The 433355-nt window shown below is 37.6% G+C and overlaps 14 protein-coding genes and 5 long non-coding RNA genes across 25 annotated transcripts; 12 read left to right on the top strand and 7 right to left on the bottom strand.

The window, feature by feature from the left end:
* The first annotated feature begins 4188 nt into the window (after positions 1–4188).
* asdurf (ASNSD1 upstream open reading frame) lies at positions 4189–5697 on the top strand. Its single transcript, XM_082175754.1, has 4 exons — positions 4189–4579; positions 4720–4773; positions 5401–5476; positions 5559–5697. Exons 1-4 carry the CDS (start codon positions 4499–4501, stop codon positions 5597–5599), a joined length of 252 nt encoding a protein of 83 aa, XP_082031880.1. The 5' UTR covers positions 4189–4498; the 3' UTR covers positions 5600–5697.
* On the top strand, positions 5612–7802 carry asnsd1 (asparagine synthetase domain containing 1; the record flags this gene model as incomplete). The annotated part of the gene is made up of 3 exons (XM_082175745.1): positions 5612–7015; positions 7124–7305; positions 7401–7802. The coding sequence occupies 3 exons, from the start codon at positions 5612–5614 to the stop codon at positions 7645–7647; spliced, it is 1833 nt and encodes a 610-aa protein (XP_082031871.1). The 3' UTR covers positions 7648–7802.
* Positions 7711–9655, bottom strand: LOC309503050 (uncharacterized protein). Its single transcript, XM_082175750.1, has 8 exons — positions 9286–9655; positions 9081–9170; positions 8922–9001; positions 8712–8827; positions 8280–8377; positions 8119–8187; positions 7981–8039; positions 7711–7894 (listed from the first exon to the last, which is right to left on the bottom strand). The coding sequence occupies exons 1-8, from the start codon at positions 9475–9477 to the stop codon at positions 7774–7776; spliced, it is 825 nt and encodes a 274-aa protein (XP_082031876.1). The 5' UTR covers positions 9478–9655; the 3' UTR covers positions 7711–7773.
* Positions 9656–10483: 828 nt separating this feature from the next.
* On the top strand, positions 10484–27307 carry ankar (ankyrin and armadillo repeat containing). The gene is made up of 23 exons (XM_082175118.1): positions 10484–11260; positions 12828–13265; positions 13353–13516; positions 13970–14082; positions 15931–16111; positions 16198–16420; positions 16524–16562; positions 17569–17770; positions 18409–18617; positions 18827–18931; positions 20013–20260; positions 21378–21546; positions 21733–21974; positions 23333–23486; positions 24134–24295; positions 24368–24474; positions 24559–24681; positions 24793–24951; positions 25223–25340; positions 26191–26300; positions 26431–26627; positions 26719–26765; positions 26872–27307. The coding sequence occupies exons 1-23, from the start codon at positions 10696–10698 to the stop codon at positions 26877–26879; spliced, it is 4083 nt and encodes a 1360-aa protein (XP_082031244.1). The 5' UTR covers positions 10484–10695; the 3' UTR covers positions 26880–27307.
* osgepl1 (O-sialoglycoprotein endopeptidase-like 1) lies at positions 27136–33057 on the bottom strand. Its single transcript, XM_082175119.1, has 7 exons — positions 32699–33057; positions 29897–30284; positions 29606–29810; positions 28996–29144; positions 28093–28223; positions 27932–28003; positions 27136–27274 (listed from the first exon to the last, which is right to left on the bottom strand). Exons 1-7 carry the CDS (start codon positions 32893–32895, stop codon positions 27190–27192), a joined length of 1227 nt encoding a protein of 408 aa, XP_082031245.1. The 5' UTR covers positions 32896–33057; the 3' UTR covers positions 27136–27189.
* Positions 33058–33271: 214 nt separating this feature from the next.
* On the top strand, positions 33272–34828 carry adat3 (adenosine deaminase tRNA specific 3). The gene is made up of 2 exons (XM_082175749.1): positions 33272–33423; positions 33675–34828. Exon 2 carries the CDS (start codon positions 33704–33706, stop codon positions 34706–34708), a length of 1005 nt encoding a protein of 334 aa, XP_082031875.1. The 5' UTR covers positions 33272–33423; positions 33675–33703; the 3' UTR covers positions 34709–34828.
* Positions 34829–35339: 511 nt separating this feature from the next.
* ormdl1 (ORMDL sphingolipid biosynthesis regulator 1) lies at positions 35340–42528 on the bottom strand. Of its 3 annotated transcripts, none has more exons than XM_082175752.1 (4): positions 42394–42528; positions 40476–40658; positions 37511–37662; positions 35340–36643 (listed from the first exon to the last, which is right to left on the bottom strand). In XM_082175752.1, exons 2-4 carry the CDS (start codon positions 40647–40649, stop codon positions 36508–36510), a joined length of 462 nt encoding a protein of 153 aa, XP_082031878.1. In that variant the 5' UTR covers positions 40650–40658; positions 42394–42528; the 3' UTR covers positions 35340–36507. The 3 variants fall into 3 exon arrangements, with proteins under 3 accessions (XP_082031878.1, XP_082031879.1, XP_082031877.1); XM_082175753.1 differs by having other exon boundaries at positions 42399–42491; XM_082175751.1 differs by lacking the exon at positions 42394–42528 and adding an exon at positions 41355–42364.
* A 669-nt stretch (positions 42529–43197) lies between these two features.
* pms1 (PMS1 homolog 1, mismatch repair system component) lies at positions 43198–74130 on the top strand. 2 transcript variants are annotated; one of them, XM_082174555.1, is made up of 13 exons: positions 43198–43317; positions 43481–43622; positions 44164–44346; positions 44734–44836; positions 44915–45078; positions 48077–48193; positions 55974–56096; positions 56851–57000; positions 57080–57849; positions 66510–66989; positions 67208–67338; positions 73405–73565; positions 73823–74130. In XM_082174555.1, exons 2-13 carry the CDS (start codon positions 43491–43493, stop codon positions 74018–74020), a joined length of 2712 nt encoding a protein of 903 aa, XP_082030681.1. In that variant the 5' UTR covers positions 43198–43317; positions 43481–43490; the 3' UTR covers positions 74021–74130. The 2 variants fall into 2 exon arrangements, 1 of the variants encoding a protein (XP_082030681.1); XR_014207212.1 differs by lacking the exons at positions 73405–73565; positions 73823–74130 and having other exon boundaries at positions 66510–67052; positions 67208–67334.
* On the top strand, positions 60086–63768 carry LOC309502271. The gene is made up of 2 exons (XR_014207219.1): positions 60086–60204; positions 60862–63768. It is a non-coding gene; the product is annotated as an uncharacterized lncRNA (long non-coding RNA).
* Positions 67345–73395, top strand: LOC309502266. Its single transcript, XR_014207215.1, has 3 exons — positions 67345–70373; positions 71846–72188; positions 72237–73395. It is a non-coding gene; the product is annotated as an uncharacterized lncRNA (long non-coding RNA).
* A 21079-nt stretch (positions 74131–95209) lies between the features above and the next one.
* Positions 95210–100451, bottom strand: mstnb (myostatin b). The gene is made up of 3 exons (XM_082174573.1): positions 98667–100451; positions 97561–97931; positions 95210–96538 (listed from the first exon to the last, which is right to left on the bottom strand). Exons 1-3 carry the CDS (start codon positions 99040–99042, stop codon positions 96158–96160), a joined length of 1128 nt encoding a protein of 375 aa, XP_082030699.1. The 5' UTR covers positions 99043–100451; the 3' UTR covers positions 95210–96157.
* A 5862-nt stretch (positions 100452–106313) lies between these two features.
* Positions 106314–135149, bottom strand: hibch (3-hydroxyisobutyryl-CoA hydrolase). Its single transcript, XM_082174572.1, has 14 exons — positions 134992–135149; positions 134583–134625; positions 134116–134247; positions 133880–133964; positions 133686–133766; positions 133555–133607; positions 125292–125370; positions 117445–117590; positions 115118–115204; positions 111646–111704; positions 110241–110322; positions 108011–108130; positions 107816–107849; positions 106314–107148 (listed from the first exon to the last, which is right to left on the bottom strand). The coding sequence occupies exons 1-14, from the start codon at positions 135021–135023 to the stop codon at positions 107033–107035; spliced, it is 1149 nt and encodes a 382-aa protein (XP_082030698.1). The 5' UTR covers positions 135024–135149; the 3' UTR covers positions 106314–107032.
* Positions 135150–135902: 753 nt separating this feature from the next.
* Positions 135903–147329, top strand: pofut2 (protein O-fucosyltransferase 2). Its single transcript, XM_082174569.1, has 9 exons — positions 135903–136098; positions 137117–137367; positions 138766–138910; positions 141469–141579; positions 141666–141732; positions 141867–141992; positions 142243–142423; positions 145171–145294; positions 145984–147329. Exons 1-9 carry the CDS (start codon positions 135923–135925, stop codon positions 146135–146137), a joined length of 1335 nt encoding a protein of 444 aa, XP_082030695.1. The 5' UTR covers positions 135903–135922; the 3' UTR covers positions 146138–147329.
* Positions 138256–141439, bottom strand: LOC309502265. The gene is made up of 2 exons (XR_014207214.1): positions 140801–141439; positions 138256–138477 (listed from the first exon to the last, which is right to left on the bottom strand). It is a non-coding gene; the product is annotated as an uncharacterized lncRNA (long non-coding RNA).
* A 6482-nt stretch (positions 147330–153811) lies between the features above and the next one.
* On the top strand, positions 153812–228750 carry abca12 (ATP-binding cassette, sub-family A (ABC1), member 12). Its single transcript, XM_082174525.1, has 76 exons — positions 153812–154039; positions 154889–154970; positions 155635–155728; positions 163709–163877; positions 166446–166573; positions 166688–166752; positions 167295–167468; positions 167606–167799; positions 168536–168654; positions 170076–170179; positions 171276–171407; positions 172028–172197; positions 172845–172975; positions 173074–173204; positions 173291–173455; positions 173554–173762; positions 173919–174049; positions 174611–174719; positions 174900–177095; positions 177251–177925; positions 178056–178730; positions 178879–179553; positions 179689–180363; positions 180835–181509; positions 182020–182132; positions 182264–182331; positions 182509–182630; positions 184065–184195; positions 184313–184455; positions 185859–186035; positions 186193–186413; positions 187370–189802; positions 190117–190220; positions 191500–191606; positions 191870–192078; positions 192529–192605; positions 192753–192883; positions 193907–194074; positions 194472–194636; positions 194751–194946; positions 195099–195238; positions 195876–195995; positions 196084–196174; positions 197331–197510; positions 197852–198140; positions 199352–199466; positions 199549–199878; positions 200935–201004; positions 201095–201229; positions 201364–201519; positions 202422–202605; positions 202760–202978; positions 203994–204190; positions 204619–204776; positions 205519–205755; positions 206976–207123; positions 207297–207543; positions 208239–208328; positions 209072–209171; positions 210087–210214; positions 211109–211196; positions 211938–212043; positions 213006–213060; positions 216300–216477; positions 216723–216838; positions 217720–217879; positions 218734–218987; positions 219092–219296; positions 219862–219971; positions 220108–220258; positions 224400–224534; positions 224887–224990; positions 225864–225956; positions 226117–226222; positions 227142–227279; positions 227870–228750. Exons 2-76 carry the CDS (start codon positions 154902–154904, stop codon positions 227969–227971), a joined length of 17865 nt encoding a protein of 5954 aa, XP_082030651.1. The 5' UTR covers positions 153812–154039; positions 154889–154901; the 3' UTR covers positions 227972–228750.
* A 1685-nt stretch (positions 228751–230435) lies between these two features.
* bard1 (BRCA1 associated RING domain 1) lies at positions 230436–264323 on the top strand (the record flags this gene model as incomplete). Its single annotated transcript, XM_082175781.1, has 9 exons — positions 230436–230448; positions 235875–236866; positions 237995–238075; positions 240287–240459; positions 250751–250868; positions 251038–251173; positions 253874–253969; positions 259700–259797; positions 261781–264323. 9 exons carry the CDS (start codon positions 230436–230438, stop codon positions 262120–262122), a joined length of 2049 nt encoding a protein of 682 aa, XP_082031907.1. The 3' UTR covers positions 262123–264323.
* Positions 264324–270935: 6612 nt separating this feature from the next.
* On the bottom strand, positions 270936–301275 carry vwc2l (von Willebrand factor C domain containing 2 like). Of its 4 annotated transcripts, none has more exons than XM_082174574.1 (5): positions 300652–301275; positions 298646–299118; positions 293974–294075; positions 286517–286646; positions 270936–271549 (listed from the first exon to the last, which is right to left on the bottom strand). In XM_082174574.1, exons 2-5 carry the CDS (start codon positions 299033–299035, stop codon positions 271398–271400), a joined length of 774 nt encoding a protein of 257 aa, XP_082030700.1. In that variant the 5' UTR covers positions 299036–299118; positions 300652–301275; the 3' UTR covers positions 270936–271397. The 4 variants fall into 4 exon arrangements, with proteins under 4 accessions (XP_082030700.1, XP_082030701.1, XP_082030702.1 ...); XM_082174575.1 differs by lacking the exon at positions 300652–301275 and adding an exon at positions 299955–300164; XM_082174576.1 differs by lacking the exon at positions 293974–294075.
* Positions 301276–327079: 25804 nt separating this feature from the next.
* Positions 327080–327408, top strand: LOC309503803. The gene is made up of 2 exons (XR_014207871.1): positions 327080–327242; positions 327325–327408. It is a non-coding gene; the product is annotated as an uncharacterized lncRNA (long non-coding RNA).
* Positions 327409–328800: 1392 nt separating this feature from the next.
* Positions 328801–331726, top strand: LOC309502655. The gene is made up of 4 exons (XR_014207356.1): positions 328801–329195; positions 329288–329386; positions 329606–329729; positions 331336–331726. It is a non-coding gene; the product is annotated as an uncharacterized lncRNA (long non-coding RNA).
* The last annotated feature ends 101629 nt before the right edge of the window (positions 331727–433355 follow it).

Below are 433355 nucleotides of genomic sequence, written 5' to 3'. Positions count from 1 at the left end.
AGTGAATTTTCATTTTTGGGTGAACCATTAAAGTCTAAACTTTTTTTTACACAGCATCTTACTACCAAACATCAGTAAAGCACTTACCACAGCAAGGTTTCTGAGATGCACCAATGTCCATTAAATTGGTATTGGCCATTAAAAAACCCATATCAGTATCAACAATCTCTTTAGGCTATGTCATCATGACAGTTTGATGGATGACCTGTTTAATTTGAGGACTTAAAGGGTGCATGGTACTGTAACACTGTCAAATGGGTAATTCTACAACACAAGCCTTGATGAACATTACTGATATATGGAAATCCAGAAACTATTTTCTGGATTTATAGGGTTTCCATACAATCAGTGTCCACTTTGTCTTATATACCGAATATCAATCTAGATAGATTTCTTTTCACAATCAGTCCTGGAAGATTTTTCTTTCTCACTGTTCTTGGTTGCACTTTGGATCACTGACAGCTATTTCCCAACAGTTTGGCAGTATATGCCTCTTCCCAATAGTATCCAGATTTATTCTATTCAGGTCAGTACTAACACACAGCAGCTTCAGCACAGAAACAAACATAAATTGAAATGTTACATGGAAAGCTACATGTTTTGTTTTCTGCTTTCGTTTTAAAGGAAAGTTATTGCAAACTCACTTCTCCAACCCAATTATTGCCTAACCATGAGAGGAACTAGAGTCTTTAATAATTTATAAAGTAATTTCTAGTCTCAGTGGACATGCTTCAATTAAAATTGTCTATACACTTTTTGCTAAAATGGCTATACCATTTTTGGTTTCCCAAAGAACATTTTGAGTGAACAGTTCTTAAATTTTGTATTTTTTTATTTACTTAGTGTGAAGAACATTTTTATCTAAAGAACCCCTTTTCACTATAAAGAACCTTTTGTGCAATGGAAAGGTACTATGGATGTTAAAGGTTCTTCGTGGAAATATAGATGCTTTCTTTCTGAAGCAGAAGCTCATGGCAAAAGTAATAGCATGTTTTTCTTATCTCGTGATTTTTTTATTTTTTTGACATGATAATGCATAAAAAGTGAAGTAATGCTTTGCTCGGTTTGATTGTTTTTAAATAATAACGTGATGCAATGATATGTCTAATCACAAAACAAACAGAGAGGATTGTGTTGTTATACCTCTTTGTTAGTGGTTTTCATATTTGTTTGCTGCAGTATTTGGCAGTAGCCAATGCATGACAAAGCAACACCTAACACTGGTTGTGGGCCTGATTAAAAAGTCTGACGATTAGAAACCCATCCCATTCACAGAAGGCTCAAAAGCTGAGTCATGTTGCACACGGAACCATCCACAGAAATCTGAGACATGGAAATCAGAGACTTGGTTTTGTGCTCCATCACTCTGTTGGTCTCATAAGACCATGTGCTTTACTTGCTGGCTCATATCCTCTACATCTATAGAATGAAAGAATCTGACACTGGTGACTTTCCCACTTATCAAACTACACATTTTTTAACACACCACAACAATATTCGGGCTCTATTCATGGTTTTTATGGTAAGAAAAAATTACAACTAAACATGGTTTTCTTTGACCTGAGCAACTGTCCCAATACATTTACTAACCCTGGACATTGGCAATTCTTCGGCTGATAAGGATCCAAACTTTACACAGGTGTCTAGAATCAATATAGGATTACTGCCATGACCAAGACTGAACCCAAACAAACTAGTGTGTTTGTGATATTAGAGGTGGAAACACACAAGTAAACACTGTTCACGTGATTTAACACTTAAGCCTTTTAAGGGTGACCACACATTTCAACAGAACTATACAGCACAGGGGCTAATGCACAATCAACAGGACCACAAACACAAACACAAACACTGTAATTCAGTAAATGCAGGCTTTCTGTGTCATGAATGAGGTTAGAAGTTTACGAAACAGGAGAGTGGGATCTAACTGGTATTAAAAATAGGAATGATTACAAAAACCCATAGATCCTATGTTTAGAACAACAGACAACAGATTAAAATGACTTCCAGGTGCTTGCTTGCTTATTATTCATTATTATGCATTATTCATCTGAATAATAAAGTGCATGTATAGTGTGCACTTGCGGTGACTCAAACCTTAAAATAAAGTTTATGTCTGCCAGCCCAACAAAACAATATGGAAATATTTCACTGATGGACAATGATGAATGATAAAAGAAGCTTGGCTTGATTAAAAAGCATAACTAGAAGCAGTTATAGGGGTCTTTAGGGTTACCAGATAAACCACTTTCTGGGGACAGTTTCCTGGTTTTTGGTGGCCTGTCTCCAACTGGAGTTGTCCACTTTATAGCACGTTAATACACTGCAACATAGCTATGCCACCTGGGTTAAAGTACACCTCAATATTAATAAAAAATTATACTTTCAGCAATTACTCTTGCAGAAAGCACATGATTTGTTCTCAAAATGAGCCTAAATGCAAAATAATAAGCCCAGTTAGGGATAGTAAAGATCTACTTCCATAAACACAAACATAAAATAACATAAAAATATAAAAAAACGTTGTAATTACTGTATACAGCATATTCACAGTTTGTGAAAATACATTTAGAAAATATTTGTTAAATACAGTTTTATTTATCTCATATTTATTTTTGCAAATCTGTTTTTGTGAAGTCATAATTTTGTTATAATTTTGTTTTGATATGTTTTCAATGGTTACTATTGACTATTTTTAGTGTGATTTTTGACGAATTAAAACCAATTGGGGTCAGTTTGACCTGCAAAAACATAATATACTTATAAATTATAATAGTATAAGAAACCCACAACAATTAAAAAATAAAAACATCCAAAAATATATTGTACCCATTTTTTTGATTCATAGATAATAAACAAGTGAGATTTCAATTTTATTTTAACCACTAAACTAGGAAATGTCCCTGGATTACATTTCAGAAATCTGGTTACACAGTCTTTTTCACAAAGTCTTTTGTCTCAATACACGTGATCATTTCAGGGATGTGCATTTTGCATCATAAGCGATGACTTCATGAAACAGGATTCTGCATTTAGGATTGTGGCTGTTGGCTGTTTAAAAATCAAAAGGCTTCATTGTACCCTAAATACTACCTGGATTAAACAAATTTTTACAGTAAGACAGTAAAAGCTTTGACTAAACTTTTTTCCCCGTCAAGGTTAAAATGCAAACAATGTGCTTTGACATGTTTTGAGCAAAGCTCTTGTTACAGGACAACAGCATTTTTTGGATAATTGGACATTGCATAAGAGTTATGATATAATGTTCATTTTCTTTACCGATAGGCTATGGTACAGCAGAATATCAGATAGAATAGAATCAGTTCTAGGTTCTGGTGATGAAAAACTCTTAATAGTGGATCATTGCCCTGAGTGTGAAATATTATAAAATCTATTTGGATGCATAAAATTTACTTATGGTCAATTAGGGATGTGTTAAAAAAAATTTTTTTTGTCATCACAAGCAATGATCTCATAGATCAGGATTCTGGATTTAGGATTTTGGCTGTTGACACTAGTTTTGTGGGAGAAAAAAATCAAGAGGCTCCATTGTTTTTAGAGTCAGACAGTAAAAGCCGGTCAGCTTTGACTTTAAAATGCAATCAATATGCTTTGACATGTCTTGAGCAAAGCTCTTCAGCTACATGGCAACAACAATATTTTAATAATATGATGTTATGTGCACCAAGTGAACAAAAAAGTATCATGATACCATAACTCTTGGTGCACATCACCAAGAGTTATGGTAGCATGATACTTTTTTGTTCTCCTTCAAGGATGGTAAGATATGTTTCAGTATCAGATCATATCAGTTTGAGACAGGTATCAGCTTCGGTTGCTCTGATAGTGGGACACTGCCCTAGATGTTCAAATATATTGTAAAATCCAGGTTTGGAAGTATTGGACCAATCTGAGCTGTTATTCTTGAAAACTTACCCTTACAAAAACAAGATTTCACAATTTTTTTATTTTTTTATTAAAAAAAGAAGAAGAAGAAGAAGAAGAAGAAGTGTTTGTTCCTTATTGCAATTTAAACCATGGTAACCACAAATTAACCATGATTTTCCAACACTAACCATAGTTTAACCATGATATTTGTAGTAATACTGTGGTTATACAAATGATAATCAATGAATTCGCCCAAAAAAAACACAAAAAACCCCCAAAAAAACACATGGTTACATTCTATCTCGACACATTATCAGTAATGAAAAACTACCTGCTTACTCATCTATCATCCTCATTCATCCGCATTTCTTTGTTCAAATGCTCCAGCCTCTGGCAGCTACCGTCAAACCATTATTTTCAAACAGTTAGTGCTAAATTTACCATAATGGTATTATTGTGGGGGTTATGATTTCGTAAACACTTACGTGACGCACTTTTAAAGCGCCGTTGTCTGTACCCCCGCATACGTCATTCGTATTCGACGAACGAGCTACTTGCATGTGGAAATGTTTCCTTAAATCAGACGAAGCGTTTTGACTTTTGATATAAAATGTCTTCTTCTAATAACATACTGCGAACGGAACCTGGGACTCAAGAAGAGCTCGCACAAAAAGAGGAACTAAACAAGAAGGTTTCCTATTAAAATATTTAGCAAAGCCTATATAGCTACATAATCATACATTTACGTTATTTGTCAGTTATAAAGTAACTTATGTTTTTAATCTCTGTTTACTAACCTTTTTTCCAATAAACCAAACGATTTATTCACAGATAAAAGAGCAAAAGATTTTAGTCGACGAGTTGAGCAATTTGAAGAAAAACAGGGTATGTATGTTTGTTGTCCCATATCTTATCTGGGTCATGCTACATTTGAGTAGCAGATGCTGTCACTCAATTATAGATGACAAGTCAAACTGCAGAGTACTCATCTCCACATCCTATAGAAGTTCATATTATGCTTAAAATGTTTCAGTTGTTTTCAATTTCCGTAATGCTTAGCGATTTCAATTTTCCTATTGAAAAAAGTATATTTGGATATATATATGAAAGGAGTACAAATTATTTGTTGTGTATACTCTCTCTCTCTCTCTCTCTCTCTCTCTCTCTCTCTCTCTCTCTCTCTCTATATATATATATATATATATATATATATATATATATACACTTATAATATATATTTATATATATACACTTATAATATATATTTATATACACAATCTATTTTCCAACACATTTGGAATAAAATATTAAAATTCCATGTCCTTCTTCAAAAGACTGCTTTTATCTTGCATTAACTAACATGTAAACAATATTAATATTTACCTCAAAGTCAGTGGTCATGGCATACATTTAAATGAAGAGGATTTAGGATTACCCATATTCTTAGGATTATACATGCAGATTTTGCTAGAATATCATTATGTTCTGGTAATCCTAACCTTATTCTTATAGAGAGTGTACATACAGCAACCCAACAGCAATATATTCTTCCTGGCAGACAAAGGAGAGAGTCTTAGCTCAAGTAAAAGTAAGTTTCATAAATAATGAATAAAACCATAAATACCAACTGTTTTGAGTTCTTTCTAATACTGTCATCTTGCCTTTTACAGAGGATCTTGATAACATGAGGAAAGAATATCAAGAAATTTAGTTCCGTAGGACCATGTGTGGGATCTGCTGTGTGGTCAGTTTGACCACACCGCATGATCCACTAGAGGAGTGTGTGCATGAAAATCTCAAATACAGAGGTCCCGACTGTAGCCGGGACATTACAGTAACAATCTCAGACTGCAGTCTCCTTTTCTCTGCACATGTGCTTCATATGAGGGGTTGCCTGACACCTCAGCCTCTTCAAGATGACAACGGGAACATGCTTCTCTGGAATGGAGAGGTATTTGGTGGTCTGAGAGTAGAGCAGGAAGATAATGACACCAAAGTTGTCCTCCATCACCTGTCAATGGCGCAGAGCGCCTCAGAAGTGATATTTTTACTGTCACAACTCAAAGGACCCTGGGCCTTTATCTATTACCAAAAAGCAGAGCACTGTATCTGGTTTGGGAGGGACTTTTTTGGAAGAAGAAGTCTGCTTTGGAAATTTGATCCTGAAAGAGCATCTTTCACACTTGCATCTGTTGCTTCCCAGTCAGCAGATACAATTCAATCTCAGTGGCAGGAAGTACCACCTAGTGGAGTTTACAGGTTTGACCTAACGGACTCTTCATCCCTAGGGACATTCGTTTTTGATCTTTATCCATGGGTTTTCCACAATGGCAATGAGCCAAATGAAATCTCAGAATTTAAATGCGAAAGTCTACCCAGGTCTGTCTCTGTAAACACAAATAGTTCTGGACTTTACCTTATCTGTCCTGTTTGTCCAATGAATACATCAATTTCATCACTTACAACTGAACAAGATCAGAATGCCTCTCAAACCTCTGTTGCAAGTCTGAAAGAATTACTAACAAACACTCAAAAGAAAGCGATGGTTAGCACGCTCATTGATGTTCTAAGCGAGGCTGTCCGTAAGAGAGTTTGTTACCTACCTGCTCAAGATGAAATGGCGGTCCCCTTAAATTATACAAAAGCTGGTATTGCCATTCTTTTCTCTGGGGGAATTGATTCAATGATATTAGCTGCCCTTGCTGATAGGCATATTCCTGCAGACAAACCCATTGACCTACTCAATGTTGCTTTCAAAATCCAAGAGGCAAAAGTGCCTCCCAAGTCTTTGAAGAAAGGGAAAAATAAGAAGAAAGACTGTGATGCTGATAAAACACAATCGGATCAGCAGAGCTTTAACTGCTTTGATGTGCCAGACAGAATAACTGGAAGAGCTGGTGTGCAAGAACTAAAAAATCTCAGTCCAAACCGCCAGTGGAACTTTATCGAAATTAACGTAACTCAAGAGGAGCTTCAAGAAATGCGACACAAACGCATCCGTCATTTGGTTCACCCTTTGGACACTGTTCTGGATGATAGCCTTGGATGTGCTGTCTGGTTTGCTGCCAGAGGAACTGGCATCATAAATGAAGAAGTTGAAGAAGAGCTTTATATTTCAGAAGCAAAGGTTACTTTGTTTTTCTGTTTGCACTTGAATTATGTCTATATGAAAATGTATGTCATTGTAAAGACTTAAAGTCACGCTGCATGAAATTTGATTTTCCTCTTTTTAAAGGTGATTTTGACTGGCATCGGAGCAGATGAACAGCTGGCGGGATACTCCAGACACAGAGTGCGGTATAAGAGCTCTGGACTAGAGGGACTCGTCAAAGAGCTGGCTATGGAGCTGGGACGAATATCCTCGAGAAATCTGGGAAGGGATGACCGAATCATTGGGGACCATGGAAAAGAGGCCAGGCAAGAGTGACGCTTTGCAGCTCAAGAAATATCTAAGATTAAAGAAATTCTATAGCATTGCACATAATACATACTGTATATTTCTTTTATCTCAGATTTCCATACTTGGACGAAGATGTAGTCAGTTTCCTTAATGGACTACCGGTGTCAGAGAAGGCTGACTTGTCTTTACCCAGAGGAGTTGGAGAAAAGCTGTTATTGAGGCTAGCAGCTGTCGAGTTAGGATTGGGACTCTCTTCTCTCTTACCTAAGAGAGCCATGCAGTTTGGCTCTAGAATTGCCAAGTTAGAGAATAGCCATGAAAAGGCCTCAGATAAGTGCAAAAGGCTGGTCGCCACCTGATTTAATACTCTGACTCTTGTACCTTCTAATTTAACAAGATTTTGACAATAATTCACTCAAAAATGGTACTGACACAGTTTTATTCTGAATGTAGTTTTCATGTTTGATTGTCATTACATGTTTGAACTACATTAAATAAACAGTTGGATTGTGAAGTTGGTCCTTGAAGTATTTGTCACATTCTATGTATGATGCAAGATTCCCCACATCAAATCGACCAGATATCCTGTGCACGTACACAGGCCTCCTAAAATTAAACCAAGCATGATTAATGTCACTAAATGCAAGCAAAAGCAATCCCTTATTATTGTCTACAGTCTGCCTTTAAATTACCTTAATATGAGCCATGACAGAAAGGTCCCTGGTGCGTCCCGCTCTTCAATAGGTGCATTCTGTATGGAGAAGAGTTACATAAAATAAAAATAAAAACACACACTATAGAATAATTTAATAAATATAGATCAACTGTACCTTCTTCTCATTAAGAAACATGTCCAAAAGAGGAAGGGTGGTTCTTGAAAACAAATAAAAGCAAGGACACTGCAAAACGAGGAAAACGCATTAAATACATCGCTTGTAAAAAATAAAGATAAACAGTACTGAAATGTCTTCCAATGCAAATGAAAACATACTGCATTACGTGAACTTGTTTCACTTAAGAGAGGTTTTTCTTTCATACGCTGCACTTTAAGGTCCTCATCCAACTCCAGAATCCCATATTTGGATGTTTCTGACGGTGGAAATGATATAATAATGGATTTAAAAACCAGTGACCATATGTTTAGCAAAGTTAAAAACATCCCCTGGTTTCACAGACAAGGCTTAAGGCAGGCTAGTACCAGACTAAAATGCATGTTTGAGCTGTTTTAACTGAAAGCAACCTGCACTAACATATTTTAAAATGTCAGTGCCATTGTTTTGTCTCAAGATGCACACCAATAATGTTTTTTTCTAAGGCATGTTTATAAAAGCTACTTAAATGTCCTAATTAATCTAAGGCCTAATCCTGGCTTTATCTAAGCCCTGTCTGTGAAACTGGGTCATTGTTCTGTTTTTACGCTCACCCTCATCTTTGCATTGGTATGACAGCACTAAATTGCTCTCTTTGTCTTTATTTTGCACTTCAAAGAACCTCTCTGTGAATTTCCTCAGGCTGAAATCTTCTTTGAATAAAGTATCGCTGCAAAATAAAAAATAAAAAATGTCTCTCTTTTAAAGCCATCTCAAACACTGCCTGAAAGACAGTGCCTTATTCAGTCTGAAGCTGGTCATACCCTCCGATAACTAGTAAGTGGTCATCCACAGCACACAACTTGACTGTCAACTGAAGACAGGCAACAGCACCAAGTCTGTCCTGCAGAGACAATTGAAAGGGAGTTAAAAAAAACAACAACATTGAACATCCATAAATTACTCCATTCCAGTATGCTCACCTCGTTTTTTCTAGTACCATCGTTTATGATTTTAACATTGGGGAATTCTTGAGCCCACTGCTGGAATGCTTCAAAGTAAAGATCATTTGTCTGTGCAATAGATGATACAATTTGTTATTTAGGTCAAACACTATTACTTTCAAAGCTCAATACGGTCAAGGTTTTTTTTTTTTTTTTTTTTACTAAGCAGTTATTTTGGACTCACAACCACATAAACTGTGTCCACACATCCTGTCTCGGTCAGTGCCTGAACCCAGTGTGAGATAAGGGCACATGAACCAACGGGAAGCAGCGGCTTGGCAATGCCGCCCAGATGCTTGAAATTCCCAGTCGTGTCATTCTCGATATCCCTTTGCAGTCTAGTTCCATAACCTGCAGCTAAAATAACAGCTTTCATTGTCAGCTGATAATGAAAGTGAAAACAGCTCTTTTGAGCATTTGATTTTGAATAAGTTCGATGAAGTCGCAAAATTATACACTTTCTGGGGCTTTCGACAGGAACATTCACTGGGTAAAGGTTGCTGTAGTTTCCTCAGTCACTCAGACCCAGACATGCGCAGTGCTGGTCCTCACAACTTTATCAAAGCGGTCCACATATCCAGGAAGGCTAATCTACTTAGCTCATAAATATTAAATACGTTTCGAGACGCTAAAGGGGTAGTAGGGTAGGGGTCGTTTACTCTGAGGACTCTCTAGATATGTCTGTTCTGTATTGGTGCATTCTATATTAAATCTGTACACTTTATTCATGAGTAAAAAATGCGAATCGGATCTTTTGAACAGTCCGATACCGGCTCATTGATTCATTTAGGCCTACGTCATGACGTATTTATGCAATTGACGTAAATATGTGCGCGTAGGCATACAAATTAAATTATGTAACACTATATGTTGTATAATGGATACATACATTTTGGAATGTATGTAATATTATATTACATACATTATATAAAATCATATTCATATCATATTCTAATAGATAATACAAGTTATTGGCTCGAGAATGTTTAATCATTTTAAGGCATTTAAAGACGTTTTAAGGGGTGACATTTTAAAAAACCTGCATTTATAAATAAAATTACTTTAACCAAAAAAAAATCCTATTATTTATAACAAAAGTTTAATTTAATCCCTCTATAGTATTAAACCAAATGGATGTCTCTTACTTTGATGTTATTGTGTTAGATGGATAGGCAAATAAAAAGAATTAATGTGATTTTGTGCATATCTATATCATAATTTACATATTTAGTTTTTAGGGTGATTTTGTAGCATTCTGTCTTGAACTACAGATGACTGGCGCATTTATAGTAATGTTAATTAATGTGCACTGTCCATGTTACATAAACTAATGAAACTAATAAAAAAACTAAAACAAATACTAAGTAACACCGTATTTTTGAGCTGATCCTGCATGTTGCACTCACCTTGACCGCAAAAGGGTGCAACAGTACCATCTATGGGTTGATCTGAAGAGTTGCAGAAGAACGGTCACTAATTTGCGTCACTGGTTGCTAAGAGCAACACTGGTCAAAATCACACATTTCACCGGACAGCTCAATCTCTCAAGGTGAAGCGTAATGGTCTGTTTCTGAAATAAACTGATAAAGTTTTGATGGAGAACTCATCCGACCAGAGCAGCGAGAGCGCTGTTCGTGCTGCGTTGACCGCTCAGTCTTTACTGCAGAAATATGACCGCAGGGAACTGCAAGAAGTGCTCAGCCTGACCTCCAGTAACTGGCTGCTCAGTGGTGAAGTGCACAACCAGCCTGTGGATGCTCCTCCCGGCATCATCAGACAGATGAGGAACATCTTAGCTCCCAACATAATCATTCTGGCTCCCTTTGACGCATGTTTGCCCCTGGATTACAAAGTGGTCCACCAGATTGTGAGGGAGCTGACTGTGGGAATATATGGTTTTAACCAAGTTCCTGTTATCAATCTGGTACCCAACTATGACCAGAGCTCCATGTGCCAGTTACCACCAGCATATTACGATACAAAAGTCGGTCAGATACTAATAAACATAGATTATACCATAAAGGCTCTCTGGCACGGCAGTTACATTTCTAGAGAAAAACGCATGCGCTTCTCTGAGTTATGGAGATCCATCATGGCCGTTGATTCAGATGGTGTGCCTCAAACTAAGAAAGATGTGCTTGAACAGTTCCTCAGTGCAGGTGAGATATCAATTATTTCGATCCAGAACAGCCAAAGTATGGTGTGAAAGTAATACTGTCATTTGGAGTCTATCGGTTATAAGTTAAATGAAACTAAAATGGTGACACTTTACAATAAGGTTCCATTTGTAAGTTGATACCACGTCAGGACAGAATGCACTTTAGTATGTCATAAAAAAAAAAAAACTTAATTTAATAAATTGAAACAGCAAAAATTGTCAAATTATAGAGAGCAATTCAGCACTAAAATAGTGAGTTGAAATGACTTGTGCTTTTAACTTGATTTAACTTAAAAAATTAAAGCTGAACTTAAGTTGAAATGTTAACATGAACTAACAATGAACAATACTTATTCAGCATTTATTCATCTTAATGTTAAATTTTTAGTTAATTTTAAACATTTACTAAAACATTTTAAAGTCAAAAGTTGTATTAGTTAATTAATGCTCTGAATGAACATTTGTATTACCTAACATTTTCAAAAAAAAAGTTAATAAATGTTGTAAAGATATTAGTTAATGCATTAGTGTGAATCAATGAGACCTTATTGTAAAGTGTTACTACAAAAATTAAATGAAATAAAATAAACTTCAACCTAAATCAAATCAAATATATAAAGCGCTAGTTTAGACAAAGTTGTACTTGATGTAAAATAAGTGCAACTAAAACTCATTGAATATCAATAAAAATTAGGTCTGTATAGACATAAAAAACACAAAAAATTACTAAAAATAAAAGGAAAATATAAAAACAAAATATAATTAAATGTATATTAAATAATAATATAATATTAAATAATAATAAATACATTATTAAATATTTGATCATTATATTGATCATATAATTCATTATTGATAAATAATTATTAAATATTATATAGGAAGACGTCAGATGCAAAAACCTCTAAGTTCATCTGACATTTTTGAGCTTTTCTGAGTATTTTTATGTTTTTAATTTTACTCTTGTCAGTGAACTTTTTTGTAAATAAGGCATTTCAATAACTGACTAATAACCCTTTCATTGCCATTGTAAAATGAAACTACTGAACCGAAACATAGGAGCCTGATAGCAATGCTCAAGAAAAAGAAAAATGTCAGACGATGTCACGATCCCTGTACTGTTTTGTGTTTTGTAGGACTTTTATGTTGAAGGTATATTCTTAGTTCGCCATTGTTTCTGAGTTCACTTCCTGTATTTGGTTCCTGTTTTGCCTTGTACCTTGTTTGTCACCATAGTTACCCTCATTAGTTCCCATGACATCAATCACCAACACCTGTCCGTCAGCCCCTAGTTAACCAGTCTATTTAAACGTCTGTGCTTCTGTTATTCAGTTATCTCCTGCCTTTTCTTTATGGATTTTACTGTTGTTCGTGGATTATTTTGTGTTTATGTTTGTCTATTAAAACTTGTGCTTGCATCTGGATTCCCTCATGCATCTCGTCCCTGCTTACACGTTACAGACCGGCTTAGAGATTTTTGCATCTGAAGTCTTAAAATTTAAAAAACTATATTATATACAATATATGCATTGCAGTGATACTAAAATAACACTGATTTGTCTTATCAGGTTTCACAGACATCTCAGATGATCCATGTTATCAGGACATTTATAAGGAGAACATTGATGTAGACCCAACCTATGAACCCAACAGCGCAGACGAGGAGAATCTCTTCTCACAATACTCAGAGAATATCCTGATCAAGTTGAGCGCCTACCTGACCTCTGTCCGCCAGCACCAGAATCTCCTTGTGTTTGAGGGGACTCACAGCCTGTCTAATGTGGTCCGACTCACTGAGGACAACATTGATCTGGCCACCTACCAGAGGCTTCAGAAAAGACTGTCTGAACACATTATTGTGGTGAGAAAGCACCTTGAGAGGAATGCAGAAGTCTCCAGAGACCTCGCCTACCTGAAGCTCATCACGTTCCTGGTGCCCTTCCTGATATCTTTGAGGAAAAAGATGTTGATTCCTAATCTGTCTCGAATGCTCCCACCTTTGTCAGGTTTGCATTTTCTTTTGATTGCTATCACTGCCATGCCTGATAAATATGTGGATGCACTGACATAACACTTTTTTTTTATGCTTAAAGACGACAAGTTGAAAACAGAACGAGAGGTTCCTCCACATCTTCTTGGACCAGAATTTGCCTGCAAGCACTTTTCACAAAAGCAAGATCAGTATTTTCACCTTCATGGAGGGATTGAATTTGATGTGGGGACTCCTCCTCTTGATGACATCACTGAGGAAACAAAGGTGAGAGATGAGTCTAGGACAGTTTCTGTTTTAATAAACATGCAAAGCTTATAGAATCCAATAGCATTTATTTAATTGTTTGTTTGTGAAGTAAATAAATAAAACATAATAATAATAATATTTAATTTCATGAAGACAATATTAAATATAATAATAATAATTATTGTTATATTTAATTGCATATGTGCAATTATATATATCAATTATACAAATAAAATTATACAAATTATATTTAATATTGCCTATATGCAATTAAATATAATCATATATTTAAAATATTAATATAGTTAAATATATTATTATTCCCTTGTAATATAAATGAATTTCTGGATTGTTAGATGAAATATCCATTTCATTTGATAAGAACCAGACAGGGTTTTAAATAGATTGTTTACAGAATTAAATTTTTTAAAATTAAATTAAATTAAATTAAAAGATTTTTTGTGTGTGTAGGTGGCTTTCAGAACTCTGCAGACTCAAGCAGCCAATTACCTTCACGAGTTGCTTCGTCAGGACTCTTATAAAACACAGTTTCCAATTCCACTCAGTGAGATTGAAGGGAAAAGGTCAGCACTTCTGTCACAAATTCTATCCCTTAAAACTCATCTTTGATCACCAAAATGTTTCCTTGAATTTTCTTTCCTTCATGCCTTAAAATAGCTTAAATGTAACTCTACAGCCTTTACTCGTTAAGTATGCGCGGTTCTATGAATATTCATGATGACAAAATGTTATATTGTGTTGCTTTGTGTAATTCTTATAACCACTTGTGATGATGTCTGTATGCCCCTCTTATTTCTTACTGTTAATATCTGTATTCTTTCATTTGCAAAAAAAAGCCTATAGACTAAACACGTAATAGGTATGTGCATGACGTCTGCGTTTTCACAGATTTGTGTTTTTGTTGTTTACACGGAGATGGTAAGGGTGTTGTTTTCAAAAACTTGCACTTTGAAACCCGTTTTCATTCATTTACCATTGGCCATTCATTTACACGACAGCAGCGTTTTTTGGTGCCTGAAAACGCAAACTTTTAAAAACGGGTTTCAAAGTGCACGTTTTTGAAAGCGGCCTCCCTGTAAACAACAAAAACGTGAATCTCTGAAAACGATGACGTCATGCACATGTCTATTACGTGTTCAGTCTATAGTGTTTCATTGCCATCTAATGGCCTGGCAGCAGAATACGCCGTTTTTAGTCGTTTTCGCAGATCAGTGTGAATGGGGATCGATTTGACAATGGTCATTTGAAAAACTTCTCAGTTTTAAGCATATTGTTGTCGTGTAAACGTACCCTGAGGTACTGAACTAAAACAATAGAAAACTCATCCAAACATATCACAAACTCAGATTATCCCTAACAACAACATTCATGTATTTATATTTTCAATTAAATAAATACTGGGTTACACTTTATTTTAAAGGGTTACTTCACCGTTTTTTCATATTAAACTATGTTATTCCCTTAACTAAGACGAGTTGATACATACCTCTCTCGTCTCAGTGCGTGCACTAAATCGCTGTCTTGCGGCGAAACTTTGTTAGCACTTAGCTTAGTCCAGTTCATTCAATATGGGCCAAGCAGAGAAGCTACCAAACATCTCCACGTTTTCCCTATTTAAATACAGTTACTCGCTTAGTGTAACTCGACCTAGGACGGTGACACAAAACAAAACGTTGCGCTTTTCTAAGCGTGTAAAATGGATAACTATATTGTATGGCGGAATACCATAGCAAGTGCTTGTAAGCACTTCGACTTGGCGCAGTAATATCTTCACTAGAGGGAGCGGGGGCCGGTGAGAGGATTTTTCACGAGTGAAGATATTACTGCGCCGAAGTCGAAGTGCTTACAAGCACTTGCTATGGTATTCCGCCATACAATATAGTTATCCATTTTACACGCTTAGAAAAGCGCAACGTTTTGTTTTGTGTCACCGTCCTAGGTCGAGTTACACTAAGCGAGTAACTGTATTTAAATAGGGAAAACGTGGAGATGTTTGGTAGCTTCTCTGCTTGGCCCATATTGAATGAACTGGACTAAGCTAAGTGCTAACAAAGTTTCGCTGCAAGACAGAGCGATTGAGTGCACGCACTGAGACGAGAGAGGTATGTATCAACTCGTTTTAGTTAAGGGAATAACATAGTTTAATATGAAAAAACGGTGAAGTATCCCTTTAAGGTGTAGTTACATTGTACTTACTCATATAAGTACTGAGTAATATTAATTAACTACATGTACTTACTATAGAGTTACGGTTAGGGTTTGTTACTTGTAATTATACATCATTTTCTGTTATTACTATATTAAGTACATGTAGTAACATCACTACATCACCTTAAAATAAATTGTTACCAAATACTGTACACGTAGAATGTTGCTTTGCATGGCATCTAACTTACATTTGTGTTTTGCAGCTATAATGTCATCTCCATTGAGTTAGAATCGCTTTATCCCCAACAAAACATGGTTCAGTGGTGGGGGGCTTTAACCGCTTCCATCAAAACCCTCAAAGAGAAGAGACTGCCCTTGACGGACATTGAGCTACACGAGCAGTTCAAGAAAACATTTGGTTGCACAAAAGCAATAAAGTGCAAGGTGATAAATGACAATCAATTGGTTTCAGAGTAAATTTACATACTCTGTATTTCAACATCAAAAATGTGTTTGTAATGTGGTATCAGAACGTGGCATTTGGGCTGAAATCAGCAGCAGAGAGAGGACTGTGTGCAGCGTTCCACTCACTAAGTCGCAGGAACCCGGCGTCCCACCTGCATGTTCTTGATGAGCAGGGTCTCTCTCTGCTTCACCACGCTTCGGCCAACAACCAATCACACATCGTCCTTCAGCTCGCTGCAGCAGGAGTCAATCTCAACCAGACACGCAGCGAGAGATTCACCAACACAGGTCAGCACATTATCAGTCTCTTCATGTGCAGCTGGATTTAAAGGCCTTGAGAAGCTTATAGACATTTCATCATATTCTTACAGTACGTCATTTTTATTGGCAGGAAAACCAGGTGTTGGAGGTCCATTCATAGAAGGAGCTGGTAAGGGTCTTATACTGGAAACTCCTGAAAGAAAAAATCTGTGACCAATGCAACAACCAATACTATTACTACTAATGATAATCATTTTGTAAAATATAGATTTTATATAAAAATCTATTTAATGTATTAAGTGACATTTATAAAGGTCATTTCATTAGGCAAAACAGATGCAACCAATGATGCCAAACCCGACACAACACATCTAAAGATGCCATCTTTAAAAATAATAATAATTATTATAATTGTTTTGATTATTAATATATATTTTGTTATCAATTATTATTAATAAAACATGAATATTAATGATAATTTAATAATTGATTAATAAAAATGTAATAAAACAAATTATTAGTATTATTATTATCAAAGCTCTTATATCCTAAAAGAGAAATAAATTTAACCAATGGCAACTAATAATAATAATATTAATATCAACAACAACAATAATAAAATCAAAACGGATGTAACCAATGATGTTTCTTTATTGTTATTCTCCTTTTAGGGCTCACACCAATAATAATAATATAAGTAATAATAATAATGTATTATTATTATTATTATTATTATGCTTTATTGGTAACACTTTATTTTGATGGTCCCATTTAGACATTCTCTTGACTGTAAGTAATTATAGTGTCATTATACCATTATACCACTACCAGTCATTATAGTGTTAGTTGACTGTCTGCTTAATATCTGCTAACACTTTATTTCAGTGGTCCTCCAACAGTATTATCAACAATATTCTACTGACTATAAGTAACTTTGCAAGAGCATGTCAACTTACTTTACTAACCCAAACTCTAACCCTACCAGTCTACTAATACTCTATTAATACTCTAATGAGAGTTAGTTGACATGTAGGTGCAACTTTACTTATAGTCAACATAATATTTAAGGGGTCCATCAAAATAAATTGTGACAGCTCAAAATCACTCCAAAAAGCTGAAACCTTGCATTATGTATTTAAAGATGCCATTGATAACTTTTTTTCCCCCTCTTTTAGGGCTCACACCAATGCACCTCGCTGCACAATGTGGCTCCCTGGAATCCTTAAACTGTCTTCTAGCACTGCGAGCGGACTATAAACTTGTGGATAAGAGAGGCTGGATGGCTATTCATTTTGCAGCCTTCTACGGCCAGGTGGCGTGTATTCAAGCACTATGCAGGAAAGACCCTACGTTATTGGAGATGAGGACCCCTGCTGAGTATGTGATATATTTGAGCAATAGATTAACTGTAAAAATATTATATATTTTAATGTGTACGCACTACTTTACAAAAGTTTGGGGTCGGTACGATTTTTTTATGTTTTTGAAAGAAGTCTCTTTTATGCTCACCAGGCTGATACAGTACAGTAAAATCAGTAATATTGTGAAATAATATTCCAAATAAAAATAACTGATTTATATTTGAATATGTTTTAAAATGTAATTTATTCCTGTGATCAAAGCTGAATTTTCAGCATCATTACTCCAGTCTTCAGTGTCACATGATCGTTCAGAAATCAATCTAATATGCTGATTTGCTGCTCAAGAAATATTTCTTATTATTATCAATGTTTAAAACAATTGTGCTAATTCATATATTTTGTAGAAACCGTGTTACACTTCTTTTCAGGATTCTTTTATGGATAGAAAGTTCAAAAGAACAGAATTTATTTAAAATAGAAATCACTTTTGATCAATTTAATGCATCCTTGCTGAATAAAGGAATTTTTATCTTTCAATCTCACTGACAACAAACTTTTGAACAGAAGTGTATGCATGTATTTAATAGGGTTTCTTTCTTCATAATAATCAGAAACAGTTTTTTTTAGAGATGCATGATAATGGGTATTTTACAGGTATGGTAGTTCACCACTTTTATTGTCAGCGACCTCTGGTTCAGTGGAAGCTCTGGACGTCCTGTTGTCCACTGGGGCGAACTGGAGAGAGGAAGACAGCAAGGGCAATAACACTGTCCACCTGGCAGCACTTTACTTTCACACAGATGTCCTTAGACACCTCATTCAGCTGAACTTGGATGGGCTTCCTGTGTGGAAGATTCTTGTCGGTATGATACGGTAGCAGATTTAAAATGTCATGAAACCAAAGTTTCTATTGTCTTTTCTTCCCTATTGTGACGTATATCCGAGTGAAACGGCTTCTCGAACTTTTAGATGAGTAGCAAATCATTTATTTAAATCAGTAAGTAATTAATAGATTTTTTTAATTTTCGATTGTGGCATGATTTGCCTGGTCTCCCTCTTTTTTTTCCGGCAGAAATGATCCAGAGTGAGGACACCAGGCGGTTGGAGATGGCCCTCAGGTGTCTTGAGGCTCTTTGTGTAAACACTGAGTCCTCCTGCGAGGACATAATGGAAGCAGGTCATAGATATAGACTTGATAATCAAGCTAATTTCAAACAGAAACTTATTTTATTACATTTCTCAACTAGTAGGTTGGGCCCCAAAATGGGTCATGTGTCTGTTCTGAGTGGGGGTGTAACAATATATCATGTCTCAATATATCGCAATACAAAAAAATGCAACATGTATTGTGGAAAGCGATACTATGTATAGTTTACCCAAAATGAAAGTTTAGATAGATTTAATTTGGCATCAGATATGGCAATGGTGCTTTAAATAGGGTAAACCAAGAAGGTCATACATTTCAGCTTCCATGTTTATTAATTATTATTAATAAATTAAAAATGAAATGCATTATTGTATATTCTATAATAAAATACAATATTTAAAACATTTTAAATGTATGTAGTCAGGGACAGAGTGCAAGCATATTAGTCTGACATAATTCTGTATTTTTAGTTAAGCAGAACAATGAATATTTCTATTTAGTGTCACCTTTGCCAAGGTGGCATTTGAGCCAAGTCCAAGTCCATTCCTGTTGTAACATCAAATGTAGCATTTTAATGAACAGTACTTTTTGTTAATTGTTTACCATTCGAGTTAGAATTATTAATAAAAAAAGTGACCATTTTATATCTAATTTGGCTTTGTTCAAAATATCATGATAGATGACATTAATGTATTGTTACACTTTAGACAGCAGGACAAAAAATAGTTCAATAAATGCATTTCTCATATTCAGCAACCTAACACAATATTTAAGCTCTTTTTTTTACCTTTTTAAGATAAACAATATTGGAACTGTTGAGTTGCCGCTTGGAAAAAAAATCTGGGTTCTGAGCGAAACCAGTTGAGAGCCACTGGGATAGAAGATTGGAAAAAGTTAAGGCCAATTCACACTGCACCGACAGACACCAACCACCGGCAACAGTCGGCACTTGGTTGAACGTGTTGAATTGGTGTTTGTCGGGACATGGAATGAAGTGTGAAGAAGTGACGCACTGTCATCTGGCGATTAGTCTCCATCTGTCGGTGCAATGTGAATTGGCCTTTAGAAGATTGTATTATATTTCTGCCTAATGATAGTCACTGCACTGCAGGAGGTATTCCAGTGCTGGTGGGCCTCCTTGGTTCGAACAGACAGGTTGTGCAGTGCATGGCTACAGCTGTGCTGTGTCAAATGTCAGAGAATGCAAAAGTCTGTGAAGATCTGGTGCATCATGGTGCCGTACCGGTGGTGATCAAGCTCCTCAGCGGCCATCAGCCTGAGCTGCACTCTCGCTGTGCTGTTATACTAGCCGATCTGGCGGGACACAGCCAACAGCACCAAAGCCTCATCGCTCAGCTGGTGAGCCAAGATACTTTTTATGCTATCTGTTCACATCTAAAGTTCCTAAGCTTATACACTTGCGGTGAAAAGTTTGGAATAAGTCTCCTCTGCTCACCTGAATTCAGTGTCACATGATCCTTCAGAAATCATTCTAATGTGCTGATTAGGTGCTCAAGAAACATTTCTTATTATTATTATGTTGAAAACTGTTGTCCTGCTTATGTTTTTGTAGAAACCGTGATAGTCCACCATGTAAGGTTTGGGCTAGGTAAGTTAGGATTTATTAAAAGTATATAAATTAATACTTTTATTCAACAAGGATGCATTCAGTTATGACAGTAAAGACATTTATAATGTTACAAAAGATTTCTATTTTAAATAAATGCTGTTCTTTTTTTGAACTTTTTATTCATCAAAAAATCATGAAAAACTGTCAGTTTTCACAAAAATATTAAGCAGCAAAAACAGTTTTCAATATTGATAATTATAAGAACCATTATTAATAATTGAGCATTTTAAGCACCAAACCAGCATATTAGATCTGCAATCAGAATGATTTCTGAAGGATCATGTGACACTGAAGACTGTTGAAAATGCAGCTGTGCATCACAGGAATAAATTACATTTTAAAATGTATCCAAATAGAAATCAGTTATTTGTTATTTAGTAATCAGTTATTTAACATTATTACTGTTTTACTGTATTTTTGTTTAAATAAATTCAGCCTTTGTGAGTAGAAGATGCTTCTGTCAAAAACAATAAAAAATCGTAAATATTCCAAAGATTTCACATCAGTGTAAAAGCCTGTTCACACCAAGAACGATAACTATAAATATTAGCGTTGAGTGGACGATATTGTTCTGTTTATTCTAAGCTTGTGCTCGTCTGCCGCTTTAAATGCTCGAGCTCGTAACAGCAGGATGGATTCTGATTGGCTGTCAATGTTTTTATCGTTCATCAGCTGGATAAAATTGTTCTGAAAGTGGTGTGAACTCTGCTATTCTATATTGAGAACAATTTTTAGAACTATCTTTATCGTTATCTTTATAGTCATCGTCCTTGGTGTGAACGGGCTTAAAGGTTGTTTTTTTTGTTTTGTTTTTTTTTAAACAAATACTCTAAATTTTTTGTGCAGGGTGGGGTGACCCTAGTAGTGAAGCTCCTGACTTCTGACCTCCAAAATGTGCTAGTAAATGCTGTCAGGTGCATACGTACACTATGTGTCAGAAGCCCGTGTAACCAAACTGCTGTTGCACACGCTGGAGGAGTTCCACATCTCGTCGAATTCCTGTCTGTGAACTCTGGTACTGTTTACCTTCTGGAAAATGAGATCAAATGTCTGTGCTTAAAATAATAGATCACTCAAAAATGGAAATCCTGTCATTTTTTACTCACTCACATGTTGTTCCAAACCTTTATGCTGTTGTTTTCAAAAGGAGAAACTCTGAAATCAATTGCCTTCAGATTAAACGTATGTGTTTTTTTGACAGAAGCACTGCAGGAAGAGGCTTGCTTGGCCCTTGCAGAGCTGGCTCGGGGTCACAGGGAGAACCAGGAGCTCATATGTGAGATGGGAGCGGTCAGTGCCCTGGTGCAAGCCCTGCGAGAGAAGAAGATATCTGTTCAGGTCAAGGCGGCCACAGCGCTCGAATCTATAGCCAGTCACAATCCTGACATACAGCAGTGCTTCCTCGGGCAATCGGCTGATAACTATCTTTTACAACTTTTAAAGGTAATGTAATTGCAGCTTTAGCATGCTATTCAAACCTCTATTTCACAATGTTGCCTCTGGGTAACTAAGCCAGTTCTTGACTTTTCAGGCACATCAATAAAACATTGCAGGGATGCCTTAGAATATAAAGCTGTTTTTTTGTTTGTTTTTTGCACTTTTTTATTTTATTTTTTGGAATGGTGCATTTTTGGGTTATGGAAAATGTTTCCCCGATTTACATCCATTAGTGCCTGAACTATTTAGAGTCACATACATTATTCAGTGAAGAATTACGATGAATTGCTTTAATGTTTTTGTTAATTTTGCTATAGTGAAATGGATGTGGATTTAGCCACTACAGACCATATTGTGCATATTTTTTAAGCACTTTTTAAACACTATTTTAGTAAATTACCTTATTTGATTTAGTGATTATTAATGTTTTAGTTAGAATGTGGAGCTCATATTTGAGAAGGAAAAAAAAACACACCTTAATTCTCTTTTTCAGAAAACTGATTGTGCAAAAATATGAAATTTGGTGATTTTACTTTATTTACACATCTGGCCAAAAAGTAAGAGGAAATGTTGCAACCTCGTAATGCAAATCAATGAGATCTTTATAATCGTTTGGCAGACCAGATCACATGCATAAAATGCATATTAATATCAGTTGTCACTCTATATCTCCCAATAATATGTCTTAGTAAGATGATATTTAAATGCTTAGTTTTATTATCAAAGCTCTGTAATTTTTATTGTGGGGGCATAACACATTAAGCAATACAATACATTGACGATTGACAGATGTTCAAATAAACATTCCTCAAAGGCTGGTGTTTGATACTCACATTTTAACATGGCTTTTCCTAAAATAAAATTATGTATGGAAAATCAAGTAAACCCAAGATGCTTGAGTCCAATAGGTGTTCATCTTAAAAAAGATTAAAGTTATTCTCACATTTACTTCATAAACATTAATAAAGATTTCGAAGCAAAATGATGCAGGACATTTTTAGAATTGTACCAAAAGGCCATTTACTTGCTAAAAAAAGTATAAACTATCAATCAGATGACAGAAGGCATGTAGTAGATTGTGAAGGCCATAGAAATGTGCATATCAAATATGACACAGGAGGCTTTATAGGGTTAAATTTGCTAAATTTAGCACAAAAAGGCCAGATTTGTTGTTAAATTACCTGTAGGATTCTAGATAAATTACATTTACTCATTTAGCAGATGATTTTATCCAAAGTGACATATAAACAAGCCAACAATATTCATATTATGCTTAAATTACACAGTCCGGTTCTTGTACTGCATAAAACTGCAAGTCAACCCTTGGCACAGTAAACTCTTTCTGACCTTCACCCTGTGTTCAGGTGTTCCAGCTGGACGTGCGGGAACAGGGTGCAACGTCTCTGTGGGCCCTGGCAGGACAAACTCTGAAGCAACAGAAACTCATGGCAGAGCAGATGGGTTACCCTGTCATCCTTGACCTTCTTCTGTCCTCTTCAGACAAAATGCAATACGTGGGTAAGGCCAGATACAAATCGGTCTCATTATACACCGTCCCAAAAGACATCACCCAGTTCCATCCAACCAATCAGTCACCCATGAATGCAAGTAACACTCTTGCTGTAAAGCTGTCGTCCAGACAGAAGAAGCACCAAATGCAATAAAAACAGCTTCCCATTGACTACGTGTTGACAGGCACTGGATAAACTGAGCAGATTGACTGCCTGAGCTTCTCCCTGTCACTGACAGAACAGGTCCGGTCCAGCGGGTAAGCGGCCAGCACTTCCCCTGTCTTGAGACAGCACCGATCTGTTAGACTCATAAGACAGGAAGGCATGCAAGTGGAATGTTATTCCCCCAGTGGGTTTCTCCGTAAACATTGCTTACAAGAGTGGCTCCGTCTCTTGTATTGCTATTAGTGTTAAGCTATGACCCGATTACAGGCTGTGATTCCAAAACGACGCTGTATTCCAAAAGTGCTTCCTCTTCAGTCAGGTGTCTGGATCGGGTCTCCTCTGGATCGTCTGTTAAAACATTTTGTCTGACAGATGTTCCTTAAAAGCTTTTTCAGACAGAACTGTCCACACCTTCATATCGTTACACATTTGGAACAAATTTTCCACCCCCCGGAGAACGTTATCTGCACGTATCTCGCTGTTTCACAGGGTGCCGAGCGGCGATAGCGCTTATCCGAGATTGTCGTACCCATCAGGAAGGCTTTTGCAGGGAGAACGGGGTGCCGCCTTTGGTGCGTTTGCTTCGAGGGTCCCGAACAACACTGAAGACCCTGCTCAGTGTCATCAAAGCCTTGGGTTGTTTGTGCATTGGTAATAACTCACACTTCTTCTTCCATTTATTGTTATAGCGCAAATGATAAGATGTTTGTTTTGTGGTTGCAGGAGTGGTACTCACTACTAATAAAAACAGTCAAAATAAAATTTACAGAGAAAAAGCCATTCCTATATTATTAGAGCTTTTACAATCCCATGAATCTCCTGAGGTCAAGGTAAGAATTATTTTCAAAAACTTTTTTTTTACACCCATCACCCTAAACAAGAAGTGACATCATTGTGTTTTTAAATCCCATTAGGTACAAGTGGCTCAGACTCTTGCTTGTGTGCTGATGGGGAACCAACAATTCCAGAGGGAATTTTGGGAACAAGAGGACTTCTCTTATGAAATTGTTCTGGAGCTCCTGAGGGCTGAAAACAAAGTAATTTATACCACTTTAAACTTAGTTTAAAATATTCCATTTTGCTTATTTGATGCCACCGATATACTAAATGTATTTGTCGAAATTAACTGCTTAAGTCATTTCTTTTAGAACATATGTCTGGATGCTGGATTTGCATTATCTTTGTTTGCATACAACAACAAAACACAACAGAAGGCAATTCGACAAATGGGAGGAATTCCAATGAAGACATATGAAACTTTTTTGAATTCTGACAATGAGACAGAAAGAGCAAAGGCTGCATTTCAGGTAGTCAGAAGATTCTGAATTTATACGCAATATACAGTATATACGAAATAATGTATTGTAGACATTTTTATGAAAATGTATACATTTTACATCACTTTTTTTTCAAACTCCAAAAAAAACAAACACTGAATTGATGTGATTTCAGACATTGTATTGTATGTTCTCAACAAAACATTTAACATAGTAGAAAATGAACAGATTTATGCTTTTAATGAACACCTGTTAAGGGCTGGAAAAACATGTAATTAAATATGCATCTTATGTTTGACAGATAGTTGTGTTAGCCAGAGTAATCGGTGGGTCAGATGAAGTGACTTTGACTGCAAGGGGAGTCACTGATCTTGTTGAATTACTGCAGTCTGACCAATCCACCACTGTGGTCATTGCAGGTGAGAGGACCTGCTTATAAAAATAATGCAAACATGCAGTGTTCAAAAAATGAATTAATACTTTTACTCAGAAAGAATGCATTAAATTGATCCAAAGTGACAGTAAAGACATTTATAATGTTACAAAAGATTTCTATTTCTAAAAATAAGAAATGTTTCTTGAGCAGCAAATGAGCATTTTGGAATGATTTCTGAAGGATCATGTGACACTGAAGACTGGAGTAATGATGCTGAAAATTCAGCTTTGATCACAGGAATAAATTACATTTTAAAGTATATTCATTGTATATCAGCCATTTAAAACAAAAATCAAACCCCAAACTTTTGAACAATAGTGTATCAGAGTTCCTCAAATCCGGTCCTGGAGGGCCGCTACCCTGCAGAGTTCAGCTCAAACCCTGATCCAACTCACCGATCCATGGATGAATCCAAAATAATAAATAATAAGGCATTATTTAAAGGTACAGCCATTTGTAGAGGTGTCCGAAACCATAGTGAACATTATTGAGTGCACTTATTCTATCCCACATTGCATCGTAATAACGAGTGTACAGCCGATGAACGCTCAACAGCTGTCCGAATTCGTTCACTCGTTTTCATTCACCTCTTCAAGTGAATTGTATAAGTGGACTAATGTAGGGAATAGTGATTAAGGGTTTAGGGGGCGATTTCGGATTCAGCCTGTGATTTTCTAGTGATCCTGAAGACCTTGTTTAGCGTGTTTGATCAGGGTTGGAGGTAAACCTTGCAGGGAATTGGCCCCCCAGCGGAAGATTTGAGGAACCCTAGTGGTGTGTATCAATAAATGAGAAAATAATCTTGTGTAACGTTCCATCTTGTATTAATCCAGCACAACTACTTGCTAGTCTGGCTCACACGAGAGCAGGTATTACTGATGCGATTGTCACCATGGATGCTATGGAGCATCTCTCTGCTCATCTGGACTCAGAAGATGGAGAGGTAGATAGTGTTTCATTAGCTTATGTAAATTTTGTGTTTCCCAATCTATAAAAATACTGTAAGTGCTTAAAATTGCATTCATGGGATTTTAAAACTAAAATAATACACTTTCTTCCTACCTACATTTTAGGTTCGAACAGCTTGTGCAAGTGCTCTGGGCTACCTGACCTCTAATCGCTTTGCTCATCGACAGCTTCTGGCAAAATGTAGAAAAACCCCTCACTTATATGACCTTCTAAAGAAGAATCTAGCACAAGATGCCAGAATATCACAATTCTTTACAGAAGAGTTTGAAAGACAGAGAAGAATAGGGTTTCCGTCCCTCAGGTGCTTTAAATTTATACAGGAAGTCACTGAATATGAGGCCTTAGATAATTCACAAGCATAATTTGTTTTCTTTCTGTTTTCTCCATTGCAGTTTGGAGATAAACGGCGGCCCTCCTGTGCCTCACCGTGATAATAAAGGTATTTCAGTTGACTTGTGTATGACACAGAAATATTGTGATGCTGGCTAAAGCAAAGAGGAATATATCTCACATACAGCTGTTTGCGCTATACCACTTCTCACCAGGACTGTAGAAGAGACTGAATGCTAGTCAGTAAGCAGTCGGTGAGAGAGAAACACCAGCTCCTTTGCTGCACCATATAAAACAGAGGGCCAGAACTGCAAACCCCAGAGTCAGAACGGGACAGGGGTCCTACCACAGTACCTAACCACTGATGTTCAATGAAAGGCCATGAACTCTGGCACATCCATGCACACCAAAAGGTGATGGAGGAGAAATGACGTCAAAAGCTTTGAACAAAAAGCATATGCAAAACAGAAACATTCATGTTTCTTTAAATAAACGGTAATTTATTAATATGCAAATTCCCTTACAACACAATGTCAAGAGTTTATCCTGAGTTTTAATGGTGGAACTTTGATTGCAGCATCTTTAACTTCTGATGTGATGTCTAATCCAAGTGGTGCCCTAAAAAAATAAAAAATAAAAAAAGATTGTCAACACGGACACTATCATATACAATAGGGTCCAAAAGTCTAAGATTGGAAATCCTTCTATAGTGCATTTTTATGAATATATATATATATATATATATATTTTTTTTTTATGAATATATATATATATATATATACTCACATTTAATTATTTATTTATTTTACATCTGTATTGCATTTAAAATGCACAATATCAGGAGATTAATTTGAGTAAAAGTTTAAATGAATCTTTTTATATGTATTAATCTTTTAAATCAATTTTAGAAATTCTTAGAACATGGTATATAGTATGGCTAAAATGACAAAAAAACAACAAGCAGTTTGTGCAAAACTTTTAAAGTAAACAAAATGCAGTTTTATTTCTGTAATTTAATAATGATATTTAATGGGAAATAATATAAAGTGAGATTTTATCCAAGTGGGCATTACATTATAGAATGGATCCAGGTGGTTAAAAAAAATAGCGGAGTAAGTTATTACATTTTGATTAAAGTTGAACGATTTTTTATTTTATTTTTACTTGGAAATGACATGAACTGTTAAATCATGCACAGTAAGACCAGAAACATGCATTGAAAACATAAATAGGTCAGATTTAGTAACTAACAAAGCAAATATATTTTTAACTTACTTGGGTTCATATTTGACCTCTTCGGTATGGGACATGATCCCCTTTCCTTGCTTTAGTCTCTCTATGCCATTCCTAAGAACAATAGTGTGGAACAAAAGTCAGAGTGTCTTATGCATGTAATCGAGGCTGTAAGGCGATGTGCACCAATGTTATCACCTTACCATGCAATCATGACTCCATTATCAGTACAAAGCTTTGACGGAGGGCAGAGTAGATGCAACCCAGTGGCGTCTGTGACGATTTTCAGAGTCTGTCTGATGTATTCATTACTTGCTACTCCTCCTGAAAAAACCTATAGAGGTGCACAAGACGAAGAGTTGAAATTTTGGTTGGGATAGAGTGAAATTTACCAAATGTCAATTCTCCACAGGTATTTATTGGTTTAAGTTTTTAAAAATTATAAAATGTTCAAGCGAAGCTAGAGTTCATTTCAAAGAGGACATATTATGCTTTTTTACATTTTCAACTTTCTTTAGTGTGTAATGTTGCTATTTGAGCATGAAAAAGGCCTGTAAAGTTACAAAGCAAAAACTCACTCCAAATGGAGTTATTCTCTATATCAGTGAGCGATGTTTCATAGCTCCCTGAAACGCCTCGATTGTAGTCTTGTGTTTTCTTCTGGGAACGTTAACGTCACAATATTGCTCATTTAAATAAATCCCGCCCGAGGAATATGCAAAAAGAAAAGAAAAAAAAGTGAGGCCTAATTTAATTGCATTAGTAATGTGTTGAAACTTGCTGCTATGGTAAGGGGCGTGACATATCTGAAACACGCTTGAAGCAGTTAACTAATCACAACACACTAGTCCAGCCGTCCAATCAGAGCACATTGCACTTTCCATACGAAGGGGCTTCATAGAGACCGGAACTAAACAGAGTATTACTGACAGACTGGGAAGAAATGTAAATGTAAGGTATATGAAGAATAATGTGTTTTTTGAACATATAAGCATGGATACCTATTCTAGTAAAACCCCAAAACAAAAACAAGACTGTAAAAGGGCATAATATGGCCTCTTTAATATGAAATGCCACATCCGAGTCCTGAGGTGCAGGGAACTTACCAGAGTTGGATTGTGCTGTGGTAGAAGACCTTTGGATTTACAGAACAAAATGGCACGATGTGTTCGTTTGGCTATATGAGATGCAACGGTGTGTTGTGAAGCAGCGGCGATGTCTTTAACACATGATAATAACTGTCCTGTTTCAACACCTGAGGAAACACAACACTGTCTTACAGTTAATATAATACTGATTATTATCAATACTGAGTTCTAGAAATTGTAATAATTGTATTGCATCTCCAATCAAATAAAAACCTAGTGAGCTGCCTACCTAGGCAGTATATTAAGCATCATAGGTCATACTACAGCATAGCATCATACTACAGATGCAAGCGAGGTTCCACATAGTAGATATTGTCTAATCAGTCCAAATTCCAGTGGATGATTAAGAAGGCAATCCCATAATGCACTGTGACAAGCTGGCAGATAGAGCAAGAGACATTTGGATTGTACATATATATATAGAATATTTACCCTAATAAAATAGTTTACATCTAATTAAAAGGGTCACTTATAAGCTGCTGTTTCAGCTGTCTATGTAAGCAGTAGCCAGCTCACTAGGTTTTGGAAAATAACCTGTTCTATTGTTTAAAATGAACAGATAAAGTACCTTCTTCTCTCTCTTTTTTCTTTATTGCCATTGTCACCTGGTTTTGCAAACCAGCAAAAGAGAAGTTGCAGTCGTAGATCTGCCCCATTGGCGTCTTGAAGTGGAATGCACGCCGATCCCCCACTTTTGCCAGAAGCTCTATGGCTTGTCCACCACTCAAAGTCGAACACTCTGGGTGATTCCTAAGAGAAAGACTTCTAGCAATCTATCATTGAAAGGAAAGATAAACAGTTTATATGACAAACATACAGTTTTTTTCTTGTATTTGAATATTAAGTGAAATCCTGATACCTTATCTAAAGAGTCACCAGCTGCTACATCCAATGTTTGCCCCAGAAGAAGAAACTCATCGATTTCTTTGGCCAGTGCAAGAAGAGTATGACCCCCAGAGACAAGGAGCACTAGAAAAGGGAAGTCTACAGGGTGCAGCATTCTTACAGTAAGGGCATGGGCCTCCATATGGTGTATAGGGATGAACGGCTTCTCATGTAGTCTCACAAACTTCAGACTGAAATCCAAGCCGATCCCGAGGCTGAGGGAGAGACCAGGCTTTACTGTTGTGGCCACAGCTGTGAGTTCATTGGGTTCAATGCCACTTCTGTCTAAGGCCTCCTGGACAACTCTACAGATGTTTTCTCTGTGTAGGCGTTGGGCCACAGGTGGGATAATTCCACCCGAACTGTAAGAGAACAAATCAAATAAGAGGACACAACAATACAGCAGGAATTACATCATGTTTATACTGTTTAAAATTGTAAAAAATATGAAACAAATTGTGTATTTTAGGTATATTTCAATCCCTCTTTAGCTTTTTTTTTTTTTTTTTTAGTTCACATAGTGAACTAACCTAACCTGTAAATGACCTGACATTTATGAAATAACTTTTATAAAAGCAAAAGTAAATTGACATTTTGGTTTACACATACACAAAATATATATTTATGTTAATATAAAAATAAAAGCCAATTCCAAAAATCTTAATAAATCCAACAGTAATATATACATAATACAAAAATAACACTGCTTGTAGTAAGTCATCTGGACCACTTGTATGTTGTTTTTGTGCTTTTTGAAGCTTAGGAACATTGTAATGGTGAATAAATAACTCACTGATTCTTGAGAGTCGGGACAAAACACTTTTTTTTTTAAAATACACACTATATCAATTAGAGTTATATGTTTCTGCAGAGAAAGGTCTTAGCTATTTAACCATGTAAAGGAACAGGTTCTAAATAAAAACACATTTTTAACAAATAAACATGTTTCCCTTCAGAACTGGATTTTTGTCAACTCCGTCAGACACACTAAAAAGTATACAATTTTAATTCTTCAAATCCAACAAGAATCTAAAGTTCTGAAGTATATTGTAATAGTGTTTAGTTACTCTGATATGTAAAAAAAATACAATATATAAACTTAAGTTGTGATTTCACACTATTCTGAAAACTCAGATTTCTAAATATTTGCATTTTCAAACTTTGATTTTAATTTCAATATTGTAAAAACAAATTCCTTAAATAAATAAAACATAAGAGGATGTAGATCAGATGGTCCTTTATTACAAAAACAACATAAACTGAAGGAAGAATTATTTTTTTTTTTTTTTAAATAACAAAAACATACATACATCCAACGCTGTCGAAAAACTGACGGTGTTGACAAAAAATTGTTGAATGTTTTACCTCAGATTTGTGAAATGTTCACCTGTTTGTCATGATCTGTTCTGACAATAAAGAGTAGTTTAAAACCACAATTAACACTCTGTTTTTTACAACTTTCACTTAGGAGCAAAAATCTGCCTTTAAACTTGAAAGAAATAAAGATTTGACATTTATCGTGATAATTATCGATATCGACTGATATAAAAAAAATTATCGTGATAATCTTTTTTGGCCATATCGCCCAGCCCTACACTGGCTTCTCATTTCTCTATCTCTGTCTCTACATATATAAATATATTAAAGTGCTAGCAAAGTTACACGTTACACAATAATAAGCAGACCACTGCCTGCCCATTCTCTACAAGTCAGATGCATACGGTTAAATAATGTAATGCATGCTATGTATGTGCATTTATGTGTAAATAAAACCCTGAAATAATAGTTTAACCCTTCACTATATTCACAAATAATATTATATTCGCACATTAAGAGGTTATTGGTGGATTTGTCAACTCCGTCAGCTTACAGGTCAACTCCGTCAGACATAGAACCTGACGGAGTTGACGTAAGGGCATGTATTTTCCCGCCAAAACATGTATTGTACACTGCAGCTAGGTAGTTTTTCATCAGTTGCTAGCTGTCCCAATAACCTCACTAAAATGCTTAATTTCAATCCACTATGGTTTAAAAAAAGTATCTTAACAGAAAGATGGTATTGACATGGTGCAGCTGTGACCATAGGAATATTGACATTGTTTGTCTAAAATATAAAAAATAAAAAAATGTACCAGAGCATGTGTGGTAGTGCTGCCGGGGTCCTCAGGGATATAGCTGACCAATGTGACCATGCCATTTCCTGATTTAAAGAGCTTTGTGAAAAAATCTGATGGAGTTGACAGAAACTGAGGACACAACTTTAATAGGCAGATTTTTATGGAAAATATTGTTTGATGTTCACTTCATGCATAGTTTTTATATTTATACCCCTTATTTTTTATTTGATATATATGTTTTCACAATTGTAGAGCTTTTTTAAAGTTTTTTTGGGGATGGTTAATATTGTGACCTCTTGCTGAGGACAAGTGCAATAACATGGACCTTCTAAGCACAGACCATACATTTAAACAAATTTTCCCCAAAAAGATAAAAAAGTTTATTCTAAAAATCAGATAGGTATATACAATTCCTTTAGATTTAACTTTGTAAGTATGTCAATCATGATGAATTTCTTAATTTTTGCTATAAATTAAACTTTTCTATGTGGGACATGTTTTGTCCCGACTCTCAAGAATCAGTGAACTACAGAATGTCCTTTTTGATTGAACTGCTCCTTTAAGATATTGAAAACGTGATAAGTCACTTGACTTAGTCTATGTCGGTCTCAACTTATCGAGATTGGTTATTTATGAATGAAGTTAGTGGCAATACTTACTCCAGGTGTGTCTGTTTCTGAGAATGAAGAGATTCCCCCAAAATGATTCCAGTGTCGTCCAGCACAGCCGCCCCTGTCTCATCGCAGCTCGTCTCAATCCCCAAAACTAATCTAGGGCGCACTGCAGTGAAGGCTCTTATAGATGTGCTGTGCTTCATCCAGCAACGAACAGGTCCATTCAAAACACACGGAAACATTCTGATAACACTGACAATTCACTGTCGTTAACACTGGTCGCTTTAACTGGACAACAATCTGAAAGACCACTTACGTTTCAACAATTCAAGTAACTCAAAAACAATTCTTAACATAAAAATCCATCCATGACCCTGTATGATACGAGACGTTACATATAAATATGTCCCACTCACAACACGCGAAGTTGGGTTCCGTTAGTTTTTCCTTAAGCTGTAAATTATAAATTCAGCATAGAAAAAAAAGATATCTATGGTTTATATAAAAATAAATAAATATGAGTAATTTAGCAACGATATAATAAGTAGCATAAGTTCAAAATAAAGAGCAACACACAGGAACCATTATAGAGTGCTTGTTTCCAGTGGGCTAATAATACAGGAGGGAATGAACACTCACATGGGAACATGGGAAGGCTGTTTTACACTGAATTAGATGAATTCTTCACACTTTGGCTGACATGAAATAGTTTGTTCGACTATTTTCAAATATTTTTTGATATTTAACGTCCATTGCTTCCTTCAAATAAGGTAATGGTCTTCCAGGCCCAAGTGTATGTCTGAATTAAAATTCATACATTTTTGTGTTTTTGGGTAGTTGGGCAAATGTCAATTTTCGGAGACAGTATATATATATAGGGTAACATATACATGTAATAAATTATTACAATTTATTATCAATATATTTAAATAGTTTTCTGTTTTTTTATATATGAGGACAATTTCAATCATGAGTCTTGCACTTGAACTTGACCTTTTACTGTCACATTCTGCTTCTACAGAATGTTATCCATTAAATGAGTAGAACAAGATGGAACCACAAGCCAAACGGAGGAAAGAAATGGACAAATGTGACACTTGGGATGTTCTTCCTGTTCTCTCCGATGAGAAGTCCCGGGACACTGAATTATTGCTGGCCTACGCAGCACCCATCATCGAGAAAAGAGAAACAACTCGCCTGGTCAAAGAGCTTTCCCTGATCTACCCTCTACCCGGTCTGCAGCACATAAAAAGAGTGAGGGCTTGCAAAGACAAAAGCAGCCCTCATCCTTTAGAGGTCATTGTGTGCTTGGCCAGGGATTTGGCCAAAGGAGTTCTGCCTGCTGATCTGCTTCGCTCACAGTCTTTTGACTCCAGTGGTTTAGGTGAACCTTTCTTTGTTGAAATACCTGCCAGTCCTCCACTGACCAGACCACAGTTTGAAAAAGCTAGTAAACACTGGCCTACGTCATTTCACGAGGACAAGCAAGTGACGTCTGCTCTGAGGGGCCAGTTGTTCACTGCCGATCAGAAAGCTAAAATGCAAGGCTACATGACGGCAGCAGTCCAGGCTGCAAAATCAGGTCGGGAAATGGGAATGGATGCGGTGGGCGCTGTGATTGTTGACCCAGAATCTGAGCAGATTGTTGCAGTGGGTCATGACTGTAAGCGTGGCGCTCAGCCGCTCCATCACGCTGTCATGGTCTGTATTGATCTTGTGGCCCGTGGGCAAGGAGGAGGCGCCTACAGTTACGAGAAATATCCAGCCTGTCAATTTAGCAGCTCTGAGATCTTTAGGAATGGCTGCAATTCGAAAGAAACTGGTCAGCCTTACATCTGCACTGGATATGACCTTTACGTCACACGAGAGCCCTGTGTGATGTGCGCAATGGCTTTGGTCCACTCAAGAATCAACAGAGTGTTTTATGGAGCACCCTCTGCAGATGGTGCCTTGGGAACCAAGTATAAAATTCATTGCCAAAAAGATTTAAATCATCACTTTGAAGTGTTTAAAGCGGTGATGCTGAATGCATGTGAGGCTTTACACAAAAAGTAATATTTTTTTAGAAGTTGTTCTTAATAGACAATATTTAAAATTGTCATTTTAATTTTGTTTTGTAACTCTAGCCAAATATTTTTTCTTAATAGGACCATGATAAAAATTATGGAAATAAAATTGGATTGTTGTCTACATTTTAAATATTGTATTTGTTTTATCAGACCAAGGCATGTCCTAATTTTTTATACTGTATATATATATATATACACTCACACACATATTAATGTTCAAAAGTTACAAAAAAATCTAAAATTCTAAACAGAATAAAATTCTAAATAAAATATTAAGCAGCACAAGTTTTCAACACTAATAATAAGTAATGTTTCTTGAGCAGCAAATTAGCATATTATAATTTCTGAAGGTTCATGTGACACTGAAGATTAGAGTAATGACTGCTGAAAGTTCAGCTTTGTATCACATGAATAAAATACATTTTAAAATTCATTAACCTATAAAACAGTTATTTTAAATTGTAGTAATATCTCAAAATATGACAGTAATTTTGATCAAATAAATGCAGCATAAGTGAACATAAAAAAAACATCTATTACCTAAAAACAAATATTACCGACCTCAAATATTTGAACAGTAGTGTATATTCTATAATTTTTAGTAAAAGTGAACAACAGGGTTTCTAATACTTTTATTTGTTTGCAGCATGTAATACAACACACACTATGGTTCATACCTTTTCTCAAAACAAAAGGACAAAACAATTGGCACAGTTGAGCCTTCAGATAATTAATGTAAATGTAAAATGTAATGTCAAAAGACAAGAAAATGGAAGGATTCAAATAGTTTAATGGGTCTATGTTACAGTTTATCAACTTCAATAACCGTGACACAGAAGAGAGCAAAGAAACATGACGGTTTGCTGAAGCTTGGTAATAATGATCCAGAGTTTTACAATCACATACTGAAATGGAGTTAAGAGTCAACATAAAACTTTTTGTAATGCAATGTATTTCTGATTCAAACAGAAGATAAAACAACGTAGGGAAGAACTTGATGTTGGGGCGGATGAAGCGGTTAAAACATTACAAAGAAATGTTCTTTGAAATAATGTGCACTGATAAACTGTGCAAAACGAGTCCAGAAACGTGTATTAAGAAAGTAAACAAGTTCTATCTTTAGTTTCATGTTGACCTAAATGAACGTGAAAGTACTTAAAAGCCTAAACTCTAAAGTTTTGTTAATATTTTTTCATTGTCACCTATAAACCCTACAACATTAACCAAACAAAACTATACATAATATTGTGACTTAATAAATATTTTTCAGGAAATCATGCAAACTGAGTTTTCGTTTGTCTCCGAAGCAATGATAACATCAACAAAACTCAAGAAATAGCAGAAAGGTTTCATGGCTTTCAAATGATTTTAAAAACACATGGCATTATTTAAGAATGTATTTAGAAATGTGAAGTGACGCTAAAAGCATTAATCTATCTTAGTGTATCAGTGTTGTGAGCACATTTGAACAAACAAAAACTAATTAACAAAGAAAAAAAAATCTTTAACCATGAAACCTGGGCCAGCCCAGATCCACAAGGATCACAAAACAACTAACAAAAACACATTAAATATCTTAAGTTATTAATGCTTGTGGAATTGTCCTCCTCCTAACATATCCCTACAACAATTTCTCAAGATATATCAAACAAAGAGGCTCACAATAACACAGACTGTACAAAACTGCTAAGTGTACACAACTGCGGTACAAAGTACAAAGGGTTATCTCCTCTCCCATATCGGGCAACAGCTCCGAGTTGGTCTGTGCCCTCTGAACACTGGGCTTTAATACTTGTTTATTCCAAAGATCCTGACTCCATGGAGTTGTGGCAGTTTTGGGATGAGAACACTCAAAAGCGAAGCTGTGTTTATCACAAAATGTGCTGTGTCGTATTTTGTGTAAAAGCTGGCGAGAAAATATCTGCGAATAGAAAAGACAAACAAGGGTTATATTTCAAAATCGGTAAAAGGCTCTTAAAGTGCTCCTATTATTCCTAATTTTGTTTTCGGAGTCTCCTACAATGGGTTTACATGCATCCAAGGTCAAAAACACTTTAATTTTCTCATAATATACATTACAGTATCACCTCTCCTTACAGTGTCTGAAACGGTTCGATAAAGGATTCGGTCTCTCTAAACCCCTCCTTTCCTACTCTGCTCTGATTGGTCAGATGGCTCAGTCTGTTGTGATTGGTTTATCGCTCATCAGAAATGAAACGGCAATTACCATATAAGAATTTCAACTCCGGAGGCTTCCTAATGCCGAGTTCACACTGCACGATTTTCAAATTAGTCGGGTCACTGTTCTTTTCACACTGCACGACTGGGGTAACATTCAGTTGCCAAAACAAAAGAAAGAACAACTTCTGTCTGGTCCGCAAACTACGTTTCACAACCAAACGCACGCGAGAAGTGATGAGGAAATAACGCAAGATCACGCGTACATGAGACCGGAGTTCTCGCACAAGACTGAAATTGTTATTAAAAATGATAGCCTGCAAGAAGATTGCAATCCAAATTGTCTGTGCGCTGATTTGCAAAAAAAAAAGAAAGAAAGATTGACCATAGGAAAAAGACCATAGGCTGGCTTTAAGCAAATTTGTTACAAACCTATGTATGACTCGTTTCAGGCAGTTCAGAATCAGTTCTTTCTTTTCAAAACTTTGCAGACCTTTTACATTCACAAACAGCATTAATACACACTACGTGAAAAGTAATATCCTAAATATCCTGAGTTTCCTAAGGGGATATTTAGTTCAGAATGTTGCATAAAACTACAAAAACTTACAAAATGATTGGTGAGATTGTAAAGAATTTTCTAGATGATGTGAACTGCACGCCGTAGTCCAGCTGTTCCCAGTGTGTGAGAAGTCTTGCCTTGCCCTGGTCTGGAGTTTCAAATGGTGTGCCTTTCACTGCATGCATAAACACGTACATACCCTGCGGGAAGACAGAAAGATGATCCAAATGACATGGATAGACATTCTCAAAGTTTATAACAATTGGACCTCTTAATATTAAGCTCAAAGAAATAGATGAAGAATGTTTCTTCTGTTTTTGCCCATACAATAAAAATCAAAGAGGTCCAAAACAGCACTTCATTGACTTTCACTGTATGGACAAAAAACATTGAGACATTTTTTCAAACTATCTTTTTTGGGATTTCACAGAAGAAACATAGTAATACAGGTTTGGAACAACAAGTGGGTGAGTAAAAAAAAATACTTTTTGGTTGAAAAAGTATCCCATTCTACTCAACATTTTGATTAGACAAGAACATAAAGTACTTTAGCCTGTTTTATTTTGGTATCATTGAAACACAATTGTAGTTTTTATTATTATTTGAATTAGTTTTTATTTTTATGTTTTTAGTTTTTAGTTTTTTATGTCTATATAGTTTATGATTTTTTTATTCCAGTTTTAGCAGATTTTTTAAAGTTTCAGTTCATATATATATATTTTTAAATGGTTTTAGTTAACTATAATAACCCTGACTTTAGCAAGTCTCATAACGTATCTTTGCAAATGAGATTTGAGAGTTTTGATGGAAATGATCGAAGAACTATGAACTAAATTGGGGTCTTTTCTTTGTGGAATCTATTGGCTTCAGAAGACTTGGAATAAAGATTTTAGGTCATCCCTCCCTCCTTTAAACCCGGGACACATCAAGCCGATGTCAAAGAACTAGCGGCGACGAAAGCTGACTGTGTTGTCGCCTCTCGTCAGCTGAGTCTCGACCGAAAAGCTGCGCTTGAACAAACCAAAAGGACTAAAGTAGACATGTGCCGGTATTCGGTAATGCGATAAATCGCGGTAATGAATATGCACGATATTGTTATCGCGGGCACTTCAAAATACCGTGAAAAATAATAGATCCGAATTTAGATTTTTAGAACGCGCATTATAGCTTATTTTCCATCAACCGCTTAAACAAACTGCGCGAAACACGTGCGCACTCTGATGTAAACAATCGCCACGTGTATAAGCATGCGGCCGGTGCGCACTTCTAGTCTAATGTAAACATGGAGAAGCAGCATGGCGGAAGGAGGAACGCCGCCGCCTACAGTCTATGGCCGCCGTCGATCTATCCCGCTTCTAAAAGCAGAGCTGCCAACTCGACGCATTCAGCGCGAGACTCCTCACACGCTCACGCCACACATCCGTTTTCTCACGCAGAGAAAAATCGTGGAGCAAAGAGGACACGAATACCGTCAAACAAGACAGAGCAGGTTACTTTTGATATGAAACAGGAGAACAATTGTGTCACAGAACGTTACATTTAAACTATTTAATGACCAGCAGCATGTTAGATGACTAAAACATATAGATAAAGAGGAGTATTTTGCTGAATATGTGCACTGCACTTTTTTACATATTTATTATATTTTTACTTGTGTCATTACATAATTGTTATTATAATGAAAACCACATTATATTTGATTTAATTAGTTATTTGTAACCTTTAATCATACCAGCTGATAGGGCTCTATATGGTTACATAGCATTATGTGAGATATTTTTTTTCATGAGAAAAAAATAACATGTGGGCTATCTACTGTAGCCTTCCTAATATTTATCCAAAATAAGTCAATATTGAATCAAGATTTAAATCAAATTCCAAGTATTGAATTGAAATCGTTAAATTTGTGTTAAGCAATACAAACAGTAGCCTACCAGTCATTGTGTAATCATTGTAACATGTTGTCACTAAACTTAATAAAATTCAGTTTGGTTACCAAATGTTTTGACAATCACAATTACACCTTGTGATGCAAGTTTTATTTTATTTTTTACATCCCCCCCAAATCCATCTGTTTCTCATGTGCAATTAAAATACCGTGATAATACCGTATACCGTGATAAAAGATCACTCAATTAATCGCAGCATGAAAATGTGATACCGGCACATGCCTAGACTAAAGGCGACTGTCAGCTAGCACTTGCGTTCTGTGCCTGCAAGTAAATATCTGTCCATATCAGCAGGTATCAATAGTCTATATTCGTCATTGAAAAAGGGAAATCAAAACTAAGACTGCAGATATACAAACCGTAAACAAAGCAGCGTTTGCTTAGCATTTTGAATATCAATCAAACAGATCAGTTTCTTCATTCCAGTCAGCTCTTGTTATTATGAAAATATTAGTGCATTCGAATTCTCAGGCAAGATGACATAAAATTATAACAGCCTTCTGTCTGTACCATCTTGACTTCTCTGCTCGCTTTCATCACTTTTGCTATCATTCTCATGTACTGACTCGCTCGCTAAGCTGAACAGCCAATCAGAGTTCTCTCTCTCTCACTGACACCATGACAACATGCTGAATCGGCCCCCCAAAAACCCCTAATGACATCCGACTAGAGTAAACGATGTGGAACACACCGAAAAAACTAAGCCAACCGGCACTCAAAAACTGTCCCAGGCTTAAGAAGCATACTTACAAAATGTGTCTACCAATACAGGACAACAGAACCATTACAGTATCCCAATAAATACCTTCTCTCTTTAATGGTGGTACAGGTTTTTTATACATCATGATGTGCCAGAGAGCTTAAACTTGGTCAGTGATGTCATGCTGTTGACCTTGAATCTTTGTGCAAGCGAGTCCTTGCATAACAATGCCACACAGACTACTAAGGAAGCATCAATTGTCGAGAGTCCAACTGGCCGCAGGGCACTGCTGAGAAAATGACAACCCATAGACAAGCGCACACAACGGGATATAACAAAGGATTATTCAACAGAGAACACTTACAAAATTGTGAATAACATTTGTGAGGGTCCACACAACAGGAACACTGAAGAAGGGAATGCTCAACAGTACAATGTGAAGCATTCCTACGCCGAGCGCATATGTCAGCCATATCCCCCGACTGTTCATCACGCGGGTGTTTGGGTTCACTTCACTGTGGGCCACGCCGACGTTCATCTTGTTTTTCTGTCAATAGGTCAAAAAGAAAAACACAGACAGCAGTGCAAAATGTCAAAAGGGAAATTGCAAGTCAAATGATACAATAATTCTGGATAGTATAAAAAGCTGTATAAGAAATGTAAAAATAAATAAAATAATTAAACAAAGAAATAAAATGAGAAATCATTTTATAAACAATTTCCACAATTTTATTTACAGATTTTTTAAAATTATTAAAAACATTAAAAAAAAAAAAAAAAAATTAAATTATTCAGCTGATCAATGAATTAACTAGCTGTATTGATGAAGTGTGTTGCGATTAAGTGTTTCTGTTGTAACACTTCAACATAACTAAACAGTCCATATTGTTAAAAGACTTGACTTGACTAACCGTTACATGTCAGTGTTTGTAAATGTTTAGTCAGAATCTAACTAGTAGAAGTCTAGTTATTTATTCATCATTTAATAAGAATGAAATAAGATCTAAAACTGTCAATTCAAGGTACAAAATATAAACTATTCAAATGAATGATCATTCATGCACTACTACAATCTAGGTGATCGTTTTGAAGCAACTGCTAGTTTTCTCCAGATTTGGGGTGTTGTTAAGTGGTCCGCAACTGTTATTTTATTGTTTGAAAAGTACTAGTTAAGAGTAAAAGCTGTCTTACAGTCAGCATGAGGTCTCGTCTATATGCCAACAAAGCATGTTCACATACTTACAATGGGGTGATTCTTCATAGTACTTTGCCCTAATGCATTACTGTTCATGCTTTCTACGCTTGTTCAAATAATTCGCAACAGTTCGGATCTTCTCTGAAAGAGCAAAGAAGGTAGAAGTGACATTTCATGGCATGTTTGGTTTATCCGTCACAGTAAACAGTTTAGGCAGCTGTTCGAAAGTCAAAGTTCAATGTTGCCTAATATTCAGCTTATTCGTTTTGTTGATTCGCTTATCGCAAGATTTCTCACTAAAATCATTTCATTCACTCATACAATTCTACTTAGCAAGTCTGTTGCTTTGTATATATATATGTTTCAATTAAAGAAAAGATCCACAACAAAATGGCAACATTTCTTTTTTATCCCATTATTAGTATTATAATCAAAGCAAAACAGACTGAGATCAAAGGCTGAAGTCCAGCTACTCTTAATCATGTACACATCTGTCAATAACCACACAAATGACCCTTCCCTAAATATGAATAACTCTTTGATTGTGTAAAAATGTGTAGTATGTTAATATCCCTGCTTAAGACAACAACACAGTTGAGAGGAAGTGAATTGAATAGACATTGCTCAGCTTCATGCAAACAATATAGACAATTTGCATTTATTTAAAAATTATTAAATATTAGACATAGATTAATGCTGGCTTTCCCAAAAGCAGCTGCAGTAAACAAGTCCATGACACAGATTGAGTTAGCAGCACAGCTAAATGACAAAACACTGTCTTATTCCTGCACAGCTCACTGTCTTCTCTCCTTTAACCACTTAAATAACACTCTTTAAATACGCTTATCATCCTGCCTGTACTATGATAGCAAGTTGGTTTGGGGTTTGCGCATGAGCAATGCTCTTTATTTAGCATAAACTGCTTTCATAACAAACACCAGTTGCTTTTGTTTAACTCTACTTCCATTAAACACCTCAAACATCAATTAAAGCTATTCAATCGCCCCATTATCGCAGGATTTTGGCATTTTTGGCTTCAAAGTAGCGTCTCGAATGACTTGGTTTCATAAGAGATGAGTAACGGTACCTTACGTGCGTTCGGATGAAGCAGGCTGGAGCGCTGCCGGCCTCCGCTGCGCGCACTGTGGGCTGACTCACCGCACACACACTACTAGCACACTCAGGCTATCGCAGCTAACGGGATTAGGACAGCACATCTCGCGAGATTGACGCCCCACGCCCACTAAAGGCGTGATGTTTACAATGCTATTTACGTAGAGAATCTCAAATCCTAATTTTATGATTATTGAAAACAAAATTTGGTTTACAATTAGTGAGTCAGTTGTTTAAAATTATGGGATTTTTATTCGACCATTTCAAAATAATTTAATCTACGTATAAAGGCTAATACTACATATTTTTTAATGCTTTTTAAAGGTAGGTAGGAACCATAATCCATCGTTGTCTTTCTGTGCATCAAACTGCTGTTTAAAATAAAAACGGCCGTTTCTGTCGCCACACTTTCTTACTGTAATAGTTTATTTCAACTGTTGAAATACGTTTTCCATAATTACAATAGACAGATTTTTTTTTTACTATAAATATGTTGAATAATGCATGTTGATGAATGCATAATTTTAAATGTATTGTGATTTCTTTATAAATTCTACATCTGCAAACGCAACAACTGTAACTTAAGCCTCTCTTCATAGATTTATGAAGACAAAATATCAAAATATGTCGAACAAAAATTAAACAAATTAAAAAAATAAATACATTTGCTCTAGCTATGACATTTTAATTTATTCGTTCAAGCAATATAAAAATATAAAACATACGACAAAGAGAGAACATCCAATCAACGCAGAGAATAACAATGACGTCATTTAGGCGCCAGTCAAGCCACATCCGACTCCTGACTGGAGCGAGTTGGAAACGTGAAGTTACTGAAGTACATTTGTGTTATGAATTTACTGGATATCTTTTAACGGATTATTTCATTTTATACGAAGTAAGCTATAATATATTTGGTCATTTAATAGTTTAACGTATAATAATGATATTAATGTCACTGTTGATCTGATATGTAATTTTATAATGCATGCTGCCCGCAGTAGTTTGTGTCTGACTTAACTTAACCAGGTGTATGACCATTGTTGTTACTTTCTTCTTAGGGAGCACAAAATGAAGGCGCTTCCACCTGAGACTGTGCGTCTGTTGTGCAGCTCTCAGGTTATAACATCTGTCCTGAATGTTGTCAAGGAACTGACTGAAAATTCACTTGATGCTGGTTCTTCAAGCCTTGAAGTTAAACTGGTAAATTCACGTTGAATATACTTACATACTGACCAGTTAGTTTGACATATAAGTGTGGGGTAATTAGCATGGGAACATGCAGCATATTTGTCTAATACCTCTCTTTACAATTCAAAGTGTGACCTGAATTGGGGTACCAATTGGGTACTAGTTTAGCTCTGGTAGCAACAGATACAGGAACATTTACTTTGAGGTGCATTTTGAAAGCATGGGGGATCCCCCAAAATGTATTAGAACACATATCATTTTAAATGTTTTCATGTCATTGAATTAGAAATAAATAAATAAAATCAAAACAAAGTAAATTACATTTTTATTACAAGTACTTTATGACACCCGTTGAGCCGAGGTGATCTGACTTCTTCATATATCCATTAAAAATCACATTAGGACATTTAAAATATCTCTAGTTTGCATATGCAACTTAGTGATTTTTTTTCTTCTAATGCAATGACTTTTTATACATTTCTAAGTGCTAACGATTTTTGTGTGCACTGTTAAAAGCTATGCTAAATCTATGTTAATGTTCCCTTGGGATCAGGAGAATTATGGATTGGATCGCATTGAAGTCAGAGACAATGGTTCTGGAATCAAAGCTACTGATGTTCCTGTGATGGCTGTACAACACTACACGTCTAAAATCTCCTGCCACGAAGACCTGGAGCACCTTGAGTCTTACGGCTTCAGAGGAGAAGCTCTGGCATCTATATGCGCTATCTCAGAGGTTGCATCTTGCTAGTTTTTGTTGTTTTAGTTAGAGATGCACTGATATTAAAACTGACAGATAATATAAACAATTATTTTCACGTTATGGCTGATATTAAAATTCTATAGCATTATTGCAATATGTATATAAAAATTATAATTAAATATTAAAATTAAATGCAGGATTAGGTTGAAATATGTGCATAATTATGAAATATCCAGTATCTGCTGGTATTCAATTGTTTGACACTGATATATATAAAAAAATGCTAATATTGGCATTTTATAACTGATATGGTACTGAAATATTGTGCATCTCCAATGAGCCCATGAGAGTCATTTTAATCTGTGAATTACAAATGTTGAACATGTTTCCTCTGTAATTGACCTTTCCTTCACCTACCAGGTGGTCATCACTACCAAAACTGCAGATGATGATTTTAGCATTCAATATTCAGTCGATCACAATGGACAGATCGTCTCTCAAAGGCCATCACATCTTGGCGAGGGTATGCGTCTGTTACTGCATTTATTTAATACTCTTGATTTATGGGAACAGACTGCTTCTAACATACCTTTTCCCTCAGGCACCAGTGTGTGTGCCACAAATCTGTTCAAGAACCTCCCTGTCAGACGGCAGTATTATTCCAACACTAAGAAATGCAAAGAGGAACTGAAGAGGGTCCAGAACTTACTCATGGCCTATGCTGTTATTAAGCCTGAGTTAAGGATCACGTTGAGCCACAACAAGGTATGGTACTGCTGCCATGTGGTTTACATTTTCAGCTTACTTTCTTTAGTGTGTAAGGTTGCTGTTTGAGCATGAAAAAGGTCTGCAAAGCACAAAGTGCTCCAAATGAAGTTAATCTCTATGTCAGTAGGCACTGTTTCTGAACTCACTGAAAAACTCACTGAACTCTTCTGCTAATGAACACGTCATAATATTCCTCATAAAATTCCTGCTTCAATGCATACGCAAAAAAAGGGACAAGGCCTGGTTGAGTCGCATTAGTAGTCTCTTGAAACTCGGTTGACCAATCGGAACAACACACCTGCCGACCAATCAGAGTGCATTGCGCTTTTTGGAAGGAGGGGCTTAATAGAGACAGGAATTAAACAGTGTTACTGACAGACTAGGAAGAGAGGTGCTGCAATAATGTACAATATGTGAAAAAAGAATGTGTTTTTTGAACATTCAAGCATAAAAATCTATTCTAGTAGATCCCAAAATCAAGACTCTGGGTGCGTCTCAATCAGCTCCCTAGGTCGTGAATCAGTATATTGTGTACACAAATTAATGCACTGTTGAGGACCTGTGACATGGCAATGTCCTCAATGTACAACATCACTATTCACTAGTATTTATGAACAACAGCAGCACATATTTATTTTTGACATTAATTGTTTGTTATTTAAAAGTATTCAATATTCAATTCAATTCAAATTTATTTGTAGAGCGCTTTTCACAATACATATTGTCTCAAAGCAGCTTTACAGAAAGTGCATTTCAGAAATGTACATAGAAAAATACAGTTAGTTAATCATGTATTAATTTAGGGCATAACAATAAATAAATACTTTTATTGTCACGTATCTCTGCAACATTTCAGCCATAAAGGTTAGCTGCATTATATTCATTACTTGTCTTGCAATGTGTTTATGCCGAAATATAATTAAATGAGGGATTGTTTTTTTTTTTTTAAACATCTATTGCGTGTCATGTGTGGTGAGCGATTGATGTTTTGCTCTTTAGAACTTCTGGTAAGTGAACATAGTGAGTTAACATAAACTCCCTGCCTTTCACGGTGCATTGTGGGACTTTTTAGGGAACGAACATTCCAGTGCACTGGAAGGATTTTGCGATTGAGCCAGTCTCCCTTGCGAAAATGGCTGACTCCCTGTTCAGTGCCCTGACTACTGAACTAGGGAGCTGATTGAGACTTACCCTTTGTAAAAGGCCATAATAGGTCCCTCTTGTAGTGGTCTCCAAAAAGTCTGAGAACACATAAAAAATCTGTAAATAAACTGAATATTTTTAAGATAAACTATTTTAGTTGTTATATAAAGACAAACTACCGTTAAAAATGTGTTATGTTATGTGTCTTTTAGGCTTACCAAGACTGCATTTATTAGATAAAAAAATGTAATATTGTTAAATATTATTACAATTTGAAAACAGTCTTTCTATTCAAAGCTGAATTTTCAGCATCATTACTCCAGTCTTCAGTGTCACATGATCCTTCAGAAATCATTCTAATATGTTCATTTGGTGCTCAATAAACATTTCTTATTATTGCTTAATAATTTTTATGGAAACCGTGATGCATTTTTTCAGGATTCTTTTGAAGTTCAAAAGAACAGCATTTGTTTGACATAGAAACCTTTTGTAAAATGATAAATGTATTTACACTCTTCATCAGTTTGGTCTAGCTGACCCCAAACATTTAAACGGTAGTGTATATTTGACCACAAGGTGGCCTCACACATCAACAAATATGCGGTATTACTCTCTAGGGTTTTACCCACATTTAGTGACATTTAACCATCACACGGCATGATATCAGTTGTGCTAATAGTGTTCGGCTAACGTTAATTAGAACTTATGTAACTTGTTTATTGCTCTGGTTTTTCACTACTGTTTTGACTCTGCTCCCTCATTGCAGCTACAATCTTATGTTTTAAATCCTCATATTAATCAGCAAAGATAAGGCATTTTAGCATGAAAGTCTAATAAATAGGTGTATAGTTGTCATATAATGCTATTTATTTAATTGTTTTTATGCTCACAACCAATTTAAATTCTTTTGGAAAACTCATTATTAAGAATGAAGTTGGCCCTTCATTCGATAACCCGTGCATGTAATGATGACAGCCTGGACATTTCCAGCATTTAGACATGTTTTGAGTGCCATCAATTAGAGCGTAACCTGGGAAAGTGGACATTTCACCTGCTTCTTGTCCAAAATTAGCAATGCAACCGCAGGATGAACCACTAAGCCTTCGAATCTCACACTGCCACATGATCCTAAAGTAACAAGCTAAGTGGTATAAGTTCTCCGAGTGTTTTCGCAAGTCCACTAACAGCCTGGCCTCATGATAGCGTACGTATCTGGCCTTGCTCGGCGAGACCTCACGTACCTGTCATTAAATTCATATCATTCAGGTTGTAGATCATCGGGAGAGGGCCATACACTCATTTCATGCCATCAGCACTTCCAGGCATATCTCGTATCACAAACTTTGCACTTCGCCCTGCATTGGGTTTCATGACTTCTCGAAAAGCTGTTTACTAGTCTGATCTCTTTACAGTCACCAAATTGTATATTTCATAGCAGAGATGTGTGCTGCGGACTGCATGCTTTCAGAAATCAACACCTTGGATATATATACTTGCATGTGGAAGTGCCAACGACAGGCAAACGCACGGGTGTGAAAATATATGCGTAACTGCGCTCCGCAATGTGAAATGACATTTGTACAAGTAGCATGTTTGCTTGATGCTGCCAAGTCTTCATAACATAAAGCGTCTTTTAATGAAAAGTAGTCGGTTTGAGATTTATCCGTGCTGTTGCTTGCAGTTCTCCCTGTGCAGCTAATTTCATAATATCCAAACATTACCAAAAGTATAATTGTTTATTGTGAAGACTTGATTGGTGGCTAATGGCTGTTTGCGAGCATGCAATCCCACAGGTGGTCTTATTTTAGGATGACCGAAAAATAACTTGACCCGTTTTACTGTGTTGCTACAGGCTGTGGTCTGGCAGAAATCCAGGGTGTCGGATCACCGAACTGCCCTCATGGCCGTGCTCGGAGCGGCCTCCGTAGCCAACATGCTCCCCGTCCAGCATCACCAGGAGCAACCAGAGGTCAGTGAAGCGCTGAGAAAACACGGACATATTTATCATTTTCAGCGTGAGCAGTAGGGTTCCACAGATGCACCAGCTCTGGGGCCGCCATGACGGTTTGCAATAGGAAAGTGTTTTTTTTTTCACAAAAACAGGAATGTTCTTCAAGGTTCAAACATGCAGGGTTCATTTAAATTGCATGTGCAAAGTTATTGCTTGAACCGACTTTAAACATCCCTGCACTTCTGTCAGGTTGCTAAACTCAAAGACTCGTGTAACAACTTAATTCCGAACGGCTTTCCTCTCCCTGGAGAGCTGTTTCTCTTTTTCCTGGTTGTGCATTCCGCAGCGATGACTTTTTGCATGAATGACTCAGCATTCTTACCCAGGTTATACCTTTCATATTGCCTTTTAATTTTCACAGTCGGATTCAAATTTCTAGTTAATATTTTGTCTATATACATACAAATACTTTGGGCCCCAAAGAGTATCAGGACACTTTTGCACACTTGACTTCACACATACACATTTTTGAATGTCATTGCATCAATGTCAAAATATCAAACCATTTATTTGAGGTCAATTCTCCTCAAGCTCACACAGGTGTCCTAGTTCATTGCATTAACTTCGAACATGATCCAGTACTGTTTAACAATGAGTAAGTCTACAAATTCTTTATGTCTTCATTTTGACCAGTACATATATTGTTAACTCATTTTAAACCAAACATTTTGTGTGTGTTTGATAAATGTATTTTTGCTGTAATTTCTTTAAAATAAATGCCACTTGTTTTTTTGTTATCTAATGCAACTACTTTTATACATGTTTAAGGTTGACTTAAGTTCACAAATACTATTTAAGGTACTTTATAGAAAGGTTTCATTAGGTAACATTAGTTAATACATTTACTAACATTAATAATGAGCAATACATTTCTTACAGTATTTATAAAGCTTTGTTAACGCTAGTTAATGCAAATACAATGTTGGTAGTTCATATTAACATTGTATAAGTAAATGTTGAAATTACCATTAATTAAGATTTAATAAATGCTGTAGAAGTATTTTTAATTGTTAGTTCATTGTAACTAATGTTAACAAATAGAACCTTATTGTAAAGTGTTATCTTCACTTTGAGAAATAAATCTAACATTACATACTTTTTCACCCAACAATCGTTTTGTATTTGCTTGAAAAGTGTATTTGTGTTATTTTTTCTTTAATATAAAAGGCTCTTTGGTTTGATATTTTGCTCTCTAATGCAACTATTTTCATACATTTTCTGTGCGACTTAAGTGTCTAAATACGTTTTGGGGCCACTATATATTTTGAGAGCTAAAATTGCGTTATTTTAATCATAAAGGCTGTAGAATTACACATCCTGAAAGGCTATGTGTTTTTGCAAGACCATATACTGTCATGCGCCGTTTACCTCACAAGCGGTCAGTGACGGATCATGTTACAGTGTCAGCAGTGGACCTATGGACTGAATGCGGCAAACTTTGCGACAAATGCAGCAGTGAATTAAAGGAGCCTTCAGGGACTGCAATGTACGTGGTGAAAGGGCCTCAGAAGGACATAACCTGCCTGTGTTGGCCTGAGGCCACAATCCAACTGCTCTGGCATGGTTTTAATACACTGCTACAAATGCAACGAGCAAGCGCTTGTTCAAGCATTAAGATGTGTGATGTATAGAATTATGCATTGTAAAAACCATGTGCTTGATTTAGTCCAGTTTAGTGACATTTCTCTGACTCACAAAGATACATAGGAAGATGTAGTGTTTGCCGCAGCAGTGATGTGTCTGTGCTGCATGTGTTTGCTGCAGGTGTAACCTGCTCACTGCATGCAGTGCTTCTCAACACTAATCCTGCTTGACTAATCTTGAACATTTCTGGGTCGCTCCTATTATTCAGTATATTTGCAAGAACATTCCCATCATTTATGTTTTGGATTATCATATAAATTGGAAATCCTATTAGTTATCCTACTTGTTATAATTTCACTACTTTTAGATTTGTGTGTTGTCACTTTTGCCATGTTCTTAGGCGCAATGCACTTCTAACCAGAAAATTCCAAAATTTTATTTTAAGAGAATGGTACCAAACTTCTACAGTAGTACAAATAGGTTCTGTACTCGTAAAACGAGGCATTGGAAAGTTTGTAAGTACATCAGGAGTTTATTTAAATAACACTTGCCTGATGACTTATGCTACCGCTAACCCGGACGTCAAGATCACTTCCGTGATTTGGGAAAAGCCCGTAAAAGTCCTGGCAGAAAGCGATGCATAAGGATGTAGTGTAACGATGCCCAGAGTACAAAAAAATTTTTGCTGAATTTTGAAAGTTTTATAAATGCTTGTATTTTCAGATCAACACTTAAAAAGTATTTCGAATATCATCCAGTTATCAATACATTTCTATGGAGTGTTAAATTCACTAGCTTTTTCCTTTCACTTGTGCTTTTCCCAAATCACGGAAGTGACCTCGACGTCCGGGTTAGCGGTAGCATAAGCCATCAGGCAAGTGTTATTTAAGCGGTAGCATAAGTCATCAGGCAAGTGTTATTTAAATAAACTCCTGATGTACTTACAAACTTTCCAATGCATCGTTTTATGAGTACAGAACCTATTTGTACTACTGTAGAAGTTTGGTACCATTCCGGGCATTATTAGTGGGGTAATTTACGAGAAACATCCTTGGATCCATTAGCGCCTGCCCTAAGCCATTCGGCTGATATCTCTAAATATGCTCTAACTTTAATAATGTTCGACCAAGGGGAAAAAAAGCTTCTGGGGGGGTGTTTTGCTCGAGGTCATGGTGCAAAGGACCCTAGGTTGAAATTACATCCCTTTAATCTGCACGTTTCCACCCATAACATTTGGTTTTCGCAAGCGACAACACTGTAACCAGTTCTAACGCAATGGCAAAAGTTTGAGCAAAGCATGCAAACTGTTCTGTAGTGTCTGCACAGACGAGCACAGATCACTATTTGACCAAAAAATGTCACAGCTGTCTTATAAAGACCTCAGGGAACTGTCAACTTTTGTAAAAGTTAAATATGACGGTACATGCAAGTCGATGAGGTGAATGTAACTCGACAACAACTACATAAATGTATCCACTAACCATTCAGAAACGTCCAGGTGCAGTCTAAAAGTTGCAACCTCTTCCTGAGATTCTCTGTAAGGCTGTACTCCACTACTGGTTATTTCTGAGATTTTGGATGAGTGAGATTATTGTTATTGCCGGAGTATCCGAAGCTCGTGTAAAGAATCGGCCATCTTTTGAACCGAGGCGGGGAGCTGCAGCTCATTTGCATTTAAAGGGACACACACAAAAATGGCGCGTTTTTGCTCACACCCAAAAAGGGGCAAATTTGACAAGCTGTAATAAATGATCTGGGGGGTATTTTGAGCTGAAATTTCACAGACGCATTCAGGGGACACCATAGATTTATATTACATCTTGTGAAAAGGGGCATATGTCACCTTTAAGTTAAATGTTGACGTTGATGTGCCTGATCTTGACCAGGGGCCCATTCTTCATACATAGATTACTCAGTTATCTGGATTTTACTATTGGCGATTTGACATGATTCAGGATTGTTAAGTTCTTCGAAGCTCATCCCAGAGTTTCTGTCATAGCAACAGGTCCGTAAGCTCAAACCTGCTCAGGAGCAGCTTATTTCATGTAAACAGGAATCATGTAAATCATCTTTTTAAGCGGAGGTGATACTTAAAGTCTGTCCCAGCCACTGCTACTTTCTTACAAGAGTACCCTATATAACCTGGGAAAATAATAATTTAAAATAATAATAATTAAAAATTGAATTTGAAAATAATATTATGTTGTGTAGTCCATCATAATATACACACAGCCAGTTTTACTCATTGAGAGAATTATTTGTGAGGGAATAATTACCTAATAGTTTTATTAGAGTCTTAAGGCCCGTTCACACCAAGAATGATAACTATCAGTATAACTAAATTAGCGACCCACCAGCGGGTGATATTGTTCTGTTTATTCTACACGCGTGCTTGTCTGCCGATTTAAATGCTCGAGCTCGTAATAGCAGGATGGATTCTGATTGGCTGTCAATGTTTTTATCTTTCATCAGCTGGATAAAATCATTCTTAAAGTGATTCTAACGATATCTTTTCTCTGTGTTGTTATCGTTATAGGTGTGTGGTGTGAACTCTGCTATTCTTTAATATTGAGAACGATTTTTAGAACTATAGACCTATAGTTATCTTAATAGTTATCGTCCTTGGTGTGAACGGGCCTTTACACACATGATATACAGTAAGTCTAAAGGCCTCATTATACTTCTGCGTCGGACCTACGCCGGAGCCTATACGCCGTAGGCAACGTGTTGGTTTTAATGTATACTTCTGCGTTGTTGTCCGCGTTGACGCGCACCTAGGGAGCATGTGAAACCCCGAGGGAGGGGTTCTGGCAGACCAATCACAGCGCTTGCGTCCGCGTAGAATTGACGCGTTGTTACATTTTTGGAGAGGTGCACGTCAGGGTACGCCGAAGGGTATGGTGATGTACGCCGACGTAGCTACGGCGGCAGTTCGACGCAGAAGTATAAATAGGCCTTAAGCCGTGCATTAATTTGAACGTGGCAGCTTTTATGGGAGTTGCTTGATGCAGCGCAAGAGATGCTGATAACTTAGTAACTTTAATGCCATCACGTAACAAATCAAATTAATTGCTAATTACAACATTGAAATAAAGATGTTTACAAATACCTAGATGTTGTAATAAGATGTTGCCTGTTACAAATACTAGAAATCGTGAAATAATGGAAATAATTGGGAATCATGTGGCAAACAATACACATTTCATTGATCTATTATAACTTTTGTGTGGTTTTAGTCGCTTGGCTGTTTCCTTATAAAGGTCCAGAAATTCATCTAGTTTTTCATCATGTGTGTGATGGTCTTTTTAAAAATAATGTCATCACTTTGCTGTCAAATCGCCAGCCAATCACTGCATTGTGGATCATGGTTTCGAGTATTGATATATCTGCCCTTTCCAATGAACACAAGAATGCACAGTAATCTCAGATAACTTAATCCAGATATTTTAATCAAATCCGCTAATTAGCCAGAGATCAGTTATCACGATTAGAAGATCTGGCATCTGTCAAATCATCTCAGATGTATTAAGCGAGGTACAAAGAATGGAAGTAAATTTGGAAGTATTTTACAGAAATACATACTTATATTACAACAGAAGTATATCCATTAAAAAGTTGTAAGTTATAGACACTGCATAACAGGAATGACCCATGTACCTTCCTTCTGGTCTGTTTTTTTTCCTATCTTCAAATGAACCATTTGACCTTTTCTATGTTCGTCAGCAATAACACTCTTATCTCCCCTTCTTTCAGCTAAAGGCTCTCCTAACGCTGAATCTGCCTCTCGTTCTATAATTATCTCCCTGTTACGCAGAACTGTATAGGTCATACAGTACATGCATGACATGGTGATTCTAATTCAGGCATTTGGCCTGATCTCATCACTGCCCTGTTGGAAAGGATGCTATTGTTGGTGCACACATGGTGTCCTACTTTTATATGTGTGGCTGATGAAGAATGCACAACGCTAGCATTGTCTAAATTTGCTGGCTCATTTACGTGTGATTTATTTATGCTAAGTGTCCTCTTACAGAATACGCTTTTAGTAGAGCTCTGCGGTTTGTATAGAGTCCCTGCTTGCGTTTTGCGTTCGTGTAGGAATAATTCTCTGTAGGCACACTTCAGTATTTGGCTCAGGCCGATTTTGGCAGCTCAGTCCTCTCCTGCTGAACGTATAGCAGAACACATTGCATATACAGCTACGCTCAAGGATGGTTTTCACGGAGTCTTGCCAATGTTCTTTAAAGCCATGTGCCAGATGAGAATGCATCTTTGCTCAGTATTTGTTAGCTGTAAGTCATCATTGCATTCTAGAAATTGGTGGGTTTTACCAGGAGTTAATTTATGGCCTTGAGAGCAGGATCTGTTGGAGTACTCAGTCATTAGGGGCACACTCATCATCAGGTCGAGGCCCATGCCAAGTCCATTGCTAACCATTCACCGCACCCTTCACAACTAAGACACGCCAAGCCATTTGCAGATTGTAGTGGTGCATTCAATTTCTCATAACATTTTTTCTCATGACATTTTACTTGTCATGATCTTGCATAATCTCAAAACTTGTTCAGAAATGTAGAGAATGGGCACAATTTGTGTGTTTTTTTTTTTTTACTGGGCAAAAGCAGCATGGATGCAACAGCAATTGTTTTTAAATGTTAACAAATGAATCTCTCTTTTTTTTTCTTTTTTTTTTCTAATGTTAGGTCATTAGAATTATTCCTGAAAGATCATGTGACACTGAAGACTGAAGTAATGATGCTGAAATTTCAGCTTTGCCATCACAGGAATAAAGTATATATTAAAATGTATTAAATTAGAAACACGTTTTTATGATCAAATAAATGCAGCCTTGGCGACCATAAGAGGAAATCTTTCAAAAACCTTTCTTACCGAAACTTTGAAGTTAAATGGGTAGTTCACCCCAAAAAAGTCACCCTCATGATGTTCCAAACTCATAAGAAAGTTTTATCAAGATATTTTTATGAAACCTCTCAGATTACCAAAACTTTCATAGAAGATCCAAAAAAAGCTCATAAAGGCATCATAAAATTAATCCATATTAATCGAGCCGTTTGATCCATATCTTGCTGGAGACTTAATGAGACTTACTGAGTTAAAACGATTAATATTTGGCTAGTCATGTGATCTCAAAATGGAAGATTTGGCCCCATACAGCCATCCACTTCAATCCCATAGACTTAGCATTAGCATTGAAAGAGGGACTTGAGTCATATCTAGGTTCCAGAATATCGTAGAGACTTGGAGATGGTCATGTTTTCACTCTCAAATGAGTTTTATATATTTTTTTATCATTCGAATATCCAATCCAGTATTTTTGCATGATGCGTTATATAGAATTGCAATCAAAAGTGCTTTCTATCAGTTTTCTCAAAGTGCTGGAATGGTTACAAGTTTTCTGAGTAAGAGTGGAACATGACGCAATTGTGCAGTTGACTGTTTTTGTGCTGTGGCCGAGATCCTTCTGCAGTGGAAGAGTCCAGAATAATAACCTCCATTCAGTGCACAAAACAGAAAGGACTGGGCCACCTACACCACAGTAATTGACAAATGTGGTAAAGTATACAGAACATAAGTGTTGATTGTGAAAGTCACAATACCCCTGATTATCATGTTTGTCAGAGACTCAAATTAAAATGTCCTCTTGCCAGCCAACTGCTGTGCTTGTTAATTCCAAATGGTGAGCTCAAACATCACAATATAGCCCTAGATCACTGATTAATTTGGAGCCGTTTCTCATCCCGCCACTTCGCCGATGCTGCCTTTAGCTAACAGAAACATTGCACATTTTAGCAACTTGGCCACTCCATAGTTTGGAGATGACAAATGGGTTCTGATAACACAGTGAAGTCTTAATTGGTTACTGCAAAGCGGGCTAAAGGCCAGCAGTGTGTCATTTTGTTTGTTTTGGGAAAAGTTCATTGAAGCCTCAATGTTCCCTGACAATTAGTGAGTATGGTTTGTGGCAGAGAGGGAAATTAAAGAATAGCTATACTAGATTTAACATGGAGGAAGATTGTTACTCAGTAGCTTCTGAATACACATTTCAAACCTGGAAATAAATGTGGATATATGACACTTTTGTTATGTGTTCTTGGCTTAAATATTGATATACGAAGTCTTATTGTTTGCACAGATCAGCATCGATGGATTCCTTCCCAAACCGGGCTCAGATTTGAATTCCACCAGCTCCTATACACCTGATAAAACATTCATCTTTGTAAATAGTCGACCTGTGCATGCCAAAGAAATACTTAAGGTAAAGGTACTGCCACATACCATCAATACCAATGTACCTACATTTATTTAATGTTTGTGTGTGTAAATATATACGTGTTTGTGTTGAAATTTGTATATGAATGTTCAGGTGACTTTTTCTGTAAAATGAAATGTCCTTGCATAACTGTAAAATGTGGATATTAGCCTCAATTTAGACCGAATTTTTGGGATAAACTATTCCTTTAAAAAACAAATGCTTCAGTTGCATTATACTGTCCACATCAATCGTTTAAATTAATGTGGTAAATTAACCATGAATTAAAAACTGAAAGAGGGACTGAAAGAGTAATATTTAGGTTCCAGAATATCGTAGCATGTTTTCACTCTCAAATGAGTTTTGTCATCATTTTATCATTAGAAAATCCAATAATTTTGCATTATGCGTTATATACAGTTGTAATCAAAAGTGCTTTCTATCAGTTTTTTCAAAGTGCTGGAATGGTTACAGATTTTCTGAGCAATACCTTTCTCTGTTTAATATATTTTACCGTATTTAAATCAACTAAATTGTGTAAATTGTCCTATGTAATCTGTGTAGAAAATGCTGAAATCCTCAGATTTGGTCTAGGTGTAGTTATGTTCTTATTTGATGATTTCTTAGTAACGATCTAAGTGTAAAATTTACGAACAGGTTAGAAGTAAAGTTGTAAACTTGAATATATACGTGTTTGTGTTGAAATTGTATCCACTTGTATCCTCACAATCTTCTTGTGAATGCACATTTTACCCTGCAGCTTATCAAGCAATACTACGCCAGTGCTCAATCGAATAATGAATCTGCAAACCGCCGATATCCCTTTTTAATGATGAACATCACCATACCCGCCTCGACGGTGGACGTTAACCTGACACCTGATAAAACCGAAGTGATGCTACAGAATAAGGTACAAACATTTTTACTAAAAGTAAAACACTGCTCCTTCCTATCATGCTAATTAAACTTTCATTAACACTTTTCTCCAGGAAGAAGTGCTGTTGGCGGTGGAGACTATGTTAATCTCCCTGTACGGCGACTCCACTGGCGATGATAATCTCAAAACAAGAGGAAATCGGCCCAATGCTAGTAATGTGGATGTACCTGAACATGCTAATGTAGTTGTTCCTACACATACCACAGATATCAGTTTGAACGACCCAGAATTGCTTGAGCATTCTTCCACGAATGCAGAAAAACAAGGTAGTGAGCTATCCTTGAACAACACTGCAAACACCAGCTCCTCTTCGATTTCAGAGGATTGGGTGATCAACAGAAGCTCAAGTGATTTTGACAGTATTAATTCCTCATTACCTGCTGACGATGTTGTAATGAACTCTACAGCTGATCTAAACTGTAACTCCCCAAAGGAGACTAAGAGTGACAGTGGCCCTGGTCAAGAGAGCGAAGTATCTGCTGAGAGTTGGAGCACAGGCAGGGCCTTCTCAAATCAAATCACCGGAGAATGCCTGGAACCTGTGAAACTCCACGTCCCAAAAGCAACTGAAGACCTCGGAGGAACTGAGCCCACAAGTACGTCCAAGAGGCCCACTAACGTGATTATGGAGAAAATGGCCAAGCTGACAGCCTACGAGCTGATCAGCAACCGCTCTGTGCGTCAGCCCTTGTCTGCCTTTTCACTGTTTGAGCAAGACACCAGATCGCAGGTCCTCCAGGAGAACCCAAGAGCCAGTCCTCAGGATGTCACAACTGCTGTGAAAGAGAGATGGGAAAGCCTCGGGGAGGAAGACCGCAAGAAGTAAGTTTCCAGATTTCACCCTCGAAGACTCAGTTTCCAGTTGTTGTGATTCAGGCTCTGTGTAGCGAGAGAAAAATAGACCTGCCACTATCATGTGTAAAATATGGATTGGAAAATCTGTTTGGCCTGGTCATGTTACTACCTGAAGGAAGAATTGATCAACTTTTGTATTTTCCAGAAAACTGTGTTTGATTACTTGGTTTGATGGTCAATATGCCTGTTTTCCATTGTAAAAGAGGCATTCCGTTTTTTCCAAAGAATGCCACATTCTTTCAGTCTCAGGTGCCAGAAGGTTCCAGTTCATTCTATACCAGATGAAGTCCATATCTGCCTAATTTATTGGTTGTTTTTTATGAGCTCCAGGAAAACTTGGGTTGGATATATGGATGTATCTTATTTTATCACACTAGACTACCAGAGTCAAATGTTTGGACACACCTACTAATTCTTTATTATTACTCTTTTCCACATTTTAGAATAATAGACAACAATGAAATAACACGAATGGAAGTATGAGAAATATGTTGTGACCAAAAACGTTAACCATGTTAGTACCCTTTGCCTAGATTCCAGCTCTGCACAGTCTAGACATGAGGTGCATACTGGGATGCTTTTTAAACTGTATTAAAGGAGTTCCCATGTATGCTGGACACTTTCATGTCACTATATCCTAAGTCATCTATTTAAAAAAAAAAAAAATTTGATTGCTTCTCTTAGCCTTGAGGTCATGAACGCATTAACTAACTGTTCCGCATTTGTCATTGAGAGCATATGTTGTAATTAAGATATATTTTTAAGATGGAAGAATGCGGTTTTACAGATACTAGACACGTGACTTTCAAATGAAAGATTGATATGAAAGAGCACACCTAGGTTCCTAACCGACGAAGAAGACTTGACAGAACACCATCAAGTGTTGGAAAGTATTCAAGGTTATTATGTGTGAAGGTTTTTGGTCCAATAATTAGAATCTCAGTTTTTTCCAAATTAAGTAGTAGGAAATTACTAGTCTTCCAGTTTTTTATATTAGCTATGCATTCCGTTAATTTTGTGAATTAGTAAGTTTTGTCAGGGCGCGAAGAAATATACAGCCGAGTATCATCAGCATAGCAGTTCCATGCTTCCTAATGATATGCTTCCTAATGATATCTCCCAAGGGTAGCATGTACAGAGTGAACAGCAACGGTCCTAGTACTGAGCCTTGTGGTACTCCGTACTGAACTTGTGATCGATATGACATCTCTTCGTTTACTATTACAAACTGATAACGGTCAGATAAGTATGATTTGAACCATGCCAATGCAATTCTACTAATGCCAACATAATTTTCGAGTCTATTCAAAAGAATGTTGTGGTCGATAGTGTCAAATGCAGCACTAAGGTCGAGTAACACTAATAGAGAGATACAACCACGATCGGCTGATAAGAGCAAATCATTTGTGACTCTGAGAGCTGTCTCAGTACTATGGTACGATCTAAATCCTGACTGGAAAATCCTCGCAGATACCATTTCTTTCTAAAAAAGGAACATAGTTGTGAGGATACTGCCTTTTCTAGTAACTTTGACAGAAAAGGTAGATTTGAGATCGGCCTGTAATTGACTAATTCTGTAGGATCAAGTTGCGGTTTTTAACAAGCGGTTTAATAATAGCCAGCTTCAAAGTTTTTGGTACGTATCCTAATGACAAAGATGAATTAATGATATTAAGAAGAGGATCTTTGACCTCTGGAAGCATCTCTTTCAATAGCTTAGTCGGTGTGGGGTCTAACATACATGTTGATGATTTAGATGATTAATCGAGTTTAGACAATTCTTCCTCTCTTATAGCAATGAATAAATAGAATTTTTCCTCAAGGAGACTACAGTGCACTGTCTGATGCGATACTGTAGTAGATGGTTGCATGGTTAAAATTTTATCTCTAATATTATCAATCTTGTAAGTGAAGAAGCTCATTAAAGAACTAAAAACACATAAATTCACTGTAAAACACGGCTTCAAGGGGCTTATTGCTTTTATAAAACGATTACTCCATAAAAATATTCCTTTTAATATTTATTTTTATTCATAAAATAAACACCAGCAACAAAAAATATAACGTTGTAACACATTATTCCTCAGCAATGTAGTTCCAATGAGGTTGCCAAGCAACACATGCAGCAACAAAGAATCACAAACGGCAGTTGCACAGTAATACTAATTTAATGTGGACGCGGTCACAGGTGTATGTTTGTTGAGTAATTTACAACGGCTTTGAACGATTATTTATAAAGCAATCTTTAGTGTTAGAATTGATGGTTACCATATTTACCATATTTGTAACACCGAGTCGGCTTAGCAACCTTGGCTAAATGAAGTATAGAGCTGGTAAGTCCCGCCCATCCGTAAAACCCCAAGTGGACCTCTAGGTTGAAAAATCGTCAATGCAAGTGAATGTGAGAAAATAATAATTTTCTGGTCCCGTTTGAATTGTGCCATGAATGTGAACATATGTTGTCTGTGAATTTTTTTATATAATTTTTCATGTTATGAGTTTGACAGTATATTGTATGATTCTTTGGCTAGCAGTTGTGGAAAAGACATAACGAGAAAGACTACATGTCGCCTATGTGACGTCACCCCATAACACATTTTCCCTCCACTTGTCAAATCACGGTGCTAATGCTGCGATAATCTATGGAGACAGATCGAGATGCCTGTGTGTTTTGTACCCAAATGTCACCATTCAAACAAAATGGGCTGTTCTTTCTTCAGATTCCAGTCTGATGCAGCGAAGAGTTGTAGTCCACAAAGTGCTCTCACACAAAGTCTAACCGTATCAAACTACTACCCGCTAAATTGTAGCGTTCTTCACACGAAAATTTTTATAAAAAATATACAGACAACATATGTTCACATTCATGACAAAATTCAAACGGGACCAGAAAATAATAATTTTCTCACATTCACTTGCATTGACGATTTTTCAACCTAGAGGTCCAGTGGGGTTAGCGGAGGGGGCGGGACTTACCAGCTCTATACATGTGACTAGATAATGATCTGAGATGTCATCGCTCTGCTGCAGAATTTTTACGGCATCAACATTGATTCCATGTGACAATATTAGATCTAAAGTATGATTACTACAATGAGTGGGTCCTGACACGTGTTGTCTAACTCCAATAGAGTTCAGAATGTCTTTAAATGCCAATCCCAATGCGTTTTTTTCATTATCTACATGGATATTAAAGGGGTGTTTGATTATGATTTCACTTTTTAACTTTATTTAGTGTGTAATATTGCTGTTTGAGCATAAACAACATCTGCAAAGTTACAATGCTCAAAGTTCAAAGCAAAGGGAGATATTTGCTTTTAAAGAAATTGCTTTTTAAGGACTACAACAAACGGCTGGTAGGGACTACACAACATTACTCCAGGGTTAGTGACATCACCAAGCCTAGAATTTACATAAACCCCGCCCCCAGAACACGATTTATAGATTATCAAGACAGAATATGCTAATCAATGACTAGAAGATAACTACACAAGCTACATAAATTCATCAACTAACCATTCAGAAATTTCCTGTTGCATTCTACATGTTGTCACTTCTTCTTGAGTCTCTCCATCATTGTCTGAATCCGGTTTGAACATAAAAGGCTAAAAGTTTTAGAAATTTTCAGTGCATGTCCGTGTGAGTGCAAGCTCTTGAAGCTCCACCCTCTGTGCGTGAGCAGCAGCTCATTTGCATTTAAAGGAACAGACACAAAACGGTGTGTTTTTGCTCACCCTCAAAAAGTGACAATTTTAACATGCTATATAAAAATATCTGTGGGGTATTTTGAGCTAAAACTTCACATACACACTCTGGGGACATCAAAGACTTAATTTACATCTTGTGAAATGGGCATTATACCACCCCTTTAAAATCGCCAATAATAGGGACTTTATCTGCAGCCAGTACTAACTCTGATAGAAAATCAACAAATTCTTTGATAAAGTCTGTATGGTGCCCTGGTGGCCTGTATACAGTTGCTTGTACAAATGTCAAGCGGGATTTGTCACTTATGCTAGATAACGTTACAAAAAGCTCCATCACTTCAAAATAATTATATTTAAAACTAGACATCTGAGTAATACTGAAGTGATACATTTTATTCAGGATTCTTTGAACAAAAAGAACAATCTTTTTGTTACATAATAAATGTCTTTATTGCATCTTTTGATAAATTTAATGCATCCTTTCTGAATAAAGGTATTCGTTTCTTTATTCAGAGGGGAAAAAAACCTTACAGACCCCAAACTATCGGAACTATATTGGAGGCACATTCTAATTCGAGCATTTAATTGACAAAAATCTGTTGTGAAAGACGAGTCGTCAAGATTTTTTGTTCTGGTAGGAGAGAAATATTATAAATTTGTGTATCTCTGTTAAAAGTGATTTTTGTAAAGCACACTAGCTTACATTTGTATGGCCTCAAAGCTAATCAATTTAAAGCCACAAAAATCACATTTTTAATTGTAATTTTTCAAACCTTAGATTAGGAATACATCAGGGTTATCGGTTTAAACTAAAAGGGTTATCCCCTCTCAAAAAATTGTCTAAATCACAGCATGCCAAGTCAGCATAATTAAATGAATGGAAAGTGTATTTCAGCATTGCTAGAGGCACTTATGTAACATGGAAAAAGACATCTGAATCCTGTTGCATATTACTGCTGTCTTAAATGTGAAATAGCAAGCTTGTTTTCCTGCAGACATACTGTACGGTAGCATACACTTCTGAGAATCATATTTACATGGATTCATGTAACATAGGTGCATCACATATGGGCATGCTGAGCTAAGGGGGTCAGAGATTGTTGACATGGATGTTTGCGGGAGGGAGTACCATGCTTGTTATATTTTGGTTGCAGTGGTCTGATGCAGCAATAAAATGGCTGGCGCTGATCCAGCGACTCTATATGAACTTGGTTTAATACCAAAGTGCCCACACCAAGGGAACATTGCTTTCTTATTGCATGGTTTATGTGCGTTTGATGCTCGTTATGAATTCCAGGCTGAAAATGCAAACCATGCTCCCTAAGTGGCTATCATCACGTATAGCGAGTGTCCACTGAGGTCCATCTCAGAAGGCAAGAGAGAGGATGGCGTCTTTATTTGCTGTTTCTGTGCTGTTTTCACATTCATCCTATCAGTGGAGATATTGTGGGCGGCTCCTTGATGTACATAGTGTTATTTTAGTATCATTGAGTTTGTGTTAATATTTTGATATTTTTATTTTTATCTTGTCTGCTTTCACTTTTATTTCTTTAAAGCTTCAATAGTAAAACGTTAGTTTCGCTAATTTTGTGTTTTCGTCATTTAATTTAAATTTTTTATGTCTATATATTTTTTATTAATTTAGTTTTAGTTTGTTAAACTAAATGAAAATTAGAAATATTGCCTTAAAAAATATAATTTCATTTAACGTTTATTTTGTTTAGTATGGTTTTAGTTTTTAGTTAACGATAATAACCCTAGCGCATTGTCTTAATTTGGCAAGCAGCCATATCACCCTGTAGCCCAACACTGGTTGCCCTCTGAAGCTAAGCAGGGTTGAGCCTGGTCAGTGCATGGATGAGAGACCTCCTGGGAAAACCGGGTTGCTGCTGGACGAGGTGTTAGTGAGGCCAGCAGGGGGTCGTAATGCCCCAGTATAGTGATGGGGACACTATACTGTCAAAGAGCACCGTTCTTCGGATGTTATGTTAAACCGAGGACCTGACTCTCTGTGGTCATTAAAAATCACAGGATGTCCTTCGAAAAAGAGTAGGGGTTTGCCCATTGGCCTCTGTCCATCATGGCCTCCTAATCATCCCCATATACTGATTGGCTCTATCACTCTGTCTCCTCTCCACCAGTAAGCTGGTGTGTGGTGGGCGTTCTGGCGTAATATGGCTGCCTCCAAGAAAAAAGAAAAAGCTATTTAAATAATGGTAATGAATTATTATTTGTTATTATTACGTTTTGTCTCTGAAGGTCTGTGTTGAAATTTGGGGTTATCATATTTGGACGCTCACATGAAATCAATGAGAGTTTTGTATCTTAGTCAATATGTTTTGGCTCATTTATGTATATATACTAGTATCCTTGACACAATTCACTTTATGCTGATATAGCCTACACTAAATGTAGTCATTCTCTTCTGGGAAAACAAAGTCCCTCCTTCCAATGCCGTGTGACACTGACTACCATGTAGCAAATCAAGGTTCACGGCTCTGTCCAAATTACAGCCTATTGCTAAATGAATACAGATAATTATGTTAAGTCACAAATTGTAAAATCATCATAAATTCATTACGAATTTTACATTTAATCTTAGAATCTGAAGGTTCCTCGGTTTCAGTTCTATTCTGTATAGCTCACAAATCTGTGCCTTTTCGATGGAAACACATGGTGGTTCAGGGCAATGCATTAGGATTTAAAAATTTAATTAAACAGAATGGGACCTCAACTTAACTACTTATTATAAAATGATGTAGTTACAGCATCTGCCAGCAGGTGCAAAGCGTTATCCCATTCCCAGTGATTTGACCATGTTGCAATTGTAAGTGTATTTGTGTAAATTTATACAGTACAATGCATTGCTGTGTGATTTTATATATACACACATATATATATATATATATATATATATATATATATATATATATACTAAAACTTTTATGTTAGATGCGATTTATTACGATTAATCAATTTGACAGCATCTCTTGCTTACCAAGGCTGCATTTATTTGATAAAAAAAAAATATATATATATATTATTACAATTTAAAAGAATGTTTTTCTAGTTGAATACATTTTGAAATGTCATTTATTCCTGTGATGGCAAAGCTGCATTTTCAGCAGCCATTACTCCAGTCACATCTTTTGTAACATTATTAAGGACTTCTTTTTTTCATACGTAAATCTCAACCACAAAGTCTGTTTATACATTTTCACTGTGTTCAAACAGCAAACTAAAGTCCAAAAGCCCTCAGGTCAAGAACCCATTTCAGTGTACATGGCAGGGGATCCCCTCAAGCTTCAACCTTCTGTTCCATTATGGAATCATTTATCTCCCCCATTGGCCTCTTACTGCTTTTCTCTTCAGCACATTTCATGCCTTCATCTTGATTGGTGTGGTTTTTATCAGCATTTGCAAGTTGATTTGCATCTTTCTCTTGCACCCGAGCTTTATGCTTCGAAACCATAGAGTGCGTTTGAAATGGTGCCCGGTCCTTTGTACAGTAGCGAGCTCCGTGCAATGGCACAGCTGTTAATTGGCAAGCCCATCGAGAAACTTCCAGTGGAGGGTCAGGGCTGCATGTTTTTACAGGCCCTCTCCCCCCTCCCTCGCCGCTCTCCGGCCCCCATCTGGTCACAGGTAGCAGATGTTTTTTATCTCGCCTGTTTCTGCACATTTTCTACTCTGTGATTTACAACAGCCCACTTAGAATCACTAGAGCAAATTAAATCAAGGTTCCTTGTGTGAATTGAGGATATTTAATTAGACACAACTTCTGACCTCTTTGCTACAACTCGTTCGTACCCTGCAAATTAATAGGCCAAAAAGCGAAGTGTTCCAAACCATGTGTCTTTTTTTCATTTCTGTTATTACTATTCTGCACATATTAGTATAATAGTAAAGTATAAAATAGTAAAATAATAAAAAAATATTTAATGACAAAACTAGAAGCATGGGAAGAAACCCCCCAAAAATGAATAAAAATAAATTAACTTCTTCTATACTTTTGCCACAGTTTGTTTCATTAGGTGCTTTCTGGGAAACTTTTTAAATGATGTTGAAATTATTTTATTTTAATAATTTAAAAAATATTTATTATCTTTTTTTACGGATCGTCATAATGGGCAACTAAAAAAAACATGAACTTTTTAATTTTGTGAAGAAATTCACACTTTATATTTGTCTACAATGTGTGCCTGTCTTATTTTAGTATCATTGAGACACTTATATTTTTTATTATTATTTTGAATTAGTTTTTATTTTCATATTTTCAGCTTTCATTTTAATTTAAGTTTTAGTATTTCTATTATGTATTTTTGTAATTTTATTTTATGTTTTTGTTTTTTAAATATGCATATATAGCTTTTATTTTTAGTTCAGTTTTAGTTATTTTAGTACCTCAGGTTAGATTAAATGAAAATGTTGCCTTGGAAACTAGTTCAAGTAAATAAGATTTTTTTACACACACACACACACACACACACACACACACACACACACACACACACACACACACACACACACACACACACACACACACACACACACACACACACATATACATATATATATATATATATATATATATATATATATATATATGTGTGTGTGTGTGTGTTATTTGATTTCAGTTAATGTTTATTTTACAACAAAATGTTTTTTATTAGTTTCATACTATAATAACCGTGCTTCAAGCATTTAAGCATAAGTCTAACTCAGCACATTTTAAGATCATTAGAAACATACATTCAGTCCAAAATGTTTGCTGGTATTGATGATCGGCTACTTTTTCTGTCGCCAGTCCTCAATAAGTGTATCTTCTGACCACATTTGAACAGTTACACAAAGGAAATACAAAATGTACAAAATTGGACTGTAACAAAATACTTGTTCTTGTATCACATCCCATCTTAGGTATGAAAGCAAGGCAGAAAAGTCTCTGAACGCCTACAACCTTCAAAGGAAGAGGGCAACGGAGGGAGGTGGCCAGTGCGGAGAGGGCAAGAAGCAGATGAGCGCAGAGTCTTCATTGAACAAAGCTCAAGGCGTGAAGCGCAAGGCCCCCCTCGCCAACCAGCAGGCCCTGGACAAACTCTTCTCCTCTCAGCCCTCGAGTAAGGGGAGCCTTGCCAAGCTCTCCAAACCCCTCCCGTTCAGTATTGCAACCCTCAAGCAGAGTCTTAACCTCCTCTCCTACCAGAACAGCTCAAGTGCTCAGGGCCTCAGGCTTGTAAACCGCTTGGCTTCTCACGGTGCCTGGGTCGTTTTATGCGGCAGAAAGCTCATGTTGTTGAACCCGTTTCGAGTGGAGGAGGCCTTGCTGTTTAAAAGACTTCTGAAGAATAATATACTTCCAACCGTGAGCCAGCAGACCCCTGTACCGCTGACAGATGGGTAGCCCTGAGTCTCATTTTCTCACCTAATGATGACATTTTCGATGTGTGCAAACCTTCAAATGTAAAAAATATGAATCTACAATAGTAAAAATGTATGGTTTTTGTAGGAAGTACAATGTACGATTAGTAGCTGTATTAATTCTCACTATCCTGAATACTTAATGGAATCTCTAATATTTATATTTGCATATTATTAACATACATTTCCTTTCCCAGGTTGCTTGGTGGGCCAGAATACATGGATGTTCTCCTGAACATGGAGAAAGACAGTGCCTGCTTTAATGGACACATCTACTTTACTGATCCTAGGCTTGTGGCGAATGGTTTTGAGATTAGGATGATTCCAGGTAACGCTCAAAGACATGTGTATGTGTGTTCAGTTGAATTAGTTTAATTCACACTTTTTCATTTTTAAATGGCATAGTTCAAAATGAAAATTCTTTATTTACTTCTAATACTGCTAAACACAAAATACATTTTTTTTTGAAGAATGTTGGTATCCAAACCCTTTTGGTGACCTTTGACTTCCACTGTATAGACCAAAAAAGACCACCCAAAAATCTGTCATCATTTACTACTACTTCTCAACACAAAATAACATATTGTGAAGAATATTGATAACCAAACTTTTTTGGTGACCGTCGATGCTTGTGTGGAGAATTTTTTTTTCTAAATATATTTAAAAAAATCTTATTTCAATCAAAATATCTTATATATTTTCCATTTAATAGATTATTAAGCCTGATATATTTTACACTGTTTGACCATTTTAAGATGTAAATAATTTTAAATAAAAATATTGTGTAATATAAATGGTAATTTCAGCAATTTGTGCAAATCTAATTCACTGTCATGAAATCATATCACTCTGTATATGTTGGCTTGTATATACTGTATGTGTATAGTAGCCCGACTTCCACTCCGACGTTCAAAACAACCCGCTTCCAGCAGGCAAAATATACAAACATACTTCACTTCCCACTTGTTTCACTCCACACCGCTCACATACTTTGGTCTAGAAGACTGCAAACAAATAAATGAAAGGACTGTCAACCTACGTCACTCAGCCAATCAAATAAGTGGAGCGAAAGAGTCATAATCATGTAAAATAATGTTGTTTGACGCAATACAAGACAATTATTTGATTTGATATGATTTGGACTTAATGCTCTGCCTTCATATAGACAGCGTATTTGGGTGCTTTGGAGCCTGTCACCAAATTGTAAACAATTGTCTGTATTTCACTTTTCCATTACATGCATCCCTGGACATTTTCATGACTTGCGATTTTCATGAACTTTCAGTATATGATGCTAATGCTTAATTTGTAGTTTTTAATAACTTTTAATTTCCATGCTATTACCTTAGAGACGTTAATTCTTGCTGTGCCAAGTGATGAAGTCATTGTTTATACAAATTGCTTAAGTGGAAAGTGCTTTGTCAGCACTTCTTTTTCCCCTACACAGCCCAGTGTGGGCACAGGTATAATATGAAATCGTTTTAAAAAGAGAGGGCTTGATTCTAAGCGATCGGTGCACTTCCTGTATGACTCAGCCTCAGCTTTTTAAGATGGTCGTTAAGTGCATTCGCTTGAATTCGCTGCCCTCCTTCTCTCCTCATGCTCATCATGTGCTGTGGAGTGCGAGAGATTCAGAAATACTTCTACACATGGTTTGTGTTTTTTTCTTTGCCAGGTTTCTCTTGAGAAAATGTGCCTTTATTAATTCAAGGGTCATGCTGTTTAAAGGTCTCTAGGATTGTCCAATTTGATTTAACAAAGGTTGGACCCACTGGACATCATTAATGCCACAGTTCACAAATTGTTTTGAAATGTCAAATATAACGGCTTAAATAACAGGATTACAGTCAATTATTTCTGACAGAATTGCGTGTCTGATTAGTGAAGAATGTGTTTGCTTTAAATGTTTTCTTGTGCATTCTTTAGGTGCCTTCTATTTTCCAATATTATAAAAACAACTCTTGTTAGATTATTAGAGGGGTTTCTAGTGTCTAGTGTCACTGTGACCAATACTCAGACTGGCAATGAAGTATGGAATATGTGTTTCATCAAGCATATTCATTACCTCACTTTTAGAAAACAATGTTTTAAACTTATTGTAAAAAGTATATTAGTGCAAATAAAGATTTTTTTCGATACTGAAATATCTGAAATGCTTCCAATACTCTTTTCCAGCAGAATAGATACATGATACCAGCTGCGCTTTCTCGCTCTCTCATCTCTCCAACAGTGAATTGACACACAAACCCGCCTCCCCTCACTCACTCGTTTCTTTTGCTCCGGATGAATATAGTTAATGTTACAGGGCTTTTCAGCGTGGGATTGCGCGAATTGCACATAAAGCCGTCTCTCAGTACTAAATTGAGTTATTTTCACTGCTTATTGCGATTGAACAGTCAAATACACTCAAACTAATGTCAAAATGCTGGTCTTGGCGAGTATTCACGTCTGTTTAACGCATGTGTAACAGTATAATGGATCGGTGCATCAAGTCTTAAAGTGACAGCAGCCTAATATATCTGCTGCCAAATTATGAGATAATATTAATATGGCAGTTTTTCCCCATGGTATCAATGTCAAAATTGTGGCCAGTGAAAATGCTGACTGGCTAGTAACTTTGGAAAACCACTAGCCACAGTGGCTGGTGAGCAAAGAGTTAATGTCAAGCCCTGCTGTAGAATTCAACCAATCAGAAGAAGAAGAAAAAAACTAACTTCGAAAATCCTGAAGTGTTTCCAGTTAAGTGTATCATATGCATCAGAGATTCAGTTAGTGGTCTGTGGTAGAATATAACTAACTTTTGACAATCCTAGAAACCTTTAAACTGCATGACCCTTGAATAGGGTTAGTTAGGATATGAAGTCAAGCAGAAACCATAAAATATCTCATTTTCGACACTGACAAATTGGCAGATAACTGATATAGTTCTCATACATGTCATGCAAAAACATTTTCAGGTTTAGAACCAACTTATTCTGAAGTGTTGTCCTCTCTCTAAGGAGGCCACCATCCTAGTCCTCATTTGACCTTATTTTGCCTGTTGTTATGAAATGCACTTAAGACTTCCCACTCAGTCTGTTCCTGTAAGTGTTGTGTTGGTAAGGGTCATCGTGGTTGATGCTGGCTCGCTGCCTGAGCTTTTGCCAGCATGGTGGATTTGCACTAGAGTGTGGTGCTGTGGTGGAAAATTGCCCTTTACAAAAGGGAATAGTTTTGGAGCCAACTTAAGGGATTTGGCAAAAACATGCACCAGATTTCAAGCCCTTTCAAAACCCAAAAGTAATAAACTTTGGTGCATAAACTCGCCCTGCACAGTTTGTACTACCAATATGAATGATACCTGAAAATCTTCAGCTTGTTGAGGCAGGGCTCCAGACTAACTTTTTTCACCTCCGTCCTGGAACCGTCCTGAAAAACGATTTGAACCGTCCTAAAGTGAATGTCAACCGTCCCAAAATAAACATGTTGTTTCTGTACTTTGTTATTATCATCTATAGTTGTTAGTTACATACAATAAAAACACCATTAAAAGGTTTATGATATATATTATTATATTTATTTAGCTCCATTCAAAGTAGTTATCTGTAAACAGGTAAAAAACAGATTTAATAAAAAATAACAGGAGTTAAATGCTTTTTTGTATTCATGCAGAACAAATCTTTTTTTTTTTTTTTTTACATGTACGAAAAATAAGATAAAAATACATACAGCTCAAAATGTTTTTGAGTTGGTTGGATTAAAAAATAACAAATAAATACTGGTGACTACATATCTCAAATATCATCATTCTTTATTCTTTCAAGCAGCAGACATATTTATTTGTATGAATTAAATATAATGAATCATTATTAAACCTATTAACGAGCAGTGGATGCTTTTCTCTTTTTCTTTTGTTGCTTGATCAATATTGAGGACACAGACCGCATTAGGTTTATTACCCACTGTCACTTTAAGACATCGGATCATGTCCAATGACATGCGGATCCAATGCACTGATGCACATCCGATACACTCACAACTGTTTAAGACATAACCAACATAGTTTACGTGAATACTCTCCAAAACGGACATTTCGACATAATGTTGTGTGTATTTGTCCACTCAGACACGAAAGAGCTCAGTTCAGTACTCGCGCGCTGTATAGGTGTCTCTGTGCATGGCTGCATGCTTCGGGTCGGGTGTGTGCGCACAGAAAACCGTACCGAATATAGCTCTTTTTTTAAGTCGTCACTCTTATTCAGGTCTATATGTCTGCTCTACTCATTCTCCCAGACGTGTATGTTTTTTAACGTTTTATGAGACATGCAGGATTCAGCGCATGTCAACCCGTGTGCCGCTGGGTAGATCAGCACGTTACAGTACAAATGTGCACATCTACCACAAACGCAGGACATTAGTTCTGACTGGATCGCTTCCCAAATCGTCACTATCTAACATTTTTGTCTAGTTTTTATTCGTTGACGAAAATGTCAATAGATTTTCGTCATGGTTTTTGTCATTCAAAACTAGTTTTATTTAGTTATCGTCTCGTTTTTGTCTGTGAAAATAAGCCATGTGATAGATGTACCGCGAAACAAGTCTCCGGGTGAGTAGCCGGCCAGTGATAGTAACTATAGTAACAGCATGAGAAGACGCTCCGTTGTAGTCAGCGCTTGGTCGGTTAATTTTGCCATTTTCTAAGTAAGTTACCCTAATAGGCTAGTAATAAATGAACACGCATACAAAAATGTCTTTTGTCCTGTAGGCGTCCTGGAGAATATTTCGGTTCGTCCTAAACACATTTTCTATCGTCCCCAGGACGATAGGACGCCGTTAGTCTCGAGCCCTGTGTTGAGGAGAAGTTTCCTATTATATTTGCAAACCATCAGATTTACACCGGGCAGATAATTAAACAGAATATCATACAGACTTGCAGTGTTGTTGCTTATTGTTAACTAAAACTAAAACTATTAGAAATAATTTTAGTTAATTGAAATAAAGCTGAAATAAAATGTAAATATTAGATGAAAAACTTAAACGAAAATTAGAAATGTTGCCTTGTCAGCTAAATTTAAGTAAAATAAGTACTAAAATGATTCAAACTAAACTGAAATAAAAATAAATTGAAGTTAAATAGAAACATTAAAAAACTAAAACTATAACAAAGCACAAGTTACTAAAACTTTAAAATAAAATTTTGTAAATATAAAAAAAGCTCATTCAAAATGTTTATAAATTCTATGGTAGTACATAAATAATACTAACATAAAACCGAAGTGAAGGTGGGCTCATTTGACATGGCCCAGTAAGAAACCACCTAGCAACAACATAGTAGGGTTGTCAAGTGTACCGGTACCAGTTGGAACTGAAAATAAGTTGATGGTACCAGCAGTTCTGCAGTTCCAGGTATATTCAATACCCGCTGATAGACGCTGCTTTCAAACACTATCATTCGTGATAGTACAACTCGCTACAACTCGCGAATCCTTTCATTATAACCAATAAAGTGTAAAAACAATGTAAATGAGTGTTTCATCGTACAGTTTTTTTTTTTTTTTACTGCTTTTTTATTATAACGCCAGTTTTCGCAAGAGTGCAGAATTCAGTGAGCTTTAGAGATTGACAGCCTTGGTGATTATAAAGGGAGGGTTCTTCTCTTTTTTTCTATTTATTACCATTCACAGTCTGAATACATGTTTAGTTTTAGTAATTGAATCGAAAACTCTGATGATTGCCAGTAATAACCAATGGACGAGACAAAACGGGACAAGTACTTAATTCAACAGTTTTTGCTCTGGTACCGAAATTGATACTGAGAACTGCGAAATTGTACTTGTACGGGTACCGACTACAAAAATGTTGTTACCATGACAACCCTTCCACATAGCAGTGCCATGGTGAAATAACTAAGAGAAAATATAATAATCTAGCATTTGCAATGGAACGAATCAAGTTCTGACATGATCATAAATTTACCGTCACGTTAAAAATGCATTTATTGACACTTAATTAACGTAGCTTTTGGGTTGTCTATTCAGTATGTACTGTTTTAATATAATTTTGTAAGCATGTCAGATCAAGTCAGATTTTAAATGACTGCGTCTCTGTTTAAAGCGCATAGGGAAGGAGAAAATGTTTAGTCTGCGCTTTCTTGATGACCTTTCCATACATTTCACCTCTTCATTGAGATGCGTCTAGGGAAAAGCAATCATCTTTAAATCATCTGTTGAAAACCTCCTCCACCTTGGTTTTTCTTTCCAGTCCACTAAGATATGGTAATAGCGTAATTTGGTGCGGTGCCCGCCTGACTTGGTTTCCAACCAGCGTGTAAATCACAATATTTATTTATTATTTTTTCCTGGAGAACGTTGTACTTGGAGTTTATTAATCCTTCCTTGTTGCTTATCTTGGCAAGGTTCCTCGCCTTCTGAGAGGCATGTTGAAGTGACGGGCATGGCCGACTGCATGCCTTTCTTCGGGATAGGAGACCTGAGGGAAATTCTGCAGGCTATAAAGGTCCGGGATGCAAAAACCGTGGAGCAATGTAGACCTCTCAAAGTCTCAAACTACCTAGAGGTGAGAGATGCTCCTTGGAACATACTTTTTAATGACCCATTTACCATCACATTATGGTAAATCACAGTACAGACTACACTGTAAAAATATACTTTTTGAAGATTATTGGAGTACGTTTACAAGAAAATACAATTTCAGTCTTTCTACTTCAAATTTTCACATTTATTTATGAAATTACAAGCAATTTCTAAGAGAAATTTTGTTCTACACCAATTTTTTCTTTCTTTATAAACTCTTTCTCACACTTTTTCTTTCAGAGTGAGGCTGTGAGACTAGCTAGACAGTTACCTCTAAACCTCTCCAGAGCTGATGTTACAAACACGCTTTACCGAATGAAACATGAACTTGAAGAGGAAAGTCAGGTCTGCATTCACGGACGACCATTTTTTCACGACCTTGTTACCATTCCTGAAACCGAGCAGGAAGCTCTGCAAATCATGTCTAGTTCTTGCTAAAGATTTCAGTGACTTCATTATAAGTCCAAATTGTTCCACACTAACATTTAGTGTACCATATAGAGCTATGAAAGTTGTCATTTGGAATAAAAAATGTTTTTCTTGATGAATTAATGTTTTCATTCATGATTTGAGGTATAATCAATATGCATATGTATTAGTGTGCATAGATCTTGCATAACCCCAGTGTTCGAGTAACGCTTACAAGTAATGCAAGTTATGTAATCAGATTACTTTTTTCCAAGTAACTAGTAATGCATTACTTTTAAATTTGCAACAAAATATCTGAGTTACTTTGTTTAAATAAGTAACACAAGTTACTTTGTTTTCCCGTTTATAGACTGACACCTCTCCTGTCCCCATGTTGAGAGAAATCAGGAGTAAGATGCAGAAACGTTGAGTGCGCTGTGTTAACATGATGGTTATTGCAGTTCTAGACTAAATGTGAGCCGGCATTCACTCATCTCACTTGCACAAAAACAGATTCAGTATTCCTCAAAATAAATAAAAACTGTGAAATTTAAAATCAGAATATTATGCAAACCTAATTATTTCGCAAATTTAATGTTAAATTACACAAATATACTTTCCCCCAGTTTCACAGACAAGGCTTAAGTCTAGTCCCAGACTAAAATGCATTATTGAGCTATTTTAACTGAAACCAACTTGCACCGACATATCTTAAAACATACCAGTTATGTTTTTTTTTTTCTAATGCATGTGTATAAAAGCTACTTAAATATCCTAATTGAACTAAATCCTAGCTTAATCTAAGCTCTGTCTGTGAAAGCGGGCCTTTATGTATTTAATCTCACTTTATTAACCAATGCCTTCGCTGCTGACCTTCGATGATCCAGTTCTATCGTACTACTGTGCAAAAATGACTTTTTAGATAAACATCACATCTGTGTTTCATTTATTTTAATTTTTTTTATTGCTGAAGAAAGTGTGTTGAATTTTCTTCTTCTGTGATCCATAATAGCAGCACAGTTGAAAGGTTTATTTGAGCGGCGCCCTCTACTGTAGAGGCGTGAATTTGCATTTCCTTCAGCCTGAGGCTTATTAGTTTCACTGTTGGTGTGAAAGGGCCTTTATAATTACCAACATTTTTGGGGGAAAAATTTATTGGTAAACTTTTTTTTTTATTAAAAAACAAACAAGCAAGCCCAGCAGCCCAGGTGAGAAAAAGTAACGCAACATTACTTTCCATAAAAAGTTACAATTAGTAATGCAATTAGTTACTTTTTAGGGAGTAACATAATATTGTAATGCATTACTTTTAAAAGTAATTCTCCCCAACATTGGTCGATTCTAATACCATTCTAATAAAATAGCTGGCCACAGTAATTATAATGCATTATATAGCTGCTTCAGTCCAGATTTTGACATCCTTGGTTTATGAATGATGTAACTTTTTATGAACGATTTTATGAGGGCAAAGCTACAAATTTTTGTTTGAATATGAATATGACTTTTTTTTTGTGATGTTAATGAATGTATTTTGCTTTTCTGTCTTAATTTATTATGGGAAAATTGTTTTGGCATTACTGGTAATGAAGGAAAGGTCAAGCACCCAACTTTAAAAGTTTGCCTTGTTGACTTCTGATTAGAAAAGAAAACAAGCCAGAACTACTGACCCCACAGCAGATGCCAGTGAACCACAAAATTGAATGCAGTGTGGTTGTAAATTCACTCTTCCCCAAAAATCAGCACCTTGAATGCTGATCATGAAAGCAGGCACTAGGGGCCCATAAAGCCTAAAGAGATGGGCTCTGGGGGTTGCCGAAAAGTGTGCAGTCGCAGTCAGGGACCTCCAATTACCAGCTGAAAATAAGGCTCAGATGCTGTGAAGTTTTAACAGTTGCTCCCCTGTAGACATATGGTTTGTGGTTTTCCAGTGTTTGATCAGTTCCACGAACTGCATTTTAACCTCTGGGGACCCAGCAATTCATTTTTGTCCTCTATAGAGGACACAATTTGAAGTCTTAAAGAGGAAACACTGGGTTTTTCAGAGATATTAACATGTTTGGAGGTATGCATATGAAAACATATGGTACATTGGTTGTTAAAATGATATCATAGTTATAAAAAAATATGGAAAGAATAACAGTATGTTCATTATTTACACCACTGCTCAAACGTTTATAGAGTCAGTAAATTTGTGTTTTAAAGAAATTACGTTTGATCAAAAGTGACAGTGAAGACTTATATAATGTTACAAAAGATTTCTATTTCAACTTTCTATTGAACTTTCTATTCACCAAAGAATCCTGAAAAAAAATGTATCATAAGATTTCTATTTCAACTTTCTATTGAACTTTCTATTCACCAAAGAATCCTGAAAAAAATGTATCATAGTTTCCACAAATATATTAAGCAGCACAACTGTTTTCAAGATTGATAATAATAAGAAATGTTTCTTATGCAGCAAATCAGCATATTAGAATGATTTCTGAAGAACCATTCTTTGAAAAAATCTTTAAATAAAACACCAAACTTTTGAACGTGTAGTTGATTTTCCAATTGTTTCTTGTGGGAAAAAAAAAGCTAAAGACATTTTTAGGAGGAAACCGAGCTATTAAGCTTCAAAAAGAGATATGAAAAGGCAATATGAAGAATAAAGTGGTCCATGTACCATTCATATTGTCTCATCAAGTCATACGATAGTTTTCATTGTTACGAAGTCATTCATCACTGAAAATTTTGATTCTGATTCATTCATTAATCTTTGAGTCAATCTTTTTAATGAATTGCTTAATCCTTTTGATTCAGTCTAAATGATTCACTCACTAATCAGACTGATCTGATTCTCGAGCTCAACTCACCGACACAGTGATGAGGTTGCAGCGGTTAATCGCTCATAAAGCCATAGCCAACATATTCATTCAGAATGTCCAACCTGTTGCTTGCAGTCCCCCTTACAGTCCACAGTGTCACAGTATTGTTTTTAAAGTGATTCTCGAGACGGCTTTAATTGTGGTGGCAAGTGGTTGGTTTTAGGTGAGAGTAAATGTTAGACGTAATTAACGGCGCTATTGAGTTCGGCCTCTAATGCACAGCTAAATTACTCTGACACATGTCCTAATTCGGCCATAATTTTGCCAATCAGCTGCTGTAAAGCAATTACCTTGCACTCCTTAACTTAGGCACTCAAGAAACATGTGCTCTGTGTTAAATATCACTGCTGTGAAAACATGTTAGTCTTTATTGTCATTTAAGCTCTTAAAAGCTTTTGAAACGGGTATCTGCGGTGTCTCAGGGTTAAGCTAGGCCTTGAACATCTGGGATTTATTCCCGGTTTGACAGACAAGGTTTAGTCCCAGACTAAAATGCATGTTTGAGCTGTTTTAACTGAAAGCAACTTAAATTGGCATATCTTAAAATAGGGTCAGTGCCATTGTTTTGTCTCAAGATTCACATCAATAATGTTTTTTTTTCTCTCTAAGGCATGCTTATAAAAGCTAGGCTTCATAAAGCTGCAGTCCGTAACTTTTGGCGCTCTAGCGATTAATAAACAGAACTGCATGCGTTTTGCGGAAGAACATTATATACGGAGCTAATCTCTCTGTTCATGTCTATGACGAGTCACGCCGGTACTGGGCTACTCCGCAGTGGTACGACCCGTTCCAGTCTAAAATAGTCTGAATATAAACACTTATTATAGGTGTACCGTAGTGATTCAGGATAAGATAAAAACAAGGTTTGGAAAATGGATTCATGATGTCCTCGCTCATTATATACATTTTGTAAATATTTAAAGGAACACTCCACCGTTTTTTCATATTAAACTATGTTATTCCTTTAACTAAGACGAGTTGATACATACAAAATAAAACGTGGCGCTTTTCTAAGCGGGTAAAAAGGATAACTATAATGTATGGCGGAATAGCACTTGGGAGCACTTCAACTCGGCGCAGTAAAAAGTCACTTTGGTTCTAATGACAGAAGTGAGAGGGAGAGGAATTTTCAGGCGTGACTTTTTACTGCGCCGAGTCGAAGTGCTCCCAAGTGCTATTCCGCCATACATTATAGTTATCCTTTTTACCCGCTTAGAAAAGCGCCACGTTTTATTTTGTGTCACCATACTTGGTCGTGTAACTACTCGTGTAACTGTATTTAAGGGAAAACGTGGAGGTTTTTGGTCGCTTCTAACTTCATCTCTGTTTGGTCCCTAATGAATGAACTGGGCTAAGCTAAGTGCTATCAAAGTGTCGCCGCGCGCCAGAGCGATTGAGTGCACGCACTGAGACGAGAGAGGTATGTATCAACTCGTCTTAGTTAAAGGAATAACATAGTTTAATATGAAAAAACGGTGGAGTGTTCCTTTAAATATTTACAAAATGTATATAATGAGCGAGGACATCATGAATCCATTTTCCAAACTTTGTTTTTATCTTATCCTGAATCACTACGGTACACCTATAATAAGTGTTTATATTCTGACTATTTTAGACTGGAACGGGTCGTACCACTGCGGAGTAGCCCAGTACCGGCGTGACTCGTCATAGACATGAACAGAGAGAGTAGCTCCGTATATAATGTTCTTCCGCAAAACGCATGCAGTTCTGTTTATTAATCGCTAGAGCGCCAAAAGTTACGGACTGCAGCTTTAAATGTCCTAATTTAACTAAGGCCTAGTCCCGAACCCTGTCTGTGAAACCAAGCCTTAATTTTTTATTTAAACCCAGGATTAGAAACAGATTTGTATATATACATAAAAAAGATTATGATGTAAAATTAATAAGACATATTTAAGATTTCCTGCAAATTTATAGCGATAAAAACAAAATCTAGGTATTACAGACCTCTTTGGAACGCATCAACACTTATTGACTCAGCACAAGATTATGAGCATGACGTTATTATTTGTGGTCTACATTGTCCCAGCAAATTTTGGTCAGTCATGCACTACGCCATGTTTCCGTTTGCTAAATTAAAACAGCTGGGTGTGGTGCTGGGTTCCTTTCTCTGGCCTTTCTCAATCCTCATCACTGAACTAAAAATAGCCAGGAGGAGATGCACGTAGCATGTGTCGTTTCATTTTGGATGTGAAAAAATGTGCACAGTTACTGTACGTAAAGCCAGAGAGGGGCACAAGCAGGGGAGCCTCAGGCAATGAACACCATCGGAATAACCCACGAGATCCGACAGGCTCGGTTTTTCACACCACAGTTCATCACGGAATATGCAAACCTGTTGCATTTGCAGTATTCTGAAAGAAACTGATTTTTGGCCTAAAACGGATGACAGCTGGTAAAATGAATTTAGTTTGACCTTTATAACTGAGGGGTCACGTGTTCTTGAGATGATCATCCTGACTAATCAGGCTGATATTCATATCCAAAGCATATACGGCACAGCTTTCGAGAGAGCAGGCACACATACTCTCAACTTTAATGGAAGTCTGAAACAAGGGTCAGTGAGAAATGAGGCTACTGAGTGCTACCCTTGCTTTTAGAATTTGCACCCTGCAGCTATACAAGAGCGAGTGCTGAAGTCGCAGCACAGGGCCGTGAAAACTAAAACGTGTGCTGTGGTTTGACCTTTCCCTATGTTAAATACAATATTATCATAAGACGTGCTATCGAGTTGCAGTGCCGTTGCATGATCAGATTCACTGCCACGTGGGCTCTGCGCTCAGGTTCAGCACACGTGAGCTCATTAGTGCTAGCCTAGTATAGCATGCCAGCTGGTATACACAAAACAAAAATTGATTTTATTATTTTAGTCTAGTCTTTTTATAAGTGTACGTGCAGGGCAATTGTGCCTTTTGTCAAATATTAGGGAAAGATAGCTTTGGCGGTTTTTTTTCTCTCAAAACAATAAGTTCAGATCTCTGAACAACTACTTTCTTGTTCACATCAGATTTGTATTTGTATACGTGGCACACGTGTGCAAAAGATTAAGTGCAATTGTCTACAATTTACACAATAGCTAAATGCACATGCACATTGTTGATCAAAACCGATGAGTTGATTCTCAGTGAAAGTGTGAAATTCTTGACATCTTCTAAACATTCTTTCATTGTGTGAGCCATCACATGCAAAATATAACATTCACTTATCAAAATCTGTTACATGCATGTATAGTCCATAAATATCTGACATGGAATGTTTGTAATGTCTGCTGAGTTGGCAAATGACCTGCCATTGTAATGAAATAGGAATCACAATATTACTAATAAACCAATAAAATATGGAAGTTCTCTTACGAGAGGTACTCTCGTACTGCGTAATATCTTACGCTAGGGGAAATCTCTTTTCCGCGAGATACTGAAGCCAAAAAATTATCCTTAATTTTGAAATAATGTAAAACGCGTTGCGGCAGCATGCAGACATAGGCGAGACAGCTCGCGCGCCTATTGGCTGCCCTGCGGCAACTGCAGCAGCCTATCGATAAGGCCCTATCGTGACGTCATCACCAATGGGGGCGCTTCGCGCCCCATACGTCACGTCCCGCCGAAACGGGCGTGGCCTGGGGCTATAAATATAGCATCGAAAGGCTAGCTTACCGATTTTTCATCTCTTCAGCGGAGCTCACGCATCGCTGGATCCAGAGAGAAGAAGCCGCGCCGTGGAAACAGCATTTCAGCGGGACGAGTTCGGTACCTGGAGTCGCTGGCCGCGCCGCCTTCAACCACCGTTCCTGCTACGCTATCCGGCGTTATATCCTTTCATTGCATTGTGTGTGTTCGCCGCCGCGACTCACACTCCCTTTCTAAAAGAGCAGAGCGTCTTTTTCAAGATGTCTCGTCCATCCTGTGGCTCGTGCCGAGCCCCACTCAGCGACGGGGACCGCCATGTCATCTGCGTTTCCTGCCTGGGTGAAGGACATGCGGCTCTAGCGCTCGCTGACGGCGGATGCCCTCACTGCGAGCTTATGCCTATGGCGACTCTGAGGACTCGCATGGCAACTTTCCACGAGCCTGCACCCCCCGCTTCGACGCCGCGCCGTAAAAAGCGCCGTGCTCAGCGGATCCCTGAGCCTCCCACCGAGAAAAGCTCGCCGGTGCGCCTGCCAGCTTCGCCGTCTGCTTCTCTCGAGTCTCTCACTCCCGGACAGTGGCCGCCGCTTCCGCCGGAGATGACAAGGAAGAAGCGGCAGTTTTCGAGGAGGACAACTGCTCTATCCTGGCTTCGGACAGCGAGGATTGGGCGAGCTCTGTGGACCTCGTCCCTTCTTCTGCCCGCGAGTCGTCAGGAAAACGGGCCAGCATTGAAGCTGAGCTGATGCGTCTGCTCACACAGGCCACAGAGAGCCTCGGCCTCGAGTGGTCCGCGCCCGCCGAGCCTACACGCAACCGTCTGGACGGCTGTTTTCTGCAAGGGGACCGCGTTTCCACGCCCTCAAGACCCGCCCCGTTTCTTCCTGAGCTTCATGAAGAACTGGCAAAGTCTTGGAGCGCCCCTTTTTCAGCCAGGCTACGTTCCTCTGCTTCGGCGGCATTCTCCGTGGTGGACGGTGCCAAAGACAGAGGATACCTCGCTCTCCCTCTAGTGGAGGAGGCGGTAGCAGCCCATCTTTGCCCGCCCTCTGCTGGACGGCGGACTAAGACGGCGCTACCTTCAAAAGCCTGCCGCGCTACTTCCACCCTGCACAGTCGCGCTTACACCGCCGCTGGGCAGGCTGCATCAGCGCTACACACTATGGCCACTCTCCAGATCTTCCAAGCTAACCTTCTCCGAAAGCTGGACGAGGAAGGCACGGAAGCAATCAACGTGGCGGATTTAAGGAGCGCTACGGACCTCGCACTCCGCGCTACGAAATCCGCTGCACAGGCCATAGGGCGGAACATGGCCTCTCTCACCGTTGCTGAGAGACACCTCTGGCTGACGCTTTCAGAAATGCCGGACTCGGAGCGCTCTGTGTTCCTCGACGCCCCCGTTTCTGCTACTGGCCTCTTTGGATCGTCCGTCAAAGATTTCGCGGACAGATTCGCTGAGGTACAAAAGACGTCGCAGGCCATGAAGCACTTTTTGCCAAAGCGCTCTAGCTCCGCATCAGGCCGCTCTAAACAGCCGTCTGCTCGCAGCTCGCAGCCACCGCCCCCCGCCGCCGCTTCACAGCGTCGACAGGCCCGGGACCAGAGACCACGCTCTCGCTCTGCCGGCCGCCGCCCCCCACAGCGTGGGACTCGGCCGAAGGTTGAGATGAAGCCCGAGGCCTCAAAGTCTTCCTAGCCAGCTTAGGAAAACGACGGTGTTCAAGCCCCGCTGCGGCCGGGTTTCCACCAAAACTTCCCGCTCGTCCAGTTCCATTACATGCGACTGTTCCAGTGTACTCTGCAGTAAACAAGTCGGTTGCATTACCCGCTTGCCTGTACACAAACGCCGTTTTCACGGCGACCCAGATAAATCCTGTAAAGAGCGTATTTTCTGGTATTCCGGCCACGGCCGACGGTGTTATGAGTGTAGTAAAAATGCCCACTGCCCAGTGCCCATTCCTACACACAGACACAGCCCGCCCCACAGGGCTCGAGCACATAAAATCGACTCATGTCGATTGCGCACAGAATGTAGTGAACGTGCCCACGTCCCAGTGCCCACAAACACTACACGCTGCATGTCTCTTGGTTTCTGTAAAAACGAAACCAACACACATACAACCGACTCAGGTCGATGGTGTTTTCAGTGCAAATGTGCCCGCTGTCCTGCGCCCACATTCACTCACAGACATGACGAATCCCTCGGTTTCCCCCACGCTCGCCGTCTCTCAGCTACCTGCCGTGAGAGAGCCGAGCGCGGGCGAACCGCCCGCTGTGATCAAAACACTCCCCGCCTCGAGCGCTGCAAATGCGGTGTCTATAATACAGCATACCGAAGCTCCCCGGTCGCCACTATGTCACGACCAGAGCTCCAATCTCATTCAACCCTTAGCTATGCACGCACATGCGTGGGCAAAGCTTCCCGGTGTATCAGAATGGGTGCTGAACATTATAAAAAGAGGCTATTCGCTACAGTTCGCTCGACGTCCCCGCCGTTGTGCGGTGCGAGTCGAAACCACGGTAGAAAAGGAAGTAGCAAGTGTACTTCGTACCGAAATTGCGAAACTGTTGAGCAAAGGGGCAATAGAGCCTTTATCTCAAGCTCAGAGCGAAGGGGGGCTATACAGCAGATATTTTCTGGTTCCGAAAAAAGACGGGGGTCTCAGACCCATTCTAGATCTAAGACAACTGAACGTAGCGCTTTCAAAACGCAGGTTCAGAATGCTCACAACCAAGAAAATCCTCGCGCAAATTCGCCACGGGGACTGGTTTGTGTCAATAGATCTGAAAGACGCGTATTTCCAAATACAAATAGCGTCACGATTTTTGAGATTCGCCTTCGAGGGCCAGGCTTATCAATACACAGTCCTACCGTTTGGCCTGTCCCTAGCACCCCGTACATTCACGAAGTGCATGGACGCAGCCCTCGCTCCCCTGAAACTTCGGGGAATGCGAGTTTTGAACTACTTGGACGATTGGCTGGTTCTAGCTCAGTCACATACGGAGCTCATAGAACACAGAACCATTTTACTCGAACATCTCGAGAATCTGGGTCTCAAAGTCAACTGGGCGAAAAGTTCACTGTCTCCCAGTCAGAGAATATCTTTCCTGGGCACAGAACTGGACTCGCTGTCAATGACAGCTCAAATATCGCTACAGCGCAGATTGACTATTCAGCGCATGACAGAAACCTTCCGCCGCGGCACTATAGTCCCGCTAAAGAAGTTTCAAAGGATGCTCGGTCTCATGGCAGCAGCATCCACAGTTCTCCAGCTGGGTCTGCTTCGCATGCGCCCACTGCAGTTCTGGCTACAAGCGCAAGTACCGCGTCGAGCATGGACTTCAGGTCTCTTTCGTCTCAAGGTCGATCAGGAATGCGTCTCAGCACTGATACCCTGGAGAGCGACCGACTGGTACCAGTCAGGTGTAAGCCTGGGGACTTCCTCGAGTGTGAAGGTGGTGTCCACGGACGCCTCCACCTCGGGATGGGGAGCACTGCTCGAGGGCAGACCGTTTTTCGGCCAGTGGTCAGAACGGGAAAAGCTTCTGCACATAAACTGCCTGGAAATGATGGCAGTCGACAACGCGCTGAGGCGCTTTCGTCCCCAAATAGCAGGACACCACGTCTTGGTCCGCTCGGACAACATGTCAGTGGTAGCCTACATAAATCGCCAGGGAGGCATCACATCCCGAAACCTATACAGGTTAGCGAAACGCCTCCTGGTATGGGCTCAGCACAATTTGCGCTCGCTCAGAGCAGCGCATGTGCCTGGCCACCTGAATGTGGGACCAGACAGACTGTCCAGGAACAATGTTCCAGCAGGAGAATGGTCACTGCATCCGCAGACAGTCCAACTGCTGTGGCAGACATTCGGCAGAGCAAAGATAGACCTGTTTGCGTCTCAAGAAAACGCTCACTGCCCGGAATTTTTCTCAAAGAGCAGGGATGCGCTGGCCCACGTCTGGCCCCGCTGCCCGCTCTATGCCTTTCCCCCCATCACGCTCCTACCTCAGGTATTAGAGCGGATCAGGGAAAGCAGATGCTCAGTGTTACTGGTTGCTCCGTTCTGGAAGAACCAGGCTTGGTTCCCAGTTCTTATGCAGCTGACGAGCACTGCCCCATGGCCAATACCAGTGAGGAGGGACCTCCTCTCTCAAGCCAGGGGCTCGATCTGGCATCCTCGCCCGGAGCTTTGGTCCCTACATGCGTGGGCCATCAACGGGTACCCTCTGATATCCCAGAGGGAGTGTTAAACACGATCATGCAGGCTAGAGCTCCCTCTACGAGACGGCTCTATTCCTCAAAATGGTCAGTGTTCTCCAGCTGGTGCACAGCACGCGGCTTTTCACCCCTGGACTGTGGAGTGACGGAGGTTCTCTCCTTCCTACAAGAGCTACTGGATGAAGGCAGAGCCCCATCCACGCTCAAAGTCTATGTGGCGGCTATAGCAGCGTTTTCCAAACCAACGCTTGGTCAGTCACTAGGAAGGAACGATCTGGTCATTCGGTTCCTTAGAGGAGCTAAGAGGTTAAATCCTCCCAGACCTCCCTCAGTCCCCATATGGGACCTTTCTACGGTCTTGGAGGCCATGAAGGGTGCCCCATTTGAGCCTATCCAGTCAGTAGATATCAAACACTTGTCTTTCAAAACGGTGTTTCTTCTGGCTCTCGCTTCAGTGAAGCGCATAGGGGACTTACAAGCGCTCTCAGTGAGCGCGACGTGTATGGAGTTTGGGCCAAATGACTCGAAAGTCATACTCAAACCAAGGCACGGGTACGTCCCTAAATCCCTCAATACACCGTTCAGGGCCCAGGTAATTTCCCTGTCTGCCCTGCCGGTCTCTAACGAGGAGAAGGACGCCAGCTTCCTTTGCCCAGTCAGGGCGCTAAGGGCTTATGTGTCCCGCACGTCTGTTTTCAGACAGACGGAGCAGCTCTTTGTTTCACTCTACGGACGTTCTAAGGGACTCGCCGTTTCGAAACAGAGCCTATCCAGATGGATAGTCGATGCTATAGCGCTGGCTTACACCTCTAAGGGCTTGCAGTGCCCATTGGGTGTCAGAGCGCACTCCACGAGAGGCGTGGCCTCGTCGTGGGCTTGGTCTAGTGGGATTGCCTTGCAAGATATCTGTATGGCGGCAGGCTGGGCCTCCCCGTCTACATTTATAAGGTTTTATAACCTAGAGGTTCCCGCTCTGCAAGCTAAGCTGCTTTCAGTCTAGAAATCGGTACTGTCTGCCCCGAGTACGTCCGGCCCAGAATACCAAAATAGCGCGAGCAACGCTCGTTTAGATCGCGCAGCTCTATGGGCAATGTGTAAGACCCACTATATTCATCAGTCCAGGCCGGGGTCGCCCTGACTGAGTAAATACCATCACTATAACTGTTCTTATAGGATGCTGCATTACAGGAATGATGCTATTCTAGCCACTCTTCCTGGGCTCTCTGTGAGTCACTTATGATCATGTACTACATGAGCCCGGGCACCTGCCCTTGGGACTTTGGTGCTGGATCATAGCATGCACGGCGTTTTACACTGTTTCCCCTAGCGTAAGATATTACGCAGTACGAGAGTACCTCTCGTAAGAGAACGTACTCGGTTACTAACGTAACCTCGGTTCTCTCTAGAGAGGAAACGAGTACTGCGTATCTTGCCGTGCCTGCGCACGCTCCGGTTCGCTCCGGCGATGAAAAACCGGTAAGCTAGCCTTTCGATGCTATATTTATAGCCCCAGGCCACGCCCGTTTCGGCGGGACGTGACGTATGGGGCGCGAAGCGCCCCCATTGGTGATGACGTCACGATAGGGCCTTATCGATAGGCTGCTGCAGTTGCCGCAGGGCAGCCAATAGGCGCGCGAGCTGTCTCGCCTATGTCTGCATGCTGCCGCAACGCGTTTTACATTATTTCAAAATTAAGGATAATTTTTTGGCTTCAGTATCTCGCGGAAAAGAGATTTCCCCTAGCGTAAGATATTACGCAGTACTCGTTTCCTCTCTAGAGAGAACCGAGGTTACGTTAGTAACCGAGTACGTTTTCCCAGCACAATCCGCATTTTTGAACATGGAGGAACATCACGACCCTGAACAGCAGCAGCTACATCAGTGCTATATAAATGCATTTTTATTTATTCAATACATTTATTTTTATAGAAATGTGCTACATGTAAACTGAAAATTCACAGGTGCTTGTCATGGAAGAGCGATTTGAAGATACGTAAGAATGTATGGTGTTAGGGGAAGACATAATAGAGTGTGTACAAATGAACAAGCAACTGTGAAGTTTCAGTTTACATGTAACATATTTTTTTACACAAATACATGTACAGTATAAATAAAAAGGTTCATTGTCTTTTTGTGTACTACAGTATTGACTTTTCCAGAATTTTTTTTTACTGTTGAAATCTGTATCTTAAAAGCTCAGTGTGATATACAGACAAAACTGATGTTGATTGGTATATAACAAATTTGTATTGTATTATGAAATTTGTATATAACAAATATTTCCATGGTGAACAAACATCTAAACAGTTTGACGAGTGTGGCTCATGTGATGACAAAAACACTTTTGGTGGCATTGGTCAATTTACTGACACAATAACTAGGTTTTGATGGATGAGATAAATGTTTTGGGCAGACATGCAATACAGTTCATTATGTTCCAGCAAACAGTTGTGACAAGATTAGAGAATGTTAATACTGTTTTGAAAAATATGCCAAAGCAATTGAGAAAAACTGCATTATTTTAAGGCTCCTGGGTGCCTTACACAGCCCAGCTTTATTATTAAGCCATTAACTTAAGACGGAAAGGCAAGCCAACACAATTTTGAGAGTGGAAAAAAGACTAAATGTTTCTGGTAAAGCAAAATGTGTTGGGAACCATAGCGCCCTAATGTAACGTCAAATTAGCTAGAAAAAATTCAAGTGAGCATTAGTTATAACCCAGTTAATATTTAATGATTACATGCACATTTTGCAGTAGAAATCATAAGTTAATAGACATAATTATAGTGCTGTTAATCATTACAATATTATACAGTTTATGCAAGTAATCTTATTTTAGTTTATAGGTATAGCCTAACTTTAATTTATCCTAACATTAATTTAAATTAATTTTATAACAGTGGTCAAGCACTTTTTAGCGTGCTGTAGTTTTTAATAACATTTTTGATTAGCGTCTTTAAATTCTGCCTTGCTTTCTCTCTCTGGCTGCGTCCGAAATCGCATAGCCTACTTATTTTATAAGTATTTACTTTGCGAAAGCATGTTATATGTAGTGTGAATGTGTGTAGTATGAATGGCTAGGCTACTGCATTCGCCATGTTGTTATCATGTGATCTACCAGCATAAGTTGCGTTGCTTCACTGTAGGTCATCCGGGTACTTTTTGTACTGACTTTATAACTCGCAATTGCGAATTTTTATCTCGCAATTCTGAGAAAGAAGTCAGAATTAGAAGATGGAACTTGATGCTATCAATGTCATTGATACATTGCTTTGGCCATCGATGTAAGATGGTCAATGGTCAGTCAGAAATGCCAAGTTTCTCCAGAATATCCACCCATTACTTCAGTTCCTTCCTTCAGTTCAGTTGCCTAAAGTAGCAATATTTCGCATTACATTTTTTTGTATATATTTTATAGTTTTCACATGATTTTATATAATTGTATTGATTGGTTTGTTAAATACACACAGTATTGCGGTGTTATTACTGTGTTATGTTTAATACAGTATCTCTTCAGTTTAAACCATAAAAGTATGCTGTCCACTCAAGTGGACATCTGAAAATCTCTTTGAAAAATGTCTAAAAAAAACCCAAAAACATTTCAAATCTTGTTTTTCATGCCCTAAGAGCAATAAAAACATAAACTTTTTTCTGTTTTTATTGCTCTTAGGGCATGAAAAACAAGATTTGAAATGTTTTGTTTTTTTTACACATATTGTATACAATATGTGTAAAACCCTGAACCCTGACTGAGGAGGATTCGCGCATAATTCGCGCATGAAAGGGTTAAAAAAATTCTTTGGCGAAAACAATCAACCATAACACATTTCCTCTGTTTTCATTTTTGTTTAGCTCCATCTAGCGGTTATGAACACTAGAACCACACAAAAGAGTAGCCTATTACGCAATGACGTAGGTATGGCAACAGATGGCTCACGGTGTCAGTCATTACATCGACAAACCTCAAGTATAGTCATTTTTTATCACGTTTTTATAGATTTGTACATCACAAAAGTATCAAAGAAACGTTTTTTTTTTCTTTAAGAAAGTTGACGGTTGCGTTTGGTAAAAACAACTAAAATAATTCGCACACTAGACACGTTGCCTGTAGTAACAGCTACGGTTCTGGAACGGTTCTAAAGGCGGACTAAGCTTGAATTGCTCTAAGGGTAGGAAAATCCCATTTACAGAATTTGTTTACAAGGCAGAGGGTATAATATATATTTTTAAATATATATAATTATTAACGTTACCTCTATATTATCGTGTTAATTCGACAGCTACTGCACAGCTTTTCCCACGGCTTTCAACTGTTCATTCAGGCGCCATTTTTATTCTTTCAAACAGACAAACGTTTCGCTCTCAAACAAAGTGCAAATCTCCAAAACGTGCTGCTGTACATTAACAGTATATAATTAGCTGTTAAATGGCATCTATTAATTGAAGACCGAGCAGCTGGCACTGGGAGAAGGAGAGTACTGTAGGAGGGTCTGGCATGAGATGGGCAGGGAACGTGCCAAATGCCATTCCAGTGCCTCTGCAACAGGGGTCGAAGGTTAAGAAACATTGTGGCTCAGAAGACAGATGTCCATGTGGCCCGGGTAGATATTATCATTCTGCTTGAGAGTTGAAATCACCTGCACATTAATGAGTCCACATTTTTCTGTCAAATTCTAGCTCTGGAAACAAGGGGTGGGCGGTATGACCAAAATTCTGTTTCACGGTAACAATATATTTCACGATATAGTTATTTATATATTAAGTTATTCTCGAAAAATCGACAGAAAGGGCTTTGTATAATAAATAAACCCAAATACTTTAGAAATGAAAAGTACTTCACCTTGTTTGATTTGGATTTGATTTGGTATTATTTCTTTGGTAAACTATTTTGATAGCTAATAGTAAACAAAACACACTCATCAACTTTTTAGATGAACTTCCCCCAACTGATTGATATTAAATACAACTCGTAGGCGCAATTCAACTTTAAATAAAGTGTTGCTGAATCATTTTTCAATCTCATGCTATTGCTTTCATCAATCAGTTTATAATATCTGAATATTTTATATTGAACTATTCTATTAATAAATTAGTTACTTCCTTTTAATTTTGTAGGATATTAGTAATACTAGTTATGTTTAAATGTGTTCCCCGGTACATGTTTGCCATGTCTGTTTATTATACTGCGTTTTTAAGGGGCTTGTTTTGCTCTTTTTGTGAAATCTGGCAACCCGTCACCTGGAGCTTTAATCAAGAGAAGTTCAGAAGTGTCAAGTTCATCAAGTTCAGAAGTGACTAGAAGGAGAGCAGCAGTATGAAAACCGAACAGCAGCTATTATTGTTGTTAGTGTTATTATACACACCTTGTAACTGCGTCATTATTTTACCATAGCCCAGTGAACACTGACACACCGCGTGTGCGTGTGCACGCGCGCGTCTTTTGCATCAGTAAAATAAGATCGGTTAATTTGAGTGTCAAGTTGTAATCACTTTATCGAATCAAAGGAAGATTTTATCAGTTGGTTCAGTGACCAATTGTTTTGAGTTAGAAATATATAACTCGCGCTGCATATTTAGTAATTTTGCCTCAGATACAAGATTATACATTCGCTTTTAAAGCTACACTGTGTATTTAAAAAAAAAAGTTGATTCTTAGCAAAAAACACTTTGTTCTTTCAAAATGATATGTGCTCATTAATGTGTAATTACTTCTACCAACTAATCAAGTATTCTCGTAAGCGTAGAATACATACGAGCGAGTCGCTCGAATGGCGGCAGCCATGTTGCACCTCCATCTTGAAAATACATTAGCTAAAGAGGGAGATACCTGGAAATTCAAGCTTTGCCTTTTGCGTTTTTACACTCAGTGGCACCGTGACGAATGTGAGGGGGAGATTACTCGCAACTGCCGGCAGATTTGAAATCATACGGCCACCGTAGGAGTTAAAACGCCCTCGGAATGGGAGGGGCTAGAAAGTATTCAGTTGGTAGTTCACCGCTAGATGGGAGAAAATCCTACACAGTGTAGCTTTAACAAGGAGGTCGTTCATTACCACGGCAACCGCTTGTGTGTCATTCTGAATGCGATTTTCGTGTTTAAAAAGTAACTATACATAAGAGATGGAAAGATGCAGATAACTGTACATTATTTAAGGTTATTTTTATTTGTTACGATATTGATATATGAACTGTTGTTGTCAAGTAAGCTTCATGCTTTCCCCGTTGCGATCGTGCACTCCTCTAAACTGTAGCCTACGGGTGCTGCACTGCTATAGTTGTCTGCTGCGCCTTTCTCCCCGAAAATATCACGTTAACAACAACGCTTTAGAAAACGTATTTCCTTTGTGGATCCTCTTGATCTGCTTTCTCCATGTTTCTTTGACAAATCTCAGTGTCTCAGTCTCACGCACGCTGCATGTGAGTTAACCACGCCCACTTATTTACATGTCACGCTATACACGGAATAAAAAAATCTGTAACTTTTGACATTTTTTACCGCGGTAACGATATATAACGCCATACCGCCCAGCCCTACTGGAAACAAATCCAAAATTCAGATAAAGTAAATTTTTACTCATCCAGCACCATTTGTTAAAAAAAATTCACAGAAAATCTATGGAGTTATAAATGACCCATTTTACTGTGGTCTTAGTATCAAGTGTGTCACCATATGGTGATCACAGTAGGTGGATCCACTCTTCTAAACATTCCTTCTTGCTGCTGCCTTACATTGGTGAATTGCATACTGTCCACCTTAATGCTCTCTCTATGAGGCTTGTGGTACTTGGCAGCAACAACTGTATAATGACCGACTCAGTTTTCATGTTGTCCTTAGAGACTTTATAAACGTTAGATTTATGTGCTGGAATGGGGGTTACCTTTGCTTATTCCCTATCTCTGAACTTTATGTAATTGGTGTTACAGTTTTGTGTATGCAAATTAACATAGTCTGTTATGTGTCTTACAGATTTGACTGGCAAAAAGGATCTGAAGAATCTCTGAGAACAAGGTAAGCCTCATGCTTATTGCTTACTAAGTGGTTGCTAGGGTGCTGCTGGTTGGTTTCTGGTGTGTTCTGAATGGTTGTTAAGGTTAACTATGCTTTGATTGACATATACGTAGATGACAGGCAGGCATACAGACAGACAGACAGATAGATAGATAGATAGATAGATAGATAGATAGATAGATAGATAGATAGATAGATGGACAGATGGATGGATAGATGAATGGATAGATGAATGGATAGATAGTTAGATGGATGGACAGATGGATAGACAGACAGAAAGGTAGATGATAGATAGATGGACAGATGGATAGATAGATAGATAGATAGATAGATAGATAGATAGATAGATAGATAGATAGATAGATAGATGGACAGATAGATAGACGGATAACTAGATTTCAATTGGCAATATTTTATCTGAACAATATTTGATAGGAACATTACTGCAAAACAAAGCAGAACTGCTTCTCCATATGACAAGACACCTCCGATTCCTGCATATCCAGCTGTCTGACAGGCGTTGTGATGACACAGGAGGGGACATGTTTCCACTTTTCCAAATGATCCAGACATCTCGCTGTCTCCTCAGAGGAGCATCTATCCTCCATCACTGTCAGTCATTGGTCTCCTGGGGGCATATGGTTTACTGCCACAGACCTTTTCCACTTCAGTCATTAGGGTGCCTTGTAAATGAACTTAGACTTATGGACACATCTTGCTGAATGACTCATTCCAGCCCAAATGTGATCTTGAGTTACACATTGCTAAAACAGGACACATTCCCGTCTTCGACGTCCGGAAGCTTTACGATGTAATTAATCAAATGTTGATTCCACAAGGGTCAATAGAGTGTCGGGAGAGACGGATGTCGATTTCTTAGCTAAGTGAAAAAACAAGTGGTGTTGAAGGCAAGGCCCAGTGTGGATGCGCTGGATAAATCCATCAGGAGCGCTGACAACCAGCCGTCAGTGGCTGCACATCTGCGCCCATCTGCCCGAGGCTCGTGTCTTTTATTGCTTTTCATTGCTTTCTTCAGATGAGGGCAGAAGTTCACTGCGACTGAATCTCACATCCCTTGGACATTGAGGCGATTATTACATTACAAAATGTAAGATTTATCATTAAAATTAATGGTACTTTAGCTTGTGATCATTGAGAGAACCTGATTGTTGACTGAATTAGAAGAGAACAGTGCAGAGCTCAAAATTAAGCATGGTCGATGTGACAGAGTTTTGGGCTAGTTGATGGAAAGGCATTGTCATTAGGTCTTGTTTAATTTTGCGTTTTATGTACCTTACAAACCTGAACATTTAGTTTTATGTCATGTAGCTTAGTATTGAAGATTGTTGATTCAAATTCAGCTGATTTAAATACCATGGTATCCATGGTAAATCCATGGTGAAAGTTGGTTTATATGAAGGTCGGTCAAAATTGCAAGAAGCATCAGCTAGATCGGTTTAAATGATAAACAAATCACACTATGCCGTGTTTTTCAAGCCGAAGCCACAGATTCAAAAGTCGGTCAGATTTTTTTATGTTTCTGAAATGCGTCTCTCATGCTCACCAAGGCTTCATTTATGCCATTAAAAACACAGTAAAAACAGTAATATTGTAATAATAATTGCAATTTAAAATAACTGTTTTGTATTTAAATATATTTTAAAATGGAATTTATTTCAGCATTATTACTCAATTCTTCAGTGTCACATGATCCTTCAGAAATCATTCTACTATGCTGATCTGCTGCTCAAGAAACATTTCTTATTCATACTGACCCCAAACCTTGAATTAATAGTGTTTATTAATTTATGTTGAACCATTAAAATATCAGCAGTGCATGTATAAATCTACTGGACCATATTTTAAAATCATTGAAATATGAAACACAAACCCATTTTAATTTGATTAATATTTATGAACAAACACACTTTAGAATCTTTATTAAAGTTTGAATAATCTTACGATTCACAATATTTTGTCTCTTGTTCAAAACCTGAAGGACATCTGTCAACTTGAGATGAAAAATTGTCATCGTTTGATTGCTTTTTTGGCAGACAGGTCATAGAAAAGTGCATGTTTACCACAGCAACGGACCAGGTGAGATGTCAATAGCATAAAATACATCATCGGTCATCACCTGTCCTCAGCCTCGCCATCAATATTCGACGTGATACCTCATGGCAGTGTGTACTTTCAGCTCATCACTCAAACCAAGCGTTTCCCCAGCTGCTCCAGAGTTAGTGTGAAGATGCAGATGTTTGACCACACCTGGCAGCTGTCCCTCTTCCCCCTTGTTGAAGGTGCTTCCCTCCTGTCCGAGCGCACGCAGCTCTACTCGGCTCCCCTGCAGCTCGTGCGGATATGGGGAAGCCTGGTGACTGAGATGAGCTATGTGTTTCCCCCCGGAGTCTTCTGTCCCCCCGAGGAGCCACGCTGCCTTCCCATTTTCTCACAGTCACTTCCTCTCCTGTCAACCTGGGAATGTGCTGGCAGCCGTCAAGCCACGGAGACCAGGAAAACTTTTCCCATGTGACAGATATAACAACTCGGGGAAACCGTTACAGTTCCTGTTTATCATACACTTGCCATTACCTGGCACTAAGGACTGCGTTGCAAGTCAGATGCACAAGAAAACAAATCAATCATTCTTCTGCTGAACGTGATTCATAGCACGAACGCTTCTGCATGTAGTACAGGATGAATTACGAAGAGATGCACCTGATTATCGGTGCGCATTCAGATGTTAAAGCGCTTATCGATAGTTTCAAGAGCGTTCATGTGAGGTGTTCGGGCTTTTCAGAACCCACGTTTAATTGTATGTGGCAAATGATCCAGAATCCACGGCGCATTATCTCAACCCAAATGTGGAAAGAAATGTTATTGCTCAGGGACTTTTAATCTCCCACAACCCTCTGTTCATTTCAGAGCAGTTCCCACCTGGTTTCCATGGCATCTGTCCAACTCACAGCAGGAAAGGAAGCAGATCTCGGCAGTGCTGAGTTCGCCCTCTTCTGGACGGAAGTGAGGGCTCCAATAAGCCTTGGTCTAATTAGCCATGCTGTCAAAACATTTCTGCACAAGTGATTTTAGAAAACTCTGCTGCATGCTCACGCTGAACTATTCCGAGGGGAGATTTGTTAATTTGGGCTTATGTAACACTGCAGCTTGCTGCCATTACAGGAAAAACAAATGAAAAGGTCAAATGATAGTAAATCCAACCCAGAAGGAACTTCTTAACACAGCTCAGACAACACCCTTCATCCACCTTTTGCATTGTGCATAAAAAGACACAACGTGGAAAATGTTCCCCTTTAAACACTCTGATCCCATATTGCTCAATAAAAGATTTGATCAACTGATTTTCATTACTTGGATTAAATCATTCAAGTACAGAATTAGATGTTTCCAGATATTATAGATTTAAAAACTCAATAACATTTCTTGTAAAGCAATTTGAAATAATAGAGTTAAACATATAAAGCAAGCACCTTTATTTGTTTGAACAGATACATAGATTTATATTGTACACTTTTTTTTTTGCTATTTTGTGTTCTTATACATGTACTAACCGTGGTTAAAAAAGGCAACTGTTAATGGAAACAATGGCAAGTATACAATACAATTAGCAAACATATCAAAATCAGTTTTTACAACATTTTTAGCAACCAATTCTTTCTATTGGTCTGCCATAGTGCAAACTGTGTGGTTTGAAGACAGAGTGGTAGCGTGATATTAACATTCATTCTTACAGTTCCGACGTCTCTGTCTCGAACACATTTCAATGTGTAGACCGCATTCACAGCGCCTCTGCTTCAAGTCCTTCTCTCCCTTAATGCCGATCTCAATAATAATTCAAGTGTGTAGGGCTGTTCGACAGATGAGTTGTGGACAAAAGCTATGATTAACAATTCGATCTGTGTGTTTATTGCAGTGTATGTGGAAGTTTGCGTCAGATAACCCTATTCAAGCTCTGTTCAATGTTCGAGAGTCCCTCTCTGTTTCTCTTGGATACTCTTCTTAAACAAGCTCACTGGTTACAGCTGTTACAGCAAAGATCTAAATGATTGTATTTTGGAGTGGTTGTGTAATATATTTTTTTGTATGTTGTCTGTGTATCCTAATGAGAGTATTCTGACAAGGTGAAAACATGAAATAAAGCAGAGAATGTCGTCCATTTCAAAAGTGTCCATTCCCAAGACATTCCTTTAGTATATCCATGTGACATTGGACTCCTGTGGCAGAGATACTGATTTAGAGGAAAATGACAAAAAAAATACATAGTCAAATGAAGCGGTGCCCAGAGAGTGAGTGAGCGTCCTTCTATTGCACAGTGTCTTGCGGAAAGCACTGATAATGGATGGAGGGTGGTGTGATCAGATGTCCGGGTCTTTGAGACGGATCAAGTCCTGTCTGGGCACTGGTTCACGAGCAGCCACAGCGGTCTACTACCATTGACGGGATCTTGCCGTAGATGATCTGCTCTTTGCCATTGAAGTAAAGCATGTTGATGGGAGACATCTTGGTGGGGGTGCAGCAGGGCCCGGCGGTGCCTCGCGGATTGGCCTTGTTCACCAGATGGGTGTGGGGATACTTCTGCAGGTGCATGTAGTCGCATTCTCCCGAACAGTAATTCGCCTTATAGCGTTTCGGAGCAATAATCCAGTCCCAACCGAAGTCCTCGAAGTCCACAGTGAGAGGGTATCTGCAGCACCGAGACTCTGAGGAATTCTCGTCGCAGTCCAGTCCAGAGTCCCTCCGGATTCGCTTTGGGCCCTCTGAGATTTTCACCTCCATAAAGGGGAGCTGTGAGAGAAAGAACCCAAAGTTTACTCTTGCTACTTTCATATCTATGGGCTAACAAGACAACACACAGTCTGACCTTGAAATTGCTTTGTCTAACCATTAGCGAATGCTAAATCTAGCCAATTCGGATATGATTAAGAAAGGAAAAGAATTACATTTTTCTGGTTCCGATTCCACTTAACAATTCCCATTCCTTAATGGAGCCATTAAGGATTCTTGTAATAAAAAAAATGAATTAATTCAATTCCTACTGCATTTACTGCGCCCAGCAAATCATGAGATCATTTTAGATTTCAGCACAATCAATATACAGAAATACAGGTAATAAATGTTTTGCTTTTTAAATGGATTTTAACACACTTTAAATATTAAAACATTATTTGTATAATGTACCACTGATTACAACACAAGTTTGTGAACAACCACTAACTACTCTGATTCAAGTTTCAAGAGTCTTAACATATATTCTTTTCAGTTTGTTTTAACTTTCGAGTCAAATATCACGAAAGTAATTTGCAATTTAGTGAGTCAGTTTAACTCTGTAACTGTTTCGATTGATTCATACGTGTTTTTCACTAAAAAGAACCGGCTAACAAGAGTCATTCGTTCGGGAATCGGACTGTAGGTTACTAAAGCGATGCATGCTGTTGATTCATTACAAGAACTAGGTCAAAAGAATCGTTAGTTCTAAAACCGAATTACTGTGGTCGCGCTGTTCGTTTTTGATTCACTAAAAAGAACCGGTTTGAACGAATCATTCGTTCAGGATTCGGACTACATTTACAAAAACATTCATGACTACACCGATCACTGAATGTTCCGCGCTCTGAAACATGCAATTAATAAATGTTTTACATTGGTGCTACAGGGACTAATTTTTGGGGAAATTGCTGATTTGAAACAAAACGTATAACTAAACCATATAAATAATTTCTTGCTATTATCATTCACAGCAATTACTATTGACGGAGCTCTGTCTAAAATTTGTTGTCTGAAAAAAAACGCACAACAGCTCAACTTACCAGTCCATCCTCTCCAGCCTCAGCGGAGGTAACGGCCAAGTCGTTTCCCTTCGCGTCATACGCGTTTATCTCGATGCCCCAGTTGGTCTCCGGTTGTCTTAACCACACCGAGAGCACCTGCTTTACGTCTATACTCTGCCAAGACGTGACTCCTGCGTTCACATCGATCTTCAGGGATCGTATTCGTATGTGTCTTCCTCCGTCCGTAACGGGCATCAGCCGTGATATCTGTAAGAAGACGGTGGTCACTTCTTCCGCCGGTCTCAGATGAACCCAGAGCTGCGCTCTTACGATCCGGTTCGCTTGGATTTTCGGACTGAAGGAGAAAAAACAACACTTCGGTTTCCGATCTACTTGAACGATGGGGTCAGCTGAAAAAAAGAAGAGAAAGTAAATCAGAGTGATTATACGGGATCTAGACTACTGGTGTTCAGTGACAGTTTTATTATTAAAGCGGTCCATAAAATTACGCACTGATATAGGCTAATTGAAAAAATAAATAAAAACTTTTAAAGAAATAACGTTGACTACGCCCACAAAACAAAATAAATTACATACATTAGGGGGGCATTTATATGTAATAATTAGATTGACTATATATACTATATTTGTAGGCTATATATACGGCATTGCAGAAGGAAACAGGCTATTTATATCTTTAAAAACGAATGGATAGGCTACAGATATTATGTCTATATTTAGACATTACATATAAAACGCATTACACATAATACACAGTTTCACCTAAAATATTGGCTAAGATGTGAACCAATTTAAACTACAGTTCGCCTATCACGTGTGGTAAAGGTGAAAACATTTTCTTCTGACCGACGCTGGTGCGCTTTTGCTGGACTTCCATGTTCAGCGTGCGTAAAATTGCTTTAGCAAGACTGAAAAAGAGGGGCACAAAGCCTTAAAAAACAGGAATCGACAATTATACATCTTAACTGTGCATTTTATGCACAATAGCTGCCTCGTGAGTGCAACTGGCTTGGGCGTAAAGACTGCGTAAAGGGTCTCTCCAAGTAGGCTATTCCCTAGATTCTTTGTCCTTTAAGATGATAGTACATTTACATGAATGAATCTTTGAAATAGTTGATCCTTACGCTCTGTGGCCATAGTCATGATGGTCTCTGTGGTGGCATGTTCATCATCCTCTTCCATAGCTCCATCCTTACTGTCATCCCCCAGAACATCGTACTGATCCAGAAGTTCTTGTAAAGGCGGTGCTTTGGGTAACAGCTGCTTGACCACGTCCCGGCTGATGTTTGGAGCCTGTTTGAGTCGGAGTTTGCTAAGAATTTGGGACTTGATGGCATGCAGTCTCATCAGCTTGCTGTGTTGCCTGAACTCACATGTGGAGCACTGCTCGCTTTCCTCCGTGGCTGTGGAAGGCTGCTGGGGCGCCGTTATATCTCCATTACCCACTGGACCACATGCAATTAATACACTTAGAGAAATTAAAACCTGCGTAAAATGCATGTTCCAAGGCGTGCTAAAGGATGTTTGCTATGTTTGATCTGATTTGCTATGGAAATGAACCTCACCACGCACCGGACAAGTAGATGTCATGCTTAAATTCGGCAAGGCTTTTTATACTGCAACTTTGGCCACTCTATTGTGTCGTAAGATTCAATGATTGGCTGAGCTGGCAACAATAAACCTAATGGACAGAGCTGGACTTCTTTCGCAGTTCTTAAAGAGGTATGACACATCTTAGAGGACTCGTGGAGGAACTCGTCCAACTTTAATGCAAATTATGCACATGTATATAAAACAAATACGCACTTTTATTACAATATTTCAGTGCGTGCATCCAGGATGCTCCCTGTGTGTCGTCAAACGCAACTGACCCAGAACGTAAAGGCTACATTTGATGTATAAAATCAGAAGCAACAGAATATTTGTTTTACTATTTTATTACATTGCAATATAAGGCACCTTGATGGTCTACTCTACTTGACATTTAGCCTACACATGAGCAGCATGCTTTTGTTGGTAAAAAGCTGATTGACAGCCTTAACATGTGGGCTCATCTGCTAATTTATATGTGAATAACTGTTGCTAAAATGACAGCATGTTCTCAGCCTTTGTGACATTAAATTTCCCTCTCTCATTTTTCTTGTGGTATTTGAAAAAGAGGCATTTGTATAATATTCACGTTGCTTCTGTCAATGCAACGCAAAGTAATTTCACCACGTATATGTATTTCTTAACAGTAACATTGAATAATCACAACTCATCTTGTTTGCTACAGCTTATTTCGTTTTTTTAGATCCGTGGGTAAGATACATAGCGCCATCTTGTGGATCGTCTTGTGTAAAACGCGTTAACCAGGTCCTGACATGAAGTTTTGCACAGTGTGAGTTATTATAGTAAAATGATAGGTTACATAAGGATAGGTAACGCGCAAACATAGCCTAATAAACACAAATATAAACAAATATTCTACAACTTCTAATTTACATCAATGTGTTGGATCATCATTCATGACAAAATATGTAGGCCTAATTAAAAACTAGTTAGGCCTTATAGGCTATACTGGAATAGGCCTGATTGTTAAGCTGTGAATTGATGTTATCCAACCGATTTCACATGCATTAGCCTACACTGTTTCTCCTTCTCACATAATACAATTATTTAAACTAAAATCATAATTTCATGTCCATTTATTTATTAGGCAAGTAGCCGTATAATTAACGGGATAATAAATGTGCAGTCATCCGGTCATTATCGCAAAATAAACTCTTTCAGGGTCACAAGACTTGGCGTCTGATGATCACCCAGTCTCGAAAAATGTATATTATATTACATTTATATTATGCGATAATGAGCCGATCGATGACAGGGCATTATTATCCATTACGTATCACTTAATGTCGCAATATATTTTCGGTTCAGTCTAATAATGTGAAAGTAAGATAATTGAAACGGAAACTGATCAGAAAACTTTCTAATTTCGTTCTAATGTGTGTGTATAGCTTATAAGCTATGATAATGCATAACATAGCCTATTATATTATATGATCTAAATAATAGCTATTATATGCTCATGCCTGGAATTTTTTTGTAAAAACGCACAAACTCATAATTTACAATGCAGTAGATGAAACATTAACTGAATTAACTACTGAATCATGTAGGCAATGCCTATCATAGGTCTATATGACAAAACATCTATGCTGTATGACAACAAATACGTTTATTTTTCATAAATTTTGAATGAATCTCGACTACATCTCTAGGTTGGTCATATAGCATGAGAAAGTTTGGGAATCAACATTTGTCTATCTATAGGGAAAACGCTCATTTCACTAGGTGGCGACAATGTATTTAAAAAGACAACGAGGCACAACCTGTGTCTTCGTGTGTTGCAGTAACCTATTTTACCCAGTTTACAAACAAATGTTTAGGCAATTGAAGCATGAACTAAGTGTGTAGGCTACGTGAAACAGAAAGAATTTCCCAGCTGCAATTTCAGCTGTAGATGGCCATGTCTGAATGGACAGGGAGGAATTTAAAAACAACACGGATTAATGCGCTGTCGAGCCCCATCGCTGTCCTGTCACTGGAATGAAACTGAAACGTTATCATCATGATTATATGTGGACTCCGGACGCACATGCCGAATTCTGACCCGACTTATCCTACCAGACCAAGTTCATCAACATGCTTTCTCATTCTCCTGTGGAGTAACCGAGACTGGTGAAGAGGAAGGACCTTCTGCATATTATTTATTAGTGTGGATTTATCGCAGTTTTCATTTTAAATAACGCATTTCAGTTTGGATTAAACGATTTCTTCGATTTTGTATCCATAATACGGACGCTCACAGCCTGCAGTCCGAAGGGGTATGTATACCCACACTGATTATATTTCTCTGGAATGTGCACTTTTAACATTCAATTACGGATCATCGTGCATTTAAATAAAATAAAAATAAGAAATATCATTTTGACTTGACCTTGAAGCTTTCTTGACACAAATACGACCATCCATTTACTAGTAGGCTAAGATCGACAAAGCTGAAATTTTAATCTCGTTCACCCTTGATACAACACTGTAACCAGGATAGAATCAATCATGATGTTTATTAAACTGTTGATCACTTCAGATTTGCAGACAGTGATTGTCGGTTGTCCTTGGCTGCATGGTATGCATATGATGTAGGCTATATACAACAGGTTTGAGTGTCATTCGAGAATAACTGCCGAGAGTAATAACATTATTCAGTCAAATATTAACAGACGCCCAAAAGAGCTTGTAGATTTAGAATCCACAATGTTTTTCCACAGAATTCGATTTATATTTAAATGAGACATGATAGATGTTTGGTATCTATGTGATAGCTGCAAATGGAGTGAGCCACCGGCTTTCGTTGTAAGGAGAAGTCTGTTATAGTCATTAGCTGCACTAGGCAGGCAGCAGAAGACTGTACAATAGACATCCGAATCCTGAACGAATCGTTCGTTTGAGTCGGATCAGTTGAATGATTAGGTTGATCCCGTTCACAAAATCGGTCTGAATCGAAAATCTAACTGAATCGGTCCTTGCAGTTCTCAAGTCAACCGATGTAAGATCATTTTAGAGTAAAGCAAATTAACCGGTGTCACTGATGTAGAGAAAAGCAGATTTAGTTGAAATGTTACAAATAAAACGTTATCGCTATTCATACGTGATGGTTATGAGCATAAGAGTATGTTTTTATAGCATTCTACTGTCTCCTTTAGGGAGGAGAGTGAGACAAATGAATTGTAGTAGGCTAGTGTTTCATGTAAATACTAATTATTTGAGATTTTAAATTACTTTATGAGCTGGATCTGAACTGGGCTAAATACGCTTATAAATAGAAAACCTGTAATGGATAGCATTGTATGGAGTGCATAGGACCATAAAATGTTCTTCCAATCATTGCATTTGGTCCGATTGGAATGCGCAGACATCGCACGTCATCAGCGCGTTTCATGCTGTACAGTTAGACAGACGTCAGTCACCGAGCACCGCACCCGAAACGGCAGCCACCTTTTACAGTTCTTCCTGGACCAAAACAATGAGCTTATGCTGCGTTCACACCATAACTGTAATTTTGGAAGAGATGGAAACCTGTGACGATATATCGTTTACGTTCAATATTATTGTAATCTGCTGTGTGCGTTCATGTGTTTTGAAGAAGGCGTGGTTTTGGAGACGCTCAGAAGGAAGGGTGGGATCTCATGTTTTCAAAGCTAACTTGCTATCGCTATCCACTCTGAAAATTGCCTGCCCTATCTTTTACCAAAATGCTATCAGAGCATGTGATATGCCACGCCACGATCCTATGGTAAACTTGATGACATTATTACGTGTTTGCGTTAAAGAAGCACTAAATCTTTTTAAATGAGTTGGACTTGCCATCACTATTGAATAACATATCTAGCCAGTTTACTACATGTTATTTATAAACCCTATGTAAGCATATGCAGTTTTATATACTTTATACTGCCTTTTTAGGAAATCCCCATTCCTGTGAAAATCAAGTCATTACAGTGTCTTGGACAAGGTTGCAAAGACAAGCAATAACTCACTGAAAACATGCGTCTTCTTCACACAGGGCAAGTGTGAGAACGCTATACATCATGGCTGACCATCTGGACTACACTTTGTACAGAAATACCTCTACATCCTAGCCTCTTACCCATATAAAACCCTATAAACTGCCAACCAAGGGAATATAACCTCTGTATCACGCCATTTTTGCATCTCTTCGCCTCACTGCTTTCAAACCAATGCTACATTATTTATATCATGGGATGCATGAAATCCAAGCACCGCGACCCTACTCAGAATTCCGGCTCAACGGAGAAAGTGGATGGCAAGTCAGGAAAGCAAGGAGAGAAAGCCGTTCTAGTTTTCTCAGAGATTGGCTCTATGGAGGACCCAGTGCTGGTCAATCCGGTGTTGATGGACTATGCCCAGAGACTCTCAGAGGAAATTGTGGCCCGGGCAGTACAACAATGGGCGGAGGTGGACAGCCGGTACAGTGACATCCCCTACATTGAGTGTGATGTGCCATAAGTTTTTAACTGTGTGGAATAAGATTGGATTGGTCTAGCTCACACCTCTCCTGTATGTAAAGAAGAGCTTTCAGATCGACAAATGAAAGCCAGTGGAGAATCATGTCATTTTGGAAAGATGTTCTTTGGCTCTCTGAAAATCTCTTTAGGATTCACATGAAATATTCAGCCATTTTTTGTTGTTGTTTTCTTAACAACTGACCATGGAGCTGTTATAATACAAGACAGCATATTTTTATGTCTTTTGTTTACCATCAAAACCCAGTTGTTTAATGGGAGAGTCCCTGAAATTGTCCAAAGGCCACAATCATCACAACCATGTTAATTATAGACTTCATCTTTTTGCCTTTAGTATTTCATGTTTGTGTTTCAGCACATCAGACAGTACCTCATTTCATCCATCCATCGGTCTTAAGGTGTGGTCACATTGGCTTTCTGCAAAATTTCACAGAGAAAAAAGGTTCATTGTCTGTTGCCACTTCAAACCAAGTCACTTTCAAACCAAGCAGCTTTCCTTTGATCAACGTAGTGAATTTGAGTGACCCAACTTGTACCTGTAGCGAAATCTGCATGGGGATTGGGGAAATCTATCGCCCTCAGGTGAAATTCTCAATCACCTATTTAAATACTTGGATTTTCCCCATGGATTTCGCTGAACAACAGTAAATGTTACCGCACATTTACAGATCATCCGCTCAGGGGTCACAGTTTCTTTTTAAGGGGCCAGTGCTGGCTTCTACGGATCAATAAGTGTACATTACTTCACCGGTAACCTTTTTTGACATGACAGCTGTTCCTGGTACAAAATCAACGACCTTGTGGTCACTATGACCAGACATTGTTTATCAATGACACACTCATAGATTTAGAGATGTTTAAAGATGTCACTCATCCTGTATCCTCATGATGATATTTTAATAGATGTTAATAGATGTTTTCTTCTGTGCAGCTCAAATATGCAATTCTTAAAGGCTAACTGAAAATCACATATTGCTAATTACATTACCTCACAAAAAATTCAGAGTGGGGACCAAACACGCCAATGTCCTTAATGATCGTTAATACAAGCACAATTACTCTTCTGGTAGTGTTTTAACAGCTGCTCACCAATGCTTTTTATTGATATATTGGCACTTCTGGGTCTTGTGCCATGCTGTCAGGTAGCCAGAATCCCTTTAATGAAGATGAATGAATATGAAGATTTAATGATTCCAGATCAATAGAGTGCAACAGTTGGGTTCCGAAAGCAAAAATCCCATTCGTTATCTCCATAGAGATTGATTTGTAATAATAATGTATAAATCTTTTAAGACCTAGCCACCATGCGCTCTGAGGTGGTGATGTATGCTTCTTGAAGTGCTTCTTCACAAGTCAGTGTGATTTCAACTACATAAAAAAAACAAAAAAAAAAAACACTTAAATTCAGAGGGAATGATCTACTTATAATCATAAAGAGTTATCATGAAAACCTATTCTGAAGTGAACTCGCCAGTGACCACCATCTCCTATACAGAATTGTGCAATGTCCTGTAATCAAATAAATCTCCCAAACTACTTATGACTGGTTTGGCTCATGGCTTTAATCTCTTTACTGAGGAACTTTTTCAAATCCCTATAGAGAAAATCAATGAGAAAATTACTTCCGGAACCAAGGCCACTGAAGAAGTGGGGTAGTCACTGTTACGGCCTGTTGCAAAGACAATTAAGCAAGGACTGCACTTTGACCATTAAACTTTTGCATAGAGTCATAAATGCAGAGTGAAATCTTAAGATATGAAAGAAGGACTTAAAGTTGTATTTTACGAGGCCTTTCAGCACATCACTGAATGTGCTCAAGAGTAGAACTTCAGTATCTCAAAGAACAATTAGCACAGGATTCATGGTGTTCACTACTCTCCTTATCCTCCTTACTTATTCTAGGCTAAATAGAATTAGGTTATATTTGGTTTATTTATGAACTACCAAAAGTGTGCGATCATGTATCACAGGAAAAAGTGATTCAAATAAACAAATACACTGCAGTCAGACTACATTTGTACCAGCCTGTACTGTCAAGCTGATTTCTCTTGGCATTTCCATCTCATAAATGTTTGACAAGGTACTACTGATGATTCTGACCAAAATAGTTGTCTTTCATATTTCAGTGTATATTTCAGCAGACGTGTTTTACTTGTAATCTGTGCAATCTCAGCTCTGTAACCTAAAGAAAAAAAAAAGAGAAAAAAAACTATGCCAATCAATAAAACCACAGCCTTTCTTGATACCTCAGCTGTTACCTTCTTTCAGGTTCTTCTGTTTCGTATTTATAATATAACATTGTAACAAGACAGAATAACTTTAAAACATGCCCTTTATCATATGGTCCTTCGGTCCCTCCTTCAGTGCAAGTCTATGGGAATTTAGTTGTTGTTTTAGCATCCACCTGGGGAAAATTGTAAGTCTGATTGCTTCGAAAAGTAATAGCAAACATCTCAGCAAAATGTCATACAATTTGAGGAAACATTCATGTCCATATACACAAACTCATGCCTAACTTTACTACAACCTCTATAGTCTGTCAGTCAATTTGCATATTAGCTCAATGAATGCAGCAAACCGGATTTTTTTTTACACGGTTGGTTTTATTGAGAGGTACTGTGGGCACGTAAAATGTTTCGGACATATCTGCTATCAAAATCAAAAACAATCTTTTTATATTAATTGCACAAATATAGGTCACACACACACCTTTTATGAACATCCACACAGATACATGAGCAACCAAATCATTTGAATTCAAGGCATCACAATTGTTTTGACATCTGTCAGATTTATCCTGTCAGGCTTGATATGTCTATAGTCAAGGCCAGTGGAAGTGCTTGTGTAGTAAACACTGTGGTTAATAGAAGTCATACTGCAGGCACCACATGACAATACTTTAATCCTGCCAAACTGAATCGTGGCCAGGGTATGTGTTAAGGTTGTCAAGGTTAATCATGGATTGCAGAATGTGCAAAAATAATCATCTGCCATTCTCTTTCCACAGGGTTTACACAAATGATTACACAGTATGAAGGAAAAAGACACCTCTAAGAATGAAGTATGCAAAATATGATTCCCAGCACCTCACTCTGACAAGTCTGCTGTAAATTCATATGGTCATATTAAACACGATTTAAATTTTTGGGTGAACCTTTCCTTTAAAATGTGACTAGGCTGCTCTCAATTGTTAGCTTATTTTAAATGCTATTTCCCAGTGGAGAAAAGAAAACTCCCCAAACCTCTAAATTTCCTCAAGAAACCAGCATTGTTTATTTCAACACAAGGATCAGCGGATCTGTGCAGAAGTCTCAGGGGAATTAGCATTTGTCAGCTATGCTGACAGAAATAACAACACTGAAGTTTATAAAAGCAACTTGCAGGATTTTTGAGGGGAGTTTCTATAGTTTGAGATCTCTTTCAGCCAGGGAGCTGAAGCATTCTTCTACAGCCTTCTCTGAGACCCCAGACAGGGTAGAAGGTTTCCACTTCGGACTCTGGTCTTTATCGATTAGAACTGCGAGTAGAGAGGGGGAAAAAATCTGTTAGTTATGCACTGACCTTTCTCTGGGGTTGTTCTGGGAAAAAAACTAGTCAGGTGAGTGGAGGTGGCCAAGAATGTCATACAAGTAAGAGCACATAAAGCACTTTAATTTTAGGTAACACTCTATAATACCCTGTATTATTACCATTAACAGACATTAGACGATTTTATAATGCTCTATTTTTTCATAAGCATTCATTCAGAATTTTTAGGAATCTCTTTCAAATTTCAATTCAGTTCCTGAATTTAGATTTAATTGAGAAAGCAAACAGGATGTGGAATTTGAATTGTTAAATGTAATCTTTTTATTTTATTTTTTTTTATTTTTTTATCTCGTGTGTATAACACAAATATGAATTACCCATAAACATAATATAATGGACACATGGGGTATTTCCAGAGAGGAATTAGATCAATGATTGAAATGCCATTTATAGAGACATGTATGTAACATCCAGTATATGTGTACAGTATGCTACATTTAGTAAATTACAAAACTTTAATATTATGGAGTCCATTCTTATTATTAAATTTGGTCCAACCCTTTAACACCAACTTCTGATTCGGTACACCTATCATACTGTTATCGATAGAAACAAATTTACTAATATGTGAATTTCTGAAGAAATGTGCATCTTACCTGCTCTGACTCCCTCATAAAAATCGTGGCCTCTCTGCAAAGCAAGAGTAAAACCTCATGACATGAATAACACAAATACTTCCTCTAAACTAATAAGTGGCATACTGTGAAAAAAAAAAAAAAACAGCTTTAGCTGATTTGATTTAGGTAACGAAATATTAAAGCATTACATTTACATAAAATTGCATTACATACCATACAGGCCTGACTGAGTCTGTACTCCATCACCAGCACCTCCTGCAAACTCATTCTCGCCCCTTCTTGAATCTGCCTGAAAGTTAACTTCAGAGAGGTTGGTGACATTTTGGCCAGAATCTGTAAAATTCAATACAAAAATATTTATGAAACATTAATGAAAAATAAATAAATTACAATTAAAATAGCTGATATAGCTATCTAAATGCAAGTTAATCTGAAGCGGACAATAAAACAAAAACAAAAAAAAGAGTGAGAGCCGGGAAGACGGTCCGAGTCCCAGCTGATCCAGGAGTCCTTTCTGTGTGGAGTTTGCATGTTCTCCCTGTTTCAGCATTGGTTTTCTCTGGGTTCTCCGGTTTCCCCCACACACTCCAAAGACATGCAGATTAGGTGGATTGGATATGCCAAATTGGCCGTAGGAATGTGTGTGTGTGTGTGTGTGTGTGTGTGTGTGTGTGTGTGTGTGTGTGTGAGTGGGTCCCAGCACTCACGGTGCTGGGTTGTGTCAGGAAGGGCATCCGGCGTAAAACCTGTGCCAAATCCAATGTGTGTGTGCGGATAATTCCGATGAAGCGGACCCTGCAAATGAGCGGGACTAACGCTGGGAAAATATATAGTGTGAGCCGGGAAGGACATTAAATGGTCCACATGAAATCTTAAGGTACAAACCTCCCTGTTTACATAATGGCCAAGTATACTGTTGATAAAAAGAGGCCCTATATGAGCAGAAGACCAGTCCATGAACAGACTTGTTGATAAAGAGAACACCTGCTCTGACATAAAACCAAACATTTAAGGCATTATATCTGTGTCACTTTGTATAATTCTGGATTTGATTGTATTGTAACTTTGTTTAAGTCATGATGGGACAAAGAAAAAAAATAACAGTGCACACATACTGAGCAACAGCAAATGTTAATTTTCAACAATGAAACGTCACAATGTCAAACATCAATTTCCTTTCTACAGCTCACACTAAACAAAGTGATGCATGGCAAAGTAGCGCTATGGGAGGAAAAACAGAATGGCTTTGAAATACTAATGAGGTATAATATGATTCAGGGCACATTACGCAATACGAGAGAGGGTTTGCAAGCAGCAGAGAGCATGCAGACCTCAAATGAGAACCCATACGCACTCATTTTCTTTATCCCAGAAACCATCATATTCTTTATCCAGCTGCAGGAGCAGGATGTGGAGACAACAAGCCAAACCCTGCCACAGCCTTCTTTATTGCAGTGTAATTTTATGAAGTTCATAAAAACATCACTTGCACTTGCGACTTAGAATGAATAAACGGCTCGCCTTCATGCAGGGACGAAATACAAGATACTGTATACCCTTTGTCCGAATATGCCTACTTCTATACTATATAGTAGGTGAAACAGTATGTGTGCCAAGTAGTATATCCAAATTCATAAAACTGTAGATTAATAGGTACCTGGATGACATACTAAATTCGGCGAGATTCTGAAGTGCACATCTGATGGACACTTTACTATCCCATGAGGCCACGGGAGAGGATTTGTGAATGGGACTGAAGCGACACCACAGATGCTGTAGGTCACATGATAATGACAACATGGCGGAAGTAGTACGTCCAAACCAAGTGTACTTACTATCTACAGTATGTGATTATTTCAGATGATATTTGCAAAATTATATTTTAAATACTAGCTATTTGATATTGATTTGTATATACAGTGTATATACACACCCATTTACAGGTAAGATTTTTAATCTTTTATCTATCTATCTATCTATCTATCTATCTATCTATCTATCTATCTATCTATCTATCTATCTATCTATCTATCTATCTATCTATCTGTCTGTCTGTCTGTCTGTCTGTCTGTCTGTCTGTCTGTCTGTCTATCTATGAATTTACCTTTCATGTAATTTCAAACCTGAATAACCTTTTTTTTTCTTTCTTTTTTTTAAACACAAAAGGTAAGAAGTAGAACATCCTGGTTAATGAGGACTGGGGCTGTAAAAATTTGTAACAAAAAACATAAAAGTATGCCCTATATTCCACTGAATTCTGAAGTCATACGTTTTGCGTGAGGACAAGCCCGGAATATAAATTGTTAATCACAACATTTGTGTTGCACGGAGGTAAGAAAGTCTTAAGGGTTTGAAAATGACATTGGGGTGAGTAAATTATTTTTTACTTTTGGCTGAACTTTTCTTTTTTATAAATGTGTTTAGTCACCATCCCTGAATTCACCTCAGTCTGTTTGAGTGCAAAAGCAGAGCCATCTTTCTTAAGGTTCTCCATGATCTCCTCCACACTTCCAGCTGAAAAGAGCCTGAAACAATAACGAAACATACAGGGTCAGTCCTGCAAACACCATCCATGGAAGTTTTTTGTGTATATTTTTCAAACAGGCAAGCCAAATTAGCCATCAGGTTTGATCCTGGGACAGCGGATTAGTGCAACATCAACTGACGTTACAGAAGGCTCATATGCAATGCAGAGTCAAACTCCACAAAAACAGGTAAACAAGGGGTGTATAGGCTGATGAATCATTTGTTTCACCAAACACTCATGCCCCAGAAGGAGAGACGCAAAGACAATGCTGCACACACTCCGGTCACGGTGGAAACTAAGTTTTGGAGCGTGTCCAGTGTTTATCAGTCTTATCATTTCAGGCCTTTGATCAATATACCCAACTTTTTCCCATCACATAGAATTATGGACCTTTCAGAGAGGCAAACATTGCCTGAAAGCCTCAAAGTTTTACCAGCACCTGAAGGCTAAAGCTTATCCAGAGAAACAGACACAAACCCTCAAGTATAACTAATTGGTTCCAAAAGTGTGAAGTCTACTGATGTCAAGCCAGCACAGTTTCTGCAGCCACAGTCTCAGTATGCAAAATAGTGCGATACATAATTATTGCGTCATTCATACTTAAATATTACAGGTTAAATTCAATGCTTTACGTCTGGGAGATATAGCAAAAAAATATACACTACTATTCAAAAGTTCATAAAGGTCAGTAAAAATGTTTTTTAATAAAATTAATAGATTTATTCAGCACAAATGGAATTAATCTTAATTAATTTTAAATTTAAAACATATTTAAAAAGTAAACAATTGTTTTAAATTGTATTAGTATTTAATAATATTAGTTTTTACTGTAAAGTTTGAATAAATACATGCACATTTGAACAGAGCTAAAGTTGTGTTCAACCCAGAATTTTCTTATAATAAAAGATAATTCCAAAAAATAAATATTCATACAATACTTACAAACTACTTTTAACAACTTCTGAAAAATAAATGAATGTGAAAATGTGTGTTTGCCCATGCTGGCATGACAATACAAGTATTGTAGGTGGTTGCTAGGGTGTTGCTAGGTACAGTGACTGTTTACAGGCCCAAATCAGAAGAATCCACCCCCTATTCCCCAATTTTAATAATCAATTGACTTTAGCAAGCATCACTAATGACCATACATGGCCAATTAAAAACAATATCAGGCTGAAAATTATACTTAAAACCTAATTCCTCTGTCCCTTATTTAAAAAAAGAAAGAAAGAAAGATAATTAGTTTTCCATTCAGAGGGGGATCTTTAGTTTAATTCTATTCTGGGTTAAAGCAAATGGTTTATTTTAGGTTTAGGTTTACCTGTCGATGGCCTCGGTCTGTTCTTGCAACACAAAAGGTTTCTCAGCATCCAGACGGCTCTGAGGAGACATAACAGCAGCCTGGTGTTTAGACAGCAGCTGAAACACATATACAGTGCTGTATTTCAACCTAGACAACTGCAATCCTCAACTCTCTGTGTGTTTGACGACATTTTTGTCCTGTCAGAAACCTTACCTGTGACTGAAAGCTGAAAAATGCTCATCAGGCAGTTTACAAAGATAAGAAGAAGGTATCAAGGCAACTAAAATGCCTTCATCTTATCCATTTTTGCTGATTTAGATGCAACATAGATGCTTATAATCAGGGGTGCACATAAATGGTAACCAGAAAACGTGGAGAGAAGCGTTTTTGAGTAAACCAAGGGACAGGGACACGTTTACTTTCTGGAGTAGGATTTTGTTCTCCATATTTGGTAAGATAGAAATCATGATGATAAGTGTGTTAATTTATCACCACATTCAAACTATTTTAAATGCGGAAGAAGAGGCGAAAATCGGGACTCGCGCGCTGTTATCTGTGCGCAGAGCCTCACACACCCGAAGCAGAGGTGCACGATTCAGACAGCGCTTGAACACCGAATATATTCCTCTTTCGCGTTTACTTGTGCTTGAACGGACACAAAACCTGTCTCTGCAAGTATTCTCTCTCGGTTAAGTGAACAGTTGAGAAAGAAACCGGATATGTGTCAGTATATTCGGTCCATGCATTCAGTCTTAAAGTGACAGCAGCCTAATATTCTTGCTGTTGTCTGTGCCATTAATGTTAATAAAAAAAAATATATATATATTTGAAAGAAAAGAAGAGAGCAGTCAGGAGGAAAGTGATGACAGCTTGTAGGATAAGTGTGCCGTGTAAAGTGTGAGTATACTAAGCAGCATCTCCAGGTGCTCCCCTGAGAACCAGACCAAAAAAAGTTATGTGCATCCCTGCTTAAAATATCCATAGAAATGGTAATTTAAAGAATATGTAGCCTCTAGTATTCAGTTGCTGGTGTATCCCTTGAGGCCAGGGGAGTGAGGTTATGTAACTGTGCCAATCTAACTGGCACTGCTCAGAGTGGGATTCGCACCAACATGGGAGGCAGGCACACTAACAAGGATGCTAAAGACCGCAGCCTCAGGCATCAGTTTAGGCCAGGGGAGTGAGGTTTACTTACACACACACACACACACACACACACACACACACACACACACACACACACACACACACACACACACACACACACACACACACACACACACACACACACACACACACACACACACACACACACACACACACACACACACACACACCTAAACCTCACTCCCATCTGGGTCACGGCACCAATGTAACTGGCCCTACTCGCACTGCTCAGAGTGGGATTGTATGCATGTATATATATATATATATGTAGATCCAGCCCATTTATCATTTTATCTTTTGTGTAGGTGTGTACGGATGGACAAACTAATTTACTCCCCTCCTAGTGCTTAAAAGCTGTGACATGAATCCCAGTGACATTTCATTTTACGCCTGCTCTAGAGATACACAAACACTGACATCTCTATTTCAATACATTGTCCCAGAATCCATGACATGGAATCACAATCCACCATTAGTACAATCTGAATACAGAATGGAAGCGTCTATATTCTTCTCTTATCTGCTCAGGTCTGGATACACCCTTACTAATCTTTAGTATCAAACAATCGACAGGCTTTAAAGTGCAACCTTGATGAACAAAGTTGATATAAGTGTATGGTTTTATGGTTTAGTGACAGCTGCTGTAGATAAAACTCTCTTTGAAGCAGGAGCATTGCCAGATGTAAATAACATCCAGGGCATGGCCCATTAATGCCATACCATAATGCAAAGACTCACTGTAAATAATTCACAACGTGTAGATTATTAATTAGGCTACTATCAAGATTTGTTGATGACAGAAGAGAATAAAGTAAAATAAATGATCAAAAAGGGTCTGAGAAGGGTTTGTGAAAGCGAATATGTTTGTCCGGAGCATGAAAGTTGTGTGTCATCAGTCCCTCCCTCTCAAGGATCTCTGGAAAGCTTTGTGATGTAAAGACTGTATGAGTCATAATAATTATCATTTAGACACTCCTGTTCGGCACACACAACTTCACAGCATTAACCACAGATGGCCATAAATCCATACAACCAAGCCATTACGAGTGTAATAAGTATAGTAACACAGCAGAGGACTTTGAGCTTTTGGAGAGGCTCAGAGGCTCTCACATAGGCCTGTCACAATCATGAATTTTGTGCTGACGGTTATCATACACATAATTGTGATTTACAATTTAATTCTGTTTTGTTCATGTCACTTGTAGATTCTTTTTTTCTTTTTTAATTTTTTACAGGGAATCGTATATAGCTAATATAATAATAACAATTATAATAAAACAGGCCCAGATGATAAACTTCAATGCTGTGAAATTAATAATATGTATATAATGAATCATATGCCAATATAAATAAAAACATAACATTACATAATATAATTACTGCGGTCAAATCGATTAATCGCAATAATTGCATGTAACATAAGTTTGTTTACATAATATATATATGTATATATTATATTTATATATATTATGTCTCTGTGTGTATATACTGTATACGCATATATTATATAATTTATATGTGTGTGTGTGTATATATATATATACACACACAACACACACACGTGGCTTTTTTTTGGTATTCTTTATTCTTTACTTCCAGACAGATTATAACTCCTCCTTCTTCTTCCTATCACACATCACTCATATATACTTCTTTAAACGCCTAAATTTCCCTTATTTGGATGGAAAAATGCGATTGAAATTTAAACTGCACAATTATTGCGGTTATCAAAAATAATTGTGATTAGATCGAATAACCATGATCAGACGATTAATCAATAATTGCAACAGGCCCAGGCCTAGAAAACAAATTTGATATATTATATTGTTTTATATTATATTAATTATATTATATTACATTACATTATAATATAGTTGTATATTGTAACATATAGCCTAAGTTGTATTATTGTAATAATAATTAATATAATTGCATGACTTTCTTCTGTGGAACATAAAACGATGTTTTGAAAAGATGACTCGCTGTTTTTTTTTTTTTATTGTACAGTACATACTGTGCAAGTCAGTGAGGTTCAATGTTGTTTAAAACATTCAACATTTTTTAAAATAACTTCTTTCGAGTTTCACAGAGGTTGAAAGTGATACCGGTTTGGAACTACACAGGGCTGTTCATTTTTTGGTGAAAATCTTCCACACTTGTGTCGCCACATGGCATTTAATTTTAACCATATAAAGATGCACTGAAAGCAGATCCATCAGTGTTGTATACTGTGGCTATGGTAACAGATTATACAAGCCCACCACTGTGTAGAGTAACTGCAAGCACAGAGGCTGTAAAAGTCACATCTGTCTCTGCCACATACCTGTTCTTGATAAGTATCCAGCAGTTGAGCCACGTCGCTGACCGATGGAGACTTCAAGTCAACAAGATCTTTCTCAAGAGATGCAATCTAATAAGAGAGAGAGAGAAAAAGGGAAAATTCTCAACCTTACAGGTAGAAAAAAAAAAGTGGGTCTAAATCAGATACTGAAGAGCAGAGAGGGGAATGTTTTGTTTAGAACAGGATTTTTTTTACAAGGTGTTTCCTGATGGAAACTGCAGGGGCACAGTGAAACAACAGCTCTGATCCAAAACATAGTTCGCTGCCTGCAGGACAGCCTTTTAAGGCACATTCGAAGTCAACTTTTTTGTGAACTCTCGTTCACGAGGATTTCTAATGGAATGATTTTGTTCACAAAATGTTGCCGAGCAACAGTAAACGTGACCACACCTTAAGGTAATGCACTGCGACAAAGTTGGTGAAAAATCCCTTTCAAGATGGCGAACAAGTCGAGAGAAATGCTGACCTGTATTTCATTCAACGGATAGTGTCAATTAAAAAATGTTCAGTGTGTTGTATTGGTTTATGAGCCACATAACAAATAGACCAAATTCTGTCTAATTAAAAATGGACTATAACTCAATATTTGTGCCCCATATGTATGTGTATGCTTATTAGAGCATCATTTGTTAGCTTGTCCACATACCAACACTAATCTCTACTGGAATCAATTGTGAATGGAGTCTCTAGTGCACTTCAGGAGCACTGCTTTTGTCATGAGTTGCTCCCAATGTTGAGTGTTTCAAATAGATAATTTATGAGGTTCATTGGAACAGAGCTAATCTGTTACTAACTGGAGTAGCGTCCCAATGACGTACTATACACTATGACTACTCTACCATGAGTGAGGTTTAAAAGTTTTTATTTTTGTCATCCTCCATCAGTCAGATAGCGCTGCCTTTCCACTTAGCAAGGCAATCTGTGACAATTTAGATCATAAAGTGTCCAACATTCCACACTTTTTTGGTTAAATAAGTGCATCATCCAGGGATTTAATATGCACTTTTTCTTTTTGGATAACTATGCAAATTGGGATGCATCTTGAGAGAAACGTACATCTCAGAGCAAGAGAAAATGCATATTCACTATAGAAATGTTATGTTTTTCCATGATTTTTTAACGTTTTAGATTTCCATATGCTTTCTAGGCCTAAAAAAATTAATTAAAAAAATCTAAATTTTTACATTCCCTAACCCTGTACTGCTCATGGTTGAATGATAATACAGCCTGACTCAATTAATAATTTTTTGTTTTTTTTTATGCATTATGCATTTGCTCATAAATTAAAGTGAATCAGCTCTTGTGCTGTACAAACAAACGGACTGTCCTCAGAGCCCTTTTGTGGTTATTTTTATCACAAGTCACTTCTGTGAATAGCGTGTATGTCAGATCCTGCTGGTCATCTGTCCTTGGCCAGAGGATGTGAGTGTGTGTGTAGGCTTGTATGCCCCTCTCTCTCCAGCAGTGCCAAGCCCTGGTACTCATTTTCACCTCTGGCACATGAACTGGGCGTAGTGTCAGCGCTCAGTCGCCCCCTGCTGCCGAAAGTTCGCTGGCAAGCCTGAGAAATGCTGACTAACTCCTCTCCTTTCAGTACCTTCAAATGCAAGAACTGCAGCCCAAAAGCCCAGGAGGCCAGCACCAGCTCGGTCACCATTACCTTGAATTTGAGTTTCATCCTCTCAAAACTGTACTAACACTGTCCTACAATCACAATAGTTTCTTCTTCTTACTACTGTGTCCAAACCAGGAGCTGGATGTGAAAATGCTGCATGGTTTTGTCAATGACTATGTTTACATGTGCACCAATAATGTGATTATCTCCAATAATCAGATTAAGGATTCAATCGCAGTCTTTAATCACATGTATAGCCTACATACATACATACACACTCTATATATATATAAAATATTTTATATAGTTTTATATTAATAAATAAACTATAAAATGGCATGTTCACTATAATGTTTTATACTATAATAAATACATTCATATACTAAATTATAAATGACATGTTTATATATATTATTCACATTTTATAATATATATAAAAAAATATAAAATAATATTTTAAATTAATTAAGGCAAATCAGACATGCACAGCATTGCTGAAATGAACACTAATATTTTACATTACAATATTTACTCAATTCACAAAAATCTTTGACAACCGAAAAATATGCTATATCTATATTCACAAGGTCATCAGAAGACTTTGACAAATTGACACATTATATATTTATGCCAAATATTGTCATATGAAGTAGCCAATATGTATCAGTCAATTACTAAAGTATATACACATTACCTTCTCGGACTGCACAAAGTGAGTAGCCACCCCGACTCTTTGAACATCTCTTCCTTTGAGGCGAAACCCTGTCAGGGCGAGAAAAAGGCCCAGCTTGCCTCGAAGTCTAGGCAGGAAGTAGCCACCGCCAACATCAGGGAACAGACCTATAGAAACAAAACACACAAAGCAAAATCCATTTAGAGCATGAGCTTAGGTAAAAATCTGCTACATATGACTTTACATAAAAAAAAAAAAGAAAAAAAAAAGATGAATTTCAGGCCAAAGGAATAAAGGAAATTTCTGTAAGGGAATTATTACAATTGCTCAAGAGATTTCATAAGTAATATCAGAAACTGTGATTGAGGAAATACACTGAACAAAATTATAAAAATGAAACACTTTTGTTTTTGCCCCAATTATTCATGAGCTGAACTCAAAGATCTAAGACTTTTTCTATGTACACAAAAGGCCTATTTTGTGTACATACTGCAGGAATGTCCACCAGAGATGTTGCCTGTGAATTGAATGTTCATTTCTCTACCATAAATTGTCTTCAAAGGCGTTTAAGAGAATTTGGCAGTACATCCAACCGGCCTCACAACCACAGAACACGTGTAACCACACCAGCCCAGGACCTCCACATCCGGCATCTTCACCTCCAAGATCGTCTGAGACCAGCCACCCGGACAGCTGCTGCAACAATCGGTTTGCATAACCAAAGAATTTCTGCACAAACTGTCAGAAACCGTCTCAGGGAAGCTCATCTGCATGCTCGTCATCCTCATCGGGGTCTCGACCTGACTGCAGTTCATCGTCGTAACCGACTTGAGTGGGCAAATAATCACATTCGATGGTGTCTGACACTTTAGAGAGGTGTTCTCTTCACGGATGAATCCCGGTTTTCACTGTACAGGGCAGATGGCAGACAGCGTGTATGGCGTCGTGTGGGTGAGCGGTTTGCTGATGTCAAACTTGAGGATCGAGTCGCCCATGGTGGCGGTGGGGTTATGGTATGGGCAGGCGTATGTTATGGACAACGAACACAGGTGCATTTTATTGATGGCATTTTGAATGCACAGAGATACCGTGACGAGATCCTGAGGCCCATTGTTGTGCCATTCATCCATGACCATCACCTCATGTTGCAGCATGATAACGCACGGACCCATGTTGCAAGGATATGTACACAATTCCTGGAAGCTGAAAACATACCAGTTCTTGCATGGCCAGCGTACTCACCGGATATGTCACCCATTGAGCATGTTTGGGATGCTCTGGATCGGCGTATACGACAGCGTGTTCCAAAATCCAGCAAGTTTGCACAGCCATTGAAGAGGAGTGGACCAACATTCAACAACCTGATCAACTTGAAGGAGATGTGTTGCACTGCGTGAGGCAAATGGTGGTCACACCAGATACTGACTGGTTTTCAACAAATATAATGCCAAGGGACCCCCTTCCTAAAATATAAAAGGAGCTGTACAAAAGACCCATTTATAGTGTGTAAGAAAAATAGTAAAGTATAAAGACAAAATAAAAAAATAGGATTTTATATTGTCATTACACTAAAGCCAAAAGATGATTAAAAAAATACCTGGAAAATATTTAATACTACATTTACAGCCTATCTTTATCTACCCTTTATTAGAGTTATGTTAGACGTATAAACCCGAAGAGAAACCCTAGCATAAATAGTTGCTAATTATGCCATAACCATCCAGTTATCAAATGCAGTGTTCAGTCTGCAGGATGTGATTATAAAATGTCATAGTGCTGTGCTACAATCTTATTAACCTGATGTGCTTTTTTTAAATAGCAAAGGCTGAGAAAATGACATCACTTCCCTCATAAACCCTCAGCATGAGGTAGAATTCTGAATAAGGCGCGACAGGATTAAGTCCCCTGACCTGATTCCAGGAGGCAAATGTAATATCATAAATGCAGATTACATTTGCCGTGCACCCAGTCGCTTTGTCTTAAGGCTGGCATAGTTTTAAGACCCAAATAGCCCCTTAATCCATAAGCGGAAGGGGGTGAAGAGGAGGGGTTCAGGTTGCAGGGTTGGCTGGGGGGGGTTGCATTTTCGACGCACAGATGGTTGGCACATTGACAGAGAAGGAGCCACCATGGGTGAATGTCACAGCTCAGCACAAATGTCTCAAGGCTACTGCTAACATGCTGTTCTAGGTGCTTTCCTTCTGGAATCCCACTTCGCCTGGAGAATTTAAAGCATAACATGACAAGAAAGCACGAAAAAAAAGTTATTTAAACCAGATCAAATGTTGTTTGTAAAAGAGACCTCACATCGTAGCAGTGGCTCAACCAATAGAGCGAGTCGGGGCGGAACTATGTGTTTGTGCAACTTATGGCAAATCTGTAAATCTGCTTAAAACATTTATTCAGATTTCCACTAAAACTTTTGTTACACTGCTATGACTGGAGTCTCATCTTATAGATAAATATGTATGTACTGTATGTTTGTATGTGTGCAATTTGCAATTAATGGCTTGTAGTTTAGGTACTTTTTCAAAAGAGTAAATTGACTCATTCTAAACATATTTTTTAAAAGTACTAATTTATTTGTGAAACTTTCCCCGAAAAGCATATAAACTATAGAACTATCAAAATATTGTTAACGGCCTCAACCGAGGAAGCAAGTTAGAATTATTATCTTTAACTAAAACCATAAAAAAAAAACTAAGTTTCAGAAACTTTTCCTGAAATAATATAGAATATAAAAAAAACGTATTCTATCTTTATTCTTATCTTAAAAGAAATTTAATAGGTATTTGTAGGTTGTGAGACGCATCATTCTAAACATTTTTCAAAAAGTACAATTAATGTAAGTGTAAAAGTATAAAAAAAATAATGAGGGTAAAAAATTAATGAGTGCATTTTTATGATTAATTTGTTTTGTGTGCAGTTTTATTTTTAAAATCGGCATGCAAAAAAAAGCAGAAAAGTCTATAAATACAGTGTGGGTCCTTATACCTCATTCAGGATAATTGGAGATTATCCAAATGCTGTCCCTATGCATGAATGGGTGGGACTAGAGCCAAGAAGGGGGGGATGCATGTCAGCAAAGCCAATCATGTTCACATGGGGGATACACCAGTATAATTGGGCCACACTTATATCAAACTGATCAGGATTCGACAGCATTCTTCAAACCAGAGGTGCAAAGGAAACATCCACATTAATCCCAGGCACACATGATGATGTATTACTTGTTTAACCACCTCATGTCAAGAAGGAAGAACTATAAGGAAGTACCGGCTACGAGACAGATGAGGCTGGCCACCTTACCGCAGAATAAACCATTAAGACAAGTGCTAACCTAAAGAGGATTATTCATTCATCTGGGGTAGGGAAACACGGGCTCTTAATGGAATTAGCGGATGATGGTACACTGACTCCGAGCATTCACTCAATCAAATACACACACACACACACACACACACGCAATTGCACAGACGCTTAACAGATGTGTCACAAACCGTGATTAGCACTACTTCCTGCCACTCTAACAGTTCTGCAGGGAGTCTTTGCCCAAGGCTCGCAAGAGTGAAGGACGCTGTGCAGCTCGAGAGGAAATGCTGTAAAGCGCTCTCATTAAGAGTCAAGAATGATTTACAATAGCCAAGGCAGAGTTCTGCCTACATGTGTAGGAGCATGTGATATGGACAAGGGCAGGGTATTCATCACAGACAATCTGATTTATACCGCATCAAGGCTCCCGACATACCATTCACAGGGTGTGATTAGAACATGGAATGAAAAGAAGCACGAAAAATCTAAAGCATGTGCAATAAAAAGTGAGACAGCAGCACACATGGATATATTATGAGGGAATGGTTATAAAAGATGGATGTGGAAACATTCACTTTGGAGTTCGGACCCAAAAAAACTTTACATTTTGTCTTCATTTTCTCGCCCTCATGTCCTTCTAAGCCTGTATTGTTAGGGTAGGTGATGACATAATTTAAGATGTACTTCGGGCAAGTTCAGTTTCTCTAAAGAATTCAATACTTTTTATTAAGCAAGGATACATTAAATTGATCAAAAGTGACAGGAAAGACATTTTAAATGTTGCTAAATATTTCTATTTCAAATGAATGCTGTACTTTTGAACTTTCGATTCATCAAAATATCGTGGGGAAAAAAGTATCACGGTTTCCACAAAAATATTAAGCAGCACAACTGTTTTCAACATTGATTACAGTCCGCATATGATTTCTGAAGGATCAACACAGGATGGCTGCAGAAATTCAGCTTTGCCATCACAGGATCAATGCAATTCCTGTCAATTTAATTGCAAAAAATTTCACAATATTACTGTTTTTACTTTATTCAAATAAATGCAAATAAACTATGAAATAAATGCAGTCTAGGTGAACATAAAAAATCTAAAAAATGACCCCAAACGTTTGCAATTTAGTGTAACTTGGCAATTTGTGCTTGTTATTTAAAACAAACTGGCTTTTAAACTTTATCATCTAATGCAATTAATGTCACCATGACCTGAGCTGTCCACATTTGAGTTCCACCAAACCTAGACCAGATGAGAGGTTAGGGAATGAAATCTGTATACTTCAGCGCAAGAATCATTTGTTGGCTTCACGACTGGAACAAGACCCACTCACTTAGATATCAGCGGCAGATTGATGGGACGCCGCCTGCATCGCCAGAATTCCTTCCATGAGCGAAACGGAGATTCCTGCTGTCTATGGAGCGTTTCAGCATGCTGCTCATTCAGAGAGCACAAGCATCAGACAGGTGCTTCACTCCACACCATCTCTCAATGCACTTTCCACATAATACTGACATGAACAATTTGCTTTGAAAGATTGCTTTGAGAAGTCTTTGGGCCAAAATGGTTTTTTAATAGTTAAAGAGGTGAGTGCTGTGTCGTTTTAGAGGCAGACGTAACAGCTTCAGCTCAATTTGGTTAGCCATGAGTTGAAAGATTTATATAGTTTATCTAACACCCTGTCTTAATCAGACACGATGCCAGTGACAAGCAATTTGTCTGTCCACAACGCAATGAGACGTGACAAAAATCGATAAAATATCACACAGCCAATCAGAAGAGCGTGTTTGGTAGAGCTCTCTCGCCAGGCACACTGTGCTCGCAATTAAATGGATAGGTACATGTTCTAATGAATAAATATTACACCATTTTAACATTATTAAAAACACTGAGTGAATGAAACAATCTTTGTCACTGAAAACACTTGTTTGTTCACATTGAGCTCAATACAGCTCAATGTGAGTTCAAACGTTCTTGTTTCCTCTAATTTATTTTCAAGCTCTGAGGTGAATAATCCACTATCGCTTTCAGTATGGTAATATTAGACAAGATTAAATAAAAAGCACATAATCATTACGTGATACTATCATTGTCATAGTTTGCATGTTCTCAGAAATAGAAACTGCTTCCATAATATAATCCCCTGTTGCGACTGGTTAGGATAAAAACTCTTAACATGGGAAAAATACCTTTTATCGCATCATGTCACGTCTGGTTTGGACATGATTCAACAGTCAAAATGCAAAGTAACATTTATAGGTAGGGTAGGCAATTTTCAGGGCGGTTAGCAATAGCAAGTTAGCTTTGAAAGCATGAGATCCCACCCTCCCTTCAGAGTGTCTCAAAAGCCACGCCTCCTTCAAAATGCGTACAGCAGGGAGCAAAAAGCGTCATGAGAGATGGCGTTAAACTACCTCATGTCTCAAAGCACATAACATTACAATAATAATGAACATGTTCACATATCGCGTCTTTTGCGCGCTCAAGTTCGTTATTTTAAATGTAGGCGCGCGGTATGCGCGCTCATAATGGAAGCGACGCGCTCGTTTTTTCCAAGCGCGTCCGCGCCGCATCGAGATAAAAACATCTCAACTTTTCAGAATGCCGCAAGCGCACCGTAGGTCACGTGACAAGAACCAACCAATCAGCTTCCTCACCTTTTCTGTTACTTTGAAACCTCAGACCTATGTCAAAGCATGACATCACAGTGGTGGAAGAAGTATTGTCTTTAATTTCAGTAAAAGCAGTGTTGAGTAAGTTACTCTAAAATATAAGTAATTTCTATCAGTTAATTAGATCTTCAACACTGTAAACTGCTACACTAGTTACTAGTAAAAAATATTTTTACTAAAAATATTAATGCTCACAACTGATTCCTTGTTAAATCCATCATTGTTTATACAGAATTGTTCTATATTCTATATATAAATGTGTATGTGTTTGCTATTTCTGGCGTTTTATGACCACTTCAGTTATAGTCTAACCTCAGACAAATGCAGAGCCGCTGCGCAGGAGAGATAGTTTCACGGCAGAAGCTCTGTTTACTGATGCTTGGGCCAACTTTTCTTAAAATATAATCAAACTGGTCCTTGTCCACTCTGACAAGGCTTTGAACCTCCCATTGTCCAGGCGGAGCTCCTGAATCAGCTGGTGAAATTCCCCATGGTTTTTGCGTTTTTGTAGTATCGGGTGCACCCAAACACTGCGGCGTTTTTTACTTTTCTTAGTAAATAAATCTTGTAACAGAGTTACAGCAAGGGTTTTTCGGTGGTGGAAATCCATTGCTGAAATTTCCTTGCTGTAACGGAGAGCGCAGCTGATGGTTGCTTAGCAACGACAGACGCCTCCGGAGCGCAACCGCCCTAGCGCTTTGGAAAAAGGAGAACGCGGCGCGCCTAGCGTTTTCCACGCATTTTTAGGCGCGATATGTGAACGGCACCTTAAAGAGCACTGACTTGTACCACCTGACTGCTGCGGATTCTTTTTGGAGTTTATAGTGTTGATTGATTGAACTTTATTGTCCAGTCTGTTTTCACAGAGCGGAAATTTTTCTTTGACACTGTAACATACATTCACTACTTAAAAAACACATCACACATCAACAGCACAAATACAAAGAATTATATAGTTAAACACTGTTAATAAAAATATTAACAGTCGTTCTATTGTTTCAATTAAAACACTGTACGATTTAAGATAATCACTGCCATTGGAAGAAAAGATCTTTTATAGACATTTTTTCTAGCCAAGGGAATTTTTAGTCTACGTCCAGATGGGAGCAATTCAAAAGCAGAGTGAAGAGGATGTGTGTTATCTTTAAAAATCGCAATTGCCATCTTTCCCATAAAATGATCGAACAAGCTCTGAAGTGGCTGTCGAATTTATGTGTTGCCATTGAAACGCATAAATTCGAGTATAACATCATGGGTTTCCATCTCCTTTACAGTAGTTATGATGTGAATGCAGCAGTTTTGGTCCACGAGGGAACTGTAAAAGGTGGCTGTTGCGGTGCTCGGTGACTAACGTCTGTCTAACTCTGTATAGCTTGAAACACGTTGATGACGTGTGATGTCTGCGTGGAGGTATGGAAATACATCATGTTGACAGGCAGGTAGGACATCCTAGGTCATGATTGGACAAACATTTTTATGGCCCTACGCCTTCCACAGACAATATATTCACATATAAATACATTAAGACCACTTAACATATTGATTGCTATCAGGATGTGAAGAGACTTTCAACCAGCATAACCAAAAAAAATTCTGGAACTTATAGCCTACCCTGCCTTTAAGTGTGTACAATTTTGTAGGAACAAAACTGTTTTTTCTGTATTTAAAAGTGACCCCATGGGAAATAAATGCTACTTAAATAGATGTGCCAAAACTTTTTTTTTGGCAAATGCTGCTTCACATTCACTTTTTACATCCATTTTTTTGGATGAAGTACTATTGATTCCTGTGAAACCAAAGCCATTTTACATTATTAATGAGAACTCAGATTATAACCCAGTTACAGCCCACAGGGAGAGAGAGGAACACTGGCTGTCTCTTACCGATGCCCGTCTCTGGCATGGCAAACAGTGTCTTCTCAGTGGCCACACGAAACCGTCCATGAACTGAAAGACCCACGCCCTGCCGAGACAGAGAAAACAGTGCAGATCAATAATTGTGTACCATGTTCACAGACCAGATATAGTTCACATTCAGGAATAGTTCACTCAAAAATGAAAATGTATTACTCATCCTTATGTTGTACCAAATCTGTATGCGTGGTCCATATGACTTGTGGCCAATTGTGGACAGCTCAGTTCATGGTAACATTAATTGCATTAGATAAAGTATAAAACGCAGTTTGTTTTGAAGAATTAGTTCAAGCTCAAATTATAGAGCTTGTAAGGTTGTAAAAAAATTAATACATTTGCTTTTGAAGATGAAGACAAAATGTATTGTCTTTCTGGTTATCAAATTTGGTACAACAGAATTCCACTAAAAACCATCTTTAGACCATGCAGATGCCACTTGCTTTGGTATTGTGTTGTCTAATACAATCATCCTCATACATTTTTTAAGTGTGACTTTCACTACTGTTCAAACTTTTGTAAAACGTTTTTGAAAGAAGTCTCTTATGCTCACCAAAGCTGAATTTTTTCTTTGATAAATAGAAAGTTCAAAATAATTTAAATATTTAAATATCTAAATATTCCATTTAAATATTTGAAAAGCATTTTTTTTGTCACTTATGATTTAAAGCATCCTTGCTGAATACAAGTATTAATTTCTTACTTTCTTAATTTCTTATCTTACTGACACCAAACTTTTGAACGGTAGTGTATGTATGTAGAGCACAATTCATATAGACTCATTTTAGTGTTTTTTATTTTTTTAAAAGACTGACAGCCCATGGTTACTATAAACTTATCTTTCCACTTTATCTTTTCATTTTAAGGAAAAGATCTGTGAAGATGTCCAAAAAAACATGTTTTCAACAACAGAAATGAGCACCTACTCCTGAACTTGTCCTGTAAAACAACAGCAGTGGAAAAAGAGTGGACAAAGTCAATTTGGACTGTTGTGCACCATATGCACAGTGTCAGAACTTAAGCCTCTCCCTAAGCACTGTTGCTATAGTGAAGCACCAACAACATGTTTTGTGATTTAGTAGTGTTTGAGCCCCTGCATCATGACTGTTTCGCCTAAGCAGAAGACGCAGGAATGGAATAATAAACAGTCCACTGATGTATGGCACACCGTATCTCTATGTGCTCTGAAACTCCAGATTGTTCCCGCACCACGTAGGATTAGAAACAAATGGTACAACACAGCAACCCTAGCACACAGCTGATACTCTTGCATTACAGACACAGCTAAATGACTACCAGGTCTTTAATTAATCGGCCAAAATATTTAGATTACCGATACAGGCCGAATATCTTTGTCAAGTCAAGTCACCTTTTTTTATATAGCGCTTTTTACAATACAGATTGTTTCAAAGCAGCTTTACAGTGATAACAGGGAAATAATGCAACAAAGCTTGTTTTGGCTGAGCAGCAGATCTAGAAGAGAATAGTGTCATAGTCCAGCTTCAAGTTCAGTGTTGATTCATTTCTGTTGTAAAAATCATTAGTTATTCATTTAGTTAATTTATCTATACAGCAGCTCTGGAGAAAACTGATGTCATCGTCCAGTTCAGTTCATATACAATGTCGTTAATGCAGTTAGATCAATAATATTGTTATATATTAAGTGTCCAGAGCAAGCCAGAGGCGACAGTGGCAAGAAACCCAAACCTTGGGAGAAACCAGGCTCATTCTCCCAGTTCTCCTCTGGCCAACGAACGAACAGAGTGTATGATTATGATTCAGCCGGCATCACACGTCAGAAGTCAGACTGGGATCGGAACATTCAAAATATTTAATCCAGTTCCATCTGGTTGAAGATCGAATTAATCACGGCTGTATAGAGACGGGTTTTTTTGAGGATCTGTGCCACTCGCATCGATGAGGTCGATTTTGGACTGTCTTTCTCTCAGTCTATCAATTCACAATCGCTAGACAGCCTTCTTAAGTAATAATTTCTTCTTTTTTTAGATACTGACCCCAAACTTTTGAACCATAGTGTATATCAGCATCATATCAACCATTAAACACTTTGCTTAAAATATCGGCATCACCACAGAAAAAAAGAAACATACTAGATGGCCACTGACAAAGTTCACCGAGCTTACGATTAAGTTCATCACCAATAAAATATTGTTGTCTTATGTTCAAACAGTGCTGTCTAATCGATTAATTTGCGATTAATGGCATCTATTTATATACAATTTTGTATGTTAGATGGAATTAAATCAATTTGACAGCCCTAGTTAAAAAGCTTATTTTCAGGCTAGATCCGCCAATGCGCATGTGCAGCTGCAGTGACGCACAGACTTTACAAATCAGCGATTAGCACTTTAATATAGTAGGCGAGACTTATTCCACCATATTGCATGTTGCACTTTCTCCTATTCATAGTAATATGAGTTCACCGCCTCTGTATATCTAAAGTCTTTGCCTCTAATTAGCACTGGTCATGAATCATCATAAAAAAATTAGAAATGGCTTATGAAGAAAATATTCTGAAATGTCAAGACACAAAATTTTAAAACTTGCCATTATACAGAATGACCTAGCCAAGAGTGTCACTGCAAAACTCGACCTGATTCTGTCATAAAGAAGATCCACAAATGAGACAGCATCATCGTCTTCATCACTTCAATGAATTAAGCTGATGTGCCGCATCAGATCACAGCACATGACTGACACGGACTCATCTAGTTTAACAAAATACACATCATAAAATCAGTTATTACGAAACCACCTGGGGACTGCATTCTCAACGGGCTGCTCATTAAAAGACAATAATAATGATCTTTTCCTGGGGGATTTGAGAAGCATGTTGCGATCAGAACAGCACGTGTCCCCTACATGCAATCTCATTAGGTTGATTATGATTAAGTGAGAACAACCATCTCAAACTATCAGGGCAGGGCAGAAGAAGCAGTAGGAATAAGCCGTCTGAATCGGTTGGCAAATTTGTAAGTATTCTGAGTCAAACGGGAAACATGTGTAGCTGGACGCATCAAATCAATTACCTAGAAGCGGTGGAAACTCTCATCCATTCTCCAAAATGTTTGGCTGAAATCTGACAGAAAACTTGCAGACAATGTAGGCAGCATCTAAATTTAAAACTCAACTCCAGGATGGAAAACATTATTTATCAAAAACAGCATTACCCCCTATTTAGGAGACAAATATGGCACACAAATTTTGCCAAAAATGTTTAAAGACCATCTTTAATCAGGCAGTTTTCTAACATGAAAGAGCTCTGGAACGTTTCATCACAGATATCCCAGAAAAAGGCAAACAGCTTTATCAGGTACTTGGCAAACCACTTAACCTAAAAATGCCAGTGGTGGGGGGAAAAAGTTCCTGTTAACTTAAAAGAGCAATGTCATGCTCTTTAACAGGCAGCTACAGGTAAGAAACACTTTTTAGTAACATCTAATTCAAAAGTGTATACACTACTATTCAAAGGTTTGGAGTCAGTAAGAAATTTAGGTAACACTTTATTTTACAGTGTCCTTGTTACATATGTTACATGTACTTACCATAGTAATAACAGTAAATTATTCATAATTAATGCAACTAACCCTCAACCGATCCTACCCTAACCAGTAAGTACATGTAGTTGCTTATTATTACTCAGTACTTAAATATATAATTACACTGTAACAATTACACCTTAAAATATTACACCTTTTGTAACCGAAATATATATATATATTTTTTTAATTTTTTTTTTTATTATTATTATTATTAGGGGTGTAACGGTTCGGTACATCCTTCGGTTTTGACGTCACGTTCGGTACAACAGGGGAGGAGAAAACTAAACATAATTTTTTTTAATTGTTTTTATTAAACAGTGGTTTACTCAACAAATTGTGTCTCTGTCTTTAAATGAATTCAGTTCTAATTATCTCATTATCTCTGCTAATGCTGTAAACCATAAACCAATATTAAACATTCCTATAATATTAAAGGTTAACCACAGAGCCCAAACTATCAGCCTAAATTCAGTTGCCATTTATTTTTATATATAATAATAAACACTCAAATAACAAATTGTATGCAAACATGTAAACTGCACATAAGGCAGTTTTTGCATTAACTTCTAAATTTAATTATATGTTTTTACTCCAATTCGTTTATAATCATTCACATACTTGCTGTCATTTTTATGACAGATACTTTAAACATAAATCAAGACATCACTAATAAGTTAAGTACAATATAATTAATATATAGGCTAATATAGTGCATTTATTTAGCGAAAGAGTTGATTTCTCTTGCTGACTAACAAGCTGTGGACACTGAATGACTTGTCTGAGGTAAATGTAATGCTACGTGGGATATTGTTTACCAGCTGTTTTACTGATGTCTTTCCACCATTTAAACACTAATTACACTGTTCGCCAGTAAACTATCTGTGCATGCGCTCCCAGTCAGAGCTAAACGTGAATAAAAATGGGCTTCAGATACATGCCTAAACGTGTGCACACAAAAATGTCAAAATTTTTGGAGAGTATTCACGTAAACATGGTGGGTTATGTCATAGGTAAACGTACACAAAATCACTCAATGATCTTGACTGAATAACTTAAGTAGCTTTAATAAGGTAAATCTATATTTAATGTGTACAGTAAGACTATGCAGTGTTATTTTACATTTGTTTATTTAATTTTTTGTTGTTGAAGGCTATTACTTATCGGAATACTAGTACATCTTCCTGAAAAACTTAGTTTATTTCATTTGTATTTTCGGTCTGTTGTATTTATTTCCCTATTTTTTGTAATTAGTTTCTTTGTTCTTATTGTATTGCCCGACGGATTACTTGTCTTATGTAATTGTTTTGAGGACCTTTAGTACATTAGTTAACCAAGTATTACTTTTTGCTGTAATTAATAATTATCGTGTATCGATAATTGTGAAATATCACTGATATTTAAATTTATTCATAACGTGAAATAAGATATCACCCACCAATAATCGTGTTAAATAATCTTGATTTAAATATTGACCAAAAATAAATCACAAAAAAGTAAAAAAAAATAAAAAAAAATAAGTTTACATGTTTGTTAATGGCTACATTTTAAATGGTGAACATTTTATCAACCCAAGTAGATAATCAGCAACACATATTAAACATAATGGAGTCTGCAAATAAAAGAAATAGATAAAAATTATAAAAAACTATAGTCTGTTATGCTCCACAAAGGAAAACAAAGACATAAAAGAGGTTTTTGAATGGTTAAAAATGATTAAGAGTCATTTGCTGCTTGAAAATTATTACAAATTTCCCCTTTTGTATTCCACGGAAAAATATAGTCATTTAGACATTGTATACTCATTTTTCATTTTTGAGTGAACTACCCCTTTAATGATGGAGAGGGGAAGAAAAAAAAAGCCCTTTACGCACTATTATGACATTATTTGTAATTCTGCATCTACTGCCCATTTATTTTTCTCAAATATCACAGTAAATGGAAAAATCCATTTTTAAACCTTAGAGACATCTGAGGTCATCATGGACCCAGTGAACTTGCATGGACTTGCAACAGACACGGGAATTCATTCGACATTACCCTCACAGTGCATTATGGGTAGTCTCTAGCTGTTGAGTGTACATCAGTTGTACACCGCTTATAGCGGTGCATTATGTGATTGAAAAATTGCACTCGATAACGTCCACTATGGTTTTGGACACCACTACAAATGGCTGTCCCCTCAAATAGTGTCCTATTTAAATGTATAGGGGATGATTTTGGACACAGCCTTGGAGATAGTTGTTTCCCCCCACCCCCTCCTCCTACACGACAGGATTGAGGATACACAACAGGAACGAGCGCAATTTCACTATAGAAGGTGACAAGCCTTACACTCCAAGTTGATTTATCCACTTTTAAATATGCCTCTGGTCACAGAGCTTTTTAGATGGATGCCGAGGCTTTTTAGGTTGGGTAGAATCTGCGATCTCTGACCTAGTTCATTTTCCGGCTTCCATGGCTGCAATACGATGTGTTTCCTGCCAAACCGGGATGTTGAAATACTATTAAAGGGGTGGTTGATTATGATTGAACTTTTCTAACTTTTTTCTAACTTAGTGTGTAATGTTGCTGTTTGAGCATAGACAACATCTGCAAAGTTACAATGCTCAAAGTTCAAAGCAAAGGGAGATATTTGCTTTTAGAGAAATGGCTTTTTAAGCACTACAACAAACTGCTGGTAGGGACTACAGGACATTCCTCCCGGGTTAGTGACATCACAAAACTTACAATTTACATAAACCCCGCCCCCGGAACACGATTTATAGAAAGAAGACAGAATATGCTTATCAAGACAGAATATGCTAATCAATGACTAGAAGATAACCACACATAAGCTATATAAATTCATCAACTAACCATTCAGAAATGTCCTGTTTGCATTCTACATGTTGTCACTTCTTCTTGAGTCTCTCCATCATTGTCTGAATCCGGTTTGAAATTAAGGCTAAAAGTTTTTGACATTTTCAGTGCATGTCTGTGTGAGTGCAAACTGTTGAAGCTCCGCCCTCTGTGCCGGGAGCAGCAGCTCATTTGCATTTAAAGGAACAGACACAAAACGGTGCGTTTTTTGCTCTCCCTAAAAAATGGACAATTTTAACATGCTATATAAAAATATCTGTGGGGTATTTTGAGCTAAAACTTCACATACACACTCTGGGGACATCAAAGACTTACTTTACATCTTGTGAAAAGGGCATTATACACCCCTTTAAGTAAATTGAAAGTGGGCGGAATCAGATACACCAAAACCTATACCTATAGCTGGTGTGTGGTGAGCGCACACTGGCGCCGTTGTACTGTGGCTGCCGTCGCATCATCCAAGTGGATGCTGCACACTGGTGGTGGTTGAGGAGAGATCCCCTGATATGATTGTAAAGCGCTTTGGGTGTACAGTAGTACATATGAAAGCGCTATATAAATGCCTCATTCATTCATTCAAAACAAAAACAGACATTCCGGCACAGAACGCACATTTCAAAGTAGAATAAAGGTGTTCACGCCATGTCATAATTTCCATAATTATGTAAAAAGCGTTCATGTCCTCGTAGAACTTCTAAGTGGGGAATTTTCGGAGAGCTCCTACTTGAATCACGTGACCACAGTAATTAGGAGAGGGTGAACGCAGCATAACTGACTGTAGCATTGTTTTTCAGAGAAACAAGTGTGTGACCTTAGCATGATTCCTAAATATCTGCAAACGTATTATGGAATTTTTTATACTTAAGTACAGTCAGAAAATTACACAGCACCTTTAAGCACTATATTCAGCAGATGATTCATTAGAATAAATTCTAGGCACCTCTTGATTTTTTTTTTTTTAAGAAGCAGAATAATTTGTAATTTAGTAAAAATGTCTGTATGAATTTTTGTGCATTGATCCATAATAGGTTGTGATGTATTTCTAACTGCTAACTGCTTAGATGAATGACATTTAAGCCTACATGTATTATGTGCAACATGGACACAATGATATTAAGTGTTACTCAATCCAAGACTAAATCAAAAGACACTTGAGAACGGATTCAAAAGAAACCAAAGATTGTTTGCAAAAGCAGCTCATTGCTGAAACCTACTGGATAAAATACACAGTGCAGGAAAGAAATTAAGAGGATTAAAAGAGGGGTTTATGACTCGTAGTGCGTCACAGCTTTCCTGCCAGCTCATAGAGTCAAACATGACTGCAAGATATTGAAAATTGCACTAAAAACACATATAATAGTCATATTATAATCCTTGTGATTGTAATTAGCATTCTTCATGCATTTTTCATGCATTTGTTCACAAATGAGAACACTAATGCTGAATTGGGAACTGCATACTAGCATACTACTCTTACTACATTTGCCATATCTTTCAATGGCAGAAATAGTAGGAGTCGTAAGCTAGTATGTGGTTCTAGACTTTGCAAGGAACCAATGGCAATGTGAGTCCTACTGTTTTTCACAAATTCACAGTGACACTGTGAAAAGAGTGGCACAGCTATATGTATTGTTTATACAAAGCAGGACACTTTGTCATTCATTCATTTTTATTTTTATTTTGTAAACACAAAGACAAGCTGGCCCACTTTGCCTCTGGACTCCTTTATTGACATATTCTGCTAAATCAGAACAGACAGCACCATCTGCTGGTGTACTTGTGCAGCAAGATGACAACTGTAGATAAATACTTACTCCTCCCATTGTAATTCCGTCAATTAGGGCCACATAAGGTTTCTGATATGTGCCTAAAAAATAAATAAATTATAAATAGATAAATCTGTTCATCAAACCAAAAAACTGGCAACAAAAGTGTGAAAACATACCAATGGTGTTGTTCAGAATGTATTCCTCACGGAAAAAGTCTTGAGCAAGGGAATCGCCTGCTTTTCCAGCCTCTGTGACAGCTGGGAAAATCATTTTAGCATTTCAGTGTGAATGGCATTACTGCATTATCTACGCACGGATCCATAAAAGAGTGAATGAGAAAACAAAATGCGCGTTCATCTTAGATAATTACCTCTGATATCCCCTCCAGCACAGAATGCTTTCTCCCCCGCTCCTTTAATGATCACAATATCTGTTTCGGAGTCTTTGTCCCATTTCTACAAAACACACAATGATCAAATCAGGTCAACAATCAACAGAGATGATCATATAGAGATGATCATATAGGAGTTAGACCGGGTGAATAATAATAATAATAATACAGGGTGGTTAGTGATGTTGTGAGAAAGGTTTCCAGTCTCCCCTAACCTTGAGCTGAGGGTAGATGTGTCTGATCATGGTGAGATTCAAAGCATTGAGAGCTTTGGGTCTGTTTAGTGTGATGACACCAGCATTCCCTACTTTCTCAAACAGAACTTCAGACCCAGCTTTACTGGACATCTGAAATGAGACATACAGTAATAAAACAATACTTAACAAAAGAAGTTCCCAGAATAAACACTAACATGTACATTACCAGTCAAGGTTTGCACACATAGATCAGCTCATTCATGTCATTTTTTTTATTTTTTATACAATGCACAATTTATATTTGTCAGCCAAGCTAATTTCAGGCATTTAAGCATAAAACACGGGTTTCATGGGCATAAAAATCTATAAAAAAGCAGCATAAATTTCATTAAGTGCGTCCATACTCTTGACTAGCTGAATAATACACATACAGTATGAATATTTAACATGAATACTCATCATCCCTCCGTAGAGATCAAACTTACCATGTGTCCTTGTATTCTCTGCAATCTAAAGATTGATCGTAGTCTGTATGGGATAAAATCAATATTTGTGTTACTGTTTTTTGTAACATCGAATTGTTATACATATTATTGGAGATTGTTAATAAAATGAATCTCTTAAAATAAAGGTAACAGACCATTTTGAAACTGAAACCTCGGTTATGTTTAGGTGTAGAAACAAACACACACACACACACACACACACACACACACTTTGATATTATATACTTTAGAGACAACGTCAAAACTTTTTCTTATTCATTCTTTTTGGGAGAGAGTACAGTGTTGCTGCACTGTCTGCAGATGTCCTGCACACTATTTTACCTCTGGAGTCTATAAGCGGAACAAATCCATGATAGCATCAAACATGTGACACTTCAGGAACACTCACCTGTGCGCTGATGTTAAGATTATTAATGACATGGCTAAAACTCAGACAGTTCAGCTGATGTTCTGGATCACTGTACACAGAGAGCTTTCACCCTGTCGCCACTACTCATTGGCCCTCCTTCATGATGTCATGGTGGCGCGACACCATCGAGGAAATCTCGCGATGTGTCAAAGCAAAAGTTTCGACACTGCCAACTACAGTTTCACCCGCGTCTTGCTCTTTTTTCTTAAAAAGGTCAATTAATGGTCTTTATAAATGATTATAATTCACTTTTGATATTTTTGAATTAAGGTTTTGATAACAACGAAAAGGAGTAAACACCGATTATAAACAGGTTCTGTACAAGTAAGTGATGGGAGAAACGAAGCTTTTCGAAACGTTGAATCAATTGAACCAATTGCTTCGCAAAATGATTCACTGTTTCGAAGCGCTCGAAACTCGACTCGCTGGTGCCGCCTGCAGGTCACAGCTGTGTAAATGTAACGAAAACTTGAACGAAAAGGAAATAAATAAGCACCTTTTACAAACTAATTGCCAATGTTTTAATAAAAGCCTATCTATTAAATGCAATAAACAAATCAACTGTTATTAAATATCTAATTTAATAATACCATTAAATATGAAATGTCTGTATATTATGTGTGTATAAAATGTTGTATTTATTTATTGTGGGGCTTGTTTTATGGAGAGCTTGATTAATCAGGTCAATAATAGATTATTAACTAAAAAACGTTCTTTTTATTACACAAATGTTCCATTAAAAATGTATACATGTTGCCTCGTTCATTGAAATCACGCGTTTAAGCGCTCCGAATCACTGATTCGAAACAAATGATTCACAAAGGTTTCGAAGCTTCACGAAAAGCGCCCAACACTAGCCTGAGTTGCTAGGCAACTGTATCGACGCCGGAAATACGTGGCTGTGAGAGACATGGCGAACAGGAGGGGAACAGCTGTGCCTCTCATCTTCCATCATATTTTACGATATTTTTCAGTATTAATCCTCTCTGTTCTATGCTATAATTTAACTTCGGCCTCAGACGACGATGCATTTCGTGCCGGGCAGTCGATGCTGTCTCCGGTAGCTGCACCATCACGGGATGTTCGGTAGGACTCGTATAACGTTACTGGAAAAGATGCTTCCTATTTTTACATTGCTGTCCAGAGCTGTTAAATTCACATGTGTTGGTTTGTTCATGTTGTGTAATACCCTTTGAACTCCGTCTTTTTAAAATAAATGAGTATGTTTATGAGATTATAAGAAGTAAAACACTTCTCCTTTTTGTCTCGTGTAACGTTACCTCAATCAAGAACCTCTTTATTGACACAAAACCAGAATTGTTTTCATATTGAATATTATATTGGATATCACCATTGTTATATATTATCATTATATTACTAAAATGTCCATTATTACAATAAAAACAAACAATACTGTGAGAAACCGTATACGTTTCTGTCAAATTGAAGCATTTCAAATTGAAGCATTTCATTAAATTGTATTAACTTCTTTGTGATTGCAGTCTGGGAAATCTGCTATTTTATAAATGCTTTTAGTTTGGTATTGATTTGATTTTCAGTAATATAGAAGTAGGGGAACATTATGAACATTCAATAATAAAAACATGTTTCGTTTGAAACATTTTTAATTTGAAGAGAGGACAACATTGAAATATCACATGGGATATTTCACAACAAATTTTATGAAAAAATTAATTCCTCAAAAATGCTCAAACTAATTTATTGAAGGTTCAATTCATTCAATTTGATTAACTTCTTTGTGAGACCAGTCTGAGAAATCCTTTATTTAGTTGGAAAGATGGAATTTGGGGGGAAAAAATACAATCGTACAATAATACGTCTTGTTTGAAACATTTTAATTGGAGAGAGGATTTCCATCACATGGATTATTTCACACTAAAATTGATTAAAAATAGTTTTTAGTGGTAGTCTATAAGTACTCAAACCAAAGTATTGAAAGTTTGATTAATTAAACTTTTTAGAAATAATATAAAAATAATCTTTAAAAATGTGAACATTTTAACCAACACATTAAGACACATAAGTTGGGAACCTGAAACTGTTCTGCACTGTAGGAATGACCCTGTTTTTATGTAATTCTCAGATACCTCCTGTATGATGTGAATCCACCTGAGGGTTTCAATCTCCGCCGGGATGTGTACATTCGCATGGCCTCTTTGCTGAAGACATTGAGGAAAGAGGGCGACTGGGTGCTAGTGTTGCCTCCATGGGGTCGTCTGTATCACTGGCAGAGCCCTGATATACATCAGGTTCGCATCCCCTGGGGAGAATTCTTCAGTGTGACGAGCCTGCAGGCGAAAATACCAGTCATTGAATATGAGGAATTTATTGCTGGTGAGCTGTGCTGTTTTTGTTTACCATTCATTTGTTCAAACAGGGGGAATGTCGGAGAAACATGCTTAACGTGTGTTGTGTTCGGGTCATTTTGACCCAGAGAGGATTTTCTTAAATTGTAGTTAATGTTATCGCATTGGACTAAAACTTCCTGACTTCACTCACACAGGGTATTACTAGGCTACTTCCCAACATTTTTGGATAATATTTGTACTTTACCCCCACCTTGTTACAAAAAATTTGCAAAAATGTGCACTGTTTAATGTTTAACCAGGAAGTTTGTTTTGAAATGCTTTTATTTTGTACAAAATGGAACAAAGTCACACGTGTGGTGTTCACAGTCAAAAATGACCGCCTACAAAAAATATATATATTATAAATATCTCGTTATGCTATATTATTATCACCATATATTTGATTCAGTCTTTTTGTCTACTTGATTTCTTTCGATTAGGACAGGTTTTGTGTTTATTTTTTGAAACTGACTGATTGTAGGCCTCATTGATCTGAGCTTATATCCATCCATTGAAAATGAAAGGGGGAGATAGAAAATAAGGCGTTCATCATGTACATGTTCACATATTTACATGTGTGCTTGAAAAGATAAAGGCCTCGGACCTGTGCATGCGTGGATACATGCACACTCGCGCTACTGCGCACACACACACACACACACACACACATGTTCATGTACACAGACTATTTTGAGTAATTACAGTTTTTTTTTTCCACAGAGATGAATTGTATCCTCAGATAAAATGAGGCCTATGATCAGTTAAAATAAATACAAAACCTGTCCTTACTGAAAGAAAACAAGTTGACAAAAAGATTGAATCCAATATTTGGTGATAATATAGGCCTAGCATAACAAGAGATTTATAAAAAAAAAAAGTGTAGGCCGGTAATTTGATCACAAACACCACAAGTGTGAAGCAACAAATTTCCTGTTGAAACATGAAAGCACACTAGTGTGATAAACAGTGCACATTTTTTTCCATATTTTGTGGAATATTGACAAAATTATTCTCACATACTCACTCAAAGGTGCAGAAGCTCAGATCAATAAGGCCTATGATCAATTAGTTCAAAAAAAGAAATACAAAGCCTATCCTAACTGGGGGAAACAAGTTAACAAAAAGATGGAATCCAATATTTGGTGATAATATAGCATAACAAGCAATTTACAAGCCCAGTCATTTTTGACTGGGAACACCAAAGGTGTAACAGGATTTACAACACAGCGCAAGGGTTTAAAATATTTAGCAATTCCACAAGGTGACGGTCTTGCGTGACTGTCTAGTTAGTCATGTTTTATTTAAATAGGACCATTGCATTTATAAACAATGAAACAGTCTCAGTTATGATTCCCACAATCTGTGTCTTTATGATTGGTCTCAGAGTCTGGGGGTCCCTTTATTGACCAGATCCTTGTGCTGCAGAGCTATGCAGAGGGCTGGACAGATGGGAAATGGGAGGAGAAGGTGGATGAACGACCATGCATTGAAAGACTGATGTACTCAAAAGACAAACAGAACTATTACAGGTACATCATTTTAATGCACGACGTGGAGGCAAAGATCTCCCCGACTCGAAGCGAAGTGCATTCAAATCGTTTAATGCATTTGTAAAACGGTGATTCAACTGACTTGGAATTACCTGTGCATTAAACGGTTTTATTGCACACCTTCCAGCAAATCAGAATCGATTATTCAGACAGACCATGGTATAAATATAATATATTATAATATTATTATATATATTTTTTTTTATAATAAAATATACATTTATTAAAATAATAATAAAATATAGGTTGTTTTTAGACTCCTCATGCCATTCCCACTCATGTCATTTTTCCACAGATGTTTTTTTTCTTCTGTGGAACACAAAAGAAGAAATTTTTATGCAGCTCTTTTCCATATACTGTAACATTTCACCATCTGTTAAGCTAGCATATGGTACCATTCAAATCATTGGGGTCGGGATGCTTTTTTAATGTATGGTGACCAAAGCTGCATTTATTTGATCAGAAGACAGTAAAAACAGTAATATTGTGAAATATTTATACAATTTTAAGTATCTATTTTCTATTTTAATTTATTTTAAAGTGTAATTTATTCCTGTGATGGCAAAGCTGATTTTTTTCAGCAGCAATTACTCTTCAGTTTGATTACATGATCATTCAGAAATCAATCTAACATGTTGATTTGGTGCTCAAAAAACATTTCTTCTTCAACATTATTATTAATGTTAAAAACAGTTGTACTGCTTAATATTTTTATGGAAACCATGTGTCATGTTTTGAGTTTATTTGTTCATGTTTAGAGTATATTTTCAATCTCTTTTCCAGCTCTGTTCATGTCTGTGTTTCCTAGTTAGTCTTCTAATGTGTTCATTAGTTCAGTCTTCCTCGTCCCCTGCCTGTTTGTATTCTTGGTAACTGATTAAGTTAGTTGAGTACCATGAAGCCAGTTTAGGTGGCTAGCCAGGTATGTTTCAATTTAGTTTGCGCCAACCCTGGGTTTTAGGCACCTTGAAAGTGGTTTGGCTTTTAGCTCCACGGCTAACCTGGTGCGGGTCAGGTTATGTTCCAGGTAAGAGGTTGCAAAGTTGCAAACCGAACTTGGACCAATCAGCTGTGAGCAAAGTGACACATGTCTGATGCGATAAAGTCACTCCACCTGTTTCTACTCCAAATTAAAGGTCACTACATTGCAAATGATTTTTAAAGACAAAATCGTCTGGCTTTTAGTAATGCTTATTTAGAATAATAAATTTGTATGATTTATATATTTGATGTATTATACCCTTAATCGATCACACATGTACAATTATTGCGCAGAGTTTAAATGAATAAATATATAAAGGTAATACAAATATGCTTTAGAATCAATAGATGAAGCTATAAAATGAATACATGTTAGCTTAAATGTTCAATTTTCTCTATACTTTTATCAACTGTATAAACTAACTTCACAACTTTTACTTGCACTGATATAGCAAGACTTTTTCTTTTAGTTGTCCTCTTTCATAGACAGCTATTTTCTTTTTGCTGTGTAAATTTGTTTAAATTCGTATTATTTGAAAACTTTTATTTAATAAGTGAATTGCGCTGCTTCTCTCGTGAGAAATGAATCGCAGTTTCACTCTCAGCATGTGATTGGCTGTTCGCTACTGATGTCACACCTAAACTCCTAAACTCAGGATCAAAGCCTGATTTGACAGAGAAAGTTGATGATCAGCATCATGGTATCAACAAAGCCTGGTTGGATTGGTTTGGTTTTGTCAACTCAAACTAATCCTGCAACCATGAGTTTGTTCAACTACCATCATGGTACAGGCCCCAGGTGTGTCTAGTTAATTTACCCTCTCTTGTTTGTGGTGTATTTAAGCCCAGTGTTTAGTCATGTTCATTGGTCTTTGTCGTTATGTGTACCTTTGGCTAGGTCCTGGTTGTTCTGTTCCTTGTTGTTGTATTCTGAAACTCTTGAGTATTTGACTTGAGTTCGTTTGAGCGTGTTATTTATACAGTTTCCTCTCCGCTGCAACCAGGACCGTGACACCATGATTATGTTTTTCAGGATTCTTTGATGAATAGAAAGTTCAAAAGAACAGCACTTATTTGAAATAGAAAGCTTTTGTAACATTATTAAAGTCTTTACTGTCACTTTTGACAAATTTAATGCATCATTGCTGAATAAAAGTATACATTTTTTAAAAACATGAATTATTTTGAATTGCAAAGTATGTCCATACAACTTGTATACTATATTCCAAGGCTTCTAAAGCCATACGATGCCTTTGTGTGAGGAACAAACAGAAATTAAAGGGATAGTTTGTGTCATCATTTACTCACCCTGTTCCATATGATTTTCTTTGTTCTGTTGAATGTGAAAGAATATATTTTTAACTGTTTTGTCTAGACAAGATAAGACCAAACAAAACAACACTGGTCCTTCTTTTGTGTTCCACAGAAGAAAGAAATCTATCGGATTGGAACAAAGTAATGATGCAAATTCTGTCATCATTACTTTGTTCCAATCCGATGGATTTCTTTCTTGTTCAAACTATTTATTTAATGAAATATTGTTTCTCTTTCTCCAGAGGTTGGTTTTGGGGTTATGAGGAGACCAGAGCATTAAATGTCACCTGTTTATCTGCTCAGGGACATGCCTCTATCTTGGCCCCTTTCCTACAAAACAACTTATCCGCCACGTAAGTCACTTTTTAATTAGGTTTGCAATAAAATAGCTTTTAAATGCAAATGGGGATGTTGTACATTTGTTGTCATTCAACCACAGGTCAGTAATGCTGGACAGAGCTGAGACTGTCCTTCATGATCACTATGCTGGGAAGGACTACTGGGATGTAAGTCCATTAACAAATATTTTCATGTTTTAGAAATAATTTTGTTAAAATGTAGTAGTAATTAAGATTTTTTTTTACATTTCTGACCTGATAGTTTGAAATTAAACCAAACATTTGATTATATTGCTCAACAGACACGGCGAAGCATGATGTTTGCCAAACACTTGCGTATCATAGGGGATGAGTTTAGGGCCAAGTATCTCAACTCCACAGATAAACAGGACCAGACACCATACAACGAGGACTGGACCCAAATGAAAGTATGTTTTACTTACAGTAATGCTCCCTTCTCATTGTTCAACTACAAGAAGTGCTGGTGTCACTGCTGTCTGCATGATCGATAGAATCAAACTGGTATTTATGCAACAAGATGAAGGATTTGAGCTCTTCAGTCAACATGTCATGACTATGCGTTTTTAGAATGTTTGCAATGTGCTTTACACCCACGCTCATTTCATTATGATAGCAGTCATATTTGTTTCATGAACTTTTATAAACTCTTTGGCCCAGAACAGGTTGGGCAGTGCTAAGGGAGGCCCTTACCTGGGAGTCCACTTACGTAGAAAGGACTTCATCTGGGGTCACAGAGAAGACGTGCCTAGCCTTAATGGTGCAGTAAAGAAGATCCAGAGCCTCATGAAGAAGCACAAGCTTCAGCAAGTCTTTGTTGCCACTGATGCAGATGAAGAAGGTACAGATAAAAAAAAGTAAAACATCAATAATGTACCAAGCATTTAAGCTTACGGTCAGACATGCTTGCTTTCTTTCTTTAATTTTTTTTACTTTCACTGAATAGAGGTAGAGGCCATACTTCCCCCCAAACAGCAACATACACAACATTGTGGTATTTTAAGGAATATTTACTCACAAATTCAGATATTTGTTATTATTTACTCAACTTCGTGTCATTCCAAAACCTTGTGCTGATATTTATATCTATTCAGCAAAATATACGATTTTAAAGTATATTCATAAATATCTGTACAGTTTCAAAAAGTACAAAAAAAACACCATAAAAGTTGTTAGGCAAGGCAAGGCAAGGCAAGTTTATTTATATAGCACATTTCATACACAATGGCAATTCAAAGTGCTTTACATAGAAGAAATTAAAATAATAAAAAGAAATAAGAATAATTAAAACAGTTTAAAAAATTAAAATAAAATACAGTACAGTACAGTACAGTCGGACGAACAGCGGCACAGTGCTCATTCAGTAAATGCATAGCTAAACAGAAGTGTTTTGAGTCTGGATTTGAATGTGACTACTGTAGGAGCACATCTGATCTCTTCTGGAAGCTGGTTCCAGCTGCGGCTGGCATAATAGCTAAAAGCAGACTCACCATGCTTAGAGTGAACCCTTGGTATTTCTAGCTGATATGATCCTAATGATCTGAGTGATCTGTTGGGTTTATATTCAGTGAGCATATCTGCAATGTATTGAGGTCCTAGGCCATTGAATGATTTATATACCAGTAATAATACTTTAAAATCAATCCTAAATCTAACTGGGAGCCAGTGTAAAGACCTGAGGACTGGTGTGATATGTTCATATTTCCTGGTTCTGCTCAGAATCCTGGCGGCAGCGTTCTGTATGAGCTGCAACTGTCTTATGGTCTTTTTGGGAAGGCCAGTGAGGAGTCCATTACAATAATCCACCCTGCTGGTGATGAAAGCATGCACAAGTTTCTCTAAGTCTGGTCTGGAAACAAAGCATCTAATTCTTGCAATATTTTTGAGATGATAGTATGCTGATTTAGTTAATGCTTTGACATGACTACTGAAACTAAGGTCTGACTCTAGTGTCACACCAAGATTCCTGACTTGATTTTGAGTTGTTTGACCCCTAGAGTGAAGGTATGCATTCACCTTGAGAACTTCATCTTTGTTTCCAAACGTAATGACTTCAGTTTTGTCTTTGTTTAACTGAAGAAAGTTTTGGCACATCCAACTGTTGACTTCATCAATGCATCGGCACAGGGAGTAAGTTAAAGGTAGGGTTGGCAATTTCGGAGCGGCTAGCAATAGGTTCAGAGCGTTCTCCAAAGCCACACCTCCTCCAAAACACACGAACGCACACAGCCGGAGCAGATTCAGCAAAACGCCATGAGACGAGAGACGACGTGAAATTACCACATGTCTCAAAGCACATAACATTACAATAATAATGAATGTAAACATCTTAAAGAGCTCTAACTTGTACCATTTGACTGCTGCAGGTTCATTTTGGCGTTGATAGTGTTGACAGAAACACATAGATACGAGTCTCAGGAACATAACGGGTTGCCATCTCGTAATTACGGTTATGACATGGCGTGAACGCAGCATAAGCTCGTTGTTTTGGTTCAGGAGGAACTGTAAAAGGTGGCTGCTGTTTGTTTTTGGTGCTTGGTGACTGTCTACAACTCTACATAGCCTTACTGAACATGCTGATGATGTGTGATGTCTGCGCAAGCTGACATATGGAAATACACACAGGCAGGTAAGACATCGTATCATTGCATTTGGACTGAATGCATTTTGAAAGAAGATTTTTTGGTCCTGAGACTTCCACAGACGATATATATGTAAAAGACCGCTTCTATTACTGATTGCTATCAGGATATGAAGAGAGTTTAAACCGGAATAACAAAAAGTGTTGATGAAAGAAATTGCCTACCCTACCTTTAATATGACTTGTGCGCCATCATGTTACATGTCTTCTGAAGCCATTTGATAGCTTTGTTTAAGGAAAAGACCAAAATTGGATTTATTCACTTGTAAGGAGCCCTTAAAGGGGCATGGTGAAGGCAAAAAATATGAGATGGGAGGAAAAATTATATTTGTCAATGCTTTTGTCATTCTCTCGCAAATGTCTTGCGGTCCCTAAAGTTTCTCGGGGAAAGCAAAACTTTTGCGAGTAAATGCAAAAGCATTGAGATATTTTTTTTCCTCCATCTCATATTTTTTCCTTCATGTCCTTTTAAGGGCTCTGTACTTCTCCATATACACTACTGTTTAAAAGTTTGGGGTCAGTATTAAAAAAAAAAAAGTATACCTTTACTCAGCAAGGACACATTAAATAGATAAAAAATAACAGTATAAAGACATTTTAATAACATTTAAATAAATGCTTTTGAACTTTATATTTATCAAAGAATGATACAAAAAAGTATAATAAAATAGCACAACTGCTGTGAACATTGATAATAAGAAATGCTTCTTGAGCAGCAAATTAGCATATTAGAATGATTTCTGAAGGATCATGTGACACTGAAGAAAATTCACAGAAAAATCACAGAAAAACGTTATTTTAAATTGTCATAAATTTCACAATATTACCATTTTTACTTAATTTTTTATTAACTAAATGCAGTCTTGGTGAGCATAAGACACACACACACACACACACACAACACACACATATATTCGTATGTGACATCAGGCCTTTTCTTCTTTTAGAGCTTGCTAAACTGAAAAGGATGCTTCCTGAGATGGTTCGCTATGAGCCCAGCTGGGAGGACCTTGAGCTCCTGAAAGATGGAGGGGTGGCCATCATAGACCAGTGGATCTGTGCCCATGCAAGGTATTGAACCACACCCTCTGCTGTGATTTTGTTCTGTCTTAACAAAGAAGTTATGGAATGACATTGCATTTTTATTTTTATGCTGTAGGTGTACAAAACCTGCTTTTTCAACTGTTCAAAGGTCATATACTCTAGTTAGATTTTTTTAGTTAAGTAGTTAAGACTACTTTAGTTCTTTTTTCCTTTATCTCTTTATTTGACTATAATTTTTCTTTGTCTAGCTTCATTTTAAATCTGTCCCTAGAGGATTTAGTTGATGGAGTGTCAGTATTAAAGAAAATCCTACAATTTTGTTTCAATTTAAACTTGAGAACTGAGTATAATATAATCACAAAATGTTGTTTTTCTCTTGGCAAACTATTTCAAGTTTATATTTTAATACCCTGCTTAATTAAAATAAAATAAAATAAAATAAAAGCTAAATAAAAGTTTATTTTGGATGAAGGATCATTACAAATTAGATTATTTGCTGTTTCATTGAATTGGGTGTGACTCTGAAAGATTCTTTCCATTAAAAACCAAAAGCGTGACCTATGACGTAATGTCTTGCACCACAATACTTTAAATCACTACAAGCACTTGCTTTACTGGAAAAATGCCCATTGTTTGATATGACAACCAACCTATCAACATATCTTTTGTAAAACAACAATGTATCACCCACTCACATCTGTTGTCTTTCTTGTCAGGTTTTTCATTGGGACATCGGTTTCAACCTTCTCTTTCAGAATACACGAGGAGAGAGAAATCCTAGGTTTCGATCCTAAAACCACCTATAACCGATTCTGTGGTGACGATGAGAACGAATGTGAACAACCAACACACTGGAAAATTGTCTACTAATAACACAGAAACCACAGAAAACATGATGCTGGTCACACAGACTGCAACTGATTTCTCAGATTTGAAAGTATTCTATATTTTTAAAATGTTTTTGCTGACAATGTTGAAAATACACACTTTTAAAGGCATTTCCAATTGTGTAAAATGTAGGGTTAGTCCTTTTGTTAGATAAGGGAAGCCATAAGATAAATATATCAAATTTCTTTGATCTCATATCTTGTGTCAGAGATGGAATTTGTGAATGCTGCTGCTCTGTTCTCACAGTTCTTTCTTTCAGATTGTTGATACTCAAGATGAACTGTGTATAACACTATGATCAAACTTGTTTGAAAATGCTCAACATGATTTTTCACCACTGCTCCAGTATTTGAAGTCTAGCTGTTTGTGTAAATTTAGTATTTGCCAATTATTTTTGTCTCACCACATTTTTTTTGCCTTTGACAAATAATATGTATAAACATACAGTATAAGTGTTCATTTGATATTTCGGTAACACTTTACAATAAGGTTCCTTAGTTAACATTAATTAACTAGTTAACATGAACTAAGAATGAACAATACTTCTACAGCATTTATTAATCTTAGTTAATATTAATATTAATTTTAACATTATAAAGATCCAAGATTGTATTTGTTAACCCTTAGTTAATGGACTGTGAACTAACATGAACAAACAATGAACAGCTGTATTTTTGATCAACTAACATTTACAAAGATGAATAGATACTGTAACAAATGCATTGCTCATCGACGTCATCGTTAGTTAATACGTTAACTAATGTTAAATAATGAACCTTATTGTAAAGTGTTACTGGTATTTCTGTCAGTATTGTGCCTGTCTGCTATTTGAAAAAAACAAATACAGTATTTTTACACTATACAGTAGTGAAGCTTTCTCATGTTCTTATTCATTTGAATACCACAAAAAGGAATACCACTTAAAGAAAGATATCTGGAGGTGTTCAATCACAAGTATTTAAAAAAATCACAAAGCTTAAAGATAAGCTTCTGGTATGGCAACATTAGCTATGTTTGCATCAGTTAATGACGAGCAGTTTTTCATTGGCAGGTTTTGGTTTGTGTGTTTCTTTTGTTTGGAATTTTTTAAGTGTATGTTTACCATTACCATTCTGAAATGTACTGTATATGTGCTCGTTCTATAAATGTTTTCTAAAAGTTTTTAAAAAACTTGGTCAAGTGTTTTTTGCTTCATTTCTGTGAAAAGAGCTTTCTTATAAGGATTTAAACTATAATCAGTGCCTTGGACTGTAATTCATTATAAATCAGCCAGATACATTAGTTAACTTTCTGGAGGTTTTGTTTGTTTGTACATGTCAATCTCTCTCCTGGGGGTTGAATCTGGTTTCATATGATGCTAATCTGTCCTGCTCAAAGCTATACTGATCATTTTACCTCAACTTGTGGGTGGAGACAATGCTTTGTGACTTATTCTCACAGAAAAGGGGCAGAATTAAGTGTTTTTCAGTCTTTTGTTCTGTTGTCGGAACTTCTGGAACTTTCTAAGCCAAGTCTCTAATTTTAACAATAGTGTGCTGTGGAACCTAATCTTGGCTGTTTATTATTACAATCAGCTTTAGAATTGAAAAACATAGGTGATATACAATATAATGTACTGTATGTACATTTATGTCTTTTTCCTATTAGAATCTAGCCTAAAGGAAGGTTTAACTTAATGAACTTTACAATCTGTAGAACCATTATGACTTGGTTGACACACGGAATGTGATCTCCATTTCAAAGAAAACACAGTAAAAATGTAAACATGAATAAGCTGGAAAAAATGAATTTCAAACGTGTGTGAAGATCACCATTGTAGAGGAAACTTTTCACACTTCCTTCAGTGAATATTTATCAGGAGGTTTATCTTTGGTCGGTTTTTTTTGTTATCAGTTTATAGTTCAACCTTTCTGTACAAATGTTTACTCAGATATAGCAAAACTATGAATTTGAATTTTAGGTTTCACTCTTCTTATGAAACCTTCCCAGCTTGACATGAATATTAATTTCCACAACAACAAAAGGCGTGTGAACAGCACAACAGTGATAAGACAGATTTGTATCTGAGACCAATTGTTATTGTCATATTTTTAGTTGGGTATATTTTCTCTCTCAGGCTTGGTTACTAGTTATTGTTGTAGTCAAGACCAAACTGTTGTCATGGTCATATTTGCTCATATTCATATATATATTTAATTATATATGCTTTTTTTGCAAGCATTATCATGAATTTTGTGGAAATTTGATTAATTTTGGTCATTTTAAAATGGGACATTTTTGACACAATCCCTTGTTGATTACTGACCCGGCAACAGAAACAAAATAAATCAAATTATAAACAAGTTATTGTTTGCATTTGAAGCAGGAAGTTTTACATTCAATCACATTAATGATGTTAACAAATAAGACATTGTGCTGGCAATTTAATGATATCCCTGCATGCTGTGGTCTTGGCCGGTCTTGAAATAAAATCACAAGACTGAGACAAGACCAACACCTTCAATAAACCAGTGTCAAGTAGCTACTACAACATTACTAGTTAGTTAAGCTATATCAACCTCTCTGTAACACTTTAGAATAATGTTCCGTCATTAATGAATGAGGAACAAATGAGTAACGCACTATTGACATTCTAACTACTATTAACTAACAAGAAACTCTGATTAACAAATTAGTAAGTAATAGCACGCAGTTGAATGTGGTAATTCACTATTAGCTAATCAGTAACTACTATTTTTTTCATACCTTCCAGAGAACTACTAATAACTACTATACAGGTCAATAATTAACATGAATAATGTATAATTTATAATATAAGGTAACGGTAACCCACTAGTAATGACTCAAGTGTTACTACAGCCTTCTAAAGGAACTACTAATAATTTGGATCAGTATTCTAAAGTGACCAGGTGACTAGGGTGAGAAGCTCAGTCACTCGGGAGGAGCTCAGAGTAGAGCCGCTGCTCCTCCACATCGAGAGGGGCCAGCTGAGGTGGCTCGGGCATCTTTTCCGGATGCCTCCTGGACGCCTTCCTGGGAAGGTGTTCCGGGCATGTCCCACCGGGAGGAGACCCCTGGGAAGACCTAGGACACGCTGGAGGGACTATGTCTCCCGGCTGGCCTGGGAACGCCTCGGTGTCCCCCCGGAAGAGCTGGAGGAAGTGTCTAGGGAGAGGGAAGTCTGGGCATCCCTGCTTAGACTGCTGCCCCCGCGACCCGGCCCCGGATAAGCAGAAGAAGATGGATGGATGGATGGATTCTAAAGTGAAAAGCTTGATAACTCTAGAAATGACTGAAGTCATTGTAAGCTTTTGAGATTTTTATAAGATTTTGAATAGTAATTCCTCCTGATGGATTTGGTATCATTTGCGTCATTGGGCCCTATTTTAACGATCTGAAGCGCAAGTACCAAGCGCGAAACGCAAATAACTTTGTGGGCGGGTCTTGGGCGCTGTTGCTATTACCGGCGGGATAAATGACTCTTGCGCCCGACGCAAATCTAAAATGTGTTGGTCTGAAGTAGGTTCATTACTCATAGGTGTGGTTTCGGTGTAATGTGAAATAAACCAATCAGAGCGTCATCTCACATTCCCCTTTAAAAGCAGGCGCGCTTGTTCCATGGCGGATTGCTATTATAATGGCGGATTTGCCAGGCGCACGCCAGGAGCAGTTCACAGCCGAGGAGACCGACGTTCTCGTCAGGGCCGTAAAACACAGAGAAGTGACATTGGGAATGGGAGAAACACACCCAAATTAACTTCGGTTAAACAGGCGTATGATAATTTGGGTAAATGTGTAAGCTAGATTTATGCCTATTTTTTCACATCTTCATGGACACAACAATGATTTCCCTCGTGTGTTAATAGTTTTCCTTGTTATAATGTATGGTTTTCTAAAAATGAGAACTGCGTGTAGATGAGATAAGCAAAGTGCGTGCGCGTTGTGCACGCGCTAAATTGATTATGGCCAAGCATGCTCCCTTAAAATAGCATATGAATAACATGCGCAACTCGCTTTTCCTGGTCAGTGGCGGAATTGTTTTCTAAACCTGCAAAATAGCACCAACACGCCTCCTCTTTGCGCTGAACCGCCCTCGGGAGCGCAAGTTCATTTCCTAATTTACCGACATGTGTCTGTGGAGGGAAAAGTCCGCTGTGCGCGGGTGCACAATAGGAATGATACATGCATCAGTGTACAAAGTCAATTGCGCTGGGTGCAAGATAGGGCCCATTGTGCGTTACCATGATTGACCAATTAGAGGAAGCACTCTATAATGGGACTTTACTAAATTACTTCAAGTTAATTTATGTTCATTTACAGTTAATTTAAGCAACTTCATTTTTAAATAAATAATTATAAAAAACAGTCTGCTGTAATTTGATGATTCTGAAATCTGATACGTGTTTATTTGAAAGCACATATTAGCCTACATAAGTTTAGCAAATGTACCATTCAAAAACAGTACCACACTGTGATGGTATCAGTGTTGGATGTAATTACAGTAAATCTAATTACTATAATTTAAGTACTTTTCCCTTGAAAAAAATAAAAGTTAGGGGTTACTCTTAGTTTTTCTGTCATTTAATTACAGTTAGCCTACTTCTGATGTAATTGCATTAAATACTGTATAGACTATATAACAACTCTATATAAAACAACAGTGGATTTAACATCAAAATGTAATGTTAAAAGGTATGTTTTTAATGTAACCTTCTCCCTTTACACACTTTGGTCAGCATTGCATCCTTGCATTGCTCAGCTGGCCGAGGTTGATTATTAAAAAGTAATTAGTAACAAGTAATCCAATACTTTTTTAGAAAGAGTAATTAGTAATCTGGTTACACTATTGAAGATGTAATTATTTTAGCTAGTAATTCATTACTTTTTTTAACTTACCCAACACTGATGGTTTCATATTTATATCATTATTTGATATAGGCCTATATGTAGGCTATTTTATGGAAGAGTAGACCTACTTCAAAGTCGCAATAGTTCTTTCTGTGCTTTAGTGAATTGTTATGGTGTTGACTTCTCTTTTGTTTGGAAAATGTCTTGACCTGCAGTGTTGCACATGTTGAACCTTTAAATAAAGAGCTTCCTTATCACTGGCAAACGATAGAAACAATACTCATATCTTGTTTCAAATCACTGTAGGTATTTTTTCCCTTGATCCACTATTGGTTTTGTTCTCTGCGCCTATATATCCCGTTACTGTTGTAGAGAGAAACTGTTCCAAGCAGTTTTGAACTGAATCGCGAACCGACGTGGTACATTTACATATAATTTCCCCCCACACAATTATGTCGTAATAACGAGATGTTCTGGCGTTTTAACAACATCTTTTCTCGTAATAACGAGATGGTATGTTGCAGTGGTGTAGTCTAGTTTTTTGTAGTGAGTATACTGTAATATACCCCCCCCCCCCCCCCCCCCCTCATACTCCCCCATCCCAGAGCGTCACCCCATAAGCACCACCACACTCACTAATGCATACATATGCATCGACATGTAATTGAGAGCATTATGAAATATTAAGTGTTATCAACATGTCAATTTATTATAAGCAACACATTTAGCCTTAGATGTTGGGCTATATGAATATGGTCCCTGCAGTACAGGTTTTATCAGCTGACAATTTAAAAAAATATATATATGAAAAAAATTGTTTAAACATTATAGGCACAAATACAAATTTACTTTTAGAAATGGTGCTTTTGAATAAAAATGGTGTTATTGTTTGGGCAAGTTTACTGTTTAAATTAAAACATGTATGAAAACTTGTGTGATATTCCCTTAAAATAACGTTTTAATAGATTTTATTATTATTATTATTATTTTAAAATTCATTTTACTGTGCAATTTCTTTCTAATTTCTTTGAGTTAGACCAAACTTTTATTTTGGTGGGTTGTAGACATTTGAGTTTCTGTGTGTTTTAATAAACTATTATTATTATTAGGCCTCCTTGAAGTATACTCTACTTTGCAATAGTAATATATTTCTGTTATAATTTCTTCAAGTTATACCGAACTTTTATTATGACAGGTTGTCGTAAAGACATTACAGTTTCTGACATGAATGACGATAGTTTTATCAAATGAAATGGTGAAATTCTCGTGAAGTGAGTGACTCTCATAGCAGCTCTGTGATGAAGTGCACATGTGTAGCCTACATCATGTCTCAATACAGTGAAACGCTGAAAACACCACGAGCGTGAGTCACGCGTGCTTTAGTGTGTGTGTGTGTGTGTGTGTGTGTGTGTAGTGGAGCACACATTGAGCGCTCATTCCCAGAGACACGTAGAACAATTGCAGTCTCTTTTAACTTTAATATTCACAGACACTAGTCTATACCGAGATTTGATTCATTGTACAGCCCTACTTTTGATTTATTCATTCAAAAATAGCCAAATTCCGTGACGTTCTGCTTAGCAAGCTCCATTTGTGACTGGATTCCGCGATTCGATCCGTGTCGCTTCGTAAACACAGACGGGGTGAATTTATGAATGAAAGTGAAAGTACGGGGTGAATTTATGAATGAAAGTGAAAGTTCTGACCCCAAACGAAGTTGTTACGTATCCTCACGATTTTTTAAGTGGGTATACGGTGGGTATACGCCGTATACCTGCGTATCACGTAGACTACACCACTGGTATGTTGTTAAAATTATATATTTTTCTCGTTAAAATTACATATATTGTATTGTGACGACGAGTAATATCCCAGACAGCAACATTGTTGGCCCAGATCTGGCCCACATCTGGGCCATGTGGAATCCACGTGTACCAGATGTGGGCCGGATCTGGACAGACACAGTAGATAATATATATCAGTCGAATTTATTATTACATATAAAAACAATATAAAATACCACTAAAAAATAAATATTTACAAACAATATCAACATGTTGTTTTTAGGGTATTTCCACAACAAATCCTTTAAATTAACTGTATTCAACGCAAAACAAGAATGAAAAATATAAGTATAAAATAAACATAAATTATAGTGCCATTCATTAGTCCACAAACAATATTTATTTTAAAGCCTATACAAATTTAGGCTAGCCTTTTTAAAGCGAAACTGTCTTCTCTCTCATTCGGCACAAATCTAAATGTTTCTATATTCGCACTTGGATTTATAGTGCTTCACTCACATAAATTATAGTGCCATTCATTAGTCCACAAACAATATTTATTTTAAAGCCTATACAAATTTAGGCTAGCCTTTTTAAAGCGAAACTGTCTTCTCTCTCATTCGGCACAAATCTAAATGTTTCTATATTCGCACTTGGATTTATAGTGCTTCACTCGTGTCACAGCATCCACGTAAAACAGCATCCTTTCACATGCGCAAAAACGATTGTACAACAGACAATATAAATTCCACGATTGCATATTTGTGCTCTCTCTCTAACACACACACACACACACACACACACACACACACACACACACACACACACACACACACACACACACACACACACACACACACACACTCACAAAGAGTGAGAGAGAGAGAGAGAGAGAGAGAGAGAGAGAGAGAGAGAGAGAGACCAGCTGGAGGCGCACGGAATCTTCAAACCGGTAATACCAGCTGTGTGTGAAACATCCGCCTCTCACCTGTTCAATCACAGTCATAAGCATTACAGAGAGAAGTTTACCGGTGCGAACACCTGACGAGGCTTAAAAATCGGTTCTTCTACGGTGCGTCATTAACAGCAGCCTACATACTTGATTTTCGTTGTTATTATTAATTTTTCTTCAGGTGGTTGAATATCACATGGAAAGAACTCTTTGCTAGGAATAACCTAGCAAAATGTCTTCAGTAAATAAAACGCATCGGACCCAATAACGATAAACCAAATTCAACCCAGACTAAACAAGGTAAATATAACTTCATCCATATATTATTTTAGTGGTCTGGTCTCTAATAAGTATAGAGTTCTGACATCTGGTGAAGTGATACGGTTGGCTATTCATTTTGTAGGTGCGATAATAAAGTGAGTTACTGAGATTCAGTCATAATGTCAATATTAAAAATTAGGTAAATGGAATTCAGGGAACTAGATTTTTTTTTTTTTTAAAACCGCCTTTTAAATTATTTTTATGTTTATTTACATTTTTTTTTTTTTTTAAATTTTTTATTATTATTAATTTAAACTGCATCTATATAAAATGGCGTTATAATATAAAGTTGGAAATCTTGTGCAACAAAACATGGTAGGCAAGGCATATATCATAAATTGCTTTAAGTTGGATAAGCTGGGTTTATTGTCAGTGGTGGAAATGGCAGAGATTCACTAAAATATTTTTTGTGATAAAAAATCCCACTATATTTATGACGTTTGCATAGCGTTTTGAGGCTATTATGTGGATAAAAGATGAAAACAAATCCTCTACATTTTGAACTGGAACTCAGTCCACCCTTTAAATTTACTTTCTGCACCCATTTACATCCCTGGTTTTTGGTGTAATGTGGTCTACAAGTTTGTTCAAGGTTTACCAATCCAGATGCTGTTAAAGAATAACATCCTCATTTGGCAGTGGATTTATGATGAACTCTCTGAGATCATTTAGATGTTGAAGCTCAATTATTACCTTAATTATTAATAACTTGATTGCTTCTTGATTTTAAAAGGGCAATTGATCTTGAAACATATACAGCATCTGTACCAATGCTGGAATTACTGAATATCTTTAACATAACCTGCATTTTTCTTTTGTTTCTATCAGCCCATCTCCTCTAATGGCCTCCTTCTTACAACAGTTAAGACTTCTTCTCTGGAAAAATGGCCTCAGTGTCATCCGGCAGCCAGTGAGTAAATGCAAATTGGACAATTGGACATTTTCATTTTATGGTTTCCCAAAAAAAAAAAAAAAAAAAAATTGGATGCTAAGATTTAAATGATAATGTTTGCATTGAGCACGAATTCTTTGGAGTTCTGTGGGTTTCTACCCAAAATTAATCAGACTTTGCACAACATAATATTTGCATAATGAATGTTAAAATGTAAGAGTAAGTTCTACACACCTTCTTTTCTTTTTGTTAGCTGATTTGGTTGCGTTATTGCTGTTATAGAATTAAGTTAACACAGCAAAGTGATACTGTACTCTATGGAGTGATATCTATCAGAGAAATTGTACAGTAGGACAGTAGGCAAGGCAAGGCAAGTTTATTTATATTGCACATTTCATACACTACGGCAATTCTAAGTGCTTTACATAGAGTGGAATAAAAATAAAAGCAAAATAAAAGCAAGGAAAATTCAAACAGTTATTCAAAAGCTTTACATAGATTTGTACATATCTTTACATAGACAGTAGTTATTGGATTACCTGTGCTTTATTGCTTTAATATGGTTTGTATCCTTAATATGTTTCTGAAGACCTTAGTATACATATGCATGTCTTATGGTATGTTCAGTACAATGTAACCAACAGTGAAATCTGACGGGACATTTGTTTATTGATGTTTTCAGGGCTGGTCACTGGCTCTCCTTATCTGGCCACTTGTGATCTTTATCATCCTGGCGGTCACCCGTTCTCAGTTCCCTCCAAAACTCAAAGACACCTGTAAGTACCTCTATTACACAGCATCCTATACTGTATGTAGACTGCAAAAGGAAGTCAACTAAATACTGTTGTGATCACAGTGATATGACAGTGACTGAAGGGTTAGGGTTAGGGTTAGGTTAAAAGATTCTGGGTTGGTTAAAAGATGTTTTAGGTTCTGGGCTTCTATATAAAGGGTTGCGGTTTCAATCCTGAGAAGGTCTGAGTCAGAAACTGTGGAGTTACTGAGATCACAATCCTGCTTTATTACTATTATGTCCTTAGGCAAAACACTTAACTTCAGGTTAGCCCATGGGGACTGTCACTACACTTAGTGTACTGTAATTACTCTAAAGCAGGTCTGCTCATCTGCAAGGAATAGTAACATTTCTGATGGTTTGTTTCTGCTGAACAAGTTTTACTTCATATTTAAATATGTGCAATGGTGAAGATCTTAAGCAGGCTGATGCCTCAGATCTCTTGAGCACATTTGACATTATCCACCATGTCTTGCTTGGGAATGTTCTAGACTAGATACGTAATGGATGCCCAGCAGCTAATCTCCAAATCTACTTCATTCTTGTTAAATGTTTTACATTATCCATCTGCCTCCAGGTTCCTTTAAATATGATATGGGATAAAAAGACATATTCTCATCTTTCCCTTTAAACTCCTTTGGGAGTTTTCTGTTATTTCACATCTCTCTTTTGAGGATTGGGTTGTTAGGCCTGGTCCTTCCCGCAAGTAGCTCCCTTATGCCTTGCATGTTCTGCACAGGCAGACTCAAATGTTTGTCTAATTTTATATGCATCCATAAGAAACTCATTTGATAATGTGAGAAAACAAGTGTTTAACCTCAGAGGTAATCTATTCTGACCTCCACTAATTCTAGTTGGTGTGTTTTCCTTGATATTTGCATATAGTATAGATAATAAGTAAACAAAATAGTATATTTTTAGGTGCTGTTTTTATTGTTAAACTAAAAACTAATATGAGGAGACTATTTAGGTAAATATCATGGCCGCCCTTTTCCATATAAAGAGTAAATTAATGAAATATAATGCATCGTCATCTATCCTAGTATATCTGTAAAAATCTGTAATGGCTGAATAAACAACATTTGGATATGATAAAATCGCATTTGTTATTAAATTAAAATTTATTGATGACTAACTTAACCTTCTGGTGCTGTTCGTTCATTAGGTTTGAATTTTTTACTTTATCGGAATGGTATGAAACTTGGTAAAGGTTTTGACACTTGCTATGTGAATAACAATTCAAAATAAATAAATCATGTTTATGAATCTGATTAAAAAAAGTTAAATGGTCCTGAAAAAAATTGTCACAGTTGTACTGGGATCTTATCTACTGTTTTTTTTTGTTTCCCTTTTTTCATTTTATTTCATACTTATTTCATTTTCAGGTCTTTGTGTTCAATAAGTGATTAACATGTTTTAAACTGATCATAACTATTGCATAAATACATTAAATACATAAAAACATTATCGCACTAAAACATAGTATTTTTAATAAAACAAAAAGAAAATCTGTAATTTTTTACCTCCACACAAACAGAACCAGAGGGTTAATGCAATATTCCTTGTTAGTATTTCCTCATGTTAAAGGGATAGTTCAACCAAAAATGTAAATTCTGTCATTATTTACTCTCACCCTCTCAAGTTGATGAAACCGTTGATTGTCCCCATTGACTTCCATAGTATTTTTTTCCATAATATGGAAGAAATACTATGGAAGTCAATGAGGACCATCAACTGTTTCATCAACTGTCTGGTTACCAACATTCTTCAAAATATTTTCTTTTGTGTTCAGCAGAAAAAAGAAATTCATACAGGTTTGGAACAACTTGAGTCTGTGTAAATGATGAGCTATTCCTTTAATAATACTTTCTCTGTATGTTTTAGGAGGTCATTTCAAATCATTTGTATGCTTGGCACACCCCAAGTAGCTAATGTCATATTCATTTCATATCAGTCTCTATGGTTTCTCTATGGTTTTGGTTGATTCAAACACTATTTGCTGGACAAACATTGCATAAGGTCAATAATCCTAAAGTATGAATCCTTTTAAGTGGTCACTCTTAATCTATAGTAATGTATGTTTTGACTTATGACATTGTGTTTGTTTCTAAGAACTGACGAAATCAAACATGGTATATTGTCATTGAAAGTCCTAAACCATAAAACCAGACAGTAAAAACAAACATTCTCTCTCCCCTAGAAAAACGAAAAACCAACACACGTTGAGTAAAACATGATTGAGATCTCAATTGTTTTTTCCCAGACAGCAATGCGATTAAATAGAGAATGAACGTAGGCGTTTGCTGGTCTGCTTCTCAGATTTTTTTCTCCTGAGGAAAAGTACCTCCTCTTAGAGTCTCAGAGGACAAACAGTGCCGCAAACTCTGCTCAGATTCGCCAAGGGACTGTAGTCGACAATCAGATATATCTAAGACTTCAATATGAGCTTTACTTCAAGACAAAATTATGTGGGCTATTGTAAGAGTTACAAGTTTATTACATTATGTAAAAGATGAAAGCTGATGTTATATTTGAATATTTGATGTCAATTCAGCAGAATCTATTGATGACGGGGATATATGCAGAGAGGAGAGTGGTAGAAGAGAAAAACGAAGAAAGAAGTGAAAAAAGATAGAAAAGTTAAAAAGTAATTGATGTGTCCGAGGGTTTTATTCCTAAAGTTTTCTTAGGATTGAATCCCAGAGATCACCCACAAGCAAATATTACACCATAAACTTTTTCCCAACGAGTCTACTCCTTTTTAAATGATTGATGTCACTCCCACAAATCCCTTTCAGGAGTGTTACCTAGAATGTTTCTAAAGCAGAGAAATACAATATTTGGGTCACACTTTAGATCAGGGTCCAATTCTCACAATTAAAGCAAAACTATGTAACAATTTTTACCTTAAAATAATGTTTCCAAAATCGTTTCAGTGGTTCATCAAGTCGTAACAGGGTGAAAGGCACTTATGCCTCCGCTTTGCGGTCCTTTATCTGCTATAACCTTACTATGTAAGATTGCCAGATCGGGTCGCGTTTCTGTAGTTCTAATGAGACATAATAGAGAATGAATGCGGCAAGCATTACAATAGTAATTATTTTGTTTTTCTTCGTTTCTGATGTTGCAATACATCATACTTTCATAAAATCATGCATCATACTCTCCTTTGTTTGTGGACAGTTGTGGACTCAGCCGGTGCTAGATAAACAGCAAGCGTGCGTGCGACAGTAGGCTGCGGGCGGCGAAATTATTTACGACAGCGGTAATGGACAATTCCGCTTCCAACCTGTAGGGGGACCGCAGAGGAAAAGTTCCATAGTGTTGCTTTAACTAACTATTAACTACGACTTTTGCCTCAGTAAACGTCTAATTACTGGTCATTAATAGTTAGTAAGATAGTTGTTAAGTTGAGGTATTGGGTATGAGTAAGGGATGTAGAATATGGTCATGCAGAATAAGGCATTAATATGTGCTTTATAATTACTAATTAACATCCAATATCCTTGTAATTGTCACGTTAATTACAGAAAACAAAGGGAGAACTCAAATGCAAAGGGAAAAAGATATTTATTACAAAAGAAACACTAAACACAAAACAAAACCCACGAGGGGGAAAACATAACTAAATACAAAACAACAACTTCAAAAACGAACATACCAAAAGGGGTCACGGGAGAACAGGAGACGTGTACAAGACAACGATCCGACACAGACTGCAAACACAAAGGAACTTATAAAAGGGACAAATCAGGCAGGTGATGAGGAACAACAGGTGGGGCAAATTAAACCAATAATGAGATAACAAGGAGGGTGGGGTCAAAACAGTGACAGGAACACAAACACCACATGTGCTACACAAGACAGGACAGGCATGTGACATTACCCCCTCCTTAAGGAGCGGCTACCAGACGCTCCACTAGGGACGGGAGGGACAGAACAGGGCGGGACGGGAGGGACAGACCAGAGTAGGGCAGGGGAAATGGACAGTTCGGGAGGCCAGGGCGGGCCACAGAGTTCGGGCGGCCAGGGCGGAGACCTTCCCTCGGGCGGCCAGGGCGGAGACCTTCCCTCGGGCGGCCAGGGCGGAGACCTTCCCTCGGGCGGCCAGGGCGGAGACCTTCCCTCGGGCGGCCAGGGCGGAGACCTTCCCTCGGGCGGCCAGGGCGGAGACCCTCCCTCGGACGGCCAGGGCGGAGACCTTCCCTCGGGCGGCCAGGGCGGAGACTCTACCTCGGGCGGCCAGGGAACAGGCACCGGCTCAGGAACAGACATCACCGGCTCGGGCACTGGAACTGGCACCACCGGCTCGGGCACTGGAACTGGCACCACCGGCTCGGGCACTGGAACTGGCACCACCGGCTTGGGCACTGGAACTCCCACCACCAGCTCGGGCACTGGAACTGGCACCACCGGCTCGGGCACTGGAACTGGCTCGGGCACTGGAACTGGCACCACCGGCTCGGGCACTGGAACTGGCACCACCGGCTCAGGCACTGGAACAGACACCGGAACTGGCACCACCGGCTCGGGAACTGGCACCACCGGTTCAGGAACAGACACCACCGGCCCAGGAACAGACACCACCGGCCCAGGAACAGACACCACCGGTCCAAGTGTGTGCATAGCCCACACACACCACATGGCTGTGGCCATAATGGCCAGTGTCGCGGTCACTGAGGACTCAGGAACAGACGGCTCCGGCTCAGGAACTGGCACCACCGGCTCGGGCACTGGAACTGGCTCGGACACTGGAACTGGCACCACCGGCTCGGGCACTGGAACTGGCACCACCGGCTCGGGCACTGGAACTGGCACCACCGGCTCGGGCACTGGAACTGGCACCACCGGCTCGGGCACTGGAACTGGCACCACCGGCTCGGGCACTGGAACTGGCACCACCGGCTCGGGCACTGGAACTGGCACCACCGGCTCGGGCACTGGAACTGGCACCACCGGCTCGGGCACTGGAACTCCCACCACCGGCTCGGGCACTGGAACAGACACCACCGGCTCGGGCACTGGAACTGGCACCACCGGCTCGGGAACTGGCACCACCGGTTCAGGAACAGACACTACCGGCCCAGGAACAGACACCACCGGTCCAAGTGTGTGCGTAGCCCACACACACCACATAGCTGTGGTCATAATGGCCAGTGTCGCGGTCACTGAGGGCTCAGGAACAGACGGCTCCGGCTCCGGCTCAGAAACAGACACAGAAACAGACACAGGCTCAGGAACTGGAACTGGAACAGACACAGGCACTGGCTCCGGCTCAGGAACTGGAACAGACACAGACACAGGCACTGGCTCCGGCTCAGGAACAGACACCTCGGGCGGCCAGGGAACAGGCACCGGCTCAGGAACAGACATCACCGGCTCGGGCACTGGAACTGGCACCACCGGCTCGGGCACTGGAACTGGCACCACCGGCTCGGGCACTGGAACTGGCACCACCGGCTTGGGCACTGGAACTCCCACCACCGGCTCGGGCACTGGAACTGGCTCGGGCACTGGAACTGGCACCACCGGCTCGGGCACTGGAACTGGCACCACCTCCACCGGCCCAGGAACAGACACCACCGGTCCAAGTGTGTGCATAGCCCACACACACCACATGGCTGTGGCCATAATGGCCAGTGTCGCGGTCACTGAGGACTCAGGAACAGACGGCTCCGGCTCAGGAACTGGCACCACCGGCTCGGGCACTGGAACTGGCTCGGACACTGGAACTGGCACCACCGGCTCGGGCACTGGAACTGGCACCACCGGCTCGGGCACTGGAACTGGCACCACCGGCTCGGGCACTGGAACTGGCACCACCGGCTCGGGCACTGGAACTGGCACCACCGGCTCGGGCACTGGAACTCCCACCACCGGCTCGGGCACTGGAACTCCCACCACCGGCTCGGGCACTGGAACAGACACCACCGGCTCGGGCACTGGAACTGGCACCACCGGCTCGGGAACTGGCACCACCGGTTCAGGAACAGACACTACCGGCCCAGGAACAGACACCACCGGTCCAAGTGTGTGCGTAGCCCACACACACCACATAGCTGTGGTCATAATGGCCAGTGTCGCGGTCACTGAGGGCTCAGGAACAGACGGCTCCGGCTCCGGCTCAGAAACAGACACAGAAACAGACACAGGCTCAGGAACTGGAACTGGAACAGACACAGGCACTGGCTCCGGCTCAGGAACTGGAACAGACACAGGCACTGGCTCCGGCTCAGGAACAGACACAGACACTGGCTCCGGCTCAGGAACAGACACTGGCTCCGGCTCAGGAACAGACACTGGCTCCGGCTCAGGAACAGACACTGGCTCCGGCTCAGGAACAGACACTGGCTCCGGCTCAGGAACAGACACTGGCTCCGGCTCAGGAACAGACACTGGCTCCGGCTCAGGAACAGACACTGGCTCCGGCTCAGGAACAGACACTGGCTCCGGCTCAGGAACAGACACTGGCTCCGGCTCAGGAACAGACACTGGCTCCGGCTCAGGAACAGACACTGGCTCCGGCTCAGGAACAGACACTGGCTCCGGCTCAGGAACAGACACTGGCTCCGGCTCAGGAACAGACACTGAAGGTTTGAAGGGCGTCTCCAGGATCCGAGCTAAACGCTCTAAATAGCCGATCAGTGCCCCCCCGGCCATGAGAATGGGCATCTCCCGATCTGTCTCCGACTGGGCAGATGTGGCTTGAACCATCTCTGGCTGGGCAGATGTGACCTGAACAGTCTCTGACTGGGCAGACGGAACGTGAACAGTCTCGGGTTGGGCCACTAGACTCGGGACCACCAGAACAGAGGCCACCGGAACAGGGACCACCGGAACAGGGACCACCGGAACAGGGACCACCGGACTCAGGATCGCTGGAACAGGGACCACCGGAACAGGGACCACCGACATAGCCACGGAGGGGTTCTTTCCTCTCCTCCTCCGTTTCGGAACCACCGGAACTGGGACCACCGGAACTGGGTCGAGGAGGGGCCAGAGTGGAGAGTGGTCTTGAAATTCCTCTCGCCCACCTCCTCTACTGCGGCCTCCACGGGTCCCGCGAAATATGACCAACCGGGTCCCCTCAAAACTTTGCCTCCTCTCCCGCTCGGTGGCTGGGGAAGAGACCCTTTGCTGAGTCCTTGACATGGTCGGATCGTTCTGTCACGTTAATTACAGAAAACAAAGGGAGAACTCAAATGCAAAGGGAAAAAGATATTTATTACAAAAGAAACACTAAACACAAAACAAAACCCACGAGGGGGAAAACATAACTAAATACAAAACAACAACTTCAAAAACGAACATACCAAAAGGGGTCACGGGAGAACAGGAGACGTGTACAAGACAACGATCCGACACAGACTGCAAACACAAAGGAACTTATAAAAGGGACAAATCAGGCAGGTGATGAGGAACAACAGGTGGGGCAAATTAAACCAATAATGAGATAACAAGGAGGGTGGGGTCAAAACAGTGACAGGAACACAAACACCACATGTGCTACACAAGACAGGACAGGCATGTGACAGTAATATGCATGCTTATAAGCAAAGCAACTAGTTAATAGTGATAATTGGACCCTAAACGAAAGTCATACCCTTATTTGTTATCTGTCAAAATGATGAAAAGCACTTTGAAATATCCATCAGTGTTCTAGTTAACAATATTTTTTTTTTTTTTTTCGCAACATACAGTACATGTATGTTAAGTAATATAGACACATATATATATACTGTCTGTCCAATTAAATGTCTCTATGAGAATGTCCCCACTTATACCACCTGCCATTGTCTAGCAATAGCAAGTGGCAAATTATGAATTTGATATGTCCTGTTTCAGTGGGAAATATGTCAATACATGAAGTAAAACTGTGTTCAACAAGACATCATGGCTATCCTTAACAATGAAAAAACAAACCTCTGAGCAATAAAATGTAACTCTGTGCTGTTTCTTTCAGGCTATGTGGCACCGAAAAACCTCCCGAGCGCCGGATTCTTCCCTTTCCTGCAGACCCTCATGTGCAGCACCGACAGTGTGTGCACCGGCAAATCTTACCTAACTGAAGGACAGTCCAAATCGAACTGGTACACAGGTCATCGTCGCCGCAGGGATGCTGAATCTCACAGGTAATGCATGGCGTCTTGCTTACGTCTGTGTAAAATAACACATTTCCAGAAACATTTTCTCCCCCCCAAAGTTGTTTCATGTAGCACCATTTTCTTAGAATGCCTCAAGTCTGTCTTTGTTTTGAATTCCATTTTGGTTGTGTTATGATGATCAGATTTGTACATTAATGGTGATTTGTGATCCAGCACATTAATGTCATGTGCCTTAGATTTCTGATAAAGATGGCTCATTCTCCTGTATTTTAATGCATCACTGATGAGATAATAATGGATCTCATGGCAGAATACTGCACCTCCCATGACATCGCTGTCCCCTTTGTCTCAGTATTCATAAAGTATAGTGTATTCAGTATTTATAAAGCTAAGAATACCCGTGTGTGGTCATATGATTCGCAAAAGGGTTTAATAGAGGGATATTAAACCCATTGTTCCACACCAGTTCTTTACTGCAGTGTGTATAATGTCCATGTTGAGTCAACAGTCAAAATATTTCATCAGTTTTGTCATTGTTGCAAATGTGTGTTTGGTGAGTCATGTGCCTCTTTAGATTTTTGAGCTAGGTAGGTAAGTAATCCTGCTACTTAAAAATATATATATTTTGATAATAAATTGAAGGATTATAGGAAAAAAGTTTTGTCTAAAGCATAGTAGTAGAAATCACTTATTCATTTTTATAATTCGATCAGTTCAGTTAAGATCGCTTGCTTTAAATTTAATTCTGTCATCATGTACATATTGTCATATTGTTTGAAACTTGCATGAAATAGTTTTTCTGTGAAACACAAAAGGAGTAAAAATGTCAAAGCTACTCTTTTTCCATACATTTAGGTTAACATTTGCTCTTCTTGCCTCCAGATCAAAAACTTTTAAATTATACTAACATGTCAGTGAACTGAAGGAAAATATAAGGTTAAAGAATGAAAAAGAATTAAGTGGCACCGCCTCAATAAAGTAAAATAAAATTCTCTTTATTAATTAGGTTTGTTAGTTTAGCTTTACTTTGCTTTAACATAAACCACAGAATATTTCATGAGTGAATTTAAAATAAGTCTTTGATGTCCCCAGAGTGTGTATGTGAAGCTTTAGCTCAAAATACCCCACAGAGATTTTTATATAGCATGTTAAAATTGTCAATTTTTGTGGGTGAGCAAAAACGCATTGTTTTTGTGTCTGTTCCTTTAAATGCAAATGAGCTGCTGCTCCCGGCACAGGGGGCGGAGCTTCAAGAGCTTGTGTCCTTTTAACTCACACAGACATGCACTGGAAACACTTCAAACACTTTTAGCCTTTTAAGTTCAAACCGAAGTCAGAAAGATGGGGAGACACAAGAAGAAGTGACAACATGTAGACAACATTTCTGAATGGTTAGTTGGTGAATTTATGTAGCTTATGTGTAGTTATTTTCTAGTCATTGATTAGCATTTTCTGTCTTGATAATCTATAAATCTCAATTCAAATATCTAGAACATGGTTATACATTGGTTACACCAAATAATCTTACCCAGCTTGCACCTGAGAGAGAGAGAGAGAAACCACCTATTCCATTCACGTCCAGCAAAAAAGAGGCCAGAGAGCCCGAGCACACCTTCCTTTATCCTCCTTTGACCAGGTGACATGGGGGATGGGGGAGACCACCCTCAAATGGCTTCTATCCCACAGAAGGGGGGTTGCCTTATCTGGGCTTATCTCTAAACCAGTTTTCTCTAAACTTCTCTAAACCTTATTTCCTTTTATTTTATCTATCTGGATCTGAGATATCTGTACCACTCACTTTGAGACATTTCAAATGACACCAAAAAGCATAAATGTCAATGATAAACATTCACATTAAACCATGTTCTTGTGTGAGTTCTTTGTTGTTTCTGAGAGGAAGTGAGGTGTATGGGGGAGGTCGAATGTTAATTAGCCAGCAGGGCCATTTTGTCCCATAGACCAGGCCTCAACCAGTATTTTCAGTCTTACAAACTTTAGGGTTAATGATCACTAACCCGGGAGGAATGTCGTGTAGTCCCTACCAGCCGTTTGTTGTAGTCCTTAAAAAGCAATTTCTTTAAAATAAAATATCTTCCTTTGCTTTGAACTTTGAGCGTTGTAACTTTACAGATGTTGTTTATGCTCAAACAGAAACATTACACACTAATTAAAGTTAGAAAAGTGGAATCATATTCAACCACCCCTTTAAAACATTCCATAGAGGTAGGGCAGAAACTCCCATGGTGGCATTCCTCATTATACTTCCTTTTATTAATTACATTTCTTTGTGCACTCTCATCAAACAACATTCACATGACTTGCTTGTGTAATCCTTTACCTAGTGCTTATATTTAAGTAATGATCCATCTTTCACTGTGACATGGGCTTTTGAAAAATCTGTCTATCCTGTTTCTTTTGTGTTGGCTTGTGCAAAAACGTCAGCATTTACATATGTCTTTGTTGAGTACATAATCATGTTATATAAGCATAGTATAATATAACAATTTGCTACACTTTAAGAAACAAAACTATCAATTATTCTTTTTAAAAAAACCTAGAATTCTTGTATATATCCATGGTCCTGTTTTATTTTAGTCTACCAGCACTGCTCCATGGTTTACCTTCACTGGCCCATCTAGAGAAGGGAGGAGTGGTTCACTCAATCCTGAAAAGGGACACATCAAATCATCCAGAGCTCCTGGAGATATGGGACAGGATGCTCAGTATGTAAATTATCTTTAGTCTTTTAATACAACGCCACTCATTTAAAAAAATAAAATAAAAAATTAATCAGTTTCTATGTGTTTTTTAACTGTTGTTTACATCTTTTTGTAAAGATTCCAGCCTTCAAAACATTCCCAATGTGACTTCAGTCATGGAAGCTTTTAACAACACAGATCAGGTTTGTGTTTTTCGTAATCTTGACGTATCCATGTATTTTGTGTACATACTGTATAACACAAAAAAAATTCCTCACATTTAATTAAATTTAATTAAATTTAATTAAATTTAATTAAATGTTATTAAATGTTATTAAATGTTATTAAATGTTATAAAATTGTATTAAATTGTATTAAATTTTACTAAATTTTATTAAATTTTATTAAATTTTATTAAATTAAATTAAATTAAATTTTATTAAATTTTATTTTATTAAGAGAGAATAATATAAAATGTTAACTATACAAAAATACATATACTGTAGTAATATTCAATGTTTGTTGTGATGGTCCATTAAAAAGTAATCATTATAGTTTAAATGTTTCTGTTACATGAATATATTTTGATAAATTGAAGGATTATAGGAAAAAAGTTTTGTCTAAAGCATAGTAGTAGAAATCACTTATTCTACATGAATATCTTGGCTTGACTCATGCAACAACAAACAAGGAAATGGCCGGTTATTTAATTATTATTTTTATTTTTTTTCATTCTTTGTTGTAGACAATGGAATCTGTTTGGGAGTCAGTGAACATTCTGAAAAAGTCCTTATGCAGCTTCTCCATGACTGCCATCAACACATCAGCCGGTAGCCAAGATATCTTCACACAAGGCTTTATAAACTTCTGCAGTTCTAATGACACGGTTCTAGAAGCATCCTTACTAACCCTGAACCAGGTGGGTCAGACCTCCCACACTGTTCATAATCTTTCAGTCTAGTCTCATTATGCCCACGAATATCAAATGAAAGTGTAATTTAAATTAATCATTATCATGGCTTTAATGTTTATCTGATGACTTGTGTGGGTCACCAGGTACTGACAGAAATGCTGCTCAATAACCTGACTGAAGTGTTGGAAATGATTGGAGGGACTGTGGTGGTCCTAGATAGACTTCAACAGGAGACGTCAGTGTGGGACTTCATGCTTGGCCTACCAGATCTTTTCCTGAAGCCCACAGATGAAGAGAAACTAAAATCTGGGGCAGGGGAATTGGAGAATCTAAAGAAGTGAGTTTTGAGGAAAATAGTGTTCAAGTAAAATTGTGGTCATATCGCAGATTTGGGGTTATTAAGAATATTTTCTTTTTGAAAGAAATTATTATTTTTATTCAGCAAGCATGCATTCAATTTATTAAAAGTGATGTTAAAGACATTTATAATGTTACAAAAGATTTCTATTACAAATAAATTCTGTTCTTTTGAACTTTCGATTGATCAGATAATCTGTTTTCAACATTGGTAACAGTAAGAAATGTTTTTTGATCCTCAAATCAGCATATTAGAACGATTTCTGGGGGATCAATCAGAATGTGACACTGAAGTGTAATGCTAAGCCATCACAGGAATAAATGAAATTCACAATAAGAAACATTACTGTTTTTTCAGTATGTATTTTTGATCAAATAAATGCAGCTTTGCTGAGCATAAGTGACTTTTTTTTTTTCAGAAACATTTAACAATTTTACTGACCCCAAACTTTTGAACGATTGTGTAAATTAAGACTTGAGACTGTCATTTTGCAAGTGATAAAATATGTTAGTTCAGACATTAGGGTTCTGGAAATTCTGTATATCTATGTTGATATATGTAGGTGCTCTGCTTAGATTTTGAAAGTCAGTTTGATGTGTACAGGTATATCCACAACACTGCACGTTCCAATTACGTGTGAATTATGTACATGTAATGTTTGTTGTTTTGACTAGTTTCAAAGAATCTCAGCCTCTCTTTCATTATTTTCAATTAGTGCCTTGACATTCCTCGAGAGGACTTTCCCACAGGCCAACATCTCTACTGCTGCCACAAACCCAGTCATCAATAAAGGCATTGACTTTCTCAACTACATGGGTGATTGGAAAGGGAGAGGTATGCTGAAGTTCACTTGATAAACTTGTTTTGTGAACTACATGCATGGTATTTGTGGTGATCTATTTAAAGTGCTGTCATTCTCTTAATTACTTTGTGAGTACAAGAGATCTTGTACACAAATCTTGAGTATTGAATCTCTATTATAAAGTTCTGCCCCACAGACTTGGGTTAAGATTTTTTGAAGAACAGCATGCTTACATCGCTGCTGAAGAACTGCTGGTCAAACTTACTTATTTTATATATTAGAGAAATCTAATACATTGGTGAGCCACCCAAACGACCACTCGGCCAAATATAACCCACGGTTGCTGGCTGCCAGGTTCCTTACTTATTTAGAGACCAATGGTCTATTGCAGGGGTTCTCAAAGACAGTGGGCCTCCCTTTTGACACAACTTACCCAATGGAATAAAAGAGTATGGTATGTGTAAACACATGAATCGGATATGGGTTACAGTTGAAAGAACGTGTAAACGGACGGTCCAAAAAATCGGATAAAGGTAACAAATCAGAATTGGGCATCAAGACCTGCAGTGTCAGAATAATAACAATTTAACTTTTTAAATGTATTAATTTAAAGGTGCTCTAAGCGATGTCACGTGTTTTTTAGGCCAAATTTTTCTTGTCACATACAGCAAACATCTCCTCACACACTGTAAAAAAAACACGGTCTCTGTAGACACCCCAGGCTCCAAAACGGCAAGAAAAACAAACTGGGCTAACAAACAGAACAGAACAAACTGCTCCAGCCAATAACCGACAAGAAGGATTTGGGGGGTTAGTGCGCGGATGAGGAGGAGGGAGGGTCTAGCTAGCCTCCGTTTTGTTTGACAATACTTTAAACGTCAACAAGAAGTGACGTCACCCAACATCACTTAGAGCACCTTTAAACTTATTTTAGGCCACTCTCTATCATTTTTACCACTCTCCGCGCCCCACACTTTGTTAAACCCCTGGTCTATTGTCAAAATCTGTTTGGACTGCCTTGTTCTATGAGCACCACACCCTGTCTTAAATGAAGGTGAATCTCCTACTTTTTTATCACATTACAATTATGCTGTCATAGAAGAAAGCTAAGTGGAGTTGTTAATGGATTTGATTATTTTGAGAACTTATTATTTTGATCCATGTTTAATATGCACAGATATGTATATGAGAGCCATTCATAGGTTAATTTCAACCAAAGGTATGAGTTTCGGGCTTGGTTGTTTGACTATTGGCAGAAGTGTTCAGGAAACCTTTTTGAAAACAGTCATTTTTTGCAAATCTTTTACAAAGACTCTGGTGTCTGAACCAGCATTTTCCCTAAAATGTGTATTGACGTTCAACTTTCAAGTTCTTTAGAAAGCTGCCTGCCTGCATACTCGCACAAGATGTGTTGGTCAAAAGTGCAATCACATATTTCTCTTGTTTTGTATAGATGTGAATGTCAAACTGAGTGATGTTATGAGCCCAAGCAGCATTGTTGAACTCAGCTCAGACATAAAGGACCTTATAAACCAAACCCAGATCCCTCTAGACAAGGTAGGCCTCTCTTGGTTTCTCAATGCAGGTTCTTTGTTCAAAATATGAGTGCTTATTCCACTATGGACATAGAGCCCTGTGGAAATAAATCCCATAGATCACTTTTTCACTCTCTTGCTATTGTTTAATTACATCCATTGTAGGCGTGTATCGAAGAGAATTTTCTGCCTTTTGTTTCCTTTAAAAGTTATGAACATGTCCACCACATCTCAAATTATGTGCGTATTATTCTGTGGTGGAAATGAGAGAGATTGAAATAACATTTTAAACATTAAAACACTAAGGCTAATTTCTTAGTAAGCATTTTATATTCATTAAATATACACATTACAAATATTCTGTTCACATGTGATATTTACCTTCCTTATTCATTTTATATTTCATCTGATTTCAGAAGAGTATGATGTTAGCATGTAGCTAATTTAATAACATGATCCTCTAACATGAAACTTGATTCATGCATTTAGTTATTGTATGACCTTTTTGTATTTGTTCTCAACATTTCATGGATTTTTCACTTTTTTTATAAGTTGACAAAGATTGCAAAAATCTTTATTCAGTTTGTGTTTCAGTTTGAGTAGAATTTTGCGTTAACATGTTGCTAGGCTAGCAACAACATGATTCTCTAAAGATGCGGTCACATAAGCCAAGTTTCTGCAACATTTCTTTATTTTTTGTTTTGGGAGAGACCAACAGTGTGTCCGAAATCACATACTGTCTGAGTAGTTACTACATTTGAATTTAAACTTACTTTGAAATCGTTAAAAAAGTATGTTCTATATAGTATGAATGCATAGAATGAATGTAACCTGGACGTACTACCTTCGCCATGTTGTCATTATCATGTGACCCACCAGCGTCAGTTGCGTCGCTTCACCTCCATTCATAAATCTCCTACCGTGGCTTTATAGGATAGTAAAGTGTCCATCGAATGCACACTTCAGAATTCCGCCGGAAGTAGTAGGTCATCCGGGGACTTTTCGCCTACTGTTATTCGATGGCGGACTGTTTTACTTTGTTTGGATTAGGAGTTTATATAAACACACACAAATTACTACACAATCATTCACACTCACTCATATTGTCTTCTTCTCAGATTCTTGTGCTGCTAAACGAGGAAGACTTTCGTACCTTTTTGTGTGACCAAAACATTCTCGCCTCCTATTGTTGGAGTTGGGAAGTGGGCCAGATATTTCAAGGGATAAATACGTGGAAGGTTGTTGAACAGGTAAATTTCTCATATACATATAAGTATCTATTAATATCTGCTTTATAACCTACAATATAACCTGTTGTAGGGTGAGAAATTCACCCCTCCTACTTACCTGGTATCTTGTGGGAAAACACACAAACATCAGCTATGCATGTTACCTAGGAAACCAGCTCAGTCTAAATACAAAACAGCACGCTAACCGCGCTGAGACTGATTGCATAAAAAGCATGTATATGGAGCAAGCCTCCAGGGAGCCCCAATTAGATATTCCACTCACCTCAGAGGGGACTCCACAACAATATCCTACCATGATTTTGCATTCAAAAGGCGTGTGACATGTTCATATGTCAAATGCCATGCTGAGTATTTAGTAGGACTGTCAATTAATCATATTAATTTAGGGTGATTAAAAAAATGATGCATACACGTTTTGAGGCTAGTTGACCTACTTTTGTTGACCGAATAACTTCCTGTAAAGTTGCTTGAAATAAATATTTTTTGTTGATATATTTGGAACAAACCCACTTCTTGCATATGCCTTTTGCATTAATTTCAATTTTGCATGATGTTTTAATATTGTAAATGACCAGACCAATAACATTTTCATGTCTCATGCCTGCATGTGCTCCCTGCAGGTGCTGTTGGCCTGGAGTCAGACCTCTGCCTCTGCAGACCTGGCCTTCACTAAGGAGGTGTTTGACAGCTTGCTGGGCCTAGTCTCTCCATTGAGCATGGATGCTCTTCTCAAACACAGCAGGTCGCAGCGCAGCAGTGACGCTCAGCCACAGAGCCTAGAGGAACAATTGTATGTCAACCTAGACTACTTTGCATCTGTTTAGATGGAGTTAGATGCAGTAATGAAATTGATCGGTTTTTCTGTAACAAATAGTTGGTTTTACGGGAGTCAAGTGATGAACCATGAAAGTATATAACCGGTTTTTACTTGCATAATTTTGGTTGTTTTTTGAGGGTGAGTGCATGCCACGCAATCTGTCTGTGGTGGCATCAGCAGAATCTGGTTTGGTGAAGTGAGAGGTGACTTTGTGCTTGAATAGCATAGAGCACCTACATGGAGTAACTGGTTTTAGCAAAAATAGATTTGAAAAACCTGATTTAGTTTGGCAACAGAAGCTGGCATGGCATTAGACAAACAAACAAACAAACCCAGTGCAGTTGCATGTTACTGCTGATTTAGCGAGAGAATCTACAGCCTATAAGTATTTGTCATAAAAATGAAACAAGGTTCTTGTACAATTTTTGTTAATTTTATTCTCACTGCCACTTCATGCTTGTTCATCTGACATCTGAATGAAAAAAAGAAATCTGTTTTTAAAGTTGAACCTAAAATCCAACCTATTTATCATAATAAATGGTTATTTTTTATTATGATAAATAATAAATGTATCATAATAAATGATATTTATTATGCCCCCCCCCCCCCCCCCCCTACAGAATCTTCGGATTAGGCAGTACAGCATTTGATTTTCTACAAGGGATGCCAGGCTGGGAATACATTCAGACTTTTATGATGGGTGGCCATTCATCCATGCAGGTGGCAAGAGTAGCAATGGAAGCACAGCTACGTATGTATCAGCATGTGCAGAAAATTATGCTATGCAAACAATTTCCAATGTTAGCCACATACAGTAATTCATCTGAATTATCATTATCTGTTTCACAGAATTCATTGATGTGGTCCTGGGGGAGACCAAGTATGTCCAGGAGGTCTTCCTTTCTCTAATGCAGAATGAGACATTTGCTAAGGCCTGGGCTGACCATGGCATGGACTCTATTGTGCAAACAGTGGCCAAGGTGGGTTAAAAAATAATAATAATTCATGTAGTTTGCATTAAAGACTTCATCTGCCAAATTGGATGTCCCCTAATTTTTTCATACAGGTTCTAGAAGGTCACACTAGCTGCAGAGAACTTTCTGATCCCTGGGCTTGGATGTCAGCATACAGCTCTATAGACCCTCAGTTGTGGGGCACTCTAGTTTGCTCTGGGAATGACACAAGTCTTCAGCAAATACTCTTAACACCAATTTTGCCTGTAATCGAGAAGGTAAAGGGATGTGTTTTGAAGTGATTTGCAGATTCAAGCTTTGTTGCTATTTGACCAAAAATGTAAATGAATGATTATTACAAAAAATGTTTTCACAGGTCCAACAGTTGGTTGGTGTAGTAAATGGAACTGTAATGTACAACATCACCCCCTCCATTCTTATGGCGGAGTGGCACAGTCTATACACAACCTCCCTGAAGTATGGCTCTGCCCTTCTGAACTTGCAAAATGAGCTTAATGAGGAGTATTTTGCTGCTTGGATCCCAGGGAACATTTCAGTTGGTTTGAACCAGATTCTGTTGACCAGGTCAGTAACCTACTTATTGTTCAATTTCTGCTATGTGATCAGGATGTTTTTGTTGAGAATTACATCAAATAGTGAACCAAACTATTGCAGTCCCCATAGAAACACATGTCAGGGCAATTTACATGTTTATTTGCATTTTAATTTCTTGTGAAACAGGGGTACTGATGCACTTGAGACCATGGGCTCTCTGCTAGAGAAGAGCCCTCTGTGGCCCTCCATGGAACCATATTTTCATATGGCTTATTGGATTTTGACCTACCAACCAAACGCCACTGTATCACCAAACTGTGAGTGTCAAAAAATTACGAACCTGTGATCAATCAGTAGACTCGATTCTTAATATCTGATTATGTTTTGGAATTATATGATTTAACATAGTTGTTGTTATTCATTTTAATGAATTTAAATTTACATCATTTATTAATCTAGACTGTTTTTGAATCAATTATGTATTTTTTTCTTATGTTGAATTATAATTAAATTATATAAGTATATAAGCTGTATAAATTAAAATGAATGTATTTCGAACAAACATGAAATAACAATGAACAATAGTATATTTTATAAGTTAACATTTAGTATAGATTAATAACTGCTGTAAGATCGTTATTGTGTATTGTATACTTGTAAAAAAAAAAAAAACGTATTTGTTTTATTGATATGACATAAATATAACTTTGACAATGTGCTGAAAAGTGTTATAATTTCCAATTATCTTATAACTTAACATCATTGTGGAATTCCAGAAGTTATTGCTTGATTGTCATTTTATTTATTTCAACAAAATTATAATTAATATACAAAAAACTATGAATAATATGCAGTGAATTATGCTCACTTTTTTGCAGGCACTTCATTGACCTTCAACTGTCAGACCGGCTTTACCTGGGAAACATTTATTCCACTGATTCATTCTTTGATATCTGAAGTGATCTCTGAACCTGACAGCCTGCTAAGGTAGTGATTGTTTACTGCAAAACATTTATTTATACAAAAGTAATATTTACCTTCGTACTACTATGTGCATTCATGATATTCAAAATATGTTAAACTGCATAAGAAGACCCGTAGGTATATATATTTTTTGTTATAGACTAAATTACACGGTAATACTGACATTTTTTATTCTGATTTTAGACCTCTCCAGGGAACAGTGGCTCTCCTCCAAAACAGTTACATGGCACTTTTGCAACACGTCCTTGTAAACAGCATACCTAGTCAACTGCTTGGTAGTGACATTTCACTACAAGACTTGTTGCTGAACCTCATTAATACAGTTGAAAAAGAAATTCAGCTCCTCTCCAACATTGAGTCCACACAGCAGTTTGACACTCAACTCTCACTCAGTCTGTTAAATGACATCATGGCGGCTCTTGGACTGGGGCAGATAGAGAACCTGTTGTCCGGAGGATCCGAGACAACCAGCCTAAACCCAGTGATCATGGACGTTCTTCAGGTCTTGAACAACAGGTCCATCCAGATGCTAAACAATGAGGAGGGTTTTGCAGTTCTTCACACAATTTTGAGCCAACTTGGAACCATTTTGCCTCCAGAGCAGCAGTATCAGTTAGAAGCAGCGTTAAATAAGACTGATGTCCTCATTCAAGATCTGGAGATCTGTTCAGCTCTTGGCCAGGACTGTGTTGCTGACGTCCAGAATGTATTTGATTTTCTTGGTGCAATGTTTGCATTTGGAAATAATATCACCATCCAAATAACACCTCTTAGGGGAAACATGACTCTCCCTGTTGTAGTTGATGTGCTCACTCTGTTCCTGCCATGGAACATGTCCCAGCCAGCAGAAGCCTCTATGGAAATTGTGAGGAAGGTTCAACATCTTCTTGAGCAAGCTTATGCATCTCCTGTTTTCAACATCAGTCAAGGACTACAAGCCTCCAATCTCACCATTTTTGAATTAGCACAAATCAATTCTACAATTCATTATAGATGGTCAGCATCCATACTGCAGACTCTGAATATGGCGGTTCAAATCCCACAATGCCTGAACACTCAAACCACACAATCTCCCCAATGGCATCCTGCCAGTGGAGAAGCCAAATGTGTCCTTCAGCTCATTCAGAGTGCATCTGGTTTAATTGAAATAATACCTGTAGCAGGGAATGCTCAAATGAGTCTAAAAGATCTGCTTGACATCACTGTGGTAGAGTATCAGAAACTAAGTAACATGTCTAGTTCCGGATCTGACCCACTTGCATTGACAGAAGAGGTGCTGATAACAACACTGTCAGCCATCAGACAGAACCTTCAGGGTCTCGGTGTAGATAACATCACTGATATTACAAGTGATTTAAACATTCTGGAAGACCTCTTGAAAAAGGTAATCAGAGAACGGTATCCATACCACACCATTAACTCAACATTGATGGCGCAGGGGCAGTATGCACAGAAGGTGTATGGAGATATAACACTGTGGTATCTTAACAAGCTTGCAAATGGCACCAGTGGCAGTATGTTTGAAGAGATTCTCAATCATCTGATACGCATGACAGAAATGCAAGTGGCACTCATCAATGCAGAGGCAGATATGGTAACGCTGGTGATGAATCCGATCCAGAACTTGACCCATGTGCAGCTTCCTCTGGAAGGTGAAGATCTTGTACGAGTTGCCAATACAATTATGATTATGCTGCAAGGTGAGCTGGGACTGATTAAAAGAAACCTTGAGATTCAACAGGCGTTCTACGATTCTCTTGGCTTCCCAATGAACATTAGTATTCCTGCTGAAATTGAAGCTCAGATCATGACCTATCTCAGCTGGACAAGGGAATGGATCACTAACCAACAAGTGACAACGGCACTTGCAGGAATTTTCCAATGGGAAATTAGCTCTGTAGATATCACAACACCTGGGATGGATCTTGAGAAGCTCCTCCAAGCCATGATTCCCCTACTCCCTCCTAAAGAGAGAGAGTATCTCGCTGTTGTTGACCAGGTCTCTCAGGCAGTAAACTATGCTCTACAGGTGGCTAGCACTGACGGTGGTCTTCAAAATGAAAACTTCACCGAAGCCATCATCAGTGCTGTGAGAGTGGTTCTGGAGAGCATGTATAATGAGATTGGTGTTCTACCTCAGGAGGTGGTTGAAAATGTTCTTAGTGCTTTTAACGGTACCCTTCAGCTGATCCTGAACACCAATATGAGCTATGCTCAAGCTAGCAACCTCACACAGGAGACTGTCCAGAGGGTGGAGGGACTGATTAATGCACTTTTTCCAGCAGAGGCTGCAGAGGTGTTGGTTCCCATCACAAAAAGCATTCTCACCTATTTGCAGACCATCTCCCAACCTGGTGGATCTGACATATGGAATGTACTGTAAGTGCAAAACTATATTACTCCCAAATTATTGTTTATTTCTTATTTTCTTATTTATTTGTTCCATATGAAGTGTCTCTCTTTTTCGATTTACTGTATATGTATAAAGAAATAGGAAGATTCCATAACAGTCTTGATGATTTTCCTTTTTTCAGCATTATCAATGTGGTGAAAGAATTTCAGAATTCCTTCCCATCGAACAACACAGCTCAGCCTATTGTATCCATGTTGATGAAGGTCTCAGAATTCATTCTAAGCTCAAATGAAGGCAACTTGACAAAAGACTGGATCATTAACCAACAACTGACAATGGCACTTGCCAGAATTTTCCAGGGGAATGTTAGTTCTTTAGATCTCGCAACAACTGGGGTGGATCTTAACCAGCTTTTGCAAGCCATGGCCCCCTTACTCTCCCCTGAGGACAGAGCCTTTCTTGCTGTCACTGACCAGGTGTCTCAGACATTAAACTACGCTCTGGAGATGGCTAGTGCTGATGGTGGTCTCCAAAGTGAAAACTTTACAAAAGCCATCATTAGCATTGTCAGAGTGGTTCTGGAAAGTATTTCTAATGAAACCGGAGCAGTACCTCAGGATATGGTTGACAATATTCCTGGTGCTTTTAATGATTTACTTCAGCTGATCCTGAACCCCAATATGAGCTATGCTCAACTTGGCAACCTCACACAGGAGACTATCCAGATGGTAGAGGAGGCGATTCATGCCCTTTTACCAGTAGAGGCGACTGAAGTGTTGGTTCCCATCAAAAACAGCATTTTAACCTATCTGAATCACATCTCCCAACCTGCTGGATTTGATCAATGGAATGAACTGTAAGTGTAGAGACTATATATTTGTTGCATATTGTTCTTTCTTTCTGTTTCACTCTCGCTTTCTAATTACATTTTTATGTACTTTATGTATATTTGGAGAGATGACAGTTATACGTATTTTCTTTTTCAGCATTATAAACGTGATGACAGAACTTCAGAATTCCCTGCCATCTAACAACACTGCTCAGTCCATCATATCAATGATAATAAAAGTCACAGAAAACCTTCTGAGCTCAAATGAAGGCAATATGACAAAGGACTGGATCATTAACCAACAACTGACAATGGCACTTGCCAGAATTTTCCAGGGGAATGTTAGTTCTGTAGATCTTGCAACAACTGGGGTGGATCTTGACCATCTTTTGCAAGCCATGGCCCCCTTACTCTCCGCTGAGGACAGAGCCTTCCTTTCTGTCACTGAGCAGTTGTCTCAGACATTAAACTACGCTCTGGAGGTGGCTAGCACTGAAGGTGGTCTCCAAAGTGAAAACCTTACAGAAGCCGTCATCAGTGCTGTGAGAGTGTTTTTGGAGAGTATGTCTAATGAGACTGGATCTCTACCTCAGGATGTTGTTGACAATATCCTTGGTGCTTTTAATGGTTCACTTCAGCTGATCCTGAACCCCAATATGAGCTATGCTCAACTTGGCAACCTCACACAGGAGACTATCCAGATGGTAGAGGAGGCGATTCATGCCCTTTTACCAGTAGAGGCGACTGAGGTGTTGGTTCCCATCAGAAACAGCATTTTATCCTATCTGAATCACATCTCCCAACCTGCTGGATTTGATCAATGGAATGAACTGTAAGTGTAGAGACTATATATTTGTTGCATATTGTTCTTTCTCTCTGTTTCACCGTCGCTTTATTTTTACATTTGTCTATACAATATGTACTTTATGTATATTTGGAGGGCAGATGACAATTTTACTGATGTTCTTTTTCTTTTTCAGCATTATTAATGTGATGACAGAACTTCAGAATTCCCTCCCATCAAACAATACAGCTCAGCCCATTTTATCAATGATAATCAAGGTCACAGAAATTCTTCTGAGCTCAAATGAAGGCAACTTAACAAATGACTGGATCATTAACCAACAACTGACAATTGCACTTGCCAGAATCTTCATGGGGAATGTTAGTACTGTAGATCTCGCAACAACTGGGGTGAATCTTGACCATCTTTTGCAAGCCTTTGCCCCCCTACTCTACCCGGAGGAAAGAGCTTTCCTTTCTGTCGCCGAACAGTTGTCTCAGACACTAACCTATGCTCTGCAGGTAGCTAGCACTGATGGTGGTCTCCAAAGTGAAAACTTCTCAGAAGCAGTCATCAGTGCTGTGAGGGTGGTCATGGAGAGTCTGTCTAATGAGACTGAAGCTCTACCTCAGGATATGGTTGATACAATTCTGGGTGCTTTCAATAGTTCTCTTCAGCTGATCCTGAACCCCAATATGAGCTATGCTAAACTTGGCAACCTTACACAGGAAACTATCCAGATGGTAGAAGGAGCGATTCATGCCCTTTTACCGGCAGAGTTGGGTGAGGTGTTGGTTCCCATCAAAAACAGCATTTTAACCTATCTAAAAAACATCTCCCAACCTGCTGGATTTGATCAATGGAATGAACTGTAAGTGTAGAGACTATATATTTGTTGCTTATATTTTCTTTCTCTTTGTTTACTCTCACTTTCTAATTACATTTCTATATGTACCTATATGTATATTTGGAGGAAAGATGACAGTTTACTGATTTTCTTTTTCAGCATTATAAACATGATGACAGAACTTCAGAATTCCCTGCCATCTAACAACACAGCTCAGCCCATCATATCAATGATAATAAAAGTCACAGAAAACCTTCTGAGCCCAAAAGAAGGCAACATGACAAAGGACTGGATTATTAACCAACAACTGACAATGGCACTTGAGGCAGTCTTCCAGGGGAATGTTAGTTCTGTAGATCTTGCAGCAACCGGTGTAGATCTTGACCAGCTTCTGCAAGCCATGGCCCCCTTACTCTACCCTGAGGAAAAAATCTTCATTTCTATTGCTGAACAGGTGTCTCAGAGAGTAAACTACGCTCTACAACTGGCTAGCACTGAAGATGGTCTCCAAAGTGAAAACTTCACAGAAGCCATTATCAGTGCTGTGAGAGTGGTTCTGGAGAGTATTTCTAATGAGACTGGAGCTCTACCGCAGGATGTGGTTGACAATATCCTTGGTGCTCTTAATGGTTCACTTCAGCTGACCCTGAACCCCAATATAAACTACAATCAAGCTACCAGCCTCACACAAGAGACTGTCCAGATGCTAGAGGGAGCTATTCATGCCCTTTTGCCAGAAGAGGCAGCTGAAGTGTTGGTTCCCATCACAAGTGGCATTCTAACCTATTTGAAGACCATCTCCCAACCTGGTGGACCTGACAAATGGAATGAAGTGTAAGTGCAGACAATATATTTCTTCCAAATCATTCTGGCTATCTCTGTCTTTCAATATGTGTGTACTGACACATGGCTATCTGAACTGTGCCGGAGCACGTTTGACCTCCAAAGTCTGGTTCGTTTGATTAGTAACGAACTTTGGATAGATATTTCGCTTTGGATAGAAAGCGTCAGCTAAATGAATAAATGTAGTATGATCCCTCCTTACTTTGCCCGGACGTGTAGTGTGATCGCTAATTGTGTGATAGCACGGAACAGCTATTACTCTTATGTGCGATACTGTCATCATTACTACAATAAACATCTTCTATTATTACTTGGATAGTACACTTTTTAATTAATTCAAGTATATTTAGGTTTATAACGGGTCTGGTTCTGAACATGAATTATAGAACATGAATAATAAATGCAACAAATCTCTTATGAAAGAGTCATGCGAAACTTGACAATGTTCATTTTCTTTTTCAGAGTTATAAATGTCATGAAAGAACTTCAGGTTTCCTGGCCATCAAACAACACAGCTCAGCCCATCATATCTATGTTGCTAAACCTCACGGAATTTGTTCTGAGCTCAAATGGAGGCAACTTGACAAAGGAGTGGATAATTACCCAACAATTAACAATGGCACTTTCCGGACTATTCCAGGGGAACGTTAGCACTGTAGATCTCACAACAACTGGGAAGGATCTTAATCAGCTTTTGGAAGCACTGACACCATTGCTCTCTCCTGAGGACAGAGCCTTCATCTCTGTCACTGGACAAGTATCTCAGACACTAACCTACGCTCTGCAGGTTGCTAGCACTGAAGGTGGTCTCCAAAGTGAAAATTTTACAGAGGCCATCATCAGTTCTGTGAGAGTGTTTCTGGAGAGTATTTCTAATGAGACTGGAGCTCTACCTCAGCATGTGGTCGACAGTATTCTTGGTGCAATTCATGGTTCACTTCAGCTGATCCTGAACCCTAACATGGACTACAGTAAAGCTAGAAACCTCACTCAGGAGACTATCCAGATGGTAGAAGGAGCGATTCATGCCCTTTTGCCAGCAGAGGTGGCTGAGGTGTTGGTTCCCATGAAAAACAGCATTTTAACCTATTTGCAGACCAGCTCTCAACCTGGTGGACCTGACAAATGGAATGAAGTGTAAGTGTAGACTGTATTACTTCCAAAGTATTGTGTTTATGTCTCTCTTTCATTTTTTTTTTTCATTTTGATTCTCAGCCTTTGTATCTCCAAGGCCCCTCTACTAGCTACACATTGAATGACGTATACATGTAGAGGATGTATCTTTATAAGGGAGATCTGTTAATATATAGTAGATAACGAAAAACAGACATTTATCTATCCATCCATCTATTCATCTACTGTATAAACAGTTCTAGCATTCAGAAGTTTTGGCCAGTAAGATTTTTTCAAATAAATAAATAAATACAGCTATTTAAAATTGTAGTATTGTTTCACAATATTAGTGTTTTACTGTATTTTTTTTATTATCAAATAATGAAGCCTTGGTGAGCATGAGAGACTTATTTTAAAAACATTAAAACGTCTTACTGACCCTAAACGTTGTGTGTATGTAGTGTATATGCAGTACATGTGTTTGTGTATGCATGTGTCATGGAAGTTAGTGATCTTTTTCTTTCTCATTTTCAGCATTGTAAATGTGATGAGAGAGCTTCAGAATTCTCTTTCATCTGACAACACAGCTCAGCCCATCATATCTTTAATTCTTAAGGTCACAGAGTATGTTCTAAACTCAAATGAAGGCAAGTTTACTGTGGTGATGTTTGTTGGAATTCATTGGAGGATAATTACTGTGGGCATCATTCTTTTTTATTCAATAAAGTTGTCATAGATATATGTACCATATTATATGTACCATATTATTTTTTCTCAGGTTATACAAACATGTGGGACAACTTAGGAAACTTCAGTCTTGGCAGCCTAAATGAAATAACAGAACAGGTAAATTGCTTTTATTTCTCGAAGGCCTGTTATTGAGATCTCCTTCATAACAAACAGATCTTCTGACACAAAAATATCACCATATTGTGACGTGTTGATTTATTGCATAAATAAAAACACACAAACATGTCAATTTATACTTGTTTTAAACTTTTAACTTGATTTGTGATGCCACAGCTTGCCACCTTTCTGGGCTCTGTGTCACCATTCATGAATGAGTCCGCCCAGACTGCCACAGAATCTGTAGCCGTTCTAGTCCAGATCCTTTCCGGGAGTGCTGACCAGCTGACCTTTGACAAGTAAGGCTGGCATCTCACTATTTGATTTTCAGTCAAAAGCTTCATTTACATTGTCAAGAGAATCAGAGAGTCCATGTGGCCATATCTCTGAGATTCTCTGACAACATTGACCATGTTTGAAATGATCGCAGATAGTTGTTGGGCCAGACTCTCATGGTTTTAGCTGTGACTGAGTTTTTTCTCACACTGAAGATCTGATAGCTTTTGTTCACTTCAGATTTGGTCCACATTTTTTTGTCAGCACAAAGCCACTTATTACATATGCTGTAATAAGATACATGCTGATCTTTGATGATTCTTTAATCAAGTGTTTGTGGGTTTTCTACTTTTAAATGATAAAAAAATGATGAAAGCGGAGGTAGAAATGTCAGAGGCAGTCATTTAGTCTGTCACCTCGATTTCAGCATAAACGATCAGTAGGTGTGCCAATTTTTTACCAAAATTGAGTTGTCTAGAGTCTTCTAATAGGATGTTGATTAAATCAGCTGATGAAATTCTGCCATATTGGTCAGGATGGAGAATGTTCTTCAGAATCCCAGAACGTTAAAGTGCCCCTATTATGCTATTTTAAAGGTTCCTAATTTTGTCTCCTACAACAGGATTACATGCATCAAATGTTCAAAAAACACTTTTATTTTCTCATAATATACATTGCACATCACCACATTTTTCAATGATTGTCAAACGACTTGTCCGAAGATTCAGTCTCTCTAAATCCTTCCTTTTCGTGAGCCTTCTCTGCGCTGATTTGCCAGATGGCCCAGTCTGTTGTGATTGGCCTACCACTTACAGCCCGTGTCGGAAAAGAAACGCCCATAACCATGACTGAATGGTAGGCTTCCTTATGCTCATTGATTTTACGCACTGTTAAGACAGTAACGAAGAGTAGATTTTACCATATAAATTTGAGTCTGATGATGAAACATCGGAAGAACTAGTTATTCAACCTGAACCTCCATCGCAAGGATGACTTGAGCAGGACGTTTCTCAGTGATACGCTACTCAGTTTGAAGTACATTATGAGATGTTGCAACTGTAATTACTCACCATCAGCATTAACAAGTGTATGTCCAACAACAAACCGATGTGTATATTTCTAATTTATTGCGGTGCACATGTAGGAACTAACGGTTAAGCGGTTCAGAGTCAATTCTTTCTTTTGGGAGACAATAACTTATTGTCCACTTTCGACTCTACAACTTTGTTTACTGTTTACTGTCACAGAAAGCTATATATCACACTGCATGAAAGGTAATGTTCAAAAAAGCATAATAGGGGCACTTTAGTATATTAAAAAGCACACATACATTTACATGTATGGATTGGCAGGAATCAAACCCATAAGCATACATAACCAGAGACTATATTAAAATGTTTCCTTTTTTTTAATCGTCTCTGCTTTTGAATGGTTATCCGACTGTGTTTATTGAACAGGTTGGAGGAGATGGTGGCTGCTCTGTTTTCAACATTCAGAGATACTCCTATGTGGGATTCGTTGCCGTCTATTGTGTCCACAATTCAAGAAGCCATTGTCAACAGTACTCACAACATGCAGGCACAAACAGGTGAGAAAAGCATGCCTACAGTTGAGTACAGCTGTAAAAGAGTTGCAGGGTAGGTTTCCAGATTCTTCCTGATATGAACTCCATGCATCTATAATGCAAGTGCTTTCTTTTCCACAGAACTCTTCTATCTTCTCCAGCAGCCATTGTCCAGCCTTTTGACAGATATTTTCCATGTTATGAATACAAGCACTTTTACGTCTCAGTCTTTTGTTGGTGGATTGCCACAGGCCATTGTGTTGACTGCAGAAGCTGCTCTACAGGTTTGAACAACATTTCTATCTACTGATGTGATGGACTGTTAAGACAGAACTTTCAGAAAGTTGTAAAGAATGTAAATAATGCAGAGTTTTCAGCATATAATAGAGGGTTGGTGAACTGGCATTCCTGTTTCATGCAACTGAAGCTTGGTGAATAATGATTGACCTTCTCATTCATGACACATACTGCATCAGTAACAACGTAATCTGCATGATACTGTGTTATCAGAGATCAGTTTGTTGTGGGTCGAGCTTAAAAAGTCCTTAGTGACAGAAGAAAGAAAGAATGACATTATATAAGCATGAAAGTGTAAAATCAAAATGGAGAGTTGTATCTGTGATTAGTTGTTACACAGTGGTTCCCCTTAAGGTGGCATCCCACTAGCCAATTCAAATTACTTGATTTTGATCTTGAATCCAAAATTTTGGCCAACAATGAAGATTTTTTATTAGGTGCGTGATTGGAAGTGAGAGAAATTACTATTTAATGACCTATTATGCCATTTGAAGAATAACTGAAAACACAAAAAAGAGGATTTGAAAGGTTGGCTTAGAGAGCTAACCGGTTAAAATCTCTTTTTATTAGTAAGAACACGATATCACAGTAATGTGCTATGTTTTTGATTAGGCGTTAAGGAGATAAGATCTTGCATAACCATGGCATTATTTGTTAATTAGCTTGTTGTGTGTTTCCAAACAGCTAAAGGCACAATTAAGTACATTTTTTAGAAATGAATATAGCAATATTGGCCCAAAAGGCCCATTCAGTGTGCCAAGAAGTGTATTAATCACAGATAAACAGCTAGCCTACATTAGCTAGCAAGCGTTAGATGCTGCTTTTCATCCCTAGAGTGAATTTGGTTTCCTTAGACAAAAGATGCTCAAATCCTGGCAGGAGTCATATATCTCTACTTCTGCTTCTACTTTTGTGTTTTATATTGTATATAATTGTGTATTGCTCTACTTCCTGCCACTCGTTCAGTGAATGCTTTGTCTATGAGAGTATCAATGATCACGTCACTTGAATTCACAAGGCATAAAACATGATCCCCCCTCCCCTTCCCTTGGGCCCAATGTATGAACCATGGTCAAAACTTTTTGCCATCCTGACAAACTGAGAAATGTGTTTATGTATTTATTTATTTATTTGGCTGGTATATTGTTTTATTTTGTTTAAAATGTGACAAGTCCTTGAAGAATAAGATAGAAGAAAATAATATAAATTATATATAATTTGTTTTACATTTATCTGTGTATACTGTAGTTTTTCTTGCTTTTACAAGTGGTCTCTGTGAACTTTGGTAATAAATAATAAAATGTCTTAAATCCTATATATTATCATCCTATATCTCTTGCAATCTCTGCCTTCTCTGATAATTATTTTATTTTCATTGCTCAACCTTCAGGCTGGTTTGGGGGGTCAGAGCCTGAACTGCAGCTACGTGGAGCAGATATGGCAGGATGTCCAAGTTGTTACTGGGATAAGTGAAGACCATGTCAGTTCGTGGTGTAACATCAGCCTACTGCCAGTCATAGCAGCCTTCAATAAACCAGGAGATGCAACTCCAGCTTTCAATATGACGGTGAGACAAGTTAAGAACAATTTACAGTTTTTCTGTTAGTAGTTTGTGGTAATAGCAGGGTTTTTTTGCTCTCAAATGCAACTGTCATATGTCACCACTAGATGGTGGTGTGCACTACTGACTGATTTAGACTTTGTCCCTTTATGTTTCTAAACAGGGAATGGAGATGAACCCTCTTTGGATAAACGTCACTGCAGAAATGATGGCCGGTTCACTGGAGACTTTCTACTGGGCGATCCTGAACAATACCTTTGCTAGCATTCACCTAACAGAAGTCCTGTTGTATCACACATCAATGATATCCAACCTCTCAGTATCAGAATTAACAAACCAGGCTAACTGGAATACCCAGCTCTTGCAGATGCAGCTGTACCAAAGGTATTAATGCGTTGGTGTTATTTTTACAGGAGCATATATTCTCACTGTGAAACATGACCTGAGTCATATTAAATGACAGAAAACAAATGGCAGTCTTATAACAGAGAAAGATCTTTTACAAAGATACACACTCTGTGCTTCAATGTGTATTGAGCTTTTCACCATTATTTTTCAAACTGTATAGCTTGAATAAATTGGCGACAACAAAAGTATGCAGCAATTCCACATGCACCCATACGCCCATTATACCTCGATATTATCATGAGCCTGATTATATTACCGAAATACCTCCTCAAATTTGCAATGAGATTTGCAGTTATTACCCATAAGGACCAGGGGTTGGAATCATGCAAACAAACTAAGTAAGAGTAATTAAATTTGCATTAAGGTTGATTTATTCAGTTTGACTCCTTTGCTTCCAAACAGGTTTGAGCAGATAAAGTAGTTTCTATTATTCTGTTATCTCTGTCTCCCTGCTCTTAACTTGATTCTGCTTTATGTGCTCATCCCTGTAATGAACTGACTACTGATAGGAATCAAACTATGCATTTGTGCATATCTGGGCAAATCAGTCACGTAAGACTGGAGGAACATTTATGCACCCGCTGTAGATCATTAAACATGATGGAAATTGTCTCTAAGCCTATTATAACTATACAGTTCTATAAATATAATGTGAGTGCCCACTGAAATGGAGAGCAAAATCAAGAAGAATTTTAAACTGTTTTGCTGCATTTAAATATAAGTAATCCAGTTTAAAAATTTTAGACATTTTATGTTTGTATGGCCGATTCATAAAGATCAATTTAAATATCTTGGACTGAATTAGTCCATAATCTCTCTTATATATGCATAACAGTACATTATCTGATCTAGCTAGTGAATGGATCCTTAAAGAGACATTTTTATTTGTAATTTTTTTTGTGAATGTGCAATACTAATTTCTCTCTCATCAGCCTCTCCACAGTACAAATGGCTCTTGAGCAAATTAAGACAGAAGCTCCCTGGATGGTGCCATACATCGATGCAATTGGAAAAACCATTGAGGTCATCCTACAGAATGGCAATCTCCTCCAGAACTCAACTGCAACCCCTCTGATCATCATGCAGGCTTTGGAGATCACACTCACCGGAATGAATTTCACAGAGGAAACCATTAATTATATCCTGAGTGGAGACATCATATTTATGAACCCCAATGGAAGCATGGTTGACAATATAATAAAAGAGGTGATCCAGCAAATCATTGGTACAGGATTGCTGGGAGAGTGGCCTATGCTTTATGGAGTAATGCAGCAAATTCTGTACTTAGAAGATACAAGTGGCACCCTATGGAAATCTGTTGAGTTTTTCAACTGGCTGTACACTACTGAAGATACTGGACTAAATTTTGCATTGGAGATCCTGCGCAAGTTGTACGAGATATTAAGGGATACTCTTACCAAGATGCCAACTCCTCTGTCTTGCTTGTCAGACACTTTTATTGACCTTGCAGGGAATGCTTTGTACCTGCTGAAACAGATCAAACTAACCAGTGACCTCTTCGCCCCTGTGGAACAATATCTAAGCCCACTTCAAATGCAAATTACTCATGGACAGCACCCACAAGGTCTTTTGTCCCATACAAGAAACACCAGAAGGGTTGCACGTAAAGTACAGAGGGAGCCGGTGGATGACTTCCTTGACCTTCTTGACATTGACTACCAAGCCTTGCTTGCAACTCTCTCCATTCCACCCACCTCGACTGAAATTTTTGAGACCATCCATGTTTTCTTTGCAAATCCAGACTTGGGTGTCATCCTGAAGGGTTTTTCGAGGGAAATGGCTGGAAACGCAAATCAGGAGGAAGCCATTGACACAGCTCTGAACGTGCTGTCTTACTTGACACTCCCTAGTAATGGACAACGGTTCCTAGAGATGTTCATGGACATCGCTAGTGAAGGAGGGAGTTTGCACAACCTTAATAAAATAGAGAAGTTGGCAGAAAGCCTCGGAAGAATGATTGACGTGGCCATGGCGCTATCTGACCAGCCATCTCTGAACATTGCACAAAGAATCGAGCACATGGCCCAACAAATTCAAGCTTCGGTGTCGAACATCGTCTCACAGGAAGGAAATGGCACTGACACTGCAATCCAGTTCCTCACGGCGCTCAACAGCATACTTAGCGAGAACTTTGAGGAAATCAAGGACATCAGCCCTGAGGTCACTGGCATTCTCCAAAACATAATTGGCTCATTTTACAGTACAGGGTCACAGATGAACATAGCATCCTATTTGGCAGCAATGGATCAAACTGCTGAAACCTTCGCCTCACTCCTCTCTGGAGAGGTAGCAGGGTATTTCAACATATCTGGACAAATGCTGCAAGCCTTTGCATTGCTTGAGGCATATCCTGGAGACATAGAAAAAGTCATGATGTCCACCAGCATGATTTCTAACTCCCTAAACCACGTCCTTGCCCTCTCAAATATTACAACTCTTCCAAATGGACAATCCATTCAAGAGGTCACCCATCCCCTCATTCTTAGCAGTGCCATGGCCACCCACATCCTATTCAACCTCTCCATGTCAAACTACAGCCTGAGCGGTGATGCTGAGAGGGAGATGCTTTTGACCCAGACATTCGATCAGATGGTTGTCATTCTCCCCAAAGAAACACACATGTACCTCTTCGCTATCAAATCGGCTCTTTTCACTGCCCTCTCAAGAGTATCCAGCACTGCAGAAATCACATCCCATTTCCCAGAAATCTCTCAGTTGGTTACACAGTCTCTCCTTGACTCTCTAAACATTACTTATGATCCGACATCCACGCATATGACTCCAGATGGCCTTGTTTACATCTTGATGACAGTCTCTAATCAAGTGTCCATGAGTCTCTACGAGGGCCTTAAGTTATCCGGTTCCCCTATCCAAATCTTACAAGTTGTGAACTCTTTAAGTGAGGTTGCATCTTCCATATACTCGATAATGCCTGTTGAGGGACGGCTGTACATCAATATCACGCTCAAACTCATGGAGACAATGTCTTTTGTTCTTAATGACACCAGCACCTTTGGGGACATCAATGGGGCTGTATCTCAAGTAGCCAATTCTTTCAACAACCTTCTGGCCATGGTGCCCAACATGAACACAGACTCTTTCAGCAGCATTATAGGAGACCTGGAGCACACCCTTAAGACAATCTTAATGATCATCCAAGCAGACCAAAGCCCTCTCACCCAAACAGCTGATATTACCCAGCAGCTGCTGCACACCATCCAAAATCTCATCTCGCTGGGCAATAGCAGCAGTGTGGAGTCTGAACTCGCCAAAATAATGCTGGGGGCTTCTAGCATTAATATTGGCCATCTGCTGGGGATGAATGACACTAACTGGACCGACAAGTGAGTTTCTTTGAGGTTCTGCTCTCAAGGCTGGTTCCTGGTTATGAGCTCATAACAAGGCCCAGTTTTTCATTTATTTTTCTTGTTCATTGCATGGCTATTACTTTGCTCTCATGTTTTCATCCACCATGGCATTTACCCTGCATAATTGCTTACTTCTTCAGAGAAGTATAGTTTATGACTCTGAAAAGAACACATTCTTGAGGTCATGAAAATAAATGATCATAATCCATAGTGTAGTGCATTATGATTTAGTTAACCCAGCAAAAAAATCAACTTTTTGTTAGTTAATTAACTTTTCTATGTTTACATAGGCTGCCTGTGCTGCTGACAAACCTTGCTAATAGCCTTCCAGATGACCTACAGTATTCTCCACTTATTAAGTCCATCATGAGAAGTCTGGCCAACGAATCCCAAGGTACATAAATCATCTCACAACATCTATTGACCTCTAACACTGTTCATTCAGGGGTTTTATTTCGACAATCTTATGTGCTGACTAGATATCCACAGTTGCATATAGCGCGTTTAAGTATTTTGCATTTAGCTGTGTGAATACATAATAATTTTTCTGCATAATTTGCATTTGTTTAGCTCAAGAACAAGATGCATGTGCACAGTAAATGTTGCAGGCTCTATATTCTCCCACTGAATACATTACTCTTAGTAATCCCCATTGACATTAAACAATGTATGTTGCTTTATGTTTATGTCATTGCAAACATGTTTTTGGTTTTCTTAGCAATGCAGTAAACAACAGATTTGATGTCAGCTTTCTGCAATATTCAGCCAGAAGGCATGTGGCCAGACAGAGTATATGAGAAAACCTTTTACAGTGTCTCTGCTCTTTAAAATAGCAAATATTTCTGTTTTCTTCCTCACTTCTCTCTTTTTTTATTATCATTTGGAACCTTACATTTCTTGAGAAGAAAAACTGCATTATTTAGATATTAGATTATTTAGATATTAAAGCTTGTTTTCTAGAATATATCTTAAAATTATACCCAATTGGCAAATAGTTTTTGTTTTAGGCATATACTGTATCTAACAAAATTAAGAGACATTTTTGCTTTAAACAAGAAAACAATTTAACATTGCCTTGGGGTTAGACAAATAAACCTAATAGATATATATGCTCTGAAAACAAGTCCTAAGTATTAATTTCACTGTTTTGCAGATGTTTAGATACTTTTTTTACCAGAAAACAAGACATAAGTAGATCAGTAGATAGTGCAAATAAATCAATTTCTTTGGATGAAGTATCCTTTTAAAAGTTAACTTTAAAATATATCACCATGCTGTTCTTCAGAGTGCACATTTCTTTGTGTGCAGCACTTCCTCATTTTCATTGATAAGTCGCTCTTTAAGCCTCCCAGTTTGCGGTATATTTTCTTTAATAAAGCTGATGTCTTGAGCATTTAATTTCCCTCATAAGTGTCTGATCTTATATTGCTTGAGGTGTTATACACCTAAGAGCTGTCAGATCTAAATCAGCACACGGCACCATAAAGCTTTTCAATGTCTCTTTTCTAAGGGAGGTTTCTTTGCTAGATCATTTGCTGCTTGCTGCACTGTGAGGTTGGCCTGAAAGCGGAGTTAGGTGCAAGTAATGATGCCTGTAGGGAATTTAAGTTACTTTAGCTCTGCAAAATCTTGATCTTTGTTTTCTCTCTTCCATTTCTCTCGTCTCTCTGCAGAAAATCTGCATCTCCTACTGCAAGTGCTAAACACTGCCTTTGAATTTGGCTCAGCCAACTGGGCAAATGAGAGTTCAGGCCTGATACTGGACAACCTGTTAACTCAGGTAAGATTCTTGTTGGTTTACATAGAAAAAAAATACATTTATTAGAAGAATAAATCAACATTTTGTCATTAGTTACTCATTATTATGCACATGCCATACAAAATGACAAAAGGATAATTTTTTAGTCTTCTGTAGACTAAGTATTCAAAAGTATTCTGAAGACACACATATAGTTTTATGTCAATATGCAGTTATGCAGTAGCACATGAGTGGATTTCTGTGTAGTGTTGGTTTACCTGTAACTTTCTTTCTTGATAATGTAGGTGTGTGCTCTGGAAAACATGCCCTCTGTGCAGCTGATCAGCCAGGTTCTGCCACTAGGCCCTAGACTGCTATGTGACACCGTTGTTCCCACAATCCAGGCCTTCCATGTGCTCTCAACCAGCCTGGTGAACCAAACCAGCAACATCTATGATCTGATTTTCCAGACATTTGTTGGAGACCCTAGCACTTACAACACTGGCGTGGACTGGTACTGCATTTTATAATGACTTCAACCTTGTTGCCGTAGCTTGTATTATGCATGTTACCAGTGTTGCGGAGTAACTTACTAAAAGTAGCTACACTGCTAACATTTTTATTAGAGTGAAAGGGTATCTCTCTCTCTCTCTCTCTCTCTCTCTCTCCCTCTCTCTCTCTATATATAATAATTAAATTAAATCTTGCTGTTTATCACTGTTTCCCATCTAAAAGAATATATTTATGCCAATATATATATACATGTGTATATATATACATATGTGTGTGTGTGTATATATATATATATATATATATGTGTGTATATATACATATTTTTATTTTATTTTTTTATTTATATAGTTATTTATATAATACAATTTACAACATTTTAAACGGTTTGTCTCCAGGAATAATACTCATGGTTTTAATATCTCTCTCTCTTTCTGTTTTCTTTTTTCCAAAGGACCTCAACTCTCTCTCAAATTGTAGGCTTCAACGTCTCCTCTCTGAAAACTCTTGATATCAATATTACATCTCCAGGTGTGTACCACCGTCGCTTTCAGCAAAAGAACTGCAGAAACACCAGTGTTCCTTAGCTATCAGATGGTGGTTCAATCAGTCTTTTTTCAGCTTTGTCATGCATGCATGTCTGCTCTCTCACTTGTCTTTTGTCTTGCATTTTGACAGCTGAAGTGAAAGTTTCAGAGCTGCTGAAAAATACAGCTCTGTTTGTTCAGGATGTCAAGCGGTATACCAACTTTCCCCCTACCGTTCTTCAGACTCTGCTAGATTACCCTCTACCCAGCAGCAACATGCAGGTACACCACAAATCATGCATACATCTCAGGGGCTCAAAAGAGTTGTCCAAAAATCAAGGCTTCACACAGTGTTCTCTGCATACATTAATGAATTACAGTGCGATGGTAATAATCTCTCCCTCATAAAGTATGCTGATGATATGGCATTGGTTTCCTGTCAGAAGGAAATTAACTGCTGCTCATACTTTGAGTATATTGATAGTCTTATTTGTTGGTTTGATTGTAGTTTTTTACATCTTAATATTGAAAAGATTGTACAGGATGTTTTGATTTTAAATACTTAGGAACAATTATTGATGATAAACAAAGTAACGTAGAGTCCATCCCTATGAAGGCAAGACAACACCTTGGTCTTCTTAGGAAATTGAGTTTTAACATTAGTACACATACTTTAACTATGGTTTATAGATCAATAATTGAGAGTATCCTTACATTTAATATATGAGAGTATCCTTACATATAATATACATTTTCAGAAGTTAAAAAATAAATACAACCTCACGTTGTGTCAATCACGTTTACACACTGCCTCCGAAACTAAAAAAAATTCGGATCGGGTTAGATTTTCTGCGTTTTTCCGCATCCTTAACAAGCATTTTGAGAGGTATTTTGACAATTCAGAGCCACCGAATGACAAATACGAAAAAACGCATACGAAAATTTCGGACTCGGTGTGCAAGGTCCTTTAAATAGAAAATAGCTTTTGACAAATAGTTAATCTGGCAAACAAGATCACCGGGCATAAACAACACTCACTCCAGGACTTATTTGGTTGTTTTATGGAGAAAAAACCCCAGCAATAGCAATTTTTAAAGACCACACTCACCCCTTTCACTTTTTTGAAGTAATGCAAGAGAATGGTTGGCATTATAGCTCATTTTTAATTGATTGTCTAGATTATTTTATATAAATATATATATGTGTGTATATATATATATATATATATATATATATATTGTGAGATATTTGGAAATACACAATTATTGCAATGGTTTCTGTTTGTCCTTTTTCCTCTCATCACAGATCTTGACATGGTTGGCAAACCTGCACCAGTGCTCAGACCCCTCGTCTTTGCAACTGGACCCAACAGGCCAGGAGATCTTCAGTGCCTTCTGTGAACTGTCAGATGATTGGTACAGCATCACGGTTCTCTTTCTTCGTCATGTGGACACGAAGGCTGCTTTATTCAGGGTAAAGAGCTGGGGGCCACAGAATGTATTGGACATACTGTATCCAATGAAATACAAAGGCTGTTCGTCTGTTTTGAAGTTAATTAAATACAAGTAATGTTTCGCACATGATTAATATGAAACTAAATAATAGTTCTTTTTTTTTTCTTATACATTCATTATTATTTTTTCTTATTTACTTTACTAGATTGGGGCTGGGTCTTGCTGTTAAATGGCCAATATTTTGCTATACCGTTTATTTATAATGAAAAGCTATTATCAGGAATATCCAGATATAATATATACATATATATATATGAAACACTTTTTGTTACATTTCCAGAAAAAAATACTATAAAATAACATACCGTAAACCAGTGGTACTGTCTGTTGTAACCTGTGACTTTTTTTTTTTGCAGCTAATGTTATCCAAAGAGATTCAGGATTTAGTGGGAATTATGCTACAAATGGTCACATTTTTGACGGACATGATGCAGAAACTGGTACCTGCCATTAGCAAACTGCAGGAATACCTGACAAACATAGGAGAACTAAACCTGGTGGCCAACAAAGAGTTCCGCAGTGTAAGTTCTCCCAAAGAAAAATGTTTGTGTGTATGTATTTAATAATTAATTCTTTATTTATTATTATTATTTATTTATTTATTTAAATGTGTCTTTGGATTCTCTCTCCCACAGCTGGTGAGGGGAAAGCGGTCCACCATATCTAGCAGGGCCACCTTTAACACCATCTCTCGTGCCTTGTGCAAAAACGGCATCCTGACGCTGTTTGCCATAACGAAAGTTCCTATTGTAACCGATACTGATCCTTCTGTCCAGTCGGACCACAACAGAGAAGAGCTCATTAAGAAGTTCAAAATCCCACACGATGCTAGTATGAATGCATAATCTCAGCATCCAGCTAAATGTGCAATAAAGCATTATGATAATGACCTGTCAAGAATCTGCTTACAGCATGTTGAGTTCAGATTGATGAAGTGCTGTGGTCAGGCTTAATTAATATACTGCTTATGTCTTTGTCTCCAGGTCCCTTCTGTATGAACCTCTACTTGGATATGGTGAACACTACAGGCGGTGCGGTGGCCTGGGCCTTCCTCAAGCCCATGCTGTTAGGACAGGTCCTCTACTCACCAGACACACCACTGACGAGAGAGATCATGAGAAAGGTGCTGCTTTTACATTTATTTTTAAACTTCCAATGTAATAAAATACATTAATGATAACTGACTGTTTTTTTTTTTGCATGCATGTAAAAAGCAAAAATATGTGAGATCAAATCCCATTTTTAAATGCGTTTTACATTTTCAAGTTGGAATTTCTGATTTTCTCCATTGAAAAGTGTAAGAAAATATTAATAAAACTGTGAATGTATGACATCATGCAAACATGGCTGCACCCGGGGAGAAGTACTGTATGCACAAATAAGTATGTTCAAAGAAGTATGAATTAAATTAAAAGCTCCTATGTGATGGTGAAACACAGTGAACCTTTCTTTGTAATTGTATTGATAGCATTGCATAGCGTAATTTTTCCTCCAATGTTTGGTTGCTAGGATACATCTTAGATGAGAATCAGATACCTGCAAAGTAAAGTACATATCCCACTTCCGATTTGGAATGGAGTCCAACATAAATCCTGCTTTTTTTTTACACAAGGTCATCTGACCTACATCTAAAGTCATATCTGATTCTCCTCTTAAGATATACTGTAGACCAAGTCTGGTTACAAAGGAAAAAATATTGTGTTTTCTTTTAACATCTTGTGTTTGACTGTAACAAAGCAATTTTTTTTTCTTTCCTGCAGTCAAATACTTCACTGCACCAGTTTGGTGATCTAAAGCTTTATGCATCTGAGTGGATTCAGTCATCATCCTATGTGATGCAGTCTGCTAACATTCTGACAAAAACCTTGCCAATACTCCAGGTATACTACAATGAGTCAAGTGAAAATCAAATAAATTATTTTTTTAATTCCCCTCCACTGCATTAACTTATCAAACAACTCTTCACAGAATTCTCTGCGCAATCCCTTCGTCCAAAACTTCATTCAGACTCAGACTGGTATTGATGTTGGACAAATGAGCTCAACTCTCGACCAATTCTGTAAGTTCTCAAGAGTTTGATATCATGGTGATGCATCATTGCTATTACAAAAAGTTTCTCATTATAGTCAATGTAACAAGGATGTTTCTCAATTTTATGAGAAACAAAGTCATTATTACGAGAAAGTTCTCATTTAGTGTTTCTGATTAATTATTATGAGAAAGTTTTGCGTTATAATAAAAAGTTTTAATAATGAGGTGTTTAAAAATAAATAAATAACATATTAACCCATAATTATAAGAAAGTTTCTCATTATTATTTGGAGTAGTTTTATATATACAATATATCAATTCTTCCTTGTAATCCCAAAGACCCTGAAGCTTGTCTATAAACCATAAGCAGTGATTAAAAAAGGGACATTAACACAGCAATTAAAGAGACAGGTCACCCAAAAATCATCATTTACACACCCTCAAAGTAGTTCCAAACCTGTATGAATTTCTTTCTTCTGCTGAACACAAAATAAGATATTTTGACTTCCATAGTATGAAAAATCCCATCAACTATTTGGTTACCGATATTCTTCCAAACATCTTATTTTAACAATAGTAGCTGAAACACAGTGAGCAGCAAAATAGATATTAAATAGATACTGAATAATACAATTATTTTGATCTGTCATACAGATAACTCAGACGTTTAACTAAACCAACTAAACTTGTTTCTAACAAGTTGTTAAACAAGTTGCTGAACGCAAAATCTTTTTTTTGAAGAATGTCAGTAACCAAATAGTTGATGGGCCTCATTGACTTCCATGGTATTTTTTTTTTTTTTTATATTATGGAAGTCAAAATATCTTCTTTTGTGTTCAGCAGAAGAAAGAAATTGATACAGGTTTGGAACAACTTGAGGATGAGTAAATGTTGACAGAATTTTGGGGAGAACTATCCCTTTAAATTACAGACTACCATCTATACATACTGAATTCATGACTCCCTTAGAAATACTGTTATTACTTTCCAGTTATGGTTTAAGTCTGTGAGATACAAATTTACCAAACCTCCTCAGGGAAAACTAGCTCGGTCTGAATAGTGCTTTACAGTCGAGCACTTGACAACTCATGACAACAGCCAGAGATGCATTACTCCTATACACCCAAATGTGTCTTATCCTAAATCTGCAGTGGCTTGAACAGTTTTTCTTACTCTCTTTTCAGCAAACATGACAGTCTTGTTAGAGAAAAACAAGTTCATCATGGAGCAGATCACCACCCTCTCTATGCTGATGTTGAACCTCTCCTCCTGTGTCAATTTTGACCGCTACCGAGGCTTCAACTCCACGGATGAACTCGACAAACAGGCCGAGAAACTGGCTCAAAACCGTGAGCTCTACGCCAGTGAGTACACACACACACACACACACACACACACACACACACACACACACACACACACACACACACACACACACACACACACACACTCATCAGGAGATCCCTCTTCAACTGACTACTCCTCCACTCATGCGTTTGGTGATACTTTCGGTTGAAGACACCACAGACACTGGAGAGCCATCGGGCTGTAAAGCCTGTAATTCAGTGCAATTCGATTCAATTCCATTGAGATATAGATTTTCACTGTTATCGAGGAGCAGCAGGCCTCTGAGGTTACTATGACAACAGATCACTCGCATACTGAACTTCCCTTTTATACACATGAGTTCTGCTCATCTTCACAGGCATCATTTTGAAACTTTCCGAGGAGACCTCCAGCAGCCTGCCCCCGAACATCGACTACACCATCCGCATGAACATCGAGAATGTCATGCGCACCGACCGTTCGCGAAATCCCTTCTGGGTGAAAGATGCCTACATCTCGTCAACAAAGACCCAGCGGTACAGCCGAGGCTTTGTGTTCCTGCAGGAGAGCATCGAGAGAGCCATCATCGAAATGCAGACGGGTAAAGCCATGGATGGGCCAGCGGTCCAGATGCAGGCGTTCCCTTATCCCTGCTACTTCAAGGATGAGTAAGTGTCTCACAAGCACAAACCCCACATACACACTGAGCTTCTCATATAAGGACTGAGATGCTCATCTAAGATGTGGCGTCTGTATAAATAATCAGCAGCTTTACACCGACACTGAACACCTGTTTCATTTTGTTTATTAGAAAAAAACTCTAGTAAGATGAATGTTCTCTTGTATTTCATAGAAATACTAGATTTGCATTTGCTACATGAAACTGTAGTGCTTGCAAGACAGCAAAACAACCGTGTAGGTTTTAGGTAAGCTTAGGTTTGGCTTTGGTTTTGTGTAGATGAAGTGCTGGATCAGAGCTGTTGTCATGGCACTGTATTTTCTGCTGGCTAGAGAATCAGTATAAATAAGTTCACAATGACACCCCATACAATTATTTTGCAATGCAAATGTGGCTAAACAGATGCTGGTGTTGTTTTTGTTCATTAAAAAACTAGTAAAAATCATTTTAACATTTACACTAAAGACGTAAAGCGGCAGATTAAGAGCTGCAGATGGCGCGGTTATTTTAACAATAGCTGAAACACAGCGAGCAGCAAAATAGATACTTTTGCTACAACGCTGCAGAAACCGAGAATGCAGCAAATACAATTATTTTGATCTGTCATACAGATAACTGACCGTTTAACTAAACCAGGTTTGTGACAAGTTTACACGTTGCTCCTTCAGACGTTTTGTTTTTCCCATACATTTAGCATTATTAATCAGCATAATAATAAACAATGTTATAATTTGGAAAATTGTTTAGAGGTGGCAAGGGAAGACAAAAAACTTTGAAATTGCTAACTTTGTTTTGTTGCTCATGATGAGAGTTCTGATTATTAGATTAATTTCGCCGTACAAAGGTAAATGTGAAAGAAGGCTAAATGGCCAATCAGTATGCAAATATTATTATGACATCATCACTGTTTAAATGTTCATATTCACGATGCAAATCCGTGAAAGATTTGTAATGTTTAATACAAATTTTAAAAAAAGAATCTTACAAAACATAATCTTACAAAAATCAATACATTACATACCAAATTAACGTCTGAATTAATTGCAGAAGTTTAACACTTTGGGCCATCAATTTAGACTCTTAATTACAAAAAAAGTCAGTCAGCTCATCAGTTTCTCTTCCTTAAACTTTTGAAGTGATATAGTTAGGGATAATAAATATAGCCTCCACTTGCTAATCTCAAATCTTTCTCTTCCCCAGTTATCTCAACAGCATCGCTTTTGCCTTCCCAATGGCACTCATGATTTCCTGGGTGCTGTTTATCGCCAACTTTGTGAAGAAACTCGTCCACGAGAGAGAACTACGACTTCATGAGGTATGGAACCAAACATATTTTTCCCTAGTCGGTTCCAACAAGCTTTGATTAGGTCTCTAAATTATTTTTGCTTATCCCACAGTACATGAAAATGATGGGGGTCAATCCCATCAGCCACTTCTTTGCCTGGTTCATAGAGAGTGCTGTGTTCTTGCTTGTGACCATCATCATCCTCACCATCATTTTGAAATCTGGCGGCATCCTTCCTCGCAGCGATGGCTTTGTGCTCTTCCTCTACCTTTGTGACTACGGCTTCAGCGTGCTTGCAATCAGCTTCCTGGTCAGCTCCTTCTTTGATAAGACCAACATCGCCGGGCTGAGTGGCAGCCTTATCTATGTCATCTGCTTCTTCCCCTTCATCGTGCTGATCCACTTGGAGGACAATCTTTCCTTCTCAGTGAAGAGCGCTCTGGTCTGTACTGCATTTCAATTGGTTTGCAATTTAACATCATTGCACAGTTACATTTTGAGATATGTAAAAGGGCTTTCAAAGTTCTCATTAACGCATGAGATTAATTATATAAAATGAATGCAGATTTGTTCAGTTCTAAAACACCATTCTATCATGGTGGGGACCTTTTTGCATTTTTATATTTATAGATTTCTATTTATAGTGTGTTTGTTAGGTCACTTTCCTCAATGATTTCAGGTTTTACTGTCATTGTGGGGACCAAATATTTAAACGCACGCACGCACGCACGCACGCACGCACGCACGCACGCACGCACACACACACACACACACACACACACACACACACACACACACACACACACACACACACAACTGAGGAAAGAATTCTTTACGGATAATTTATTTATAAATCAAAGCCAGTCGGGACATTTAACAAAAGTCATTTGCATTCTTTGTTTGGTGAAATTTAATTATCATAGCAGCTCCACAAGTGAAATATCACCCACAAATGTGAAACCGCATCATTCATAGAAATGTTAATGCGAACACCAGCAGAGGACTAATGCACAGGCCGCTGCAAAAACAACTTCACATGTAATATTATGTCCATGAAGTGTGGGGGTTATACAGTTGTTTTGTTGAGTTACTGCAGACTTGCATTTCCATGTTGGTATTACTATTTTCTATGAGTTTTTATCTGTTTTTGTGTGAGTGAGGTGAGATCTCTGTTCAGTCTCGTTATATCGATATAGACATACAGTATATTCCATTACTAAACCCAATAATTAAAGATCATTTTGTTTTCTTTAATGCATTACTGTATTAGCTACAAGAAATATGAGAATAATCACAAAATAATCATAAAAATAATCACCCCCACATGTTCTGTCATTATTTACTCTCATGTTTTTCCCTAACAGCTCACGTTTTGTAAGAAAGTAAGGTTTGGAATGACCTGTTGGAGATTAAATAATGACAGAATGTTCGATTTTGGGTGAACATCGAATGACAGCCGTAGTAAATCTGTCTGACTGTGTTTGTTTTTGGTTCACAGAGTCTCTTTTCTCCGACATGCTTCAGTTATGCCAGTCAGTATATCTCCCGCTATGAAAAACAGGAGGAAGGTAAGTCGGCAAAAACCCTCAGACTCTCTGTAATTAGTTTTTGTTTGGGATAATTACATTGACTGAATGTTTTGTGTGTTTACACCTCAGGCATCCAGTGGAGCAACATGTATATCTCTCCTCTGGCTGGTGACACTTCCTCCTTCGGTTGGCTCTGCTGGTTGCTGTTTATTGACTCAATAGTATATTTTATCATCGGGATTTACATCCGCATGGTCTTCCCAGGTATGTGCGAGCTGCTCAATTGAGAAACTCAACCTTTTTTTTTTGTGTGGTTAGATAAAAAGAAACAATATTCATTTTACAAGTGAATATTACAATATTATGGTTGAAATCCAGTGTATTTTTCTCTCAATCAGGAAAGTATGGGATTGGTGTTCCATGGTACTTCCCTGTGACACGATCCTTCTGGGCAGATATGTTCAGCTGCTGTTGCAAAGCACCAAAGAAAATAGGCAGAGGGCTGCTGTTCACCAACATGATGCAGGAGCAAAAGAGCACTGATAAGAGCAAAGGTACATTATTACACTCTGATTTGGAATGCTTGATTCTGATTGGTCTATAGCAGCACTGAGTAGTAAAGAACTTTTGCATGAGTGCTAATCTGTATGTCTCTCATTTCACTCCTTTTTTAATCCCAGTGAAAGTTAATTGGTGCATCCGATTAGAGTGGAAGACATGCTACATTGCAACAAAAAATGTTAGCTAGTTCATAGAAAACAACTAAATGTCTTTGTGTTCTGTGCTGTTCGACTATTTTTCTTTTTGGAAAACAAGTAAGCTGATTTAAGGGAAAGATAATCGAAGAATTTCACAAAGAAATTAAATGCTTCAATGACTACATTTTTAATGCCTGTTTATTAATTTGTTTAAGTAGCTGTGTAAGTAGCAGGGTAATATACAGTCAGCTGGTCATTATTACAAAATAATAAGACCCCTCTGTTTCACCTCAATACATTTCCTACACTACCGTTCGAAAGTTTGAGGGCTGTAAAATCTTTGAAAGAAACCTATTATGCTCACCAAGGCTGCATTTATTTGATCAAAAATACGGTAAAACTAATATTGTGAAATATTATTACATTTTGAAAATTGTGTTTTCCATTTTAATATATTTGAAAATTTCTTCTTTTTTTTTCTGTGATGGTAAATCTGAATTTTTTGTATTCAAGGTCTTAATAATAATGATATATCTTCACTGTCACAGTTTTGATCAATGTAATGTGCCCTTGCTAAATAGAAGTATTCAATTTTGAACGGTAGTGATTCTTCATTTGCTTCAAATTTATTTGCTCCAATATACTTGCACTCTCTACCCTCTGTGAAGGTGACACAAATTACAACTGTGGAAAACAGTTTAATCCTTTCAATTTCTGTGCAATATTTTAACATCTTTGTTTCTCCTTATCTGTGTTAGGTAAAAGTAGCTTGGCGAGTAATGGAGAAGAAGACTTCTCAGGATTGCCTGTTGGAGTGTCACTGTATGGCCTGACAAAGACTTACGGAGGCCGGCATGCTGTAGAAAACCTGAACCTTTCTTTTTATGAGGGGCATGTCACCTCTCTGCTGGGTCACAATGGAGCTGGAAAAACCACCACTATGTAAGAGCATAACAGTCTATTTTATATTTAAATAATGCTGTAATTGCTAAGATAATGATTTAATATTCTAATAAGCATACAAATACGTAGTCTACATGAATTTTAGGTAAAATAGTTTAAATTGAACTGTACTTTTGTATTTTCTATGTTTCAGGTCGCTTCTGACGGGGTTGTTTTCACCCACCAGCGGCACTATTGAGGTTTATGGGATGGATATGCAGACATCGATAGATGATGTGCGTAAAGAGATGGGTGTGTGCATGCAGTATGATGTCCTGTTCGACCACCTCACCACTAAGGAACATCTGTTGCTATACGCTCAGATCAAAGCTCCCAACTTGACCAAACAGGAAGTGAAAGAACAAGTGCACAGGTAAGTTTCAACATTTGTCTCAACATTATTACTTTGTTATGTAATATTTCCGGAGGGAACCATGTGAAAAATGGGGACCATTTGTTATCTTGACTAATATGGCATGTAGGTTTCTAATGTGCCCTTAATGGTGTTGGAGAAGCTACTTTAAAAATTGTAGCTTCCCACACTACAACCTACTTGTAATCTATAGTTCAGCTGCTAAGAAAAAGTAAATGTGATATGCTTTCATTAACAAATAATAATACATAAAATAATGAATGAATGATAAAAAATAACAAATATATAAAAAATAACAAAATCAGATGAAAACATGACCAGCAGTGTTTAACAAAATATTTAGATACAAAAAGAGTCATAAATCATAAAAGTTTTGTTTATCCATGAAAAATATCTGTACATTCATTAACTTGAAATTGTATAAAATATTATACTTATTTTTAGACCACTGTTATTTTAGTATTATTTATATTAGATTTTTTTTATTGCTTTGATTTTTATTTTTATATTTTCATTTTTGTTTACTTTTTAGTTACTGTATATGCTTTTGTCATTTTATTAGTTAAAAAAAAAAAAAAAATATATATATATATATATATATATACGTATTTAGGTTTAATTTACTTTTATTTTGGTTTTAGTTCAGTTTTAGGTTTATTTATTTCCATTTATTAACTTTAGTGCTTGAAATTCTTTATTCATTTTTGCATTTTTTAAAAATAATATACATAAAATGTATATTTTAATTTATTCCAGCTTTTTAGTTAACCATAACTGTTTCAGACAAAAAGTACAGATTTAGTTAGTCCCCAACATTGCACCTTAAGTTGGTAATGGTCTGTCTTATTGGTTAATAAATATGTTAGTAAAAGTTTGTTGGTTCATATACCACAATGGAAAATCCATGAACACACTGTGCCCTTGAGCAAGGCAATTTACCTCAGATCACTATAGATAAGAGTATCCGCTAAATGAGAAATTTGCATTAACTTGGTCCCTCTTTTTCCTGTCTTAGAATCCTAATGGAAACAGACATGCACGCCCACCGCCACAAGCGTGTCGGCACCCTGTCAGGAGGTATGAAGAGGAAGTTATCCATCTCCATTGCCTTCATTGGAGGCTCACGACTGGTGGTGCTAGATGAGCCGACCACCGGGGTGGATCCTTGTTCCCGACGCAGCATCTGGGACATTGTCCTTCAGCACAAGCAAGGTGAAATCCCTCTGCAGTTTAGACCAGGGTGAAAATAATCTCCTGGCTTGTACCTGAAGCAAACTCCCCAAAGGGCTTTGTTCTTATCGGGTATCTGACACTTGGTTTAGAATTTAATTAGGCTTGAATGGATTTTCTCAAGGTGCGTGCAGTCAAATCCAGACAGGGAAAAATCCAGACGCAGATGTAGTAACGACTGATTGTTATCCATCATGCTCCCTCTGATGTTTAATTATCTTCCTCGGAGACAGTTAGCGAATTTATCTCGAGCAAGGATTTAAGACCGTAAAAGAGGGTCATGTCAGATTCTGCTGGTTTATCTTTGTTCATCAGCTCTTTGTTCAGAATCTCTCTCTCTCTCTCTCTCGCCTGTATCAGTGGATCTTTGATTTGACATGCCTCTGTGTTCGTTTTGTTTAACTGTCCAGAACGCACCATCATTCTTTCCAGCCATCACCTGGATGAGGCTGAAGTTCTCAGTGACCGCATCGCCTTCCTGGAGCGCGGAGGCCTCAAATGCTGTGGTTCACCCTTCTACCTTAAAGACAAGCTGGCTAAAGGCTACAACCTCACCCTCACAAAGAAGGTACATCCTATGGAAAATGTCATTCAGTTCTTACTTGAGTTAACTCTCTCAAAAAGTACCATGTGAGTACTGTAGTACACTACAGTAAGGGTATAAATAGTAATACCAAGGTACATTGATATACACTACTGTTCAAAAGTCAGTAAGATTTTTTATAAATGTTTTGGTTTAAGTCATTTATGTTCACCCAGACTGTATTTATTTGATCAAAAATACAGTAAAAACAATAATATTGTGAATTATCGGTGTAATAAATTATCTTTTCTATTTAAAAATGTTATTTATTCCTGTGATGGCAAAGCTGAATCTTTAGCATCAATACTCCAGTCTTCAGTCACATGATCCTTCAGAAATCATTCTAATATTCTGATCTGGTGTTCAAGAAAGCTGTTGTGCTGCTTAATATTGTGCTGATACAATTTTTTTCAGGATTCTTTGAGTATAACTTTCAAAAGAACATTATTTATTTGAAATAGAAATCTTTTGGAACATTATTAATGTCTTTACTGTCACTTTTGATCAATTTACTGCACTCTTGCGGAATAAAAGTATTATTTTCTTTAAAAAAAATTATACTTATTTGAAACTTTTGAAAGGTAGTTTATATACTGTATACAATGGTATATAATGATTATTGTATTCATGTATCTTTATATTACTGTGGTAACATGTGACACTGGTTTCCAGGATTTTTATTTAAAAATTTGTCATGTCAACATGCATTTCTATGTTTTTGGTTCAGGTTCAGACTCCTGATTCAAATAAAAAGTTTGACATTGAAGAAATCAGGGATTTCATTCAATCCTACCTGCCTGACGCTCAACGGAAGGAGGGAGAAGTGGGTGATTTGGTCTATGCCCTTCCACCGTACACCACGCAGAACGCAGCTGCGTACCAGTCTCTTCTCACCGATCTGGATCAGAACCTGGACAAGCTTCAGCTGGGCTGCTACGGCATTTCCGACACCACCTTGGAAGAGGTAATTTTCAGATGAAGACCCCAGGTGCAAGATTGAATTTTGGACTGAGCCACTGCCACTGGGGTTCAGACAGCCAGCCCAGAAACCTTCAAAGCCTCAAACAGTGCAGCCCAACATTGTTAAAGAAAGCTGAACCCCACTAGGTTCCCTGGGATTCTTGGCGCATACAGTGCAAGCTTCACATTTTACATCATTTCAGAATCAAAGATCCTACATAGAGCTGGGAAATATTGAGTTATTGAAATGAAATTCAAATCTTTGAGGCAATCAATCCATGTGTAAATGCATAAGATTTGTGTTGGCTACTATTTTTAGTCATCTTATGGTGGGAGATGGGACCACCCAATGGGATATAGTTTCCCAACATGAGGGTCACAGCTTCCAGCCGGAGTTGCCAAGCATTTTAAAGGGATAGTTTACCCAAAAATAAAAAATTCTGTCATTATTTACTCACCATTTAGTTGTTCTAAACCTGTATGAGTTTCTTTTAACACAAAATAATATATTTTGAAGAATATTGGTAACCAAACAGTTGCTGGCCCCCATTGACTTCCATAGTATATATTCTTTTCATACTATGTAAGTCAATGGGGTCCAGCAACAGTTTGCTTACCAACATTCTTCAAAATATCTTCTTTTGTGTTTAGAACAGGATTAGAACAACTTTAGGGTGAGTAAATGGTGACAGTAAATTACCCCTTTAAATGACTATTTTCTCTATGAAAGGTTTTTCACTTCCCGTCATCTTCAGAACAAAAATGAAGATGTTTTATATATTGTCTCATACTTTTTCAAAAGATGAATTTGCATGCTGTTTTCATTATTCACAAATCACAAATTCCCACACAATTTCTACACTGAAAATAAATTGGTGTAGGATTTACAATTCTCACTCAGAAATTGCTAGTAAATTTCACAAAAAAATGACAAAGAAACAGCCAGTAACACATTGCATTTTGTCTGAAATCCTGAAGTAGAAAGACGGAAATAGTGTATTCTTCTAAAACATACTCCAATAATCTTTTAGTTCCAACTTTGAGAAATCTTTTTTTTTTCAGTGTACAAATACTTACGATTTTTCTGAAAGTGTGAGGATTGTGAAACACATCAAGGAAAAAATGGGGGAAAAGTTGCTTTAATGTTAACCTTACAAAACCATGAAAGGGGAACCATGACCCACCCTGTCCAAGTGCACTCAACAAGACTGTGTTTTCTCTCAGGTGTTCCTGCAGCTGACTCGAGATGACATGGAGCCTAGAGAAAGTGACACCTTCTCTGTATCAGAGTCTGTAATAGTGAATGACATGTGTGCTTCAAGAGACAGCATTCCTGACGACATCAACAGCATGTACCTCGGAGAGAAAGCCAGTAAGTGGTCTTTTAGGACAATTAGTTTCTTGCAGAATTAGTGCCTGTACTTTCCCAGTTACCCCTTGAATGCTTTGAACTTTGAAAACTCATCTTCAGAATTTACCTGGATTGAAGCGGTTGAGATGAGTGGCTCTGTCTCATGTGGCATACTCTCTTCTTCTCTTTTAAAGGCCTCACTGGGACTTCAACTGTGAGTGGGCTTTCTTTGACTGCACAGCGGGTGATGGCCATGTTGCTGAAACGCGTGCATCACTCCAGGAGGGACTGGAAGGGGTTGTTCTCTCAGGTGTTGCTGCCCGTATTCTTTGTAATTGCTGCCATGGGCCTGGGCTCCATCAAGAGTGATCTTCAGCATTTTCCTAAGATTGTGCTCTCTCCTGCTCTGTACCACGTTGATGAACAGTACGCCTTCTTCAGGTTAGACTCGCTCTGTTGTGTAACTTGCTTGTGATTCAAAAATAGCTCTGATTTCAGTTAGAAAATATGGGTGCTGCTTAACTTCAAATAATTAACTTGTTTTTAAGATTAATAATCTATTCATTTACATTTACATTTATTCCATTTGTCAACACTTTTGTCCACAGCAACATACATTGCATTCAAAGTGTACATTTCATCAGCTAATGTATCCTCCGGGTATTGAAACCATTACTGTTACTAGAGCCATGCTCTGTTTTTTGAGCTACATGAACTCTATTAAAATGTATTTATTCAAGTTTAGACTTTGCTAATCTACTCAAAGATAATGGTGATGATAACAGAAAATGATAATGTTGTTAATGACTGGGTAATATAGCTAAACAGTATAGGATAATGTACTGTCATATGGTCATTATTGAAAATATACAAAACATATTTTATGATTATGACTGGCTATCCTTTATTTATTTATTTATTTATTTAACTCTGAAATTGCCTGATTTTTAGAAATGGAAATTTTCCAATTTTTTTCAGCATGGCTTTTTTCCTCAGGGCAAATAAAAGCACATTATTGCCATATTCCCAATGTTGGTTATTTTTTCTATTGCCTCCAAAGTAATTTAAAATATATAGTGTAAATATTAAATATTTTGCACATCCTTAAACATTGCCATTGCACATTCTCTCCACAGAAATCAGAATCCCACCACCAGCAGTCTTGTAGATGCCATGATGTCCTATCCAGGCATTGACCACGTCTGCATGAGAGACCCCACAGCTTCGTAAGTAATCATCCATATGTCTTAGTGATCTGTGGTGCAGTTTAGAACTGTGAGTTCAGTAATCAGACTGCAGGCCGCTATAAGCCTTGAGTGATTACATATCACAGCATCAGCTCACCTGGCCACTGCAAATGGCTTTCATTTTTGCCGGCTATGATTTTAGCCTCTCTGATCTTCGCAGGTTCTTAAGCTCTGGTCGCCATCTACTTAGCTGAGCCCTGGGACTCTGATACTCTGTCTGCTTGTGTCAGTGGGTCTGCTCGTGTTCCTGGTCAATTTCATCACACTAATGTGCCACTTTTAGTTTTCTATCACTGTTTTTTATCACGCTATTTTCCCATCTCTTCTCATCTTACCCTTTTTCCTCTCTCTGTAACTCGCTCATAACACTCTCTTGCTTTCTTGTTCTCTGTTTTTCCATTTCTCTTTCACCCACACATCTGAAAGCTCTGCCTTTTGTAATTCTTCTGTAAGAGCTTATAATAATGTTTCTGTATAGGGGCGTAAATCTCAGAGAAGAACCTCACTTGCACGGTTTTGTGAGATTCACCCAGGGATCATTTGCATCTCTCATGCATTTCCTGTTTGTAGGATTGATTTCCGTAATAGACTTTATCACTAATACCTTCAAAATAATCATTACACAGTTTGAAGTGGGTCTTGCATGTAGACTATTGTTTTCTTCTTCTTTTTACTACAAGAAAACAGTAAAAACAGTTGTTTTTTTTTGTTTTTTTTTACAGGGTTTGCAAAGAGAGACCTCCTGCAGGAACTCAGACCTGGATCTCTGGAGGCAACAGCTCTGCTACATTTACCACCTGCAAGTGTAGCAACCAAGTGCAGGTGGGTCAAACAGAGCATAACCATCATAACACAAACAACATTATCACTTATCCTCAATGATGTGCATCTTTCACTGTTTAAATATTGATAAAAAGAGCATTAGTGTTTTGATAGCGTGAAGGTGATTGTTGATTACAGCAGGGTTGCGCGCCCTTCACAATTGATTTGAGAACGTCTTTTAAAATCAGTTCCTTTGACTTTGAATCAAGGCAGCAAGTAGAATGCAAAATCAACATTCAAATGTAAGGAATAAGAAAAATAGAACGTTTAATAATTAATAATTGAAATAAAACATGATTTCAGTTCAAATTACACAATAAACATGTTATCATTCACAACACACATTTGCATAGACATTATATGATATTAATTCATGTTTTGAATTTCTATACCTATAAAATTAGTTATAGTTTTTTTTTAAATAGCTTTCATTTTATGGACTGTCATAGAAGAACACTTAATTTGAAAAAAATGAAATGAAAACAGTGTGTGGTTCTGTATGGAAATTAAAATAGTTTTTTGGCTGTTTTTCTGCAGTATTCAACTTAGTTGAACTTATTTAGGAGAATTTAACTTAATTCAGGGAAATATATCATTGGAGGAAAAACTATTACATATCAGCAAGTAAATAGGTATGATTAGTCAACTTAATGATGTAATTAATACATTTTGTCACCAAACTTGAGTTGGGCTAATGCAATTTTCTGCTGTGTGCATGTTGATTTTTGTAATTTTCTTATAATTTTCTTGTAATTTAGTAAATGCCTCTTCATGTTATTTCAAATTAGCTTCCTGTGGGGCGTGGCTAATTCTACTCTCGATTTGACAGGGAGAAAGTTGTTATGTTCAGATTTTTTCCCAATCCTGTATCGCGGCGTCTGCTCAAAATATCACTTACTTTTCTGTCACTTTCAGTCGTGTCCTGCATCAGGTTACCAACCACCTCACACAAGAAATCCATCATCCCAGATTGTCTACAACCTAACGGGCATCAACGTAGAGGACTACCTGTTGGCCACTGCGAATGACTTTGTCAGAAACAGGTGAATCACTTCACAGCATTAAACTCATTTCAAAAGATGAGGTGAGGTGGAATATTAAGGAATTTATGAACCGCTGGTAGGCTGATTAATAATTAAAGAGGAAGCGCATTGGTGTATCCCATCTTTACCATGGCATTTCCAACCAGCTGACATTTTCCATCCTAGTCAAATAGCACACAGCTCTTGAGCGTGCTGCTGGCATGAAAATACTTTATTACACCTAAAATAGTAAGGCAAGCATTTATTATTCATACATTGCTCTTCCAAAAAATAATAATAAAATACACAGCCCTGCTGCAGTGTGGTGGCGAGAATAGTAATAAAAAAGGTAAATCACTGCTCTATAAAGAAATTGGATGAGAATTCAACAAATGCATAAAACTATTAATTAGGAGTATATCATGAGGCAAAAGTCTTTAGCGTCTCAAAACACTAAATTTATTGTTAAATAAATTGAGCTTTAATATATAAAGAATGTGGGAAAGAACATCAATAATTTGCTATCCAATTAAAGTTACTAAATGAGATTCCTTTAACCCTAGAATGCATTAACCAAAAAACCTACACAAATGCAAAAATAGGGTCAAAATTACCAGCAACCGCATTGCACCCAGTAACTGTCAAGTCACCTTTATAGCGTGATATCAATGATGCAAACTTCACTAAATATGAGACAAATTCAAATTCTGCTGTAAAGCAGCTCTAAAAAGTCAAGTCAGTTCAGAGTTTGGTCAGTTCAATTCAATAACTGTGTAAAGTTCATATTAAACGAGTTCAATTCAGCTATAAGTAGCTATACAGAAGATGTAATAAATATATACAACATGTGAACAAGATGTTACACCAGCCAGGAGTTACACGTTCTAATGTAAGTTGCTTTGTGCTTTGTTTCAGATATGGAGGCTGGGACTTTGGAAAGCCTCTTCCCATTGATCTTAAGTTGGACATGTTAGATGTGCCAGCTAACAGAACGCTTAGTAAGGTAATTTGGATGAGTGATATTACATTGCCCCAATAGCAAAGTGGCTTATTGTCCCAATGTAGCAGTTTATGTGGACACTAACAGGCTCTGTTCCAAAACCAAGTAAGCTGCCAGCATTTTAATGCATCATAATCACCCTCTTGTTGTGAAAGCTGTTCCAAAAGGTAGGCAGCATCATTATGTTGCCTTCTAAGATACCTTTTTGGCATAATTTTAAGGCAATATTGCATGTATCCCATGTGAAGAACGTAGTGTTCAGTGGAAAAAATACTTTCAAGATGACAAATGAAGCAAGAGAAAAGTTAATTCAGTACCAAAATACAGTAGTTGAGTCTAATTACAAATGGTCTTTTACACCCAATATTTGTATGAGCAATGTACAGTACCTGTCAATAGTTTGGAAACTTGGAATTTTTTTTAATGTTTTAAAAGTCTCCAATGCACACCAAGGCTGCATTTATTAAAATGTAATTTATTTCTGCGATGGCCAAGCTGAATTTTCAGCATCACTACTCAAGTCTTCAGTGTCACATGATCCTTCAGAAATCATTCTAATATCTGGTACTGTATTTTTACACATGTTAGGATATTAGGCTGTAAGTTTTCCTGTTAAAGCCTTAAAAGGCAGCAGTCAATGCAGCTCAGTAAGTTTTGGAACAGAACCTTAGCCTTATTTACCTTAGCCTTTATTTGATTAGAGAGGAATTGTGGTGCATTGTATTAATATTTGTGTTCACACAGGTTTGGTATAATCCAGAAGGTCACCACACCATGCCTTCCTACCTCAACAGCCTTAACAACTTCCTCCTGAGATCCAGTCTGCCACCTGAGAAACGACAACAATATAGTTAGTTAAACCTTTTTGTAGATTCTAGTTTTCTCTTACAATCTATAAAATTTCACATACACTGTTGTTCAAAAGTTTGGAGTCAGTAAGATTTTTTTTTTTATATAATTTTTTTTTACTTGTATTCAGCACAGATGCATTCAATTGCTAAAAAGATACCGTAAAGACATTTATAAAATTATTTGTCATTTGTCAAATTATTTGATCTTTATCAAATAAATCCAGCCTTGATGAGCGTAAGAGACTTCTTTCAAAAGCAATACAAATCTTACCCACCCCAAACTTTTAAACAGTAATGTATATCTAATCATTTTAAGTTGCATAACAGATAAAATGTGTCATGCATCCCGAGTTTTCATTATTGTGTACTTAGTTTTTGCGTATAGAATTTTGACTTGCTCAAAATAAGGTAATAAGTGGATTAGACCTTATGCTGCAAGAACCGCCCACTTAGACAGGATACCTTCTGACTGACTGCAAAAAACTCTACCTAGTTCTTTTTTTTATAATTACTGGGTTTATCTGAAAAAAATAAGCTTTTTTGCAATATGCTGAAATATCATCCTTGCCTTCAGAGACAATGGTGACAATAACAATTGCAATACCACTACCCTTAGACAGGGGGCAGTGTGTCTATTCTATCTCCACTAGAAGGCAGAGTGGACTGAATGCTAATTAGAGGTGCTGAGAACTGAAATGAAGGAATAGAGCTGGTCTTATTTCAACACTGCCAGACTGGCCCAGTGGCTGAGATTCACTGTCTGCCTCCAGGCAAGATTAATGCAATCCTAGCAGTCAATAATGGAAAGGGGGGATGCATTCATTCAAATGTAGCCAGTGCACTCATTCAGGGCAAAACAGAGCATAAATTCAGCAAAGGTTCATGGGAGGAGCGGATTGCTGATCACGTGTTGGCCCGAGCAAGTGTGTATATTCTCATGTGCTAAAATCTCTCTTTACAGCTATCTCCATATCCAGCCACCCTTACCCTGGCCAAGTGCAAGACGAGGATGTAATGTAAGAGCACGCACACACACGCACGCACACATACACACACGCCCGTCCTTCTGTATGGCAGCTAAAGCTGATAAAGTACTCTGTGGGACCAAATACAGACTGAGCGTATTAGTTGGGTCGGTACCAAATCACAGACCCAGTGGTGGGGAAAAGAAAGCAATCAGCCAAATGATGGGCTTTAGATAAGATATGCAAATATTGCTCTGACATTTTCATTCTTGTGGAGCACTTGAACTAATGTAATTTGACTCCTGTATTTACTCCTCTTTGATTTTTTTTCCTGAGCTTGGCTTATTGATTACTAACCCAATATAATGTGTGTTTACTCTGAAGGTGGTTCAGAGGTTAATTGATTCAACGTCGCCACCCAAACATGCTTGTATTTTGAACACTGTGGGCAATTTCAACCGTGCCGAAATTAGAAAGACACGCTCTGTAAAATGAACGCAATTGTTTCAGTCTCACAGCTGGGATGAGTCTGGCTTGACGCCTCCTACTTAGGCTTAGGCTGAGGAGAAAACATGCAGAGAAAGCAAGTAAAATGAAGAAGAATAGGTTGGCTACTCAAAATAAAAAATGATTCTGTGAGTAGCTGAAAAGAGCAGAAAAGAATGCATTTGTTTTCCAGATACTTATATCTAAAGCAAAGTCCCTTTTTAAGGCAAGTCAAAGCACTTGGCGGCCATATTGGTAACAGCCTCAGGCAGCTGTTTCAAGTACAAATCGAGTGCTGCAGGAACGAGTCCTAAAGCACAGAAATTATTTATCATTTTTGAACTTTTGGTTCCATCATCTTGCAGTCAATGGGTTTTTTGAATGGGGTTTTAGTTATATAACTGAAATAAGGTCTGTGGTTAACACATTCTTTTTTTTCTATGACATACATCAGTACTACCCTACTTGTAATTATTTAAGCTTTTACTTGCTAAACGGGACCACAATGGTTGTCTCTGGGACAATAAACATCATTACGCCGCGCAGGAAAACTCATCTACTCACTATGGTCCGTTTTTAAAGCCTTGTTGTATTAATACTCGCCCTCTTACCATTCTAACTCAAACTTTCCAACTTGTAGATTTAAATAAAGCTTAAAATATTGGTTTGAAACTTACAGGTGAAACTCAAAAAATGAGAATATCATGCAAAAGTTCATTTATTTCAGTAATTCAACTTAAAAGGTGAAATTAATATATTATATAGACTCATTACATGCAAAGTGAGATATTTCAAGACTTTATTTATTATAATTTTGATGGTTATGCATGGCTTAAAGCTTATGAAAACCCCAAATTCAAATTCAAAATCTAATCTTAATCTTAAAGTTGAATTTCTGAAATAAATGAACTTTTGCACAATATTCAAATTTTTCGAGTTTCACCTGTAGAGGTGATGACATTGAAGTCAAACTTTTGTTGGTCACAGAGCTTATTTTCTGAAATAATCAATGGAAAAGCTCTATTGGCTTTATGTTGAGGGAACCAGGGTGATTCTAACTTCTAGGTCGGCGTACAAAATTATGCCATTCTTGCAGCAGTCTATTGTATATACTTCAAAAACTGTGAAGATGTTTCAGTAACATATTGTAATGTGTGATTGCTAACCTTGTCTCATACCTAATGAAATCATTTTTTTATTTGTTTTTCAAAGTTGTTGTCATCTTAGTTAGGACCAAATCGATATTAAGTGTCTTAACCATAGATCAGCACCACTTTAACATGAGGTTTATCATTTTTATAGTTTCAACAACTATCTGAAAAAGTTGTATGTGAGTGAAACCAAATGTAATCAAAATTAGTTATTTAGGAATTTTAGATAAAATAGGCCATGTCCAACAGTCTTCATTGGTGTCAGGCAGCCACGTTGAATTCAAAGTAATAAAAAGTGCTTCAATACGATCGAGTCAACCTTAGGAGGCAGTAAGAAAAGCTGCAACACAAAGTGCCAAAATTGTCTAGGAATGTCTGAAGCTGTAGACAAGTACGTTTTAAGTAATTTCTTATCCCTTGACTTCAGTGATCAACCAACCAAGCCCTTTCTTATCTGAATATAAAATGATCCTCAATTCTGCATTCAGGCTCAACTCTCTTGTGGTATGGGTCTTCTGTCTTTCCCTGGGATCAGTTTGTTCTTATTTGTCCTCCATTCTTGCTATATTTTTTGGAGTGCTTGGGAGCAGAGATGGGACGCAAAGGGGCAGCATTAAAGGCAAGAGCTCTGCTGGTGACTGCTAGAAAAAGAAGTGTCCTGCTGAGACTGAACTCTTGATCGTCTCTGACTCTGTCTTACACAATTCTCACAGATCGAGAGATCTTAATTCTCATGGCTTTCATGTTTTCTCCTCACTGTGTCTGGTGCCGTTGTAAATGCATCAGGCTTGACTGAAGAACAGTGTTAAGCTCATGTGTGACAGTGTTGGAAATATGAAGTGCAGTTTGTATTGTAAGGGTAAGACAGCAGGACATGCTCTCACTGCACCGCTGCCGCAGAATAACAGCTTTTTTTTTAGTTTTTTTGCAGGTGTGTCTATTAAATGTACACTATGGACCTATTTACTTTATTAATACATGTTTCTGGTCTTATTATAAACTATTTATTTGTGCGTGTAATAAATGTGTGCTACCATTCAAAGGTTTGGGGTCAGAAAATGTTTTTTTTAAAAGAGTTTCCACAAAATATATTAAGTAGCAACTGTTTTTAACATCGATAATATTAAGATTTTTTTTAGCACCAAATCAGAATAATAGAATGATTTCTGAAGGATCATGTGACACTGAAGACTGAAAATATATATATTTAGTAATTTATTATTTTAATGTTTATTTAATAATGTCATTTATGAATATATATATACACACACACATACAGAGAGAGAGAGAGAGAGAGAGAACATAAAAGTTATTTTTAATTGTAAAAATGTTTCACAACATTATTGTTTTCACTATCTTTGATCAAATAAATGCAACCTTGCTGAGCATAAAAGACTTCTTTTAACAAAATGTCGAAAATTTACCGACCCTAAACTTTTGTCAGGTATTATATGTATATATATAAAATCTAGCATAAAATAGAAACAATAAAATCTAAATATATTTATAAAATGCACCAATATATAATTTATAATATATTTTTTATTCCTATATTCTATTATAAATGGACACATACCGTAAGGTGTATATACAGTCTGAACTTGCATGTCTTGAGGTCCTCAGTATTGAAATGTTTCTTTTTGTATCCTCAAGGGTGGGCGGTTTGGTCAGCATCCTGGTTGCGCTCTGTGTCCTCACTGGGTACTCCATCATGACTGCCAGCTTTGTCATCTATGAGGTTCAGGAACATCACACAGGCTCCAAGAGACTCCAACAGATCTCTGGCATCAGCGAACCTTTTTACTGGATCATCAACTTCTTCTATGATATGGTACTTCATCATTAGTTGATAGATGTCAGCCTTTTAGATCCGTTGCATTGATCTAAAATATACAGAAACCAAAACTATGCAAGAAATTACAACCCAGAATACATAAACTGCATGCAGTAACAACAACCATTTGTGCCTGTGCCATAATTGCTCAGATTATATAATTAATTTAATATTAATAAATATATATATATATATTACAGAAGACTGTTTGTGTTTACGACGTCTTTTCTGTTGCATTGCAGGCTCTTTACATGATTCCTGTGGTCCTCTCGGTGGCGATGATAGCAGCGTTCCAGCTCCCAGCCTTCACAGAGAAGCAGAACCTTGGCGCGGTCACACTTCTGCTGGTGCTATTTGGGTCAGCATACATTAAAGTACCTTTACCACCAGAGACTTTCCTGTCACAAGACAGACATCTCATTAGAATGTCTTAGCGCTGACAGGTCCTCAAGGCACTAGAGCTTCATGAATGTATTATTCAGCAAATGCTACACGTCGCAGCATTGGCAAAGGGGAAGTTTTAGTTAATGCACCGTCTTTCAGGTAAACACAGGCTCTCTGCTAGAAAGAGGAGAGCTGCTTGAAGCTTTTCTGCAAGGCCTGGGCTCTGAAGAAGCGATTTCACACACTTCGTCACCCAGTTAATTGCATTGTGGAGAGCAGTGAGGCCACTCACAGTCAGTCTTTAGGCTTCAGAGCTCCAGGCTGCTTGGGAGGCCCTTCATTGTGTGAAGTCAGCAGTCTGGCCCGCATTCATCCGCCTGTGAGCTCACCGGCTCTCGGCCCATAAATAACCACACATCACAGCGATGCGACCACTTTCCCTTCAACCTGCTTAATTGCTTTTGTTTAGCTGAGCGGTGTGGACTTTCCACCACTAACAATACACGCACACAGGCCGGCCAACTCGCACACACACACACACGGTACCCTCTCAGTTTAAACACATCCTCTTCCTTGACCCCGCCACCCCAATCACCAAGAGTAATGAATAAAAAAACAGATCATTCTGTGGAGCTGAAGAGGAGAGAGAATGCTTCACGAAAAGGAAATAGATGAACTCATTTATCTTCTGGCTTCTTAGCTCAACTGTGGAATATATTCTCTCTCTCTTTGCTAAACTCAAAGCAGAAGTCTTACTATAGTTCTTTTGTCTTCCTCCATGTTGTAATTCTTCTGTTCAGACATTTTTTTTTTAAGCTTGTCACTTACCACATTGATTTCATTGTTTATTTTCAGTTTCTCCACCTTCCCCTGGATGTACCTTCTGTCTTCGATATTCAAAGATACGGAGATGGCCTTCATTGGTTATGTTTGCATCAATCTCTTCATCAGTGTCAACACCATCATCGCCACATCCATTATCTACTTCCTGGGTCAGCTTAACCAGAATGACCTGGTGAGAGAAAAGTCAGAGGGATGTTTCACCCCCAAATTAAAAAACAAAAACAAATTTAAAAAGAAATCAAATGATATTAAGACACTGAAACCAATTTTAAGACCATTTAGAAATTTTGCTTTGTGATATTTTTTCATGACAATTAAGCACATTTATTGCCCTCAAATTCTCACCACATATTATTCGATTTTTTTTTATTCTTTAGTAAGTAGAGATATATACTACCATGCAAAAGTTTGTGGTTGATGAGATGTTTTTGAAAGAAGTCTCCTATGATCACCAAGGCTGAATTTATTTGTTAAAAAAATTTGTGAAATATTATTACAACTTAAAATAACTATTTCCTATTTGAATATATTTAAAAATGTAATTTATTCCTGTGATGGCAAAGCTGAATTTTCAGCATCACTTCAGTTTTCAGTGTCACATGATTCTTCAGAAATCATTCTAATATGCTGTTTTGGTGCTCAAGAAACATTTCTTCTGATTATTAATGTTGAAAACAGTTGTGCTGCTTAATATTTTTTTGGGAAACAGTGTTGATTTTTTTGATGAATAGAAAGTTCAAAAGAACAGCATTTGTTTAAGATTGAAATCTTTTGTAACATTATATTTGTCTTTATTGTCACTTTTGATCAGTTTAATCCATCCTTGCTGAATAAAATAATTAATCTCTTTAAAATATCTTACCGGCCCCAATTTTTTTTAACTGTAGTGTATGGAATATTAAAATAAATTTCCACCAACCAACCAACCAACCAACCAACCAACCAAAAAAAAAAAAAAAAAGATCAACATAAGTAGCTTTGCAAATTGTCCTTCCTTCTCTAACTTACTCTTCCTGTCTATTTCAGAGCATCCAGGATGTGTACCGTACCATGAGCAACATCTTCCTAGTCTTCCCCCAGTTCAGCTTTGGCAATGGGTTGATGGAGTTAACAAGGGTTGACATGCAGGTGCAAATCTTGAGCGCTTTTGGGGTGGATGCCTACAAGAACCCCTTCAGCATGGATGTTCTGGGCTGGATGTACATCTCCATGTTCCTGCAGGGTTTAATCTGCTTCACGCTCCGCCTGCTACTTAACAAGACACTCCTTCGCAAAGTCAGGTATACCTGAGGCTCGGGCACTATAGATTTAAAGTGGTTACTGGTTATTAAAACCTTTTACCCTATAGCTGTCTCATTTCTGTGCATTTGTGTTTTCTTCACAGACGTTTATTTTGGTGTAAGACGAACGTTGTTCAGAGCTATAGCCCCAATGAAGATGAAGATGTGGTGGCTGAACGCTTGCGTGTGGACCGTGGGGATGCAAGTGCAGATGTTCTGCAGGTTAATGAGCTGTCTAAGGTGTACCAAAACCTGAGCAAGAGGGTACAGGCGGTGAAGAGTCTGTCTGTTGGCATCCCAGCTGGCGAGGTCTGTTCCATTTGCATAGTAAAATTAATTATGAGAGCGTTTACATGCACAAGAATATTAAAGTCAACATAAATTTGCAATACATTTTGCTTTCGTAATTAGATGAGTATTTCCAAATTTCACAAAATGTAATGATTTTGTGCATTGTGAATGAATTGGATTGTGAAAAGTGGGTGTTCCACTTTATGATTTATAATACCTGGAGGTTAAGAATGTGTACTATGAAAGTAAATTGGTTAAATTCAGATCAAAGATCAAAATATTTGTTCTGATTGTTTTTATGCTTAAAAAAAAAAAAAAAAAAGTGTTTCAGTGAGTTGGATAAAGTTTTGTGCAAGTATTAAACAAAATGACCAAATCAATAAAGTTTTAACCAGAATATGGATCACCGAGGGGAAATGCAGCTATATATACTTAATATTTAAGGCACATTGCATATGCTTTGCTTCATTATTTTCCATGGTTTAAATGTTATTCATAGAAGATTTATGATTCAGATTTTAAGAATAATCAATGACAGCAAAACATTCAGTGTGATTGAACGGAAGCTTAATATCTTCTTTAGTGCTTTGGATTGCTGGGAGTCAATGGTGCAGGGAAGACCACTACGTTCAAGATGCTAACAGGAGACATTAGCCCTACTGATGGCTCAGCTCAGATCCGTGACATTGACGGGTACTTTTCTTTCTCCTTTTAAAAACTACATCTGGTACCTTTACTGTCGCTCAGTGTCTTTTTCTAAAGCATTTTACTAGGCATTTGCGTTGGGTTTCATTGCATGTCCATAAATCTCCCTGGCCTGTGTCCTCAGGAGGATGGTTGACATCATAGACTGCAGGAGAGAGGGCATAAACATTGGTTACTGCCCCCAGGTGGACGCACTGGATGACCTCCTGACGGGAGAAGAACATCTCTATTTTTATGCCCGTATCAGGGGCATCTCCAAGAGGGAGACTGAGCAGGTAAGGTCACAGCTATATCAACATCTATTTTGTTCTGGCAAAGGCCAGTTTCTTATTAAATTGACATACAAACAGTGCATGTTTTCGGTTATAATGATACATGGTTGTCATTTTATTTAATAAAATTCCGGTATTCGATACAAATACAATTTCAAGAGTTCAAACATTTGGGGTCTGTAAGATTGAAATAATACCCTTTTTTCAACAAGCAAACATCAAATTGATCAAAAGTGATCAGTGCATTTATAATGTTACAAAAGATTTCTATATCAAATAAATGCTGTTCTTTTGAACTTCCTATTCATCAAGGAATTCTGAAAAAAAGGTGACAGTTTCCACAAAAATAATTCTGTTTTCAACATTGATAATAATTAGAAATGTGTCTTGAGCACCAAATAAGCATATTAGAATGATTTCTGAAGCATCATGTGACACTAAAAAAAATTCAGCTGTGCCATTATACTTAAAAATGACATTTTATAAAAATGTTAAATAGACATTTTATTATTAATATCATTGATTTACTGTATTTTTGATCAAATAAATGCAGCCATGGTGAGCATATGGAGACTTCTTTAAAAACATCAAAAAATCGTACTGACCCCAAGGTTTAAACAGTTATATATAGAAGCAAATTCAATTTAAAGTGAAAGTCACACATGCGCAAGTTTAAAGGCAGTCGTCTGAGTTAGTACTGAGTCAATAGTTTGAATTGCTGAAAATAAAGAGAGACTGGCATCATTACATCTTTATTTATTTGGTATCGACTTGATTCTATAATGCTGGTACTCTTGACATCAATGCTTATATGCAATTAAATGTATTCCACTGATAGAATTTGGTGATAGAGTTTGCTGATTGGAAATGAGAGAGAAGAAATGTGGCGTAGCAGACAGCTGTCTGTTAATATCATGTCACAACTCAATAACCGACTGACATCATTTAACACTCTAAGAAAGATTTTGCATGTGTCTTTCGTCAAGTGTGACATCTTTCCCACACATGCAAAAACATTTGAGGAAATGGAGGTTTAACAGCAGTTCTGAAAGCACCAGCATATAGTGTGATTGAGATGCTGCTGTTGTGATTGAGACCACCGCCACCAGTTTTAAACAACTTTTGCAATGCGGGTCTACCCACTTGACCAGCACTAACCATCATCGACCCACCTGGAAATCCCTGCTGGACTTCTCAGTAGAACGTGAATAGATTTCAGTTTGGTATTGTCTGATTATTGCATTTGACAGGAAATAGTTGGCTCTTTTCCATATTGATTAACGAGAAAGCTAATTAATCTTGCATTCTCTCAGGATTATTGGTAAAAAGCACTTCTGTAAAACTTGCCTTTGGCTGCAGATGATTTGAACTCTTTATCAGTTTTCCTAAAGACTGAAACACTGCTATATATATTTGCATAAGAGATTGCTATGTCATATGGGACCCAGATTCCAGATGTTCAAATAGTTGTATCTCGGCCAAATATAGTCCTATCCTAACAAACCATACATCAATGGAAAACTTATTTATTCAGCTTTCAGGTGATGTATACATTGACCCATGTGACTGGTTTTGTGGTCCAGGGTCACATATTAGCAAGTTATTATGAAAACTAGTTTAAGTCGGAATAGTGTTCCTATGAAACAATGGGTTATTAATAGCTGAGTGTAACACTGAATCATGGCTTTTTTTGCTTTTATACAGCAGCAGCAATGTCAATATGAAAAAAATACATTTAAAAAGTTCAATGTAAGGAATACATGAGCTTCTAAATCAAATTTTAGAGTCAGAACCATCAGTTTTTGTAATGCAGGACCTGCCGTGCTGTTCTCAACAGCGAAATTGCTGAAGATACGCAGGAGAACTGTTTAGAAGATAAATCGCACTGCTTTATGTCTTTTTTCTCTTTATTGCATCCTGATCCTGCACAATATTTTGATCTAAAGGGCTTAAACTTGAACTGAATACATCAACTCCATTATGATCAGAGACTGTGACTTGCATGTACAGTATGACGTTATGAGCACATGGCTCAAACACACACATACCTCACTGTCAAGCGTTTTCCTTTCTCTTATGTAATTTGGTGTTGTCTCTACTAATACTTTACACGTTGGTTAGCCTGTGGTGAAAGGATCTCAAATAATGCATATAATGTTGTGAAAATGAAACATTCTTAGAACTGAGAGTCATCTACAGAAATTGTGAAAAATGTCTGCTTTTATTTGAAGCTTGCCACCTGCAGTATTTGATTACAGTAATGTGACGAAATTCAACAAATTTAAAAGCAAAAATGTATTGTTTTAAACTGTATCATCTGCCAAAGTAAATGCTTTGAAGAATATTCTTTTTTTTCTATACAATGAAAGTGACCAAAGGATTTTCAGGGAATAATCTGTTCTGTTTCTCACACAAATATATTGATTAGCACTAATAATCACTAATAATAGAACAAGTCATGTTGACTATTTGTATGCTGCTTTTTTGTGTCTTTTTGGAGCTTGACTGTCCCTGGTGACCATCCACTTTTATTTTAAGGAAAAGAGCCGCTCGAACATGCTACAAACGCTGTCCTTTTTATATACCCGTGAATGAAAGAAAGTCAGAAGGGTTTTAAATGACATAAGAGTGAGTAAATCGTGACTGAATATTCATGCTTGGAGAACTAACGCTTCAAATCTTTGAGTAAAGTTGATATAAAGTGCAACTTTGTCTAAAATGAAGTAAAACCGACACCCTGTAATGGTGATGTTACCCTTCTATAAAAAGGGCAAAGGAATTGACTTAACAATCTATGAATACCATCAGTCATCTTTTGGCTACTGAAAGCCTTTGTGTAGAGGCTGCTGAGACTTTGAAATGGCTTTTGCGGTTTGGCCCATTAACTTGGATTAGAGGATTCAGAGGAAACGGCTGGTAAATTTTGATGTCCTGAGGGAAGCACACAGTTCAATGCCGGCCCAAAAGGATGATCTGTAGGTGCATATAAACCCTGTTAGATGGAGAGTCCTTTATGGTTTCTTGCAGGTTTATGAGAAGCTATTTAAATTCATAGAATGTCTACTTGGATCCTTTGATGTATGAATCCAATTAGTTAAATGAATGCAGAAACCATGACATTCTCTGTGTGGGGTCAAATGTCAACAGGCATTTAATCAAAACATTATTCAAAGTGACTCATTATGATGTCAAGACTACACAATTAATGTGTTAGAACAACTTGTTAAGCCTTTTTGGGGACAATTATTGCTTTGTTAATCAAAACTAAATTGCAGGGAAATTATGACTGAACTGCAAGTGTGATAGGCCCTACATGCTTTGAAATAGGGCTGTACAATTTTGGGAAAACATCAAATTGTGATATTTTTTTCTGATAAAAATGGCAATTGTGATATAAATGGTGATTCGTAATATTATTCATAAAAATATTGATAAAAATATAGTTAACATAATAATGAATATTTCATTGTAATTTTTTTATTGATAATAATAATAATGAATGTTGGTTTCACTTTATTTTGATGGTACCTTTAACACATTCTGTTGACTATAAGTAACATTGCACCTACATGTCTACTAACTCTCATCAAAGTGTTAGTAGAGTATTAGTAGACTGGGTTTGGGTTAGAATAAGTTGACATGTAGTTGCAAAGTTACTTATTGTCAGTAGATTGGAGGACCATCACAATAAAGAGTTAGCAGATATTAAGCAGACAGTCTACTAATACTCTAATGAGAGATAGTTGACCATCAAAATAAAGCGTTACCTAAATTTTTTTGTAGTTGTAAAATTACAATACTTACGGCTGTCTTTATTTCTTCATTTTCAATTTAAAATTGAAATAATGTTTACATAATTAGTAATGTTCGCAAGGCTAACATCACTATTACGGTTGTAGAGTTAGGGATTTGAACAAACCCCAGTAAACAACCACATAGCAACACCCTAACTACCACCCAAAACACCTTTGCAACCACATCAATCACAGTACCTTAGATTTGTGGGGTTTTGCACGAGCAAGAAGAACTCATATTTGCATCATGAAATGTGAAAAACTAATTGTTATCAATGTTTTCTTATTTAACATGATGTTATATTAATACATGCTGTGAGAATCTCAATATTTGATCTTTTTTTCTTTAGGTTGTGAACTATCTGTTGAAAAAGTTGGAGCTGAATTACCACAGACACAACACAAGCGAGAACTACAGTTGTGGAACACGCCGGAAGCTGTCCACAGCCTTGGCCCTGATTGGAAACCCACAGATCCTTCTTCTGGTGAGCGAAAAACACACATCATCCCACTAAGCTGAAACTAGTTACCATTTAGTAATCAGTACAGCTACATTATAAATCACTGTATTGCATGTTGTCATGAGTGTTTGCTCAGAGGGGTTTGAATGGGCAAAACGTTGCACACTCATTACAAACACCTCTGAAATGCGTCGGTGTGCTGTTTGGCTAAAGTCTCTTAGCACATCAGTTATTCTAACTTGAAGTTTTGGCTTTGTGCATTGCACGATTGCATTTACCTGGGGAGTGTGTGGGATTTGCATGGGTTTTTTTTGTCTCTGTGTAAACTCACAGAAACATCCCACTTGTTTCTTAAATGTCTCCTCTAACCTCTCAGGATGAACCCAGCTCTGGAATGGACCCACGCTCCAAACGACACCTTTGGAAGATCATCTCTGAGCAAGTGATGGGCAAATGTGCTGTGGTCCTGACATCACACAGGTAATGACTGCTCTTGACTAGAACTCCATCAGTTCCTCCAAACAAATGGGGGGCAGTAATGACACATTTACTCAAAACTGGGGCGTTTCAAGCTTTTTGATGCCAAGGACATCCAAATACGATGATCCACTTTCAAATATACAGTAAGGGACATATTTTGTGAATTATAAAGGCAGCTACATTTTCATAGATACAGATGCGTTTGTACTGAGAAAAATATTAAGCATGATATTATAAGGACAATAACTGGCCTTGACACTGTCATTATACTAAGCAACCCTCTATTAGAGTAAGATGTATTAACTAATATATATATATATATATATATATATATATATATATATATATATATATATATATATATATATATATATAAACATTTAAAATCCCTTAAATGTATTTGTATTCCACTTACCACAATAAATATCATTACAAAGCAGCTTTATTGACAATGTTGCTGTATGTATACATATATTTTATATATACATATATATTAAATAATGTAGTAAAATATTGCATTAAAGATGTTTAACTACATATTATATATTAACCTATTAATATATATTTTTTAAACCTATGTATCGTTTCAGACAATGCTTGGTGAAGCCAACATTCAAAGTTTGTCTTAAAAGTTTCAAGCATTCAAAGTTTCCACTGATATCTTGATAAAATGAAAGTTTAAGACAAACTTTAAATGTTGGCTTCACTAAGCATTGCCTAAAACTTTAAATAGTTTTTAAAAAGCCTGAAGACAGTGATATATTATAGACTAAGAGTCTATGCATTTCTTATGCTCTTAAGTTTTTTGCCAATTTTGATGGGTTTGAGAGAGTTGGAAAGGGAGTTTCAGCAATATGTCTTTGTGTCCTACAGTATGGAGGAGTGTGAGGCCCTTTGCACCCGTCTGGCTATAATGGTAAAAGGACAGTTCAGATGTCTCGGTTCCCTACAGCACATCAAGAACAGGTCAGTGTTTTATCTTTCTGTGTCCTGTGTATCCTCCGACCAATTATTTTCCATAGTTCTTTCCCGTCTCCTTTTATTTTCCACACTAGAGCCTGATATCTCCTGCAGATGCTTCATAATTTTTTTCCTGGTGATAAAATAATCTGTGTTCATCTGACAGGTTTGGCAAAGGATTCACGGTGAAGATGTACTTAGCTGGATCTTCCTATGATGTAGATATGATCAGTAACTTCATGCAGCAGAATTTCCCCAGCACGTTCCTGAAGGTGAGAGAGAGAAAAAAAAAGCATATCATAATGATGTTTTTCTTTAAACACATTTCTAACACATTTTTGGGGGATATTTTCTGAGATATTTCCTAAATTTAAATGAATTAATCACTTTTATTTCTGGAGTCATAACACGAGGAATCACATTCTTTGAAATTTTTTTTTTATGATAAGAGATCATTGTTCTATGAAAGCATATTGTGAAAGTTTCAAAACTACTTTTCCAGTGAAAGTGAGTATTTATGTAAATAGCACATATTATGCCCTTTTACAAAGTCAATTCAAGTATTCATGGTTGAATGTTTTTTTAAAAACATATTTTACATTGTTGCAGAACCTCTCTCAGTGCTTACTGATATATAGAGAATAACTCTCTTTGGAGTGACTTTGTGCTTTGTAACTTTGCAGACATTTTTTGTGCTCAAAAACATTACACACCAAAGAAAGTTGAAAATGGAAAAAAAGCAATAAAAAAAACCCCACACATAATAGATTCTCTTTAAAACTAAGCTGTGAAATCAGCATGTTCTGAACGTCTACTTTTTACGTCAGATGAAGACATTTAAACATATGACAGCCCACATATGTGGCCACATGCAATTATTGAAGATTTAAATTACAGTATATTGGACTTGACAGCAATGCACTGTATCTCATTTGACATGTAAATAGGGTGTTTACAGAGAAGTCTTGAAGGCACAGCAGCAAAAATAAAAACAGCATGGGTCAGAGAGAGGGTGGAAATGGTCGTAAAAATTTAATTATGCTTGTTTTGGGGACAAAGAAAATTATGTTACTAACATTATTAGTGGGGAAAAAAAACACACACAAAAAAACATAAAAATCTTTGATGTGATCCCTTTAAGTGTATTCTGTTATTTAAGCTAGCTAAGTTATCCATCTTCTGTCCATAAAGGATCATCACTCGAATATGGTGGAGTACCATGTGCCTGTTGCTCCTGGTGGTGTGGCTTCAATCTTTGGCCTGTTAGAGTCCAACAAGGCTGTACTGCAAATCAAACACTTTTCAGTCAGCCAGACCACTCTGGATGAGGTAAGATACATTCTGTGGAACACAAAGATTTTTTATTTATTTTTTTTTGAAGAAGAATTTTCACACTCTACAGTTTCTACAATTCATAGTGATTTGTCAAGTCATAAAAGTAGTTTTTTTTAGTATCATTGAGATACTTTTATAGTGTTTGTTAATATTTTGAATTAGATTTTCTGTTTGGATTTTCAGTTAAAGTTTTAGTAATTTGTTCTGGCTTTTTGTCAAATGTCTAGTTTTAGGGGGGGGTTTGTACATCAAGTTTAGACTAAATGAAAATAGGAGGAGATGCCCTTTTTATATTTTATTTGATTATATATTAACATTTCTTTTATTTCAAGTAACAATTAGATTAATTTATAATAATACATCTGCCTGACACTATATTTATTCTTTTGAAATCATTCAAGAGCTTTATGTGAGGAACAGATCAAAGTCTCTTTTGTTATACACTGAAATATGAAAAAATAATGAGTAAAAAATGACTAAATGTTTAATTGTGATAGTGGTGATGGTGGAAATGGAGAAAAATGAAAAGAGACACTGAGGTGGTGATGTGGAGACTAAACGATTGTCTTGATTTGTCTCCTTAGGTTTTCATTAACTTTGCCATGGGGAAAACGGACACAGACACACAGGAAGTCACGGAAGGATCGGACATCGACAGTCTAGACTCGTACAATGCTTTAGACTGATGAAATATTTGCACGTTATGACATTCAATGAACCTCAAAAAAGACATTAATTTAATATATAGGAAATCTTTTATAGACTATATCATATTTTGGGTTTGTGATTTTGATGAAAGGCAAAAAAAATGTTGTATTGAATAATGAAGTCGCCAAATACCTTATGGATAATTATTGAAGATCTTTATGAAGAATTATGTGTTTTCACCTTTCTACTCTTCCAAATATGGGTTTAAATATTGATCAACATTAAAGAACCTTTTTATGGATTTTTTTTTTTTGGTTTGTTTTGTTATTTGTATCACCTTTATGAAGAACATTGCATTAGTTTACATAGTTTGATGCAAATTCAAAATTTACTTTAATTTGTCCTCAAACAAATTCACTGCTACTTATCAAAGGAAATGAAGTCATTTAGTTACTAAATTGTTTGAAATTTTACCAGCTCTACCAGACATATATTATATATATTTGAATCAAAACATAACAGAACTGAATATGTATGCAGAGGGAAGAGTCCATCCTGTTAAACTGCTGGCTGCATCGATGCAGCTCTTGTCTGGGGTTGAAATAAATCACAAAGACTTTTTTGGCTCCGAGATATAAATGATTCTTCAATGTCTGCACATCTTCACTCTCATTAATATTTTCTCTGAAGGCACATCTCTTGTGCAAGAATGTACTGAATATTTCATCGGCCCTTTCCTCTGTCTGCTTCAAGGCACAGTTCCTCTTTTAAAAATGTACCAAGCTTATTTTTACATTAAAGCTATTTTTCACATGCAGTTGTTGAGCGTTTGTCTTATTGAATGCGGTGCAATTGGTTCTTTATGTCATGAGTTGAGGTATGCTATTTCTTTGCATAGAATATTGAGCACTGTGGAAGTGATGAACTATCCAATGTTCATTCAAACTGCATTTCAGTTTTCTTTTTCCTCCTTTACATATGGGAACACAGGTGGGACACTTTCTGATAATTTGCACCAGTGTCATTTTAAAATATTTTAAATGACTTCAGCCCTCATACAATGGCATTTTAAAAAGCTAAATACCTTCACTACACTTTACAGATGGATTTTTAAAAGCAAATGTACAAACCATCTTAACCGACTGAATTATACTGTATAGGGTGATGAATTGTACTTTAGTGATACACTGATACACAATAGTCAAATTAAAATGGAAATTATAACAGTCACAAACTACGCATGATATTTAATTCTGAAGAAAACTTTTTTTAAACGTCTTTATAAATATAGTTTTTATTTTATTTTATAAGCACTCAAAGTAATGAAATTAAGTAGGCTAATTATGAATGCACCCATATATTCACTAAATTGTGCTTTTGTGATAAAAGAAAAACAAACTAATATGATTGCCATCTATAAAAGTTTAATATTTTATCCAATCTAAAAGACAATATACGACAATATAGGACAAAATATTATGTATAGAATATATACAGTACAATAACAATGCCCATGAGACAGTATAGCCTACTTTATATTTCAGGTAATAAAGGAAGTAAGGAAGGAAGGCCATTAAAACTAACTTCATAACTAAAGCCCAGTTGACACAAGACACTTTAAAGCCCTGCTGGGAAAAAGAGAGAAGGAAAAATGAAAAGCTTCGGATGGACTATACAGAAAGCAACAGAACTAAAAGTTAATCAGTTAAAAGTTACTTCAACTATACTGCTACCAGTAACAAAACCTTGGTTACTTTCAGACGCCACAGTAGATGTTACATTGTTAGAAAAGAAAAAGAAGGATAAGGAACGTAATTCATGTAATGTGCAGACATATATTAATGAGTAGGCTACCACAGCTATGTTCAGATCTCCACAGATGCATCAAAGAGTATAGACAATAAGATAGGAGTTGCTTTTACTGTTCCAGAGTTTCAGTTATCAATAAGGAACAGGATCAGTGATGAGTTTCCTGTTTATACAGGGGAAATGATTGCACTATTATTAGCAACACAGTGGACAGAGGAGATAAGACCTTTGAAATCAGTTGTTTGTTCAGACTCAAGTTCATCATTGGTTAGCTTACAATACAGTCATTCGGAAAGTAGACCAGACATTTGAATAGAAATACAGCAAACATTATACAGAATTCAAATGATGGGACTTACAGTGATATTTTTATGAGTAGCCTACCCACACATATTGGTATCCAAGGAAATGAAATGGCAGACAAGACAGCAAAAGAAACCATAAAAAACAATGACATTAACATAAGCGTTAGTATAAGTAAGAATGAAATCAAGAGTATTATTAAGGAAAGGTTGAAGGTAAAGTGGCAAAAACAATGGGATATGGAGAAGAAAGGTTGATGGTTTCACAGAATTCAAAGGAAAGTGGGAGAGATGAGAAGTGCAGGAAAAAACAGGAGAGATGAGATAATAATATCAAGGATGAGATTTGGACATACAAGACTTAACAGTACACTTTATAAAATGGGTAAACATGATACGGGAAGGTGTGAATTTTGTGGGCAAGAAGAAACTGTGGAACATGTTATGCTATACTGTCAGAAATACGAGCCTGAAAGAAGGATTGTGATTCAAAATAGATATTTTACAAAATAACTCGGAAAATGAATGTTATAGTTTTATTTTTCACTATCTTAGAATAACTAATTTGTGGGAGAGGATGTAAAAATGTCATTTTGATCCACACTCCATAGCAGTCGGTGGCGGTAATACACCATTCTGTTGTTTGTCAACCGCCAATAAAATCTCAAAGAAGAAGAAGAAGCCCAGTTGACCAATCAGAGTGTAAGTTCGCTCATCTGAGCTCCTCCCCTTCGCTTCCCCGCTGTTGGCGCCACCTGTAAAAACACGTCTGTTTATAGAAATATTGTGATTGGTCTTTTTCTTGGTTTATTATGGATCAGGAAATATCATCCTGTCATGCTGTCAAAACCTGTGACATTTACCAGGATTAAAGAGGCACTTGAACAGTTCCGAAAACTTCTGCTGTGTTCTAAATGGTAGGCTATGCTTTAGTTAGTTTCATAATGAAAGCAGCTCGGGTATCCTGGTCCTGTTAACAAGCCAAAAACTTCGTTTCTGTCCAATTAAAGTCATTTTAATATGATTTTACAGCTCATCTATCAGGAGGGAGACGGTAAGCCTAGGACTCAACAATGACCATGTACTTTGCTGGTTAAGTAAATTAGTAAATTATAGCCATGTATTGATTCGCATCGTGCGTATCCGAATCTGCTCTTATTTATGAGTTACAGCTTTACCAGGCTTATGTCATGAATATTTCTCTGTCAAATAAACATACTTGATGACAGTTACACTCATATAGGTATATGATTGATTACATATATTACATTTTCTCTCTCCCTCTCTCTCTGTGTGTGTGTGTGTGTGTGTGTGTGTGTGTGTGTGTGTGTGTGGCCACTGAAACTCTCCTCCTCGCCGCGCACTAATGGTGGAAATGGGAATTTTCTTACAGCCACTTTCTATTTTGTGAAGCTCAACAATCTATTGCTGCACATCTGTGGTTTTACCTATTGTTATGGATTGTTGATCCTTAACATATTATTTACCTATTGTTATGCATGTGCCTTCAACATCTCAAACTTACTTTCACCTTCCCATAATACTATTTTCTAACCATTTACCATCGAGTTCATGTGTTATTTTTGTCATCCTACCCTTTTCTTCACATTTGGCAGTTTCAGATGTGGTTTTATCTTTGACAGTCTTCTTAAAAGGCCAGCATCTCTCCGTCTTCTCCTCAGTGTTGCAGATGAAACTGGTGTTTGGTGTGTACCGTTTATTGAAGCTGCCAGCTGAGCGTCTGCTTCTCAAGCTAGAGAGTCTGAAGTGCTTGCCTTCTGTAGTGTTGTGCATTCGGCCTGTCCACTTCACTCTCTGTCTTGGTTCAATGTAGTTTACTTTCTTCTTTTCGAGGCAGTAGTACATGTGACAGCCTTTATCTCTCAAATGAACAACAAACTGATGATTTTCTTGAGAAAGCTGTTTCTTTACAGCCCTTTTTGAAGCTGGAGTTTAGGAATGCAAGTGTGCTCAATACTCAAAACAAAGCCGCTGAAGTGCTGTTTCTACACTTCATTAAGTAGGACAACCTTTTTAACTGCGCTAAGATAATAAGAAAGGATTCTTTAGTACTAAATGAACACATTATAAACGCATTACTGTGATTTCTTAAGAATAGGGTGATGTTGTTTTAGACTGAAGTATTGGCTGCACATATTTTCATCACAGATTAAGATTGAATTACATTACTTTAAACAGTAATAACACCTTTAGTAATGGTGTTTTTAATCAGTTAAAAGTTACCTTGGTTAACAGAAGTATCACTTTAAAAATAAAAAGTGTTGATGATTCCAAATGTTCTCAGATATTTCTCCTTAGCCATATATTTTGATTTATATATTACCGGTCAAAAGTTTGGAAGAATTACGATTTTGTAACGTTTTTGAAAAACTTTTTTTTATTTTTTATAAAGAAGTGTATGCTTTTATTCAGGAAGGACAGATTAAATTGATCGAAATGGACATGAAAGCCTTTTATAAGGTTTCAAAAGATTTCCACTTCAAATAAATGCCATTCACTGAGCTTTCATCAAAATATATTGAGAAAAATGTATCATGGTTTCCTAAAAATGTTAAGCAGCAAAAGCGGTTTTCAACAATGATAATAAGAGTCATTATTAAGAATTGAGACATTGAAGGCTGGCCTAATGGCTATCACAGAAACTACATATTAGAGAATTTTAAAGAAAACAATTTTAATTTCACAATAGTTTTTACAATATTTTTGATCAAATATAATATATAGTATACATGTATACACACACAAATCACATTATGAAATATATGTTTTTCTCCAAAACACATTGGGAACAATTATTTGCCCCCTTTTATTAAATACTTTTTGCAACCTCCTTTTTCCAAGATAACTGCTCTGAGTTTTCTCCTATAATGCCTGATGAGTTTGGAGAACACCTGACAAGAGATCAGAGACCATTCCTCCATAGAGAATCTCTCCAAATCCTTCAGATTCCCAGATCCATGTTGGCGCTTCTTCTCTTCAGTTCACTCCACTCATCAGGTCAGGGACTGGGATGGCCATTGCAGATGCTTGGTTTTGTGCTCAGTGACCCATTTTTGTTTTGATTTTGATGTTTGTTTTTGGATCAGTGTCCTGTTGGAAGATCCAAACATGGCCCATTATAAGATTTCCAGCAGAGGTTGTCAGGTTTTGATTTTTTGTATCTTTTGGTATTTGACCGAATCCATGATGCCACGTATCTGAACAAGATGTTCAGGACCTCTGGCAGAAAATTAGGCCCACAACATTAAAGATCCAGCAGAGTATTTCATTTTACACATGGGGTACTTTTTTATCCCTGTGGGTTTGGTGCATCAAAATCAAAACAAAAATGGGTCACTGAGCACAAAACCAAGCATCTGCAATGGCCATCCCAGTCCCTGACCTGAACCCTTATAGAAAATTAGTGGGCTGAACTGAAGAGAAAAGGTGCCAACATGGATCTGGGAATCTGAAGGATTTGGAGAGATTCTCTATGGAGGAATGGTCTCTGATCTCTTGTCAGGTGTTCTCCAAACTCATCAGGCATTATAGGAGAAAACTCAGAGCTGTTATCTTGGAAAAAGGAGGTTGCAAAATGTTTTAATAAAAGGGGGCAAATACTTGTTCCCTATGTGTTTTGGAGAAAAACATTTATTTCATAATGTGATTTTCCCCCCACTTAAAATTATTTTACTTCAATAAAAGGTTAGATATTTGCATTTAAAATAATAATAATAAAAAAAAGTCAAAAGGATAAACAATTGATCACATTTACCAAGGGAGAAAATAATTCTGACCAGCACTGTATCTATATCTATATCTATATCTATATCTATATCTATATCTATATCTATATCATCTATATCTATATCTATATCTATTTGTTTTTCCACTATATCACCCAGCCCTTGTAAGTATACAGAATAATAAACTAAGTATGCATGTGGTCTGTCCTATAGGTCTTGTGCAGGACCTCATGCTGGTGATGGTTGCACTGTGTGGCAAGGTCCTGTTTGGGTGAAAGACTTTCGAATCAACAAACAGCTCAGTAACAGAGTTATTCTGCAAGCTGGAGTCCCTCCTGAAGCCACCAGAGTCCTCAAGTAAGACAAGACCTTCACATCATGACATCAAGCACCCAATTATAACCATAATACATGTATATAATTACATCCCTGAATGTAATGTACTGAACACTATGGACGACTTACATTTTTTTCAACACTCAAATCCCCAACTGAACTTTGAGCTTGATAATGACTGTAATTATGCAATGTAATTTTCCATAGTAGCTCTGCCGGTTTCCTCTGAGCTGAGTTGAAGCTCGGGTTGATGATGCCGATGGCAGAGAGATGTGCTGTCTGACAGACAGGTCTGTGCCCCAGGGGTCAGGGAGTTTAACGCTGCAGAGGAGATTGAGTTGGTGGAGAGGTCACGCTGAACCTCTCATGCTGGTGCTGCTGTAGCATCAAATACAACAGCTAGGCAGGAGAAGTGTATAAAACCACTGGAGAAATGTGCTCATTACATCTTTACACACCACACTCTGCTTTAGTTCTGCCAGCATTCTGAGGTTAATGTCAGCTGGGGACATTTAGCTACTATTTAAAATAATGTCAAAGCTCACTGTTCTTTCAAATGTTTCTTTTTTGAAGCTTACGGGTCAATGACAAATAAGGATTTCTTAGACGATTAAAGAGAGAAATCTTTGGAAGTAAAATAAAAAGAAATATACATAATATGATATTATATAATATTATATTATATATATATATATATATATATATATATATTATACACACACAATATAAACGACAACAACAAGATTTAAATACTTGATATAGCCATCAAGTAAAAAACAAAACGTTTTCTTTTCCTTGAACACAAAACATTTTTTTAAGGCTAGAATAATAATAAATTCAATAACACCAAATGGAATAACCAAAAGGAAAACAATATTTATAATGTATATACATACATGTATATGTACCTGTCCTGTATATGATTATTATTTTCTTTTGGTTATTCCATTCGATATCTAAAAAACATTGAAAATTAACCTTTTCCTGCAAATTACTTCCTGCCATTTGCTTGGTTTCACCACACTGAATTTATTTATATTAATATTTTAAAGCAAACTTGTTTTGTTTTTGTTTTCAAAGAAAAGATAATCTACTTAATATTTATTTATTTTTATTTATTTATTTATTTTAGGTATTATTTGTAGGAGTTTCTCTTCTTTTTTTACTACTTTATTTTATTATTATTATTATTATTATTGTTATTGTTATTATTATTACTTCATCTATGTTTATTGTTAAATAGGTGTATTCAAGTCATTGCAAGGTATGGAAAAGTATGGAATTTGATTTGAGCAATTTCCAGGTCTGGATAAGTATGAAAACGTATCTGTGTTTCCAGACTATTGCCCCTATTCAGTTTTGTAAAATATAAAGTTAAGAGTTTCTAAAAATAAATGTAGCATACAAGCAGAGTGTTTCATGGCATAAGTTCAGTGATTATTTAGTGGTTGTCGGAACACAACATTTTCATTGTGTAGAAATACAGGTTTACAGGTGATTGTACTAAATTCCAAAATAGTGATGAAAATAATGCTGAATGAACCATTTAAGCTAAATAGAATCTGAAAAATCATTTGGAAGGAGGTTTGAACATTTGAGTCTGGAAAAGTATGGAATTTTAAATGGAAAATGTGTAGGAAAACTTTACAACTTCATTGTGTCCTTTGAAATAATACTTTAATGTGCTCAACATTTGACATCCTGAGATTACAATTTTTTTAATAAATTATTTTATTCTCTTTGTTTAGCCACGGCCACTGATGCCGTACAATCAGAAGAGAGCTCTGTCCCTAAGAATAAGAAGAACGTCAAGATATGGTTTAGCCCAAAAAGTCGCAAAATACGCTGCTGTGTCGAGAAACCCGCTGGATCAAACAAATCAAATGGATTCCAGGGAACGGAAGCCACTTTGTCCGAACCTAAGGACCTGTCTGTCTTCAACTTCACCTCTTCCTCCCAGGAATCTGACTCATCCACTCCTCCACGGGGGAAGGCAAATAAGAAAACAAAGAAAAGGAGCCAAGTCTACAGACAAGCCAGCGGTGGTCAAAGACCCACAACACGGACTCAGACTATGCAGGAATGTAAGAGGCTGAAGCTAGAAGCTATCAATCAGCATTGGGCCATTGGAAAACAAGCTGCTATAGACGAGAAGGATGAAGAGCATGAGAAAGTGAGCTCTGGAGATGAATTCAGGAGGTCCGGTAAGAGAGTTTCTTTCCTTTTCCCTTGCAGCCAGCCTGAGGAGACTCATAAGGCTCCTCACCAAGGAGAGAATCAAATTCCCAGTCCCCAAAAAAGCATATTAAGCAATATGGAAACTGAAAACCGTGAAAAGCAATACTGTGCAACTTTAAGTTCATCATATCATGATCAACAGGTTGTGCCTGTCACTGATATCCCACCTGAATCAAATGAAAATGCTCCAGGCCCTCCTCAGCCTTCCCTTCCTGGAACTGGTAAGAGAACAAGAGAGAATCAGGACAGTTATGGTCCGCAGAGTACGCCAAAACAACCCAGAAATTCAGGACGGAAGAATAGGTTATCTAAAGAAGGAACTGAAGACCCCTCTCAGAGGACATCCAGACAGTCCAATGAGAAGCAGAATGTGAAGCCAATCACACCAGCTACCCCTGACCTCAGGAGGAAGTCTCCCAGTGTGAGACGAAATCAGACCAGTCCCTCTTTCATGAAGAGGAACCACAATGGAGAGACGCCACTGCACTTAGCTGCCATAAAGGTTTGCATTGACTTCCACACATCTACACATTGGTTTGTTGGCATCTGATTGGCTAGCTTCTACGAAATGACAGATACATTTGTCCTAAAATAGTGCCTTTGAGTTGAGATGCCATGGACAATTTTTTCTTCTCCGTTTTAAAAGTTAAGTAGGAATACACATTATATTGTTTATTTTATCATATTAATTGTTATCGGACGATATTTGATAATTGCAAATAGTGTAAGCACAATGCATATTAATATCTGCTATTTATCATGTTTATTGGCTTATATAAGTATCAGACATAATTTTAATAATGAGCATCCCTTTTGTTACCGCAAAAGTTGCACCGGTGTAAGCATTTTGTTATTACATTCAGAAGTAATGTAAAATACTGGTAAATAAAAACGTTTATAAACATAATAAGCTCTAAAAATGTGTTTTATTTCCACTCACTCCACAAAAATGCTTAATAGGATAACAAGGTTGAAAAATATAAGTATAAACTAAACCTAAATTACAATGGCATTCATTATAAAGAATATTTATTATAAACACCAAGACTAAATTAATTTATGGTGAAACTAAATTACTGGCATGTGGGAAATGCGCTATAAAAAAAACACTTGCACAAACTGTAAATAATGAATGTGAGGAGAGATAGAAACTGAAAGCCAAGAGATGAATAATTTCTGTATGACTGTTTTGACCAACATAGTCATTCACCAAATTCAAAATGCATAGTTAATGCTTTTTGTTAAAGAGTATTTTGTCTGCGTGCTTGGCGTTAATTGCATTATATAAGTTGCAGGATGTTTCAAATGATAAAAAAAAGCCACTAATTCCAAAATATATGGTAAGCCTGTTTCTTTTTATTCTAACTATGCACAATTATATAGCCTGCATTTTATTATTTCAGTTTAGTATTTCCCCCCTCCTGTCCATGTCACCAATTTGTGCTTCACAGAACCAGCAGTTTAAATCCACTATTTATTACCGCACTTGTTTGCTTGTATCTGAGATTGTTCTTTGTTAGTATTCCAGCTGCGAGTCACTTTGACTACTTAATGATGGATGTTAGGTCAGTGTTTGAGTCTGGTTGATCAATATCTACCACTGATCTTTTGATCCTGGTCTTCTGTACAGGGTGATGTGGAGGAGGTCCGTAAGCTCCTTGCTCAGGGAGCTGACCCCAACCTGAAGGACAACGCAGGCTGGACACCACTGGTGAGCGAAGAGAACTCGCACACAATTCAGTATACATTTTTTACACGGCCTTGTCTCTTGCTCGAGGTTGTCTGGGCTGAAAATGGTTGAAAAGCTTTTCCTTGTTTGTACAGTAATGTATGTTATCCTAGCAGAATGCTGCATGTTCACTCTAAATAGATAATGTGGATTTCACCATTGCCCTTCCATGTTTGGTAGTCTTTGAAATGTTTTATGCCGTGTATACTATATATATATATTAGTATAGTATGTATATTGTGGCATCGTAAGAGGGTATGTCAGAGAGGCAAGGTATGTGCCATCTAGGTAGTTATACAAGGGATTTTATTTTATTATTATTATTTATGTATTTATTTAATTTGACATATGTCAGATTGGGGCAAGTTGTCAAGTGATAAGGACTATACATTTAAATAGTTTTATAATGTAAAAATGTTTTTGTTGGCCAAAACAATGGTTTGATATTTTTATCTTTTTATGAAATGTTTAGTTTTTCATTGTTTTGCTGTTTAAATTATGCTTATGCTTATTGGCAGGTTCCATTGTGAAAACTTACTCCATATAGTGTTATAGACCATCGGTTCCCAACAGGGGGGTCGCGGCCCACAAGGGGGCCTCAGCGAGCTCTGTGGGGGGTTGCGTCGTATTTTGAATAGTTTTGAGCAATGAGCATTAAATAAAAGTCCTTAACTTTTTTCTGTTCAAAATTTACAAAATTTATATAATGAGCGAGTTCATCATGAATCCATTTTCCAATCCGTGTTTTTGTCTTATCCTGAACCACTATGGTACACCTATAATAAGTGTTTACATTGGGACTATTTCACACTGGTTCAGATCGCTGCCGCTGCGGAGTAGCCCAGTACCTGCGTGACTCGTCATAGACGTACACAGAGAGAAGTAGTTCCAGCTACAATGTTCTTCCGAAAGACGCATTATTCTGTTAAACGCAAGTTTATTATCGCTCGCTATAGCGCCAAAAAAGTCAAAAATAAAGCCTCACATTGATAAAGCCTCACAAATAACATGCAAGTATTGAGGTCCCAGACAGCAGTCATTTAGTAATAGCCTATATACTTTTTTACCTACCAGTGTGAATATTTTTATATATATATCATTAAATGTGAAGGGGGGCCCTAAAATATTTTCTTGGGAAAAAGGGGGTCTCAGACAAAAAAAGGTTGGGAACCACTGTTATAGACAATGCTTACCCCATATAGAGAGTTTTCAGTGAACTGTATCTTTCTTTCCTGAGCAACACTGGTGGAAATGTTTGTACTGTAGCTTTATTTTGTAGCCAAGACTCCATGGTTTGTGACTCCACAGAAATGTACTTTTAAAAAGTAAACACACCCTGAGAATTATTCACTGGAGTAAAAAAGTGTGACCCTTAGATCTGGTCCCATATATTTGAAATTATACTTTACAAATGTATTTTACAGTTTAAATAATATATACGCTGATTTCACGCAGCCGCCATTTTGAAATCGAAAGTGAGGCTCCGGTGGGAAGAACCCCGGAAGTAAAGATAAACAACAATGCCTTGGATTACCAACCTAAAGCTGCTGCCGCGATTTACACTATTGGATGTTACTATTCAATATAGGATATGTATATAGTTCATTCCTGCTTCTTTTTTTACATTCTGAATTATATATTAAAAAATTATTTTATTTATAAATGAATTTCACTGTATATAGTCTAAAGTATGAAATAAATGTATGTACATTTTTAGAATTGACACACCATCATTAAACACAACAATACGCTATCGCATTCACGACTCTCCTGTGATTAAAGGCGACACTTCCGGTTTTCTTCCCACCGGAGCCTCGCTTTCGATTTCAAAATAACGGCTGCGTGAAATCAGCGTATTGTTATTTCTTTCACAGTAGGCTACTGAGAATTGGGGAAAGGAGTCTTGACAGCTGAATCATACATTTTCTATGAAAAACCTTTCAAAACTGGAATAATGAACCACAACATGTTCTAGTTTCTTAAAGAAAAGTCTCTGCAAATATATAACTGCATTTTCCCCAGTCATAAATTCCACAGGTCTGGCTTAAAGACCTTTGCCAAAATGTTGATTCTGGGGAACTATTGGGTCAAGATTATTATAATAATGCTCTCACTCTTATAATCCTTCATAATATGATAGAACATTGTTGTACTAAGGCAATTATGTATGATCATTGTGTTTTGTTTTTGCAGCATGAGGCCTGTAATCTCGGTCATCTGGGAGTGGTGGAGGAACTGCTTCAGCAGGGGGCGCTGTTGAACACACCAGGTTATCAGAATGACTCTCCACTGCATGATGCCATCAGGAACGGCCACATAGCGGTGGTCAAGCTCTTGGTTGAACGAGGCGCGTCCCGAAGTGTTGTGTGAGTACTTGACTTCACATTCTCTCACCTGATTAAAAACTGAAGCAGTCAACAGGAGCTTAGGTTTGGTTGAATATAGTCAATTGGGGGGTTTTATATACTCAATTTTATAATAAATAGAAAAAAACAAAAGAGCAACATTTTCTTGAAAATATTTTTTAATATTATAAATGTCTTGGTTGTCTTGCTGAATAAAAGGCAGTTTCCATATATAGCCAAAATATTAAGCAGCGAAAACTACATCTACACACTACCGGTCAAAAGTCTGGACTGTAAGGACTGTTTTTTGGAAACTCCAGTGAAATATTTTTTTTTACATATTAAAATAACTTCATCTCATTTGATATTTAATTTTTAATTAATTTGTTTTAATTTTAAAATAAACAAAAAATATAGGATTTGTCATAACATAAATACACATCTTGCATCAAACTGTAATCAAAACAATACAACTAATGCTATTAAATGAATAGTTGTGAAGAAGTCAATATATCTGCATTTGACCGAGTCAGCACTACAAACGGTAGCATGTTGCAAAATCTCTACAAGTTGACACGTCTACCGTTGCAACTTTACATGTTCATATCTCATATCTTGCTCATATCTTGTGACTGCGGCGTTGTGTATACCTGGTAGGGCTGTGCGATATAGCAAAAAAAATTATCACGATATAATGTTTCATATCGTTCGGTATCGATAATTATTGAAATTTTTTTAGAACCTTTTTTTTTAAGACAAGTAGAAAAGTTTGAAATTAAACCACTGTTTTTTATTTTATTTATCCACATTAAGGCAAACAACTAATTATTTTAGTTTTAGCAGTCAAAAATAAAATTAAAAAAAAATATCTTCTTTATATCTTATATTAAGATAAAAAAGTAAGTGTTAAAGAAACTCTTGAACTTAAAATGTTATAAAATGTGTGCAAAGTGCAATGTAAAAGTGTAAACGTAGAAGAATCAAGGCAAACTTTGAGGTAGATCAACATCTGTAATAAGTAGGGGTGTAACGGTTCACAAAATTCACGGTTCCTTACGACACAGTGGTGTCACGGTTAGGTACATTTTGAGATACAGCAAACAGAAAGAAATGCCAAAGAAATTTCCTTGATTTAAAAAAATATATATTATTAAAAAGAAAAGTTATTTTTAAATAAGTCCCTACATCTTGAAACGTTTACTTTTATAAATGGGGGTAATATATTTGAAGGATGAACAAATGTGTTTTGGTCATCACATTAAAAATAACATTTAAATATGATAATATTTGAGTTTTGAAGTGCTGGAAAAAGATGTGTGATGTACTTGAAAGCATTTTACTATTCCTGCCAAACATGGTTACTGTGAGTGTTACTACAGTACATTAAATCCATATACAATGAATGGTGCTGATCTATGGACTTAAATATAACTAGTTCATTCATGGCACAATGATTCTCCTGGTTTCCACGTCAGCGCAGTTTGATCCGTTAATAACGGAGAAATTTGAATGTTTCTCACTCGATCTCACGCTGATGTTATTACTTCTGTGGCGAATTCAAATGCTTTCTTTACTGGATATTTTGGCGCTGTGTAGTAACAGTGTCGCTTGATCAAGATCGGCTCGCGCTGCACTGACATTGATGGTCCAAACTGATAAACGGTCCGTGGAGCACAAAATAATAACGCAGTTTCGTTCCGCTTTCATTCCGCTTGCCATTTGATGTCGGGCGACGTTATGGTGGTCGAGCGTGAAAATATTGAGCGCTATATAGACATTTTTTTATATCGTTACCGACAATGGTGTACCGTCGATAAATACCGATATCGTTTTATCGCCCAGCCCTAATACCTGGTGTAGAGATGTTCGGGATCTTCTTCCCACATGCCCTTTATCTTAATGAACTCTATTTCCCCAAGATTGGCAGCAAACCCAGATGCACGAATACTCATCCCGAGAGTTCTCTTTATACGTCTCTGCGTCTCTTTTTGTCTGTCTGCCCTTTGTACATTGATTGACTAGTGCTGTGCTGTACATTGGGAGAGCATAAAGCATCAGCAGATTTATGCTTCGTTAGTCAATGGTGAAGTGAAGCATCAGCTCTGTCATAGAAGCACTGCACAGAAGCAATCCACTCCTGTCAGACGTAATCAATCACTTTCACTCCTTGCGGTCTGGAATCGGAGCAGTGGGGCTATGGGGGGAACTGCTGTGGGCAGAGCCTCCGCTGTAATGTGTTGTATGAATTGAATGGCACATCCCTGCTGTACCAGCAGTAATCTTTAATGCGTTTCAGAACAGAAAAGACGCTTCTTGGGGGACCATGCAGGTAGCAAGTACAAGCAAGACAGAGCCGGCAGTTCTGTTCTAAAACTTAGCGAGTTGTCTGCTGGCTACATAAGCTGCACCTAACTGTCACAGGACCTCATATGTGACTGATTTGGAACGTTCTGCATAGACAGCTACTCGCAGAACATCACACAAACAGCGCTTCGTTTATATTCACAAACATATATATTTATATACATTGTCTCATTTCAGAACACCACTGCACATATATATATATATATATATATATCAATTTAAAATAACTGTTTTCTATTTTAAAGGGGTAATGACATGAAAAATTCAATTAGTTCATAAATTCATAGTTTCATAGCTCTAATCGTCATCCTCATTCTAAACAAAGCATTTATTTAATCAAGCTCCAAAAACGTCTCGTTTGGATATTTTGGGATCTGTGACGTCACATGGGCAAATACATTTGCATATGACTGCCTCCAGAGCGAGACATTAACGAATAGCGCACCATTGGCCCCGCCCACTGGCATTCCGTCGCTTAACGGCTGATATTTGCCTACACTGGATGTTCGCGTCTCGTCAAAAGCAAAAACAACCCATTATAATGACTGACGCTGTCCACACTGGATGCAGTAAGAGCTGCACCATTCTGGATAAATTGAGATTCATGATTTTTGCGGAATAGCACTTTTGGGAGTACTTCGACTCGGCGCAGTAAAAAGTCATGCCTGATCCTCTTCCTCTCACTTCTGTCAATAGTGGGAAGAGGATCAGGCGTGACTTTTTACTGCGCCGAGTCGAAGTATTCCTAAAAGTGCTTTTCCGCCGGACATTATAGTAGAGATGCACCGATTACAATTTTCTGGGCCGATTCCGATTTCCGATTTTTCATTAAGTTTGACTTGCCGATACCGATTTTAGACGATTCCTATTTCATTTTTTCTGACCACTTTACAGCACACACAAATATTTATTTTATATCTTTTCTGTAATAGAACATTTTACAATTTGCATAGTACATATGTTTTTGAACAGATAAACGCTATAAAATAGAACTATATAAATTACTCCAGGTGTGGGTAATTCACACACATCTAAAGTGCAGTGTTATGGAAGAACCATTTCCTTTTCACATTCAATATCCAATCATTTTTTTAAACATGTATTTAGCAAACTAAACGTCTGTATGAAAACAGGGAATGGCGATAAAATAATATATAAATAAAAAATTAAATAAATATAGCTTTGCAGTATAAAGATATTTCTCAAAGCACACACACAGGCCTATTGCAATCACTTGTACAAACTGAATAATAAAACAAGTTTAAATGGGTACATTTTCTATAAATATTAGTCTTCGTTTTCTTTTCTGACATTGCCTACTCCAGTTCTTGTTAAAACACGCAAATTCAAAACTTTTTTGTGAAACCCTATTTAGGCTATTTTGTCCATCAAAAGTGTGCTTTCCCTTTAATTGAGCGTGAGCAGTGCAGCAAATAGACTCGGCGCCGAAACACGCGCTTCACTGCTCGCGACGCTCCTGCTTGATGCTCACGCGCTGCTCCTGCTCCCGTTGTGAATGCACTCACTGATTAACATGCACGCCGAAAAAAAATGCGGTCTGAACGGACGTAATTCACGAGGTTTCCTACATGTGTGTTCCGTGTGCACGTGTGATGCTGATGTTGCGCGAATGTTAATCATGCGGCGCCCGAGTGCATTTGACCGGCATAAAATCGGTATTTGTCAGACTGACCGGCCGGTCGCCGGTCACGGCTGATCATGTGAAAATCGGCCAATTCCGGTCACCAGCCGATCAATCGGTGCATCTCTACATTATAGTTACCCCGCTTAGAAAAGCACCACGTTTTATTTTGTGTCACCCTACTTGGTCGTATAACTACTCGTGTAACTGTTTTTAAATAGGGAAAACGTTGATGTGTTTGGTCACTTCTAAATTCATTGCTGTTAGATATACTGGGCTAAGCTAAGTGCTATCAAAGTGTCACCGCGCGCCAGAGCGATTGAGTGCACGCACTGAGATGAGAGAGGTATGTGATGTGAGATATGAAAAAACGGTGGAGTATCCCTTTAAACACAATATGCTCCCACCAGTCCTGAGATCTCTCTCACACACAATAACTGAAGCATATGTGCAATGATGGCACTTTTCGTCGTCCTCCGCCTCAAAATTATGGTGATGTTTGGCGAACTTCGCATATATCGCAGAGCTAGCATCAAGAATATTTTGCGTCCGCCCTTCTGTGCAAGAGAATTGAACCCTTTAAGCATGCGCGATGTTTCAGATAGTATGGCAAGTGTAAACGCATGAATCGGATATGGGTCACAGTTGAAAGAACGTGTAACGGACGGTCAAAAAAATCGGATAAAGGTAACAAATCAGAATTGGGCATCAAGACCTGAAGTGTAAACGAGGCCTTATACAGTATATAGAGCTGCATGTGTCTTGTGGGAAGAACATTGTAGCTGGAGCTACTTCTCTCTGTTCATGTCTATGATGAGTCACGCAGGTACTTGGCTACTCCGCAGCGGTGGCGACCCGACCAATCTGAAATAGTCCAATATAAACACGTATTATAGGTGTACCGTAATGATTCAGGATAAGACAAAAACACAGTTTGCAAAATGGATTCATGATGTACTCGCTCATATACATTTTGTTAAATTTGAACACAAAAAAATTACGGACTGCAGCTTTAAAGTGTAACTCTCGCCAAATTGCAACCTAGGTTATTTTTGTTAATCTACCCGAGTCAAATATTTGTGTAAAAGCATAATTAGAATGGAAACGCCACTTTTAAGATTGACTGTATTTTCGTTTTCAGTCAAAATGGCTTTTGAATGGCAGTGCTAGGGGCACTACAGTGATAGCATCAAAATCGCTATTTTTAAAACACTAAGGAGGCTCGACACAACATGAAACTGTGCTTGAAGTATCACCAGGGGCTCTACACATGAACTCGAGCATTGACAACATTGTTTGTGTACACAAAGTTTGCTAAAAAGAAAGGTTTTGTACAACTCACTTTATCAGTTGCATAATGTTTCCGTCTGCTGGCATTTTGTCAGTTAAAAATAGTCCGAATGCAACGTAACAGGGAGGAGAGTAAAGATGGAAAGCTCCTTAAGCTTAGTTCCATATAAATTCACGAATAATTTGTTGTTTTGTCGTTAGTGAAAATCAAATCAATATTCACCTTGTATTTGAAAAAGGATCCTCATATAAGAAACAATACTAAAATTCAGAGTCAGTTCATTCGCATTCGGAGATCGACTATTTTTGACTGTCCAAATGCTGGCGGCTGGAAACAACAACAGTTGTTCAGAACCGTTATTTGTATGAAAAATTATTTGTATACCTTTTTAAAAGGTTTGAATGAATAATTCAATGACTCATAAATACTTCACTTGTTTAATTACTGAATGAATCAGCGTTTTTGAACAGATCTCTTGGATGAATGATTCAATGACAAATTTGAAAAACTTAAGTCACTTGCCACCACCTACTGGTGTCGCGATGTAATTGATACAATCTTTATTTGAAACGTCAAGTTATTTTCAGAAGGTGATTTGCTCTATTTTGATCGCTACCATAGACATCAGTGTTTATATCTGAACTATGAACTTTTTTCCCAGTACTTCTGTGATCATTTGAATTATTGTAACCGACACAACCATACTGTAATGTTCAAAAGTCTGTTTGTGAAGCTGTTTCATACCTATACATGATACCTGCTTTCTCTGGGTCAATGGCACAAACACAGACCTTAATGTTCCGGTGTAATTTTGTCAACGGTTTAAAGCTACAATATGTTTGTTTTTTTCGCCGCCAGGGGTCGCTAACCTTTTACAATAACAAAGGCGTAGATTGATGACGCAGTGATAAGCGGAATCATGGAAATTGCCGTCATGCTGATTGATCTAATAATTTTTATGGATGAGTGAAAACATTCATGTTTTTTAACATGACTGTGGTATGAAGCAGGGCGCGATCGCTAATGAGAGACAGATATCAGCGCCACACGTGAGTCCCGCGTAGCCTATATAAAGGAATGAGGACATTTCATTCTATCGAACTACCCGCAAGTGCTGAATTACTGCGCACACAGGTCCATTTATTTGACGAATTAAACTTGTGAAGTAACGCAGAGCTGTTTCATTTGGTCTAACATTACACTATCATACTAAACGGCATATTTGAGTGTGTTGAAAGTTATAATGTTATTCAATGTGTGTTAGTTTGTTGGCTATACGAGACTAGCAGTAAGCTAGATAAACATTAGAAAAAACATACGGATCATTCTAACATTTCATCATGTTGAGCTATATAACATTGATTTGTTTTATGTACATTTGCTCACCTGTCTAACTGTGCGGGCGAGCTCCGGCGAGGGTGGCGCGGCGCAGCGCGTCTTGGACGGTGAGAGCGGCGAGGAGAGTTGAAGTCAAGGCAACTTTATGGTAATAAGCTATGACGCGGTTCGGCGGCAACCAATCAGAATGTAGAAGTCCTCCGCCTGAGAGGATTCCAGAGAACGCAATCCTGTAAACATTGGTTTAAAAAGATCATGCCTTCGATCTACGTCAGAGCATCAGAGCGTCCCCGAATCTTTCTCCGGCGTCGTTAGCAGAGCTCCTTCAGAAGTCTGTACAGAGACGCAAAGGAGCTGTTTAAACTGGACTGACAGACTCAAGTACGCGGAATATGTTAGAAACTGAAAATGAATCTGTATCTAGAGCTGGACCATTAATTGTTAAAAAGATCTCGATCGCATTCCTATGACAATGATTCACCTGTGTCTATTAAAGGTACAATAATTAAGAATTTTGTATCAAAATATCCAAAAACCACTTGCAAAGTGTTATTTATTTCAATTATGTACTTACATAATCCTAAATGTTTCCAAGAACTCTCGCCAGCAAAATAAATTATCTGAATTTACAAATTCTTGGAAACATTTAGGATAATGTAAGTACATAATTGATATAAATAACATATGTGATATAAAAGTGTTTTTTGGATATTTTGATACAAAATTCTTACATATTGTACCTTTAATAGACACAGGTGAATCATTGTCATAGGAATGCGATCGAGATCTTTTTAACAATTAATGGTCCAGCTATAGATACAGATTCATTTTCAGTTTCTAACATATTCCGTGCACTTGAGTCTGTCAGTCCAGTTTAAACAGCTTCCGAAGGATCCCAGCTTCGGAAACAAGTGGATGGTTTATTTTAATGGCGTCCCAGATCGCTTCAGAGGATGATATGTTTGTTCGGAGAATTTGACTGCAGATTGATTTGTAAACGAGGCACAGTGTAATAGAGAGTTCGCAACAACTTTTGTTAAAAGATAAGGCAGCCAATATTTGACCATTTTAAAATTGTAATGCCTGCTCGGCTGTTTGTCGGTATCTGCAACACCATTGAAAAAGCTATGCTGGTCAACCACTAATCTTTTAAATTTGTTCAGCTTGGTGCAGTGCATTCTGGTCTTAGGTGTTTTAGGAGGCAGCATAATTAAGATTCCATGACACTTAGTAAGGCAGCTCACTAGGCTTTGGAACACAACAGCTGTGTACTAGTAGGAACATTTAGATTGATTGGGCTTGCATAAGCTTGATTTGTTTTGTTGATCTGATCCGAGCAAAGGAGCGAACTGTTTCTTTCAGTCGATGAGATCTGGTTAGCTCTAGTGCTTAGCGCCACCATTCTTGATTGCTTCGGTTATGTGGACAGGAACAGCTGGAGCACCTCCGAGGAGTAATTTTCACATCACATTCGATCTGTGATTCATTGGTCCCTTTTACCATTGGCATCTGTGTCTGATTTGTCAACTGCGAGATAGATGCAGTTGCTGAGAGGTTTTAGCTTACTAATATCACTCTTTAACCACATGGAGTGTCTTATTTTGCTGGAGGTGATGAATGCACACCTCCCCTTTATTAGTATGGGTAACACACACACACACACATATGTATGTGACGCCTGCGAATGAGACACTTTGGCATTATTGGATTTTCACTTTTTAAGATTAGAAGCTGTGCGCCGACCTAAACAAAATCATTTACATCCAATGGGAGCGTGAAGAGAATGTGGGCTTGTTTGGGGGGTGTGGGGTGGCTCATGAATCCAAATGAAATTTTATGGACCAGTGGACCTCTTAATTGCCCCCCAGGTGTTATCTGTGCTAAAGCTTAATCTCAACATACATCCCTCTCGACTTTCTTTCATTTCCACCTCTCTTTCCCTAACAGCCAACAGGGACAAATGATCCGACGAGGGGCCGTCACATACTGCTTGCCAAACAGATCCTTTTCGGGTTTGTCCTAGGCCTTAACGTCTCGCTCATCTGATAGTTTTGCATACTAAGTAGTTGCACTGTTTAAACGAGGTCATAATCTGCAAACGCTTGAGTGTTTTGAGGCCCTGTCCCTAATGCCACCCTCAAATGTCCTACGCTTTGGCATAAGACAGTGCAGACCTGGCGGGCACTAGTCAGCAAGACCATATGGGTTATAATAGTGTACACATTTGTGACACACTTTAACTTGCTTTGGCATAATTATAGTAAATAAATAACGCCTCTTATGTTCCCCAGGGTTGCATTTCTTTGATCATAAATGGTTAAAATAACATTGTGAAATATTGCAATTTAAAAGAACCTTTTTCTATTTATATATCAGTTAAGATTTTAATTTTCAGCATCCATTACTTCAATTTTCAGTGTCATAAGATCCTAACTCCTTCAGAATTCATTGTAGTATGCTAATTTGGTGCTCAAGAAACATTTCTTCTTCTTATTATTATTATCAATAATTATTTAATACAAATGAATAATTATTATTATTGAAAACAGTTGTGCTGCTTAATATTTTTGTGGAAACAAGGATTCTTTGATGAATGGAAAGTTCAAAAGAACAGCACCTGGTTGTAGCAGAATTTTTTAAAATAACTTTACTGTCGCTTTTGATCAATTTAATGCTTCCTTGGTGAATACGTTTTTTTATTTAATTTTTTTTTACTAATTATTCTTTATATTAATAAACCTTGATGGTTGCAAACAGGTACGCAGGACTAAGATAACTACAGAACGTGAAAAAGTCCCATGAACAGCTGTAGCATACAAAATCCCATTTATTTAAACAGAAACGCTTCTTTTTCATGATTTATAATAAACGAATATTAGGAGTTTTGCCAGCTATAGCAGTGTGCAGGAAAATCATCTTGATTTCATTACTTGGGAGATTCATAGCAATTCTAAGAAATAAAGATTTTGTTTACTTGCACTATTATAAATACAAAAGTTCTTCAAGAAGAACATTCCATCAAAATTACAAGTAATATCTCTGGCTTATTTTTAGCCAATCAACTCTTTCCCCACCAGGGTGTTTATTTATTAATTTTTTTACAAAAGTTGCCAATTGTGTTCATATCTGAACATGCAATATATCAAAAGAAAGAACAGAGCCTCTCCTTTTAAACAAATAAACAAAAACTCTTTTGTTAACACTTGAATTTGAGTAAATATCATAAAAAAGCAACATTTTGAGCAAAAGGCTGAGAAAATCGTGTTTTTGTCAAAGACTACATCCAGATCGGATTCAGAACTATGATCAAAACATAGATGGAGTAGATTGAGTCCATCAACACCCCTATAGCTCGTCCTGGGTCGACATTTCATTGACTTTTGGTGAAATGGCACAAAGGGGGTATTTTGTGAGCTCCTTTTTAAGTCACAAATGACAAAAGGGACATCTTTTATTTGTGCATTTCTTTGAAGTTCACAAAAACAAATCCACAAAGTGCACCATTTTGTGAGGCTTATTTATTTCAGGTAGGTTGAAACACCAACTTTTCTGTGTGCATAATGCATTAGCAGGCTTAACAGAGAAACATCTAGAGGATACACAGTATGTCCTTGAAAATGTTTTCTTTTCAATAAAGTGTTCTTTGCATAAACTATACATATGTCTGTGTTTCCCAGAAATATGCTTGGCCTGCGGCCGGTGGATTATGCATTGACTCCAGAAATGCAGGAGGTCATAAGAATGGCCCCGGAAGCTTTAACAACCACCCTGAGGCCCCGCGCCAGCCTCAATAAGGTACACGACCCGAACCCTCCGCACATACAAATATACACACTGAAAACAAACAGACCAAAAATGCTGGTATGTTGCACTTTTGGTATTTTGTATGTTGCTTTTAGACTGCATCTGTCAAGAGCATAAATGCAAATGAAGTGTGCGTTATAGTTTATTTGTATTCTCGCAGGCTGCAGGGAGACTTGTGCGGGAGACGGGTCCAGTGGTTCTGATTGGCAGTCAGCTGACGCAGACTCAGCAGAAGCAGCTCGCCAAAGCCGCTCAACTCCTTGGAGGAAAACAAGTGAAGTCCTTTTCAAGTGCAGGTACATCTCCTTTGAGTTTTGTGTAAAGGAATGAGTGGGCGCCGGTGTATCATAGTATGAGTCATTTTTATATCAGGGTAATGGTATACTCTGCCGTTCAAAAGTTTGGGTTTGGTAAAACATTTTTAATGCTGTCTTTATGCTCCCCATGGCTGCAATTATATGATAAAAAATGCAGTCAAAACAGTTATTTAAATTGTAATAATATTTCACAATATTACTGTTTTTTCATTTATATTACAATTTTATTTTTGTGATGGAAAAGCTGCATTTTCAGCATCATTACTCCAGTCTTCAGTGTCACATGATGAAATCATTGTAATATGCTGATTTGCTGCTCAAGAAACATTTCTTATTACATTATTATTAATGTTGAAAAGTTGTTCTGCTTAATGTTTGTGGAAACCGTGATAAAAAAAGTTCAAGAAAACAACATTTATTTGAGATATAAATATTTTATAACCTTAAAAATGTCTTTACTGTCATTTCATTCAATTCATTGCATCCTTGCTGAATAGAAGTATTTGTTTCTTTCATAAAAAATCTATACATGAAAAAAAACAAGCAAATTTATGTCTTTGCTTATGAAAACAAAATAACACATGAAGACAAAACAGCTTCATATTATTTAACATCAGTTGCAAACAAAATACTCAAAACTGCAAAATTATTATTGATAGTTTTGACTACATTCTGATTGGAAGAACCACATTCAAAGCCTTTGTAAAATAGCTTTTAATACATTTTGTGAAGTTGAAAATGTTATTTTTCTAACTTTTAAAGTCCAGCATAGTCTAAAAAGCATAGTCTGTTAAAACAATGGACCAATCAAATTAACATGGTGGCAGAATAAGCTTATTTACATATGCTTAAGCATATGAGTGTTTATATTACCAATTGTAGGATAGTTTATGTGCTAAAAAAAATCATCGAAACAGTTTTTTTGACATGCAAATTTTGCTTCATATAATCATTAAATACATATTATCATGAAATATGTGGCATTTAATCAGAATACATTTTACATTTAATTGCACGTCAGGTCTTAATATTTTTTTGTGTCTGCTGAGGATAGAACTATTCTAACACCTCGTGGACGGCTCAGCCCTTGGAGACGACAACAATGAAACATTTTCTGAGCAGTGAAATGAAGTGTCTCTTCTTTCTTTGCCTTTCTTCCATCACATAGAAGAGCATTACAAGGCATCCAGCTGGAGCATAAGAGGGATATTATGAAATCATACATTATAAAACCAGCACTTTCAGTGACAAATGTAGCTCTCGCAGAGTCTTTCGACTCCTCCAGAAATCACACCAACAGACAAACAATGTGCAATGTCTCATCTTCTAAGCAATCAAAGTTGAAACAGAGTAGAATTAAAGTAATTGAAGTGGTTTCTCATAGGTTGCACATAGCTGAACAAGGGCAAAATGCAATTTTCTCGAAGAATGTAGGCTGTGCGTTTGTCACACAACAAAGAGGGGAGCTTTGCGTTTTCTAGAATTAAAATGATCCCTAGGGCTTGGCGAAGTGTAGCATACTACTTCTATATTAGGTGCTTCTTTGTAGTGTCTTTGTTTTTCTGATACATCTATTAACTTTATGCATGTTTTGTAAGATTCCCCTATCTGTTAAACATATTTTATTAGATTGTCCTTGACTTTATACTAGTAGAATGCTCTTTTATGAAGTTACCTCACTTAAGGACTTTTTTATCATAATGTTAATAAAAAAAAAATTCTTGTATAATATGACTTGCTGTTTTTGTTTGTTTGGTTTTTATTGTATTTATATGATATTTGTATTTTTGTAATTGGATTTTTGCCATGAAAATAGCTTTGAATGCTGACATGGCACTAAATAAAACAATCTGAATCTGATACATATATTGTGTGCAGTGTTGTACATCAATTGTATTAAAACTATAACTATATGAAAAACAGTTTGGTAAATTAAATAAAACTCAAAATTAAAATATTTACGGAGCCCTTAAAGGAACATGGTGATGGAATAAAAAATATGAGATGGGAGAAAAAAATGTCAATGCTTTTGCTTTCCCTCGCAAAACTTTTGCATTCGCTCGCAAAGAACTCAAAAGTTTCTCGGGACGCAAAACATTTGCTAGAGAACGCAAAAGCATTGACATTTTAATCAAATTTTTTTTTTCATCACCATGTCCCTTTGATTGAACTTTTTTAAGGCAGCATGAACAACAATAAAACAATTTTTTTTGTGTGTAATTGAAATAAGTTTGAGTTGAAGTACTAAAACTGAAATAAAAATAAATTGAAAATAAATAGAAATAAAAAACTAATACAAATGACAACGGCACATACAATTACTAAACTGAAACTATAAAAATAAAAGCTATTTCAAAATATTAATACTATAATAGTGTATATATAATAGATACTACTAAAATAACACTGAGAGTAACAAAGACAACTACCTGGTTAATCAACAACTTAACTGGCAGTATTTTAATTTTACACTGCTTTTCAAATAATCATAATGCCACATCTGATGATCATGAATGAATTCAAGTGAGCTTTAGACACAACCAGTGAATATTTAATGATTACAATGCTTAGTTCTCAATAGAAATGAATACAGATGTAATATATTACCATATTACTAGTCATTTATTTGTTTATTTCTTGTGATTAATTGCTTCACTCTTTGATTAAATGTCTCTCCAGTCACCCATGTGGTTGTACCAGATGTTCCCATCATGCCCTCTACCCTGACCACACTGCAGGGAGTCCTCAACGGCTGCTGGATGCTCCGTTTCAGCTGTAAGTGCACAATAATGAGTCAAAGCTTTAGATAAGATAGTTTATGCTTAGTTTAAGTTTGCATGAATATTAGTACTATTCAAATGTCTCTATCTGAACTTTTATTATATAATATAACTTATAATACAGTCCCCAAAGTAATAGGGTTACTTGCGCCTGCAAACGTCCAGATTTGCAAACATGCGTTTTGGTGAGCATTTACTCTGTGTCTATTTCGATTGGACAAACCATATGTTTAGAAATGGTTTTCTATTCCATTTAATGCAGCTATAAATTTAGCATGTGGTCCTTTTCTCGTGAATTAATCAGCGATGGATATTTCCATACGATTTCTCACATCTTCAGTTTAATAGTGAAAATCAATAGACTGGGTTGAATAGGTTGAAGCCATGCCCATTCATTTAGTTCTGATTCAAGTAATCCCTTCCTTTTTTGAGTCTGCCTTCTGCTCTATGTGTGAGCAAAACATCAGTAGTGCACGGCCATTCTCGCATGCAGCCTAGAGGGATCATTGCTGGTGAGGTGTTTGTTCTCCAAGCTATCTATTTGTTGATTTTGGTTATTGTTAACATATTTGCTATCCATTTTTAATATCCAGCCCACAATAGACAATACCTTTTGAGGGCAGTTTTACGGCATTATCTATCAGTTCTCCCTATAGATATGAACAGTTGTAAAAGACTTGTGGTGGAAATGTTACTTGCTGGATATTAAAAAATGCTTGATGTATCATGATTTAAATCTATAGTGTGTTTCAAGTGCTCCAGATTCACTTTTTCACATTCACCCAATTTAAAACATTTCTAATCTGCTCTAGTTATTATGCAAATCTCTAATAAGGTAACACTGGGTTAACGAAAGGGACATGACATGACATATGTAAAAATTATTGTCAGCTACACACTAAAACTCTAAAGCTTTATTATCATTATTATTAATTATAAATATTACTTATGATTCTTATTATATCACTACTATTAAATATTATATTTAGAATAGGAATAGAAATATTGTAAGAATGGAAAAGCTTTTTTATATTACAATATTTTCATATAATTGTATTGCTATTATCATTTCATTAATATATTAATTATAATATTATTGAAGTGATAAGAATAAAAATCTGAATAAGAATAATGGAAATATTGTAATGCATTATAGAAAAAACCTTATTTGTTCCATTTTGTATAACAATACTTTCAAATAATACTAATAATCATTATATTATTATAGAATTCAGTATTCATTTAAATATTAATGCTGTTATTTAATCAATGTTTTCATATAATAGTTTAATATAATTGTAATTATTATTAATACAAATATTAAAATATTTTCAACTTGTGTGTACCAAAATTGCACTGAAAAGAACTTCGCCTTGAGTATATCAGGCATTGAATCACGTCCTCTTGTATGTTACGTGTGCTCGAGTGCAAGCATCAGCAATAAGTTGCTGGCTGCAATTCATTTAACGGTCACCGGTGTCGCTAATAACAAGGATTTAATAACAAGGGTTTCTGAATTCTACATAGCCCATTGAAATTGGAGACTTTTAGTTTTTTTACCCTTCAATCTTTGCAGCAGTACCATGAGATGTTGCATTTTTATTATATCGCCATTTAAATAACATTGCAATGTGATTTTTGTGCAACATTAAATAATGTCTTAAATGGAGGAATGAGTGAGTGTACATCATTCAGTTTAGCTCTCTGTCTGTGCCACACTGTATCAGCTCTTGATGTTCTGCCTGAGCTTTTCTGTATGGGTCTCCATGGCTCACTGTATCACGGTTCAGTGCCCATGAGTGTGTGAGCTGCCAGCGCCATGATCCACAGCCACCCACCGCACACACGCATGCTGAGCTTCGATGTCTCCCATCATTGTGAATCTAATTAGCTAATATGCTAATGGCTCTTTGGTGCTCGGCTAACAACCTGGCCCTATCGTCCAGAGAGAGAGTCGGATTAACCCTGGGATGTAACATTCTCACCGCCACCGCCCTCATGGGGACCCGGGAAATGAACACCATAATTAAAGAGGCAGAGGAAGTGCAATTACAGCTTATGATTACTGTGGAGGTTTCTGCGTGTGCCTGCACTCGTTCCTATAGGTGTTTTGAGACTATGGGCTTGGCTGGTTATAGAGATAGCGATACACAGTGACTCTTTGGATGCAGGAATACTAATCCTGCTAATGGCTCAGTGGCACACTTCCACAACGGAATGCAAAGTTTTAATCTAAAGTGGGTTATTCCATTACGATAAGAGACTACAGTGGGATGTGGACAAAAATGGTTGGTTACACCTCCAATTCGATTTTCGTTCCTGGCCCGTTTGCACTTGGTATTGCGTTTCTTTTTAATTTTTAATTTTTTTATTCTATATTAGTATTATAAATATTTAATGAACAACATTTTGATAGACTGAATTAAAATTAAAAGGGTTGAAAAGCAAACTTAAGGTCATGCTTATTTTGTTAATAATAATGTTAAAAAATTATATAAATAATTGTACAATTCCGAGGTTCCTGGCTGTCCTGGAAGGAGTTATGGATGACGAACCTAGCTGAATGGAGTTGTTGTAATGAAGTGTTGGGTTGGCTGAGATCACATGCTGTTCTGTCTTTGCAAGGGTGAGTTGAAGGTGGTGGTCCTTCATTCAGCAAGAAATGTCTGTCATGCAGACTGAGATGCGGGCAGCTACCATCGGATCATCTGGCTGTAATGAAAGGTAGAGTTGTATGTCCTCAGCATAGGAAAAGCCAGGTTTCTGAATGACAGATCCTAATGATGTCTGTTACGGCTGGCTCATGTACCACAACATAAAAGAGGCAAACAACAAATTCTTCAAACATTAAACCAATTTATTTATAAAACAAGAAAACAATTGGTAGATATAGATGGAGAAGAGAAGTGGTCCAAGCACTGAGCCCTGAGGCACCCCAGTAGCTAGATGCAACTTGGACCATTCACCCTTCAAAGGCACCCTGAAGGACCTACTTGAGAGGTAAGACTTTAACCACTGGAGTGAGATTCCCATTGTCATGAGGGTTGACAGGAGGCTCTGGTGGTTAACCATGTCAAAAGAAGCAGACAGATCCAGCAAGATGAGTACTAATGATTTGGAAGCTACTTTTGCCAGTCGCAGGGCTTCAATAACCGAGAGCAAGGCAGTCTCGGTTGAGTGGCCGCTTTTGAAACCAGACTGGTTGTTGTCCAGGAGGCTGTTCTGTGTGAGAAAGGTAGAGACTTGCTTGAACGTGACTTGCTCAATTGTCTTAGCAATGAATGGAAGAAGGCATATTGGTCTGTAGTTTTCTAAAAGTGCTGGATTTAGAGTGGGTTTATTAACCGTTAAACAGGCAAGAGTGGAAAATGATCTACAAAAATTAATTTCATGTCACTTTATCATCTGAACTTAAGTAAAACATATCCAAAGGAATTTTTTTTAAATATTTGATATATTTGATTTTATGAGTTGTATCTCCTAGGTTACATGCCCTATTATGGTATAAAAAAGCCAGTCATCAATATTTCTATGATTTATTTGTTGCAAATAAATTTAATATGCTAAATATATTGCATGTATGATATTTCTAAGTGTCCTAAAATTGAGGCATACACATTTCTTGTATTTTTACTGAGCTTGTTTTGTCTTCAACCTCAGGGCAACTCTAGCCCTTGAGGTCCACTGTCCTGCAGGGTTGATCACCCCTGTTCTACAATAAAATTAGCCGTGTGAAACCCTGCAGTAAAAATACAAAGATGGAGTTAACTGAGCTTAATAATGTCAGTGTTATCTGTGAATATTAACATTTTGCACAATTGTTTAACTCAAAATACATTGATTGAGAAGGGGGACTGTGTACAGGGGGCCTATAAGGATCTTCCCTATAGGCCCCCGGTCCTGGAACAAGACTTCTACTGATGATCAAAAACATTAGCACATAAAATTTGAACCAAGTCATGTGACCCACATACTACAAACAGACTCAGCTATGATAATGATAACAGAACTGGATGGAAAAAGTCTTTCTCATGCATCCTACAAGAGATTAAAGAGGATGTATCCTGTGGTGCATGTTGCCTGTTTAGGGGTTAAGCAGTGGGGTTATCTGAGCCTGCTTAAATGCTGTGGGAAAGGTACCAGTGTGAAGTGCAGGTACAACAGAAGAAGAAATGGCTTGAAGCAGATGAGTGGGGATAGGATCAAGCGGACAGGAAGTAGGGTGATTGGAAAGGATGAGTTTGGAGACTTCTTCCCCCGAGAGCAGAGAAAAAGATGGGGAGAGTGTGTGTTTGCTGTTAATATGTGATTGTCAGTTTGTGGTGTGGAGATTTGGCCACTTATTGTTGTTGTCTTTGATGAATAGAAAGTTCAAAAGAACAGCATTTATTTTAAATGGAAACATTATTAACATTTTGTAGCATTATAAATGTCTTTACTGGTAAAATGCATTTCAAAAATAAATCTTACTGACCTTTTAAATGTGTATGTGTGCATATATAATTTAATATATATTCATTTTAATTTGTTTAAAATACAGCTTATTTTTAATTATATATATATATTAACACCACACACACACACACACACACACACACACACACACACACACACACACACACACACACACACACACACACACACACACACACACACACACACACACACTTATAAATATTATTCAAATAAAGGCAAATGGCAAACTCTTATAACCTTGTTTCAATATAAAGGCATATAAGACAGCCTTTCAGTTAGAGAAGCCAATGAGTGATCGAGCTAGCATCTTTGCTCTTCTCTTTAACTGCTTCATAAATATTTTTAGATGCTCAAGGTGCACATTTATTCCCCTTGTCCTTTTTCTGTCATTCTCATTGGAACAACAGACAATAGCTGCTTGTTACTCTAGAGCTCTTCAGTCAAGAAAGAGCCATTTCAGCCAGACGTACAACTAGGGCAAACTGAGCAGAACGCTATCAAATAGTTGTAAACAAGTTCAGCAGGCGAAAAAAGGCTTGTGATGGAGGATTTGTTTATATATATGTGTGAAGCAGAAGCTGTTTTTTGTTTTGTTTTTTTGGACAGCCTTGTGCAGCAGAGAGATCACTTGTAGTATATTGTGCTGAAGACGTTTTGTGAAGAATTTTACCTGACAGAAATGAATAAGAGAGAAAATGAGAGATCATCCCCTCTAGCTGTGCGTCTCATGCCCTGAAGATCTTGTCCTGCTCTGTTACTTTTCCCAAGTAAAAGTTGTAAAATACAGCATAAGACTTGCAGAATTTAAGTGCACGTTGCATCACTGCTGTTGTACATATTTGCCTTGAAACTTTTACACTTAGAAGTTCACCCGAAAATGAAAAATCTGTCTTTATTTTCTCGCCCTTGTGCTTTTTTTCTTCCCCCGTCAAACAAAAAAGGGAGCAGCTTTTTTCCATTTGACTGTCATTCTTCAAAACAGACCAAAAACACAGTATAATAACTATAATAAATGTATTAGCCACTATATTTTAAGTATTATGTAGCCATACTATATATATTGTGTGAGGATTTTTAATTTCAAAATAACTCCTTTTATATTCCACAAAAGAAATAATAGCATATAGGTTTAAAATGACATGAGGGGTGAGTAAATAATGACATAATTTTCATTGTTGGTCCACTATCCTTTTAAAATGCTGATGTATAGCTGCTAAGCTGATCTGTAATGTTTCGCTCTCTTTTCCAGGGGTTTGTTGTAGCCTTCAGGCAGGCAGCTGGGTCGGGGAGAGCGAGTACGAGGCAGGTGACGGCCCCCTGCGTGCCCGTGCGAACAGCGGCAGCCTGGTGAGTGACAGGCCGACATGTGAAGGGTCTAACAGTTATCGACACATTTTCCTCTCCAGAGAGGAGGAATAATGGCTGAGTGAAACCCTCTCCTGGTCCTGTTCTTTAATGGTCTCTCATTGTCAATCTGCCATGTTGATCTGTTCTCCTCAGGCTGGCTTGGCTTTTATTACTGACTGTGCTATGGATTGTGGCTTGTTTAGAAAGCCACACACTTCCTCGAGGACAGGGAATTCAAAGGGAGTCAACACACTTGTGACTTTCTGAGAGGACTGTGCATTGTGAGACAATATAGGACACTGGCAATCTCCCTAGGCCACTGTGTACTGCTTAAATGCAATGCAGCAAAGAAGCCAAGCTTGCTGTTCTGCTCCGATTGCTAAGAAGACCCGTGACGCAGTTTAATAGCAGCATCTTTGCAGTCATTTAACATAAAAAACGCAGGGTTTTGGATGCGTGGTAGGACGAGGTGATATTTTCACAGTACATTCTTGATTATTTTGATGGTTATGTAAAATTAAGCAACATTTGTAAACATCAAAATGGCTTTACATTCTATTTGTCCATGATGGTTTCTGAAGGCCAGCTGCGGAAGCATTCCTTGTCTAATTACTTGCAATTTATTACGTTCGTATTAAGATGTTTTAATTGCACTTCTGATTCAAACTTCAGTAGCAAAATTTTATATATATATATATATATATATGAAGAGTTCAGATGCAAAAGCCTCTAAATGCCATCTGAAATTTTCTTATAGAATGATCATTTTTATCAAGCTCGTATATTTAAATCCAATAATTTCACTTAAATGGCAATGAAGATTACCTATTAATTGTCATTTAAGTGAAATTACTGAACTTAAATATACAAGCTTGATAAAAATGATCATTCTATAAGAAAATTTCAGATGGCATTTAGAGGCTTTTGCATCTGAACTCTTCATATATATATATATATAATTTTTTATTTATTTTTTGATGAAAAGATAGTTTACAAATATAAATTTATTTCAAGTATATATATATTTTTTGTAAATGTAAAAGTCTTTTGTGTAATTTTTGATCAATTTAATTAATCCTTGCTGTATAAAATGATTAATTTCTTTAAAAAAAAACTTGCAGGAAAAGCAAACGGAAAAAATCTGTTCCATTTGAGGAATTGTGCAGTTTTTTTTGTGTGAAATTGCAAGTGTGTCCTGGTTATCGTGCAACTGTAATGACCTGAGACAAGCATGTTGACCTCTCAACATGTGTGGCAGTGACCCACATCTTACAGGCATCTTACAGCTCCCCTGAGCTGGCATTGTCCCAGAACCATCCAGACCATACCAGAGCAGAAGCCTTTCACTTAACCCCAGATGACCTTCCAGATACTTTCATTAATGGCAGAGAAAGTGGCTCAGACTTTCACTGAACCATAATGTAGCACTTTTTTTTTTTTACACCTGTTTTTATCTCTTTGTGGCAGGTAGTTCATTACCCTTTTAGTTGTGAAGTGCTCTATTTTATGTGTTTCTGTGGCCATGGAATAATCAGGGAAATTTGTATAAAATTCCCTGAAATTTGAATACAATTTTTAATCAGCTAGAAATTTCTCTATTAAAGGTTTTAAAAATTCAGATCAGGACTGGAAAAGTCTTGGAAATGTATTGGTCAAAAATGATGACTAGTGTTCATGCATCCCCTTTAAAAATGCAAATATTTCTGTCTGAATTATGACTTGGCAGTTCGCATACTTCAGAGACATTGAGCTTTGTTGCTTGTGGGAATTGTGGGTTCAGATCTGGCGTGTTTTGTGACCCAGTCAGCTTTCTCCCTCTTTTTTCCAATAATTTCCTGTCACTTCCACTATCAAAATGTCAAAGGCTTAACAAAATGCCAATAATTACAATGCAGGCCATTTTGGGATGTCTTAAATTATTACTCGGGTATTTTATTGATGCTTTATGTACTAAATTGTTCTCCTTTTCTCATACATCTTTAGCTGCCTCCACTCTTTGATGGCTGCTTCTTCTACATGCTGGGCTCCTTCCTCAAACCACCTAAACATGAGCTCCTTCAGTTAGTGAAAGCAGGAGGAGGTCAGCTTCTGAATCGCCAGCCCAAGCATGACAGTGATGTCACGCAAACCCTGAGCGCAGCGGCCTACCATGCTCAGCCGGGGTCAGACCAGATTCTCTGCACTCAGTATATCTTATATGATCCTCAGAACTCCTACAAACCCCAGAAGGTCCGGATAGGTAAGGTGTGGTCGGCTCCATCCACATGGCTTCTGGATTGCATAGCTGCCTTCCAGCTCCTGCCTGTGCCTGTGCCGGAGCCCTAGACCAAAATATCCTTGCTGTACAACTGTGTTTCAACTTCATTACATCAAATAAAACCTATTATCTGTATAAAAGAAATTAGTTTTTATTGGTATCTGAAGATAGAGACATCATAATTGCTCTGTTTTCATCAAGCTTTTGTATGCGAGGCAAAATAAAGGGCCTGACTATCCCCTGAAGTTTCAAGTCACGTGGCAAATCTCTCGAGAAAGTATTTGCACGCTTTTTAGAGTCTATTGTGCTTGTTCTTTTTTTTCTCTGTCAAATTATGCCATCCGAAAGCTAGAAAAAAAATTTAAATGTTTGCCATTGTTAGGATACGACCTATTTGGAGCAGCTTTCGTGCCAACCATTCAGAGATCTCATGGGATTTGGTTATATATTCCCCCAGACAAAACTTACATCTTCATCAGACTTTAAAATGCAATGCTAATTGCTTAGATGGCTTTTGTTTAAAAAAAACCAAATGATATTCATATAGTCCAGGACAGATAATGGGATTCTGGCTTTCTGTGACTCTACAGATGATGAGGTGGCATTTAGATAAGATGGGGGAAAAAAACCCATAGAGATGAATGAAGAGAAAAAAAGCAATTAATTCTCAAACCTTTTGGGGCTTTCAAACAAGCAAGTTTTTGTTTTCTTTGCTTCTTGTTTCTGCAAGGGTTAAAAATGAAAGATTTCTGGTCCTCTTTGGCCATCTCCCAAGACGCGGCTTTCAATGGGATTAGTCAGGGATGCTCCTAATTGCTATTGATTGCTGTGAGCTGCATTAAATTGCTTCGCCCTCGTCCTGCAGGGACGTGGAGGGAGGCAATTAGTGGTGTGGACAGGGTTTCGTGGGGTGATTAATTGGAGGGTATTGAGGGTCCTATGGGTAGAGGGAAACATGCACCCTTAACTCTAAACACCTGACTTTGCAAACTTTATCATCTCACTACTAAGAGTCAAGAGCTTTCAAATGCACTTTTACAGAGCAATGTGTGCAGACAGATACAATCCTGAGGGCAAAGTTACTCATTATGCATTGTTTTTTGCAATGCTGGATCTTATGTTGCTTTTGTTTTACAGTATATCTGAAGATGTCTTTAATATGAACACTGGCTTTTATCTTCATCCTAGATAATCTTTTTAGCCAGACTTTATATTAAAGGGAACCGTTGGAGATCTAACTTTATAATTATCTTCTAGACTTATAGTACCCAACAGATGCTGATAAATAACTGGCTGTTATAAATCTCAGAACTACTGAAGAATGATCTTCTTTGTATGTTTGGGAAGTTCTGCTGCAAAACAAGCTTTCTTCACTATATGAATTAAATGATTCTTAACTGGATTTCAGTTAGAGAATGTCTCAAGTCTAGTCTTCAGGAAAGCCTAGGTTTTCTTTGTTGAGTTTCGTTCTCATCTGATTCAAATGTGTATTTATCTTGCATAATCTTGGTAATATTTAATTAAGTTACCAACAGGTTTTTTATTTATTTATTTATTTTTATAGCTCAGGCATCCTCTGACCAGGGTTATTATACAAATAAAACTAAAACCATAACAAAAAACTTTTGTAACTGTAATGGAAATAATAATAATATATATATAAAAAACTTTAATTGTCATTTTCTTATAGTTTAACTTTATTTAACACTAGTAAAAATGACACAAACACAACAAAATTGCCAAATCTATAACAAAAATTCAAATGAAAATGGAAAGTATAAAAATTAATTATAATTCAAACTATTAATAAACTATAATGGTATCTTAATTATACTAAAATAGCACTGCCTCTGACAAATGATGCAGATATTGAATTATCACAATACTGTAGTTACAGTATTATACTGGGATATCTATGCACTATATCTGAAATCAGCCAGTTTTGAAATAAAACAGAAAAATAAAGAGAAATCCATTTTTTAAATGCTGTATATTCATAAATATAGTATATCTTATTAAGATTCTACGTATACTCAGTTGTGCATGTCCATATTTTCACATTGTCTTGGCCCTGCCTTAAATTTAATATTTAAAACACAAATAATTGTAACTATTAAATATAATCTTTAGAAACTCTCGAAATGAATGTCCATCTCTACAGTATAAAAATTTTTTTTTAGTTTTGCCTAAATTTGCTTGTACTTTTTTAAATTATTGATTTCAGTATTTCAATTTATTAAGACAAATGTAGTATTATGGAATTTTAAAGGTAGGGTAGTCAAGCTTTGAAAGCATGAGATCCCACCCTCCCTTGGGTCTCCAAAACCACGCCGCCTTCGAAACACATGAACGCGTACAGCAGGGAGCAAACAAAAGCGTCACGAGAGACGGCGTTAAACTACCTCATGTCTCAAAGCACATAACATTACAATTATAATGACCTGTAATGAACTGTAAAAGGTGGCTGCTGTTTCGGTTGCAGTGTTTGGTGTCTGAGGTCTGTCTAACTCACGTGATGACGTGTGATGTCTGCGTGAGAAGTGTGAAATATACGTTGACAGGCAGTTATGAAATCGTACCATTGCATTCGGACCGAATGCAATGATTGGACGAACATTTTATGGTCCTATATATATATATATATATATATATATACATTAAGACCACTTAACTTAGTGACTGCTATCAGGATGTGAAGATACTTTCATAACAAAAAACCCTGTCTTTAATATTGGGTCTGTATTGGCATTGAAGAATATGAACATACATGCATTTCTAGTCGTAGCACCTTTTATTTTTACTTGAGTATTGTAGCTAAGCTAACCTTTGCATTATTGAGGCTGTTTGCCAGTTGGCGGTTCAAGTGCTGCCTGCTGATAGCCCATCTGATGTAAGAAAATGAAATCAACAAAGAGAGTCTGATCCTCAGTAGTAGAAGCATCCGGTAAGATCCTCACCTTAATTAATATCTTCCCTTAATTATGTATGATCTTGTTGGGCACATGAGCTTATGTAAAACTATCACAGACGTCCTGTATAAATAACACTTAACTCAAAACATCGTTTAGAGAACAAATGGTGTGTGAATAGTGCTTTCCATGAATGTTAATGTATGTTGGTCCGTCAGGATTGGAGGCAAATTCAGTTCTGGCTACTGTTTCTGCTACTTATGATGAAAGTTGCACTTCTTCAAAAGCTTTTAGGGGGTTCTTGCAATTCTTTGTGCCACTTCTTCCTGTTGTATCAGCACTTAAATGCTTTCCTAGACAATGATGGATGAGTAAACCTGTGGTGGAGTTACAGTAATAGTCCGAGTTCCTCTCTTTCCTGCTCTCTGACCTCAGTGTGGCGTCTGTTTTCTTAGCAGTAGCAGAATAAAGTGAGCATGTGCCCGACTCCCTGTGACAGAGGGAATGTGAGGTTTCCACACTGTAAATGAATGGCTGGTTATAATATACTGCCCTGTCAGCATTTAGGAACTGCTCATGTCTGCAGTGTCGGCGATGCCCTGTGCATCTGGTTGGAGATGAGCTGGTTGTATATGCTTACAAAAGATGGGAAGAAAAAAATAAAATAAATCCATACACCGGCTTTCTTTTTTTTTTTACTGAATAACACTTTTTTTTTTCAGTCTATTTAACAAAATAGTTTTGTCTTCATAAATAATACACGTTTTTAATCCTCTTTCTAACTCTGAATTCAGAATACACATTAAACGCTTTGAGATATTTACATGTTTATACATTAGGAAGGGCACCTGGGCTTTGTACTGTCCCATAAAATAATGAGTAATATTATTAATAATTCGTAATCTTAAATAATAGCACTGTTAAATGATATATAATCATTGAGTAAAATGAGTTTTAAATGAATAGTTCACAGAAAAAAAAAAATCCTGTCATTTTTACTCACCCTCATCTTGTTTCAAACCTTTACAACTGTTTCTTCTGTTTTTATTCACTTATTATATTTCCCTTGTGAGGTGGTGAGTCTGACTAGAGATTTGTCTGATTTGTGAATTCATCAGTCAGAAAGATTGTCAACGTGACCAACCGATTCACTGAAAATATCTGAATAATTTGTTGACATTACTTCTCTCTTGAAACCTCTTGTACATATTTTGGTTGGTTTAGTTTGGGGTCCATTTGAAGCTTGAAAGCTTCAGCTCCTCATTCATAGCAATTGCATGGAAATGTGCAATACAATTCTTCAAAGTCATATGACTTTACAACAACATGAGGGTGAGTAAATGATGACAGAATTGTCTCTTTTTTTTTTTTTTTTTTTGGCGGGGGTGAACGGTCTCTCTAAGCGTAATGACCCTCAGTGCCCGTCAGTAAGAAAAGCTGATTGTTTAACAGTATTTTTTTCCTCTCTTTCATTAGAGATGCAGTTTGTTTGTTTTCAGGCACAAGTTCATATAACAGTTTTGTTTAGAAAAAAGAACAATCTTTCAAAGCTTCCAGCTACAGTTAGTCAGTGTCTCAAAAAAAGAGCAATGGTTCACCTTTACAAAACTGACAGTGAATTGTAGAGACATTGACAGACATTGAAGGCCATGTGCACAAAGAATCAGGTCTTTCTAGAAGCATGATGCAGAACACAATTTCTTCACAGATGAAGCCGGTCCTTTCTTCAGTGGATTGCTGTAGCTTGTTATGAATCAGGAAAAAATACGCTGTGAAAAAGTACAAATGAGATGTATTCCACGTCATCAGGCCTGGCCATTGTGAATTCCATGTGATTGTCAAAAGAGAACAGTAGGGGGGGAAAATCATACATGAGGACAGATGGGAGTCTTAAGTGCCACAGCTGACTTTCAGTCAATAAATAATCAATAAAAGACAGTTCCACTGATACCTCTCATCATCATGTCCCATGATGTGCGAAATGCTGCCAAAACAATGAACGCTGTCCAGTTTAATGAACATTTAGGGTTAATATATAAAAAAGAAACACTGAGTTTTATCCTGTACAACAATTCCAGGACACATTTTGTTTCAGTAGCTGCTGAGACTTTGATTATATTAGGGTGACTCTCACAAAAATTGTGTAAAGAACATGTCCAGGTCATATTTCACCAACAAAATAAAGAGAAAGATTTTACACGAACATCAAATCTAATTTTTAGCACCATTAAGATTTGTTGTATTGTCACTTTATACAATATTATTGTGCCAGTTAAGCAAATCCCTTCCCTAAATTCTTATTACCATAATGCAATAAACTAATTATAGTGATTTTAACAAAAATTTACTTTCAATATTTATACTTAATGGCCGAATTAATAGTAGTATTAAATATTTCTTTAAACATACTAATATATTAAGATTCAACATTGAGAATAATGGAATGGAAATTACCATTAATTTGAAAGGATTTGTTGTGGGATTTTGTGATGGGAACTAAAATACGGGTTTATAGGCTAGTGTTTGTAAAAGTTTTATTTACTAATATTTTACATTATTTCTGAATGTAATAATAAAATGTGACTTGTACACCAAATCTGTTGGTTTTTTGTTTTGTTTTTTTAATTCTAGTCTACTAATATTCCATAAAATATGGTACATGAAAATAAAATAAAATAAAAATTCAACACCAATACGTCCAGATTGGTTACAGAGAATTCGGTGCATGTAAATGTACTTAAAAAAATGTCACAATGAAACCCAATCCTTATTGATCCCCAAATAGTCATCATTTTCATTGCGCAATATTTGATTTTTAGGGTGAAATGTGATCTGGACAGTTTTTACAGCCATATATCATGAAATCGTAATCTGAGATTGTGTAGTAATTAAATGAATGAGTTTCCCACAGTGCTTTGAAGCTCTTATTGATGTTATAGTTTTGGTGCTACAGTAGATGTATCAGTCTACAGCAGAGGGTAGTTTAGCTCAGAAATCCTCCTCTAGTCTGTGATTTTAGAAAGGCAAGCGCCTTCCACCCATTGGGATGGGCAGGCTTAGGACAAAAAGAAAAACAGAAGCCACAGAAACAAAAAGATCACCCGCTCGCATAAGCCTGAGCTTTGCTTGTAGCTGTGGGTCATGTCTGGTGCTTAGTGCTTCACAGTCTTGCTCATGACAGCTTGTGTACTCATCTGTTCTTTTAGTATCACCCTGTCTCTGTTAGATGATGCTACACAACATCTGGTTTTTTTATTCTCAGAGCTGTAATAAATGTCCAGTGTGAAGAAGACACTCGGGACTGTTTATTAATCATTTGTCATTCGCTATATGTCATTTATAGACTTTTACGGTTCATTATTTCAATTGAGACCTAATGATTTGCTGATTTATTGGACAAGTCTTGGCTTCTACCTTGAGCTATAGAGAGACAAGAGACCCCAAAGATGAAGTAAAAAGCAGTGGGCTTTATGTATGTATATATATATATATATATATATATATATATATATATATAAACTTTTTTTTCTAGCACCTTTGGCGATCACGCTATTGCATTCGTTGTCGTCTCATTACCAAATCTGCAGATCTGTTATTAAGTAGCTCATCCATCAGAGCTTAGAAACCGAGTCCAAAAGGTTAAAGGCATTGAATTTTCTTGGAGGGGGAAAAAATACCTATGATAAATCACAGGTGCTTTGTGAAGTTCCTATTGAATTAATGACTGGTATTCATCATTGCGAAAATAAAGAAAAAAGGAAATCTTGGAGGTGGGTGCCTGTTTTAAAGGGGGTCTATAAGTTATGCATTACTTAAACCGACGAATGATGGTCGTTGCTGACGTTGTGCTGTAATGGGTCTCTGCACAGATGTGTTACGATACAGAAAAATCTTCAGCAAATGTGGGCTGAAAGCGGCTCAGAGTCTGTCTAGAGGTTCTTATTGGTTTAAGTGCTTCTCAAAGTGCGGTTGATCAACATCTTCTAAGCTGCGAGCGAAATTGCCGTGAGCCCAGGTTACGGATGCGTGGAAGATCAAAAGAAGTGGTTTTGAAGCGCCAGACTGTATGCAGATTCCTTCCTTTGTTTTAGCCCTCTGCATGCTGGGCTGCGTGTCTGCCGGGCAGTACCACAGAGGGCAGAGGCGGGTAATTTATCACTGCATATTGCCTGATTAAGGAAAATTAAAGTAGGCTGTTGTGGGATGGCTAATTGCTCAGATAACAAGTTCAAGCTGCTAGACTTTAGGAAAGCGTGCTTGTTTGGGCTTGGGAGAGAAAAACAAGGGTTTTGCAAACAGACGAGAAAACTGCATTACGGTAGAGATTTGTTGGTTGCACAGGTTTAACGTTAGAGGACGCTTTGCATTAATAGGGTACAATATATTGCCTGAAACTATAACGTTTTATTTAACAAATGATGAATGAAAGGAGGTGCTTTATCTTCAGAAAGAGGAGGTCAAGCTAAATATTGAGGAGACGTTTTATTTAACATATTTATTTTCTATGATATTTGATTGGAATGTGCCTAATATATATATATATATATATATATATATATATATATATATATATATATATATATATATATATATATATATATATATATATATACATATATATATATATATATATATATATATAATACCGTTCAAAAATGCGGGGTCTCTTATGCTCACCAAGGCTGCATTTAATTGGACAAAATGCAGTAATATTCTAAATTATTATTACAATAAAAAATAACTGTTTTCTATTTGAATATATTTTAAAATGTTATTTATTCCTGTGATGCAAAGCTGAATTTTTTCCAGCATCATTACTCCAGTCTTCAGTGTCACGTGATCCTTCAGAAATCATTCTAATATGCTGATTTGGGGCTAACGAAAATGTTATATTATTATCAATGGTGAGAACAGTTGTGCTGCTTAATAGTTTTTGTGGAAACTGATTTTTTTTCTCAGGATTCTATGAATAGAAAGTTTTTAAAAAACGCAGTTGAATTTATATTGATGCATCCTATAATCATTTCTGTATTATAAATATTTATGTCTCTAATGCTTAAAGTGTACCCTATTCATGGAAATTGTTTGCAACCAATACTGCTGGATCCATTATCATTTTTTCCATTCTTCAGTTTTCTCATGAATGAAGCAATAAAATAATTTCCCTAAACAATCACTGAATCATCTTCGCTTCTCAGCTGTTTCTCTTGGGCCATTTTCCAATTATGTGGAGTAGATCTACCTTATTCCCTCTTGTTTCACTAATTAAACTATTAAAATTCAAACTTGTCATTAATCATGTTTCTTAATGAACAAGTTAATACCACCTAGTAATACTACCACTAAATATTACTCATACTCAACAAATGTGGGAACACAGAGGCTTGTACAGGACTAGTGGAGGTGTGGTTTTGTGTATGTAATGCTGTATCTCACTGTAAGCTCAGACTAAAATGATCAACTTTATCTTCAAAGGACTGAGGTGCTATTTTTATGGTTTAAATGTTCTGATTGAGCACTCTGGGTCTCGTGAAATATACAAACACTGTGTTTAAGCAGCAGCAACTAATAAAACTAGTGGGTGAATCTCATGAAACTTGTCAAGAACATGTCCAGATCATATTTCACACTAAATGAACAAAATAAGAAATTGCATTTTGCCCGAAGAAAATGTAGGACTATTAAGGTATTTTAACACTTAAATTGTCATTTTGTGGCAATGCGTAAATCACCATTCTTGTAATTGTATTGTACTGTAATTCTTAATCTTTGTTATAAAGTATTTATATATTATGATAGTATGTTGTACATTAATTTGTGATGATCTAAGATGGTTTGAATGTTTTTAATATTTAATTATTTTTAATAATGTATTTTAATAATCTTATTTTGATATTTAATCATTCAATATTTTTTAAATAATAAAAAATATTGAATTTCATTATGAGAATCTATTGAAAATCCCAGTGAATATTGGCAATAAAAATATATATTTGGATTAATTTAAGTAATTCTGAGGGAAAACATAAAATGAAAATTGAAGTGGGTGAAATTTTTATGGGAGAAAATGCAAAAATCCTATCCTAAAATAGACTATTTTCTTTATGCAAAGTACCATTTCTTAATTTATTTCTTTTGATTTTGGAGTGAAATATTTCCATGAGGTTCACCATAGTATAAACTCATCACAGGAGAAAAATGTGTTCTCAGTGAAAGACAAACTGTTATGATTCTGCCAAGGATTTTTATGTGTGTGTGTGTGTGTGTGAGTGTACATTATGTCGAGTCCATGTCCCATGTATCTCAGCTTGTCCAGCCGTCTCAGTTTGCCAGAGGAATTGTGCTCCTGCCAGTCAGTCAGTCTCTCGCTGTCATAAGGTGGGCCGCTGACAGCACATCGCATCGGTGTCCCTCTCTTCATCTCCAGAGGGTTTCTATGATGACGGCTGACCGTTGAGGCACTCCCGCCGCAAGCACTGCGCAGGCTTCCACCAGTCCCCGCTGTGGCACCGACAGATGGTGCAGTCGTCCACCTTCACTTCAATGCCAGCTGGGATGATTGTGGTACCAGCGAAGCAATTTGGACCTGTCACATGGGGGAAAAGGAGGAGATTTTAAGGAAGGAGGAATGAGCGAGAGCTCACAGGAGCCTCTTTTGGAGGGAATGCTGGGGTGACTCACGGGAGTTTCGAAAGCGGAACAGACGTGTGGATGTTTTTCACGGGCATGCACCGATGGGCTTGTTTTTGTAACACTAAAGCTCTTTTGCTCCTCTTTTTTCCTCTCTTTTTTTCTCTCTCTAATTCTCCTCCTCACACATCCTCTCACTGGGATGCTTTGCATTCTAATGCGCCACAAGCTGCAGGGGCTGCTGAACAGCCATGCTGACACTATGTGTGATCTGAGCACGCTCCACTCATTATTCTCTTCTATTGTGGCCTTGAAGACCATTGTAGAGCTATGCAGAAAAACAAAAAAATATTGAATTAGATGATACGCTAATTAATCAATCAAATAACCAGACTAAAAAAAAATAAAATACTGGGTTGTTTCAACCCATATTTGGGTCAAATATGGACAAACCGTTGGTTTAAATTAACTTAGGTTTAAACTGTTTAATTTAAACCAACAGTTGGGTTTGTCCATATTTGACCCAAACATGGGTTGAAACAACCAAGCATTTTTTGGAGTGCACATACATTGTTACAGAAAAATATATTTCAAATAAATGCTGCTCTTTTGAACTTTCTATTCATCAAATAATCCTGAAATAAATGAATCACCGTTTCCACAAAAATATTAAGGAGCACAACTGTTTTCAACATTGATAATAAGAAATGTTTTTGTTTTTGTTTTTTTGCACTAAATCAGCATATTAGAATGATTTCTGGAGGATCATGTGACACTGAAGACTGGAGTTATGATGCTGAAAATTCAGCTTCGCATCACAGGAATGAATTACATTTGAAAAGATATTCAAATAGGAAAGATATTTGAAATTGTAATAATTTTTCACAATATTACTGTTTTAATTTTTTTTACTGTAGTTTTGATCAAATAAATGCAGCTTCTGTGTACATTAGGACTGCATTTACATGGCATTGAAATAAATTGCTTTGGTCCAAATGAAATTTGACAAACTTTTTTTTTTTTTTTTTACGTAAACACTTACTATTCACTGAAAAAAAAGTATGGAAGCTTGTTTCTGTCACTGAATAAAAGAAGAAGGTAATTGCAATCTTTTTATCTCACAATTTTGACTTTTTCCCCCCAGAATTGCATGATATAAATTCTCAATTGCGAGTTATAAAGTCAGAATTGTGAGATATAAATGCGTAGTTATGAGAAAAAAAGTTAGTCTTTTTTCCTCAGAATTGGACTTTATAACTCGCAATTGCCGGCGTGCCCCTAGCCCGTGGAGTTTAATTCCGTTTTACGAGCAGCAAGTGATAAGGAAAGCCTGGAGTATTATGGGTGATAATACGCACCCCTTGAACACTCACTTTGAGATAATACCTTTGGGTAGGCCGTTCGGAAGTATTGAGTGTATGACCAACCATTACTAAGTTTACCTTTGTGCCAGAGGCTATCTGTCTTTGTGAAATTTTAAAAGGATTCTTAATGTATTATTTTGGTATTTATTAATAACTGAAATTATTTGGAAGCATGTTGTAATACGCATTATGATTTATTCATATTTTAATATGTGACCCTGGACCACAAAAAAGTTGCACGGGTATATTTGTGGCAATAGCCAACAAAACATTGTATGGGTCAAAATTATAGATTTTTCTTTAATGCCAAAAATCATTAGGATATTAAATGAAGATCATGACCCATGAAGATATTTTGTAAATTTCCTACCTGTAAATTTATTTTTGTGAGTGGATGCAGCAAAATGGACGACTTTAAAGACGATTTTCTCAATATTTAGATTTTTTTGCACCCTCAGATTCAAAATTTTCATTGCAAGTTTATATCTCTAAATTCTGAGAAAACAAGCCAGAATTGCGAGATATAAACTCACAATTGCGAGAAAAGGTCAGAATTGCAAGAGAAAAAGTCAGAATTGCGAGTTTTTATCACACAATTCCGACTTTATAACTCACAATTGTGAGTTTAAATCTCGCAAATCAAACACAAAACAAAAACAAAAAAAATTCCATTGAAAAGCCCCCAAAGGATAGATGGAATAAATGAAATACTAATATTTTTAATTGTTGGCGTATGCTATGTAAAACGTGTAAAATGGACGTCTTTGGCTGTTCCATCTTACTGTTTCTTTAGTCTCTCAGTGCCACTTTTTTAAGATCGTGTGCCGACGTCGTACTTGCACTCAATCAAGCTGCAAGGATGCATCATGTGAACGGCTCCTTTTACTTATTTTGTGCTCTTTGGTTCGGTGAGATGGTCAGAATCATAAGCTGAATAAGAAATGATATACAGTAAAACAGTGCAGATTTTCATTTGGTCAACAGCAATGTTAAAACTCTGATAACACAGACACTGTTTTTCAATTCCAAGGGTATTTTATGATGATTTACAAGAAGTTTAGTTTTATGTGCAATTCCCCAATGAGCAAATATTAGTGGCCCGCTGTGAATTAAACCCCAAGCGGTTGGTATAATTGCTTATCAAATATCTTTGCGTTTATGTCCATATTTACCCATGTAAATTAGCAATGATTATTTTTAAATGATGGCAAATCAAAAGTGGAATAGCTCAAAAAGCTCAATAGAATTAATTACTATGATGTGTTTGCGGGTTTTTACCATAAAATTACAAGCTGAGCAGAGCCACATTTGTCTGAATGTTTCTGAAGATTATTTTATTTGTGCTTTGCAAGCAATTGACATAAAGGCATCAAGTAAAAGGCAAGGGATATTTAAAGGCAAAATGTCCATTCCTGTAGCCTCTATATTGCGCAGTGCAATTATTTTATCGGTGGCTGGTGCATTTCTTTGTCTTTATAGACCTTATTCACAGCAGCGCCATCTTTGATTTTTAGCGGGAATGAAAGTGAGGCTGTGAGGAATAGACGTAAATCTCTCCAGTTGGTTGTACTTATATTTAATCTGCTTTTGGATTGTTCTTCTGATTGAAACACTGCAAAAAATATCTTTTCAAGAAATGTCAGTAGACATAAAAACCAAGACAATATGAGCTGTGGAAAATAAGTGATCTCGGAGCTTTACATAGGTTTTTACAGCAGATGCCATTGAAAACATGGTTAGTCTATACCTCACAGCCTCACTTTCATCCCCGTCATGGCGCTGCTCTGAATAAGCTCTATATACTGTCTCTGTTACAGCACTTGACCTTTGGTGACCTCAAGGGGGACTGATGCTGCAATCAGTGGTATTCATATAAGATAATAATTATATTGTGTTTGGCTGTATAGTATCTTAAAAGGGTCCTTCTATGCTTTTTTTTTTTTTACAACTTTCTTTAGTGTGTAATGTTGCTGTTTGAGCATGAAAAAGGTCTACAAAGATACAAAGCACCAAAGGGAGTTATTCTATAGCCTATATTTCTCTGTTTCTGAATTCCCTGAAATGCCTCCATTGTAGTCTTGAGTTTTCTTCCGGGAATGTACAAGTCACAATATTCCTAATTTAAATAATTCCCACTTCAAATGCAAAAAAAGCGGGACGAGGCCTGGTTGAGCCGCATTAGTAGTGTTGCGCTACTAACCCTGGTGCGCACCAAACAAGCGGACCGAGACCGCTGAAAAGATGGGTCTCGGTCCGCTTCCAGATGAACTCTGGTGCGGTTCAAATCATATATGAACGCAACATGGTCCAAAGACATGTAAACAAACCAAAAACGGGACATGATGTCAAGATGCGACCCTGATAAGGACAGAATGCTCAAGCATTCCTGTTTTTTCTCGTCATAGTCGCGATGTTGCCCATCACAGTTCAGTACAGGAATCAGAACCGTGTCTCCTCACAGCAGATCTTCATTTGTGTGTGTGACGGAGGGATTCCTGCCGCTGATTTGACTCCGTTACACATTTTATAAACTCTTCACAAGTTCTCAGCTTGTCAAAATACCATCATATGTAGGCTACGCACATTCAACGAGTGCATTTAGCCCAGAACACACCATTGTTTTGGATTTTCGGTAAGTTCCATTGCGAAATATACACAATAAAAGCTGACCAGGCAGGTTGTGAACATATCCCTATGCCTTAAGATTCGGTATCTTTAGGTTCACTGTTAAAATGCCAATGTGAATGCAAAGCGGACTAGGACTAAATGTTTGTTTTTTTTGGTCCAGACCAAAAGAACCAAGCGAACCGAACTACAAGTGTAACACACCCTAAATGATCTTGACATTGTGTGCCATTTCAGATCTCCGCCTTGTAAATGCGGCCTAATTAATGTCATTAACATATAAAAGAGCATCAGTCAACGTCCAAATCCTTCACTTGAGAATGGCAAGCGGCAAGAATTGCTTAGATTTTCTAATTCCTGCAGTAGTCCGACTCTCAGCCACAAGGAAAAGTGTGTCTGCTTAGACCCTAGGCACAAAGCACTTTTCCATGTCAAAGACCATCTTTTTAAAAACGAACATTGCCGTGGATTTTAGCGTACACACACTCTAAGTTCACATCTGTGTGTACACACGTTTTCTAAATGAGAATTATAATACGTGCGTAGAATTAAAGTATTAAACAAAGGGTTACTGACAGACTGGGAAGATAGGTGCTGCAACACTGTAAAATATGTGAAAAATAAGATGTTTTTTGAACATTCAAGCATATAAACCTATTCCAGTAGACCCCCAAAACAAAATCAAGACTCGGAAAAAGGGCATAATAGGTCCCCTTTAAAGTTCCTGCACTATAGAGATTAAAATCAACCATTTGTGATCATAATTTGTGTGATGGCTTTATGAAAAAATTAATTATACAGGCACCAGCCACTGGTCAATCAAGTCTTATTAGAATATAGTATTATAAAGACTGTGATCTTGGTCATCGATAAAGATTTTAAAAATCATTTTTCATATTAAATCTTCTGGAAACAGAATGTTTAAGCCCCCCACACTTCACTTTGTGGACATTTTCAGCTCAATTTGAACGAAGCACTGCTCTAAAACATCTCTGTGGTGCCTGGAGGATCTTGAATCGAGCACCATTGAGCATTTCTTTGTAAACAGCTGCAATTTCATCTATAAGGGCCAGACAGCATTTTCTTTATAATTGTGGTGGTGCTATTTATGATTATTTGTAAATTAGATCTGAATTAGTCAAACGTCAGCTCTTAAGAAGTGTTTTCAAAATACTCGGCCCAATAAAAAACAGCATTTACAGAAGTAACATTTCAGCATATATATAAGGCCATTATCCTTGAAAAGTACTTCTGGTTTGATGTGGCAGTATTTCCTCAAATATGGTCCTCACTCTATGTCAGTAAAAGTCAGTGGTGCCACACATTTCAAAAAGAGTTCAAGCTTCATGACCTCCCTTTTACTGTGGGAGAAAACAACTAGATTGCCTTTTAACCACATCACAGACATGTTAATAGACTTGCAATAGGGTGGCGGGGTTAGCGGTGCACAAATTGCTTTACTGCCTACAATATTCTGCATGCTCCTAAGAGACCTGAAGGAGTCCTACATGCACTCAAATATTTGATTTACATCAGTAAAAATTATGAGCTGTTGGCAAAAGTACAGAAGCAGCCTTTCAAGGGGGGTGAAACAGAGATGCGGGACAACTAGCCTAGCCAAGAGCAGTTATTCATCATCCCATAGAAAAGAGCGTCACTAGTGCAAGGACACCTTGGCCAGGTGGACAGGAACCAAACAGATAACGGATAGGATCATGCTTGATGTCATTCCTTAATTACCAGGACATCTGTTTTAAGACTATTTTGTCATGATCAAGTCCATTGATTACATGTTACATCGGCGCACATTGCACATTATAAGGTTATAATATGAAGTTTGTATTAGTTCGTAATTGGCAGTTAAACAGCTTATGTCCCATACTGTGGTATTTTAGTATTATTAATATACTATTATCATATTTAATATTTTGAATTACAGTAGTGGCCAAAAGTGATGTCCAGCAAGGAAAATGTACTTAAAAAAAAAAAAATCATTAAACTTTTGTTAAAGATTTTGTAAACATATTGTGTAGTTGTGCTTGGAGTCGATTGTTTTATTTGTGAAAACGCAAAATTGTGGAGACATCAGATAACCAACAAAATAATTAATAATAATAACTTATTATGTTGTGGTCAATATGTTTTATCCCCCTATGAATTTTCTTTTTTGCATAGTAAAATAAAACCTGTTGATTGCATTTTTTATTTATTTTTGCCAAATAAATTTGTCATAAAAATAGCCTGTACAGTTGAGGGCGCAGCTTTTAAGCAAACGTTTTAAGCTGTGCCATTCTGGATTGCAGAAAATTATGAAAAACAAAAATGTTTGTGTTTCACTGTTTTTATAAATTTTTGAGGAATACTGAATCTGTTTTTGTGCAAGTGAGATGAGTAAATGCCGGCTCACATTTAGTCTAGAACTGCAAAAACCATCATGTTTACATAGCGTACACACAACGCTTCTGTATCTTACTGCTGATTTCTCTCAACATGGGGACAGGAGAGTAAATAAATGGGAAAATATAGTAAAGTTTATTTATATAGCACCTTTTAAAAACAGTGTTTACAAAGTGCTTTACAGAAAAGAAATTCACAGGAAAAAAAGCATACATACGCATAGAAATAAGATAATAAAATGAAATATAATAAAAATAATTAAATTAATCAAATATGCGTGCATTCACAGAAAATAAAAACGTGTCTTACAAACTCAGATATTTTGTTGGAAATTTAAAAGTAACGTATTACTTTACTGGTTACTTGAAAAAAGTAATCTGATTATGTAACTCGCATTACTTGTAATACGTTACCCCAACACTGTTTATTATATTTTTAGTTTTCATTTTAAATTTAAGTTTTAATAATGTTGTTATGTGCTTTTTTCATTTTTATTAGTTTTTTAGTTAATAATTCTTATAGCTTTTTATTTCTATAATTTCTATAATATTTCTATTCATTTTTGTTTTTAGTAATTTAAGTACTTAAACTTTAGTACAAAAAACAGTTTTTTAAGTTTAAGTTTTTCATCAAATATTTATATTTTATTTGATCCTTCCCAGGAAGTGCAATCTCTGAATCATATGATGTTCTTTCTGTTGCAGTTTGATAAAAAAATAAAATAATATTGGTTTATTTTGACACATACTGTGATTGAAATTTGAACTACGGTATGATAAACATTTGACATTTTGTGTATCTTCATTCTCAGATATCAAGCCTAAAATAGAACAGAAGGCATAAAATCACATTGACATTTCAGCTCTTATGTTGTACAGGGAATGCAAAAAAAAACCAAGTGATTACTTTTGTCTCCTATGAAGTGTCTTAAGGGTCTTCACACAAGCGTCGTCTTTAAAAAACCCAAAAGTGAACTGAGTGAAAATGGCAGTTGGCCCTGGTTGTACCTGACTTCGAAGGTCATTTTGGTTCACTTAAGCAGTAATTGTCAAAAATCTCAAAACCCTTGAGTCTTTTTTAGTAACTTAAAGTGTCAAAATTGTGAAAATAAAATGAACCTAGAGCACTTTGCTTCCACAGTTTCACAGTGGAAATTTTTAAACCATTGTAACTGCTCAGGGCTCCAGACTAACTTTTTGCCTTGGTTGCACTGGTGCGCCTAACTTTTTTATTTAGGTGCACCAGCACAAAATTTGGGTGCACCGAAAATTTTTCTCGCCTCGCGTCACCTTTAACGCCACAATTTCAAGGTCACCTTTTTTATCACGCTCTATATACATTCATATTATGTAAATGATTTTAAACAAGAATAAGGTGTAGGTAAATAAAAAGCAAAAAAAAATAAAATAAATTTAAAGTGCTTCACTGAGCTGCCAAACTAACTATTTTGAGTCTCTAGCTCAGGCGCGGTATAGGCTCTACCTCCGTCTCTGAGTCGGATGCCATCTCCGACGAAAGACAAGGGCTTGGCATCTTACCAGGGACTGGGGAGAATGGTGGCTGAAGTAGCTCCATGTCTGGGCTGTTGTCGGAGCATTGACCGGGGAGTAAAGGGTTTTAACGGTATTCCTACTCTTACCGATACTGCTTATCGATCCGGTACTTTAACTGTATTCTTATCGGTTCTTTTTGTTTTTATATATATATATACATATATACACACATATATATATATATATATATATATATTAGTCTAAAAAGAAATCTAATAAAGTAATCAAATGTAAAATAACACTGCATAATTTTTCATAAATAGATTAATGCTTAATAAAGCTGAAGTTATTCTTTCAAGAGCTTTGTAGTGATTTTTCTCTTGTTGTTTGATTCGCAGCAATGGCGCAATCGTCCGCATGTTTACTAGACTGCGGCCCCTTTAAGACCGAGTGCAGATCTGCTACTGATCTGATGCACCATATTCTCCCAACTATTTCCATAACTACGTCAATTTAAGACATAAACTGTTTTTAGTGAATCTCCAAGCCGGTCATTTTGACATACTTTTGTGTACATTTGATCGTTTAGACACGCACATTAAACCCAAAGTAGGCTATAATTTGCTTGTCTCGGTTTCGGTTTCGGAGCGCGTGCCGCCTTGCGAACAACATCTCTTGCGCAGATTTTGTGCTTTTAATAGCTCTTTTAATTATTTAACGCGTCTCGCAAGTTAGCAACAGTAGCTAGACTGCATTTTACAACAATCACCGATCGTGCTGATTCTGTCGTTAGGTTTGAGTTTTAGGGAGAAATGACAGTGTAATGCTGCGAAGGGAAGAAGTTGCGCTAGATAGAATGCGGCTATAGTTTTTAATGGTTTTACCTCAATATATTATTTTTTATAATCTTTGGAAGCCGAAATCTAAAATAAAATCAGACTAATATCACAGACCTTAAAGCCTGTTTTATGCTTCTGCGTCGAATCGACGGCGTACCCCCGCGGACCCCTCTGCGTCGACGCGAACCTCGACGCGACCCCTCCGCCGTAGCTTGACGTGCACCTCCAAAAAATTGTAACTACGCGTCGCGGTGACGCAGACCGCAGGGGCTGTGATTGGTCAGATTATACATCATTTCCGGAGTAAAATATATTAAAATAGAAAACAGTCATTTTAAATTGTCATAAAATATGTTTTGTTTTATTGTTTTTTATATACTAAACACAGCCTTGGTGAGCAGAAGAGACTTCTTTTAAAAACATAAAAAATCTTACCGATCTAAAACTTTTGACCGGTAGTGTATATGTATATATTTATATATATTCTTTTCTTTTTTTGTTGTTGCTAGAAATAAACTTCAATCAATCAAATCAATGTTTGTTTTGAAAAAAAGTTTGTTGTTTATTTACAATACAATGTTCACGGGTACATCATGGATATCAAGTAATTAACCAAGTCTGCCACGGGACACTACATTATCCTGCCATGGCACCGTGGTCGAACCCATTTTGTAGCCCAACCCGGTGATCTTTGCACCCGAAGATAAAATCTTTAAAGTCACTGCCAGTCTCTGAGCGAGGTCAATAGGCATACTGTGTGTAGTCTGATGCTGTATTAACGGCTTTAAACGATGAACAAGATCGTCAAATCGACCTTTCGACATCCGAAAATACTTAAAGTGCATTTCTTCGTCCAAGTCCCTCAGCGGTCGAACAACCGTAACAAATTCGCCAATCCTTCCCCTGTCTTCGTGCACTGGTCGTACAGACCACCTTCGCTGACGTCTTTTTCTTCTACGATTAAACATTTGCAATAAAATCATTTGTTGTTCAACGTTGATTAGCTCCAGCTGCAACAACACTCTCTCTCTTTCGCTCGCCATTGTCGGAAATGAAAAAGCGGAACCGGCGCATGGAACCAAAACAAACTAGGAAAGAGATTCGCGAACCACACCACCCCCCTAGCGTTCTGGCGGTGAAATGCACCGCGATGCAACGCAACCCGACGCAGAACCATAAAACGGTCACGACGCCGTTGGAGTGACGGCGTAGCTACGCCGTGGAGTTGACGCAGAAGCATAATGAGGGCTTAAGTGTAACCAGGCTACGTTTGAATGTTTAATTCTGTCCTCCGTCATCACTCATTAAGCGTGAGAGAAGAGTGTGAGTTCCCATGAGTGTGTGAGTTCCGTCAAAGGAGAACAAACACTTAGTTCGCGGAGAGGCAGCGGATGCGAGGACGTTAGGTGCACCGGTGCGACCTAGGAAAAATTTTAGTCGCACCCTTACAAAATTTGGTCGCATGTGCGACCAAATTGGTCGCACTCTAGAGCCCTGCTGCTACAAACACAATAATGAGTCCAATGCATGCTTGTAGTATGTGACTACAGACAAACAGTGTATATCCTTTACAATGAGGTACGTATGCAGTGCATACATACTACATATTTACAGCATGTTGTAGTTTGTTTTTTGTTGTTTCATTTAATTTAATTTTGCAGCTTTAAATTCACCCTGTTCTTCACATGTTCTTTCTACATTTAGATCATAGGTGAAGTTACTCTGTTGCAGTGGAGGCCCACGTCATTGCCCTCAGATTAGCTTGCAACCTACAAGTATGCAATTACTATGGTAACTACTGAAGCCACTGAGAGATGGTTGCCCACGATTGGCTCACCCACATAGAAACATGGCCTGTTGTCTTTCCAGCAGTGCACAAACTGTGCTTAGTATTGCTGGACAAAGTTCTGGTTAACATGGGCTGGATCCAAGGCTGTATCAAGTGCCAAGGTTTAGAGGCATAATTTGGCAATTAGCAATCAGGAGCGAGCACATCACTATTTCTTGAGGCTGTTTTTGAGTACAGATTTACCTCAGCAAAAAAGTACTGCATTCCTGTGAGGTTCGTTGGAAGTGAAACTTCCCAGGCTTCCACATCTTTCATTTTGACATGACATGCAAGAGAGTCAGATGTGAGCTATATGCAAGGTGCGAACTACGGGGGAGCTTAATAAGACATGGGCTCCCCTGAAAACGTGATTTGTGAAATTTTGGGGGGGTCTCAAAAAAAGTGTTATTTTGACGTGCAATTTCAGTTTTGTGTAATGTGATCATCGTGGATTATTATGTGTAAAATAGCAAAATATCATTCATTTATGCATGACGGCGATTTAAACCTAATTCACTTCAATAAAGATAACTATACATGCTATTCTTGTCATGAGCATCAAGGTGTGGTGGCGCTGCGGTGCAAATTCCACTCATGTTTAGTACATGTGTTAACTCAAAGATTTGTAGAAAAAATATATACACGTTGGAGGCCTTTGATCTGCGCGCAAAGTCCTTGAAATCCATTCTGCAGTTAGCATATAGCATCACTTCTTGTATTTCTGGAAGAACAGCAAAGGAAGCTGACCCCAGGCCTCTGTGGTCGATTCTGTGTTAAGGTAAGGCATGTTATTCCCAATTATGTGTTGTGGCTGGGTTGTTATAGGTCTGCGTGACTCTCGATGTCTTATGCCTAATTGAACGGAGGAATTATGGTATTATTCTGTAGCCTGACGAGTAATTTAACCGTTGTTCATGTGAACTGTAAGACAGCTGTTATGTATCTTTGTAAGTCATTGTAAGTTTTGAGGAACGCGCAAACACACAAAACAAAACAAAACAAAAACAAACAAGTGGCCTCCCCCAAAGGACACGTTATATTTCGAACACTGGCTATATGTGTATGGAAGTCTAAAGTTGTGCTATAAAAAAAAATGATGCAGTCATGTCTGAATTTTGATTGACTGAGACTTGGCATTCCCAGTGTCATTGTTGATCCTCTGCCAGCTCCGTCAATGCTGGGATAAGTGTCTCTTGACATTTAACGTCTCAGTTTGTCCATGTGGAACAATCTGAGAGAGATTACATGACAGGCTTTTTAGAACAGCCTTTGACCAACGCTATTGGAATTGATTGAACTGAAATAAAGTCTATCGAACTAATTATTTTGCCTTTCATCCTCCTAAAATTGCAACCAAAAAGAGCTAAGTCTAACTGACATGTTAAGCAACCAATCACAGTTTGTTTTGTTCCGAGTCATGTTTAGGTTGGTGAAAATTAAAAGTTGATGTTCCTACAATAAAAGACCAGCGTGCATATACATTCTACATTCAAGAACTTTGAACTTCGCATATTTTTGAAAATCCAGCGTTTAGTTGATCCTGATAAGCGCTCATTGTCACGGTTGTAAACACACCAGACTTTCTTCTTTCATGAGGGGGTTTGGCTTCACAGTGGCTTTGTTTCCCGGCGGATCTTTAAAGAACGGGACACATTAGTCTCCCGGAAATCCTGAAGAATTCAACCAATCAGATGACGACTTAGTGTTTCCAATTTTGTGTGCAATATGCATCAGACGTTCAGCTAATGGTCCGTGGGCATGACGTCTGAGGCTGAGACTATGTTTTAGGCATAGTAAAAACCTTCCTCCTCTCCCTTTTGTTAAAACTAAATCACTGGCCCTGCTCCGAAGAGTCACAAAGCAACTTCTCTTCAAAGGCCGTTATCACCTCTGCTCCCCTGGACAAGGCTGGCGGAGACGGTGTCTGGGGCTCTCCTCAAGCTTCAAAGATAGCACAGGAGAGAGGAGAGGTGTGGTGACCACTTTTCTTGAGACTCCCCTGCTTCGCAGCATAGTAATGGTGATATGCTAAAGCCTGCCGGCACGTTGACGTGATTGGCTACAAGGTAGTTTGTGACGTAAGAAACACTGGCGATTTCAAACCGTGTTTTTGAGACTGTCTTTGGCTCACTGCAATTTTAAGGAGGCACATACTCAGCAATGATGTTGACTTATGAATTTGCAAATGGTTTGTCTTAAAGCATATCAACATTGGTGTATATGTATGTTACTATAAAATGCATCATACTATTTTTTACCATACTTTGGTGTAAAACTACTCAAATTCTCCAGACCACCATACATGCAAATAAGGTAAAAACTCGCAACTCTGATTGGTCACCTCACCAAAAATGGGTGTGACGGATTGATTTGCTTTGAGTTCCCTATCTAGAAACATATTGGCTCAATCTCTTTGAGACATCACACTTCCTGAATTTTTCCGGCAAATTACCTTCAAGTTAACTTTGTAATTCAACCTAGACCATCTAGAAGATATCAAGCATCAGCGCACTCCTAGCGAAATCATCAAGAATCTCCGGACTCTACCGCATCTAGACTCAAAGTCAATGCAAGTAACCATTTTGCAGCCTTTAGATGTGTTCTAAGTGTTGCTCCTTTTTAAAGGTGATTCTGATTCTTTGATGGTTCTCATAGGCTGTGGTTAATCAGTTAAATCTTGCTCCTTTTTTTTTTTTTTTTTTTACTTTTCTTTATTCTGTATAAAATCTTTGCTTAGTACTCGTAGTTCACTTGTTAAACTCATTATATCCAACCCTGATGTAAATGCCATCTTTGCATGATAAACGCATTACGTAAATGCAGTATTGGGTCAGAAGGCTTTTTAATATAATACATTGAACACTTTTATCTCAAAGTATCAAGGAAAGAATTTGAATCTTCCTGATATGACCCCTATAAAGATCTTGGACCGCAGCCTCCCTAAAATGCCACCACCACAAGCTCGTCACCATGCCCTGTCTGTCTGGATTAGTTCTCTTCCAGGCTGTAGGCGAGGTTTGTGTATCTGTGTGTGCGTATCTCTGGCTGTCTTTCTGCGCTAGTAACGCATAAAGTCACAGCCGGTCTCTATTTAGCAACAATACCTTACACCACACTTCTGATTGTAATGTGGATCCTGGAGAATTTAGGTCAACATGTGCCAGAAGGGGAAAAAGGAGGGAATTTCATAGATTTTAAAGTTGCACTTAGAAGATTAGATATGATTTTTCTTTACCAATCTATTTTCAAACACGTCTCCTGAGGCGCTCTAAAGAGCTTCAAGATTTCTTTAAAACTGAAGACAGCAACTCGGCTGCAATTTGCAAACTTGATGTCATTTTAGCTTGTTAAAATCTATAACGTCAACAAAAAGGTTAGCTGTCTGATACTGTCATATATTTTTACACCCGTAAAGCTTTATCTAAAAGCAGATGTTCTTTCAAAACCAGTATTTAAAGATTATATTTTTTTATTTTATCAGTGTAGAAAAACAATGTTATCACATTGAAAAAGTCACAATTCCAAGTATGTTGGTACTTCCATGCATTATTATTATTATTATTAATTTGACTGATTTAATTTAATATTTTTATAATTATAATTAATATAATTAATTAAATATAAATATTTGTTAATTACAATTGATTTAAATATTTTACATATTAAATGAATACCTGTGCACCATATTCACATTATTTATATTTATTATAAATTGTAATATTTTGTATATTTATTATCCCAATCTTAAATGAAAGTTAGCATTTACCTTTTGCTGCCTAATCTACAGTAACATTCCAGTCGTGCAAGCTTATAGGTTGCCTGGCCTATAAGCACAGTGCCGATCAACATTTTATTCATCCCACTGATTCACTGAGCTTACATTTTGTGTTTGTGCCACAGTATCGGACTGACTCAGGGATATCTCTTGCCCTTGGCCATCCAGTGAGCCATTGGAATCCAATAATTGTAATTTTGGAATTGGGTCTTGCTGACTATAGTGCATCAAGTCACAGGAGATAGAGGAGTCCCCTTTGGCCAATTAATCCTTCTTAGCATGGTCTTAATCAATGGGACACTGTTTATCTGAACCAAATTTCCCCTGTAATTGAGCAGAGGATTGGTAATCAGAGCTCGCCTGCTGGTAAAACTGAGATCTAATAGAAAGTTTGAGTGGTTTTTAAACAACCTGTGCATAGAGTCTGTTTATATCACACTATAACGGCAATTTCATGAAATCTGATACATGCCAGTCAGCAGAATAATTTGCTTTCCTTTATGAAAGAGTAGAGAGAGAACTCTAAGGAATTCTTTAAAGTACACCTAGCAGGTGTTTTCATCTTCTCCATAAACCTATAATAGCAAATAGGCTGTCCTTACCGTTTTTACAGATGGGGCAGCACTGTTCTGGCTCATACACTGGGTTGACGCACTCTGGTACTGCACAGTCAGCGACCACACAGTGCACCTCGTTATTTGGCTCGCAGCGACACCATTCACAGGGCGAAGGCTGGAGAGACAGAGAAATATGATACTGTGAGAGACTCTTAAAGTAAGATACCACAGTGGAAGTCAACATGAAATCCAAACTGACCCTATTTGTGAGTCTATGGCATGTTTGGTTTGATTAAAATGAACCCTTTTGTGATTGCTCTGTTAGTGCGGTTCATTTGAATTAGTGTGAAAGCTGCCATCTGAACCCTGGTGTGCACCAAACAAGCGGACCCGAGACCGCTGAAAAGATGGGCCTCGGTCCACTTCCAAACAAACTCTTTTGCGGTTCGAATGATATATGAACGCAACATGGACAAAAGACATGTAAACAAACCATAAACAGGAAGATGAGACCCTAAAAAGGACAGAATGCTCATGCACACCTGTTTTTTCTCGCCATAGTCGTGATGTTGCCCATCACAGTTCGATACAGGTCTCAGAACCTCGTCTCCTCGCAGCAGATCGTTTGTGTGTGTGACGGAGGGATTCCTGCAGCTGTTTTGACTCCTTTACAGATTTTATAAACTCTTCAAAAAGTTCTCAGCTGATCAAAATACCATCATAAGTAGGCTACGCACATACAACGAGTGCATTTAGCCCAGAACACACCATTGTTTTGCATGTTCTGTAAGTTCCATCTCAAAATAGGCAATACGTCATGAAAGCAAACCAATCAGGTTGTGAACGAATCCCTATGCCTTTAGGTCGGTATCTTTAGGTTTGGTGATGAAAATACCAATCTGAATGCTAAGCGGACCAGGACTAAATGTTTTTTTTTTTGTTCTGGACCTAACGAACCAAACTACAAGTGTGAACACACCCTAAAAAGGTATATGAAAGTACAATAGCTTGCTTCGTGTCACAAATGTCAAGTCAAGTCAAGTCAAGTCAGGTCATCTTCATTTATATAGCGCTTTTAACAATGTAGATTGTTCCAAAGCGGCTTTACATTGATAATAGGAAAATAAAGTAACAGAGATTGTTTTGGCTTTATAACAGCTCTAGAATAAAGTTATTGTCCAGCTAAAGTTAGTTTTAAATCCCTCTCCCTTTTCAACTCACCCCTCCAACCTCCTGGCTACTTTGTTTGCACACCTCCATTGTACAGATTTTGTATTACTTTTAAAAGAAATCAGTTATGCCCAATGAAGTCTCTTATGCGTATTTACTTGCTAAAAAAAATACAGTAAAGGCCCTTTCACACTAAGCGTAATGCGATAAAGCTATGTGAAACCCCAACGAATGGAGCTTTCAGACTGAACATGAAACGATTGATTGCCTTAGAAACGACTGCACCATAGACCTGGCGCTGACCGAGGAATTCCCTCATGTATGTATCTCGTATCACCAATAATTCCATCAGACAGTATCTAACCAGTGAACAAGAAGTTGAGACTGTACCATTCAGTACATACTTGTCAGAGAATATAGCCCAAATTAATAGGTGATTAGTTTCAACATTGCATGTCTGTTTTTGTTTTGTTTTTTTAAACACTCCTCCAACTGCTGAATATTACATGTACCCCAAAAGTCCTACACTGAAATTTGGATTTCTGTGATCATTTCAGAAACTCTACATGTAGCCTAGTATTTGAATGCGACCACACATTTTAAGTTTTATTACAGTATTAAAATATTCTACAGAGCCATCTTTTAGAGTGTGTACCAGCTTCCCACACAGTTCAGGTATGTTTTTAGTCCATTATTTTGGCTGTTGAGGCAAGTCGAATGATGCTACTTCACAGCTGCTATGATAATGTTTGATGGTGGGCAGTGTTAAAATTGCATTTCCCACATAGCTTAAAATTTTGGCTGAAATCTTATCACAAAATCAAGTGTGCTGGCATTATTATCAGTTAACAATATTTAACAGTAATTTTTATAAACTCAGCATTTTTCTTTTTTCCACTTAAAGCCAATTTTCCCCATTTGTGCCACAATGTAGGCCAATGTTGTGCAGATTTGGTTGACTAGTGCACCTTTACTCTGTTCTCAGCTCTTGAACTCTGTAGACCCTTCGAAGTGATCGATAGGCTCTCTCTGGCTTCTCTCACAGGTCTCCTTTATGTTCACACAGAGAGTTTTGAGGTACGACCTTTTCAAGGAAGTGTCTGGGTGGTTTGATGTATCTTCCACATCCTGATAATTGAAACAGCAGTGTCCACTGGGACATTCAAACTCTCATATTATTTTGCACTCTTATTCTAATTTATGTGTTTATTTTAACTTCCACAGTAGCAATTTTGGAATGTTCTCTAGTCTTCATTTTCACAGCAGTCCTTTAGAGTAATGGACCCTTATCTCTGGGGTTCCTCTCCAGAGAGTGTGGAAGTTATTTGAATGATTCCCAGGTAGAGGCCAATTGTGAGGCAACTTTGTCATCGTTATGGCAATTGTTTCTTTTTGCAAGAAATTATGCAACATGGGGACTGAAATTTTATGCTAACAGCATATATACAGGGGTTGGACAATGAAACTGAAACACTGCCACTATATTAGTGTTGGAGGTTTCATACCTATATATGTGCAATCTTCACTGATTGGACATTCCATCAGTAAGAGCAGAGTGTGATGGTTGAATTAGCAGAGCAATATCACAGATGCACATCAAATATTGCAATACATACAACACAATGCGAGACATATCAAAGTTCAAAAGAGGACAAATTGTTGGTGCACGTCTTGCTGGTGCATCTGTGGCCAGGACAGCAAGTCTTAGGTGTATCGAGAGCTATGGTATCCAGGGTAATGTCGGTAGCTATACCCCCATGTAGGACAAACCATATCCAACAATAGTAACTGTCGACGCAAGAAGAAGCTGTCTGAAAGGTATGTCCAAGTACTAACCAGGCTATATCCAAAAAACACAAAACTACAGCTGCCCAACTCACTGCAGAATTAAATGCGCACCTCGACTCTCCTGTTTCCACCAAAACTGTTTGTCAGGAGCTCCACAGGGTCAATATTCATGGTTGGGCTGCTATAGCCAAACACTCGTGCCAATGCCAAATGTCGGTTTGATTGATGCCAAGAGTGCAAATCTTGGGCTGTGGACAATGTGAAACATGTATTGTTCTCTGATGAGTCCACCTTCACTGTCTTTCCCACATCTGTGGGAGTTATAGTGTGGAAAAGCCCCAAAGAAGCTTACCAACCCAACTGTTGCGTGCCCAGAGTGAAGCATGGCGTGGATGAGTGATGGTTTGGGCTGCAATATCATGGCATTTACTACTGTGTCAATGCCAAGGACTACCGAACAATTCTGGAGGACCACGCGTACCTAGCATTGCACCCTGAAGGGGGTGCCGTGTATCAGCATGATAATTCACCAATACACACAGAAAGACTTGTGACAGAATGGTTTTATGAACATGAATGTAAAGTTGAACATCTCTCATGGCCTGCACAGTCACCAGATCTAAATCTTTTTTGAGCCACTTTGGGGTATTTTTGAGAGCTGAATTTTGAGTTTCTGCAGTTAAAAATATACAGGTCAGATATATAGGATTCTCTATATATATAGGATTCTATATAAATGCCTAGGCCATAGTCCGCTTCTGATGTATATTACACACAGAACTGAAAAACCCTTTCTCTGTCTTTTTTTTTTTTTCATCAGTCAGCCTAAAGTACTGGGTTGATTCAGCAACCGCTTGATGAAGAAATAATGACTGAATTTGCCAGCATTTGTCAGGTTAGTACCATCAAATCTTTTCAAATCAAAATGTGTTTTTTTAAATGCTTAGTAACAAGGAAACTAGGTATCTTAACTAAATATGAGAAGAACGGTATATTCTGTATATTCCACTTTATTTTGAAATATGTCTATGAAATAATGAGTATTTATTACTTTGGAATGGCACAAATTCTTATCACAAATATACACATTTTCTGCTTTTTCTGTTCATGGGAATTGCTGCACCATTATTTGATTTTTTTTATTTTTTATATATTATTATTGTATATTATTATACAATATTTATTATTATATTTCTGATGAAAAACGAATTCTAAATGACACAAAACAAACCAAGCATTTACCAGAATTAACTTTCAATCAGTTTGGGGTCAGTAAGTTGTTGTTTTTTTGTTTTTGTTTTAATCAGAAGTCACAGTAAATACATTAATAATGTTACAAAAGATTTCTATTTCAAATGTTGATCTTTTGAACTTTCTATTCATCAAATAATCCTGAAAAAGGTGTATCATGGTTTACAGCACAACTGTATTCAACACGATAACAAGAAGAAATGAAGAAGAAATTCAGTGAGCATAACAGACTTAAAAAAAACATTAACGATGTATTAAATATTAGCACTGGGACGTTTTTGAAAACTATGGGATGATACAACCCATTTCATTAATTCATTTCATCTTTTAAACAGAGGTGACACTGACTCGTGCGTATGCTAGCATGGATCACACAGGACTGAAGGTTTCGGGGAAAGACAGAGATTGGAACCCTTGTCCTGGCAGAGGTCATGGCCTTTAGTCTCTGCACACTGTGTAAGTGGCACGTACACTGATAATCCTCTGTTCTCCATTGATAACAGCATTCAGTCCAGTGGGACAAGGGCTTGTGAACTTGCCCATACAAATCATTTGTAATTGTGCCAGACTCCTCGTAGGGCCAACACACGGCAAAAAAGCATACAATGGGCAGCAGTGGGCACAAGCGTCTGGTTTTCATTGCCTATATTGTAGAGAATGCTGAGATTAACATTCTCGCTTAAGAACAGACTATGATCTTGAACATTTTGCTCTGCTAAAGGGCACTTGAGCAGTGTCTTAAATGGGTATTATGAGATTCAAAGTGTACATGCAGTACTACAAAAAAATCACCCTTACAAAGTATTCATTACATTCATTCAGTATAAGAGGTTCATATCATGTTCTGCTGAAAATACTTTTTAAGTAACTAGGCCTGGATCACTCTTATTGTAAAGGCTTTACACTTTCCAAGATAATCTATTTATGGTATTAGATATTATTCAACAACATGGTTCCAACAAAAATGTAAGCAAATCAAATGAAAGGAAAAAAACAGAGTAATTTCAGGGCACAATTTCCCTGCTGAAAAAAATATTGTTTTCTGATTTTAAGCCAGTCTGGCCAAGCTGGTGTTCAGCTGGTTTACCTGCTAGATTTTCTTAGTCTGACAAGTGTATAAAATGTCTCATAAACCAGCAAACCAGACCAACCTAATCAGGTCAGGCTGGTTTAAGTAGATTTTTTTTTTTAACAAGGTTTGAAATGCTCTAAAAACAAAGTCAAGAGTAAATATATTCATTCAAAATGAATTATTGTTACTTAGGTGCATATGCATTTTGGGGGCTCTCAAAAATAGCGCATTCATTTTTGTGTTAAATTTTTTAGTTTAGAAAGGCCGACCGACATGGTCCGCATGTAGGCCTATCCTATGATCAGCCAATCATTCATTCAAGTGCTTTTAAATTATTCAAGCCATAAACGTTTCAGTTCAGTTCACATCAGAGACCATAGTTCATAGCACTGCTCCCAAGGCAACTGGCGATTCGTTTTGATGTGTGACCAAAAGTGGTTTACTTGGTCTCTTATTAACATGCAAAGCCAGCATATATATAGTGTGTATATATATATATATATAGTGTGTATATATATATATATATATATATATATATATATATATATATATTTAGACTGATACTGTATATCAGTGGCGGATGATAGGATGAGGCTTTTCTTAAGAAGAACACTGCCATCCATTATTAATGACAAAAACTGTACCAGAGACATTATAAGTGCTAGAGGAAGGTCCACTTCTAGGAAAACATATGAGAAGTTATACATCCCATGTAATCTTATAGCATTCACTACTGCTGTATAAATATATATACAAGTATATATACTGCAGGAGAAAAGAGAGAGTGCTGAACAATATATTTGGCATTCTGCAGGTAGTATAAATACTATAAATACATTTATTGAAAGGCAGATGACAGTATGAGCAGAATTTTGTAACTGCAAAGGGTTACATTTGTAAAAGGGCATCTGTGATATTTTTATACTGTTGTCCGATTACATTGATTTCTGTATGGCTCATGTGATTAAAAAGATTTCGGAAACGCCTGTAGTATTAGGACTAGGTCATATGGGTGAGTAAATAATAATAGTATTTCCTCAATGGGGCTTCACCACTGAATCGTGTGGGCATGCTGGCTCTAAAGTGGTAAAAAAATATGTTAAAACCAGTTATATTCACTAATGGTGCCACTGATGGCTCAGATGCAGAGCTTGAGTCATCAGATCCTAATGAGTTTAAGCATAGATGCTGAGCTACATCGTTCTGACAGCATTCTGGGAAATGCAGTTCCAGACATGAGGGTGACTAAAAGGCTTATGCGAAGTGCCTTCAGAAAATGTTAAAGATCACGGTGGGTTGCAAAGGTTGCATTCCTATGTGGCTATGTTAAAACAACACCAGGATCGGGGAATACAAGACAGAGAGGATGGTGGGAAAATCAAGACACTGAAGCTGGTGACCACCAATTTCCACTTGAAGCATTTGGAATTATAAGATTAAACTTGCTGAAACCATTTCATAGTTCCAGTTTCCGCTGGCCTACTTGTTAGCTATTAATCAGTGTTTTAAATTAAAACCATGCTGTTCCTCAGGCAGTTGGATCGGAAAATCAATTTAAGCAATTCATTTCAGGTGCTTTTTATAGCTATTTCCTCTCACAGGTGTCAGAGTTTGAGTGAGTACAGTCACTAATTACTGCTCACTGTAGCATATGCAGATGAGAGGGCAACTTATTTTGCATGTACGTGTGCATGCGAGAGACGTCATATTCACATTTCTAAGCGCTAAACTGATTTCTCTACAAATCTGTTTTAATAAAGTTGCAGTCTGACAGTGATAGGCACTGCCTTGGTTTTGATGGAATTTAAATTGACATTTCCTCGTTGAATATTCAGCATGAAAAATGCGCAGCCGTCTGCTTCGAGATGCTGAACAAAACGGACGCACTGTTCTTTTGTTGAAGCGTTGAGCGATACTCATGACAAGACAATTCCAAACCTTGAGGAATTGAGAGTGTTATCTGATTCATTTACAAAACATGTTTTTCTCTGAATGCTTGAGGATTCAGCAAGAAAAATCCAATGAGGGCACCCAGATATAAGCTTTTGAAAGGATATGTCTAATTTTATTTTGCATGCATTATCTATACGCCATTCCCTCAACTTCATTTTCTCACACCCTCTCACAGGTATTCCCCTTCCTGGTGATCCCAGGCACACAGACGGGATCGTTCAGAGCTCACATCCCGGCCCTAGCCTTTCTGCCTGGGATCTGAACTCACCATATAGCTCAGGTCTCTTGCTTGCAGCTGAGATGTGGCTGGGGATGCGGCGGTGGAGTGGCTCCCTTCCACGGCTGCTGGGGGACCCTGTAGGTGAAACACCTACTGAGGGTAAGTTTCAGAGCTCTTAGTGAATATGACACAATAGCAGAATAGGAACCACTACCCCCCAGAACCCCAATCCCACTGCCCCCTAAAATCACCAAATATAGGCCTGGTTTCACAGACAGGGCTTAGATAAAGCCAGGATTATGCCTTAGTTAAATCAGGACATTTAAGTAGCTTTTATAAATGTGCCTGAAAAAACATTATTGGTGTGCATCTTGAGACAAAACAAGGCATTTACATATTTTAGGATTTGTCAGTGCAAGTTGCTTTCAGTTAATCAAACATGCATTTTAATCTGGGACTAGAAGTCCTGTCTGTGAAACTGGGCATTAATGTTATAATCATATTGTTTTTATATGTTCTTACACTCCTAGTACAGTATATTTTGTTCTTGTGTAAAGTGGCCACACAATGTATTTGGACAATTTCTTTGCATTAGTTAGTAAACCAAGTAGTATATCTGTAAAAAAAAAAAAAATTGTATTAGGGTCTGTAATATTTTATTAATGTCCACCAAGGCACCAAGGCATGTGATTAAAAATACAGTAAAAACATTAGCATTAGCATTGTAAAATATATAAATTTAAAGTAACTGTTTTCTATTTTAATGTTTTAAAACTGTTTACTCCAGTGTTCAGTGTCACATGATCCTTCAGAAATCATTTTAATATGCTTATTTAGTGCTCAAATGCATTTCTTATAATCAATATTGAAAACGATATAGAATAAATAAAGTAGTGCTGCTTAAGATTTTTGTGAAAATATAACATATTTCTTTGATGAATAGAAAGTTCTAAAGAATGGCATTTGAATCGAAATAGAAATCTTTTGTAACATTATAAATGTCTTTACTGTCACATTTGATGAATGTAGTGCTTCCTAAAAGTATTCTTTTTTTTTTTTTTTTTAAACCTGACTTACTGACCCCATATTTTTTTTTACAGTAGTGTATGTATGCATTTGCTTGTGTGTATTTGTTATTATTATTTTTTTTTTTCATTTAATTTTTTTTTTCTTTAAAATGATCCAAACCAATGATCCATTTCCAAATACTTTTTGGAGCCACTGTATTTGCAAACTTGTATTTTTATATTAAATATAAAAATAAAAGGCTTCCTAATATATCCTTCCTCCTCAAAGCACAGAGAGAAAATGTGCAGGAAGAGAGCAGTGAAGTAATTGTCCGTTATACTTTATTCTCTCAGGGTTTCGACTGACAGAATTGTATGAACATGCTCTTCCTGAACTTTCACTGGAACATTGCAAAAATCAAGACATGTATTGGATGAGCTATTGCCATGTTTTAGAAATTATGTGATCAACTCAGTTGGTATAAATCCTATAGCTCTTTTAATCACCCTCAGCCTGGGAAACATGACATTTAATAAACCACATAACTGTCCGGGTCAAGCTGGGTTACACACGGGTCAACATGAATCGCTTTGATGATGCACTTCGATTCTTTCATTTCAAAATCCGTCACTAAGCTGTCATTTGCAGTGATTAGAAACAACAAAAAGCTCTGCTGACTGATTGGTCTTTCTTAGTGAAAAGCCTTCTCCGCGTGTAAGATTCATATCTCTGTGGGGCTCCTCCCACTCCTGCCGAGACAAGTAAATACAGTCCACGCTAAAGAAAGGCTGAGGAAATGCCAATGTGGCCCACACCAAAGGTTACCCTGTCGGCTTCTCTTAATTGGATCAGCTATCAAGAGCCGTGATGCCCTTTGATTCCCATTCACAGCTGGACTTCAGTAGTTGCTTTTTAATTCAAAGAGATCTCACTGGACATTATTGAGCGACGATGCCTCGTTTGCTTAATGCACAACTCAAATTCAGAGCAGAAACTGATCAAAAATGGATTTCTGCTGGTTATGAATTGCATCGCTTTGTTTATGGGCTTTCAGTCAGGGTCTCTTCTGACGGGAGATAATCAATAGAGTCAGATAAACGGTTTTAAAGGTAATAAAAGATTGTAAGTGGTCCTTCCACTCAAGGTTGGAGAGAACATGCGGGTGAGATGCTGTATTGATGGACCCGATCTTTTTATCAAACAGACTCACAATGGCAAATACGTCTAGCTGAACCATATGCTTGCATCACAACAGGGCGAATCAGCCGCCTAACAAATATGGATTTGATTTCAAAGTCTTAGAGACCCTAATTAAAAGAAACTTGGCTTTGTCAGTCTTTCCCTAGTAATGCCATTTATGTCATTTAACCTTCTTGTTAGCCACAAAAAGATTTCTTAGACCTTGCCAGCTTCTACAGATTTTAATTTGATTGGCACAAGTTTGACTTCCAAACCTTAATACCCAGTCTTTGTTTAGAGAAACAGGCCAAGGTACTATTTGTGGAACTGAATTTAGATTGACACCTCAAAGAAAACACTAGGTATTACAATAAAATGCTGATTTTGTCAAAAGCTGGCCAGCCCCATGTTGATACAACAGAACTGTGAGTGATAATATATCAGATGTTGCCGGATGGGAAATTCATCACCCGGAGTGAGACTAAATTACATAGAACTTCCACCCCACGGTAATCCTGATATTAAACATTGTTCTGGTTTTTATCTACTGGTAACATAGTCTAAGATAATAATATTTGCAATACATTTAATGTTGGGAGACAGGTTGCCTAAAAAGGCCTGAATTTACATTATCTCAAGATTAAACTCAATGAATCAGATGTGAGCATGAGATGAATGCTAATGATATCTTGTTCTCTGGAGAGAGAAGATTCAGGATACATGCAGTGCAAATCCACGAAAAAGATCCAAAGCATCACAATTAAGATTAAACGCGTAATTACCAATGTGGCCAGTGAAGTATAAATTATAAGAAACATCGAAGAACATTTCTTATGCTCTGTCTGTTCTTTCTCCTTAATAAATGCATGATGTTTATCTTAAAATATCATTTTTGAAATAGGATTTTGCTCAGTGTGATTAATCATTACAAATAACTATCCAAATTATAATATTAAATGTTATTAAATTAAATGTTAAATGATCAAATATGTTTATTAAACTTCATGTTAAACATACATATTTAGAGTTCTCAAGAGAGATGAAATTCATAAATGGTGCTAACATGTGCTGGAAACTCTAATCTAAGAGGTGCACTCTCAAGTCCAAAGACTAATTTTGTGTCTGATGATTTATTGCTTTGTCCTTTGTTGATATCTAAAACTTATATTAGAGTTTGCAGTTGCTGAAACAGACCACGTTAACCCTGGAAATGAGCTTTGTTGATGAAAGTAAAAATTCTGTGATCAAGGGCATCTGTTGTGATCTCATCAGTCACTTGACTGGTGTTGCAAGTTTCAATTCTCTGACATTGTATGTAAAAAAATAAATAAAAAAAACCTCATTTTGTGTGGCTTAGGCTGGGAACTAATACTTCTGAGAGTCTTTCTGGTATGTAAAAAATAATATATGTCTGTTGGTGGTGGCGCAATGGATAAGACACATTCCTTTGGTGTGAGAGACCCGGGTTCGAATCCACTGTGAGACACCAATGTGTCCCTGAGCAAGACACTTAACCCCTAGTTGCTCCAGAGGCGTGCGACCTCTGACATAATTAGCAATTGTAAGTCGCTTTGGACAAAAGCGTCAGCTAAATGAATAAATGTAAATGTAAATGTAAATATATGTACCACCTGCTATCTGCATCCCTGCATGTAGAAATGCATCAGTCCACGTAAACAAGGGTCCTGTAATGTTATGTTTTATATACATTATATAGTATTACAGAAATATCTAGTATATGCAGCTGCTTAATAGACTACTTATGGTAAATGGATGTGGCAATATGAGGCAACTTCTTGTTCCTCACCAAAGAGCTTACAACAACATGTGTACATGTCTTCTGAGTCTCAAGTTAGTAGAATGGTTCGTCATGCAGCACGACATGTATCTGTGTATGGCTGATGGGTCTTTTTAAGAATGCTTCAGTGCTTTGTTGTATGATTGATTGGCTTGCTTTCTTCCTCTGATCAATATAAATAACTAGAATCTAAAGTCAAGAGAAAATGCATGCCACTTTTAAATGGATTGCTCTGTCAAGTGGATTGTTTTTGTGGCACAGTTCTAATCAAATTACAGTTGATAGTGATGGATAGGACTTATCATGATGAGCTGGAGTAAAACAAGAACAAAACTATCCCACAATATCTCATACTGCACTCATACACGGACCCACCCACACAGACTAATATACTGTATTTGAGGACATTGCAAGCAAGATTCATATTGTCAGGAATGCTGTCTTAGAGCCAGACATGTGCAATTTGTAGACTTGAGTAAACAATTCAAACTCTTTAAAGAACAATCCACCCACAATTCAAGAATAATGGAAAGGCTTTTTTCCATCTGGACCTTTTTTAAACTAAGTCCCCATGATACTACACTGTACATGGTTGAAGTTTCAGTTGTAGTGTAAGACGCATGTAATAATTAATGCAAAGGCTGTGGGATACACAATGCAATGCTAAATTAATAAAGTAACCTCTCATAATCTTGCAACAGTTATTCTGGTAATTGGGAGGCAGCGTGATCCTACCTTGAACTCCTCCAGGATTTTATAAGTCTTCCCTTTGTATTCACAGAAGTTTTTGACCTCCTTGCATTCGGGGCAACACCCGTTGTGTTCCACCTTGGTGCACTTGGGGTGAATTTTAGGGCACTCGGGTTGGTCACAGACAGGTCCGTCCTCCGTGCACACGCACGGGCAGTTCGAGTGGCCAGGGAAGAAGCGTTCCCCGAGCTTGTACACGAAGCCACTGTCATCCACGCAGCCTTTCCCTCGGTAGTCATCGAAAATGATGTCATTGTTGGCAGTTCTCTCGGCCTCTTCCGCGGCGGGATAGTCCTCAGGGCCGACAGAAGCCGGCGAGACAGCGGCGTTCAGGGCGAGCAGCACGACGCAAATCGCCGGGAGAAAAGGGCCCATCCTTTGCCGCGGCAGTCTTGACGCATTCAAGGAGAGTGTCTCAGGTCCCTTAAGTTGTAAGTCTCCATGCTGCAAATATGACACTGAAAGAAATGTAAACAACCCGTAGCTTGATAACTGGGCATGCATTTTCTTTATCTTAACTCATAAAAAGATCGTCACATGATCATGGTACAGTTTACTAAGAAATGTAACCTCGAATGAATGGGGAGTGTTGTAACAATGTTTTAATCAGTTTTTTTTTGTTTTTGTACTGTCTCAAACCTTCAAATGCTTTTATTGTAGGCTATTTATCTGCTACAAAGTAGTTTTGGAAATATATGACTTAAACCTAAACTGTATAAATTAGTGTCAGGTAGTGCTGTTATAGGCTACTGGTATGAGTTGCAACACCTATTGAATTTATTTTGTATGAATTTGTTGTGGTAGTCAAATTTATTTGCAAATATCACATATATATATATATATATATATATATATATATATATATATATATATATATATATATATATATATACACACACGCACACATTGGGAAGCGTTACAACCCTCCCAATCTTGTCCTTAGTCACGAAGTAAACATGTAGATATCAGAAAAGACATGTTTCACATCAAATTAAATAAATTCCGACTGATCTGATTTGCAAATCAAATTATAAACCAGACATAAAAGCTATTTTGAGGAAAGTGAAATTGCCTGTCCTGTAAATAAAACTTCTACTGTCTCCTCATGAGGATGGGGGTCATGTATGTTAGTGGTTTCACCCCTGTTAAACTGAAGGTGTTACAACTCACCCAGTGTTACAGCACTCCCCGGTCTCCCATTCTGGTTAATCTCTGGTAAAGATCTGTCATTTGTTCCCATACAGAATGCACTATCAGCCGAAGATACGTATAGATGGATGAAGAGTCAGCTCACATAAACGTGGTGTTTTCCTCCTAAATGCTGTCTCTGGTGGAGGTGGTGAAAATATTACTTTGAAGCATCAAAAATAAAACGTGTGTACGGGGGAAAAGCCCCCGAAGAGCAAAGTAAATCAACACAAACAAAAACCCAGATAATCACAGGCATCATAGACAGTGCTCAACAAAGTTAGCCAGGATGTCTATTTCTCAGGGACAACAGGTAGCTCCCCAGCTTCTAATTCCTCACTGCAGATAGATGTGCATTGACCATGTCCGTACATTTCCATGCTCTGAATTTCATCTGCTCCAAGAGCCCTGAAGAAACGACACGGTTTCTGTGTCATTAACAAGTGCGTAATGGGCTTCAGTCCAAATGCCTCTTCACTCGTGAAAGCACGAGAAATTAACTATAAAACGGCACAGCAGAGCGAGATTCTGCACGCACTTAGAAGCTGGCAGAGTAAAGCACTTCAAAGGAAGAGTTTCCCTTTTACATTGAAAGATAGTCTAGTATTGTCAATGTCTAGTCTATAATAAAATGACTGCCTCTGGCATGCTAAATGTATCTGTGCAGAGACTGTCTGTCTTTAATGTAATATAGTAATGATAAAGTAATATAATCATGGCCATGCAATGTTAATTAAATATTGCATTTAAGTATTACAATAAACACGAATACACCTTTAACCAAGTGGCTGGACTAGACTTACCGCGTTGAAATGTCTGGTTCCACTTTGTTGGAATCGTAATCAAACGAGCAAGTGCACCTTCATGATGATAAACTCCAAAAAATCATTCCAATTCGGGTTGGTGCAAAAATGTGCTTACTCCAATACAACAGATAATCCGAATGTCTGTGCTATTTACAAATGAATGCTGATCATGTCCACTTCAGAAATGACATATCCAGAAACGCAGATGATAATTATGATTCCCCGATCATTAAGAGACCTCTCATGATATGGAAAAGGAAGGGAAAAAGATCCAAAACATATGTACAAATGTACTTCCTTCTCGTGATCATCTAGTCATCCGCGACATTTAAATCAACTCCCAAATACTGCAGGTGGAACAGTATAACGCCATTTGGTCTTCGGCACCTCCGCCGAGAAAACAATTTGATGTCAAGTTAATAAACGAGATTAGATTCGATAGCATTACGTTTCCCCAGAGCGAAAGTAAGTTTATCTACATTGGAGATGCTCGCGCCTCCAGAGCAGGCAGAAAAGCATCGTCTGAGACAGCGCTACTAAGTTGAGTGCGGACTAGGAATGAGAACAGAGGAGCGTTTCATCTTCAATAGGTCGCCTCAGTGAGTTCAGCACCGCGGACAGTGCCGGATCTAGAGTTCAGCACCACGGACAGCGCTCGATTCTGCACTGCCGGTGCTCCAATCTTCTCCTTGCTAAATTCTCTAATCATGAAGCATGATTTTGCGAAACGTGCAACAGGACAGTCTCTCTGGATCTTTGGTCATATTTTGCTACTCTTCTCAGCGTTTTCATTCGTAAATGAAAAGAAGTCATTAAATCGAGTTTGGTCATGAACAGTGAATCTTATAGCAACAATTGAAGATTTTATTGCATACGCTGATAAATTGTAAACTGAATCCACAGAAATATGCAAAATTGTTGTGCAGAAGGTAACCCATAGGGGCCACTGCATTACTGTATTTGATAGTGAGCTGAAGGTGGGCAAAACAGGCATTATTATTGGTGCATTTTGTGTCCTTCATGAACATATGTGTAAACAATGAAAAGCTGACACCAACTTTTACTGTGCTATTATACACATATTTCATAATGCATCAACTCAAATGCAGAAATAAATGTATTTGTGTGTGTGTGTGTGTGTGTGTCAAGTCAAGTCAAGTCAAGTTTATTTGTATAGCGCTTTTCACAATACAGATTGCATCAAAGCAGCTTCACAGTATTAAATTAAAATAATACAACAAAGTTTGTTTCAAGAGGAATTTATTGATTGATAAAATTAAATTAGATATCCCCAAAATATCCCCAACTGAGCAAGCCAAAGGCAACAGTGGCAAGGAACCGAAAAACTCCATCAAGTGACCTAATGGTGTCCTAAAACTCCATCAGGTGCCTTAATGGAGAAAAAAAACCTTGGGAGAACCCAGGCTCAGTCGGGGGCCAGTTCTCCTCTGGCATTGGATAGAGGCCGGATTGTAGTTTGAACTGTAGGATTATATTATATGTGTGTGTGTGTGTGTGTGTGTGTGTGTGTGTGTGTGTGTTTGTTATTTTGTTCCTTTCTACCAGGATATATTATATATTGGTAACACTTTATTTTGATGGTCCTTTTTGAACATTCTGTTGATATAAGTAACTTTGCAACTACATGTCAACTAACTCTCATTTGAGTATTAGTAGACTGTCTGCTTAATATCTCCTAACTCTTTATTGTAATGGTCCCTCAACAGACATTCTACTGACTATAAGTAACTTTTCAACTACATATCAACTTATTCTAACCCTACCAGTCTACTAATACTCTACTAACACTCTGATGAGAGTTAGTAGACATGTAGGTGCAACGTTACTTATAGTCAACAGAATGTGTTAAAGGGACCATCAAAATAAAGTGAAACCATATTGTTTTCCCAGGTTATGTGTCACCATCAGAACTCCAACGTATTAAAATTATGGACAATTGTATATCTTGTCAACATCTCTTCAAGGACAAGTAAGTGCCTTCGCTCTCTCTCTCTCCCTCTTATTTACTTTACTTTATCTTATATTAAAATTTTGTCTGTAGGGGGAGATCTAAAAATGCCATCCCTGTTACCATGACAGTAAACGACTAATAATTGATAACTGGATATTTGTAAAAATACCAGCATTAAACTCTCTTTGTAATAAACACCTTGTATATATATACAGTATATATATACACACACATATATATATATATATATATATATATATATATATATACATATATTCCCCTCCTTAAATTTAACTTGAAATGGCATAATGCAATTTATTAACATTTAAAACATTACTTTAAAATCACATTTTCATAAATGGAAGAGATTCCCATTTTGTGGAATTAATTATAGTTGTATGAATTATACAAATTAATTTCAAACTCAAAACTGCATAATGCAAGCTCTCTACTTCATTTTGCTTGCGTTTTTTAAATTTATATTCTTGCTGTGTCTCATTATATTAATGGTCTCCAGGACCAAAACAATTACAGCTTCTGCATTATTATTGTTCTCATGGTAACACAGCAATGAAGGTTCTGCAGAAATGACAAAATTAGTAGTTCATCCTCAAATGGCAACACTGGCAGCTGTTATTGAATAATCGCACTCAGTTTATGTCTTCTTCCGACACTGAAAGGCTAAGCACCCAATATCTGCAGTTAAATTCAGTCTGTTGCAAAGCACTCCTGTGGGCCTGCTCGATCACCTAATTTTCCTCATGAATGGAACATTCAATATAATGTCCAACGCCCATAAAATGGGTCCAAACAATAACATAGCAGAATTAGCTATTGACATAGCCATAGCAATTGACAATACAATAACAGTGTGTTATGTAACATCTTGATGAGAACATTGTAGATCAACAGGTGAATGTGGTGAGGTTGGGTTCTGTGGGATTCACCCTTGAATACAAACATCTTCTAAACCCGCTGATGCCAAGCCAACATACATGCTGTTCACATAGCAGAGCAAATCAATAGAATATCTAAAAGCAAGGTATGGAAGTAAAATAATGGCAAATGTTTTTGAAACAAAAAAGCCTGTTGAATTGCACTATAAAAAATAGGCATTGCATTAACCATGCTTGCATTTTAATGCATTGTATTTTTATTGCTTGCATTTTTATGGGTTGAAATTCAGCATTGTTGAATGTTTAAGCTGTGAATATTTCAATTCAAAACATTTCAAATTCGACAGTAAATTAAATATAGACATCCAGGAACTGCAGGAAAAGCAGTAGATTACCGAGCATACTCTCCATCTGCTGTTAGTCGACCTCACCAGCTGGTGGTGCAAAAGTGTGTGTTGTTGACGAAGACCATAGCAACAGTTAGAGTCAAGTCAAGTCAAGTTTATTTGTATAGCGCTTTTCACAATACAGATTGTATCAAAGCAACTTCACAGTATTAAATTAAAATAATACAACAAAGTTTGTTTCAAGAGGAATTTATTGATTGATAAAATTAAATTAAATATCCCCAAAATATCCCCAACAGTTAGAGCAAGCCATTCATTCATAAAAACTAATTTACAGCAATTGAGCATGCATTAAGTTTTTGTGATGATTATCTGGGTCAGTATATATGTGGAAAAGATGATAAAGACAAAAGCTGTGTTAATGTTTAATTCAATAACTTCATTGTTACTTTCCTTGTGTAGCCTACATGTTATCAGCTTTCTCTACCATGAACGGATTATAATCGGTTTCCCTCAATACCTCATCATACTCAAGGATTCCCCTTCCGTCGGGACAAAACGCTTAATGTCCCTGAGCTTAATGGACTAATACAGTGATATAAAAGACCAAACTCACACCTTATTGTGGATGTACAGTAGGCTATAGCAGGCAGATGGACTCAGAATATGAACTTAAACGCGTACTTTACGTGCAAAGTTTTATGCTGAGCGTTTCCCAGTGATATACTGGAATAAAATCAACACATGATCAATTAATACTAACACTTTCTCTTCTATTATTTATATATATATAGTATATAGAAACAAAAAAGCTTGTTGAATTGCACCACTTTGCATTTTAACCCATAACCCTGCTTGCATTTTAATGCATTGTATATTTAAGCTGAGAATATTTCAATTCAAAACATTTCACACACGTTTTCATTATTTAAAAAAAACAATAATCCATACTCACCTTTAAGATTTCACTTCCAAAAAATGCATTATGTTTAAAAATACAACCTATAATATTTGACAGGCAATTTTTGGTCCATTATTTCGCTTTACAAATTCGCCTCCTCAAATTCAGTGATTCAAATTCGACAGAATATTCAACATTTGACATCTGGGAACTGCAGGAATATCAGTAGATTACCGATTGATAATCTCCATAGCTGTTAGTGGACGTCACCAGCAGGGGGTGCAAGCGGCTGTTGATGAAGAAAACTATAGACCCCTTCATGGTTGACGTCACAGGAAAATTCACAGTTTGCAGTGCGCAGGTCGGGGTCAGAAAGTTCATTCCATCCCATTGAATTGTGTGTTAACCAAATAATTTCTCGTCAAGAAAATAATGCCTACTTGTTGCATCGTGGACTGTGAAAATCGCACCAGTTGTGGAGTCAAGTTTTTCAGGATTCCTGCAGGATCTCATCCGTTTAAAAAAAATAGTCGACATCTGTTCAGATAGATACTGCTATCTGCTAAGTCTGTAGCATGACACAGGTCACAATTAATGCCAGATATCAAACTTCACCTAACTATTAAATCAGTCTGCAGTTTACGAAAACATTTGTTTACTTACCATTGCTTAACTCTACCATTGTTGTCACAATGTTGGCGCTAGCCTGAGGCTAACTACTAGCAGCTGGCTACGTCTGTAGCATGACACAGGTCCACGACATTTACGAAACTATTAACCTGCATAGCTTAAAGGGATAGTTCACTTTGAAATAAATTTTTGGTATGTTTTAGCTTACCTCAAGGGCATCCAAGATGTAGGTGTCTTTTTTTCCGCAGTAGTTTCAATTTTGATATTTTTAGGTCAAACCGTTCTTGCCTGTCAGTCAAATAATGCAGGTCGATGGTCACCGTCTCAAAGAGCATGCACAGAGTCCAAATTAAAACAATTCCCCGTCGTCCAAATTAAACAATTCCCCATCGTAAGTACACATTGATGGCCTAAGACACGAAACGAGCGGTTTGTGTGAGAAAACGAACAGTATTTATATAGTTTTTACCTCTTATACACAGCCATGTCGAAGTGATCTGATCTGACGTGTGCGCAGACTGGTGCATAGATATATACACACTAGATGTCGCCTTGTCTACGGCAGTTCATTGGAACGAATGTCTTTAAGGCGACATCTAGTGTATATATCTATGCACCAGTCTGCGTACACGTCAGATCAGATCACTTCGGCATGGCTGTGTATAAGAGGTAAAAACTATATAAATACTGTTCATTTTCTCACACAAACCGCTCGTTTCGTGTCTTAGGCCATCAATGTGTACTTACGATGGGGAATTGTTTAATTTGGACGACGGGTAATTGTTTTAATTTGGACTCTGTGCATGCTCTTTGAGACGGTGACCATCGACCTGCATTATTTGACTGACAGACAAGAACAGTTTGACCTAAAAATATCAAAATTGAAACTACTGCGGAAAAAAAGACACCTACATCTTGGTGGATGCCCTTGAGGTAAGCCAAAACATACCAAAAATTAATTTCAAAGTGAACTATCCCTTTAACGTTATAGGCTAGTGTACAGAAAACTGAAATCCAGGCTTTCGAGTTTAATTATCACTGGACTACTTCGCTCTCGCATCTCCCAAAAGTTTCTTTTTTTTAAGTTTTCTTGATTCCATTTTAATGGTTTAATCAAATTGTTATAACCAATTATTTAAAATGTAATGATTTGAGCAAAACTTTCTTCAAAGGTTAAACCAAGCTTTTATTTTGACGGGTTGCCGTGTAGGCCTTTGAGTCTCTCTGTGTTTTATGATATGACGATAGTTTTTCTCAAATGAAGCTAAAATGCTGCTGAAGTGACTCTCGGAGCGGCTGTGTTGATGAAGTGCATTAATGTCCTCATATAGGCTGAAAACATCACGTGCCTCAGTGTGTGTGTGTGGTAAATGAAACAGCGCATCTGTGCCATTCATTCACAGAGACACGCAGAACATGCATGATTCCTATTTAAATAGTCTTTATGCGGTTTAATATTGACAGACACTGGTCTATATCGCAATTTTATATAAGTTTACTGACCTACTTTTCATCTAAAGGTAACTAAGTAACTACCGGAAGTGCGAGTACACTGCTTGGCGATTTCAAACGTTCCGAAACCAGGAAATGAGATAAAGGCCTATTTCAGCCCATAAAAATGCAAGCCCTAAAAATACAATGCATTAAAATGTAAGCATGGTTAATGCAATGCATATTTCTTTCAAGTAGTGCAATTCAACAGGCTTTTTTTGTTTAAAAAACATTTGGCATTATTTTACTTCCATAGTATGGACACACGCTTTGCTTTTAACTGTGAAATTTCAGCTCTAGGTTTATCTGCCCCTGAAGATACATTTGGCCAGTTTCAGGGGAGTATGTATGGGCAAAACCAAACATGAGAAACTATCTCTTAGACTCTTCATCCCAGTGTGACTCTAATCGAATAAACATACCTCAGGGGGAGATGGAGTCTACTGTGCCTTTGGCTTAACCTTCACTCTCTCTTCCTTTGCTAAATCTCTCTGTGGAGAAAATACAAGTCGGCTACACTGATGTGCTAATGAATAAAGGGAAACACTTTATCATATCTAAATATGAAATGTGCAATATGGAAATCATCGGTCAAAGCCGGTGAATGAATTTTGTGTCGTGAAGCTTATGCCTCCTCCCTATCATGAGGTTGCTCTGCATGTTTGCCACAGAAGCTAGCGTTATCCTTCACATGAACAGTGGGGCTCGCAGCGCATCTGTCACATCATGTAAGAATCAAGCGTGTCTGACCGCGAGTGATGACATCACCGGCCGGTAATTGGGGCATGTTTTCTCACTTTCTCGTTCGGAGGGTGTCATCCCCTGTAAACGATCCCAGCCTAATTGGTCTTAGCCCTCCTGATTTATGAAGGGTTCACAGACGGGGTCAGATTAGGGTCGTCACTCATCACAGAAATCATAACCCCAGCGCATGAGCTCTTATTAAACAGTCTACCAGGAGCCGTTGATATATTATGTGATTCTAATACAGCTGATGTTTGTGAAACCAAGTGTAAGAATCTAATGTCTTCAAGCTTCAATGGTGAGAAAAAAGAAACCAGGTTTTCACGAATACACTGTAAGTGCAGAGGCTGTATGAGTTCACAGTTTATTAAAGGGCAGATCCATGCAGACATAGTAGTTTACCAAGGAAATATCTCCTGGAGAACTTTTGAAGACATTTGCATGCAATACAGGCACTTTGAACTTGATCTTTGTGACCGAAAAATGATATGGTGAACAATTTGAACTTAAATGGGAGTTCATGCAAAACAAAATGTTGTCGTAATTTACTCACCCTCGTGTTGTTCCAAACCTGTATGCATTTCATTCTTTCCTCTGCGAAACACAAAAGAAGAAACACTGCCATTCAAAAGTTCGGGGTCTGTAAGTTTTTTAAATGTTTTTGAAAGAAGTCTCTTCTATTCACCAAAGATGCATTTATTTGATCAAAAATACAGTAAAAACTCTAATATTTTATACAGTTTTATAAACTGTAATTTATTCCTGTGATGGCAAAGCTGAATTTTCAGTGTCACATGATCCTTCAGAAATCTGCTGATCAAGAAAACATTTCTTATTATTATCAATATTAAAAAACAGTTGTGCTGAATAATATATTTGTGGAAACTGTGATACATTTTTTTTTTTGGGGGGATTCTTTGATGAAGACAGTTCAAAAGAACAGTTTAACACAGTTCGTTGTTATGGGAAGAAGGAGGCGGGAACCGACGAATATTTAAAGACTTTAATAATAAAATAAACAAATACAAAATGAAAGTAAAGACAGCAGCCTCTCATGGACGACTGCTGTCACATATAACAAAACACAAATAAAATCCAGGCCTGTTCCTCTCTCGATCTCCACTGTCATCGCTCCTCCTTTCATACTTCCGCTCCTCCGTGAGAGATACGAGACCGGCGCGTCCAAGGCTGAGGTGTCGCTCATCAGTAATCACGGCACCGGCCTCGCGCCGTCCTCCCACGGCCCTCGGCCTCGTCCTGCTCGCCACCAACAGCATTTATTTGAAATAGAAATCTTTTGTAACATTGTAAATGTTTTAACTGTCGCTTTTGATCAATTGAATGCACTCTTGCTGAATAATGGCATTCACTTTTGAACGGTAGTGTAATTTGAAGAATATTTTAAATGTCTTTTGGCGCTTTTCCACTGCATGGTACGGCTCGGTTCGGCTCGGTACGGTTCGACTCGGCACGGAACGGTTTGGCTCGCTTCGCTTTTCCACTGCGTGGTACGACTCGGCTCGGTACGGCACGGTTCGGATCGCTTTAGCTCGGTTGCTTTTCCACTGCAGTTAGTACCGCTTCAAAGTGGGTGGGACTGATCGTTATAGTTGCCGTCTCTACTGCCATGACATCATCATATTAAATGCGAATTTTTCATTCCGGGTTTCCCCATCCGCTCCTCGGCAACCAACGAGAGGAACGTCTGCACCTGGTCCACTGACCACGATTCAGCCATTTATTTTTTTAAGTTTATACTATTTTTTTGAAGCAAATACTTTTAAAACAGGCGCTACAGCGTTGGCTGTTGTCTACTGGCTATTTAAATCTAGCGGGTTTAGTGTCTCGTGTTGTAAATACAATGACGCTGGTAGTGATGATTCTGTCTGACCAATCAGTGATCTGCAGTGTTTCCACGTCACATTTTAGTATCGGTACGGTACGCTTGGAACCTCAACAGAGGTGGTACCATTTAAAGCGAGCCGAAGCGAGCCGTACCGTACCGTACCATGCAGTGGAAATGCGTCATAAGTGAGCCGTACTGAACCGAGCCGTACCGTACCATGCAGTGGAAAAGCGCCAAAGCGTGCCGTACCGAACCGAGCTGTACCGTACCATGCAGTGGAAAAGCGCCATTTGTCCATACAATGAAAGTCAGTGGGGCCCAAAGCATGCAGGTTTGAAGCAACATGAGGGTGAGTAAATTATGACAGAATTATAATTTTGGGGTGAACTGTCCCTTTAAGTATGTGTGTCACAATCTTTACTGTTTCCTTGATTAGTGTGATATTTAGCTGATCCTAAAAACATGACAAAATCTATTTGACTGGCCATACTTTCTCCATCTCCATCGCATCCCACTAACTCGATTTTGGTAGGGGATATCACACTTTCTGACTGTTTTTCCTGAGATCTTGCCCAGACTCAAAGGTCAGTCAGACTCACCAATTAAGGATGGGACTAAAGGACTGCGACTGACATTTCACTCCAATTCCCTGTCATGTACTGCAGTGCCCTATTTTGGCGGCAAATCAATGTGAGGCCTGCTGGAAAAAAAAAGGAAAAGAAATATGGCATATTGAGTGAACATAAACAATTGTAAAAGTCTGAATAGAATGAAATTAATGGAGCAACTTTACCCCGTGAAAGTGTGTGACTGCGTATTTTCTGGCCTTAGAGTAACAAAAGGTTTAGAAACAAGAACACAAACAAAAGGAACTTCATTTTGAGAATATTTCTGTAGTTCTCCCACCATAAAACTGTCACCACAGCCATTTCAAACCACTGCAATGACACCAACTGATCCATTAGCTCTGCAACTATTCCTGGGTGATCCATTAGCTTTGCTTCCAAGCCCTAGAAAATTAGGAATTACTATATTCACAAAACAACAAACACTTAAAACACAAAGGTATGTAATCCATTAGGGTGTTTTCAAATTCAGCTTTCATGTGTATATCTGAGAATCAGGAGAGTTTAGACTCTCCTCTTGTTTGCTGTCCTCAGAGTGCTAAACAGGGACTATTTGGGTCTGATCAAATCGCTGGTAAAAGCATCAGGAAGCATCCACAGAAACCATTCAGATTCAATTAGCTAATGGATGAGCAGTGTATTTCCTAAAGCCCTTTTTGCCTTGGCAATGCATTTCACAGTGAGGACTTCAACATCGTTATAATGGTTTAGCCATTAGGTCTCCATCAATAGACTTCTCACAAATTCTCAGCATTATATTTGGTTAAGGCAGTTCATAGTTCCACAATATAAACAGCACAGTAAGACATGCCTGGGGACAAGGCTACCCCAAAAATAGCTATCTCATTTGTGTATGCGTGGCTGTTGTCTTGCATGCCTAACATGGAATTGTAGCTCCACCTTTTTTTTTTTCAATCAAAGGAGAATAAAAGGATGTTCACTGTCAATAGAAGAATGTGGCCTCTTCAAAAATGCCACAGACCCATCATGTCTCCCTTCTGTAGCAAATCCAATCCTGAATCAGAGGTGTGGACTTCCCTGGAGAGGAATAAAATGAATTCATCACACTCTCCATTATTCACTGATTTTTTGGGAGTAAAAAATCTTTGCTTCAGTCCAGGTTCAAAGTCTGTTGACTGCTTGCTCTAGCTTTGAATAGATTAATAGAAACAATACATTATGCACTATAATTCACACTGTAATGTGTACAGCATTCACCATTAACGTGCAACAAACATACTTTAGAAATTAGGCCTGATCCTAAATACATGACAAAATGTATTTGAATGGCCATACTTTCTCCAATGATGCTGAAGTTTTCTTAAGTAAGTTTAATGATAACAAACAAATAAAAAGTAAAAACAATGAAACTGATGCACAATGACATGTATTTTAATTTTAATATAGTTTTAATCTCTGAATGAATGTTAGATGAGGCTGACAGCATGAAGCATCACTTTTAGAGGTAACCATTTAAGCCAATACATTTTCAGAATCTGTGTGTCATCAATCCTACTTGTGGTTAACAATAACTTTAACTTAATATTGCTGAAAGTTAAATTAATAAACGATTAATTAGGAGTACATGAGACTAGGAGTTTCAGACCGATTTATGCCCGATTTATCCCTCCTGACATTTGGAGAGAGAAAAAAAAATCGTGTCCAGGGCATCGGTTTGTTTTTGATGTTCAGCCCAGATTATCTGGTATTGTGAGGCATTTACAGATCAAATCCTAAACCTCCAGCTCTACTCGCGGACACATCGGTGCCGCCCCGACAATATCAAACGTGTTTTAGGATTTTAAATCTGAATGATTCCGACTATGATTACATCAGTACTTCAACAATAGCCAATGAGAGACAAGTCTACTAAGAGACGGAAGTGACAGAACTTTTGAAATGGCGACTGTGAAATAACAAACAGCTGTCAGGGTCAGTTGGACAGCGGAGATGGAGGAACAGCTGAAATGTGGCAACAAAAGACTGCCTTTATAATGTATCCTCATATAATGGTCTACAGCAAGTTGCCGCGACACAGTATCCATTTTGTTTACATCTGCTTCCCCGTGAGATTACGAGTGGTGCTAAATCTGCCATTATAATCTTTAGAATATCTTGTAGTGTGTGTGATGCGCCACGATTTTCAAATCTTGCAGTGTGTGCAGGTTTGAGATTTGAAAGAAGTAAATCTGTGAAGATTCTCCTTATGTGCAGGATGCAATCAGATTTCACAATGGATTTAGATTTATAATCTCTTGTAGTCTGAGACCGGCTTCAATTTCTTTCTTTTTTAAAATCTTATCAGATTTTTTAAATGTGAGAGACCACAAACATGATGGTAAAAATAATAATAATCATAGATTTGATAAACAACCAGATTCCCGACTGTGAACAATCTACAGAGTGTGTGCCCATTTGTCCGTGGGGTTTCCCCCCACACAACAGGATTTATGATCGGGATTTGAGATCGGTGTGGCTCTTACGTTCTTCAGAGCAGATTCAATCATTTTTAACATACACCAGATCTCAGGAAAATCTGATTAGATAATCTGTAGAACCATCAAGATAATCTGGACTTTAGGACTGTCGGAAGGGGTGAATTGGGCCCCAAATCGGCCCGATTACCTTGAAGTGTGTGTGTGTGCCTACACATAAAGTGAGTTACTTGTTTAATTCAAGTGTTTTTGGAACGAATTGGTTCAATGACTCAAAATATGTCACCACTTACTGGCATATATTGAAAGAGTTACTGAAAATCTTTGCACAAGTGTTGTGAATCCATTGGAAATGTTGTGTGAAATGTTTGTGTTATTACAAAAAGAAGAGATATGCATTCAAAATACATAATGCAAAATGCATATATTTAGAATAATTTGTACATTTAGTAAAAAATAAATACAATTCTGATAAGAATCATAATGTGTATCAAAGTTCTGTCCTACATGTTCTATCCATTTTGATACAGACAGCATGTCCCCTTCCATTCCTCAGGACACACACATGCTCGTGCAGCTTTCAGAGATGCCACTGTTGTACTGATGATGTGTATGGGGCCAAATCCAATGTCTGGGCTCTACAGGGTGTCAGAGGCTTCCTACCGTCTTTGTGGAATCGTCCCCTTGCAAAAACAGGAATTTTCCATTGAGTTGAGCAAGAATATCACACTCTCTCTCACACTTCAAAGTGTTTTCTTGAAAGACCTGGATACATGTTCTGGTTCCAGTGCTCAGAGGGAAAGAGGGTTCACTGTAAAGTCTGAACAAAGCATTAAAAGAAATCACTTAAAAATTAAATATATCATTACTTACTCACCCTTATGTCATCCCAAACTTGTATGCCATCATTTTTTTCTGTGAAACACATGATTTTTGAAGAATATTCATGCTCTTTTGCATGTAAAATTCAACATGCAACATTGCATGTAAAAGTGACCAAGGTGATCAAGCAACAAAAAAAGTGCTTTATTATATTTTTGAAGCCACATAATAGCTTTTTTTTTAGGAACAGACAAAAATGTTATATTATTACTGAAAATCTTCCCTACTCTACAGGCTACAACTCTAAAATCTGATTCTCTATTCTGTATTTAAACATGTGCTTTGCATTTGGTTACTTTGGCAATTTTTACTTTGAATGTGAATGTGATACAGTATTTTAGAGCTTCAGTGGAGTTTACAAAGGAGACTTCAGAGTCTACCCCAGATCCTATTTTTATGATTCTTTTATGGGGTTTGTTTTGAATTTGCTGTGTGGAGTTTCTTAAAAATGTATCTGTTTGTGTTCCACCATTGTGTGTACCATTTGGGTTTGTAACGACACAAAGCTGAGAAAATAATGGCAAAAAATATATTTATTTTTTGGGAAAACTGTTCTTAGGAATTGTGGTAATCAAATGTAAAATAACACTGCATATATAATCTTCACTGAATAAATTAAATAAAGATGAATCAATATTAAAGTTACAAAAGGTATTCAGTCATGAGTAGTGAGTGATTTCCCTGTCTTTTGTTGTTTGATTAAAGCTGCACTCCATAAAAATGATCCAAAATAATTTTTTGAGCAAGTACATAACCAGCCAGTGTTCAACACTATCTGCTTGCCTTAGCTTGATTCAAAATGGTAAGCTTGTAATAATGTTTTTAATTCCAGTGGTACTGGTGGATTTCCGTGGGAAATTCGAGCATGTCTTTGCATCATTACGTCACATCTGTACACATAAAGAAGGTGTCTCGGCTAGTAGGCTATGAGTGTGAGGATGTTGAAGGTGGAGATTTATAGCCTTTTCTCACAGCACTTGATATAATTAAACTTATCAATTTGATGGCGGATCCAGAAAGGTTGAAACGATAATCACCAGTAACAAAGACTTTGGACTTCGTAGAATCTGTGATTCCGAATGACAATATCCACACCATCAGCGCGGTGATTGACAGCCGCACATTCTCCTCAAAACATTGGATTCATCCGCGCTGTGCCATGCCGAGGCACAACGCACGTGAAGTTGATAATTCCGCGAATAACTGCAATTGCAGATTTCGAACAGAGATGGCGACAAAGAGGAAAAACTGCGGACTGCAGCTTCAACATTAAAAACACAGACAGCAGGAATATTAGGCTGCTGTCACTTTAAGACAATGCACTGATCCAAAATACTGATACTGATGCAGGTGTTGTCTTTCTCGACTGTTTACATTCAATTAAGACATCATTTACTATGTTTGCTTAATACTTGCCAAAACAGGCATGTTGATTGTGACATGTAATTTTTGTGTAAATGTGGATGTTTATGTCTGCTCAAGTGCAAGACTTGAAAGAAAACTCAATATTTGCTCGCTGTCTGATAAGCGGCTTTCCGTGTGCGTGCTTCAGATGAGTGCGCTCACAAATCTTCTCACAGCGCGCACACAAGTTCTCTTTCGCGGCTTCTTGGGCTTGAATGTTTAAATTGGCAAGGCTTAAATGATTTTAGTTTAAACAGATAGCAACGTGTGCTGTTCAGGTCTCACCTGCTCTTGCCTGCTATTAACACACAGGTTATGACTGCGTAAATGACTGGTCATATTAGAGCATACAGCACTCCTATTGAACAAAGTTTACAAAGAGTGACTATTTAACCTCGCTTTTGTTGATCATCGCTGTTGTAAAATATTTGGAAGCCAGAATGCATATCCATTGACAGAAACATAACTAAACTATGTCTGTCTTTTATGTGCATTGTTATTTTCAACTAACTGTATTAGATGAACCGTGGTGCAAGGACGTGAGAACCGTGGGTGGAGAATGGTATGGTTCTTTTTTTGAGAACCGTTACACCCCTAATATGTGTCTCTGCTTGGAAGTGAGTGAGCAAGAAACAGAAAGAGATTGCACTTAATCAGTTGGATTCATAAAGCCAGAACTGAAGGTCATTTGTTATGGGTATAATGTATTCAATGTAATCAGCTTCAATTACAGGCCTCCCAGTGGAAATGCGCAGAAAGCCATCTAGACCCTCCCCTGACAACAGCCCTCCTGCTGTCAGCACATTGCCTAACCTGCAAAAAGGAGTGTTTTACTTACAGAAACCATGGGGTGCTTTACTAAATTATGCCAGGTATGTTCCTATGTCAAAGGTCTTGTAATTTAGCAAATTGACTTCAATTATCCTCTTGTTGAATGTCAATATATTACAAATGATTGTAAAGAGGAGTGACCAGTTTTCATCATACACATACGTGATCAAAAAATAAATTAAAAAAATGCTTAAGTGGGCCTTCAGCTCAGGCATACCCTTCTGATGAGTTTTGAATATCAATATACTAGAAATAACAGTGTGAGAAAATGTATTTGCATGTATCTGTATTTCCCCAGATCTTCCACAGTGCTCACGTTTGGCTGTTTTTAAAAGAGCACATTATATTCAGTGTTTGTCACACAGGGATTCGACAAAGTCTAATGGGGACAAAAGGAATCAACTAATTTCTGCTCCTGTCAAATCCAGCTTGCAGGGGGTCAATCAGGCAGTGAGTCCATCCCTCCTCTCCAATAATGGACTATCAGACTGCCTGACCGCTGCAGCCGTAATGGGGCGAGCATACAGAGCGATAATTTATAGAGTCATACTTGCGGCTGGAGATGTGATTTTCTTAGTGCAATAGCAGAGTGCATTCAAAGTGATGTTTTGCATGCTGAGGCGGACCCGATGACCTCATTAAAATCTGTCAGAGACAGATCAGATGGAGGAAGGTTACTGTGGATACAGTGACGCAGACTGCCTCAAAAGGCCCCATGATTACCGAATGAAATATAGCTGAGCACCCTTCCCATTCTTCTCCTACAAAGGCACAAAATGAAAATCTGTGGAGAAAAAGGCGGTGAATCTGTGATTAAGGAAAATTTCTCTCTCAGAGATGGTGATTTTTGCAGCTGATAAGACATGGAGTTTAAAGGTACTGCACTAAATCATGCCTGGCACAGTCCACTGAAATGATGTATACTATGAAAAATGAAATGAATGAAATTTATATTCAAATTATTGGTAACATCATACCTAAACCTGTTTACTTTCTTAATGCATATCCTGGTCTTTTCTTTGTTTTTGTTATTCCAAAATCTGTTTTGATATTTAATGCCCATTTTTTTATTAACAAAATCAAGTCATTAAGTCATCATGACATTTATCATTAAATATCCTTTTATTTAATGGAAAATACATGCCTTGTTCTGTCATGAAACTTTAGATGGCGGAGGCTGATGGGTCCTTAACTCAAGCTGATGATAATTACCAGGGGGGTAATCGAGCTCTCGAATTCCGTACCGCCCCCGGGGGCCGCAATTGGCTAACAAGCCATCACCTGCTGTTAGCAATCCATTGACTCCCATTCATTTTGGCGTCACTTTGACAGCGAATAACTTTACATCTGAGGCATTTAAAGACTCCATTTGTCCATTGTTTATTTCTAAAGAAACACGACAATGTATAAAAGGCTCCATTACCTTGTATCTTACGTTATGGCCCCGTAGAAGCAGTTTTTGTAAATAGGCTAACGATTGCGTCATAACCAAGCGACTCTCTGGAAATTACCGTATAGACAGGAGAAGCTCACAGTCAATCGGGGGGACGTGGAGGCATAAAGTCCGATAAAGTCAAGGGAGAAGCCCATAGAGAATCATAAAGTTGCTCCTGCTCCTACCTCATGGACACCTCCTACTCACGCTCTCCGTCTCTGCAAGATTCGGAAGGGAATGATTCAGATTTCGCTTGGCACAGCTACTAGAAGACTTACAACTGTCAGACAGGCTGCTCACGTCACATCCACGTCGTCAAGCTCAGTTTGAGTCTGCGCAGTTCGCTCAGCCATCAGGAAGTGAGTGCTTCTAATTTGCTTCACTTTTCTCCGTTGAAACCTATGGGGTCGCTGTGTTCAGTATATATACTGTCTATGATAATTACAGCATTAACTACTGATGCATGCTGATTGATTCATGTCACACCTGCAGCCAATGAGCTTGCTGCTCAACATTTAAATGGCTGGTTAGCGTTCACTATAGCAGTTTGCAGTGCACTTTCAGAGACCCTCCGCCTTCCCCAGCTCCACCTGTTTAGATCTGCTATGGATAGAAATAACATAAAGGAAGTAGATGGGGTTGCAAATGTCTTTTCATGTTGACTTTGATGTCACATAATAATCAAAATATTGTCAGGTCAGCAGGTTTGAGAGGATGAACAATATTAGAACATGACACTGGCCATATTCAATCCTGCATCTCTGTGAGAGCTCAGCTCTTATGTGCTCACAGCACATAACATGTGCTCACAACATGTGTCATGGCCCTGACTGCAGAAGTGCATTTTAATGTTGACCAAAAGAATATAATGTAACAGAGATGCAAATTCTGCAGGGGACTCTTAAAGGGATACTTCACCGTTTTTTCATATTAAACTATGTTATTCCCTTAACTAAGACGAGTTGATACATACCTCTCTCGTCTCAGTGCGTGCACTAAATCCCTCTGTCTTGCGGCGAAACTTTGTTAGCCCAGTTCATTTAATATGGGCCAAGCAGAGAAGATACCAAACACCTCCACGTTTTCCCTATTTAAATACAGTTACTCGCGAAGTGTAACTCGACCTAGGACGGTGACACAAAACAAAACGTTGCGCTTTTCTAAGCGTGTAAAATGGATAACTATTTTGTATGGCGGAATACCATAGCAAGTGCTTGTAAGCACTTCGACTTGGCGCAGTAATATCTTCACTCGTGGAAAAATCCTCTCACCGGCCCCCGCTCCCTCTAGTGAAGATATTACTGCGCCAAGTCGAAGTGCTTACAAGCACTTGCTATGGTATTCCGCCATACAAAATAGTTATCCATTTTACACGCTTAGAAAAGCGCAACGTTTTGTTTTGTGTCACCGTCCTAGGTCGAGTTACACTTCGCGAGTAACTGTATTTAAATAGGGAAAACGTGGAGGTGTTTGGTAGCTTCTCTGCTTGGCCCATATTAAATGAACTGGGCTAACAAAGTTTCGCCGCAAGACAGAGGGATTTAGTGCACGCACTGAGACGATAGAGGTATGTATCAACTCGTCTTAGTTAAGGGAATAACATAGTTTAATATGAAAAAACGGTGAAGTATCCCTTTAACAGCATGTGGCTCTTTAGCATTTTCTATCTTTGTCTTATGTCCTAGCACTGTCATGTGATCTCTCCCCATAGCAACACACTCTCTCTGTTTATCTGTACCTTTCAAAACAGCATTTTCATAAGACTTTGTTGGTCTCTTCTCAACATTTTTCAAATGCTGAACCTACGAAGTACAAAAAGTTTGGAAACTGGTATTAATATTGCTATAAACTATATATGCCCAACAACATGCAAAATTATTAACATGAACAGAGTATATTAATAAACATGACTGAATGGGAAAATGATTTAATGTAGTTTTGTTCATGGATCTCAAGGATTTTTCCAGTTTTCATGGACATTTCAATGTTGCAACTTAGGCTCATTAGAAAAACTTGCCTTTACCTGCATTTTTGCAAAACTACATATTCGCTGCAGTTTCCAGGTGAAATGGCCACCAGTGGCAGTAAAAAGCCTACAACATTTGTTACCTTGTTTTTACACAAATTATGGGAGTAAAGACTTATTTTTGTGTAGTTCCTTGCACAATACAATGTTATGACCTCAAAACACTTTTACCATAGTGCATGATATGTAAACTAATATTTTGACGTTTGCATCACATTACCAGCTATATGTTTGGCTTCTCATGTATTAATTTGCTCAGTAGCTCACCTGGTACAGCATTGCATTTGTGATGCGGAATCCTGTAAAACAGAAGTCACAATAAAAAAGCTCAAAGACTTGCAGAAGCTAGCTAAAATGGCATGGTTGCTTCAGTAAATGTGTTTTTATCTTAAATTTGCTCTTTTTTTAAAAACAGAGTAGGATTTGGTGTTGGTGGTCATTAAAAAATTTTTTTTTTTTTAAACGAAAATAGTGTTTACAAAGAGCAATAACTTTTTGCCGCCACTCATTGGACGTTTAATTTTCGAACTGCGTCAATACAATCAACAACCAACATAAAACGTTTCCAGATTCCTGTTGACCTGGTTTGGACAAAACTGACTGTGCTTTTAGCACCACTCATTGCACGTTTTCCTTTGAAAATGTTGCAAAACGTGCAAGAAGCAACATAATATTATTTTGCAGAAAAGTCGCCAAATGCCCATTTTCCCAATGAGCCTGAATTGCCATGTTGGCATCTGACTTGCTTCAACCAAATTATGAATTTGCGCGGAAATACCTTAGAGCTTGATTGCATCCATGGCTTTTTACATGAACGACAAACAGTTGATCAGCCTGTTTATTTTGCTATGCTAACATGATTATATGGAAACATGCAGAGGTAAAACCTGATACATAGTTTCTTGAAACAGTCCATTTTGCAATACATGTTTTTTCTCTTCTGCTATCAACCTTGTGACTTGACCCTCTTCTTCTTTACCATCTCTTACTCCAGCTGGGATCATTCACTGGACCTTAACCTTAAGTTTGCTCTTCACTTAGTGTTCTCTTCTATGCAGGTATCTGTTTCTTCACGGTTGACTGTGAATCATGCTAACCTCAGGGACGGACTGGCTTGGTATGAATCGATCTGACAGCAGGAGGAGGCCTTGAGAACCATGTGGTATGTCTATCCATTAGCATCACTTCACCTGTGCCAGTTTCTTGTGTGAAGCATGTAGTGATGGTCGGCGGTAGACGTGCCCTTTAGCAGACTTTATCCATTGATATTTTAATAATAAATGTTCCTGGTCTGACTGCAAATGATTGGTGCATGTTTGCCTTTATGTTTTTAGACGTTTATGTTTTCCAAGATATAGCTACAGTACTAGAAGGGGCTAACAGCTATACCCATGATGCCTTGGATGTCTCAAAGACTTCATTTCAACCCCACTTTTTCATGATCTAATCTGAATAACATAAAACATAACAAAGTCTCACCCATAAAGGTTCTTTATTGTCATAGATGGTTCCACGAAAAACCTTTGGTTTAGACATTTTACTAAGAATAAGATTTTAGACATTCTAATAACAATAAGTAACTTTGCAACTTTACAAAAAAATTCTGATAGCCGTCCGTCATTTTGACAGATTACACTGAGAGTGATGTGTAACTTGTAACTGTAATTATCATCCTTGTCCACTTGGTGGCGAGTGCGCCCTTAACTATCAAGTTAATGGTCAATGAATGGCTTTTCTGAGTTACTTGACATTGTTTACAAGCTGTTTATTGACGTCTTTCTGTTTGAAACACTGACTGAGCGATTACATGAGAGAATTTACAGATTTCGGTAAGTTGGACTGTAGCCTATTTTTCAAAATATTTTTTGGATGTTCATTCATGTTTATTTCGTCCTGTAACGTAGTAAAGAGGAAGGGATTGATCGCGTTCATTTTTCCCACTTCGCTTGAACTCACGTCACATTAAAGAGTGCGAAAACAGTAGCCTATTTATAGTTTGAATTTTGTGATAAAATAGACAGAATTTGAAAGCTAAGATATTGTTTCATATCAAAATTAACAAAGCACAAAGCTTATTTTGATTTATTGGACAAACATTCATGATGAAACTGTCTCTGTTCAACTTTCTCTTCATAAATAAATAGGCTATGCATTCTCAACTCCATTCCTCGGGACCCGCTGCTCTGCACATTTTGTATGTCTCCCTTATTTAACACACCTGAACCAGATCATCAGCTCGTCAGGAGAGACTCCATGAACTGATTTGAGTGTGTCAGATAAGAGAGACATACAAAATGTGCAGAGCAGCGGGTCCCAAGGACTGGAGTTGAGAACCACTCTAGCCTATATACTTGTCCTGTACGTTCGTGAATTTAAATTAAAATGTGAAAAAACGAAAAAAAACAAACATAGCCTATTAAATGGCTTATTATCATTCAAATGTGAGCATTAAAATGACAGGTAATAATAGATTATGACACAATTTTTAAGACCATGTCTTTCAAAATGACGGACAGTGCAGAACTCGCGACTTCTGCTCTAATACGAGTTAGTTGACATTTAGTTGCAAAGTTACTCAAAGTTTGTAAAATGTCTAAAGTGGGCCATTGAAATAAAGTGTTACCGAATCTTTAACATCCATGGAACCTTTCCATTACACAAAATGGGTTGTGAAAGTGTTTCATTTTAACCTAATGAAAAAACAAATACATTATTCCTATTTAAAATCAGCCAAATCAACTATTTGTTTGCTAAAATAATAATTTGTTGGCAAAGAAAAACACATGACAGAGAGACTGTTTACAGTATGAAATTTGTCATCCCATTCAATGTGAATACACTAAATGTGACTTAACACTATGCCACCTTACCCCTGAGATCATTTTGTTACATTCTTCTCCACTAGAGCCTGGCAGATGATCCTGCAATCCTATGAGCTAAACTGAGACCTGCAGGCATTAAGCAGTTCTTCATAAGCCCACTCTGCTCTTTCTCAGGGGGCCTGTCCTTTACTCCTCATGGTCCACTGCCTTCTCTCATTAAGGCCTGCAAAGTGCTCAGCATCTGTCTTGTTTTGCCCTTGTAAAGGCTTCCGCCTGCTGCTTGCCAGACCAAAAGCATACTTGCATGTCAGATGGAGTGCATGCATGTTAGTTTGAGTGGCTATGGGTTATTCATAAATAGCTTGTCATTTTCACTGACCTCTAAAGCGTGCTTAATTCTTAGACTCAGCAATGGGGAAACTTTGAGGATCACTGCAGAGTATTTCATGCTTACTGGATGTGTGAGTAGCTGGACATGCACAAAGCTTGTAAGTTGAACCAGGCATTGTATTGCAAAACCATGTAAGCACAGTGTGTGATCTTCAGGCAGTATAAACTATGTTTGAGATCCGTAAGACATCCGGGAACATGAATAATTCCGCAACCATGATGCGTTTCATTTAACAAACAAAGCATATGAAATATTTTCCACCTAAAACAATCTTACTCATTTTAATCAGTGCTACCCTCATTTAGATTTGGAAAACAGCCATGCTGTCTTACAAATGTGTCATACTTGGTTAATGAGACAGATTGAATACTTAACATTCTGGAAATCAATTACAAGCTGGAACAGTTGCATTCGGTTGGGGATGTTTACTTGCTGGTAAAATGCAAGAAACAACTTTCACTGCTGCTTTCTGTTAGTTTCCATCAATGCGCTGAATCTGAGGAGGTTGTTTATTCGGGTTAAAAATAGAGATGGTCTCCTGTTTTTTTTTTTTTTTTCTGTTTTTTTTCTTCATGATGCTAATACCGCAGTCTTGTTCCAAACATATTAAGGGAGATTGAATACAACATCTTGAGTCCCTCTCTCAATTGAAGAGGCTCTTTTTACACATTAATAATACATGGGATGTAGGCTCTGCTAATGAAAACTTACCCGTGGCCAGGGCTGGACTGGGACAAAAAATCGGCCCGGGCATTTTGGCCCAGACTGGCCCACTATATGATCATAAACACCACCCATCTTTGCATGCCCTTAATTATATGCATACCAAACTCCTATTCCTTAAAACCACTAATGCCATGAAATGAGTGAGTCTAGGAACGAGTGAAAATTTGACATTTATTTATTAATACAGTTGAACTATACTCCACAGTGATGAATCCTAAAACAAGCTATAAGCTGCAATGGCATAGCAATACCAGTGTTTCTCACAGGATTTTTGGTAAAACTGTGGTGGGTGGACCTTGGTTCTTCTAGGGGGGTCCGGGGGCATGCCCCCCCGTGAGAAAATTTTGTTATATTCATCAATCTGGTGCACTTTGAGAGTTCAAAATTAAAAGCTCCAACCCATATTCACTGTGCAAATTAAATGAAAAATTCAAACCTCTTTTAGTTACAGTGTCTATTTACATTACACCTACTACATAATAATAGTTATAATATTAATCCAATGACAATAATAGCCATATTTTGTAAAACAAATGCACAAAAAAATAAAGGAAACTTTCATAATTAGTTTTGTACCAATTTCTATACTTGAAAGAGATAAGCACATGATCTTTTATTTTGACGCAAACTGCATCAAGCTTTTATTTTGGCGGAAAACATGGTTTACAAACGCCTCTCATTAAATTTCTAGTGAATTGCGGTAATCGTCTTTATATACTGTCTATGTAATCGTCAACTATGCAATGTGGAAATAATCTGTAACTGGGTTATGGGTTCCTACACTCGATCATGACATAGCTTAAGTGTTTTGAAAGTAGTTCTGCTTACCGCAGGCTCTATACTTTCTCATCTCTCTCCTGATCCTCCTCACTATCATCATCATCACTGGAGCTGATGAAGGGCGGAAAACATATATTTTGACACATTTTACAGTGTCTGCTTTAAGGGCCTGGTTCTTTTTTTTCACGCTATTTCTCTGCACAATCCTTGCGTTTCTTCTCCATCTCGCAGACTATTTTGACAGATACACACTGACACTGATGCACGCTCGCTCACTCGTTTAAATTTGTGATTGGGCCAGCCCAGTGTCAATCAAGAAAAGAACCAATGGGCCGCTGATCTACGTGTTTCATGGGCTGGTCTGTCAAAAAAAAAAAAAAAACTAACACTGACTTTTTTTGACCACTGCATTTCACCGGCACAAACCCAGCGCCGCCAATTAAGCAAAACAAAACAAAACGAATGGGCCGCCGATGTACAAATTTTATGGGCCGTAAAAAAAAAAAAAAAAAAAAAAAAAAAATTATGTATGAGTATGAGATGTATCGGCCCAAAAAGCACGTCGGCCCACCGGGCAAATGCCCGGTATGCCCGATGGCCAGTCCAGCCCTGCCCGTGGCTCATGGCATGAATTTTTCAGTCGAACACTGTCCGAAGAAATATTATATTTGCAGAAATGAGATTTAACATATTCAGGTTGTGAAAGAAAGTAATATTACTGTGAAATTCAGGGAGGAACAAAGGCTCCACCTGCATATTCTGACGGTTGATGCTTTTAATCGTTAACTTAAGGCATAGTTGTTCCAAAAATGAAAATGTGTTATTCTAAACCTGTATGTTCAATGGAAAACAAGGAATAATATTTCATACACTGCCGACTTTTTAATGCTTTTGAAAAAAATTCTCTTTTGCTCACAGAGTTTGCATTTATTTGATGAAAAATACAGTAAAAACAGTAATATTGTGAAATTTTATTGCAATTGCTTGAGCAGCAAATTAGCAAATTAGAATGATTTCTGCAGGATCATGTGACACTAAAGACTGGAATAATGATGTTGAAAATTTAGCTTTGCCTAAAATAGAAAGCAGTTATTTTAAATTGTAATAATATTTCACAATATTGCTGTTTTTACTGTATTTTTGATTAAATAAATGCAGCCTTGGTGAGCATAAAATACTTCTTTCAAAAACATTTAAAAGTCCTTAATTATTCCAAACGTTTGACACAGTGCACCTACCCATCACAGAAAACGTTCTGCATTTTTACATTTTTAATAAAACATTGTTTAGTATGTTTTTAAGCCATTTTAATAATGAGAACTCAGGAAATGTCCTCTTAAACCACGTTTACGTTGTAATACCAGTGTAATACCCATGTCATAATACAAATCATTCACTTCATAAATCACACACACACACACACACACACACACACACACACACACACACACACACACACACACACACACACACACACACACACACACACACACACACACACACACACACACACACACACACACACAGGTTTGGTAAGAGATCATTTTGGTCATGTACAGAAGTGAGAAAACGTTTTTAGCATGAGGGTAAATAAATAGCAGAATTTTTCTTTCATTTGTGTGTGAACTATCCCTTCCTTAAAACAGTGTCTTTTTTCACTGCATAATTGACTAGATACCCACTGAACAAATACATTCTGCTTTTATAAATGCCAAATATCTTACATGCAGTGAATCTCTCTCTCTCTCTCTCTCTCTCTCTCTCTCTCTCTCTCTCTCTCTCTCTCTCTCTCTCTCTGACCATAACTCTCAATCATTCAAACCTGTTGTATTCCCTCCATGCTCATGGGAATACCTGCTGCTGGCTTCACGCAGCACATTCTCTGAACCACAGCAGACCCTCCATGCCTCATAGAACTTTTTTCAAATGTTGTTTCTTTGTTTTGTTTTTTTGTGCAAAAAAAGAAATTAAAGAAGACGGCTGAAAGAGTACAGCTACAATTAATTCCCACCGCAGACCGATCACTCATGTATTATGGGCTCCTGGGGTTTGGCCTTCAAAGGCACAGAATTACTCAGTGGGAGAGCTTTTGATAATGCAAGCTGAAATATTTTCTGTAAAGATGGATAATTGAAATGTCTTGATATTGTGCTCACTATTCACTCTGCCCTAATAATAACAACTTGAGTTCTGCCCTGTTTTGGTTTAGTGCTCCACCCACATCCTACTATAGTAAAGCAATAAGATGGGTGATATCAGCCGTGGAATTCTGAGATATGGGAAATGCAAAGGCCAGGTACATTTAGCTTTACAGAACTTGTATAATGATAATCCAACTGTCGCTGTGTTTGTAAGAGCCTGTGTTAATTTATAAGGCTATAAGTAATAAGAATATTTTCTAAGTGTATGAGACTGGTTGTATTATGCACAATTCATTAGTGCATGATTCAGTAGTTTCATAACATTCATGCCCTTCCATCAGACTATTAAAATTGGTAGTGAATGCTAGTGACTTTACAATTGTGTAGAACACTTTATAGCATTTGGTATTTTTGTTTAGACTATATAGCATCCTCATAAAGAATAGGTAATAGAAAAAAAAGAAAAAGAAAAAGAAAATTATGAGAATTTTCTTAAATTACTTTACATTCAGTCTGTGATGCACCACCCCGAACCCCAAAAATGGTTTATCCAAATCCTTTACAATTATGTATTATAACAAGCCCACAAAGTGTTGGCATCTGTTCGGATTTCTGTAATTTGAACAGTATTTTACTGTAATATGTACAGTAAGATACTGTAAAATATGTATACAGTATGTTACTGTAAACAGCAAAGGATTATGGGAAAATATAGGGTCACTACTGTAATTCTTCACTACTGTAAATCAATTTACAGTAGTGAACTTGCCCGCGAAAAACTGACCAATGGCAAGAGGGATTTCTTTTCAAGTGTTTTTTTGAGGGGTGAAGTGGCAGTTAATGCACGGACAAAAGATCATGTAACTCACCAAAAAGGTTAGTATATAATTTCTATTTTATGTAAAATAAACATTTTCAAATGTTTTTACTTATGTTAACAGCAAACTAACATGATGTATCGTTTTGTTTTCGTCTGAATGGTTTTAGTGTCTTTTTTTCCTGACTGTCGTCAGAATGTTTTTTTTGGTGCCTTTATTACTGTCTTTTTTCCTGACTGTCGGCCGGTGCGCTGTCACGGTGATAATATTAACTGGTGAGTAAGTTAAGTTCACCTATATTAGCCGAAATATTCTTTAGTTAAAACTATAAAAAATAATGGTTGTGTGTTCCTCTGCCTCTTTAACGCAAGTTAGCTCATCAGGCGGGCGGAGTCGACGGTAACGTTAACCGAGCTAACAGCGAACTCAACGTGAAATACTGAGGTAAAGTGAGATAGACGAAACCCTTGTTAAAGTGCGGGTTTTAAACAATATTTTCACGTAGGCCTATATGATTTATTTTCAGGTTTGTGATCTGGATAATGCCATCTGCAACGATGGAGTGTGTTGGAGCCTTTTCATTGTGATAACATCAACTGGTATGTAACGTTATGGTCAACTTCACCTAAATTAGCCGAAGTAAACTTATTAAACAGAGAAGCATAATAACCAGAGCCGCCTTAACCTAATGTTAGGCCCCGGGGCTGAGAGGTTTTGTAGGCCCCCCATCCCCTCAATTTAAAGAGTCTCATTTAAAAAAAGTGTAATAGCCTATCTATAGGTAATCTACATCACAAAATGCATTAGTTTCTTTCGAGACCTACAACAGTGATTTTTTTAAATATTGTTTTTCATTTTAATATTGTTATTAACATATCACTGAGCACATAAACACAAGACACTTTATTTAACAACCACACACAGCAACTAAATTTCAACTTTATGCAAATGAGAAGCGATTTTCGCGAGCGACGACCAATAGGAAAGAAGCCTTTCAGTGGAGCTCAGCTCCCGTCACCGTCTCGAGTGAAATTGCATGTGAATCGGCAAGACCGAAGAGTTCAAGGGCGATTTCACTGTTTTATATGATTTGACTGTAACTAACCACAAACATGGATATAATAAAATGATGCATGGAAAAGAAACTGTCGACAGTCTCAGTGAGTTTAATTCATACATTTATAGTTCGAGTGTTGTAGTTTTATGATGCAAGTTTAGCACTGCTGCAGTTCATTTTACAGTGCATTATGTTGACTATTAGGGACAAGAAAATGTATTAGCCTATTTGTCAAATTCGGATGACGTTTTAGTAATTGATGACAGTATGAGTGAGTTTAATTTGTAGATTGATCGATCGTTAATCTAGTAAATGATTTAATCCCTGAACACTGCTGTGTGGTAGATATAAAAACACTCTCCCAACAGCATACTGTTTCTTTTGAGCCTAATTCCTAGTCAAATTAAAATGATATAGTTGTATAATATCACTTGTGGTGGTGTTTTGTATAGATGTGGCCAGACGAGCAGTCTCGCCTCATTCGCGCCGCGGGACCTCTAGACGCGCGTAAACGCGTCTTTACAACACTGAAATCACTCGCGCCAGACGCTCTATTCGCGTTTGGTGTGAACGCACCTTAACAATAACATTAGAGCGACAGCACTACCAACGCCCACAAGCGACTAGCGACATACAGCGACAAAATCTGACAAGTTAAAACAATACCTTTTCAGCTCATCATGAACCTGAACATGGGAGGCCCCTGAACTTGGGAGGCCCCTGGGCTTCAGCCCAGGTAAGCCCGTGCATTAAGGCGGCCTTGATAATAACTTTGGTATGTTCTGTCTCCTCTTTCACAACTTTTTGGCAGATGTACTGCGTAAATACTGAGTAAAACTTAGTTAAAGGGATAACGTAGTACACCTTAAACAGAAAATTATGTATGTCATCATTTACTCGCCCACAACGTGTTCTAAACCTGCATGAAGTTCTTTCGTCTGAACATTTATGTAAAATAAGATATTATTAAGATATAAAATAAGATATTTTGAATAATGTTGGTAAATAGTGGCTGGTCCGCATGGACTTCTATAATAGAAAAAATACTTTGGATGTCAATGGGGACCAGTAACTGTTTGGTTGCTCATGTTCTTTAAAATATCTTCTTTTGTATACAGCACATTAAATAATTTAATGGAAGTTATGAACAAGTTGAGGGTGAGTAAATGGTGACAGAATTTACAATTTTGAGTAAACTAACCCTTTATCCAACACCATTGTTAATTTCATCTTTTGTTTTATTTTCAAGTTTGTGGTCTGAATTATGTCGTCTGAAATGTCGGAGGTGTATTTTGGAGTCTTTTTTGTGATTGCCTTCGTAATGGTGATAACATCTACAGGTGAGTAAGATGACATCAACTAAATTAGCTGAAGTATGCATTAGTTAAGCAGGCAAACATGTTCTTTTCTGTTCTTTATTTTGAATTTGCAGCGGCCATTCCCTCCGGACTGTACATCACTGCTGACGCTCTCCACTAATACACAGAACGGGTTGACGTTGGAGGAGGAAGAGGAGAAGGAGGAGGAAAGGGTTAGCAATATACCATTATCAATATAGCAAAGTTTTGCTAACTAATATTTTTAATGTTGTTTAATTGATTAAAAACTATAAACACCATACAACATTATATCTTACCTCATCTTCACCCCACATGTTATTGTTGTTAGTAATAAGTTCTGTTATTGTATTTTAGTTTTTTTTTCTGTAAACTATAACACTAAAAGGCTGCTGTGACTTTATCTGTTTCAGGAGAGTCTGTTCTCAAAGCAAAAACATGGATGCTGACAATGAAGGGCAGAATCATCATCCAGTTACAACTGCTAACAGACGACTCTTCAGCATTAGCTGTCTATTTTGTCGAATGCAGAATCAGGTAAACCAATATATATATATATATATATATATATATATTTTTTTTACATTACATTACATTTACATGCATGCATTTGGAAGTCACTTTTATCCAAAGCAACTTACATTGTATTAAGTTTAATTTAAATTATCCATTCCCTGGAAATCTAAGCTACAGGAATATTGAAAAAGAATGAAGCTTTAATGATTTTAATGTAATGTATTATGGGGTAATACCATCCCTGTAGGTTAGGGGTGGAAATTGGCAAAAAATTGATGATTCGATAGTATTGCGATATTTGGGCCACAATTCAATATTATTGCGCTTCCTAACATTGCGATACAGCAAGTATTGCGATTCGATTCTGCGATATATTGCGATTCATGTCCCCCATATTATTCAAAGACATTACAAAAAATAAGACTGCTCAACTCACTACAAATGTCACATTAAATCTGTGAACATCTTCTACACATTTACTGGAGGCTAGTGCAAAAACTTTGTCCTTGAACATTCAGGACACAGGACCTTATTACAGAACGTAATTATATGAACGCGTCACCACCGCATTAGCACCAAAAACATGGAGATTTTATTTTAGAGAATAATTACACAACCTATTCGATATACTATAATTCTTAAATAAACTAATCGAATATCCAAAAATTGTGACTCATCCCTGCATTTAATACCTTGTTTTTTTCCCAAAATCTTCACTTACGCCTCGATTTTCGAAGGGGATTATAAACGTTTCTTCCTTGGTTCGCTTTTATTTAGGCCTATTACATTCACATTCTTTACTGTGGTAAAGTAGAAAAACGTTGTAGGACAGATAGCCTACATTTTTACTTGCACGTCAGATTCATTTCAACACAGTTTTTGCTTGTTATTAGACATGTACGGCGCGTCAAGTTTATTTGATTTTTAGTTTCGCTCTCTTTGGCAGCGCAATTTCAAACATAGCTTAAATGTCTTGCCCTTGTGGAAGATTAAATTCACTTTTCATACCTTTTACAACAAGTAGAAAACATGAAGATATCAGAAAATAGATCGATGGTCTCTTTCCTCCTCGTGTCATCCCTCTCAAAGCACAGAGCGGTATGGCTTCATGTGGAATCACGTGTCTTTGTGTGGAAGTATTAAACGAAAGTTTTTTTTTTTTAATATAGATTTAACTTTTCTATTATGTAAGTTTCTAATATTTACTGATATGTATTTGAATGCTTTACAGGCTTTGTGTTGCTTCTTTGACGGAATTGCTCAAATAAAGACTTTTTTGCTCGAATAAACTACATTTTTTTATTTCAATTTTCATAATAACCCCCCAACCACTGCAGGTAGTTGGTCCATTACCACCGCAGTGATAAAAAAAACTGCCACCGTCACAGCCTTATAACCTATATTGGAATACTTTGCGCTACTGTATCAATATAATTGCGTGCGCAAAATATCGCGACACTGAACAGAATCGATTTTTCCCCCACCACTACTGTAGGTGGATTCAGAATCAGATGTAGTGCTTTTATTAACGCCAAAGTACATGCAGCATCAAGTTTGAGGGTTAGGGAAAATTCTGCCAACACCGGTCTGAAAAAATTATATATTTTTTCCCTGCTTGTGTTTGCAGGTTCATTCTGAGAGTCAACCCTGATGGCACCAAACACCAAAGGCACAGATCAGATGGAAATCTGGAAAGGTCCAAAGAAAAGCATCAGCCTGAAACCCTCAGTGTTTCTCATCAGAGAGATTGTCAACTTTGACTGGCAAAATTACTGAAATGTAACAACACAACACTGACTTTGACTGTATTTTATTGTTTTAAGGCCTGTTTTGCTTTTCAGTGTGTGTACGTTTTTGCCATGCTACAGATATAAATGGTCACCAGGAGATTAATTCTATGGACTTTGGAGATGTTGCCTTTTTTTTTCTTCAGCTAGTGGCTCCTAAAGGTCAAGATTTGTAATTTGTACTTCTAAAACAAAATGTTCAACGATTAAAAAGAATATTATAAGGACAAATGTTTGTGAGTTATTGTGATTTTTTGGGGGGTGGGGTAAACATAAATTAAAAAAAGAAAATTTAAATGAAAAAAACAAACAAAAAACAATACTAATACTGTAAATGAAAATACGGTAATAATACTGTAAATGCAAGTACAGTAAATGATACAGTATACTGTAAGTGAAAATACAGTATTATTACTGTAAATGCAATTACAGTAAATGGTACAGTATACTGTAAGTGAAAATACAGTAATAATACTGTAAAACATTTTACAGTAACTTACTGGCATCCAGCTGCCAGTAAGTTACTGTAAAATTTACAGCAACCTCTTTACAGTGTACATTTCTATAGCACTGCTAGGTATATAGCAGTATTAAAACAGTTTCATTTCGTGGGCTGCTGCTTAATATTTATGACTTGCGTATTAAATTGTGAACTGAAGAATTACTTGTCATTATGAGTTTTATAAAAAGCACCAAGTAAGACCCATGCCATGCATTTAAGAAACAAAGTCACATATCAAAAAAGTACCAGATTCCACAATGCTTGTATCAAAAATCAATGTGATTAAGAAAGTAGACATTGTGGGCTGTGAGCTAATGAAGCCTCTAAAACATTAAATAGGATTTATAATAGCAATTAACAATTAACATCCACAATATGATCCGCCTGCCTAATGCCCCTTTCTGTTGGCATACATCTTTTAGGAGGAACTGAAAAGTAAGCTCTTCTGTGCTCTTGGTTATTCCTCAGACTTCTTTAATCAGATAAAGTCATTTCTCCTGATAACATCACATCTGGAGGAGTCCTGACTGAACTGCCAGCTGACAATAGACTGTGGGGCCAGCCAGCAAAAATGAGCCTCTAGATTTGATCTTTTACCCACCCATCCTTTGAAGAGATTATGATAAGTAGAATGTAGTAATACATTCAACACATTGCAAATCACAATGCCTGGTGCTGAGTATTACACGCACGCTGTGTAATATTCATTAATCTGAAATCGGATGTTCTATGCACGGACAAAAACTCCCATGGGGAAATATATGCTGAACATTTTCCTGTAACAAATGGCAGACATCTTTTCTCCACCATCAGTGTTAGAGGTAATGTGTTACATTGTTATTATATATACTGTGATTGCTTTTTCAAATAAGAATAACAATAATATCCTAGTTAGCATATACTATTTCAAATAATAAATGTGCTTTGCTTTTATTATATTTTTACAAATACAAAAGATAACTTTGTAACATACATTGGCAGTCCAAAGTTTGGAATATTTATGATTTGTTTTAATGTTTTTGAAAACTGCTTAACAATTTATTTGATAAAAAATCGAGTAAAAGCAGTATTGCGAAATATTATTAGATTTTAAAATAACTGTTTTCTATTTTAATATATTTTGAAATGTAATTTATTCCTGTGATGGCAAAGCTGAATTTTCAACATCATTACTCCAGTCTTCAGTCACATGATCCTTCAGAAATCATTGTAATATGCTGATGTAGTGCTTAATTATCAATTATTATTGGTGCTCAGTAATTAATAATAGTTCTTAGTATTATCATTTAAAAAAATTGCGGCTTAATATTTTTGTGGAAACATTTTTCATGATTCTTTGATGAATAGAAAGTTCAAAAGAACCACATTTATTTGAAATAAAAATATTTTGTAACATTATAAATGCCTTTACTGTCACTTGAATAAATTTAATGCATCCTCACTGAATACAATTATTAATTTCAATATTTAAAAAAAAAAGGTCTTTCTTACCTCAAACTTGTAAATGGTAGTGTATCACAGTTTCTCAAAAAATATGAAGCAGCACAACTGTTTTCAACATTGATAATAATAAGAAATGTTTCTTAAGCAGCAAATCAGCATATTAGAATGATTTCTGCAGGATCATGTGACTGAACACTGGAGTAATGATGCTGAAAATTAAACTTGATAATCACAGCAATAAATTACATTTTAAAATACATTAAAATAGAAAACAGTTATTTTAAATTGTAGATAATATTTCACTATATTACTATTTATGCAGCCTTGGTGAGCATAAGAGACTCAATTATTTCAAACTTCAATTAAGATTCAATTATTCCAAGCTTTTGACCACCAGTGTAATTAGTTAGTATTTTCTTTAAAGAGTAACATAATGAGGGTGCATGCTCTTATTCAGGCCCCTGGGATTAGAAAGTACAACATGTAGGTGTAAATGTGTTACTTGCTATCATTTCTGATAGCCATATAGTGCTATTGTTGGGGCAAATAGCGTATATCTGCTGGCTTGACAAATCTCTTAATGTATGGGAAGCAATTCAATTTAGAGGTTTCTTCAGCTGACCTGCCATTGAGCTGTGTTTTCTCTGCTTATGTCTAGACAAATTACACATCAGATGCTAGGTTCACGGACAGCAAAGAAAAAAAAGAATGCTAAATGTAAATAATAAAATGCAACAGCATATAATGGTTGAGATATCTAAATAAATAGGTTTATAAAAGGGTATTAGATCATCCATTCTTGTTGTTGATGGAGGCCTATGTTAAACTATTCAGTATTCTGGCACATGTTCATTTGTCAGTTAGTAGAAGCTAGCAAAAATGTGCCTTTATCCTTGAAAACCATAAACAAAACTTTTCAAGATAACTATACTTTATATGCAGCATAATGTGAAGAAATGTGTTTTGTGCAGTGAATTATTGGCTTAAAGGTGCCGGAAGCGATTTATTTGTAATAGCACACAGAAAACATCCTTACTTGACAGATCTGAAATGGGTGTCCTGAGAAATCACACTTGTCTGTGTGACAACCCCAGGCTCCGTGAACAGCAAAAAAAAAAAAAAGAGTCAATTAGAAAACTAAACCATCAGAAACACTTTTCCACATTAATCTGACATTGGGTCTGTTCTGGTTTCAACTTAAAGGTATAGCGGAGGATCTTTCCAAATTTTAGATAAGACCCGCCTTCTCCACTTTTTGAAAAGTTTGATTGATTCACCAGAATGATTGACAATTAGGAGGACCAATAGTTTAGACTACCCACCAGGAAGTAAAACATCCTCCGCTATACCTTTAACATCTATTTGTTTTTGTTGAAATTAGATAATTTTATATTCTATATTACATGAATTGAAGAGATATGTTGGCCCATAACTTTATTCGCAGAGCAGATCGATATTCCTGCCAAGATGTTCCTCAACTAGATGTGTTTCTGTAGAGAAGACAAGCAGTCTGAATACCAGATTAATTTAGAGAATGACATACCAGCAGTTAAGGTTTGAACTAACTTTTGCACGTGAAGCTGGAAGACCAGCAGATAACGGTACTGTTCTGTGGTTCAGCTGCTGGAGGCATGTCAGAAGAAGCAAGTTAGAAGAGCGGTGATTATGGTGCATGTAAACTTTTGAATTACCCACCCTTGAGAACATCTAGACACACTAAGAGCTCTTTTAGTATGTTCACTACCAGTTTCTACATCGAAAATATTACCCTCCAGCCCCTACCATTACCACAACAGCAAAAAGAAAAGAAGAGAAGAGAAAAGAACAAATAACTGAAAAGAGCTCAGCAGGAAAACTATTCTTGGCTAGACTTCACGTTGCTAAAATGGGTCCATGATAAATGCATTTCAGCAAAAGAAAGGCATCGATCCATGAGAAATTACCCAGATAAAGGAATCAGACTTCCTTGAAAAAAAAGGAAGCTTCATCTCAGCTGTGTGAGTGCTTTTTCAATTGTCCAGAGATAACTTGCCAAGAGAAGTAGCATAGAAATGTTATGGAATCGTGACAATACCTGCTTAGTACAGAAAGGAAGTTGAACAGCTTACTTCACAGCGACTTCAACCCCTTTCCCGCTGGATGCGTTCTGGCTCCACATCCCCAAACTTCCCGCACACCGAATGTCTTGGGCAAGTGCCAGGTTACTGTTTTGTCAGTTGCTGGGAAAGGCTCCAAGACAGCAGATTTGCTGTTTGTATACTTTCTGAACTCATCATTCCCAGCTCTCCCATATGGCGTATGGGATCACTGAAACCTCCCATACAGGGAGCACAGGGGCATCTCCTCCTTCACACACCCTACTCTGTCATGGAGCACGGGAATAGCCTAGTTCGGGGATGCTATCATCAATGTTAGATTACAAGCCGAGGCTATACATCTTTACAGTTTATTATGACCGCCGCTAGCGTAGCTAGCCGGTCATATAGGGATTGTCAAAGTTTTTTTTTTTTTTTTTTGTCACCTTACTGAATTTTTCGTCAACGATACCAGGGACACCGAAGCACCGGGGAACATGAAATTTGGTGGGCATGTAGCCCCACTAGACTTCTAAGGAAAAATTTCGTTTGGTCCCCGGGGGCCACTCCCCCCCCGCGCTGGGCCCCCCCAAACCCCCAAAAATGCAGTTTTTCCTAAATAACTACCTGAACCGTGGCACCGAGGATGAAGAAATTTTTATGGTATGTTGGTCTACTAGACTTTTACGGAAAAATTTCGTTTGGTCCCTGGGGGCCACTTCCCCCCCCCGCGCTGGGGCCCCCTTAAATTTTTCGTCAACGATACCAGGGACACCGAAACACCGGGGAACATGAAATTTGGTGGGCATGTAGCCCCACTAGACTTCTAAGGAAAAATTTCGTTTGGTCCCCGGGGGCCACTCCCCCCCCGCGCTGGGCCCCCCCAAACCCCAAAAAATGCAGTTTTTCCTAAATAACTACCTGAACCGTGGCACCGAGGATGAAGAAATTTTTATGGTATGTTGGTCTACTAGACTTTTACGGAAAAATTTCGTTTGGTCCGCGGGGGCCACTTCCCCCCCCGCGCTGGGGCCCCCGTAAATTTTTCGTCAACGATACCAGGGACACCGAAACACCGGGGAACATGAAATTTGGTGGGCATGTAGCCCCACTAGACTTCTAAGGAAAAATTTCGTTTGGTCCTCGGGGGCCACTCCCCCCCCGCGCTGGGCCCCCCCAAACCCCCAAAAAATGCAGTTTTTCCTAAATAACTACCTGAACCGTGGCACCGAGGATGAAGACATTTTTGTGGTATGTTGGTCTACTAGACTTTTACGGAAAAATTTCATTTGGTCCCCGGGGGCCACTTCCCCCCCCCGCGCTGGGGCCCCCGTAAATTTTTCGTCAACCATACCAGGGACACCGAAACACCAGGGAACATGAAATTTGGTGGGCATGTAGCCCCACTAGACTTCTAAGGAAAAATTTCGTTTGGTCCCCGGGGGCCACTCCCCCCCCGCGCTGGGCCCCCCCAAACCCAAAAAAATGCCGTTTTTCCTAAATAACTACCTGAACCGTGGCACCGAGGATGAAGACATTTTTATGGTATGTTGGTCTACTAGACTTTTACGGAAAAATTTCGTTTGGTCCCCGGGGCCACTTCCCCCCCCGCGCTGGGGCCCCCGTAAATTTTTCGTCAACGATACCAGGGACACCGAAGCACCGGGGAACATGAAATTTGGTGGGCATGTAGCCCCACTAGACTTCTACGGAAAAATTTCGTTTGGTCCCCGGGGGCCACTCCCCCCCCGCGCTGGGCCCCCCCAAACCCAAAAAAATGCAGTTTTTCCTAAATAACTACCTGAACCGTGGCACCGAGGATGAAGAAATTTTTATGGTATGTTCGTCTACTAGACTTTTACGGAAAAATTTCGTTTGGTCCCCGGGGGCCACTCCCCCCTCCCCACGCTGGGGCCCCCGTAAATTTTTCGTCAACGATACCAGGGACACCGAAGCACCGGGGAACATGAAATTTGGTGGGCATGTAGCCCCACTACACTTCTACGGAAAATTTTCGTTTGGTCCCCGGGGGCCACTCCCCCCCCGCGCTGGGCCCCCCCAAACCCCAAAAAATTCAGTTTTTCCTAAATAACTACCTGAACCGTGGCACCGAGGATGAAGAAATTTTTATGGTATGTTGGTCTACTAGACTTTTACGGAAAAATTTCGTTTGGTCCCCGGGGGCCACTTCCCCCCCCTGCGCTGGGGCCCCCGTAAATTTTTCGTCAACGATACCAGGGACACCGAAACACCGGGGAACATGAAATTTGGTGGGCATGTAGCCCCACTAGACTTCTACGGAAAAATTTCGTTTGGTCCCCGGGGACCACTCCCCCCCCCCGCCCCGCGCTGGGCCCCCCCAAACCCAAAAAAATGCAGTTTTTCCTAAATAACTACCTGAACCGTGGCACCGAGGATGAAGAAATTTTTATGGCACATCAACCTAGCCCATAATCACTCATTTGTGATTTGCGCCCCTCCCATAAAAAATGAAAATGCAATATTATTCTGCTTTAATCGCCCCTATCTTCAGTGGAGATGTTCAGAACTGCACCATATTTCATGTGTATGATTAACTTGACAACCTCTGGGGGTATCCTCTGCTAAGTTTTGTAGAATTTCATCCATGGGGGGGTATAAAATAAATTCATTTATGTGCACATTTAGTGACTGTACACTCATCGGCCTGTAGATGGTGCTGTTGAGCGAAGGGTTGCTGGTTTAGGATGATACTGTCACACACACACATGCAGGAATACAAACAAACGCAAGCATGCACACACACTGACATCCACACGCACAGACACACACCCATACACACACATACAAATCCACATGCACAGACACACACACACACAAACACACACGCGCACACATGTACGTACACATACATACACGCACAGACACACACACACACACACACACACACACACACACACACAGACACACACATACACAAACACACACACATACACACACACACACACACACACACACACAGACAGACATGCACATACTATTACTTTTTTTAGGTATATACATAAACACGCAATACAGCCAAATTACTCCACGTCATTTATTTTTGTGGAAAGCCAGTGCAGGCCTGAGCGGCGGTCATATTTTGTACCGCGATGCGGTACATCTAGTTAGTCTTGTGAGAGCTCCATTAGTTACCAGAAAGTAAATTATAGTTGTCACAGGCAACTGGACTTTGTTTTCCAGAGATTTCCTGAAAATCCCATCTCCATCTGTCTAGTGTAACATGCCGTGATTAGGGTTTGCATAGGCATTTTCTTTTTCCCTAATAGACAATGACCATAAATAATTAAGACTGTCAGTTAATGAATTAAATTCAGTTAATTTTAGTTGAATTTATTTGTATAGTTCAAATTAATTTATCAAATTAATTCCATGATTTAATGATTTGCATTACAGTACTGTTCAAAAGTGTGGGGTCCGTAGGATTTGTTTAATGTTTTTGAAAAGATGTCACTTATGCTCACCAAGGCTGCATTTATTTGAGAATCAGAATATCAGAAATACAGTAAAAACAGCAATATTGTGAAATATTATTACAATTTATGAGAAACTGTTTTCTATTTGAATATATTTGAAACTGTAATTTATTCCTGTGATGACAAAGCTGAATTTTCAGCATCATTACTTCAGTCTTCAGTGTCACATGATCCTTCAGAAATCATTCTGCTGATTTGCTGCTCAAGAAACATTTCTTCTTATTATCAATATTGAAAACAGTTACAGTATGCTGCTTAATAATTTTAGTGGAAACCATTTTCAGGAGTATTTGATGAATGAAAAGTTAAAAAGAACAGAATTTATTTAAAATAAAAGTATTTTGTAACAAAGATTAAAAATATAAATAACAACATAAATATATTTAATGTAACTTCTTATCATTTTAATGCATCCTTGCTAAATAAAAGGGTTAACTGAATAATCTTTTCTTTTTTTTTTTAACAGTAATGTACATCAGTTTCTATTAATTGCAAATACTGTATTTGTAGAGAAAACTTTACAACATTGTCGCAGAAGTCTATTTCTTTATTGTGGAAATATATATACTGTACATGCATCAGAGTGTGGACAAAAAACGTTTTTTTGTTTTATTTTGTCGTGCTCCGTGTAGCTATTTAATTAACAGCCCTACAAATAGTATCTGTTTTTTTGCAGTTTTAAAAGTAGTGTGTAATTTCCAACATTGGAACATTTCACCCAAATGGAATGAGTTTGGTGCAGGGCTATCTGGAAGACAAACGGAGTGTTTAAAAAATAGTCTTTATTTTGGCAATTAAATTTGGTGTCACTATGATGGAGAAATTACAACTCTACGGTATAATAATAAAATCTAAGCTTGTTCTATTATATTATTTTATATTATACAACTTAAAGCAACATGAGACATTTACATCCCCACTGTCTTATTTCCTTTGTAAACACAGGATGCTCACAGTGATAATCAACACTCTGTTGGATAATGCATATCCACGCTTGGCTGTTAGACAGTTTGTAAGTGATTGCTCCAGAATTTAGCATAATTTTCCATAAGATTTCTTTTTTGAAGTTTCAAAATGTGAGTTAGCTCACAATTATGACCTTTTCAAAGATGTCTTGCTAGTGCATGGTGACTGGTGATCTCAGGGAAGGCTTTTTTTGTTGGAAAGTGGAATTTTGCAGATACTGGCTGAATGAGAAGGTCAAGAAAGTTGCTAAATACTGCAGCTGATCAAAGGCTAATGTCTTTCCTCTTCTTTCTCCTTATTGTCACCACTGTTTAGAGGTTGGCCTTTCTCTTTTTGCCGGTCCACATGCATCTAGAGACTTTGCTCTGTCTCCAGGAATACAGCTTTTGTAGAGAACAAGGCTCATTTGTCAAACACTGTTAGCGGCTCCCTGGCAACTGTTTTACCCTTTTATCTTTGTTCAAAAGGAGATTTGCTGTCGCACTTCCATATTTAAGCTGTCATGACATTCCTTTTTTTGTAGCCTGCACTTTGTGAGCCAAGTTTAAACAAGAGTGGTGGCTTAGAAAAATAAGAAAGCAATTTGCTGTTCCAACAAATGGCTGAATTACGAAGATCCACACTGCAGGCGTGTACAATGCTTTGAAGTGTCAGGGAATTGACAATGCTCTCTAGAGGGTTGGCCTTTTTTCTTCCTGTTGAGAGAGTTTGTAGCATCTCAAGTGATTATCCAGCTTCATGTCGCCGTATGAATCTCTAATGACCCGAGGTTGTTTTCTCTTAGCAGTCTGTGCTAACTGTATATATGCTATCTATTTAAACCACTTAACTGGAGACATTTTTATTGCTGTTTAAAATGACTGTCATTAAATTATTTGTTATTTGTTGTTAGGATTGTGTCATTTAACATTGCTGTATCAAAGTAGTCTCAAAGTAAATGGCAACATTTCACATTATGTTCTGAATAATGCAATTAATATATTCAATTAAAAACCTATCAGCAGAATGTTATGACATTTATGGCATTTTAGGAGCTATTCAGTAAACCAATGATTTATGTTATGCTTGATTTGAATAATGTGAATTCTTTTTTTATTTATTTTTTGTATTGAATTGCCTAATATTGAAAAAGCTTAATTAGAACAGAACTAAGAACCTTTTTATGCCATATTCAGTCTCGACTGTGTATGCCTAAGACTCTAATTTTAAATATGAGGGTTTTTCTAGGTACTCCTCGTACTGTCACACAAGGTTAAAGGAAGAACAAGATGATGATCGAGTTTCAAAAGTCTATAATAATCCACTTCAAAGGCAATCCAATCGCAAACAAAACACAACCTCTAGACAACACCGGACCAATGAACACTGAATAGGGCTACAACTTAAATACAAAGCAAATTAGGCAAATAATGACAAACACCTGAGCGAAACTGAACAAAGGAACACATGTGACTGAAAATAACAAACTTAAAGTCCATGAAAATGAATCTAACTAAACACATATTAAATACTACTTTGAACATATGGTCAGGTAGCCAAAATATACAGTATTGGGATAATGCCTTATGGCATAATTTTATTGAAATAATAAAACTAGCTGAGATGGATATATCTCAGAATCTACCTTTTTATCCCTCTTCTCTGTCTTGTCTTATATTTGTTGGCAGCACTGGAAAACCTGCAACCATTTTTTTTTTTTTTTTTTTTTTGTCAGAAGATACCAGCCATGACAGCTTCCGATACTGTGAGTATATTTCAAATGTGTTTTCCCACATTTGGGGATTATAACAGATGTCATACATGTGGGGATTATGCTGTTTGAGTCCTCACAATAAATAAAAACAAATGTAGAAACATCTCTCACGACATGCTACTTCTGATTGAGCACAGTAATGCTGTGGTGCAGTTAGAGAGTAAATATTAGGGTTGTTAGGTGCATAAATTGCATATTAAATAATTGAATAAATTAATAGATTTAATATGCAATTCATTATTCCACTGACCTATATGCATAAACTCATTTGGGGACTTTTCTAGGCAAAAAATGCTGTGTAATTAATTGTGATTAATTAATTGCCATATCATGTCATTATTTGATTAAAATGAACAGCCCTGATAAAGACACATTTAACTTTGTGATGCATGTGAGACTAGCAGCTATAATGCTGCCCTGGTAATTTTGTAATTTACTAGCTAGCATCTGGTGTCTGCTGGATCGAACACATCACTAGCACTGGACCAAAGGCAATAAAGGCACAAACCACACAGAACATTTATCCACACCCCCCAAGGGCACCACAAATGAAGATGGTAACACATAGCCTACTACAGCACAACAGAGAATTAGAAACATTGCAGTGTTCACCTGTACAGTTATTTGATTAATTAGGACCTTAAGTGTGACCTGTAGAGCGTTGACTTCTATATGTCAGCATTCCCCAAATGTCAGCTACTCCTAGATTTATACACATTGTTTAAAAAAAAAAAAAAAGTACAATGTATGCATGAGTCAGTGTTAGCATTTATTAGGATGCACATGATAATCAATCGTATAAAGTATTAAAGCTCCGATTATAATAGAACTGCCTTTTACAGGGAAAAGTGAGTCATCTATAACACAATAAGAAAACAAAATGGCTACTGAAAAAGTCCCACTTAAGGAAAAATAAACCTTTTAGTGGTACTTTACCAAAGACAGGCAGTGTATAAATTAAGAAAAATAGGCAGTATTACTTGAGAAACATTTGTGTATGAAGAGGCTATTGCTATGTCCTAAAGCACTCTTCTGTCTTTTGAAACCATGTTGCTTTGGTACAAACAGACCAAAAGAACATACCTTGTTTTCTCCTCTCCAGACTGTTAACTCCCGCAACTGATTGAGTCACAATGAGTTCAACCCGAGAGCCGGATCAGTCCGATTTCTGAATGAATCATTCAAGCTGGGTTTGTGAACTGCAGAGGTGGACAAAGTACACAACTTCCTTACTTGAATGAAAGTACAGATACTACTGGTCAAATATTACAACCCAGTGTTACAAGTAAAAGTTGTAAAGACCGATTTTTACTTAAGTAAAAGCACAAAGTACTTGTTTTTAGAAGTACTTAGGCCTAAGTATCAAAAGTAAATTTCAATGCATTGTTTTATTATTGTTGCATTGTTGTGTAATACTTACAGTACCTTATGCCTCTGAATCTATGCCTGCCTACCCTCATATCAATATCAAATTTATTTCTAGAACACAGTTCCAGTACACTGTAAAAAAAAAAAAAGTTGAGAAAACTTAAAAGTTTAAGGCAACCAGCTGCAGGACATTTTTGAGTTTTCTCAACTTACGTGTTTGAGTTATCTCAACTTTTTTCATGTTAAATAGTTGAATAAACTTTAAAAACTGAATTTGTCATACAAAACGTAAGTTGGATTTTTTACAGTGTAGTGGGATTGAATGTGAGATTGAATAAGTGAACTCAATAACGTCCACAATGGTTTTGGAAACCCAAATGGCTGTTCCCTCAAATAGTGCCCTATTTAAAAGTTGTTTGGCTTTAAGTATGAATATGTTAGCCTTACTGTTATCTATAAGCTAGTGTGCACCAAAACAATGCCAAATTCGCATTTAGAAGACAAAACCCAACGTTGAAAATGAAAATCAGGTTGATGTCAGAATCCAACGCCAGATTGACATTAATCTCCAACGTTGGACAGACGTTGTATTGTGGTTGAAAACCAAAATCGGGTTGACGTCCATTTCCAGCCAAAATGCAACCCCTGCAAAAATGCAACCCCTGCGGGTCCCTGCAACCAAAATCATCCCCTGACTGATTACTACTTTCTACTCAAGGACCATGACAGAATTGTAGTGAAGTAAAAAGTACGATATTTGTCTTTCAAATGTAGTGAAGTTAAAGTAAAAAGTTTCCAGAAAAGATAATACTTAAGTAAAGTACAGATACTCAAAAAGTGTACTTAAGTACAGTACTCAAGTAAATTTTTTTACTTTGTTACTGTCCACCTCTGGTGAACTGAATGCGCTGATTCAGTCAAAAGAGCCGACTCAAAAGAACAATCTGTGAATTAGGTATCGCTACTTACTGTATAGGTTTTTCAATTAATAACTTTAATTTCAGTTTATTTCACACAAAGCTATCAAATGCTTTCAAAAGACTTGAAATAAAGTGCATAAATCATATGTAAAACTTTGATGATACTTTGTTTTAGCTTGAAAGCCCCAGTCCTCATTCATTAGGGCATTGACTGTGTGGAAAAGAGTGATTTCATAATTGTGTTTCAGTGAAGGAAGAATGGGTTTGGAGCAACATGAGGGTGAGTAAATGATGAATTTTCCTTTTTGGGTGAATTATTCTTTTTAATACACTACCCACATGATCACACTGAGACATGGAGAGTCTGCAGTCTTCCCTGTGAGAAGACATTTACAATGAATGATGGTGTCTTTTATCAGAGTATTGTGCTTAGTCAAAGTTACGCATAGATGAAACTCAGCAGGAGAGATATTGTATGACCTTGATCCTCACCGTGCTGTTTTTATCTGGATGTTTCTTGTTTCATGAGGCACATTCTCTAAAAACCTCTCCTGAATCTCAATGAGTTGTTGATAGAGTTTTGAGATCGGGATCAGCTCCCGGTCAAGGCTAAAAGAGAAAGACAAATCAAAACGGAAAAAGAAAGTAAACCTGCATCAAAAGAGTTAACCACGAAATAGCATTTCAGTGTGTGAAATAACGAGGAAATAGCACACGTTTCTTTGGTTTTCCTTAAAAACTGCAGGGGAACGTGCAAATTGACCTGGCTCCCGCAGGAAATGACTTGCCTCCTGAGCCTCCTTTGCACACTGTGCTTGTCACGGAGACAGAGCAATGGGAAATGTCGGTGTCAAAAGTCCGGTGTTTCAGCTTGTCCACAATGACAGGCAAGGAAATGGAGCGCTACCTGACCCGCATGTGAATCCAGTCAAGCCCTCATCTGTGGGGGCCGTTGGTAAACACACCTTTCCTCTGTCACTCAGCCCACCGTCCTCTCTATTCTTCCTGTCAGATTAACACAGCAATATCCCCCCTGTCAGTTGTCCTCCCAGATAGCGCCTCTGAATTCATTTTTCATACAGACATTTTCTGTAAACCCCTACCTCCCCATCCCACAAAGAAAACAAACTGCGATCGCACCAACACACACTCACCGTCTCTGCTGGAATTATTTCACAGATAAATGAATCCAGGGCACAGTTTGGGATGTTGCCAGCAGCTAAGATCTGAAAGAACTTTTAAGGATTAACCATAAATAAAATGTTTATGTGACTTATAGGCTTTCACAGTTTTATAGCTCAGTGTAAAAGGAATAGTTCACCCAAAGCTGTTCCAAACATGCCCTGCAAAAAATATATATGACCAATACGTTATGACAACATATGTTTTTACATTGATTTAACTCCTCAAAATAAGTTAAGCAGTTTTCAACTTTTTTTATTAGTTATTCGAGATTTAATGAAATTTAAGTTGAAATTACTTAAACATCATCATAAACAATTTAAGGCAGCAACTCTTTTTTCTTTTATTTTTTACATTTATGTATGTTATTTTTCTATGGAACTTCACACAGCACTTTTATACAGTTTTTAGTGACAAAAAATTGTGGTGGGTAAGATTTTTAAGTCTCTTGCTCAAAATGGGTGCATTTATTTGATAAAAAATACGTTCATTTAAAAAAATGTATTAATCTGAATTTCTTGTAACTTTATAGATGTCTATATCGTTCTGCTCAATTAAATGCATCCTTGATGAATACAAGTATTAATTTCTTAAAAATAAAATTAAAAAAACTTACTGACCCCAAACTTTTGAACAGTAGTGTATAAACTGTTTTTAAGCATCAGTAATGTCAAACATAGCATGAAACCAGAGCTACATTTTAAGTCAGATTCTTGTGTCAAATTTCATTGGTGCACTCTTTTCAACAGATTTGTGTTAATTACTATGTATAAAATGTGAATCACTTAAATGTTGAACTGTGATGTTATTTATCTTAAACTATTTATGTATAATTCTTGAGCTAAATTGCTAAATTGCTATGTGTAATGGTGTGTGACACTTTTATGAAAATCCAAGTCATTGCATCTTAAAGGGGTCATGAAATGCATTTAGCTTACGAAGATAGAAAAGTTTATATATATATATATGTGTGTGTGTGTGTGTGTGTGTGTGTCTTGTGTTTAAATGATATCAATAATATCAAATCATTTTGATTTTCAATGTCATGGCCCCTTTAAATGCACTTTAGGATAGTCAAACATCTTTTATGTATAGCTGCAGACATACTGTATACACTGTGACTTGTTGTCGTATACACTGTATACACTGAAGGTTGTTGTCGTCGTCACCTGCCACCAATGGCTTACTTTAATCACTAATGGTGTGTGTTGTGTAAAATCTAAAAAACAAAAGGAAATCCTGCATACTATCAATACTTGCAAAAAGTATCAAAAATATTTATTAGCAACGTTTCGGTCTCATGACCTTCATCAGGCATATGCATTTTTTGCCATATAAATATTTGTCGATACTTTTTTTGCAAGTATTGGTAGTGTGCTGGATTTCCTTTTGTTTTTTAGATTTTAGATTTGTTTTGGTCTTCTCTCCTACGCACCTATCTGTTACCTGCAGGTGTGCGATGGTAATTGTTAATTGTGTGTTTTGTAATGAAATGGAGATTTTCCTTTTTTTTCCTGTAAGAAACTAAAAGTATATATTTTTTTCTTTTCTTGTGAAGCACTTGGCAACACTGAACTTTTAAACAAGCTCTAAGCTGCATTAATTACTTGACACATTTTAATTAGACATTTAGTTCTAGACCACTCAATGTGATTTTGGTAATGGTAATTTGCTCTGTTTGAAACTTGTCTCTGGAATCTTTTAATAGTTCTTAAGTGAATTTTTCAATGTTGCTTATTTCTGCCAGACTGAATTAGACCCCATTCTCTTTAAAATCCCACCCTGTCAAGATATATAATCAAACCAGATGTTAGCAGACCCAGGATGCTCAAAATCTTCTGATGATGCCCTGTGGAAAGAGTCGTTTTAGCTGTTTAGAGCCCATGGTTGGTGTCACAGATTGGTGTGATTTCTCAGGACACTTATATCAGTGATATATGTGGTAGTTGGGATTTTGTGTGTGCAATTCCATAAAAAAAAATCGATTACAGCATCTTTTATGTCTCCAGGTAGAAACCACATCAAAACCAACCAAATGAAAATGTGTAAAGAGGCCTCGCTAACAATTCTAAATGAAAAATGCACACGTTTTATTTATTTATTTATTTTATTTTTTATAAAGATGGGCTGTAATGTCATGTGGTAAGTGTACAGTGATTCTTGAGGAGAAATGCACATGCTTTCAAGAATTTACCAGTTAGGAATCTCACAAGAGTATATGCAGGCCTTGTGAATATACAGTGGCACTGATGTGGACTGACAGGGTGACCTCGGGACTGCTCTTGTCACACAGTGACCCAGTTACCAAGCCTCCGTCATATGTTCTGTTACAACGCTGTGTAACTCGCTGTCATGTCAAGTGAGCCTGAGGTTCATATCTTTTTTGTCTTCTGCAAATAGAAGTTTGGAATGTTGTACACAAACTTAAAGGCCCCATGTAAGTTTTTTAGCTTTTAGTATGAATATGTTAGCCTTAAGGTTATGAATAAGCTGGTGTGTTACAAAACAATGACAAAATTCGCATTTAGGAGATTCAAAACATACAGTCTCTCACTTCCGTTAAAATGGATCACAGATTTTTATGATATCACCAGTCATCTTCAGCGTCTCATCACATCTTCTGTCCAATCAAATGCTCTCTAGAAAATAAAGCGTCCCACCCCCTATGCTATAAATACCACCTGGGCAAAGCGACCGTTGACACGTCATGGAGCAATATGGGTTGAGATGTGTGTTCGGTTGCTTAAACGCTCGAGTTTTATTCTGTTTTCCAACTGTACGTTGGTTAAGAATGAAATGGCTAGAATTTATTCACACCTCTACTATTGAATCCAACGTATCATCAGCACTCAGACTTGCTTCCATGGTGCTGTCAACTGTCACTTGCAGTCTGTGAGGTAAACTAAATGCAATTTTTTTATATGGCTATTTGACAAGGGGGAGGAGCCATTCGATATGTCCCGGCTTAGCTTCCAAGGCACTTACGGTACGTTCAGACGGGGCGTCAGCGTCAACGCTTCCCATTGACTTTGAATGGGTGACGTCAAGCGTTGCCGAAAATAATTGTGGATCCGTCGGCGGTGCTTCACTGGCGTTGCTCGCGGCAGAATTTGAGAATTTTTCAACTTCTGCCGCGAGCAACGCCAGTGAAGCGCCGCAGACGGAAGCGTCAGCCAATCAGGATCTGCAAATACAGTAGCCAGGCGGCAGCCAATCACGTTCATCACGTTCATCCTGTTCAAGAGCAGCAAACTGAGGATAAATTTTAAAATGGAGGAGAAACTAATTATTGCGGTGGGCAATCACCCGGTCCTTTATGACCAATCACTTTTTATGTACCACTTTTTATATACTTTTTATGTCCATGTTGAATGACAATGAAGCTTGTTGTTGAGTTCCTGTCTAATTTCATTGGCTGACGCTGCTATGACCATGGCGTCAGTGCCAAACTTCAGCCACGCCTTCCGTCAAGCGTTGACGCTGACGCCCCGTGTGAATGTACCGTTAGCGTTCCAAGGCACTTCAGTGGGCCTTTACAATAGCAATAACATGCTGTCAACTCAAATTATTATTTGAAGTTTGAAATACCAGGAAAGGAAGTCCACCATGCGCTGGCCATTTTGACAACAATCAGCATATTACTGAAATTTCCAAAACTATTTGTTAAGGTGGCATATAATTTTTTTTTATAAATTGAAATCAGGCAATAAAATGTTTCAGGTTTGTCCAGTGAATGCACAAGTAATACTAAACAGCCTTTATCAATAAGGCTCTTTTAACTAAAAGGCATGGCTTCCTTTCCTACAGACGTCATATTTAAAGTTGCCATTCATTTTTATAGGTTGTCTGTGCCTTCATACTCTCTGTCAAAGTTCACAACATAAAACCAATATTACTTGTGGGTTTGGCAGCAAAAAGTAATATTTTCTGATATTGAAAAAAATCTCTGTCTGCATTTGACACCTTCACCTCATACAAAGCAAATAAGGATACTCACCTCAAAAGAAATATGATTTTATATGACCGTTTCCATTTTATATTTCTAGAGATGAGAGCTCACTATAATATGTTCTGAATCAAATAAGGTGAACCATTTCGCGGGTAATGTCTTTTTTATGAACGGTGCAGAGCAATCCAAAACATTCAGCGAAATGTTTCAATATAATGCTTTGAAATTCTAAGAACTAATTTTTTTTTTTTTTAAACAGTTTTCAGCTGATAATGAACCAGATTTTTTATTGAAATTTTAGAGGTTAAGACTAATGTTACACACAATTATTATGTTCTGATATAAAGCATGGGCCATTGATATATCCACAAATGGTGTTAATAAATTGTGTAGTGTACATTCTTTGAGAAAATGAGTTCTTGCAAAATTTGGTTCGTGAAGGTCTGGACATTCTCCTCTTTGAAATCTGTCATAGTTGCATGTGTCACTTTTGTGACATTGCAATATGTATTTCTCACAAAAAATGTCATCCTAATGACCATGAAAATGTGTTTTGTAACATAGTACGTTTTTTATTTTCCATGTCATATGCGTACCAGTAAAATTTGTGTTTTTTCCATAGCTTTGATAAATGTATTGTTTTTATTATCCACATTTTAGAATAAGCAATTGTAAAGAATTGCAAATATTACAAAGTACTGCTTGAATGATTGATTATTATTTGCAAGATTATATGTTTTATAGACAGGCCTCTACAAGACAAATTTAAAAGTTTTCTTATTTAAGACCTACAAATCTTCTGAGCTCCCTGCATTGCATCTTCTCACTGTCTTACATTTCCAGTTTTTGGAATTTCAGTCCATCAAAGCAACATTTTGAACATATAAACACAGGGAATAGCATTAGGCTCTTAGCATAGCTTTAAAAAAAACCTTCAGAGGTCCAGGTCCCGGGGTCGAATGGGAGTGCTGTTGAATAGGACTACTGAGAATACAGCGGGAATACTGAGAAGTGGCCAGGCTGATTTGTGAAAGGCTTTTCACACTGTGAAGAGCGCAGGCAACCACATCTAAAACGGCTGTCCCCCAGGAGTTCCTGCCATTCTCCACCAGGGTCAGAGAGGCATTTGATTTTGTTTTCCTCCACCAGACTCCCCTACGGTTAATCCATATGAAATTCAATCGATATGGATGCCTCTCCGTGCATAAACGAATGCACCTATACATCGTTCCTCTCCATTTATGTCCATTAGAGAAGAAATACCTAAAAGTAAACACATGGTGCTCACTAATTCAGAGGGAATGAGATCTGGTCACACATTGCACTTTATCTTAAAGTGCATAATTATTACATGTCATCTTTCATATATTTTGTGAAGTAAGAAGCTCTATCTTAGCCCACATGGTTTCTTTATGTGTTGGAAATTAATGTAAATGGGTTATTTGGTATGTCTGCCATTTGTGGTTTTGTTGTGTATCTGGTATACATATTTTGTGTGTGTGTGTGTGTTTATTAATAATTGTGTGTATACTGTTACGAACCCCTTTCTAAGGTCTAGGGGCAAGAAAAGGAGGGTAACAAAAATCACAGGGAGAGAGAGAGAGAACTCCCATCTCCAGGTCCCAGAACAGGCACAAAAGCACAGCAACACCAGATTTCAAAGTAAAAAGATATAACAAGTTTTATTTAAATATTCAGTGGGATATACAGTAATAAGACTTCAGGAGGGGAAACGGCCAGAACAACAAACAAAAGACATTCTTCCTGAGGGTATTTATAAATAACTTCCCTATCTTCAAAAATTATAGAAAACTTCCCTTACTCCCTCTCCATTTTAACAGAGAAAATATGTAATCTCAAATTAAATGGCATCCACCTCTCTACAAATGATCCAACAATTAATATATGACAAAGAAATAAGCAATGTATTACCTTAGAGAAAAACCTGACCCCACAGGCTAGAGTCCCACGGAGGAGCTCCGGAAGAATGAAAGGAGGAGTGACGGCAGTGGAAGAGAGAGGACCAGGACACAACCCTCTTTATCCCTGCCGAAACCTGGGAGGAAGGATGGATACACTGTCGGAGAGGCCTCGCTGCTGAAGGGGATAGCGGTGACAGCTAGTGGCTACTCGAAGTGGTGGAGCTGGAGTGTTTGAACAACAGGAGGGACGGAGAGCTCGCTACTGTGCTCCTGGGTTGAGGAGGGATGGCTGCCATCCGTAAGGGGATGGAGGAGTTGCCGCCGTTCGCTGGAGGCCAGACCTGCTGCCGTCTCGCTGTCAGGCACCAGGAGGCGGAGGAGTATGGAGCTGTCTACCAGGAGAAGACAGCATGGCACTGTGAGTGAGGGCCTCTCGGCAGGATGAGGACCGAGTGGCAGTGTGTCCACAGGTACAGGACCAAGATTTTTTTTCCTCTCTCTCTTTCTCTCCTCATCCTTACTTCTCCTTTTCTCTTGCCTCATCTGTCCTTACCTCCAGGTGCTACGGCTGCGGTGACGAGGGGGGCCCCCCGGCCTGCAAAGGGCGATTAGGGTATGTGGCAAGTCGGGCGGGGCCGAGAGCCATGGGAAAGGAGCGAAGCTGGTGGTAATGATTGTCACCTGCGCGCCACACCGGTCTCAAGCCCCACGGAGGAGCAGCTCTGGAAGGATAAAATGAGGAGTCACGACAGCAGAAAACAAGAGAGGACCAGACCTGGACTTTGTTGTTGTTTTGTTTTAGTTTATATGCAGCAATCGACCGTGAGGGGCTTCCACTTTACTTTCGTTTTATTGTTGTTTTTTGGGATAAAAGTTTATGTTGAACATCTGCTGGTTCCCGCCTCCTTCTTCCCTGAACATAAACCTTGTTACAGTTACCTACTAACCATACTCACATGGAAGTTAGCACACAGCATACATTACTTAATGTTCACTTAACTACCACAACTAACGTAACACAATGTAAGCAATAAGTGCTGTGACTGGAAGACGACATCTTCTCACAGAGGAAAGCCTCAGTCTCTCTCCTTTGTTTTGAACACTATGGGGTCTTATACACTGCTCCAAGTGGCGCTCCCAAACCTGTCAATTAGATCGTGGGAGGAAACAAAGGTAATACACAGAGACAAGGGCTGCATCCGAAATCGCATGCTTCCATACTATATAGTAGGCGAAAAACAGCATGTGACAATAGAAGAAGTGGTCACAGGGTTCATAAAAGAGTAGGCAAAACGTACTTGGATGACCTACTTCTTCTGGCAAAATGTGCATATGATGGACACTTTACTATCCCATGAGGCCACGGGAGAGGATTTGTGAATGGTAGATACAGTGGTTTTTGTTTACACACTTTTATGTTGTTTATTAAAATTACTCTACTATTTAAATGGATAAAGTTCTCTTTGTCATCCTTTGTGGACCAGATTGTTAATATATATAATAAAATGCAAAGATGCAATTCATGAAGTGTATCAGTTCTGCATACTACGTAAAAATGTTTTACTTTCTTGAATTTGTTCTTTGTGTCATGCAGACTGTATTCCACTGTATTCCACTGTATTTTCCAGTTGCCAGGCTGCATCACAGCTATGCAGGCATTCACTGGTCCAAAAACAGAGATAAACCAGCCAGCAAGGATCTTCATCGCGGTCATAAGTTCCCATCTTTTTGCCACCCAAGGCTCTATTCTGTTCTCTGGCTATGCAACAGCTCTCTTAGCCTCCTTGAGTGCATTCTCATATGATTAGATTACTGCTAACTCACTGAGCTCTGGAAAAGCCAGAGGCGCAAATGGCTCCGGGTCTGGCTTTCAGAGCAATCGCACCCCTGGCCATTTGATCCAAACATTCAGTGGCTGCTGTCATTGTCATTTGCTGCCTCGAAAATGGGTCGTTACCTGCATTTTCATTATCAGTCACGCTAAAGTAAGCTTGGTGAAATGAACCAACACCAGAAGGGCACGAGGGGGGAGGGAAACGCTGTGAGGAGACACTGGGTAGCTCTGAGCAGCATCTATTGTTCAAACTCGCTTTGAATGGTGGAACACCCACAGCTCCATCTTCCACTCCTGTCTGCCCTGGATTTTAAATATTTATTTCTCTCCCCCATCATCTATCATGCGACATTGCACTGTGAATTTAAAGTGAAAAGATCAAAAGCACTGAATGACTTTCTCTGCAAAGAACATTTGGATCCCAGCCATGCTGAACCACCCAAACAATTACTCTCCTGTCCCTGATATATCGGTGCTACACCACTGATACGCCTCTGATACTTTTCTGATAAATTACTGATCTGTTTGTATTGAGCTGAGGCAAGCAGACAATATCCACATCAGTTTTAAGATTATCTATTGTGCCCCTAATGTGCTGAGTGACCAATAACATTCAATAATGCTAACTGAACAGTGTTATTTGAATAGGAATTACTTTCAAATGCCCCTAAAAAGGGACATGGTGGTGGGGAAAATATGAGATGGGAGGAAAAAAAATATTTAAAAATATTTGCGTTCCCTCGCAAAGACCTCAAAAGTTCTGCAAGCACATGCAAAAGCATTGACATTAGGGCTGCACAATTAATAGCAATGAAACTGCACACGATTTGGCAAAGGCTGCGATTATTTTACGTGCAGCATGTCAGTGCGGTGCGGCTGATCGTTAGTAAATACTGCTCCATCTGAACGCTCTCACGCAGACACGCCAAATACGCCCCGCACAAGTACGATAATGCACATCTTTCCAGGAAATCCCTATCGCTATAGCTGAAAAAACAGAAGATTGAAACGCTTTGATTGATTAAACATAATAAACACACAACTGCCTTATTCTGTGTAAGAAGCCACATCATCTCACATAAGGATGCTCAACTGTCGTTATGAAGTGAGTTTTAAAGGAGAACTCCGGTCAATTTTAACATTGAGCAAATTTTTTTGTAAATTTGGAGTGCTGTCAGTACAGAGAACAACGACAAAAATCGGTGTTGCCTACACCGTGTTATCCTCTTTTTAAAATTTGCACCCTATTGACTTCAATGGGGCCAGTTTTAAATCTGCTTTTAGCCTCTTAACATCCTTGATGTGCCATTACAAGTGCCCAGAGTGAACGCGGTGAATCTGACTGTAGTAGATGTGAAAGATATGAATAAAAATGAAGTTAATTCAGCCAGCGCACATACCTGTATTTTCTTCCTGTTTTCGGTCGAAGTCCACAGTAGTCGATTGTCGAGTTCACGCGCGTGATCATAGATACTAAACCTATGCGCGTGAACTCGACAATCGACTACTGTGGACTTCGACTGAAAACAGGAAGAAAATACAGGTATGTGCGCTGGCTGAATTAACTTCATTTTTATTCATATCTTTCACATCTACTGCAGTCAGATTCACCGCGTTCACTCTGAAGGAATCACTCACAATGGCTGGGCACTTGTAACGGCACATCAAGGATGTTAAGAGGCTAAAAGCAGATTTAATTTAATGAGCTCAATGTTAAAATTGACCGGAGTTCTCCTTTAAGTAAAAACGTTATTAAATGTTGTCTTTTGTTGGATAAGTGGTTCATAAATGCTTCTCATGTTTGGAAAGATGTTTGACGATTATTGCTTTTTCAAATGCACGTTATAAGTGACTCAAACTCGCAGTGATTTCTGATGGAGCAGCATTTACAGAGCCGTACATCAATGACAAGCTGCGCATAAAAAAAAATTGCGGCCTTAGCGATTTCAAAATCGCAATAAGCCAAATCGGTTTAAGTGCGATTACATGGAAATTGCAATTAATCGTGCAGCCCTAATTGACATATAATTTTTCCATCACCATATCCATTTAGGGTCTCCGTAGGAAAGTAATTGCTATTCAAATAACACTATTCAAATATCCAAAAATACACTGCAAATTTTTTTAATATACATTTTTTATTTTGTTTTGCAGTAAAAAAAAAAGTACCAAAAGCTACTAAGCTGCTTTCTTTCTACATATACTGCAACTTATCTGAAATGGATCCTTATTAGTAAGTGATTTGGAATGGCATACATACACCATAACTCCAAATAGTGATCCTCAGATTTTGCTAAGCTAACAATATTATAATCTAATAAGGATAAAAATACTGGCTACTTTATTTTAATAGTCTACATTAAACATTCCACTATAACTATTGTGACTTTGCAAATACTTGTCAACTAAGTGCTAACTCTCATTAAAGGTAAACAATATTTTAAAAACTCTGTTTGAAATTTGGTCGGAGTTGAATTGACACAACAACAAACGTGTAGCCAATCAGCATTATGGGCCGAATGACGTGGAGGAGAGAGAACGAGCAAGAGGGAGATTTGAAGAAAATAGAAAGAGATGGCTGAGAGACATTACAAAAGAGAAACGCTCATAAGAATATCACTGGAAAATGAAGGGTTATGATCAGAAAAGAGCGTTAGGACCCGCGTTAATATTAGAAAAGCTTTTCAGCGCCGAAGAGAGCGGGAAGGCCTTAAAACAGACACGGGGGTTGCTTTGATCTAGGGATCTCCCAGTCACGTGACCCCTAGCCGCGTGTCAGCCATTTTGACGGAATACTATTGCACAAGCGCACATACATGAGAATGTGGATTATCACGTTTTATGGCCGCGAATTGATTAAAATAATGAATAATGGTCACTGTATTAATTATCTTGAGCCTGCTGAAATGTTCCTATAAATATATTTTCTTTCCAACTGTGCAGTCTTAATAATAAATAGGCTAAATATAAATCCACTAAGCTACAGCAGTCCTATGCTCGTCTTCCCATTAAGTTTTTTTTCTCTTTCTGACATTTCAGACCTGTTGTTACATTTTTTTTATTAAATTGACTATAAAAAAGATTGCTTGTGTGTGCTGGTGTTCATTCCAGTCTTTTAAAATAGTTGAATGAATGAATGCTCGCGAGGTGCCTGTAACGATTTTAAATAGGCTAACGTTAGGCTATTTAAACAATAGTGTACAGGGTAGAGGAGAACGACAGTCAACTACTTTGAATATTATAGCATTTTGGGCATAAACATGTAAATAGTGAAAAGACAGACATTGAAAAATGACACGGAATGATTAAAATGTTTTATTTAAATATTTAATCCAAATAAATAAATGTTCGTGGTTCGCACTGATGTTATTCATTTGTTCTCACACACTTCAGCGTCGCGGTCACTGGCCACTATCTATTATTAGCGCAGCGGCCGTCAGCTAACTCTTCACGTCATGTCATCATAAAACGAAATATACAAGAGGAAGATAAAAATAATTAGGAATCATAGATCCATATGAAGCACCACAAGTTCTTTTTACAGGCATTAAATGTGTAGAAAAACTTCCTGACATTGAGTTCGGTGACATTTACAGCTACCTTATTCACTTCCCATCACGCTACACCGGAGCTTCATTAAAAGCATACAAAAGCTTAGCAGGCTATCGGTCTCACGAGTCCGGATGGGTCAGCAACTCTTTGATTTGGACGCCAGCGGGGAAGGATTTTTCAATCATCACCGCAAAGGTTGGTCAATAGATGAATATTTCGCGACGAGCTGTATTATCACCAGCGGTTTAGCATTTTCTATTCCGTCAAGATGGCTGCTCCAAATGGCGTGACGTCACGCGGGACGTCCCTATAGGTGAGTAACTCTGGTATTGAGTGTCATTGTTTGTCTGGAGACTGTGCTCTTGGCAACTTACAACGAACTCTTTTTTTTTTGTATTTACACTTTGTGTTTGTATTTTCATTTTTGTGCTTCCTTGTCGTTCGTTCATCATCTTCGCTTTAATTTTCGTGAAGCATTTTGTTGCGCGCCTTTGCTACGATAAATAGACATCCACTCTTGCATTGCGTTTGTAACGGATGCCAGCTTGTGAGAGTTGTGCAAGCTGACTGCTAGAGAATGCAGTGTTTACTGTTTAGCGTCCTTGTTAGTGCACCCAGTTGCAAATTAAAGGTGCGGTGTGTTATTTCTCAAAGTATTAATCACAATATTAACAAAGCAATCAACTCCATGTGTTAGAAAACTATAGGCTATATCAGTGGTGTAGTCTAGTTTTTTGTAGTGAGTATACTGTAATATACCCCCCCCCCCCCCCCCCCCCCCCCGCCTCATACTCACCCACCCCATACTCACCCACCCCATAAGCACCACCACACTCACTAATGCATACATATGCATCGACATGTAATTGAGAGCATTATGAAATATTAAGTGTTATCAACAGGTCAATTTATTATAAGCAACACAAGACTTTAACATCCAATGACATTTACAGCTGGGGAGACTGAAATGGAAGCTTTAGCTAAGTTCTGCCAGGAAGACTCAATCACTACGTCACTTATTACCTTCATCTCTATCCAATCACGTCTTCATACTTTCTGTATAAAAGATGGTACTTACTCATGTTTGAGTTCGCAGATGCCGACGCGACATCAACCTCCATCCTCCCCACCACCACCAGGATGGTCCTGTCCATACCTTCTAGGGGGGTCGGCTGCGCCCCTGCCTTCGTCTCCAGGCAGGAGATGCAGATCCGCTACCCTCGGATTACGAGCTATGGACGGGGCCTACGCCAAAGAACTTTACAATGCTTGCCGGGCTGCCAATAAATATATGCTTTGTTACATCACTTTATCTTCCGAGTCTTTCTGGTAGAACTGATTTTATACTGTTTAGTGTTAATCACCATCTAACTCAGCCAGTTAAGAGCTACATTTAGCCTTAGATGGTATATGAATATGGTCCCTGAAGCACAGGTTTTATCAGCTGACAATAAAAAAAAAAATATATATATATAAAAAAAAATTAAACATAGGCACAAATACAAATTTACTTTTAGAAATGGTGTTTTTGAATAAAAATGGTGTTATTGTTTGGGTAAGTTTACTGTTTAAATTAAAACATGTATGAAAACTTGTGTGATATTCCCTTAAAATAACGTTTTAATAGATTTTATTATTATTATTATTATTATTTTAAAATTTATTTTACTGTGCAATTTCTTTCTAATTTCTTTGAGTTAGACCGAACTTTTATTTTGGTGGATTGTAGACATTTGAGTTTCTGTGTGTTTTAATAAACTATTATTATTATTAGGCCTACTTGAAGTATACTCTACTGTGCAATAGTAATATATTTCTGTTATAATTTCTTCAAGTTATACCGAACTTTTATTATGACAGGTTGTCGTAAAGACATTACAGTTTCTGTCTGTATATGATACGAATGAATGACGATAGTTTTATCAAATGAAATGGTGAAATTCTCGTGAAGTGAGTGACTCTCATAGCAGCTCTGTGATGAAGTGCACATGTGTAGCCTACATCATGTCTCAATACAGTGAAACGCTGAAAACACCACGAGCGTGAGTCACGCGTGTTTCAGTGTGTGTGTGTGTGTGTAGTGGAGCCATAGACTGTAAAAAATACACACATTGAGCGCTCATTCCCAGAGACACGTAGAACAATTGCAGTCTCTTTTAACTTTAATATTCACAGACACTAGTCCATATCGAGATTTGATTCATTGTACAGCCCTACTTTTGATTTATTCATTCAAAAATAGCCAAATTCCGTGACGTTCTGCTTAGCAAGCTCCATTTGTGACTGGATTCCGCGATTCGATCCGTGTCGCTTCGCAAACACAGACGGGGTGAATTTATGAATGAAAGTGAAAGTTCTGACACAAAACGAAGTTGTTACGTATCCTCACGATTTTTTAAGTGGGTATACGGAAATCCTTGGCCTTTTCTAGTGGGTATACGCCGTATACCTGCGTATCACATAGACTACATTCCCATTCAGAGTAATCCACCTTTTCTGTAAAAAAATAAAAAATTGTATGTCATAATGCACACCTTGTGTAGCCTATTAATCTAAAATACTGGCTAGTACTGTACAGTATAGGCAAGGCAAGGCAAGGCAAGGCAAGGCAAGTTTATTTATATAGCACATTTCATACACAATGGCAATTCAAAGTGCTTTACATAGAAGAAATTAAAATAATGAAAAGAAATAAGAATAATTAAAACAGTTTAGAAAAATAAAATAAAATACAGTACTTTTAAAAAATAAAAAAGAATATTTATTATAGATCTTTCTTTCAAAGGATTCCCTTAAGACTTAAATCTTTCAACCTTCTTTTAACCTTCAATCTTCTTACGACTTCCATCTATCAACTTTCCTTTAACTTTCTTTTCTCCCTCATTTACTCACACGTTCTTTCCACTTTCTTTAGCACTTTAGCACTGCGTTCACATTCTTTCTCAGACGAAAACTTTAATATCGTCATTTAAATACTGTTCTACTTTCAAACCCACATTAATCACTTTCACATTATCACCTTCTGAGTGGGCATTTACAGTTTCGGGCTAAATGCCCTGCTGACATAGGAGAAATTAAAATAATTAAAAGAAATAAGAATAATTAAAACAGTTTAGAAAAATAGAGTGTAAAATACAGTACAGTACAAACAGTCGGACGAACAGCGGCACAGTGCTCATTCAGTAAATGCATAGCTAAACAGAAGTGTTTTGAGTCTGGATTTGAATGTGACCACTGTAGGAGCACATCTGATCTCTTCTGGGAGCTGGTTCCAGCTGTGGCTGGCATAATAGCTAAAAGCAGACTCACCATGCTTAGAGTGAACCCTTGGTATTTCTAGCTGATATGATCCTAATGATCTGAGTGATCTGTTGGGTTTATATTCAGTGAGCATATCTGCAATGTATTGAGGTCCTAGGCCATTGAATGATTTATATACCAGTAATAATACTTTGAAATCAATCCTAAATCTAACTGGGAGCCAGTGTAAAGACCTGAGGACTGGTGTGATATGTTCATATTTTCTGGTTCTGCTCAGAATCCTAGCGGCAGCGTTCTGTATGAGCTGCAACTGTCTTATGGTCTTTTTGGGAAGGCCAGTGAGGAGTCCATTACAATAATCCACCCTGCTGGTGATGAAAGCATGCACAAGTTTCTCTAAGTCTTGTCTGGAAACAAAGCATCTAATTCTTGCAATATTTTTCAGATGATAGTATGCTGATTTAGTTATTGCTTTGACATGACTACTGAAACTAAGGTCTGACTCTAGTGTCACACCAAGATTCCTGACTTGATGTTTAGTTGTTTTACCCCTAGAGTGAAGGTATGTGTTCACTTTGAGAACTTCATCTTTGTTTCCAAACGCAATAACTTCAGTTTTGTCTTTGTTTAATTGAAGAAAGTTTTGACACATCCAACTGTTGACTTCGTCAATGCATCGGCACAGGGAGTCAATGGGGCTGTAATCGTTAGGCGATAGGGCTAAGTACAGCTGTGTGTCGTCTGCATAGCTGTGGTAAGCAATTTGGTTATTTCTCATTATTTGGCTCATTGGGAGCATATACAGGTTGAACAGGAGTGGCGCAAGAATTGAGCCTTGAGGGACTCCGCATGTCATGGATGTCCACTCAGACTTATGGTCTCCTATACTCACATAATAACCTCTCCCATCTAAGTATGACCTGAACCATTTTAGGACTATCCCAGAAAGCCCCACCCAGTTTTCCAGCCTGTCAAGAAGTATGTTGTGATCGACAGTGTCAAATGCAGCACTGAGGTCGAGTAGTACCAGCACTGATAATTTGCCTGAATCAGTATTTAAGCGAATATCGTTTATTATCTTTATGAGCGCTGTCTCTGTGCTGTGATGCGGTCGGAAACCAGATTGAAAATTATCAAAGTATCCATTCGAGCTTAAGAATTTGTTCAGCTGATTGAAGACAACTTTTTCAATGATCTTGCCTATGAAAGGAAGATTTGAGATCGGTCTATAGTTGCTTAATATGGTCTTATCCAGATTGCTCTTTTTCAGGAGGGGCTTGACAACTGCAGTTTTCAGGGAGTTTGGAAAACTCCCAGAGAGAAGTGAGGCATTTACCACTTCTAGAAGATCTGCTTCTAAACTGTTTAGCACAATTTTGAAGAAAGATGTGGGAAGTGTGTCAAGGGCGCATGTTGATGTTTTAAGGTGTTGTACGGTTTCTTCCAAAATTTTGCCATCAATTTCTTTGAGTATATTGAGTATATTGAGTATATATTGAGTATATTGAGTATATTGAGTTTCTTTTGAGTATAAGCACACTTCATGCACTCCTGTCACTGTAGCCATCAAATAGCTGGAACATTTAGCATTTAGATATGATAAATAATTAGTATTAAATGTTATTATTATTTCTATTGTTATTAGCAGTGATGTAGGCCTATTTCATTATTTTATCTTCATTTACAAGTAAAAATGTCACAATTCCTACCTTACTGAGCAATGTTGTTTGCACCTGGTGGTGATTTCACGAGCAAGTGTTACGTATGACTGGGTTGTATTGGTACCCGCGGTGGTAATAGGCATTTTGATCGATTACCTGATTGATTTATAAAGCACATTTAAAAACAACAAATGTTGTACCAAAGTGCTGTACAATTAAGAAAATAGTTTGTATGTCCAAATTGAACTATCAAAAGTGTTACCAAAAACATAATGCATACACTATAGCCTACACATATTATTGGGTAAATTGTAAATTTTTAATCAGAATTAAGCATTTTATATAGGCCTAGGCCTAGATACTTTTCAGTACTGAAAGAAATATACAGTATCTCACAAAAGTGAGTACACCCCTCACATTTCAGCAACCATTTTAGTATATCTTCTCTAGGGACAATACTATAGAAATTAAACTTGGATATATTTTAGAGTAGTCAATGTGCTGCTTGTATAGGAGTATATATTTACTGTACTCAAAATAGCTGGCAACAAAAGTGAGTACACCCTAAGTGAACATGTAAAAACTGTGTCAAAAGTGTCAGTACTTTGTGTGAGCACCATAGTTATCTAGCACTGCCTTAATCCTCCTAGCCATGGAGTTCACCAGAGCTGCACAGGTTGTTGCTGGGATCCTCTTCCACTCCTCAATAATGACATCACAGAGCTGCTGGATGTTAGACACATGGTTCTTCTCCACCTTCTGCTTGAGGATGCCCCACAGGTGCTCAATAGAGTTCAGGTCTGGAGAAATACTTGGCCACTCCATCACCTTCACCTTCAGCTTCCTCAGCAAGGCAGTTGTCATCTTGGCGGTGTGTTTGGGGTCGTTATCATGCCGTTTGGCCCAGAAGGGAGGGCAATGAATGCATCATGTTCTGCTTCAGAATGTTACAGTACATGTTGGAATCCATGTTTCCCTCAATGAAGCGCAGCTCTCCAGTACCAGCAGCACTCATGCAGCCCCAGACCATGATGCTACCATCACCATGCTTGACTGTAGGCAAGACACAATTTTCTTGGTACTCCTCACCAGGGCGTCGGTACACATGCTGGACACCATCTGAGCCAAACAAGTTTATCTTAGTCTCATCAGACCACAGGACATGGTTCCAGTAATTCATGCTCTTGGACAGGTTGCTTTCAGCAAACTGTTTGCGGGCTTTCTCGTGAGCCAGCTTCAGAAGAGGCTTCCTTCTGGCATGACGGCCATGCAAACCGCATTGTTGCAGTGTGCGGCGTATGGTCTGAGCACTGACAAGCTGACCTTCCACTTCTGCAACCTCTAAAGCATGTTGAACATCCAGTGGTCAGTATGAGAGAATTGTACTCAAAGCACAAAATTTAACTGCTATAATACAAGATACACAAATTTGTATGGTCCTGTCAAGCAGACAAAACATGAACGTGATGAATAGGACATGTGGCTTTGCATGGTTAAACGGCGTACAGCAATTATCACTTAGGGTGTACTCACTGTTGCCAGCTATTTTGACAATAATGGCTGTGTTGAGTTATTTTCAGAGGACAGTAAATATATACTCCTATGCAAGCAGCACATTGACTACTCTAAAATAAATCCAAGTTTCATTTCTATAGTATTGTCCCTTGAGAAGATATACTAAAAGGTTTTCTGAAATGTGAGGGGTGTACTCACTTTTGTGAGATACTGTATGTTGGCCTATAGTCGACATTTCTCTCTCTTTTTCCGACATCTTGGATGATGCTTTTTCGAAGAGCTTGTTGGATTGCATTCTGGATCAAAGATGCCTATGATATACCTAAAAATGCAGTCTAGATAGGCAGCACGTTTTGGAACTGATATCAGAGCCAGGAGTTCTAGTGGCATCCAACAAAAAATAGGAGATGTCCAAAAGCTTGAATAAAGATAAAATGATTTTTGGTATTAAAGTAAACTCTTTCATTACAGAACAACAGATGCTACTCAGGCTTGACAGATAAGATGGCTTCATCTCTGAGAACGGACAAAACGGCAGGACAAGGTAGAATGGAGTTTGAACAAAAATGTCAGCCTTTATTCATAAAAAGAGAGTCTTTCTTTCTTCTTTATTTTCCCTCTCAGATTGCTTTCCATGAAGAATATAAAAAAATATATATATATATATATTTTTTTTTTTACTCTTTAAATATTAAAATACCATTTTAACATCTGCAGAATCTTCTTGGGTTTCTCTTAAAATTATTTTATTTCTCTTTTTGATTATTTTTGCTTTAGTAAATGCTGGTTTTCCCCAGAAGACTTTCACTTTTACATTAATTCATGAGTGATGTTTGGTGCTACCCCGTTAAGTGTAGTTCGATATCACCTTTTCCCATTAACGTGTTTATATACTGTACATTATGATGCAATGATTATTGAGTACAGTGCACATGAACTGTCAAAGAAAATAGTTACTGAAGCTTTCAAAGCATGCAAAAGCTGAACATAACAGCAATGTGTGTGTGCTGTCAGCAGTTGAAGTCTGCTCCTGTCAGGCACAGCGCCAGACGTGTGGTATGTGTCTTCATTATGTTCAGAGAGGACAGTTAGTCATGCGTGACTCAGTAACATCCACAAAACAACAGAGTGAAGATCTGTCTGCATGAATCAAAAACATTTGTAAGTGTGCACATTCACAATCTTTTAAATCAATCAATCGTGACAAATGGTTCTCTGTGGTATTTCTTTTTTTGTTTTTTTTTAAACCTGTTTAAACAACATTTCTTTTCCACCATCCATTTAGTAATCCGTAAGTAATGCAACGATAAGTTTGGAGTCTGGGGCCACTTGTTAAAATATGTGTGGTGACCAGGGACGAGAGATTAAAAAGTGTATGGTAAAAGGTCTTATTTAAAAAATATATAGATTTTGGATATCCTGATGCTTTACATCACAATATATAAATAATAATAATAACAATAAGGCTAAATGAAACCTTTTGTGAATTAATCTGATTATTCTACAAATTAAATATAATTTAAATGTGTTATATAATACTATATATAATATACTCTAAGATTATGCTACTCCTTAAACATTAAAAATTGACCAATATAATGCAAGTAATGTAAAATAATGTAAAATGTTTAAATCTGCATTACATTTGAAACTTACGTTTCATAAGCGTTGCATTTTTAATATTATATTATATTATTATAAATTAATGTTATTATTAATATTATTCTAATATAATTTTAGTATGATTTGTACTGTGCATGAGAAAGTATACATTGGAATTTTAATGTTTTAATTTATACTTAGTACCACAATGAAGCAATAAGGTAGTCATTAGTTGGCGTTAATTTTCATGTTACTGTATGACTACATGTTATATTAAGGCACAGCCAAAGGGTAACATCAATTAATGATTTTCCTAAAATTGCATGTATAGCAATAAATGCTAAAATATTATGCTACCCCTGCATTGTTCAGCATACTTCAGTGTAGCTTGTGCTCTTTTATTCATGGGCTTTCTAAAATGCAAGAGAAATGCCACAGAAATGCTCTCGGAATCCTGATTTGTGCCTCCTCTGCAGCAGAGCATTAGTGACTGAGAGCCCATGAGTCTTCCAAGGTCATTGTTGAACACATCAGGGACCTGAGGAACTGTGTGTCAAAAAGCATTTAGCAATAAACATGTGTTCTGAATACAACACTCAAAAATAACCCTTGCTAAGAAAAGTGCTTCCACCATATGCAATTAAATAGTTTTTACATTATGGGTCCAATATTGGTTTAAATTTGCATATGTTTTGCTTTTAACAGAACAGAGCTCTTTTGTGCTGCAGTGTGTAGCTGCTCCTGTATAAAAGCTAAATCACTGAACCATGGTATACATTTGAAATCCATGATGCCGCAGAGGCTTAAACGTTACCGTAGTGGTATTTAGATATGCTTTAAATTCGTTTAGCGGCCTAACTTCAATTTAGAGATTGTTTCCAACTCTCTCATACCAGTTGCCGCCCTGTATTCCTAGCTTCCACTACCAGTGCCTAATAAAGAAACTGTCAGTTTGAGTTAAGAAATTCAGGCAAGAGTTAGAAAGGACTGTCATATCCATGCTAATTCATAAACCAAAGGCAGTAAAGTTTATTAATGTGTTTCTAGCACTTTTTGAATTCAGGGATCTAGGCGAAGGTTTCTGTACATGGAGATGTAGTAATGAGAAAAATAAATGGTTGTTGGTCAAATTTTGTGCTAAATATTTCATTACATTAAATTTTGTACATTTTATTTTCAGGTATATATGTACAACCCCAAATCCAGAAAAGTTGGGACATTTTGTAAAATGCTAAAATCAAAAATCTCTGATTTGTTAATTATCTTGATTTGACAAAAGTACAAAGAAAATATTTACAATGTTTTCACTGAATAACTTAATTATATTTTGTAAATATTTCCAAATTTAGATTTTGATGGCTGCTACACACTCCAGAAAAGTTGGAACAGAGGCAAAATAAAAGTGACAAGCTTATAAAATATCCAAGTTCAACTCTTTTGAAACAGTCCACAATAAATAGGTGAATTGGTAATAGGTGAGGCGGGTATCGTGATTGAGTGCAAAAGGAGCATCTCAGTCTTTGCAAGTAAAGTTGGGTCATGGCTCATCACTTTGTGCAACATTTCATGAGAGGATTGTCAAAAAATTCAAAACTCACATTTCTCAATGCAAGATTGCAAAGACTTTCACCATCTTCCATAAATAATACTGTAAAACGATTCAGGGAATCCAGAGAAATCTCAGTACTTGTAGGGAAAAGGCCCTAAGATGGCATTCCATGAGAACCCATCATGTAAGTCTATTATATATAGCCACGTGCTTGGGAGTACTTTGGAAATCCATTGTCACTAACACAGTCTGCTGCTGCATCAAGAAATGCGACTTGAATCTCTGTTACACAATGAGAAAGCTATACATTAGTTCAATACAGAGATGCCACGAGTTCTTTGGGCCCGAGCTCATCTCAGATGATCTAAAACACAGTGGAAATGTGTGCTTTGGTCAGACTCCACATTTCAGCTTGTTTTTAAGAAAAACATTGTGTTCTCAGTCCTAAAGATTAAAAGTGACCATCCAGACTTTCATCAGCGACTGGTACAAAAGGAAACATCTGTCATGGTATGGGGTGCATCAGTGCAAACGGCTTGGGTCTGAAGGTACCATTGACGTGGAGGCATTTATTGGGATTGTACAGAGATATATAATGACATCAAGATGACATCTTTCCTGGGAAGCAAGACAATTCCAGGCCTCATTCAGCATGTTCTACAACAGAGTGGTTTCTTTGACACTCTACACTGTAGAGTGGATGTGCCTGACTGCCTCTCTTATTGAAAATGCATGGCCCATCATGAAAAGGAGAATCAGACAATGACGACCACGGACTGTTGAGCAGATATCTTGTATCAGGCGAGATTGTGCACTTGCAAACTGCAACAATTAGTATCCTCAATTCCAAAACTAGGAAACTAGGAACAAGGAAAGGTGATTTGTGGTAAACCACAGTGGTAAACATGCCTCTGTCCCAATTTTTTTTGGAGTGTGTTGCAGCCATCAAAATCAAAGTTTGTTTATATTACATTGGACATTGGAAATCTTTTCTTTGTACTTTTGTCAGTCAAATCAAGTTGAAAGAGAATCAACAAATCACAGATGTCCCAACTTTTCTGGATTTGGGGTTATATATGGAAGCTTGTTTCTACCATTGAACTTTTTTTTTTTTTTATATTAAAAATAAATTACAAACTACAAAAAGTAATTGCGACTTTTGATCTCACATTTCAGATTTTTTTTCCAGAATTGCACATTTATATCTCTCAAATTGTACTTTATTTTGTATATTATAATATGTATCAAAAACTAAAATAATTATTTTATTTTAATTAAATATTTGTTTTTGTTTTAATGTCAAATTTATTTTCCCAATTTTTTCAAAACACTTTTTTCTGAGTTTGTTGTGATTTTCACTTTTAATTGCGCAACAATTCAGGATGCAAATGTGTGCCATGCTGTGAATGTGTTATGCCACCTAAGGGGCCTGATCAATCATTGTTAAAGTGACTTGCGATCGCGCTTTCGTTGATGTTGTGTTACTGCTGTTTTGCTGGAAGGGCAGCGTCTGATCTGCGCTTCAACAGTCTACTATTTGCTTCTGATGTCCTTCAGAAAAAACATGACGTGGCACTTTAGAAAAGGGATGACTGTGGGAAGATGCCAGGTTGGCAAAGGCTGTGATGGATATGGTGGGTGGTAGCTTGACTCCTGCCAGACTTTGAGACAGATGATTCTGCAGAGTCAACATCGCAATGTATGCAGTCGACGCGAATCAGCGCAGAGTCGAATCAAAAAGCCGTTGCCTCCAAATAAGCCACTTGCGATAATGATCTCCCCTGTCTTTTGGCTAATAGTGAATGTGCTGTGCATTGAAGCAGCAAGTAGGGTTTTGTCTGCTAAATGCAGAAATGAGAATAGGTAAGATTGTCGGCTGTGTGAATTATTGCTGGCTGAAGGTGGTACAGTGTGAGTAGAAGAAATAGGTGGCATATATCAATAAGAGCCTGTGGTGTTCGATGAAAAATTCGTCTTCTGCACAATCCCCCTCCCACACCTGTACACCATCAGTCACCTGCCCAACTCCTGTGATATCTTATTGAAACTCTAGCTTGTTCTGGCTTCCGCTGGCTAAGGCATGATGGCTTCACATTGCTTCCATTTGAATTTGTTTGAAAGCAAACCGCTGACAAATGTCGTATCGTGCCAGCAGCAGCGGAGGGAACAATGCTAGTTGGCAGAACGTTGCTATGCACCTGTCTTAGTAGATATTCCTCAAGTCGTGACCAATTTAACTTGCCTATGACTACTATAATGAGTTTTTTTTTTTACTGTACCACATCAAAGGGACCACATGAGTGTGCAGAGTTACGTTAATAATGTTTGAGGTAATTGCACTACACTACATTGTGACCTTTTGAGCTCGTAAGCTGGCGATAATTGGCTAGTCTATTGTTATGAAACATACAGTGTCCAATTAAGTTTAATTGACTGCTCCATACAATATAAAATACTGAGATAGTGTCTTGTGCAGTATGGCAGTAGTGTTCATTACATATGGTGAAGTTATCATGTACCAAAGCAATTTTATTGATTGTGTAGCAGGGTAGGGTTGATAAATGATTCAAATATTGTGAGTGTTCTGAGTTACATTGATAATATTTGACCTCTAAAGTAGGGGTGTGCGATACAGCCTCAAAATTATATCACGATATTTCAAGAATATTTGCGATAATGATATTTATGACGATATATATAAAATTTTTTTTGACAATTTTTAAAATTACATTCATCTCACCTAAATGTTTGCTCACTCATTGTGTTTTTACAATTGGGTAATGTTGTTTTTAAGAGTTTACACAACACAAGGAAGCTTGATTTCAGTCTTTGAATTAAATTGAAAAAAGTAGCAAAAAATCTATACAAAATAATAAAGACACAAATAAAGAGAAAAGTTTTTGGGTAGGTCTAACACTATTCAGAAATACTACAGAAACTGAATAAGGTAATCAAATGTAAAATAACACTAGTCCTGAGTCCTGACTAAATTAAATACATTGGCTATTATTTCTGATTCCTTACAATGAAAGCTATCTTTTGTTGTTTTGACAACAACATTAATGACAGACACATGGCACACTTTTAGAGCTAGTGCCCGGATCCATTACTGTTATACTGTCTGTCACACTGTCACAGGCGTTTTATGGTTATTTCAGACATAACTGACTGTTTACGAATATACTGACCATGACCGGAATTTTTCCACAATTTTGCGTGTTTTTCCCCCCGTTAAAGCGATATAATCCGCAAAAAATAACTTTTGTTACTCGCGAGCTGTTTGTGAGACGGCTTTACTGTATGTATGCACGCTAGGGCTGGGATAAACGATTATTTTTTAAACGATTAATCTAGCGATTATTTTTTCGATGCATCGATTAATCTAACGATTAATTTTTCCTGACCGATTCGATTCGATTATCGATTATCTCCCCATTAATTGACTACTAACAATTTATACATGTTGATTTACATATCTGAATGAAAAAACATGAATTCCTTAACATTGCAATATATGTTTATTGCTCTTAAAATTACAAAATAAAAGACTATACAAGTGCAAAGTAATGCATTCTTAGTCAGAGATAGCATTCAATAAAACCTTGAAGCCTTGAAAACACATAGCTTACTGAAACAAGCTTACTGAACACATAGGGCCTAGCTTACTGAAAAAAAGTTATTTCAGATGAAAATAACAACAACTTGATGACTAGCATTCAATAAAAAAATTAAAAAGGTCACCCAAAATACTTGTTTAGAGCAACTGAAAGAATACAGTAACCAATGTAAACTTGAGGGCTTTAAGCTAATACAAGAGAGTGCTTTTCCAACAAAAAATTAATAAAAATGAACAGTGGGAGCCAGCAGCCTGTCATGGAGAAAAAAAAATCTCCGAATGCTCCACGTGAAACTTTGGTGTTCCGCCCTTTTTCTATCGTGTCTAATGATTTTGGTTAATATGCACGAGGGAGAGAGAGAGAGCAAGACAGCGCTCGTGTAGTTTGAAGACTGTGAGTGCGCGAGCGCGCGTGAAACTTTGGTGTTTCGCCCTTTTTCTATCGTGTTTAATGATTTTGATTAATATGCACGAGGGAGAGAGAGAGCAAGCAGCGCTCGTGTTGTTTGAAGACTGAGAGTGCGCGCGCGCGGCCGGGGCTCTCTCTCGTACGCGCCCCAGCAGTCAGTCTATTCTACATCACCCACCGATCAAATAAGGCTTTGACAGCCGCCAAAAAAAGATCAATGCAGAAAAACCCCTGGATTGGTTATATAACGTTGGACAGAATGTTGATCCGGCCATCGCGTATATTCAGCGCACATAAGGTAAACGTTTTGCAAACGTTTTTTAGAGAAATAAAAACAGGTCGACGAATCGATGCGCATATTTTGCGTCGACGTATTTTTTGCGTCGACGTCATCGATGACCTCGACGCGTTGTCCCAGCCCTAATGCACGCAGAGTAAACATCTCTCAGAGAGCGCGCGAAAGTACTGAATAGTTTAAAATCGCAAATGTTTAAACAGATAAGACTTAAAAAGAAGTGAAAATGATAAACTTTAGTTACGATGCAAGTGACAAAAGACAATTCCGTCATGTCCTGACTGCTAAACACAAGAGTGTGGTATCGACGCTTGACTTGTGCAACCCATTTTGAGAGCGAGAGAGAGAAGACGCGGCACCGCTGAACACTCACTTCCCGCATTATAAGTGGTAGACCTGCGGGAATTATTAAAATACTATTGAAGTAGCTCCTTTTTAGGTACTAAATCATCATTGGAGGCTGACTTGCTGCTCTCACGCTCAGACAGGTGTTGTTATTGTGCGTGCTAGGGAACGTAATGCGCCATACATCATTGCGTCGTTATATCAGTGATATCGCGATATGACACTTTTTTTTATCATGTAAAAATTTATACCGGTATTATCGTGGACGGTATGATATGGCACACCCCTACTCTAAAGGTAATTCGATTACAGTATGTGTCGCCTTTGTGCTTCTAAGCTGCCAAAAGTTAGCTATCCTATAATTGTGTCAGAAATGCATTGCATGTCCAGATTTGTCTAATTGATTACTCCATACAATATATTATACTGATATGAGTAGTGTGGTATGGGGAAGTAGTGAAGTACAAATAGTGAAGTTACTGTATGTAGCTGTTCAGTAGCAAAGCTATTCTTAGGCCGCGTGTCCACCAAAGTGTTTTTAGCCAGCTGAAAACGCTAGGCGCTCTGCTGAAAACGCTTTAGAGCGTTTTGGCAGCGAAACGTTTTTTTCAGCTGGGACACCCTGCTTGCTATGATACGGAATATCTGCAGAAGTGTTACTACTATCTCATTTCACATATAGGGCCCTATCTTGCACCCAGCGCAATTGACTTTGTACACCGACGCATGTATCATTCCTATTTTGCACCCGCGCAAAGCGCGCTTTTCCCTCCACAGAAGCACGTCGGTTAACTAAGAAATATACTTGCGCTCCCGGGGGCGGTTCAGCGCAAAGAGGCGTGTTCCGGCGCAAACGTTCCTTCATGCTATTTTGCAGGTTTAGAAAACAATTGCGCCACTATCCAGGAAAAAATAATTTAAAGTCAGTGGCGCGTTGCGCATGTTATTCATATGCTATTTTAAGGGCGCATGCTTGGCCATAATCAATGTAGCGTGTGTGCACAATGCGCACTTTGATTCTCTCATCTACACAGAAGCAGCAGTTTTCATTTTTGCAAATCATACATTATTACGATAGATAGATAGATAGATAGATAGATAGATAGACAGACAGACAATTTATTATAAAAGCATATATCTAACTTACACATTTACCCAAATTGTCATACGCCTGTTTAACCGAAGTTAATTTGGGTGGGTTTCTCCATCCCAATGTCCCTGACGAGAACGTCAGTCTCCTCGGCTGTGAACCGCTGCCGGCGCGCGCCTGGCAAATCCGCCGTTATAATAGGAATCCGTTTTAGAACAAGCGTGCCTGCTCTTAAAGGGAATGTGAGATGCACTCTGATTGGTTTATTTCACGTTACGCCCAAACCCCACCTATGAATAATGAAGCTACTTCAGACCAACCCCTTTTAGATTTGCGCCACAAAGTTACTTGCGCTTTGCGCTTGACACTTGCGTTTCAGATCGTTAAAATAGGGCCCATAGTCTGTTTCCGTGTTTTTTCTTTATAAAAAATGTCTAAACATTGTAAATTATTTTTGTTTTAAATTATTTTGTCCTGTTATTGTGCTTGTTGTTGTCATCTGTTGACTTTGTACAAGCAGAATGTGACGGTTGGTCGGTGTTGGTATTTGTCCCGCCCCTCCTCCACTGTGATTGGACGGCTGGATAAAAAGTGACATAAAAAAACGCAGAGCGCTCAGCGTGAAATAGATGCTCAGCGCCTTGCTACACTCCTGTCAAAAACCCAGTCATTCAGATTCTGCATGATTGGGAATGTCACGTGAGGGCGAAAGATTTTCCCACAAGGATTTTACATTGGGTTCAAGTTGGTCAAGCGAATTTGCTGCTTGATCAACAGAAAGCTGATTGATTTGAAAGTGACTTCTGTTTGAACTGTGCTTCATACATTGACCGTGTTTTTTCAGTTTTGCTGAAATTTTGCTAATGTACCTTAAGGCTGGATTATACAACATGACTTTTACAATCTGAACAGATTTTAAAACACTAAACATTATACAATTGCTGACTTTGGAAATGGTTACTGAGAAAATCTGGGCATCATATACTAAACCACTTAAAATCACCAGACTTTCAAGTCTTTCCAAATACAACAACAAACATGCAGAAACATGCACCTGGTTTGGACAGAGATGCATGAAAAATTTTCTAAAATTGCCTCAAAATATCAAACATGGTTGATATCCTCTGACTGGAGTGAATCATAGCCTGAAGTTAAAAATTGCAGTCTTTGCCAATCATTCTACAAATCAGGCAAAAAATTTGTGCAAAACTTGTGTAGAGTAATCCAGCCTTTACTTTTAGTTAGCTATTTAGAATCAAAACTAGAGATGTCAAATTTGTAAATGAATGAGTCTATTCTTTTCAGTGAATCAATCAAACAAACAGGTTAGCGAAATGGTCTTAACAATTTTTGCTTTTTGCAATATATCAAATTACAGCTGATCAAATAATTGATAGTAGTTATAGTAGCAGTGTTGCAGAAAGTTACTTTTAAAAGTAATGCGTTACAATATAGCGTTACTCCCTAAAGATAACTTATTGTGTTACTTAGTTACTTTTTCTGGGCTTGATTGTTAATAACAAAACAAAAACAAAAGTTCTATTTTTGGCAAATGTAAAGTCCCTTTCACACCGAAAGTAAAAATGAAGATGTCCAACACTCGCAATAAAAACAACCACAAAAATGAAACATAAATGTAATGTTTATCTAAAGTCATTTTTGCTTACATGCGTTGAATTGGATCATCGTAGGTCAGCAGAAAAGACATTGGTTAATAAGTGAGTATTACATTTGTGTAATTTAACATATTTAATTATCATTATCAATTATCATATGCATTCATTTTGAGGAATACTGAATCTGTTTTTGTGCAAGTGGGATGAGTAAATTCCTGCTCACATTTAGTCTAGAACTACAATAACCCTCATGTTAACACAGCGCACTCCACGCTTCTGCATCTTACTCCTGATTTCTCTCAACATGGGACAGGTGTCAGTCTATAAATGGGAAAACAAAGTGATTGTGTTACTTATTTGAGAAAGTATGTGGATATTTTGTTGTAAATTTAAAAGTAATGCGTTACTTGAAAGTAATCTGATTAAATAACTCACGCTACTTGTAATTCACTACCCCCAGCACTGGTTAGTAGCTGAACTACCTAAATTGAGTACTGTAGCTTGTTCAACATGGTTTTCTTTTGTATCATAAAAGGCCTTAGAACAAGAAATATTTTAAGATGTAAGTGTACTCATTACATGTAGAACTGCTCTCTTAGGAATCATAATCATCTCTAAGGGTTTTGCACAGGTTCAGTGAGGTTGTCATTATGACAGTAGACAAAGAGCTGCCATAGATATAAAACTGCACATATATCAGCATTATAGTTATCCATCTATTCAATACAGAATGCAATGCAATGCAATACAGGCAAGCAACTGCAAAATCCAATCAACACCTCAATGACCATCAACACCTAGTGTTCCACATTGCATCACAAATGTGTCTCTTGTGATCGCTTTTGATTGGATTTTGTCGAAGGGGAAGATCTCGTGACTAAATACATCAGTTAATGTGTCAGCATGTCAATGAATTTTGGTAACACTTGCTGCTGAATCTACATCTCACCATAGATTTTTGTTTTGTTTTAAATGAGAAAGGATGGGATATGATTGGGAAATTTCGAAAGCTGGATTCAAACTTGTCACCTACATGAACACCACTGCTCAATTTGTCCCACTGTTGTCAAGCTTGACCTGCTTTATTTTAATCTTTGCTTGGTCAAAAGTTTACACCAGACTAAATGAGAATAAAGCTGCATTGAACCATAATTTTTTGACTTATCTAAAACCCTGTGCATTTTTTCACCATCAGAGCCGTTCACTGCCAATGAAAAGAAATATGTAGATCTTTGATATGCTCTAGTAAGCTATAGAGCTCTTGTCCTTCAGTGAGTATGGAAGGTTGAGATCATAAAATATAAAAATTCTGCCACTGGCCTCTCAATGTGCATCACTGCTGAAATGCAACATGGAGAGTGCAGAGTTGAGACTTGAAAGATTTTTTCACTCTCTGTGATTGGAAAGGGGGAAATAAATCTAGTGAAACAGTAAATCACAGAGATGGCTTGTTTCTATGTATGCCCGCAACAAATGATAATGGTTCTAGATAAAAGGCAATTTCGCCTAAAACTATTCCAGCGTTATATGTAAGAAAATGGGGACTACAAAGGGAGACATATAATCAGATCATTCTGTTTGATAGATATTAGCCTACAATCCAGAATTCTAAATTGTATAAGGAAGCTAGTAGAGAAAACAGGGGCCAGCAAGGACACATGCCTGACATGGAAATAGATAAATGTAGATAATACCAGTAAATAAAGTCAAAGTCACAGACTGGACATATGCATTAACTTAATTCAATTTCATAATAGCTCAAAAAGCAATGCCAAGATCCAACCCATTTGTAGGCCTGATGGTATTTAAGGTTAGCAACTCTGATAAATTAAATTAAATTAGACAATGTGATTTTTTTTATTTTTTTTTTAGCATAATAGGGGCACTTTAATGTTCAATTATGTTGGAGATTTCGACATTTTTCTATTACTTTGAAGTTGTTTGTGGTTCCCATTGTACTGAAAAGTAGAACTTACTGACTTTGCTCACACAGGGTATAGCTACGTCCCAATTTTTGTATTTTATTTTTTACTTTTTGGGGATTTTCCCCAATGACCGGACTACGAAAAATAGCTTATAAATCTCTAGTTACATTATGACCATACATTAGATTCAATCCTTTTGTTGACTTATTTTATTTCAATTAGGACAAGCTTTGTATTTCTTTTTGGATCTGATTGATCATAAGCCTCATTTATTGAGCTTATATCTGTTCCCATTGTCTCACTGATGTTCTCTGGATAAGTGAGTTATCGGTATATTGGGGGTATCTGTAAAATGAGAATACTTTTTGTGCACAAAAACAAACAAAAATAACGACTTTATTCCACTATTCATTTCCTTCTCTCTGGGCCTCGTAGTGTTTTTGCGCTGCGCGTCTGTGTTACACGTCACCACGTAGGCTCCCTATTGGCCGACGCTGGTCATGTGTGTGATGCGTGATGACGTATAACACAGACGCGCAGCGCAAAAACACTACGAGGCCCAGAGAGAAGGAAATGAATAGTGGAATAAAGTCGTTATTTTTGTTTGTTTTTGCGCACAAAAAGTATTCTCGTCGCTTGATATACTTAAAATTGAGCCACTGTAGTCACTCGTACTATATTAACGATAGGGCTGTGCCGGTAAACTTGACAACCGCACCACCGCGGTTGTAAAGCGCCACCGCGGTGGCTGAGTAGTACCGGCGGTAGTTCGCCTAAAAAAAATGTTTGTATATGAATGCTGTTTAACATTAATATTATGACACACAAAGCTTTGTTTACAAAATAAATAATAGGTTAGCAATTAAATGTAATATCGCAGCCATGGAAAAGTTTAAATTCATGACGAATGAGAGAGTTGTAGCCTACGTGAGCCCATAAACATAAGCTTTGTCGGCTTTGAATTCTGGTTTGCGATCTGGTCACCCGATTATTAGCGAATTTAAAAATATTCCATTAGTTATTCTTATAGAAAGCTTGAATTATATACTTTTAAACAAAACAATTCAAAACGAAAATAAACCGACTAGCATATGCTTGTGTATTCCGTATGAAGTGTGCATTTCTCTCTAGGCGCGTTCACTGCAAAGAGTGAGCATCGTCAACTTCATCTTTCCAGCCCGACACTGATACACACAAAAAAAAAAACTTTATTAATAAACAATTCAAATGTCTCCTTGCTATCTTTGACACGTTCATAATCATTACTTTTGCCAGTTCTTTGTGACAGCTGTTATGTGCGTTATTGGCAGCGTCACCCTCCGGTTACGCATCACCACTGCATCAGCACCAGAACATGGAGATTTTATTTTAGAGAATGATCGCACAACAGACATTAGAACATTCGATATTATATAATTAAATCAACTAATCGAATATTCAAAAATCGTCACTCATCCCTGCATGGAATGAATCTCTTTTTTCTTTTCCCATATCTTCACTCGCGTCTCACCCAAAGACGCGTTATAAACGTTTCTTCCTTTGTTCGCTTTTAGGTCGATTATTTTCGTATTCTTTACTGTGTTAAAGTAGAAAAAACGCTGTCGGACAGATAGCCTACATTTTTACTTATAAGTCAAATTCTTTTTAACACAGTTTGTGCTTGTTAGACATGATAATTGGTAAGAAGCGTCAAGTTCATTTTGTAAAGCGCGTTTCACAACCGCGGGTGATTTTAGTTTGGCTTTCTGTGGCAGCGCGCAAACAGCCTAAATGCCTTGCCCTTGTAGAAGATAAAATTCGCTCTTCATACCTTTTACAAGTAGAAAACATGATGGTCTCGAAAAGATCGATGGTCTCTTTCCTGCTTGTGTCCCACATCCCTCTCAATGCGCAGAGCGGTAGGCTATATCACGCGCCTTTGTGTGGAAATATTAACCGAAATTTTTTCTTCATTTTTTTTTTTTTAAATAGATTCAACTTTATTATATTATGTAAGTTACCAGTATTTACTGATATTTATTTCAATGCTTTACAGGCTTTAGTTTGTTGTTTCTTTGTTTTTGTTTAATTTATTTATTTCAAAACACCCCCCACCCAACAACCGCAACACCGCCGGTATTTGGGTCCATTACTACCGCGGTGGTAAAAAACTGCCACCGTCACAGCCCTAATTAACGATCTCTTTAATAACTTTTCTGGGCCAGCAAGTTTGGGCCACCTAGCAGCCTATGGAGAAGTGATCAGCTCTCAGATTTCATCAAAAATATCTTAATTTGTGTTCCGAAGATGAACGAAGGTCTTACGCGGTTGGAACAACATGAGGGTGAGTAATTACTGACAGAATTTTCATTTTTGGGTGAACTAACCCTTTAAGGCGAGACACTGCAGGCAAAAACATTGATTTTTCATGCAGTGGTCAGTTTTGAGATTTTGGGCTAGTTTACTCCTAGTTATGTGTTCTTTCAAGCTGCTATAAAGAAAACATTGAAAATATACATTAAGATGTTTATTTTATTACATTTTGTTTACTTGCGCCAGTAAGTTTCTCCCGAATTTACCAAGAAGTTAGCATTCCAATGCGACATGCCGAGTTCCGTCTGTTTACTGAAGTCCGTCATGACCGGTATCGTTGTAAACCTCTGAGTCTCCTGCACAACGCTATGTAACCCAAATATGGGCATTTCCTTTCTATCAGGAACCAATCGTGAATGTCCAAAGGGGGATTTAAAGCTAATGACAGATTTTTGTCGGCAACTTGTGCATGATACGTCAATGTTAATTAATTGAGTTACTGCAGTTGTAGGCCTTATATGCCTGCCATGTTATTAAATAATCAGTTTTCATGAGCTTGAAATATTATATATCATTATTACTAAGGGCCTGAGAATTTATTCTGTTTTTGAGCAATTTTTTCCCAATAGAAATGTATTAAATTCCCCAATTTAAATCTTTAAATGCTGTTTTTTCAAAATATATTTTTTGTCATTCTCCAGTACAAACATCTCAGCCTATGTAGCACCTATGAGCACTAAACTTTCCAGTTATAGCCTACACTTAGCAGTATTCTGAAGATAGTTTCTGAGGGATTTGTTAATAAATCATTCCTGGCCTGATTTATGTGACATTTTAATAAAAAAAATATGGTGAAAATCGATTTCCTAGGTAATGAAAGCATATATCCTTAAATCCCTCTGAATTTTTGTCATCTTGTGTGTAAACAAAATGAAAAAAGAATTTTGCTCCTGAATTTATCATATGTTCAGATCTATTTACCGAAAATATATGCAAAATTGCGCATATTTAATGAGATACTGCCTAATTTGCATAATTAAACATACAAATTTCAAAACTTTGTAATACATTTTTTTAATATTCTTGAGCTTTAAGCTGTGCCATTATTTATAAAGATTACTGAATTGTATTTGAAGCACACAATGATGCCATTAGCACACTTCAAGTTTACATGGAATGCCATTCTAATGTGTTTTAAAACCACTAAAAGTAAAGGATAGCATGACCTCAGTTTGTTATCAGTATAATATAAATGTACAACACTGTACACCCGAATAAGTTGGCAAAACTTAAGGCAATCAGTTGCCTTAGAATTTTTCAGTTAAGAAATTCAAAGTTTAAGTAAGCAGAAATTGCAGATTTTAATTTTGTACTCAAACATTTCAAGTTAAAAGCAATTTCTTGTTTTCCTTTTTCTTTAGTGTGTTATGTAGCTGTTTGTGCATGTATAAGATCTGCAGAGTTACAAAGCTCAAAGTGTCAAACCTAAAGAGATATTCTTTGTAAAAGTTAAGACTCAGCCACACCTTCCTAAGATGCAGTGTGTGGGGGCAGAGTTTCATAACACCGCACAAATGTATACGCTAGGGCTGCACGATCTGGGGAAAATGTCATATTGCGATTATTGAGATACTTGCGATTGCGATATAAACAAATGGTTTCATGAGTCAACTTGATTGGTTCTCAAGTAAAATGCACACACAGATTAGTGATAATGCTGAAATGTGTTTTTCTCATCTCAAACTAGCAACAACAACTAAATGCAGTGTTTTCAAAAAAAAAAAAAAAAATCTGCAAACTTGTTATTGTCTCAATAGTACAATAGTAGTATAAAATAAATGTTTTATTTACCTGTGCCCTTACTGTCTAACAGGTAGGGTAGGACATATACAGAAATTGAACAAAGTTATCAAACAGTCTGCACTGCATAAATTATAATTTAAATATAGAATAATACTTATTAAAGCTACAAAAGTTATTTAGTCAAGAGCAGTAATTTTCTCTGTTCCCTTTGTTCTTTGATTAACTTTACTGACAGAAAGCTTTATTGACTGCTGTCCCTTTAAGACCAGCCGCAGCTGACAGAGACACGGGTCTCACATGCAACTCATTCTCTCACAACTCTTCACGTCCATCATAAGACTGCTCTTATGTTATGAAGATACTCTACAATATGGACATTTTGGTATAATTGTGTGTGTTATTGTTCGTTCAAGCGTGAAAGAGAAATGAAAGCTTTAGCATAAGTTCTGCTGGGAAGACTCAATTACTACGTCACTTATTGCCTTCACTTCTATCCAATCATATTCTTATGCTCACTGCATAAAAGCACAGTACTTACACATGTTTGAGTTCGCAGATACTGAAGCGACGATTACCCCCATCCTCCCCACCACCACCAGGATGGTCCCGTCCATACCTCCCAGGGGGGTCGGCTGCGCCCCTGCCTTCATCTTTAGGCAGGAATTGCAGATCCGATACTCTCGGATTATGCACTACGGACGGGGCCTACGCCAAATGACTTTGTAGATTATCAGCTTGCTGAGCTGTCAATAAATGTATGGTTTATTGAAATAACTCTCCCGAGTCTTTCTGGTAGAACTGTATTCTGGTGTGCTGTCTGTGTGCACTATACTGGCGCGCATCTTTCTGAGTGTCACTGCAGTCAGGACATTCACAGGCAGCGCGTAATTGACAACAATTAACGGATGCTGCGTTGATTGCGTTCAATATTTGATCAGTATTTAATCAATTTAACGTGTTAACGTTGACAGGCCAAATTTATTTATTCCATAAAATCGCAGCATTTTGTGTCATATAATCGCATAGGCTTGACATCGCGATTGCGACATGATTAATCGTGCAGCATTAGTATATGCAAAGAATGAAGGCTTAACTTTTATTCTCGTTGTATTATTGTTGTCGCCGGCGCCACCATTTTTTGCGAAAGCCAAACTAGCAACGTTGATCGATCAGCTTGGTCATCTGCATTTTCCGGATCAGATTTGGGCTCGAATTGATAAGGTAGTACCGACATTATCACCTGTCATTATTGGTTTGGGAGCTTATGTTCCAAATATGGTAAGGGGTGTGACATTTTTGTCACACGCTTAAGGTTTTCGGGCCAATCACAATGCACTGAATCGCTGGCCAATCAGAGCACACCACGATTTTCAGAACGATGAGCTTTGTAAAAATCGACGCGTTTCAAAAAAGCCGGGCATAGAGGAGCAACAATAATATACGGTAAGTGTAAAATAATTACTTTTTTAAACCTAAAACCACGTAAACACATTTCATTAAACCAAATACACAAAATAAGGTTCTTTTTAGAACCATCATATGAATGACTAAAATGTTTGAGTACACTAATCCATACATTTTACTTAAAATTTTCATGTAACCTCAATGTGAACATTTTTATCATTATAATCTTAGCTAGCTATAACAAGCTAGTTCAAGAAATGCTAACTTGCTAACATGTTAACAATAGCATGGTATAGCACTTGCTGTATGAGTGCAGCAATATTAAAGGGATAGTTCACTTTGAAATAAAATTTTGGTATGTTTTAGCTTACCTCAAGGGCATCCAAGATGTAGGTGTCTTTTTTTCCGCAGTAGTTTCAATTTTGATATTTTTAGGTCAAACCGTTCTTGTCTGTCAGTCATATAATGCAGGTCTATGGTCACTGTCTCAAAGAGCATGCACAGAGTCCAAATTAAAACAATTCCCCATCGTCCAAATTAAACAATTCCGCATCGTAAGTACACATTGATGGCCTAAGACACGAAACGAGCGGTTTGTGTGAGAAAACGAACAGTATTTATATCGTTTTTACCTCTTGTACACAGCCACGTCCAAGTGATCTGAGAGCGCGGGCGGGTATAGATATATACAATTAGGGATGGGTACCGAAACCTGGTATTAAACGGGCCCCGGTGCTGAATTGTGAAAGACCGCTGGATCGATAAGCTCGGACGTTATCGGTTCTGCTGTCGGTACTGGAGAAATTAAGAAAGTACACGTTCCATTTATTATTGCTATTAAGAAATTATTATCTTGCTAATTTAATCTCGCCAGCCACTTCTATATATAATAATATTGAACCATTATTGTCTGTGATGCATTTTTGCTAAAGAGAGAGAGAGTGTGTGAGAGAGAGAGAGCGATCTTTCACGCGGAGCCACGGCGCGCGCAACACAACAGCCCTGCTTAATGAGTGACGATGTGGACAGAAATGAAAGCTTTAGCATAAGTTCTGCCGGGAAGACTCAATTACTACGTCACCTATTGCCTTCACTTCTATCCAATCATATTCTTATGCTCATGAATAAAAGCTCGGTACTTACACACGTTTGAGTTCGCAGATACTGAAGCGACGATTACCCCCATCCTCCCCACCACCACCAGGATGGTCCTGTCCATACCTCCCGGGGGGTCTGCTGCGCCCCTGCCTTCATCTTTAGGCAGGAATTGCAGATCCGATACTCTCGGATTATGCACTACGGACGGGGCCTACGCCAAATGACTTTGTAGATTATCAGCTTGCTGAGCTGTTAATAAATGTACGGTTTATTGAAATAATTCTCCCGAGTCTTTCTGGTAGAACTAAACATTCAAACGGTTACACTTTAGATGTTTGATATTAAACTAATTTTATTTTAGATTTAGATTTTGGCTTCCAATGATTATAAAAAAGATGATATTTAGTTTAGGTATAACCATTAAAAACTAAAGCCACATTCTCTCCAGCGCAACTTCCTTCCCTTCACAGCGGTGCGCTGTCATTTCTCCCTAAAACCCAAACGTAACGTCAGAATCTGCACGATCGTGATTGTTGTAAAATATAGTCTATACTGATGCTAAACTGCGGCACACGTTTGATAATAAAAGGCTATTAAAAGTACCAAAATTGACGCAATAGACGCTGTTCCAAAGGCGGCGTGCGCTCCGAAACACACCGCAACGAGACAAGCAGCAACGTATATTTTGGGCTTCGTGTGCGCATCTAACCGATCAAATTTACACACAAATATGTCAAAATGGCCTTCTTGGAGATTCACGTAAACAGTTTATTCACTTAACTACAGTTTATGTCTTAAATGGGTGTGAATAGTTTTGAGAAAATATGATGCGTAATAATGATTAGATCTGCATTTGGTCTTAAAGAGGCAGCAGTCTAATAATCCTGCTGACGATTGCTCCATTAATGTGAATCAAACAACAAAAGGCTAGGAGAAAATCAGCGCAGCTCTTGAATGAATAATTTTGGCTTTTATAAGCTTTAATCTATCTATGATAAACTATGCAGTGTTATTTTACATCTGACTTTATTAGATGTCTTTTTAGCCCATATTACTCCTGAACAGTAATCTCAGTAGACATTACTGAAATTAAAGCACTGGGTATATAATTTGTATATTTGTTTTATTGTATACTTTTTTTCTTTTTTTTTTTACCATGTGTTTGTACTTTGTTTTTGGTGTCCTATGTCTTCTGTATATAAAACACAAAAACCTGCACCCTTCTACATAACATGCATGTTTTATTTGTTTTGTTAAAGCATTGCTTTTATATATATTTAACATTTCAGAATATAAAGCAATATTAATTATGTTCTAAATAATTTTTCCCCCTTTTTTTTAAATAACGAAAAGAACCGATAAGAATACTGTTAAAGTACCGGATCGATAAGGAGTATCGGTAAGAGTAGTAATACCGTTAAAACCTTAACGATTCCCATCCCTATATACAATAGAAGTCGCCTTGGCTACTGCAGTTCATTGGAACGAAACCGTAGCCAAGGCGACTTCTATTGTATATATCTATACCCGCCCGGGCTCTCAGATCACTTGGACGTGGCTGTGTACAAGAGGTAACAACGATATAAATACTGTTCGTTTTCTCACACAAACCGCTCGTTTCGTGTCTTAGGCCATCAATGTGTACTTACGATGGGGAATTGTTTAATTTGGACGATGGGGAATTGTTTTAATTTGGACTCTGTGCATGCTCTTTGAGACAGTGACCATCGACCTGCATTATATCAGAATCAGAATCAGAATGCTTGCGCATACGAGGAATTTGTCTTGGTGACAGTAGCTTCCAGTACACATACAATACAAAGTGACAAGACAAGTGACAAGTAACAGGTATAAATAAAAAATTGAAAAAAAGATTATAAATTATAAATATATATAAAGTTATAAGGTGCTATAATGAAATGTCTGAGGGAAGTATTGCACATGTTTGTTCCACAGTAGGGGAACATTTAAGTGTTCATGAGGTAGATGGCCTGGGGAAAGAAACTTTTCCTGTGTCTGGTTGTTTTTGTGCTCGGTGCTCTGTAGCGTCGACCAGACGGTAACAGTTCAAACAGAAAGTGTGCTGGGTGTGACGGGTCCAGAGTGATTTTGCGAGCCCTTTTACTCACTCTGGATGAGTGCAGTACTTTGAGTGTGGGAAGGGTAGTGCCAGTGATTCGCTCAGCAGTCCGAACTATCCGCTGTAGTCTACGGAGGTCGGTTTTGGTAGCAGAGCCGAACCAGACGGTGATGGAAGTGCAGAGGATGGACTGGATGACAGCTGAGTAGAACTGTACGAGCAGCTCCTGTGGCAGGTTGAATTTCCTCAGCTGACGCAGGAAGTACAGTCTCTGTTGGGCTTTCTTCACAATAGAGTCTATGTGAGTGTCCCACTTCAGATCCTGAGAGATGGTGGTGCCCAGGAACCTGAATGACTCTACTGCAGTCACAGTGCTGTCCATGATGGTGAGTGAAGGGAGTGCAGGGGGGTTTCTCCTGAAGTCCACGATCATCTCCACTGTTTTGAGCGTGTTCAGCTCCAGGTTGTTATAACTGCACCAAAAAGCCAGCTGCTCCACCTCCTGTCTGTACGCAGACTCGTCACCGTTCCGGATGAGTCCGATAACAGTAGTGTCGTCCGCAAACTTCAGGAGCTTGACAGAGGTGTCTTTAGAGGTGCAGTCATTTGTGTACAGGGAGAAGAGCAGTGGTGAGAGAACACATCCCTGTGGAGCACCGGTGCTGATGGTGCGGCTGTCGGACGTGATTTTGCCCATTCTGACTAGCTGTTGTCTGTCTGTCAGAAAGCTGGTGATAGGAACAGAGAGCTAGGGACAGAGCTAGGGACAGAGAGCTGGGTCAGTTTGGTCTGGAGCAGTGATGGGACGATGGTGTTGAAGGCAGAACTAAAGTCCACGAACAGAATCCTTGCATAGGTCCCTGGTTTGTCCAGATGTTGTAGGGTGTAATGCAGTCCCATATTGACCACATCATCCACGGACCGGTTTGCTCTGTAGGCAAACTGCAGGGGGTCCAGCAAGGGTCCAGTGATGTCCTTCAGATATGCTAACACCAGTCTTTCGAATGACTTCATGGCCACAGATGTTAAGGAAAGAGGTCTGTAGTCATTGAGTCCTGTGATCTTTGGTTTCTTCGGGATTGGGATGATGGTGGAGCGTTTAAAGCAGAAAGGGACTTTGCACTGCTCCAGTGATCTGTTGAAGATCAGTGAGAAGATAGAGGCCAGCTGGTCAGCGCAGGTTTTCAGACAGACTGGTGAAACACCGTCTGGGCCTGGTGCTTTCCTTCTCTTCTGTTTCCTGAAGATCTGACGCACATTATCCTCACTGATCTGAAGTGCAGGGGGGGAGGGGAGGGGAGGGGGATGGCTGGAGGTGTTGATGGCTGTGTAGAGAGATGGTCAGGGCGGGTATGGGGTGTCTGATCGGGGGTCTCAAATCTACAGTAAAAGACATTCAGCTCGTTCGCAAGATGCTTGTTGCTGTCGATGCTGGGGGATGGTGTCTTGTAGTTGGTAATGTCTTTCAGGCCTTTCCACACTGATGCAGGGTCGTTGGAGGAAAACTGGTTTTCCAGCTTTTTGGCATAGATCTTCTTAGCCACTTCAATCTCCTTTGTCAATGTGTTCCTGGCCTGATTATACAAGATCCTATCCCCACTCCTGTAGGCATCTTCTTTGACCTGACGAAGCTGTCTGAGTTTTGGTGTGAACCATGGTTTATCATTGTTGAATGATAAGTAAGTCCTGGTAGGGATGCATAAATCCTCACATAAACTGATGTATGATGTTACAGTCTCTGTGAGCTCGTCCAGATCGCTGGCAGCAGCTTCAAAAACACTCCAGTCAGTGCATTCAAAACAGGCTTGTAAGACCTGCTCTGTGTCGTTGGTCCATCTCTTTACAGTCCTTATTACTGGCTTAGCAGTTTTAAGTTTTTGCCTGTAAGTTGGTAGAAGATGAACCAGGCAGTGATCGGAAAGTCCTAGAGCTGCTCTGGCGACGGAGCGATATGCATCCTTTGTTGTGGTGTAGCAATGGTCCAAAATATTATTGTCTCTGGTGGGGCATGTAATGTGCTGTTTGAATTTAGGCAGCTCACGTGTGAGTTTTGCCTGATTAAAGTCTCCGAGAATGATAAGAACAGAGTCCGGGTGTTGTTGTTCTGTTTCTGTGATCAGATCAGCCAGCTGTTGCAGCGCCGTACTCACGTGTGCTTGCGGTGGAATGTAAACACTGATGAGAACGAGCGAGGAAAACTCCCGCGGCGAGAAGAACGGCTTACAGTTAATGAAAAGCACTTCCACATCAGGACAGCACATCTTCCTTAACACAGTAATTACATCAGTACACCACCTTCTGTTGATGTAAAAGCATGTCCCACCACCGCGCGTTTTCCCCGTTGACTCCATATCGCGATCCGCTCTGAACAGCTGAAAGTCCGGTAGATGTAACGCGCTGTCCGGAATGGCTTCGTTCAGCCAGGTTTCCGTGAAACACAGAGCAGCAGAGTTGGTAAAGTCCTTGTTTTTGCGTGAGAGCAGAAGTAGTTCGTCCATTTTGTTAGGGAGAGAGCGGACATTCGCCAGATGGATGCTAGGCAGCGCCGTTCTGAATCCGCGCTGCCTGAGCTTAACGAGTGTGCCGGCTCGCTTCCCACGCCTGCGCGTCTTATACTGTTTCCACAGTGCAGCGGCGCAACCGACGACAATGTTCCGCAAAACGCCAGAAGAATCAAAAACTGGTTGGTGATCAGTTGGTGTGCACTGCCGAATGTTCAGCAGTTCGTCCCTGGTATAACTGATAGCGTATGACAAACATAAAACAGGACAAACTAACAAAAACAGTGTAACAACTGGAGAGCTCAACACCGAGGCAGCCATCCGCGGCGCCATCTTGGATGTATATTGTATATGACTGACAGACAAGAACGGTTTGACCTAAAAATATCAAAATTGAAACTACTGTAGAAAAAAAGACACCTACATCTTGGATGCCCTTGAGGTAAGCTAAAACATACCAACATTTTATTTCAAAGCGAACTATCCCTTTAAGTTTTAACATACTTGCTCTTAAACCAAGCCGCATGCACCACTTGTCACTATGACGTAACTCTCCTAAAATCAATTTTAACAGAAATTCTTCTAAATTAGCATAACAAAACATGAATCACTACTAAATCTCCCACTTAACATTAATATTGCACATAAAAACAAACATTATATTACACTTAATTTCAGCATTTACTCTTCCTTTCGAGTGCCATGGGCAAAGCATGCTGGGAAATAGAAATCCCAGTTTCAGTTAAACTCAAGTTTGTCTAAATTAAAATAAATAATTTCATTTATTTATATAACTTATTTATAAATTATTTATTTCACTCAAAACAAATGAAACAGTTCAGTTTACTTAAAGGTGACATATTATGCCCCTTTTCACAAGATGTAATATAAATCTATGGTGTCCCCAGAATGTGTCTGTGAAATTTCAGCTCAAAATACCCCCCAGATCATTTATTATAGCTTTTTGGATGTGAGCAAAAACACTCAGTTTTTGTGTATGTCCCTTTAAATGCAAATGAGCTGCTGCTCCCGGCCTCCGTTCAGAAGAGGGCCGATCCTTTACACAAGTTTCGAGCAATAACAAAACACGCAAATAATCTCACTCATCCAAAATCTCAGAAATAACCAGTAATGGAGTACAGCCTTACAGAGAGACTCAGGAAGAGGTTGCATCTTTTAGACTGCACCTGGACGTTTCTGAATGGTTAGTGGATACATTAAATGTAGCTTTTATGTAGTTGTTGTGGAGTTACATTGATTCATGTTTCTGGGGGATTTCTGTTGAAAATAAAATTAATCCACTGCTCTCTTGTCTCCTCTGAGGCTGGGAATCTAAATAGTGTTCTGTGCTCGTCTGTGCAGCCAATGACAGAACAGTTTGCATGCTTTGCTCCAACTTTTGCCATTGTGTTAGAACTGGTTACACTGTTGTCGCTTGCGAAAATCAAATGGCGGCTCCGTGGGTGAAAACGTACAGATTAAGGGGCAGTAATATTATAATAAGATTCCCTTCCTACAGTATGTCTTATTTTTTGACAGGTTTGCAGAGAAAGGCTTACCAAAACAAAGTTACTGGGTTGTCACTTTTCACGTTTTCTGGGTTGGTAGATGCACCGTGGACCCGATTTTAGCACTTAAAGGTCCCATGACATGCTACTTTTTGTAGGCTTTAATATAGGCCTTAGTGGTCCCTAGTACTGTATCTGAAATCTCTTTCCAAAAATTCAGCCTCGGTGCAGAATTATAGCCACTACAAGCCAGTCCCAGAATGAGCTTCCTTCAGACAGGCCGTTTCGGTGTCTGTAGCTTTAAATACTAATGAGGAGGAGAAAGGCGGCGCAAGGTGGAGGGTGGGTGTGGCCTTGACCATCTTGCGCAACGGTAACGTGGCGTGCATGTTTACGTTGGATATAGCAATGGCACAAAGACACGCAGTCTTTCAAGCATTTCAGTTTGTCCCAGAATCTGATCCAGATGGAGAAGCAACGGATGAAGAAGTTGCAACTCAGCGGCTCCAGCAGGACGTTTCCGAATGGTTAGTTTCAAATATTATGTCTGGATACGGTACTTTATCCGGATGGTTTACAGTTATTATCATGTAGCTAACGCTAACCTACTGTTGACTTTTCATGAGAGATCTGTAACGTCTGTATTTATCTTATTACAATTACATCAAGCTCTGCGATCTTGAAATGCGGTTATCGCGCGCGCCATATAACCAACAGGAAAACGGTTATCCAAATAACAAAGACGTGTACAACACTCGCGTTACAGTGTGTGTATTCACACACATAAACTGCATAGCTGCATAGCTAATGTTACAGCCACATTCTACGTGTAAAATCTAGGTAACCATAAACAGTAAAGCAACACACTTATATATCATTAGTTGACTTACTTGTCCGAGGTGTGTAGCTGAGCCAAAGAGAGTGATCCAGACTTTAGTTTCAGACGTTCAGCAAGCCCAGCTCTGTATTGACCCTTCGGTGTTCATTTGTACATCCAATTATTGAGCAATTGTTATGCTTCGCTCGCTCAAAAGCCATGATATCTCTCATCTCGTGGACAAACTAAAATCGCACGCGCGCGTTCCTACTTCCTAGCGCATTTTCTCATGGGCGGAAAATATTCTCTGGGCGGGCAAAGCAGAGACAGGGGAGGTAACATTTCCTCCTTATGACGTCATAAGGAGGAGATTCAAGATCAGCGCGTATGAGCCTCCATTTTCTCAAAGGCAGAGAAAGATAGCAAAAGCTCGATTTACACCGATTGAAATTTTTAGAAACTTGGGGACCATGTACAGGCCAGGGGAACTCATATTAATGTTAAAAGCTGCTCTTTTTAAAGATATCTATCAATGTAAGCAAATATCATTTGGGAACTACACGTCTTTCGAATATCTGGGTATTGTATTAAAAGGTGCTTTTTACTCATCATTATTTACAGGCCTCCAAAATACTCTCCAGCCTTTGCTGAGGACTTTACAGAACTGTTATCAACAATTACCTCAGAGTTTGACTGTTTTGCCATTGCTGGAGATTTTAACATTCACATAGATAATGCAGAAAACAATATGGCAAAAGAAATCAAAACTGTTTTAAAAACTTTTGATCTGACTCAGCATGTACATGGACCCACACACAATTATGGACACACTCTAGATTTACTTATCAGTAAGGGTCTAAACATCTCATCGATTGTTATTAAGGATGTAGCACTGTCTGATCATTTCTGTATTTTCTTTGATATATTGATCTCTCCTGCCACTGAAGCTAGATCTGAGTCTGTCAAGAAGAGATGCTTAAATGAGAACACTAGTGTACTATTTATGAAGGCTATATCCTTAACACCAAGCATATCTGCTGACTCTGTTGATTTTCTCCTTGATTCTTTTAACTCAAAAGTTAAAAGTGCAATTGATGATATTGCTCCTGTGAAAGTCAGGAAGAAGAGTGGCAGACAAAAAGCACCTTGGAGAAACTCAACAGCAGTGCAAAATATGAAAAGACAATGCAGAAAAGCAGAGCGCATGTGGCAGAAGACAAAGCTTGTAGTCCATTATAACATCTACAAAGACAGCCTTCATGCTTTCAATATGGAACTAGGCAAAGCTAGACAGACTTTCTTCTCAAATATTATAAACAGCAATTTAAACAACACACGCACTCTTTTTGCTACTGTAGAGAGACTGACAAACCCCCCAAGCCAGATTCCCAGTGAAATGCTCTCAAACAGCAAGTGCAGTGAGTTTGCTTCTTTCTTCTCTGACAAAATCAATAATATCAGAAAGGTGATCAGCACATCCTTGAGTTGTGCTGGGGTCAGACAGATCAGACCACCTGAAAAAGTAGTAACTTTGTCTGATTTCAAAAAAATTGATGGCAAAATTTTGGTAGAAACCGTACAGCACCTTAAAACATCAACATGCGCTCTTGACACACTTCCCACATCTTTTTTCAAAAGTGTGTTAAACAGTTTAGAAGCAGATCTTCTAGAAGTGGTAAATGCCTCACTTCTCTCTGGGAGTTTTCCAAACTCCCTGAAAACTGCAGTTGTCAAGCCCCTCCTGAAAAAGAACAATCTGGATAAGACCATATTAAGCACCTATAGGAAAGAAACCTGAAAGAAAAATAAAGTTCTAAATAGTCATAAAACTAATTAGTTCAATTTAAGTTTGTCCTACTCAAACCAATTAATTATTTTGAGCGTTAGGGTTTACAGTGCAGTGTAATTGAATTGCAATTGTAATGTGCACCAAAATACATTTGAAGTTCGTGCTGAGAGAATTCTGCATTTCAAAACTTAAATGCAAGAGTAGATATTTAAAGTGTACTTAAGTATACTTGGAATAGTTCCACTTTATCACAAACAAGTATATTTAATAAAACTTTAGTTGAACTTCGTGAGCACTGCTTTTGGACAACTAAAATGCTGAGTAAATGCCAATTCAACAGACTTTAACTATACCAATTAATAGTGGGCCAGTTATACTTAGTTAAGTGCATTAGTGCTTACTAAAGTGCATACGAGTATAGTATTCTATAGTATACTATTTTTTTTTCACTAGGGATGCACCTCAGTTTTTGAGTGAAAATGTTGTCAATATTCAATTAAATATTAAAAAAATTGCATTGTTTATCACACTAGTGTGCTTTAATGTTTAACCAGGAAGTTTGTTTTGAAATGCTTTTCTTAATTTAACTTAATATTATTTAATTTATTTATTTATTTTAACATTTAATTTATTATTAAATAAAGATTATTTAATATTATATTTAATGCAGGTTTGTTTTATGTTATAGCAAGAATCATCTGTAGCACGTGGTATTTGGAAAGGAACATCCTCTTGTATTTTTTTATTTTTTTTATTTTTTTTGCAGCACATTGTTCCAGTTCACTAAAAAGCTAAAACAGCTAGAGACGCTTTACTGTTGCAAAATACAAACATTGATTTGGAATCATTTCTCACTCATGTAGGACAGGGTTATTAATCACCTGTCTTATCTCAGAAAGAACATGCACTACGGCCTGTCCTAAGAGACCAAACTTCTGAGCATTCGCAGGCTGTCTGGCGAAGGGCTCGGGTTCGTTTGCACTGCAGCAGATAGCGATGAGAGGAGATAACGTTTGACCTGGCTGAGGCCTGATTGGTGAAGCGTTTCTGAGAAAATAAATGCACAAGTAAGGACTTTTGAAACATCTGCAAGGCCAAGATATTTCTGCATGCCTGTCTGATAGTATACTATACTGTGGATGGAGCCTCTATTATTTGTTTTAATGATAAAATGAGATGATGGAGTAAGATGGTGACAAAATGCTTTTAATTCTCCTCTTGATACATATACTACCGTTCAAACGTTTGGGTTCAGTAACTTTTTTTATTTGTTTGTTTTTTAAATAAATAAATACTTTTATTCAGCAAGGATGCATTTGTCATGGTGCAGGCAAGGAGGAGAACCTAACAGCATTAAATTGACAGTAAAGACATTTACATTGTTACAAAAAATTCCAATAAATTCTGTTTTTGAAAACTATTTTATTAAAACATATTTAAAAAAGTTATGGTTTCTGAACGATCATATCTCACAATGATTTCTGATCAAATAAATGCTGCCCTGTGAGCATAATAAACTTCTTTCAAAAGATTGACTCATTTTAATGGTAGTTTATATAGAATGACTAATATATAGAATTAATATAGAATTAATTTTGACATTTGTAAACATCAACATTTGTAAACAGTTTTGACATTTGATCAACATATTTTCATTGAGTTTTGTATTTATATTATGCTGCATTTTTATTTTAAAAAAGGTAGGTAAAGTTAGGTAAAGATGACCTCCTTAGAACTGGGGCAGGAGACCCCCAGAGGCATGTTGTTGCTGGTGGTGTTATTATTATTTATCACACTGCTCTCTGGAATACATGGTCAGTCACAAAATTCAGTGGTCAGCTGTTTCTGAATAATATCTGTAGTCTATGACAACACTGTATAACTAACCCCTTACCGGGAAGCCTACGCTAACTGTATATAATGTAATAATTGTAATAGTTAGTGTAGTTATTGCAATTTAATTATTTTAAGTTAATTTCATGCATCTTCATTTCTCAATTAAATCTAAATGCAGAACAGAATCAGTTTCTAGAATTTTGTTATTTTTAACTCAACTGAATTGTTACAGTGGTTAATTTAGTCTAGTAGTGCATGTAAATATATTTCAGCAAAAAAAGAAAAAGAAAGAACATTACGACTATTTTATGCTGTGTGTTGCTAACTTGTGATATTTGAAAGGCAGTAAGTGGGGATTATTTTGTTCTCTTATATGTTTAAGTATGTTGCATTAGTATGTGTGAAATTGGTAACTCATATAGTTAACTGCAAAACAAATAAACTGATTTGTTTTGTAATTTAATGAGTCTAATTGTAATGGGTTTTATGCAATTCATTTAAATGTCAGCTACAGAAATAATTGTAGTAGTTTATAGTTTAATGTCATGATCTAATGATGCAAAAACATGTCATGATACTCATGATACCTCAATGAAGGTGCCACTTGCAAATTCATATGCTGAAATCCAAATAACATTTCATTCGAGTCAAACAACGGCAACTTCTGGACCTCGAATCTGATTGGCTGAGAGGTCTCGTCAAAATCTACTGTTGTTGTGTCATGGAATGTAGTTTTAAGAGTTTTTAGGTGATAATGTAGTTGTTTAACAAACTTCAAATATACGGTTTATTTATAAAGATTGTGCCAATTGAAAAATTTGCTTAAACGTTTTGGGATATGTGAGCTTCAGGGTGTCAGTGGCCGTTCAACACTCATGTACCCCACAGAAACCAGTCTTACCTCGGCCAGATCTTCTGGCTCTGACTCTGATATCTTGACCAGATTGACCAGTGTAAAGGCCATTGCACACTGAGTCCGAAATTTTCGTATGCGTTTTTTCGTGTTCGTCAGCCTTAAAATTCGTCACGCACAGAAAACTTGCACACTGAGTCCGATGCGTATTTATTAAACCTTTGTGGAAAAAAACGCAAAAAATACAAAATGGATTCGTCAAGCAGTGAGGATGATTTTGTTGCCCTCTTTCTTCTTAAAAAGAGAAAAAGAAAGATGAAATATTGGGTCCATCCAATCCTGAGATTGCGCCGAGAGGAAGGAGAGTTTCACCTCCTTATCAAGGAGTTGCGAAATTATCCCGAACTTGAACACAATACTTTATACACTTTCATACACCCTTTGTTTTGAAATCAATGCCTACTATCCTGTTTCCCAAGCTGTTCAGCAATCATCTGCCACAATCTGTCTTTATATTCAGTGTCTTTGTAATCTGCATTTTGTTTTTCATACAGTACTTTGTGCTGCGAGACGAAGTGTATCAACTTGTCAGACGCCATTCTGGATTTTGTCGTTCGCTTGTATGGTGGCTCTGAAGTGTCAAAAAACCTCTCAAAATACTGGCTGTGGATGCGAAAAATGCAGAAAATCGAACCCGATCTGAATTTTTTTTATTACGGACGAAAGTTTCGTAGACAGTGTGCAAGCGTGATTGACATAACGTGAGGTCGAATTTTTTTTTTTTATGTGCGGACATTTTGGATGCGAATTTTGGACTCGGTGTGCAATGGCCTTAAGACTTGAGAAATTAGAAAATGCCGGTCAGTCTACTTGAGGAACCACTCCCTGAGTCCCACTCCCCTTTGTCTTAAAGGACCTTTCTGGAAATAAATATTTTAACTCTCTCTTGTGAAACTAGCACCACCATTCGAGACGCAAGTCTCACCTAAGCAATCCTAATCTACATCTTTTTCCCTTGACCCCCCCCCATTCCCCCGTTCCCTCTTTCTATCATGCTGAGATCACCTGAAATTCACCCAAAAATCTATATGGTTTAATGTGAATAATTATCATACAGTATTACACATGTTTGGTATCATTTGAAATGTCTCAGTGCGACTGGTACAAAGGTCTCATTCCCAAAGAAGTAAAACAAAGGGTAATACAGTTTTTAAGAGAGAGAACTTGCACACAAAGGAGGGTGGGTCTTCCAGGCAAATTACCTCCTGCTCTAAAAATGTGTAAACTCTGAATACAAATTCCCGTTGTTAGCAAATGTTTCGATGTGAAAAGAAGTTTGTCTATATGCAGAAAACATGCACTTCCTGCTCAGCTACCGTTCGGACGCTCTTGCTTACTGCTCCGCGTTTTGCTCTATCGCTTTTACATTTTATCTCCTATTTTTTCTATATTTTATTTCCTTTATTTTATTTCCTTTTATCACCTAATTTTAACTTCAGCAAATCACCACAGTGCTCATACGACAAAGTTTGGATTACTACAAAAACGGAGAATTCTTTTACCCGACCAGCTTACATACCGGGAAAGGAAAACACAACTGCCTACAAGGATAAGAGAAAATGCCTCTTCTGGAATCTACTTGCTGCACCAACTGCCACAGACTTTTACAAAGGATTGCAGTTCTAGAAACAAAGTTATTTACGGGACCACCAAACCAGACGGAGCACACAACAGAGCTTCGTCATGGACACCCTCAGCATACCGGTGAGTCCCATGAAACTAGTACTCCTCGACAGGTAGAGAAACAAGCCGATCGACTTACTAATCGATGGCACAAACAGGGAGCTAAACCCAAAGGCACTCGAGACATCAGATTGTCACGAGCATCACATATTACCGCAGTAGCATCCTCTACCCCAGATACAGCTCTGACAAGGATTACAAACACTGGTCTGCTACCACTGCCTATACATCTTGAGAACAGATTTGAAGTACTAATGAATGTAAATGAGGAATCCACAAATGTGATGAATGTGATCGAACACAGACTGAATAGGCCAGTAGCTAACACTGATGCTAACTGGCGCTCAAGGTCGAGCAGACAGCGGCACTCAGCTCAGAGCGCAGCCGAGCCCAGGACTCTGATAGTGGGAGACTCCATAATCAGAAACATTAGCTGCAGGGATACAACTACATGCTGCCTTCCACAAGCAACAACTTCTGATATAAACAGGGAACTTCAGAACATTCTGATGAAACATAAGACTGCAAATCGACTCATCATACATGTGGGGAAGAATGATATTCATAAAGAGCAGTCAGAACTCCTTAAGAAGGATTTCAATAAACTTTTTGAAACACTTAAAAGACTGAAAGTTCAAACATTCATCAGTGGGCCACTACCAGCAAGAGGAACAAACAGGTTTTCACGGTTGCTTGGGCTAAATACATGGCTGCAAAAAACCTGCAATATAAAAGCAGTGAACTTCATTGACAATTTCAATCTTTTCTGGAGTCAACGACAACTGTTTCATCGGGATGGCCATCACCCAAACAAACTTGGTTCAAGAGTGTTAAAGGACAATATCTACTTCTCCCTAAATCATCCTTCTGCGGTTTGTGCCAATCCACTCAATCTGAACGGCACACACACACCTGGACACAGTATGAATGACCACGGGACTTCACTTCAGCAGCAAAATGGACATGATAACACCACTCCGCCACAACAACCTCTGCTCACGGACACAATTTCAGCTGAGCCCTGCACACAGAGCTCACTACAGACAGCCATATCAGAACTGCTTGAAGATTCAGCACCCAAGGACGACTTCCTGGAAAACAGCCAGGGAAGCCAGGACAGCATATTACAGCCTCCTATAACACCAGAGCAACAGCCCCTTTCACCAGATACTTTCTTCCTTTCCCCTGCAACGCCACTACTGTGCTTCTCACAGAAAATGGAAGAACTGGTGCATGCTGGAACCAGACTATCCCACTCTTTTGCTGCAAGCCCCCAGATACCAACTAAAAAAAGACAGGCACCACTACCACCAAAGCCTGCGGGCCCAGCTCGCCCTCCCCCTCCTCCTGTGAGAGCTCTTCGGCCTCTGCCACAACGCCAGGGCCCACACCCTCCTCCTTCTGCTCGAGGTGAACCAAAAACAACTGATACCAGCTCTCAGTGATATGTGTCGGGTCCCTGTTTTGATAACAGTAACTTTCTCAAATGTTTACAAAACAAGCGGGAACCCAGTGTGCCTGTATCTTTCTCTATTGCTGTTCTATTACATGATAGAAAGTCTAAGGCCTTCAATAGCCGTACAGCAAACCCAACTAATCTGGTGCCTATTACACGTCAAACTAATATTGCTGTGGGGAAAAGTAAGACTGTTAAGTTAGCACTCTTTAACATCCGCTCACTTAAAAATAAATCACTTCTAGTCAACGATTTAATAACCACAAACAACCTGGATTTTATGCTTCTAAATGAAACCTGGCTAGAAGACAGCAGCAGTGCAACAATCCTCAATGAAACAGCCCCTCCTAACTTTACTTTTATGAGTGTCTGCAGAGCTGTTAAGAGAGGAGGGGGTCTAGCTGCTCTTTTTAAAGATATCTATCAATGTAAGCAAATATCATTTGGGAATTACTTGTCTTTCGAATATCTGGGTATTGTGTTAAAAGGTGCTCCACGCATTTTACTTTTCATTATTTACAGGCCTCCAAAATATTCTCCAGCCTTTGCTGAGGACTTTACAGAACTGTTATCAACAATTACCTCAGAGTTTGACTGTTTTGCCATTGCTGGAGATTTTAACATCCATATAGATAATGCAGAAAACAATATGGCAAAAGAAATCAAAACTGTTTTAAAAACTTTTGATCTGACTCAGCATGTACATGGACCCACACACAATCATGGACACACTCTAGATTTACTTATCAGTAAGGGTCTAAACATTTCATCGATTGTTATTAAGGATGTAGCACTGTCTGATCATTTCTGTATTTTCTTTGATATATTGATCTCTCCTGCCACTGAAGCTAGATCTGTGTCTGTCAAGAAGAGATGCTTAAATGAGAACACTAGTGTCCTATTTATGAAGGCTATATCTTTAACACCAAGCATATCCGCAGACTCTGTTGATTTTCTCCTTGATTCTTTTAACTCAAAAGTTAAAGGTGTAATTGATGATATTGCTCCTGTTAAAGTCAGGAAGAAGAGTGGCAGACAAAAGGCACCTTGGAGAAACTCAACAGCAGTGCAAAATATGAAAAGACAATGCAGAAAAGCAGAGCGCATGTGGTGGAAGACAAAACTTGTAGTCCATTATAACATCTACAAAGACAGCCTTCATGCTTTCAATATGGAACTAGGCAAAGCTAGACAGACTTTCTTCTCAAATATTATAAACAGTAATTTAAACAACACACGCACTCTTTTTGCTACTGTAGAGAGACTGACAAACCCCCCAAGCCAGATTCCCAGTGAAATGCTCTCAGACAGCAAGTGCCGTGAGTTTGCTTCTTTCTTCTCTGAGAAAATCAATAATATCAGAAAGGTGATCAGCACATCCTTGACTTGCGCTGGGGTCAGACAGATCAAACCACCTGAGAAAGTAGTTACTATGTCTGATTTCAAAGAAATTGATGGCAAAATTTTGGAAGAAACCGTACAGCACCTTAAAACATCAACATGCGCTCTTGACACACTTCCCACATCGTTTTTCAAAAGTGTGTTAAACAGTTTAGAAGCAGATCTTGTAGAAGTGGTAAATGCTTCACTTCTCTCTGGGAGTTTTCCAAACTCCCTAAAAACTGCAGTTGTCAAGCCCCTCCTGAAAAAGAGCAATCTGGATAAGACCATATTAAGCAACTATAGACCAATCTCAAATCTTCCTTTCATAGGTAAGATCATTGAAAAAGTTGTCTTCAATCAGCTGAACAAATTCTTATGCTCGAATGGATACTTTGACAATTTTCAATCTGGTTTCCGACCGCACCACAGCACAGAGACAGCGCTCATAAAGATAATAAACGATATTCGCTTAAATACTGACTCAGGCAAATTATCAGTGCTGGTACTACTCGACCTCAGTGCTGCATTTGACACTGTCGATCACAACATACTTCTGGACAGGCTGGAAAACTGGGTGGGGCTTTCTGGGATAGTCCTAAAATGGTTCAGGTCATACTTAGATGGGAGAGGTTATTATGTGAGTATAGGAGACCATAAGTCTGAGTGGACATCCATGACATGCGGAGTCCCTCAAGGCTCAATTCTTGCGCCACTCCTGTTCAACCTGTATATGCTCCCAATGAGCCAAATAATGAGAAAGAACCAAATCTCTTACCACAGCTATGCAGACGACACACAGCTCTACTTAGCCCTATCACCCAACGATTACAGCCCCATTGACTCCCTGTGCCAATGCATTGATGAAGTCAACAGTTGGATGTGTCAAAACTTTCTTCAGTTAAACAAAGACAAAACTGAAGTCATTGCGTTTGGAAACAAAGATGAAGTTCTCAAGGTGATCGCATACCTTCACTCTAGGGGTCAAATAACTAAAAATCAAGTCAGGAATCTTGGTGTGACACTAGAGTCAGAGCTTAGTTTCAGTAGTCATGTCAAAGCAATAACTAAATCAGCATACTATCATCTGAAAAATATTGCAAGAATTAGATGCTTTGTTTCCAGACAAGACTTAGAGAAACTTGTGCATGCTTTCATCACCAGCAGGGTGGATTATTGTAATGGACTCCTCACTGGCCTTCCCAAAAAGACCATAAGACAGTTGCAGCTCATACAGAACGCTGCCGCCAGGATTCTGAGCAGAACCAGAAAATATGAACATATCACACCAGTCCTCAGGTCTTTACACTGGCTCCCAGTTAAACTTAGGATTGATTTTAAAGTATTATTACTGGTATATAAATCATTCAATGGCCTAGGACCTCAATACATTGCAGATATGCTCACTGAATATAAACCCAACAGATCACTCAGATCATTAGGATCATATCAGCTTGAAATACCAAGGGTTCACTCTAAGCATGGCGAGTCTGCTTTTAGCTATTATGCCAGCCACAGCTGGAACCAGCTTCCAGAAGAGATCAGATGTGCTCCTACTGTAGTCACATTCAAATCCAGACTCAAAACACATCTGTTTAACTATGCATTTACTGAATGAGCACTGTGCCAATGTTCGTCCGACTGTTTGTACTGTATTTCATTTTTTATTTTTCTAAACTGTTTTAATTATTCTTATTTCTTTTTATTATTTTAATTTCTTCTATGTAAAGCACTTTGAATTGCCATTGTGTATGAAATGTGCTATATAAATAAACTTGCCTTGCCTTGCCTTGCCTTGCCTTGCCTTGCCTTGCCTATATAATGAAATGCAACAAGAGGCACAGGGCGATTTGTAATGAGATCTGCCCATAATGCTCTTGAGTCAGGTAAATCTTTTTCTCTTTATTCCAGAGCATTTGATGTTTTGTATTGATTATCTTTGAACTGATTATGTACATGATACATTTACCTGACATAATAAATTGTAAACATTTGATTTTATTCTAACTGACTCTGACATTATTTTCAGCAAAGAGTTAAAAAGAATAGTCACACATTCGCTCACATTTAATGATGCACAGATGTCATTAAAACCTTTTCATTTATGGAGTCAGATGAAATAACGAGATAATGCATACGAAAAAATTATTTTATTTAATCAAATTACTTTGCCACGAGGAAAGACAGTAACGCGCAAAAACCTTCACCCGCTGACCGGATGCCTCCATTGGGCCAATTGAGACGGGCTTACGTAAACCAGTGTTATCTTTGGAAATCCCCATAATTGTTGAAAGGCTACTACGACAAAGATATTGCTTTCCTCAGTGTATTATGAACATGAGATTGACCTGAAGAATAAATTCTATATCAGATGCAGGTAATCACAATCACTCATTCGATCTGTCTCTCATAATACTCTACTCTACATAATAATTTTAGCTTATAGCATATAGTGCTATAAGTATTTAATATTTTACATAATACTTTTACATACAGTACAATAGCTTTTAACTTCAATGAAGCAACTGAGCATTCCTTTGTTACTAGTTCAAAAGTGACGTTTTCAAATTAGTAATAGAGGAAAGTATTTTGGTAATAGTAACGGAGACTTGGACTCATCTATTAAACTGTCAATTTGAGATTTGAATCCTTGGCGGAAGGAAGTAGTTCCACACACAAGGATTTTTAAGACACCACGTTGTTGTTTCTTATTTATTTACATACTTGTGCCATTGAACTGTTATAAAAACACAATATCGCACTCATAATCATGCGATATGGCTCTATATACACTCTTATATGAATAATAATACTATACTACAACACCACTGAAGTTTTAGGCTGCATATGTCCCTTGTGGTTCAGGTGGATGCTCTGTCGTCTTGTCATGGCTTCTTGTTTTCCAGGCCTAATTCTTCTTGGCAGAGTAACACAAGGCTATGCTATGTGAAGATTTATGGGGCAGAGAGAGCTACAGTGACAGGCCCTGGCTGAGCGTCTCCTGGGACAGAGTTCTTGGGCTGACACAAATGCTGCAGAATGTTCCCAAGATCCTTTCTTCAGCCAGTATATGGGACATTATATCAGGGTATGTGGCTTGCTGTGTTGGGGAAGCTACTTTGAAACTGCGGCTTTGCTAAGCACAATTTTTTTTTTGTGCTTTGCAAATATATATATAAAAAAAAAATATATATATATATATATATATATATATATATATATATATATATATATATATTAAATAGTCCTACACTGTAACTCTGACAATATAATTGATCATAATCAGATATGTATTTTTATGGCACAGAGACAATGAGGTTTGAATGAGTAAATGAAGTGTGAAACATTGAATACATTTAAAGGGATAGTTCACCCAAAAATTATTTTGTCATCATTCACTCACCCTCATTTTGTTCCAAACCTGTATGAGTTTCTTTCGTCTGTTGAACACAAAAGAATGTTGGTAACCAGACAGTTGACGGTAGCCTTTGACTTCACTTTATTTTGATGGTCCCTTTAACACATTCTCTTGACTATAAGTAACGTTGCACCTGCATGTCTACAAACTCTCATTAGAGTGTTTGTAGAGTATTAGTTGACTGGTAGGGTTAGAATAAGTTAATGTTCTTGCAAAGGTACTGATAGTCAGTAGAATGTATGTTGGAGGACCATCACAATGTAAGCAGATAAGGAGACAGTCTACTAATACTCTGAGAATTAGGTGACATGTAGTTGCAAAGTTACTTATAGAGCCCTATTTTAACGATCTGAAACGCAAGTATCAAATGTGAAACGCAAGTAACTTTGTGGGCGGATCTTTGTCCGATGCAAATCTAAAATGGGTTGGTCTGAAGTAGCTACATTACTCATAGGTGTCGTTTCGGTGTAACGTGAAATAAACCAATCAGAGCGTCATCTCACATTCCCCTTTAAAAGCAGGCGCGCTTGTTCCATAGCGGATTGCTATCATAACGGCGGATTTGCCAGGCACACTCCAGGAGCGGTTCACAGCCAAGGAGACCGACGTTCTCGTCAGGGCCGTAAAAGACAGAGAAGTGACATTGTATGGGGATGGGAGAAATCCACCCAAATTAGCTTCGGTTAAACAGGCGTATGATAATTTGGGTAATTGTGTAAGCTAGATCTATGCCTATTTTTTCACATCTTCATCATGGACACCACAATGATTTCCCTCGTGTGGAATATTTTTCCTTGTAATTATGTATGGTTTGCAAAAATGGCAACTGCTGCGTTTGTGTTGATGAGAGATGCTAAGTGTATGTGCATTGTGCACATGCTACATTATGGCCAAGCATGCGCCCTTAAAATAGCATCTGAATAACGCGCCACTGACTTTAGACTAGGTTTTTCCTGGTCTGTGGCGGAGTAGTTTTCTGGAACTGCAAAATAGCACCAGGGAACGTTTGCACCAGAACACGCCTCCTCTTTTTGCTGAACCGCCCCCGGGAGCGCAAGTTCATTCCCTAATTTACCAACGTGTGTCTGTGGAGGGAAACTTCCGCTGTGCGTCGGGTGCAAAATAGGAATGATACATGCGTCGGTGTACAAAGTCAATTGCACTGGGTGCAAGATAGGGCCCCTTGAAAGGGACCATAAAAATAAAGTGATTCCTTATTTTTTCCCCCTACTACTATGGTAGTTAAAGGGATAGTTCACTTTGAAATTAAATTTTGGTATGTTTTAGCTTACCTCAAGGGCATCCAAGATGTAGGTGTCTTTTTTTCCGCAGTAGTTTCAATTTTGATATTTTTAGGTCAAACCGTTCTTGTCTGTCAGTCATATAATGCAGGTCGATGGTCACTTGTCTCAAAGAGCATGCACAGAGTCCAAATTAAAACAATTCCCCATCGTCCAAATTAAACAATTCCCCATCGTAAGTACACATTGATGGCCTAAGACACGAATCGAGCGGTATATAGATATATACACTTGATGTCGCCTTGGCTACGGTTTCGCAGTAGCCAAGGCGACATCTAGTGTATATATCTATACCCGCCCGCGCTCTCAGATCACTTGGACGTGGCTGTGTTCAAGAGGTAAAAACGATATAAATACTGTTCGTTTTCTCACACAAACCGCTCGTTTCGTGTCTTAGGCCATCAATGTGTACTTACGATGGGGAATTGTTTAATTTGGACGATGGGGAATTGTTTTAATTTGGACTCTGTGCATGCTCTTTGAGACAAGTGACCATCGACCTGCATTATATGACTGACAGACAAGAACGGTTTGACCTAAAAATATCAAAATTGAAACTACTGCGGAAAAAAAGACACCTACATCTTGGATGCCCTTGAGGTAAGCTAAAACATACCAAAATTTAATTTCAAAGTGAACTATCCCTTTAATGGCTATCGTCAACCTTTTGATTACCAACATTCTTTAAAATATCTTCTTTTGTGTTGAACAGAAGAAATAAACTCAGACAGGTTTGGAACAACTTGAAGGTGAGTAAGTGATTACAAAATGCAAATTTTTGGGTGAACTATCCCTTTAATTCCTGAAAGGCATCTTGGACAAAACACAGTGAGACTCACTGAAAAATAAGTTTATATTGACTTTGAAACAATTTTTCACATAGAAATGGCTGGTAAATTTAGCAAATGTTTGCCAAAAAAATTACAAATAACACATTGAATTAAATGTAAAAGTATTTGCTTGTAAAATGTGCTCTAATAATTGTTTTTACAACTTTGAATTTACCGTGCAGCAGATGCAAATGTCACCTGAAGCATCTGTCTCTTATCAAGATACGAAAGTAGATTTCTAAACCCATAATGCAATACTGTGATCAAATCAGCAGCCTAGTGACAAACTGCACTTGACTTCAGGGACACACATGTGGGCTGGTTACAATATGGAAGCCAGGTTTATATGTCTTGCAAATGATCATTCATAAAAGCTGTAGGCAAGATGTTTACATCTCTCAACAAAATGAAAAAAATGGAGCTTGTGGTCAGTGCTTGACCACATGAAAGGTCTAATTAGTGCTGAGAGGTACTGTGTCATGTCTGATCTCAGCATCCAACCCGAATCGCATCACCTCAGCCTCCTCCAGGCCAAAGGAAGCAGACTGAAGTGATAAGATGGCTTAGCTTTCACGGACAGAGCTTGTATTTCTGATAAAACGAGTTACGAGACTGAAGTGATAACATTAACTTTTTCCACATAATCCAGTTGCTTTATCTGGTTCATTTAATTAATTAATTTCCTTTAATACATTTATTTATTGTAAAATTATATATGTATATATATATATATATATATATATATATATATATATATATATATATATATATATATATTAATGCTGGATTTGGAATCATTGAATCATGTAGCATTTGAGAAAGAACATCACAGGATCTGTATTTATATAGTAAATGTATTTTCAGTAGAAAGAAATGGAAAGCATATCCAAACGGCCATTATGGTATAATGAGGGCAATAAATTCCTCTAAGGCAAAATATACAGAATTGTCACACTTTTTTCCCCTCCTTTGACTCATTGGCACAGATTCACAAATAAACATACAGAGAAATGCACAATTACATTTATTCTTTACATCACCTCAGGGTCTAACATAGCTCAGTTCATCTGGAAACTATTTTGAACCATTTTAAAACAACATCACAGAACAAACTGACAGGAAAACATACTTAAGCAAAGCACCACTCAGGTCACATATACTTTTCAATTCACACCCCTTTCCTGACAGATACTTCTAACAACATCATAGTGGCAAATAAAAGAGTGTGCATTGTTTGGTAGACCTTCAAATACAGGGTTACCACTGTGGTGAAAATTGCTTTTATAAAGTGCCGCCAGGCTCAAGAGATTTTCACTGCAAGTGAATGGCAAACACTATTCATGACTGCGACAAATCGTATTTTAGCAAAGCGATGGGAGGAAATTAAACGTTTTATCAAGGGTTGCAAGAAATAGGTGCTAGCTTCTAAAAAAACGTTAAAGTTAAAGTCAACATAAAAACAAAATGGACCCTAACAATGAAAAAATTTAAAATAAAAATAAAATAGGTTCTTTAAATTATCTAAATTATTATTTAGATAATTTAACATCTAAATTATATAAGTATAATATAAAAAATATTATTTAATATTTCTGAATCAAACTTAATGTCATGTCTTGTCTGACTGTCTGTTGTACAGTCCTCAATCCAATCTATTTCTCTTATTAAATATGAAATATCTGTTTCATTTGTAAATATGTGTGATTATGAAAGACAATAGGTTGTAAAGCTGTGTACTTTTAGTTCAAAGAATCTTTTAGTTCAAAAAAGTGTGTCTGTATGTGATATCCGATTACCCAGTTGTTGTTCTCGTGTACAGATTTAAATTATTTCTCTCCTGTTATTTCCGTCCGCTTCTCGTTCAGTTATCTCTCTTTTTTTTCTTTCTCTGACCTTGGCATTGCACTGTCAGCAAGCTTTCCCTCCCAATTATCAGCACCGCAGCAGGGCAGAGAACCTGATCTGATTCAGCAATTAATGCCCCCTCCACCTGCCCCATCCTGCTCACAATGACACACCTCCTCTAGAGACTTCACTCGCCCCTCACATCTCTATGAAAGGATGGAATTGTTGAGGCAAGGAAAGGTGAGGAATAGGGGAGGAAGAAAAAAAGTTACCTTCTAAGCATAAATAACACATCAGATTCTTTCCTCAAGCGCGTTGTCTTAGATTTACCTACCGCTCAAATAAACATGCCCTGTAGACATGACCATGCAGTTTATGCAGACCATGAACTTTAATGTTCCAAAAGGTCTTAAACAACACTGGATCTCATTCAGAATGTGCGTGGGCATGTACTGTATTTGTGCAAATGTGGGCTTTTTACCTACTGTTTTAATGAGTGGTAGGTGGTAGCAAAATCTGACAAGGTAGGGCAAACCGACAGAGTACTGAAAGAGTTTGGTGCCATGTGCAGTCGCAGAATGAGCCTAAAATAGGTAGGACTAGAATTTATTTTCGGAAAGGGAGTTTATTTTTGAGAATTAGGAGTGGACTGACCAAAATAAATCATTAGGAAGAACACATTTCCATGTAAAATACTGCAAACAGCACTCGACTTGTTGATACCACTGGTGTATAGCTATGAAAATTACCACTAGCTACACTTTTCTTCCATTGAAGAACCATTTTGGTTCCTCAAAGAACCTGAACAGTTCTTAACATATATTTTTTTTCTTAGTGTGAAGAACATTTTAATAATCTAAAGAACCCTTTTCCACTATAAAGAACCTTTTGTAAAATTGAAAGGTTCCATAAATGGTAAAGTTTCTTCTTGTAATCATCAGTGCCAACTTTTATCTTTTAGAGTGTATATAATGAATCTCAGTCTTGATTTAGCATTGTTGTTGGTGTCTGCAGCCAAGAATTTTTATTCCATTTATTGTGAGCTGAAGTTTTGCGGGCATCGCTGCATAAAACCACAGTAAGTTTTCCTGAATGTCAACAATGGTGACAACGTTTTAAATGATAAAATATTTTATATTTTTTATTGCATTTAAAATTTTACATTTGCAATTTTTACTCCTGCATTTACAATGTAAAATGCAACTGATCGTGTGTAGTCTATAGGCCTATATAAAAGGTGAAAACAGGTTTTGAGAATAGCACACTTGTCAAAGAACTTGAGTGCATCTTTAGAGAGGTTCGTTTGCAGAGAGTGACGAATGGCTATACAGGAAAGGTTGCATGAAAAGCCCTTATATGGAGATGTTTTGGGGGTGCATTATGCTAATTACTAACTCATTGAGATCCCATTGAGATCAGTGAGTGCATTTCCATGGCCACAGAAAAACAGACACTTTCATTTCCAAGAAAACGATCAAGGAGAGAGGACTGGTTTCCTAAATGATCATGTCCGGATTGTTTAAACCTGTCCTGACCTCTGAGAACATCCCCAGACCTTTCTAATTCTAGCTCTCTATTTGTCATCATTTGCAGGAGAATCTGCTAACAACAGTGATGATTATGATAATGGTCCTTGCCATTTAGGAAGAGTGATTGAACAATGTTTACCAAGACCAATCCTCTGCATGCTAAAGTGAACCTGCTATGACTTTTAAAGAGCTCCTGTTCGGTCAGCAGAATGAGTCCCAATACCACAATAGTTTTTGCCCAAATACTATAGTTTCTAAAGTTATCTGATAAAACTATACTAAATTAATAATATCACAACATTTATTTCCATTAAGAGGTGCATCAATTTTTGGTCAAGATAGTCTACACCAGCACACTCCAAAGACTTTCAATGAATTTTAGGTCTGGACTTAGAGGTACGAATTCATATGTGAAAATGATTCTTCATGCTCCCTCCCAACCAATCTTTCACAATTTGAGCCTGCTGAATCTTTACATTGTCATCCTGGAATATGACCATGATGTGTCTTTCTACATGGTTGTTAATGATTGGATCACAGGTTTTCATTTCTTAAAGCCTGTTCACACCAAGAACGAGAACTATAAAGATAACTATATTAACGTCCACACTAGTGGGCACTATTGTTCTGTTTATTCTAAGCATGCGCTTGTCTGTCGCTTTAATTGTTTGAACTTGTTAGAGCAGGATGGATTCTGATTGGCTGCCAATTTGTTTATCGTTCATCAGCTGGATAAAATCGTTCTGAAAGTGATTCCAACTATATTTTTTCCTCTGTGCAATTATAGTTATAGCTCTGGTGTGAACTCTGCTATTCTTAAATATTCTTTATAGTTATTGTCCTTGGTGTGAACGGGCCTTTAGACTCTTAAGCATTTACCTATTTAAATTCAATAATCTTTTTTTGGTTGGTCGGCCTGCCTATCTATCTATCCTCTATAGAAGAGATTGAATCTTTGGATTTCAAATAAGGTGGAAATACTTTAAGGTGCAAATATGAACCTCTAACTATCAAAAAGGTTCAAAGTTGTACTTACTATAACTCTAGATATTATGTAAGGAATAATTGACGAGAGGCCGTTGAATTATTAGAAAAATAATGCACACCCGAGGTAACGGCCAATCCGCTTCGCGTTGGTAATGCGGTCACGACGCGAAGCGGAGTGGCCGTTACCTCGGGTGTGCATTATTTTTCTAATAATTCAACGGCCTGAAGTCAATTATTCCGCTTATACTACAGTTACCACACCTCGAATTTTTTTTCAGATTGTGTATTTCAAGACGTTTGTAAAGTTTTTGTCATTAAAATGCTCTTGTATGTAGGACTAATTTCTTACGCATCTAATCCCATGCCTCCGTTGCTAATTCCAAAACGTCATTTCAGAGTTAGTAACGGAGGTTTGAGCCACTGATAGCAGACTAATTCTGGGGACACACGACTAGCTGACACATTCTCTGACTGTTTTCCAGGGGGGTAATCGAGCTCTCGATTTCCGTACCACCCCCGGCGGCCGCCATTGGCTAACAAGCCTTCACCTGCTGTTAGCATCCCATTGACTCCCATTCATTTTGGCGTCACTTTGACAGCGAATAACTTTACATCTGAGGCGTTTAAAGACTCCATTTGTCCATTATTTATTTCTAAAGAAACACAATTACCTTGTATCTTACGTTATGGCCCCGTAGAAGCAGTTTTTGTAAAAATAGGCTAACGCTTGCATCATAACCACGCGACTCTCTGTCGCACAGTAGGAAATGACCGTATGGACAGGAGGAGAAGCTCACAGGCAATCGGGGGGACGTGGAGGCAAAATGACAAAATAATTCATCAGAATACTTAGCAAAAGTTTCTCCTGCTCCTAGCTCATGGACACCTCCTACTCACGCTCTCCGTCTCTGCAAGTTTCGGAAGGGAATGATTCAGATTTCTCTTGGCACAGCTACTAGAAGACTTACAACTGTCAGGCAGGCTGCTCACGTCGTCAAGCTCAGTTTGAGTCTGCGCAGTTCGCTCGGCAATCAGGAAATGAGTGCTTCTAATTTGCTTCACTTTTCTCCGTTGAAACCTATGGGGTCGCTGTGTCCAGTTTATATACTGTCTATGCTGTTTTCATCGACATGATCGACTGCAGCAGATTTTAAACACCGACTTTGAACACAGACTGAACGCGCTGAACACGCGTTTGGACATGATCAGTCATAAGTATCAAATTACGATTCATTATGCAGTTATTAATGCAGTTATTAGAGAGAGATGTTGCAATAATGAGACAGAAAAGCATGTGCGTCAATATTATTATTTATTTATTAATTCAATTCGTTTTAATTAATTCGTTCATTCTTTTTTTCATTATTGACAGATGACAGTAGACTATAGCCAAATAAATGAAACACAAAGCCCCTTTAACAAGTAGGCCTATCAATAATTAATTATTTGTTATATTATCAGCAATAAAAATCCGTGCTGCAGGACTATCCATTTATTTAGCCTATATTCAGTTTAATTTTCTATTGGTTATAGATAGGACTATATACTTTATTTATTAAAATTAAACTGCATGTTTCTATTGATTGTGAAGCTAGACATTGAAAATTGCAGATCAAGCGCACGGGGCGAAATGCTTTTTCTTGTTATGAATTGTATCCTATTTTCCATTATTACAGTTGACTATGCGAAGTGATATGGAACTGTAATGCGGTCAAGACCTGCCTGGAACTACTTTAGCCGTGCGTTTCCCTGAAAATAATGCACACCTTAGAACGTTCGTCAACCAATCAGATTCAAGCATTCAACGGCCCTGTAGTATAAAATGATATATACTGTATGTATATATATATATATATATATATATATATATATATATATATATATTGTGGCTGTTCTTTTCTTGTTAACCTTTCCTTCATAGAGTATACCTTAAGTGAAATCAAAAACAATTTGTGGTGAAAAAAATAACATGCTAGCTTTTGCTCATGCTAATTTCTAAAGTCATTATTACTAAAACTATTGGCTATACAAACATCTTCCATTCATGTTATTGATCTAGTCTTTGCTTTCTTTATCTAGTGGCAATAACATCATGCCTCACCTGCAATGAATTCCAGCCTCCTCTGCAGGAAAACCAGCTCAGGGGGCACTGTAAGCACTAAAACAACGAACCAACAAGCAACAATAATATTGATGTTATTTAAATAAAGCCACTGAGGAAATAATGAGCAATTGACTGAATTTAATATTTGGCAAAACCAAAAATAATGTATCTGCACTAAATATCTCACATTCTGTGGTCTCCTATTGCCATTCTGTTTGCTATGAGTGGTTAGTCTATTTACATTACAATTGGATGGCTGAAGTGATGTAAAATCAATGCTAAACATGTTTACGTGAATCATATCGCCTTTTGCCAAGGTAAACGCAATCAATTGTAAAATATTGCAGAGCAAATTCTGTTACTCAGGGAAAGGCTTGGATGGATGATTTGATCAAATATAAGATCTGTGTGAGATAATACTCCACCCCAAGCGCAGCCTTGATAAATGTTTATTAGATAGCATCACTCTCACTGGTGTGAGTAATCTTCAAGGCTTGACAGTTAGTATGAATTGAAATGGCATGTTTGGTGGTCATAGAGCTACACATATAGCACACTGAATAATACACCTACCTGTTAGATGCATATTGTGACATATTTGGAGGGAGAACTGTATGATTCTGTTGTGCAGACAAAACTATGAAATTTTTAATTTGGTATTTGTCTTTTATAGTGTGCTATAAGTTCCTCTCCCTCATGGAGAAAGGTTGCTTAATTTCCCTACCATTTCTGCCAAACAATGGCCATTTTTTGTTGGTCTCCTGTGGATGAGCGATGATTCTGATTGTGAATATTCTGAAATGTATCAATCTCTGAACTTTAGTGTCACGGTCATGATAACCTTCATGGGGTGAGAAGAAAATGAGTGTTATAGGATTTTTGGGGATCTTTTAAGGTGACATTTTGGAAGAAAAACAGAATCAGAAAACATTAGATTATCCGTTTCCTCTGTCTTTTGGTTGTGCTTGGAGCATTACCCATGCAAAAATCCAAAAAGAGTTCTATTTAATATATCAGCTGTGTCTTCTAGACAACACTGAGATGAAATGGAAAGCAAACAGACTTTTCTTAGGTTATGTAAAAATGTATATATATATATATATATATATATATATATGTATGCATGTATATACAGTATGTGTGTTCTCCTATGAAAAAAAAGACCAAAAATCTCATGTCTCCTCTGAAGTTTCAGAAGAGAGAATCATGAATTTGAATATGAACTCAAAGTTCCAAACCAAATTGTAGTTCTGTACCCTTATTGTATTTCAACAGATGTTTTTTTATTTCACCTATGAAATAGTAATTTTAGGACGATCATCTGAGATGATGTTTGATGGGCAGTTTTATCCCTAAAATTGATGATTACATATGTATAGACTCACTTGAGATGAAGGTTGCAGTCATTAGAATAGCCAAATACAATTTATTTTTTATTTTTTATAATAGAGCACCTCATGAGGGCGCCATATTGAAGTCACATGATTAGCTGAATGCTCCATTTAGCTGTTTCATGGTATAAATTAACCCTGTAAAGTCTGACATAAAATATTAGTAAAATCTCTTTTTTAAAACTGAACAGTGTTATTGAACTTCAGAAAAATATGAGAAATCTAAACAGAGAAGATGTTCTTTAGGGTCCATATAGTAGTATAGTGAGGATATGGAGTATTACATATTAATGCAATGCAATACAATGATGACTGAGAGATGTACAAATGTTCTTCAAAAGCCTGATGTATTCACATTTTAACATGACATTTAAAAAACAAAACAAAAAACTTTTGGATAATCAAGTAAATCCAAGTTGCTTTAATCCAGCAAATGTTCATCTTGAATATTAATACAACGTTTAACATTCTTAAAGGGGTGGTTGAGTGTGATTTCACTTTTCGAACTTTAGTTAGTGTGTAATGTTACTGTTTGAGCATAAACAACATCTGCAAAGTTACAACGCTCAAAGTTAAAAGCAAAGGGAGATATCTGCTTTTAAAGAAAAGGAATACAACAAACGGCTGGTTGGGACTACACGACATTCCTCTCGGGTTAGTGACATCACTAACCCTAGAATTTACATAAAGAAAGGGACTACAACAAACGGCTGGTTGGGACTACACGACATTCCTCTCGGGTTAGTGACATCACTAACCCTATAATTTACATAAACCCCGCCCCCGGGAACACGCAGTCCATGTTGAGAAGAGGAAAAGTTGTTGTATAAGAGTACATTTGTGAGTCAGCTCAAACTTTAGCATCCATCTTTTCACATGCAATAGAAAGTCACTCTGTGTGCATCTCACAACAGTTCATATGAGCAATTTATAGATTTATCATGACAGAATATCCTAATTGAAAATAGTTAACTCCACATCAGCAACATAAATTCATCAACTAACCATTCAGAGACGTCCTGTTGCATTCTACATGTTGTCACTTCTTGAGTCTCTCCATCCTTATCTGACTCCGTTTAACATTAAAGGCAGAACAGTTTCTGTCATTTTAGTGTGTCTGCCTGAGGTAACAGCAGCTGAAACCCCGCCCTCTGCAGCAGCTCATTTGCATTTAAAGGGCCAGACACAAAACGGTGCGTTTTTGCAAACCCTCAAAAAGTGACAACTTTAACTTGCTATACAAGAATATCTGTGGGGTATTTTGCGCTAAAACTTCACACACACACTCTGGGGACATCATAGATACATTTTACATCTTGTGAAAAGGGCATTATACCACCCCTTTAACAACGTTTTAAGAATTATAGTAAAAGGAGTTTTTACTTGCTAAAGTATAAACTATTAATCAGATGACAGAAGGCATCTGTACCTGTAGTACCTACACAGTATAGTAGCTTGTTTGCAACAGGTTATCCAGTTTTGATCATGTTGATCATTTAAAAAGCTAACGGTTGAATGCTAAGGGCTGGTTCACACGGAAAGCGTTTTTGCTTTGAAAATCGTGAGAGGTCGGCAGTGGAATGGGGATTAACCTCAAGGTCTCGAGACGCTTCTGTTAAAACTTTACACATATTTTAACTTGAGCGCCACGTTTTTAGAAGGCCTTGTCATGCATGAGACGCTGCAAAAGACGCAAGACACGAGCGCAACGGTCAAACACATCCGTCTAGCATGTGTTCACAAAGAAAAATAATGGAAAAATAGCACAGCGTAATGGAAAAACGCATTTTGTGTGAACGGCCACTAATAGTGCATTTCTACAATTGCATTGTGTCTGTTATTTTTGCAGGATTCTGCATCCACGCAGATCGAAGACAAACCAGCACAATGTTAACAAAAAATGTTGCACAGTTAAATTAAACTAAATTCCAGCATTAAGTCCTCCTGAGTTTGTAAAACAGCATCTAATCAATTTAAAACTCTTTTGGGTATCTCTAAATGTAAAATCAAGCAAATGCTTGAGTCTGAAATGACTTACAAGAGAAGGTTTTGCTTTTCTCTACACCCTATATATTTTTGCTTGCTAGCGCCTGTACATGTGCAATCCAAAACTGCACTGTCCCTTAAAACATGAAATGAAGCTATCACTCTTACTGCTAGCTGACAGGATGTGCTAAATGAGGGAGGCTAGGAACCCTGATCTACCATAAAAGCCCTTCTTCTCTGGAGTATCTGATTCCTGTTCACTGATGTTTTTGCTTGGCCAGTAGCTGTCAATCCAGACTTACCCACAATACAGGGTTCATTCACTCTGAGAATATTTCTAATGGAAGAAATGAAATGCAGCAAAAGAGTCAAGCAGAGCTATATGCAAACTCTGCAATTATGATTCCTGTAGCAGACCAATTTCAGCTCATTTGTCAAGATGGATGACGGGGCCCTGCCTCTCGTTCTCTAGATGTTGTGCACATTCACACAAGCGCATAATTTGCAATTCCAGTCTATTATTTCCAAAAGACAAGAGCCAGAGCCAGAGAAGTAGCTTACATACTCAAGTGAATATGGTTTTGGTGTTTTAGGGCAGCATCTTCAAATGTTTTCATTTAGAGCTCAAGGTTAAAGTCTAATGAATACCCATTACAAGAACATAAACAACTCCCATTCTCAGAAATACCTGTGTCGTCTTACTCCTCCTTTTCTTTTAAATTGCATTTCCTTCTCATTTTTCTTTCCCAGCGAGGACTGCTACGTGTATTTCTCCAAAGGATGGTATTCAGGGAACATGAAAAGTTGAATCTCTTGTTTCTTGAACGTGTTTAAAATTTTAGCTGCAGTTCGTAAGTAAAGTGCCTGGCTGAATTATTACGGAGCTGAGGCTCTTGATGTGTCATCCATTGGGAATGCCATTATAGAGGTGCATCATTTTATGCTGGAAAGCACTGAAGCACTTTTAGATGTTCTGTCTTCTTTATAATTTATGGACGTACTTTAATCTGTTTAGACTGGTGTTCAGTGGGTTTCGGTACCTGTCTTACAAGAACAAAACACTTAAAGAGCACACAAGGAAGGCTGTAGCTGCGCTTTTGGCCTCCCCGAGTTGTTTCCTGCTCTAAAGCTTAATCGAACCACTTTATTGATTTACAAGGAAAACCCGGTCAAGGTTCCAAGTATCGTCCAAAGCAGTGCAGCCACGGCATCATATGTGGCAGCTTACGAGTATAAAATGCGCTTGTTCGAACAGTCTATTTTTCATGCATTCCATAAGCAAATGCCTGAATAACAAGGTGGCAGCATTCCAACCATTCTAATGATACTATTAGCACAGAGCTAATGTATTCAAAGCCATAAAGAATTCATCTGTATAATGTATAGTTGGTGTTTACCATGCTCCACACGTGGCATGCAGTGGCTGAGTAGATTGTTTGGGTTACGACCGTCAATAAAAAGGTTTCTCCTCGGGTCCTGTATCTGCTTCCCTCTGCATTATAATTTTTTTTTTTTTTTATAATATATATATATATATATATATATATATATATATATATACATACATACATACATACATACATACATACATACATACATACATACATACATACACTCACCTAAAGGATTATTAGGAACACCATACTAATACTGTGTTTGACCCCCTTTCGCCTTCAGAACTGCCTTAATTCTACATGGCATTGATTCAACAAGGTGCTGAAAGCATTCTTTAGAAATGTTGGCCCATATTGATAGGATAGCATCTTGCAGTTGATGGAGATTTGTGGGATGCACATCCAGGGCACGAAGCTCCCGTTCCACCACATCCCAAAGATGCTCTATTGTGGGTTTGAGATCTGGTGACTGTGGGGGCCATTTTAGTACAGTGAACTCATTGTCATGTTCAAGAAACCAATTTGAAATGATTTGAGCTTTGTGACATGGTGCATTATCCTGCTGGAAGTAGCCATCAGAGGATGGGTACATGGTGGTCATAAAGGGATGGACATGGTCAGAAACAATGCTCACGTAGGCCGTGGCATTTAAACGATGCCCAATTGGCACTAAGGGGCCTAAAGTGTGCCAAGAAAACATCCCCCACACCATTACACCACCACCACAGCCTGCACAGTGGTAACAAGGCATGATGGATCCATGTTCTCATTCTGTTTACGCCAAATTCTGACTCTACCATCTGAATGTCTCAACAGAAATCGAGACTCATCAGACCAGGCAACATTTTTCCAGTCTTCAACTGTCCAATTTTGGTGAGCTCGTGCAAATTGTAGCCTCTTTTTCCTATTTGTAGTGGAGATGAGTGGTACCCGGTGGGGTCTTCTGCTGTTGTAGCCCATCCGCCTCAAGGTTGTGCGTGTTGTGGCTTCACAAATGCTTTGCTGCATACCTCGGTTGTAACGAGTGGTTATTTCAGTCAAAGTTGCTCTTCTATCAGCTTGAATCAGTTGGCCCATTCTCCTCTGACCTTTAGCATCAACAAGGCATTTTCGCCCACAGGACTGCCGCATACTGGATGTTTTTCCCTTTTCACCCCATTCTTTGTAAACCCTAGAAATGGTTGTGCGTGAAAATCCCAGTAACTGAGCAGATTGTGAAATACTCAGACCGGCCCGTCTGGCACCAACAACCATGCCACGCTCAAAATTGCTTAAATCACCTTTCTTTCCCATTCTGACATTCAGTTTGGAGTTCAGGAGATTGTCTTGACCAGGACCACACCCCTAAATGCATTGAAGCAACTGCCATGTGATTGGTTGATTAGATAATTGCATTAATGAGAAATTGAACAGGTGTTCCTAATATTCCTTTAGGTGAGTGTGTGTGTGTGTATATATATATATATATATATATATATATACACACACACATATACTGTGTTGGAATGAGAATAGCCCATTTCTGGGCTACTCAGTCTGGACTGCAATGCTAAATGACCATGTTAGCGCTCAGATATGAGACTCTGCTCGTCATTACAGTGATTAGGGTCCACTTCTAAACTCCTTGTCATTGTCTGTGTGTGTATGTGTGCATATGTATAGTAAACATTTAAAATGAACACTTTTATTCAGCAAGGACGCATTCAATGGCAGTAAAGGCATTTACAATGTTACAAAATATTTCTATGTCAAATAAATGCTGTTCTTTTGAACTTGCTCTTCGTAAAAAATCCTGGAAAAAAAAATATAAAGTATCCACAAAACTTTTAAGCAACTGTTTTCAACATTGATAATATGAAATGTTTATTGTACTCCAAATCAGCATATTATAATTAGGATCATGTGACACTGGAGTAATAATGCTGAAAATTCAGCTTTGCAATTATAGGAATAAATACATTTTTTAAAATAGATTACATAAAAAAAAAAGTAATAATATTTTTACATTACATTTTAAAAATACATTTTTAGCACCTTTCACACAGTGATGCTGGTAAATTACCGTAAGATTGCCAGAGCGACTTTAAATTGCCAGACATTTGTAAACGCGTAATCATTTTATGGATGGCCCAGAGCTGTTGCTCTTTCAATGGCTTCTGATTGGCCCAAATCACTACTTATGTCAGCGCGTTTTGACCTCTCACATGCAAAATACCGGTAATCTTCATTCTGCGTTCGTAATTTACTGGTAATGTTACAACTTCGCTTACTGGTAAGTTGCCGGAACCAATTTACCCATATATTTGAAAAGGTCCTGTTCATGATCTGTTCTGGTAATTTACCAGTGAAGACTATATGTTTGAGTCTTCTTGGGTTAAAGAACTGGACCATTTCAAGCACCAAAATGCCATCATGTAATGACTGGAAACATTTTCACCACATATTTTACAATGAATTTTTTGCTGAAAATTTTACAGGGCTAAAAAGTTCTTGAGAGGAGCAAGTCTTAGGGAATATGGAAAGAGTTCAAATCAGCCATGGCTGATCATCAAAGTTTGATCAGAACTGTTCCCTACAGCAAAACTGTAGGATGCTTTAAAGTACCTCAGATTCCACAAAGGGTGTCTATATCTCTTTCTTTATTTTCTTTCTTTAATCAAGGCTGTACATCTAGACACCAGACATGGTCATGATGCCCTTTTGAATTCCATAGTTCCAGTGGCTGTGGTGCTGAAACGAGGAAATAAAAACTAAAATGTATGAGCCATCATGCACTCATGGAGACAAATGGCTCAGGAGCCGGAACCATTTGAAAGATGTATAATGACAGGAGCTTGTCCGTTACGAGGATGGCTCTCATATTTCAAACATGCATTAAAGAAATTCAGACACAAATGTGCTTTTATCTCGGGGGTGGCATTTGTGAAATAGGGAGTGCTCTGACTTGGCACTGTGTTGGAATGAGAATAGCCCATTTCTGGGCTACTCAGTCTGGACTGCAATGCTAAATGACCAGGTTAGCGCTCAGATATGAGACTCTGCTCGTCATTACAGTGATTAGGGTCCACTTCTAAACTCCTTGTCATTGCCTATGGGTGTTGACTGGACCACTCAGTATGGTGGTCATTGTTTGATGACTTCACCAGTGTGTTTGAAATGATTATGATTGCAATAACTGTACAGGACATTTGTATTATATGTAAGTCCATTTTAATAGTACATATTAGCACTGCATGTAATGAAAAAGCCATCAGATATTCACAATTGACCTTCGTCAGGGTAAAACGCTGTATTGAATTTTACATAAACTTACAGTCTTTACAATGGCATGCACTGTACAAAGGACTTTGATCAAATGTCATTTTCAAAACTCACAACTTTCAAAACAGTTTACATTTTTTGTCTATTAAACATTTTTTGGGAGTGTTTTGTCAGCTAAACAATGTTATTAAACAGTCCATTGAACACACTATATACCGCTATCCCTCATATCCTTGTTTCATTCTATGGCACCGTAATGAAATAATTTCTGGAAATAAGCACTTTACATATTGTCACAGGTAGCCGATGAAGGAAGACACGTATCACCGAGTATAGTCAACAACATAGAGTTTACTGGCGACAAACATGCAGACAAGCTTGACATTCAACAATAACTGACAAAGGGTAGAACAGAACAGAGAGTATAAATACACAAAGTGAATGAGGGAACTAAACAAGCACAGGTGCAGGAAGATTAACGTAATCAGACACCGTGGTAAACTAATACGAACATGACAGGCAATGAACTACACAGAACACATGTGACATATATTACCTGTCAAAATTTTGGACACATCTGCCCATTCTGTTATTATTACTATTTTACACTTGTTAGAATAATAGTAAAGCCATTGTGATGGATTTTTTTAATAGATAAGATAGTAAACTATCTTTTAAACTAAACCATGTTTCTAACATCTAAACCTTACTTCCCCTTTTAGGTCTAACATTCTGTTCTTTTGTCTATTTGTGTTATGGAAAATTCTCAAGTGCTGACCATGACAAAATCAAAAATATATGTCTGTATTATGTCATGATTCACTGAGTAATCAGCTGAGCTCTTAATCCTTTACAATGATATTTTTGCTTATGCCAGTAACAGAGGGTAAAAAGGTGGGGGGCTTGCTTTACCAATTGAACCAATCATATTGATAGAAGATGAAGTCATGAGTTAGTCACTTGATCTTATTTGTTGTGTCTGTCTTTATCCTATAAAACCTGATGTATTCCATTTGCTGGTGGGATTCCCTCGGAAATTTGTCTGAGATCCTCTGGCCTTGCTGCTTCTTGTGGGAGATTCTCTTGAGAACTGCTCGAGAAACTCTCCCGGCCGTGATTAAAGCATTTAAAGGACATTTGCTGAAGTCTGTCTGTTTATTATTGCTGCGCAGCAAGTTAGTTAGGGAAATAAGTTAGGGATTACTGACTCGGCCGACGTCGACTGTAGACGGGCTAGGATATAAATATTATTACGGGGACGTCGACTGTAGACGAGACCAGAGAAACTAACGTAGACTGTAGACGTTCGGGGACGTAGATTGTAGACGAGACCCAGGTAGACTTAGGGCAGGTGCGAAATAGGAGAAAAATCTACCACACCATCAAAACTATAAAACAGCACAACACGATGTATGAGTTAATGACCTAAACAAGTACAAAATAATAACAATAATAATAAAAAAAATAAAAAATAAAAAAATAAAAAAAAAGTATTCATGTGAAAGCAAAGCTGAATTTCAGCATCACTACTCCAGTCTTCAGTGTCACAATTTTTTTACTTAATATTTTTTTGGAAATTGTGATTATTTTTGTAAGGATTCTTGAATAATTGAATGTTCAAACAAAACAGCATTACATTTTTTTTAAAAACAATAATAATCATTTTGTAACATTATAAATGTCTTTGCTGTCACTTTTGATTAATGTAATGCATGCTGAATAAAAGTGTTCATTTCTTAAAAAAAAAAATAATAATTCAGATTGTAACCTAGTTCGTTGATAAGTGAAGAAGGAGGCGGGAACCGGTGAACGTTTCAACATACTTAAATTAATTCCAAAATAAATAAACAACAAAACGAAAGTAAAAGCGACAGCCCCTCACGGATGACTGGCGCGCACACACGTAGACAAAACATGACATAATGTCCAGGCCTGGTCCTCTCTCATCCTTAACTGTTGTTGCTCCCCCTTTTATGCTTCTGAAGCTCCTTCGCGAGAAAATCTCCTTATCAATAACGCCACCGGCCTCGCCCTGTTCTCACGGCCCTCTGTCTTGTCCTGTTTGCCAAATACCCCATCGCCCCTCTCACAAGACTGTGCTCTACTGTCACGACGGCCGCGACACCTGGGGGTAAGGACAGACGAGGCGAGAGAAAAGGAGACTGAAGCATAAGGAGCGACAAAGATGAGAGAGACATTCAAGCATAAAACAGAGTTTTTCATAACCATTAAGGAAATAAACTTGTTTATATAAACTACAGCATATTCATGCTGACTGACCAGCGAGGAGCAGAAGGTAAGGCATGGACTCCCACCAGGGATGAGTTTGTCTGGAACTTCAGCATGTTGCCAGGGTAAGAGCTCCCATCACACAGGGGGATTACACTCGGCTAATGCTCTCGCAGTTGCTGCCATGATCCTCTTTTCTCATGTGGGCTGTTCTGATAACCTCCGTACCCAGGAGGTCTCCGTCATCTGTCACACTGTATAAACACGCTGGTTCCTTTTCACTCAGAACACACACTCAGTACGACCAAACAATCAGACTTAAATGCAGAGAAAATTTGTGTGCAAATGATCATGATTCACTTGGTCAATCACTGCAGGACTATTTGTCATCGGTTCAACAATGTGATTAGTTTTCATTGAGTTTTTTTTTTATTACATATAAACCAAATATATTGATATTTTAGGTTGTGATCTATGTATTTATTTAATTTATGTAGTCTGTGCTAGCATGTGGTTGATTGTGGACAAATGCTTTGTGTCGTTAAGTGTTATGGGGATATTTGATTGGCTTCAGAGGGGTTGCTGTTCCAAGTGCCCTCTGATTAAAAATGTGCCTGATTGCTAATTATTTGAAATAAGAGTAAGAGCCCTTATAACACACATTATGAATGAACTTAATCACTGGTGATAAGACAATAATATGTGCTTTAAACAAACTGACACACATCAAATAGGCCTACTAATTGTCAATAAATTCATTTTCTTAGCCATGTTTAAGTATCATAAGAAATATATTAATTTATTAATGCTTTATCCTTTGTAATGCACAGCACCATGGAAAACCTATAGGATAAACAGCAGTGTTAATTGGATAAAATAAAAACATTAATTGGATTTAATACAGATATTGTTAAATTACGAAGTGATACAAAAATATTTACAAATAATTTACAAATACATGAATGAATTAAAAAGCCTTATTATAGTTTAAGACAAGGAGAAAGCAAAAAAAAACTTTTATTTTTTACATATGTAAGAAATATGAAATATATCTGTAAAATATAAAATACAATGCTTTGCTACATGAGAACATGAAACATGAGAAGCATTTATGAACCTCTTGTCCAACAGAAGACAACATTTAAAAAATCAAAGCATTTCAATCTTCTGTTTATTTAGCTACAGCAATAGTATGATGCCCATAGGGATTTCCTAATGACATGTGTTATCATACTTCTGCAGCGGGGCATATTTGGAGTTTCTCCGCGAGAACGCCCTCTGGCGTTCAGATGGAGCAGCATTTACTACTGATCACAGAGCCGTACTTCACTGACAAGCTGCACATAAAATAATCGCAGCCTTTGCCAAATCGCATGCGGTTTCATTTCGATTAATCGTGCAGCCCTAGTTGTGAGAGAAAAAAACAAATGTTATATTATGCATTTGTGAAACCCACATCAGAGATTTTAAAAGTTTATCTGTGAAACAACTGAAATAGTGACTGAAACTGATAATAGAATGTAAAATTAACACAGTCAATTATTGAGTCACAAATCACAAATCCAATACTTGCTTTCCAAACAGATGCAAGTGGCAAAGGTAAACCTCAGCAATCACAGCACAAAGTGTAATGGAGAAATCAAAATATAGCCAGGTAAACAAATAACTGATATCCAAACTAATAAAACAAACAGTAATTATAACTATACATGTACATTTTCTAAAGAAAATGTGAGTTGTGCTTGCCATTGCAAAACTCGGCACTAGGCAGTTACTATGGTCTTTTGCGTGATTGCTAGAAAGCTAAAATCCAAGTCTGTTTAGTGTTCTAATGCTGAGATATGAGGCATGTTCATGTTGGTATACGGTCGCTAAGATGCTCTAAATGGTTACACAGTTACCATGATGATACTTAGGGTGTTCATACTTGGCATGTTTGGTTCAATTAAAACGAACTCTGGTGCAATTGCTCTGTTAGTGTGGTTCATTTGAATAAGTGTGAGCGCTGCCATCCAAACCCTGGAGCGCACCAAACAAGCGGGCCGAGACCGCTGAAAAGATGGGTCTCAGTCCGCTTCCAAATGAACTCTGGTGCGGTTCAAATAATATATGAACGCAACATGGACCAACGACCTGTAAACAAACCAAAAACGGGACATGATGTCAAGATGCGACCCTGATAAGGACAGAATGCTCAAGTTTTCCTGTTTTTTCTCGTCATAGTCGCAATGTTGCCCATCACAGTTCAGTACAGGAATCAGAACCGTGTCTCCTCACAGCAGATCTTCATTTGTGTGTGTGACGGAGGGATTCCTGCCGCTCATTTGACTCCTTTATACATTTTACAAGATCTTCATGAGTTCTTAGCTGGTCAAAATACCATCATATGTAGGCTACGCACATACAACGAGCGCATTTAGCCCAGGACACAGCATTGTTTTAAAATGTTAAAATGCAGATGTGAATGCGGACCAAAACTAAATGTTCTTTATTTATTTTTTGTAATATACAATATTATTTTTGTAGCCTGAGTCCAACCAAAACAAATGATCAAATATGCAGATTTATTAGACAGTACTTATTCTGCACTGTAAAAAAGAACCGTTGAAAAATGTGAAAAAAATGCATTGATTAAGTTCTTTCTCACCTATTGTTTTAATAATTGTCCAAATAAACACTACGTTTTGTCAAATTGAATTTGTTCATTCACTAACTGCAAAAATGCCTTGCTCAACCAATGCACTTATTGTTATTTCCACATAATGCTAGCCTGACAAGCCAGACCCACATCAAGATGTTGGGTCTGGGAACCATTGGCAGGGCTCAATCCGAGGGGTGGGATAAACAGTTGTCTTTCTAATTCCCTCTGCACGCAATAGGATAGCGCTACAACCAACCACCAGGGGAGCTAGTTGATAGATTAAACTTTTGCCGTATCTGGTCGACAAAACTACGAACACATCTTCCGTTTTTTAAGAATGACTTCAGTGCTGTTCTTTGGTCTTTTCTCAAAGAAAAGCTTAACTCCAAGTCCTCCAGAATCGCGGCCAAAGCTGATTCGAAAGGCCACTGTAGCTTTCCTGTAGCTCAGTGGTAAGAGCATTGCGTTAACAACGCAAGGTTGTGGGTTCGATCCCAAGGGATTGCACATACCTATGTATAAATGTATAGGATAACACAATGTAAGTCGCTTTGGATAAAAGCGTCTGCCAAATGCATAAATGTAAATGTTCGCCTGCAGCAGAAGCCATTCTTTGTTTGCAGGTAGCAGGGAACTGGCGCAACTCTGTCGTCATTATGTTAAGCCCGCCCACCGACTCTATACACGATGTGATTGGCCTGACTAGAGTTTGTTTTTTCCAGCTCGAAAGCCTACGGAGAGTTGTAGACCATCCTGGCTGCAAAATAAAAATTGCTGCCGCTAGGGTGCGTCGAGATTTCTAGGCTAACATAATGCATCAGCTTAAATTATCTTAATTTGGGAACTTTTTTTCACCAAATATTGAGATGTAATTATTTCTGATTCAGTTGATTAATCACTCTATCATGTAATTAGTTTAATCAAAAGTTTAACAGACTGACAGCCCTAATTTTAGAATGAGTAAAATTATCCCTACCACCTTTAAGTATAATGCTGTGAAGTACATGAAAACCAGATATTAGGTAAAATACATTTAGTTTAGTTTAAACTTATTCTGATTAAAAACATCTTTCAAAATTATAGTTTAAAAAAAGACCATTTTAGAATTGCTTGTAATTACTAAGTGTCAGGTGACCTAAACAACTTAATGAGAGGCATTGCTATAGCAGTTTAAAGTGCAGTGATACATTACTAGTGGAGAGAGAAATCTGCAATAGACAGAACATCTTCCTCAATACAATTAAAAACTTTAAATCAAGCAAGCAGGTAGATGACTTTATTTGCAAGGCTGCAGTCCTCAGCATCGCTGCTTCAACCTGACTAAAAGTAAAACATTTGGCTTCTTGCAGTGGGAGATGACATGGCCTCACTATATTCCATCAGAGATACATTATTCATATTAGCATCCTAAATCTTGCTACAGAAATGTTGATTCTCATTTTCCTGAGTAGAAAATTGAGGATCAATGAGGAAATTATCCCTCATTTCCTACATATAAATATTTTGTAATTTTATTTGTCTAGTGCTGGCATGGGTAATAGCTTGGGAGAAGAAGGTGAAGAGGACATCTCTGATCTATCTGCTAGGGATCAGCCATGTGGAGTATGATAATCACAATTCAAGTGAGTTATTTTGAAGTCTAAATAATTTAGCTCAAAATAGAAAATTGCTTTCCTGGACATTAATAGTTTTAGCATTTTTTAAAGGGACAGTGTAGCAAAAACTTAAAATTCTGCCAGTATTTACTCACCCTCATGTTGTTTTAAACGTGTTTCACATTCATTCTTCTGTGGAACAGAAAATATATTTATTCCAATTTAAATAATTGTTTTAAATACGAATATGATTAATAAATATTCTTTGATTAATAGAAAGTTCTAAAGGACAGCATTTATCTGACATAAAAAGCTTTTGTATCATAAATGTCTTTACTGTGCACTCTTGATCAATGCATCCTTGCTGAATAAAAGTTGTAACTCCTTTTAAAGAAAAAAAATTGTACTGACCCCAAACTTTTAAACGGTAGTGTAATGTTACAAAATATTTCAATGTTCTATTTCTTTGTAATCAAATGAATCATAATGAAATTGTTTTGATATTTAGATGTGGACCAAGTTTTGAGCGATTTGCCAAAGATAACAGATGTTTCTGTGGGCAATTCTCTCTGGATAAAATGGCAATTAAATGTCAACGTTGACATTTCCTGTCTGAGAAACAGATTCATGCTTGTATTCATAATTTCCTTGGACATCTATCCATAATAATAAACATCCTCAAAGATCACATTGCACATTAACTTTTTTTTTTTTATTATGAATTACTTTAGTTCTCAAGCCTCTTTAGAGCCTCTGTTGGGGTGAACAAGGACAGACACAGTGGTTGATGTGTCAAGCCTCGGAGAGGTTTTTCTTAAAATGAGCATAATATTATAAAAGAGGGAAAAGTGTCCATGGAAAAATGCTGAACTGAAAGGGGTGTACTCCTTTTGGTGATCAAAAGGATGAGGCAAACTTGAAATTTGGCAGTCGTTTTGTCTTAGAGCCAAAGTCATTTTAAGAAATGGGCGTTCAAAATGATGGTGCACTCAGATTGACATATTTAATCAAGAAATGGACAATCATTTAAAATGATTGAAAATTCATTTAAGCTGGACTATGACACTATTTTCTTCTAGATCTGCTGTACAGAGACGAAACAAACTTTGTTGCATTATTTTCCTGCTTATTGTAAAAAGCACTATATAAATATAGGTGACTTGAATTGAAAATTCATAGATATCCAAATAAAATCCATTTTACACACTGAATCAAAAGTGAGCTATTATTTCTTCTCAATCCTAAATCTGAGGACTTATTATTTGAAGTCACTGACCTGGCAGTGGCCATAAGCTGCTTTGTACAGTGTCTGATAATAGGGCACTTTTACGAGCTACTCTTGTACTTGCTGTTTTAATCACACTTTAAGAATCTATTCCCATTCTTATCATGAGCCCCTACTTCCTCACGGACCAAATGTAGTTGAGCTGCCATTGTCAGAGTACTCTGGCCTGGTTTAACATACAAATCTCATGACATGGATTTGGGGATATATGCTAAATTGAACAACACTGACAAGTCGTGATTACTAAAGGTGGATAACGGATCAATACTATAATGCCACTAATGCGTATGGAATGAGATGAGTGGGATGAAACTGACAGAACACATGAAAACTCAATGCTGACATAAATGCATCTTCAGGGTTTTAGAAGTTATAGATCAGGGCTGGATTCGGGCCCTTGTCACCATTGCAAGGCACTTTCCCCCAGGTTGCTTCAGGAATCTTTCCTTGCAGTTAGTGTACTGTAAATGAGTGTTCTTGCTGAGAGTGACTAAGCAACTGGAAGCCATTTGTTTTTAATAAGAGTTTAGTGAAGCGACAATGTTTCCATCCACCTATTTTTATGCGCAATTTGGGATATCGCATAACAAAATGCCGAGTGGAAACACCAAGATGCACGTACATAAAAAAAAAATCCACATAAGAAACTTATGCACTCAATTGAGGTTGATACATTTTCCATCCGATAAAAAGACGTGCATAATAAACTACGATGGAAACACATTTACCGAAAAATCCCTCCAAAAAATACTCATGTGACTTTGCCTCAACAGTGTATGTGATTGGATAATTGGACTAACCAGCAGACCAATTTCATTGCACAGCATCTCAAATGTTTGTTTGATCATTCTGAAATGCCTGAGCTAAAGTCTGTCATCAGAATGATATGGAATAATGACCTCCCAGAATTGTCTCAGATGATTGCGTTCCCAAACACCAGGCATCTGCCTCCGACTGCAAGATAACATGATAGCGTTTATTGCGTTTCATCTGTGCGAGACGCAAGTCTATGATGTAGGAAAAAGAGCTACAGTGGCTTCTCCGATTACAGCAACTTCCATTTTTATAACATATATTTTGCGCCAATTTCCCAAAAAGTGACAATTTTGTCCTCGTAAACACATGAGATGGAAACCCTGCTTTATTCGCAAATGTTTCATGCAATATTCCAATTTTGCATTTCTACATTATTATTATTATTATTCTATATTACAATCTACATTATTAAATGGGATCTTGCGCCAAAATCTTTTAATTTCATCATAATTTACTCACCCTCATGTTGTTCATAACCTGAATGACAATCTTTCTTCTGTTGAAACATAGAAGATATTTAAAAAAATGTCTCAGTGTTTTTTTTTTTTTCTCCAGACAATGGAAGTCAATGGTCATCAAAACGGTTTAGTTACCAACATTCTTCAGAATATCTTCTTTTGTGTTCTGCAGAAGAGATTCATACAGTTATGGATTTTATATAAATGTTTGGGTGAATTATCCCTTTGAACCAAATGCACAATGAAAATATCTTGAAATATTTCAGTACATGTTTAAGCGTTTCCAGACAATGAGATACGCTAGTGTTTTTTAAAAGGTCTTCACATAAAACTAAAAAACAGCCACATTTCTGCTCAAGCAACTGTAGATACTGAAGCACTTTTGTGTGATAGACAACATAAGCCCATGCAAATTCCCATTTAGATTCACATTAGGTTTATAATCAAAGAAATAAAGCGTAAATAATTCATCTTCCTCGTGTATTCCGCAGGCATATAATTTCCCCACATATAATATGAGGCATCACATCAAGGTTTGGCATACTGTCAGAAGAGTCTTTTTAATGGCAAAACAATAACATTTCAGTGACATTTAGTTCACACAGTTGAGATAAAGTGGTTATTTGCATACTGGTGAAATGTTAAAGTGCTGTGGAAAGAATGTCACACCATTTGTTGAGGTCCAGGTTTTTTCCGTTCTTGTCATTTGTAATTTCCTTAACCACATATTTGTTGAACACTTTCATCAGATGATTTGCTCTCTTTTCACAGTACTCCATTATGTGCAAATGTGCGCCATCAAACAGAGACGTGTGACAGCATTGAAAAGTGTGCTGTAATTGGTGTGTGAAACTGATAGAGGGGAAAGAACTACATAATTATTTTGCCTTACAGAATAGCAAACTATAGTAGGAAATTGATTAAAGCAACATGTCACTCATTTGAACCACATTCCTGTAACAAATACATTTCTGGAATAAATCTTGCATTTTATCAAAACATACTTCAGCAATCAGCACATGTGCATTTTTCCTCAGGTTGAGGAACTGTTTTTGTTCTGGAGCTTTGTTTTCATTGCTATTAGTTAATTTAGAGCCACACATAACTTAATATTAACTGTAGCAAGGTGACAGTGATTAATGCATTTTAATATGGTCACGGCTCTGTTAGTGCCATTTAAAATCATTCCATTAAAGCTTTAAAGGGATAGTTCGGCCAAAAATGATATTAAACCCATGATTTACTCACCCTCAAGCCGTTCAAGTCCCAAAAATGTGCATGCATCCTTCACAAAAGTAATCCATCCGGCTCCAGGGGGATAAACGAAGGCCTTCTGAGGGTAATCTGTGCGGTTTTGTCGTAAAAATATACATATTTAAAACTTTATAAATGAAAAAAGCTGGCTTCCGGCAACGGTCGACGCGCGTTCACGGGAGATGGATGCCAACGTAGGACGTAGCGTAGGAAGCGTCGTGACGTAGAACGAACGCGACAGCGCAGCCAGAGAGCAGAGCAAAACAAACTCCACTCAGGATTTCCGCGATTTAAAAAACGTGTATTTAAAAGAAAATGTCGGAGGATTTTGATATTAGAGAAGAGGATATTGAGTTTTTGGCCTAGCCCTATCTGTTTGAACCGGAGTACAGCGATGACGTTCTACGTCACGACGCTTCCTACGCTACGTCCTACGTCATACGCCGGCATCCATCTCCCGTGAACGCGCGTCGACCGTTGCCGGAAGCCAGTTATTTTCATTTATAAAGTTTTAAATATGTATATTTTTACGACAAAACCGCACGGATTACCCTCAGAAGGCCTTCGTTTATCCCCCCGGAGCCGGATGGATTACTTTTGTGAAGGATGCATGCACATTTTTGGGACTTGAAGGAGGTGGACCCCATAACTTGACATTATAACCACTGAAAGATCTAAGACATTTTCTAAAATAACTGAAAATGTGTACGTCTGAAAAATGATTGACATTTGCATCTCTAACGGCTTGAGGGTGAGTAAATCATGGGTTTAATATCATTGTTGGCCGAACTATCCCTTTAAGTTTGCTGCTTGGTAATAATGTTGGCCAACTAACTAACAGTGGCCTACTGTTGTAAAAAACTTAAGGTTAGGTTTTATACATTAACTCCGTTTTTACTCTACTCCTAGAGCTTTCAAGCTAAATCTGCCAAGTATTTTCTGATTAAATTGTTTAATATTAAATATGTTCAGTGCTTGACATTAACTTTTTTGCTCACCAGCCACTGTGGCTAATGGTTTTCCAAAGCCACTCTAGTCAATAAGTCATAATTTTGACATCAATACCATGGGGAAAAACTACCAAATAGATATTTTTAATATTATCTCATAATTTGGCTGCAGGTATATTAGGCTGCTGTCACTTTAAGACAATGACACACAGAAACATTATAGGCCTACTGTTATACATGCGTTTTCTTCCTCTATTGTTCACGTTCACTTAAAACCTAACTGACTGTGTTTACGTGAATACTCGCCAAGACAATCATTTTTTATGTGTATTTGAGTGTTTAAGTGCAATAATCAGCAAAAAAAGATCTCAGTTTAGTACTGAGTACTTTATGTGTACGCACTTTGTACGCACAAAATATGCGGGAATGAGTAAAATAACACCAACAATATTTATCTGGAGAAAATGAAATGAGCGAGTGAGGGGAGGCGGGTTTGTTTGTCAACTCACTGTCAGAAAGATGAGAGAGCGAGAAAGTGCAACTGGTATTGTTTATCTATCCTGCGGGAAATGAGTATTGGAAGCGTATCAGATATTTCAGTATCAATATGTAAAGAAAAATAAACATTTTTAACACTACATTGCACTTAGTTTATTGTTTCAGATGCCTTTTAAAAAGACTATGATGGAAATTTATATATATATATATATATATATATATATATATATATATATATATATATATATATATGTGTTATATATAAAATTCAACTCGCCAGTTACTGCGTTATTGGTGAAGAATTACCCATTTGAAATGGTTTACAGCACTGTAAAGAAATATTGACCATAATTTATCTTTTAAGAGATGTGTAAAAGTACCATTCGTTTTTGCTACATTTAAGTTGATAACCTAAGATTTGACACCGTTAGCCACATAGGATTTTTACAGCCTCTTTGTGACATGTTGGACAGTCACATTTAGTCACCTCTCTCTTCCAGGTGGTGTTTGTTGCGATCTTTCTCACTCTTGCTCCAGCCTACACCAATCAGCAGTGCTGTCACACAAGATTACATCTGACCCCTCTATTCATTGAGGTTACACTTGCCTGGGTGTTAAAATCAATTTTCCAGCCCCTGTCCATATTAACCTGTTTGCTGTGCTCTGTCTTGGCCTTACTCAGTCAGACTCTTGAAATCCACTTTTTAGTTTTAAAATGACTGCTGCCCAGGTCAATCTATTCTGTGACATGCCAGATAGGAAAACTGACAGATTTACACCTCTCTTATCTATATATCTATCTCTCTCTCTCTATATATATATACATACACACAAAATAGCTACAATATACCAATAGTGTTTATACAGATTTATTTGTATGTCTGTGTATCTTTTTGTGATTACATTTGCAAGTTAGCCACATATAATCAGATCAAACGTTTATGTCTACTATTGAGCATTAGTACCATTAAGATCTTCACAATTAATATGAGCATAAGCCCTATTAGGACAGGACTAGTTTTCTAGGGGGTAGTTAGAGAAATTTGTGTTTCAGACGTACTTTGCGATTTTAATCCCGTCCGAATCTGCCAAGTCTGTGTATTTCTCACACAACCTCTGTAAAAAATTCAGGGCAAATGACCTACTTTTTTTCGCCAAACTCAACGGTCATCTGAGAAATCTTATCCCATCTGAATGTGAATGTCTGTGATTTTGCGTTGTTGTATTATCCTAATGTTTCTCCTCATGTTTTTGACCTACCCGAGCTACCGTCCGCGTACCAATCTTCGGCAAGCTTTAATTTAGTTCGATCCATTGATATGAATGGTATCCGTAGAAAAAATAACATATACAGTCAATAAATAGAGCCAAATTGCAGAAATCCATTTTAATATCAGTGTCAGGTAAGAGTAATTTACTTCTAAGTTACTACTAAGTCTAGATTTCTCTGCTCACTTATTTATTATAAACAGCATGCTATAAACTCGTTTACTTAAATGTTTTTTATTTTTTTATAAACTAAAATCATCAAATAATCAACAAATAATAAATTAAAAGACATATAAGTGACAGCACAGCACATGACCTTCTGTAACGGCCACATCTAGAAATGTACATGAAATCACAGACGTCGGTTGATAAGAGTTGTAACTCAAACATCGTTTAGAAAACTAGTTCCGTCCGAATAGTGCTATAGAATAGATCTGTACAGTTTATACTATATTTTTTCAAGGTCCAGGAAAGGAGGAGAGGTGAGGCAAGGATCTAATTGCAAAACGTGTATTTATTAAATAATAAGGAGATAAACAATGGAGAATAAACAAATAAACAAAGGAGATGATCCACACAATGAATATGAAATTCCACAAAAAGAAGATGATCCAATATGGATGAGGAAACCCCAAACACAACAGCTCCACAGCAATCAAACAAGTGAAGACACTGACAAATAGACTGAAACAGAGCAGAGGACCACAAGGGACCACTACTGCGGGGCAGGAGACCACCACAGCGGAGCAGGAGACCACAGTGGATCCGGCGGTGATGGAGATGACTCTAACTGGGCAGACAGAGGGTTCAGAAACGGCCATCTTGGCCGTGACAGGTTAGATGGAAAGTTCAGGAATGGCCTCTTTGGCCGCAACAAGGAGAACAGAGAGTTCAGTTATGGTCTTCTTGGAGATGATGGTGATGAAGATGAGTGTAACTGGGCAGACAAATCGTTCAGATTCGGCATCCTTGGCCGTGACAGGGCAGCCTGAAAGTTCAGGAATGGCCTCCGTGGCCGTGATGAGGGAACAGAGAATTCACTAGCAGATGGCGCCGCCTCGGTAGAAGCTGTAGTGGACCCCGCCACTTTGGGAGGAGCTGTAACGGACGCCGCCACCTCAGGAGAACCTGTAGCAGACGCCCCCACCTTGGAAGAAGTGTAGCGGATGCCGGCATCTTGGGAGGTGCTGTAGCGGACGCAGCCACCTCGGGAGAAGCAGGGGAAGTGTGTGTAGCCCCAACACACAAGATGGAGGTAACATCACAGAAAGCAGTGTTGAAAGTGGAAGGATCTTCAGGACCACTGGACTTGATACCCCTTGACTTGGAAGCGCTGGGACCACTGGACTTGAGACCCCTGGAACCACTGGACTTAGGACCTCCGGATTTGGGACCACTGGACTTGGGAGGGCTGAGACCACCAGACTTAGAAACACTTAGACAGCCAGGCTGGAGAGTGCTGTGGGCCGGTACCAATCGCCATTCATACATCAGTGCACTCAAAAAATGAATTTTGGCCTCTTGTTAAAATAATTAATTAAAATAAGCAAAAGTAACACGATTGTTTAATATTGTCACAACTTAATTTAATTGTGTTCAATCAACCTAATTAATTTGTGTGAAAACGACCTGCGAATCATTGTTGTTGACATCTAACTGGGCAGTGGATCTGTAGTTCCCAGCATGCTTTGCAAGGGACTGCATTAAGAGGGTAAATTTAGGGAAAAAGTGTTCTTTTATGTGTTTTTCAGTAAATGGAAAGATGTTGTTAGTTAATGTTAGTGTTTAATGTTCAGTAATGTAAGAAACTTTCTGTAATGTTTTTGAATTTTGTGGTTACCATTATGCAGAAGAGTGGCGACTGTGTTTAGGCTGTGGGCTCAGTATTAAGCTATATGTGAATTAAACCTCGTGTTCAGGCTGTGGGCACTCAATGTACACTGTGTAAACCTCACTCGCAGACCTGCACAAGTAATATTATACTACTATGTAAAAAATGGTTTTTATTCAATTGAACACTAGTAGTGTATATCATTAGAAGTGACCGTAGAGTCGAATTAACTAAAATTATAATGTTGGTGATTTAAGGCAGGACAAAAATTAAATGTAGTTAACCTGACAAAACTTTATCTAGCAGAAATTACTCAATTAATTTAAATTCATACAACAAGATTACAACAAATTATTTCAAACTAATTCGATTTTGTTGGAAAAATGTAATTCAATTTCGTGGAAAACCTTTACTTAATTTAATTAAGTTCATTCAACAGATTTTTTTTTTTTTTTTTGAGTGTGGTGCACGCTCTGGGACCACCTCTAAGAACTCTGACAACTCTGGTCTGGTAGTGGGCTCACTACCTCCTGCTTCACAGTGATGAATTAAACATTTGAAGA

Source organism: Leuciscus leuciscus (assembly GCF_965113295.1).
Source record: "Leuciscus leuciscus genome assembly, chromosome: 7".
NCBI classification, from domain to species: domain Eukaryota; kingdom Metazoa; phylum Chordata; class Actinopteri; order Cypriniformes; family Leuciscidae; genus Leuciscus; species Leuciscus leuciscus.
This window is presented reverse-complemented; position numbering and strand designations above follow the sequence as displayed.

Excerpts from the sequence above, each read along its gene's own strand:
- adat3 (XM_082175749.1), top strand. The coding sequence starts at position 33,704 with ATGGAACCACAAGCCAAACGGAGGAAAGAAATGGACAAATGTGACACT.
- vwc2l (XM_082174574.1), bottom strand. The coding sequence starts at position 299,035 with ATGGGCCCTTTTCTCCCGGCGATTTGCGTCGTGCTGCTCGCCCTGAAC. Across the intron at positions 286,647-293,973 it reads CAAGAGACCTGAGCTATATG|CCTTCGCCCTGTGAATGGTG; the intron begins GTGAGTTCAGAT and ends CTGTCTCTCCAG. Across the intron at positions 271,550-286,516 it reads CTGCCCCATCTGTAAAAACG|GTCCAAATTGCTTCGCTGGT; the intron begins GTAAGGACAGCC and ends CCCATGTGACAG.
- ankar (XM_082175118.1), top strand. The coding sequence starts at position 10,696 with ATGGAGAACTCATCCGACCAGAGCAGCGAGAGCGCTGTTCGTGCTGCG. Across the intron at positions 20,261-21,377 it reads AAAGCCTCATCGCTCAGCTG|GGTGGGGTGACCCTAGTAGT; the intron begins GTGAGCCAAGAT and ends TTTTTTGTGCAG. Across the intron at positions 21,975-23,332 it reads ATCTTTTACAACTTTTAAAG|GTGTTCCAGCTGGACGTGCG; the intron begins GTAATGTAATTG and ends CCCTGTGTTCAG.
- asdurf (XM_082175754.1), top strand. The coding sequence starts at position 4,499 with ATGTCTTCTTCTAATAACATACTGCGAACGGAACCTGGGACTCAAGAA. Across the intron at positions 4,774-5,400 it reads GCAATTTGAAGAAAAACAGG|AGAGTGTACATACAGCAACC; the intron begins GTATGTATGTTT and ends TTATTCTTATAG. Across the intron at positions 5,477-5,558 it reads GAGTCTTAGCTCAAGTAAAA|AGGATCTTGATAACATGAGG; the intron begins GTAAGTTTCATA and ends TGCCTTTTACAG.
- osgepl1 (XM_082175119.1), bottom strand. The coding sequence starts at position 32,895 with ATGTTTCCGTGTGTTTTGAATGGACCTGTTCGTTGCTGGATGAAGCAC. Across the intron at positions 30,285-32,698 it reads CAGAAACAGACACACCTGGA|TTCGGGTGGAATTATCCCAC; the intron begins GTAAGTATTGCC and ends GTTCTCTTACAG. Across the intron at positions 28,224-28,995 it reads CACAGCACAATCCAACTCTG|GTTTTTTCAGGAGGAGTAGC; the intron begins GTAAGTTCCCTG and ends GCACCTCTATAG.
- LOC309503050 (XM_082175750.1), bottom strand. The coding sequence starts at position 9,477 with ATGAAAGCTGTTATTTTAGCTGCAGGTTATGGAACTAGACTGCAAAGG. Across the intron at positions 8,378-8,711 it reads ATACCAATGCAAAGATGAGG|AAACATCCAAATATGGGATT; the intron begins GTGAGCGTAAAA and ends TTCCACCGTCAG. Across the intron at positions 8,188-8,279 it reads AAACAAGTTCACGTAATGCA|TGTCCTTGCTTTTATTTGTT; the intron begins GTATGTTTTCAT and ends CTCGTTTTGCAG.
- ormdl1 (XM_082175751.1), bottom strand. The coding sequence starts at position 41,402 with ATGAACAGTAATGCATTAGGGCAAAGTACTATGAAGAATCACCCCATT. Across the intron at positions 37,663-40,475 it reads CAAATGTTATTCACAATTTT|GGTATGTACGTGTTTATGCA; the intron begins GTAAGTGTTCTC and ends GTCTTCCCGCAG. Across the intron at positions 36,644-37,510 it reads ACAATCTCACCAATCATTTT|ATATTTTCTCGCCAGCTTTT; the intron begins GTAAGTTTTTGT and ends TTCTATTCGCAG.
- pms1 (XM_082174555.1), top strand. The coding sequence starts at position 43,491 with ATGAAGGCGCTTCCACCTGAGACTGTGCGTCTGTTGTGCAGCTCTCAG. Across the intron at positions 44,347-44,733 it reads CTATATGCGCTATCTCAGAG|GTGGTCATCACTACCAAAAC; the intron begins GTTGCATCTTGC and ends TTCACCTACCAG. Across the intron at positions 44,837-44,914 it reads GCCATCACATCTTGGCGAGG|GCACCAGTGTGTGTGCCACA; the intron begins GTATGCGTCTGT and ends CTTTTCCCTCAG.
- pofut2 (XM_082174569.1), top strand. The coding sequence starts at position 135,923 with ATGGCGAACAGGAGGGGAACAGCTGTGCCTCTCATCTTCCATCATATT. Across the intron at positions 136,099-137,116 it reads GCACCATCACGGGATGTTCG|ATACCTCCTGTATGATGTGA; the intron begins GTAGGACTCGTA and ends TGTAATTCTCAG. Across the intron at positions 142,424-145,170 it reads CACTGATGCAGATGAAGAAG|AGCTTGCTAAACTGAAAAGG; the intron begins GTACAGATAAAA and ends TTCTTCTTTTAG.
- hibch (XM_082174572.1), bottom strand. The coding sequence starts at position 135,023 with ATGTCATTAATAATCTTAACATCAGCGCACAG. Across the intron at positions 134,626-134,991 it reads ATCTTAACATCAGCGCACAG|ACTACGATCAATCTTTAGAT; the intron begins GTGAGTGTTCCT and ends TATCCCATACAG. Across the intron at positions 108,131-110,240 it reads TTGCACTCAAACAGACTGAG|ATTCTGGCCAAAATGTCACC; the intron begins GTGAATTCAGGG and ends TGAATTTTACAG.
- abca12 (XM_082174525.1), top strand. The coding sequence starts at position 154,902 with ATGGCCTCCTTCTTACAACAGTTAAGACTTCTTCTCTGGAAAAATGGC. Across the intron at positions 177,926-178,055 it reads TTTGATCAATGGAATGAACT|CATTATAAACGTGATGACAG; the intron begins GTAAGTGTAGAG and ends TTTCTTTTTCAG. Across the intron at positions 181,510-182,019 it reads CCTGACAAATGGAATGAAGT|CATTGTAAATGTGATGAGAG; the intron begins GTAAGTGTAGAC and ends TCTCATTTTCAG.
- mstnb (XM_082174573.1), bottom strand. The coding sequence starts at position 99,042 with ATGCATTTTACGCAGGTTTTAATTTCTCTAAGTGTATTAATTGCATGT. Across the intron at positions 97,932-98,666 it reads CATGACTATGGCCACAGAGC|CTGACCCCATCGTTCAAGTA; the intron begins GTAAGGATCAAC and ends TCTTTTTTTCAG. Across the intron at positions 96,539-97,560 it reads AGGCTGGAGAGGATGGACTG|CTCCCCTTTATGGAGGTGAA; the intron begins GTAAGTTGAGCT and ends TTTCTCTCACAG.